The sequence below is a fragment of the Ictidomys tridecemlineatus genome, chromosome 11, assembly GCF_052094955.1.
Source record: "Ictidomys tridecemlineatus isolate mIctTri1 chromosome 11, mIctTri1.hap1, whole genome shotgun sequence".
NCBI classification, from domain to species: domain Eukaryota; kingdom Metazoa; phylum Chordata; class Mammalia; order Rodentia; family Sciuridae; genus Ictidomys; species Ictidomys tridecemlineatus.
In genome coordinates, this window is record NC_135487.1 from 71,469,337 (window position 1) to 71,921,751 (window position 452,415).

The window sequence follows — 452,415 nt, forward strand, 5'->3', positions numbered from 1 at the left end:
TAAACTTATTTTAACTCATTTTTTCACTCAGAAGAAATCCTGAGCTGATTTTTTGTGCCAACTATGTATGTTTTTCACGGAAACTGCCAACCAGTTCTTGTGGTAGAAAGCTTAGGAACAAATCCGGCTCACCTGTCTCCCTCTTCAGTGCAACATATAATCTGTGAAGGTTACAACCCTTGCTCCTTTTTACTTTTTTCTTTTTTCTATTTTTCAGTTTGTCACATTTTACATGCTCTTGATATATACAATAAATGCTTTCTAGAGGAAAGTATACTGTAAATAACAAACAATTAATTTTTTTTTTTTTTTTTACTATTTCTACTTTCTACTAATCAATTGTCAGGTGGAACTTAATGAGCCAGCCATTATTTGACTACACATGTCCCTGCCTCCCTCGAGTTTTTAGTTTAAGAGATATTTCACTGACATGTCTACATTGTCCTAAACACAAACAAATGATATCATATTTTTAAAGTTGACAGCTGCTGACTATGTTTATTCCAATTATGCGTCTCACAGAGCCAGTGTGGGACAGACTTCAGCTAACATTCCATTGATCACCTCACCAACGTAAGCTTTGGACTGGTGGAACTCACTAACATTTGGGTCTACTGGAATCAGTGTCAGTTCAGAGTCAATGTCTAGTAGTTCCACAAAAGTGTGATTAATTACTTTGTTTCAATGCACAAACATATTGTTGTTAAAAAAAAAAAAAAACTACAGCCATGGGTCACTTTGGGAAGGCTGGGAAAGAGACTAATAGTATAAAGTTTAGGCAGTGTAGTGGAGTGATTCATTCAACAGGTCTGAGTCTATAAACTGGCTCAAATCTGGGAATTGATTTGAGGAGCTAAAATTTCCTGTTTTGGTGATTCAAGTTTGACTCCTATTCTCTTGACCTAGAACTTTCCCACTTCTCCAAACCAGATAGTAATTTAGCAGACCACCATGTATTTCACTTAGGGACATCATGATCAACTGACCAACACCATAGGTCTCTGTGTATCAGACTCTTCTGACTATGGCTTTGAGTTTGTGTCCATTATGTTAACCACACCTATCTTACCTTTGGTAATCAGGTGGCACCAAATAGCCTCTGACACCCTGAGATCCAGTTATGCCCATTGCACTTATCTCCAATTCAGATAGTAGTTCCCCATATAATTTCTAGCCTGCATCTTTCACCTGAGTGGGAATGCAGGTGTTATATAATAGATCCACTCTAACAGGCCAGAGTTGGAAGCATGGGTATGTGTAAGGATATCCTAGATAGCATGGGACAGAGGATGATATTAATTTTTTTAATGAAGCAGAAATTAGATATAGAGTTTTAATAATAAATGCTTACCTGTCCACAGCCCTTATCCTATCAAACCTCAATCTTTAAACACAAGAACTACCTAGAACAAGAATCTACAATTTCTCTTGGTGAATCCTCTATATATCTGCATTATGACAATATGCAGCTATTTTTCATGGAAATTTTTAGAAACACTTGGCTTTGCATTTTTAAAAGCAAACCAAAAGGGTTTTATGTTTTGTTTTTACTTTTATTTTTTCCTGTTTCTTAACCTATGGATACCTATTAAGTTCATAAATGTGCATATTAATGATTTACTATCGTTCAAGGACTGATACACAAAGTTTGAATTTTGACTACCAAACATAGTTCTTTAATTGCAACTATTATCAACCATTATATTTAAACTGTATTTTAATTATCTATTTATGTTTCTGTCTACCCACTAGGCTGAAGGCTTCTAAAGACAGAAATCCTATCTTTGTCAATTTTCCACATTCAAGTGGTCAACATCTTCCCTGGAATAAATCTCTATTGGTGGAGAGCTTTCTAGCCTAAGATTCTCATCTGAAGATTTTTCTCCTTTTCTTGTAGCTACATGGAATGCAATTCAGTGGAATAGAATTCATAGGAAAATCTGGCCATGACACAATCTAGCAAACAAGCTAGCAGCTCTCCTTTCTGAAACTACAACCATCGTTAACATTAGGAAAATAGTACTCTGTAGTCACTGAATCCTAGAAAAATCTCCATTTCCATTCAGTAAAGAGCCCAGCTACTTGAAGCAGAAGTACTAGAAATACTACAGATGCCTCTGAGACTAAACCATTATACCCATCCCCATCTTCTAACTTTTTTCTAAACTTCAGTACATAGAATTAGTTACATGCTCCAGTTTGTGACACACTAAAGGCTCCCATTTTTTTTTTAATTTTCACATACTGCCATAGATTACATAGATATGTCTTTAGACATACAAATTTCCTTGGAAAATAGAGTATTGATTAGAGCATATAAATTTTTTAAATATTTTTATATTTATTTTAAATTACTAATTTTCTAATAATCACATTCTGATTCTTACATGTTTCCTAAATGCTCTCGTTTTGAGATGTAGTAATTTATTTCCATGGATATAAATACAATGTATTACTTTTGATTTTGGTATTTTATCATATGAATATACCATAATTTACTTATCCACAATCGTTAATACCTTATACTCTTTGCTACCACAAAAATTCTTCAGTGAATATATATTTCCTTCTTCTGGGTTTTATGTGCATGCATTTTACTGAGTACTGCCAGATTTTCCTCCAGAGTGGCTGTACTAGTGATTCCCATCATCTCCTCTCATTATTGCCAACACTTGATATTATGAACTTTTTGATCTTAGCCAATTTGATGGATAATAATGATATTTCATGGTTATACTCTAAGTTGAACATGCTTTTTCACATACTTAGTTGTTGTTTTTTTTTTTTTTGAAATTTCCCCTTCTTTGAATTACTGATTACATCCTTTATTTTTTTTCCTTTTGGATCTAGTATTTGTGAATGTCATTTCTAAAAGTTTCTTGTATATTCTAGATCTCTCTTGCTGCTTTTATGTATTGCAAAACCTCTTCCCAATCTATAATATGCCTTCCATAATTTATGTATGGTATTCTCAATTGACAAGAAATTCTTGCTTTTGATGTCATATCCCTCAGATTTCCCTTTTATTTTGTCTTTTGGTAAATCCTTTTTGAGATATTTTCCACTCCAAGAATAGAAAGATATTCATCAGTATTTTCTTCTACTGGCTTTATAGTTTTATCTTTTACTTGTAGAGCTTTGATCCATTTGGTCTGCATTCTTTCTTTTGTGCAGTGGAGACCAAACTTTAGTTTTCCACATCAAGATAATCTATTTTTTTTCTCCAATGATTTGTGATATTATTTCAGTTATAACCAAAACATTAACTATGTATGTGAATATATAGACACATGAATGCATAAGCAAAACTGGAACAAAGAAATCAATCATGCTTTTTTCCCCATTTCACTGGTTCGTTTTTTGAATATGGTTCTGTGGTTTTGTATATGCTTTACAATCTGTAAGAATAAACTACCACCTATATTAGTCATAATTCTCCAGGAAAATTAAACCAAGCGTATAAATAGGATATAAGTAAATGAGAAAGAGAGAGTTATAGAAACAGAGAGAAACTGGGACAGAAAGAGATATTACAGTTTATTATAGTTGCTGTCTCATACAGTGATGGAGGTTTACAAGTTCCATGAGTACCATGCACACAATAGAAACCTAGAAATACTGGTAGTGTGATTCAGTCCTGATCCAAAGGCCTGAGAACCAGGAGACCTGATAGCATAACTTAATCTGAGGCCAAAGGCCTGAGGATTAAGGAGCCCTTAGTGAGAGCCTAGTGTCTAAAAACCCCAAACCCAGAATCTGATGTCTATGGGCAGGAAAAGATAGGTAGCCCAGGTCAAATAAAACACTTTTTTGTTCTGTGTGAGCCTCCAATAGATTAGATACTGCCTACACATTGGTAAGGTTGGCTCTTCCTCACTCAGGCTACCAACTTAAAAACTAATCTCTTCTGAAAACACACACACACACACACACACACACACACACACCTCAGAAATGATGTACCATATATCTCTGCATCCCTTATCCCCCTCGAGTTGACACAAAAAAGTATTCATCATACACCCCATACATACCTGCTACTCTGTTTCCAAAATTGTTTAATGTATTTGTCAGCTTTTCATCATTGTGGCAAAATACCTAATAAAATGAACTTAGAGGAGAAAAGATTTACTTTGGCTCAAAGTGTCAGAGATTCCCGCCCACAGTCCACTGGCTCCATTGTTTCTAAGCCTGAGGTGAGGATATACAAAATACAGTCCCCAGGGTATGCTCCCCATGAGGACCCACTCCTTTCAGCTAGGTTCTACCTCCTGCAGTGTCTACCACCTCCCAATAACATTCAGCTATGAGTCCCCTCATGGATTAATTCACTGATGAGATCAGAACTCTCATGATTCAATCACTTCTCCAAATCCCAAAATGTTCTAGTCTTGCTTCTGTTCCCAAAAGTAACATAATACTTGACATATGTTTTTCTGTGGATAGACTTTAGCCATCTAATAAATTTTCTTCTATTCTTATTTTTCTGAGAAATTTATTCAATAATTACTGAGAATTTACAGTGTAATTATCACTACTATAGGGCCTGCAGACATAATGAATAAAATCCCTTCACTCAAATTATACAGCCAAAGAAACAAATAATCATCAAGATAGCTAATAGTAACATTTCTAGACTGAGATGCTGAACTAGCATAAATTTCTGGTCCCTCCCTCAAGTCCAATCCGTCTAAAATAATATTAAGATATTTAGAAATCTTTGAGAAAAACCACTGGAACCTTGCTGGAAATAGGAATATTGACCTCATGTGTGTAGAGCAATGATACTGGCCTGAGACCCGAGGCTGCTGGATAGGACTACAGACTGAGGGATAAAAGAGAGAAGACACCTCCAGTTCTGTCCCTACTTCCCTTCCCATTCTGGTCTCAGAGATTAAATCAGAGCAAGAAAAAAAGTCCTGTGCTCATGAGTCTCTAAGAGAAACACGTGGGAGAACTAACCTCAGACATGTGGCTTCTCACTCTGATTCCTCCAAACCCCAAAGCCGGTGAATTGTAATCTATGCGTGTCTCTTCCTGCAGCTGCTTTTCCCTCAGATGCAATGTGTGAAGAATGATCTAAGGACTTGTTTAGTCTGTTGGGTGCTGTACTTTTCTGGTGTCTTGTCTCTTTACTTTAGGTGCCTCACTTACACACACACACACTCTCTCTCTCTCTCTCTCTCACACACACACACACACACACACAAGATCTTTGGAGCTGACCTTGAAAAGGGTCTGACCTTCTCCTATTTGCATTATCTAACAACATAGCTGGTACTTACAGGGGAAAGTGAACTAGCAGTCACAGATAACAAGGCAGCTAAGGACACCTATTTCAATGTATTGCACTGCAGATATCATTAGAAGAAGAAATATTAGAACAGAGAGACAAAGACTTTGAAATTGAAAAACGTGTTAAAATAAATAGAGGAAGATACTAGTAAAACAGAGCAAAATCATTTAAAAGGAGGTAAGAAAGGAAAGGTTGAATAGTGTATCCAAGGATGATTTCACTATGAAGGCAACATTTCAATAAAGACCACAAGAAATGAAGGAGAAGAGCAAAACCATGCAGGCTGGTAATAGTCAAGTACTAAGCTGGGGTCCAAGAGAAGAGAGGAAGAATGGTAGGACATGGTGCTCCATAGGGAAGAGATCAGACCATGGGGGTCTTGGAGGCTATGAAGCCATTTTTAGAACTTGCTGTTATTCTCAAGAAGTGCGTAAAGCCATTGGAGGGTTCTGAATCTACTGGCATGATCTAACCAGTTTTAACAGGTTTTCTCTGACAAGAACTCAACACAGGAGAGCAAAGCTAATCACAGGAAAGCCACCCAACAGACTACACCAGGTGAAATGATGTCAACTAGAGCTGCAATGGTGGCAGTATAGATGCTAAGAATGGAGGAAAGAGTGGTCATTTACTAAGTGCGTGGAGACTGAGAGGAGCAGGTTTCAGACAGAATATGCATGGATGGATTAACATTGAGAATACTTATAAGACAGCCAAATGTAGATGTTAATTAAGCAGATGAATATAGAAATTCTGTAGTTCAGAGGAAACATCTGAACTAAAAATAAATGCTATGGAAGTGATATGATATTAAAGAAATAAAAAATTCTTTAATGTTATGCATTAAATGGATAGGTTTTCTAAGTTTGAATAATCATTTCATTTCAGAGAAATAAAAAAAAGTGGCTGGTTATGAAATACTAGTGTAACACAATGTCATATCGAGTTGACATATTGACATTTTAAATGGTATGTTTGTATCTATGTTCATGAGCCATGTTGCCTCATAAATCTTTTTTTCTGACCTCTCTAGCAAGTGTAAGTAACAAGGTTTTACTTTCTTCATAGAAGGAGTTTGGCAGCTTTTCCTCTTTTGCTATATTCTAACTTTTTAACATAGCATCTATGCTATCTAGGTCAAGAAAAGAACTTTAGGTTTTATTCTAAATGTAATGGGTTGGCATCAGAGGATTTTGACCCAGAAGATGATGATATCCTGTGAATATTTTAAGGAGATAAATTGAGCTGTGAAGAACCAATTATAGGGGCCACTGCAGTAATACAGAGAGGAGATGTTGGTGGCTCAGAACAGAAAGATAATAGTAAAAATGGAAGAAAACAGACAGACTTACAATGTATTAGGGAGAATCTAATTGGTGGCAGTGTGTGTACAGATAAATTTTTATTCCAATTCTGGGAATTAAATATGGGATTGTTCTACCTCTTAGCTTTAACACCAGCTCTCTTTTTATTTTTTATTTTGAGATAGAGTCTCAGATGGTTGAGACAGGCCTCAAACTTGTGATCCTCCTGCCTCAGCTTCCCAAATGGCTGGGATTACAGGTGAGTGCCACCATAACCAGAGGTACACACGAATTTTGAAAAGAGAAAGTGGCAACCATTGCAACCTCTTAAAAGCCAAGATAATCATATGAAAGTAGAGCAAATTCTGAACTACAGAATTTCTCTATTCATCTGCCTAATTAACATCTACATTTGGATAACCTATAAGCATTCTCAATATTAGATGCATGTAATCTTTACCTATCCCTACTCTAACCATAAATTATATGTAAAATTATATTAAAATTGGTTTAACATAAGATGGATTAATTGAAAATCTTCTTGCTTGCAAAGAGATACTTTTTTCCTTGTTTATTCTTTTTAGATATACATGATAGTAGAATGTATTTTGACATATTATAAGTACATGAAGTATAACTTATTCAAATTAGGTATGAAATTACTTGAGGTGATGGAATTCATCCTTGTGGTTGAATATGATGTAAAGAAGGCAAAGAGATACTTTTAAGTGCATTTTGAATTATTGCCAGTGTACGTAACAATTTTTAAAAACCTAAACTGGAATTCTTTTTTCTTAATTAAAAAAATAAAACTAGGTATTTTTGTCGAGCAAGAAGATCCAGCTCCCATTCCCAAGCAGGGATTCCCTGCCTTGGGAAGTGTGGCAAAGTGTGTAACAATGCCCACACCAGAAGTGACAGCCACATATCTCAGCCCACTGTGTTCCCTTGTGGACACAGAGTCACCCTGAAGTACTCAACACACTGATTGGAACAAAGCTTTACTCAGACCAGAAAAGGTTCAGCAAGATCAGCATCTACCCTGTGCACTGCTCTCCCTTGGCTAGGCAGCCTCTCCTCTAAGCAATGCGTGCATGCAGCCCCAATGTGCTGCTGGGAAGACCCCATTTTCCTCCCCTGGGGACAGGGCAGGGTTGGGGACACATACTAGAAGGGCTGTGCCAGTTGTTTAGGATGGGCATGCTTCAACGCTACAAGGAGGTTAACCTTGTACCCAGAAAAGGGAAATATTTCTCCTAATAAGGGAGAAGAATCTAGAACCAAGCAGTCACACAGTCACGTCCATTTGGACTCTGTCTAGGGGAAAGTGCCAGGCCCAAGGCACTCAGGGAGGGGTAACAGGTGACACAGTGGTTGAGTCCTCAAGGATTGTTAAATGCAGTCCCTATTTATTCTAACTGTCCCCTTCTCAAGTACTTTTTACACAATTATCAGAGGGGCTACTGATAGAAATCACAAAACATTGTTTTGAAAAGTTATCCAAGAGTGTTGTAAGATGAATTTAGACTTTCTAATCTGTCCTTCCACACATGTCATGTTGACTAAGAAATATTATTTATTTGGGGAATATTAAAAAATAATTGTTACACTGATTTGTAATACATGTAAAATAAATATAGAAAGTCAAAGGTAGGATATGCTCATAAAAATCCTCATTGAAAACCAATGTACCTGGGGAAAAAAAAATGTCTTTCAACCTTTTGAAACCAGCAGGTGGGTTATGGAATTCCACCATCTCAAGTAATTTCAGTCTCTGTTAGGAAATGAAATTGCTTAAATCTTTACCACTCTAGTTCTTACCTGTAAGACATATTTAAATCAGAGCAGACTTAAAATCTGCCAAAAAAAAAAATCTTTTGTCAAACTTAAAAACTTATTGTCACTCCTTCCCAGGGGACTGTACAGTTTTATGAGTCTCTGTGTATCTGTTATATCTTACATCATGTGCTCTATTTAAGACAATCAACCAAACTTGTATCAAAATGCAAATACACAAACAATCCAATATGCTGGCATGAGAGCTTCCACAGAAATAGACTGAAAAGGTCAAAAGGAATTTACTGCAGGCTTCTTTTAAGCACTCAACTTGTTGAGTAAAACAGCAGTCTATATATATATATATATGTGAAAAAGAAAAAAAGAAAGAAATCTGATTTCCACATTGCTAACGGAAATATACTATGGTTTCTGAAAACATAGTGAGAAAACCAGTATCCAGACATTTTAAAGGCAAAGTACATGGCTTTCAAAATATAAAAGCCTCCCTGGAAGAATTTGTAACCCAATTTGAGCTTTAATCTAGTGTTTACTGGCACAATTTTGAGAGGAAATCATGCCACTTCAATGATATTTTATCTTTCAATTATATTCTTGCCATATTTGAGGCTGTGTACGTTTCTCTTGTGTTAGTGAGCAAGGTTGTTTAGGAAAGAGAATCTGACATAATGGGAATACAATGAACTCCAAAGTTGGAAAATTTGAGTCTGAACCTTTATATTGAGCACAAATTATATACTAAAACTCAGACAGGACTCTGAGCCTTACTCTTCTCCTCTCAAGGGGACAGCCATAATGGCTACTTCCCAAGATCTTCAATGAGATATCTGAGAAATAAATGTGCAAATTCTAGAGCACTCTACAAATATTAATGACTCTTGTTGCATATCTTTGTAACCCCCAGGGTGAAGCACTGTACTTTGAACATCAATAGCACTCAACACCTGCCTGTTGAATGAAACACATCAATTGAAAAAGTGACTGAATCTTACATGATAACAATTGAGAGGCTTATTCTTCATGAGACACATTTCAGAAGCAGAAGAAATTCAAATTATTAAACCAGCCTAGGTTTTCACAACTTGCTTAATGATCTCCAGCTGTATCTCAGGTCCCAAGAATTCATTACTCCCCCCATTTTTACACAAACTCTTTTCCTAACTTCAGTTATCTACTTCTCAAGATTATTATTTTCCTAAAACACAAAGCATCCACTTGTACACAATGGTGCATACCTATAATCCCAACAACATGGTAGGCTGAGGCAGGAGGATCACAAGTTTAAGTCCAGCCTTGGCAATTTAGGGAGATCCTGTCTCAGAGTAAAAATTGAAAAGATGCTCTCAGTGGGAGAGCATCCTGGATTTAATTCATACCCAAATACCAAAAAATAAAACAACAAATAAACAAACAAACATTGGCCAGCTGGATAAACTAAGCTTTGCAAATGGGGAAGAGAAACAGAGAAATAAAATACCCCCAAAATACCTCCCTTCCTTTCTGACATTTTCTCATATTTTTCTTTTTGTATTCACAAATTAAATTTTTCACAAACCTTGGGTTTCACAATGATCCATATTAAAAATTAGTAAAACATTAAAAAGTACAGATATCCAGTTACTATATTTGATTATTAACACGATAGCCTTGCACGTATCTGTAATCGTTATGAAAAGCCAAGGTCGCACCTGTTCAAGTTTCGAGTTCCTCCCGTAGTGTACTAACCACCAGTTGAGAACCACTAACAAATCGGCTTGATTTCTAATAAACACTCAGAGTAAAGAGAGTTCTTCAGATGTTATCTTCTACATGCAGATCTTCAAAGGTCTTGTGTCTGAGGAATTTTCAAAACTCTCACAAATACAATGAAACTCTATTACATTTTATTCTTCTCTTCTTGAATCCAAAGTGCTTCATGTCAATGTGGTAAACTATAATAATTAAGCATAGGGCATATGGAGTGAATGAGAGAAAATGTGAACATCTATTCCTTATTTATTATTGATCTTGTACAAGTTGCTTAGCTTCTCTAGGTGAGAAAGGGGACAATAACAGCATCTATCTCTAGCCCCACTTCAAGTCCTCTGGGGCCTTTGGGCAAATTAAAAAAAAGCTACTGCTTCCTCAAAGTACTTCATCGTCTTCCAGAAAAATGTCACCACAGATACACAAGCACAAATTTACAGTGGCCACCAATGTGAAGATACTCCTACCGTGTATGCCTCAATCTTCAAAGCCTCATGTGGTGACCTCTTCGTCCTCAGAAGTAAATGAGATTTACCTTGTCATTTAAAACAATTTCACTAAATGTCTTTTAACATTATTACTAGACACAATAATGCTCAGTCTAAATACCCTTGGTATAAAGTCTTTAACATTGATAATGTCATTCCTAGACAACAATATATGTAACAGAGTTCTATTATAACATTGCTTTGTACTTTGTAAATGAAAGATCCGACAGTAGAAGCATTAAGAGTTTCCTAAATACTTTTCAATATTTTGGAGTCTGGTGGAATTTCTAGTCAGTCCAAAATTTTTACTTTGGCTAATAATATACACTGACTAATGCCACTCCGGTTTTCCCTTCCGCCGCCTATGTCTTCTCGTATTTTTCACATTAACGGAAAACAGACATATGGCTACAGTAAAGTATATTTGTGGTTCAAATCTGGATCTAGATTTCCAGGAAAAGCAATCACAAAAGAAATATTGTGGGGAGACAAAATATATTTAAATTACATTAGGTTCCCCTACTGAATTGAAATTAAAATTTCCTTGGAAAGTTAAAACCTGCTTGTTTGTTCCTTTTGGTTTGGTTTTGTTGATTTGATTTTGCTTGTGGGGCAGGGGAGGGTTGTTATGGATTTGGGACGGGGTACAAGAACCTTTCCATTTTAAAAAGATTGGGTTTATAAATCAATATTAATTTGCATATCGATATGCTAGAGAAACCTTAGTTTAGTCTTTGTGCTACCCTATACCAGCAGAGAAGCTACCTTTGCTCCCATTCAATGCAGGGCAAAAGAACATATTCAGAGATGGAAAAAGAAATAGTTTATAATTAAGCAGAACTGAATGCTCTGACAGACAATATGCAAGGAATAAAAATGAAAAACATTCCAGTCCTCCTTTGGCTTTCTTGGTCTAACACATCTCTCCCTGATGAGCGGGTCTGACCACAGCTGGGCTTTACATTTCTGTAATTAGCACAGCAGAAGCCCAAGCGAGGGCACAGCTTTTCTTCTTCTATTGTTTGCACGTTGGGGGGCAGGATTCTAAATGTCAGGATTCTAAATGCTTCTTCCTATTACAGAGTGGCCCATGAGCTCCTTGAAACCAGTTTGAAAATCTTTCAGAAATCATTGAATCAGACCCCATAGGCCACATTAGATAGGTATTCTAACAACAGGGACCACCGAAGGGTTTGTCAATCTTCTTACTTGGAAAAATAAGGATGAAAATAAATGAGTTTTTAGATGATCTTGTGAAAAGATCTGATGTAAATGTGTCTACCCTGGACCCTCCCCCTCGATTTCACTTTTTTGTGTCATTTCATTGAAGGAGACATGCTTTCTTATAAATCAGCAGAGAAATTGGGGCAGGAGGGGGGTGAAAATCATAACTTTTGGAAGTTTCATAATGCCTTGATGCTAATTTTTATTTCTATGTACTGACAGCTAGATCTCCCAAGTCAGTAAATAAGCTAAGAAGGAGTTTGGATTCTCATTTTCCTGACAGTTATATAATATGTAAGTCCAGTAAAACACTAGGCACTGATTTTATATCACTAGAAAATTACTGGCTATATTCTGACACCTAGAAGTTTTATATAGTCCTAATTACTGTAGTGTAGGGTGGCATGGAATTAAATCAACTATTGCATATTTTTCCTCCTGTGAGGTTTCAACACCTGGATATAAAACTGAGGCTTAACTTAAAGAAACCCAATGTTGCTTAGGTTATTTCAAAGTTCATGCAACTTGAACACCATACATTTCCATCAACCTATTTTTTGAAGTTGGAGCAAACCCTAAAATCCACGATGAACTGGAAAGAGTTGTCATTGTTCTGTGCCAGAGAGCCTTGTCCAAGACCCTGTGGGCCATTAGCAAGTGATAGTTTAAAATTCAACTGAACAAACTTGTGCACACTGTCACAAAACCAAACAAAAAGATCACAGATTCATAACTCGAAGGGTAAGAATGTGGGAGGGTGGAAATATCAGAATGATGAGGGAAATAATTTTCCACTCCTAGTGGATAAAGCACCCATCCCAAATTGAGCACCTTTCACACTGGATAAAAATCCCCAAAACTTACTGCTTTCTACCTGTAAATGGAGAATTTGTTGCCAGCACCACCAGTACAGTCTTGATGAAAAGAAATAATTATATCAAATAGGAACCATTCCACTGATGAATAATGATTTAATCCTCACATATCAGTTGTCTCATGAAGCAGCCAAGTGCTCACCTGTATGGTAATTTTTAGATTTTAGAAAATGAAATGGGGTATACAGGTTAAGGAGATAAAAAAAAAATATAGGAAGCCTATCACCTTATAGTCACTGCACCTGCTCCATCCTTGGCTATAATCTGTAGTGAAAACGTTAGCTCAGCATTCTATCAATTCCCACAATTTCTCTTCAAATCAACACTATTTGGCAGACAGTAAAAAGAAAATTGTGGGTAGTTGCACTGTACAATTTATGTGTTTGGATTCATTGCATTTTTCATCCCTATTATGTGTGTGTGTTTATCTACACACGTGTGTGTATGTGTATGTACATGGTGTGTGTGTTCACTCAAGTATATGTGCCTGTAAAAGCATAAATACTCAATTATACAGCTCAAGCAATCCATTAGCTTTCTGTAATTGTGGAAATGTCTACTTATGCACTGTCCAACATGGAAGCCACCAGCTACTGAATAGTTTTAATGTGGTTAATGTGACTGAAAATTGCATTTTAAATGAAATTAAATGTAAATAGTCACATGTGACTAATGGCTACTATATTGGACAGAGCAGATGTTGATGATCTGTGTTCTTATTGGATATGATATTGGCACCTGTTGGCACAAATACATGTTCTGATTGTTCACATATCAATCTTAAAACACATAGAAGAGTAGTCTTGGCATGTGGTAATTGTCAGTCTATTTGGGCAGCTAGAACAGAGTACCATACTCAGAATAGATTGTTCTGGAGGATAGGAAGTTCAAGATTAAGGTGCCAGCAGATTCAGTGTCTAATAAGGGACCTTTTCCAGTTTCATGGATGGTGACTTCTTGCTGTGTCCCCAAATGGTGGAAGAGTAAAAAAGACGCAAACTTTCCCTGAGCCTATTTCATTAGGGCATTAATTCTATTAGCAAAAGCTCTGCCCTCATGATATAATCACTTCCCCAAAAGCCCCACGTTTTCTTACTATCATCATGGGAGTAAGAATTTCAGCTTGAATTTTGAGAGGACATAAGCATTCAGACCACAGCATTCTGCTCCTAGCCCCATAAAATTCAAGTCCTTCTCGCTTATTCCATCCCCATAGCCTCCAAAATCTAACTTATTCCAGCATCAACTCAAAACCTTAAAATCCAGAGTCTCATCTAAATATTGTCTAAGTCAGATATGGGTGAGACTCAAGGTACTATTCACTCTGAGGCAAATTGTTCTCTAGTTCTAAACGTGTGAAACAAGACAAGTTAGATGCATCCAAAATACAATGACCAGTCAGACATAGGACAGATTCCCATTCCAAAAGGGAAAACTAGAAAAGAAGAAAGGGATAACATTTCCCCCCCCCAAAAAAAGTCCAAAACCTAAAGCCCAAAAGTGATCTTTGACTCAAGGCTCTGCTCTCCAGGCCCACTGAGACAGAGGTTCTGTCTGCAGTTTTGCTAGGCAGAGGTGGCCCTATGACTTTCACCATCCTACCCTCACAACTTTAGATAGCCCCACACCTACAGCGGCTCTCCTGGGTTGGAGTCACCTGCTGCAGCATTCCTGGGCTAGAATCACATACCAGCGGCTCTACTAGATGAGGTCAAAGGGGTGGTCTCATCCCCACAGCTTCCTTAAGTGTTGCCCTAAAGAGGACTCTGTGGGGTCTCCCTACCTGTTGGGCAGGTCTCTGCCTAAGTCTTATGCTTGGGGTTTCATGCTTAAAAATATAGAGGGTGTGGGCTGGGCCCTATTGCTTGTGTATTCTGGGAGTCAGAAGATACAGTGCTACATTGATTGTGTGCCAAGTTTATCACCTACTCCTCTGGAAAGAGGCAGCCAGCATGGGTACACTGAAACTACACCTCAACTTACTGAAGCCAAAATCTGGGATGGCTGAGGAACACAGCCCTATATTTTGGAAATCAAAGCCTAAGACAGCCTGGGGGAAAAAACTAGCATCAAATTTTCCCAAGGTGCATTTGGGCTTTCCTTGAAATTTTTTTTTTGCCCCCAAAGCCCTTGCACTCTGCATTTTGTCTCCTCTCAAATTCATGTCAAAATTTAAGTGCCATTGTAATAGTATTAAGAGATGGGACTTTTAAGAGGTGATTGGGCCATGAATGATTAATGCTGTTATCACTGGATTAGGCTCCTTATAAAAAGATGAGCCCCTCCACCCCCCGCCACTCTCTTTCCTTCTCTCCTTCCACCTTTCACCATGCAATGACATAGAAAGGTCTTCACCAGACACTAAAACCTTGATCTTGGATTCATAGCCTTGAGAAATCTGAGGATACAAATCTCTACTTTTTACAGATTAACCAATCTGTGGTATTTTGTGATACTTTGTTACGGCAGCACTAAATGGTTTAAAATAGGACCTGTGATGGGAAGGTCAACACCAAAATCCTCAAATTGCCTTCTAGGACATTCCTCATTGTCTTGATGGATACAACCTGGCCAATACATGCCAATATCCTTATCACTTGGCCATACCCTTAAAATTCTTTCCCAAACATACTTCCTCACATTTGTATAATATGGATGATCTCAGAATTTCCAAGTCTAAATTCTCCTTCCCTTTTGATTAAAAATTATTTTTAAGTTGTTTCTCCCTTCTCATTTTACTGTAAGTGTTCAATGGAAGCCATTCCACATCTTTGACACTTTGCTTCAAAAATTCTCCTACCAAATATTCTATTTCACAAGTTCCACCTTCCACAAAATACTGAGGTACAAATGCAAGTTCCACCATGTTTTTTTGTGGCTTAATAATATGGATTGCCTTGCCTCCAGTTTCCAATGACCTGCCCTCACTCCTGTCTGAGATTTCATGGGAAGGACTGTTACCACCCTTGTTTCCACCGATAGTCTGTTTGAGACCACTGAGGTATTCTTTTTGAAGATCAAGATTCTCCCTATCGCTTCCTACTTCTTCTGAGCATTCACAGGAAATGCCATTTAAGTTCTGTTTATGATAATGTAGGCACTTTTTTTAGCATTCACCTGAAAACTCTTCCAGTTTCACCCATCACCTAGTTCCAAAGCCACTTTTTCATTTTAGGTATTTATTACATCAGTGTCCCACCCTCAGTACCAGTTCTCCATCTCTTAATCCATCCAAGCTGCTATAACAAAATATCATAGACCAGGCAACTTATTTCCTTTTTATTATTGCTGATAGTTCTAGAGCCTAGAAAGTCCAAAATCAGGGCACAAACAAATATGATATCTGGTGAGGGTCCACTTTATCATAGATGATGCCTTCTTTAAGGGTCCTCACATAGTGAATGAGGCAAGGCAGTTCTCTGGGGTCTCCTTGTAAGAACACAAATCCCATTCATAAGGGCTCTGCCCTCATGATACAATCAGCTTCCAAATGCCCCACCACCCAATACCATCACTTTGGGTCTTAATATTCCAACACATGAATGAATTTTGAGCAGTAGAACACTAATGTTCAGAACATAGTAATACACACTCTATGTAACTACTATTCATACATATGTTATGACCATAGGTATGTATATATGTGTGTAAATGTAGATATAGTTGTAGATATAGATACATCTGAATGAATGGGTCTTAACCAGCTCATTTGTCAAAAACAAGTTATGCTGCCATTTAGCAACCCAGCATTCCAATGACTCAAAGGTTGTCCTAGGGATTAACGTTCATGTAACTGGAAGGAAAGAACACAGAGGAGGTTGTGTCTGAGTTTTACAGGTCGGGCCTGGAAACAGGACTCTTCATTTCTATTGACTAGAAGTTACTCATATGAGCAGGTTTCATCATCGAAGAGGCTTAGAAATGTAGCAGTGCACTCAGGAAAGAGGAAAAGATGTTCGTAACCAGCCAACACTACACGCCAGTACAAGCAATCTGACTTTTCTTTCTATACTCCTGTAGCTATGAATTTTCTGTAAAAACAGAATGTATGCCCCCAAATCACAGCAAAACAAATTTTATGTTTTAAAAGACTATCAAATATGTCTGCACAAGAAAATCATGACAATTGCTAAGATACATTATTAATTAATTTTCAGGCCCCTGAAAAGGGTTATTTGAGGAACATAAGCTTTATTTATAGAAGACATAGGAAATTAGATTAGAAAGGGACATTAGCTGTCACCTGCTCACTTGTCAGATTAAGGTAGTGTTTGTTACCATTGGTTTTCACTAGTATCCCTCTAAAGAAAAAACAATTTTAAACACTTTATTCCTAATCACCATCTATGATATTTTAACAACATAACCATGCTATTTATCTTTTTTTACATTGTAGATTTATGTCTATATTTTAAGAGTACAATAATTTTTCCCCCTCTCATCTCACCCTCAAGAACCAATCTTCAACCCCTGGGGGACAATATCACAGTGAGATAAGGAATCTGAGTCCAGAGAAGTTAGTTGCTCTTCCAAGGTCACAAAACTAATAAATTAATCAACAAGAAATGATACTTAAGCATCCTGAGCATCAACACAATGTTATTTCGCTGCACCCTATTCAAATCAGCATAGTCATTGTCCACAATATAGAAAGGATGAGAAGAGGATCCACAGTGTTTTATAATGTACAATAAAGATGCTGATGAAGTGTTTTGTTTGTTTGCTTTTTGGCCTGTTTATTGTTTTTTTTTTTCTCCCCTTAGGTTTCTTTTTTCTGTGTGGCAAATAACACAAGAAGAACTAGACTTAGATGTTTAATATCATAATTTGTAAAAATGCTGTGGGAGAGGAAATGAAAATAAGTTAAAGGAAAGCTCACAACCAGTCTTATGAACTGATGACTTATTCAAGTCATGTTTCCCTTTGTACATGTCACTCAGTGACAAAGAAGGACGAAAGTCAGGAATGGCGGTCTGGTTATGCCTTCCCAAATACCAACCCAAGACTAACTATTTAAAAAAGAAAAAAAAGACACCTGGGCCTCCATGTTGCTTTGATGAAAGGCATCAGGATGGTTGAATTTTCTGAAGAAATAGCATTGTCATAGTTTCCAACCAGCATTAGGTAATGGAAAAAATGACAGACACATCTTATAAGTACCTATTTGAAATAAGTTCTGGATTCAGAGCAATGAGGGACAGACGTGTGCTATACTTGAAATCACTTTCGAAGTAATTTTTAGAGCTACTTTAAAACATTATATACAGGAAAGTCGATAATGCTGCCATAGACATTAGAATAATTTGACAAGAACAAAGTCGATGGTCCTGATGTTGTATTGAGCTGATAATAATGACATTTTTATCAGATTTTATTATAAAATGTTATAACTGTATTTGAGGTTGAGAAGAAATTGCCAAGTTACTGAGTTTAAAGTCTTTTTGAGTACCTCCAGAAATAAGTATAATCCAACTTTTCCTTTTTGTAACTGCTTAATTGATTCTGGTAAGAGTTATATTCTTTCCTTTTAGCAGGACAGGTAAAATTGTCACTTAGAACATCATGCCATTAAATTTGCTTTTTAAAAGGATCATCTTTTAGAGTCTGTAATACTAGCATTCTAGATCATTTTCTACTACCTTTTCAATGAAAAAGAAAATCTGGGTAAAATTGCACTATCTGACCTTTGCATTAATATTCTTGCCTCTTGCCTGTCAAGCTAATAAAGAGTTTGGGGAATCGTAAGGACTCATCTGGAAACGATAGAATTTCTGCCTTTGTCTTTCTTTCCTGGACACTAATGGCTTTTTGTCAGTCCTCTTCACTCAGTGTATGACACATGAAGCCATTCCATTTTAGTTGTCCATTAACTTCAAGCATTATGACAAGAACAAAGCAACCCCCTAAAGAAACTGAACTCAAACACTCATATTAAATTTCTCCAATTCTTCAGCTTATAAGGTGCTGTTTTCAATTGTCAATAATGTTCATAAGAGTAAGCGATATCCATTACTAATTAAAACAAGCTGTTTAAACAAACACAAAAGGTCACCAAGTCTGTAGATCAACATATTCGTGCTATTGTTTGGTTTCCTGGTGCATTACCATCTGATGATTTATTTCTATCTAGTCACCTATTTTTCTAAGTAACAAATATAGAGAATAAACACACAGAAAGCAACCTTCCACAATAGGTGCCAAGAGGCCCAGGGCTCCAATGTGGCAGTGGATATTGTTTCCTGAAGATCAGTAATGTGCATTGTATCACTGCAAATGAAAGCAAAGAAATTTTCATTTATTTTTCCTCAGTTTGTAGGGATCAAAGGCATAAACTACAGGGAAAATGCAGTTTTTATTAGGAAAAGTGACACCTGTAGTTTGCTGCAAGATTTTAAACAACCTTTTATCTATATGGATGTGCTATTAAGGCACAAATAAAATGCAATACCTCATCTGCCATGCTGAACAATGGCTTATTTTAAAAGTTTTCCTTATTTTTATGCCACTATGTCCCCTATAAAATATTTTGAAACTATTTGCTCAATCTTTGCTTGAGCTCTGACATTTGAAACTGACTTTTCTTTTAAAATTGTATTCCCTGACAGTGTATTAATTACATAGAGGATATAATCTCTGAATTAATATCAAACCAATTGAGAAAGCCAGCATGAAAGTCAGATAGACATTTTAAGCTACTTAATATTAAGTTGTGTGATTCAATTATTATAATCAATCAACAAAAGAATTATCAACAGAAGTGGAAGATACAAATAATTTAAATTAACAAAGCCCAGATATAATTCCCAAACCACACTTTAGCCAACATGTTCAGTATTCTCCCCCAAAGATTTTATCCAAAATGCTCATGTTTAACAGATTTTTAACTTGTCTTATTTAATTTGTTTTCTAACCCAAACTATAGCAATCATATGAATTTTAAAGAAAGGAAGAGTAGGAAATAAACTTTCTGGCTCATCACTCTATGTCTGTCTGAATGGTAAAACTTTCTCATACATCATCTCATTTAATTCTCATGCCAGTTCTGTGAGACTGGTAAGATTATCCACAATTTGCAAATAACATTACAAAAGCTCAAAGAGTTTACATAATGTTTCCAAAGTCATCCAACCAGGGATGAGTAAAGTCCAAGCCAAGACTCCATTTATGTAATCAATTCCAGCAGCCCTAGGACTTGACTCTAAATTCAATGTGATAGTTTTATTTTATCCAACCATAAGATGTACTGAGCTTGAAAGTTTTAAATGGTGTTTAGTTGCAGTACATAATGGAGTTGCCTTATTCCATTTTGACCCTGTGATTATACATATTATGACTTTGCTTCTAACTTTACAACACTGTATTACTTTGGTGCATAGAAGCACTTCATTAGTTACCATACAATAAAAACAATACAGCTGTATAGTAACATTGACTTTGCCATTCAATGCAAAATTATTTTTCAGATGTTTGTATCTTGAGAGCTACAACATTTAGACTTTTGAAAATTGTGATTCTTTGTCATAGTCTTAGATTCTGCAAATTTGTAACTATCACTTAAACTCCATTCAACAGTGTTCTCATTTCACTGCTTACAAAATTAAAAAGTAGGCACACTTTTTGATACTTGACAGCACTGTAGGAAAACAAATGACCACAAAGGCAGAATCCAAGGGACAGTGCACTGGAGGTTAACTCTGGTATTTGTTCTGATCATCTAAGTAGTTTCTAGTTAAAAAGCTACTGTATCAAAAAAGCCAAAGTGAACATGTTGTCGAATTCCAGACTCACTTATACACCACAATTTATTTTAGCAAATTAAGTTTAAAACATCTTGAATGATCAAAAGTGTGAGAAATTGTATTAAATGTTTCTTTGCAGTTGGAAAAACTTAAGCTCCACAGATATTCAAAATAACATAGAAATAGAATGTGTGATTGAAGTATGCATAAATAAAAATATTGAGTCCTTTAATAACCTTAGTTTCTAAAGTATGAAACATTTCCAATTTTTAAAAAATTTGCCAAAACATTATAAAAAGAAATTAAGTTTATCCAGCTTACTATCTCCACATGTACTCTTCATTGTCTTACATTTTTCTTCTTCCTTCCCAAATAACTGGGTATTAACATCTTAATCAAAACCTTATTAGAAAAAAAATCAAAGGAAGTGAAATTCAAATCCACTGATTCCTGCTATATTTTTGCTACTCTGGTAAAAGGTTTGGTGGAAGAAAAAAGAGTTTTAACTGCAGAGTAAAGTGCACCATTTGATGACTCATAAGATTGAGTTTCTTAAGGTAATTGAGAGCTGCCTATAGAAGACTTTGCCCATGATACCATTAGGAAGAAATAACTCCAGTGTGACATAAACCATGTTTGTGAATAATATAGTTGTTCATTAAACCCTAACAAAATAAAACGACTTCATTACATAACCATCTCTGAATGTCATTCTTCTTAAGAACTTCTTAAAGAACATGGTTTTTAAAAGAAGGCATGGATTAAAAATGCCACTTTTCCTGCTTTTGTATGACCTTAGACCTTACAATAATCTTTTCAAATTTCCAGAACTCAGTGTCTTCACATATCAAGTTGAGATAAAAATACATTAATGTATTACAAGAATGAAATGAAATAACACACTTAAAGTCCCTCAAATAACATCCAGCAACTGAAAGGTATTCCATAAATAAAGAATTCTGATAATACAATGCTTCTATAAAATGAATGCATTTGTGAACATGATCCAAAGACCCCACTCATGTCAATTTTCACTTCCCATAAAAAATAATTTAAATCAAAAACCCACCAGATGCATAGTAGACAGACCCAAAGAAAAGAATAGGATTCAACTAAACTAAAGTGAAAACTGATTTCTACTGCAAACTCATTTACATATATTTGTAGATTCATGGGAAAAGCAAGGAAAGAAAAGGAATAAGAATATTTGATTGACTGTTTTAATGAAAAATCAGCTGACCATTTTATTTTGCAGAAAATCTTCAATACCAGTGATTACAGAGTTGGTGGTCAGTTATTAATTTAACAGTACATGATAGATATATGGCACTGTGATAGACCTCCACATAATAAAAAGCCACATATTATTAGTGCATATTATGAGAAAAGTGATAAAATTGAAAGATTCTTGTGAGAGTGAATAGAAAGATACAGGATTGATCAAACATTAAATATAGGTAATTTTAGTGGGGTTAAGGTAATGGAGAGCATAAAAAATTCCAAACAATGGAGATTTTATTTTATTGCAAGGGAGAATGCAGTGAGAAAAAGAAAACAGAAATATTTTATGCCTAATGATTTCAAGAGAGAAAAAATTTATAATTGTGTTCTGCTAGGCCATTTTATTTTTGCAATATGTAATATGGGACTTTAATAAGAATTTGCATTTGAGAGCAACAAAAAAGTCCAGCCAATTACTATATACTAGGCATCAGCAGGTGCAATTACTAAGGAATTTTATGGGGCAAATATTGTAAATATGATGCTATATTATATATGCTTTAAAAAGGCTCTCAATGGCCCTTGTAATAAAAATTTTCTCTCCCTTCCTTTTGCCATAGTATCCAGGGACCCAATGTCTTAGTCAGCTTTTTCACTGCTATGACTAAAAGATGTGACCAGAACAATTTTAGGGGAGGGAAAGTTTATTAGAGAGCTCACGATTTCAGAGGTCTTAGTGCATAAAAGGCCATCTCCATTTTGGGGAGCTCATGGTGAGGCAGAACATCATGGTGAAAAAGTGTGGCAGAGGGAAGCAGTTCACATGATGATCAGGAAGCAGAGAAACTCCACTTGCCAGATACAAAACGTATACCCCACAGCCACGCCCCCAATGAACCACTTCCTCCAGCCAAACTCCACTCCATCTAGTCACCACTCAATCAATTCCATCAGAGATTGATTCACTATAACCCACTCATTTCTCCTTCAAACCTTCTTGCATTGTCTCACAAGTGAGCTTTTGGGGGACACCTCACATTCAAACTACAACACCCAAATACCTTTTATTCTTTTGAACTGTTTCTGTCCCTCTCCGTTCAAGCAAGCAGTGGTTGTATTAACACAACACTCTTTAAAACCTTGGAGATATTCTATAAGTCTTCTTAAGGTTCACACTGTTTGACAAAAGTCACACCAATTTTGTCAAAATAAGTCTTCTCTACCTGAAATTCCCTGTAGTGGTGCTGCAGAAAAATATGCTGAAGATTGTTAAAAGCTCTGTTGTTTAACAAAGAGGTTTTGTAAAACAAAATTCCCTTAAAATCCTCACTGGGGCTTTTATCCATTAAAGGTACCACCTTAAATATTTCTGAAGTTTTTTATAAATGATGTTATAGTCAGCCACATACTTGACCATGGTTTTCTTGACAGTGTTTGAATATATTTTTCCAGAAGGCTTTTTCTTATTTTTAACATAGTTTGCCATTTGGAAAGTCTGGGAATGAGAAACCATTCTATTTTTTGAACTTACTATTTTATTTCCTTACTATTTAACTGAACTTCTTTGAACTCATCTTTGCATTTTATTATAAGTGTGAGAAATGGCCAGGTGACATTTCAACACTGCCTGGAGATTTCCTTAGCTAGATCATCCAGTTTCCTGAGTGCATTTTCCATTTTCAATATTACTGCAAGTGACAGGTTGCTGAACTCTCCACCACTGTCTAACAAAATCCCCCTTTTTTCAGGTTACAATAACGTGGTTTCTCGACTTCTTCAAACCTCACCAGTAGCCTCTTCAAGGAGTTTTGGTACCAGTCTCTTCAAAGCCTCTCCAGTTTCCCCTCACTTCTAGTCAGTTCCCAGCAACTGTCACATTTTCAAGGTTTTTGTTCCAGAGACACCTCACTTCTGATACCAAAGTCCTGTACCAATTATTAGAATTGTGCAGAAAATTTCCCCCAAACAGAGGAACTTATTATCACTATCACTTATTATTTTGGTGATTTCTATAGATCACGAATTCAGGAAGGTCTCAGCTAGGAAATAAACATTTGAAGTCCAATCATAAGGCAGATGTTTGCTGAGGGTTCAGTGAGTCAGAAGCCATTTAGGGGGTAGAACCAATAAGAGCCAGAAGCCAAAGGAGTCGTTCTAGGTAGTAGTGCTGAACATTAATCCAGCATCTGGCAGCCTGTGCCTGTCTGGGCTTCTGGATGCTTTGGAGCTGTGATTCCTTCATGCCTCTCCTTCTCCCCAGCTTGGAACAGGAGTTTATAGTGCCTATTCTTGCCTAACACACCATCATTGAGTTGGTTGATTGTGGAGTCAGAAAACATATTGCTTTATTTCCTAGGTTTCCAAAAAAGAAGACCTACATTCTAAAAACATTAGTTATGGGGCTTTTATTCACCTCTGGACCTGACTGACATGACAAGATTCTGGACCTAGATCTTGAGCTAAGATTGTAATAAATAAGCTTTTGGGAGCCCTGGGAGGGTCTATTTTGCATTTCAGAGAATTGTAAATTGTTTGGGACCAGAAAGAAGATTCTGATTCCAACTTCCAAGATCTTTGCCTTCCATGTATACATCCTTGTATATTACCCTCCCACGTTGAATTAGGGCTGGCCAGTGGGACCAATAGAGTTTGAAAGAAAAGAATTGGAAAAGTTAGGTCATACAAAGCATTTCTGCTTCTACCACTTGCCTACGGGATCTCTCACTCTGGAGGAAGCCAGTCATCATCTCACAAGGACATAAAAGCCACTCTGTAAGGAAGACCACATGCAGGGCCAATGGTCAGCACTGGTGAGTGAGCCATCCTTGAAAGTGGAATCTCTGGCTCCAATCAAGTCTCTACCCTAGCCAACATCTGACAGCAATTGCTTAAGAGATCCCAAGTGAGAATTATCCATCCCAAATTTCTAGCATGTAGAACATTTGAGCAATAGTAAATGATTGTTTTTGTTTTGAACAATTAAGTTTGGGGACAATAATGTTACACATTCATACTAACTTGCACATAAATAGAAGATTAATTAAATACTGAAAATAAATAATTACTCAAAATTTAAAAAATAAAATAAAACTAACATGGATTGCATTTGTAGTAGAGAAGGTACACCGAGGGAAAAACATGTCAAGAGGAAAGATACTGTGATATGGGAGAGGAAAGTTTATGTGCAATGCATTTTGTTTCAGTAACAAAATATATTATGTAACATTTATAAGACTATATATAAGAGATTACTCAAAATGCAGTAAGATACATACTAGACATTAGCAGATACAGTTAACCCAGAATTTTGTAGTGCAAATATTGTAAATATTTCAGTGCCAAACATACTAACGAAATGAACAGAATTGTTTAAAAAAATGGATATGTCTAAAAATATATACTTCACAAATAGAGACCTCAAACATAAGCAAAATTAATCTTGTTTATTATTTTAATGAGAAATTAAGATACTGTCAGAATTTCTTTTAAAGGAACTGGTATTTACTATAAAACATAGCACCCAAAGTTTGTTTACTCTTATTCTGCCTGCAACAGGCAATATGTATTAACCTATCCAACTTTACATATAAACTAATTGTAATTATTACAATCCATATAATTTAGCAGATTTTTTTTTCAAATTACACCCAAGCAACACCTTTCCATATGGCCAATTAGTAGAGTCATAAAATGCAGCAAATATATGATGCTGTATTGAACATCTGTGTTGGTTATCCTATGGGAATTTTTAATAAAGGACCAAGCAGCATATTGATGTTAATTCTACGTTACCGGGACTTTAAATAAAAAACTAAAATAAATAGCATCCATTAAACTGATCATACTGTTGTAACTCAAATTGTGTTTATTATGCTAATGGAACATGAAATTAAGAAAAAGACCTTTATGCCAGTGGAATTAATTAATGAGCTTTATGAAGGCATTGGGATGTAATTTATTTCTAGATAAGTAAGTCTAATTTGCAGTTCCATGGGTCTCTGCAATGCTGATTGTAATAGTTATTCCTGCAGATGTGCTGCTCACAGCATGTCTTTCCATTAGAACTGAACACCTCATTATATAAACTGTACCTAATTAAACATAATACAGTGGTGACTTGTTAAACTGGCCTTTTTAAGTCAGCAGCTGCCTAAGCTAATAATACTGTACACAAGATTTATATCATCTTCCCTAGAATACTGATATTAAAATATACTGCCCAAGGGATTGATAACTAATTTACCAGTATGTAACAGGTACATTTCTGATTCTATGATAAGAGATTAAAGACCAGCAGCCCATAAAAATAAAATGAATTCAAGTCCATTTGGAACTCAAAAGTATTGAGAAACTTTATTGCAACTACATACTTTGAAAAAAAATCAGCAAAATCGTCATGAAAAGAAAGCAAACAGATAAATAAGTAAATGTGAACTATCGAGAGGTCTTTTAGATATTTTTCCAGGTGCATACACAATTTTTTCAGACTTGACATGCTTCCGTTCCATTTGCCACCTTACTGTCACTTCTGGGTATGAAATATGGAATTTGCCACTGTAGATAAGGAAAGTACCTATAATATCAGATCTTTCTCTGCTTAAATCAGTTTCAAACTAGCATCCTTAACAGACATTATAATACTTTGTTTTATAAATTGTTAGCAAGTAAATTGAAACTATAGTTATGAAGCCTGAGCTTTGTCAAAGTGCAGCTTATAAAGAAATACCCGCGCAAAGTCCTGTTCTTCTACTCCACCTTCACCTGGGTATACTCATTTATCCCACAACACTCAACTCAAGCCTCATATACTCTGAAAATCTGTCCCCAACTCACCCAGTCTATCTCAGTCTAAACATAACTCTTGTTATGTTTCCAAATCACTTAGTACTTCTTGACTATTGCAGGTATGATACCATAATGTAGCCATCCAGAATATGTGCCCACCTCCTCACTCCTACCCACCAATAGATTACAAGACAAGTTCTACCTGTAACTCATTTCTGCACCCCAACTCTTAGCTGGAACATCATGGTGCTTAATCAATATTGGCTGGTTGCATGATTCAAACAATTCTCGGCATTATGACTTTACTGTTGATTCTTTCTTACGTGTGACTATGATAACTTCCTAGAGCTGTAGTAAGTCACTTGGTAAATATTAATCCATTTAATCCATTGATGAACACAATTAGAAACAAAGTCTACTTAACTTGTGAACCAAATATTAATGTAACGCAACAATTATAGATTTCATACTTAGTTTGATAATTTCAGGTTGTCTTGTTCTGGTCTACAATAGCCATCTCCATTTAAAATACATATTATTGGGGTCTAAAAAACATCTCATTTTGGCCATCTCAAATATCACCTAGTTTAAATTCTGCAACAGTCACTTTGAAACATTTAAACAGTCATAGTAAATTTGGATAGTTATAAATTGATATTTAATCGCAGTAGATAGTAAAACCAACATAATCTCTACTGTTAGATTCTCCCATAGAATTTGTTAACCTTACTGTCCTATTTTTAGGTTATCAAAGGGCATCAAACAAAGGAGAAAGAAAGAAAAATGCACACACACATAGGCTAGCCAAGGGCCTATGTTCCATTTGGACTAAAACATATATATGTTTTAGTCCAAAAAAAAAAAAAATATATATATATATATATATATATATATATATTTATTTATATAATCAGAATCCATTTTGGAGAACATTGAGGCAGATTGGGGGAGACATACTTAGTTAGAAATAAATAGTTAGAAGCTGAATATGATAATATTCACAAAAGTGGGTAAGGTCTGAGATGGGCCAAAGTTATTACAATAAAAGTGAAAAAAACATGTCTTGGATATAATCTAAGATAAACTAGGATAACCTAGCTGCTGTAACAAACAAGCCCCAAACTTCAGTAGCAGTTATATTAAAAATTATTCTCACAGAAACCTTTACTTTCAAACCACTTACAATGATTGGACCAGAAATGTTTGTTTCAATAAGAAACAAAGATGTTCACTATACTAAAAATAAAGGCAATAACTCTGAGAAAGACATTAAGTGAGCAAGCAAGAGAGAAAGGTTTGAAGTTCCATCTTTTTAATATAACTCTTATAATGCATGAAGAATAGCAAGAGCCAGTTTACAAAGGTAGACTGTGAAATTCAATAAACGTGAAAATTTCATTGAGCACACCTGACATTATGAGAACATAAACTTCATATTGCCAGACCCTGAAGAATGCGGCTTAATTTTAAATGCTCTTGCTACCAGTTATTTTCTTTACTTTCTTCTATCACTATTCATCTGCCTTGAAGAAACAACAAGTTATAATGAGAGGAGTCAGAGACCTGAGGGGATCCTATCTTAATAGTTCTGTAATTTTTAGCAAGTTTTTGAATATTTCTAAACCCGGTTTCTGCATCTGAAAATGAGAAAATGTCTACCTTTCAACTGTTGTGTAAATGAAGCTCCTGTCCCCTGATGAAGATCTTAGATTTAGGGGGTTATGACTAGGTCAACTTTGAAATATAAACTGGGTATGGTACTGTTCTTTTGATAAGAAGTTAGATCTCAAATTCTTAAAGGATCAGAATTGCTCTCCTGCTTTCCAAAATAGCTGAGAACCCAAGTTGTGGTCTTAATCTAGATTTAAGAACACAGCTCCTCAAATATCAAGGTGATCCTACTCATAAGTTGGGTATTAAACTAATGGTCAAATTATTCACTAAATCTGTTGCCATCTATGATTCATTCAGTAGACCATCAGGCCCCATACTGTGAATGAAAATACACAACAATGTAGTAATTATAATGCAGATTTTCCCTAAACTAATCCAAAGGACTGATAGCAATGAGGTTACTTAAAGAACTGCCATCTAAATTTCACTCTCTCCCTTGCTGAAACTCAGCCTCCAATCAGTTTCCTCCAGATATTTATGTGGGGATTGTCTCACATGTTCTCAAAAATCCCATGTCTTGTACTTACAGCGTGCCTTCGCCATCTCCCTCTTCCCCAACCAAACACTGCTTCTGGATTTCTCCTGCTCGGGAACTCTCTTGAGAATAATCTTCACCTGAGTTATTTTCACAGTCCTCCTTGAAAATAGAAATTCCCTGCTCATAATGCTATCCTAGTGTACCCAAAACTACAAGTACAAAAGCATTAAAGTGGGGCTGAGTTTTCTTCAACTCTCACTAGTTGAAGACTTGCTAGACTTTCATAGAAATGCAAAGAATTTGCCCCCTCTCCATTGTTCCATCATCTGATCCCCCAACTCACATTTTTTTTTCCTGCCTTCACAACTTAGAATCTCTCCTGCAGAAAACTGACATACTCCTTTCCACAGGGTGGGGGTGTTGAGGGGGTATTGTGGGGGTGGGGGGGTTATTAAACCCTTCTAAGTTCCCCCATTCCCATTCAGCTTCCAACAGAAGTACGATATATATATATCGTACTTCTTCGTACTTCTTATATATATATATATCCCTTTCCTTCCTACAGATCAACTTATACAAATAAAGGCTGGGAGCCACAGACTCTACCTATATATCAGAGATGTCTAGACAAGTATGAAGTCAATGATGCTGTAAGGGACTTAGACAAAATAAAATAACTAGAAATTCACATACCAGGAAAAATCCCATCATGTTCCAACTGAAGAAACCTTGTCTTAGCCATAATTCCCAGGCATTCAATTTCAAGTAACTCCAGATTCAACATACACGAGAAGGCAATTAACCGGGTAACATGGTAATCACATACATATAGACAATAAGGATCCTTCAAAGATTTGTAATATAAATATCATCATGGTTAGCCAAAGGAAACAAAAACGAATAAGATGTACATGTATAATTATCCACTCAGATCCAAACCTTCTAAGCCCCTTGGCATTAGAAGCCAAGCTGTATTTCCCAGGACCACCATTAATAGATCTGAGATTTTAAAAATCCATGTACTTACCTATATCCAGAAAAGTCTAAAATAACACCTTTGGAGAAGAGCCTAAACACTTGTTTATTTTAAAGTTAGCTTTCAGAGTGTCTAAGAATACTTTCTAGGTGTTCTCAGGAAATAAGAGCAGAAAATGAAATGTTTTAAAAGTATCAAAAACACAAGACAGAGAATTCTGAAAATATGATGGTATAGGAAGTATGAGAAATCTGCTTCCCCACCGACACAACTGGACAGCAAAATCTGTCTGATGTAATTATTTGGTAACCCTGGGGCATATTGAACACTTGCAACTTCTAGGAGCAGGCTAAGATGGTAAACTATGGGTAATTTCTGTCCATTTTATCTCTTAACATAGTTGAGTCTACCTGTGGCAGCCCCATGCCACCATCTGCTTCATGATAAACAGCTGTGTACATATTCAGAAGCATTTTTAAATGCAGATTGAGGAAATCAGGATAGAAAAAAGCACCCTCTCCTCCAGATATTGGGGATTTGTGATCTGATTGCTGATTTTTGTTTCTGATCACATGTATATAGACAAAAAAGCTGGTGGGCATTGCTTGATACTGTTAAAACTCTGGTTCTTAGAAAAGATAAAAAAAAATGACAAACTTTAGCTACATACACTAAGGGGAAAAAAATTGAAGACTCAACTTACTAAAATCAGAAAAAAAATAGAGACATCACTACTAATTCTATAGAAAATAAAAGGATTATAAGAAAATGCTATAAAAATTGTACACCAACAAATTGGAAAATCTATCTACATGAAAAGGACTAATTCCTAGAAACATAAATTGCCAAGATTAAATCACAAAGAAACAGAAAATCTGTACAAGCCTATAACTAGTAAAAAGATTGAAATAATAATAAAAAATCTCTACCATTAATAAAATGCCCTTGATAAGATGGCTTCACTAGTTCGTTCCCCCAAACATTAAAAGAATTACCCAACACTTCTCCAATCTTCTCAATAATTTCTCAATAACTAGAAAAAGGAACAGTTTCGAATTACCATAATTACCCTAATACCAAAGCCAGGAAAAGATACAAGAAAACTACAGACCAATGTCTCTTATGAAAATTGATACAATGCTAGAAAACCAAAGTCAGAAGCATATTAAAAGGATTGTACACCTTGACTAAGTGAGATTTATTTCTGGAATGCAAGAATGGTTCAACATATAAAAATTGATCAATACAGTATGTCACATTAACAGAATGAAGAGAAAAAATATTATCATCACAATTGATGAAGAAAAGGAATTTGACAAAAATTTAACAAGTTTTCATGATAAAAACACTCCACAACTATGAATAGAAATTATCTCAACATAATAAAAGTGACATATAAAAAAACTCACAATGAATATCCATTCGATAGTAAAAGACTGGAAACTTTTCTACTAATATCAGAAGGAAGCCAAGGATGCCCCCTTTGACCACTTCTGCTCAATACAGTACTGAAAGCTGTAGCCAGAGAAATGAGGCAATTCAAGAAAATAAAGACATCCAAATTGAAAAGGAAGAAATAATACTATCTCTGCTCACATATGACATGATCTTATAGGTAGATGCCACAAAGAACCTCTGAGAACTATTAAATGTGTCAAGCAAAGCAGTATGATACAGAAAAAACACACAAAATCAGCACATTCCTATTCATTAACAATGAATAATCTTAAAAGGAAATTAAGAAAATAATTCCTTCTATAATTGCATGAAAAAGAATGAAATACTTTGGGATTAACCAAGATCGTGAAAGACTTGTACAAGGAAAACTACGAAACATTGCTGAAGAAATTAAAGAAGATAAATGTAGTAATACCTCTTTCTTGTGCATGAATTGAGAGACTTAATATTGTTAAGACTTAATATTGTTAATATTGTTAAGCCTAGGGTTGTGGCTCAGAGATGGAGCGCCCGCAGAGCATGTGTGAGTTCCTGGGTTCGATCTTCAGCACCACATAAAAATAAACAAATAAAATAAAGGTATTGTGTCCAACTACAACTAATACATAAATAAATATTTAAAAAGTTGTTAAGATATCAACAATATCACACTGTTCCACAGATTAAATTTGATCTCTCTCAAAATACCAATAATTTTTTAAGAAATTGAAAAAAGCTGTTCTAAAATGTATTTGATATCTCCAAGTACCCTGATTAGCAAAAAAATCTTGAAAAAGAGGAACAAAGCTGGCGGAGTCTCACTTTCCAATAGCAAACTTTACTACAAAACTATGGTAAGCCAAACTTACTACAAAACTACAGAAACCAAAACAATATAATACCTCCAGAAGAAGGGAGAAACACAGTAAAGAGACTAGAAACAAACCCTCACACATACTGTCAAGTGATTTTTGATAAAGATGCCAAAACTATTCCATAAGTAAAAACAAATGGTTCTAGAAAAAATTGATGTCCACATGAAATTAGACTTTAATTCAAAGCCAAAAAATAACACAAATGGACCAAAAACATAAGTGTAAGTCCTAAAACTTTTAGAAGTAAATGTAAGGAAGTTTCATGGCACTGGATTTGGCAATGATTTCTTGGATATGATATCAGAGGCACAGACAATAACAAAAAAGTTGATTTTATGAAAATTTAAAAATTTTGTACATCAGAAGATATTATCCTCAGTGTAAAAGGGTAAACCAGAGAATAGGTGAAAATATTTGCAAATCATGTAAACATTAAGAGAATAATATTCAGTATTTATAGAAAATCTCTAAAAGTTGAAAAAAAAAAGCAATCTGATTCCAAAATGGGCAAAGGACTGACTAGAAATTTCTCTGAAGAAGATATAAAAAGGTCAATAATCATATGAAAATGCTCAACATCACTAATCATTAGGGAAATGCAACTGAAAGTTATGAGACACTATCTCACACCCAGTAGGATGGTAGCCATTTTAAAAAAGGAAAGAAAGAAAATAACAAGTATTAAAAAGAATGTGGAATAATTGGAACCCTTGTCCAGTATAAATGGGAATGTAAAATCGTACAGACATTGTGGAAAATAGCATGGCAGTCATCAAAAAATTAAAAATAGAATTATTCTATGATCTAGTGATTCCACTGCTGGGTATATGCCCAAAATAATTAAAAGAAAGAGTCTGGAAGAGATATTTGTGAACATCCACATTCACAGCAGCATGATTCACAATAAAGCATGATTGCACTATGGAAGCAACCCAAATATCCATGGGTAAAAGGATAAGCAAAATATAGTATTACTTAGAGGAATATTATATGTTAGATAATTCTTTTTAAAAATAAAGAATCATCTAACATGCTACAAAAATATTGAGGATATTAAGTGAAATAAATCACTGACAAAACGTCATATACTGTATGAGTCCATGTACATGGGGTAGATATTGAGTGGTCAAAATTATAAAGACAAAATGTAGAATGGTAGTTGCTGGGGACTAGGGAGAAGGAAGAATAAGAAGTTGTTTAATGAGCATAGAGTTTTAGTTTTAAAATATAAAAAGAGTTCTGAAGATGCATAGTGATGATGGTGGCACAACATTATGAATGTGCTTAACACCAGGAACCATACTTTAAAAGGTTAAGATAATAAATTGTTAACATTTCTTTATACACTTAATAAAAATGGGAAAACACTAAATTAAAAAACACAACTACATGAAAACAATGATTCTCATTTCAGCACTTAAAAGTGAATTATTGACATCCTGAGTTTATCCATTTCTGATTTCAATTCCACTGGCACCATTTTTGTCTAAGGCAGCCTCATTTCCCTTCTGAAATATTGCAACAGTTTCCAATTTAGTGTCCTACATCCTCCTCTGTAGTCATATTTTCTCTCCACCTAGCTAACATCATGTATTTTTCAAGCCTCATATAGAAATATCAATCACTGAAAAACAAAACACTTCCCAACACCTTTGTTCTAGATATATCATGACTCATATGGTAAGTAAAACAATGACCCCCTCCCCCCACCAAAGATGGGCTACCATATGGAAACCAGGATTATGTTACATTACATGGCAGAGGCAGAATGAAGATTGTAGTTAGAATTTAGTGTTTTAGCCAGATGACCTTAAAATAAATTATTCTGGATTTTCATGTACATCCAATGTAATAACAAGGGTCCTTACACTTGGAAGAGGGAGCATAAATAGGAGATCAGAGTAAATGACTCAATCCACTCACTGCTAACTTTAAAGATGGATAAAAGAAACCATAACTCAAGGAAAGTAAATGGCCTCTTGAAGCTGAATGAGCAAGAAGATTCTCTCCTAGGAACTCCAAACACTTTGATTTTAGCCCAATAAGAGCCACTTTAGATTTTTTTATATCTATAAATTTAAGATAATAAATGTATATTCAATTAAATTTTGAAGCTTGTGTTAATTTGATATATATGTGATCAAAAATTAATACATCTGTTTGTTATAAAGTCTCATAGGCCAAGTTTGAGTGAACTTGTCAAAATTATAATTATATTAATTATTTGGTTAAAATTTGTCTTCATCTTAATAGAGGGTATATTTCCAATCTGTTCTGTTCATAACTGGTTAAGCATATTGCCCGGAACATAGCAGGCTTTTTACAAATATTTTCTGAATTAATAAATTGTATTGTGGCAAAATATTCTGATCCCATAAACAAAAATGGTTCCACTTCAAATAATGCCCTATCCAGTTCAATAGATACAGTTTCTGATGTATGTGAAGCCTTATGTGTTAATATATAATTTTTTTTTAGTTGGCAATGGACTTTTATTGTATTTATATGCAGCACTGAGGATTTATCCCAGTTGCTCACACATGCTAGGCAAGTGCTCTACCACTGAGCCCTAGCCCCAGCCCCATGTGTTATCTAAAATAATTGATAAAATAATCTTTATCAATTATTTTAGAAGGAAAAACACTTTATAAATATTAAACATATGCAAGAGTGAGTGAGAAGTCTTCAAGATAGGCAAGGAATATACAGATTAAAAAAACCAAAACAAAGGAATAGAATCATGAAAACTATTAAAAAAAAAAGCTTTACTAAAAATAATTAAAACTACATATTGGAAGAATATACATGCATCTTAGAAGACTAACTTCAAACAATCTGAAACATTTTAGTAATTATGAAATATTTGAGTTCTATCATTTTATATATTTTTTAGAACCAATATTTTCCATGTAGAAGAAAAAAATACAATTGTAAGAAAAAAATGTATGTAAAAACCTTTTAGTTTAGAATTTGAATTGAAGTTACTGGTAAAAACTCATGCGATATTTAAACTTTAAGTGTGCACACACATTTTCTAGATCTGCTCACTGAAAAGATCTAGAAAACTATGCTCAATCCAGAATCAATGAGTACCGCTAAAGCCCAGACCATGTTTCAACATACAGTTTCCCTTTAAAATAAATCCTGACTTCTAAAAGAAGCAGTAAATTTCAGATTCAGGACAACAAATATAAAAAAAAAATGGCCTGGAATAGCCAATGTTCCATATCCCATATCAAAGATATTTTATAATTTTTAGAAAAATATGCTTAAAGAATAAAAGTAAGATCAGATTCACTTAATTTATAAGATGCTTGAGAGTCTGTTCATCTTTCCCCCCATCACTCTTAGCATAGTTATAGAGCAGAGGAATACTAATTTGTGATTGATTGACAAAGTCACAAATAGCTACAAAGTTCCATTAACACTTGATACTACACCAACGGAAATATAAGAATTGGAAGCTTTTTTTTTTTTATTTCCTTAACCTTATCTGTCCTAGGTTCAGCTGAGACTAAGGGTAAAAGCAACAAATCAATTGCTTAAACTGAATCTCTTATTAATTAAATAAAATAATTACAGAATTGACCCTTTCAACATAATTATTAATAATTTAAATGCTTATTTGCAATTACCTTAGTTTCCTAAGTATCACAAATTTGGTATCCTACTCAAAACTAAATTCCCCAAACACATACATGATTAATATAATCAATCACTAACCACAATCCATAAACAACTTAGATCCAATTGATATGAAGGGAAATAAAAATTGAATATTTCCCTAAAAATATATTCAAATTAATAAAGGCAGAAAGTAAATTTAGTAGTTGCCAGGATCTGGAAGGAGGGAGAAATTAGAGAGTGACTGCTAATAGGTCGGTAATAAAAAAAAAAATGCCCTAAAATTAGATAGTGGTGATGGTTGCACAACCCTGTGAACATATTAAAAGCCATTGGATTGTACATTTTAAAAGGGTGAATTTTATGGTATGTGAATAACATCTCAATAAAGTTGTTACACACGAATTAGAGTGAGCATTCATCCCTTCTTCCTCTCTCTGTCCTCCTCACCCTCTCCTGTCTTGCTCTTATACTCTCTTCTCCTTACTCTCTTGTCTCTTAACCTAAAAGGTAATCAAATTATATCTTTAAAAAGTTTGTTATGTGTGATGTCTCTAAATATCAGAGCATGCATACAGTTGTAAGAGGTTGCATCCTTTTATTTTACTTACTTCAAATTAGAGCTTTGGGAATTTGTCATGCAAATTTATGCAAAATAAGAATATGAGTTTGCTACTATTTCAATTCAGAGACAAGAGAACAGTCTCTGTAAAAAAAAAAAAAATTGAACAAATCTACCTCACTGTTATTCTGATCTTTCTGATATCAGGAAACAGCAACTACTTCTGATTAAAGTGACTTTTCACTATTATATGTATTTCTAATAGACATTAATAGCACATCACACATATTAGAGCCATTAAGTGAAACACACATCAGCAAATTTGTGTGCTGCATGCGTCGAATGGAGCAGACATGATAGCATACTTAATTAAAATACTGGATAAAAGTGCTTCTATCCAAGAAATCTCTAGTATGGATATCATTTAGTTTATGTATATATAAATTATATTTACAACCTTGGTTTCTAAGTGTTTAACTGTAATGCTACAGTGATTTTCAGCAACATGTACCTCTACTACATTTCTCATGCCACTACAGATTAGATATGTCTTCAAAACATAAATGTAGCACCAGAATTTTATCTTATCTTTTCATGACTGCTATCTATAATCCAAACACTTCAATAATGTTTTCTAAATGCAAGCAAAACTACTACAGTTTTTGCATTGGAAATTTTAAAGACAAAACTGGGCTTTAATTGAATTCCATCTCTTTATTCCTCCTAATTATTTGAAAAGCATAGAAAATTTTACTTATAGAGAGTGGTTAAAGCTTAAACATTTTATTTGCATTTGTTTCAAGGCCAGAGATTTATTGAAACAATATCAAAAAAACATTTTTTAAACTTTAGTAAATACAGTGTCTCATTTTATAAAGCAAAATACTCAAAATTTGTGCCAGTTTTCCTGTGGTTTGTAAAATCTGGTGTACAGTATGTTTGGTAAGTGAAGCCAAATCATTGGGACAGAAAATACAGTCCCAAGCTAATATATCACTTTTCCATCTAGCATCTATCAAACATGTAGGGGCCATAGGAAAACAATACTGAGCATGTTTGGCATGTTAAGGTAGAAAATACATTAGAACACTTTCTTAAAGTTAACTATCTTTTTTTAAGGTAAACTAAATTCTCATTTTCAAAAAGAAAGAACATTTCTTGAAAATGACAAGAAAACAAATTTATAAAAGAAGCTTTTCTGTCTGTGATGATTTTTTTTTATCCTGAATAGGAAAAAATAGAATATATTCACACTGTCCCATTCCCTTTGGACTATGTGCTTCAGTTCATAGATTGTGCACATAGATATTTACAAAGCAAAATTTGAAACATCTAGTCAAGCCTTACAGTATGAACTTCAGAACCAAGCAGTTCTTACACCTTGACTTCTTCTCATGCTGGGGTGCTATTTGTAATACATTGTTAACACGGTTACAGACATTCTGATGGGCAGTACTAGGAAGTTATAAAGTTCATTAATCCTTTCTCTCTCTTTTTTAAGACACTTAATATTTGTTTTCTTTTGGTTTCCCATGGTCACCTTTTATTTTTTTTCCCAAGAGTCTACAATTTCCTTGTTAATTCTGTATATTTTTAAGTAAGCTTGAACACTTAATGCACCCAATAACTTGTCACACTGAACAGCCTGTTATAAAGACGGTAAACATGGATGCAACCTATTTCTAATGTTAATTATCAGATAATTAAATTGAAAGCATAATCTAATTATCACATGAGTTATATACTCACATAGCCTAAACTTTGTTAATCCCTCTGCTTAGAGAGACACTGATTTTAAAAAAGGTTGTATGTGATGAGACAAAGAGTACATCAAAATATAAAATATTTACTTTTCTATTACCAGAAATGCCTCTTCATCATTTTTTTTATCAGCAAAGCCTGCTAGAACCACTTCCCGGAAGGGCAGGACCTTGTCTTGTTCAGCCCTTTATCTCCTGCATCTACTTCAGATTACAGCACATATCATGGGTTCATTGCATACACACTAAATAAATTAATTACTAGTGAATTAATTAAAAATGAAATTCATAATGATTGATAGATGTATTGATAACTCCTCATGTAAATAGCTAAAATGTGTTCAGTGGCAGTGTAGAATGACCGAGTTCAGAAAAAGTTTAAATAATAAAATTATGGAAAAATGAAAGAGGAGCTATCATCTGCTGCTGGTACAAATGTTAATTGATACATTATTGGAGGATGGCATAAAACATACATTGTATGTTTTACATTCAAAAATTCTATTTTCATACATTATTGATTTAATAATAACATTTAAAAATTAGTTTTGAAACCAGACATGGGCTTCAAATTAGACTCAGGCACAACTTCGTAACTCCCTCACTCTCTTCTTGCATGTCTCTAATACAATCAACATTGCTAGGCTTAGCCTTGTACATAGTAGATGATCAATAAAGATACCTAATAATAACTACATCCACTAATACTACACATAGGTATCTACAGATAAAAATTTTAAATGTATTTTGGGGGATGGAGATGTACCACAGTAGTAGAGCACTTGCCTAGCATGTGTGAGGCCCTGGGTTTGCTTCACAGCACCGTAATTTTTTTTTTTTAAATGTACTGATTTGGAAATTTTTCCCGTTAAATATCCCCACTGCAAAAAAAAAAAAAAATGTATTCAATTGCCTACTGCATGGGTCAGTTCAAAAAACTATTAATTATATATAGAAGGATCGTGTACAATTACAGTCAAAGCTATTACTAATGTACTTCACCAATGTATTTTTGAGCATATTGCTCAATGCTTAAAATACGTTTTTTTTTTAAATCTATCTAAAACATTTTATAACTGCCCAGCTTTTATGACAATTTAAATTTTTCCATATGGCCAACAGCTGACAGTATTATGCCAGCTTTAATGTTCCTCTCCTTTTTTATATAAATATGCATTTTCAAAAACAGATTTAAATTATTGAGAAGAGAACCATGAATTTTTATAGAGTTCGTGTTGACATAGGGCTTTGTCGTACTTAATCTAGACCTTTATGGTATACCTTTTATGTCACTTTTCTCCATGCAGCACACAAAATTTTAACTCTATGAGAGTATTGAAGAAGGGGGATTAATGTCTTTTTAACATTATTGATTTTGCCATAACAAATGTGTGCTAATTGCCTAACTCAATTTGGGCCCTTTACCACAGAGGGAGATCCAGCTGAGAGAATGAAGATTCACTTTGAATCTAAAATCAGCACCTCTTAGTTTGCTTTAAAAAAAAAAATGGAGATTAGAGTGTTTGTATCACAGGGGTAGTAAAAAGATCAAGTCAATGGCAAGAGCATGTTTACAGTCTCTTGGCCCCAGCTCTGGGTGAAATCAAGGTTCTGCACTCACACAAGCTTAAGGAACTCTTCCCATGTTGACAAATCACATTTGTGTTAGCACACTTAACCTGTGACTCCCAAGACTGAAAGAAGGTTGGTGGAGAGTGGTAGAAGTATCTCAGAATTACCTGGAGCTTCTCACCTTACCCGAAAACCTGATCTGGATTCACTCTTGAGATGATGATATACTGTCAGGGTGAGAAAAACAAATGTGTTTATTAGAAGCATCTAATGGCTTCTGAAATATGGCCATGCCAGTAGTGTTAAAGACATACAATTCTACATTCATGAATGGTTATAATTTTTAATCTCATTATTTTACATCATTAGAGTAGTATTTATCAGTACCCAGAAAGACTAATGCTCTTCAAAAGGTTCGTTAAGAGCCAGGTGCAGTGGTGCACACCTGCAATCCCAGCAACTCAGGAGGCCAAGGCAGAAGGATGGTGAGTTCAAAGCCAGCCTCAGCAATTCAGTGAGGCCCTGTCTCACAATAAAATATAAAAAGGGCTGGGAATGTGGCTCAGTGATTAAGTGCCCCTGGGTTCAATTCCCAGTACCAAAAGGTCGGGAGTGGCTTAGGAAACTGCTGTCTCCAACATAAGCATGTCTACATTTACTATTTGCCCTGCTACTTTGAGAAACCACACTAGTAGTGAGGATGTGGTTACTCAAAGACACACCACTCCATGAAGCTCTATGTAGTCTTCAAAAGTTTCTAGTTAAAATTTATTCTGAAGCTAGATATGCATGTCACCAAAATACTCACCAAAGAAATAAAGAAGATGACTAGGGCTTTAACACAGGAAAAGCTTTTATTAAACAAGACACAAATATACTTAAAGATAAAGCACAATTTAAAAAGTACTCTTACACAGAAGTCTGTTCATTAGAATTGTATTGTCAAAAAAAAGGAAATTAAAGCCCTGCATCTGTGTGTTATTCATTCTTTCTTTTATTCATTTATTCACCAAATATTTATTGCACACTTGCTGTGTTACAGCTTGAGGGGGATTTGGTTTTAGAGACGTATGTTCTGGTTATAATTTTTTCATATAGATTTTCCTGCAGCAATTATATTCATTAGTAGGAATTTACATTTACAAGAGCTGGGTCAAATTTGAAATTATGATCCTTTCTCAATGTTATTCTTTCCACCCGCTTCTTTCTTCTTCACAACATTGAGGCTTCCAGGACAAAATACGACCATTAGTCAGTTTTGATGTAGCAAGACATGTATTTTCCCTAAATGACAGACTGAACATTCAGATGACAGCAATCCCGATGATTTGCACATCGTAGGAACTAATAGTAATAGGATCCTAGTAGTAATAATAGTAGAAACATAGTGGTAATAATAATAGGAACATAGTAGTATCAATTTAATATGCTTTGTAAATTATTTGTTTTGTCTTTTGATTTTGTTTTTAAGTCCTTAAAATACTTTGACTTGTGTACACGTGTTCAGCATAGATTATGTACCAATGCATAGAATTAACTGAGATATAAAAGTAATAATATTAAAGCAATTCAGAAACTAGCCTGTGAAGCAATATTTGCAGTTTATGAAGCCCCTGAAGGATTTTCCATATGTCCTCCTGAAATCTCAGGAGCATTAAAGCAATCCACCCATTGAGGCTGCCCGCTATGTGTGTCTTGGTGTGGATTTCTTTAGGTTTATCCTGTTTGGGAGTTAGCTCAGCTCCTCCAATCTGTTTATCTTTTGTGGATTTGTGGTTTTGGAGATTGCTCTTTTGCCAAACTCAAGAAATTTTCAGCCATTATTTCCTGGAATATCTTCTAAGTCCTACACTTTTCTTCTCCTCCTTCTAAGATCTGGTTGATATGATTATTAGAACTTTGGTTACAGTTCCATAGGCCCCGAGGCTCTGTTCATTATTTTGTAGTCTCTCTGTTGTATAGATTGGGTGATTTCCGTTGTCCTATTTCAAGTTCACTCATTCTTTCTTTTCTTTTCTTTCTTTCTTTCTTTTTTTTTTTTGTACACAAATGGAGCACAACTTTTCATTGATTGTACAGGATGTACAGTCACACCATATATGCAATCATACATGTACCTAGGGTAATGATGTCCACCTCATTACACCATCTTTTCTGTCCCCATGCCCCCTTCCCTCCCCACCCTTTGCACCATCAAATTTCTTCATTCTTCCCAAGCTCCACCTCCCATTATGGATAAGCATCCACTTATCAGAGAGACCCTTCAGCTTTTAAATTTGGTTATTGTACTTTTCAGTTCTAGCATTTACATTTGGTTCTTCTTTGTGTCTCCTTTCGCTTGGCTGAAACTTTCCATCTTTTCGTTTGTTGCAAGCATGTTCATAATTGCTCACTGAAGCATTTTTATGATAGTTACTTTATAATCCTTGTCAGATAATTTCAACCTTCAGTAACTAATATGCCATGTTGGTACTGTCTTCTGTTCATTGTCTTTTATCATTTAAGTTTTTCTTGATTCTGGGTATTATTATTATTTTTTTTTTTATTCTGAGCCTTATGGGTGTTAGCTTACTGGACTTTAAAACTTATTTAAATCTTCTGTTTTATCAAGTCTTCTCTGGCACAGCATCCCAAGGAAGGCAGTGCTGCCTCATTTCTGCTGAGTCCGTAGCAGGCCTCCACTCACAGCACAGTGAGAAGAGAGTGGCTCTGACCTCTGGAAGCAAGTCAAGTCCTAGATTCCCACTCAGGCTCTCTGATACAACTCAAGCTAGGAGAAGGGCAGGTGCCACCTTACCCCCAGGTGAGGAAAAAATTCAGGCTCCCTATTCAGCCTTCATTTACAGGGGTGAAGATTAGGACCATGACTTTTTCCATGACTGATTTTGACTAGAGTAGGGGATTTTTTTTTTTTTTAATTCTGTCTTTGGCTAGAAGGATCATTTCTTGATCTGTTGGCTAAAGAGACCAGATTTCTCTTGGGTTATGGTTGTTTGTTTATTTGTTTGCAATTTTGGTATTCTCAGGTTGCTAGCTTCTGGGACATGTGTGGCACAAATAAAACCCAGCAAACCCACCAATATGTTATTTCTCAGATCCCAAAGTCCCGAACTTACCTACTTTCTTCCCTGCATGCTTCAATGTTTTCTTATGTTTATTTATATGTAACAATTCAGCACTTTTAAAATCATTGAGCAGAAAGAATAGGGAGAAGTTTATGTCCTATCTTTTCCAGAAAAGGAAGTCAAAATATTTGATTTGGATGCTCCCTAGGTACATGTATATTATTTTCCCAAAGATTTTTGTGGCCTGAGATTATCATGATTCATTCATCTGAAGGCCCTGTCCCTGCATATTTCTCTAAGAAATTTTCATTTCCCCATTAAAATTTTCTTCATCTGCCAAGCATATTCAAAGGCATTTTTTGCTGCAAACCTCTGTTTCTTGGAAGATACAACATCCACAGCCACAAAACCCAATTTTAATGGAAGTACAAAGGTAGTGTGTGATCATTCCACATGGGCAAAGCATGAGATGCTACTCGTCATATCTTTCATAGACTTTTTTCCAAATGCACACGACCAGAGTCTGATTATTCTCTTAATTTCAGCCTCACCTGAACAGATGTTCCTAGTTGATTTTCTTCTACTTGTGCACTGATAGTCTCATTTATTCTGATTATCATTTTGTGTTTTTATTGAGCATGATCTTCTATTTGCTCATTTTCATTCCCCATTCCTGTTTGAGCACCTCCATCATCTTTCACACAGTTTGCTTTTGATGTCTGAAAAAGCCAATAATACCCACAAATCTGCTGTGGCTCAGATGCTCACAACAAAAGTCTTTTCCTTTTCAGTCCATCTCCTGAAGATATTTTGCTGGCAGGCAATAAAACAACTTTAGAGAAATAATGTCTCATTTACTTCTCTCTACTTAATTTGCTTTTTTAATTTTTTCTCATCTTGAGAATTTGTATGAGAGAAAAACTTCATTGTTTGGAGCCTGTCTCATGAACTAAATATAACCTTTGACAACATTTCAGTGATACAAGGCTCATTTGGAAATTTTACTAAAAATGGAAAACCTGTTTGGTGCAGCACGCTATGCTAACCATTGTTATTTTCATGTCTGCAATATTTTGAGACAAAGGATTGTAAAATCCAAGTAATCTTGTCCCTGATTGTGCCTTTGGTTAGCAGAGGGGCTTCTCAAAACTTAGTAAGTAGGTAATATCAATTTATACAAGTAAATTAAGACTTAAGATGGTTCGAAGTCCTTCTACCAGTGCTCCTTTTATTTTCTCCAATCACCTAAGAAAGGGTAAAATGACAAACAAACATAGAAACATTAGGCCTACTGCATTGTTTTTTCCTATCCTTTCCATGAATAGAATTGCTATTGAAATTCTCTAGGCTCTCATGATGTCATTAGAGCAATGCCCTCTCGCAAATCCTTCCCATTTGTCTCTTTCACTGCCTGCTCTGTAGTTGAAACAATTCTTTTCAAAATAATTTATAAATTGTTTTCTATGACACCAGTGACATTTATTACAGGCATCAAGTTCAGCAAAAGATCCCCAATTATTTCCATTTAATTCATTTATCGAACGCTAAAGGCTGTAGCAAGAATTTAGAGGTCATGTCACTTAGTATCTCTGAGCGAGGAGAACAGTTCCCAGTCAGATGAGCTAACTTGGAAGGCATTGGTCAACAAGAAATCTGCCAGAGAAGAAAGAACAGTGGCATTAAACAGAGAGAGGTTCAAGACAGAGGCCAAGGAGTAACCACAGTACAGAGAGCTGATTCGATTTGCTGTCATTTTTTTTTTTTTAATTTTTAGAAAGTGGCTATTTTTCATTATTTCTTTAGAATTGCTTTACTGGTTTTTGTTCCAAATTGTTTTATTACACGAGTAAAGTTGATTCTTTGGTTAAATCTGAGTCTTCAACCTTAATTATTATCTAACTGGTATATCATTAAATACACAATGGGATTATATTAGAATGTCAGTAGAAACCAGTCCAGCTTTCCCCCATGTACTACAAACCATAAAGTTTTAATGCATTGCAAAGTATATCTCAAAATCATTTTTTTTCCAATGAAATTACATTTGAAGAATTTCTTACAGCAGAATGGGGCTTGAAGGAACGCTGCATTAGTCTGATCAAACAAGAGGATCCCATTCCCTCCATCTTTGCCATACTGGTGTTTTAAATGTACCAGTGCTCGGCCCTGAAGAAAAAAAATATCCCAAGGTTTGTGTTGACTGACACCTTATATTGCACTATTCTCATGTTTTAACATCAATTTTAATATGAGTGTTAAGGGTATACTAAAAAAAAAAAAGTATTTGGACAGTAATGAAGCTCTTCAATAGTCCTCACCAATGACAAAAGATTTTCAAATGATAACCAGGAAATTTTTCTCTCTTTGTATCTTAAGGAATGTATGAAATAGATACCACTTGGAATGAGAGCAAAGATGACTAATGAGTAAAGACTCTCCTAAAGTCTGTTCATATGGAGGCTGAACCTTGCTGCAGAGATGGCACCGCATGGACATGTAAGCTGTCCTTCAACTACTGCTAAGAACCTCCCACTGACACCTGCTCTCTAGAGCCTTCTATACTTGCAGGACAGGGAGGCAGGAATTACTCGTTCTAGGATGTTTATTGCATTCAGTTTAATTCTTCATATGTTTTTCAAATACTTTCATGTTGATGGCACCTTGAGGTCTTTGAAGTTTATTTTTGTGCATTTTCTCATCTCCTGGAACACATATTCCCTTTTCATTCATTTTATCTGCCTTTATTTCTCCCACCATATCTATCTATATCTTACAAAGAAGAGGGACCTTAGTGCCTTCTCTTGCAGCTCTCCTTCCCTGGAGTCAGTACCAACACATTGCAATCATTGACAGGCCCTGGTGTGCTCATAGGATTCTGTACATCACCACAAAAAACAGTAAGAGCCGACAAGCAACTGCAGATTGAGCATCCAGTGTGTATATATAGAGCCAACATCCACCACTTGGCAAGCTGTGTTCAGGGAGGCTTACTTAGCTCTCATTCCAGGATTATTATAAAAATAAATCTTTTAACATTTGTTTGGGATTAAAAGTGAGGGAATCTAGACTCACATTTTAAAATGCACATCCTGATGAATAATAAATACACTTAGTAAATATACATTAAGGGAGAATTATATTTTCTGCAGCTTGTTGTGTTTCACTGAAGGCATTCTCCACATATCAATGAATTACAGAACCCAAAATCAGACTGAGATTGGAGTATTAAGTGTACAACTGGTACCATTTCATTTCTCCTGGAAATGAAAGAAGCCTGAAACAAGAGGAGACCAAAGCAAGGGAGGTCTGTATGAGAGGAAAGAGGGTGGCCTGCAAGACATTCCAGTCTGGGACATGCTACAAAGAGCACTGGGTGCAGAGAAGCAAGACGAGTCCCATCTTGGCTTGGCCACCAACATTCTGCTCCTCAGTGTCCTCTGCTGCCAAAGGCAATTAAAAGGCCTGTGCAGATAACAAGACCTCGTGGATACAGAATGACCCACAAACAATGCAATTGACAACCATAATAGGGGGGCAGCGGTCCTGCATTTTACGATCAAAGGAACATCGAGAAAATGATTCCATCATAAGCAAGTCTATGAAATTAACTGTCTGCTTCCTTAGCTCCTCCCCTTCTTCAATGTGCATTTCTATTAGTCCTTCCCTGCCAAGCTCCCAGAGGCAGTCAGCAGCTCATGATAGCCACGTTTCCTCCACTCAGTCATCCCCTGTTCAGACTCAGCCTGGACCCAGCCTCCTCCGTTGGACAACACTCTCTCCAACTCATCAATCCACACTGAATTGTCCTGTACTCTCTTTTAACCATACCCCAGTCTTTGTTGAAACAAGTCTGATGAATACATAAGCTCAGAAATCACAGAATCTAGGTTCAAGACGTATGTCCTCTTCTTGACCACTCTAAGACCACCCCTGGGTGTCTCTCCCCTCACCTGTAACCTGAAGATAATGATAGTGCCATTCTCATGGCTCTTATGTAAGGGTAAAGGAGCACCTCTAGCACAGTGCCTGGTCCATAAATAAACATTCAATAAATATTATATATTATTGAAGCTCAGATGTAAGTGATGAATAGCACTTTAATGTCACCCTTCCAAAGCAACTCTGATCATAAAGGAGAATAAAACTGTGTGACTTTTAAGTGACATAACAAGGCACTGAGAGAAATACTTAAGGGCCAGGGGTCCAGTGTCCCCAGGACCGTCTATTCCAATCTTCAGTCCAGGATATCCCAACGCACCAGGCCAGCCTTGCTTACTGTGGCTCCTACAGGGTCTCCACACATCCGCTCCCTCATTTCATAACAGAAAAGGCAGAGGCCTGGACCAGAAGACAGAAGGGGAATATCGGGATGTTGTTTACTCTGGGGCCTTGTCAAATGATCTGCTCTTTATCCAGAACTGGGTAAACAGAAATACTTCTGCAGAAACAAGCAAACACTGTGCTGTGCAGGGATTTCACAAACAACTATTTAATAGTCCATTACCAACTTTGCCAGGCAGGCGATCACTGAACCTCCTTTTTTGTGGAAAGGGCAGTCTTTGCTTTGTTTATGGCTTGGGGGAGACAGGGGCAGGGGGAGTAGAGGGGGTAGGCACCTGGGAGGTGACACTAAAATTACTTGTCCCTCTTTGAAGCTTTCCAGGTAAGCTGTGCCCAGACTCAAGGACACTGTGTTAAGGCTGACTCCTATGTCGCCCCTGAAAAGCCCTGGGAATTTTAATTGAAATTACTTTTCAGCACTGGCACTCTGCCTTATTTGCAATTTGTATTATGAAGGACAACGCTAAATAAGAAGGGTGACTTTTTTCGAAATACAGACTCCAAAACTGTATGTTGACAACCCTCCCCTCTCCGCCTAAAGAAATAAACACAAGATATCTCCTTTTTTTTTTCCCCCCACTAAAGGACAGTAAACATCTTTAGTTATCGATATTCAAAAGCCAACTAAAACAGAACAGCAAGCTGTAGTGGGAGAAGGTCCCCAAAGTGGAAAGCTATTCATAGAAATGGAAACAAGCAGAAGAACAAACAGGAAAAAAATCTCCATGTTTTCATCCTACATTTCAAAGCGGCATGAAAGCCACGGTTCCTCCTGTCACAAGGCACTCCTAAAAATTCATGAAACTCAAAAACAGAAAGTCCACTCTTTCCCAGTATTACTTCCCCTCCTCGTTCCCACTTTAGTTTGTTTAACTCATTTAACAGAATAATAATTTTCAAAACTAAAAACTGATAACCTGTTATAAATACCTTTCTCACGAAGCACCCCTTCCCTGGAGTCCTTGTGTGGTTTTCTAAGCTGGTGTCCAGTGTTGCTGCCCTGTGAATTGAGAACAGTTTTCCCCCAGAAGGAACTACCACACCAGCACAACCAAGGGAAGGGGAATGGACTGCTTAGCTGCTTATGAGGTGCAATGGCATCTTAGGGGGCAGGAAATCATTCTGTTCAATGGAGGCAATCCCCATAAACCCACAACTTCTAAGGTAGGAACATGAAAACCCTCTGCTCAGGGCCCAGGTACGTGCCAGAGGTAATATGCCAAGAGAATAATTATTTGCCTGTGACGAGCTACTATGATTATCTATCCTATTAGATATCGAGCCCCTGAAAATCCAAAGGTAAGCAGCAGTTAAACAGCTATAAACAGTGGTTAATGAGAATTTGGAGGAAGTATGATGAGGTGACAACACTGTGAGACCCACTGCAGAAATGAATCCCTAAGTCTGAAAAAAATGTGGCTCTCTGGACTTGAGACTCTATGCATGGTCCCTCCCTTTCTTGTATGATCCTCTCTTTCCTCTTCCTTCTTTCTCCTGTTTCTCCAGTTTACTTGTCTCCATCCCTACTTTCTCTGCTTCTCCCTCTCCCGAATCTGCTCTCCCATCTCATCTTAACATGGCTCACTACTTTACTCCCCGATGCCTCATCACAATTAGGTGTGGGAGTTTACTCTAAGCATTTACGGGTTCCCTCATGTTATTTACTTTGTCAGCATTAACTGTCTCATATCACTCTTTCTACCTCCCAGAGAAGGCCAGGTTAAGATGCTTTTTACATTCATATGATATCCCTGATCATTTGTAAACCATTAGCCACTGACAGAGGAGGGAGGAGGAAGAATAAAATTCTTAATCATGACTCCCCCCACCAAAAAAATCACCAAATCTGTAAGAACCTCTTTAAATTAGCTTCCTTTTTTTTTTCACTCACCTTGCTACTTGACATTTCCTTTAAACATTGGTCCATCATAAATGTATTGAGTACTGAATGTTTACGAGGATCTTTAAACATGTAAACAAGAGGATTTTAGAAAGATTAAAAGGAAAGGAGGAAGGCTTACTTTTTCCTCCCAAATTTAATCTTTATCTTTTCTTTATGAGAAAACCGGATAGAAACAGACCAAAGAGATATGTCTCTCCCTTCCCTCTCTCTCTCTCTCTCTCTCTCTCTCTCTCTCTCTCTCTCTCTCTCTCTCAAGCCATGAATATTTGAACATCCACTTCCTCCCCTCCCCGTTCCCTACCTCTGTGTTGACTTCATGCTGAATCTTGGGCCTCCTTGAAGACACATAGAAGGGAGAAATTAGGGGATGCAGAGAGTACTGAGAGGCCAAATTCTTTCCTTTCCAAATCTAAGAACTTTAGACGAAAAGCACAGATGGTGGTGCTCTGATGATATGTGACAACATTCTCTGCAAGGCAGATATTTTCCGGCTGGCAGACTGAGCTTCAGAGAGGTGAATTATTGGGCTCAGCAAGTGTACAGCGGATTCTAACCCAGCTACCTTACTGCAGGCCCACACCCTGCCCACTCTACTCCATTGCTCTCTTCCAGGCCTTGACAGACTCCAACTGAGTCCTTAACACTCAGGTTGTTTCCTTCTTACTTAAGAGAGTCTTCACTTTGCCTCTGCCTCTACTTGAACACTTATGACATTCATGGTAATTACTTATTTCTATGTCACCTTGACAGCTCATATATGAACTGACTGAGGGCAGAGTAACCATCCTGGTCATCATTATAGCCCTCAAGACGCTTCATATAGTACCTCACCCAGAGGGATCAATAAGTGTTCGTTCATTGCATCCAGTTAAGTCAACCACCAAAATATGGTATGGAATGTGGGGTTTAGAAAAGCTATCTGACTCTAAAAATAATAAATGAAAAAACAGTTAGATGATCACAGAGATACTAAATCACTCACTGCTCAAGTTGAGAGAGTGAACAAGGAGAAACAATTCTTTTTGAGAAGAACCTATAGGAGATGCAAAGACAACAGTATCCATGTCTTTGTAAAGGGGGGTTGTAAAGTTGATAAATGAAGCAGAAAATGTGCACTGGCCAAGCCTGACAAGACAACCACTAAATTACTCAGGCAAAGTTGGTGAAGAAATGCTTTCACCTCATGGTCCCAGAGTTACATCTGTCAGTTGTACTTCTAACATCACACCTGATTAACCGGCCTTCTAAAGGGTCCATAATTTCAAATCAGATGCCCCTTACTCAGATTTAGAATGTTTCTGAGCCAGTGTTTTAATTCAGTTTAAGGTGACAGGTGTGGAAAAAGTACCCACCCTTTCACCTCTAACTGAAGTTTGTCCAACTCTGAATCAATCTCTCTCTGCATTGAATCAATCCTGGATAACTAATGTAGCTTTTACCATGAAGTGATATCCCTTCTTCTATAGCTTTTGTTTGGATTCCTATTACTTCCTTTAAACTTTTAAAAATATGTTTTCCACTACATAGTGATAAACTCTTATTTTCTCATTGAAATAATGTAATTCTGCCTGAATTTTTAAATTTTAATTCAGAAGAACAGGTCATTAGTCTAATCTGAGATGTTTTGTGTATGCTGCTTTTATATTTAATTTTCTTGCACAACAAATTGAAACTCAGTTTTATAGGTCTATAAATAAGGAAACTGATCTAGTAAGATAGTTGTTTGGAATGTTGAGGAAATGTGGTATTTTGGTGAACTCAACATTGAAATTAATTCTGCTCACCAGGAACCAAAGACTGGTTTGCAAAACCTTGATACAATACTCTAACAAGTTTTAATATGAGATTTTTTTTTATCTGTTTTGATTGCATTGAGTTCTTAGAGAGTCATCAGATTACTAACATTACAAATAATCATCATAAATACTTACTATACAATATTACAAAGGAGAAGTTGTACAATTCTAGCCATTCCTCATGGACAGAAAATGCACAGTTGATTTTAATGGCCCAAGGATCAGAGGTGAAGCAAGAGGGCTCTGTGGGTCCTAGGCCAAGCTGTAAATGAATAGTTCATTTCAGGTACCTCCTTTCCACCTCATCAATATCGCCTCTCTTCTTTCTCCTTCCTACTTCCTGTCCGCAGTCTCTCCCCCAAATTCCTCTCTGCTACTTTAGAGTCCAGCTCATCATTGTTGAAGTAACTGCTCTCCCCATTAGCCAGACTGCAACTTTCTTATCAGTCTTCAAATTTTCAACATCTAGCAAATTGCCTGGTACAGCACAGCTCATTACAGTTGAACAAATGAAAAATTGCAATAAAATAAAGGAGGTTTGGGATTCCACCATTTTAAGATGGAATAAAAATAATACCAGAAATACTGATGTAAACTGTTGTCAGCCCCCACTATAGAATATAGGACTTAATATGCCCAGAGCCTGGAGAAATATAAAGTTTCTTGGCTTTTTGTTTGTTTGTTTGTTTCAAAAATTCCTCATACTAGTCTATTAACTTTTCATTTGTTCTTCTCTCACTAAAGCAGAGCACAAAACAATCCCATTATTTAGGCTTCCCAATTGTCTAAGTTCTAGATAAATAGGCTTACTGCGATTGTGTGTGCTTTTATGCACTTTAATCAATATATTTCCCAGTTTGAACAAGACAATAAATTAATTCCTGTCTTTTTAAAGCTAGTTTCCACTTACTCAAAGATGTCACTACACAACTTAGAGACAGCCTTGATAGTGGGTGGGTGGGAGAATTCTTTGGTTTAGAAATTAGCTAACCTGCAAGTTTAAGCCCTACCTCTTCTTCAGGCTGGATCTTCAGCCTTGGGAAAATTACATAACCTTGATAGGGCCTCAGTTTCCTCATCTATAAAACATAGGAGTTGGATCAGGTGATTTTTTAAGAGCCCTGTCCATTTTAAAATTCTATTATTATATAAATCTTTAATTCTAACATAGAGCAGGTGGACTCTGAAAAAGTACTGGAAATAACAATACTGTACTGTCACACAAGGAAGATAATCTCCATCACATGCAATTCAGTTTAAAATTCACAGCAAAGTCAAATTTGCACGCATTATGTCTGAATGACCAGGAGTAATAAAACAAGTATATGGAAAGAGCGGGAATCAGGGAGATGGGACCCATGCACTCTGTGAAACAGTGCACAGCCTGAATGTATTCCTCTCGATGATGTATTTTAAATTTGTGACTATGAATATACCACAGTGAACAGCTTGAAGTTCTTTGGAACAAACATCGTCTCTTCTAAGGTCACTCCTGAAGGAACTGCAATAATAACGCTTGGCATATGTAGATAGAGTGCTTTGTGGACTGGAGCACGAAGAATTATGCTCTGCATGTTCCAGAAAAGATGATCCATGATTCAGGTGTAAAAAAATGTCAGGTACATTTTTGACAGTGGCAGCAAACCCAAACAGTGTAACCAAACAATCAATATGGACGCCCTCATTAAAATCCCCAAGTAGCTGTGAGTTTGATTTTCAGCAGGGTCTGGACAGAAATAATGGATTTGGTGGCCTGAAGGAACATTAGAGGTTTTAATAAAAGGAACTTAAAATTACCAGTATTGGCTCTGGTTCCAAGGAAGCCCTGGCTCTGTGTCCGTGACCACACAGGATGAACCTAATTCCTTGCTTCTCAGATTCTTGCTATTCAGTTCAAAATGCCATTTTACACACAGCCTGATAATTTCTCCTCAAAAATAAACTCATAAAAATCGCTTTAAAATTCCTGATCAATGTTTTCAGTTCACATAGATATTAAACCAAATTTCCTAAAGCCTGAAAAGCTAATTATGCATTCAATTAGAGTTTCTTAATAAAGATTAAAACTCTGAAGTCTATTACAAACCCATATTTAATTCAACTGCCATTTTATCCACACCATGGAAGTGTAAGTGGTAACAATGAATATAAATTATAATACATGCCATAGAAAGAATGCTATTTGTCCAAGTACGTTACTATAAAGAATTAAATTTTGCTATCAGTTCCATGATCTAGTTAAAATTGGTATTCTTTATTTGGTCTTTCAATGTAGTCCAATTTCCTACTTTGAAAAACAAATTCTAGGGAATAAAGAAAAGAGATTAATTTATCATTAAGACTCTGCTTAATTGAAGTCAATTCCGAACAAACTTGAATTCAATTTCTGCTCATTAAATTGAATGTGCTCTGCGTTCCTCTCTGCATTGCTTTGAGCAAGCAGCTGAGAACAAGGGACTAACATCAAAATTATTAAATTGAGGAGATTTTATTTGGTCTTCACATGCCAGAGCCGCTTTGATGAGGAGCTGTTTTGGCACTGAAAGGAAAGAAGAGCAGCTGGAGGAAAAATCAAATGAAACTAAGCCTTGGAAAATTGAAGAAAACGCAAGCTTAATAATATTTAATAATTAAATTTCCACAAACAATAGCGGCAAATGAAGTAATCTGCAAAGTCTGTGAACTCATTTGCATAATTGATGCCGGTCCCCTGTAAATGAATAATGAAGATAATAAAAGATGTTGCTAAAAATGGGCACAATAACAGCAAATTTCATCAAGCCGCGCTCTCTGATTAATCTGCTCTTGCAAATCAGCAGCGAGAGGGGAGCGCGTGATTAACCGCGCCGAGGACGGCAGCAGGCGGCGGCGCTGCCCTTTCTCTGCGTGTCTCTGGGCGCGTCCTGCCCGCTCCCCGCGCCGCCCGCGCTCCTCTCGCCACAGCTGCCGCTGGGGCTGCCGCGGGCGCCGCTCAGCCGTAGCGCGCCTCCGCCCGGCCCGCCGCGCCCGCAGCCATGTGTTCCTCCTTAACCACTTCGCCGCCACCTCCCGCCGACCCCTAGCGGGGCGGCGGCCTCCCGGTCCCCCGCTGCCCGGGATCCCCGACCCGGGCTTCCCGCCTGCGCCTCGGTGGCGGGAGGCCCGGGATGCGCCACCAGCCCCGGGTCGCTTCCTTGCTGCTGGAAGAACCGGGAAACAATTAGCTAGGAGGCCCGGGAGGGCGGTGGGCAATTCAGATGCCAGGCGGCTGCGTGCCCCGGCACTCCGATGGGCAGTTTCGCGAATCCGGGCGGTTGGGAATTTCTTTTTAGGAAGGTGCGAGGAACCAGGCAGGCCCACGAGGGTAGCCACACTCAGGAGAAAGGGGGAATGGCGCTGTGACAACGTAGGCCCTCCTCCTCCTCCTTTCTCCCCATCACGCACAAAAAGAATGGGGCCTTGAAAGGGATGAGTTTATTATGCGCTTTTAAATGACTATTCAGGAAAGAACAGGAGGCAAAATAAAAATGCTTCCCACCCCACCAATTCCCTTCCCTTGAAGCAAAGAAAGAAAGGGAAAGCAACTCACAAAGGTAAGACGGGGATTTCAGATTTTGTGTGTGTGCTTTTTTTTGCTTTTTTTTTTTTTAACCAAAATAACATTTTCCAGGTTGCGAGTGTATTTTTCTCAGGGCTAACCCGAGGGCCTAATAAAATCTGGGAAAGCTGTTATGCCCAAATCCATTTTGTGCAGGAGTTTGTGAAAGCAACTTTGCTGAGTGCAAACCTTAGGTAATGAAACCCCAAATACTTCGAAAAATCACCTAGTCTTCCTAGGAAGGAGCGCTGCACTTTTCCAGTTCTGTAGGATAAAGTTGTCTCAGGAAAATAAAACTGTTGATAAACCATGGTTCCAGACTGTTACTTATTTTACAACCTTCGGTTTGCAATCGATCATAGCCTGGGCCTAACAGGACTGAGTGGGGCTTTTCATTTGTTTATAGTGTGTGCAGTGTTTTATGCCTCAAATGCGCCATGTCAGCTATGCAAAGTAATGCGTTACTTTTGTTCACATCATGCATCCACCTCCACAATGGTTTTTGTTTAAAATAAAGGTCATTATTATTTTACAGTATTGCAAAATGGAAACTTCAATCCTAGACATCTGAGAAACTTCTCTTTAAAAATCCAATTCCGAGCTGGGAAAAGCAGAGAGGAGCTCATGTTTACTTCGTTTGCAAAGTGCAATTGAATCTATTTAACGAGATCAGCTTTAATCCAATCTAATAAACCATCAGCTTGCTCCTGTGTCAAAAAGGCCACTATGCCTGCCTGAGTTCCAAATTCTTTCTCATTGCCATGTCATCAGATATATCTGTCATTCCCTTGTTTTTGCTAAGTGAGTGGCTCAAAAGTTCCGGTTAGTTTTCTGAGGTAACAATCACAATGTAAGTTTTCCTGACTCCACTAAGTATAAAGAAATCCTAGAATCAGAATTTTGAGCCAAAAGGAAATTCCTCACTTTACATGGGAATAAACAGCCTGAGAGAAGTTAAGTGACCAGTCTCACATGGGGTTCCCAACACACTCCAGATCTCACTACCCTAGTGGACAAATGGTCTCTCCCCACCTCCAGGCTCCCGTGGGGTTCAAAGGGAGGAAACTGGAAAAGGACTCAACAGCAGCATTTTAGGAAAAGTAATAGGATGTGGAAGGTGAGAAATGGTAAATCCAGGTGATTAAACCAATTTCAAAGATTCAGGCATCAGATGGTCCTAGAAAAAACAGGGGAAGGCAGAAGCTGTATAGAAAAATAATCTGGCAAAATAAGGACTGTGGAGGGAAAGTAAGTGCTGATTAAGACATCTCAAACATGAGGTCAAAATCACCATCAAGAGAAGGAAGATTTAGAAGTTTGGGGTTTGGAAAGTTCATGTCCACATTTTGTAGACAGACAAAACTAAAGTAAGTGTACATAAGAACTTGTGAGAGAATGAGTCTCAGGAAGAAAGGGTGATGAACTGCCTCATGAGAATGAGCTAGTGGAGGTACTGAGACCCAAGGAATGGCCTCAGTCAAGGTGAAATATAGGTGGTTGTAGAGTTTCATCCCAGGAGGACTTGATGAGAATGCGGTCATCTGACCCACATCACACATCACAGACTTGCTTCGTCTGCTCAGCAGGAGGATCTGGAAACCAGTATCTGGACCTTGAAAAAGCTGCCTGCCCAAGGCCACCCCGAAGCTCCATGCCAGGTGGAGCAAATTCAGGCTTTCTGATCCTAAGTCAATTGTGTGTCCATAGAGCATGTCACTTTCCTGGTTAGGATTTGGAATTGTTGTTAGGAAAGGCTCTAGAGACACACTTTTTTTTTTTTTTTTTTTTTTTTTTTTTTTGTGGGGTGGGTACCAGGGGTTGAACTCAGGGACACTCAACCACTGAGCCACATTCCCAGCCCTATTTTGCATTTTATTTAGAGACAGGGTCTCACCAACTTGCTTACCACCTTGCTGTTGCTGAGGCTGGCTTTGAACCTGTGATCCTTCTGCCTCTGCCTCCTGAGCCACTGGGATTAGGGGCGTGCGCCACTGAACCTGGCTAAAGAGACACACTTTGAGTTGTTAATTGTTTCCCATTTTCAGTCCCCCTAAATAAAATAAGAATATACTCTACAGTGTTCCTCTACTTATACTTTCCACGTAAGAAATGAATTTACTTCGTTGTTGCTTGAGAACACCCACTTTTCAGGAATGTTTAGGCTCTTGAATGGAATAAATAAATTTTACATCAGTTGTTCAGTCTTGAAAGCCATAGAACACTCATACTTTATTGTAATTATTCCTGACTACCACTGAAGTGATGGAAAGGTAGGTAAGGTTTTAAAATCAACTTCTTGGGATTTGTCTCTCCTCCCCATTTTTGCTTTTAAACAAGACTGGTCAGTTTGAGCAAGGGCTTACTCCTCTGAGCAGGTAAATCAGCACCAGTGTTTCTGAATGTTGTCTAGAATGATGTGTGGTTCTTCCTAACCTGCAAGAGCCACTCTTATGCAACCAGGAATTTAGCCAAATTCCAAACATAGAAAATATGATGCTCTGGTTGCCTAGATACTCTGGTTAACTGATAGTGACCACATACATCATAAGCCAGTGTCTGATTCTTAAAAACTTCAAAGGTTGTTAAAGGAGTCTTAGATGCCAATCTCCTTACACAAAGCAGCAGGCAAAAATTGTTGATAATCTGGCAAAGGAAAATATTCAGACCCTATGATGTTTACTGTCTGTTTATAGACTGATTTTGCACACAATCGAGAGTCATTTCCTCACAAATAATTTCTCTCTAATGAATAATGATGTCTTTGTTGTGAACCCATGGTCCAAATAGCAAGTTTCCCCGAGTCATAATTACCTACAACTATTATATGTTTTCCCATTCAATTAAGCATTTCTTACAGAAACAATTTTTTATTAAAATACTCAAGAAATGATTAAGAAATGATTAAGAAATTAGCATATAAACTAAAGAAGGCAATATTTAAGTAGGATACCCATAAGCCATTTTAAACCATAATTTATGGATAGATATATATGTTAAACAATTAGGGATCTTCCCCCACTGGTTGTTAATTCTTTTTCATGATAGTTTTGCTGCCTTACTCTGCCCAAACTAAAGCTCAAATTATTTATCTTTTTTTGGTTTGTTCAGATTTCCTAGGACTTTTTTTTTACAACTCCTTAAAAACAAATGTCAAAACCCCTACATCTTAAAAAAAAAAAAAAAAAATCCCTACATCTGCCCTGTTTCTATTTAACTATGGTCCTCTCTAGCTGGAAAGCCATGCGGAAACAGAATTAAAAGAAAAGCCTGAAAGTCCAAATTCCTTATTCCCACTCTTTTCCTTTTGAGATATTCAATTTATCCACAAGGACCAAACACCTACCATGTGACAGGCATTAAGGAAACAGGTGGATAAATACTGTCCCTGTCCTCCAGAATCTTATAGGTACCTGGGGGCACCTATGCATACACATATGTTTATGTAATATAGCAAATGCTGTAAGCACTTTACTGAACTTCAAAAATCTGGATGCTTTCATAAAAAGAAAAAAAGAGGAGAATTTTTATGGTAGCTTAATTCATGACTTCCCTGTTAACTTCATAATTTTTTTCCACCAGAGATCCCATGCTATAATTCCCCACCTCCAACAGGTATTGGCAGACTCACTCATTAGTAGTTATTATTGGCAACCACAATTTAAACCTAGATTGTTCCAGAGAGTGTACCTTGTCATAAAGCTTCATTTTTAAAACCATCCCAGGTATACCTTGGTTAGCATTGATTGTCCATTACGATCTTGATTTATTAGGTTACGATATATATATTTTAGAAATATTTGAAATATGTACATATGTATATCTAAACATATACATGTTTCACTCTGGATATTAAATTACAAGTGTTATGGTGGCCTATGATGCCATTAGGAAAGTAGTAGAAAAAAACCATTGAGCTGGGTGCAGTGGCACACGCCTGTACTCCCAGTGGCTCGGAAGGCTAAGGCAGGAGTGTCACAGGTTTGAAGCCAGCCTCAGCAACTTAGTGAGGCTGTAAGCAACATAGAGAGACCATGTCTCAAAATAAAAAATAAGAAGGGCTGGGATTGTGGTTCAATGGTTAAGCGCCCTGGTTCAATTGCTCATCAACTTGGAATTTATGGAAGTGAAGTCCATGGACTTTGTGAATGGTATTATAGACATCACTATTGCCTGAGAGGACTGACCAACAAAAATGACTAGGTGCAAAAAGTATGGCTGAAGCACTTCATATCTTCAGAGGTCGAGAAGAGAATATAAAAGTTGCTGCTAAAGTACAGTGCTAGGAACCTGTGTCTTCAGAGACAATATCTAATAAACCTTGTATCAGACTCTGTGGCTTTTACCTGTATGTAACAGAGCCCCTACTAAAATGCCTTAACCAAATAGAGGTTTGTTTTTGTTTTTCTCTTAGGGAGAGGAAGGCCAGAGCTAGTTCACAGCCCTACAATTTCATCAGAGACTCAAGTTCTCCTTTTTCCTATCATCCTTAACATGTGTTTTTACCTTATGATTACAACATGACTGTTCTACCTCCATGTATTTTTGTCTGTATTCTAAGCAGAAAGAAGGAAACGCAAAAGATGTGTATGATTTGCATTTGTCCCTTCTTATAGGAAAATAACAGCTATCCTCCTGGCCTTACTCAGTAGAGTTCTGCACACAAACCACTGGGTAAAAGCAGGTCACATTGTCTTAAATGTAAAAGAATCTGGGAGATAAGGGATTTTAACTGGGCACATACCTGTCCCGAATAAATCCAGGTTCACTTGGTAAGGAAAAAAGGGAAAATGGGTATTGGTAAAGAACCAGTGATGATTCAATGAGTGGATCCAGTTCTCAAGCGGACCCCAATATACAAGCTAATGCTGACAATCACCTTGTATTTAAATCCAATGAAGCACTGTTGTGACGTTTGCCTCTATATCCCAATACATTTCCTGTGGAAAAAGAGATAACATTCTATTTTTTATTGGTGCAACTAATGATATATAATAGTGGGATTTGTTGTTACATATTTGTACATGCACATAATATAAAATACAATTTGGTCAATTTCATTCCCCAGAAAGATAACATCCTTGGAAATTTATCAAATGGCCTACCATTTTTAAAAGCTTGTCAAGAGAGCCAACAGATCAATAACTATAACTATAATGATATATATATTACATATATATATATACACACATACAGATATATATACACATATATATACCAATATATATAATATATATCATTATATATATATTATATATTCACATATATATTTTATAAATATGTGAATATTTTCCTCTGCCAGATTATCAACAATTTCTGCCCAGTGCTTTGTGTAAGAGGATTAGCATCTAACTCTCCTTTAACAATGTTGGAAATTGGTTTATGATGGACACTGGTTTACGATGTATGTGGACACAATCAGTTAACCAGAATACCACACACACACACACACACACACACACACACACACACACAGATATTTCTTGGTTGATTTAAAAGAAATGAATGAATAGCACTAAATAATACTTTAGTAGCTTGAATACATAAGACAGGTATGAAAGTAGCAAAGCAATCTCAGAATTGTGCTATGACCAGCAAGAATAAAACAAGGGTGAGGTGAACAATATATTTTTATCACCATGTATCTGTCTCATTAAAAAGCATTTATTAAACACCACACATACATATCACAGTTGTCAAAACAAGACGAAAAGATGTTTGACTTCCATCAACTCTTGATTATTGTTAATTCTCTTACCTATGTCTTAAGCCATTTTTCCACTCAGCTGTACCTCAACTAAACCAGGGGAACAGAAGATAAACCTCAAACCAGTCAACCTAATTATGTTATTAGCTATAGTTAAAGATTTGCTGAGGGAGAAGATTGAAACTATTTATAAAAAGAGTTTGTGTTTGTGGATTTCAATTATCCATGCTATTTCTAGTCCTTATTTCCATGGATAATCAAAAGTTGGATGAATCTCAAACTATCATTTTGGAGCACGATCAGGTTACTGTCTGTCAGAAATCATAATTAGTGTCAAAAAGCATTTATTCAGTCCTACTTTTGTACTAAGTACCGGACTAGCTGTTAGCAGTAGGGGCATTTGGAAAAAGCAATGTTACAGCAGCCTCTTACCAAATGTACATTTTCTTAGAAAAGGCAAGTAATGAGTACATAAGTGTATAACCTTCAACATGAGAGGAGGAAAGAGTACAAGTATTTTTTTTCTTCAATAATTAGATTCAGATTCTTAGGAGTCTAGCTGAAGGCATCAGCAGACGTGTATCATCTCACCAGTTATCCCAAAAGGGAAGTTTGAATGTTCAATTTACACAAATGTGTTGACTTAGGTTTTGCAAATGAAGGACTTATTTTAAACATCTCCTGCTATGCTCCACATTAATGCCCTGCTCCCAGACTTCTTTTGATTGTAGTGCAAAGACTCAGCTCTGGCAATTACTATGTGACCTTAGGCAAGTCACTCACTTAACCTTTCCGAGTTCTACCTTCCTTCATCTTTAAAATGGGGGTGACAAAAATCTACTCCACTGGGTTGTTATGGGGAAGGAAAAGCATTTGATCTAGAATCACTTTGTAAAATGTAATGTGTTATGCTAAAATAAGGCATTCTTATTCATTAATCCAAAATTAGTATTAAGAAATCTTTATCTAATGTTATCATCACTGAGCCTTTGAATGATCTGGAGCTTTGAAGAATTTTGTTGAAGTTTCACACAGTCTCAAAGACTAGTCAATGTTGGTCAGCTAATTAGAAAACCTCTGGTTTGAAATGAAAGCCAAGGTAGTCAATAATACACTTCTACTTCAGAAATCCCGCTTAGGGTAATCCTACTTTGGAAGTGCTCACAAATTATTTTCCAAGATTGCTGAAATAAATGATCCTCAGCCTTCAGAAAGAAGAAATAGACAAAAAGACAATCATCATTCCTTCATTTTGTGTAGAGTATTGTCAATGTATCAAAGAAGACTTCACTTTTTATGTGCAGTTGCCATCTTAAGGAAGGCACTAAAATTAAGAAGACAAAGCTGAAGTGGATATGTTAATCTCCACAAATTTCCACCACCAGAAATGTTAATTGTGTTCTCCCTTACTATCAAATTTCAGCTTTGCCCAATTCAAGAGATCACCAACAGTGAAAAATCCCATGTAATTTTTGCCTAGTATTTTGTATTAAATCATTCATTGCCTTCAACTCTTTAGTTGATTATCACTATAAATCTTCACTCAGATACCCACTTTTTATATCAAGTATATATAAATGTCACATAATTTGACGGAAGAGTTTTTTAAATTATTTCTTTGTACAAGGCTCAGTTCTTTGGCTGATTTGTAATGATAGGCTCATCTAAATAACATCAGCCTTGCGCTAAACTATTCTTTTCATGCATGCTTCCAAATATTTGTGGGTAATTTCTAAAATGGATTTTGAGCAGAGGGTCTTAGAGGAAAAAAAAGTATCACTAGTATCTCTCCTTGGCTAATTTAGCCAAGTACATTCCACAACTCTCCCAATCAGTATATTAAGCAGATGTGGTCTTTGTCCACCTAGTAAGTTGTGTTAGACCTTTCAACACTCACAGTCTTTTTACCACTCAGCTGCCAAGTTCCCTAGGGTAATCATAGACAGCTTGTCAATTTAATTGCAAAGAAACAGGCTTTCTTGTGACCATTCCAATTTTAGCTGCTACTTTAAATTGTACATGATAGTTCTTCCATGCTGTCTGCCCTTTAAAGAGTGTGGACCTCTGCAAGCCTTTTACTGGTGATGGGAAGAAGAGGCAAGGCTGAAATTTGGCTTGCTGATAGGGCCTATAACATGTCTTTATTAAGTTGCTGCTTTAGGAAACGAAGCTTTTTCTTGAGCCCTGCATGTTGTCATTATACAGCCAGTGCTAAATGATTTTTTTCTTTTAAATGTTCCACTTTCATGCACATTTTCCTCCTTTCTGGGTGATAGAGGATTCATAGGCCATCTGGATTCTGAAACATCTGGACACCAAATTTCTGCAGAGGAGAATTGGGGGGAAGAGACAATCAGTGGCATGGGGTGTCTCCAGAGAGATTTAAATCAATGATGATATTTCGGTTGTATCACTTTTGGAAAGTTGACACAAAAAGTGGAAAGAAAAAACAATACATCACACAAACCTAGTGTCCCAGGGATGCTGAGATTATATATAAGAAGGCAGGAGTTTTATATATGAATGTAGGTTAGTAACTGGAATAAATCTCTAGATTATTTATAAGTTCTGGAATCTCCCCTTATTTTCTTGATTGTTAGGACTTTTGAATTTAATTTACTTAGATATGCTTTCAATAGTGCTAGGCATATATGGTACATCACTTGAACGTATTTCACCTTAAATTGTGCATAATTCAATAAACTTTTACACTGATTACATGTAAAGTCTTAAAACTATCAGACTAAAAAAAGTTGATACATTCAGCTTGATGGAAAGACTAGACATGGATACTGCTGAGTAAACCAAGAAGGATTGCTTTTTTAAGTTATAAGAAGAAAATCACTACAAAGAGATAGTGCTTTCCAGGACAATTGGAGTTGTAAGAATCTGAACCCACAATCAAGATCCAAGATGACAACAACCAGAGAAGCTTTCCACTGCCCTCGAAGAAGCTTGGCTCCCTGTGTGTGTGCTTACCCAAGGAGTTCCACAGAGGCTGCTCTAGACACGTGCGGGGGACCACCTCTTCTAGGCCATCAATCTTCAGGTCGGACCATATATAATATGACTACACTGTTCAGCACAGTCCAGTCAGGCGTGAGCACAGTGCTTATTTATCACCCTCAGGCTTTGCCTGCTAATCCATGGTCTTCCCTGAACTCAAAGTTGCAGAACCAGAACAAGGGTCAATTGCCCACACTGCTCAGCAAGCACAGGCCCTTTGACTACTCTTCAAGCTTCTCTTTTAAGTCTAAAAGGCACTGGATTTTGCTGTCAGACAACTGTGAGCTGTTTGAATCCTGTGATTTATTTCTCATGTTATTGTAAAATTTTATTTTTTTCTTTCAAGATATTCTCTGGTAAATATTCAATCTCTTAATTCATATTTATTCTTTCCAGAAAAAAATTAAAATTGTTACAGAATACTCTTTAAGGGATAACGTTTGAAGCAACTAATCTTCTGTAAGGTTTTCCTGAAGTGTGTGAGTCTCTCCCACATATATTATAAAAATTTCAAAATAAGTTGATTTCTAGGAAACCAAAATAGTTCAGGAGAAAAAAAAATCCAACAGTAAAATTTTATGTAGCAACTATTTTTTAAATTAAGCATACCTACATTTAAATATAATAACTCTCAAAATAGGGACTATAGACAGCCTGTGGTTTCTGCCAATTCATTGTGCCCTTAATTTCCTCTAACTGCATCTTCAGTGAGCCCACAATGAAGTACAATATTAGATGTTCACTTGTATGATATCAACCTTGTATGAAGAGAATGAATAAAAAATGAAGTTCTTAGCTGTGATCTATTTCAGATTAGCCATTTTCATTTATAAAACTGTTTATTTTACTTTGTCAGCTTGAAGGTCAATCTAACTTTAAATTGCATATTGCAGAATTTCAACAAAGATCTGAGACCCATCTCTGCTTCCTTTAAGACTAAAGGTGAAAAGCTGATTCTTAACCGGAATATTAGGCAGACTTTTATGAAATAGACCAGATCGTATTGATATAAGAATTGAAAAGACACTTCACTTGAAGCCAAAACCCCAGGGCCTGAAGAGAGCTGCAGATGGCATTAGGATTAGCAAGCTTTAATTGTGGACATTAATCCAGAGAGAGTTATAAGAGCAAGTTCAAGGGGACACTTGTCATTCACTAAGAATAAACAATAATCATAATAGCTACCACTTCTTACATACTTACTGTATATCAGGCACCATTCTAAGCATTTTAAAATAGATTACCTCACTGTGTCTCTACAGTAGCTCTTTGAGGTAGATACTATTGTTATCAGATGAAAAAGCTGAGGGACAAGGAAGTTAAGAATCTTGGCCAAGATCACACAGCAAATGCATGATGGAGCAAGCATTCAAACCCAGCCAGAAAGAACCCAAAGTCGATATTCTAAATGACTAATCTCTGTGTATATGCCACATAAAGGACCCTGTGAAGGTCACAACTCAATATGCTGAGGTATTGACACGCATTAAAAAAGGAAACAGCCCCTCCTACATAGTGTTTTTGCATCATTACTCCTGACTGAAGTACATAGTTTCCATCTGCCCCACTTGGTCTTGTACTTAAACTTCACATATGCAGCAACCAGGCCTGTTTTATTCACAACTGTAATATGGATACCTGCCACATTACCTGTCACATGCCATAGTCCTTTGATTCATATTTCTTGATTACTCAATGAGTATATTTATTGAAATGTGATTTTTTTTTTTTTGGTGAGACAGTGTTTCTTACAGTCATTTTAAATAAAGCCACAGATTCTAGTAAAAAGAAAAAAAGATTTGGACACAAATCATTTAGATTCTAGTCCTAACACTGCAACATCCTAGTTCTGTGGTCTTGGTCACGCCACGAAAACTCAGGAGTCTTTATTTTATCATCTGATCAGTAAAAACAATAAAGATACATTTCCTAAGGAAAATTTGGGTGCACAAAAGTTATCGTTATTATAATATGGGTTCCTCTATTTGGTGATGACATAATTAAAGAGATAAATATAATGAGGAAGTCAAATCTTTTTTGTGGATTCTGGAGATAGGAACACAGTACAAGAAGTCCCAAATGCTAAATGCCCATTTCACTGATCAGCCTTATACTTTGGGGGTTTGGCCTGAATAGACCGGCTTGCCTTTCTTGTTAAATATCTCTTCTGGGTATTTTACTAAAAGAAATGACAACCTGAATATTCCTGACTCATATCTACTTTCTTGACTGATTCATATCATCAAGCTTTCTGATTCTCAGGATTGTTTTGGACTTACAGCCAAAGGCATCTCATAGCTTAACTGAAGTAGACCCTAACATTCCCACCATGCTTCCTGAGGATCTGGCCTCCTCTTATGTTGGCCTGTTTGGAAAGTAGTGTTTTGTCTCCAGCGAGCAAAATAGGATTGCTTTTTGGTTATATGTTTTCCTCTTTTGAAAGATACCAACTCTGAAACTACTGAGAGACAAAAATCATAGATGCACTATCCCATATGGAGTGAGCCCAGATTTATTTTTTCTTGGATGGGAATTTCAGTAATGCCCACAAAATATATAGTCATCCTAAATCAGTCAGTTACCAAAGGAAGTATGTCTGATTTTGGCAGCTGAATTTAAAAATGGATTTTCACATAGTACTAATCCCTTTATAAGTAGAGGTGCTTGTTAAAATAATTTTACCATTTTAACCCTCCCTGACATCATTCCATAGGTCTATTCCTCTCCAGATGAAACCCACAACTTCAAAAATATTCTTTAAAACCAAATTCCTCTATAACAAAATTAATGAACACTTCTTTGTTATTAAGTACAATAACAGCTGACATATTTTTATGATCATCAGCATTGCTAAATTCTTAAAAACAAATTTTAAAATTAAAAACCCATCTTAAAAAGTGAAATATCAAGGAGTTCTTCACATGGGGTTCATTCACAGAAAGTCATCAAATTTAGATGATAATAACAAAAATCATACTTTTATTTTAATAAACTCTGATTAATAGATTGCATTTACTTCAACTCTAAATGTCAGAATCTAATCACAATAAGTACTGATATTACCTATGACTCTGTCACCAACAAAAATAACATAAATTTTCAAATTATAGTTGCCATAGTTATTTCAAAATATCATTTTTATCCATCACTGCATCAAATTCATGGTGGTTATTAGACCCACCACCAAAGCGTTTTATATAAAGTGTTAATAATGAAAGAACTCGAAAATCTCTACATCACAATGCTTTACTATTTTGCCAACTGCTTTTCCATATAATTGGTTTCCTTTACAATCCTAAATAATGCTTTATGCATTCAAAAGCTTTAAGAGGGAGTCTGTAGTCTTTATCAAATAGCCAGAAGGTTCTTTGACACCACAAACATTATGAACCCTAAGATCTAGACTGTCTCCCTAGTATGTTAGGTAATGCAGCAATGTTCAGAGGTGAAATGATTGGATCATGAGGGCTCTCACCTCATCAGTGGATTAATCCATTTGATGGATTAAAAATTTTAATGAATTTACTGGGAGAGGATGAAAACCATAGGCAGGTGAGACATGGCTGAAGGAAGTAAGTTACAGGAGGTAGGGCCTTGGGGACTCTATCTATCCCTGGGCCTTTAGCTATTCCCCTCTTCTTCATAGCTACCATGAGCTGAGCAGTTTTTCTCTGCCACACCTTTCCACCATGGTGTCCCCACCTTGGATCCAACCAACCATGGAGTAAAGTTCTGAAAACTTAAGCCAAAACAAATCCTTCCTTCTCTAAGTTGTTCTTGTCAGGTATTTTGGTCACAGTGATGAAAAAACTAACAACATAAACCCCTATTTAAGAAAAAAATATGGAATAACTTAGCATTTACTGTGGGGATAAGTGCACGGGAAGTACTGCATACATGGCATACGTTAAGGGCATCTGAGTGGCAAACCACTCCCCCATGCTAGGGGTGTGAACGGCAAACCGGCAAACCGCTTACCCTGTAGGCACAGCCCTGGGCGTGAGGCCACCGTGTTGCAGTCCCTGTGCTGGCTCCATGGCCCACTCCTCGATTGATTGTTGCAAAGACAGTTGGCCAGAAATTGCATTGGTCACTGCCTGTTATCTGCTTAACTACTGCCTGAGTCTATATACATGGTAACTGTGCATGGTCTCCCGAGGTCTTGATTAGCGACTCTGCAGCCACATCCTCCTCTACCCTGTTCCATGGAGTCCTGGCTGGACAAGGGAGAGTCCACACAATTTACTATAGACTGAACTGCCTCCTCCACATCGCCCTCCTCAAATTCATACACTGAAGCCCAAATCTCAAGGTGCTTGTATCTGGAGATAGGACCTTTAAGGAAGTAATTAGGATAGAGGAAGGGATGAAGTTAGAGCTGATTCAAGAGGATTTGGAGACTTGTAAGAAGAGATACAGAAAAGCTTGTTCCCTCTGTCTGCTCAGTGAGGACACAAGAAGAAAGCAGCCATCTACCAAACAGTAAGAAAGCCCTCACCAGAATCTGACCATACTGACACCCTGATCTCAAACTTTGAGCCTCCAAAACTGTAAGAAAATAAATTTCCTTTGTTTAAACACCCAGTCTGTGGTATTTTGCTATGATAGCCCAAGCCAACTGATAACAGAGCAAGACTAGCTTTTTCCTTATTGAAGACTCTCTTCTTCTTCCCTTTAGTTGGAAACCTGAGTGTTTTGGGGAACCCACTGCATTCTTTCTTCAGTACTCAAGACCCAGGGCCATTTTTTAAGCCCCAAATTCTGTGAGTTGTTTTTTAAATAAACATTGTAAAAAGAAACTAAACTATTAGACAATAATACAGAACGTTAAGATGCTGTGGTCATTTGTCCCAGACATAGGTGGCAATTGCTGTGACTGCTATGGGATTCGACTTCCATCAGCAACATTGTTTTGCTTCACAAGTCCTCTGTAATCTGCTCCTTTCTGAAACCCTCAACAGCTCTTGGTACACACAATGACTTTGCAGGCCCCTGCCCCACAGGGAGTGCCACAATTTACCCAATTAGGCAGCTGGGTGTCCTGACTGCAGGTGGCTAATGGTGAAAGGGATTTTTGTAAGGGGCCCATATTCCTACATCAGCACTTATAACCTACTTCAGGAAATACACCATACCAGTTCTGGTTAACCTTAAAACAATCACATTAAAATAAAGAGGACTGTCAGTAGAGCAATTTTATAAATAGCTAAAATTAAACAGAGCAAGACTGGCAGTGCTAATGCATAAGCAAAGAACTGACTTCCTGCATTTCATCGAGAATTCCTGATAGCAAACTGCAGTATGTTTATTGTACATTAATTCAACACAGCATTCAAAATGAATTTATGCCCTGGCTGAAGGGTACGATATTGAAACTAAATATTATTTATTATCTTAATATTAGTAACCATAGTAAAAAAAAAATCATGTTAACAATTCACATTGTTTAAAAAGCTAAGGATTCCATAGCTCTACATACCAACCAACTGCTCTTGCCTTAATTTATGCAAGTGTAGCCTATAGCTAAAAGCTTTGTATATTTGTTTCCCCATGGTATTACTGCTCAAAAATAGGACACTCTTTCAAGGGCACCTTATAAACACAGAACTATAATTTATTTGGCAAATTAAAGCTCATATAAAATGTGCACACTGAGGTACAGATTAACATATTTAATTTCAATATTACCTGCAAACCTATTTTTTCCCATACACTATTCTAATTAGTCATATAAAATCGAGCCTGTGTATTATAAGCAATTATTTTAGAGGAAATAGAAACTGGATCTGAATTAAATATACTGTAAAAAGATAACACTTTTATGGAAATTAATATATCCATTTGTATCTAGAAAAATGTGTTCTAGTTAAATGGCATGAGAATGTTGAACATTCAAAACCTGATTGCAGTAAAAGTTGAGATTTTTTAATGATTTAATAACACAAAATAATTTGCAATCTTGTTAATATAGCAATATTTTTGTTTTGAAGATATTTCCAAGTTTCCAAATCCCTAGTAACCATTAGGTTCACTTTATGCAGTAAAATTTTTCCTATTATGAATATTCACTCCCCCTACAGTTGAACATGCAAATTGTTTATGAACATTTTATTTAGCAAATGATTCTTTTTCTATTAAGCCTGTACTAGAAATTATAATGGCATAGATACCAAGCTTACTTTGCATTAAAATAGTTGCAAATAGATGTTGACAAAAGATTATGCCTGTAAGTAAATCGAAATTATATCTTTAGTGGCAGGATTGTTAGGCTTTTTAAAAGTTGTGATAAACTGAGATAACACCTTCACAATTTAAGGATATTTCTGAAAAGGTCAGGATTAAATTGGAGCCATTTGACCTACCACAAGGCACATGGCGAGGGATGATCTAAAACTTTGGACTATAAGATTTTTATTCTAACAGCTCATTGGTACATCCCCCAGAGAAAACTTTCCTGACCCCTAATCTTCTATGGCTCCCCAGCCCTATCTCAATGCATTACCTCTGTGTGTTAATTTTATAGGGAAGATCAAATTCATTTGTTTCCTCATTAAGTATTTGTTTTCCCCTCTACAGTAAACTTCCTAAGGGCAGGGATCACTTAAGCATTTAGTGTAGCTCTTGGCACAGCCAAGGAGTTCAATTACCATGTTTTTAAAATAAATGCATGAGTGTCTTAGTCTCTGCAAGCTGCTATAACAAAATATCATAAAGTAGGGAGCCTATGAACAACAGAAATTTATTTCTCACAACCTCTAGGAGGCTTAGTCCAAGATCAAGGCACCAGCATTTTAGTGTCTGGAGAGGAGGGCCTCCTTCCTGGCTGATGGCGAGTACATTCTCAGCATGTGGGGAAAGCTCAAACAAGAGCCCTTGGCTGATTTCTAAAGGGCACAAATCATCTTCAAGAAGGCTCTGCCTTCATGACCTAATGACTTTCCGCAACGTTTCATTTCCTAATACCACTACTTTGTGTGTTAGGATATCGACATATGAGTTTGGGGAAAATGCAAATATTCTAACCATACAGGTGTGCTAATATGATTTTTCTTCAAAATGTTACTGTAAAATCATTTATTATTTGGTTGTCAAGAAATCTCAGTAAATCAAAGGATTTCTAAAATGGCTTTTATGATTCATGATTAGCTATCCATTACATTCACAAGATCATGGGGTCAGAAGAATCATGTCCTTTTCATTCATGTACCTTCTTAAGAAGATGAGAATAAGCCTATAGATTAAATGTGCACTATGTTAGAAGAGCACACAGAATTCCCTGAACAACACGCTGCTACTTTTCTGGCTACCCCTCATAGCCTCTGCAAAGTACTACCAACCTTGAAATATCAACCCTCCTTCCCCTTTCCTATGCTCTCTCCAGGCCTCCTGGAACGATTTCCTGGTTTGGGGCTATTATGGTCTGATGGTCTGAATTGTGCTCCCGTAAAATACACATGTTGAAGTCCTGACCCCCAGTAACCTTAGAATGTGACTATATTTGGAGATAGGGTCTTTTAAAAGGAAATTAATTAATATGAGGCCATTAGGGTAGACCCAATCCAACATGAGTGGTTATAAGAAGAGACAAAGACACAGCCACACATGGAAGGACCTCATGAAGACACAGGGAGAAGGCAGGCTTTTTTCAAGCCAAAGAGAGAGACCTCAGAGGAAACTAATCTTTCCGATCCTGATCTAAGACTTCAAGTCTTTAGGATTATGAGAAAATAAATTTCTGTTTAAGCCACTCAATCTGTGGTCCTTTATTATAGTCATCCTGGCAGACCAACACAGAGTCAATTACAACTAATAAAACCAACCTGCAAAACACACTAAGACTGACCATAGCTGCTTGCTTTAGACATTGTCACCCTTTGCTCTGTCCAGACTCAAATGTCTTTCAGAAACAGCAAACCCACAAAATCCATTGTAACACATTATAACTTCAAAAATTCTTCCTCCTATCTCTCCTAAATCCTTCATGGAAGCCTTTTTCTCTTATTGGACTCACTGTAGAAAGAAAACAGCTTGTCACTACTCATTAACTCTGACCTGTTCTAACATTACAACACAGGACAAACAGGACCAGCCACCTGGTCTTTACCATTTCACTCATTATTCTACATGCCTGCTTGTATTCCTTTATCCAATTTAAAAAAGGCTTTCACAACTCTCGATATGAGGGGTACAGCACAGCACCAGGCATGCCGTATCTGCTCTACATTACTGCTTTCCAGCTTTTTGTGATTCTTTTTTTTTAATTTTTAAAAATAAAATGTTTGAAATATTAAATATTATTCCCAATTCTGTCTTATTTTGATTTAAATTGTCATACCCCATCAGCCTATTTTATAACTAAGTCATTCACCCTTATTCCTACAGTGTCTTTAATACATATTTTAGGCAGAAACTTCCACTACATCATCCTCAAAATACTTCATTATTAAGTTATTTCCAGCTAAAGGATTTTAATTTATTGTTTTACAGTCTTTCTTCTTAGCATCTGAATGGCTTAAAAATTAAAATCCTCACAAGGGCCTTGGTTAACCCCAACCCTCACCTTCCTCTCCAAGCTCATTTCAGGTGTCCCTCCACCAGGCACACAGGACTCTTGTAGCACAGATCCACCTGCTCATGAAGAACACTAGGTCCTTCCTGTCCTCAGTCATATCCATACTCCACCTTTCTTCCAAACTCCAGATTGACAGGCTGAACTTCCTGCTCAACAGTTGACCTAAATAAATCTGTACTAAATCAAACATAATACCTCCACTTTGGAAACTCTATCCCACCTCTGTCCCCAGACCTGCTCTCCCTGCAGTCTTCACATTTGTTTACGGCAACTCCATTACCCAGGTGCTCAGCAAAAAAAAAAAAAAAAAAAAAAAAATCTTCAGAGTCCTTTTACATATGCTTCTCTTTTATTTAATCCATCTTCTCAGAAGATCCTGTTGGTTCTGCATTCAAAATGTGCTCAATTTTTTTTTCCTTTAATTTCTCACTATTTCCCCTGCCCCCTTCTTTGGTTTGAGACACCATCAACCCTCTGAGTTCCTGATTGGGCTGCCTGCCCCACCCACCCCTGGCCTTTATAATATATCCAGCACAACAGCTCAGTGATACCTTTAAAACCTAAGTAAGATGTATCATTCTTCTGCTCAAAGTCCTGCAGTGGCTCCCCATTCCCTTTGAGGAGGAGCCAAAGACCTCACCATGGCCTACATTACCTGACTTCACTCTGCTCCAACTCCACAAATTGCTTTTCCTGCCAGCCACTTTCTGCTGTGTGATCTTTGCACTGGCTGTTTCCTTGTCTTAGAAGGCTCTCCACCCAGACAGCCTCGTGGTTAACCCTTCACCTCTTGCAAAGCTTTGCTCAGAAGTAACCTTTTCAGTGAAGCAACATTGAATATCCTTAGAATTTCAGCCAGCAACCTCCCCCCTGCTCGCTCTATTCTGCTTTACTGTTCCATGTCTTTTTCTACAATAATTAATACTTTCTAACCTCCAATATAATCTACTTCTTTTATACCTATTATTTACTGTCTATATTACAGTGTCAGCTTTATGAGGTCATTGATATATCTGAAGAGGCTGAAATATAGTGAACTCCCAACTACTGGTGGGATGAATGTAGAGGGGCCTCCTGTACAAACCGCAGTCTGCAAGTGTTTACAAGGTTGTTTCAAGGATAAATGAAATAGTGTGTGTGGCAGGGCTTTACAGGAGAGAATCCCCTGTGACAAATACCTACGTCTTCACTCTTTTCATGAAAGTCACCACTGTTGTCAGTAGTGTATTTTTTCTATGTACATATACTCATAAAAATATAGAATTGTTTTGTGTAAGTATTTTAAAATAGTGAATGGCATAATATTAAAAACAAAAACCCTTTGTGACAAGTAAAGCTCTATATGTGAGTGGGATTATTATAACTTGGGAGTTGTGATTAAGGGACTCTGAAAAGAAATGATAAATGACACATTTTGCAGTGTCTATGCACCTTAACTCCAGAACGACCCTTGAGTCTCTCTCTTCTGAGAATGGGGTACCCTACGAAAATACAAATGAATGCAATTTCCTTAAGGTTGAGACGAAGATTGGGAAGATAAATTCACTTTTCTGAGAAATAGTCTATTTGGTTTGCCATTCTCCATGTGTTCTGAGGGATTCTGGTAGGATTTATATTCAATTTCTGAAAAAATGCTGAGTGTACTAAACTTAAAACATCACAAAACAGGATATTTTCTCAATCTTCTAGATGTTTAATTCTTATGTCTATTTCTAATTCCTGACTTCAGAGTTGATGGAAATCACAATTTATGACTACCAATTTCTAAAACATTTGACTATTTTAGACTACCTCACTGAATATTTCATCCTTATTATCTATATATATATTAACTGAATAGCTCTAATTTCAACATTTTCTTGCATGAAAAGCATTAGTTGATTCCATTAAGATGTTTTTTCCTACTGAATGCTGCTTATTTACCTCAAAAGTAGATTATGACATTTTCTCTTTTAAAGACCCTACTTTATTACTTCTTTTTGAATCATTGCCAACTTTTATATAATTTTTGCTGTCTTTATCAATATTCTTAAATTAATTATGATTTTTAACAAGTTAAAATGGGTCTATAATAGGTCCATTGTAGTTTAACCCAATAAATCTAGCAAGTAAAATTGAAGAATTGAGTCAATGAAACCATGTTAGGGTATCATTGCCAATTTAGCTATCAAAAGTAATCCATTATGATGTAGTTTATTATAAAGTACATTTAGTACATTAATTATTAATCCACATTGCAAGCTTTTACCAAAAGCCTGGCCTTGATTGCTTTGTTTTCCTATGTTTAAGCAGTTAGATTCCTCAGTTTTGTAATCTAAGATTAGTATTCGGCGCCTTGATCAAATTCCCAAAGTTCTGTAATGTCTCTTTTTATTGCCAGTAAATCCAGATGGAAGTAGCTTTTAGTGTGGTTATTAAGTGTGAGTTTATTAATGTTATCTATTAAGCCCACACTACACATTGCCCATATAAGAACTTTCAGAATCATACTTGATAAATGTACCATGCAAGTCCAAAAGATTTAAGAACAAAATGAGGACTTTAGTGTATAAATTAAAACATTTTGTTGGCACACAAAAATCACCTTGGACATAGAGTATGACTCATTAATTATACATTAGAGCAGAGTCTCTCATCAATAAAGTTGATTTTAAACAAGAGGCCCTAGTTCCCAAAATGAACTTTTAACTAAAATTCAAAGAGGAGTAAAGAAAGGAAGCCAGTCAGAAAAATATTAGTTCCTTGCATGGGATTGGGAGTGAGAGATGGGTGGGACCCCTGTGCCAGGGGAAAATATACCCAGAACTACAGGAATCATCTGCCTTTACTACATATTTCTGCATGAGAAGTTGCTCAGTCTGTTTTCCATTGTGACAATAGAAGACCCAACACTGCATAATTTATAAAGCAAAGGGATTTGGGCTCACAGTTCTAGAGGCTGGAAAGTCCAAAGAGAGGCAGCCACATCTGGTGCGGGCCTCATGCTGCCTCTTAATATGGGAGAAATCAGGAGGGAAGAGAGATCACACATGAGAGAAAAGTGAGCCTAACTCCTAAAATAAACCATTCCCAAGAGAAAGGCACGAATTCTCTTTCATGAGGATTCTGCCACCATGAGCTAAATACCTAAGCTCCACCTCCCAACACTGCTGTGTTGAGGAATTAAGGTTCCTACACATGAACTTTTGAGATACAAATTAAAACCATAGCCAGAAGACAAAAATTAATACTGCCAACTCTTTAATAGTTTCCCAGAAAATAAGTTTCCAAAAGGCAGGAATGTACTTTCCAACTATTAATCCTTTTAATAAGACCTGGAAAAAGTCACCCTGTTCACATTTCTAAAACTTAACTCATATGCTAAGAAACAAAATGAAATAATGGATGGAGTGTTTAAATATCTGAGTGTCCCCAAACCTCTAACATTATTTCACTGAATAATTTTATTTTAAAAATCAAGTTTGAGCCAGGCGTGGTGGCACACACTTATAATTCCAGCAACTTGGTAGGCTGAGGCAGGAGGATTAAAAGTTCAAGGCCAGCCTCAGAAACTTATCAAGACTCTGTCTCAAAATTAGAAGATAAAAAAAGAAATGCTAGGGATGTGATTCGGTGGTTAAGCACCCCTGGATTCAATCCCTGCTACCAAAAAATAAAATCAAGTCTGTTTACAAAATGATAGTGTCTATTATCATTGCAGAAGTCCTAAAATGAAGGCCTAAGATGAGCACCCATTGTGAAAACCTACCTGGAGCTCTATTTCATGGACAGTAGGACTGTAGAGCAGCCTCACCACCCTCCTCTTCGATGGAGGACAAGGACTTCACATTCTGTAGACAGTGTGGGTGGAGGATCACAGAGGTCCAGGGGTCAAGCTAAGTTCTACCCTTAGGGAAAGGGGCTGGAGGAGGTTTTACTACAGCATATAGAACGCCAAGACTGTTATCTCCCTGCACCTACCTCCTCACGGGGGTCCAGAGCCAATATCACAGATTTAAGATATCATTATACTCAATCAGCAAAGAACAAGCTCTGCAATATTAAAGGCCCTGTAAGAAACAGAACAAGCAAAATAGGCTTTGTGGCCTAGTACCAGGGCTTGATACAGGCAAGCAGAAGTGATGCATCCATTTGGACAAGGTTGGGGAGCTGCATGCTGCATGGGTGAGCAGCTATAGCAACATCTAAAATGATGGTAGTGTTGCAGTCCTGCCTACAAGCATAGGAGGTCTCTTTGGGACAGGAAGAGATAATGTCATCACATTGCAGTAAGGAGAAAGATTTTTTTTTCCATTATGTCTACCTCCACCCAAGGATTTCCTACAATAATATGAAAGAATCTGGGGCAGGAGTGCAGAGATTAAACTGAAATTTGTTCTTTTGACTCTTTGTGGGGTCCTATTACAAACTCTTAAGAGTGTGCCATTGGACACTTATACTGCATCTTCTTTCTGTCCCTCTGGAACATGTAGCATCCTTTAGTTGCCCGTAAAGTAACTGAGAATCCAATTGAAATGTGAAGTCCAAACAAAATTTCCATACCTAAATCAACATGATGCTGCTCCCAAAGATTTCATGTTCAGGGAATTTAAAAAAAAAAAAAAGATTGATGACCAGAGTAAAGTATTTCCCAAATGGCTCCTGCCCCCCACAGTTGGTTATACCTGATAGGTAAAAGCAAGTCAAATAGATTTACCTTTTGTTGGTGTATTTTACCCATTTGTTTGCACAGGTCCTTTACATCTTGTGTTACAAAATCCAAATGTAGCTTCTTACCTATCTTGGAAGGCTTTGCCAAGTGTGGTGCCACACAAGTCATTTGCTTATTGTTATAATGAAGAGTAAAGACGACCAGTTTTTAAGTCTATCTTTATCCTTTGCTTCTCAATTTTCCAGTCTTTGACCCTTATTAACCATTCTTATTGGAAAGAGAAAGAATTTATTCCTTGCTATGCTTTGGATAAATGCCTCCTGAAGGTGTACGAATTAAAGACTTGGTCCCCAAGTTGACCCTATTGGGAGATGATGTAGCTTTCAGGAGGTTGGGTTTTGTGGAAGGCCCTTAGGTCACTTGGGAGATAACTTAAAGAGAATTATGTGACACTGACCACTTTTCTTTCTCTCTTTGTTCCTGGTCAGGAGAGGAGTGGTTTTGCTCCATCATTCATTCCTGCCATGATACTCTATCTTTCCATAGGCCCAAAACAAGAGCCGGTTGATCATGGACTGGATTCTCCAAAACTGTGAGTCAAAAGAAGCTTTCCTTCTTATAAGTTAATTATCTGAGATACTTTGTTACATGACAGAAAACTGACACACACACTACTCAACTTGCACTTTTTCAGCAAAATTTACCCCAAAGTTTTGGTCAAATAGCCCTGGACAGCTTTAGGTGACCTCTCTGGGCATCATGAGAGTAAAATGGGGACTTCTCTTTTTATTTTAAAGGGACTCAAGATGTGACAGTTGAACCAACGCCTCACCATAAAATGCAAGGGAAGTGACAGAAAGAGTGACAGACAAATTAAAGAGTAAGTTCTGTTTAGCAATTTTGGGTGACAGCACTTAAAATTTTTAGCTCTAGGATTGTTTAGGAATGACAGTATGCAGCTGAGAAAGGCAGCTTATCCGTTATAAAAAGAAATTTGTGCGTGAACTTAGAAAAAGCCGTCTTCAAAAATGGAAAAAATTCTTTACATATGTTATTTAAATAATAACCCATTAACCTTTTATACAGGTCTTCAAATTGTCTATTGCCACATTTCAACATTAGCCCAACATTTGAATCAAATCTTTCAGACAGATTTTGTTTTACTGCTCCTATAGAAATGTCAGGAGAAATTGGAGTTAGCCTTCATTTGTTGTTGATATTGTTGTCATTTTTCTAACCAATGAACTTTGTTCTCATGAGCATCAACTTCTGACCATGAAGATTAAGTCTCTTTTTAGTAAGGTGCTCACTGCATGTAATAACAAATAACACTACAACCTGGCTCATCTCATATTGAAAGCAATCACTTACTGAGCACTTACTACGTACAAGAAACTGTACTAAGTACTTTGTGCTCATTATTTGTTTCTGAAATATACAACGAACACTCAAGAAATGTGTTTTTGGTGGAAGAGAAGAAGGAAGAAGGAAGGGAAGGAGAGAGGGAATAAAGTTTCATCATCACTTACAGCTTTTACCGAGCACTTACTCTTTGTAGTCATTTAAGAACTTGAAAAACAAGTAATTGAGCAGGTAGAAATATTCCTTTTTCATTGGGATTTATTGAAGTAAGTCCCAAACCAGGCTATATACATGCCCAAATTACCTCTTGATTTTTGCACTTACAGTCTTCAATCATGAATCATTCTACTGCCAACAACTTAGACTAATAGCTCAGAAGTAAAGAAGTTTAAAAATCAGAGTTTTTCTCACTTCGGAGAAACTCTAAGGTGAATCCAGTTTACTATAACCTTCTTGCTTTCCCTTTTCTTTTAGCACTCCAAAGATTTGAAGTCAAGAAACAACCCTCAAGGTGTAAACAACAAGTGATTACTCATAGGTGGTATAATCAAAAGATGAGTGCTAAAGTCCAGGCCAGGACTGAGTTGTCATCCAGAGAGAGATCAGCCCAAGCCTGTCCAAACATTCATTATAAACATGGTTCAGAATGTTTTCTATGGATTTGGTCCAGATTTTTGCCATATCCATATCTCAAAAAGTTGATCCATTCCAGTGCTATAAACTTTCAAATAATAAAAATGATTTGATCATAAGGGGAAAAGGGGGAAAGAAAACATTCACAGACTCAGAGGAAGGTCTGAGCAAATAAGGACAAGTGGTTCACAGGAGAATTTATACATCACAAACTGAATTTCAACAAGTTATTTAGGATAATTTCTAGTGAATGATGAAGTTGGAATTTTACCATGTATAGGGTCAAAGTGTCATGGATATTGGTCCCGTCACTATTTCAGTGTTATTGCTGGTCCTTCATTCGAGATCATGAAATGATTACCTTGTAAACTATAAAATGAAATGCACGCCCTCAAATTTCTGTTGTTTTTGAAGTGTTGAGTAGAGGATGTTACTGGTACTGTTAATGTTAACTATGTTTGATCATATTGTTATTATGCTGATTAACAACTTGCAGCTAGTCCTCCACCTCCATGTTTTTCTCACTTGCAAAACAATAAAAACACACAGCCATTTCAATGCTTTTCTGTGTTTTCTGCTCTGTTCCCAGCCTAATTGGGTTCCCAACTTGTTCCCACTCAGCTCTTGACCCACAGCCTGAAATTCCATTTGCTGCTCCGTTTTTATCTCTTGGGGCTTGATATTAGGGGGAAAAAATATAATTTTCTTCACAGATGCAGAAAAATAATATTCAATATTTAACTAAAAAAACTTTTCAAAATTATCTTAAAAATAGACTTTCTTAACCTGAGAAATACTACCACAGGTCTATAGCAATCATCATATTTAATGACAAAATTATACATTAATTTCAATTTAAGTGAAAAAAAAAACAATGCATCCCCTATGCTAGTACTACTGTTTTAATTCAGTATTATACTGGAAGTCTTAGAATAAAAAGGTAAGAAAAAGAAGTAAAATTTATAAAAATTAGAAAATACAAAATTGCATATTTCATCCAATGTGATTATCTACCTAATGTTTTTAAGAGAATCTACAGACAAACAGTTGAAACAAATGAGAAGTTCAGCAAAGTTGCTAGATTAAAGTAATTTAACTAGACAGTATATTGAATTCTTACTGTGAGTCAGGCACAGGTCAGGGTATTTTCCATATATTACCTAATAGTTTTCAGTAATCTAATGCAATAGCCCCTTGAGAGTATTACAGTAATCATTCACAAAGAAAACTGATATACAGAAAGTTTAGTTAACTAATCATTATAGATTGAATTTTATTCCTCCCAAAAGATGTGCTGAAACTCTAACCATCAGTACCTGTAGATATGAGCTTATTGAAAACTAGATCTTTGCAGGCTAAGAGCTATTTTTTAATAAAAATAAGGTGTATATTCAGGGTTCCTCAGAGAGAGAATCAATAAGAGAGAGAGAGAGAAGAAGAAGAAGAAGGAGGAGGAGGAGGAGGAGGAGGAGGAAGAGGAGGAGGAGGAGGAGGAGGGATTTTTTAAAGGACTTAGTTCATGCCATTTTGGAGGCTGAGCATTCCCATGATAGGCCAACTTCAAGTTGGAGACCCTGGGATACTGGTAGAGGGCTCCATCCCAGTTTAAAACCTCACAATGAGGAGAGCCTAAGGTCCAAGCTGTGAGAACCTGGAGGGCTGTTGGTATAAGTCTCAGAAGCTAAAAGCCAGAGAACCTGGAGTTCTAATGTCCAAGGGCAAGAGAAGATGGATATTCCAGCTCCAGGAGAGAGAGAGAGAGAGAGAGAGAGAGAGAGAGAGAGAGAGAGAGAGAGAGAATTTGACTTTTCTTTGCCATTTTGTTCTATCTAAGCTCCCAGCCAAATGGATGGTACTTTTACACACTGAGGGCAGGTCTAGGTCTAGGTCTCAGTCCACCAACTCACATGCTAGTATGCTATGGAAAAACCCTCACAGATACAGCTACGGTGCTTTACCAGTTCTCTAGGTATTACTTAATCCCAATAATTTGACACCTAAAATTAACTATCATAGGGGCATTTTAGGGTATTCTCACACATGATATGACTGTGCCCTTATAAGAAGAGAGAAATCTGAACAAAGAGTGTACCATGTGACAAGGCAAGCCAAAGAGTTCCAAATTGCTATCATCACCAGAAGCAAGAAAGAGGAAAAGAAAGATCCCCTTCAGCTTCAGAAGGAGTAGGGCCCTACATGCACACCAGTAAAAACAAGTTGGAAAATACAGTATAAAAACAGATACTATTCACAATTGTATAACTACAGTCACCTTGAAATGGGTCTAATAATGAATATTCAGGATTCAGTCAATTCTCATTCGTGGCAATTATGTTCAGTGAAGTTGCCACAAACACCAAAACAGCAAATACTAAAACTATTGCTCTTAGCGGAAACACATTGTTAGGTTCCTGTGAGCCTCTCACTACAATATTTTCATCAATCAATCAACACATAATCTCATCTTATGTGTGTTACTGTTTAAAGACCAACTTACTTCATATTTATTATTAACTCCTTACCACTGAACTCACAGTCGTTAGTACTGTAATTCATGCCTAAAGAAGTTTTATCTAACACATGTAATTTTTCCATAAGGCACATCACAGCTTTCTTGTACTTAGGAACCTTAGGCATGACCTCAACACTTTCTTCAGGAGCCATTTTAAAAAAGAAAAATCATTAACAAAAAGGCATAAAAATATTTTTTTAAATGACACTAAATGAACCACAAAAAGAACATTTATGTTTGCAGTGTGAGAGCTAAAATGAGAAAGCAGAGCACCACTTTATTCCAACTCAGCTGAGAATGCTCACGCCTATTGGACACTCAAATTTTCATCACTGTGTTCATGTCCAAGCTCAGTGAGTATTGACAGGCAAGTTGCAAATAAATTTTAGGAAGTAGGCAAATTCACAAGTACAGTAGCTCTGAATAATGAGGACCAACTGTATTTATGGAGAAAAGCACACAATCTTATAAAAGGACAAAAAAACTCGACCCTAATAAATGGAGATTCATATGGCTATGAATAGAAGGATCCAATTATAAAGTCACCAGTGAAGTTGGAAAAAGTAAAAGAGTTATAACTCTGGTCTGGGATTTGGGTTTGGGTGTGTAAAGTACTGGCTTGTCACAGAAAAGGAATTTGGGATGGGGGGCGGGCAGTCCACACAGGTGAAGAGGTTATCATTAAAATGATGGCTTTCAAACAAACAAAAGACTCTACTTCTACCATGAATTAACTCCATCAAAACCCCAAAGAGTGCTTTTGTGGAATTTGACAAGTTGATCCTAAAATTCACAGGAAAAAGTAAAGAACCAAGAACCTCTAAAACAATTTTGAAAAATTAGGTATTGAGACTTATTCTGACAGAAATTAAAACTGAGAGTAGAGCTAATCAAATTAATCAAGACAAGCATGATTTGAACATAAGGCTACACAAATAGAATGGGGAAACAGAAGATAGAGACTAGAAATCAGAATACACATGTATAGAAATTTTGCATGTATATAAGGGGGTTTTACAAGTCAGAGGAAAAGGATTAATCATTCAGAAAGCATGATCAAGATCAGTAAGTTATTCATGTAGAAAAAGATAGATTCCCATCTCACACCATATCAAAAATAAATTGGGGAAGAAATGAAAGACCCAAATGTAAAAAGTAAATGTTTAACATTTAGAAAAAATAGAGAAGATGTAGATTCTATGTAAGATCTACTTGGAAGAAGAGAAAAACCTACAAACCATAATGGAAATGTTAATAAATTTGATATTAAATGTTTAAAACTTCTGTTCAGTAAAAGACATCATACAGAGTTAAAATGCAAGATGCACAGGCTAGGAAAAACGTTAACAAAAAGTGAACAGGCAAAATGTGTATAAATCCTACAAAGGAATAAGAAAAAGATAAAAATTGATAATAGAAAGAGACAATAAAAAATGCCAACAATACAATATTAAAGATCAGTAATCAGAAGAATGCAAAAACATTAAATCTCACTTAACACTCATTCAATTGGCAAAAGTTAGAAAGTCTGATAACCTCATATTTGGGTCAGGGTGTGAAAAAAAATAAGAACTTTGAATACTGATGATGTAAACCAAATTGACAAAACTATATTGATGAGCAATTTGGTAATGTCTATTCAAGTCAAAGCAGTGTCTATCCTTAACTCCAGAATTCATCTTCTAGGTACAGGCCTGGGGGAAACTTCTTCACATGTGCACAAAAAGACATGCACTGCAGGATGATTTGTAACAGCAAAAATCCGGGAAATCCCTAAGTACCTATGAATAGTAGATTTGATTGACTATGATTTTAGTCATATAACAAAATACCCTATGAGGGCCAAAATAGGTAAATTCAAGTAACAATAAGGTACAGAAAGATACGTAAGAATTCCACTTATACAAAGTTTAAAACAAAGCCAATTATTGATCATTTATTGATATTTACATGTTTCCTAGTGTAAAAAAAATGTATGGCAATGATGAGCAACAAATTTAAGATGGTAGCTTTCCTAGAGCAGGGGATGGTACTGAAGACAGCCAGTCAATTGTGTATACAAGTTATTATATTTTTAATTCATAACAAATATGTTAAAGGTGAAGAGTTGAAATAAGAGAGACTGGCTTGTTGTAACTCTGTCTGAATAATTACAAAGTCTATCTAAAGAAAAAAGTGTGTTAAAGTGTGTTGAAGTCAGAAGGAATGTCAGTTTAAGTCCTAAATTCAGCACTTGCTGTTAAAATTTAGAGCGTGCCATCAAGTTCTATAAATAAGATAATAGAATGTAGGAATTATACTTAATCCTCTAATTACTCTCAGCTTTAATCAAGCCTTTATTAACATAATGTGTCTAGCTTGGGGGTCTTAAAACCTGAGAGGGGATTTAGGGAAGAGTAATCAAAACAATGAAAAATAAGTAGATGATATAAGAAAAGGCAATGGGAATTGAGATGACTTAGATTAGTAAAGAAAGTGACAAATAAAATATATTGAGAAGGACACCAAGTTGGCTCTTTTTATACTGATGTCTATGACTCAGTTAAGACCTTACTAAAACTACCTGTTTAGATTGTCTATTGATGAGCAACAAATCACTCCAAAATACAACAGACTAAAGCAATGATAAGCACGCATTTTGCTGAGAAATATGTAATTTGGTCAGGACTTCCAGAGGGACAGCTCTTTGCTGCTCCTCATGGCAGCAGCTGCAGCAGCTCACCTGAGATGAGAAGGCCCGCTAGCACAGTGGTTCATTCACATACCAGCACGCTGATGCTGATTAATGGCTAGAGCTATGCCAGGACTGTGGCCCATGATCCTCTCCTTGTGAGTGTCTCCATGGGCTTCTTGAATTTCTTCACTACCTGATGCCTGGATTCCAAGAGTGAGCATCCCATAAAGAAAGTGCATGACATTTTTAATACCCCATCCTTAGAAGACACAGTCTCACATTCACCTATTGGCTCTATGCTTTTGATTGAGGCCATCATAAAGACCTATCCAGTTTCAGCAGAGAAGTGTCATACATGCAACCTCTTGATAGTGGAGTGGTACAGTTGTAGAAGAACCTTGGGTGAGAAGATATTATTGCATTCATCTTTCAAAAAAAAAACAATTTGCCATATTAACAGCCTTGCTAAAATCTCTTTCCAGGTGAATCTGCTCTTTTCACTGTTCCCAGAACTGAGACCATAAAACCAGGCTCTTTTCAACATTAAGGAAGACTATCCTTTCACCCCACAAAACCAGACATGTTTGTGGGGCTGGAAGTTTTCGTAGAGTCAAAAAGTTATATAGTAATTCATTGAAGGATCATGAAACATTTGCTTCTGTGACCAAAATTAAGAAAAGCTCACCAAAATGTTGATGTTTTGAGATGCTCTTCTGCTTGAGTTGATCCAAAATAACATGACAGCCCATTCATATTTTGTGGAACCCAGTATCAAGACCATGTGCAGAAACATCAGCACTTCGGGTACATTGGGAGGAATTCACACAGCACTTTTTCTGCCACCTGTTAGAAATTAACAGAATGTAAGCCATATATCAAAATCAGATTTTAAAATACTCATGCCCAAAGAAAGACAAGATAGGACTTGGAAAGTTTTTCTTTGAGGTTCTTCCTTAAGTTATTTGACTTGAGATATTTCAACACAATTGTCAAGAGACAGTGTTTATCAATTCAAGATCTTTTAGTTAGCTTCATTATTTCCATTTTCATCCTATCTACCAATTGAATACATTGCTTTCCTCATATTTTACTAAACCTGGAAAATCAACTAACATTTTACACCATAACATGTCCAATCTATCTTTTCTTTCTTGCTGAAATTGTAATACATGCTACCTGAAGGGATACCACTAAGAGCTGACAAGTGAGACAAGTTTGCCCTAGGGACCAATTTGACTATGATGGTTCTTAGATTCTACCTCTATTAGGTTGAAGCATATTAAATTGCTGATAGTGGGACAGTTTTGACCAACAAAAAAAAGGGGATTTGAAATGATTCAATATACATACATTGATTGACCAGGCAAGATGGTTCATACTATAGCGTGAGTATACCTGTAGTCCTGGCTGCTTGAGAGGTTGAGACAGGAGATACAAGTTCAGGGCCAGCCTAAATAACACAGCATGACCCTGTCTCTTTAAAAAAAAAAAAAGAAGAAGAAGAAGAAGAAGAAGAAGTGTGTGTGTGTGTGTGTGTGTGTGTGTGTGTGTGTGTGTGTGTGTCTATTTGTCAGATGGAGAAATTTTCTTGCAAAACTGAAGAAGTCAGGGATTTGATTCAAGGTCAATCTAAGATGAACTATAACTGAAGAACAAAACTGTTTTTCCTTGTACATAAGGTTTTGATGTTAAAGCCTAAAAATTCACCAGTAAATTCTATGTGTGTGGAATCACCCATAGGAAAAACGTAAACAAGAAACCCTTGCTATCTGGACTATGTTTAGCTGCTGTGTAAATTAGCTAATAAAACCTAAATATGACAGCCTTGAAGAACAGGTTTGATGTTATTGGTTAAAGTCCTTTTGGTTTTTTTTTTAATAAGCCAAATTTAACTGGAATCATTAGAGATTTTTATTTCCTAAACTGTCAAATAGAGAAACAAATCCTGATTTTCCAAAAGTAACAAAAAGAATCCTTAAGCAATACTTAATAAGTATTTAATACTATAATTATGATCCATAAAATAGGTATCTGTGAAATGTAGTACCACAATGATTGCAATTATGATTAGTATAATATAATAAGGCTGTGGCAGGGTTTAGAAGGTAATTGCCAATTTCAATTTCTACAAAAAAAATACCATATGCTAAGAAAATTAAGATGAAAGAGATGTATAATTTTAAAACACATTCACTTTCTTGATAATCTTTGGGAATAAACATAGGATTAGGATAAAGGTTTTGTGAGTGTTAGGGGGAAGTACAAAGTTTACCAGAATGGTTAAATGTTTCCAATTAAGTTTTAGAATTTCTCATGTTTTAAAAAGACATGAAAAGCCTCAATTCTACTTGAAGTGCTCCAACTTGAGTGAATTAGCAGTGAAAGGATAAAAGTTACATTGAGTTTAATACATACAATATACTATTCTGAACGTCTCTTTCAAGTGTAGTCAGTAGCTACAGCATAGCCCTCTGGATATGGGAGGGAGACAAATCATTTTGTACACACAGCTCTCCAATTCCAGCCTGACATTCTTTTTTTCAATCACAAAAAAGTGTGGCCAGAGAGAGAAATAGGAGGGCAAATTCATACCTCTTACTTTTTCACATGTGCAGATAAAAAAAAAAGCCATGATCAGTGTCTCATTACATTTGAATCTGTACCATTCATACTTCTTTGAATTCCTCAAAACCTATTTATAGTTTGGCATATATTATCTTTAAGTAACACATTGAGTAGCATTTCTGAAAGTGTTCTCCATGCATTATTATGACATGAAATAATTTCATGTCCATGCTGGGTGTAACAAGGTTACTTGTTTATTTAAGTTCTCATCAGAACTTTTTACATACAAATATTTTATGCAGCCCCTATGTTATATGTAGTGTGGATCATTTCCCAAAAGTTATTTCAGTGATTGAAAACATTTTGTAAAAAATACCTCAATAAACCTTGTGAAACCTGTCATCTCTCATTGATACCAATGTGAACTATGAGTTTTCTAATGACTGATTTCCTGTCATCGAGTTCTTATTTACCTCTCTCAGATTCTAATAGTTTCTACATATGTATTTGGTAGTATATTCAATAAATACTTATCAAATATCTGCTATGCTCTGAGCACTGTTATGGGTCTTAGAGACACAGGAGTGAACAATTTTTAAAATGTGCTTTTCCTTATGGAACTTATATTCTAGTTAGGGGGGATGGCAATTAACACATAAAGGAAGCACCAATGATCCAAATCAAATATTGAAGAAAATAAAATTTTTAAAAACGAACAAAAGATTCTCAGAAAGAATGGTCGCAGCATTTTACTGGGATTGTCAACATGATTTCTCTGAGAAGGGAAACTTCAGACTGAAGAAATATGTAATCATTATTACCCTTCATTATTTCTCTTGTCCTTTGTGCTACTTTTAATCAAAAAAATAAAGGGTATCTAGTAAAAAATGAAAATACACTAAGAATTTTACATTAAAAAACAGTCATTGCTGCTCTAATTCTCCAAACCGACCTCCAAATTCAGAAACAGCCTCTTTTTGTTTTTCTGACAATTACCATTATATGAGAGCCACAGATGAAGGCTGGTAGAGTAGCAAGAGTCAAAGTCCAGGGTTCCTCAGCAATTTCAAAGCCACCATATCAACCTTGAAGTTCCTTTTTTCATCTGAGAAAATCTATTGTCTTCCTTAAGCCCCCATTATTTGGAGCTATTCCTTGCTGCCAACCCCTAACTGATACAGGATCCACTATCATCACCTCAGTTGACTCACAGAAAAGATTCCAACCATACAGATACAATGCATTTTTAATTTTTTAAAAATTTTATTTTAACTAATAAATAAAAACATAAAATTGTGCATATTTATGGGGCTCCATAAATGTGTTTATTCATTTTATAATATTTAAATCAGGTTAAAATATTTATCTCCCAGAAAAATTCTCACTTCTATATGGTGAAAACTTTCAAAAATCCTTTCTTCTCACTTTTCAAAACGTACAGTACATTATTGTTATCTATGATCACCCGACTGTGTAATGTAACACACCAGAACTTCTTGTTCCCATCTATTCAGTTCCTATTGATCAATATTTCCCCCATTTCTCTCCTATTCTACTCTCCCAAACCTCTGGTAACTACCATTCTACTTTCAACCTCTATGAGAGCCACTGTTTTAGATTTCACATGAGTGAGATCATTCAGAACTTGTCTTTCTAAGCCTGGATTACTTCATTTAACATAATGATCTCCAGTACATCCATGTTGCCACAAATGACAGGATTGCATTCTTTTTATGGCTGAATAGTATTCCATGGTATGTATGTACCACATTTTCCTTATCATTCATCAGTTGGTGGAAATTTAAGTTGATTCCATATCTTGGTCAGTATGAACAGTGCTGCAATAAACATGATAATAGTACAGATGTCTCTTTGACACACTGATTTCAATTTCTTTGGAAATATACCCACAAGTGAGATTCTTGTTTCATGCAGTAGTTCTATTTTTAATCCCTTCCAGAACCTCCATACCATTTTGCATGATGACTATACTACATTCCCACCATCAGTATACAAAGGTACTTTTTTTCTCTACCACCTCACCAGAAATTCTTAGCTTTCATCTTTTTGATAATAGTCACTCTTAATAGGGTAAAGTGATAGATATTGTGGTTTTGATTTGCATTTCCCTGATGATTAATGATGTTGAGCATTTTTTCATGTACCTCCACCATGCGGCCTGCGCAATGGTTTCATTAATGAGGTTCTAGGCATAAAGTTAGTTAGAAGTGATGGAAATAAAACACACACACCTTATTTCTATTGCTAGGTCAGAGACAGCTCACCTCTCTGGTTCCTACCTCTAACCGCCCAGCAGGGCAGCAAGGATTACTCAGGGCTAGCAGGAGAGAGAGAGAGTGAACACGCCTGGGAGTAGCCTTTTATTGGGGAACAAGAGATTCAGGGGAGAATTCCATCCAATGAAGGGGGGCTGCACTCCAAGGTCAGGGTCAGTGATTGGGTCCCCGGGGTCAGTGGTCAGGCACACCCCCACACGGATGGGCTCTGTCATCAGGAAAGGGCCGGGAAAGCTCCGACACAGCCAGAGCGCCTCAGACCCTTAACGGAGCCATCCAATCATGTGTCAGAAATGGCTTCCCACATGTACCTTCTAGCTACTTTATGTCTTCTTTTGAGAAACATCTATTTTGTTCTATTGCCCATTTAAAAAATTGGGTTATTTGTTTTTGCTATTGCTTGCTGTCTTGCTGTTGAGTCTTTGGTGTTCTTTATATATTCTGGATATAAATTCCTGGTCAAATGTGTAGATTTTCTCCCATCTGTAAGTTGTCTCCTTACTCTGATGATTGTTTCCTCTGCTGTGCAGGAACTTTTTAACTTGATATAACCCCATTTTTCTACTTTTGCTTTTGATTCCTTGTCTTTGGGACCTTTACCAGTAACTCATTACCCATTCTAAACTCCTGAAGTATTTCCCTATGTCTTCTTTCAGAATCCTCATAGGTTACATTTAAATTTTTAATTTACTTTAATTGTTTTTTTGTAACTGGTGAGAGATGGAGTCTGAGTTCATTCTTCCACATATGAATATCAAATTTTCCTTGCCATTTATTGAAAAGAGTATCTTTTCTTCAATGTGTATTCTTAAACACCTTTATTGAAAATCAGTGGGCTGTAGATGATGGGTCATAGCCTACTTCTAGGCTCCCTGTTCTATTCTCTTGGTCTACACATCTATTTTTATTCCAATACCATGCTATTTTGGTTGCTAGAGCTTTGTATTATGCTTGGAAAATAGGTAGTGTGATGCCTTCTACTTTGCTCTTTGGGTTTGTGTTGGGGGAATGGAGTGTTTCCATACAAATTTTACAACTGGCTTTTTTACTTCTGTAAAAATGACATTGGTATTTTGATAGGGACTGCACTGAATCTATAAATTGCTTGGGTAATATGGACATTTTAATATTTATTCTTCTAATCCATGAACATGGGATATTTTTCCATTTTTTTATGTGTGTGTGTCCTCTTTGATTTCTTTCACCTCACCAGTGTATTATGATTTCATTGCAGAGACTTTTCACCTCTTTAGTTATATTTATTCCTGAATATTTTTGTAGTTATTATAAATGGGATTAATTTATTGATTTCTACATTAGATAATTTGTCACTGAATTTAGCAATACTAGTGATTTTTGTATGTTTGTTGATTTTGTATACTGAAACTTGAGTGAATTAGTTTATTAGTTCTTGCTATGGTTTGGATCTTAAACATCACACAACATCTATGTGTTAAAGTCTTGATGCTATTGGATGGTGCTGGGAGGTGGAGCCTAGTGATTAGATTGTTAGAGTTGGCCTTAAGGGAATATTAGGACTCTGGAATCTTATGTTTGTTTTCTCTCTCTCTCTCTCTCTCTCTCTCTCTCTCTCTCTCTCTCTCTCTCTCTCTCTCTCTCTCTCTCCTGATCACCAGGAGGTGAGTAACTGCTCTACTATGTGCTCCCTGCCATGATGGTCTCCCTTTCAACAGGCCCAAAGAGATAAGGTCAAGTGACCATGGACAGAAACCTCTGAAACCATAAACAAAATAAAGCTCTGCTCACTTCAAATCACTTCAAATTGATTTCCTCTGGCATTGTGTCACAGTGAAGGACAGCTGACCAATATGGTTCTAATCGTTTTATGGCAGATTTGGGGGGGTTCTCTATAAATAAATAAGACCATGTCATCTGCAAAGAGTGGAAATTTGACTTCTTTATTCCAAAATTGGATGACTGTTTCTCTCTCTTGTCTTATTCCTCTGGCTAGGACTTATAGAACTGTTGAATAAAAGTGATGGAAGTGGGTATCTTTGTCTTGATTTAGATCTCATAGAGAAACTTTCAAGTTTTCACCATTCAGTATAATGTTAGCAGTTGGCTTATTATAAATGACCTTCATTATGTTGAGGAGCATTCTGTCTATTCCTAAGTTGTGCTGCATTTTTATCATGAAGATATTTAGTCATATGCCTTTTCTTCATCTACTGAGATTGCCATATGGTTTTTGTCCTTCATTCCATTGTTGTGGTGTGTCATGTTGATTGATTTACATTTGTTGAAACAGTCTTTCATCCCTGGTATGAATCCCAGTTGGTCATAGTGAATAATCCACATGTAGTTTTGGATTCAGAATGCTAGTATTTTTTTTTTTTTGAGGATTTTTGCATGTAATGTACAGTGGCCTATAGTTTTCTTCTTTTCTTGAATCCTTATCTGGTTTTGCTATCAGAGTAATGACAGCCTTGTGAAATGCATTTAGAAGAATCCTTCTTCTTGTATTTTTTTAATAACTTAATGAAAATTGGAATCAATTATTTAAATGTCTAGTAGAATTCAACAGTGGAGCCATCTGGTCCTGGAGCACATAGTAGAGCAGTTACTCACCTCCTGGGGGAAAGAGAGAGAGAGAGAGAGAGAGAGAGAGAGAGAGAGAGAGAGAGAGAGAGGGAGAGAGAGAGAGAGAGAGAACAGAAGATTCCAGAGTCCTAATATTCCCTTAAGGCCAACTCTTAACAATCAATCACTAGACTCCACCTCCCAGCACCATCTAATAGCACCAAGCCTTTAACACATAGCTGTTGTGTGATGTTTAAGATCCAAACCATAGCAAGAATTAATAAATGAATTCACTCAACTGAATTTTCTTTGATGGGGGTTCTTTTTGATGGGAGACATATTGTTATAGAATTAATTTCATTACTTGTTATTGTTCTGTTCAGGTTTTTTATTTCTTCATGATTCAATCTTGGTAAGGTGTTTTTGTGTTTAGGAATTTCTCCCGTTTCTTGTTTATTATCAAACCCACTAGAATATAGCTGTTCATAATAATCTGTAAAGATTTTTTTTGTATTTTTGTTTTGTCAGTTGTAATATTTCCCTTTTTGCCTCTTATTTTATTTAATAGAATATTTTCTCTTTTATTGTGGGGTGGCCAGCATCTTGCCAGGGAACTCTTATCTGCTCAGAGAGATAAACCTCATAAGAATTTGTTGTTGTTGTTGTTGTTGTTGTTGGATACATTTTATTTATTTATATGTGGTACTAAGGATCAAACCAAGGGCCTCACATGTGCTAGGAGAGTGCTCTATTGCCTTTTAAAGTAAAAAATAACTAGTGAAGAACAAAAGACAGAGTCAGAATTAATTTGAAAGGATGGAGCACCTGATAGATTTAGCTCACACAGGAGCTGGAGCTGGACAATTAGAAAATGGCTCCTGTGGTTTACTTAAGGGGGTACATCAAAGGAAGGGATAAAGTTTCAGGGGTGGAGTCTTGCTTTATGGTGTTTTGAAGTTAGCAGGTTGATTGACATCTTGGCAGGTCACACCAATCTCTGAGAGGCTGTGTGGCTGGGTGGTGGTAGCAGGTCATTCCCATCTCCAGTGCCATGTGGGACCAGGCAGAGCAGAATAGAAATTCACATGTATTTGGGTCATCTCACCCCATGGGACTGCCACAGGAAGTTCCCAAACACCAGATGTTTCTATTCACTAGGCTTTGATGCCAATTTAGTCCACACACAGCCCATGGATGGTCTTGACACTCTGTATCTTAGTCTAGCCAAGGTATGTCTGAAGAACCAGATCTTTTTTATTTTGTATTATTTTTCAGTCTCCATTTCATTTCTTCCTGTCCTGATCTTGATTACTTCTCCTCTTCTACTAACTTTGGGTTTAATTTGTCTTGTTCTTGTTTTTCTAATTCCTTTAGATGCAGCAATAGGTTATTTAAAATATTTCTACCTTTCTGATGTGCTATAAACTCTCCTCAGTATTGCTTTCTTCTATATCCTCTAGGTTATAGTATGTTGTATTTCCATTTTCATTTGTTTCAAGAAATTTTTAACATTTTATTCTTGATTTCTTCCTTGATCTATTAGTTGTTCAAAAGCAAGTTGTTTGATTTCCATGTATGTGTAATGTTTCCAACATTTTTCTTATTATGGCTTTCTAGCTTTATTACATTATGGTCAGAAAAGATACTCGGTGTACTTTTAATTTTTTTAAATTTGTTGAGACTATTTTGTGGTCTATCATATAATATATCCCAGAGAATAGTTCATGTGCTGATGATTAAAAAAAATTAAGTATATTTAGCAGCTGTTATATAGAATGTTTTGTAGAAGTCCATCAGGTCCATTTAACCTAAGATGCAATATAAATCTGATGTTGTTTTTGTTGATTTCCTGTCTGGGTGATATGTCCATTGATGGAAGTGGGGTATATTATGGTTTAGATAGGAGGTGTCCTCCCTTTTGTGAGGATACAAGAAAATTTAGAGGTCAGTGTTTGTGATATAAGAGTCTTGACCTGAGCTGGGGATGTGCCTCAGTGGTAGAGTGCTTGCCTAGAAAGCATGAGGTCTTGGGTTCAATCGTCAGCACCAATAAATAAATAAGAGTCTTGGCCTAGTTAGTGCATTAATCCACTTGAGTGGATTAACTGACTGATAACCATATGCAGGTATGTTATGGCTGGAGGACGTCGTTCACTGAGCAAGTCCCATTGGGGTATATACTTTGTCCCTAATGAGCCAAGCTTAGTCTCTCTATGCTTCTTAGTTATGTTCTGAGCTGCTTTTCTCCTCCACCCTCTTCCACCACGATGTTCTGCCTCACCTCAGGCCTGGAGCAATAGAATTGGACATCTATAGACTTAGGCCTCTAAAACCATGTGTAGCAAATAAAACTTTTCCTCCTCTATATTGCTCTTGTTAGGTCTTTTGGCCACAGCAACAAAAAAGCAGAGTGAAACAAAGTGTTAAAGACCCAAACTATTAGTGTGGTGAAGTCTATTTCTCCCTTTAGATCTATAATATTGGCTGTGTGAATTTGTGTCCTCAGATCGAAAATTTTTCCCCTATAGATTGGATCCCTCTATCATTACATAAGGTATTAGTCAGTTTTTTGTCATTGTGACAAATCCCTGAGGAAAAACAACTCAGAGAAGGAAAGATTTATTTTGGCCCAAGTTTCAAATGTTTCAATCCTGGAGATTAGTGCTCTATCTGACATGTGTGTGTGTGGCAAAAATTTGACCCCAAAATCTTCACCTCATTGATTGTTTATTTGCGGAGAAGAAGCTTTTTCGTTTGAGTCCATCCCATTTATTAATTCTTGATTTTATTTCTTGCACTTGAGGAGTCTTGTCAAGGAACTTGGGGCCTAATCCGACATGATGAAGATTTGGGTTTACATTTTCCTCCTTTAGGCACAGAGTCTCTGGTCTAATTCCTAGGTCCTGGATCCACTCTGAGTTGAGTTATATGCATGGTGAGAGATAGGGGTTTAGTTTCATCTTACTGCATATGGATTTCAGCTGGCTCCATTACAGAAACATCATGGCAGAGAAACATGGAAGAGGAATACTGCTCAGTTCCTGGCAGCTAGGGAATAGAGAGGAAAAGAAGGGGCCAGGATGAGAAATACCCTTCCAGGACATACCCCCAGTGGTCTACTTTCTCCAACTATGCCTCCCACTACTTCCCAATAGTTCATACAGTTGTCAATGTATTAGTCCACAGATGAGATCAGAGCCCTCCTATTCAAACACTTCCAAAATGTCCCATCTCTGAACATTGCTGCACTGGGGACCAATTCTTCAAACATGTGAGTTTTGGGGAACATTCCATATACAAACTATAACTCTTAATGACCTTCCTTGTCTTTTTTATTGCTTTTGATTTAAAGTCTATTTTATGTGATATAAGTATGGCTACTCCTTCTTTCTTTTGGATTCCATTTGCATGGAATACTTTATTTCATCCCTTCACTTCTATTCTATGTGTGTTCTTAGAGATGAAGTGAGTTTCTTGTAAGCAACATATAGTTGGGTCTAGTTTTTTAAAAACATTCAGTCATTCTAGATCTTGTAATTGGAGAATTTAATCCATATATATTCAAGGTAAGTATTGACAGGTATGGCCTAGCTTACACTCATTATGTAAGTAATTTGTTTCCTCATTGTGTTCTAGTTCCTTTCTTTCTCCCTCTCTTACAGTTTTCTTGTGTGGTTAAGTGAACTACTCTAGTACTGTGTTTTAATTGCTTGCTTATAATTTTGGGTTTGTTTATTACAGACGTTTGCTTTGTGGTTACCATTAGGCTTACAAAATAATCCTTTGGCTATATGATTTATTTTGAAATGACAGCAACTTAATATGCTCGAATAGAAACAAAAGATGGCAGCGAATAGAGTGCATCATCCCCGTGTACTGTGTCACTGAGCAGGTGAATAATGAGTTAGAACGACCAAAAGCTATCTTGTTAGGAATTTCCAGCAAAATTGGGGTGCACCGAAACCTAGAGGAAGGATTTCCATCACCGAGGACCAGTCACTGGGTCTCAAACGTGAGAGAACTATGCGACCTGAGATCCAGGCTGACTGATTCGCGGCCAGCCCCGTGGCTAGAGACAGTGGGGCGCGAGAAGCGGCCAGCAACACAGAGAGACACAGCGCTGAGGATTCTGTGGAATCCTGCAGGCTGTGTCTTCACGGAGCTCCGGGCTGAGTTCGGGGTTTGAGACAGGGGAAGGAAGTGGTCCAGTTCTATCCCCCACACCAGACAGTCCACCAAGGAAGCCAGCAGCCACCATCTTGGAGAGCTGACGTCACCATCGCCAGTTTCCGACAGATTGCAACAATAAAACAGGTGTGTGTTATTCAGCCCATCTCCCACACAGCGGGGAATTCGTATAAAATCTCTCCCTGGCTTTCTGGGGGAGGGATTATCAGAATAGAGACAATAGAGACGTGGGGAAAGGTAAAGGCACCTGACCTCCAACTCCCCCTCCCATCAGCTGTGAAAACGAAACCTGTCTTGCCAGCTCTGGGGGAGGGGCAAATGGAAGAAATCAAAACAATAAGGTGCCAGTTCCCAATAGCCACCCTCCACACTCAGCAAACTGCAGGCCCAGAGTACAGTTTGAACTGCCAAGAGGCATCACACTGGGGAAGGCCTGGCTAGCAGGAGAGGCCAGGGGACAAGAGGCCAGGAATAAACCTAAGCTAACAGGTTTTTGAGAGACACCAGGGGGGAGGAGGGAGCGGCCTCACACAGACTGTATCCTACAGCCAGAGGGCAAAATCTTGGCCCGGAAGGCACAGCACCACCTACTGGAAGCGAAGAAAATAGAAGCCTAACAGTGCCCTTTTTCTCTCTCTCTCTCTCTCTTTTCTCATTTTTTTTAATTCTTTAATTTTTTAATTTAAATTTTTTTTGTTAATTATTTTTTTCGTCAATTGTAATTTTTTTCAATTGTAATTTTTATTTTACTGCATTTTACTATTGTTATTTTTATCATTTCTTTTCTTTTCTATTCTTTTCTCTTTCTTTCTTCTCTCCCCCTCTCTTTCTTGGTTTGCGTCCTTACCTTTTCCCCATCTTTCCTCTTAAGCATGAACACCCAGATTACATATAACTTACTAAATGCAAATAGATGAATACTATGAATAGGTCTATAGTCCGCCTAAGCCCTTAACTACCCCCAAGTACTCCTGTCTATTCTCTTGTTAATATCCACCTGCATTTGAGTAACCCCCCAAAGAAGCTAACATCTACTAACCTCCATACCATCAAATCACTCGACCTTAACATAAAATCCTAAGTCCAAACCTCAGTTCTCTATATGCCATCAAAATCTGAAGGCCTTTAATGAAACTAATGAATTTACCTTAAATCACAATTAAATCCAACATCTCTAAACATTGTCTCCTAACACAAAGGAGAGATAGTGGAACCATAAAAACCAAAACAAATTTAAAGGAGAAAACAGAAACACAGCAGTCAAACAGAGTTGGGAAGTAACTTGAGCACCATGAAAAAACAAGGGAAAAAAGGATTACAAACAATGCAGGACAACTTAAATACACAGGAGAACCTAGAGGCATCGGAAAAATGGACAGAGAAAGAACTCAAGGCATACCTAACTCAGATGGAACAGAATCTTAGAGAAGACTTTAGACAGCAAGTTCAAACAATGAAAGTATAATTTGAAAACGAATTAAATAAGCAAATTCAAATGGCAAAGAACGAGCTCTACCAGGAAATAGAGACTTAAAAAAAATCAAACAGTAATCCTAGAAATGCAGTAAACCATAAAACAAATTAAAAACTCAAACGAGAATATTACAAATAGACTAGATAGTAGAAGCCAGAACATCAGACAATGAAGACAAAGTTTATCAACTTGAAAAGAATATAGTCAACACAGAAAGGATGCTTAAAATACACAAGCAATCTATCCAAGAGATATGGGATGTCATAAAAAAACCAAACCTGAGAGTTACTGGGATAGAAGAAGGTATGGAGGTTCAAACCAAAGGAATGAACAATCTATTGAATGAAATAATCCTAGAAAACTTCCCAGATATGAAAGATGGAATGGATTACCAAATCCTGGAAACCTATAGGACCCCAAATATTCAAAACCGTAATAGACCAACTCCAAGACACATAATTATGAAGATATCCAACATACAGAACAAGGAGAGAATATTAAAAGCTACAAGAGAAAGGAGGCAGATTACATTCAGGGGTAAACCAATTAGGTTAATGGCTGATTTTTCATCACTGACTTTGAAAGCCAGAAGATCCTGGAACAACGTATTTCAAATGCTAAAATATAATGGATTCCAACCAAGAATACTGTATCCAGCAAAATTAAGCTTCAGATTTGACAATGAAATTAAAATATTTCATGATAAACAAAAGTTAAAAGAATTCACAGCCAGAAAACCAGCATTGCAAGGCATCTTGAGCAAAATACTACAAGAAGAGGAATTGAAAAACAGCACCCAAAACTAACAGTGGGAGGTAACTCAGTAAAGGGAAGAAAAAAAAATAAACAACCAAAAAGGAAAAACTAGCCATATTAAAATAAATAAATAAACAAGCATGACGGGTAGTACTAACCATATATCAATAGTAACCTTAAACGTTAATGGCTTAAATTCACCAATCAAGAGACATAGGCTAATAACCTGGATTAAAAAAACAAATCCAATAATATGCTGCCTTCAGGAGACTCATATGATAGGAAAAGACATACACAGACTGAAGGTGAAAGGTTGGGAAAAATCATACCACTCACATGGTCCTCGGAAGCAAGCAGGAGTGGCCATACTTGTATCGAATAAAATCAACTTCAAATCTAAGTTAATCAAAAGGGATAAAGAAGGACGCTATATACTGTTAAAAGGAACCATCCACCAACAAGACATAACAATTATCAATATGTATGCACCAAACAATGGTGCTGCAATGTTCATAAAACAAACTCTCCTCAAGTTCAAGAGTCAAATAGACCACAACACAATAATTATGGGTGACTTCAACACACCGCTCTCTCCATTGGACAGATCCTCCAGACAAAAGCTGAATAAAGAAACTATAGAACTCAATAACACAATCAATAACCTAGACTTAACCGACATATATAGAATATATCAACCATCATCAAGTGGATACACATTCTTCTCAGCAGCACATGGATCCTTCTCAAAGATAGACCACATATTATGCCATAGGGCAACTATTAGTAAATATAAAGGTGTGGAAATAATACCGTGCATCTTATCTGATCATAATGGAATGAAACTGGAAATCAATGATAAAAGAAGGAAGGAAAAATCCTGCATCACCTGGAAAATGAACAATACGTTACTGAATGATCAATGGGTTACAGAAGACATAAAGGAGGAAATCAAAAATTCTTGGAGATAAATGAAAATACAGACACAATATATCAGAATCTATGGGACACAATGAAAGCAGTTTTAAGAGGGAAATTCATTTCCTGGAGTTCATTCCTCAAGAAAAGAAAAAACCAACAAATAAATGAACTCACACTTCATCTCAAAACCCTAGAAAAGGAAGAACAAAACAACAGCAAATGTAGTAGAAAGCAAGAAATAATTAAAATCAGAGCGGAAACCGATGAAATTGAAACAAAAAAAAAACCTATTGAAAAAAATTGATAAAACAAAAAGTTGGTTCCTTGAAAAACTAAATAAGATCGACAGACCCTTAGCCATGCTAATGAAGAGAAGAAGAGAGAGAGCTCAAATTACTAACTTATGGGATGAAAAAGGCAATATCACAACTGACACTACAGAAATACAGAAGATAATTAGAAATGATTTTGAAACCCTATATTCCAATAAAATAGAAGATAACAAAGATATCGATAAATTTCTTAAGTCATATGATTTGCCCAGATCGAGTCAGGAAGATACACACAATTTAAACAGACCAATAACAAAGGAGGAAATATAAGAAGCCATCAAAAGAGTGCCAACCAAGAAAAGCCCTGGACCGGATGGATATACAGCAGAGTTTTACAAAACCTTCAAAGAAGAATTAATACCAATACTATTCAAGTTATTTCAAGAAATAGAAAAAGAAGGAGCTCTTCCAAATTCATTCTATGAGGCCAACATCACCCTGATCCCGAAACCAGACAAAGACACTTCAAAGAAAGAAAACTACAGAACAATATCTCTAATGAACTTAGATGCAAAAATCCTCAATAAAATCCTGGCGAATCAAATACAAAAGCATATAAAAAAATTGTGCACCATGATCAAATAGGATTCATCCTCGGGATGCAAGGCTGGTTCAATATATGGAAATCAATAAATGTTATTCACCACATCAATAGACTTAACCATAAGAACCACATGATCATCTCGATAGATGCAGAAAAAGCATTCGACAAAGTTCAGCATCCCTTTGTGTTCAAAACACTAGAAAAACTAGGGATAATAGGAACTTAACTCAACATTGTAAAAGCTATATTTGCTAAGCCTCAGGCCAGCATCATTCTGAATGGAGAAAAACTGAAGGCATTCCCTCTAAAATCTGGAACAAGACAGGGATGCCCTCTATCACCACTTCTATTCAATATAGTTCTCGAAATACTAGCCAGAACAATTAGACAGACAAAAGAAATTAAAGGCACAAAAATAGGAAAAGAACTTAAATTATCACTATTTGCAGATGATATGATAATAGATCTAACAGACTCAAAAGGGTCTACAAATAAACTACTAGAGCTAATAAGTGAATTTAGCAAAGTGGCAGGATATAAAATCAACACGCATAAATCAAAGGCATTTCTGTATATCAACGACAAATCTTCTGAAATGGAAATGAGGACAACCATGCCATTCACAATATCCTCAAAAAAAATAAAATACTTGGGAATCAACCTAACAAAAGAGGTGAAAGATTTATACAATGAAAATTACAGAACCCTAAAGAGAGAAATAGAAGAAGACCTTAGAAGATGGAAAAATATACCCTGTTCATGGATAGGCAGAACTACATCATCAAATTGGCGATATTACCCAAAGTTCTCTATAGGTTTAATGCAATGCCAATCAAAATCCCAATGGCATTTCTTGTAGAAATAGATAAAACAATCATGAAATTCATATGGAAAAACAAAAGACCCAGAAGAGCAAAAGCAATTCTAAGCAGGAAGTGTGAATCGGGAGGTATAGCGATACCAGATTTCAAACTACACTACAGAGCAATAGTAACAAAAACAGCATGGTACTGGTACCAAAACAGGCGGGTGAACCAATGGTACAGAATAGAGGACACACAGACCAATCCACAAAATTACAACTTTCTTATATTTGATAAAGGGGCTAAAAGCATGCAATGGAGGAAGGATAGCATCTTCAACAAATGGTGCTGGGAAAACTGGAAATCCATATGCAACAAAATGAAACTGAATCCCTTTCTCTCACCAGGCACAAAAGTTAGCTGAAAATGGATCAAAGAGCTTGATATCAAATCAGAGACTCTGCGCCTGATAGAAGAAAAAGTTGGCCTCGATCTACATATTGTGGGATCGGGCTCCAAATTCCTTAATAGGACACCCATAGCACAAGAGTTAATAACTAAAATCAACAAATGGGACTTACTCAAACTAAAAAGTTTTTTTCTCAGCAAGAGAAACAATAAGAGAGGTAAATAGGGAGCCTACATCCTGGGAACAAATTTTTACTCCTCACACTTCAGATAGAGCCCTAATATCCAGAGTATACAAAGAACTCAAAAAATTAAACAATAAGATAACAAATAACCCAATCAACAAATGGATCAAAGACCTGAACAGACACTTCTCAGAGGACGACATACAATCAATCAACAAGTACATGAAAAAATGCTCACCATCTCTAGCAGTCAGAGAAATGCAAATCAAAACTACCCTAAGATACCATCTCACTCCAGTAAGATTAGCAGCCATTATGAAGTTAAACAACAACAAGTGCTGGCGAGGATATGGGGAAAAGGGTACTCTTGTACATTGCTGGTGGGACTACAAATTGGTGCGGCCAATTTGGAAAGCAGTATGGAGATTCCTGGGAAATCTGGGAATGGATCCACCATTTGACCCAGCTATTGCCCTTCTTGGACTATTCCCTGAAGACCTTAAAAGATCGTACTACAGGGATACTGCTACATCGATGTTCATAGCAGCACAATTCACAATAGCTAGATTGTGGAACCAACCCAGACGCCCTTCAATAGATGAGTGGATAAAAAAAAATGTGGCATTTATATACAATGGAGTATTATGCAGCACTAAAAAATGACAAAATCATGGAATTTGCAGGGAAATGGATGGCATTAGAGCAGATTATGCTAAGTGAAGCTAGCCAATCCCTAAAAAACAAATGCCAAATGTCTTCTTTGATATAATGAGAGCAACTAAGAACAGAGCAGGGAGGAAGAGCAGGAGGAAAAGATCAACTTTAAACAGAGGCTTGAGGTGGGAGGGAAAGGGAGAGAGAAGGGAAATTGCATGGAAATGGAAGGAGACCCTCATTAATATACAAAATTACATATAATAGAATTTGAGGGAGAAGGGGAAAAAACAAGAGAAAGAATTAAATTACAACAGATGGGGTAGAGAGAGAAGATGGGAGGGGAGGGGAGGGGGGATAGTAGAGGATAGGAAAGGCAGCAGAATACAACAGTTACTAATATGGCATTATGTAAAAATGTGGATGTGTAATTGATGTGATTCTGCAAACCGTATTTGGGATAAAAATGGGAGTTCATAACCCACTTGAATCGAATGTATGAAATATGATATGTCAAGAGTTTTATAATGTTTTGAATAACCAATAAAAAAAGAATAGAAACAAACAAAAGAAAAATGCTTTATTTTTTTGATCTCTCATGCTACGTTTTAGTTTGCTTCATATATGATTGTGATTTTCCTCTATAAATGATCCCTGACTTTCAGTGATTCAATTTAATATTTTTTTTTACTTTAGATAGTTTGAAAGCAATACACATTCAGTAGAAACCTTATAACAAATCTTGAATTTTGATATTTTCCTAATCTGGTGATATGCTGTGTAATATTTTTTTGTAATGCTAGGCAACAGCAGTGAACCACAGTTCCAAGTCACCCATATAAAGCACCAGAGGAAATAACTGATGTTCTACAATGCACTGTATTGCTGAGCCATGGTGTTCGGTAGATTAAGTGCATTGAATGCATTTTTGACTTGTGATATTTTCAAGTTGGATTTATGAGTCAATATTCTCATCATAAGTTGAGGGGTATCTTTATAATTATTTGGGTTTTTTTCTTCTTTTCTATTTCTCTTTTCTGTATTTTTATCAAAGAAGAAACATGCCTGCTTCTCCCTGTCCTTCATGGCATCAGCTTTTGACCCAAATGGTCTAATCTTTGAAAGTTGTTCCTTTTTTCCACAGAGTCATGCTTCAAGAGGACTTCAGAAGTTTCTAGCACAACTGCAATGCTGCAGTGTGTCTTTTCCTTGGACTCTTGGTTTAGCTCCATGGTTTCTTTAATGCTCCATTTTTCTCTTTCATGTACTTTGCTCTAATTTTTTTTTACAGGATACAATGTAATTTTCTAAGGAAAATGCCTGAAAGTAAATGTTCCAAGTTTTTATGTATTTGAAAAAGTTTCTCTTTCATACTTTGATTAGCTACAACTTTTTTTTTTTCTCAGAATGTTGCCATCTTTTCACTACTGTCTTCAAGATCCCTTAAATTTGACATGGCTGACTATCAGCCTGGTTCTTGTTTTCTTTTTTGTAACCTGTACTTTTTCTGAAAACTTCTTAAGACATATGTTTATTCTCAGTATCTGAAGGGTTCATGGTGTTATGTTTACATGTAGATTTTTTTGCATTCATTCAACACTTGATGAGATTTTTCAATAACAAAAACTTGAATCCTTCTATTGAGCTCTAAAATTTTTTTCCTACAGGTTAAATATGAATGGATTCACTGTATATCTGCCAACTCTGAATTAAAGTTCCTCTAGAGATTTTCCTGGTAGATCATTTCTTTCCATTGTTTCAATCCATTGAGTGTCCTGGGCTAACATTTTCTCCACTTACAAAAGGAAAAACAGTCAACCAACAGGCTATATTATCCTTTCATCTCCCCAAAATTTGTTGAAATACCTCATGCACGGATCTTTTTCTTAGTTTTTTCCTTTATATCCTGTTTTTTTCCTGAACCTTTCGAATCCAGTCTGCCATCTTGCCAGAACACTTGAAGTTTCTCTTGGGTGATAGTTGAAGTAAAACTATTGTGTTAATTTCTCAGCAGTGCTATTTTTAAATATAAGGATATATTATACAACTTAACACCAAAACACAAGTATCCCAATGTTTTATCATTGTGAAGACAGACTAGAAGGGCAAAATACATGCAGGGTTTTCTTTTCTTAGGAAAAAAAAAAAAGCAATAAAGTGCTATTCTTCTTCTGTTGTTATTTTTCATTTTCATGTTGAATGTAGCTCTTGAACTTATATAGCTTTAAAAGCATTCTTTTTCATTTAAGTGATATCTTAAAAGCTTCTCTGTACAAAAACTTAAATGATTTTCAGTAGAGATTTTCCCAGTGTCCTTGGATCAATTTCTGATTCTTTTAAGACATGTTACCCACTGCGATATTAACGTGTTATTATAAGAATTGTAACAGCAGGAAACTGCTTTTTTTCTTCCTCAGGAGAGGTAGAAAGGATGTGTGCCTACACTTTGTATGAGAATTTCCTTGACATCCAACTTATACTCTTGGCAGTACAAGTGCTATAGTTACGTCTCTTCACATAAGTGGGCTTCTAATGAACTTAAGAATATGTAAGCAAAACATAAATTTATATCTCTATAACTCTCGTATCTAGTTGTTTATAGTTGTTTCAGATGACTGAAATATATTTATTTAATAAATATTTGTGCTGAGCACTACTTTTTACCTAGAGATACACAGTAAATAAGACATCATGTCCTCAAGCTACTATTAGGTCGAATAAAGGGATACAAATAAGAAAAAATAAAAAGCAAATTTCAAAAAAATTGTCATCAGTTCCATTGTGGAATACGCATCAGAGGCCATAAAAACATACAGAAGGGAAAGTGAACACCATGGGGGCGTGTTAAGGAATTTAGGTGAGAGAATGGCTTCCCAAGGAGGTGACATCTAAACGGAGATTCAAAAGATCAGCCAGGGGAAAGGCACAGAGGTAAACGGAATAAGAAGGAGCATTCCAAGTATCCAAAACACATGTGTGAAGTCTAGAGGAAGAGCCAGTCACCAACCACAAGGAAACATCAAGAGATGAAAACCAAAACAAAGGAAGTAAGGAGTAGATTGAAAGGTTTCCAATATAACTTATCAAGGAGTGGGACTGTCTCCCAAAACATAAAGAAATACATTTTGGGAAAATTCTGCTCAGCACAGGAGTGATGCCTGCAGTCTCTTTAAGCAAATTCTAACTTTTATTAAAATATAGAATAGGTAATAATATGACTAACTTTCATTATGGTTTAACTGCCTGCAAGATACTATGCTTAGCAGGAAGGAAGTAAAATTCAACCTCAGGAATCAGTGTGAAAATTCTATATATTGTGAGGAGAAGGGCACATATACAAGCAAGGGAGATGGGACAGCAGGGATGGGGGAGGGTAAGAGATAAAACTGAAAAGTTATGCTACGACCTAATGCCATAGTAAATATTTGGACTTTAAATAATAAACATGCTATCTAAGTTTTTTGAGCAAGGAAGAGACATGACTATATGTGTGTTTTACCCAACTGTGCATTTCACCTCTTTATTTTATTGTATGCATCATTTGTCTTGAAGCAACTTCAGATTTACTTTGTTAGTAAGAGACCCAGGTTATCTATTTTAGTCCCAATAACTTGTTTTGAGTATTGATGTTAGAGACTGCTGCTCAGCCTTGTCTCCAGATTTAATGCAACTGAACATTTATTGAACTTGCCTTCAAGGAGTCACAGTCTAACACCACAATCAAAAGTAGCTCTCTTAAACCTCAAATCATATTTTTTGTTGTTGTTGTTGTTTTCATTCAATGAAGGTGAAGTTGAACAGGCACCAATCTTATGGCAATCCATGATTTTTTCCTACATTTCTCCATCATTTGTCTTCTGGAAACCAAAAAACAGATTTTCTTTCTGAGCTCATTCAGTAATCAAGTTCACTTAAAGACAGTAGTTTAAACAGCTGAAAATAAGCTAAATGTTCATTAACTGATGAACAGATATGCAAAATATGGTTTGCACATGCAATAGAATATTATTTAGCTATAAAAAGGAATGAAGCGCTACAACGTGGATGAAACTTGAAAAAAAAATTACGCTTAGCAAAAGAAGCCTGACACAAAATGTCACATAAATTCCATGCTTCGATTTTCATGAAAAATCTGTGAACACAGAAAGTAAGTTAGAGGTTGCCAGAGGGTAGGGGAAGGAGGGATGGAGTAACTACTAATATGCATGAGATTTCTTTTTGCCGTGATTAAACTATTCTGGAATTACATAGTAGTGTTGGTTGTATAGCTTGTCAATATAATAAAATCCACTAAATTATGCACTTTAAAATGATCCGTTTCATGGTAAGTGAATTACACTTCAATAAAGCTGTAAAAAAAAATGGTAGAAAAAAAGATAGTGGCTTAGGTCAATCCATAATCCTCCCACATATACTACCAAGCCATCATTTGTCTTCTGGAAACCAAAAAACAGATTTCCATTGCCCTTTTCACCTCCTTCTCAGGAACAAGGTCAAAGTCCATGTTGAGTGGATATGTAGTATATTTCTGGGAAGTGGGGGGAGACTCGTTAAGGAAAAGGGATACAATGTTACATATAAACAGATTTCTAACTTTCCTTCCTGAAAGGACTTGGAGAGGATTCTTATAAATAAAGGGCCAAGTTTTATTAGCTTCAATGTAAACTCCCCTCCCATGAGTATCAAATATATATATTAAAAAAAATATGCAATGCACTTTCAGGAGTTACCAATAAAGTTTACACCTACTTTGGCCATTTGGAAATATATCAGAAACATGGAAGCCCTTTAAGGCCCCTGTTTTCTGCTATAATCATCCATATTTACCAAAACCTTCACTTGTCACAGGGAGCAGTTCTCATCTGAACATTCAGTTAACAAGAAAATTCTTGTAGATGGCTTTTCCTGTCTCTATTCCTGTCTTCTCAATGTTTTACTGATCCTAGTTTCCAATCCCCAACACTTTAAACTAGCAATGAATCCTTGCTTCATATCTGCCCTTATAACAAGCTGCACCCAGAAAGCTCAGGCCATTTTCAAATTTCTGGCATCTATATTGCTAAAATAATAAAGCAGACTAAATGTGCTCGATTAAGTAGAAAAAAACAAAAACAGGAAAAAAAATAATGAAGCTCTTTGGCACAGTGTCCTTAAAAGTATGTTCCTGAAGGCAATGTTGGTTGCTGCATTTAGCTGCTTAGGTTCATGGAAAACAGTTGAGTTGTACGATGTGCAAATAAAAGGCTGTAGACCTCTGAGTGCAAGCAAGTAGCACCTCATTATACAAATAGAAGCAACTCAACTATGCATGCCCTCAAACTGAGCTCAGTGTTCTGCTGCATTTCAAAAATATCCATCTGTTCCAAGAGAAGAAACAGGAAGTTTTGTTAATTATCTCTCACAACCCACTAGTTAGTTTCCAGAATAATCACTAAAGCCATCTTTCCTGAATAAATTTAACAAGTAAGTTACAAGATGCAGCACAGTAGATAAACCTTACATTACTCCTTTTAAATGAACCAAATCTATCAGTTGGCCAATTGTAACCCTCACTGCTTCTAAACCCCATCCTGTGTCCTCAGCACCGAACAGATTATTTTTCCAAACACTATGTTCTTATATGACAATATTGATTAATGAAGCCATATAACACTAGATATATACAAAACACTACATATCACACAACCACTTAAGATATTTTCCGATTTGTTGTAGGCACAATTCTGCTTTCAGATTCCATTTAAACCATACCACGAATTTTTACCCCAATTAGAAAAATAAATTCATGGAAAATATTTTTTGTTGTTGTTTATTAGCTAATTTAAATAAGTATCTCTAAAACTTCCTCCCCAGTCCAATTATGTTGCCTTTACTAAAATTCCATGCCAGAATGTTATAATGGTATTAAGGATACACATGCCCAGTTGGACTCTTGCCATTATTCTATAAATCATTGCCAATTATGCCAATAAAGCATCCAGGGCAGTGATTGATTTCTTAGTTATGCAGTCAGCTGTTCTTCGACATTTTGTTTTCCTTCAAATGTCTCCATCATGGCCTACTTTCCTGACACCATGATGGTTTACATTTCCCCAAAAGAGACATTTGTACACATCTGCTGGTGAGAAAAAAAGAGTTTAGAAATTCAGTGAAACCTCATTAATTCCATTTCACTGTTGGGAAAAATGACCCAAATTCATGAAAATTCTAAATTGTGAAAGATTTTTAAAGAAATACAAAGTAGTTTTTTCCCCCTAATTTTGTATATTCTAACAAAGACTAACAAAAATTTAGTTTTCAAAGAGCTCAGCCTAGGAAATAAATATATAAATGTATTAAAATATAACAAATATTTATCATAACATTTGGTTGTTGATACGATCTGAATACGGTTTATCCCCTCTGACATGATGTTGGAGTTTAATGCTGGTCACAGGGTATTAGGAGGGCAAAAACTTAATTTGGCTCTGATGTTTAGAGATGAGGCCTTTGAGAGGTGATTGAAATTAGATTCTTTGGGATGAAGCCCCAGGATTGAATACTGCTGGCATTATAAGAAGGAGATCAGAAGATGCACACTCAGCAGCCTCCCTGTCTCTCACCATGTGATCCCCTGTGCCACCTTAGGATTCTGCAGCAAGAAGACCATCCCCAGATATGGCCTCTCCACCTAGACCCCCCAACCAAGAGCCAAAATCAACCTCTCTCTTTAAAATTCACTCAGTCTGTGGGATTGTGTTCTCAGCAACAGAAAATAGACTAATGCAACTGTTAACTCAGATCACTTCTTTACTAGCAAAAAAGGAGCATATTATTTGGAATCTTTGAATCAATAATTCATTAAAATGAATCATTTTCCAAAACTCAAAATATTTGGGGGGGGGATCAAATAACTCAAATGTGGTTTTGATCCAAGTCTGGATATTTGATATTTTTTCAGATATTCATCCCTAGACCCAGAAAACAAAGTGATAGAGTTGAAAGTCCCATTGACCTTGAAGCCAAACAGATCTGAGTTCAAATCCTAGCTTGATCCCTCACTAATCCTATAGAATTTATCTGTTATTTCAGGCAACAAGTATGCCTGCCCTGTGGATACATGGAAGTCCCTACCTCCTGAAGGTTAACTCTTACACGTAAGGTAAAGAAGGGAATCCAATAAAGAAATAAGGTAATCTCAGATAATGGTAAATCTGTAAAGAATAACTAGAGTGAGACTTTAGAATGGGCTAGCATGTGAAGATGGTGAGGGAAGAAAAGAGTAGATGATGTCCCCATTAAAGATCCAGATGGAGCAAAGGAGGGCCAGTTATGTAAAAAGTATAAAGTAGAAGTGAGACTGGTTTTTTCCCCCCTGCTATGGCATGTGGATCTCAAAGCACCCAGTAAGTGAAAATAATGAATGGTGGCAAGTTTTTATTTTATCTCTGGACAAGTAGTATTTTTAAGCAAAGGAGATGGTTTCATGCCTTCAACATGCCTGGCTGTTGTATCTAGCATACTCCATAGAGTATGTTAAATACTCTGGGATGGAGCAGAGTATTCAGGGCAAAGGGACCACACAGTATCCCAAGTTGAAACAAACTTGTCTTTAAAAGAAAAGAAATAAGGCCACTGCAGTTGCTCTCTCTGAGTGACAATTATCTTTTTGTATGTGAGATGGGAAGAGCAATAATGCCAATGTTGCAGAGTTACTATTAGAGATTTATCTGTAAAGTACTTCAATAGTACCTACAATATCTTGAACACTCAAAAAAGTAACTGTTATTATTATCATTATAATTAATGTCTGAGATACTAAAATCCTGTCACTCGCTAATCCAATATCTACAAAACCAAAAGAAGTTCTTTACTCAGGATTATGAATAAGTTCCAAAGAACTGTGTTTATCTAAAGTGCCAGAGCTGAGTTTTGCTTTATCACCTCTTAGAAGCAGACATTGATATTTACTTTTACACACCCATGAATATATGTTTTGGTCAAAACACGTTCAAAACATTTTAATAAAAACTAGCACTGAAAGATGTTTCACAAAACTTGTAGATGCATGATAAAAATTGGTATGAATAAAGTAGAAATGTGTCTCCCTGGATCATTTATAAATATTCATGTTCTCTGCATTATAAGGCCAAAGATATTTAAATATATAGACTGTGTCAGAATTGTTGTACCACTGTAACTTGAATTAAGCGTTCATAATATACTTTCCAAATGAGCAGTCTAAGCCTGTTAATTGTCCTAAGCATAATCAAATTCAAAAGCATCCCTCTTAACATTTAACTTTAAACCACCCCTGGGTGATAATCGACTCAATCATACTACTTCATAATCATTGCCCTAATATTTACTAAGGCCTAAGATACTTAATTCTTCCAAACAATAAAAAATATCTGCACACCAAGAAAGCTACTTCCAAATACAATTTAAATAGGTTAAACCTTGGGGCTGTAGAAGAAAAAAACAAATATTTTCTAATTCATAAGAAATATTGCTAATTAAAAGAAGCCATCTCCTTACTTAAAAATACTACTTTTCCAGAGATAAAATGAAAACTTGCCACCATTCATTATTTTCACTTACTGGGTGCTTTGAGATCCACAAGCCATAGCGAAGGGAAAAACCAGTCTCACTTCCACTTAAATATCTTTGTTCTAAAATCAGCTATGAAAAAAACAAACTTGAACCAAATAAAGCAGTAATGGATTATAACCCAAAATGTAAAATATGCACCCAGGAGTCAATACTGAGATGAATAAATGTTTGAAAAAAAATCAATAAATAGGACAGAGGAACCTCCCCTTCAGAAGAATTCTAAATTATTTATAGAGATACTCTGCCTGCAAGGAGATGAAACAAAACTCCCCACTCAAATATATGCTCTAGATAGTGAACTCCTTCTAGAGAGCTCAGTAAAGAAAGTAGAGAAAAGCCATAACTAGACAGTGGAGAAATCTGACAAACACAACCTCAGCCAGGTGATCTAGGTTGACATCATAGCAGCCAGGCATGTTGATGGCGCTCACCCTGGAGATGATGCTCTGAGATGATGTGTCAACAATGGTATTTTACTTCTGGGGTCTTCTTTTCCCAAATCCCTAACCCCAGCCTAATCATGAGAAAAAAAAAATGAGACAAATTGCAACTGAGGGATGTTCTACAAAATACCTGGCCAGCACTCTTCAAAACTGTCGAAACCATCAAAAACAAAGACTAAGAAACTGTCACAGCTCAGAGGAGCCTAAGGAGACATAATGACTAAATTTAACCTGATGTCTTAGAAGGAATCCTGGAACACAAAAAGGGCACTGGGTAAAAACAAAGAAAATTTCAATTCAGTGTGAACTTTGGTTTAAAAAAGAAAACAATGGGCTGGGGATGTGGCTCAACTGGTAGCTCCCCTGGAGTGCGTGGGGCCAGGGGTTTGATCCTCAGCACCACATACCAACAAAGATGTTGTGTCCGCCGAGAACCAAAAAATAAATATTAAAAATAAAATTCTCTCCTCTCTCTCTCTCTCTTAAAAAAAAGTTCTCTCTCTCTCTAAAAAATAAAAAATAAAATGTAGATTTATGTGAAAACCTTTAAAAAAAAAAAAAGAAAACAATGGACATTCTCAAGTTTCTTGAATCCTTTGAAATGAACCAGGATTAAAATATACTGTTTTCATTAATTGATTTTATTTTTTCTAGGTTATTGGTTTACTCAGCATAAAAATACTATCAATAACCAAGAGACAGCATTTGAAGTCAGCCCCAAAGTTATCAACTTAATCCTCCTAAGGTGTTTTAAAATGTTACTGACTTAAATAATAGTAACATTTATATCTGTGATCTATTTAGAGTAGCAGAGAAAGCTGCTCAGGAATGTCAATTACCCTCTAGGAATTGCTTTCCTTCTTTGGAATTCTTGTTAACGTGAACCCTTATGAGGAAATAACAGTGTGACTTCTCTTCAGCACTTTCTATGCAGCAAGAATGATAAGCATTTTTTACTATATTATCTCATTTAAACCTCACAGCAGCATCATTATAATCATCTCCATTTTATGGATGAGGAAATTAAGGCACGAGGAACTCGCCCAGTACCCAGACTAGTAAATGACAGAGCCAATTTCTGAACCCAGGCACTCTGGCTCCAGAGCACAGGCACTGGTTTTCTGCACACAGTCCCCTCCTCTCTCCTGAGCCCTCTGTCTGAGCTGCTGGATGTCTGCCTAAATTGCCCCCTATCTTGAGTGCCCCCTTTGTCAGCTTCCACCACTGACCTTGGGAAACTTGACAGGATTTCTCAATGAGGCAGATGGGTTTCTTGTCCCTAGCTGTTTAGTTCTCCAGGAGGAGGATTCAGAGCTTGAGACAGAGTCTAGATTCTGTTCACTCATGCAGGCTGTTTGCTAAGGAGTGTCTGGGGTCTGGCACTTGGGGAAGAGACGGGGCTGGGCAGGAGAAGAAGCTGTGAGACAGACCCAAACAACCACCTCAGACAACTCCACAGGGGGCTCTTGTAATTATCTCCAGGTGGGTCAAGGTGGCCAGGTTTTCCTAAGTAGGATGATGAGTTTCTTGGTTACCCTACCTGAGACCAGCCGAGAACAAAGTGTGTTTTTATGGTTGTCCCTTCATACCCATGCCTATTCAAAGGCATGTGTCCTGGGTTCCCCTTGGGTAGTTTTGCCCTAGGGGGGCCCATTTGGAAAGGTAATAATGGGACTGATTTTCATGTGACAGGGATCTCCCCTTGTACCCAGGTGTTAAGCATGGAGTTTAAAATTCTACCATTAGAAATTCTTTTTTTTCCGCTATTTTGAAGACTTTTTTTGTCATCAAAACACTTTTACTAAATTGCAAAGACCCCTCCAAAGAGGCAATTTAAACCTTTTTCAGCTAATCTTAGTAGACCTTAACTGATCGTAGCTGAGAGCAAAGAAGAGAACACTTTGAAAGAGAAATGGGGCACTAAAAGAAGGAAGAGGATGCCAAAAATAAATACTACCTTCCTTCACAGCTTCCCTGATCAACTGTGGCCCGAGTTCTCAAGAAGAGGCAATTCTCTTCCCTTTTCCTACTCATCATTTCAGTGCCCTCAGGCTTCTATAAAACATGGAATGTCATATGATTCATAATTGCATTGAAGAACATCAGATGGAGTCTAATTATTTCTCTGAAACTGATTTCTTCCCAGTTGGACAATATTTATTCCCACTTGGGTCTTCTTATTAATTCCTTCTACATAACGCCAGAAGAAATATGCCTAAAGAGATCTCTGAGAAAAAGTTTAGTTCTCACTAATTGTGGAGTCCCACAAATATAACTGAAGATTTAATATATTCCCTTATATTTACAGATGTCAATGTAAGTTGAAGATATAAAAATTACTGGAGACCAATTTACAACAGCTGGAGCAAATTAGGATCATTGCAAAAAAAAAGAATTTTTTTTAATTTTTTTAAAAGAAGGAAGTAATGAAACAACCAGCTCTAGGCAAGCCATATGTGCCAGCCCAGATCTTTATTAATGGAAGAACAGCTACGCAGTAAAAAGAATTTAGTTCCTATGGCAAATCTCAACAGCAATGTGTGTAGATTATAATCCTTTAATCTCAAAGTGAATTACCAAAACATTACATAGTGATTCAGAGGCAGTTTCTATAGTGACCTTATTCCCATATGCTTAAAAGACTTCCTCTTTATTCACCACAATGCCTAAAAGTCATGATAGTTTTTAAAATTTGGGAACAGGGTACATTTTATTTTATCATTACTGGAAAATTTATTTAGCTGTAAAGAATATTCAAAGTGTATTCTTTACACACACACATATATGTGTAAAGACTGTGTATACATCAGATAAATACATAACATATATAGGACATATATATAACATATATAGTTTATAAATATATATGTGTATGTGTATGTGTTTGTGTGTGTGTGTATATATATATATATATATACACATACAGAAATTTATAGCAGTTATCAAAAAAGTTACCAAATCTTGAAATATTGGTAATAGGTCAACTACCAATTATTAACCTTCTTCTTCTAATGTTGATAATAATCTATATAAAGTCACAATTTTCATATATATGACAAGACATTAGGTAGAGAATGACATTTGAGCAAACATGAAGATCCAAACAAATTTTCTTGTTCAAATGTCACCCAAGATAATCCTTCAAATGAGCAAGCCTGTACCAGCTCTATCTGTGCACAACAGAAGCAAAAAAGATAATACAGGACGTTGTAAAAGTCAATATGACTTCAGCAAGTTTTAGGGAGTTGCATTGTGATGCAGAAGCCTTGCTCAACCCTCAGCACTAGTCCACCCATTTTAGGGATTTTTCATGCCCAAATAATTAGATTTGGGAAGCTGGCTCAATGCAAAAGAAAAAAAAAATGGAAATACCATTATGGAAGAGAATTAAATCAAGACCTAATACATTATAACCTTATCAACAAAATTTCCTTTGAGTCTCAACCCATGCATGTGCCCCATTTCTTCTAGTGAAACTTTTTAGCTCTAGCTAGCTGTTCTAAATGTGAACACAAATCAAATTGCCAAGTGTCTCTTAAAATTACCCAGCCACTGACTCTATTTGCATTTCAAACATTTTATTATCAACTACAATTCACCATCATCATGTTAAAATAGTATCAGAAAGGATGAAGATTAGACAATTATCCCCATTATTTGTAAGCTATCATTATGAGTAAAAATTAATCATAATTCTTATAATACCCTAATGTTATTAGTATTAGTATTTTTATCTACCAAAAAAATACTTGTTGATATTCATTATCATTACCTGTGATTTATGATGAAACAATCTGAGTTTGACCCTAAGATTTGCTTTCTACAGAAGAATCAGCTGCTCTTTGATTTCTCCAAATGCTGGTGATAAAGGTTGCTCTTAAACATTTGAAGATACTGGCAAAAAAAAAAAAAACCCACCAATCACTAATCATCCATATACATGTCTCTCTGGAACACTCCATTACCAAGGCAATAAAAAATGATGGTGCTTTTGAGTACAGCATCAGTATTTATATACTGTAGATAGTTTTACTGTTGAACATGTTATTATGTTTATGCCTGGCAGTTATACAGCAATGTTCCCTGTTTAGTGATGACATACTATAGGAGAGTACTCTTATGGTAAACTGGCTAGAAATAATTCACACACTATCATCATCCTGAGATGGACAGCCCGACACTAAAAATCCTATTAGCTACAACATTAAATGATGCTTTGTACATTTCTTCTTCCAGGATTAAGATACTCGGAGGTCAACCAATTCAAAGATAAGTTTGCCTCACAACCATGCGACTCCTTTCTCCTGATTTAATATATTGAATCTCCATATATAGGTTGAATTATTCTGCATGATTAAAGTTCAACATATAACATAGGTAAATTATGCTTGCCAAATAATTTTGAACTATGAGGGACACTGACCACATACATGCTTATCTATCATGTAATCCCCTTAGTGGGTCCCTTGCAAAGTTCTCTCACTTTCTTCATTTTTCTTAATGTACAGTTCTTTTCAACACATGGTACGCACCTATCAGAAGTTTCACTACTCTGTTTTATTAAAAGCATGGAGGGTGTGATTTCCAATCCTTTAGAATTTCTGGATTTACTAATTAAATTGCTTCAATCATGTCAAAGGCACTTTTTATCACTTAGAATATTAAAATCAGCCCTTTTTGGAGAACAAAGTCAGTCAGAAAAACTCTAAAAGCATGAAAAAGTGTTTCCTGTGTTCAGATGACTTAAAAGGAGCTCAAAGGAAATTCACCAAATTTAAATAAAAATTCATTATCCTAAAGAAAATAAGCCTGCAAATTAAAGCCAAAGCTGCCGGCACCCTGGAAAGAAGTCAATGGTAAAAGGCAGCCCTGCCTACCACACTTCTACTATTCTTATTCTCTTTATTCATACCCCTAAATCTATTTATATGTACAGCAAATTCATTATCTGATGTGGTCAGCAGGTGAGGTGTCTTGATTGATGTGTTGGTCCAGGAAGACAGGAATTAAACTTTTTAAAGCACTTATCTGTGGCAACCATGAACTCCTGTATTTCACATCATTTAGTCCTCACAATATCCTACAAGGTCGATATCACTATGCCCATTTTTCAGATGCAAAGACTGAGTGGAGTGACATTACATAACTTTTCTGAAGTTATTGAGCTTGAAAATGAAGAACTATGATTTAAATCAAGTTGAGTCCACAGTCCCTACTTTTTCATACATTATGCTGGAAAATATATATATATATATATATATATATATATATATATATATATATATATATATATATATATATCATACTATGTAAAAACTACCAATTTCCAAAAATTGGAATATGATAAAAATGAATTTGGATCATGAGGAATATAGTTAATTCACTTTGAACATTTAGAAGACTTTTTGTCATGTTTCAGGGTCATCATTACACACATTAACTTTCCTTTCATTATCAACACATAAATCAGAAGCATCTATCAACCAAGACTTATGATTAATGACATGACAAAGAATATATCTGTACAGGTACATTCTTTCTATAGGGACATGACAAATTATAGACTTGGAAATCAATGTAACCATTTCAAGATTGTACATTACAACGTGATTTCTCATTAAGCGTGATTGTATAGGGCCATTTGCATATTACCCTCAGGTGAAGCTCTTAGAACTTATTCAATACACAGAGATGACTGACCCATCATTACATTTACCCTTAAATCTTTAGAAACACTGGGTCCAAGTCTAACATCCAAATCCCCAAAGAGCTACTACTTTTAATTCTTAATTAGGGAATGACCTGAAGTAACCCCTAACATTATCCAAAAAGATTGTTTCATTTGTCATTTTGCCAAATTCCCAAACTAAAGGTAATCCTAAATTAAGTCACTTTCATCATGTTACCACCAATGGGTCCAAATACAACTCAGCTTCTCTAGGCAGAATTTAGATTTAGTAATTTTAAATGATCAAGAGTTTTCCTGACCCAAAACATAGATTTCCTAGCAATGACCTTCCCCTCCCACATTGTGAATTGAGGAGAGTGCCCCCTTAGCAATTCATAGCCTTCAGGCTGCCTCATCTACTAGACTGACCATGATTTCTTCCACCCTAAACTTGAATCTTAGTGGATACCCCCATCCCATGTCAACTACAAAGTTTTAATGATTTCTCTGTTTTGGTAGCTTTGTATTTCTGCATTGCTTATGGAGTGTTAGAATAGGCAAGCTGATAAGACAGAAAAAAAATAATGTGTGATCTATGCATATTCACGGTTTAAATGAATCTAGATTCATTGACATTTTCTCTCCAAATTCTGCTTTAAATGATAGATACATGTCATAGATAGAAAAATTTTCTTCAAATGACTTAGCCAAGAATATGAAAATAAACCTTTTCTGATTTATAGGCACATTCTGAAAGATCTTGTATTTAAAATATTGCCAAAACTAGGAAATATGCAGCTGTTCATATAGGAGAAAGAGGTAGTTTAGAGGGAAAATCTTATGGTCAGATTTATTAGTGGTCTAGGAGTTTTGCATATAACATGAAGCTTAAGGGATATTTCAAACTTTCAAGGACTAATAATACTTGAAGTAAAACTTGAGTAACAAGTTAGAAAAACAAGGCAGGTATATTAGTTTGCTATGATGGCTGTAACAAAGGATCATGGTCTAAGTGGCTAAAACAACAAAATTTATTTACTCACAGTTCTGGAAGCTAGCATTCCTAAATCAAGGTATCAGCAGAGTTGGATTCTTCTGAGGATTCTCTCCTCAGCTTGTAAGTCACCATCTTCGCCCTGTCTTCACATAATCTGCCCTCTGTACATACTTGTGTCCAAATTTCCTCTTCTTAAAAAGACACCAGCCATACTGGATTTTTTTTAGTCAGCTTTACATTGTTGTGTCTAACATACTGACAATAACAACATAGAGCAGGAAAAGTATTTTGGCTCACAGTCTCAGATGTCTTAGTCCATGGTCAGCTGACTCTACCAATCTAGTCCAAGGTGAGGCAGAAGATTATGGCAGAAAGGCATGCATAGGAAAGCTTCTCAGCTTATGGAAGCCAGGAAGGAGAGAAAGGGGGGAGAGAGAGAGAGAGAGAAAGAAAAAAGAGAGAGAGGAACAAGATATAATAACTAAGGGCATGACCCCAGTTATTACTTCCTCCAGCCACATCCCACCTGCCTACAGTTACCACCCAATTAGTCCATTCAAATTATTATTCAAATGGAATAATACAGTGATTGGAATACAGCTCTCATAATTTAATCATTTTATCTCTGAACATTTCTACATTGCCTCATCTGAGCTTTGGGGGGAAATACCTCATATCTAAACCATACACTTATGCAAGGAACACCCTAATGACCTTGTTTTAACTCAGTTCTCTCTTTAAGACTCTATCTTCAAATACAGTCACATCTGACATGTCAATTTTGTGGAGACAGAAACCAACCCATAAAAGAAAGATGGGGTTTGTATAGTCCCATTCTAAGCCTGTGTCTGCCCTCTGACAATTTCTGTTATGAATCTTACAGCATGAACAAACCATTTGTAGAAGGGGAGACTAACACCTAAGGTACAGATGCCAACAATACCGTCATGGTTACATGAGCAAAGACAATATTAAAAGCAACCTGCTTAGATGGGGCAATAATTTCATCATGAAAACTTTCAGTAATAATTATAAGACTTCATATCAATTTTAGAAAGAGAAAAAAATTTTTTTGGAGAAAGGAGAGCAAATATGAATGAGCTTTTCCAATTTTGATTCTTATGTTCAAATATATATTACAGGTTCTTTCATTTATTCATTTTATTCTTAGTCTGTGCCATGCCGTAATCAAAGTCCACGTAGCATCCAGTGCTTTGTTTTCTGGTAAATGATAATTATTCAAGACAGTCAACTCTTTGGCAAGGCAGTTTTAAGAGGTATGACTTTGGTTTTAATTGTTTAGTTAGTTCTCCTAGTTTCTATCAAGATGAGGCAACATAAATTTTAGCAAGTTTTCAAATGTAACATAAATAGGAAATAATTGCGCATACACCCTTTGTAGTAAAAAATACCATTTCTGAAGCCAAGATTTCCCAAGTGCTTCTGTGTGTTTGGAATAGGAATTACTAATGGGTGTCCTTTTCTCAGTGACAATATTTGGGCTAGCAACAGTCACTATTGTGATCCAGAGTTCTCACTGGTGCCTTGAAATTTACACTCAGATTGTGCCACTTAATGACTCTGAGGATTCATATCTGACTTTTCCCTTAGCTCTGGGTTTGAATAGCATTTGTAATGAGAATAACAAGAAGATGTCTATAAATCAGGCACCCTCCTGAAGAAGTTTATCCTTCCCCTAAAGAGAAGTGGTAAACAGACATGACTAAGTGAGGTCCTTCCAGGCTACCAACTGGCTGTTAGCAATTCTGTGTCACAAGTTTTCAGGTAGTTAAATCCAATTTTCAAAATGTCATCATCAAGCACCAAAGCTTGGTAGGGAAATTGCAAAATCCACAAAGGGAAAAATCACTGTAAAACAGGTTGTCTCTGTTCAATCTTAACGGACTCCTATTACTCAAACAGATCACGTGACTTGGAAAGTCTTTGCGTGAAATTGCAGAGTGGTTTGGATATAGCACAGATGCTGTGGAAAGAAAAGATGGACATTTTTTCAAATTGAAAACATGTAATGGTTGCCTGATACAGAGATAAAAACTTGGCCAGTGAAGGATCCTAAATTGACTTGTAAAACTCTAGAAAACAAACAACTTTTCATTATGCCTCTCATTTCTCATTTCCAAGCCCTGGCAGTGAGAGGTCTTTCTTTGGAGAACTGGTCCAACGAAGAAAGCTTTTACTGCTGCATTTCATGAAAACCATTGTTTGTGTCTCTGAGTTCAAGGAAAAGTCAAAATTAGCAAAGGAGCAGAAGAGTTAATACGCAAGAAGTTTCCAAAGATCCTCTAAAGATTACCATCAGTCAGATGAGAGCATCGCCTGTTTTCCATGGAATCTTTTTTTTTTTAAGTGAAGCAAGTCTGGTATTGCCAGCAAATGTCAATGCCATGCAGAGAGTAGATAAATTTAGAGTGAATGATTTCCCAGTTAAATAGGGACCAACAGTGAGTTTATAATAAAACAATTTGCACACAGTTTGGAATATGACAATGGTAATTGTTCTTGTGTTGAAAACAAATCTTTCCTGATGTTGCTTGTGGCAGAGCAGGGGCATGTCCTAATATAGCCCTTCCTACACTATACAGTGCAGGAAGGCATTTCTGTATTTGTGACACTTGCCCAGCTTACCCAAGAACACAGCACATTTGGAGGCATGATTACACACAAGAGTTTTCAAACCCTTATTTTCAGCTGGAAATACAGTGTTCAATACCAGACATTTGAACACAGAGAAAGAATGGAATTTCCTTTCATGTTCAGCTGATGGTTGATGTTTCTGTTATCTGGAACTTCTGAAGCTGTTTTAATCATGGCAGAGGACAGACTCCCAACCTGGCTACACAGTGGAGCCACCTGGGGAGCTTTAATAAACTGATATCTGGGACCCACCCCCAGAGATTCTGATTTAAGTGATCTGGGGTGTGGCTAGGCATTGAGATTTTTAAAAGCTCCCCAGGTGATTCTAAAGAGCAGAAAAGGATCAGAAAGGAAAAAAAAAACTATTTTAAAAAGGAAAGAAAACTATCAGATGACATTTTGTCATTTATAGCTATAAAAGTTAAATCTGCCTAAATAGTTTGTATCTCATTTTTACTAGCTTCATGACAATCACCCAAATCAAATCATCATAGAAAATGTGGAACAACAGAATATTTGAACAAGAAGGGACAAGAAGGGATCATTTAGTCTAAGGATTCTCAACCAGAAGTCATTGGGCTCCTGGGAGTCCAGTAGGTTGTGTGTGAACCATTTTTGTTCTTGTTTTTGGTACTAGGGATTGAACCCCAGGGTTTTTTACCACTAAGATACATCTTCAGTCCTTTTTATTTTTTATTTTGAGATACAGTCTCACTAAGTTCCTGAGGCTAGCCATGAACTTGAGATCCTCCTGTCTCAGGCTCCTGAGTCATTGAGATTATAGGCATGTGATACTGTGCCCAGATCGTGCAAACCTTTCAGATTGTGGACGGGTGCATTCTGCTGAGAGTAGTATCTATACATTCCACCAGTTTATAACAAGAGGCTCAGGCATCCAAAAGGTTAAGAACGACTTAGATGGACAAAGACTCTCAATTTTCAGGTAAAGGACTAAAGACTTTAGTCAGGTGCAGTGCACACTTGTAATCCCAGCTGCTCGGGAAGCTGAGGCAGGAGGAGAGAGAATGCAAAGCCAGGTTCAGCAATTAGCAAGGCTTTTCTCAAAAAAAAAAAAATTAAAATGGGATGCAGCTCAGTGGTTAAATGTCTCAGGGTTCAGTTCCTGACACCAAAAAAGGATAATAAAAAACTAAAGAACAACGTGAACGTAGAAAATAATGTTTCCCTTACCACTCCCTCCAGGACATCTCAAAACCAAGCCCATGATGGCCCATATGCTTTTGCACCAAACTAATTAAAATCTTGAACAACAACAACACTACAAAACAGAACCCCAAACAGACTGATGTTTTAACTAAATCAAGATTCTAACCAGGTAGCTGATATTTCCAAAACTGCAGAAGGGGTGGTATTTATTTTAACCACAACTTCCCTAGATTTCAGAGAAGTGTTCACAGAACCACCCCCCTCAGCAACAGCCCCCTCTAATACTTGTCAGATTAAATATAAAGTCAGGAAATGAACAAGTGCTAGCCAAACCCAAGCCAAGATTATCTAGTGTTCCCAGTGTAGTGCTGGAACTTCAATTTGATTTCTCTGAAGTTTGTATCATGTTTAATTTATATTGCCCCATAACCTTAGTAAAGTGTGGGTCCCATGTATATTCATGGATGATGACCTCATTGGGAGTCTACAGCCATTCATGAAAAAAAGATTCCCTCAGAGATGTCAGTGATATGTCTATATATCACTCACAGAACACATTACAACTTTGGGTGGTAGAAACTAGCGGGAGAAAGTTTCTTCCATAACAAAGCCGCAGCTAGGCAGAGTCAGCCCATTTAAGTCACCAATAGAGAAAGCAGAATTTTAAAATACATTTTTTTTTCCTTTAGTGATTAGCAAGACTGCAGAGAATTACTCTAATGTCAGATTTTTTTCCACTCTTCTAATCCTAGCATATGCTAGCAAATTTTTTTAGGCTAAGGTAAACACAAAGGACAATGTTTTAGGTGAGGTATACATGTTTAATGCACAATATTCAAAGTTATTTTTTTCATTACATAGATAGGTATTCAGATATAATCCAACAGCATAAACAGGTTTAATTTGGTGAATTTGAGAAGTGAGAATCAAACCTGCATCCAGGTGATTCCCATAAAAATTATGATAAAGTCATGACTATAAAAAAGTGAGCATGGGTTTTGGGAGTCAAACTTACTTTTGGTCGATAAGGAAAAAAAATATCAAGGTCTACATTTTACGCTACTTATTAGCTGAGTGACCCAGGCAAAGTACTTAAACTCAGCTTCAATTTCACTTTGTTGAAGCAGAATTAATTGTACCTCCCCACAGGGCTGATGTGTTGATATAAAATACCTAATATAGTGACTTGAATATGACAGATACTCAGTGTAATTCATCTTCTCCCACTATTTTCTAAAACTTGTGGGTTTTTTGTTTTTGTTTGTTTGTTTGTGGTGAATGCTGGGGACCAAACCCAGAATTAGGCATGTGCTAGGCAACGTTTTTATGAGCTACTCCCCCAGCCCAAGAGTTTGAGTTTTTTCCTTATAGACCAAAAATAACTTTTCAGAACTTTTCCCATTCCTCTTCCTCACCTCAGCACCACTAAGCAAAAATGAGCATTTTTTTTATTCCTAAGTCATGGCAGGCTCACTTAAATGGTCTTTGATTTCTTGATTACTTTCAAGGTAGACTTTACATTTATTCACTGAAGCTTTTAAAATCCAGAGCAGAAAACATTTCATTAATGAATAAAAGATGTTTAATACTTCTTTTCCATGTGCTTTGAATTCTTACTCCAATTGTAATACTAGGTCAAAAATTAATATCACAGATTGAAAAGAGGAAAGAGAAAAGAGCCAAACTCTCCCCCCCAAAAAAAAGGAAAGAAAGAAAGAGAAAAACGAAGGAAAAAATTATAAGAAAAATGGAATATTTTGGCACCGAGACATAGTTATGGGTTGGAGTTTCCTTACAAAATAGTGTCTAGTTTATTTACTTCGTCATTAACCATTTTTAGACACCAAATGAATTTGAGCCAGAATTATTTTAAGCTGAGTGTGGGGTGGAATGATAGATATTTTACAAGATATCATTTTAGTTTTAGGGAATTTATTTTATCATGGAATGTGAAACTGTTCAGTAAAAATGTATGAATTTTATTTAATGAATGATACAAGTACTAAAAGCTATAATCATTCATGAAAAGGGGAGAAAGTTAGACAACTGGAAAATTACAGAGTTGGACTTAGTCATAAATGACTGGAAAAGTCCATCTTGAGGATATGAACTTTGGAGCCACTGGAGAAAGCAAATGTTGAACAGAAACCTACCATACTAGAAGATGTCAGTCCGTGAAACGAAGTTTAGGAAAGGTTCTAAGCAGATGGCTAAAATATGAAGGTTGAGACTTGCTCAAAGAACGTTAAAGAAACAGATATCTAAGAGATGGTGTTTTGGAATCCTAAGGCATAAGATAGTGAAAGGACTTGAATGCCATTGACTATGTCATGTACCCCTTGGACATTCTCTCCAAACTTAAATTCAGTGACAAAAGGAAGAAATGTTGAATCTAGAAAAAAATCTTTAGAACTTCCCTAAGAATCTAAAGATAGTCTAAACAAAAGAAAATCTAAGTCATGACAATATTTTGGTTTCCTTTTTTTTTTACACATAAGCATAATCCTAATAATTTGAAAATGCTTCAGAATCTCAAGTAAGCCTGAACAAGAAAAAAACCTCCTTTTCAGTTTGATGATTGCAAGCTTGAAGTATAATTACTGCTCAACATTCACCTGCTAAAATCTCCTAGATATATTTCTGTCATCTTTTAATTTGTCCATCATTTTAAAAGTGGTAAATTTAGAATTGTTTGCCAAACAAACAACAACAAAAATAACAAAGATTTACATTGCTCCACTTAGCAAAATCTACATTATCCATCATTCTTTCCCAGTAATTCTCATTCCTGAATTTCTTTTATTAGCAAGTCTTGAGGCCAGAACCATGACTCAATCAGGTCTCAGAATAATATCTGTGCCTAAAACACTGTGATGGGTTCATTTAAACTTTAATAATAAGACTTAATGTGAATGATTCTTGTGTTTGCAGAGAAAGGGAACCAAACATCATTTTTCTCTCATTTGCAAACTTAGGTTTACCTGACCCTACTCAGCTTCCCTTGGAAATCTGTGTAAACATCCTGAAGCCAAGGGGTGTTAACTAATCTTAGCTAGTAAGATTAGAGTTGTGTCCATGTTGTGGGAATGCTGGACGGCTGTGGCTATAATTGTTCATAAAGAGGGGAATAGACCCAATATTATATGAAAGTCTATTTCTTCCTTGTAGGTGGGAAAAAATGAGGGGAACCAGTACAAAAATAAATAAATAAAAGTGAAACAGAGTGAATACCCAGAAGCACAGTTAAATATGAAGAGAAAAGAAGCCAAACAAGAGTAACTAAAAGATGAAAGCCACATGCTAAAAGAAATAAAAAGAATGGTTGAGGAAGAAGTAATGATGCTTCCAGCAGTGTTAAGCACTATTACTTTTTTTCTCCTACTTAAACCACCATTGGTGCCTTTGCAAAAGTTGCTATCTCTTTCCAAAGTTGAGTGCAATTTATCTTAAAGGCATCTTACTGGTTAATACATCTTTGCAATAAACACTTGGCAAAGTGTAAAGAACTGAAGAAATAAATTGAAGTGGCTTTTAGTAGTGGCTGGGGGTACCAGATTGACAGCTTTGAAAATGGATGGCTTCTTTTTCTCCCAAGAATAGATACAGCCTGATAAACAGAGGTGTAAGATTCCTTCAACTGCTTCTTCAATATGCCTTCACCCTGACAAAGTAATGGCTGCGAGGAAGAGAGAACAAGTCACCTTTTCCAGCCAGTTCTCGAGGAAGAGAGAACAAGTCACCTTTTCCAGCCAGTTCTCGGCAGACCCTGCTCAAGAACAGCCATTTAGCACCAAGGTGATAGGAGTATTTTCCTTACTACCAGCAAAAGTGAGGCAACTCACTTATTTCACTTGGAACGGTGAACAATCAAATCAGATAGTAATAACTTTTGACTACCCTCAGCTCCACTGGTTTCAAAGCGCCGAACTTAAAGTGAAAGCTAACTCGAGTTTCCCATTACAATTTCCCACAGCCATCTACTCTTCTAACAGTCCCTGGCACTAAATCAGGTAATGCAGTATAGTGTAGCTATTTTATCTGGTTCTCTCAAAGTTATTTGAAATGAGTACTCTGCCATCCATGAAATCAAATGAATCTCAGGGACATTTCTATTTATGCGGTGTGAGGGGGATCTTTCAAAAGAGAAAGGAAAAACATAAAAAAGGATGGAACATTTCCAAGAGAACAAGTAACGTGCATTTTCCCTTCTTCAAGAAAAGCAGCAAGTATGTATGAAAAATTGAGGGGTGTAAGTTAAAGCAGAGTCTCCACATCATTTATTTATGTGTTGAACTTAAGAGCCACTAAAGTCATCTTCATCATGTAACCCTAAAATGAGCAAAGACCAATACAACACAGCTATCAGATCACAGTCAGTAGATGTAAGAAAACATATGCTTTGTTTATCTTATACCTTCCCAAACAATCATGTACAGCTTTCTTTTGTTCCAGGAAATCGTTCAAGCATATAATAAAGAGTTCCAGCATGTTGAAACCTCTTGTATCTGGTTATTTTCAGAGAGCTGTAAACCTGCTGCCACCAAGTCAATATTTTTTTTCTATGTTGCCAGCAAGGAAAGAAAGAAAGGAAAATCTATCATTCCAATTCTCATTAGGAAAAGTTTCTCCATCTTCAGTTCCTTCCATTCAAACCCTCATTAAGAGTTTGCATTTAGTTTTTAAACAATTTTAAACACCCATGATGTTTTCAAGGTAGAAATCCCTCATGTGGCAGTCCACAGTCCTCCTTTATTGTCCCCTTAGCTCTTAAAATGTATCTTCTTAGCTTTCCTCTTTCCTTGCATCCCAGAGAAAATACAAACTTATGGGCCTTATGGGCCTTCAACCGGTTTTTCTCACGATTCAAACTTGTGTCTTCTGTGCTCAACAATTAGTTCATTTTTCCCATTCATTGACTTAGCATTTCCTTGAGTCTTCACTTGTCCTACACACATTGAGTCAAATGCAAAAAGAAAGGCCGGGCATGATGGCTCACACCTGTAATCCCAGTAACTTAGAAGGCTGAGGCAAGAGGATCGCAAATTCAAGGCCAGCCTCAACAACTTAGTGAGTCTCTAAATAACTTAATGAGATCCTGTCTCAAAATTAAAAAATAAATAAATAAATAAATCCAAAAGTATCTGAAAAATAAATCCAAAAGAAAATATTGTATAATAGAAAAGGCCCTAGTACAGAAATCCTGGACTCTAGGGTTATTGCTATCATCCAACAATTATGTGACATTGAGCAAGCCATTTATTTCCCCTGTATAGACCTCTGAAACTAGGTGTTTGCCTGTGTCACATCTGTGATCCCTGATAGCCCTGAAGTTCTATAATTTCATTGCCATCGCAGGAATTCACTGCAAACAAGCAAATCCATAAACCACGCTAATAACTTTGAAATACTCATTCTAGAATATCTACATTTTCAATGGTTGAATACAGAGGTTCTCCAAAAGAGAAGTAAGAAAATTCTAACTTTGGTATCTTTGGCAATTATTGGGCCAATGGAGGAGTATTTGAAAAGACAGGTGTCAAATTCCATTTAGAAGATTAGTCTTATTTATTTATTTGTTTTACTAATCTCTTCATGGGTCTCCGATTCACCTTCCGTTCTCTCTTTACCCACTCTCTTATATTTCCAATGAAATTTCTTTCAATTAAAGTAAACAAGTGACCTTCACAGAGTTGAAACCAGTAGTCCATTACTATTCTTCATCTTATTTGACCTATCTTTAGCATTTGATGTTTTTGATTACCATCTTCTCAAACACAATTCCTTCCCTTGGCATCTATGATACACTCATTTTTCTACCTACCTCTCTAGTAATTTCTCAGTTTTCTTTGCTGTTTCCTCCTCTTTTTCACGGTGCCTTAATATTGGAGTTTCTGGTCCAGCACTGAGTTTTTGGTTCTCTTCTCTGTCTGCATCTGCTTCCTTAGTAATCTTACCCAACCTGAAGCTTTAAATTCCATAGGTGTAACAAAAACTCCTAAAATTTTATATCCAGCCAAGATTTCTTTTCTGAACTCCAAAACTGTAAAAGCAGATGGCTGATAGGCCTTGAAAAAAGAATTCCTGATATTCTTGCCCAAATCTAATCCAACTAGTTCGGTTGGTTGAAGCTCCATCTTTTCAGATACTGTGGCATTTATTGCTCTGACCTTTTATTGCTCTCATACTCTACTTCTAATCAGCTTCTAATCAGTTAGAATATTGATTCTAGATTAAAAATATATCAGAATTTAATCACTTTTTACTGCTACTGCCGTTCTTCTGTTATGAGTCTTCCTTCCCTCTCCCTCTCCTACAAAGCTGCAGTAGTTTCCGAATAGGTCTCTCTGTTTCTATCCCTCCATTACCAAGTCACAGTGATCTTTTTAAAACACTAACTCAAATCCTCCAATGGATCACCAAAACTTTCACAATAGTCTGGCTCTCCTAACTCCTCAAAGGCATCCTTCCCTTAAATACAAAGGCAGAATCTTGGTGCTACCTTTTTTTCTTCCTGCAGATATTTGCTTGGTTGATTTCTTCATTTTCTTCAAGACTTTTTTATTTCCTTTCTTACCTTTTCAATGAGTCCTACCCTGACCATCCTATCTAATACTGCAACTTCCCCATTCCTGATTTTCCTTACCCTGATTTACCTTTTATTTTTACACGACAGTTATCACCTTACAATGTTCTATATAATTTACTTATTATGCTTGTTGCTTATTTTCTGTCTCCACATACTGGAATATAAGGCAGAGGACAGCAGGGATCTATTTCTGCTTGTCCACTGATGTATTCCAAGTACTTGAAACTAGCCTACACAACTTTTAAGTACTTAATATTTGTTCAATGAGTCAATGAGAGGATCCATGGGGAGAGAAGAATGGTCCTGTAGCCATCAGAACAAGCAACATCATGAGAAGCTATGTATGACATAACAAGCTTAATAGAGCCTCATTTTAATCATCCAATCAACACCCAGTCCTGCTATTTCTTCTTGATCATTTTGATGCTGCTGCCAGATAGATGGTCTTTGGAGTTCACTTTTCTCTGTTATGGAAATCCTTGACCTCACCTATCAGAATCCACAAAACAAATCATACTCTTGGATTGGGAGCTGTGGACCCATCCTGGGTAATTTAGAAGAAAGCCTATAAAATCATCTCCTCATATTTCTGCTGCAAGAAGTGCAGAGGAGTTCATCAATATCTAACAGTTAGTGAGCTTTATGTGTCAGGTAGTATTCTAAAGTTTCATAAATATAAACCCATTTCTTCCTTGCAACAACTCCTTCCTCACAACTCCTGCCTCACAACTCTCCCCCCATTATTAGATGAGTTTCTTGTGAACAACACTCAGAAAGTGCAAATGGGTAAGAAGGAAGATACAAAACCAAGGAAGCAGACCATGGCCCTTAAAATTTTTAAAGAAAAAAATGTTACCTCTGTCACAGACAAGTGACCTATCTCCATGAAGCCATGTTTTGAGAATACATTTATATTGACATATTAAAGGTCAAATATTTAAGGGTGATTAGAATTCTTCAAGGTGACTCAGGGAAATAGCCCAGTTAGAAGTGGATATAGAACTTTTGCTGTCTATCCATAAATTGATACTAGTCTGGCAAATGAACTTATACATCTTTGTAAGTAGTTTTACCCATAGTATAATCAATTATTTTACATATTTCCTGTTACTAGTCTTTCACAAAATTGATTAGCATGACAAAAAGTTTTACTAGCTTGACCATGCTCATCTCCATATCAATTCAAATATCTTTTTAATGCCCTATTTTCCCATCTCCATAAACCAAAGAAAGAATGTCATTTCAATTCACATCCTTGAAGTCACCCTGATCCAGTTCTAATCATGTTAACCTTCCGAAAGTCACAGACTTTCACTTTTCTTAGATCTTCTTCATCAATTCTTTCAGCATACATTTACCCAAAACTGACCAAACTGCAGGCACAGTGCTAAGCACAAAGAAGGACAGTCCATAGTCCCTTAACCAGAGAATCTAGTATATAGTTTGCTAGAGTTTGGATTTGAAATGTCCCCCCCCCCAGAGCCCTATATGTTAAAGGCTTGATTCCCTGTGGCACTATTAGGAGGTGAGAGACCCTTCAGAGATGGGTCTTACTGAAAGGAAGACTTACTGAAAGGAAGTTAGGTTAATAGGAGCATACCCCTGCAGGGATATGGGAACTCTGGTGCCTTCCATTCTGTATTTCCAGATCATCATGAGGTGAATGGCCTTCTCTGCCACATGAGACTATCATGATTTACCATGTTACCAGAAGCCCAAAGCGATGGGGCCAAGTGACCACAGACTGAAAGCCTATAAAATCATGAGCCAAAATAAAATTTTCCTCTTTTAATTGATTACCTCGGGTGTTTTGTCATATGAAAAGCTAACATACCAATACTCTGGAATGGTTTCACAAATGAACCTTCATCTCCATAAGAGAAGAACTAGATAAGTAATAAATAAGATATCACACATCAATTTAAATGAGTAAATTAGACTTAAATGGATCAATATGACTCATTTTTTAAAATGTGTTGATTGAAAAAAAGAAGGTTTTTAAAATATATATACATTAATTATATTATTTATGTCCTTTTATAAAATGGCCTTATGTGTTTTGCTTACAAATATGACAATATAGCAAAAAAATAATAATAAAAGCAGACTTGAAGGTTAAGCACCAAATTCAGATTAGTGGTTGCCTTTGGGGAAGCAGGAGGCGAGTGGCATTAGAAAATGAATAAAATAGACTTCAACTTGATCTGTAAAGTGCTATTTCTTTATTTAAATAAAGGAATTGGTTGGTGCAACAGTACATGCCTGTAGTCGCAGTGGTTCAAGAGGCGGAAACAGGAGGATCACAAGTGTTCAAAGCCAGTCTCAGCAATTTAGCAAGGACCTAAGCAACTGAGGGAGATACTGTCTCTGAATAAAATATTAAAAGGGCTAGGAATGTGGCTTAGTGGTTCAATCCCCACAAATAGATGGATAGATGGATAGATAGATAGATAGAAGAATTAAAGCCAATATTTTTAAAGGATAATTTTTTACAATTTAAGATAGGAAGATACATGGTACTCTTCAGTACTTTAACTTTTCATTTTCCAAATAGCTTTCAAATTTATAAATGAAAAGAGAGAGAGAGGGGGAGACAGAGAAGTTTCACATTCAAAATACTCTTCATACACCACCCCACCACCACCACCAAAATACTACTCACAATAGAAGCAAAGTGCTAAAGGTCATGGATATTATGCCAGACACACAAGCAGGTACTAAGTGAGCAGTGTGGTCAGAGGGGCTGTGGACTTACTTACACTAAGGAGAGACCCAGTGCTCCTTCACATCTTCTTAAGAATGCTGGACTTCAGCCAGGCTTGAAAAATGATTGAAAGTTGTAAAGACTGTGAGAAGCAAAGAAGGTATTCCAAGAAAAAAGAGGAGGAAAGAATATGCAGCATTCAGCAAAGACCAAGCCTCAGGAGTCAATAATGTAGGGCATGAATTTTAATTTTGCTATTTACTAGCTGGGTGTCCATGAGTAACTTAATGTCCCTGAAACTTTTCTCTTCAAATTGAATTTGGGATAGTAATATATCCCTGTCTGCATTAGTGTGCAGGTTAAAGAAAATGTATGCCAAGATGTCTGACATAGGAAATAGTAATTGCTCAAAAATAAAGATAATGATTAAAAATTAAGCTGGGACTAAGACGAAAGTCTCCTAATTTCTTGAGTTGGAGATACTTTCACAATGCCACAGTACTGATTTTGTAACTAACATTATCCTAATTTCACGTGGCCAAGAATTTTCACAATAATAAAGCAAGAGACCTCACTGGAGTTGTGGGCAGTTCACTAGATCTGAATTTTAAAACATGTCCCTTTTTGACATGCTCAGCCTTGCCACACTCTGCTTGCACTCCATGCTGTTGGTTGTTCTCTGAGGCCTGACGTATCTGATTATTCTGTATGTCCTCTATATGACCTTAAAAAATCAAAGCTGGAACTTGTGGTAAATTGACTTCCCCATTATTGAGTCGGTTGCTGGCTGAAATATGGAATATCAAATATGTTTCACCTAGGAAGTTAAAATAGACGTGTTTGGTATTTAATGCCTTGAAGTACTGGGCCTTCATTTGTTTACAGAAAATCTGAGTGTGCACAACTTTGGTCACGTTAGCTGTTTTTGAAAAACCATTTGCAGATTTCATCAATAGACTCTAACATACTTTTTATATTATTCAGGTTTTTATGAAAATAAGTTTAAATAGCTTAAAAAAAACTTCTGAAACTTCCAGTGAATGGTACTTGTTATCCTACAAGCCCTGACAACTTCTTTATTGTATCCAAATATCAGTGAGGGAAGGTTATATCCACAGGATTCCCAAGCACTATAATTCTCTCCAAAACAGGCTGATGGTTCCTTACCCCTCCACTGAGCCAACTGTATGTAGCATGATCTAAATCCAAATTTGGGCTGCTGAATTATTTTTCTCAAAGAAGTTTTAGCAACCATTTTCACTAATCCCAAGAAACTGTCATGGAAATGAATTATTATAAAAATCTGTGTTTCTCTTTCAACACATATTTCCAAATTTCATTGCTCTGCATAGAAGGAAAGAAGCCCGTTGCCTTTCAACACCACTTACTTTAAACAATTGAGAAACATGAGGTTGTTTAGGTCACAGGAGCAATCAACTTGTACCATCCAGAAATCTCCTTTTGTTTGACAGGCTCAGCTAAGAACACCACAGAAGTTCATTGATAATGTTATGGTTGGGTTGTGAAGTATACCCTGAAAGCTAAATTTTGGAAACATGATTCCTAATGTAGCGATGTTCAGAGATGAAATGATCAGATGAGAGCTGTAAACCAACCACTAGATTAATCCATTTGATGGATTAATAACTTGGATGGATTATTGGGTGGTAACTATAAGCAGGAGGGACATAGCTGGAGGAAGTAGGTAACTGGGGGGTGTGCCCTTTGGGATTACATTTTCTTTAGGGATCAAGTTGAAGTCTACTTTATTCACTTTCTAATGCCACTCACCTCCTGCTTCCCAAAGGCTCCTCTCTCTCCCCCAACTTCCCCTATATCCCACCCACCCTACCCCGACCTTTGCTTCTTGGCTGCCACTAGTTGAGACCTTTCATCCACCAAGCCTTTCTGCCACGATGTTCTACCTTACCTTTGCCCAAAGCAATGTAGTTTGCCCACAGTGAACTGAACTTCTGAAGCCATGAGCCCCAAATAAACTCTTCCTCCTCTAAGTTGTTCTTATCAAGTATTTTGATCCCACTGATGCAAAGCTGACTAACACAGATAACATGCTGATTTTGTGCTCCAGAAACTTACTGCCACTACCACTGATCCTTCAAAACAATATCAGGAGTCTCAAGAATTCTCACCATCTCCCATCCTTCTCCTATACCTTTTCTTTCTAAGTGACAACAACAGCATCAAAAACAGTTCTGTGATGTCCATCTGGGTTGATAAATGATATTAATTACTTTAAACAAAGAAACCAACTTTGTCACACGGCTTTGGGTTTGCACTGATCTTGTCACAGAAGGAATTTGAAATGAACTAAGAAACATCTCAACCCTTCAGGGAAAATGTGCTCACAATCACTGTCAAGTTGACAGAGATTCTAGCAGTTGGCATTTGGGCCTACAGTCTAGGTAAGGGAGCCAGAGAGAGGATGAGCCAAGAATCACAAACTCTCTGACATTTCAAAGCCTCCTGGAGAACCAGGAGGTGGGAAATTGCCCTTGTTTATTTCTTTAAAGAATGTTATTACCCATCCCTAGGATTATTGGTCTAGTAACTTCTGTGGTTCCGAAACCTCCCAACAATTACAGGTAAGGAATAAATACAGATAGGAAAAAAGTCACAATTTTCTATTCGTTTTTTTAATTTTGAAAAATTCTAAAATTAAAGAAATCTTTCTTCTTTTTTTTTTTTTTTTTTTTTTTGAGAGTCATCTCCAAAGACAGCAAAGCAAACAGCAGAGAAGTCCTTGGGATTCAGATTAGCCAGCAGAGCTCTTCCTTTTGTTTTTTTGATTAACTTTTTCATGCACAGGAAAACACTAAACAGAATGAAAGGCAAGCGGCAGTAATTAGACTAGATTGCCCAAGGCAAGAGAGAAAGAGGCAAATCCTGTAACTCCACTCCTAAGTAACATCCTCCACACAACAGAGTGACTTCATACATTTTTAAATCAGGCTTCTAAAGTTTTACGTGTATACATTGGAATGAGTAAGTGTTTCTGTTGGGAAAATATATTATTTTGCATGGAAGTTTTCATTTTCTCTTAAACACACCTTTTCCCTCATATTTTAAAACACAGAATACATTGAGGCAGGGAGGATAGGAAAAATATGATGAGATGGAAATTAAGTGATAAAGTTGCTTGTGTCAACATAGCTTCCCAAAACATTATCCATTAGTACATAGATTAAAGTATAATATGGAGCAACTCATATCCTCTGCATTACAAGTAAAAATTATAGAGGTTATATGTCTATTATATGAGATACAATTTAACCCATAAGGAAAGACATATAATTTAAAACAAAATATGCTTTAATGGTGCAGAGTTTTGCTTGTTGTCTTTATGATCAAGATATAAAAATGTGCACTAAATGGTAAAATAGTTGAATAAAAGTATCCAAAGCCAGTACTGATGAGCAGATCAATGCCATCCTGAAGTAGTTAACACAGCTCTCTGCCTTTGGACTGCTGGCATTTCTCATCAATAAATGACATTAAAAAATAAACTTAGCACATTGGTAGCAAGTATACAAACAGAAAGGAATAGCTAGTATGGTAAATAACTATGTGAAGATTTCAGAAGATCTCAACAGGTAGAAGTATAGGAAAAAAATTAACTAAACATAAGGTAATAAGTATAAAGGTATAGTTCTACATTGGAATCAAACCTTAACCCTAACCCCAACCCTAACGCTAATCCTAAACCTCACATTCAAACCATAACACAAAATTGGAAAATAGTGGGTAACAGGGAATCAATGTGTTATGGTTTGATTGTGAGGTTCTGAGGTGTCCCCCAAAAGGTTTAGAGGAGAAATGATTGGGCTATGAGAGCCTTAACCCAATCAGCAAATTGATCACCTGATGGGATTCATGGAATGGTGATTAAAGGCAGGTAGGGTATGGCTGGAGGAGATGAGGCATTGGGAGAGTGGCTTTGGGATATATATCTGTATTTGGCCAAAATACAGAGACCTTGCTTGCTCCTCTCTGTTCATCATTTGAGCTGCTTCCCTCTGCCACACACTCCATCATGATGTTTAGTCTCACCTCGAGCCCCAAGAAATGGAGCCTGCTGTCTGTGGATTGAGACCTCTGAAACCGTGAGCCCCCTAAAAACTTTTCCTCCTCTAAAGTTGTTTTGGGTGGGTTTCTTAGTCACAGCAGTGAAAAAGATGACTAAAACAGAAATGGTACCAAGAAGTGGGGTCATTGCTGTGACTAACCTGACCATGTGTTTCATAAGTGTCTGGAGCATTTTGGATTTGGTGGGAGGCATTTTGAGATGTGTAACAGTACAAGCTGGAAATGCTTTTTTAGGTTGTTATAAGGAGAGCTTAATAGCCGATTCTGGTGGTAGTTCAGAAGACCAGAATACCAATAGAACCGTGGACAGTGAAGACAGGACCCAAGAGGGTTTATAGGAAAAGAAGGCCAATATTGGTAATTGGACTAGAGGCCATTTGTGTTATGTTCTGGCTGCATTATGCCCATGTCCTGAGACTTTCTGTGGGCTGATTTAAAAAGCAATGGACTTCTTAATTTGGCCAAAGAAATTTCTAGACAGCATAGCATTCAGGAAGTGGCATAGGTATTGCTGGTAGCTTTTAGCCAGGTTGTTGTGATATTCTGGAGCAGAAAGCAGAACAGAAAGATTTGAAAAACTTGGACTTTAAAAGTGAGAGTAAAACTGAGGCTAAGGAAGTTGCACTTAAAGACATTACTGCCACTAAAGAAATGTTAATGACCTTGCCCCAGAGACCTTAAGAAAGATGGCTTGAGGGCATCTCAGGAGCTGGCAAGACCACATCCATCTCAGTCTCAAGGAAGTAAACAGGAGAATTCTCTTGAGAAGAGACCAGTGTGGAATCCTTCTTGCACTAGAAGGCCTAGGAAGTTTTCTCAATGTGCTCAGACACTCAGAGGCTAGTGCAGCCAGGGTCCCTGGAGTCTTTACTACTGCTCATGATGGCAACAGACCCTGGTGTCAACCACAGGGTACTGGTTCTGCAGGAATGCAGAATGCTGGAGTTAGGGGGTCATGGAGAGTTTCACCAAGATTTCAAAAGAAGGCCTAGGTAGCCAGGCAAAGTGCTGCTGGGTTGGAGTCCCTGGGGACACTTTCTGAGACGGCAAGGTGTGGAGATTTGAGGAGAAAGCCAAAGCTGGAGTGGAGACCCCCAAGTTTAAGATATGCAGTACCATGGAATGTCCCCTGGCGAAGACAGCAGGAATTGAGCTGAGACATGCCAATAGCAAAGCCACTTAGGCTGGAGCCAACAAGGCCACAGGGGTGGAGCCACACCAGCCCTTTGGAGAGAATATCATGATGCCATGTGCCCCAGATGTCAAATGTGGAGCTACAGGACTTGTTTGTTGGACTTCAGTCTTGCTTTGGTCCTATCCCTACTTTCTATGGCCCTGTTTTTCTGAATGGAAATGTTTAGTCTGTACCATTATATATTGGATCCTTGTAAATTACTTCTGATTTTTTATAGGAACTCAAAATGAAAGTTTGCCTTGAATCTCAGAAGAGACTTTGGACTTAAACTTTGAGCATCTTGGAACTGTTGAGATTATGAAGACTCTTGGGAGTGGAATAAATGTATTTTGCAATGTTGGATGATTGAGAGCTTTGGGGGTGGTCAGAGGCAGAATGCTATCGTTTGGATGTGAGGTGTCCCCCCAAAGCTCACGTGTTAGACAATTTAATAAAGTCTAGAGGAGAAATGATTGGATTATGAGAGCCTTAACCCAATCGGTGAATTAAGCACCTGATGGGATTAATTGAGAGCTAATTGAAAGGCAGATAGGGTGTGGCTGGAGGAGGCAGGGCATTGGGAGAGTGGCTTTGGGGTATATATGTGTATTTGGTGAATAGAGATCTCGCTTACTCCGCTCTGATCATCAAGTGAGCTGCTTCCCTCTGCCACCCACTCCGCCATGATGTTCAGTCTCACCTGGAGCCCCAAAGAAATGGAGTCTGCTGTCTGTGGATTGAAATCCTGAGCCCATAATAAACTTTTTCTCCTCTAAAGTTGTTCTGGGTGGGTCTTTTAATTACAGCAGTAAAAAAAAAAAAAAAGTGTCTAAAATGTAGCACCTATCTTAGAAAAAGGGCCCAAATACAAAGTAGAGAATACTGTGACTAGCATCAATTTACATCCACTGTCTCCCTCTGTTTTCACACCTCAAAACTGGGCATAAAACTATCTACCTCTCAGGATTGTTGGGCAGTTTAAATGAATTACTTTATAAGACAGAACCTTACAGAAGTCCCTGTGCAGAGAGGTCTTGTTAGTTCGACTCAGTGTCAGCATAGGTCAAACATTATGATGCTCCCTTTGTACTCAGTAACAGTCAAATCAATTAAACAAATCTATGACCAGGTCTAGGGGCCTCATTTTAGAGGGACTAAGAAAGGTAAGAAAGCATTTAGTGAGCATCTCTTACTTGTTTAATTTCAAGTTCAGGTGAAGCCACTGCGTCTGCTCCCAAAGAACTCTCAGCCCAGAAATAAATGATAAGATACTTCATCTGGAAGAAGATGGCACTGTGTAGGCAGTCCAGTAAACAGCCAATGAGAAACAACTGCCTGGATCATCCTTATGTCACCCACTGCACCTACCTCAGCTTTTGCTCATAGTATCTACTCAGTACAAATTTTTAATGAGTAAGTTGTGTAAGTTTTGCCTTATATGCAGAAAGAACAAGAAACCTCTCTTTATATGTTGAAATTTTAACAAGAGAAGATAGATCTGTATCTGTAGCTCCAGAAAGCAGAAATGAGGCAAAAGGCTGAGGGGAGGGAGAGGTAGATGTGACTTCTCCGAGGAAAATATTTTAAAAATTACAGTCAGTGAACTAGCAAATGCACTGTCACTGTGAGTGTTCAGTGAGAGGCTACGAAGGACTATCAGATGCTGTGAAGGGAATTCCTACAAAGACCTCTTGGAAACTGGAAGCTATGGGAAAAATTCTTTCCATCTTTGAGACACTAATATGAAGATTATAGATTGATAGTCCTGATACCCGATGCAAATATTATAAAATCTTTGATACTAGATGCTGGGAAATTAAACTTGGAAATAGAATTTGGTTTAAACAGTTTTAAAAAATGAGGATGAGGATGAGGAAGGAGCTTAACATCACCTCAGGTTATAGTGAGGGCTCCAAATAATGTGCATTTGATATTAGTATGTAGAGATGTGGAGCTCAGTCTTCACAAAACATGGCAAAAATTTATCCTGAATTCCCTGGCTCTACCGTAGGGGACTGAATTGAAGGAGCTATTTCATAGTAGATAAGTGAATTAATTCCCCCTGGAGAATTCCCCTGGTGTGCTTATAATAGAGTATCACTGTTTCATAAGGAATTGCCCCCAAAATTCCCAGATTCACCTGCAGCTCTCCCAAAGCAGTGACTCCCCTTTGCAGACCTTGAATAAAATAAATCAAGTCATGTGACCCCATGCTAGAGTAAGAACTGTCCCCATGTCCTCATTATAGGCTGCCCTCAATCTCCAGTACCCAGATACTTCATGCTAAATCAATCCAAAGGAAATACTGACAGTACTGTTGGTATTTAGCCACAATAGATACCCAGAAGATGATACAGAATCTCCGATATTTAATAAACATCGTTCTATTTCAACAAAGGTATGTATTGCTGTAAAATTAATTGAGCCCCTTATATTTTATCCAGGTCTGGGAATTCTAAAGCTTGGCCTCCTTTGTGTATCTCTGTGGATATTCAAAGATCCCAAATCATGGTGCTTTTTTTTGTGAGACATTTCTCTTCATAAGTAGGACAAAGTCTGAGATCTTAAAGATTTAGATAGTAAATCTAAACTTCCCTTCAGGAAATTCATGTACTTGTATTCCTCTAAGTTATATTTCTTTGCCTTAAAAAAAAAAATTTCCTCTTAAAATTTTTGGGAGTGGGGAAGAGGAAGCTGGATCTTTTTCCTTTCCCGTGTCTTAACTGAGGTCCAGGCCTGTTTACATCTGACAGCCTTTAGGATGCTTTGCCTGCTACCTCGCTCGTTTCTGTTTGCTTCCATGTCAGTAAACGATATGCTTATTTATGGTTCCTAATGGCTATGTCCATTGTTGCTCTGCCTCCAGGCCTATTGTCTAGAATTGAAATAAAAAGAACAATCCCAGGTTTTCTATCCAGAGTTGCATAAATAGAAGCAAACCAAAGACCTTCACACAGAAGGGAAGTAAAACTGTGTAAAGTCCATTTCCAAAATTAACAAATAGAGAAAGCCTGAAAACCACATCCCCCGGGCTCCATTAAGCCTTCAAGAAAAACCAGGATCTAACTTTTCACTCGGAAGTTTCCATCCGAGGCCACCTCGGCAGCACAACATTTCAATTCTATTATTTAAGGAATGGTTTGAAATATTCCCCAATTCAGCTTAACACCTCCCAGAGCACATTTCCACAGCGTGTAAGTGCACTGCCGAAAGGCCAGCGCCACTGCAGACAGGTAGGGGTAGCCAGGCCAACAGAAGAGGCTACATTTTTTTTGTTTGTTTGTTTGTTTTTGGCAACTTCCTCCAGGCTAGGAGAGTTGGGACTGCAAGAAGCTAAAATGAGAAGTGCTTCTCAGTGCCACAGTCAACGAAGCAGAAGAGCACAGCCCAGCACAAAGGGCAACGGCCCTGATGTGCCATCCCAATGTCCCACCTCCTCTGCAAGGTCACCCACCATAATGCCTGCTAAGGTCCATGTTTGCAGTTTGAACCATGACCCCTCTGGATGAACGCCAGAACCCAGACCAGCAAACCACTAACAACAGCTTCAATCCACCTCCCTGGCCTATGTTTAATTGCCTGAGTAAACGTGATGAAAAATAAATGAGGCTGTATTTAAGCCATCAAAGGCCTCACAAAGGCCTTACCTTTCCCGAGGATTTTTTGGCTAGTCGGCTTTACTTCCCTGCCACCTCCATTTGCCAGTAGTTGTTGTATTAAAGTCAGGCTCAAAACTGCTTAGGCTATAATCCACAATCCATTTTTCATTTAACTTCTAAACGTTAAGATAAATAGAAACCTCATCAGTAAACATTGTGACAGTTATCTTTTTAACTGTCATTTATATAAACTTCAGCACATCCCTTTCTAAATCACACTCAGATGTATCAGTTGTTCAAATATAAACATATTTAGCAGAATTCTGTCATTTCCTCATATGTAGATTCATTTGTGAATGACTCACTTCATACATCTTCATAAACCTGAGAAACTATCTTTTGAGTTATTCACAGATGCAGGCGACGATGCCGGCAGAGTCAAAGCTGACAATATATGCAGGGCCAGCACTGGGAGAGAAAGTAGCCAAAAGTCACAGCTCTGGGATCATTTTAATCTGTTGTTGGGTACAAGAAATGTCACAGAGGTTCACCTGAAATGAAATTATCCCTTTCTCTTTGCTTGTTTTGTACCACCTAATCCTCTAACTCTTTATTAAACATTATCTTTCCCATCTGCTCTAGCGAATGTTCAACACCTTGTGGACCAACTCCAGGCTGATTGGTTTTTATGGGCAACATGATCTCAGTTTTATGCACATACTTAGGATTATCTCAAGGACAAAGAGGATGAACGATCCATTAGCTATAATAAGCAACTACACATCTCAAGGTAGCTACAAGCATATATTTGATTTCAAAAGAAAAGACTGAATTAAAACATATCTGTCCAGAAATGTCTAACCTCTAGCACACAGAAATAGCATTTTCTCGTCTCCATGCTCTGCTGAATGGTACTACTCAAAAATCGCATCGCAGTCCCACTCAATCAGACTTTGCAGCTCTTAAATCTTATTTCAAGATCTGACACTACAGCAAGGAAAAGATCTTTCTGAGACTCTGCTTCTTGATTATCTGTGGACAAGGCTTGAATATGTGCACACAAACACACACACACACACACACACATACATCTTTCAAAGGACAATTAGGTCTTATTGCTTTATATAAAAAATTATTTCCTTAACTTCTTTAGAATTACTTGTGACTGTTGCTTAAACTTGTGACTCATCAATTATGAAAATTTAGCCAAGTACACAAAGTTATCTGAGAAAACCAATTTGCTAGCTGGTATTAATTTACAGACACTAGAACAGTGTTACTATTATTTATTACAATATTTAATTCAATGTAGAATGATCCACTAGGACTCATCTGCCCAACTCCTAACTTAAGTATGAACATCATCATATAGGTCTTTCCTTACTTGGTCTTCCGAAGAATTGCTGTGCATAGTCTTCTCTCTCTGCCCCAAGGTTTTATTGATGAGCTCAGTTTGTTTTCTTGGTTGACCTTTCAAATAAAGGTGCTTGCCTTTTCTGTTACTATAAAGCTTTATGATCCTGTAATAATAACAATTATGATGGCCTCCAATCACATTGTCTATATTAATGACAAGACATCTGGCCACATGTCTTCACAGCTTACTGATCTCATTGATGAGAGCTGTCAGGCTTCCTCCTTGCAACTTGTGTCTCAAAGTAATTAAAAACTAGCTTTTTTAGCAGTTTGAACTTTGTTTTGCAGTGAAATGGAAATATCACATGCTGCAGAAAGAGAGAATGTACCAGTCACCTGCTTGGCTTTATGCAATGAAAGGTGTGAAAAAAACAAGCACAAGAGTTAATCAAGTACCCAGAGTGAAGACTTTCAAGCTCTTGCATATGCTTCCTTATTCATTACTTTGCTTAAAGAAAGAATGTTAAAATGCAAAGCAGAGTGTCATCTCCTAATTGCAGTTCAGGCCCTTACTTAACAGGTCAAAGTCAAGGTTAAACAAAGTAAAGAACCAGACAGCAGTGCTGAAACACACCCAAGCCATCCAGAATGTACCATCCCAGAGTGGAGGCCCCTGGGGACAGAGAGCAGGTGCAAGACTGAGAAGAAGAATTCATTTACACTGGGTTCTTTTTTGTTCTATTTGAATATTTTGCCTGATTCCCATGTAACTTTAACAACAATAGCAAACTTAGAGATGAGCAAGCACCAATCATCCTCTCCGAGCACTGTGACAACCATATTGATCATGAAGGTCAGCACCAGTGAAATACTGCAGTGGCCAAGGTTGTGTTTCAAAGTCCCAATCCCTCACTTCTTTTATTCTGCTCTGTCTCAACAGCCCTCTTCTCTCTGTCCTCTCAACCTGAGCCGGTGACATCCAGTTTTCACTCTGGGAAAGCAAGTTATTAAGCAAACTTCTGATTTTTGAAATATAAATGGATGGTAACAGTTTTGTTTTCATTCACATACAACAAAAAACATCAGACTGAAACAATCATTTCAAATCAAATTTTGCTGGATTACACTTATTGCAGAAGGTGTCCATGTATGTTCTGTCATGGAAAAGAGAAGTTTCCAGGTAGGGAAGGAAAGTCCAGCTGAGATTGTGGACAGAAGGGTGATTGTGGACAGTTGTGTAGGTTCCTAGGCTAGAGAACAGCCCACAGGTTGCCCAGAGGCCTGTGCCAGTCCAGTCTTGGGCAGAGTGCTGGGAGGCTGGCTCCTTGCACCCATTCCCTCCTGAGGCTGCCACCATGTGAATAAAACACAGACACTGGATGCCTTCAAAGGTGTTCTGCAGCAATTTCATCAAGTGGGACTCTGGGCTGCTGAAAATAGGTTCACAAGTTTCTCTGAATGCTTTCCACAAGGTCCCTTTAAGCTTAGAGTGATTTTACTCCTTTCTGCCTGCTCAGTGCCCCATTTTGGGTACTACTTTGAACCCAAATTTTCTCCTTCTATTCACACATACATGCATTAGAACATGTAAGACAAAAGATTGCTTACTTGAGAATTAAATGTTTCACCTGTAGGTGGATAGTAAAGCCAAACTCATTAATCTTCGGTTTTCTGCAGTATAATTACATGGCACCAACCAGTGGAATTGCTGGTTAAAGGTACATGTTACGACTCTGTGGCTGCTCTGCATGTCTGTGTCATTCTGTAAAGAAGTTGGCATGGGAGTGCCGACTCCCATTGCTGAATAATTCTAGTCAGCAGTTACTTTGAGGCATCTGCTTCTGTAGCCTCCTCCCGAGTAACCTTTACATTAAAGATTAAGCATCACATTGTTGCACAATGTGAATATACTTAACATTACTGAACTTTGTGTGTGTGTGTGTGTGTGTGTGTGTGTGTGTGTGTGTGTGTGTGGTGTGTGAGAGAGAGAGAGAGAGAGAGAGAGAGAGAGAGAGAGAGAGTGTTTGCTTGTTTCTGGTCCTTTTTTATTTTTCATTCATGCATTGTAAGTATAAAAAGAAGTGGAATTCATTGTTACATAGTCATGTGTACAACATAATTTAGTCTGAACTTTATCTTAAAAAAGGTTAACAAAATGGTTAAAACTGTAAATTTCATTTTATGTATTTTTACCACAATAAAAAAAATTAAGCATCACTGATTTTTTTTTCCAAGATAGAAATGCCTTTGTTGCTTTTGCTGGTTTTAAAGCAATAAATACTTTTCTCTACAAAATACCAGCACTAGCAAAGCAAACAGTACATGGTTGCAAATGAAAGACTTCTTTATAATCCTTCCCTACTGGAATATTTATCTTTATAGAAAACTGTTACACAAACAACAAAAGTATATTATGTATCTTGTATCAAATTCCAAAAGAGGAGAAAGAATTTCAAAAGTTCCTAACAAAAAGAAATGATAAGTGTTTGAGGGCACCAATATGCTAGCTACCCTGATCTGATCATTACACATTATAAGCATATATTAAAATGTCACACTGTAGCCCATAAATATACACAATTATTGTATGCCAATTAAAAGTAAAAATAGATTTTTTAAAAATCCTTTATGTTGCAAGTGACAAAAGTTAATTCTAACTAGCATCAGCATAAAAGATTTCACATAGCTAATAATTCCATGTATATACCTAAAGAATTTCAGACAGATTGATCCAGATAAAAATGATATCATCCAGGACTCAGTTTCTCTCTCTCTCTCTCTCTCTCTCTCTCTCTCTCTCTCTCTCTCTCTCTCTCTCTCTCTCTCTCATTCCTACTATTCTCTGGCTTGGTACTCAGACTCCACAGAGTGCCCTCCAGCAGCAATAAGCTCATATCTCAGGGTCAATTCCAGAAATAAAAAGCAATGGATCTCTTCCTGCTAATTCTCACACAAGTCTTGTGATTTCTGTGAATGTAGATCCCTAAACCAATCAACAAGTCCAGGAAAATAAAATATTCTAATTGATCAGGCTTCAGTCACATTATGCCAACGGAGCCAGGTGTCAACTGTTCCCTAAAGAATGGACTGAGGGGGATTTATCACCCTAATAACAAAAAAAAGTAAACAAATGTTAATAAACAAAAGCAAAAAATGCCCCCAATACATTTGCTTCTTTCACCTCTGGCATCAGGACAAGCTACATAATCACATAATCTGTGGCGTTTAGTACATAATGAAAATATGGGCTCCTTGCTCAAAAAGCAATTTTTTAAAAAGTGATATTAATGGTATTAAAATATAAATCTTTCCATTTCTCTGTAGTTTCTCTAATTCATTGTAGATTTTGATTTTGTTACATAATATCATTCTAAGTAAGGAAATTTTTAATTTGAATTATTAGCATGAATTTTACCATTCATTTTTATATGGTTCAATATCAATCCAGCTACAAATATGAAGATTTTTAACTCAAGCCTGGAATCAGAAAAATTATACAATTCATATTTTGTGGCTCATAAATGCATATGTTTCAGTCTTAGCAGAATAGCAAAAGCTAACTAAGCTCTTAATTTTCCCACTTTCTACAGTCATCTTCCATAACATTTTTCACCTTTACCTAACAAGTGACTATCCTGACTTACTTGTCTTGCTCTTCCCTTTACTTCTGATTTATCATTTTCAATATAAGTGAGTGGCTGTTTTAGTCAGCATTTTTTTTCCATGCTGTGATTAAAAGATCTGACCAGAACAATTTAAGGGAAGAAAAAAGTTTATTTGAGGGCTCATGATTTCAGAGGTCTTAGTTAATAGAAGACCTGCTCCATTCCTGGGGATCCAAGGTGAGGGAGAACATCATGGCAGAAGAGTGTGGCAGAGAGAAAGAGCTTACATGATCATGATCAGGAAGCAAAGAGAGACTCCACGCAACTGATACAAAATATATACCCCAAAGCCACGCCTCCCAAAGCTCCACCGGCTCCAAGCACATCCTCCTGCCTTCTGTTACCACTCAGTTAATCATATCCGGTGATCAATTCACTAATTGGGTTAAGGATTTCACAGCCCAATCATTTCTTCTCTGAGCCTTCTTGCATTGTCTCACACGTGAGCTTTTGGGGAACAACTCACATCCAAACCATAACAGTGGCAAATACATAAAAGTAAAATAAGTATGAAGAAATAGGATAGAATATCTTGGCCATTCCTTTTGTTTAGCAAGCCCTAGCATTTTTTCTGCATTCAAATCAAATTCTGGTGTGAAGGAACAACTCCATGGGGCTTTCAGGGACCCCATCTGCTCAGTCATAGATGAAACTTCCTTACCTCCTGCTCTCTTTGAGTCTCCCTGAACCACACATTGTGGGTCCTTGAATATTCTCTGTTAAAGGGACATAGAGGAGCTGGGCACTGTAATACCTGTAATCCTACTGACTCAGGAGTCTGAAACAAAAGGATCAAAAGTTCGAGGCCAACTTCAGCAACTTAAGAGAGGCCCTAAGCAACTTAGTAAGACCCTGTCCCAAAATAAAAAATAAAAAGGGCTGGGGATGTTGCTCAGTGGTAAAACATCTCTGGGTTCAATCTCCAGTCTCCCCCCAAAGAGGACATTGAGGGAGGATACTATATACAATTAGGGTGGATCTCTGCTCATGCAAATGCTCCATTGTCCTACCGGACTACACTTTAAAAATGCAACTTCAAATATAAAATACTTAAAGAGTTTTAAGAATTTGATTGATAGCTAAACATTAAATCAAACACAAAGCCCTTCTGAGCTCAAGGCTCTTTGTGACTACACAGATTGCACACCCATGAAGCTGGCCCTGAGTCTCAATAAACAGAATGAAACTATTTAAATAACCAAAAGTAACTGAAAAGTTCTGCAAAAAGACTGAGATATGGATAAGGATGCCCACAGTCCAGAAAGAAAGGGATGTTCCACAAAAAGCAGTAATGACAGTTAGGACCGATAAATTCAGATCATTTCAAACATCTACCCTATAATTTATGACTGTACAATCAAATTTATTTCATAGGTAAAAATCCATTCATTTTAATGGTTACTTAGTATCTTGTTGTATGATTGCACCATAATTTATTTTAAGAGCTCCATCTTAATATTTTGATTCTTTGCAATTTTTCAATAAGACTTTTATGAATACTATTGCACACTTATCTGATTATTTCCTTAAGATGAATTTCTAAAAGTATAATTGCTGAGTTAAATGATGTGTATGTTTCAAATTTTCATATATATTGCCAGAATGTCTTTCAAAGTAGTATACCAGTTTATACTAATAATAACATGTGAGAAAGTCTGTTTCCCATATCCAACATTGGCCATTTCCAGTTTTGTCCATCTTTGCCAATCTGAATGACAAAAAAAAAAAAAATGATGTCATTGTACATTTCTTGAACTGTGGTTGAAGACAAGCATCCTTCTTATGGTTAGTGTTAAACATTGTTTTTAATATGTCTGATCATTTAAACTCTAATTAAAGACCCTGTTCTACACTCTATGATACATGAAGAAAAAGAAAGAAATTGAAGCAATATGTTATTATTTTCTACCCAAATGAGTGCTAATGTTAACATTAACCATTTATTAAGCACTTTCTCTATTTCAAGCATCTTATATACATTCTCTCTTTATATCTTCAAAATATCATTGAATCCTAAAACTCATGAGGACCAATGTGATCCCCATTTTACAGAAGAAAAACTGAGGTTTAGAAAGGTTAAATAACAAGAAGTGATAGAACCAGGATTCATTTGGAACATGAGTCTATCTGAAACCAAAATTCATGTCCTTAAAGTTCCTGAAATATGTTCCTGAACTCAATCTGTTTTAATTTTCATATTAATATGGCAAACTGTCCTGTATCTGGTTGAATTAAAGCATAAAATAATCCTTAGCCACAGAATGAGATTGTCGCATACCTAGCAACCCCTGAGGATGTTAACCAAAAGGAAGAACGTTACCTAAACTCTGTCTGGCCAGGAGCTGAAAGGCAACTAGGAAAGCTGAGTGTGCATCACTCATCTTGAAGCCTCATAAAAGAAGGGAAATTGTATTTGCAAGTCCAATTTCTGAATGCTTGAGGAAGCCTCGCAGCAACACTGCAAGGAGGAGTTAAAATGAGGGCCCTGTGAGGGGACATGGATAATATAGTGTGGGGGGCTCTCCACTGCAGGGTATGTAAATACTTTATACACTAATTCAATTACATTTTCAGATTATGCAGGAAGACTGATTTAAGCAACAGCCTTGCTGTTGTCCCATCACCCATGCATGCATGCAGGAAGACAGAGTTAAGAGAGCGAGGTCGACCTTAACTCTAGATTTCATGACTTTTATGGGCTTAAGTTGGAACTTTAATGTTTTATTAATGTCGAGTTTTTGGAGTTGGTATTCAAAATGTTTCAAGTAGAGATATGATGGGTCTCAAATACCTGGAATCTGTTCACATTGGCAGGTAGTAAAAAAAAAAAATCCACCATTTTAGACAAATTTCCAGCCACTTAAGGAATTCAGTGGGATTACTTTTTGCATAAATGATTATGTAAAGGATTATTAACCCTGCAAAAAGTAAAAATATTTAGCTTGAAATTATAAATAAACTGATGGATAATGTACATAATTATGAACTTTTGAAAGTCCCTGCTCCGATGTATAACTAAATACATTCTTAAATTAATCATCTTTAGAGAAGGGCAAATAGTAACTATAAATAAGGAGATGTGCTCAAAGCACAAAGGAAATGAGCTAACCCTTAGAAATGCCTCAAAAAGTCAAGAAATCCTAGAGTATCTTTCCTATTATTCATAGTATGCATTGATTTATGAAGGAAGTTCCTTCCAAAACCTTAAGGCTCTGCTTGTATGTATTATTTTATAGGGAGAAGTTCAAAGATAAGGTTGCAATGTCCAATAATAAAAACTTTCTATAACAGTGGTTCTCTTCTGTTTCAAAAAGCTTGGCCTTTGGAAAATCATGCAATTTACATAATAGCTTTTGAAAGGAAAGAAGGAATTGCACTGAGGGTTAATTTCAGCTTTATAGCATCTGAAAAAAATAAATGTGTTTGATGATCTGTATTTTTCTTGAAATTTTTATTTAATGACAGATTTCCCTTTTGAAATGCCAAGTATCTATGCACAATAAAAATTGTAATCAGATTATTACCATAAATGACTGTTGACACTTTTTCTCAGTGTTACTTCTGTTTTTACCACCATTTATATGACTTGCCTTACCTCTTCCCTACTTTATTTGCAATGCTCATAGATTTTATTGGGGAGAATTTTATTTTTCTGGAAACTGAAGATTTTGAGTTACATATTTCCATATTCATAAATGTCTTTACTATAAAGACTTAAGTGGAAAGAAATTTAAACAGGGTACAAAACACTGCTTATAAAACAGTCACTCAGGAATAATCATCTCAACTAAAGCAGCCGTCTTTGCAAAGACAAAAGGGGCCAAATTCTGTCCTTGGATGTGCACACACAGCTCCTATTAGCTTCGGAAAACAGCTGTGTGAGTGTAGCGAAGGACAGTGTTTAGCCCAATTTGGTCTAATTTATCCAGACCACTGCAGCCATGAAAGATAAAGACAGATTAGAAGACATTTTGCATGTCAGTACAGTAGCATGCTTTATGTTTTACCAGTCCCCAGGGCTTCCTTCATCAGGCCAAATGTCAGTGATCACATCTGAGAAGTCTGAAAAGTATACAGACTGAATTTACTTGCAACGCTACTTGCCACAGTTGGCAATCCTGACTCAGAGGAGGCCATTCTTTCTGTGTTGGGGGCCAAACTCTAGCAAATTGAATTTACCAAAAGAAACAGCCTTAGTCATATGCAAATGAAATTAAATGCTAAGACAAGAATAAAAGAAGCTGATTTTAAACCGTTTTTTTAAACCAATCAAGAGATATTGAATTAATATGTTTTAGATAGTTTCAATGTTCTCGTTTACAAGATATATTCCAAGGATAGGGTTTTTTATAGTGTGCTAAATTAAATTTCCCTCAGAAATGCTTATACCTAGATACATAGTAGTCTGCAATGGTTATTTATTCCAGAATGAGGCTGTAAGTCACTGGACAGGCTTTGTCTAAGCCAGTGCTTAGAAGATTAGTGAAAGAAGTGTTGATTCTCTTGCCAAATTGCTGCCTCTGCACACTATACATACCTTGAACATCACATGACCCATCCTGATTATATAATATTATACAGTTATAGAATTAATTATACAAGTGTATACAATTTATAATAAAAGTACCACTAGCCTCCCCCCACCGTGTTCCTCCCCCACTGACAGTTAATACAGAGGAAAGAAAAAACTGACTTGGCAAACTGCTTTGTAAATCCATGTCAAACAACACATTGCCAAGTGTACTCTGTTTATTGCAGCTAATGGATACCCAGAGATGTTTGCTTTCATGGTGGACACTTATTTGACACTTCTTACTCTCTGGTACCTTTAGAAGGCTTCTTGTCTGCTTATTGTGTCTGGGGTCTGCGCCAGGGCTTTTTACATGAGTAAAATTCCTATCGACATCAACAAAATACTTGGTGTGAGTATAAGATGTGCTAGAAAGGCCATCTCAGAACTTTTAGGGACAATTCAAAAGCACATTAAGAGAGAAAGAGAGATTTATGAGAAATTGGTTGAATTTCACAAAATGTGAGCTAATATTTCATGCAAATATTTTATCACTCGTTAGAGGAAGAAAACTTCCAAATTCCCTGAACCTGTCATACCAATGGTAATATGTGTTTGTGTGTATTTGTGTATGTGTGTATGCATGTTAATGTTCACACGTGTGTGCATTACACAGTTATACTATATGCTTCAATCTGTCAGGCTTCATCCATAGCAATACTTCTGCAAATAGCTTAGTAAGCTAAAAAAAAAAAAGAAAAAAAATTGAACATTTTAGCCAAAATACGATAAACAAATATGGTTTTAAATTGTCCATGCTATGCTTTGCTCTTGTAGAAATACAGTAAGTTCAACATGCCTATAAAAATTGCAGATGAGCTATGGGTTAATAATGATAAGAATAGGAGTGGATGAGGAAGATAGTGTAATAAGAATATCAAGCTATATTCTTCCTTTGTCCCCTAAGAAAGGTAACATCCAAGAGCTTATATGATCCTTTCATTTCTTTCTTTACTCTTAAACTTGCAAAAGTTAGCTGGAAAAGCATGCTCCCGGTTTTAAGGCTGTAGTTGGTACCTGATCATGGATAAGGTAATAGTTTGTGGGGCACAACTTGTGAAATAGGAACCGAGATCAATGCAAATGATATACTGGGAGTTTTATACATCAAAGACATAGGGAGTCAGGCACAGCTTCAGAGAACAAAGGGCTAATCATCCTAAATCAAAATAAGAAAGGCTGAGAGTCCAAGAAATTGGGTTGTCTAAGAAGAGACACTTGCCTACTCTGAGATATTAGCCATTTACATTATCCCAAATTGGGGGTTGATCACTGCTCTCTTCAGTTCTTTGTGGGGCTTGAGTAGCCCCAGAACCATCAGCAGAAGAGCAGTACAAGAATTCTGCTCTGGTTACAAGAACAGGTGTGCTGGCATTACCAAGCCATTGAACAGCACCACTCCAGTGAATTGAACAACCTCATAACCCTGAAGCATAACTCCTACATGTCAACATGCAGAAGTCAATCTAGATCTCAGCAGGCAAATTATATGGCAAGGAATATGGAGCTCTAGAATTTTCTTTCTTAACTCTGTTGTTTAGATAAGTATTTACATATTTTTGCCAATTTCTCAATCTGTGTATTAAAGTTTTTTTAATTTATATATGACGGTGGAATGTATTACAATTCTTATTACACATGTGCATTAAAGTTAATAATTCTAAAAATGTACTAAAGTGTCTTGAGTATTTGGGGTACAGTTTGAAAATTACCTAGAAACACCATAAAAATCAATCATTATAGCAATAAAAAATTCTATAGATTGAACACAGATCATGTGCTCCATAATCTGCTAAATATTTGACATAATATTTTATATGCATAACACTTCCAAGAAATAGGCTTTTTATCCAAATAATGTAGTTTTTTTTTTTTAAGCTATGGGTTTAGAGAGGGTAAGAAATTTGCCCAAGTTTGTATAGCAAGTGATTCAAGATAGAAGGTGGCATGGCAGAGATGTTCTTCCTGAATGAAAATTGGTCTTCAAGTCTGTGTATATGGGCTCTGGGTTAATATGAAACAGAGTCAAACCCTTACCAAGAAGCTAAGGTTTTCTTGCCTCATGGATACACCCTTATTCCTAGCTATCAGAAAGACTCCTGGTTCCAGAAATATGACTTCATCTTTTGTCTGTTTTTCATTACTCTTATGTTGCAAGGGCTTTCTTCTCCCTGTAACATTGGGTGTTATGAACGTGTTATGAAGAAAAAGAAGAAGAAGAAATGGAGAAATACTCATAATATGTTTGTGTCCACAAACAAAGCTGAATAAAATTGGTAATAAATTGTCTCTCAAATATTGTTTCCATTTGCTAGTGTTGCACCTAATGACTGACAATTTCCTCATCTTTATTCTCAAACAAGCTCAACAGTGCTGGTGTTCTGTGCATCGTACGAAAGAAAGACAAGTCAGGAATTTTCTTTATTTGATTGTCAAACTGATTTTACAAGATTGGCAATTTGTATTCTCACCTTGATATTCCTTGGGAACTCATCAGGGGTCTCAGTTACAACAATCAGGATGGTAATACAAAAGCAAAAAAAAAAAAAACTATTAACTGTTTACTGTGTCATCAGATGTCCCCCCAAATTCTGGAGAGTAAACTGGAATTTTCTTGTTGAATTTTTTAAGTCATCCTTGAGACTTCTTCCTTAGGCATGTGTATGTTTGTTCTCTTGTCTGTCCTTATGTCAAACCTTTTGAGAAAAGAAAACTCATATGCTTAATCAGAATGTTTTTCCAACTCTATCTCTGTGGGCCTGCATCCCTAATGAGTCACATTGGTGAAGCCCATTTCTCCTTTGGAAGCCCTCCTTGATCCCTCCAGAATGCAAGGCTGCTTCTCAGGAAGGGAGAGACATCAGTACGGGAAGCTCTCTGAGCATATAAAAGGGGGCTTTTGGTTCATGTGAGAAGAGCTCACCACCATCTAGTCTCTTCTCTATTCACCCATTTTACTCCTTTGTTTGCTAAATACAAAGCAACCAGAAGGTGCTCCAAGACAGGAACCTGGCATGTCTTATCCACCATCCTATTCCTGGCACACGGAATAGAGGGCCTGAAAAGCTGGTAGTTGCTTGCCAAGCATTTATGGAATAAACAAAAAGCTACACTTAAACATTAGGACTGAGAATTTTGATTATCCAGAATGGTGGGTCATGGTTTTCCATTCCTCAGAATGACAAAATCATACATGTATGATTTGGTATGATTAAAACAGGTTTGTCCTGCCTATTCACTCTTTAGCCAGGGCTAAAAAGTCTTTCTATATAAATGTTTCTGGTCACAAAATCATATATTTATTGCATCATCAGGTTGTGACCAATCAAGTGTCTTGGCTACTGAAGATAGATCCTTAACCTATTCAACATAATAGTTTCAGATAGAAGAGTGGAAAGCTAAGAAAAAAAAATCTAAAATTGTGGTAAGTAACAATGACATACCTAGGATTAAAATCAATGGAACATTTAACCAGAAAAAAAAACTTCCCAACACTAACAATTAATTTACAATATGACATTATAGAGACTTCTAATTTATTATATAATTTTCCAATTTAAAATAAGGATGTAATAGATAGAATTTCTAAAGTCTTTCTTCCTAATTTCCAGAATGTGAATATGATGAAATATCATGCCCATGAATATATTACATGACAAAAAAGGTTTTGCAAAAAGTTGAACTTAAAATAGGCAAATGATCCTCTATTATCCCGAAGGGGCCAATGTAATCAATGAGTCTTCAAAAGCTGAGAGCAAGGTCAGAAGGGGAAATCAGTGATTCAAAACATGAAAGGGACTTGCCTTGCCATTGCTGGTTTGAAGATGGAGAAGGTCATGGGAAATGGAACTCAAGTGGCCTTCAGCACCTAATAGCAGCCTCCAGCTGACAGCCAAGAAGGAAAGAAACAGGACTTTAGTCTTACAATTTCAAGGAACTGAAATTGGTCAGCAACCAAATAAGCCTGAAAGTGGATTCGAAGAACTTCCACCTAAGAGCCTCTCTCAGCTGACACCTTGATTTGGGCTTTGCAATACCTTAAGCATGGGACCCAGTTGAGTCTTCCTGGAACTTTGATCTACAGAAACAAATTTATGTTGTTTTAAGCCTCTAAGTTTGTGATAATTTTTACAGCAGGAATAGAAATAAAGAGATGACAGAGTATCAGTTTATCACATTATTATACTTAAATATTTATAAAAGGTTTCAATATAAGAATCAAGTTGGATTTGCAATTTTCAAAACCATATTTAAACCATGAAGCATTCTCTGTAGCTGTCTAATAAATAGGAGGGTGGGAGGGTTGGCAGGGACAATCTGGCGAAGATGTATGCTAAAAATTAATGTCTAACATAACCCAGGGAAGTTGAGTCAGTTAGCCAACTGGCATTTGTTACTTAACCCGATATCCACAAAACATCAAACTGAGCAATGGAGATAGAGATGAATCAGATAGGGTTCCAGTACTAGACCCTATCATGTAATGAAAAAAATAAAATAACATATGACAAGTTCTATAATTTTTATTGGTAATATTGCCACAGTGGAATAGCAAGGAACTGAAAATAACTGAAGATGATAGTACGATCAATTACACGTCTTTTCCATTATTTTTTTTAAATATCACTAAAATCTTTCACTTCTTTTTACCTTATTCTAACCATATTACCATTCCATAGATTAGGCCAGGACCATCTTGCCTAGATTTTGGCCACAGGGTGGTCACCACTCTCCCCATCAGCACTCTTATTATCACCCAATTGGTTACCTACTCAGCAACTGGAGCAATATTTCTTGAGTATCACTCTGCTGTGTCACTCCTCTCCATGATACCTTTCAATATCTTCTCATTATATAATTTGCAAACTCTTTAAAAAGATTCATGTGACCTTCTATGACTCAACCTTCACTTGCCTGCCCAGGCCTGTTTCTTACCATATGATCACTAAACTCACAGCTCCAATCACAGTGAACTTCTCAAAGTTACCTAACCATCCAAAGGAAGAGTCCTTTGGACCTTGGTATGGCTTGCTTCTTCTTCCAAGGACTCTCACCCTTGACCCCGCCCCACCAAGGTCATTTCAGGTTATTCCTCAAGTCTCAGTTTAGAAATATGAAACATCCTCCTTGTCCCTACAAGCACAAGGGTGAGTAATTTTCCATGACTTGTTTTATATCCTGAGGTGTATTTGCCTATTCATTTACCTTCTGCACTACAGTATAATATCCTTAGGGACAGATGCCATGCATTACTCCCCTTTGTGTCAAGAATCAGACCAGTAGGTTATCAGTGAAGATAAGGATACCAATTGGTGTTCTGGAAGCCAATAGCAAGGAAACATGAGAAAGTCAGAAGTGGTCAATAACGTTAAGATGATATTGAGGGGCTGGGGTTGTGGCTCAGTGGTAGAGTGCTTGCCCAGCACGTGTGAGGCACTGGGTTCAATCCTCAGTGCCACAAAAAATAAATAAATAAAGGTATTGTGTTCATCTACAACTAAAAAATATATATTTTTTACAAAAAAGATGATGTTGAAAATTAGAAGTGGGCTATTGGATCTAACAATTAAGAAGTCAGTGGTAATCTTAGCATGACCAGCTTCAACCAGAAGAGAAATGAATGGACCTAAGGAAACCAGAAACAGTGTTTTTGCAGACACAGAGAATGTGTGTGTGCTACAAAGCAGTTTTCAAAGTGCTTCATAGTTCAGGAAAACTATGAGCCCCCATTCCCTGACTGGAAGGGTCAAACTTTGACCCAATAAATCATGCTGGGACCTACATTAAATGAGGAGTACATCAGGGCCCGGGACATGGCTCAATGGCAGAATACTTGCCTAGCATGCACAAGGCCCTAGGTTCTATCCCCAGCACCTTAAAAATAAAGGAGTTTATGAATATTACAAGAAAAAAAACCACAAGATCAAAAATTGAGTACTGAGAAACAACTCTCTGAAACCAGGCTAAAGAACCAGGAAATAGAGAACAGAGGTGAAAAGTCAGGAGAGGAGAGTAAAGGACAAACATTTGCAGGTGATTACCTAGCATAGGTTTGAGCTTTACTGACTCCCAAAGCACAATGAATGAGAGGGAGAGCAAGATTCAAGGTGAGAGAGAAGTTTGGCTGCACATAAAGAGACAAGGAGGCAAAGACAGTGAAGACCACACTTGATGCCTTTCGGCTGAAGAGAGGGAACCAGAGAAGAGGGAAAGAAAGAAATCTACATCTAGAGGGGAGGCCAAAGGGACAGAATCCAATGAGCCCAAGAGGATATTATTGAAATGAAGGGAAGAAAAAAAAACTCTTCCTTCAAGACTGAAGGAGATTAAAAAGATGTACGCTTCTGTAGATGAGCAGAGAAAGTGCAAAGGAGACCTCTCAGAGTTACCATATTCTCTATCAATTAAGAAGCAGGGCTAAAGGCTGAGAGTGAGGGATGAGAAGAAAAACACGAGTTTAAAGGTTTCAAACAGCTGCCTCAAGAGGAATTATAGAGGTTGGTGACTAGGGACAACTGAGACGATTGCCAAGCTGCACTGAGAGCCCGGCCAAAGTTAGATAATTAAAGAATAATGATTATTTTCCTAGAATTAATTTCCATATACATACAGAAAATGTTGTCCTGCTTGTGTAGGTTCCTGCTTTCACAGAAGGAAAAAAAAAACTGAATTTGAAACAAAGAAAGCCCCTTTGAATTTTTAAAAATCATTTATCTATTAAAATGGTTTTGAAGTATCTGTGGTTGATTTCCAAATACTGGAAAAGTCAAACATTTTTGCAAATCACAAGCATGTATTTTATGCTTATGTGTGTATTTCTACCTTTTCACATTTGGTTAAAAAAAAAAATTACAGGTAGGGAGAAACATCAGCCAACGGGGTTTTGTGGATCACACAGCTCCATGCAATTAAGGCGCCATTGTTAATTTTCAAATTGTCATAATCCATTTGAGAATTTAAGACAATTCAAAAAACAATTATGACTGAATGAAAAGTGAATTGGGCAATCAACTGAGATGAAATGCAGCCCAGAGAAACAAAACGTTGAGGAAAAAAAAAAAGCAAGAATATGGAAAGAATGAAAGGCATATGGAAGTGACTGATTGTGTGGGGATGGTCTTTCAAGGCCAAGGTTACTTGACAAGAAAGTGGTAGGGGTTTGTTCTACATTGAATGAGATTTAACTGTTTTGCTAAGTGCAGCAGATTTGACTTTTTAATTTTTAAGTTGCATAATAAAAATGTTGAAGCCAACCCAGATGCACGTTGATATGGCTGTATGTTGTTTACCTAAGACTGCCATATAGCCACAAATAAACAAAACCAGTCCCCACAGACATTATGGAGCAGCTCGCTGAAAAACAGAATCTCAATTGCTTGTTCTGATTCTGTGAAAAAAGATTAATTTGAGATGCATCTAAGTAAATTGTTTTATGCAAAGAAAGCAAGTCCAACTAATCACATTCTATATCTTTTATTTTTAATATGAAATAAGTGTAGGTAGCAGGATCATCTTATTCATTAAACAGCCTCAAAACACTGTGTCATACTCTTTGAAAGGCTGCACAAAGGAGTTCCTTGCATGAATTAAAAAAAAAAAATCTTGCTCTCTGAAATCTGACATTCCACACAAGCAAATAGATCCTAGCAGAAGAGTCAAATATTATTACACTATGGCTCCTGTCATTTTAGATTCTTCTTGCTAAACTTTTATGCCCCTCCAAGCCATTTCCTCCTCTTCCAATCTTCATGCTATACTTTTTTTAAGGCATCAGCCAAGATTCATCTCCAGTCTGGTGCTTTCCTTGATAAATGACATCCCATCATGATCTTTCTTGTGGTTTGAATTCCCTGTGAACTTATTCATTCATTCATTCATTTATTCCTGCATTATTGTGCACCTGCCATATGAGACCTCCCGTAACACTGAGTTCAGTGTTCTCCGTGCAATCAAACTGTGTTTATTCTACAACTCCATAGGGCCCCCATGTATGCAAGACACTATAAAGCTGATATAAAGAAGTCTATGTAATTACCTGTTTCTTTTAAAAAATTTTAAAGCAACTGACTATCAAAAACAAAACTATAGTATAGAAGCATAGTCACACAAAATAAAATCTAAAAATTGGGTAATAAAAGAGGAGAAAACTCTTCATTGAGTTTCTAGCAGCTCAAAGGGAGAAATTAAATGGATCACGAAACTTTCCTCTCTAATAAAAGAAATTCTATTACTAAAAAAAAGATTTTTAATTAAGGGAAGACGACAAAAAAGGCATTTTTGGTACTGCTAATGCCATAATCTCAGAATCACTTTTTACAGAATCATTCTTTACATAGCATTTCAGTAAGCAACTATTAATACATTAGAACTGTCACTCAAAATAAATTATTCTCATTTTCCCTTGTTTAAATGATGTCCTTTCCCTCAGGAGGCTTGTCATTTAAAACTGGTCATAAAGGATAGCTGTAAAAATTACAGAATATTTTAGAGCTAAATTGTGCAGTGCTAACTGATTCTTTCTATGGGTCTTGGTACCCTTAATGGCACTGAGTGTTGTCCTTGCCCTTGATGGGCATATAAAATCCTTTGCCTGATTAACTTGCAATGCAATGTGAATTCAGAGAAGACCCTGGTAATGAGAAATATACCTTGCAGAGGAGGAACTGAAACTGAACCTAAAAGATGATTGTTAAATGAGCACACTAAGATTTTGAATTAGTTAACCTTTGGAAGATGTTTTTTTCAAAATACTAATAACAGAAACTTGGACCTGTAATCTAAGTTAGTGACTTCTCCATCGAAAATATATTTTCCCAATAATCCTTTGTTGGTTTTATACTGAATCCTGCATTCTTCTGCTTTCAGACTTGTTAAAAATCCATAGCTACCAACACAATTTATTGGCCTTTATTAACCAGCAACTCAAAAAGTTAAGGGCACTTTGTTGATGGCCTCAACTTTATCATCCTGAGAGCCAAATAGGTTTCATGTCATGTAAGAGGTTAGTTTAAGAGTTCAAGGAACAAAAAGGCCATTTTAATTGCATCAATAATCCACTTGACAGCACCTATTAGATTTGTCTGCTAAATCATCCTTTCAGCTTTCATTAAAAGAAGAAACAGTCTCATTTCCCTCCTGTTGCTGGTAGTTAGAAGTTGCAATATGCAAAAGCCTATATGCAGCAGACCCCCCCAAATCAGTAAGTACTCAAAATTGTGTGCAAAATATGAATAAAATATTGATTTCATTAAAAATGTTAAGGACTACTTAATTCAAAAACATTTTATATGTTTGCATATTTATTTCTGAATTTGCATATTTGTTTGCATATAACTTGTAAAGATGAATGTTAATTATACTTTAAAATCATTTATAAATTGTAACTAAGAATGTTGTATGAATTTTTAAAACTGCCAAATTCTCAAGTACCACTAATTATAAAGTGTCATGTAAAGTACACTGGAGCAGACCTCATATTGAAAAAATATTGAGATCTTGACAAAATAGAAAAGCAGAATTATTAAGTGTGCCTGCTGATTAAATGATACCTCAGGCAAGTGAAAGTTAAGTGTCACTCAGTGCTTTTCTAAAGCATCTATTTACCTTCACTGAATAATGATGAGAAGCCCGTGCTCCTACCAGACAGATCCTTTACCTGATGCTTCTACATTATCCCCCATTTAAATGTGAGCTTCAAGAATTATTCTGTATTTTAGTTGAACATATTCCAGAAGTGACAAAGAGAAGTAAATAGGAATCACAATAAGTAAGGCTACTTCAGCAGCACCCTGTGTCAAGTGAGGTAAGCTGAGAAGATTTAACTGTGCACTAATTGGATTTGTAAAATGATTCGTATTATTTAAAAAGCATTTACACAAGGTCAGATCTGAACTGGTTTCAAAAAAGAACTGTTGGGAAGAATGAAATGTCCAAGTAATTACACTGGACATGTAGATCTAACACTGTATCTATTAAATTGGGCATGAAATTGGACTTCTTCAAAGTACAGTAGGTCTTACACTATGAGTTGCTAGACAATTTTCTATATTTTTGATAAAATGTTTAATTATCCTAAGCACAGACATGCCATAGTAAGGAACTACTGCTCATATATCGTTTTTCCTAAATTAGCAACTACTGTAGACCAATTTCTTTTAAAAAGATTTTAAAGAGTGCAGTATGTTAAGAATTGGCTGCCTGAGTTTCAGCTCATTCCATCATCTACCGTCCTGCCAATAGGAGGAGAAATTGTGACCAATATCTCCCTCACTCCACCACCACACCCTTTGTCTCTTAGCTTAGGGTTGATTTGTAAATGTCTTACTACAGGAAATAATTAATGCTAAATTATTCCATGTTGTTATATTATCAGTGTCCTATCTGAATCCATACTAATATAATTAGAGATAAAGTCGACACTGAAATAACAAGTAGCTCTTAAAGTTCCAAGCATGCTAAGTAGCATTTACTGAGCTAGCAGAACAGAACTTAGATCTTGAAAATAATTTGATATTAAAAGACAAAAGTAAACAAATTACATTGTAAGTTTGTGCCCCCCTCTTGGGTATTAATCAGTTCTAGTAAGCCATGTATTGTACTCTTCAAATCTGCATTAATCAGAATTTAGGTTTTGAAAGGCAAAAGGAAAAAAATTGTCTCCCTCTGGTGGGGAATATAACAAGTTTTTCTTTTTCTTTCTTTCTTTTTTTTTTTTTTTTTAATTTTTCTCCTGCAGTCAATTTCAGAAAAGCAGTTACATGTTGCTCAAAACGAGTACTCTTGAATGACCAGATTTCTGATCTTTTGAACAGATTTTGTTATTTTATTTTTTATTTTTTTTAGTTGTAGATGGACACAATACCTTTATTTTGTTTATTTATTTTTTTAGGTGGTGCTGAGGATTGAACCCAGTGCCTCACGTGTGCCAAGCAAGCGCCCTGCCACTGAGCCACAACCCCAGCCCCAGATTTTGTTATCTTTTGAACATGGCTAGCAGAAAATTCATATTCAAAACTTATCTTTACTTTTGTCACTTTTTTTCAGAAAAAAAATAAAAGGTTAAAGAAGGAAACTATATGCCTGCCTAAGAAGAAGGAACACTTTGTGCTTACGTGAAACACTCAGTTTCTAAATGGATTACATTACAAACGTTATCCTCAGAACCCTTGGTTCTGAACTCAGCCTTCTGAATAAGAAGTTTCAGAGGGCAAAGATTCTGGGAGTCACCCCTCCCTCCACCCAGGTCATTTGTCAAGGGTACTTGGCCTCTCTCCTTTCTCTGCGATCCTGAAACTTTCCCTCAGCCTCCCTATTATGGTTTGCATCTGTATTATCTCCTCAAACGCTCATGTGTCAGGAAATGCAGCAATGTTCAAATGTGAAAAGATTACATAATGAGGGCTGTCACCTCATCAGCACACAAATAATTTGATGGATTAATAATCTGAATGGAGTTACTGGGAGGTGGTGAAGACAATAGGCATGGCTGGAGGAAGTAGGTCACTGGGGTGTGACCTTGGGGACTATATCTATTCCTGGCTCTTTCTTGTTTCTCTCTCTCTCTCTCTCTCTCTCTCTCTCTCTCTCTCTCTCTCTCTCTCTCCCTCCCTCCCTCCCGACCCTCCCCTCCCTCCCTCCATTTCTCTCTCTCTCCCTCCCTTCCTCCCCACCCCACTTCAACCCCAATTTTGTATCCACCATGAACTGACAGCTTTCCTCACTCAGGTGCACCCTTCCACCATGATGTTTCTGCAATGGAGTCAGCCAACCATGAACTGAGACAAAACCATAAGCCAAAATAAATCTTTCCTCCTCTAAACTGTTCTTGTCGGGGTTTTTGGTCACAAAAAAAAAAAAAGCTAACACACTCCCTTATATCACCTGTTGCCTTATTCCATGATTTTTGTGTGCATGTCAACTTCCTCAGTAAGACTATGAGTTCCTCAGGGTAGAGATTTATGCCTTTATGCATCCCCATGTCACCAGTATGTAGCTTAATATTTAGCACAAAGAACTTGCCTCTGTAAAAGACATTGTGCAAAGATTTGAAACATATAACCATGGACAAGACATACCTGGTCCCTGCATTCATGAAACTATAATGGGAAATAGTGGATAGATCTGGAGTACACTTTACCATGGGAACAGTGTATTCAATAGTAGCTACTAACCACAAAAGCCTATGCAATCCATGTTGTAGTTAAAATGAGTTAAAATTTCCCTTTAAGCAGATTTATTTCTTAAAGTTCCGTAGGGTTATCCTCATTGTGAAAGAATTTTCTCAAACTAGAACTTCATGCATAGTAGGTAAACTCTGTAGATAGGCAACCATATTTCCAGCCTCAAAATTTTTCTTTTAAGATTTTTTAAAAATATATTTCATTGCCTTTATTTAAGATATACAACATCAAGTTATGGAATACATATAGATAATAAATCGGTTACTGTGATAAGACAAATTAACATCCATAATCTCACATAGTTACACACTTTTTGGCTTTTGTGATAAAAACATGAATCATTTAGCACAAATCCCCCAAACAGTGAGATGTGTATTGCCTACAGTCCGCACGTTGTATCTTATATCTCTAGACTTGTTTACCTTTATAGCTACCATGTTGTACTCTCTGGCCTACATGTCCCAATTCCTTCCTACCCTATCTCCTGCCCACTGAAAACCACTGTTTTGTTCTCTATACCTGTTTGAATTTTTTTAGACTCCACATATGAGTTCATACAATATTTTTCTGTGTATGTTTTTATTTCACTTAGCATAATATCCTCCAGGCTCATCCATGTTGTGGCAAATGGCAAGATCTTCTTTTTAGCATTTAAAAATATTTCTTTGTCTATATACGCCACAGTTTCTTTATCCATGGACACTTGGGTTATTTTTATATCTTGGCTATTGTGAATATACTGCAATGAACACAGGCATGCAGACATTCACCCAGACACTAACTTCATTTTCTCTGTGTATATATCCAGAAGAGGGATTGCTGAGTCATATGGTAATTCTGGTTTTAATTTCTGTGAAAACCTCCAAACTGTTTTCCACAATGGCTGTACCAATCAACTTTTCCTCCAACAATGTATAAGAGTTCCCATTTTTATACACGGTCACCAACATTTGTTATCTTTTTATTTTTTATTTTTTTGGTAAATAAAGTTGTGAGGTGGTATTTTTAGTAGTTTTGATTTGCATTCCCTTAATGATTAATGATGCTGAGCTCCTATTCATATAACTGTTGGCCATTTTTATGTCTTCTTTAAGGAAATGTCTATTCTGGTCTTCTGCCCAATTTTTAATGGGGTTATTTGTGTATCTACTATTGACTTATTTGAGCTCTTTATAAATTTTAAATTTCAAACACTTATCAGATATATTAGAAATGGTTTTTCAATCTGCTACTGTTTTATTTTATTGATGGTTTCCTTTGCTATGTATAAGCTTTTTGATTCCATTTATTTGTTTTTGTTTTTGTAGCCTAAGATTTCAGGATGGTATCCAAAGTCACTACCAAGCCCAAAGTCCAGCAACTTTTTTCCTGTTTTATTCTAGGAATATTTTACAGTGTTTAGTCTTAAATTTGGGTCTTTTATTCATTCTTAGTTGATTTTTGTGTAAGATGTAAGGTAAAGATCCAATTTTAGTCTTTTGCAAGGAGAAATCCAGTTTTCCCAGAACCATTTATTAAAGAAATGGTCCTTTCCTTATTGTGATTACTTAGTGCTCTTGCCAAAAACTAATTGACCATGTATGCTTGCAATTATTTTTGAGGTCTCTATTCTGTATTCTCAACTCCTTTGTTCTATGTGTCTTTTTATGCCAGGACTATATACAACTTTGATTACTATAGCACTCTTGTAATGTTTACTTATAATGGTGCTTCCAACTTAGTTCTTTTGGTTATTGTTGTTGTTTTGTTTTGTTTGTCTACATGGGGTTTTTTATGTTTCCATTTGAATTTTAAGTATTTTTTTCTGTGAAGAATGTCATTGGGATTTTAATAGGGATTGCACTGAATCTGTATATTAATTTGGTAGTGAGGACTTTTTTTTTAAAGAGAGAGCGAGAGAGATAGAGAGATAGAGAATCTTTAATTTTTTTTTTTCTAGTTTTCGGCAGACACAACATCTTTATTTGTATGTGGTGCTGAGGATAGAATCTGGGCCACACGGATGCCAGGCAAGCGCACTACCACTTGAGCCACATCCCCAGCCCAATGAGGACATTTTAATAATATTAACTTGTCTTGTCCATGAACATGGGTTATCTCTCCATTTATTTGTGTCTTCTTTAACTTTTCTCATCAATATTTTATAGTATTTAATGGACAGATCTTAGAAATAATTTTGAACTATAAGTTTATTTGTCTGAATTCACTCATCTAACAAATATGTATTGAGTACCTGCTATGTGGGCTGAGTTATGGGACATCTGTTTGAGAAAGGTCAATAATTAATAAGTAAACAAAAATTTTTAAGTTGAGTATGGCTTGTCATTTGTGTTATAAAATAAAGAAAATTAGGTGATAGATGATGGGTTATATCAATCAGTGTTTTATCAGGAAAAAAATATAGTGAAGTAATTGAAGAGAATGCAATGAAGAGACTGTTTAAAAGGTAAATAAGGTAAACCAATAAGGGTAAATGAAGCACGTTGGAACTAGTAAAGTGAGGAGCTTTTATTATCCCTAGGACTGAATGGGCAGAGAAAGAAGCAGTAACAGAACCCAAAGAGAAAGTTATAGGTGAAGGAAAGAGTCTCCCAACAGGAACTGTGGCTTTTAAAGCAAACACAGTCCTCAGTGTCTTACAGTCCAGGGCTGCAGATAATAAGCACACTGATCTCACTCTCCTCCTACCTGCTAATACTCTGCCAAGTCTCCCACTGCACAAACTCATCCAGATGCCAGAGGGCAGTGAGCCTTTTGATGCTAACCCTAAAGGTCAGCTTTATGGAACGAGTGGAAAGATGCTCTAGAGGGATTGATGGAGAATATTTTTACAGGGAGTCATTAGGTCATCCAATAGTGGAAAAGATGACAGGAGCTAAAACCTGGATAAATTCAAAATATAGAACAAGTGAAGGTTTTGAGGCAGTAAAAATCTGGTGGTCTAACTCTAGATATTTGGTTTGTTACACGAATCACTTCACATTTTAGACTACATCAGTAAAATGGACAAGTTGTACTATGATGATCTCCAAGCTCCCTTTCATCTCAAGCCACTTGGGATTCTCTTTGAATTTCATGATTCCACTTATTATCTCTCCCATGATGTTCCAAGAGGATGAGTGCAAATTGAGTGTTTATAAATTAGGGCCTACCCAGATTTTCTGAGACTTGACAGTCTCAGAAGTGAGAAAGAAGTGAAATTTAAAAAATAAAAACTGTCAATATCGATATTATCTGTGGATTTTTCAAGAAAATCTCTGGTCTGTATGTGAAAAAAAGATTAAGATAACTGGTTCATGTCACAACCAAAGCTGGTAACTCTTCACAGAAATCATTTAATTAAAATTATCCCAAGTATCTATTTTACTTTCTTTGAAGATTTTAACAGGGGTGGGGGAGTTATTATTATTTTCGATTAAAACTCTTTACAAAACACATTTTAAAGTTAGGGAAAGAAAATTCAAATGCCATGAGTCACCTTACAACTGATTTACATCAGACTTCATTGTGACAATCACAAGTGCTAGTACAATTATTATTATTATTCTCTCAACAGGTGGGAAAAAGAACCACTATGTAGGCTCATCTACATGATTGTACTACTGAAAAATACATTTTCATGACATTTATGTACAAACTAAATGAAATCTGATAGACTTTCCCTTATCACTTTTTTCTTATTTTGATGAAGACTGAGCTGTTCTTGGAATTCTACATAATAAGAATGCAACAGTAAAGGGGTAGATGTTTGCCAACCCAAACTGCATTCAATCATTTTCTTCTTTGTTCTTTCCATACTGTTCCATACTGACTTACTAAAGTGCTGGCCCCAATGTCTCTGTATTAAATGATAACAAAGAGCCAAAGCCTGTTTTGATGGAGCCAGTGAGTCTACTGGAAGCCACCACCAGATGTCACTAACTCCGCCCTTTGACATCCACAACCTCTGAGTATCGGGATACCTTTTTAACATTAAAAATTTTCATATTCGCTCAGATTTGTCCAAAAATGAGAACTTATTGTGTCTGTTAACTGAAAAAGTACATAATGACACAAGCAACTGAATTTAATAATCTTTTTAATATATTTGTGTTTATTCATTATAGCAATGTGTATATATATGAAAGGAAGTAGTGTATCCATTTGGAAGACACACTGCTCTTTCCACTGGTAATTTATCACATTTTCATGGAATTGTGAACCCCTAGCCATGGAGCCTCACCTCACCCCAAGGAATCAACAGACTTTGGGTACTGAAGCCTGTAAGGATCTAACCAGTCTGTGATCACCACCGTCCCAATGCACTCGCTGTGTTGTGCCATAAGAATGATACCATGTTCATACACTGTTAATCAAGATGTTGGTCTCAAACAATGATACATTCTTATCACAAAAACCGTACAGAAAGTTTATATAAAAACAGTTTTCAGATGTTTTTTTGACAGCCTCTTCTAACCCCACCACCTTTTCACTCAAATAAGACTGCATGGGGGCAGGAGGGAAGGCTGGACTCCAAGGAAACAGCATCCTTGTACCACAAAGTTGATGTTTCCTCTTTTTGCTTTCTGATGAAGCATGTATTTATGATTCTTTATCTTACCCAACCTCATCTCTGCTCCCAAAGAAGACTTCCACCATTTTTCTGATAAATAGACTGTCAGGTCTACCTCAGAAGTATGACAGATGTGCCCAGAAATATCCAAATCCCAAAGAAAATTACAGCTGAACTTGCAGCTAGGATACTGCACCATGCCAGCAGGTAACAAGTAACACGTATCAAATGAAGGTATGACCAATTATTCAGAGAGAAACAAGAGAATGTGATACTAAGAAGCACCCAGAAAGTAAACTTCACATGGATCTAAAAAGGAAGTCTACTTTTAAAGAGAAAACACCTAGGCTGAAAAGATGGGACTAGAAAGAGCCTGGAAAATAACAACTAGTTTAAGGACTAGGAGTTTTTATTAGACAATAACTGTTGCTTGGAAGAGAGAAGGAAGAAGGCCAGTTGGAGAAAATAATAACAAAGAGCAAATGAATAAAGAAAAAGGATAAATACCACAATGAAGACAAACCCCAAGCAGAAGTGATCTTTTCCTCCTTCAAACCCTTTGGTACTTTTCATTCTCCTCATATGATATTTATCACAGATCACCTTGTTATCAGCCCTTCATGTCCTCGTCTTTTCTCCTTTACTAGTTTGTAATTAAATTCACACAGGGGGCAGCAGTGTGAATAGAAATAGCAGAGGATTTATAACCAGACCACCACATTTAAATTCCAACTTGGACATTGCGTGTATGTGAGCTCAGACAAGCTCTCTCAACCTCTCTTACCCCTTGCTCTTTATAAAATATAGATGCCAACGCCTACTCTCAGAGTTGTTTTTAAAATTAAATGAACCAAGTATGGCACAGGAAGGCAACATACAGTAGGCACATGACAAAGGCATTTCTTCGCCAACTCCACCTCCATGGTAGATTCTGAATGCTCATGTTTGTGTCTTTCACATAGTTGGTGCTTACTACCCTGCAGAGTGCAGAGTAGTCACATCACAGCATTGCCTTCCAAATTTCCAGGATAACACTGCATTGAGTAATTTGGATTGGTTTGTAATCTATTTAATTTACTCCCCAAATCATTTATAAATCAACTTCAATGGTTGGCACTGCCAGGACCTAGGACTAAAAAAATATGTTGAGCCTGGCCCCTGATCTCAAGGAGTTCAAGTTTAGTGAGTTATTCCTTTGGCAATTCTCTCCTGTGAAAGGACTTTTAAGGAAATTATCCAATGGTATGGTGAATGGGGCCATTAAACCTGAGTGATACAAGAACATATTTTTACAGCCAAGTAACTCCTTTGTGAAAATGCTTTGTAATGCTATGAGGGCTTTAGACTAAAACGAATATCACAGTTAAACTCAGGAACCTTACCAGAAGAAAATAGCTGAGAAGAAAAGGTTTTATGCTGTGCTTACAAAACTATATTTGATCTTATTAGTGGATTGGTCCTTTAAGTACGACATAGATCAACATATTTTAAAACTCTTCAAAGATATGACAGAATTCCTGTTTATCTTGTATAACCTTAAGAGTTAGGAAATGACAGGCCCTGGTTGCCATCCAAGCTGAGATTATTTAAAGTAGCAACATGTAAGCTAGAAGCTTAGAGGAAAAAGGCCCAGTGACAGACAGCTCAGGCAATGGCCACAAGTCATCTCCCAAGGACAGAATGTTCCTCTATCACAGAAAGAGTAGTACAAAGTGAGGCAGTAACTATGGACAAACACAATAAACCAAAGAAGCAGAATGGCAGGAAGAGATAAGAAAACTCAAGCATGCCTTAGACAATCAAGACTAAGAAACTGTCTGATTAGAATTGAATTGGAGTGACTCAAAACAAAATTTTAAGTAGCAAAAAACTAGGGAGAATCCCTCTCCTCAATCACACTGTCATTGTTGCTAAATCCCACTCTCTCCTATATTTCACTCCCCAGGGTCTTAACCTTATCCCTTTCTGTACCTGTAAGTAATCCTCACCTTGACCAGGCATTGTGCAAGGTTCTTGACACACATATCTACTTTGTATTAAAATTACCCTAACTGGGCACAGTGGTGCATGCCTGTAATCCCAGTGGCTCAGGAGGCTGAGGCAGGAGGATCAGGAGTTCAAAGCCAGCCTCAGCAAAAAGCAAGACTTTCTAAGCAACTCAATGAGAACCTGTCTCTAAATAAAATACAACAAAAGGCTGGAGATGAAACTCAGTGGTCAAGTGCCACTGAGTTCAATCCCTAATACCAAAAATAAAATAAAATAAAATTCACCTAATAAATAAGTGCCATCACACCTTGGTGGTTTAACTTTGGAAGCATAACAATTTGGTTCAAATCTCCACTTCAGAAATTAAATGTTACCCCGCTCAAGTCAAATCCAAACTCACTGTTGGAAGTCAGCCACAGCCCTGTGAGCCTCCTAAGAATAGGCCTCAATTTGGAGATCTTCCTATTCTCTGCTGTGCTTTTATTAGCCTTATTTTACAGAAGAGGAAATCAAGGCTTAGAAAAAGTAAAGACGTGCCCAGATTCACTCACAACAAAATACAAGAGCTAGACTATGAACCTGGATCTGTCTGATGGCAAAGTTCTTAGGTTGTTCAAGTTTTGTGTTATCCCTCTAATAGGTACTTAAAGTTTATAAATTTCTAAATGTTAAGTTTAGACTCAAGAAAATAAATTTCTAATGGTGAGATTTCAGTTGAGGTCCAGTGATAGCTAAAGGCCAGGGAAGTAAGATGAGCTTTAGAAAATCATCTGGTTGAACTCAAATTATATCCTCTAGGTGGCTAATGTGGCCAAGTCAGAGGGCTAGCTGTAAGAAAAAAAAATGTTTTAAAACTTGCAACCAAATCTCAAAGTGAAAGAGAATGATAAAAGCAGACCAAAATTATCTCCACCTTAAACTCAGGAAATGAAAAGAGGATGGGAATAAGCATAGGCCTGCTCTTCAGAATGGGAATAAGAACTGTATGTACTGGTACTAAGCTTTCCTCCTCCCTAAGACATATCCTGTGACTTTACTATTCATGAGCATAAATGTTGTCTAGGTTATTTCCAGTTTTTTTAAAAAGCAATTGACCATATCTTTTTCACCATTTTAATGTTGAGCTATTATAATCTCACATTCCAGTGGCCTTCTAACTGCATGGCTATAGTCTCCTTACACTTACTCTGAAATTGTTTTTCCATTGTTATCTTACATTATAGTTGCATCGTAATGTCATGTTTAAAGGTTCCCCATACACTTGTAATGAAATCGTTTTGCAGTTCAGAATGGCATCATATTGGCACTTTAAGCAGGGTATCCATCACCCTGTATTGATAGTTTTCACAACAAAACACCCTATTTTAGTGACTGTGAAAGTAAATAGCTGTTGCCAGTGATCTGTTCTTCCATTTCAAACTTAAATGGTCTCATCTGTTTTATTTTACCTTGCAATTTTCACACCCACTGTGGTATAAGCCAAATTTATACTGGTTGCTTTCAAATGAGGACTGTCATTCCATTGGCTCATAAATGTTTATATGACAAGTCACTTATCTGCTTGGGTTTGGCTTCTGTAAGATAGATAATTCCTTATGGTCTGATAATCAATATATTTTAGCCACTCCATTTTAAGGCTAACATAGACAAGTATTCTACTAATTGAAACTAGAGGCAAATTAGTTGGTAAATGTTTTCAGAGGAAATGAAATGAATATCTAAAAGTGATGTGTGCACATAATAAAAGTTTATATAGCACCAAAGATAGAATTCCATCTCCAAATGATCATGCATGAAAAAATGTGCATGCAGTTTTAGGGCAAATTTTAGTGAAGGGCAAGAAATTTGAGAATACCTGTTGTATCATTGTAGGTATTACCAAGAATCAGGCATTTTTATCTAATTTTTTAAATAACACTATCATCAGACCTTGGTGGTTGAACTTAGAAAGGATAGCAACTTGGTTCAAATCTCCACTTCAGAAATTAAATGTTACCCAACTCAAGTCGAATCCAGACTCACTCACTATTGGAAGTCAGCCAAGACTGTCTGAGTCTCCTGACAATAGGCCTTGCTTTGGAGATCTTTCTATTCTTTGCTGTTAAAAGAGACATTACTGCCTTCGATACAACTCCTCTACAACTGTTTTGACAGTTCTTCACAGGTCAAGCTAGAAGTTGGAGGAGCAAAAAGAGAATAAAAGTGACAAATTCTTTACAAGGAAAGATTTCTGAAAGCATTTTGAACTCAAGGAAATTTGACATTCAATTGTAGATGGGAGCAAAGCTTCAGATAATCCTTTATTTTATATAAAACTACTTTTCTGTCTTTCAAAGTTAATATAGATAGGGAGGATGGTGCAACCACTAAATCAGTTGGGTCCAAGAGTTAAATACCATAAATCCCCTTGTTTTAGGTGTTTGTACTTGATCTAGTGTTTGAATATATTTTCTCTCAGGAAGTAAGTGGCCACAGCTGTAGCAATGGCTTCTATTCTTGGGAGCCCAAAATACCTCCAAGGACAGATGGAGTCCATTAAAAATCATCCCCAAATTTGAATTCACTTTATTTAAAAACCAAATACTTATGATCTATAGAGCATACGGTATACATTGAAAAACCAAACTAAAACTGAGAGAAGGTTAAGAACTACTCCACAGTGCCCTGCAAAAATATTACCATCTTGACCAAGGCCCACCTACTCTCCTTTCAAAATTGCATTTGGAATAAATCCAAAGAGGAAAATACATATTTGAATAACCATACATGGAAAAAATGGGTGTGGCTTAAGGTAAAAGCACCTGAGTGCTACCTGGAAAAATAATTACATAATCTTTCAGAAAGACATCTACACATTCCTGGTCTCTGAATTTCTCTGCCTTGTAGCCCTGATAAGCTTTGGGTCTACTGGGAATCACCTTTGTCTTCCAAAGTATCTGGTCATTCCAAGCCTTTCCCAGTTTCCAAAGAGGCTCAGCTCTGCCCCCTTTCACTTGTAGAAGTTGATATTGGCTTCCTCTTCGCTGGGAAAATTAGATCCAGTTGATCTCATCCTCTATCTTTTCACCTCACTGTATCCACCACAACCTACAAGTGTGTTCATGGCCTAATCATCAACACTTTTTCCTCTCTCCTCAGAGAATCGTGATTTTCCCTTTAAGAATCATCTCCTCTGGGACCTCATTTAATCAGTTGAACACTCCTCCTCCCCTTTCATGATTGATAGATAGATAGACAGACAGCCAGGATAGATAAAGAGATCTCAAGTCAACTGTCTCTTTACTGTCTCCCCTTCAGCCTGTAAACCCTTCAAGCTGTTCCTATCATTGGGGGGAAAAAAATCACCACTGACTCAATATCTGCCCCAAGCTATGGCCCTGCCTCCCTCTTCCCCTCACCAAATCTCTGGCTGAACTTTTCAGAAAAACAGCATCCATTTGCTTCCATATACTGCTCCATTACAATGCCCTCTACCCATTTTTTTTTTACACCTAAAGTATTCTTGTTTCAGCAGCCATCTTTCTATAGTTCTGTTATACTGAATTCTGTTGATAATTTACTTCCTCCTTAATAAAAATTCTATCGTCCATTGACTTCATTTCAAACATCCTCCAGATTTTAATTTACTCTGAGTATTTTTTCTCTCCTTTAACATAGGACCCTTTTTTCTTCCTACCCTTTCAGTGATGTTTCTTGACTTTCTAAATACTAGTCCTCCTCCACCCTTATATAACCTCTTCCATCTTTGTGACTCCATCTACCACATGAAGTGGCTGTATGTATGCTTCACCTCCTGCCTTGACTTCGCCCCTGAATTTTAGATTCATGCACGCTAAAAGACTCTTCCTATTGTCTTGAGGGAGACATTGACTTGGATTCAAGGGGAAATACTAAGGTTCCTTTCTGTAGGTTGTCTTTGATCTCCAGATCCAACCATATGGATATTTGTTGGGTTTTTTTTTCAGATTAATATTCTCAAAGTATCTCAGTTAAAGGTATGTTATTTTAACATAACTAGGGAAGTAGGAGACAGGAAATCATATAAAGGCAACATAAAACCAACTACCATATGAAGTGGATGTATACTTCATCTCCAGCCTTGACTTCTTCGCCCCTGAATTTTAGATTTTATGCACACTAAAAGACTCTTCTTAATGTCTTGAGGGAGACATTGACCTGGATTCAAGGGGAAATACTAAGAGAGAACTGAAATGTCATTTAGATGACAACAGTGATTCTAGTAAGGCAGTCGCAATAGGGAGAAGTCTACTGTCCACTGCCACTCACAGTGTTTCCCCTCCAGAAGTGTCTTTTATGCCTGGCTCAGTTGCTCTACCTTTATAGGGGTCCTGCTGTTCACAGTGGTTCTGCCTCAATGGTTTCACCACAACTGATTTGTTTACTTTTATCTTATTATGACTCTTCTCTACTCATCTTCCTAGCTCTTGGATGTTTATTATTTTCTCTTTATATTTTAACTCTTTCTTCTTTCCTGTATGACCAGAATTTAAACTTCTCCAGAAAAGAGGACCAGATTGGTCAGCCAGACAAACTCTGCGTGGATACTTTGAGTAGTGTTGTCCCCATTAGCCATTTTGAAGACCCACTTTAGATGAAATGTCCTTTTCCTGAGTATGACAATCACATAGAGAAATTGAAAATATTTCTGAAGAAGTTGCCACCAAGAGGACTGTGGATGTAAGTGTACTCTGAAACCTCTCGAATGGGGATAATCTAACTGGAAAAACTTTCCACAACTTGTAAGTTCACTTTTCAAATTCTTACAGTTACACCTTCATAATAACCATCACCTTTTTATGATGTGATCCTGTGCCAAATACTTTTTCATTCTTATAAGAACACTGGAAGACAGTCATTGTATTAGTCAAATTTCCTTTGTCGTAACAAAATGTCCAAGATAAACAATTTAAAAGGAGGAAAGATTAATTTTGGTTCATGGTTTCAGAGGTTTTAGTTCATCGTCACTTGAATGTTTTTTCTGGGCCCAGGGTGAGGCAGAACATTGTGGTGGGGAGCAGGTGGTGAAGCAATATTACTCACCCAACTCCTGTGGCCAGGAAGCAGAGAGGGGGAAAAGGCTGGGGACCAGATATATGCTTCAAGGGAATTCCTCCAGTGGCATGCTTCCTCTAGCCAGGCCCCACCTCTGACAGTTTCCACCACCTTCCACTAGTCCATTCAATTGTGAACCCATGAATTGATCTATTGATGAGATCAAAGCCCACATGATCCAAATACGTCCCCAAAACCCCACCTCTGAACACTGCTACATTGAGGACAAAGCCTTCAACACAGGAGCCTTTGGAAGACATTCTAGATGCAAACTATAATAGTCAATAGTCACATCTCACTGAGAATCAGCAAGGATAATTGGTGTGTTCAAGGTTGTACAAGTGCCTAACAAATGGTAAAACAATTCTGATACAAAACAGCCTGGCTCCACAGCTAATGCTATTCCCTCTGTACCTTTCCATATCTTGACTATATTTCTCCATCCAAATGTCTCTTATTACGGACCACTTTGTAACAGCTATCACTGTAGAGCTTTTCTTACTCTTCAGCCATATCCTTTTTGCTCAATACAAGAATCAAGTTGCATCTTTTGACATAAGATGACCCAGTGTCACTGTATATAATATATGTGAGACATTCTTTTTCTGAATTTCTGTCTGAATCACGCTTAGTAAAAAACTGATCAAAGTTTAAAATTGACAGAATGAAATCCTCATTAGTCCAACTCCTCTCTCATTGAGAAAACGCCTTCAGTATAGAAAAAGCCCAGCAGCATTTCTTTCCTTTAGAATGTAGCTGTATATTAAATATACAAATATGCTGACATCTAAGTAATTTTTAAAAGAGAAAAATGAACGTAGAGTTCTAACTTTGGTTGACTCAGGAAAGAGGATGGAAGAATCCATATTTTTAATAAATGTATATAAAATAGAAATATTCATTTGAATGGAGTAGCAAAATCATGTGCTACAGTGGGAATATAAAACAGGCCCTTCTTTTTTTTTTTTTTCTGTGTGGAGCTTGCAAAACTGAAAAGCTGAAGAACATGAACAACTGCACATACTCCAGCTTACCCTACTTGAAATACCACTCAGAGGTGCTGAGTGAGAGAAGTCCTTTGTGGAATCAGGATGCTATACAACTAAACACAATTTCCAACATTTCATTCTTACCTTTCTTTTCAAATTGCCTTCACTACCACAATTTCCCTCTTCTATTAGAGGTTAGGGCAAAAACACTTCTTCTTTTAAAACACCAATGATATTACAAAAAGAAAAGTCAAAGTTTGCAGATTTCTCTTAGAAGAATTCTCAAGGAAAACCCATCTTTATTTAACTTGTCCCAAAGCTGGCATCCCTCAAATTGCCACCAGCAAATAATAGCTTACAAATTTTTACATTAAATAAATGTAAAGCATTAGAACTGAGGCAAAGAACTATTATTCTGACATACTCTAATTTGAAAAGGGTAAATCAATTTAAACCATTTTGTTTAAAATCAGCTCTTTAGACTGTATACTCATAGTGGTTGCCAAGTTTCAACCCGAAGTGAATGTTAAGGTCTATGTTATTAACCCTTGAAAAATGAGTTCTATCACGGAAACAATGACAGACCTGGGGACTACCTGGTGCAGCTGCTGAAGCTGACAGTCAGTCAAGTAAGAGTAATGCATGGTTTCTTCATATGCAAATCACATAATATGTGCTTACCTTTAAAGGGCAATGTCAGATTATTGTAAAAGTGTTTAGATATAAATACCTTTTTTAAGAAACCAAATTCATTTATACTGAACTCTCTATGGTTGACATACCATGATAAATCACCTCATTACACAAAAAGCCACAAATATGGCTATTGAGGATGAGTGTGATTGTAAATGAAACTGCTGGAATTCTACTGTGCCTGGCAATGACCCTCAATAAAAAGAAACCTGTAGAGCATAGTAATAATTCTCCTTAGGATCAGTACCTCACACTTACAATGTTATCCAAATAAGTTTTCTGGTGCTTGGATTTTGTTTCTTAAAATAAAACTATTGGAATAAATTTTTTCACATCAATGTCTATAAATTGAACATATATGAGACTTCTTGTAAGCATATTGTAAGAGATCAAGAAATGAAAATTGAGAGATTTATATCATGGGAGGTACCACAAAATAGCTCTCTAGAGTGCTGAGGATATTTTAAATCATAATCTAATGGTCATTGTGAGGACTGTGTGTGTGTGTGTGTGTGTGTGTGTATGCGTGTGCACGCTCGTGTGTGCGCGCTTAAGATTTGTGTAATTTTTTTCTAAGTAAATCATTTTGCAATTTTGTAAAAAGTTAAAAAGCAAAGCAAAACAAAACCAATCTGAAATCCCTAAGTCATTTTATAAATGACAGCCTAGGACAAGAGTTGCCAATGCAAACTTTTAAGTGTCACTTCTCAGATTGGAAATCCATGTCCTATTCTCCAGCCCTTGCCTCCCAAATCCTTTTATATTCTGCATGTGCAAAAATGTCAAGGCAGAATTCTTCCTGGTGTAAATTTACTATTCAAATCCCAAAACATTCATGCTAAAATGAGATTTCCAAAAAAGATTGTTGTGTCTTTACAAAGAAGAAGTAAGATGAGAAGTTGTCCAGACAGCTATCAGGGGGGAAAAAAAAGACAGAAAGAAAGGAAAAGAGAAAAGGTTCTAAAGTATATAGAGAACCAGAGATCAAAGATCCCTGGTTTTCTATCCTCAGGAGTCCCCCACAGGCATCTTGATCCTCAGTTCATCCTTCCCACAATTATACATAATCTTATAACCTGTGTCTCTCACTTCCACCTCACCCTGTCTCACCTGCTCAGTCACCAGGTATAGGACAAAAGAAGGTAAGGAGTCCCCAGCTGTGCTGTCTGTCAGAGACAATGGGTGCTGTTACAATAGCTCAGATTCATGTTTAAAAATCAAATTGACCATTTGATTTTCAATTTATTTTCAAGTTAGAAACTTTTCTAGCTCTTGGTAAAGAAAACCCAAAGCATATTCAATATCTGTGTTTATGCAGTGCACAGACACCTGAGTATATGGCAAATGTAGTTTCCATAGCACATGCCGTTCCTTATTTAATTCATCTAGCCTGACAGAGTTGGTAAAAATGAATGCAACAATAGTAATATTTCATTTAAGTCCACTGGCATTTCTCACGATGTACATTAAAAAGATGTAATATGTATTATAAATGTGAGAGTAGGTGGATACACAGACATGCATTTCACTCCAAAGTGCATTAACAGAATGATAAATTCCATGTATTAAATCTACAAGAACGAAAATACTCTGAGTTAAGACATCTATACTGAATTAGGAGCCAAATGAAATGTCACAATCAAATAAAACACTCTTTATGAGAATCCTAGTATTTTTTAGACCTAGAAAGGACCTTTGAAATCATCCAGTAAAACTTGTTCATTAACAGGTATCTAGCCTGTTTTAAAATTATTAAATGATTTGTCCAAGGTCATATAACTAACGTGGAATATCCTGGAGAACCTTCCTTCTCCAGATGCAATGCTCCTCCTACAACATCATTAGCAGTAATTCCTATGGAGCAATAATGCACAAAGCCCCACCATAGTACCACCATTGTGTGTGAATCAGTGTGTCCATTGTATCAGTGTGTCTATGGATGTTCTTTGTGATACATGCTTGCAATTTATCCATATATTCTACTAACTTGGTCAACCTCTTCCTTTCTTGAAGATTGGAACAAACTGGATATTTCAGACCTTACAGCACATAATGCAAATCCAGTTAACCCTAGGGACACTTAAATGGATGATGATGGAGTCAAATATTAGCCATTTATATTCACATGGGTATTCACACAGGACCTACTTATCCAAAGAAACATGATCAAATTTTTATTCATTAACATAGTACCTCAGTTCTAACTAGACTAACGTGACCTAAAAGCTGGGATTAAAGAGAATATTACAACTCAGAATGTCTCAACACAGAGTCAGAACCAAAGCAGACAAATGCCAGAACAAAGGGGAGTTTGAAAAAGTGACTATTCAAGTTTCCAGATGCAGAGCCCATCAGGTCCACAAAAAGGGCTCCAAACTAAATCACAGATTTAAATCTCTTTAAAATACAGTCTAATCTCTGAAAAGAATATGAACATTGCAACCGGAATACTTTACCAAATATCTGACATGAGATTGCCAAAGACCCAAGTTAAATTAAACATTGCTCCCGCCCAACTTACCTTTGAGAAATAAGTTTGTATAACACAAACCTCAGTTGACCCTTCTGTGCAGCAGCATAAAAGTCAGAGCCTGTGTCTGTGTCTTAGCTGAAATGTGGCTTGAAGCCACGTCCAAAGCAGCAAGTTCCAGCTTAGGCAATACAGTCTGAAAACAACTTCTCCCAAAATCACAGAGAAACAATGCAATAGAGGGAGGTTGCTAACTAATACAAGTGACGAGGAGGTGGACTGTCAATGTTTGAATTGACAAAATTATCAAGAAAGCAAGAAGACCAAAAAAAAAAAAAAAAAGAAAGAAAAAGAAAAAGAAAGAAAGAAAAGAAAGAAAAAAAAAAAGGCTGACCCAGGACAGACTGCCTTTTGTTCTTTTGCAGAAATGTGTGGTTGAAAACCATTAATAGCATTGCCTTGGACACTAGTAAAATTCCTGTAGACTGTTTTATAAAGGTAATGAACTTGTATGTGCCTCACTGAACAGGCCTGCTATTAAATCTTCACTGAGAAATGGGATGAGAATGCTGAGTGTTTTGTGAGCAACGTGAGCTTTGCCCATACATAGTCAGGAGTTTTAACCACTAGCCACCAAATTATGATTTTGCTAAGTGAAATAAAATAGAATACAACCTGGTATACCCTCCATACCATCAATTTTTAACCTATCTTATTTTTTAAGATTTCCCTTGTTAGGAGTAGATTTGGGGGAAAAAAGTAAAGAAGAAATCTCAAATGACAAATGTCCAGCCTTGACAACCCAATCACAAACAAATTAAATGTCCATCTCTGTCACAGCTGGAAACCTCCACCTGGCCTGAGGGAAATCCTCCATGTTGTTGAGAGCAAATGTACGGGAGGCTAATCAAAATCTAATGAATCCCTCAGGAAAACAGATTCCTTAGTCCACATCAATAAGAATCATACTCAGTTTAGGGGGGGTGGGTGGGTATCTACCAGTTGTTTTCTGAGAGAGCAATTGTTTTGTAAATAACAGAACTGGACACCCCCAGGAAGACATTTCAGCTAAGTCTATTATCCAAATCTATGTCTTCACTCACCAAAATGTCAAGGTGATGCATCTGTCGATCTACCTCGGAATACATTTTATTACTGACATGTTAGGGAGTGAAAAGACCAGATGAAGGAAAGTTAGGCAAGGCAAAGGAAAGAGAGGTAATTTTTGAATTCCAAACAAAGCTGCCCATAACCATTTTGTCCGATCAGCTCTGCCAGTTTCTTTTGAATTTTCCAAAAGGATGAAAAAGAGAAAAACAAAAGAGAGCTCCGATAAGGCTGAGTTTGGAACATTAATTTAACCAGAAGTACACAAGGGACATGAGAAGGGCAAAGAAACAAGAAAAATGCACCAAGAGAATTATCATCAGCAGGAATCACATTTGTCCTGAATCCTGATTCTTTTCAGGGCTGCTTATAGTTTTTATTTTCAAAAAAGAAGAAAAGCCTTCATAACTATCTCAGACATTGCTCGTGGGCCTCCTAGGTTCCAGGCACTTGAAACACATTACATCTCATGATTGAGGGATTCCTTATCATCCCCATTTTATAGATGAGGAAAAAGCTTCCTAGATGTCAGACCTCACCTAAGGCCAACCACAGAGCTAACAGAGGACAAACCAAAATTCCAGCCCAAAGCCTCAACTGTTTTTATCTCACCACAAGCAAATCCTCTTCCTTTCTCTCCCTTTCTGGTCTCTCCACAGTTGCCTCCCATGGGAAATTCCTATTGTTTGCAGTTTCAAATTTAAGGCAAATTAAAAGCTGCCTCATACTAAAAACATCCCTACTACAAACCATGTAATCAGCAAGACAGGTAAAATCACTTGGCTCTGTTACTCTGCAGATTATATAATTAGTAAAACAAAGTGGGGCAAAGACGCGTGTATGCAAACAGGAGATTAGGCCTCTGCTTCTCTGATGTATATTCAGCCTTCGCACAGGGACTGATTGTTCTCATCTTTCTTGGAAGATGGATGAGTGCTGGCTTCCAACCTCAGATTAAGGTTTACTGTCCCTGGCAGGGCTCAGATGGAATGAGGTGGCATCCATATGGTTTCAGTTGCCTCCACACACACAGGAACAAATACCTACCAAACACTCTAATTAAAGTATATACATTAGCACTGAAAATTGTAAGGAATTTCAGAGGATCCGAGATATATAGATATAGATATAGATATAGATATAGATATAGATATAGATATAGATATAGATATATAGATATATATATCTGACAACACATTCATTCATGTTACTATCTAAAAGTTACTATCTAAAAGTTTCATTTGCTCCCTTGAGAATTTACAACTGAAATGTCATTTTATTATGGTCCATTCTGATAGCATGATTTGAAGCAGGTGGAGACATCTCTGAAAAAAGCAAAAACACTAGAAATCTAACTTTGGATTAAAATGATGAATGTCTCATTTGTTTTTGTTTTTGGTTTGGGTTTTTTTGGGGGGGGGAGCGGGAGTGTAATCTTTTTGAGAACTGTATTAAGTATTTTTGGTAAGAGCCATTTTAGTGTCCACACACTAGGCCCCTAAGTAAAATGTAATGTCACTGAGTGTGTCAACATAGCCTGAGAGCAAGAGTCCAGCTATTGGAATCAGAAATGCCATAGCTTTGGATTTTAGCTTCTCTTCCTTTTAGTTTTTGACTTATAGTATATTATTTAAATTCCCTGAGTCTCCATTTCCTCATGTGTAAAGCAAGATCAATGCGTGTTTCACAGGGTCATTAAGGGATTCGAACAGCTAAGATATATAAATCAATGGAATGCGTTGGCACATAGCAGGGTCAAGACTGTTCTGCTCTCTGTTCATTCTTTCTAGATGCCAGTAAGAGATTCACTGTCTGTATTTCAACAAGTGCTTTTTGTGCTTCTCCTAGGTAACTAGACACAAGACTAAAGTCCTAAGAACAAAAATGAATATGTTATTATCTTATTCTTAAAAGATTTAGAGGTTGGTGGAGGAGTTATTTATATACTTACACACAGAATTGTTTATCTTAGGCACAATGTGATAAGTAAAGCTAATAGCTAATGTTATTGAGCATTTTCACGGTGCCAAATACTGTTTTATACCACTCAGCTTGATAACTATGACCCTACTACTATGGAAAGTACAACTAAAGTGCTGTGAAAGCTCAGATAAAGAAGTTACAAACAAAGAAAATCATGAAGGCACTTCTATTTAAATATTTGTAATATTTAAATCAGGTTTTAAAGGATGATAGGCCTTTAGCAGCCTCAAACTGTTAATGGTTCAAGAAGCAGATTCCAGGTGGAAGGCATAGGAGAAAATGTAAAGATCATGCTAGTCCAGTATGTTCAGAAAACACCAATATCCCAGGACCCAGAGGTGACACCGGAAAGATAAGCTGGAGATAAATGGCTGAGACCACAGAGGCCATGCTGAGGATGGTAAATCATTCCCCATGGGAGGACCTGTGAATTCCCAGGCAGTTCTAAGTTTTTGAGTAGATGGGGCAGATTAGAGAGGGGACTAATGTGATATAGAGGGTCCAATTCTGGGCCTAGAAGTTAAGATCAAAACCTTCATATGTTCGTATGTACATATGTTCACTGCTGTCTCTGCCAGCAACCAAGTAAATACAGATCTTTCCAGAACTATGGGTTCATAGAGCAGGAAATACAAGATTCGACCTAAACCTGTGGCTGCCACCATCTTCCAGAAAGTCAGACTCCTGACAGCTGAAACTATGGGTTGAAGGGTAAACCTCTTTAAAATTCAATGGACTACGAAAAAGTTGTTGGATAGAATTTAGAAACCAAAGAACAAGTATAAGCCAAATCTAGCGGTGGGAAAATGCATACTGGAATCTTTCATGAATCTGGGCCTTTCATAGCTATATCTCACACTAGGGAAATGCCAATCACCAGTAAAGCAGCACCTCCTACATGGAGGCTTGATAGCCTTTCATTTTGTGTTTGCTCTGGGTGCAAGGGCAACGGGTACTGTTTGCATGTCTAATGCTTCTCAGCATCTCAAGAAAAGGATGTTTCTTCTCCTGCTTGTTTCTTGAGCTCCTACTCAGAATGGGGGACACAGAGGATGCAGCATTACTCAGTAAATTTTTAATTATTTTATCAATTAATTCAAAGCAGAAGACAATAATAGGCTAACCCAGACTTCAGCAGGTTCTAGTCATATGAATCTATGTGAGAACCATTTCTTTAGCATTTTAGATATGGGGATGAGGTAAATATGGAGCTTAGGTGCTTTCTAGGCCATCTCTGCATGTCTAAAGATGGGTCCCTGGGGGAGGCTGTGTCCCCATCCCAAGCCCTATCGTATTTGTGTGAGACAGCACAAGACACAACAGAATCTTTTCTCCCATATAGATATTTGTTCCACTCTTGATTGCCTTCTAAGCATGGATTACTGGCATTTGTACGAATAGGTCTACCCTAAATGGATAAATGCCTGATGTGGCAATATATATGATTTATATATCTTTTGGGACAGACAGGCCTATACAGCAGACTAGAAATTATAAAAACTTCATCTTCCTCTGTGAGTCTCCTATCAGTCTCCATTTGGATCCCTCTTGTCTGGTCTTTCCCTATTTTCCCCTTTTATTTAGGCCTGTCCCCCTCTGCACAGGGCCCCAGCTCTTTCCTGTTAGACTCGGGGATGGGCTTTCAGTCAAATGGTTCCATCTAGTTTTCTCTTTAGTGAAGCGGTGAATGTATGGCTCTTGCACTCTCACGGTAACAGATGATAAAGAAAAACAACTATTCCTGATCCAATTCAAAATTAAATATTAAATATGTAAAAGGCAAATATATTTTTCATTTGATTGCATATTAGAGCAGAACTCTGTTGCTATGCTTACACAGTCTTTCTGCTTTCTTCATGTTTTCCAAAGAATGTCTTCTGTCCCCAATGGTAGCTATGAGCCAGGAATCCAGAGAGAATGGTTATAGCTCTGGCCCAAAAAAAGAGGTATAGGAAAAAATTGTGTCTTAGTACAAAATTAGGAAGACATAGATCTTCTTGATGTGGGGATTTTTCATATTTAAAAATTGCACATACGTTTAACCAAAAGTGCTCAATGATGACACTAACCTCAGCCAGCTGGGACTTAATAATGCTGACATGCTGTAGTTGAAAACATGAGTTCCAATACTGCCTTAATGTTCATGAAAGGAAACAAATTATTCTTAATATAATCTGGAGGCCAAAAAGAAAAAAGGCTGGCATACAGAGGACTTTGGACAAATTATGTTCCATGAAACATTACTGGCATGGTTTTTAATGTTGCACTTACTAGTTCCTTTGTAGATCTTTTTTTTTTAATTTAGTTCCACTTTAAAAATAATGAAACAAGAGAAAATGGAGTTAAATAACTGAAAAGATCTGGATCAGGCATAAAGCAGTATTTCATGGTCAAATTTGAAGGGCCTGCTTTAAAGATTAAGATGAGGACAAGGGGTAATCATGGAGAAAGAAAATTTCTGGTTTCTAAACTCTCACATCTTATTGTGTGACATAAACTGAGGACTGATCATGAAAAAATACAGAAGGAAAGGAGTTCCTTAAACTTGTAGACCTCTGTGCAATCCATTCCCACAACTTCCAGTGTCTTTCCTATGTGACAAACTGCTGTTCATCCCCTGAAACCCAGATCCAATGTGACCTTCCTTAGGAAGCCTTCCTTGCCCCCATCCCAATTGACGTCAATCCTGCCCTTCTCTGATCACTGTCTACTGCGTACATAGTTCTGTTACTGTGCTTATTATATAAAATGGTATTTATTTGTTCACATGTCAGCTTCCCTGCGAGAAATATTAATTTCTGAAAAGGAAACTAATGTCTTATTGATCTTTGAGGAAATTGAGTGTCTGAAACATAGCAGGCACCTTCTTCACTTTGTGGAACTGAGGAAATAAGGACTAAGCTTGCAAAATTGCTAAGGAGACCTTCTTGGAACACATTTTGCACATCCTGAAAAGTCAGATAAGGTTCAGTCTGCAGAACCCTCGCCCTTCTTGCATAATTTCTTTTACTCTCTTGATTTCAGCTGTTTTTCTTATGATTACCAAATCTACATCTCCAGCCCTGAACTTTTGTTCAAAGAGTTCTAGATTCACATCATAAACTGCCTGCTTAAACATTTCCATATGAATAGCCCTTGAATAACTCAAATTTGTTAGATACCCAAGGCTCTGCTGCCACAAATTTGCCCTTCTTGCTGTGTTCTCTCTTTTAGTTCCTTGCTTCATCATCATCCTCGTATGAATCAGCTTTGCGCCCCATTCTTCATCACCCACTTTATTTTTTCAGTTGCCAAGTTCTTTTGGTCTGCCTGCCCACTGTCTTTTGCTTAGCTCTTCTCTTTTCAACTTCCTCTGAATTAGTTCAAGCTCTCCATATATTTCTCCTGACCAGTGCAATAAACTAAGAGACTTCCTGCTTCCAGCCTTTTTAACCTAGCTCCCATTATGCTGCAAATTACTTTCCTAAAACAAAGACATATTTATGTCAGTTTCCTGTTCAAAAACATCACTGATGACTCCCCACTGATGCAATTCCTCTTTCTGGCATGCCAAGCCCTTCACAGTCTTTCCTTTTCCTACACATCCATCATTTTCTTCTACTACTCCTTGTGGTGCATGCTCCAAACACAAACCTTCTAGCCGTATCTATCAACTCCCAAACACCCCTTGTACTGCCCTGTCCCCAAGGTCTCTTCCCAGTTGTTCCATCTAGAAGGTCCAACCCTCTCATTTCTCTCTCTTTTTCCATCTATCAGTGCCTTATTCATCCTTGAAGACCAATGGTTCCTAACCTGTTTCACAGGTCTCCAAAAGGTTCAGACACAAAAAATTAAGGGAGTTGTGAATTTGGGTGACACAAAAATTGCATCTTCACTTTTACCTTGGGACTGAAATGTAGCACTTCCTTCTGTCATGAACAAAGGCAACAGACTACAGAAATATTAGAAGTGTTTGTCACATAAGTCACAGACATATCTGTACCACATTATATTCCCTACCTCCTTCAATTATCACGTATGCTCTTTACTACTTCAAAATTACAATAGTTATTAGACCTGAAACTGAAAATTTATTCATTTAATGCCTTAATAAAGAAATGTACTTATTACTATGTCACATTTTTTCTTGATGTTTTAATAACTGTTTCAACACAACTGGTTCCCATTATAATCCTTTATTTTTATTTTATACACTTAATACATTATTCTAAGAATAGGCAAATAGTTACAATAAAGGTTAAGGATGCGTGCCTAGGTTTATCGTAAACTCCACCCTGGGAAGTTTTCCCAGACCATACCACTCCACCCCACACAGGACAAATTAATATCTCCCTCAACCTTGAGGTTTCAACTAGTTGAAACCCCTCCTGAGGCACTCATCACCCTGCCTTTCTTGTAGTTATTTATTAGTCATTTACTAGGTTTTGAGGTCCTGAGGATAGGAACATTTATTTCCTGTTTTTGAGTCTCCCGCGGTACTGTGTTCACGGTAGTCATAAACCTGAGTTGTGCTGGTCACATTCCTTTTGAGGGACATTTTAGGTTGATGGAATTCAAATTGAGCAAATAGATACGTTGCTGGTATATTTCCGTCTCTGAACGGAGCTTGTCAATTTGTAACCTGAACTGAACTGTTCTGTCCTCACAATATTTGTGTCTTGAGTTAAAGGTGGGGGACACATGGGCAAGGACAGAAAAGGTGAGTTTAGAAATCTTCCTTTGGTGATCTAGACATGTACTGATGATTCATGGATGGATGTAGATAGGTGGATAGTAAATTATAAAGTTCTGTTTATAGCTGTATCACACAAAGAACAGTTTAAATGAGCTAGATTCAAATATTCACAAGATAACAAGAAAACATTTGGAATACTGACCATTCAACAGCCATAGGCACTTCAGAGTCACAAGAATATTTGGGGAAGGATGATTTTTTATTGTTACTTGCCATTACATAGTATAGGTCTTTGTGCAAAGATATAAACTAATTCCTCCCAATGAAGGTATTTCATATTCCTTGATACCCAAATCCATAACTTTAATGGTGTGGCTTAAGGGAATAATGTAGCATAACATGGGCATAAACACTCATCTCTGAACTATTAACCAACATTGATAAAAATCAATGCCAGTTCATACCCTTTTTATAATGGGCCTTGAGATATGACAATTGAGGGAAACAGAAGTAGCAAATAACAAAGAAGGTATAAAAATCCTTCAAAAGAGTTCAATGCAATATAAAGATAAATATCACAAATTCATGTTCATCCAAGTAATTAGGAAGTCAGTCATTCTTTCATTTTTTTTACTACTAAAGACCCTAAAAATAACAATGACCCCATACTATCTGATAGGAATATCAGTTTGCATGGTAGTTTCTCATAATTCATAGTTTTCAGTGATTTGTAAAAGCTCCTGGCTCTCTCCTTCTCCAGCATTGGTCATTTTGGTGTTCCCAGATCACTCTTCTTTTTAATGACAAGCAAGGAAACTGCTAATATTAGTAATAAAAATAATGAACACCCATACATGTATAATGCTCTGTGGTTTTCAATGTTTTAACTGCTAATATATCAGCTTAATTCTGATAAGAACTCTGTAAGGAAAATAGGAATTCTACCAAATACATAGATAAAGGAACCAAAACTCACAGACAGTAAGTAATGGGCCAAGTTCCCACAGTTTGACTAAAGTATTCGAAACATGCGTTCAGGCCTACTAAGACCAAATTCAGTTCTCTCTGTTCTATTATACCCAGGAAAGAGTTAAAGATCAAATATCTACATTTGGGTGATTTCTGAGTCTAATTTCAGCTCCTTATCAATCATTGGGGTTAAGGAAGTGATTTACCAAGGGTATGCAGTGGACACTTGATCATTCATTCATTTATTATACAGCAGATCATTCTTTAGTACCTCATCTTCGCCAAGAAGATAAAATTGAGTAATAGGTCTAATTGTCAATAAGCACTTAGGATATTAACATTATAAGAAAATGACTTAAGTTGGTATATTTTTTAAGTGTTTGGAATAGTTTTCAAAACATGTTCAGCAGGACAACGATGTTTTTAGTCATTAGCTTCTTCCGGTACCCGTCTTGACTGCAGGACGTAGAGGGTGAAGAAGTAGAGGGTAGAAGAGAATACCATGTGGAAAATAAAAGATACTGATGGTGAATGCTGAGATGTACCAACCAGGTGCCACTTCACTGTAATGTCATGCTCCCTCCCAAAGAGCAGCCTACATCCAATGATTGCCCTATGTATGAATGCAAAGCTAGCCACAGCATGGAACCAACTGTGACAGACCATCCCAGTCCCTCACTGCAGAATGATTGAACAACTCTGTTTTCCCTGTCAGTCAGAGATGTTAATCCCAAATGTTTTGTACAAAACAGAAGATTCTTTAATGCAATTGTGGAGTTGAATCGCCTTATTTTGATAGTCTTCTCACTGGTGGTAGATAGAGCATGGATAGCCCCTGGCATGTAATTAGTGACATAACTATTAAAATATCCACCACTAGAGAACTGATGATAACCCAGTGGAAGGATATGACTGGCGAGGGTAATATTTCATGCACTTGAGTAATACAGGAGAAATGGTAAATGTAAGGACAGTGGAGGTTGTTGGGGGTGGGGGGCGTGGTCAATGCTTTTGAAAAAAGATAATGAAAGGCTCAGGGTGAGTAATCAGCAATTAAAGGTTAACTACCAGAGACAGAGCATCTTTGCAGCATATAAAGAGATTATTTCCTACAGCTAGAAAATAGGAAAAGCTGAGGACCAGGACCAAGATTTTATTACATAAGTAGCAGAGCTCAGAAAAGGTCGAATCCTCACTGCTGTAGGTCTGCTCTACCAAGGCCAGGACTTTAATTGGGAAGTAATAGAACCCTGAAATACAGAATGACATATCTTCAAAAAATTGTGAATCACCAGGTTGTATTGCACTCTCTGAACTTGCAGGAAGGACCCACTTCTCCATGTGAAAATCTAGCACACCCTCTTCCTGTGCTTGAAGAAGGTACTAATTCCCCTGCCTTGCAAGACAACATAGAAACCTACACCCCATGTCTCCCTTGTTACACAACATTATCTAGTACCAAGTCACAATAAAACATAACCGAAGTTGTCCTGAACCTACTGAAAAGTAAATGTTGATACCTGGAAGGAACTACAGGATCTGGCCAATGTGAACTAGCAGGCAACAAAAAAACTATATGTGGTCTAGATTCTGAGAGTCCCTGATCAAGGGAGATGGAACATGAAGTTGGATAAAAAAAGAACTTTTGGATTTGGGAGCTTTCCGTTGGGATTACGCATCCTAGCAAGTACTCTGAAAAAAACATGTTTATGTACTTCAAGGATGATTTTTTAAAATTTTTTTGAATACTAAAAATGCCACAATTGTCATGGCAGACAGGAGAAGAAGGATTAAAAGGCTTAGAAAAAATGGGTGTGCTAGAGCATATATTCTAAGTAAGCATGAAAAAACGCCAGCTGAATCTGACCTCCTGGAATACCAACAGGAACTGATTTACCAAAACAATAAGAAACACAGTGGCTCTTGGTACAGCAGTGACTGTCCTCTGTAGGTGGGGCTGACAGTAAGAAATCCTAGAATAAAACTCAACCCTTTTTTTGGCAGACAGAACGATTAGGATCCTATAATGATAGAGACCAAATAGCAGAACATAGTCATCTGAAGTCAAGTGGATACAACAGTGAGATTGGCACGGCAGGCAGAAAGTCTGATCCACAGAAAACTATGGCAATGATTAACAGAACTTAGCATCCCTAGGGGAAAGACAGATGGGTAAGCAAGAAGAGTATGTCCGATCTATGTAACCAAGAGAAATTAGAGGGCTGAGGTTGTAGCTCAATGATTGAGTTACTTGCCTAGCATGTTTGAAGCCCTGGGCTTGATACCCCAGCACCACCATCACCCCTCAAAAAAAGAGATATATAATCAGAGGGATGAGGGCATATAAAAAGTTACAATTCCTTGCCCAGTTTCTGGACCTGAGTCAATTTTCTGACCCAAACTAACCGACTAAAGGAGGTGCTAGGCCCCCAGGAGGAAGGTGCCCACAACACCACAGCAAGCATGCATGTAATTGTTAGTTTAAAATGAATGTCCCCTCAAAGGCATGTATCATAATATGGCATACAGAGACCAGATCATGTTGCCAGGTTGCAGATTCCACATTGCTCCCCTCTCCATTTCAATGATATATAACTGCACCAAAATATTAAGACGACTAATTACATTGGAACCATTATAAAAAGCTTAACAATCTGATGTGAAGATAAACTCTATAAATATTAAAAGGCTTATAATATTAGTAAAAATATTGGGGTCCAGTGGTCTTAGATCATTCTAGGATATTCTCTTAAAATAAAGAAATTATTGCATCTCCCACCTCTTACAACAACAACAACAACAAAATAGTCAAATGTCTTGCAAGTTCTTTAACTTTTGGAGGAAGCATGGTCCACATTTGGGAATATTGCTCTGACCCATATTCTAGAAAACATGAAAGGCTGCCATCTCTGAGGGCAGCCAAGATCCAGATCTGCAGCAGGTCCAGACGCAAGCCATTCTGCCCTATGTTGGGCCATAGGACACAACAGACCCCGTGAGTTCACTGGCATTATTGGGGGAAAAAGATATCATATGGCTTTTTGGGTCACCCCCAATATGAGAATCATAATGAAGCAAATGTATACCATCAGCAGTGGAAAATTAAGATACCTTCAAAACACATAGCTCTTGGCATGCTCCAAGGCCTTGGTAAAAATGGAGTCCCTGGCCACAGGGCAGCAAGTAACTGCTGTCAGGACTGCCCATCATGGCCTGGGTTCTGTCCGGCTTCATCAAGATCAGCTTCAGCAGTGGGGGCTGTGGTTTATCCCGCTAACCTTTTCCTTGAACATTTTCATCCAGATGAGAAGCCCACGAAAACACTGAAGGAACTGATCCTCCACCTTTTACAGGGCAAGCTGATCTGAACAGCACAAGCAGTGGACTTTGTTAGCTATTTTAGTGGGCTTGCCAGATCATCCTTTCAATTCAGGCCAGAACATTCATTCCTCAGCCTTCGATAGTGATGGACAGTTCACAGTTAATTGTTCCTCCAGATATTGCCCTCAGCTAAAGAAAGTCACTTCCCCAATATCCTGGTCGCTTCCCAAGGCCACTTGCAGGCAACCAATGCTCAATACAGGGGTAGAAAGGCTAACAGTCCTTAGCCAGAGGCCATTTTAGTTCTAGAGCTCCTGAGGGCAGGTGGGGGTCTCTGTTGTGGAAAAAAAAAAAACTCAACCCAAATATTCATTCTGCCCCATTCTGTATTCTTCACTCCCTACAGGTGTTGATCCAAGAACCACTCCCCAGTAAACTTTCTATATCTAATCTCAGAATTTTCTTTCCAGGAAATCGGACCTGTAACAGCTGTACTTAGAGTGAGCAATGATATATTTTCTTTAACAGCAAAGGCTTTTATAACACAAGAGTTAAGAAGAGTTTCGAAAAACAAAACTCACACAGCTACCCTAATGCTCAACCCACAATTTAAGAATTTAAACTTTTCAACTGTCCAAGTGAAAAACTCAAAGCAAAACATTAAAAGTCACTAGACCATATAAATACCTATACTCTATATCTTTGCCACTCTTTATTTAAGCAGCTGTTTCAATACTTTGTAAATATATTTTCCCATTCTATGAAATCAACATTACTGTTACATTTTCACATCATTCTTCTTTCATGGAATGATAAAAATTCATTGCCTACTATTCCATTCAGGCTTTATGCCTTTTTACTGAGAAATATTTACAAATTCTTAAAACTCCACTTTGCCAATATTACAAATCTACTGCTTTATATGCTTAGTATAGTAGAAAAACTACTGAACCAGTAATATAGACTCCTTAGTTCTATTTTTTTCATGACTTTGTATAGTTCATTCTATCTATTCATTTAATAAATACCACTCAGTGCTGGGTATGTTTCAGAATTTGTACTTGACTCTGAGTATAAAGTGAATAAGGTAGGCAGCCCCAATCCTCATGAAGCTTAGAGTCTAATGGTGACAGTAGACATTAAATAAGTAATGACACAAATGATTATTTTAATTATAACTATGATACATGTTCTGAAAAAAGCCAAGGTGTTTTGAGAGTATATAACAGCATGCAATCCCTTTGTCTAAGATACCTGGATTCTTGGAGGAACCATATTTAAGTGGAGACCCAAAGAACTGGGTGAATCTCAAGGTGGAAGAGAGAGAAAGAGACTTATAAATCTGACATAACGTTCCTATGTTCATGTGTGAATACACCACCAGTGAAACTCCACATCATGTACAGACAAAAGAACAACATCCTAATTATAATAAATTATGCTCCATATATGTATACATGTCAAAATATATTCTGCTGTCATGAATATCTAAAATGAACAAATAATAATAAATAAATTTTAAAAAAAATAGAGACTTATAAGCAGTAGGACTTCTATACTTGAAAATTCTAACAAAGGAAGAAGCTTACTGGTTTCATGGAACTAAAAGGCTACACAGCAAGAAGAGAGAGGTAACACAGGAGATGAGGCAGAAAGCCAGATCACACAGGGCTCTGTGCGCTGGAGTGATAGTTTTCAACTTTATCCTAGTTGCAATCAGAAACCCTTTCAGGACTTTCAGCAGGGAAAGGACACGATCAGGTTTCCCCATGGGCAAAATGGCCACAATACCACTTGCCTGCTTACTGTAACAAGGACTAAGAAGATCCAATGAGATTATGAATGTGAATGTTCTTTATAATATATGAAGTGTACTGCAACAAAAGACATTATTATAGCCAACTATATCAGGAAGTGAATTAGATGGTTCATTTCACCACTCAGGTAAAACTCAGCAGCATAATTCATCTTCTGGCCAAAAAAATAAATAAAATGAGTTCCTTAAAAGACATTCTTAAAATATATTCTCTGAATCCCAATTGCAATTGCAAACTCTCTCATTTTAAAGCCAGCTACTGTCCCGAGTTAGTGAGAACACTGAAAAATTTTTTATTTAAATGTTTAAGCCACACCCTTGCATTCCACACTTTAGAGTATCATGTGTCATTACACTGTATCATAATTTTGTGACAAAAGGAAAAACCATATTTACAAAAAAAGTAGTTAACTTGCACAAATAATCATTTTTATGAGGATTGCATTATTTTATCATAATTAAGAGAAAGGGGGTCTCTAAAATTCTTTTGGCACTTACAAAAATAATACAAACACTAAGAAAAAAAATTTAACTGGGAAACCTGTGGCTGATGAACCAATAAAACCACATAGTTGGGCAGAAGGGAAGTGAGGGGAGGGGAGAGGGTGTAGGTATGGGAATGATGGTAGAATGAGATGGACATTATTACCCTATGTACATGTGTGATTACACTACCAGTGTGACTCTGCATTGTGTACAACCAGAGGAATGAGAAATTGTGTTCCATCTGTGTACAATGTGTCAAAATGCATTCTGCTGTCATGTATAACAAATTAGAACAGATTTTTAAAAAGAACGATAGCAAAAAAAGAATCTTCACTTTTTACTGAGCATCTACCATGCACCAGACTTTGTGTTAAATATTTTACCTGGATTGCCTCATTGATGCCTCACATGCATCCTGTTGAATTCAAGTTGGCTAAACTCAGCAACCATAGAGTCACACTTATTTGGTTGCTAATATTTATTGTAAGAAACACCTATCTCTAGCACCCACCCCCATACACACATAGTTTAGTCTAAAAACATGTTGCTAATCATGCAAAGTTTATCTATGGAAAATTTCATTTCCAAGTTCCATTGGCTCAATTATTCAGAACAGGAATAAATAGGTATAAGTCACTTACAGACACACTTACTCCTCTTTAGTTTACTTGTGTGCAACTGGCATCCAGAAGAAAGTTTTGGAAGTAAAAATGGTCAAATGCTTCTCCTAAAGGGAAAAAAAGTTAATGTTTATTAAGTACTTTTCATGTGATACGTGCTTCATATACTTTATCTCATTTAGTTCTTAAACACTTAAGAAATTCGTATTAGTACCCTAATTTTACAAGTGATAAAACTGAAGCCCAGGTTCAAGGTCACACAGCCATCGCTTCAAACTATGTCTTTCTGATTCCAAAGCCCACACTGTAACTAACCTGACCTGCCTAGGTCAAAAAGAAAGCTTGGAGCAACAGAAAAGTATAGTTATGCTTTCCATACACTAATGCCAATGCAATGTATGGCACAGACGAGAGGACAGGTATAACAGAGCTTTGAGCTGCATGAGGGAGAGGGGGAATAAATGCCTTCCTTAGTGTTTCTGTCTTAGCCCTTCGAAGGTTGTTTCAAAATATAGAACACTTGGGGTGAAGGGGACTCATAACACCGGAGAAAACATGTCATGTCCTTTTGTCTTTAGTCCCTTGTGCAAATGGTCTCAGTCACTACTTTCTTTTGAAACACAGGAAATATCCCCATCTTGTGGGATTTTTAGGATATCACTGCTATAGACCCCTTTCACCATCTTACAATTTTGCAACCACAGTCTTCATTGCCTAATGGAAAAGTCCATTGTCTGTGTCCCAGTTGCTTGAATGCTAAAGAACAAAGGACTTACATTTTACAGATCTGGAAGATTCCATCACATTTGCTTTTCTGAAAAAGAGAATACTATCCAATTCCCCCCCCCCATATATGCCGTATCACTTGAGGACAAGAAGCAGGTCTTATTTATCTCTGTATCCCCAGTACTAAGACAGTAATTGACATGTAGTAGATGCCATATTTAATTAATTTGCTAATAAATTTTATGTATTTGTATTGAGCCATACTTTCAAATAAAAGCTAGTTGAGCATGGCAGGGCAATATTGTATACTCCAAAATTTAAAGAATCTTTAAAGCACATTTTGTCCAACTAACTCTAATTTTTTTTAATTTACATTTTTTTAATTTCATGTAACAATTTGTGGGTAATCTAGTTTCCTTGTGGATATAGGAAATATCCAATGAAATTAATTTCATTTAAAATGAATCTAAGCTTCTAACATTCAGGAACTTGTATAATTCCAGTATCAGGTTATAAAGTGTAGACCTGGCTTCCCTGAATGATATGTCAGCTCTTCACTATCTGTCCATCATCAGATGACAGGTGCATGTCTTCTCAAAGTGCTACCTCACCTTTATTTCAATTCTTTCTCATTTTTGTTCAAGTACAGAAAGAGGTGCTATATTTCATTCATTCGTTGTCCTGTCATCATATTCTCAACAAGTCATTTGGAGAGCCAGACTGCACTTGGTACTGCTGTATGTATTTCAACAATGTGATTCTCCTTTCTAATGACTGTACAATATTTAAAAATTATCATAGAAGAGATTATCGTGATATAATGATAAAAGGGGGAGCTGTTTCTGGGGAAAAGAGACTCCAAAAGTGAATTAAAAGTTTCTTGAGAACAAAATAGAAAGCAATTATGACAATGAGGATTTGTACAAGCAGTACAATTTCAAAGTAAAAATGCAATGTTGAATATTAACCCCAAATATTAATGTCCTTCTAATTATTAACAAATGATCTTGAAAGCAAGCAATGTCAAGTTATTGCTTCGAAGCTGTTAATGATAAGCTATGGGACATCTTAAAATTGAAATGATGTTTTAGATCACAATTCCGGGAATGTGTACTAGCATTGAGATAATGGTTAGAAAAATGCAGGAATAAAGGGTACCATGATCTGTGCCCTACCTGAAAAACTAGTAAACAATACTTATCTTAATCATTCTGATAGATGTATATTTAGTAACATATACAATATGTAGTACACAAGGTATATAATATATCTCTGCTAATAATAAACACACAACTTAAAAATTGACTTCGAGGTCTTGTTCTAAAACTTTAGTATAAAATACTTTTGAAAGACTGGAGAACTTACTGCCACACAGGAATACTTATTGAAACATGCATTTTTAACACCAGGGCAGAGCAGACAACTTCGATTAGGAAAGCTAGAGGATATTTCATTTGATTCCTCTAAAAGATGAAAAGGCAAGAAAGAAAAAGGATGAAACAATTTCAGATACTTTCAATGCATTTATCAAATCAGAATGAACTGCTTTTGACTGTGGATATAATAAGTCAGAAGAAATTCACTAACCAAAAGGCAAGAACTTCTTTTCTACTGTGACTAATTCAACTTAATGAAATTATTTTAAAAAAACTACACATATGAGCTATAAGAAGAAAAGAGAAGATGATAGAAAGGCAAGCAACAGCTAGTATATTTCATAAGAAGACAATAGCCACAATTTTGAACCGATTAATGTTAGAATTTCTGCCTGACCTTGAATTTGACAAAACTCAATATAAAGGCCAAGCTTATAAAAAGACTTCAATTATAAGAGGTTATCTAAAGAGCGCTTAAGCTGGTTTTCAAGATGAAATACTAACTGAAGTTTGTATTTATTTTGTAAACAACCATGTTAACCTTGCTATTTACACTGCCAATGACATCTTCCCAGGACTGTAGAATCCCTGTGCTATAAATCTTCACTAGATAAGCAGCTCATTCCTTGTCTCTCAAAGTGTAGTAGGAAGTTGTGCCAGGAAAATAATACAGAAATGAATCAAATGCAATACTGTATATTACAAAACAAAATGCATTATAGCACATGCCATATTCTTCATAATCATCCTTTATCCATTAGAAACAAAACTGGTATCACAGTAACCAACACTTACCTCCAAGAATGGTTTTAAGGACTAATAAAAGATAATAGTAGTATTAATACCTCTTGCCTGGGTTAATTGTTTTGTAGTTTATAAACTTCTTTGGCCAGCACTCTATCAGTTATTCTTGCCCCATGAGACAGGTAGCACTTCTGAGATCTACAGAGGTGACCTGATTTGCCCAAGGTTATGAGACTAATAAGAGGCAAACTTAGTACTCAAACAGTGTAGCTTTTTTTCTGGACAAATGAAATATTTCTCTGAAGTTATTGCTCATTTTCAGGGATATGAGATTGTAATAAAGAATATTGCAATATCAACATGTGTAATATTTTAATTGATCTAATATAAATAAACAGAAAGTCACAATTCTTTCATTATTTAATATTTCTTCGAATGAACTTCTACAGATATAAGGTTTTAATCAAGAAATACTACATAAAATTACTTATATATTAGAAGTTTTTCCAGCAAACACAATCAAGAGGTCAGCAAAAGTATGACACTATTAAAATATAATAAATACCTTAAAAGTTTCACTTTGTTTTAAAACATGTACATCTACATTTTTTTCAGTGATCTTTTTAAAAAATGAAATACTTTTGTTTGAGAATGGGCCCAGTAATTGTTATCCTAAATATCTGCCTTATAACAATCCCATCTGTAATTTACATTCATGTTCCAGCTTGAATTTATTAAATTTGAAGTTAGAATTTAACTAACCAAGGAGAAACTGCCTAATCTCAAAGAATTACCCTTGGAAAATATGTTAACAAAAAAGAGAAAGACAGAAACTTTACAGTGCAGAAATCCAGTAGATTTTCACCAGGCGATAAGATCACCAGTAGCAGCATATATCAACACTATGAAGCCTTTGGAATGATGCGTTGCAATTGGCAGAATATCTATCACTGTGTTGGTATTTTTTGCCCAACATGCATAACCTCATACCAATCTGACAAGACACTTGATAAACCCACATTAAAGGACATCCTATAAAAGTTAATAGAATAAAAGTGTCAAGGTCATGAAAGACAAAAAAAGAAAAAAAATAGAATAAAAGTGTCAAGGTCATGAAAGACAAAAAAAAAAAAAAAAAGCTAAGAATGGAAAAGATGAAAGAAATAACAGCCAAAAAAATGCATTATGGGATTTTGAGTTGGATACTGGAACAGAAAAAGGAAGTAAGCAGACAAACTGATGAAATTTAAATAATGCCTATAGTTTAGATAATAAGTATTGTACCAATGTTAATTTCCTGATTTTGTTAATTGTATTGTGATTATATAAGACTAACACATTAATGGAACCTGGTGAAGGACATATAAGAACTCTATGTGCTATTTTTATAAATTTTGTTAGTCTTAAAAATTAGTCCAAAATTTAAAAATTAAGAACAAAACACCTGCAAAGCAACCTGATTGTAAACCAGTGTGAAAAATAAAAAAGAAGCAAAGAGTAGGAATAAGCATGTTGTAAAAAGAAAAAAAGAAATGAATGGCCAGTAGCAAGTATACAGAAAGATATTTCAACTCAGAAGTAAATTAAAGAAGTGCAAACTAAAACAATGAGACATTTTTGTCTTCAAATTGGCACACTTGTTTGCTGTATACTAGTCTGTGAGACAGCATATGAGGAGAAAGGCTCAGAAAACCATTGCAAAAGGGAATGTAAATTGGCATAAGCCTCTTTGAAAGAAATTTTAAAAGCTCAAATTCTTATGCTTAGGACCAGCATTTCCACTTTAAGAATTTAATTTGAAGAAATAAATGAGTCAAGAATAGAAAAGATGGGCTGGGGATGTGGCTCAAGCGGTAGCGCGCTCGCCTGGCATGCGTGCGGCCCGGGTTCGATCCTCAGCGCCACATACAAACAAAGATGTTGTGTCCGCCGAGAACTAAAAAATAAATATTAAAATTCTCTCTCTCTCTCTCTCTCTAAAAAAAAAAAAAAAAAAAGGAAAGGTTTATATTATTGAATAGAAAAGATGTTTATTAGTGTTATTATAGTCATGAACACTCTCAAACAATTTAAATGTTCGTCAATAGGGAAAGATTATGATGTGACCATCAAATGAAACATTATGCAATAATTTTAAAATACTATATAAATATATATTCATTGTTATACATATATACACATGATTATTGTGTGAAATAGTATTACAAAAGAACATTTATGGAAAATGTCAATTTAGCAAAATTTATAGTATTAAACAATTTACCATATTAAACATTTATAGTATTAAACACATAATTATGTCATTGAAGATGTGGGAAATATATATATTTCTGGTTTATTTTCATTTTATTTTTTACTCTTTATACCTTCTATATGGGCTCAAATTAACATGTATTAACTTTGCAATAAAATTTTTAAACTTCATGCCCCGTCCAAACTACGTTTGCTTTTCAGGGATCTCCAAATGTGTGAAGGCCACAAGCTCCATTCTAGGAAGGGATTGGGCTGTGACTGTAGTTTCAGGAACTGCCACTAGGTGGTACACTGCTTCTCCGGCAGTTGTTCAAGACATTTTAAGCTAGCTACACCGTGCAAAAGGGCTGTGACCCCAGAGAAAATAACAATCCCAGATTTTTTTAATGTGAAAAATGTTTTTGCCTTCCCACAAATCACTAATAATTTAATGCCCAATTTCTCCATTGTCTTACAGTAGTCACTCAAGAAATATTTGCTGGGCAAACAAGACATAATTAAAAATACAAATGGCAGAAGCATGAAAAATTGAACAGCTTCACATCATTTTGTCATATTTCTAAACAGAGTTAAACTGGTTTCATGGGGGATGTAATATGATATTTTGCATTGTAAATCAAAAAACAAAAAGAAGAAGGTCAGCATTTCCCAAATGTATTTGAATACCCTACCTAAAAAAGACATCTTTGAAGGAATGACATTCCAAGAAATGTGATTTGAAAAATCCTGTCCTCAACACCTGTCCATTTTATTTAATATGATCACCCTAGACTCACCTCCAACTGAAGTTCCAACCTTCTTCACTCCTTATTATGGACTTCATCCTTACTATCTTCATATTCACCAATGCTATCAAGTCTCAAGTTAGCACTTGCTATTATGTTGCCAGCCAGGTGTTGAAGTCTGTCAACAAACTGTACTTAGAGCACTTCTCCCTGAGTGTTGTCTTACTGCAGATGTGAAGTAGATACCTTTCCATGTACATCTGATTCTACTCGGAATTAAACCCAATTTAAAGGCAGAAACATGCCTACTCTCCAGCCACTAGTTCATGTGAGATAATGGAATCTCATTTCCCTAGAATGTCTATTAAATAGAGCTGAGTGAGTTAATTTGCCACTCATCACAGCAAACTTTGAAAATGTTCTCATTATCTAAAGAAAAGAAAGTCAACCAGAAAGACAAGCATTCTTTTTGATACATAGACATAGTCATTGCTACTCAGAAATGATCTAAAAAAGCAATTACCATTGTCTAGATACCTGTTTGTCTTTTCTCCTAGAGTGTGAGCCCCTTGGGAAAAGGGAATAAATGTAGGCTTTTAATAAGAATTTAAATCATAAACAAAGTAATAAATGAATAAATGAGTGAATAGAGCAATATGTGAGTTACTGTATACTAGAGGAGCATCTTAGTTGTTTAAAACCTTACATTAATATATTCTAGTATAAAAATTACTTCTTCACTCACTCAAAAAAAGTTTGTTAAGTAGATATTATATTTCAGATGCTGTGCTAAGGATACAAAATTAAATAAGAAATAACCCTGTCTTTAAGAAGTAGAGCATAGCAGATAAAAATAATTTACATTTATCCAATGCTTCTTCAAATACTTTCATACTTGATATGTATAATAATGCAAAGCAATTGATATCCTCCCCATCTACTTTTTAAATTCTTAAAGAGAAAAGGCTATTCTGAACTTTCTTTTTACACTTTCCCTATTTCAATCTGTGTTTAACCATGTGTTTTACTAATTGGTTTATTATGTAGATTCTCATATGTTTTGTACTTTGCTCAAATGGAAACACTCTTTCTACTCAACATTGTAATATTGCCTTGTACATGTAAGTCTGAACCTTCATGGATTTGATATTTGAATGAATGGTGTGAGATAAGGATCCAATTTCACATTTATACATTCAGGTAACCATTGGTACCCTATTGAAAAACTGATCTCTTTTGAAACAATTTGCAGTGTAATCTCAATCATAAATAATATTTCCATTTTATATTTTCTTTTTCCTTCTTTGGCCATTTATATAGCCTTGCATATAATTTCAAACCATCTAAATAAGTAGGGCTTTCTAATAAATTCTGAATTTCTGATAAGGAAGTCCTACTGTGTATTACTTCTCAGGAATATCTTGTTTATTCTTAACTATTTGCTCTTGCATATAAATGTAAAAATCAGTTTGTTATATCTCCTTTTACATGTCATCGAACTGAACCTTAAAATTGTTCATAGTTAAATCTGATGAAGCCAAAGTTTGAATTCATGCCTTCTAACTCCAAATCCAGGGATCCTTCTATGTAGCACTCAGCAGGAAATAAGTACTCTTTAATATGCCCATCAAAAGATAAACTCATACAGCTTCTTCAGAATGTATTAAGGAACGAACTCATGAGAAGACTCACCAAAACATTATTTTCTTTAAGGAGTTCTATGGGCCTATGCTGAGATAGTTTAATGCATAATTATGTCAAGACTGTGAGATGGTTACTCACCTCCATTCATTCTCCCATTGTTTCTCACTAACAAAACCTTTATTTTGGGAGGAGAGAGAGATGGGGGAAATTGCCCAACTAATAAAACTAAACTTTTTAGCCTTCCATATGTCAAGGAAATGTAAGCTCATGTTTAGAGGCAGGAAAACAGACAATTCCTTAATGAGGGAGGAAGCAGGCTCAACTGGCATACCCTGTGTACCCCCTGTCCTTTGTCCTTTCTCCTTCATGCATCCTAAAGTGCTGATATAATGGCAAGTATTGCAGTAGCCACTTGCATTTGACCACAAGGGAAAGGCCAAGAGGAACTGCAAAGCTCTTAGAGACATCATATCCTTGAACTTCTATACTACCCACGGCTTCCTCTAGAAATGTTGCTTCATGCAAGAAAAATAAACCCTTGTCTGACTCAAGCCATTGTTATTTGGGTTTTCTATTATATGCAGCCAAATTTAATTTGTATTTGATAAAACAGTAATAAAATGAGACAATTGCTCTGAAATTATATCTGCTTACAGTTATCTCTTCACATAGAATCGATTACAGAACTTTAGGGCTTCAACTCAAGCATTAAGTCAAAGTTCTTTCCCAGAGTACAAAGTAGGCTCCACTTGAAGGTACTCTTCATATTTATGCTCAAGTGGGTTAGCCCCCTGTTGCAGTTAGAATATATGCCCCTTGTAAACCTCCACTGTTACCCTCCTTCAATTTCCCCCTGCTGGTTTGATGCATATGATTTTACTTTTATAAGCACATATCAACATTTTTGAATACCTTTTAAATAATTCATCAACTCTTAAAGATAGGCAGAATGGTAGAAATGATTAGTCCAACTTCCCTCACAATACACACCAACACAGTTGTATGCCATTCTATAGACACTAACTTTCTGGTGAAGCATTATGCTATAGGTTGTAAAGGATTCAGAGATTAAGATATAGCCCTTGTTCTGAAATTGCTTATAGTCAAGTAACTGAGACTGGGATTCAAACACTTGGAACAGGAGATTGAGTGCCAAGGTCAATGGAAACTTGTTCATTTCTACCAGCTGCCAGGAGCCCAGAAAACATTTTGTTCATCTCAGATGCTGGAGAGCATCTATATTCTCAACTTTAGATGTAAGAACTGTTGTTCTTTTTTATCTCGTTCATCTTAGTTTGCTTAACCCATTAAACCTGCCGCAGTCTGGTGCTGATAATGCCAAGGTCGAGGGTTCATTCCACACAGGCCACCACATGCCACAGTCTGGCTGGGCACACCACAAAGCCTTGTAGGTGCAAACAGCAACTCTTTATTCCCAAACTCTCACCAGCACTCTACACACACTTCTCTGGAACACACTCCCTCTACTGTGCTCTGCACGCCAATTCTCCCGGAACCCCGCGAGAACTCAACAGGAACTCCAAAGTAACGGTCCAGAGGCAGCAAGATCCACCCTAATCCCAGCAGGATCCACCCTGATCCTGGAGCTGCCCTATCCCCCACCCCCCCAGGATCCACCCTAGTCCTGGAGCCGCCCTAATCCCGAGCAGGGTCACCTTTCAACCATTCCCTCTAGCAAAATGCCAGGCGTCATTCCAACTAAACTGTGGCTCTCAACATCACCTGTAAGTCCCCAATTCCTTTTGAGAAAAAAAAAGTATAGCCTAATTTATGTGATACAGTATAAAGATCATTCATTTTGGAATTACAAATATTGATTCCAAAACTCATTAGCTATGTGATATTTGCAAGTCAGTTGACCTCTTTGAACAACTCATTTCCCCCCTGAGGCTATAGCTGCTTGCCATGAAGAATTTCTGTGAAGATCAAATGATAAAAACATACATGAATTCAACAGAAACAATTCACCACATGCCTATTGTGAACAAGGACTAGTCTAGCCACAGCGAACAAAAGAAAGCACTCTCTGCCCTCATGCCCTAAGTAAAAGAAGACATATGAAATTCTATCAATAGCACTAGGAATAAACATGAAATTGGGGTATATAATTTTCATTATAATTGAAAACAAGGAATTAGAGTGCAAGGGTACCTTTTTTCATAAGATTGCTGGGAAGGACTACCATTCAAGTTGAGTCCTAAATGAACTGAGAGATGACCATGCAGATATCTGGAGAAAAACTTGTAAAGGCACAAAAAAGGCCAAGGTCTAGAGGCTAGGCCATGTTTGGCACATCAAGCACCCAGTAGATATATAGGACATAGTGGTTCCTTTGCAGTGTCGGTATTTCCAGCTGCATCTCCTCTTCATCTCCTTTATTTCCAACTCAATGGACTATGCTTCAAACTCTGTCTTCTAGATGCCATACCATAAGCTAGCTCATTCTCTCTCTCTCTCTCTCTCTCTCTCTCTCTCTCTGTGTGTGTGTGTGTGTGTGTGTGTGTCTCTCTCTCTCCTCTCTCTCTCTCTCCTCTTTCTTTTTACTTAAACACGGGTTCTCTCCACAAAGGCTTAAAGTGGCCTCTTTTTTTTTTAAGTTAACACATATTGAGAGCTACATAACATCAAGCACTGCACTGATCACATCACACTTAATACTCACAAAACTCCTAAGATATAGTTTGTTAGAATTCTCCAAATATGAAACCAGCTTCAAAAGTTAATGTGGTCAAGTTCACATTGCTAAGGAGAGGCTGATTGGGAACTGAATCCAAGTCCCCTCCTATTTATGTACCTCAAGTTAATCATTATTTTATGGTACTTCCTTGTCAACTGAAGATGTACCCTGAAAATCTATTGATGAAAGTCTCCTTCAGGGAAAATCAATCTTCCTAAAGGAATGACTCCCAATCTCAACCTTCCAGAATTTCTAGGGTGCTCACATTGAGTCATTTGCTCAACATTTATTGAGCACCAATTATGTGCAAGAATTCTTTCTACAAAGTTCTATGGATGAAGCAAACAACTAAGCAGGACCCTGCCCCAGTTGAAAGACTATAAATCTCATTCACTTGTATATTTCAACAGCAAAGAGTTCCATATAAATAGAATAGGAAATTAATTAGAAATAAGTTAGTACTACGGGAGTATCTCAATTGCAAACAGAAGTTGAAACTCCTCCCTAAAAGAGCCTTCTTCTGTCATAATCAGGTCCTATTTACTATTCCCCAGACAATTCTCTCAATACTATATTTTCAAGTATAAGAATTAAAGGACCAAACATGTTCTTCATTATTTGAGAGTTTCCATATATATGCACTTTTACTACTTGGAGTTTGAGAGGCTGCAAACTAAATTTCATAAACCATAAAAACTTACAATGCTATTAACTTACAGTGAACTTACTCCTTCATTTCCTGCCTCCTTCACCCATATTGGAATTAGCTTTTCTTTTCCACTTTCTTTTATGCACACTAGGCTCTGTGTGCCTGTGTGGGTGAGTGACTAGCAAGCACCAACACTATACTACTGTTCTTTTTCTCTGTAAAAGCTGAAGTTCCAAAAGTAAATAACAAAAAGAGAAAACTTTAAAAATAAAGAAAAAAAAAAGGTAAAGTCCTGTCTCAGAACTACAGACTGCAGGTGGGCAAACACAAGGAACACTCAAAATATCATATTCTGTTAGGCAGCAATGAAATTTATAGAATTTTAATAATTCCTAATGACTCCAAAGGAGAAAATTCTAGCTAACACAAGCTGCACTATTGAATAGAATTTTCTTTTCTGTGAAGAAAAAAAAATGTTCTATGTCTGCAGTGTCCAATACAGTGGACATTAGCAATGGCAAAAGAACATTTGAGATGTGGCTAGCATAACTAAGGAAAAAATTTTAAATTTCATTTAATTTAAATGTTAAAGCTCACCTTTGGCTAGTAGCTATCATATTGATCAACATAGACACATAAGAGAAAGATTTTCTATTATTTTTAATATTATGAGTGGCTTTAAGATGACTGAAATTTCTAAAATGGCTTTCTTTTATCAAACTATAATTTTGTAGTTCCATCTTAGGGCTTCTACTGTGAATAAAAAATGGCAAAAATTGATTTTAATTTATTGTAAAATTATATTTTCTTATTAAGTAGCAGTTGCAGGTTTTGTAGCTTAGTTCATTAATACAATGGCACTAAATGCCCTAAAGTGTTTATATTTATTAGTGCAAGATTTGGAGGCATGTTGATCTTAGCATTCAAGATGAGGCTGTGCTTAAAAGGCAGAAAAAAGCATTTCAGTGTATCAACAGATGAATGAGTAAACAAATCCTTTGATATGTACAATAGAATATTACTCATCCTTAAAAAGAAAGGAAACTCTGACACATACTGCAGCATGAATGAACCTTGAAGACATTATCCTTAGTGAAATAAGCCACAAAGGACAGATGTCATATGATTCTATTTATGGGAGATCCTAGAGTGGCCAAACCATAGAAACATAAAATAGAATGGTGGTCACCAGGGGCCATCATATACTTTACTACCATGAAAAAAATTAATAATTATTTTAAAGGCATTTTCGATGATGAGAGTAAATAAGACACTATGGTATTGTCAACTTCAATCATCAAAACTCCTGAAATAAAAATAGCTCAAATTCAATCGGGGCTGGGGTTGTGGCTCAGTGGTAGAGCAATTGCCTACCATGTGTGAGGCAATGGGTTCAATTCTCAGCAACACATATAAAATAAAAAGAAAGGTCAATCAACAAGTAAAAAATAATAATTTTTTTTAAAAAAGCTCAAATTCAACAAATGGTAAGGCTCCAAGATTTCTAAAAAGTCAGACATTCTACTTAACTTGAGAATGGATGATTGAGTTATTTGCTTATTTATTTATTTATTTATTTATTTATTTATTTATTTATTTATGGTCCTGGAAAAATCTTCCTCGGTAGGATTGGCTGACACAAATACTGAACTGTCCAAGCACATGCACCACTGAAAGTAACCAGGCATCAGAGAGATGTCAGTCTAACCCAAGAACTTCCTATGAAAGAGAGGGGAAATTGTGCAATCCACAAATTGATAATGTGGAGGAGGAGGGAGCTGTCACCTAGCAGCCTGCTGGATTATAAGTGATAGCCTGTCAGTGGTATTCACAATTATAATTCCTAAGACCCAGCACATGCCTTTATGTAGTAAACATTCAATGGATGTGTTGATTGCATAAATCAGTGAAAATAATGAATGACTGAAATGAATGAGTGAATTAATAAGCAGCAAAGGAATCAACCCAAGACTAAACTGAATATCTATTATATTTGGACTGGTCAGGAAATTTTATGGGATGTTATACCTGAATTCTATCTACCTGTACAACTGAGAAATGATTCTACTAAGAGAACGCTTGATTCAGAAACTATGTTTCAGACATCAGAGAATGGGAGAATGGTTCTGAGTCCATCAAGGTGTGTTTTACTCAGAATTGTCTTCCACCCCAACACCAGGCCTGCTATGAAGTCCTAAAAAGACAAGAAGACATGTGGGAAAATTAACAAAAATGTCTCTAACATGTCAGAAGATTTTAAACATAGCTAAAGGCTGGTAACTTTAGTTGGTACCAGTAGCTTTAGCATTGGTGATGGACAAAAGGCTGCCACAACCGCTTTGGATAGAAAGCTTTGAAAATGATTATAAATTTCACTTGACACAGACTTCCATGCCCTGAAAGAGAGATCCATGAAAATGTCATTGGTAAGACATTCTTAAATATAGTTTCATGAATTTCAGTTTCCCATAGTTGAAGTTTAAAAAGTATGTTCACAAATATGAAATGCATCCTAAACAGTTTTAAAAGTATTTGGGGAAAATTTTGTGGAATCCTAGAAATGGATGAATGGAAAAAACTGAATAAACATAGTCTATTGTCTGTTGTCATCATTGTTCCCTAAATTAGTGTTCATAGTGAATGACATACCACACTTGAACCCTGCGGCAGAGACTGTTAGTGGTCCCTTTCCTATTTTTTTTGGGGGGGGGGGTACTGGGGATTGAACTCAGGGTCACTCAAACACTGAGCCACATCCCTAGCCCTATTTTGTATTTTATTTGGAGACAGGGTTTCACTGAGTTGCTAAGTACCTCACAGTGGCTGAAGCTGGCTTTGAACTCCTGATCCTCCTGACTCAACCTCCCGAGCTGCTGGGAGTGGTCCCTTTCTTGATGGGATATAATCATCATGAAAAAAGGGAGGTTCATTTCTGATTCTTTCTTGCAATTATGAATGGCCATGTGGTTCCATTTCAGCCAAAGAATATAGCAGAAGTAAAATGCCTCCCCACCCCATCCAGGGATTGTTGAAAGTCATTTTTGTTTGTCATAATTGAGGGGGGATAATGTTAGTGGCATCTACAGGGTAGAGACCAGGAATACTGCTAAACATTCCACAATGCATAAGACATTCCCGCCACAGCAAAAAAAGTACCTGACCTAAAATGTGAGTAATGACCATGTTGAGAAACTCTGACTTAAAGGGAAAAGACATCCCTCCCCTTCTTTTCCCCTTCTGTCAGTTGGAACTGTGGTATAGCAGTAACCCAGGATGGACCATAGAGATTCAAGGTAGAGCAAGATGGAAGCCCAATCCCTTACATAGTGCAGAGCCACCATGCCATCTCAGACTTCAAATATGAGTGAAATAAACTTCCATTTCTTATTTATTCTGAGTCTTTACTTCCTATACCAGAAATTGTGTCCTAATCGATGCATAAGTTAAGCTTGACAGAGAGTACTTTCAGGTGGACTGCAGAAAAAGAAAGAAGAAAAAATTATGGGGGCAGAACTCTTCTTCTCTTTGCTAATTAGCATCCCCTGTCCCATCTAGTAGCAGACGTTCCTTTAAGGAAACCCCCAAACCCATACTCTTCCATGTCATTTGGATGAGTATGACCCCAGTCTCCACCTCACAGTAGACCCTGATTAACTCAAGAAAAACCTCACATTCACAACTCCCTGGCCACAGTGACTGACTCAGAGTTAGAGACAGAAATAGATTGGGCGGGGGGCAGGGGAGGGAGGAGGGGTTCCCACTATTACTATGCTGGATTTTTCAGACAAAGATGTGAGACTTAGAAATGTTGCAACCATCTTTTCTCATGAGGTAGCAGCCCAGTGATGAAGCTGGAACACAAAGGAAGAAAAGTTGAAAAATGATGAGAAACCTATCACTTGATTCCCCAGATCAAACTGCATCTATGATAAGCCCTTTCAAATACATGAGCCAATAAATATTTTGCCTATACAAATTTGTGTTAGATATTCTGTCACTTGCAACTGAAAGATTCCTACCAAATACAGAGGAGGATTTTATGGTAGAAAAAAAAATCTAACCAGAGAAGGATCACTTTTAGGAACTTTTCACTTCACTCAAGGATTAAGTCATCATCTGCAAAGTTTCCTGTAGCCAGAAAACGATAGCAACAGAAATTTTTCCATCGCTGGGTGTAAATGAACTAGAGAAGCGGATGAGGAGGAATTTGAATCCTTACTGTTTCTTAGTCAAGTATACGCCCCTCAGACATCAGAGATAGCATTACTGTTTTCACGCATGATATGCCAACTTCTCTTCACCACTTGACTGGAATGGGATCTATTTTCCATTGTGATGCTATTCTCTGCAATTAGTTGTTAGAGAATGCTGGAGATACCAAGCAATTACTTTGATCATGTTCAATTGCTCGGTTTTCTTAGGAATCCATCATAAACTGTCAACCCCAGATAAACAGAAGTTTGCATTTGCCTTTTTCTTATCTGGAGTTCCAGGTTTCCATCCTTTCTGACCATTGCCTAGGAACCTAGCTTGTGCTCAAGTAGCTGTCAGTTGCAATGTAACTATCGGAGATAACACATGTTTTCCAGACTCAAAGCAGTACTACCCTAATAGAATGTTGCAGGAAGTAGCTGTGGCAGGTATTGGCCCCGTAGTTTTAGCCCAGAAGATTTCTTGATCACTCAAATTAGAAAATGAATATGCTTTTCTCAATGACAAACTGTCTTATTGTCCTGTATTTTATAGGAAGTATTCAGACTCTGGTTGTTACAGATCTTCATGTATGATAGGGGTCAGGTGGTTCCTGATTCTAATGTGTGAAGACCTTTGTGGCCCCAGATCTAGCTTATATTTGATTTAGTAGTTATAAGTTGATAGCTGTGAAACCTGGGGGAAAGTACCCAACCTCTCTGTACTCTACTCTCCTCTTAAATGAGAAGAAATAGGAATAGTGATATTGCATAGTCTGATTACTGCAGGGTTTTGAAACCAGGGTTTTGAAATCAATGTCGTGCCTTAAAAAACAAAAACGTTGAAGTCCTAGCAATCTACTATCTAAATGATTGTGTGAGACCAGGAGACAAAGAACTGGTACAATTCATAATGCATAAACCTGACACATTTCACTTGTCAGATATCCTATGAAACTAACTATTACATTGTCTATGAACAATTTCAGTAAATATTTCTTACCTGACAAAGCAGCTACCTTGAACTTTTTTTTTTTTAATTACATTGATTCTTGACTCAGGACCTCTGTGTACAATGTTCCCTCTATCTGAAACATTCTCTCACCTCTTCTTACCCTAGCATTATCCATGTATTCCATAAGACCTAAAATATTTCCCATATTCTCCCATGACATTGACAATGGAAAAACAAGACTCCACTCTCAGTCTAGACATCACTTTTTTTTGGAAAATCTTCCCTAACACCACTTCATCCAATCCCACTACATCTAATTTCCCTGTTCTTCTTTTTAGTCAGTCTGGATTTAAATTATCTGTTCACTATTTATACAGTGAACGTTCCATTAGAACAGGAATTCGGATGTTAAGTGCTCAATAGAAACCTGTAGAAAGAAGGGAGGGAGTGACAGCTAGCTGGCTGGCTGGAGAAGAGGAAGAAGGGTTAGGTTTGTACAGCAGATGTCCACCCCCCTCCCCATCATTCCTTACAAATCTGGAAGATTGAAAGGCCCACGTATGATTCCAAAGCATCTTTAGTTGTTCAAAGTATTTTATATGTGTTTATATTACCTACATTACCTTTCTGAATGAGAAAGAACACAAGACAAGATTTCTCTTTTAAAACATGAATATAAATATTTTTAAGAGATAAGAAAGTGCAGAGTTTAAAGTACCAAAGAAAACAGCAGAGGGGCTGGGGATGTGGCTCAAGCGGTAGCGCGCTCGCCTGGCATGCGTGCGGCCCGGGATCAATCCCCAGCACCACATACAAAGATGTTGTGTCCGCCAAAAACTAAAAAGTAAATAAATATTAAAAAAATTGTCTCTCTCAAAAAAAAAAAAGAAATAAAGAAAGAAAATCTGGTTATTAAAAAAAAGAAAACAGCAGGAATGGAAATCTGAGTTTCTGGACTCCATCCTGTGCTCTATTTGTCCATCCACACTGTTCTCAAGGTGATGCTGGCAATGTTTTCAGCCTCAAAGGCTTCTTGGTTGACTCCAATCACATGATCAACACATTTGTCTTGAGCATAGGAATCATAGCCATCTTGTTGTCTGATATTTTATATTAAGATTCAACCCACATGGTAGAAGTTCAAGGGCCCAAGAAATGTCACTGGGAAACTCAAGCATTCTGACTCTCCACACGCAGAAAGTTAGTCTATGGCCATCTTCAAATCTTCCATATTTTCTCTAATAAAAATGAAGTCACACTCGATGATGTTATCAAAATAAATTAGGTTAGTTGAATATGACAAACTTTCAAACTTAATATGCTTGTGTGGACTGCATCAATGATCACGTGTTTTGTATTTTCTTTTCTAAAGGAGCGTAAATTGCAATTTTGACTAATTGTACTAATTCTTGAACTTAGAATTGAACCACTCTCAGTCTGGTTCTTAGACTCCTTTCATGTCCTGTATAAACCTTCACTGGAGGTCTTGAAAAATCACTTTTAAAAGCCGAAATTAGTTTTCTTCCTAATCCCCTAGAGAGCAATGCAGTGAATTCCATCATGCAATGATGATTAAAACTGCCGAAATGAGTCATGATATAATTGGGGACTTTTTTGGTCTAAGGCAGGCCCATGAACTACATCTAACACTGGTTCTCTTTTAAGTGTTCCAGACAAATCTGGCAGCTTATGTGCAGACCTCTAGGAGAGAACAAGGAACTCCATGGGAACTGCAGGGAAGCCAGCATGGCTGAGACTCACCTAACACAGTGAAGAAGCTTTTATGCTCTTAAGCAGCTAGTACAATAATCCCTCTAAGAGTGTTGCACTCTATTTTTAAAGAAATGTTTTAATAAGCTACTTGGGATGAGAGGTGAGACCTCAAGGGATATACTCAAGCTAAAAAAAAAATGATGGTCATTAAACAAGAATGGAGTCTGGAAATAGAAGAACACTTTGTTTTGTTGAGCCCTTTGATGGAGTTGGCTAAAGCCAAATTGCTCAATATAATAAAGAGATGAAAGTGAAGAACCTGGAACAGAGGAGGGGCGGATCCAGGAAGACTGTACACCTTGGGGGGAAAGATAAAGACAAAAGCAAAAATCCCAGGAGTGCTACAGCAGAGAAGGAACTTTGGAAGAAAAAATGTCAGATGGTTGCTACTATTCTGCTGATGACAGACTATTCCCTTCTCCCCTGTGAATTGTGTTTCATGAAGACTTTTATTTTTTTTTTAAAGATGCTCTATATCCATAAAAGTGTAAAATAAAAACAAAGGCTGCTTTTGTAGAGGGGATGGCTGCCATCTGGGCTGACACTGAGTACAAAGAAAGTGAGAAGGGGTAAGGCTGGAGGAATGAGCAAGATAGTTTTACGAGAGGCCATGTGAGCAATCCTAAAAATTGTTTACCTTCTCCTAGGGCAAACAGGAAACAGTGAAAAAAAGATTTAAGGAGATGAATGACATCATCAGGTTTATAATTTAGAAAGATGGTTCTGGCAGCAATTAAGAGAATGGGTTGGAGAAAGCAATGCTAGAGGCACAAAGAAAGTCACAGAGCTTTGCAGCAATTCAGGCAAGACATGTTAATGCCTAAACTGGTCAACAGCAGTGGAGATGGAGAGAAGTGGACAACCTGGACTCACTAAAAAGTTAGAATTAATGGGTCTTCATGACTGATTGGATGGGAAGGAAAGGGTGACCAGTCCTCCTACTGTTCCCAAGGCTAATAGTGTTCCCAGGATGTAGGAGTTCCGGTTTTTAAATGCAAGCAGTTAAATTTGCATGGGACTGAGGTGGGACCTAGCGTGGGACTTAGTATGGAGGTGGGACCTTCCATACTAAAGCCAAGAAAGCCCTTTGAACACTGTCATAAGTCTAATTGCCTTCATGGACTGAAGTTGTGGGTGAGAACAGCACTCCATCCCTGGCTCAGGAATGGAGGCATCTAAGACAGTGATGGCAGAAATACCAAATTCAAGTGGGAAGAGGATGCTGAGATTCAGTTTTAGACATGTGGAACATCAGGGTCCTATAGGACATCAAGAGGAAATATCCAGTAGACAGATCCTTTTAAGAATTTAGTTCTCAAGAGAGGGAGCTACATCTCAAATATAGTTTCAGAAGTTAGCAGCCCTTGAAGGTATGTACGTGAATGACTAAAACATCCCAAGGATAGTGTATACAGAGAGAAGAGGGGAAGGCAAAGGGAAATAAAGGGAAGAGAGAGGGAGGGAAAGGGAAAAGAGGGTAGCAGAGGGGAAGGGAAGGTACTGAGGACAGAACCCTGAGAAACATCAATATTTACAAGCTATATAAAGGTGTCTGGGATATAGCAGCTTTAAGAGCAAGATAAAAACCAAGAGGGCATTGTGTAGGAGTCAGGGCAAGACAACGTTTGAAGAAGAAGAGGAGGTCAGTGTCAAGTGCTGCAGACACATCGAGTAAGATAAAGCTGAAAGTTATCCTTTGGATTCAACAACAAGAAAGTTCACTATTGATCTTGGTAAAGGCAGTTTTAGAAAAATAATCGAGAGAAGCCAAGCTGAAGAATGAATGCAGATAAGAAAACAGAGATGAAGAAAAAAAATTCTCTTTCAAAATGTTTCAAAGAAGTAAGATATAAAAGAAATAGATGGAGATGTGGGGTTGAGAAAAAAATGTTATGATTGGTATATTGCCCAGGTCCTCTAGGAAACAGCCTGAAGTGAGGATTAAAACACCATTCTTCATTGGTGAGATGCGAACCCAGAGAGGTGAGGGTGAGGAAAGGGGGATGTTAGGTAAGGAGAGCTGCAGAGTTTCACTGAAGCCCTGACTGCCCCTTCACATTAAGCCAAACACACATAAAAGAGGTTGTAGGCCCTTTGAAGGGCTGAAAGAAGAGATTTTCCCTCAGTGTAGTCTGCACAGGGAAGTGGGCTAAGAACCTAACCTATGCTTACCTACCCTAGAATCTCACTGGACAAGGTTCATCTCATGGAGATCTTATGCTTCTACACTTCCAGGATATTCTAACTGGCCCCTTAGCAGTAATCAGGAAGTCAAATTCCTTGCCCATGTGTGTTTTTTATCCAAATCTGACAGCAGAAGGGCATCCTGGTACAATTTTGTGTTCAATGTCTTGAAAAAGACTTGACAAATTGAATGTCATTGGAATGGAATCCATAGAAAAGAAGATTCAGGTACATGAAAAGAAGGGGATGTAATTGATGGAGAGGTTTGAAAATTAAAATAAGTAGAGGTGGAGATGCAAGTAATTTCAAAGGCAAAGTGAAAGGAAATTGAAGTTCCCACTCATAAACTCTCAAAATCCCCTCAGCTCTTGAACACATTTACTTAGTGTTTACCTCCCTGATGATATAAAAGTTGGGCACCATGAGAAAATCTACACTGTAGCCCACTAACTTGACCTAGGCTTCCTCTGGCTTTGGAAATCATATGTAACTCAAAGATCTGTGCCACTGGGTACAGGGAAAGGGATATAAGGTGAAATAAGCTATTATAATCAAATTCTGTGGGAAAATAACAATCCAGATAATGTCATCAAGGAATAAGAAATGATACACCCTAATTCTCTGGGAATTCCTCTTTTGGGGAAAAAATGGAAAAGCAGTAATATTCTACAGCATAGGCTTTTGGAGTTTCAGTAAGATTTGAGTGTTATTCTTACTTTGTCTAATATTGGTTGTATTTCCCAAAATTATATAAGTTTGGGGGGTTTTAGTTTCCTTGTCTGCAAAATGGAGATAATACTAAGTGTTCCTCATACTTGGAGTTAATAATAACATATGATATGAAAAGACTAATCATAATACCTCTAATATGCTGTTATTATTTATGGAGCATAAAACTATGCAATTAGGGACCTATTGATGAACAAGTCACAGAGACCTACACTGAATAATCTCATCACACGCACTTGCAAACAGATGATTGATGTGGCAGCTCCCACACCCACTGCTTCTGCCCCATTCTTGCCACCCATGGCCTGGCTCCAAACACATAGAAACTCTAGGAACAATTTAATAACAGCAAACTAGACATTTAGAGCTAAATTTTAAACAAGAGAGAGGCATTTTCCGAGTATTGGAAACAGAGACAAAAATTCAAAATCTGAGTAATGAAAAGAAACTGAAGCCAAAATTTCACAAGGTTATTAGAGAAGGATAGAGGCCTGGGGGCTGGATCTCTAATACCTTTCTGGAGGACAGGGAACTCCAGTTCTCAGAAACCCAGGCTCAGAGGCCAGTACCTAAGTCGCTTGCAAAAGCCAGAGTCAGGGGACCTAATATAGGCTCATCTTTTTCCACTGAAGCAGTTCACTGTCTGAGGCAGGAGATAGAAACTTCTAAAAGGATGATTAAACCCTACATCTTAGCTGCACAGAGAATGTGATCTAAGGGCAAATTACCTATATGGTGAAGCAGATGGAGCTAAAAAATTGGGATTAAAAATCTGGTTCATAATAGATGGCATTCTTAAATCTTCTATAAAAGCAAAACTGATTCATACCAATATTCCTAGGTCTCAAGACTCCCATGAAGAACAACCCACAGGAAGAATCATTATGGGGGTGGCAGGGTTAACTTTTAAATAAGCATAATTAAAGTATACAAAGAAAAGAAGACTATGTCCTTTTATAAAATAAGAAAAGGATCGACTTTTAAAAAACAAAATAATTTTTTAGAAATAATGAAATAAAAATTCTAGAAATAAAAATGCAGTCACTAAAATACATAATGGGTGGGTTGAATTTAAAGCAAACACAGCTGAAGAAAGAACCAACAAATTAAAAGATAGAGCTTAGAAAATCACTCAAAATGTAGCTTAGAGAGAAACAGAGATAGAATACACCAAAGCAGAATTTAAAAAAAAAATCATGAGGAGCTATGGGTGTAACTCAGTAGTGGAGCACTTGCCTGACATACTTGCATATGGCACTGGGTTCAATTCCCATGAAAGGTGGGGGCGGGAGGATTTTGGATAGAGTGAGAAATTCCAATACAATATACAGAGAAATCTTAGGACAGTATGAATGAGAAAGAAGTAATATTTGAAAACATAACAGTAGGAAATATTCTAGAATTGAATAAAGATCATGTATGAAACACTTTTTATATATTCCTTTGTGGGTGGTTCATTCATACTTATATAGTGGTTGAACTACTTGCTGTAGCAATTGACTTCCTGGAGATGCACCCTGATTATCTCTCACTCACAGCCAGGCTGCACTCCTCTTGACTGGTGCCCTAGGGCTTCTATGTTGCTATTAAGGTCCAAATGCTACACTAGCCCACTAGGCACCCACATACACATTCCCCACAGTGACTGGGAGGTACTTCATGTAGTGAATCCTTGATATTGTCATGATAGCCCACACCACGCCATCCCCAACATTTCAGTGCCAGGCACCAAAGGACATGTTATGATATACCTCTTACTCTACATCTTCTGTCACATTGCCAGGTGAGCTATTACAGTAAGCAGGGGAATAATGCTGGAAGCCATTCCCATAGCTTACTGTACACAGAAGTGGATGCAAACTACCTAAATACAACAAACTAAATGATTCACCAATTCAACTTCTCTGAGCCAGTTCCCCTAAAATACCCCCCCCATATCACCCAACTCGAGGGTAAATATGAAGAAAGGGAAATGTATTAGTCAGGGTTCTCCAAAGAAATATAACCAATGGGGTGTGTGTGTGTGTGTGTGTGTGTGTGTGTGTGTGTGTGTTTTTAAAGAGAGGGAGAAGAAAAGAGATTATACGGCATTGGTGCATACAATCATGGAAGATGTGACATTTGAAGATCTGCTGTTTGCAAGCTGAAGATCCAGGAAAGTCAATATTATAGTTTAAGTACAACATCAAAGGCCTGAGAATCAGGAGCACCAATGGTATAAGTACCAGTCTAAGGGCAAAAGACTGATGCCTCAGCTCAAGCATCGGGACAAGAAAGAGATCTGCCTTCCTCTACCTTCTGAAGGTCCCGAATGGAATGGAGGATGCCCACCCACATTAGGGGGGAATATTCTTTACTCACTCCACCAATTCAATTCCAAGCAAAATTTTCACAGTCACACCCAGAAATAATGTTCAACCAGGTGTCTAGGTATCTTATGGCCTAGCCATTATGACACATAAAATTAACCATCACAAGTCTGCTCCTTGTCAACTTGGAACTTAAAACAGCTCCACCTAAAAATAATAGGAAGGTCATAATTCCACTTAAAATGATACAACTATCATGATGGGGGTGGCAGGGTTAACTTTTAAATAAGCATAATTAAAGTATAAAAAGAAAAGAAGAATATATCCTTTTATAAAGTAATAAAAGGATTGTACTTAAAAAAAAAACTTATTCTTCACCTTACCAAGGATATATCAATATGTACCAAAACAGTGAGCCTCTAGAAATTTCATTGATGTAGAAGGCCCCTAAATTTCAGATTTATTTCTCACACTCTGATATCCAAATTTATTACCAATAAATCTAGGGTAGTTACTACTTCTTACTCATGAGGTTGAATAAGCATAACATCATCAGTGTAATGGGATCTGCATACCAGGTACCAGGAGAAGCATTAATTTGCTCAAACAATGAAACCACATTCAGTACAATAGTTGCATTTGGAGTCCCATCTGGTTAAGGGTTATAGGAATCTACTGTGACTTTCCAAGGTTCATTTGTCTTGTCTTCTTCACGGACCAAGTAGGTGAATTGAGCAGAGATATAGGAATCACCATCCCTGCAGTGCTTCAAACCCCTGAAGCACATTAATCTCTGATTTTTTTTCCAGGAATGTAGTATGTTTTTAGTTTACTATTTTCCTAGAGAGAGGTTATTCTAGGAGTTTCCATTTGATCTTTCCACAATAACCCTCATTCCACAAGTCAGAAAACCAATGTGGGATTCTGCCAACTGCTGAATATATTTATTATAAATTCTGCTTTCTGGAACTGGAAATATAACCACAGGAGTTTGGGGATCTACTAGGCTCATTGTTAGAAGGGCCTGAGCTAAAATCCATCTATCTCTTGATTTTCAGATGCCCCTACTTTGGTTGACAGATCATCAGTAATGTTTGGGGTCTCCTGGAGTTTGGGTCTATTTAGAGCCAGTGTCTAGTAGTTTCTGCAAGGTCTGATTATGTCCTTTTCTTTAATGCACAATTTCTCTGATAAAAGGTAGTAAGTCCCTATGAAGAAGGCTGGTAAAAGATTAACAGTATAAATATTTGACAGTGTACTGGGTCTTTCCTCAAGGAAACTCAGCTTCCCCTTTATTTAATTGTGGATTTATAAATTTGGAAATTGAATGAAGGGAAATGACTATTTTTAGGACAAAGTTAAACTTTTGTCCACTTGATTTAGAATTTTGCTGTTATACAGATCAAGTAAGAATTTGTAGGCTTTATATCTATTTCACTCTCAGGAATAGCATGTCCAACTAGCCAATACCATAGATCTGCATAAGACTATTCTGATTACTGCTTTGACTCTTCTGATCATTACAAATACCATGTACACCTTGCCTTTGGTGATTGAATACTGCCACTTGGTCTCAGCAACTCAAATATCCAATTACTCTCATTGCACTTATGTTTCCCAATTTAGTTCCCATAAAGCTCTTAAAGATGTTGGAACATGTGAAGGAAGGGGAGGGGGGATAGTAGGGGATAGGAAAGGTAGCAGAATACAACAATTACTAATAGGGCATTATGTAAAATTGTGGATGTGTAACCGACGTGATTCTGCAATCTGCATTTGGGGTAAAATTGGGAGTTCATAACCCACTACAATCTAATGTATGAAATATAATATATCAAGAGCTTTGTAATGTTGTGAACAACCAATAAAAAAAAAAGAAATCTTTGCCTGACCCAAGGATACAAAGGATTTTCCCTCATGTTGAATGAAAGATTGACAGTTTAGGTTTTACATTTGTTTTTTAATCTTCTCTATTTGAGTTCACTTTCTTATATGAAATGAAAGCTCATTGTTTTACATATAAATATCGAATCATTTCAGGACCGATATTTTTATGAAAAAAATTTCTTCCTCCACTGAATTGTCATTGCTTCTTTGTCAAAAATCAGTCATTCAGATCTGTGTGAGTCTATTTCTGGATTCTGTTTTGTTCCATTGATCTATTCGGCTAATCAATAAAATCACAATATCTCAATGACTGAAAGTTTATAAAAAAAAAAAAAAGATGTTGGAGCTTACCCCACAAATTTATTTCTCATAGTCACTGTCTTCTGTACACTTTCCATTATAAGTAGATATTAAATAAGAATCCATTTAAATATTGCAATATTCCTAACCCTCTGAATTCCTTCCTCTTCATTAAACCAAGGCAAGTCTAACATTTCCAATGCATCAATGTAAAACACCTTTGGGTCCATGTTTTAGCCAACCAATTTAACACTGTTAGTGCCCTTTCTAACTCTCCAAGTTACAACACTGTGAAGAATCTACTGAGTGAGCCTACATGGATGATGGCCTGATCCCACTTTATGTCTCTTCAAGCATTACCCCACACCCTTAGTATCCATTTCCACATGTTCCCTGAATTTTGCCTGCATAAATTAGAAAACTCAAACCATTCTTTGTAGTGTAACATGCCTCATCAGGGATGAGGTGTAGCACACCTCAGTTTTAGGGGTTTACTGTGGTCATATACATCTAGTTATAAACTTCAAAGCAAAGAGGTATAGTAGAAGTGGGTGCCTAGATTAGCCAAAGCAGTCCTCAGCAATAAAAGTGAAGCAGGAAGCATCACAATACCAGACCTTAAATTATACTATAGAGCTATAGTAACAAAATGGCATGGTATTGACAGCAAAACAGACATGCAAACCAATGGTACAGAATAGAAGATACAGAGACAAACCCACATAAATATAATTGTCTCCTATTAGAAAAAGATGTCATAAACATACATTGGAGAAAAGATAGCCTCTTCAACAAATGGTGTTGGGAAAACTGGAAATACATATGTAATAAAATGAAATTAGACCCCTGTCTCTCATGCTGCACAAAACTCAACTCAAAGTGGATTAAAGACCTAAGTAATAGATCTGAGACCCTATGCCTACTAGAAGAAAAAGTAGGCTCAAATTCCCATCACGTCAGTGTAGGACCGACTTCCTCAACAAGACTCCTAAAGCACAAGAAGCAAAATCAAGAATCAATAAGTGGGATTGTATCAAACTAAAAAGCTTCTTCACAGCAAAGGAAACAATCAATAACATGAAGAGGAAACTACAGAAAGGGAGAAAATCATTGTCACCTGCAACTCAGATATACTATTAACATCCAAGATGTATAAAGAACCCAAAAAACTTAACACTGAAAAAAAATAACCCAATTAATACATGAACAAAGGAACTGAACAGACACTTCACAGAAGAAGAAATATGATTGGTCAACAAATACATGAAAAAATGTTCAACATCTCTGGCAATTAGAGAAATTCAAATCAAAATCTACACTGAAATTTCATCCCACTCCAGTCAGAATGGCAATTATCAAGAAAACAGGGAACAATAAATGTTGGCAAGGATGTAGAGGAAAAGGTACACTCATACATTGCTGATGGGACTGCAAATTGGTGCCACCACTATGGAAAGCAGTATAGAGATTCCTCAGAAAACTTGGAACAACCATTGGACCCAGTTATCCCACTCCTTGGCATATACCAAAGGACTTAAAATCAGCATACTATAGTGACACAGCCACATCAATGTTCATAGCACTCAATTCACAATAGCAAAACTATGGAACCAATCTAGGTGCCCTTCAACAGATGAATAGATAAAGAAAATGTAGTACATATACATAATGTAATATTACTCAACCATAAAGAAGATGAAATTATGGCATTTGCCGGTAAATGGATGGAACTGAAGACTATCATGCTAAGTGAAATCAGCCAAACCCAAAAAAACAAAGGCTAAATGTTCTCTCTGATATGCAGATGCTAACTCACAATAGACAGGGATTGAGGCATGGAGTGAAGGTTCGTCGAATTGGACAGGGGAGAACAGGGAGAGGGGATGAGAATGGAAAAGACAGTAGAATAAATTGGACATAACTTTCCTATGTTCATATATGAATGCAGACCAGGTTAACTCTGCAACACATACAACTACAAGAATGGGAAGTTATACTTCATGTATGTATAAAATGTCAAAATGCATTCTACTGTCATGTATAACTAAAAATAACAAATAAAAAAAGAAGTGGGTGCTGAGGAGACTTAGTATTGTATTACAGTGACAACTGCCTCAGGGATACCATCACAATTTTTAATGTAATGCTGGGTTAATTCTCTCAGAGAGATGAAAAGGCCATTTGCACTAGTGTTGGGAAGGTTTCTTTCATTGGCAAAGAATACTCATCAGAACCCAGAGTCTCAATATCCCCCACATTTTCAAGGTCTTACCACATATCCTCATCCAAACCTTCAGGATATTATTCTTCCTAATCAATGTCATGACTGTAATATACATGTTATAAAACTCAAGAGCTCAATTTGTGTTAAAATTCAGCCAGTTACAAGATGAGATTCTGAGGTTAATTTTCAGCTGTCTCAGCCCTGCAGCTACAGAAGATGAAAACTCCTTTAGGGCACACACAGAAGCTTTCCGGTCATGTGTTTAGTGCTTAAGCCAATAACACAAATTCCTGAGCTCATCCTTTTCATTCCCCATTTTTCCTAGTGACATTAGAAGCAAACAGCCATCTTATTATATTCATTAGCTTGACAAAAGTATTGCAAAGTATCATATACACAACCACTCAGATCCTTGTTTCTTATAAATGTTTGATTAGAAGAATCCAATGGTGATATTTTGCATATCTCTATTGCCAGATCATGCCCTGGACTATCAGTGATATTTTTACTACTTGAAATAGAATCATCAGCCCCTCGAAAACTAATCACATTAAACAGTCAATTACAGAAAACCCAGAGTTAATTCAGAACCCTCATCCTTAAAACTGTTTCCCTAGAACCTCTCTTGCCACCAAAATATGTATTGTCAAAATTCTCCAGAGAAATGTATAAACACACACACACACACACACACACACACACACAGAAAGAGAGAGAGAGAGAGAGAAGAGAAAGGAGAATTGTAAAGAATTGGTTCACACATACAGAGGCTAAGTCCCAAGATCAGCAATTGACAAAGGGAACCTAAAGGAGTTAGAAGTTGGGCTGGGGATGTGGCTCAAGCGGTAGCGCGCTCGCCTGGCATGCATGCGGCCCAGGTTCAATCCTCAGCACCACATACAAAGATGGTGTGTCTGCCAAGAAGTAAAAAATAAATATTAAAAAATTCTCTCTATATATATATAAAAACAGATATTATGTCCACCTAAAAAATAAATATTTTTTTAAAAAGAAGTTGATGGTGTAATTCCAGTCCAAGATCTGACAGACTTGAGACCCATGAAGAGCCAATGTTTTGGTTCTAATCTGAATTTAAAAAAAAAAAAAAAAAAAGACTGATGTATCAGTTCCAGGGGTCAGGCAAGAGTTCTTTCTTACTTTAGGGAGGAACAACATTTTCTATTCAGGACATCGACTGACTGGATAAGGGCTACCCACATTAGAGAGTACAATCTGCTCTACTCAGTCTATCAATTCAAAACCAGTCTTATCTAAAAACTCTCTCATACACACACCCAGAATAAATTTTGGCCAAATATCTGGGAACCCAATGCTCTAATTAGATTAACCCATAAATTTAACCATCATAGGAAGTTGAAGTTCAATGACCTAGTGATCTTAACAAACCACTGTTAAATTATTCAATTTGGTCAAATTTCACATAAACATAAGACCATACAAGCAAAATGAAAGGCCCATGGCAATGAGTACCCTGAGGTTTAGCTTCATTAGTTTCAAAGTACTGCTGCCTGACCAGAACAATGAATTCACGTACCTATACTCCCAATACACGGTGGCAAAAGAAAGCACTACCAACACCATCAAACAGCACTTCTGTTTCTAAAGGGTGGATCTATCTAGTATTCCAATACATGGGATAGTACATTCCAGGAATCATTGTTTCCACTACAGAACCTAAGGCTGCCGTATCCACATTGGTCATATGAATGGATATTTTACCATTATAACAGTTCCTCTTTTTGTATAATATATCAAAAATAATTGTTACAAATTCCTCATCCCACCAGAAACAAAGAGCATGTCTTGAGGTTTTTGGACAATACTACAGTCCTGATCATCATCAGAAAAGAAGATTCCCTCATTTTCACTTGGATTGTAATAGACTGAACCAGTCTGATACATCATAGGATGCATTATAGTACTTCTAGTTCTATAATTAAAACTGGTTTATTCTTACATCAAAAGTCATTCACAATTTTATGTATTTTTTAATTTCAAAAAAATAAAGCTTATACTATTTTCACAAGATTAACCATCAGGGTACTAGAAGCCTTGATACTCAGGATGCAAAGTTGTGTGTAAATCAGTACTAAGTACAGCACCGAACTGGGAAATCCTTCTTTTACAGTGGTTTCCAGGGTTCTAACTTTGTAAGTCACCTCAAGGAGAAAGTAGGGGAGGGATATCTTCATTCTCTGTTTACTTTTAAGAAATAGAGGGGATATTTCTTTTCCTTTTAAATCCCACTGGATGGCCAGGTACAATGGTGCACACCTGTAATCCCAGAGGCTCAGAAGGCTGACGCAGGAGAATTGCAAGTTCAAAGCCAGCCTCAGCAACTTAGTGAGATCCTGTGTCAAAATTTTTAAAAATGGCTGAGGACTTGGCTCAGTGGTTAAGTGCCCCTGAGTTCAGACCCTGGTACCCCTGCACCACCAAAAAAAAAAAAAAAAAAAAGAAAAAAAAACCCTCGCTGTATGAAGATGTCTTCTGAGTTGGTACTCCAAGAAGCTCTCGTTTAAAAGGCCAAAACCTCTGGATTTCACCGCAGCCCAGTCCTCATTTTGTTTTTCCAGCTCTGAGGTAAATTTTTATTTATTTCTTGGTTGACAGGACTTCCATACCCGTGCTCCTCTTGGCATCTTATGTTGTCCAAGCAGCAGCAGCTCAGTCCAAAAAGTGCCATGGCCAAAGGGATTGGGGAGTCATTTCACATTCCAGGATGGAGGAAGGGGGACTTGGGGATACTTTGCCAGCGAGAGGCCATGACTCACCTCAACCCCAAATCCTGCCTCTTCCCAGCTCCTACACCCAACGGGGTAATGACCACACAGGGCAGGACACAGGTCCCCACAGCCCTCATATTTGTAATGGCCCAAAGGGTTATAAGACAAAAATCTCCTGAATAGATGCCAAGCCAAGGCATACAATGCTGTCTCTTTAACTCTGCACAAAAGGAAGAATGCCTTTTCCAACAATGCTCTCATCTCAAAAGAAGGTACTGCTTCCACCACTGGAAATGTTTGGCTCAATTCTTCTCTTTGTACACTGGGAGCCATAGAAGACAAAGAAAATATTGAATATGTATGAGGCACCGAATGGGTGGGAGTGTAATGCATTAAAGGTAGGGTGTTCACATCAATTATGCATTTCATAAAGAACTAGAAGAGAGGAGTTCAAAGGTTCCCAACACAAAAAAATAAACTTTTAAGGAGATGGAAGTGCTAATTACTCTGATTTGATCATTACACTATATGTGAGTGTATCTTGAATTATCATAATGTATGCATAATTATAATGTCAAAAATACATATATCTTGACAAAAACAGTAGTATATTTAATTCATATGGAACCATCAAAAATGAACTTTTATTTTTGATGAAAAAGACTAATTCAATTGCACTCTTTTTTTCTCTCTCTCTTTTCTCTAAACTCTTTTATCTGGCTTGCTGAAATTATCAGTTTTCTCCATTTCCCTTCTAAAATATCAAAGTTATGTTCAAGATACTGAGTAGAGTATACTTTACCACTCTTGGTCAGTTGTCTCTGCTCTACTCAACCTACACACTTCTTCCCCCGTGGCTAGCTTGTATGCTTTGGAAGAATCGGTTTGTGGTATGTTTTCATTATTCTAATTATTTTAAATTAAAATTTTTGAAAACTGATTTAGTATGTGTGAGAAAAGAAACAGTTATAGTTTCATGAAATTTAAGGTAAATGCTTTGATAAGGTCTAAATAAAGGCAGTTACTAAAAATGTGCTGTCAAAATAAGGGTAGGTGAAAGAAGCATGAAAGTTTGGGGAGGGCGTTAAAATCTCAAGGTATGCTACACAGAGAATGCTTTGCAAGTATCTTTACTTTTTGTTCAGCTTTCAAGAGCTCAAAACTAGAAATCGTAGGCAATACAATATGGTTATGGTTAAATCAAAAAAAGGGACAAGTTACAACATTAGTAAGTAGATCCACACTTTAAAACTAAACACAACAAGGTTATAACCCAACTTCAAAATATTGGAGTGGGTATATACATTTTCAGTTTTTAATATAAAATGTTAATGACTCATTTGAAAGATTCCTCAATTTGACTATTGAACTAATTATAATTCTCATGAATTCTTCCACTATACTTTTTAAAAAGTAATTTTAAAAAATTATTAATTTGTATAACTTTTTAAAAATCTGTGTTATGAAGTTCTTTAGACAAGATTTTTTTCCCTTTATTTGTTCTTTTGCATCATACATGAGAGTAGAATGTATTTTGACATATTATACTACATGGAGTATGACTTCCCATTATTGCGGTTGTACATGATGGGGAGTTACACTGGTCATGTATTCACATAGGACCATAGGACAATTATTTTCCAAATACAATATTTATTAGATTCCCAATGCCTGCCCAATAATTCTAAACTGTTTCCTAGCTGACTCTCCAAATTTCTACCTAATTAAAAGTTCTATTTTTTTTTTAAATTTTATAGTCATATATCTTGTCTTTAACCCAACTAGACATTGTTTTCTGAATATGGCTTTAATAATGCTCCACACATTATTCATGCTACTTTCTTTAACAGGATGGAAGAAGAGAAAGAAGGAAGGTAGGGAAGAAGGGACCTTTGGAGAACAGGATGAGGAGGCTCAAGGGACAAGTTTAAGCAATAATGACTTAATCACATCACAAATGCTCCCAGGGCATCTGTTCTCCTACTTGTTTCTATCCTCCCCACTTATTACACAATCCTCCACACATTATTCACAATGATGTCCTAAAGCATTATTAAATGTGGTAAGTACAAGGAATCCATCAACATAAGAAAAAATATAAATGAAATCAATCATGTGGAAGAAAGCAGAATTCAAAAGATATAAGTAAAATGTATCTAACCTGTAAAAGTACTAATGTAAATTTTGAGTGATATAAATAACCATTTATGTAATTCACTTATTCTACACATTTTCTTGGTTGAGATGAGATTAGTTGTAAAATAAGTTATGAGAAGTTAAAGGACTTGAAAATTGGAAGAAAAAAAAATCAGAACACTCTATTAGTTGGCACCCAGTTGAGCTCCAAATCAGGAATCTCTAAAACATCCAATGGACTGTGATTTTTAAACAACTCTTAAAATAATATATCTTGAACTTTTAGTCTCTTCACTTCTTTTCACTTCTCACCCAAGAGGTAATCAGTAATTTATTTTTCATATTTTATTACCTTTCTGTCCCTAATTTTATGCTTTCATCAATTTGATGGATAAAACCTAAAATAAGTTTTCAAAGAGGTTGAAAATTATGTCCATGCAAAAAAAAACCTGCACAGATATGTATAACAGCTTTACTCATAATTGCTAAGACTTAGAAGCAACCAAGATGTCTTTTAGTAAGTGAATGAACAAACTGTAGTGCAGACAATGGAATATTATTCAGTGCTTAAAAAAAAAAGAGCTGTCAAGCCATGAAAAGACATGGATGGAACTTAAATGCATATTACTACATGAAAGACAGAGGTTGGGGGTAGTGAGGGATTAACAGATGAAGCACAGATAATCTGAGGGCACTGAGGCTCTACTATATGATATTATGATAATGAATACATCATTATGTTTGTACAAACCCACAGAATATACAACACACCAAGAGTGAGCCTTACTGTAAACTCGCAACTTTGAATGAAAAGATGTCAAGCTAGATTCATCATTTGTAGCCATGTGCCACTCTGGTGGGGAATGATGATACAGAAAAGGCTGTGCATGTGAGATTAGGGGATATATGGGAAGTCTCTATACCTTCCTCTCAATTTTGCTGTGAACCTAAAACTGCTCTAAAAAAATAAAGTCTTTAAAAATGACAGTGTTATGAAAAATTTCTAAGCTAGAAAAGACCTTGAGTGATTATCTTCCATCTCCCTATTTTAGACAGCATCACAATAATGTCATCCCAGGCAGATGAAGAGCTATGTTATTTTTTAAACCTTCAGAGGAAAAGATTCTATGACCTCCCCACATTAACAACTCTCACTGTCAGGAAATTCTTCCACCTATAATCTAAGTCTCACATGCTGCTGTTCAAATCAGTTTCCACTGCAGAGCTGAGTCAATATTGAGAACAGCTGTTCTTCATTCTCTATGTAGAAATTCTTCATTTGCTGCCACTGGAATAGAATGAGATTGAATTTTCCATATAGTTTTGATTTACTCTTTAACTTATTTCCTTGTCCAAGCCGATTAACCCCAGTTCTTCAACCTACCCAGAGAGTTCATTCATATTCTTCCCTATGTTCCAACGTTACTTTGTAAGTATCTCCACTAGAGCACTATCACAATTTAATGTAATTACGTATTTGGGTGACTATTTTCCAAAAACACTTCCTCCTGTCTTATTTATGTGTCTGTTTCTACATATGGCATGTAATAGGCTCCAATAAATGACTTTCGAATGAAAGAATAAATGGAAAAGCATCCAGATAAACCATTGTCTTCTTACCATTCAGGCATGGTTGTGACTATCCTCTGTCAGTTAAGTTTCTTTTGGTAATAAGTAAGAGCAATCAACTCTACTCATTGGAGAGAAACAGAGAATGTTTTGAGAGAATACTGAAATATCTTACAGAATCTAAGGAAGTACTAAACTAAGGCTCAGAAAGTATAGAAACCAGGGTATTTCCTCTTCACAAAGTGGTGTCTTCCTTTCCAGAGTATTGCAACATATCTCAGCTACCAGTAACTTCCAACAACACTGTGTCTCTACTTGCAACATTTCCATTTCATAAGAAAAACAGATTGGCCCAACTGAGGTCAGGTGACAGTCCTGAACCAATTAGGCATCATCCTGAGGACAGCGGTGGTTAACAAGGAGATGGCTGTCAGGACAGATGTCAGGAAAGGATGCACTGTGCATGTTGGCAGCTCCTTAGAGAATAACCATGCATTGTGGAACCACCAAAGAGAGGCCTACTACAAACTGATCCCTTGGGCACTTTGTCATTGTTCAGTTCCTATGAGGATGTCACAGAGCTGAATAAACAAGACAATTCAATTTTGCTTGACTGTTTCTCTTTAGGCTCTCTGGTAGCAAGATTTAAGAAGATAAAAACCTGTCTTACTGAGATGAAGTGTAAATTTCCTTTGAACTATGGATCAGTGCTTGAGCTAATGACAAATATTATCACAAGATTTACGGCACACAGAAAAGTCTTTCTTACAGAAACTCAGTGCACTTTATGTGTCATTGAATTGGTAGCAGACACATCCCCAAGATACTGACTACAAAGAATCTAAAGAGAGTGGCATGGCCAAGGCCCCGAAGAGCCAACCCATTGATTGGGGATGCCTGCACCATCCTATCCTGAATTTCCTCACAAGGACACATGTCAGAAAGTCATTGGAAAAGGAGGAAAGGAGTAATTGTTCAGCTACATAATAATAATATTTGGCAAAAATTTAGCAACTTTTTATTTAAGTCAAAATTTTGTCATGTCTCTTTTTTATTGATTTATTTTAATTCAGTACATTATAGTTGTACATAAAAGTGGAATTCATTGTGATATATTCAGATATGCACAGGACATTAATTTCATGTTGTTGTTCCTCCCCTTTCCCATCCTTCCTACTCTCCCCCTCATTCTTCTTCTTCTACTATTCTCCTATTTTTCAAAAATCTACCCTTTTAATTTCTTATTTCTCTCTTATTTCATTTTGTAATTAGGTTAAAATTACAAAACTAAATCACTATGACAGCTTTAGAATGGCTACAAATTTTTTGCAACTCTTTTCACTAAGAGGAGGAATTGCTTTCCCCAACCCTTGAATCTGGATTGACATTAACACTTTGGTTTGACTGAATGAGGAGGAAATGTCTGTGAATTCCAAACCTAGGCCTCCATAGACCTTATGAACAGGCCTAAAAAGAAGATAAGAAACCATTTGGAGATCCCTATATTGGGAGATGTTTCATAGAAGGAGGTAAACTATACGTCACTCAAATTGCCTTTTATTGAGTTTGGCACAAGACTATGATCTTCCATCAGAAAAATATTTAGCATATCTATATACGTAGCCATATACAGATATATGGTCTATACAGATCTATGATATAAATATACAGATATATGTCACCAAATTTATAGGAAAAGTAAGTTTCCCAACACTTTGGAGTAATTCTCATAACAAGAATTTGGCTAATCCAAGATTATTCTTCTCCAGGTTAAAAAATTCAAGTAGTCTATAAAATATTCCTCCAAACGTAAGGCCATTTTTAAAATTCTTGCTACTCTTTTTTTGCATCATTTACTGAGAGAATTTCACTTATGTTTTATGTTTCCAGTTCTGTTCTCTTGAGTGAGTTAACTGAAAGTTAACTGAGTAGTTGAAATCTATAGACCATCTCCCTGGATGTAGAGATTTGGCTTTGCTCCACTTCATCTTCCCTGACTTCCTGATTTGGAGATCTGTCACAGGCCCCTGCTGTGAGATCTTCTTTATTCTGTTTTCCTTTTATCTTCACCCAGAGACTTTCAAGAATTCTTCTTTGTTCCTCCCATTTCCATAGTTACTTTGGTATTTGAATATCTTCCTCTGTGTCATCCTGCTAGTGAGAGGTTTATGGATGCTTAGTTTGCATGTAGAATGAGAGCTGGGATACTTAATAATTAGCACAGACTCCATCCTAGAAATTCCCACAGCTGGCCATATCATATACCCTTCTGTACTCATTATTTTTACTGTTTTGGGTAATATTCTGCTTTTCAGTCTAAATGAGTCACAGTTTCTTGTCATAAAAAAAATCATATTTATTTTGTATGGTTCCATCCCTTATTTATTTTTAATCTGATACCTTCATTGTTCCTCTGTCAGTTTACAGTTTCTGATTTTCTTTTCTCCCATGATAATTATTTGATTTTCTGTACTTCATTTACTTTACTTTCCTTTCTCTTAGTCTAGCCCTCTGAAAAGAATATGGTGATTACCCTGATAAACAGTAGGCAAAAAACTAAACTCTTTGTGACTCAAGTTAGACCACATTATTTAAAGAGATTTCTTCAATCCTTAGTATTTTTCCATGCAATAGCACACCATAGAACCAGCTGCCTCTATTCACCACCTGCCGCTCTAAAACAAATAATGATGCCCTGGAATGAAGGGGTCGGGGAGTTTCATGGGAAAATTGGGATGCTATTGATTAAAAACATAAAAAAAAAAAATTCTTCCAATTCTTTTTAAATGGAGTTTACATTGGTTTAAAAAAAAAAAAAGTAAAGCCAAACATTTGATCCCATTCATCAAAAAGCATTTATTGAGAACTTTGGTAATACTGTTTACATCTACGTGCCTCAGCTTCCAACGTGTTTACATAAATCACATATGGGAAACAGGTAGGTAGATTATAAACAAGTTATATATAAAACACTTTCACCTAATAAACTATATAAATGAAAGAAAAATGTTTCTATCTTGCACATAAGCAAATGGTGTCTCAGAGAAGTTAAAAGACATGCCTAATCAATTTCCTGACCACTGTAACCTTTGCATCATGCTGCCTTTGTGTGAGTCTCTATACAGGCAGAGAGATATATGAATACATTCTGATTTGAAAGAGTTTATAAATGAGTTATGAAGAAATGCCAGACACATAAAAGACAAATAACATGATGTTGTTGATGATGATGATGATGATAGTTAACACTTACATTGTGCTTGCCCTGTGCCAAGCATTGTTTTATATGCAATGACTCATTTAATTCTCTCAGCAATCTTGTGAGATAGTCATTATTTTTACCCTCACTGCAGAGATGAGATCATTAAGGCACAGAGAGATTTAGTTACTTGCCTGAAGTCACCAGGATCGTGAATGGTAGGATTTGAAATTATTTAAAGTTAGGACTTGAACCAGCTGCCAAGCTCCAGGCTCTATGTTTGACTAGTATATTCTACTACCTTACTACACAGCAGTATCTGGAATACTTCATATTCATGATTTAATGAGTATGTATACTAGAATACCAAGGAAATTTATATTGGAAGAACAAAAGAAAATAGTTGTGTCACAAAAACAAAACTAGATTAGAACAGAAATCTGAGATAAGCTTTATTTAACAAGAGGACATTTAAAAATATGAGAAGTAAAAAGGAAAAAAAAAAAGGTCTTTTTGCTTGGTATTTTCAAGATTCCCAATGAACCAGTCCAACAAAAGTGAGGACTTTTGTAGTAACATAATGAGAATTAGGACTGGTATGTTAGAGTGAATAAATTGTGACTTGTCTCCAATGAAATCTAAGTCTGAATTTAGGTAAGAGGTTGCAAATAGTGCCCAAGAGCTACATATGACCCATGGGCCTATGTTGTGTGACCTATACAGAATTCTTTTTAAAATTTGGGACAACATTTATATTCAGGTTTGGAGTTCAAAGGTTACACATAAAACTCAAGATTTCTAGCTCTCTTTAAAAAATAAGAATACATTTCAACACTGAGTATGCTTTCAGACTGACAATATTGAGGGGGATCAGTTCCTGGACTCTTTCACTACCAAATTGGGCTATAGTTAAATGAGATACAGCTCATACACATCTCACAACAAATACTTGGTGTCCTTCACTCCTTAATGTTCTCTGTGTGGCTTCCATAATATTTGAGCTAGCAATTTTTCAAACATGTTGTTCTCTAGGGAGATTCAGTAAAGGTACTTGCCTTCAGGAGTCAGACCCGGAAATGTAGCCCTCTGTAGAGATAAAGGAGCTGTCCAATTCCAATAGGGGAATCTTTCAAGAGAAAGAAACCTTGGTATTAGAAGTGCTAACTTGAATGTGCATGAAAATATGGCATAATGAATCCCAGTATTATGCATAATTATAATATAACTCAGGTAGAGTGCTTGCCTAGCATGTGGAAGGCCCTGGCTTCAATCCCCAGTACTAGAAAAAAAAAATCTGTACATAAAATAAAGGGAAAGGTTAAAAAGGCAAAAAGGAGAAGAGGGAATACCTACGGGGACCAGTAATTTATATTTTCTAAATTCAATTTCCTAATTCATAAGTTAAATGAAAAGGGATCCAGCAATCCCACTACTGGATATATTTCATTCAAAGGAATGAAATCTGTGTGTTAAAGAGATAACTAGAATGCTATGTTAGTTGCAGCATTATTCACAATAGCTAAGATAAGATATAGAATCAAATCAAGTATCAATCAATGGATGAATGAATAAAGATAATGTAGTGGATATACACAAGGGACAATTGAGCCTTTAAAAATAAGAAAATCTGGAGGATCCAAGATGGCAGGCCAGAGGGAGGCAACATTCTGTGTTACTCCATGACCAGGGACTCAAATAGTGAGAATACTACTTCTCTGTAAGCGATATTCCTGCTTCTGCACAGGAATCACAGCCACCAGGCATGTCCAGGGCTCTAGGTCTCTGCATCAGAGTAGGTCTCCCAATTACTCACCCACGCAGGACTACTGGCTACCCAAGCAGGCAACATCCACACCTGCACAGAACTTTCAGCCACCCACCCCGAGCAGAAATCACCAAGGCCACTCCCATGCAGGACACCCGGCTGCTTCTCACAGATAGGAACTCTGGCTGCCACTTTCATGTGGACCCCATCTATCAACATGGGGCTCCCCTGGTGGCCACCATCTTGGGACTCTGCAGCAGCAGAGATACTATGCGCAGTAGCCTGCCTGCACCCAGGAACTTCACACAGGCTCTGAAGTCAGCTGACAGCCACACACTACATGCCACAGAGCTCATCTCTGAACTCATCATCAAATACCATGGCTCAGCTCCCCCCACATGACCTGACAGCCCACTGCTGAAAGCAGGTGCCTCCATCTTGGGTCACCTTCATCACCATCTTCAGTGGGGGCAACTCCCAGGTTGGAACTCCAGCTGTTTAGGTACCCAGTTTCTAACTCGCCCCTCTCCCCAGCAGCTCCAACTCCAGGACAGTGACACCCTGGTTACCTTCACCATCCTGATGGTGGGCATACCAACTAACAACAGACGACCTCCCCTATTGGATGAGAAGGGAAGCATGAAAGATACTGATTTCCAACCAAAACAATCCTGTTTCTTTAAGATTTTTTTTTCTCCCCCTCTCTATTTTCCTGCCCTCACATCCCCAACATACGTGAAACCAAGTACTTTGCATGAATTAGGATTTTGAGAACTGGGACATCTGAATAGTATAGTACAGCTGTGTTGTATATATTTTTTCTTTTATCCCACCAATTTCTACTATTTTAACATTTTTAATTTTTCTTTATATGTGTGTTTGTTTTATGCACTCTACTGTCTTCCCACTCACTTATCTACCCAAAATTACTTCCTCTCCCTTCTCTCATTATTAATTTTCTTCTTTAGAATAACAACTCTTTATCTTCATCTCCTACCTCCTCAGCATATCATCCTACTCCTCACCCCCAGTTCTTTGTCCAACATCAGAAACTGTAAGCACTTTTACAAACCTACTGAGTATATCATAGATAATAATTGAATTCACCATTTCTATACATTGTGACCAAACTATAAGCATCTTAATAGCAAACATTTGTTTTTAGGGTGTATACTGTTTATGTTGGAATCTGATAACATTGTCCTTCACCTCAAAGGAGGGGTATTGAATCCCAACACTGGCACTATAAGCCTCTAGGGTAAAAAAAAAAAAGGTAATGCCTTGGATCCACAGTGCTATAAGGGAAGAACATAAACAATATGGAAAGACAAGGGAAGAAAGTGACCCAAACATATCAAGATACCAACATTATTAGAATTCATGGCCAGCGCAGCAGAAGATATTACAGAGAAGGAGTTCAGATGTACATGATTAAAATTCTCTGTGAATTAAAGGATGATATAAGAGAGAAATACAGGCTACAAAAATCATTTTGACAAAAGCTACAAAAACAAATACAGGAAGCAACAGAATACTTCAATAGGGAGGTAGAGGTTCTAAAAAAAAAAACTAAACAAACAGAAATCCTTGAAATGAAAGAAACAATAAACTCCAAATTAAAAGTTCAATTGAAAGCATCACCAACAGATTAAACCACTTGGAAGACAAAACCTCAGACAATGAAGACAAAATATAAAATTTTGAAAAGAATATAGACAGCAAAGTGAAAATGGTAAGAAACCATGAGCAGAACGTTCAAGAAATATGGAATAGCATAAAAAGACCAAATTTAAGAGATATTGGGATAGAGGAAGAAATAGAGTTCCAAACCAAAGGAAAGAACAATCTATTCAATGAAATAATAACAGAAAACTTCCCAAACATGAAGAATGAATTGGAAAACAAAATTTAAGAAGCTTACAGAACACCAATGTACAAAATCACAATAGATCCAAGGCACATTATAATGAAAATGCCTAACATACAGAATAAAGAGAAAATATTAAAAGCCATGAAAGAAAGGAGTCAGATTACATATAGAAGGAAACCAACTAGAATGTGTGCAGATTTTTCAATCCAGACCTTGAAAGCTAGAAGATCCTGAAACAACATATATCAAAATCTGAAAGAAAATGGATGCCAACAAAAAATCTTATATCCACCAAATTAAGCTTTAGATTTTATGTTGAAATAAAAACCTTCCGTGATAAACAAAAGTTAAAAGAATTTGCAACCCAAAGCCAGCACTTCACAACATCCTCGGCAAAATATTCCATGAAGAGGAATTGAAAATCAGCAAAGGATGATACTACACTAAAGGAAAAACTAATTGAAAAAGAAACCAAGTCAAGTTAAATACCAAAAAATAAGCAAAAATGGCTGGGAATACAAATCATGTCTCAATAATAACCCCCAATGGCCTAAACTCACCAATCAAAAGACATAGACTGGCAGATTGGATTTAAAAAAAAAAAGACCCAACAATATGCTGCCTCCAAGAGATTCATCTCAAAGAAAAAGACAACCACAGACTGAAGGTGAAAGGTTGGAAAAAATCATACCACTCATATGGACTGCAGAAGCAAGCAAGGGTTTTCATCCTCATATCAAATAAAGTAGACTTCAAGCCAAAGTTAATCAAAAGCTTTAAAGAAGAACATTTCATACTGCTTAAGGAAACCATTAATCAACAAGACATAACAATAATAAATTTATATGCCCCCCCCCAAAATGGAGCATCTACATTCATCAAACAAACTCTTCTCAAGTTCAAGAGTCAAATAGACCACAACACAATAATTCCAGGTAACTTTAACACACTTCTTTCACCAATGGATAGCTCTTCCAAAAAAAGCTGAACAAAGAAACTATAGAACTCAATAACACAAATCGATAACTTAGACTTAACTGACATATATAGAATATTTCATCCTTCAATGAATGCATACATGTTTTTCTCAGCAGGACATGGATCCTTCTGTAAAACAGACCATATATTATGCCACAAAGCAACTCTTTGCAAATGTAAAAAAGTAGAGATACTACCCTTCATTCTATCCTAATGGAATGAGATTAGAAATCAATGATAAAATAAAAAATAAAAGCTACTCCAACACCTGGACACTAATAATATGCCACTGAATAAACAATGGGCTGCAAAACACATCAAGGATGAGATTTAAAAATTCTTAGAAGAGAATGAGAATACAGATACAACATATCGAAATCTCTGGGACATTATGAAGGCAGTACAAACATTGCATGGAGTTCATTTCTTAAAGGAAGAAAAAGTCAACAAATAAATGACTTAACATTACGTCTAAAAGTCCAATAAAAAGAAGAACAAATCAACCCCCAAAGCAGTAAAATACAGTAAATAATTAAAATCAGAGTTAAAATCAATGAAATTGAAACAAAAGAAACAATTGAAAAAATTGACAGAACAAAAAGTTGGTTCTTTAAAAAAGTAAAATTGACAAACACTTAGCCATGCTAATGAAAATAAGGAGAGAGAAAACTCAAATTATGAACATACATCCTTAAAAAGGAAATATCACAACAGACACTATAGAAATACAGAAGATAATTCAAAATTATTTTGAAAATTGTACTCCAATAAACTAAAAAATATCAAAGGCATTGACAAATTTCTAGAGTCATATGCTTTTCCCAAACTTAATCAGGATGATATACACAATTTAAACAGATCAATTTCAAGTGATTAAATAGAAGACACCATCAGAAGCCTACCAACCAAGAAAATCCCAAGACCAGATGAATACACAGCCGAGTTCTACAGGACCTTTAACGAAGAACTATTATCAATTCTCCTCAATTTATTTCAGTAAACAGAAAAAAAGGGAGCACTTTCAAACTCACTGTATGAGGCAAATATCACCCTGATTCCAAAACCAGGCAAAGACATCAAAGAAAGAAAACTTCAGACCAATATCTCTAATGAACATAAATGCAAAAATTTCTCAATAAAATTCTGGCAAATTGAATACAAAAATATATCAAAACAATTCCAGGGATGCGAGGTTGGCCCAACATACAGAAATCAATAAATGTAATTCATCACATCAATAGACTTAAAGATAAGAACCATATAATTTGGGGCTGGGGATGTGGCTCAAGTAGTAGTGCACTCGCCTAGCATGCATGAGGCCCAGGTTCGATCCTCAGCACCACATACAAACAAAGATGTTGTGTCCGCCAAAAACTGAAAAATAAATATTAAAAATAAAAAAAGAACCATATAATCATTTCAATAGATGCAGAAAAAGCATTCAACAAAATTTTGCACACCTTCATGTTCAAAACACTATAAAAACTAGGGATAACAGGAACATATCTCAACATTATAAAAGCTACCTATGCTAAGCCCCAGGCCAACATCATTCTAAATGAAGAAAAATTGAAGGCATTCCCTCTAAAAACTGGAACAAGACAGAGATGCCCTCTTTCACCACTTCTATTTAAGATAGTCCTTGAAACACTTGCCAAAACAATTAAACAGACAAAAGAAATTAAAGGCATACAGATAAAAAAAAGAACTCAAATTACCACTACTTGCCAATGATATGATTCTATACCTAGAAGACCCAAAAAAATTCTACCAGAAAAGTTCTAGAACTAGTAAATTAATTCAGCAAAGTAGCAGGATACACAATCAACACCCATAAATCAAAAGCATTTCTGTATACCAGTTACAAATCCTCTAAAAAGAAAACTACCCATTTACAATAGCCTCAAAAAAAATTAGAATACTTGAAAATCAACCTAACAAAAGAGGTGAAAGAACTCTACGATGAAAACTACAGAATGGTAAAGAAAAAATAAAGAAGATCTTACAAGATGGAAAGATTTCCCTTGCTCTTGGATAGGCAAAATTAATATTTTCAAAATGACCATACCACCAAAAGTATTATACAGATTTAATGCAATTCTGATCAAAATCCCTGGCATTCCTCATAGAAATAGAAAAAGCAGTCATGAAATTCATCTAGAAAAATAAGAGGCCCAGAATAGCTAAAGCAATCCTTAGCAAGAAGAGTGAAGCAGGTGGCATCACTATACCAGACCTTAAACTATACTACAGAGCAACAGTATGATATGGTATGGCATGGTATTGGCACCAAAACAAACTGGTAGACCAATGGTACAGAAAAGAGGACACAGAGACTAACCCACATAATTAAAGTTATCTTATATTAGACAAAGGCGCCAAAAAATATACTTTGGAGAAAAGATAGCCTCTTCAACAAATGGCTCTGGGAAAACTGGAAATCAATATGCAACAAAATAAAATTAAACCCCTATCTCTCACCATGCACAAAACTCAACTCAAAGTGCCAAGACCTAGGAATTAAACAAGAGACCCTGCGTCTAATAGAAGAAAAAGTAGGCCCCAAATCTCTATCATGTCAGATTAGGCCCCAGCTTCCTTAATAAGACTCCTATAGTACAAGAATTAAAATCAAGAATCAATAAATGGGATGGATTCAACCTGAAAAGCTTCTTCTCAAAAAAAGAAACAATCAGTGAGGTGAATAGAGAGCCTACATCTTGGAGGCAAATTTTTACCACTGGCACATCAGATGAAGCACTAATCTCTAGAGTATATATAAAGAACTCAAAAAGGTAAACACCAAAAAAAAAAACAAATAAATAAAATAACTCAATCAATAAATGGGCCAAGGGACTGAACAGACGCTTCTCAGAAGGTGAAATACAATCAATCAACAAATCTAGGAAAAAATGTTCAACATCTCTAGCAATTAGAGAAGTGCAAATCAAAACTACTCTAAGATTTCATCTCACTCCAGTCAGAATGGCAGCTATTAAGAATACAAAAAACAATAAACTGTAGGCGAGAATGTGGGGAGAACTCATACATTGCTGGTGGGACTGCAAAATGGTGCAGCCAATATAGAAAGCAGTATGGAGATTCCTTGGAAAACTGGGAATGGAGCCACCTTTTGACCCAGCTATCCCACTCCTTGGTCTATATCCAAAGGACATTAAAACAGCATACTATAGGGACACAGCCACATGAATGTTTATTGCAGCACAATTCACAACAGCTAAACTGTGGAACCAACCTAGATGCCCTTCAGTAGACGAATGGATAAAGAAAATGTGGTATATAAACATAATAGAATATTACTCTGCAATAAAAGAGAATAAAATCATGGCATTTGCAGGTAAATTGATGGAATTGGATAATATAATGCTAAGTGAACTTAGCCAATCCCAAAAAACCAAATGCCAAATGTTTTCTTTGATATAAAGAGGCTTATTCAGGGCTGGAGATGTGGCTCAAGCGGTAGTGTGCTTGCCTGGCATGCGTGCAGCCTGGGTTCGATCCTCAGCACCACATAAAAAGATGTTGTGTCTGCAAAAAACTAAAAATAAATAAAGAAATATTTTTTAAAAAAGAGGCTTATTCATAGTGAGGTTGGGAGGGGCAGCATGGTAAGATTAGAAGAACTCTAGATAGGGCAAAGGGGAGGGAGTGGTAGGGAGGGGATAAGGGTGTAGAAAATATTGTGGAATGAGGTGGATATCATTACCCTAAGTACATGTATGAAGACATGAACGGTGTGAATATACTTTGTATACAACCAGAAATATGAACAATTGTCCTCTATATGTGTAATAGGAATTCTAATGCATTCTGCTGTCATATATAAGAAATTTAGAATAAAAAATTAAAATAGAAAAATGACTTAAACAAAAAAATAAGATAATCCTAAAATTTCTGACAATAGAATGTTCTGACAACATAATATTCTAATATTATATTAAGTGAAATAAGCCAGGCACATAGGGACAAATATCACAAAATTTCACCCATATGTGGAACCTAAAAAAGTTTAGCTCCTAAAAATAGAGAGTAGAATGGGGGTTACCAAGAACTGAGGGTTGGGGAATGGGAGGCTTGGGAAATGGTTAGTCTAAGGACACAGAATTTCAGCTAGATAGAAGGAATAATTTCACAATATTTCTTGTACAACATGGTGACAGTAATTAATAGCAATGAATTATTTCATGAAAATTACTAAGAAATTTTAAGTGTTCTTATCACAAAAAGTGATAAATGCATTAAGTACTGTACATGTCAATCAACTTGATCTAGCTATTTCACAATATATATATATATATATATATATATATATATATATATATATTTCAAAGCAACATATTATACATGATAAACATATGTGATGTTTATCTGTCAATTTAAAAAGAAACTAATAGAATTTGCCCCTCAAAACTTATGGATGGGGCTGGGGATGTGGCTCAAGCGGTAGCGCGCTCGCCTGGTATGCGTGCGACCCGGGTTCGATCCTCAGCACCACATACCAACAAAGATGTTGTGTCCACCGAGAACTGAAAAATAAATATTAAAAATTCTCTCTCTCTCTCTCTCTCTCTCTCTCTCTCTCTCTCTCTCTCTCTCTCTCTCTCCTCTCTCACTCTCTCTTAAAAAAAAACCTTTAAAAAAAAAAAAACTTATGGATGCCATTAAATGAAATCATGCTACATAAAACTCTTAGTACACTGCCTGACACTGAACAACTGCTAAATAAATGAAAATAATTATTATAATTGTAAGTATTTTTTTTCTGAGGCAATAGCAACCTTCAGGTGCAAATGCATCTGGTTTTTCTGTATATTTTCTTCGTGCACGTCTATTGAGTATCTATGTGCTTCTATCTCTATGTAAGGCATAAGAACATAAATAAACATAGTTCATGTCCCTGAGGAATTCTTTGGTAAGAAGTGAAAGGGTAAGAGGAAACTGTATTAACAAGAGAAAAGTCTCTGAAGTGGGTGATACCATCAAAGAAGAAAAATTGAAGTAAGACTGAGAAGAAGCAAATAAAATTCAAGACCAGAATCTATAAGAGGGTATATAGAAAAATGTCATCAAAAAGATCAAAGAATAAAAGCCTCTTCCTTAAATTGTGTTGAATTTGGATATATTTCATGCATTCACATATAATAATTCTAAAACAACTAACCTTTACATAATACTCACTACATACCAGACACTCTTCTGAGTGCTTTACACATATTAATTCATTAAATTTTAAGAATGATTTTTGAAATGAGTTCTTTTTTTATCAATAATAAAAAAGGGCTCACAGAGGTCAATATCTACCCATTATTATTCAACTATTAACTTGTGGCGCTAAGATTTAGTTACTTTGGCTCTACAGTTCATGCTTTTAGGCACTCTCAGACACCTTTAAGGAAATTTGCAATTTGATACTGGAAAAATTAAAGGTATTTTCATGGCAGAAACCTCTCCAAGGACTATTAAAAAAATGTAGCCTTACATGATCAACCCAGTGTACTACTCTGGAATACAGATGCAAGAAGATTCATGGGCTCTGTGCTTCTGGTCAATCTTTGTTATCAGAAAAGACTCAAGCCAAAACATGGTTATAAGTTCTAGGAGGAAATAAACAGATTTGGGACATGCTCAGGAACAGGCACATCATGTCTTCTTTCTGCTTGAATGCTAAACTTCCTGGAAAAAAAAGGCAAATTTGGAGATCATATAAGAAATGTTGTAGATTGGAATTTGGGTTATAGTTACACTTAAGATATTGCAATAGCTGGGCACAGTGGTGCGTGCCTGTAATCCCAGCAACTAGGGAGGCTGAGGCAGGAGGATTGGAAGTTTGAGGCCAGCCTTAGAAACCTAGTGAGGCCCTCAGCAATTTAACAAAAGCTTGTCTCAAAATAAAAACTAAAAATAAGGTCTGGGAATATAGCTCAGTGGTAGAGAATTCCTGGGCTCAATTCTTGGTAACAACAACAACAAAAAAAATTTAATAAAGAGTCCCTCCAGAGTCAGAACACTTCCCTGAATCAGGGAAACAAGAGAGATTCCCAAAGACTTTCCCTACTGATACCTGACTGTTGAGAGCCACAGCCAAAAGGGCCCCAGCAAACTTCCAGCTGCCAGCAAACTTCCAGCTGCCAGCTGATGATTGGCTCACAGCTGCCCCAGCAACATCTAGCTGATTGGCTCCTCCACGGAGCTGCTCATTGGGGGACTTCTTTGGCTCCGCCCACACAACCCAGCCAATCGGCCTCAAGAGTAGGAGGATTGTGGGAGGTGGAGAGGTTGGTGTGGGTGAGAGGCTTGTGGGAAGCCGGTGGTGGCAGTTGGGCTCTGAGGGTTTTTTCCTGAGGAGCTGTTTTGTTTGGCGTTTGTAGTTCTAAAAATAAAGTTAGTTTCTTTTGACAAGTGGCTCCTGAATTGTGCCCAGCCAGAGTCCCTCCAGAATCAGAACACTTCTCTGAATCAGGGAAACAAGAGAGATTCCCAAAGACTTTCCCAACTGATACCTGACTACTTGACATAATTCAATTATACACCAAATTAACACCAAAAAAAATACAAATACATGAAGTCAGTAATAGCACTAGGAAAAATAGTTTGAGTATTTCTTCTGTGTCAATCCAAGTGTTTTCTGTACAGCATCTAATTTTACCTCACAGTTCCATGAAACAGATATTTATTTTCATTTCAGAGATGAAAAAACAAACAAGATACAAAGGATACAGAGCTAAAAGGTATTTTTCTAGAATTTGAGCTCAAGTAGCCTGACCTAGAGCCCATAGTTAACCACACTAATTTGTTACATTTAGGTAAACATATAATCTTGATTTCTAAATATTTTCTGACAAGGTTGATATTTTGCATACATCTCAGAACATTTTTCAGGCCTTAATAAGTTCTGAGTAAAAGAAATAAAAGAATCTATGCTTTAAACTGCAGAAGTTCTCATCTTTTTTTGTAGCATTTATCTCCTATAGTAATTCAGACTAAGTCTAAACTTCCCTATGCACTCAGGAATTTATAGATATACATTAGGTATAGATAAGATATCAATGTTGATACTTAAACTGAGTGAGAAACAATTATTTTAAATTTGAGTTGGTTACAGACAAGTTCTTAAGTATATTTATATGAAGTACTGATGTTTTCTTTTTACATTGGAGTAATTTTCTATTAATTTAATTGGTACAATAAGATAGTAAGTCTATTAAGTATTTTTTCTATTTACAAGAACAAAATTTGAATCAAATCTTCAGTGTGAAAAACTCTCATCTCTTTACTAAAATCATATAACGGTTCACCACTAGATGGAGCAACTAAATTTTAAATTTTTTCACTTAAGGCAAACTTGAAGCTATTTTTTAATTTAGTCCTGACTTTAGGTCACTTTTTGCTTAACTGCTCCATTTTCTTTTTCTTTATCAGATGTTTGGAAGCATATTGTACTCTTTAGTAGAGAAAACTTAATAAAAACATCACTATTTGTGCATTTGATGCTTGTGAACTTAACGTTTTGAGAGACAAAAGTAACCTAAAAAAGATTTTAAAAAAATTAAATTCAAGTAAAATAGGAAATTCAACTTGAATAGATTTTTATATGTTCAACAACTCCAGTAGCTGCTCTCTTATCTGCAGTCTGTTATCTAACAATGTTACTTATCCAGTTGAACCAAGCAAAAAAGACCTCTGACCTACCAGAACAAGGGTCACACAGTTCATATATATATGGCTTTGTGTATAATGGTTATGTGTATGCATCAAACAATACGAGCCCTGGCTGGAAAAGTCAGGACAATGTTTGATAGTGTATCACAAGAAACCCAGTCATTTAAGGTCAATGATACTGTGCAATTTGCAGGAAGTTCTAGGCTGTGTGCATTATTTCTTTCACACTGAGAACCAAAGCCATCATGCATTCATCTAATGAATATTTTTGAGAGAATGTTATGTGCTGGGTATCATAATCGCTACTCATTTTCATCTCAGAGCAAGAAAATAGTTTCAGAATTAGTCCAAGGCCAATCACTCCCTGAAAGTTTCAGCATGATATGGGTCTGCTGTGTACAAACAAGGAGGAAGGAGAGCTGGAATTACAAAAACAGAACTACAGAAACTTTTGAAAACCACAATGATGAAAGAAGAGGACTTAAACTGACAGAGGACAGAGAGATTTCCTTTATCTACTACTGACTGGGGTGTCCGAGTTCCTAGACAAAGAATATTAGAGATCAGCATTGAACCAGATAGAACCTGATTGACTGGCTGATTGATTGATTGATTGATAGATACTGGGGACTGAACCCAGGGGTACTCTACCACTGAGCTACATTACATACCCTTTTTAGTTTTTAATTTAAAACAGAGTCTTGCAAAGTTGCTGAGGCTGGCCTCAAACTTGTGATCCTTTTGCCTCAGCCTCCTAAGTCGCTGGGATACAGCGTTTGCCACGTGCACATCTTAGAACATTATTTAAAATGTATTCTGAGCAAGATTATGTTTAATATAGCTACTTGTAAGTTATATGCCTATATTTCAGGCTAAGCTATTTTCATCTTTTTTGTCATCATTATAAAAGTTGAATTAAAAAATACTTTTTATAACATTAAAATTATGCCTAGACTAATAATGGGAGTCAAGACTGTTATGAAGAGGAAGCAGGTCGGGTAAGCATTCTCTTCTGAACAGAATGATGCCTCATTAAAGCTTTTTCTTGCTTGAATGAGACAACTGCACTAATGCTCAAACACTTTCCTAACAGGCTTTTTGGTTGGGCATTCAAAGATTATTTAATTTTGCCTTATTTAGAGTTCAAATAAGCTTGATTGTCTGATTTTCAAGTTCTTTAGCATATCTGAAAAAAACAAATGAAAAAGAGAATGACAATAACAAATACTTATTGAACAACTAGTATTTTTGAGGCATTGTTTTAAACATTTTTATTTCACTGCATCCTCATTAAGACCTCAAGAGGTAGGTACTATTATTAGCTGCCAATTCCAATGTGAGGAAACTAAAGAGCAAAAAGCTTAAGTAACTTGCTCAAGGTTACACAGCTCTTGTGTGGAAGATTTGAGATTTCCTTCCAAACAACCTGGCTCCAGAGTCACTGTCAAGACCACTCTCTGTACTATAAAAAAGTGGTTCCTAGACGTTTGCAAGAAATGATCATTGCTCATTCAACAGCAAGGGAAGAGATGAAGTGTGAGGACCAGCTGGATAAATCTAAAGTGCATAGCAACCTGAGGTCACCAGCACACTGCTCTTCAGTATGTTTTCCAGATTTTTTAGGACACTTCAGATTTTAAATATGTATTTCTAATAACATCCCCCACCTCTTAACACAAAAATTTCCTAATGTTTTTCTTAATTTTCAACTTGGAAAATATAGTTAGCTACTCTACCCAAAGTCTACTTGGCACTGAGGGAAGTCTGGCAATGGTATAACTTGACTCAGACTGTGAGAGTTTGTGGGTGAATGCACCTGTGCCCTGGTAGGAACCATCACGGATTCCAAGTTTCCTGAAAGTCACTTGTGCATCTGGTATTAAGGACCATGACAGAATAGCCAGGCTTCTGCCAATGGGAGGCTGGAGTCTGAAGAGCACACACAGATGGCCTCTGCTAAGGGGAAGGCTTAGAGAAGAGACACCATAAATCTCATTAAGATGGCAGAACACGTGCTCCACTCTGCCAGGGGAACTAGCATCACTGGGCATGTGAGTGTGCATAGCATACTTAGGAGCCGGTTTTGTGGCTTAGTCCTGATCACATGCTTTAGAAGTGAGGTAAAAGCTGTGAAAATACAACCCCCTGCCTTCAAGATAAGTGGAAGCAAGAGAATACTGGTATACTACTGTCTGGCTCCACTGGGATAAACACCCTGAGCTAACTTTTCAGGGTGAGTCTCCCTTTCTTCCAAATCAGAAAAAAGAACTAGAAAGCCTTGTGGGAGCTCTATGAACTCGCTGCAAGAAAACAAATCAGTTCAATCAGCATATGGTGTTCAAGAGAGCAGGTTGGGTACAACAGTGCATCCAGGTTTTACCACAGTGGAAGCTAATAAAATTTGGGATATCCTTTTAAGAAAAAGAACACAAAATTATGAATATAAACAGTTAGATTCAAAAACAAATATTCAGGTAGGAGGACAAATGCAATCACAAGAAATTATAATTTTTTAAAAAACTGATAAATACCACAAACATCCCCAAATTCAGAATAATAACATGATATTTACTATTTATGACATATTTTTCCTGTGTTTTAGGACTGTTACCAAATTTGAAAATATAATGTTTTTATCATATATCAGCCACAAGATTTCAAGACAATTCAGGTTCTGTTGGCAGGGACTACACTAACACACTTTGAATTCACAACACTCATTAACCATGTAGCTGGGTTCTTGGAAGCAGCCCAGACAGACAGGTGGTGGGCCCTGAAACTTAACCTTCAACAGCTTCATGATGAATGCACTTTGGGTGAGCAGGCAATTTCAAATACAGATCTGAGAACCAATACAAAGCTCAGTAGAAGATATTTCTGTATGGGGCAATGGCAGTTAGCTGTCTCCAGCGGTACTCCCACAGGTAGCAAGTAGGAGAGTGGAATCACTTCCAGTCTCACAACTAAGCCACAGAACATCAAAAGCAACTCAGAAACTTCAGCAGGGAGTATAAATATCAGCATCTGCAAAGTAAAGGAGGAATCGCATGAATTAGGACTGACAGCACTGAGAGCAGCCTGACCGACCACAGAGTGCTACCCAAAAGGGAAACAAACACTCAAGTGTAGAAGACAGGAAGAGTATATCATAATATGTGGTTTTCAAAAATTGCTTCATTCAGAGAAAACGCAGAAATACAACATTGTCATTAGTGGGGTGTGAGTCTCCCCTCTGATCACAGTACATTGGCTTTGGGATCAAGAAGACTTAGAATCCATCTCATCACCTAGCCTCAAAAGTTATTGATTCATCCTATACCACATCTATACCCTAAAACCTTACCCCCTTGTAATTTTAAAACAAATTCCTGGCATCATAACTATTCATTCCTAAGTATTCCACAAAGCGTTTTCTGGAAGAAAAGACTCTTTAAAAAAAAATACACACATATCACTATCATGCTTTTGAAATTTATACTAATTCTATAATATTAAGAAATATCCAGTAATATACTTCTTTGTTTGATACCAAAACTAAAGCAAAAAAATTTAATGACTGTGAAAAAGATATATCTATGTCGTAGTTTAGATATGTCTAAATCATAATATGTGACCTTAGCAAATTTCAGAAATCCTTCTGGACCTTAATTTACTCCTCAAAAAATGACCCACTTAATTTTCACTCTCTCATCATCATTCACAAAGAGTAAATTATTTAACTTCTCCGAGCTTTAATATCTCAAGGCAGAGGCTGGGATTGTGGCTTGGCGGTAGAGTGCTTGCCTAGCATGTATGAGGCACTGGATTCGATCCTTACCCCACACAAAAATAAATAAATAAAATAAAGTCATTTAAAATAAAAATTTTGTTCATCTTTAACTAAGAAAATATTTTTAAAAATCTCAATGCAAAAGAATAACAACCAATAAAAATAATGAGAATAATATTTATGATACTAAAGGTTATCACGAATACTAAAAGAGAGAAAACATGTGAAATACCTGGCACACAATCTGTAAGGTCCTTGCTTAGCATCTAGATGGCCACCTGAAGTGACAGCCGCCATTTTAAGAAAAATTTTCCTTTCCCACCTAAGGGCGTTTCTGAGAAAGGCTCACCACTCCCTCATACCAATCCAACCCTTAACCACCAGCATTAGGACCCACCCAGATCTAATCCCTGAGCCTGCCCAATAAAAGTCCCAAAACCCAAGCCTGTATTTGCCTCTCTAAGTCTATGGGGAGATGGCCTTTATTTGTCAGCTCTGACAAACAAACTCTAGTGTGTGTCTTTGCCTGGTCTCTGTCCTTGATTTCTCGCTCATCTGTTACTTGCTCTCTTTTCATGGATGCTGAAACCCAGGATCTGGTTCCCTGGTGTGCCCACTTCACTCTTTGAGGGTCACTGAGTGTCACTGGGCCCTGTTCGAATTCCACTGTAGGACCAGGCCCTCCATTCTGCCTAATGCCCTCTCTGCATCCACCACTGGACATTCCAGGTAAACTCCTATCTCTGGCCAACCTTCAGGTTCAGGAAGTGACAGCTGATTGTCTGATACTCCCAGTGTTATTATGTGATGGGGGTGGGGGCAACCCCAGCCACAGCTTTCAGAGCTACAGCTGATCCTTACTGTTGACCAGGTATATAGATGGTCCTGGGTTTTGAGAAGAACCACTGAGGGTGATTGGGAGTTGTTCCCGGTGAGACTACCTCTCAGCCTTGAGTTAATCTTTACAGACTTCTGCCCCTATGAAGTCCTGGTCGGGCGCCCAAGTGCCTTTACGGACCCTGCCCCCAACACTTACCCAGCAGCGGAGATGACCCCCTGAGCATAACCATCCTCTCAACTGGGTGATGCTAAAGAATGGGGGATGCCCCACCTCTAAACTCACCTCCTACATCTCACCATGGGCAGCTCTTCAACTGTTTCCTCCCATAGTCCTCTAGGCTGCCTCTTGGTTAACTTAAGGTTTCTCTCTCTCTCTCTCTCTCTCTCTCTCTGACCTAAAACCCCAAGAACTTATCCGTTTGTGCAATCAGATCTGGCCTCAATATCCTTTGGACTCTGAATGGCCACTTAACAGCACTCTAGATCCCAATATTATCAGGGATTTTTTTAACTATCATGAGTGTTCAGGAAAGTGGAAAGAGATCCTATGTTCAGACATTCCCCTCTCTACATTCTAAGCCCTTTCTCTGCAACTTTTGCTCTCCCACACAAGTCCTCTTAGCTCTCACCTCCCCTATGCCTGCTTCCAAAGGGACAGAAGATCCTACCCAGGACTTCTCCTCCTTTGACCCAGCAGATGAGCCCTTACCATGCCACAATTCTCTTTCTGATGAAGCCACCTCAGCAACTGTCCCCCATACCCTTCCACCCTCGTCTCCTCCTGTTACATGCTTATGGGCTGCCACTGCCCAACTCACATCTCTGTGTCCTCTACACGAGATGGCCTCGGTAGATGGTGTGATCCAGGTTCATGTGCCTTTCTCTTTGTCAGATCTCTCACAGATAGAAAAGTGGCTTGGGTCCTATACTTCAAGCCCCACCACATACAACAAAGAGTTTCAATATCTGACCCAATCATATGATTTGACCTTCCATGATGTCCATATGATCTTGTCTAACAATCTCCTGCCTGAGGAGCGCAGGCAAGTTTGGGAGCAAGCTAGAAATTATGCTGATGAGGTACATCAGACCTCCCCTGCCCATCTGATTGACCCTGAAGCAGTCCCTGATTGGAACCCCAATTGGGATTATAATTCACCTCGAGGAACTAGTAGAAACCAATTCATTACTTGCCTCATGGCAGGACTTAGAAAGGCACCCCATAAGCCTATCAATTATGAAAAGCTACAATAAATCATCCAAGATAAGAATAAAAACGCTTCAGCATTTTTAGATCACTGACCAAGGCTTTGTTACAATATAATCTGGACCCTGAGACTCCAGAAGGGAGACAATTACTAATGACCTACTTTTTCCCCCAGAGTTTCTCCAATATTAAGATCCAACTAAGGCACTTCCAGAGGGGACCCCTAACTCTCCAAACTGAGGTTCTGGAGGTGGCCTTTAAGGTGTGTAATGTATAACCTTTCTCCAAGGAGAAATGAGAACGCCTGGAAGCAGAAATATCAAGTGCTCGCTCAAGCCATCTGTCCAGCCTTAGCAACTGTCCCTGGTTCCACTGGCCCGTGGAAGGTCCCTTGGGACTGCCCCGACCCTGTTTTAAATATGGTCAGATGGGTCACTGGGCTTGTACATGTCCCAAGCCTCGCAAGCCTCTGGGTCCTAGTCCTAAATGCCATCAGGAGGGACACTTGGCTGATGAATGTCCCCAAGCCCATAGTGGCCCTGACCATCCAGCCCTTCTGGTTTCTCTTTCCAACTCTTAGGACTGGCTGCAGAGGATTGATGAGGCCCAGGTCCCCAACACCTGACCACTACCATCACTCCATGGGAACCCAGGGTAAATCTGCATGTTTCAGGCAGGCCTGTCTCCTTCCTCCTAGACACCAGGGCTACATATTCAGTCCTCCAGGAGTTCTGGGGGCCTACTGCCAATCCTTACAGACACCTAGCCTTGTTTGAGCTTTTGGCTCTCTAATTTTTACCCATTCGTTTTTGGTCATTCCACAGTGCCCTGTTTTCCTTATGGGAAGGGACATCCTCACAAAGTTGGGGACTACACTTACCTTCTTCCCTCATATTTGCTTCCATCCAGACTTGCTTGCCACTCCCCTGATCCTCACCCTTACCTTAGGACCATACCCTATTCCGTCTGCCAGTGCCTTCCCATTACCCCCTTCTGAGGTGGACCCTACCATCTGGGATGTTTCAAGTCCTTCTATTCCTCACATCATGAGCCCATTCACATCAGTCTCAAAAACCTCCTCCACTTTCTGGCCCAATCACAATACTTGCCCTCCCTCCTTGCTGCTGCTGTCCCTCTCCTTTTGTAGAGCAGCCTTGTCAGGCTCCTGACAATAAACCCACTTCTTATCCCAGGTGTGTGTGTGATTAGTCCTGCGCCACTTTTCTTTCACTGATGCCAGTGACTCCATCACATTCTCCCAACAGCTTTGCTCTCCCCTCGGGGGATTTGAGCTGCTTAGGAATCCTGGCCTGAGGGCCCAGGACAATGACCACACACCTTCTTCCATTCACCTGGTGCTCTTTTTCTTCATCCACACTTGGGCGTCATCCGGGTTTCCCTGGTGGAAGATTCCAGTCTCACATTCCACACATGCTCACCTTTAAACCCTGCTACTCTCTTCCCCACTCCTCAGGACTCTTCCACCTCTTCTCCTCTTACCCATTCATGCACTGAAACTCTGGAGGAGTTTCTTCCACATCCTTCCCACATACAGGAAGGCCCCTTGCTCCAGGCAACAGACACATGTTTCACAGATGGCTCCTTCTTCCTTCAGGAGGGTGTTTCTTCAGGCAGGATACGCTATAGTCTCTAACTTTGGTTGTGGAAGTGGCTCCCTTTCCCAATAATACATCCAGTCAGCAGGCTAACTTGTTGCCCTCCTCAGAGCCTTTGGCAGAGGGAGCCTCCCTCAATGTCTACACTGACTCTAAATATGCTTTCCACATACTTCTCTCCCACTCTGCTATTTGGAAGGAGTGTGGATTCCTTACCACCAAGAAAACTTTAATTACCAATGTCGCCTTCGTCTCTGATCTCCTTCAGGTCTCAAAGCTTCCCACTGCCATTGGAACTGAAGTACGGCAGCTAAGTAACCCCTTCTCCAGTGGGCACTTCATTTCCTGACCTCTGTCCTTGTCATAGGCCTTTTGCTAATGCTTGGCCCCTGCATCATTAGATTTACTCAAGACCAGATTCAAAGGATCTCTATCTCACCAAACTGTAAACCAGCTTCTGTTACAGAACTTCCAACCTCCGACCCAAATTAAGCCATCCAGAGTCAGAATTGCCCAGCATCTCCTGACCATCACCTTTGCCTCAATGACACCCCACACCCCTAACAAGGGTCCAGATGCCACCCCTTTCAGACAGAAAGAAGCTACAGAAGATTGATCTATGCCCCTGTCCCTTAAGGGGCCCAATAACAAACAAAAAAGGTGGGGAATGTAAGGTCCTTGCTTAGCATCTGGACAGCCATCTTAAGTGACAGCTGCCATCACAAGAAAAATTTCCTTTTCCCGCCCAAGGGCATTTCTGAAAAAGGCCCACCACTCTCTCATACCAACTCAACCCTTAACCACAGCATTAGGACCTAAGGAGCTCTAATCTCTAAGACTACCCCATACATGTCCTGAACCCTAAGCCTGTTTTGCCTCTTTCTGTATGGAGAAATGAGCCTTTATTTGTCAGCTCTGACAAACTCTCTTGTGTATCTCTGCCTGGACTTTGTCTTTCATTTCTCGCCAGCATGTCTCTAGGTTCCTCACTTTCCTTTCACAATCATCTCTCAAAAAAGCATTAGCTCTCCTCCTCTTTTGAATTCAAACTCAATTTGCAATAATCTGGCTATATTTAATAGTGTATAATTTATGCTCTGATTTTCTCCATCATGTATTTTCAATAAGATGGTGATGAGTAGCTCAAGTTGAATGTAATCCAAGGCTCAGAGAGATTTAGTGACTTGCCCAAAGTGCACAGCTGTTACATGGCAGAACCAGGATTTGCATAGAAAGCCTGTTACTCCCTCTTGTTAGTCTGAACCTGTAACATCAAATGAAAGTTAAGTTGTGCTTTCAATATCCTGTTCAAAAACAGGGAGATATATAAGAGCCTCAAGGAAAATTTTCATATAAAGTTGTTATTTTGTTAAGTTTTTTGAATAGAAAAAACAAAAGTATCTCAAATAAAAATTTCTTGGGTGTCTGGGATATCAGTTTTGCTTACTGTCTCTTTGGGTTTTTTCCTTCTTAATTAATTTTTAAAATTCATTTTATTTTATTTTTGTTAAATTTATTTTTATTCTAATTTGTTATATATGACAGCAGAATGCATTACAATTCCTATTACACATATAAAGCACAATTTTTCATATCTCTAGTTGTATACAAAATATATTCACACCATTCATGTTTTCATTCCACAATTTTTTCTACCCCCTTACCCCCTCCCTTGTTATCCCTCCCTTTTGCCATATCTAAAGTTCTTCTAATCTTACCATGCTCCTCCTCCCAATCTCACTATGAATCAGCCTCTTTTATATCATAGAAAACATTTGGCATTTGTTTTTTTGTGGTTGGCTAAGTTAACTTAGCATTATATTCTCCAACTCTATCACTTTACCTGCAAATGCTATGATTTTATTCTCTTTTATTGCAGAGTAATATTCCATTGTGTATATATACCACATTTTCTTTATCTACTCATCTACTGAAGGGCATCTAGGTTGGTTCCACAGTTTAGCTGTTGTGAATTGTGCTGCAATAAACATTGATGTGGTTGTGTCACTGTAGTACGCTGTTTTTAAGTCCTTTGCGTATAGACCAAGGAGTGGGATAGCTGGGTCAAAGGTGACTCCATTCCCAGTTTTCCAAGGAATCTCCATACTCCTTACCATATTGGCTGCACCATTTTGCAGTCCCACCAGCAGTGTACCTTTTCCCCCACATCCTTGCCAACACTTATTGTTGTTTGTATTCTTAATAGCTGTCATTCTGACTGGAGTGAGATGAAATCTTAGTTTTGATTTGCATTTCTCTAATTGCTAGAGGTGTTGAACATTTTTTTCATGTATTTGTTGATTGATTGAATTTTACTTTCTGAGAAGGGTCTGTTCAGTCCCTTGGCCCATTTATTGATTGGGTTATTTGGTTTTTGTGTGTGTGTTTAGCTTTTTGAGTTCTTTATATACCCTAGAGATTAGTGCCCTATCTGTTGTGCCAGTGGTAAAAATTTGCTCCCAAGATGCAGGCTCTCTATTCACCTCACTGATTGTTTCTTTTGCTGAGAAGAAGTTTTTCAGGTTGAATCCATCCCATTTATTGATTCTTGATTTTAATTCTTGTACTATAAGAGTCTTATTAAGGAAGCTGGGCCTAATCCGACATAATGGAGATTTTGTCCTACTTTTTCTTCTATTAGATGCAGGGTCTCTGGTTTAATTCCTAGGTCCTTGATCCACTTTGAGTTGAGTTTTGTGCATGGTAAGAGATAGGGGTTTAATTTCCATTTGTTGAAGAGGCTATCTTTTTGCCAATGTATATTTTTGACAGCTTTGTCTAATATAAAATAACTGTAATTATGTGGGTTAGTCTCTGTGTCCTCTATTCAGTACCATTGGTCTACCAGTCTATTTTAGTGCCAATACCATGCCAGTTTTGTTACTATTGCTCTGTAGTGTATATAGTTTAAGTTCTGATATAGTGATGCCACTTGCTTCACTCTTCTTGCTAAGGATTGCTTTAGCTATTCTGGATCTCTTATTTTTCCAGATGAATTTCATGACTGCCTTTTCTATTTCTATGAGGAATGCCACTGGGATTTTGATTGGTATTGCATTAAATCTATATAGGGCTACAGTAGTATGGTCATTTTGATAATATTAATTCTGCCTATCCAAGAGCAAGGGAGATCTTTGCATCTTCTAAGGTCTTCTTTGACTTCTTTCTTTAGCATTCTGTAGTTTTCGTTGTAGAGGTCTTTCATCTCTTTCATTGGTTGATTCCCAAGTTTTTTTTTTTTTGAGGCTATTGTAAGTGGGATAGTTTTCTTCATTTTCCTTCACTGTCTCTTTTAACTAAAAAAGGGGAAAAAAGAGAGGAAAACAAGGCAGCAGCCACATGAAGTTAATAGTTTGTTTGTTTGTTTGTTTCTTTTTTTTTTTTTTTTTGGTACTGGGGTTTGAACCCAGGGACATCTAACTACTGAGCAACATTCCCAGCCCTTTTTTATTTTTATTTTTTATTTAGAGACATGGTCTCACTAAGTTGCTGAGGCTGCTTTGAACTCACAGTCCTCCTGCCTCAGCCTCCCAAGCCACTGGGATAACGGGCATGTGCAACCACACCCGGTGAAATTAAATTTCTAAAATGAACTATATCAAAGCTCAAGTATCCAATTTGCTACAGAAAATTTGATTTTTTTTAACTCAAATGTTTATTTGTCTTAAATAATCACATATTTTAAATGAGAGTTCACAATGATTTTTAATTGAATAAAAATGCCTATATTTCTCATTAAATGAAACTACACCGTATTACCCACAAGAAACACTTCAGCCTGACTAATTTCTAATTGTAATCAGTCTATTATTCTGGGGCTGCAGGTGGTGTGATTAGGAAAGGAGATACTTATTCTATGGATTATAGCTAAGCCTAAGAAGTTATGCCTTGTTCCATTAAAAAAAAGTTATACCTTTTTTATTGTTATATTCAAGATTATTCAAGATATAACTCCTTGAACTTCCCTATATCAGTACAGAAAAGTTAAACCAGATTATAAAGGATTTTGTGAACCACCAAGTTAATTGGACTTTCTCTGGGAGGCAATGAGGAGTCATCTTAGAAGTGACAAAATCTGATTCACATTTTAGAAATTTCTTTCCAGTGTGATATAGTTTGGATCTGGAATGTACCCTGAAGACCCATGTGTTAATACAGGCTTGCTCCTCAGTTTGGTGATAATTGGAAGATGGTGTACACCTTTAAGAGACAGGGCTTAGTAGAAGGTTCTATGTCATTAAGTGGGTGTAATGTCCAAGAGGACTAAGGGACGCTGGTCTCTTCCTCTTTTTGCTCTGGCCACCATTAGGTGAACAGTTTCCTCTGTTACACCTTCCTGCCAGAGGCCGAAAAGAAATGAAGCCAATCAACTATAGACTGAAACCAACAAAACTATGGGTCAAGATAAACCTTTCTTTTTTAAAAGTTTATTATCTCAGGTATTTTGTTATAGTAATGCCAAGTAATCCACACTGACAGTGTGAGAAATGGGCTGCAGAAGACTGAGACTAGAAACAAGGATGCCTTTTAGGAAGCTATTTTAAAAGTCTGGGAGAACTTGGAAGTTCTAAGAGAGAACCCTAAGTGAATGGCAATGAAAATTATGAGAAAATGAATCTAAATGTAAATATGAGTATTCAAAAACTAGGTTTAACAAAATTAAGTGACTAATTAGATGAGAGGTAAAACATGACATGAAGACAAGTTTTCCAGTTTTATCAAACTAGAGGCTTATAATACCATTTACTGAAGTAGATAATATAAAAGTTATTTTGGAGAAACAATAATGAGCTTAAAGGTATATCGATTTGAGGTAGAACTACTGTGTTGTCAGGACAAAGATTTGAAGAGCATGTACATACATATGTACATCATAACCTAACTAATGGGAGCTGAGGCATCTCACCACTGAATCATATATCACAGCCCATTGGTAACCATGACAAGTTAGTGGCCTTCACTGAAATGTGTACTCAATATTCTCACCTTTGAGTTTTGAGAAGTAGAATAAGTGACAGAATCCTTGAGAATGGCAATACTTAAGACACCAGTGCTTAAACTTGTGTGTATGAGAGCACCCAGTGAGCTTGTTAGAATGAATATGCTCATAACCACCCCCAGATTTTGATTCAGTGGTCTTGGGCGGGGTTTAGGAAAATGCGTGTTTAAAAAGCAACGTCAAGTGTCTTATACACAATGAAGATTTTAAGGTTTTTTTGGAAGATCTAGTAAAAAGGAAGAAGCAAAAAGTATTGAGAATTTGCATATGTTAATTCTGACATGTGTTTGTGTTGGAATGGAATATATGTTTGCTTTTAAAGTTAACAATTATAGTCAAAACTTAAGAGATTATTTTTTCCAGGAAAGTTTATAATAAATAAGCTTTTCTGCTTTGAGTCATCACAGCATATTTCCCTAAGCTTAAGAAGAAAACAAAAAGTCAACAATTAAAAACAAAACAAGCAGTGAAAAGCAATTGGTTTATAAAATTTAAAAATGACCAATTTAAAATTTTAGAGTCATGCTTACTTGAGAAGGATCTGAACTGAAAAATCAAAAAACCTGCATTATGTGACATCAGTACTAAGACTGAGCTGGTCCTTTGACATTTCTGGCTCTGTGTTTTCCCATTTATTCCAAGAGATCATAGGGATTGAAACAATCTCTAGATTCTGAATAAGACCAATGTGTGGTCTTTTAATTTATATTTTAAGTTGAGCCAAATTAAAAATGACTTTTAGCCATTTTGGCCCGGAAAAAAAAAAAAAAACAGTTTCATATGGAAATGAAGGATGGAGCTGACTCATTAGGCATAATACGTCTATGGGCTGTGTGTTCTTTCATCTCCCAGTGGACTTGCTTTGTTTTATTTTATTTTTTTCAAACTACATGTAGTCTTTCTCCATGGTCATGAGTAGGCTCACCTATGCATCCATCAGGCCCTGACCTCGAAGGTCAACCTCCCTGTCTACCTCACACAGAAAGGTCCTAGAGAAGGACAAAGATTGTCATTTCTTGGGTCATAACCTCACCCTACACAAACACTGTGATCAGAGTACTATCATTGGTGAGAAATGTCTCACTTTCCTACTCTAGTGACCAGAGAGGTAGAACAATATGCATGAATGGCAGCATTGTAAAACAGTGGTGGTGCAGAAAGGCAAACCCACAAACATCCCCTACATGTCTGCATTTCTCTGGGTGTAGGGTTTTTAAAATATACTTAATTATTGAAAAGAGACATTGTAACAAGACTAAACTATGCCAGGAGGAAGAGATTTGGATTTAAAATTTTTATGACTTGGGAAGTAATTTTCCTCTCTTGAATTTATTTTCTCATCTGAAAAAGGTATTATAAATACCTCAAAGAGTTATTACGGAATTACATGAAATCATGTGCATGAAACTATTCTGGAAATTGTAAAGCACTGTAAAAGATAAGGGATCCTTCATTCAATATGCATCTACTGAGTACCTACTGTGGGTTGTGAGCTTTATTAGATGCTGAGAATATAAAGATGAATGCAATGTGATATTTTTGCCCTCTATACCATCATGAACAATCTGAGAAACATCCAGTGTATAAATAAGTACAATACCTCTTCACTTTTTAATCTTTAAAATAAACAAAGTACTTGTGAATTGAGTCAGAGGGTATACTAGTTTAACAAATGCAGGGACAGAGTATATATTACAGAGATATTACTCAAAATTTGAGTATAAAATGGATCCCTTTTAAGAAAAAATTTCACTTGTTGTTTCTCTAGTTTCACAACATTATATTTAATTCTGTTCACCTCTTCAACAAATTATTTTTTCCTAAGGTTAACATTGATTGTCTCTGTCTGACTTTTCTCAAAACTGATCTTGCAGCTAATTCTCTACTCAATGTTTCTCATTCCTCTCTACACAATTAAACCTGAATACAATAATTCTTATCATAACTCTCTCTCCCACACTATCTTACCATTATTTCCCACACAAGTCACTTTTGTATCTCATTCATGTTACTTTTCATTTTTATCTTTTCTTGGTATAATTCTCTTATGTAGTCCTACCTGCACTCATGCTTTGGGAAGTGGATGATAAAATGGAGACTTGTCTATGTAATTTTTTAGACATTATGAATAATAATTTATAATAATGATTATTATAAATCATTATATTATATATAATATATATTATATATAATAATGATTATTATAAATCATTTAACCATTTTCGTCATCACATAATCATTTGCATCAATCTGATTTCTCTAATAACAGTTTGTTTATATTTCTATCATCCTAAACTTCATTTTCAAATACAAATTTTTATAAATTTTAACAAGATCAAACAGCAAATTATAAGGAACTTTTCAGGAACTTCCTATCCCCCCAAAGAAATATTTGCATGCCTATACAGCTGAGTTTACATGCCAACTATATGCTTATTTATCCTGAACTAATCTTAGTATAATAATTTCTTACCTCCACCAGGGCCAAATAAAATTTTCAAACCTGAAGCTGGCTTAGTGGTCATAATGCCCACTACTTATTGCTGGTACTTTACATCTATCATTTAAAGTTTCGGGCTGGGCATGTGGCTCAAGCGGTAGCGCGCTTGCCTGGCATGCGTGCGGTCCGGGTTTGATCCTCAGCACCACATACCAACAAAGATGTTGTGTCTGCTGAGAACTAAAAAAAAAAATATTAAAAATTCTCTCTCTCTCTCTCCCCTCTCTCACTCTCTCTTTAAAAAAAAAAAAAAAAAAAAAGTTTCGTCATAGGTTCCTAACCCATTCTACTTGAAATTCTTTGCCCAGATTTGCTTCTTTCTTTCTTTAGGTCTAGTAATATGATAGGTGCTGTTCTTGGATGGGTAGGTATGACATTAGTAAGACACAGTATTTTCCCTCAAGGCTCTCACAAAGTATCGAGAACTGAAAAGATGATTACAATACAGGAAAATTAATGGATTGTGAGAAGTATAGCTTTTATCTGCCTCTTTCAAATTCCTTCAGGAAATTCTTCCTCCACATTATTGACCTGAAAGAGCCAATCATATAGGTTCAGGAGTGGATATATAACTATCCCAGAGTCCTCCAAAAGTCTATGTATTATCAGTTCACTCCTCAGCCTGTGGTGTTATTGGAAAATGGTGGAACTTTAAGTGGTAGGGCCTAGTTAGAGGTCTTCAGATTTTTAGGAGTATGCCTTTGAACAAGATGGTGGGAGTTCATTACCTTTCTCTTTTTCTCTGGCCATAAGGTGAGTCGTTTATGTGCTGCCAAACGCAGTTGATTGATCATGTACTGAAACTTCTAAAACCATAAGCCAAAGTAAACCTTTTACTTTTATATCTTGATTGTCTCAGGTATTTGTTATAGCAATGGAAAGTTGATTACTATAGGAGTATCCCTGCATTGCTTTTGGATCAAAAGCTCCAAGTACGAAGCCTATGCATGAAGGTAATTTCACTATTTTGATTAAGTGATGCAGAAGAAGCTTCTGAGGCACTTTTCAGATCACAAGGCGAGAGCTCATCAGGAGAGATGGAAGCTACCACTCCAGCAGAAGTGGAAGCAAGCAAGACTTGAAGGATGAAAAAATTCTTGCTGATCCCTGGGTCTGGCATGCCGGAAACTATCACTTCCCTGGACTCATCAGTTTAATGTGGTAGGCAGTATGGTGGCTCCATGATCATCAAGGGTCAGGTTCCTTCTTTCTGCTCCACCATCTTTAGCAAGTAATTTCCAACTGCCGCAGTCTGGCTGGGTACAAAATAATCAAGCCGCCACAAAGCCTTGTAGGTTCAAACAGCAACTCTTTATTCCCCAACTCTCACCGGCACTCTACACACTTCCCAGGAACACACTCCCTCCACAGGGCTCCATGCACCAATTCTCCCAGAACCCTGGGAGAACTCAACGGGAACTCCTTAAAACAGAAAAATATGGTAAAACTTTGAAGGGGATAGGAAGTAGAGACCACTTGTCATCACCAAGCATGCAAGTGATTTCACTATTCATGGTAAGTGCTAAATGGGATTAATCTGTGGGTAAAAAGATCCCTGTGTGCTTAGTCAGTAGTTTTAGAAAAGGATGTCTGCCCTTATGATGAAGAGGAAGACAGTGAGGTTGGATTTAGAGGATGAAGAATTATGGATGGGGAGAGAGAATGATTTGATTTCTGAGACCACGGCTCACTTTTCTAGTAATTTAGAAGAAGGAAGTATAAACAAAGGAGTTCTAAGACTAAGACTCTCTTCTGAATCAGAAATTGTATTAACAGAGAACTGGGCTGTGCTACAAGATTTGCAGTAAATAGGAAATCTGAAGGAATCTACATACTTAGGGGTAGCTGCTAGCCCCAAATGTTCAAACAAAGAAATTTCCCAAGGGAAAAAAATACTGGAGAGAACCCAAAGAAGAATCTGATATTTGTTTTGTTGACTGTAAGCAGATCCCAGAACAGACATTGGTACAACAAATTTTGTAGGAATAGTTCATCCAAATATCTTATGTGATTACAGAGAACACTTAGTATGAAATATTATATGCTTGTGAGATATATTGGGCCTTAACTATGTACGTGGTACTAGAAAAAAAAAGAGAGAGATGGCTTTAAGAGATATTAATAAAGTAATGAAGAGACAAGACCTGGAAATTGACAATTGGTAAGGTGGGAAGGGGAGAGATAGTCATAAAAAATATTGAGCCTGAATAACTAGAAGAACTAAGATACTTTTCATACAAATAAACATAAAGGGGAGGTTGGTTTACGGGAACAGATAAAGAGTCTCAGGTAAAGATTAAATTTGAGTTGGAAATATTCAGAATACTCAGTAGGCAGTATAAGATGTGAGGCTGAAGAACGATAGAAATGATTTGAGTGTTTTCCCTAGATTTTGGAATCAGTGGAAGCAGGATAAGATCACTTAGGATAAGATCACTGTGGAAGGTGCTGAGGGCCAAAATCTGGCATCTGAGAGTGACTTTTCTCTTATTTTCTACACATTAATGTTAAATATGTAGACTGAGGATATATAATTATTGTCTTGAACTTCAGATCATTTATTGCCTATAGTTTGAGACACACAAACATCCAGGGTTACTTAGTTTAAATTTGAATTTCAGAATTAGATTAGTTCTATTAAGAAATTTAAATGTACCGAGTACAATATCTGAATACCACAAATTTGCTTCTAGCTTTGTCATAGTGCTATAAACCAAATCTTGTATCAGATACATTAAAATTTAAGATTGCCAATCAATAATGAAAGAATAGGTGGTCTTTACCTTACATTTTTCCTTAAATCAATTCAGTCTGTTTTTAAAGAATTTCAAGATCATTTCTGAATTTTCTTTGTTTTATACCTTAAGTTCAACAGATGAAAAATATTCCTTTTCACATATAGTGTTAAAGAGTTTAATACAGTCTGTAATCCAAAATGCCTATGCAAATGTTTAATTGTATAAAGAACATTATGCAAATGTTTAACTGAATAAGGAAGTAAAATGTCATTACTAATAATGACTTGTGGATGTAATTATAAATGAGTAATTAGGAAAAATACCACAGTAATAAAGAGTATATTTCAAAAGTAGTACGCTGGGGATATGAAAATCAGCCTTTTATATGTCCCTTACATACCAGTACAATATACATACAGTGTTCCTGCCTATAAAAATGATTTGAATGAAAAGATATGGATAAAAGGGTCATAATGGCCACTTAATTCCTTTGAATAATTTTAATATATGAAACACTACATTCTTTCTATTACACAGATTTGAGTAGACGGGGTCAAATAAAATATCACTTTATTGTATTCTGCCTCATACCCATCAATCAGTGGACTTCACAGTTCACAGCTGTGTGTCAGCATAAAGGAGAACAGGCCTTCAAGCCAGATTTTTTTCCCATATTTTTATTGGCACATTGTAATTGTACATAATGGTGGGACTTGTTGTTACATATTCATACATGCACACAATATAACAATATGATTTGGCCAATGTTATTTGCCAGATTTTCCCTTTTCCTCTCTCCCTCCCTCCCACCCCCTGCTCCCATTACTGATCTCTCTTTGATTTTCAGGAGACCCCCTCCCCTCTTCCTTTTTCCTCTCTAGCTTCCACATGAGAGAAAACATATGACCCTTGACCTTTTGTGTTTGTCAAACCAGATAATTTTGAATCCTTGTTCTGCCTCTTACAGCTTTAAAACCTTGGGCAGTTCACTTAACTTTTCTGAGCCTGAGTTTGGTATACAAAACATAAGTGTTGGTAGTACTTACATTATAGGGTTATTGGGAGGAAAAGACACAAAGTATTTAGAATAGTACTTAGAATAAATGTTTACTCTAATAATATTATTGACATAAGTAAAGTATATGATCCATGCAAACACACACACACACAGTTTTTTGTTTTTTTTGTTTTTTTTTGTTTTTTTGTTTTTTTTTTTTATCTGTGATGGTATATCCAATAAGTAGACAGGCCAAGGTGAATAGGGAGATGGAGAATCTTTGCTGCCAGATGGTTGAGCTTAGAATTTATATCTGGAATAGACTCCACTAGAAAAAGGTAAAATTAGATGTTTTATTTAACTTCTAAGTTAAACTTTTTTTTTTCCTCTTCCCTGACTCATTTGACTGTTTTACTATCTGTGGCTCAATTAATCAGAAGCCAGTATAGCAAGACAGAGAAATTCAAATAGTTCAACAGTTAAGTAAAAACAGTAATGAAAAAATAGTAGGGGCAATTTGAACTAAAGCTTAAGCTTAAATATTAAACTTTGCTGTCTGAAACAGAATTAATGAATTTTCTTTTTTGTACTTTGGCTGATCCAAAAGTTAATTCAAATGAAAAAGCAAATAGGACTCTAACACAATCCCCTGACATTTAAGAAAACTGAATTTGGATTACCTGTAAACAGATTAACAATTGATGGACAGAAAGATTTAATAAGTCATCAAATTAATTTAATTCTAATAATACATATATCTGAAAGTTATTTCTTTTGGTTTCAAAAGCAGATAGCTATGACAAAAGTCAGATTACTAAATGACAAAATCAGAGTGCTATTCTATTTTTCAAGCTGAGAGTGGAGAACTAAAAATTAATTAATGAAAAATATACAAGATTTTGACAAATGGAAACATTTTAAGACCATAATTGATAAGGACTATCGGGGTGGGAGGGATTTTAAGGTTAGAACTGTTCTCTTAGGATAGGTAATTACAACCTATGTATCTTAATCCATTTTCTGTTGCTATAACTAAATACCTGAGACTGGATTATTTATACAGAATAGAAATTTGTTTAGCTCATTGTTCTAGAAGCTAAGAAGTCCAAAAGCAAGGTGGCACTGGTGAGGGTTTCTTTCTGCATTATGACATGGTGGAGGGCATCACCTGGTGAGACAGAACAAGTGTCGACTCACACTTCCTTTTCTTGTAAAGGAACTAGTTCCATCATGGGGTTGTCATCCAGATAACCTATATTTAATCCTACTCACCTCCCAAGGGCTCCACCTTTAAATACTATAATATTAATTTGGGGCTTAAGTTTCCAACACAGGAATTTGGAAAACGTATTTATACCATAGTTCTGCATGAGAACAATGGATTAAAAAAATGTATGCAGAGATAGGAGAAAAGATCCAAACCCTGAAACATCTGTAGAATACCACCCTTACTCTACATCTCTTTAATCCATTTCAAGTAATTTCTAACCATGTGAGGTAGAGGAGGAGGAGAATAGGGGAGGGCTGGAGGAAAAATGATGGGAGACTGAATCACATATTTTGACACATAACTACCATTTGTCTACAAGCTATCTGCATCAAAAAAAAAAAAAACTACAGCAATATCACAGCAAGCATAGAGGGAATGAATATGTAGAAAATCCTATAACACTTCAAATCTTTCCTAGGAAAGTCTTGCCTTTCATCCATTAATACTGCTTTAGGCAAAGGATGTCCTGTATAAACTGTACTCCAATAACAAATCAAACCCTTAATACTTTGAGAAAGCTTTGTTTTTCATAAAAGTCTTTATAGCTTCTGGCCTCATTTACCTTTCAAAGAAAAACAAATGAGTTTACAGGATCATTCTAGTTAAGGAATATAAATTCTTTCAGCATTAAGTGATAGGAGAAGGCCCAAATTGAGATCAACTTTTGACATGGTACCTAGGGCATATGAAACAGGTGCTGAAAAATGATTCATTCAGAGCTGTCATAACTAAAATTGTTAGTCTACATCATAAATCAGTGGGATGAAAAAGATGCATTTGAAGGTTAATGGTTTTAGAAAGACAGTTCAAAAATGAAAAATAGAGGTAATGTAAAATGATCAACAGGCCGTAAGAAATTATTTGTTTTATTATTCTATTACTGTACTCACATAATGTCAAACCAAGAGACTGAAAAAACATGAAATTCCAGTTAATCAACTGGTTTTTAAAACAAATAAAACTGAATTTTAATGTTGTACAGTTAATACTTATATGATACCTACACAGTGAGTTTTGACATTATAGTAACAGCATAAATAATATCTTTAAAAATAACTGATTTAAAGAAATAAGAATGAGCACTTACTTTCCCTTATTCTGATATCTATGTCATTTTATTTTTATTTATATACTTATGAATATACTATAAATAGTGAATTTCAACTTTGATCATGGTTTAATTGATATCAAAGATTATATACCATAACTGATTAATGCAACATATTTTATTAACTGATTCAGCACAATTATTTTTGAAATATAGACCAAGTCAGGATGGCATGCATTTTTTAGGCAAACAATTACTTCAAATACAGATTTCGTTGACATGAGAAAACAGTAAGAAAAGGGTGTTGATAATATAGAAAAGCTTATTTTTGAAGAATTTATAGTAAGATAAAATAACCCAGAACAAAACTAAAGCATGACAAATTCTTTTGGGTAAAACCCCTTAAAAAACATTTATATCTACAATAAATGGAATAATATTATTATATCTACAACACTACAGATTTAGTAAAAACTCAATTTATAAGATTGATCATTTTCATTCTGTTTTAAAATAGATACTTCTTGGCTTTCCATTCTTGGCATGTAGAAAATAGGAAGCATCTTTCTCTGTAGCAAGTGAGCTCATGAGAAAACTCTTGAATATCTTCTCGGCAGCCCCAATTTCAAGTCAATAGATTAAGTGTCCACATTGTTTGTAACTAAGTCACAGCTGTCTAAATTGCCTCAGAAATGTTTAGCAGATTGCTTTATAGTAGGATAACACAGTTTGAACCATAGTTTCTTGAACACATCTTGCTGAGAGCTTATCTCATTCAAATGATGAAGGCAGCTGAAGCTTGGTATTTGAATCATCTATATTTTGCTCTAATAAAGGAGAACTTTAGGAAGCTCTAGTTGTGATAGACAATACAGTAGAGCAATTGGAATGTGGATCTTATATTTTATACCATTCAAACTTTTTGCATATGTGTGTGTTGTGATAAGATATTTTAAAAATAAAATTTCATCTGGTGAGAGGCTTAAACTGTTAAAGCAATACACAGATCATGTGAATTACCAGCATATAAAAATAAATATGCAAATGAGTGTAATACTCTTTTCCAAAATAGCACCTTTAATAGGAAACCCTTCATAAGAATCTTTATAAAGTGACATTTTAAAACTGTTTTTATATTTTACAAGTACTTATAACTAGCACTTCTTATTTTTAATTAGAAAATGCGTGTCTTTTCAGTCACACCTGAATAAATGGTATGTTCCAACATGAAAAATGGGCACATTATAGATGCTTCTCTTTTGAATTTAAAAATTATCAATAAGTTTTTATCAAGTGCTTTCTACTCATAAATTGTGGGGGGGCAGTACTAGGGATTGAACCCAGGGGTGCTTTACTACTGAGATACTGAGCTAAATTTCCAGTCCTTTCTATTTTTTGAGACAGGGTTGCCTTTAGTTGATGGTGTTTTTGCTAGAATGCTGAGGCTGGTCTTGAACTTGTAATCTTCCTGCCTTGTAGTCCCAAGTTACTGAGTTGTAATAAGCTTTTTCTATTACTGGGTGCTGTGAAGTTTACAGAGGTCTAATATATTATTTTTCTCTCTCAAGAAGCTTGAAATCTACATGGTACACTCAAGAGTACATATAACTGGGTTCTACCACTTGTAGTTTGCTGATATAACCCCAGTAAATTATATAAATATTATAAAATGAGTGGATGAATTGTAAAAGCTATGTTGCTTTCAGTTGTCCAGTTTAGAGAATTTAAATATTCCAGAAAAATTCTATCAATGGCAAGTTTGAGATGAGGGCCTATTTAAATATCCAACTCAGAGTGTATGCTTTGGTTATTAATTGCCATGTTTATTACTGCACCCCACCAAAAGAACAAAAAAAAATCATGATTATTATGCTCACAAATACTAGCTTTGGGAAACTGGACAAGGCAGAGAGGGATTGTCTGTCTTTTTACCAGATACCTGGGGCCTCAAATAGGATGAGTCCAATAGCTGAAGGTGACTTTAACTGATAAGAGTTGGATAATTGAGAATGGTAATAGATTTTCACTGTCCTGTTTATTGACTGAGTAGGGATGATTTGAAGACTTGGCTTAGCTTGGACTAGTGAGCACAGCAGTTACATATGGCTTTTTCATGAGGCTTTGGCATCTCAGAGTAGTAGCTTGGTTCTAACAAGGTTTAAGCCAGAATAAATACCAAAATCTTAATGTGTGGTGTGGTGTGTTATGGATTACTACTCAACCACATTCACAGTACCCTTGGCTGTAGTACCTCTCTCTGTCAGAGGATTATATAGCCCTGTCTCTTATTCTCTGGTGTGACAGAGGTTTGGCTGATAAAAAGTGAAAGACATATGGGCACAAACTTTAAAAACTTGTGCATGATTTATCACTTTTATTTTCTTTCTGCCATGACAATGGCAATATTCCACAGAGAGTGCTCTGTTAGCCCAAGTCCAGACTGAAAATGACAAGTAACAGGGTCATGGTGAACATGTGACATTAGAGATTAATAAATCTTCTTGTAGATAGCTGAGAATCTTTTGGAATACTTTGTTACAAAGCACAACCTAGCCTATCCTGGCTGATAAACACGGTCTCTGAGCTCTTGCTTATTATTCCATCTCTTTGCTACAGCCTCATTGGCCCTTTGGTGGTTAAAAAATTGTTCCCGCCCACATTAGAACATTAATCTGTTATTCTCTTATTCTCTCTCTTGCTGTCCTTGGAAAGTAATTTTTTTTCCTTTGCCACTGAACACTTATCCACCAGTGAAATCCCAGCCTTATATGAAGTACTCAGGAAGGACTTCCTGACCTGTGTTCAAGGTACTCTGTGTTTACACTGTTGTGTCATTATATCTGTTTCACTAAATGACAAGTTCCATGAAGACAGTGACTACTTATGCTTTGGTAACCATCATATTCCCAGTGACATAATCTTTTCTCTTTCTAAAGAGCAGCATTTTTTTGTATCTTTGTGCATGTGGCAGAAAATAGCCATCATAACCTTAAGACAATTCCCCACTTAGGGGCAACCAATTAATTATCATTCCAATGTTCTGTTTCCAAATTCTTATAGAGAGATTCTGATTTTCTAAACTTGTGTGTAGTCTAGCAGTGGTCCAATCACAATTTCTGGAAGATCTAGATTAAGCAGAGTTAACATGGCCACAGAAATGTCTACTCTGGAGACAGGGGGAACTCTCAGGGAAGGGGATGAGGACTGAACTGACATCCCCAAAAGTATCTGCTATAGTCAGCACAGCAGATAGGAGCTTTATGTGTTGATTTTAACAAACTTCTTCTCAAAATTATCCTCATAGAGTATACAATAGTTTCTAATTTTTTTTTTAAGGAAGAAAAGGTGATAATCAGGTAGTTGTTTCTGTCTTCCTGAGTTTTGTCTTTTCTCTAGGATCCTTTCATTTTGATTGTCAATTCCACTTCACCCTGTTCTCTTAGAATTGTGGATGGGTTACTCTTTTTTCTTTTAAAACTAATATTGGAACCACGAAACAAAAACGAAAGAAAACCAACCCCTCTCTCCATTTTCCATAATATTGTAGGTACAAGGCAGAATTTTTAAACACTTTCTTAACAATTTAGGAAGAACAAAAAGGAAATACAAAATGGAGGGCAATAAAAAAGTGTGACTCACAAATTAAAGGTTCCTGACCCTTTCCCTGGATTTACTGTTTATATGAAGACCTGAATGTCAGTTTCAACAACACAGAGAATGAACACAGCAAAGTCAAGTTACATTTTTCCTGTAACATTTATTCTATCATAAAAAGAAAAATAGAAGATAACATTTTCTAATTAGAAACTTTTATGTTTAGTCATTTCTACCTCTGAAAAAATTTTAAAAGTACCCTTATAACTAGTTTTACAAAGCAAGTATTTTCAAGGTCTTAAACACAAACTTAAAAAATCTTTCCTTCTTTTTTGTTAATATAAATTAGACTATAGTGAGATGAACTGAATTTAGGATTCCCTAAAAATATTTGTAAATAGGGACTGATTACAACTCATCTGAATAAACACGATACACATTGCCATTAAAATTTTTTCAAGTGTGCTTCTGACTGATAAGTATGATCCATGTCCTACTACTTTTTTCCTGAACAGAGACTGTGAGCTGGGTAATATCTTTTGGTTTAAATTAATTTGATATTTTAACTATTACATTTTCCACATGATCAAGCAGTTTTTATATTGTGTTACATACCTCTTGTACTTCTTACCCCAGCACAACTAATCTCAGAAAAAAAATTCCTGTAACTTTCAAAACAAATATACAATTTGTTGCTTACATTTGCATGTGGTCTGTAAAATTTAAATTATTACCAATATTTATTTCAGCAATAGAAATATGTGAAATATGAAGTCTTTTAATGGTAAAAATTTAAGAGGGTATAATGCTTTAAATCTGGTTTAAATGAGGATTCTGTTGTGTAGGTTAAAATGAGCACAGGTAGCAATTAGAAGACTTAGGTTCTAGTCTCTATCTCTTCCACTAAGTAATAATGCTGTAATGTTCCTAATTACCTCAACTATAGCTATTTTTTTCTACTTAAACTAGAAACTTTAAATTTCTTCTAAAATTTCATGTTGCTGAGTAAACATTTTCTCTCATATCTAAATTTGTTTTTATAAAAATGCCCACTGATTGTAAGTCCTTACACAGGTAATTCTTAATTCCATCATTGTTAATCATATTAATATGTGCATATCAGCAATCTCAAATCCATTCCAGAATAAGAGAAGACAAAAATAAGTAAAATTATCAGCATGGAGTCAATGCCCCTGAATTATACACTTAAAATTATTAAAATGGTGAATTTTACATTATGTATATTTAAGTATAATAAAACGTTACACACACACACACACACACACACACACACACACACACACACAGAGGGCTTTCCTAACAACTTGACTTACAATTTAAAATTGCATTATACTTGTTTTAGACATAAGTCTGTTTCCCCAAAGGATTCCCCAATAACTTGTTATAATAGACTTTCTTAATCCTAGTTATAATTCCAGGGACCAACTCTGTATGGCTCTTAGTTACCAGGGACGGTAATTATATATCATGGCTTTTCCAAGTGTTGTTAGTGTATTTTAATTATTATTTTGAACACAGGCAATTCATTAAACATATAAATATTTGTAAGGCTTTTGAAATACACACCAAAAAAGAAAAATCCTTCATCATTATATCATGAGTTGGAGTTTAGAAAATGTGGTCACAGAACTCTAGAACTTCAATAAATGTTGATTCACGAATGAGACTTGATTAGACAAAACCTAAGACCTAGCATCAGCCCAAAGACCTTGCCCGGAGTGTAAAATAAGTACACAATATTACAATTTTTAGGATGTATGTCAAATAATACCCTTCTTAAATAGCTACTTATTCAAATAATCCCTCCCACTTTCTCTAGGTATCTTTTAACAAAATTGTACTTCAGCCTGGAATCATCAAAAATAAGGTATCTGTCTAGACGATCCACAAAAGCTACCTGTTGGAGATTTTTGTTGATTATTCCTGAATAGCACAGTGTCATTTCTTAAAAACCTGAACTTAAACCACTTAGCCGTATGTTACTAAGTACACGGGTCAGTCTTGATGTTTACCACACCAAGGAGAGTTGGCTTCTTTCCATTCCCGAGGCTGATCCCGCCCCGTCTCCTTCAATTAAATTCAGCTAAAACAATTCAACAAGCCACCTAATTAAATTCTGAGCTCAGTAGAAATTTCCAGCCCAAACCACAGTAGTTTAGCACTCAAGGAAAGGGAAACTTATAAATTTCACGTTGAAAGTTGTCAGGGACCCAGCCGTTGACATTTCTTGAAAAGTTACAGATCCTATGCTAGTTAGCCAGCTGTGCACCTTGCTGGTCGGGAAGGCGCGCTGTGGATCCCGGCGAGCGAAGGGCAAGATTATGAGCTTCGGTGGACAAGGATAGGAAGGAAAGGGGAATAATCTATAAGGACTGAGTCCCGAAGCTCTTAGGGGTAAGGATCGAAAAAGGCCTATTCAGATCGGGCCACTGGACAAAACCACACAGAGAACGGGCTCCCTGAATCTAGCGTTCGCCCTGTGGCCGTTAAACGCAGCAGGAAAGTGGGCGTGTTTTCTTCCTCCTCTTCCCGCCTCCCTTGAGACCGGAGCCCAGTCCTTTCCCCTGGTTTTCACCCGGGCAGCTCCAATGGCTGACAGGCCGCAGACCTGAGTCGGAAGCGCCCCGCCCCCCGCGCCGCTCGCGTCCTCGGGGTCCCGTCCGCCCAATCTTCCCCGCTCGGCAAGAGGCGGTGGCTCCGGCTGTCACGTGTGCTGGCAGCCGCCAAGTGAGGCCGCTTTTGCGACACGGTGACAGCCAAATGGTGCGACAGGAGGAGCTGCAGCCGCGGCCGCTGCGCCCCGCACCGAGAGGTTTGAGACGGCTCCTGGCGTCGCCCAAAGGGAGCGATTGAGCGAACAGAGTCCGGCGCGGCGGCGGGCGGCGAGGGGGAGCCGCTACGAGTACCCTCGCTCCCCGCCGCTCTCGATGAACCCGGCGGAATAAGCCGCCTCTCCAGCAGGAGCTGCGCCTCCATGAATCCTTAGTTTTTTTTTTTTTTCCTCTTTCTCTCCCGGCTCCTCACCTCCCACCCCGGCTCTCGTCCCGCCTTCTCCCTTCACCAGCGGCGGCCGCTTTCAGGTGCGGAGTCCAGAGCGGAGCGCAATGGCGTCCAACCCCGAGAGGGGGGAGATTCTGCTCACGGAACTGCAGGTAAGGGCCGCGGCCCGGGCGGGAGGCGCTGGCCGAGGACGCCGGGAGAAAGTCTGGCGCGGGGTCAGGGGCCAAGGAAAACCGTGTGGCCGCCGCGCCCCTGGCCCGCTAAGTGCGGAAACTCTGGGATGTCACTGGTGAACCGCTTCCCTCGGGAGTCAGACCCTACGCCCGGCCAAGACCCGGCCTGCCGCCGCTTTGATTGGATTTGACCTACCAGAGGGACCCCATCTCTGCGGGCCAGCCAGGCTGCCTTGGAGTGTGCTCTTGCCGGGTCCCGGGAGCGGCCAGCTCACCGCCCCCTCCTTGGTGTCAGAGTAGCCCGCGAGCGCCCCCGTCGCCCCCTCCAGTGGCCCGCCCGGGCCCCGCCCCGTCTTTCCCCCCAACACCGCTCGGTAAACTCCTTTGAATGACTCCTAAGCTGTTTGCTCGTCCCTTCCCTTCCCCTCAGACTCTGCACAAAGAGCGCCCCCATAACTTCCAGCCCCAAAACATTTTTTTTAAGGGAGTCTCATCAATTACTTGCTTCGCTTCACCAGATCTATTCAAGTGACTTTCTATCCTCAAATTTGCAGGCTACCTTTTTCTTTTTTACCAATTAGTAGATAGATTCTCCCTTTCTTGGCGACCCCAGCTCATATCCGGAAGTTCAGATGTTGATGCTTTTCAGACTTTCATTTTCCCTCCCGTTTAAACGCCAGAGAAAGAGCTGCAAAAGTTGTTTACAAATGAGAAAGCAGTCGACCAAGGGAAAGCATTGGGTACCACATGTCAACAAAAGATGAGAACAAAGTAGAGCCCTTGATTATTTAAATCCATGTCGAGCAGCAATATTATTATTTCCTATTTCCAGCTAAATATTTGATATAGGCACGATGTTTTGTTTTTAGATCCAGGTTGTAGGAGGAGATATGTTATCCTGTCGGGTTTATTTTTCTTTACTTTGGAGTATTCCCGAGATGTTTACATCTGGATTAAAATTTTATTCCTTTTTTTTTTTTTAAACTTACTTTGGTTTGTTTTAATGAACTCATGTTTTGGTTACTCAGATATTAAAGTTGGGAATTAAGAGAAAAAGGAAAATAGCGTGCTTGCATTTCTTTTTGAGGATTGGACTGTTGATTAAAAAAAAAAGTTGAATCTAGAAACAAGGGTTGATTCTTGGTGTCAAAATTACATATTGAAACTTTGAATTTCTTGTTGGAATGCATTTTTCAACAGATCTCTATATAAGTTTGGTTTATTGTGTAGTCAGACATAAGGTGGAAGGCATTGCTGTAAATCTTGATTTTTCACAAAAGAGATTTCAGCAAGAGACACTAATACACTGTTGCAAATTTGGAATTCTTTGGAAATGCAAAGTTCAATTTCCTGTCATTGAAAATATTGCTATGTTGTGTTTAATTATAATTATCATTTTATAAGCAGATCTTAGAGTGTGTCACATTTGCTAAATGATTGGAATTTATTATTTTTAATTTACATGTACTTTTAAAATGAGGATGATTTGAGACACATCTCAGAAAAATTTTATCTAGTCTGGAAACATGAAAATCATACTTTGACTTCTATGGCTCATTTTTCTTTTGAATTGAGTGGGGCTAAAATTATGAAGTATTTGGCATCCTTGTTTGTATTTTACTTTTGGCACCAGAAGTGAAAACATTTTTGTTTATTAAAATATTAACAGTGTCTTTTTAGTTATATAAGGCCAATTTGGGCAATAATAAGGAAGCAAATTAAAGAAATAAAAAATTTTACCTGACAATTTAAAAAATAAGACCAAAGAAGGGGAATATTTAATATAAAGCTAGACTTTAAAATAAACTAAAACTTAACTGCCTCTAGAAAAAGAGTAGTTCTTGCTGTGAAAGATGATCTGTGCATATAATCCCAGCCACTTAGGAGGCTGAGGCAGGAGGGTCTCAGATTTGAGGCCAACCATTTCAGTCAATTTAGTAAGACCTTGTCTCCAAAAATAAATAAATAAATAAATAAATAAAAGAATACTTATTGTTGCTCTAGTAACCTTAAGGTCATTATATATATCCAGGACGTTTTTCTTGTTTTATTGGACTCCCAGTTCTAATAAAAGTTATTGCATTTAAAGTTTATCATGTTTATTTGAGAATATTATATCAGCACTTAAGATAAATGGTCATATAATTTGCTTCGCTAAGTATATCCTTTTCAAACATTTTATTATTTTGTGGGGCCATGAATCTGTCTTATAGTGATCATTAATCAAACTTCTAAGAATAATTTTTTAAAGCTCATAAATTATTTAAATTTATTTAGATTGAAAAAGTTCAATATGAATTTCTTAATGCTTCTCTGCTGAACAGATTTTATTTCCATAGTAAGTAATGCAGCCAGTTTAAAAATGTGTTTAATTTTTAAAAACTATTACTTTGCTGTATCTTGTCTTAGGAATACATGTTTCACTCTGAACATTGGATGTTACAACTTAACTTTAATGATGCTGATATTTATTTAGAAACATTGTTTTTTCATCATTTTTTTCAACTCATACTGCAGAATTTGAAATATGTTACTACTTGAGGACCTGAAATTGTTTTGCTTGTTAATAACCTCTGTAGAAGGATAGAACTAAGAAAATCTGAAATTATAGTAGTTTGTCTTGTTAATCACTGTAATGTTTCTTTTTTTTTTAAGAGAGAGAGAGAGAGAGAATTTTTTAATATTTATTTTTCAGTTTTTAGTGAACACAACATCTTTATTTTATTTTTATGTGGTGCTGAGGATCGAACCCAACCCCCGCGCATGCCAGGCAAGCGAATTACCACTTGAGCCACATCCCCAGCCCCACTGTAATGTTTCTATGCAAAATGTTCCTAACTTTCTAGTAATTTGGAGAACTTATTAAATAAGTAAACATTAATAAAATACAAACTTTGATGGCCAGAGATTTCAGAGTATAAGGAAGAATATTTGCTATAGTAAAAATAAAGTGTTTAAATTATAAGCTTAATTGGCAATTTCTAATTTTTATATTTTTTAACTAATTTATTCTGTCCTGTTATTTTATTTATTTAAGTATAGAAGGAAACTTCGATATTTTTGTGAGGCTAAGGAAACTAAATTTTATTTCCAGGAAACTGAATTAACAACACTACAGTGAATCTCAAATGAAATGTTGGCTTTAACGGTAATTTTGTAGAATGCCAAACCAAATAGTGAGCAGCATACTAATAAGGTAACCTTGTTGATTATTGGTGATTTACCTTCTTCTTCAAAATACCTAGTGAAGTGTTTGGTTGGGAATCTTAAATTCCATTCCCAGCAGACTTTATTTAGATAAAGGGAATTTGCTTAAGTGAAAATTTGTGGTAGTTTGCCCTAAATTATAGGTATTAATTTTAACAAAGTTATTTAGTATCTACCAAAGCAATATTAGAGGATGTAAAAACAAGAAAATGACTTTTTGGTTCTAGAAGACACTACAACTAACTTTTGTTCTAGAAGAGAATTATATGAAAATACAAATAACTTTTATCATTTGCTACATATTTAACACTGTATTTAGTATCCTGTGTACTTTGACAATAACCTAGCAAGGTAAAAATTTTTTTTTCCATTTTTATGGATCTGGAAATTAAGTTCAAGAATGTTAAGTAAATTGCCCATGGTTGTAATAGAAGTCTGAATTTGAACTCAGATCTGTATGTTTTCCACTACACCATTGTTTAAGCTGCCATAATGCTGTGGACCCATAAATATTTTGCAGTCCATTGACCTTTTTACAGGCTTTCTTCATTTAATAATTACTGTTTCTGAAGAAAGATGTCAAATGTTTGCCAAAATCTCCCAAAAGATTTACCCTTTCTCTGTAGACTGTCCACAGGATCAATTTTGTAACGTTTTATGCTTTTGTACAATCTAGCTGTGTTTGGCACTTAGTTGGTGCTCAGTATGTTAATGGGAAGGCTATATTTGTCTCTGTATTTTCACTATTTTAAGAGAAGTTTGTTGGAATTGTGAAATTACAGTTAGCCCTCGGTGTCCGTGATTTTCATATCCATTGATTCAGTCAAATGCATATCACAAGTATTTGAAAACATTATATCTGTACCAAACATGAGACTTTTTTCTTGCTACTATTCCCTAAACAATGCAGCATAACAGTTATTTACATAGCATTTAAATTGTGTCAGAGACGTTGGTAGACTATATGCAGAGTTGTCTCTTGATCTAAAGGGGATTACTTCCAGGATCCCCATGGATTCCAGAATCCTCTGAATCCTTCATATAAAACAGTGTAGTATTTGCATATAACCTATGCACATCTTCCTGTGTACTTTAAATCATTTCTAGACTACTTATAATACCAAATACAATGTAAATGGTATATAAATAGTTGTTCTATGATGTTTAAGGAATAATGACAAGAAAAAGTTTGTTCATATTCAGTACAGGTACAATTTATTTTTTCAAATATTTTCTGATACTCAGTTGACTCCTCAGATACAGAATACTTTGATATAGAGGGCTGACAGTACTGCACTGTCCCAAGGAACTTGAGCATCCACAGATCTTAGTATTCTGGGGGGGATCCTAAACTAGCCCCTGCTCCTAATACAATTATATTTAGTTTTTTAAAATTTACATTTCTAATCCACTTTTTTAAAAAAAATACTCCTTCAAAAAGAACAAAAGGAATTTCTGCAAAAATTAATTACACCTATATACACCATACTTGTATTTTTCCCGTTTGATGGGAAATTAGGAGATGACATCTAATTTTGCAGTGATACTGGAAAGTGGAAGGTTAGAGTAATTTGGGGAATGTAGTATAAAAAGGTATATAGATTTTACAGTTTATTTGAATTATAAGTGTAATGCATTCTTATTGTTTGAAATTTGGAAAAATGCAGAAAAGCACAAAAGAAAATAAAAGTTGTTAATAATTCTAATATTTAGAGGTAACTGACAAACCTTTCCAACTTGAAAATGCATTTCCTTTTTTCCTTCTTTATCCCATTTTCCTTCTTTATCCCATTTTCCTTATTAGAATTTTAAAGAAAATTGAAGTTCAAAGAGTTATATTAGTTGGCTTTCTGTTAGTATAACCCATTCCTGATACTATCAACTTATGAAGAGAAAAGTTTTATTTGGGCTCAGTTTTGGAGGTTCTACTCAATCATCAGGTTGACATTGCTTTTAGGCCTTTTTGGTGAGTGGGTAGCACATCATGGTAGAAGTGCATATTAAAGCTCAACTTATGGCTGGGAAGAGAAAGGGTTGGGGTCCCACTTTCCTGTTTTAGGACAAGCACCAATTACCTGAAGACTTCTTATTAGATCCCACCACTTAAAAGTTACCACCGCCCCCCAGTAGCACTAAGCTGGGAACTAAGCCTTAAACAGCTTGCCCTGTGGGGAACATTATAGACTCAAACTGTAGCAAGTTGTGAGATAGAAACAGCTATAGGTTAAACTTTTTTTTTTTCCTTGCCACTGGTTTTAAAGAAGTAGATCAGTAGCTTTGTCTTTGTGCTTTGAGATATAGTTAAGAATCTGAACATTTGGTTTAGGTTTAGTAACCTACGATGATGATACTTAGTAACAACTCTGAACAAGTAAAACAATGCAGTGTAGTTTTCATTATTGATTTATAGAAAACTATAATATTTATGATTTTTAGTGTATGCTTAGAATTAGACATTATTAAACTGGCAGATTTTTTTGGCTATCTCAATAATAGTCTCTGTACAGAAACTAGTGATATTAAATGATAATTCTAAAATGGGTCATGCTTTCTTACCATTTCAGTAAGTATTGAGGTTAGTTCTAATCTCCTGCAATTCCTATCATTCTCATGTGATCAGTGTTGAAAAAAAGAGAGGTAGGATATTTTGTAGACATTTTGTATTTTTGTTCCAGGTCTTAGCATCTGATTCTTTGGGCTCTGTATTTTACTTAGATTCAAATTTGACAACAGTAAATTTTTCGAGTATAATAAAATATGACACTGTGCTTCATGTATGTCAGAATTCAAACTTGATAGCAAAGTTAGAAAATTAAAAACTAGTTTAAAGCTTTAAAAAGATATTTAAAAATTTGAATGGGAAAAACATACTAATGAAAAAGTAATTTTTAGTATCTTAGGAAAATAAATCAAGAACATTTATCTTGACACATGTCTAGCTTCTCTTAATTTATCTGATGATTTCTTATTTGAAATTAGCTTTTTCATCACATTTGGATATTCCAGCATCAGATTAAATTTTGTACATATGCATAAATATTGTCTGGAAAAAAAGAAGAACAGGAAAGCCTGAGAAGATTGTACTTGGTAATAATAAATACTATAGATTTGAAAGTAAATGGTGAGCATGATGGTGTATAGCTGTAATCCCAGTGACTCTGGAGACTGAAAAAAGAGGATCACAAGTTTGAGGCCAGCCTTAGCAACTCAATGAGGCCCTCTGCAATTTAGCAAGAACCTGTCTTCAAATAAGAAATAAAAAGGGCTGGGGATGTGGCTCAGAAGTAGAGCACCCCTGGGTTTAATTCCCAGTACTGGTGGTGGGGGGAGTCAATGTTGATGTATTATATTATAAAGATGAGCTGATACCTAAGAATTATATAATAGATACTATTATTATTTGTACCAGGGATTGAAACCAGGGGCACTTTACTATTGAGCCATATCTGCAGCCCTTTTTTAAATTTTGAGACCAGGTCTCACCAAATTGCTTAGGGCCTTGCTAAGTTAAGATGTCTAGTCTTGAATTTGTGATCCTCTTGCCTCGTTATTTTGAGTAATGTTATATGTCATCGTTATTTTCTAGGCTAGTTTTCTAGCCTCCCAAGTTACTGAGAAATATCTGTTTAAAAATTAACGATGATGACTTGGTCTTATTTGTTAAAAGCCTTATTGTCCTCATATATGTACTTAGACAATTTGGAATTTATTTTTGGTAATAGAAGATACTACCATCTAATGCATATGTTGATTATCACATTTTATACATTAATTTACTGCTTTTCCCTTTTTTATAGTAGCTAACTTAGGAATTCTTCAAGAAAGTGGTTTTTCTGCTTATTTCAGACATTTCATTGAATAAATGGTGTGAAATTTTTAGATTTTTAAAAATTAAACCTCAGGAATACTGCATTGAATCATTATCTGTCAACCATAATATAAGTACTGATGTACCATAACTTTCCCTTCCCTTAAAAAGCTAGGGACTTAACTTACATACAGTTTTACTCCATTCCATGCCCTTACTTCCACCTTCTTGTAACCCAGGTAATCATCATCTTGATTCTTGTTGTCATTCTTTTTCCTTGATTACAGTTTTATTGGGTGTATAATTCTAAGTTGTATCTTTTAATTGTTTTTATATAATTATGTTAAATATAATTTTTTTTTTGTACCAGGGATTGAACCCAGAAGCTGTAAACCATTAAGCAATATTCCCACTCCTTTTTATTTTTTATTTTGAGGCAGGGTCTTACTAAGTTGCTGAGGCCAACTTTGAACTTATGATCCTCCTGCTTCAGCCTCCCAAACCACTAATATTACAGGTGTGTGCACTACCATGCCTGGGAAATATAATCTTTTTTAACTGGATTTTCCACTTAGTTTAGCTAAGATTTATCCATATTATGAGATGTTGCTGTAGTCATTAGTTTTAATTATTGCGTAATATTTCACTGAATGAATATCTCCCCATTATTAGATATTTGGATATTTATCCACTATCCCTGGTGGGACATGGTTATTTTCTAGTTTTTGTGATAGTGAACAAAGATACTATGGACATTCTGTGCATGTTCCCGTGTGTGTGTGTGTGTGTGTGTGTGTGTGTGTGTGTGTGTGTATTAAGTTTCTATTGGTAGGAACAGAGATACAGTTGCTGCCTCACAGAGTAGGTGAATATTCACTTTAAGAGATGATATAGAATTTCCAAATAGTTGTATCAATTTATATTCATAATAGAAATATATGAGATAAATGACCCTTTAGTTATCCATCCTCTTTAACACTTGATATTTTTGCAAAACAAAGGTTGTATTATGTCATGATCTTGATGCATATTTTCCTGATTATAACTGATAAAGAATATTTCTTTTAGTTTCCTGGCTTTTTATGTTTTCTCTTCAGTGAAAATTCTGTTGTATTTTTCTCTCTTTTGTATTGATATATAAGAGGTTTTTTTTCCTTCTTTTTCTTTTTTCCTTTTTGGTACCTGGGATTGAACCCAGGGGCACCTAACCTCTTAGCCATTGAGACAGGGTCTCACTAAGTAGCTTAGGGCCTTGCTAAGTTCCTCAGGCTGACTTTAAACTTAGAATCATCCTGCCTCATCCTCCAGAGCTGCTGGGATTACAGGTGTGCACCACCACACCTGGCAGGAATTTTAAATATTTATGCCGATATTCTAAACTGTCTTTTAGTTTCTAAATTGTCTTTTTAACTTTATTTTAGAGGGTAAGATGAGAGGGATAGTTTTGAATGTTTTACCATTTTGTGAAATACAATCATTAACATCATTGAGCTCAACAACCTTGTATTTCAATTGTATAGATTTGGTATAAAAATGATAAAGTTATACAGTTTATATCCCATGGATTTGTAAACTAACCAAATGAACTCCTGTACACAGTTGTAAAAATATTGTATTGTGTTGGGCATCATGGTTCATACCTGTAATCCCAGCAGTTTGGGAGGCTGAGGTAGGAGGATAACAAGTTTAAGCATATTTAAGCAACTTAATAAGAACCTGTTTCAAAAAAAGAAAGAAAGAAATACACACACACACACACACACGTACATATTATATTGCTTCACACAAACTAGGCACTTATATGTTAATTGACTCAGTGAATTTAGAAGCAAATAATGAAAATTATATATGAAAATAAGTCATCAACTGCTCATTTTCCCATTCCATATCTCTTTGTTACAAGCTACTTAAAATTATTATTTGCAATTAATATTTTAATTTTTTTGTTTGAAGGGCAGTATATTCCAAGTATAGATTATGTGAGTCAGTTACTCAAGTATTTGCATAGCTTGCATTTGACATGTTGGAGTTGACCAAATTTGATGTTAGATGTAAAAGAGAAAACATTATTCTCTTGCACAATTTACTAGAATTTACAAGCCTAAAGTCTTAAATGTAGTTTTTGTGATTGTTGTTTGATGAAGAAAAGTTTTTAATTTTAATAGAGTTTTTTCATCTTATAATTGCTTTTTATGCCTCAAACCCAGATCCTGGGTTTAAAAAGGATAGTTGCTTGTTTTCTATTAAGAGTCTCAAAGTTTTGTTTTACACGTAAATCATCGCATCTGGAGTTACTGCCTTTTAATAGACGTTGTTTTTATAAGAGTGGTTTTATGTTTATAACAAAACTTGAAAGGAAGGTACAGATTTCATATAGCCTTCCTGCTTAAACTTGTGCTAGTAGAGTGGTACATTTATTATACTTGGTTAACCCACATTAATACATCATTATCATCCAGAGTCCATAATTTACTTTAGGGCTTATTTTTGATATCATACATTCATTGGGCTTGTATAAATGTATAATGACCTGTATCCACAAGGTCATTATACATATAGTATCATACAGAGTAGTGGCACAGTACCAAGAATCCTGTGCTTGCTGGGCCAGTGGCACATGCCTATAATCCCAGCTACTCAGGATGCTGAGGCAGGAGAAGGCGAGTTCAAAGCCAGATTGGACAACTCTTAGAGCCTTGGTCTCAAAATAAACAAGGTTGGGGAGGAGCTAGAATATAGCATGGTGACAGTGCTTTCCTAACATGTTTGAAGTTCAATTCCGTACCACCACCCTCCCCCACCCTGTGCAAAAAAAAATCTGTGTCCTACTAGTCATCCCCCCCTCTCCTAACTCAAGGCAACCACTGATCTTTTTACTGTTTCCATAGTTTTTCCTTTTCTAGAATGTCATATAGTTGGAATCATGCAGAATGTGATCTTTTCAGACTGGCTTCTCATATGGTAACATGTATTTAAGTTTCGTCTATGTTTTTTCATGGCATGATCCATCTTTTCTTTTTAGCATGGAATAATATTCTCTTATTTGAATGTACTACAGTTTGACCATTCACCTACTGAAGGACATCTTAGTTGCTTTCAAGTTTTGGCAATTATGAATAAAGCTGCTCTAAATATCCATGTGCAGGTTTTTATGTGGATACAATATTCAGATCCTTTGGGTAAATACCAAGAAACCTGGGGCTGGGGTTGTGGCTCAGCGGTAGAGTGCTCGCCTAGCACGTGCCAGGCTCTAGGTTCAATCCTCAGCACCACATAAAAATAAATAAATAGAATAAATAAATAAAGGTATTGTGTCCAACTACAACTAAAATATATATTTATATATATATATATATACACACACACATACATACATACATAAATATCAAGAAACCTGACTGTAACTATTGGATTGTGTGATGAAAAAATTTTGGGTTTTGTAAGAAATTACTGAATTGTCTTCCAAAAGTGATTGTTCTGTTTTGTCCCACCAACAGTAAATGAGAGTTTTTCTTCTCATTCTGTCCAGTATTTGGTGTTGTTACTGTACTGAATTTTGGCCATTCGAATAGGTATACTGTGATATCTCATTTTAATGAAGTTTTTTTTTTTTTGGTAGTTGTAAATGGACAGAATGCCTTTGTTTATTTTTATGTGTTATTGAGGATCGAAGCCAGTGCCTCACACATGCTAGACAAGTGCTCTGAAGTTAATTTTTTAATATGGAGGAAAGGTCTAGGTCATTTCGCCCCCCCCCACCACATTTTTTTTTAGTTTTAAATCATTATTAAGTGTTAAAATAATAATTATTTTGAAATCTCTATCAAACTTCTTTATAATATAAACTTAAGACAGACTTCTTTTTCAGCTTTTAGGACATAGTTTCTCTGAATGGCCATATTTGATTCATTTTTACAAGTTTGAATTAAGTCATATCATAAGGTTATATAAGAACAATACCTGAAGTTATCATTACTAGCTCATTAGTAGTTCGCTTTTTTCGTATAATATTAGTTTGTTTTATTCCCTGAAATCTTAGGTCAATAAAGATGATTCTTGACTTACCTCTTGTTGATTCCCGTCATGTTATCCAGTTATATCTCAAACTGTCTTTTCTCCTAAGTTTTCCAATCTATTTGTGCTCCTTTGTAATCAGGTAGTCACTTACCCAGTCACTGCCTCTTAAAGATATGTGGTGTTCAACAGTGTGAACTTTCCTTCTCTTTACTTTAAAATTCCTTGGAATTTTAGTTATTTCCCCCCACCACCACTACATTTTAAGGGAAAATTGTTTCACGTTGCTAGGGTGTACTTTCCTAGCCTTCTACGTCCTCCATAAAATCATGTTTTGTTTTTTTGCAGGCTAAGACTTTCATTTTTTCTTGTCTTTTTGCCTAAAAAATAAGTTTATCTGTTGGGTTTTTAAAGACTGCCCCCTCTACCCCCCCACTATTGGGGATTAAACTCAGGGGTTATTAACTATTGAGACAGAGTCTTGCTAAGTCACTTAGGCTGCCCTTGAATTTGTGATTCTCCTGCCTTACTCCCTTGAGTCACTGAGATTACAGGCATGCACTACTGCACCTGGCTAAAGAAATTTCTTAATGACTTTATTTTATAAAATTTTTTTTGGAGGGAGAGGGTACCAGGGATTGAACTTGGAGGCATTCTACTGAGCCCCTTTTTTGTATTATTTGGAGAGGGTCTCACTGAGTTGCTTAGCATCTCACTGTTGCTGAGTCTGGATTTGAACTTTCCATCCTCCTGCCTCATCCTTCCAAGCTGCTGGGATTACAGGTGTGTGCCATACCCAGCTTATTTTCTATCGTTTTTTTTAACTTATTCAAATATAACTTCTGTCTCAATTCTTTTAAAACTATTCTCTTAAAAGACATCATTAGCCTCCAGCTCCTTCTAGTCCTTAGAGGTATTTGATACTGCCTAAGCTTTCACAAACTTTGTTTAAATTAAGTTTTGAGGACCCTGCCAAACACTGGTTACTTTTTTTCCCACCATCATAGGTGCCTCTATTTGCTATTTATTTCCTTTTAACTCCTTCCCTGTTTAAATATTCCACTTCTTTTTAGCCTATTTTCCCTGCATCATTCAGATTAACTACCAGAATGATTAACCACCAAAGCCTTGTTTTGTCAGATTTACAGGGAATAGAGACCCATTTAAATTAGCTTAAGCAAAAAATGAATTTATTGGAAAGTTACAGGGACATCTCACTTAATCCAAAGGTAATATCATATAGCCAAGTCCCATGAGTACTGAACAAGAAACTGGATGTTCTCTTTCTATGGCTACTTATTCTCTTATCTCTTTAATGCTGTAGTGCTAGTGCTGATGTCTGTGGTACATGGCTAACTGACTGACTGTGTGTCTGGATTCTAAATGCTTGGATGAGAAAATCTAATTGATCTTTGTCGCTGGAGCATGCACCTCTGATCTGTTCAACTTTGGCATTCGGCAAATGGGGTTCTCTAATACCAATGTTAGGGATAGAAATTATTCTCTACGAAGGGAGTGTTAGTTAGGAGAGACTTCTACTTAAACTCTTTCAGTAATTTTCCATCTGTTGTAGAATAAAATAAATTAGACCTTCCATCATCTGGCTCTACTAGTCCTTTCAGTTTTTTCCTTACTGTGTATTTTATATTTGGGCATATTAAACTACTTGCAGTATTTTGAACCATACTATTTTTTTTCATACCTAAGTAGCATTGCATATGATATTTCAATTTTGAGAATACTACTGTTGTTATCTTCCTGAACAGCATTTATAAAACTGAGCAGTTCTTCAACTTCTGCTAAGATATGTTAATATATAAATTTGTAGATTTTTAATGAATAAGTAAATGTAATGAATCTGGTCATGCAACATTTTGGGCCACTTGCAAATCATTCTATTTCCCATTTTGTAATTCCTGTCATTGAATATATAGGTTAGGGTGGTAATTGTTAAATAAATTATATATGGTTTCTACTACTTCCAAGACAGGTACTAGTTTTGACTCATCTTTGTGTCCCTAGCTCCTTATGGCTTATGCTTCATAAATGCTTGAATAATCAGATTCTTTTTGTTATGACCATTAAGTCAAATGTGCTTTCTCTAAGTGTCTAAAATCTATCTTTCCCTTGGTTGACCATACTAGAAAACTGTTCACTTTCACTTACTACTATCTCAGCCTCTTCAGCTGATATCTTTTAATTATGTATTTTGAATTAATTTATTACCACTATCCAAGTGCAGGTCCTCATTATCATTCGGGTAGTTATAAAACCTTGATATTCTACCTCTACCTCTGTAGTATTATTCTGCTTTTATTTAGACTGTGTACAACTGCTATATTAAGAAGTTGTCAGGGCTGGGGCTGAGCAGAGCTCACTTACCTGGCATGTGTGAGGCACTGGGTTCAATGCTTAGTACCACATATAAATAAATAAAATAAAGGTCTATCAACAATTAAAAAATATTAAAAAGAAGTTGTCACTAGCATTCAATGACTCCTACTTATTGTGGGATAATAGTCTTAATTCCTTAGAAGGCAGTCTGGGCTGTCATTGAGCCCTAAAGTACTTATCATTCTTATCTGACTCATGTAAACAGCCTATTTTTCAGTCACAGGATGAGTAGTAATTTTTTCCACACCTATGTTCGTGGTATATTCTATTAAAACTAGAATACTTTTTTGGAGCCAATTTAAATTTCTACTTTTTAAAAAACATTTTCCCCTAGTCATGTCTAATCTCTTCTCTTTTTTAAAAAATATTTTTTTAGTTGTCAATGGACCTTTATTTTTTATTTATTTATATGCGGTGCTGAGGATCAAACCCAGTGCCTCATACATTCTAGGCAAGCTCTCTGCCACTGAGCCACAACCTCAGCCCCTAATCTCTTATTAAAACAGAATATTTTCTATGATAACATCATTTATTGCATTGCGCCATTGCTGTATTCTGCCCTATTTCCCCTAGTGATTTGAATGCTACAAATCTTGAGGAAAAGGACTTGAATGAAAAGAATAACTTGTACATATGGACTGTAATTAATGTTTGTTGAATAAATAACAGTCTAATGTCCCCAGATCCCCAAATTGTACATTTATTACTCAATTTTTTTCCTATTTTGTTTTTGGTATTTATGAAAGCAGAACTGCATTGTATGACTTTTATTAGGTAGAACCATCTGGCAGGAACAAAAGTTTGTTGAGTTATGTAGTAATTTAATTTTCCATTTCAAACTGAGACTCTTTTGCTGATGGAAGGACCTGTTTTCTGGCATAATTGAAGCAAATAATAAAAATACCATTTTTATTTAAAAAATGGTAACTAATACATGTTATTATTTTACTTAGTACTAAAACAGCTATATTTAAGTTAAGTAAACGCTTCATTTTACAGTCAAGAGAGCTAAAATTTAGAGAAGTTAAGCTTTCTTTTATTATTATTTATTATTATTGTTAAATAACTTTACTGTTGTCATAATTGGCCTGAATGAAGATGCAAATCCAAGGACTTTATCCCTACACATTGTACCTCTTTTTTTTCAGGGGCGGGGGCGTGTACCAGTGATTTCACTCCATTCCCCTTTTTTTGTATTTTATTTAGAGACAAGGTCTCACCAAGTTGCCTAGCACCTTGCTTTTGCTGAAGATGGCTTTGAACTAACAATCCTGCTGCCTTACCCTCCTAAACAGCTGGGATTACAGCATGTACCACCACACCCAGCTCTCTTTGTTCTTCAGACATTTTGCTGTGCTCCTTCATTCCCTATTTCTTTTCCTCATTCTAGTAACCACAGTTCTGTCTTCCCAAGTCTTCACCTGATCTTCATTTAGTGCATCATTTCTAATTTTATATTTTTTCTTTTCCCCAAACAGTGCTTCTACTTGCTTTTTCACCTCGACTTTTCTTGATGAATGGCTAGTTATCTGAAGGGAAAATTAATGCTGTCCCACAATTTTTACCCTGTTGGAATCCCAGATCTCCCTTAAGAATTGTATGGTTTAGGGGCAGAAGGTACCTAGGTTCACATGGCACCTTGTGCTTCCTGTGTTTCTATTTCTACACATGTTTATGGGAACATACTCTGTTTCAACAAAGATACCCTCTTTCCACTTTGTCCTTCCCCTCATAGTACACCCTGTTTTGACTCCTGTGGCTGGCTTCTCACTTATTAACTTCATCCTATTGCCTTAACCTTTCTTTGCTTATTTGCCCTAGAGACTCTGAGTTATTCTTTTTCTAAGGAAAAAAAATAAATCAGTTTCCATAAATTCTTCCTCTCAAACTGTATAGCCAAATTCATTAAGTGTTTAGCCAACAAAATATTTTATATGTTGATATCAAGTAGCCAACATACATGCCCACTTTATATAAATATATAGAACGCATACTCACATAACATTTTCCTTAGTGTGAAAGCTCTGGTCCAATAGCCAATGCATTAGGGATTCTTAAGTATTAAGCATCTTTCACCAATCTTAAGATTTTATCATTTATGTTTCTTTTTATTCAGTTCCTTCACTGATTATAAAATGTATACTCTTTTGAGGAATGTTGAGGATAATTGATAGTAAAGTAATATTTTAACTGGCAAAATAAAAACAATCGGTAATCTTATGTATTTAGCAAATTTCTTTTAGGAAATGTACTTATCAGTAATTCTAAGGTCTAGTCAAAATCATTCGTATAGTAAATAATTCAAGTTTTGAAATCAAGAAGACCTAGGTTTTATTTTTTTTTTAATATTTATTTCTTTTAGTTGTACATAATACCTTTATTTTTATTTATTTATTTTGATGTGGTGCTGAGGATCGAACCCAGGGCCTCGCATGCGCCAGGCAAGCGCTCTACCGCTGAGCCACAACCCCAGCCCAGACCTAGGTTTTAATACCATATTTGACACATATTAACTCTTTAATTTTGGGAGAATTACTTAGCTCTCTGAAATATGTTTCATTTCCTTTTCTTTTTTTTTTGGTACTGGCAATTGACACTTACCTCTGAGCTACATCCCCAATACTTTTATTTTTTATTTTGAGACAGTCTTATTGATTTGCAGGGGCTCACTAAATTGCTGCAGCTGACTCAAACTTGGAATGCTCCTGCCTCACCCTCCCAGGTTGCTGGGATTACGGGAGTGTGCCGTTATACACAGTTGAGGGATATATATCTATATCTATCTATCTATCTATCTATATACACACACATATGTACACACACACATATTTAAATAAAAGTGGAGATGGTTTTTGGCCCAGAGGATTGTTATAATTATTAAAAAAAGTCATGTACATAAATTATCTGATATATTTTAGACAGTAAATCTTTCCATTGTCAGGCTTAAATTTTAAGATTACTTCATTTTTCTTTCAATATTTAAGTTGTATGTTTCACATGCTGGCCTAAAATGGGCATAAAAGACCTCAAGAATTGATCCTATTTCACAGAGTTTTTTTCCTTCTTCTTTTGCTTCATAGAGGGGACATTGATGGGAGGCATCTTAACATGTGGTATTTCCATGACAAGTCTTAATACTCTGCTGAGTTTATAAGCATAATTAAGCAAATCTTGGTTGATATATGATAAACTTCTGTTATTGAGCTTTTATTTAAGAATCTGTAGGCTGACTCATATGGGGTAGGGAGGGGGGGAGCATGGGAGGAATAGATTAATTCTACATAGGGCAGAGGGGTGGGAGAGAAAGGGAGGGGGCAGGGGATTAGCAAGGATGGTGGAATGTAATAGACATCATTATCCAAAGTACATGTATGAAGACACAAATTAGTTTCAACATACTTTATATACAATCAGAGAGATGAAAAATTGTACTGTATATGTGTAATAAGAATTGTAATGCATTCCACTGTCATTTATTTGTTTAAAAAATCAATTAAAAAGGGGAAAAAAAGAATCTGTGATACAAGCTTGGTGTAGTAACACATACCTGTAATCTCACTGACATGGGAGGCTAAGGCAGGAGGATCACAAGTTCAAGGTCAGCCTCAGCAATTTAGTGAGGCTATAAGCAACTTAATGAGATCCTGTCTCAAAATTTAAAAAAAACATCTGGGGTTGTGGCTCAGTGGCTAAGCACCCCTGGATTCTATCCCTAGCACAAAAAAGCAACTATGATATGTAATTTATGCACTATATATTATAAATATGAAACTATACAGCAGTCCATTAACTTCAAGGAGCAGTTTAAATGAATTCATACCTTTATTTTGTCCTTTCCCAGAAGCTTTTGGACATTTTATAAATTTGAACAAAGATTATATACCTGCAATGTCCAAAATGGTTCTGCTTGTTTCAATACTGGATTTGTGGTAATATACTTCTGAATATTAGTAAATAATATCCACTTTGTAGTTGAGTATGCTTTAGCTTTGATATGCAAATTATAATAAGTGCCCAATTGTCTGTTGCTTATTGCTTAACAAAATTAAATTTCCAGCTTATTTCTATAAAAACTTTTGTACTCCAGCATCAAGAGAATGTTCATTTTACTATAAATTTTTGTTCTACTCTAAGCTTTCAGTGTTATAACCTCATAGAAAGTCTACACAAAATTCTATACCTACTTTTTTGTTTGTCATTTTGAGAATTAAGTGTCTTATCATCAATGGAGAACTTTATGTTTTAATTTGCATCTTTTTTCTTTTTAGATATACATGATAGTAGAGTGTATTTTGACATATTATACATAAATAGAGTATAACTTAGTCTTAGGAACCCATTCTTTTGGTTGTACATGACGTGTAGTTTCAAAGGTCATGTGTTCATTGTGAACATAGGAACATTGTATCCTATTAATTCTTCTGTCTTTCCTATTCCCATCTCCCCTTTATCTAATCCAATGAACTTCTATTTTTCCCTCTCCATACCCTTGTTGAGTATTAGCATTCATATATTAAAGAGAACATTCCATGGCTGGGGCTGGGGTTGGGGTTCAGCGGTAGAGCACTTGCCTTTCACGTGTGTGGCCCTGGGTTCTATCCTCGGCACAACATAAAAAAAAAATAAATAAAATGAAGGTATTTTTAAAACATTTATTAAAAAAGAGAGAACATTCCATCTTTGGTTTTGGGGATTGACTTATTTCACTTAGCATGATAGTCTCCAGTTCCATCAGTTTACTGGCAATTGCCATAATTTCATTCTTCTTTATAGCTGAGTAATGTCCCATTATGGATATATGCCACATTTTCTTTATTCATCTGTTGAAGGGCACCTAGGTTGGTTCCATAGTCTAGCTATTGTGAATTGAGCTGCTGTAAACATTGATGTGGCTGTGTCACTGTAGTATGCTGAGTTAAAGTCCTTTAGGTTTATACAAAGGAGTGGGATAAATAACTGGGTCAAATGGTGGTTCCATGCCAAGTTTTCAGAGGAATCTCCATACTGCTTTCCATAGTGGTTACACCAATTTGCATTCTTACCAGCAATGTAAGTACACCTTTCCCTCTATAGCCTCACCAAGATTTGTTGTTACTTGTATTCTTGATAATTGCCATTTTGACTAGAGTCAGATGAAATCTCAATGTAGTTTTTAATTTGCATTTCTCTAAATGCTAGAGATGTTGAAAAAATATATATATATATTTGTTGACTGACCATATTTCTTCTGTGAAGTACCTGGCGTTCAGTTCCTTTGCCCACTTATTGATTGATTGGGTTATTTGGTTTTTATTTTTTTGGTGTTAAGTTTTTTGAGTTCTTTGTATATCCTGGAGGTACAGGCGGTGTGTTGGCAAAGATTTTCTCCCATTCTATAGGCTCTTTCTTCATGTTCTTGATTGTTTCCTTTGCTGTGAAGAAGCTTTTTAGTTAGATAGAATCCCATTTATTTATTCTTGATTTTATTTCTTGCGCTTTAGGAGTCTCAGTTGAGGAATTTGGTTCTTAAGTTGACATGATGGAGAGTTGGGCCTACATTTTCTTCTAGTAGGCGCAGGATCCTTGATCCACTTTGAGTTAAGTTTTGTGCAGGGTGAGATATAGGGGTTTAATTTCATTTTATTGCATATGTATTTCCAGTTTTCCCAGTACCATTTATTGAAGATGCTATCTTTTCTCCAATGTATGTTTATGGCATCTTTGTCTACTATGAGTTAATTGTGTTACATAAATACAATTTGTCTCTCTGTCTTCTATTCTACTGTTCTTCATATCTGTTTTGGTTCCGATACCATGCCGGGTTTTGTTTGTTTGTTTTTTGTTTTTTGTTGTTGATACAATACCATTATTTTGTTTATATAGTTTTTTTTATGTGGTGCTGGAGATTGAACCCAGTGCCTCACGCATGCTAGGCATGAACTCTACCACGGAGCCACAACCCTAGCCCTACCATGCCGTTTTTGTTACTGTAATTCTGTAGTATAATTTAAGGTCTGGTATTGAGATGCCTCCCTTTTCCCACCTAAGGATTGCTTTGTTATTCTGGGTCTCTTATTTTTTCAAATGAATTTTATGATTACTTTTTCTATATCAATTAATTTTTTTAGTGTTCTGTAATTTCATTGTAGAGGTCTTTCACTTCTTTCATTAGATTGATACCCAAGTTTTGTTTTGTTTTCCCCCGGGCTATTGTGAATGGGATAGTTTCTTAATTTCTTTTAGATGATTCATTGGTGTATAGGAATGTAGTTGATTTGTGGGGTTTAATTTTATATTCTACTACTTTGCTGAATTCATTTATGAGTTCTGGAAATTTTCTGGTGGGTCTTCCAAATATAGGATCATGTGGACAAATAGGAATAATTTGAGCTCTTCTTTTTCTGTTTGTATCCCTTTAATTTTGTTTGCCTGATTGCTGTGGCTAGGGTCTCAAGGTCTATGTTGAATAGAAGTGGTAGAAGAGAGCATCCCTGTCTTGTTCCAGTTTTTAGAGGGAATGTTTTTAAATTTTCCCCATTTAGAATGGGTTTAGCTTATATAGCTTTTGCATTGTTGAGTATATTCCTTCTATCCCTAGTTTTTCTAGTGTTTTGAGCATGAATGGATGCTGAATTTTGTTAAATGCTTTTTCTGCATTTATTGAGATAATCATGTGATTCTTGTCTTTATGTCTATTTATGTGATGAATTACATTTATTGATTTCCATATGTTGCACCAACTGTAAATCCCTGGAATAACCCCCACTTGATCATGGTGTACTATCTTTTTAATAAGTTTTTGTATGTAATTTGCTAATATTTTATTAAGAATTTTTGTATCTATGTTCATCAGGGATATTGATGTTAAATTTTCTTTCCTTAATGTATCTCTGCCTGGTTTTGGTATCAGGATGATACTAGTTCATGAGAATGAGTTTGGAACAGTTCCCTCCTTTTTTGTTTTGTGGAATAATTTGAGGAATATTGGTGTAACTTCTTCTTTGAAGGTCTAGTAAACTAGGCTGAGAATCCATCTGGTCCTGGGCTTTTCTTTGTTGGTAGGTTTTTGATGGAGTCTTCAATTTCATTTCTTGAAATTGGTCTGTTTAAATTTTCTATGTGCTCCTGATTTAATTTGGGTAGGTCGTACGTCTCTAGAAATCTGTCAGTGTCTTCATGATTTTCTATTTTATTGGAGTATAGATTTTCAAAATAGTTTTATATTAGTTTGTATTTCAGTAGTGACCATGGTGATGTTTCTTTTTTTCATCATGGATTTTAGTAATTTGAGTTTTCTCTCTCTTTCTCTTCATTAGCTTGGCTAAGCGTTTATCAATTTTATTTATTTATTTTCAAAGAAGCAACTTTTGTTTCATTGATTTTTTTTTAATAGTTTTTGTTTTAATTTCATTGATTTAGGCTCTGATTTTAATTACTGCCTGTCTTCTACTGCTTTTGGTGTTGATTTGTTCTTTTTCATCTCTGATTTCTTCCGCTATGCATTGATCATTCAATAGTGTATTACTTAATCTTCTGGTGTAAAGAGTAGCTTCTATTTTTTTATAATTGATTTCTACCTTAATTATGATCTGAAAGAATGCAAAGTATTTTAGCTCTATTTCTTTTGTATTTTCTAAGAGTTGCTTTGTGGCCTAAGATATGGTCTATTTTAGAGAATGATCCATGTGTTGCTCAGAATAAAGTGTATTCAGTCATCGATGGATGAAATCTTCCATATATGTCTGTTAAGTCTAAATTATTAATTGTATTTTTTTAGTTCTGTAGCTTCTTTATTTTGTTTTTGGTTGGAGGATCTATCTAGTGATGAGAGAGGCATATTAAATCCACCCAGTATTGTTATGTTATGTTGTATTTGATTCTTGAAATAGAAAAGAGTTTGTTTAATGTATGTAGATACTCCATTGTTTGGGGCTAAATATTTACAGTTGTTGTGTCTTGATGATGTATAATTCCCTTAAGCAGTAGAAATGGCCTTCTTTGTCCCTTCTAATTAATTTTATCTGATATGAGGATAGAAACCCCTGCTAGACCTGTGAATAATGTTTTTTCCCATCCTTTTACATTTAGTCGGTGGGTGTCTTTGCCTATGAGGTCAGCCTCCTGGAGATGAGAACTTTAACAGATCTAAGGCAAAAGTTTATTCTATTACATTTCTAAGAAGGTGGATCTTTCCTCATTTTGAGATTGGCAAGATTGTAGATAAATATTGTATTACAGTGGTGATTGTAGAAAGCAACTGGTATAATAAAAGAACCTCATATAAAATAAAAATAAGTATGCTGAGAAATTATAAATAGTACTACTACTAAGTCTATTTGTGAATGATATATTTGTGGAGTGTTTTTACGTTATAAAGCACTTTCACATGTAATTACTGCAGTTAATTCTTTAAAGGGTTAGGAGAGGTTATTACACCTATTCTATTAGTATTATCAGCTTTTAGGGCTTTTTAACATTAGCATACATATAAACTGGCTTAAGATACATTAAAAGTTATTGTGAAAAAAAATTGGCTTTTCAGAGAACTAAAAATAACTATAAAGGGGAAAATATAATTTGTTACCTAATTGTGCATAAGTCATGGTAGTAACAAAGTTCTCTAAAATAATGTAACATTAAAATTGTTTATTTCTATTCACTGTTTATGTAAAACTTAAAAGTCATTTAAAGAAGCTATTATAAATTAAGTGGAGTGTTATATATTTATAAATTAAGTTTATATATAAATTAGAAGAAGCCAACCATGTTACCCACTTACTTGCAAAGTAAGTGCTGTTGTGCACCTAGAAAACATTCATTTTTTAATATCTTTTGAAAAGATAATATACTCCTAAAATATACTTTTGATGTCAACTTCGTTCTTTACTTATTTCAAAATTGTAGCTCTTTGTGGGGGTTTCCTAGTCTGTTTTATATTGTTATAACAAAATATGCAGTTTGGTTTCTTGGTAAAGGAAAGAGGTTTATTTATTCGGCTAATGATTCTGGTGGCTGAAGGGTCCACACAGCTTGGTGCCATCATCCCAGTGAGTACTGCCCCCTACTCCCAGGCTACTTCACAACATAGTGGGAGAAGCCAAAAGGAAGCTGGCAGCAAGCAGAAATGTTAAGTGCATTGGGTGGTCTCACTTTATAACCCTTGCTCTGCAAGAGCTAATCTGGTTATGGGAGACCTGATCCACTCTGAGAGGGTGGCGCCCTCAGGATTTACCTTCCAGTAGGCCTCACCACTAAAAATTACAGTAGGTTAGCATCACCACATTGGCATCAAGATTGTTGCATGTAAATCTCTTTGGGAGACAAACTCAAAACAAATTCAAACCATAGCAGGGGGTAAAGGTCTTTTAGTGGTAAACTGCCTTAAATAAAAAAAAAAAAAAGCTGGTCCTGTAATCCCAGTGGCTCAAGAGGCTAATAGAGGATGGTGACTTCAAAGCCAGCCACAGCAAAAAGCAAGGCGCTAAGCAACTAAGACCTGTCTCTAAATAAAATACAAAATAGGGCAGGGGATGTGGCTCAGTAGTCGAGTGCCCTTGAGTTCAATCCCTGGTACCCACCCCCAAAAAAGAGTTTTTAAAGCCTCAGAATAAATTAATTTTATCAGCCTTGTTCACTTGAGCATCTAGCAACTTTTCTAAAGTATTTTATTTTTTTTTGTGTGTATGATATGTTGACACCATGAGTGATTATAGCATTTAGGTACTAAATACATTCAGCTATGTGAGGCAAAGGATGATCTCTTTATATTTGCTATCTACATTGATTTTATCCTTTTTTGTGCATGTGTTATTTCTTATTAATGGTGGTATTTTCATGCCTTATCCTCACTTTTTCCTTGCTATGTTCTTTAAAACCTGAGAGTGGTACATTTATTATGCCTTTGCCCTAATAAAGTTTTTTTAGGAAGTTTAACTATATGATTACATTGTTTGTTTTGTTTTTCTTGTTGCTTGACTTGTGACTTATCTTTTCTTCTTCAACATACCAATTTAAAAAGGTTGATTTTTAATGTTAGAGGCAGGGAAGTATTTAGCTATGCTACAGTGATATTTTGTGTAAAAACTGTTTTATTAAAATTTAATATATTATGAAAGTATATTGAAGTTCCTGTTAAAATGTTTCCTTATAAGAGAGCATTCCCATATCTAAAAATAGTAGTACTTAGCCACCCTACCTTGCAACACCTACTCCCCTCACTTCTTGGTTTATTATTTATTAAATGAAATGCTGAAGTTATTTTATGTGACTTAATAAACAGTAAATATTGTTGCTTAACTTCACTCATATTTTGAGAAACCAAATTCTTTTGAATTTATAGTGAGATACTTTTTATAGTGGCAGTTCTTGGTTTTTGTTTGTTTTTTTATGTGGTGTTGAGGATCGAACCCAGTGCCTCGCACATGCTAGGCAAGCATTGTACTGCTGAGCTATGACCTTATGCTCATATGGTAATTATTTTCTGTATTATAAAGTCTGAAGCACGTAATCATATTACGATTTAAAGCACTGTTTTATTAATAGTTATTTTAATTATTGGACACCCATTATGTGCCAGGTGTGTGTTGGTTTTATTTTACAACCACCTAAGAGATATTTGTTAATTTCTGTTATTTACATGTTTTTTTAAAAAGTGAAGCATAGGGCCAGGTACAGTGGTGCACGCCTATAACCCAGTAACTCCGGAGGCTGAGGCAGGAGGATAGCAAATTCAAAGCCATCAGGGCCCTAAGCAACTTAGCAAGACTGTATCTCCAAATAAGATTTTTCAAAAGGTGAGGGGATGGGACATGGTATGTTGGTCAGTGGTTAAGAGCCCTTGGGTTTAAATCCCTGGTACAAAAAAATACCGTGAGGCACAGAGAGAGAAAGTTACTTGCATTGCTAGTTAGTCCAACTGTAATTTGAACAACATCTGCTTAAATCCAAGCAAATTTTGTTTTCTTTGTGGGTTTTTTTTTTCTTTCCATGTTTTAAATTATTGATATGTTTTATAATAAACATTTTTTTTCTTCTATCATTGACTGTGATCTGATTACAAAATGATTTACTGTAGTATTCTGTGAACAACATAATGTGTAAAAAAGCAAAAGTCTACATAAGTTCATGTACCATTAAGATGAACATATGTCAACTTAGCTTGTGGGTGGCCACCCATGAGCTATGTTGAGCATTCTCTCTTAGCCTTGAGCTAAGGGAGTGTTGGTCTGGCATTGCGTGCTGTAGGCTGCATGATGCAGGGGACCTCCACCTTCCATCGGCAAAGAAGTTTTGCTTTCTTGTGGCTCTGGACTTGGGTGTTACCCATTGGGTCTTGACCAGTCCACCCCCTGCCTTATTTGGTGAAGAACATTCTATCCAAAATTCTTTGTTAATTTCTGTGTAAATAAAGGGATTCTGAGTGCGTGCTCTCTGGACTTACAGCATAATAATAGGACCTTTAAGGTCGCAGAACCATCTTCCCCCCCACTTTGTGAAAAAATGACTTCTGTCATTCTGTGTGTTCTTTTTGCTGCTAGCCCACACTGTGCAGAGGGATCCTGATTCCACCACCGTCTGGGGACGTGGGAAGTATTAGCTTATTCTCGTTTTACAGATGAGTCTGCAGAAGTTAAGTGATTTGTTCACTGTGTCACATGTCCTCACTATAACAGAACACCTGGTACGAGTAATTTTTTTTTAAATATTTATTTATTTATTTTTAGTTTTCAGCGGACACAACATCGTTGTTTCTATGTGGTGCTGAGGATCGAACCAGGGCCGCACGCATGCCAGGCGAGCGCGCTACCGCTTGAGCCACATCCCCAGCCCACGAGTAATTTATAACGAAAATTGTGTTTGGCTCAGTCCAAGATTAGAAAACCCATTGCTGAGAACCTCCAGTGAACATGCTGAGTAGCACTGTGGGAAGCACAAGGCCAAGTAAATGGCTCACCTAATGGCCAGGAAGTAAAAGAGAAAGAGGAAGGGGCTAGAGTCCCTTGTGGTTGTGCCCCCAGTTGTATAAGGATCTCACACTAGATCCCATCTCCAAAGGGTTCCACCACCTCTCAATAGCATCACCTTGACATAGGGACTTTGGGAAACACTTTTGCAAAACATGGCATCCACCATCTCTAAATAGGGCAACTGGACTAGGACTGGGGTATCTTAACTCTAGCAGATTATAATGTTTTATGAACAACCTTGATGTTAATAAGAGAAAATATAATTGCATTTACAGGAAGGCATTAAAAGAAGTACAAAGGCTTTCCCCATCAGTACCTTTACTGAGATATGAGTAGGCAGTAAACAGCACATATTTAAAATAAACAGATTGGGCTATAATCCCAATGACGCAGGAGAATTACAAGTTTGAGGCCAATCTCAAAATTTCTTGGCACCCTGTCTTAAAATAAAAAATAAAAAGAAGAAAATCAATAAAATTTCCAGTCTATATTTTGATACACTTTTATGGTTGTGAATTCATCACTACTATAGACATAATGAAAATATATACCCCAAGAGAATTTTTTTTCATCCCTTGGTAATCCTATTACCCAGTCTTCCAATTTCTAGGCAACCTCTTGCTGCTTTCTGTTACTATAGATTCATTTGCATTTTCTAGAGCTTTCATGTGACAAGCATCATGTAGTTTATATTTTGGGAAGTGTATATATGGCTTCTTTGACTTAAATAGTAGCTTTGAGATTCTATCATGCTTTCCTGCATCAGTAATTCACTCTTTTGTTATATACCCATACATTGTAGGGGTATGTTACAATTTGTTTCTCTGTTAACATTTGGGTTATTTCTAGATTTTGGCTAGTACAGATAAAGCTGCTATGAACATTTATGTACTAGTTTTTTAGCAGAATTTGGCTTTCATCATTGGGTAAATGCCTAGGAGAAAAAATGGTCAGATTATATGGCAGGAAGATATATAACTGTTTTTTCTACAGTAGTTGTACCATTATATTTTTCCACAGCAATGTTTAAAAGTTTCATTTGCTCTGTGTTTTTAGTAATGCTTGTTGTGGTGGATATTTTTAATTTTAGCGTTTTTGGTAAAGAGGTTTTAGCTTGCATAGTGTATCATTATCTTTCTGTTAAAATCTTTTGTCCATTTTAATAAATTGGGTTGTTTTCTTATTGAAGAAACAGACTTAAGATTTTAATATATTTTGGATTCAGTATTTTTATCAGATATGCAAATTGAAAATGTTTCCTTCCATTCTGTAGCTTGTCTTTATTTCAACAGAAGAGCAGTTCTTAATTCTGATAAAGCCCAGTTTATCAGTTGTTGGTTTTTTTCCCCCCTTTATGGACTGTGATTTTAGTGTTCGTAACAAAGATATTTTCTTTTCTTCTAGAAATTTTATTGCTTTAATTTTTTGTGTTATGATCCATTGTAAGTAATTTGTATGGTGCTAAGTATAGGTCAAAGCTCGTATTTTTCTTTTTCATTTTTTATTAGAGAGAGGGGGGGGGGCTGGGGATGTGGCTCAAGAGGTAGCGTGCTCGCCTGGCATGCGTGCAGCCCGGGTTCGATTCTCAGCACTACATACAAACAAAGATGTTGTGTCCGCCGAAAACTAAAAAGTAAATATTACAAAATTTTGAAAAAAAGAAAATTTTTTTCGATCCTGAGCCGCACGCATGCCAGGGGAGCGCGCTACCACTTGAAAGCTCGTATTTTTCTATGTAGGACTATATTTGTTTTAGCATCATTTATTTTAAAATGCAGTCTTTTCTCACTGAATTGTCTTTGCATCTTTGTCAAAAACCTATTGTCCATATATGTGTAAGACTGTTTCTGCTCTCATCTGTTCCACTGCAGTATTTATCTTCTTGTCAGTCCTGCTGTTTTGATTGTTCAGCTTTCTGATAAGTCTTAGAATGTGGGAATGTTAGCCTTCCAACTTTTTTTCTCTTTTTTGAATTGGTTTTGACTATCTAGGCCCTTTGCATTTCCTTATGAATTTAGAACCAGTTTGTCAATTTCTAGAAAAGAACTGTAGGGATTTTTGAGTGGAGTCTCAGTGAGTCAACTTGTGGAAAACTGACTTCTTAATACTGAGTTGTCTGTCTCATGATAGTTGGGGTATGTCTTTCCCTTTATTTAGATTTTCTCTAATTTTTTTCATAACATTTTTAGTATTTAATGTACTAGTCTTTTACATCTTTTATTAAATGCCTTTAAGACTACATGTTTTTGATGCTATTTTTAAATGTTTTTAAATTACAACTTATGATTGTTATTCTACTATATAGAACTAATTGATTTTTTACATATAAATCTTGAGTCGTGTAACCTTACAGAACTAATTCATTCATTTTGATAGTTTTTTGTAGATTCCATAGTACTTTTTGTAGTAATAATTACATAAAGAGCTTCATTTTTCTCTTTTCCAGTCTCTAGTACAAAATTGAACAGAAGTGGTGAGGATAGCCATCTTTTTCTTTTTCGTAATGTTATGGGGGAAAGTATTTAGACTTTCACTATTAACATAAGATTAGCTGTTTGATTTTGTACTTGCCCTTTTGTGGCTTTGGGGAAGTTTCCTCCTTTTCCTGACGAATGATTTCATAAGGAATAAATGTTGGAATTTTTTTCTTTCTTTTTCAGAATCTATGAAAAAATCATATGGTTCCCCCCCTTTAAGCATTACTGCACAAATTTTAATATTTTTATTTTCATTCAACCCAGAATATCTGCTAATTTTGTAGTTCTGAGTGTTGGATCTAGGGTCTTGTGCATGGTAGGTAAATGTTCTACTTCTGAGCTATACCCCAGCCCTCTTAATTTAATTTTAATTTTGCTCAAAGAACATCTCATTTCTTTCTCATCTCTGGAATAACTATCTTGTCTATTGTTCAATGCCTTAAGAACCATTGTGTAACACATATCTTGTCTTTTTTTTTTTAAGCTAGGTGGATAAATCTTCCCATTTTTTATTTTACTCTCTTAATCAGAAGTGGAAGTCTCTAACCTTTTTTTTTTCTTTTTTAATTAGGAATTATTTCAAATATACCCAGGAAGACTGAGTATAATTTGTGTTGGTTCCCTGAGTAAAGTTTGGCTTTCCCAAAAATCACATTGTGTTTTTTAAAAATAAATGTTTTACAGATATAAGCCCTACTTTTTCTACTCTCTCTATCCTATTACCTTTCCTCATTCTCTAGAGGAAAATATGTTACATGGATAATCTCATGTTGATATAGTCTTTTTGCAAGTTTTTTTTTTTTAATTGAACATTCTTTTCCATATGTATCCAAGGTGATACATGTTTAGGCAACATTTTTGGAAGCAGTATAATACTCATTGCATTCATATATTATAAGTAAGTTCATTTTTGTATAGATGATTATGATTTTTCTTCTATTATAATAGTATAACCAACATTCTTTTGCATCTTATAAACATTTTATAGTTTATATTCATGTAGAAATAGAATTGTATGCTTTAAGCAAATGAATACCTTCAAGTTAATCATATATTCATTGCCCTCTATATTATAGTTCCCTTTTCTCACATATTATAAATTTTTTCAATCATTTTGGTCTGAAAATTTATTACATTACTTTAATTGCATCTTCAATGGAGGATTGGTATTTTTTCGATTCACTTATTGTTCATTCTTCAATCTTTTTCCTAACCAAAACACTGTGGTAAAGCTATTCTATTGTTATCTCACATTTCTTTATCCCAGAACACCCTAGATAATGGCAAAAATAATCCACGTATAATTAGGTGTTTGGGGTCTATAATTGTTGTTTTTCTTTTGAAGCATTTTTATTTTATGTATCTGAAGGAAACAGCTTATTGAACAGTATTCAGTGATATAGAATAATAAGACTAATTGGTTACATTTAGCAGCATGACTAAAACCAATACTTATCACCAACCTGGGGGACGGACTCTCAAATTATTCATTATTACAGTTTTCCTTAATACATAAAGCCTTATGATAGTCTGTGAATCTGCAGTGATGGCATACCTGTTATCCTCTATTATGGTTTTTGTGGTTGAACCTGTTAAACCTGTAATTCTTGTTATATGAATGGAAATAAAGGAACTAGTTAAATGTTAAATGATTCTCTACAGGAATTTGTTGTCTAACCCCACCTATAATGGAATATGTCATTTTATAAATTTTATTCCACTTAGTAATAAAGTATAAGATAACTCAAAGCCATGCATGGCTATTTGTTTTCCTTTAAGATACCACTTATGTCAATGGAAAAGTTCTTTATTTGTAATATGTGACTTGAGATATTGTGATGTAATATCATATCATACTTCAAAATAACCAATTCTAAATTGTTAAATATAGTTTTGCTTTATTACATTTGATTATAATACCTCATTTATTTGGAATGAATTAGTAATAAATTAGTCCTAATCCCAAATAAAATGTTGATTTTTTTAACCTGATTTTTAGAAATTACATTTACACATTGTATGTCATATTTTGCTGTTGATTTACAAAATGTATATAGAAAGTTTTACTTTTTCTTTAAGCATGTAGTACTCATTATTCCTATAGTAAATGGGCTTAGTGGTTGGTGTTTCATTTTATTTATCTATTTTTTGCCCCTTCATTTCTCAGCTTTTTGTCCTCAGCAGTATGTCAATCTTAGTAGCCATTTCTCTATTCAGCAGATAGTTACTAAGCATCTTCTATATTCAAGCTATTGTTCTGGAGCCTGACCATTTAATAATCATCAAAATATTTAATGGCAATCAAATATACTTTCTCATGGAGATTAAAATATGGTGAGGGAAGATAGTCATTAAGTAATTCAGCAAAAATATTGGAATCTCAAGGTGTTCATGGATCACACTTTGAGAACTACTGATTTAGAATAATGAGGGGAAAGAAGTAAGCATATAGTTCAAATCACCATTAAGGCAAAAGCTGTTTACAGGATTAAAAATGGTCATAATGTATACTTTGAGTTAAAATTAGAATCAATATTAGGAACATATATATTGTCCTAAAAATGTTACTTATAATAAAAAATGATACAGATTAGGAAAATTAAATGGATATAACTAAATGTAAACACATATTAACCAAAGGAACATCTTCAAAGTTGTGATTTATTAAAATTGTGCATTCTTATTTGAACTTTGTTTTTTTAATTAACGTGGTTCTCAGACTGAAGAATGACAAGTCTTAGATACATAATCTCTTTTTTCACACATGCATGTCATGAAGGGATCTTGCAGAGGGAATGAATGAACATTAGGATACTCAAGTTTTGGCATCTGGCTGGATGTGATCAGTAAGGGAAATGAAATATAAAAAATGATTTAATGGGATTGAGACTGGGTGACTGAGGGTTTTGGCATCATTAGCAGAAATAGGGAGATCTGTGAAGGTAAGTAAGTTGTTTGTTTTGAAGCATGCTGAGTTTAAAATTGATAGAACATCTTAAGTGGTGAGGTAAATAATAGACAGTTAGACATGTGAACCTAGTTCTGGGAATCAAGATAGAGATGCACTATTAAATTAGTTGACTAATAATAATAAATACCAAATTAGAACAAAACGCAGGAATGATTAGTTTGAAGATGAGATTAATTGAATGAGGCTTCCTAGTAATAGGTTATGATTAAGACCATAAAATTTGTCTAACAATCATGGAATGTTAAATGAAATCTTTTTCTGGGCCTCTTCCCCTATTTTATACTTAATAACATTATAAAAAATCTTTCTTTTTAAATGTTATTTTCTCAAATTCTGTGTCATTTATACTTTTAAGTTTTTTTAATTAAAATTCTTTTTATTTTTATTTTTTGTGGTCTGGGGATTGAACCCAGGGCCTTGTGCATTCTAGGGATGCACTCTACCAACTGAGCTAAATCCCCAGTCCTTAATTTAAATTCTTAATAATCATTGGAGGGGTTGGAGGGGAAGGGAGGGGGCATGGGGTAATTAATGATGGTGGAATGTTATGATCATTATTATAAATACAAATAAAGTACAAATATGAAGACACAAATTGGTTTGAATATACTCTGTATACAACCAGAGATATAAAAAATTGTTCTCCATGTATGTAATAAGAACTGTAATACATTCTGCTGTCATATAAATAAAAAAAGAAAGGAAAAAAGTAATCATTGGAAATTAGTATAGCTTGACATCACTTTTAGATAAAACATAATTGAAACACAATTAGAGAATACTAAGGATCTTACAATAAACTGAAAGAACTGTGAGTAGAATTTAGGTTTTCTTTATAATTTCTCTTAAATATCTCATTTTTGCTTAATTGGTCTGAATCTTTTTGGATATGATTTCTATAAGAGGAATGTGCTTTTAATTATGATTATTACATGCTATTAAAATTTTTGTCTAGAAAACAAAGCAAATCATAACCTGAATTATGAAGAATGTAAAACTCATGTGATTCCTTCAAATGGATAATAATAATCAGGGTATGTTATAAATCATTAAAAACATTAATTCCATACAATGTAAAGATTTTAAAATTAAGTTCAGAATCCATTTGAAATACTAACTAGTAAAGATTTCATTTGACTGTAACTATTACCATTTTAATTGTTTTCTTTTTATATATTAAAATAAGCAAACACTGTACAATTTCATAAAAGTGAAAGAGATGTTACTAAATATATATATACATAGCTAGGAGACTGCATTTTTCTTGGTCATCAGCAGATATGACCCATGTGAAAGACAGTGGGAAGGTTGCACTTGTTTTCCTTCACCACATTTGTATCACAGCCAGTAAACATTTTCTTGCTCCCTAAATATTTACTTGTTTCAACCAAACACTTGAATCTTTAATTGATTGTTTGTAAATAACTATTAATTACTTTTGTTATACTTGATACATTAGTTTTACTTCCTAAGGGATAATTGGTTTGTATTCTCCATATAGTTTCTTTATTTCTTTAACTTCCCAGTCTGATACCTTGCTTTGTGATTAGCAACTTGCTTTCTGCTTCAGCCTTTTCAATAAAATAAAACATCTAATGAAAATCCCCAAACTGATTCCCTCTCTCCTTCTGTGCCTTCCTGTCAGCCTATCCCTTCATCCGTCCATCTATTTGTAACCTTGGTTTGGTTGCTTTTTATTTTATACTTTACAACAACAAAGGCATCTCTGCTGCTGCTTTGTAATCTTTTCTCTTATCTCTTTATTTAAGCCAAACACTTCTAGTCATTATAGTAGTAGATATTCTACTGTGTTTTCTAATTTGACTATGTCTAGTTATTTTAAAAACAATTTTTACTCTAGTACATTGGAGGGTTTTGGATATATTAGATTTGCTCTAAATTAAGCATGACACATTAAAAAATACTTTTAGTCCTATCTTTTCCTCATTTTGATATCCAATTATCCTTTGTCTTTTTTTTTTTTTTTGGCTGTATTTAGTAATAATGTAATGTTAGCTCTCTTGATGATTGAAGAAGTAGTAAGTGCCAGATACTGTGACAAAGTTTTCGTGTATGTATTACTAATTTAGTCATTTTAATCTTCCTTCAGGTAAGCAGCATTATTTACATTTTCTTAAAAATTAAGAATCTGAGATCTTTGAAAGTTATGTCATGTACCCCAAATTTTGTTCTTAACTATTTTGATATACTTGTAGGCCTCAGTATTGTATTAGAATCCCTTAGCTTTCTGTTTCATAGAATCTCCATCTCTGCCTAAGTAACTGCCCCACCTGTCTCTTTGTTTTGATCAGTCTCTTATTGTTACCTTCACTACCAGAATTTCCACAGATTTCAAAACTCCCCCCAGGAGGAGATCTATCTTCATTTTCTTTACTTTGAATATTGCTTTTACTGATATAATTTAATCACTTGTGCTTTATTATTATTATTATTGTTAGTGTATGGTTTATCTTTTTCCAACCTTCTTCTTTCATACTACTTATGTCATGATATTCAAAGAGAAGTTTTTGTAAATAGCATATAATTAGGACATACAGTAGTCCTCCCTTATCCAAGGAGGGTATGTTCTAAACCTACAGCAAATGTCTGAAACTACAGATAGTACCAAACCCTGTAACTATTGTGTATTTTCTTGTGCATACGTACTTATGATAAACTTTCACCTTTTCATTTAAAGGAAGCACTTTATAATTCTCTTTGGCATATCTTGTGTTTTGTGGCTATTTTAATAAATAAAATAAGGGTTAATGAACACATGCCCTGTGTTACTTGACAGTTGATTTGATAACAAAGATGGCTAATAAGTGACTAAAGAATAGGTATCATACAAGTGTAGATATAAGGGACAAAGGGATGACTCATAGGCCAAATGGTATGTATGTGGATGACACAAAATTTTGTTGCACTGAATGGTGCACAGTTAAAAATTTGTGAATTGTTTATTTTGGTGGTCTTCCATTTCATATTTTCAGACCTCATTTGAATATGATTAACTAAAATCATAGATAGTGAAACTACAGATAACGGGGGACTACTCTGTCTTTTAAAACATCTGTTATGCCAGTATGTTTTTAATTTTTGTTGTTTAGACCATTTGTACTTACAGTTGGTAGGTAAGGCCTTAAGTCTGCTATTTTACTGTTTGTAAAATGTTTGTTCTCTTTATTGTTTTCTCACTTGTTTACTTTTTCTTGCCTGTTGGCTACTTGGCATTTTGTAGAATTATAATCATTTGGCTGATCATAGTGTTTTTTATTATATTGCTAGTTTTTCATTTGTTTTGTGGTTTCTTTGGGTAGTAAAATATGCAGAGATACATTGTTGGAGGCTATTGGCATTGACACTTTACTAATGTTGGATGAACTATAGAAATCTTATTTCTATTGTACTTTGCCTTTTTCTCATTTGAAAATTATAGTGATCTTGTTTCCTTTATATTGAGCACAACATCAGATGAGGATTTTATTTTCAACTGCCAAAAAATTCATGAAGAGAAAGAAAGTCTGTTACATTTAGCCATATTTTAATTTACTTTATCTTCTTTCTGATGTTACAGACCTCCATGCAGTTAAAATTTTCTTTTGATTTGAGCAACTTCCTTTTACCATTCTTTAATGATAGGATTGCTAGTGACAGACGCCCTTAGTTTTTCTTTGTCTGAGAATACTTTCATTTCCTCTTAATTCCTGATGGGTATCTTCACTGGGTATAGAATTCAGGATTAACAGTACTTCTTTCAGCACTTAAAACCTTAGACCATTTTCTTCTAGTTTCTATTATTTCTATTGAGAAATATATTTATCTCTAGTTGCTTTTAAAAGTGTTTTCTTTCTGTCCAGTTTTCAAAAGTTCATTTTGATATATGTTTGCTTTCTTTGGATGTCTCTGGAATTATTATTTTTTTTTCTTTTTGGAATTTTCTCAGCTTCTTTAACTTGTAGATTTAAGCCTTTTGCCAGATTTTGCATATTTACAGTTATTATCTTTTCAATATTTTTTTTTCCTTCTTCTTGGCCAATGCTCTGCTTCTCTTTGGGACCCCAATTACACAAATGTCAGATCTTTGTTGTTATCCTACAGATTTCTGTATTTTTCCTTTCTGTTGGGCAGAATAATTAAGTTCGATTTGACTGTCTTCAGATTTATTATTCTTGTTATTGTTTGATCTGTCACCTTCATTCATTATTGAGCCCGTCTAGAAAGCTTTTGATTTTAGTTTTTGTATTTTTTGGTAATTTCCTAGGTCTTTGGCATCTTTTTTTTTTTTCTCTCAAAGTTCTCTGTCATTTTATGAGTGTTATCCACCTATTTTAAGATTGTTCGTAATTGTTGGCTGAATTGAAGTCATGACCAATTAATTTCACCTCTGAGTCATCTCAGTATTGGCATCATTTGATTTTCTTTTGTTATTCAAACTGTAATTTTTTTTTTTTCCTTTTCTGGGTCCTGGGTGAGTGACTTAAAAATTGTATCCTGGACATTTTGTTGTTATGATACCCTCTATCTTATTTAAGTCTCCTATTTTAGCCTGTAGTCATCCTGTTTAGGTTTAACACATAGGTCCTAGCATACTTTTGTTGGCTGAATTCTAATAATTTACTTTCCAGGGTGCCTGCATTGATATTCTGCTTTGCTTTGCTTTACTTGTGCCTTACTGGAAGCCCACTCTGAAAACCTGGATTTCATTAGTGTGGTATATTTTTCAACTTTTTCACTTATTAATTCATGTGCAACTTGGTTTTGCCTAAACCTGGTTCTACCCAAGACATTTCATGCAGGCTTAAAGAATCATTTTTTTTTCTAGGTTTCTCATGTTCTATAATCTCCCTTTCCTACCCAGAGGTGTAAGAGGCAGCCTGTCCACTCTGAGTAAGAATAGAATTGTAAACTCTGCACTTGGTCTTTATTGGAAACATACCAGTGAGGTGGGAGTTGCTTTTTTAGAATATCTGCCATTGCCAAGAGGGAAGTAAAAGTCCGGAATCCCTACTCATTTTCTTTTGATGTTATGCAAGTGGGGAACCAGAGTAATTACAGTTACTTAATCATCTTCTCCCCCAGAATCATCTTACACTCCTGGAAGTATGGTAGATCTTCATGGCCACTATGTTGATGAGGGAAAGAAATGTTATTTCCCTATTCTGCCTACTCTTGCTAGGTGGGAGCATAGAGTTACAACTTGGTCTGTACTGATCTCTGATCTCTTCTGTAAGGTGAATAAAGCCATGCTGTACTTCTTGAAGGAGCAGGAGAGCAGATTCTCCATTTGATTTTTGCAGATACCGCTTCACTAATGGGAGAAGGAAACTGTATTCTGCCAAATGGAGATCAGGTCTTCAGGCTCCCCATTACATCTATATGGACAGGGAAGAAGAATACGGATTGTCTTGGGATATCTGCTGTTGCTATGCTAACCTGTTACAAGTCCCCACTGAATAACCCCTGACACAGCAAGGAGGGAAATATGCTTGGCTAGAGTAGAATTGGTACTGTCAGAAAACTTAATATCTGTCCTTAATAAATAGCTTGCCCTGTTTCGCTATTCTTTGAACAAAGAAAACAGCTTTTTCTTGGGACCTCCCCAGTTTTCCACATCTACCTTTTGACTTTGGAGGGAGAAGAGAAAACCTGAAAAATTTACTACTTTGTCTTCCTCAAGATCTAAAGTTCCTAATTGGTCTGCTTTCTTCTTCTACCTTTCTTAGCATCAAGTAGGGACACTTTTCATTCCTTTTGGATAACTCTTAATCTTTCTCAGATCTCAGAATACATATTAATTCCACCAAGAGTCTTGGATAGGTTGTCATCAATACTTTAACCTAAATTATGAGTGGGCTTTTCATTTTTTCCTTCTCACTAGAATGTCACTTCTACCACACACTATCAGAGTAATTCAGAGTCTACTCAGCATCAGCATGGAAGGATATGAATGGAGGGAGGCAGGATTCATTCAAGACCTATCAACTTCAAAATGGATTTTCGGTATCCCTCAAATCTACTCTTAACACAGGAGGCCAGGCTGTATCATTTCTTTGCCTTAACCCTGCCCTGAGTTTCCATTTCATTCATAGTAAAAGCTAAATTCTTTATATTAACCTACAAAGCCCTATAGTTTTGCTTTAAATAAACATTTATTTTTCATCTAAAACAAGATGATTAAGGATAAACATGTAGCTCATCGGAAATTAAGATTTTTTTCTCTCCTTCTCTCCTTTCATAGTATGGTTTTGTCCGGAAACCCTTATTGTTGGTGCATTTTTAAGCCTTGGGTCTGCATTCCAGGCAAAAAGAAAGGGAGGAATGAAAGCTTTCCCCCAAATCCTGGACTTAGTTATCTTTGACAAGATTATTATATGACTTTAGGCAAGAGAGAATTTGATCTTTATACTTCATTGGATCTAACACAAAATGAGTTTTCTTAGTAAGGATATTGGAAGGATGGGTATTATGTAAGCATTGTCTGCTTCAGTGCTATGTGTGGGAATAACCATTATGAGACTTAGAAATAATATAATCAAGATAGTTGTAATAATTTCATTATACTTTAGCCTGGTTGAAGTATCAGAATTTATATATGGCCAGTCTGATTCCAAATGCTTCATTCTTTCCATTATGTTACATTCAAACTGAGCTTTTGTTTAAAACAAACAAAAAACACAGTATGGCATACATTTGTATAAAGGCTTTGCTACTTCTTCAAAAGTTTGGTTTTCCTGGCTGTATTCTTTAATAAATTGAATACCTGAAAGAAAGAATGGTCATGTCATTTGTATTTTTATATTTTTGTTGCCTAGCACTCACTGAATGTTTTGAATAGATAGTTTTTTTAAAGCTTAAAGATAGGAAAGATAACTCCCAAGTTGTAGATGAGCAAATGGGTGGTAGGGCAGTGGGATAACATGCTTGTGTTGTGTAGTTTCTGACAACGATTGGTATTTGAACTGTTTCTTTCTACTTCATAGTGCTCTGCCCTCTCCCCTTGAAGTACAGAAGATTAGATTAGGGTGAAATCAGAGAGGAAAAGAAAATGGGTCTGCCAATGTCCCTGACCTAAAGAGGGAATATCCACTAAAATATCCACTAATTTAATGCAAGTCAGTTAGGTCAAAGTATAGTTCAAAGATAGGCAAATGGGTATTCCAAAGGGTCCCATCTGAGAAGGTGGTGTTGAGTAAAAGAACACTAAACTAAGAGTAGAAGACTAGTATTCTGAACCCCAGCAAGGTCACTGACTTTTCTTTGTCATGTCAGGCTGGTTGCTTAGCTGCTGTAAAATAAAGTCAAGGGAGTTAGGCTGAATGATTTTTGAAATTCCTTCTAGCTAAAACAGTATATGAATCATAATGCTTAGTGAGTTTTCATGGAACTTTAATATTTCTTAGCATCTATGAGGTCAGACTATTTTATATTTCTGAAATGTAGAAAAAGCAACAGCTTTTTCACATCTTCTCTGGGAATTTTGCCAGTAAGGAGTAAACATCCTTTCCTGTCTCCCTAAATGAAGTACTTAGTCACAACTGACAGTCTTTTTCTTCATTGTCTTTCACTTGGTTTTGTCTTTATTTCAGGGATTTTCCTAACATAACTGTGAATTTATGTTTCAGCCTAAAATCAGAAGTTCATTTCATAAACTAAAAATAGTTGTATGTAACACATACATATTAATACATTTGTGTATTTGAAATTACTTGGTCGGCACATGATGTGGTCTAATTAGAGTGGAATGTATAGTTCTATCCCTTGCAATGGAATTGTGTTGAATAAAAATAGTCTAATTAAATAGCAAATATACTACATATCATTGTAAGCATTTATATTTGCCAAAATTGAAATAAAGTGAATGTTCCTTTGAAGTCCTTTTAAATATCTTTTCTCCCCTATTAGGCTAAAAAAATAGAGAGAACTTTTATTACTAAAGAGTAGAAAATATGAAACACTTTGAAAAGCAAAATAAATTTCTCTTAATTTTTCACAGAGATAATTAATGTTAATATTTTAATCTCTTCCAGTTTTTTCTTATTTTAAACATAATTTGAAATAAGACTGTGTACTTAGCACAAGCTGTGGATTAACTGCTGTTTGCAAGACTTATAATGGAGTCTTGTCTGTGCCCAACACAGTGCATATATTATTACTTTAAAGTTATTAAATTGGCTATTCTATATAACAGGAACTTCTAATTATTTTCTTAGATTTCTGTAATTAGAATTACACAGTCAAAAGGAATAACTGTTTTTAAGTTTCTTATTACAAACTTTGAATTAACTTTTTATGAAGGTTATTTCTTTGTCATGTAGCTGGCTTATTGCCAACATTATGATTTTAAAAATCTTATCAATAGTCAAAAATGATACAGTATATTTTTTTTCTGTCACAGCAGTATTTTCCATTAATCCAGTTAACTCATATGACTAGTGAACAGGGGAATGATATAAAGTAGGAGCTGTGTTAGTTTATTGGTAATTTTTCCCAGAACAATAATATTTTGAAAGTTTTTTTGGTTGGCAGTGGTTTGGTTTATTTGTTTGTTTATTTTAGTATAAATATTTTTAAATATTTATTTTTTAGTTGTAGTTGAACACAATAATTTTATTTTATTTATTTACTTTTATGTGATACTGAGGATCAAACCCAGGCCCTCGTACGTGCTGGGAGAACGCTCTAACACTGAGTCACAACCCCAGCCCTGGTATAGTGATATTTAAGACCTTAAGATAAAGGATGAAAATCTTAACAGAAGCTTGACAGCTTGAGGCCTCTTTTGTCAGTAAGAAAAAATTATCAGTTGGATGACATGGCACACTTCTATAATCCCAGCTACTCGGAAAGCTGAAGCAGGAGGATTGAAAATTTGAGGCAAACCTCAGCAATTTAGGAAGACCCTTGTCTCAGCATAAAAAAAACAAATGAAAGGACTGGGAATATAGCTCAATGGTAAGGTGACCCTGCTTCAGTCCCTAGTACAAAAAATTTTTTTTTAAAATTTGGAATTCATAATTTGTAGATAAAATGCCATTCTGTCTTTTCTTATTTTTATACTATTTTCATTTGTAACTTGGTGTGATCATCTTTCATCAAAGAATTTGAAACATTCTTCAGTACTGGGAAGTTTTTAACTCATGTTTCATAGTGCTCCTTTACAGCTTTTCTTTTTTTTAATGTGTGTGTGTGTTGTAGATGGGTATAATCCCTTTATTTTGTTTATTTATTATTTTTATGTGGTGTTGAGGATCAAACCCAGTGCCTCACACATGCCAGGCAAGTGCTCCACCTCTGAGCCACAACCCTATCCCCCTTTCCTAGCTTCTTTATTCTCTAATTCTGGAGTTCTTATTAGATGAAACTTGGGTATTTTTTTTTCTCTGCTGCTTAATCTCTCATAATTTTTATTTTTTTGTTTGTGATTAATTGTAGTTAATTCCTCAGAGTTATTTGGAAGATACTAATTATCTTTGTCTAATCTGCTATTTAACCTATTCACTGAGTTTTTAGTTTATTTTAAATTTATTGAAAAATCATGTAATTTTTATTCTTATTTTTACTTATTGAGTTTCCTATTCTTTAGTCACTTGAAATCTATTTACTCAAAAATCATTTTAATATTTCTACCATAGATACTAACGATATTGATTTCACAATTTCTTATGTTTGGATTCAACTCTCTGTTCACTTTAGGGATGATATAAAATTTAAGGTTATTAAAAATAGGAAGGTTGGACTGACCATGAAAGACTTATTGACATATTTTTCAAACAATTATTTGATTAAGATGGATTTATATTGATAATATTTTTAAAAAAACAACTTTAAAGACTGCAAAAAGCAGAATCTTAGGTTAATTTGACTAGAATGGATTGACTAAGCTTGTGATTTCAGTGAACAAATTAAAAGAATTATGATACTTCTTTTATGTATACCTGATTGGTGGAGAATCCTATAGAGTTAATAGGAGTTTTATGTTTAGAATTCATTCTTAGGATTCTCATCTCATGCTTTCTGAAGATGATAATGAATTGTATAATGGAGTTTGCAGTTAGAGGTTGGATCCAACTTTGCTTTATTTTAAAAAGATGAAAAATGATGTCTACTTTTTGGGGAAGCATGAAGTTTTTATTTTTATACTGTTGAAAGTGGTTGTGAACTAGTACATGAAAATATTAAGCTGACAGTCAGTATAATGGAATGGTATAAATAGTTGCTTCTACCCATAACAGAATCTACTGAGACAAAGGTCTCACGAGCTAATTTTATTTACCTAGTTCAAGAATATTATTTCATTGCCTAGTAATGTTCCTGGCATTATGATATAATTATTTTAGTTATTTTTTAGGGTGGAAACATAATTTAATAGATGAAATATCGTATTTCAGTTGTTCCAAGTGCAAGAAAGTTCTGTTTTCCAATAACTTTCAGTTTATTGCAATTAAAATTTTTAGAAAAGCAGTAATGGTTAAGTATTATGACCTTTCTTATCTGCCATAAGAGAGCATTTGTTTATCTTAAATTATCAATTTTATGAGTCTCTTGCACCTTTCCAAAAGATATTTGAGCCATGTCACAACAAAAGAGTAAAACTATGGTTGATTTAAAAAAAAAAAATCAGATCTATGGAAAAGAAGAGGAAGCAAACATGCTAACCATTATTACGTAGCTCATTCATACCTTATTTTAACTAAACTAATTGCTATGATTGTATATGAATTTTGTGTTGAAGCTTACTGAAATACAAGTTCCCTTTATCAGAAAAAGAAAGGCACAAGTGAAAGATTCCTCTGAGTTCTAAAAGAAAATTAGTGAATAACAAATCATTTAAAATGGACACATCGCTGGGCATGTTGGCACATGCCTGTAATCCCAGAGACTCGGAAGACTGATGGAAGAGAATTCCAGGTTTGAAGATAGCCTCAGTTATTTAGCCAGGCATTTGGAAATTTAACTAGACTCTGTCTCAAAATAAAAAAGGCTAGGGTTGTAACTCAGTGCTTAAGCGTTCCTAGGTTCAATTTCCAGTGCCCCCTCCCCAAATAAGATAAAAATTAAAAATAGATAACAAATTAGCTGAGCATGGTTATACACATCTCTAATCCTGGTGATTTGAGAGGCTCAGGCAGGAGGATCACAAATTTGAGGTCAGCCTCAGCATCTTAGTGAGAACCTGTCTTAAAAAATAAAAAGAGCTGGGGATGTAACTCAGTCATAGGAGAGACCTTGGATTCATTCTCCAGTACCACAAAAATAAAAAAGGACAATTTATTGGTACCAGGGGTTGAACTCAAGGGCATTTTATCACTGAGCTACACCCCCAGGCCTTTTTATTTTGTTTATTTTGAGATAGGCTCTTGCAGAGTTGCTTAACAGACTTGCTAAATTGCTGAGGCTGGCCTCAAACTTCTTGATCCTTTTTGCATTAGCCTCTGTAGCTGCTAGGACTACAGGTGTACAACACCACATCCAGGCCCCAAGTCTTTTATTTCTAATATACCACACATAAGCCCTGCTCTCAAATTGCTCATGGTCTTTGGAGTGGTTAAACAAAAAAAAAAAAAAAAAGGATAATTATTTCAACTAGATTCACAGTATCAGAGTACACAGGAAGGTCATTCCGCTAAATTCTAAGGGAGGGCATTGGGCAGGAAATTATTTCCCAGGAAGAGTAGTGGTAAACTTTGAAACAAAATAAAAGTTAACTGGGCCAAGAAGGAACTTGGAGGACATAGTTGAAGGCAGAAAGACAAGTGGTGCATCCTACATGTACAGCATGTATAGTGACTGAGCCAATAGAGATGATCTGTTGCAATAAATTTTTATAGTTTGATGTGATTGGAATTTAGAGAGCAAAATGGAAAGATATTAGTTGAAATAAGCAAGAGCCTTAAAAATTCATATCAATTATAGAAGCCATTTTCATATGAACATTTAATTTTAATAGCCTTTAAAGCTTAGTATCCTGATTCCCAAATAGAACAAAACTCTAGGTTTTTTCAGCAAACACTCTGGGTCCTAAAATATATTTTGAATTTTGGAGGGAAACAGTGACACTCCTCATTGTTAGACGCCACATGAACTAACTGAAATCAGTTAACTGTTAATATTAACTTTGCAAAGTGGAACAGAAAATGATAATAGGAATGTCTAACCTGATTTCAAGTTTTGAGAAATTGTGAAGTACTTGATAGGCAGACACATCTCATTAGTAAATAACTATGGTTATTAAAAAATAAAAATTTTTCTTTTCTTTGAACTTCCGTGTATTTATTTCAAACAGTGACTAAATTTTCAAAACGTAAATATTTATTAAGTTATTTGTACCTTAGTGCTCACTATATGGAACTATTGGGTATTTTTGGCAAAATTGAACATTTGAGATGCTAAAGATACCATAAACCAAGACATTTTGGGAACCTCTGGCTTAGTATATTTTATTAAAGAATAAATTTGTTTAGGCAATTTGTGTGCTGTTTTCTGATAAATTTATAAAAATCAAAATAAAAATATCTAGAAGAAAGTGATTAAACTTCTTTCATCTAAGCATTGTTTATTACAGTGTACTTTTCATAAAGCTGGATAGCTAGAATTTTGGATTTTATTCTTTAAATATAGTCATATGGGGGAATATTTTGATAACTAGCCAAAGTAAATTCATCAACTAGGGAAACTAAATGAAAGATGGGACTTACATTCCATTATAATATTGAAAAACCTAGACAATATTTTGGCCCAGATAGAAATCATCCTGTATCCACATAGATAAAAATTAGAAATTTATAGCTTACCAGGTGTAGATTATGTATTCCAGGAATTTTTAGCCTAGGTCTGTGGAATCTGGAAATCATACAGACAAATATGAAGTTTTCTTTGATCTACTATTTTCTTGGTCATTTCAAAGGGTTGTTGATCCTGAAAAGGTTAGATTAATAGAAATTAACTTCTTTAGTTTTTATAAAATATGCCTATAGGCAGAGGGTAAATTGGTATGAAAACCAAGTCTAATACTCATAACATCTTTTAGTTTACCTTTTGTATTTTGTATGATGTATTTTGGTTGATAGTTTAAAGGGTAAAAGATTAGATTTAAAAAGCACTTGCAGCAAAAATTTAAATAGAACTTATTTATATGGGTGTGATGGATGAATTTGCAAAGAAATTAAAGAAAAATTTTTAGTTAATTAAGTTGTGTTTCTAGAGGTGCATGAGAAGCTATATAGTGAATTATGTCTTCCTACTTTTTATGTCCTTCACAAACTCAACTCTTCCTAGTAGTAACTGTTACCTTGTTTTTTGTCATTCAGAATTACAGAAGTTTAAAACAAATGCAGTTATTTATATACCTAAAACAGTAAAAGATATATAAATAACTCGAACATAACTTAGACTGTTTTAAATACAGATTTAAGGCCAGGTTTGGGGATGCACACCTGTAATCCCAGCAATGTGGAGGTTGAGGCAGGGGGATTGTAAGATCAAAGCTAGCTTCAGCAATTAAGCAAGACCCTGTCTCAAAATAAAAATAAAAAGGACTGAGGATGAAACTCATTGGTAAATATTACTTGAGGTCAATCTCCAGTACCATCAATCAATTGATACCCAACTTGAAGTGATTTGATTTTCATATTAAGATGAATTTACTGGTCTTTAGTTCTCTTAGAATATAATTTAGAGGTATTTTCTAGTAATGTTTTTGTAGTGAGTTAACTAAATTATCAGTTTTGGTAGTTAGCCATGAAACATATAAATGGAATCCTGAATAGCCTTCCCAAGTTATAATGTGTTTTAATTCATTAGCTATAAAGTGGTCATAAATGTTTTTGCCAATATAAATTTATTTCAAAGTGTTTTCTTAAACAAGATAAAATTACAAACAAAGGATTTAGTAATACATTTATTAGGTGACTAGTATAGTGGGCTAGGAATCATATTTGGAGTTTCACATAATATTTTGGATTGTCACAGTATCTACAAGAGGTAGCTAATGTTATTATTTAGATTTTTAGAGATGATTAAACAAGTATTTAAAAGATAAATAACTTGCCCATGATTTGTAGTGTGGAAGTTGTGATCTAAATTAAGTTTACAGGATATCAAAATCCCCTATTTTTACATAACCTTTTTTATATAACTGTTAGATATCTTTATGTATAAATATGTTGAATTCACTTTATTTTAATATTAAATGTTTTTGTCAAGTAATGTTACTTAGTGGTAAGAGTTTTTGAACTTATGATTTAATATGGTTATTAGGTAAATTAGTAGTTTTTTGCATATTAAAGAGAGAACTAAATATAATTAAATATAATGTAATTAAGAATTTCTTTATGTTGAAAACAATGTAATCTTTACTACTGAATTTTTACTAAGTAGCCAACTTTCCTAAACTCCCATATTTCTGTTTATTTTATTCTGTAGGGAGAGCCTCGAAGTCTTCCATTTTCTGAGAATGTGAGTGCTGTTCAAAAATCAGACTTTTCAGATATAGTGGTGCAACAGAAATTGGATGACATCAAGGATCGAATCAAAAGAGAAATAAGGAAAGAACTGAAAATCAAAGAAGGAGCTGAAAATCTGAGGAAAGTAACAACAGATAAAAAAAGTTTGGCTTATGTAGACAACATTTTGAAAAAATCAAACAAAAAATTAGAAGAACTACATCACAAGCTGCAAGAATTAAATGCACATATTGTTGTATCAGATCCAGAAGATGGTACAGGTATAGTATTTTATTTAATGTTTATATGGTGTATAAATAAGAAATGTATTATTTTTTAAAACTAAGTTTTGTGCCATGTAGTTTTTAGCTTACCTGAAAGGCCAATCTACTTTCTGTTGGTGGTTAAGGTCTTGTTTATATTCAATTCAGAAGGACAGTGAAGTGATGGACACGATAATTGAAACATTTACTTAGAGATTAGTAACTGTGATGTATACTCTCTTATCTTGTGTCAGTGGAACATAATTTAAGAGTTATTTTCCAGTATTTTGTTTTGTATTGAGTCAACCACATGCTTTTACCTGATTCATCGTTGTGATCAGCAGCACAGGTTTGCCAGATGACTTTTTAAAGTTAAGAATACATTCTGTGAACAAAGGATATTTTTATTCTTTGCAGATATAATTAATCAAACCTATGACCCTTGTTCTTTGTACTTTAAGCAACTAGATTAACCACTGAACTATCAGGTATATTGTTCAGTAAACAGGAAAAAAATTTAAAACCCAATCATTAATCATCTTCTTTTTTTTTTCCCCCTGTTAGTGTGGGAAATATCACCCAGGATTTCAGCCTAAAAGTTATTTTTTTGTTTTGTTTTGTTGTTTTACTATTATAGCCATTTGGGGGAGAGGAAGGGGGAGTTTACCAGGAATTGAATTCAGGGGCAATCAACCACTGAGCCACATCCTCAGCCCTACATTTTGTATTTTATTTAAAGACAGGGTGTCATTGAGTTGCTTAGTACCTCACTTTTACTGAAGCTGGCTTTGAACAAGGCTTACGTGTGTGTCACCGGGCCTGGCCTGTTAGAGCCATTTTTAATATATGAAGACTCTTTGATATATGATTTGTTTTGTTTAATCTCCCTTGGAATGGCCCTTTAGCTTTGTTCTGATGAAATGTGTAATTTTATGAAAGTCCTTGGAATATATTAAAAGTAAAGTTCTCTTAATTCCTAAATGCCTTTACAATATAGACTTTTATAATACTACACGTTACAAATTTTTAAATAAATACCATTTACTACTTTTATGCAGTGTAAATAATATAGAGTTTAAAACATGGAAAATAATCACCACAGTTTGTTCATATAAAATTACAAGAACAATACATGAAATGCTTATTACTTCAAGAATCTTAGTTATCTAAACCTGTACAAAAAGTTTTAGTAGCCAGGTGCACAGTGGCTCGTCTACAATCCCAAAGGCTCTGGAGGCCAAAGCAGGAGGATTGAGAGTTCAAAGCCAAGCTCAGCAAAAGTGAGGCACTAAGCAACTCAGTGAGACCTTGTCTCTAAATAAAAATCCAAAAAAGCACTAGGGATGTTTCTCAGTGGCCGAGTGATCCTGAGTTCAATCCCTGCTGCTCCCCACTCCCCAGAAAAAATTTAATAGATTTTGTGAAATGTTTTAAATTACATTTGCATATATAATTTAAACATGCTTCACTCAATCTCTAAGAGAATTTTTTAAAAACAATAGAATCAACAGATATTCATGTTGTAAATTTTTCAGTAGTGCAGGAAGTAAAAATAGAAAAACTGCCTCTCTGTACCTGAGACACTTTCCCTAAAGATAACATTACTAATTTTTCATTGTATAGCTTTGCAAAAATAGCAGAAGTTTTTCTATATCTGTACTAGTATCTATACATTAGTATGTATATTCTTTCTATAACTTTTTATACAAAAAAATCATAAAAGACATAATTGGCCTAACAGTTTTATCCTTGCAAAGATGATGTTTTGAATTTTAAAACTTTAATTTATATTACCCTCATTTTCTTACATAGAGTAAAATACCTAGTACTATAGAAATTTTAGAAGGACCTAATAAGAAATAGTAGATATAAGTAAAATTAATCAACAATCTCAATACTTTCAGAAAACACTTCTTACACTCAGTATACTTGATAAAACTTGTTTTCATGCATCACTTTTAACATGTGAGACTTAGGGATTTTACTTGGAGGTTTTGTATGTAGATTTCATCTATGCAAGAGTGATTGAATCTTTAAAATGAAAGAAATCATAGGAAACCAACTTTCTTATTCTAGAATTGAAATAATTCTAAAGATCTGAATTAATTTGCTCAGACTCAAGGTTGTTAAAAAGAACTCTTCTCATTTTGTATTCTCTTACCCACAGTTTCAATAATTACATTATAAATGGAAATGTATTATGAAAATGCCATTTTTAGTAGTAATATTATATAAACTCAGAAATAGCCTGTTGTGTTTGGCATTTTGCCAAGCTCTACATTTTTTGCTTATTACATCTTTAGGAGAAGTCTAAAATAAGAAACAGTGCTGGAGCTTTAAACTGTTTATTTAGAGAAAACAGTTTCTTCCTCACAGAGTACCTTGTGATTCATTGAAATATGAAAGAGTTTAGCAATATCAAAAGTAATCTATTTGGTTTCCCTGATTCCTTTTAAAATATTGATTTAATTGAAATATAAATTTCTATGATAAATAATATATTTTGAGAGTATAAGCATACATTCAATTTAATGATTTTAACAGATGTATATAATATGATCAGCATATGATATCCAGAATATTTCCATCACTTAGGGATTCCCTTGTTACACCTTTCCAGTCTCCAATACCCAATACCTATCCCAACCCTTGGAAACCACTGCCTACTTTCTATAATTTTAAATTAATTTTGTCTTTCTTATAGTTTCATATTCTCTCTCTCTGTTTCTCTCTCTCTGTATATATAGATATATAAAGACCTCCTATTCTTAATGTATATAGATATATAGATATAAGAGATATATAGATATATATATAGGTATAGACCTCCTTTAATTCCTCCTCTCAAATTTCTGGGCTCCCTTAAAAGACAACCTGACCCAGTGACTCAGGAGGCTGAGGCAGGAGGATTGCAAGTTCAAAGCCAGCCTCAGCAACAGCAGCAAGGTGCTAAGCAACTCATTGAGACCCTGTCTCTAAGTAAAATAGAAAAAGGAGCTGGAGAGGGGTGTGTGTGTGTGAGAGAGAGAGAGAGAAAGAGAGAGAGAGAGAGTGTGTGTGTGTGTGTGTGTGTGTGTGTATCACTTACTAAACTTTAAGCTCCTTGAGGGCAGAGACATGTTTTCATTCATCTGTTTTCTAGGCTTATTACAGAACTTGGAACATGGTAGGTTTATAGTTGTGAATATTATATATCATTAAAAGAAGGATCAAAATCATATGTTGGTTCTTATAATTAGTATCAAGGCATAATTTATCATGACAACTTAGGAACAAAGCTGAAAATGAAAGTTATAGGATAAAGCTAGAAATTTTTTTTACTGATCATTTTTAATACATTTCAGATAATTGGAGGACAAATGAAGATTTCTAGTATGACTGCTTAATACTTGAGTTTATTTGGAATAAACTTGACAAGTTTATTTTTAGAAAGTTCTCTTTGCATTCGAGAGGCTCTGCATGTTTTATCTCCAGCACTGAAAAAAAAAAATTTCTGACATATTCACACAGTATTCACCTGATGAGTTTTTCCTTCTCGTTACTAATTTGACAATATTAAAAACACAACAACAGGGGCTGGGGATGTGGCTCAAGCGGTAGCACGCTTGCCTAGCGTGCATGCGGCCCAGGTTCGATCCTCAGCACCACATACAAACGAAGATGTTGTGTCTGCCGAGAACTAAGAAAAATAAATAAATATTAAAATTCTCTCTCTCTCTCTCTGTCCCCCTCTCTCAAAAAAAAATTTAAAAAAATAAAAAATAAATTAAAACAACAACAATTCAAAGGGTTAAAAGTAGTTAATTTTACATTAATTTTAAGTCAATCTGCTATAACATTTTAGATGTATTACATTGTGTATCAAGATAAAATAAGTGATTAGATTTAACAAGAAAATTCGAGGGATTTTTTGCTTTAAGTTCTTTAAAATTGAATGAACTTATAGCTGCAGTGTTTGGGTAATTTCAATTGTATTGGGGTTACATAAGTAGAATTAGTAACTGTAGGATAAAATGATGAAATTTAAATCTGTATTGTATAAGTAATGACTTAGAAGTGAGGAAGCTTGTTCTTAATTCACCTCCAAAATAATTTAATCTTAATTTTAAAAATAGAATGTTTATCTGATGGAATTTTTAAGTATAAAACTCAGAAATAATAGTTCATTTTAATGTCAGAGCATGATCATTTGAGACTGTTACTTATGAAAAAAATGTGTTTATTCTTAAGTATAATAGAAAATGAATTAGTTGATATTATCTTCAGGCCCAGGATACTCTGAGCTTCCTGTTCATCTTCTATATTCTTTAAAAATAGTATTATGGGAAAAATGCATATGATTCTCTCAGTAGATGCAGAAAATGCATTTGATGAAAGTTCAACTTCCTTTTGTGATATAAACTCAATAGATTTAATATAAAAGGAATGTTCCTCAATACAATAAAGGCCATGTGTGACAAGCTGTTTCAGTCAGCCTTTTTATTGCTGTGACCAAAAGACCTGACAAGAACAATTTTAGAGGAAGAAAAGTTTATTTGGTGCTCCCAGTTTTAGAGGTCATAGTCTATACATGGTGGACTCCATTCCTCAAGTCTCACGGTGAGGTAGAACATCATGGCAGAAGGGAGTGACAGAGGAAAGAAGCTCAGGACATTGATGATCAGGAAGCAGAGTCTGCTCTGCTCACCAAGGACAAAATGTGTACTCAAAACAGCCATACCCCACCTAATTACACTTATCACCCAGTTAATCTATTCAAGTAGATAAGTACCTTTGTTAGGTTAAGGTTCTCATGATCCAAACATTTCATTTTATTTTTCTAACTTTCTTGCATTGTCTCACACATGAGCTTTAGAGGGACACCTCATATCTAAATCATAACACAAGCCCACAATTCATATCATACTTAATGGTGAACAGTTGAAAGCTTTTCCTCTAAAGGTAGGAACAAGAAGACCAGGAAGCCATATTCAATATGGTACTAGAATTTCCAAAGCAGTTAAGCAAGAAAAATAAATAAAAGTTATCCAAATGGGAAAGGGAGAAATGAAACTTTCTTTGTTTGCTGACAACATTGTCTTATACACTGAAATTTCTAAAGATTGCACCACAAAAGCTGTTAGATAAAAAGAATTCAAGCCAGGCATGGTGGTGCACACCTGTTACCCCAGTGGCTTGAAGCTGAGACAGGAAATCGGGAGTTCAAAGCCAGCCTCAACAATGGTGAGGTGCTAAGCAACTCAGTGAGACACTGTTTCTAATAAAAATACAAAATAAATTGGGTTGGGGATGTGGCTCAGTGGTAGAGTGCCCCTGAGTTCAATCCCCCCAAAAAGAAAAACCAAAAAAAAGGAAAAAAAAAAAAGAATTCAGTAAAGTTGCAGGTTACTAAATCAATGTACAAAAACCAATAACATCTCTAGATACTAGCAATGAATTATCCAAAAAAGGAATTTAAGAAAGTCCCATTTATAATAGCATCCAAAAAATTGAAATACTTAGGAGTTAATTTATGAAAAAGGCAGAAGGTCTGCAGGGCCTGAAAACTATGAAATATCAATGAAATACATTGACGATGGCACAGTATATGGAAATATGTCCTGTGTTCATGAATTCAGAATAAGTAATATTATTAAAATGTCGTACTACTCAAAGCAACCTATAGAGTTAGTGTTCTATCAAAACCCTAATGTCACTCTTCACAAAAATGGAAAAAAAAAATCCTAAAATTTGTATGGAACCATAAAAGACCCTAAATAGCCAAAGCCATCTTGAGCAAAAAGCTGGAAGCGTCACTCCTAGATTTTAAAATATATTATAAAGCTATAGTAATCAAAACAGCATGGTATTAGCATAAAGTAATCATATCAACCAGTAGAATAAGAAACCAATACATTTGTGGTCAATTTTTGACAAAGGTGCCAGGGACAAACAATAAGGAAGGCCAGCCTCTTTAATAAATAGCATTGGGAAAACAATATCCACAGGGGAAAAAATGAAAATACACTCTTATCTCACCCCTTATGGAAGAATCAATTCACAATGGGATTAAAGGCTTTAACACATGATTCACAACTGTAAAGCTATTTAAAATAGGAGAAATGTTCCCTGACATTGGTTTCAGCAGTGTTTTCTTAGGTAAGACCTAACAAGCACAGGCAGTGAAAGCAAAATTAGACAAATGAGATTGCAGCTATATAAGAAACTTCTAAACAAAAAAGAAAACAGGTGAATAGACAACTCAGAGATTGGGAGAAAGTATTCTCAAGTCATGTATTGAGTAGAGGACTAATTTTCATATATAGGGAGCTCAGATTACACAATAACCAAAAATAAGCAACCCTATTAAAAAATGGCCAAGAGGTATAAGAAAAACAATGTTCAACATTTTTCATTAGAAAGGTGCCAATTAAAACCACCTTACACTATTAAATTGGTAATTATTATCAAAAGCTGAAAGATAAATGTTGGCCAGGATGCAGAGAAAAGGAAACCCTTATATATTGTTGATGATAATGTAAATTAATACATCTGGTTTCAAAAATACCCCGGATATTCCTCACACAACAGAAATTAGAAGAAAAAGAAACAGAAATTGTAGCTTAGTATTAAAGGGTTTGCCTAGCATGCATGAAATCCTGGTTTCAATCCCTAGCACCCTCACTCCCCCTCCACCTACCCCCATCCCTAATAAAACACTTAAAAATAGAATTGCCATATGATCCAACAGTTCACAATAGCCAACATCAGAAAGCAGCTGAAGTACCCATCAGTGAATGTGGATTTTATAAGTATGGTGTGTGTATATGTATATGTATGTGTATATACATACACAGTAAGATGCTACTCAGCCTTTAAAAAGTAAGAAATTCTGTCACAGCATGGATGAACCTAGTGGGCATTATGCTAAGTGAAGTAAACCAGACAGTAAGACGAATACTGTATTATCTCTCTTATATAATGAATCTATTTAAAAATAAAAAGTCAAACTCAAATACAGAATAGAATGGTAATTATCAGAAGCTGGTAGCTGTGGGAAGTTGGTCAAAGAATATGAAGTCTCAGGAGAAATAAGTTCTGGTGATTTATTGCACAGCAGGTGACTATAGTAAGTAATAATGCTTATTTCTAAGTAGCTAAAATTCTAGACAGGATTTGAAGTGTTTTCACTATAAAAAAAGTGTTAAACATTTGAGATTCTTGAGTATGCTAATTAGCCTGATTTGGGCATTCCACAATTTGTAAATGTAACAAAATAACATATAGTGTACCATAAATATATACAAGTTATTATTCACTTTAAAATAAAAATAGTTTTAATTTAAGAAAAAAGAATAGTCTTAATAAAAATAAAAAGCAATGGAAACTAAAAAGAACCAATAAAATAATTTAAAAAGCAATGATTTACATTTTGGAAAAAAAAATAGTCTTATGGGCTATTATTGTTACCCTACATGGAAATCATTAAGATGTGCTTATCTGAGGCCCAATGTTCCTTACAAGAAAGATTACTGGTCTGTAAAATGAGGAGGTAATCTAAGCTTTATTTGGCATCTGAAACTCCAAAAGGAAATACTTGAGAAAGAACCAGTTCCCTGAATCTTGATCTCTTAATTGAATCATCCCCTAAAGAAGAGAATAAGAAAATATCCTATATTTTACTATAGCTAAGTTAATGTAGTATATAGCTCCTATTTCTTTTTTTTTTTTATTTCTTGTACCTCCTTGCTTTCCATCTTTTCAAAGCCCACCAAACTTAGTTTTTATTTATTGATTTTTTTTTCTGATACTGGAGATTGAGCCCCAGGGTGCTTAACCACAGAGCCACTGCCCCAGACCTTTTTAAAATATTTTATTTAGAGACAGGGTCTCAGAATTTTTTTAAAAAGGTCCTAAGTTGCTTAGGACCTTGCTAAGTTGCTGAGGCTAGCCTCAAACTTGTGATCCTCCTATCTCAGCCTCTTAAGAGTTGCTGGGATTACAGGTATTATGCTCTGGCAATAATTACTTTCTTTAATATCTGGAATAGCCAGAAGAGAAATGTTGATTTAGTATAGAACTAATAATTTAGGGAATCTTAGTGAGTTCTAAATTCCAAGAACATAGCTATATTGAAGGAGCTTTCTGAATGACTAATATTTAATATGCAGTTCATAAAGTCATTCTTGGATGGATAGAGGTAAGAACTTAATTTTCTTTTTTATTATCACCCTATCCTCCTGAATATGGCATAGAAATTGTAGTTGTATTTTATGTGTAGTAAATGTGGAATCTATGACCTAGCTTGTGATGTAATTTCTACATATTATTCCTCATTTCTGATCAGAATTCTCACTTTGAGGTAAACATTTTGAATTAAATTGTGAACTCTTGTGAAGGAAAGAGTGGCTATATGATCATTAGCAAACTACTCCTCCGCCCATCATTTGTTTTCTCACCTTTAAATTTACAAGGTTAAATGATTCATCAATCCCAAATATTGGTAATTATTTGAGTTGTACTTTTTTTTAAAAAAAGTAATAAAATTGTTTACTTTAATACTTGGTATGCCATTCCATGAATTTAAAGATACTACCACAATCAGAAAAGGAATAATTCCTTTGCTCCAAAAGTCTCCCTCATGCTATCCCTGTGTACAACTCCCCCATTTCCCTGGCCAACACTGACCTGGTTTTTGTTGCTGTAGTTATTTTTTTAAAAGAATGTTATATAAATGGAATCTTAAAGTGTATAACAGCATATTGCCTTTGTGATTTATCTAAGGTGTTGGGTGTATCAGTAGTGGGATTGTTTTTTGTTTTGTGTGTTTTTTTTTTTTTTTAATTCTGAGTCCATTATCTAGAAGTATCATGATTTGTTTATCTATTTACCAAAAACTGGTTGTTTTCCAGTTTGGGGCAGTCATTAATGAAACTGCTATAAATATCCATGAATGTATAAGTAAGTTTATTCTTGTATGAATAAAAGTTTTCAGTTCACTTTGGTAAATATTTACTTAGGAGTAAGACTACTATATTGTATGGAGGAATGCATTGTATATTATAAGAAAGTGCCAAAATATTTTTCAGAGTGACTGTGTTACTTTTCTTTTCCACCAGTACTGCATGAGAGTTCCATATCCTCCCCAGAATTTGATATTGCTGATATGTTTTTAACCAGTCTCAGAGTTGTGTAGTGGTTGATAATACACATTATTTTCATCAGAGGGAGCAAAGAAGAAAAAACTTTTAAGGAAAATTTATAAGAAGATTGTGTATGCCTTAAGTAGAGTTACTCACAGAATGAAGACGTCACCTCTATTAGGAGATGTAATGTGCAGTTTTCAAACAAAAAAAAATTACAGATATAGGCAATCCTGAAATGTTTAATACTTGACAGAAAATGTCACGGCTCAAAATCTTTTCCACATCCTTTGTTTGTCATGTATTGAGAAAGCTAAACTAAAGACTGTACTAATTGTAAAATACTTAAGCAAAATTACCTCCATTGGTGACATCTAACAAAGGTCATCCTGAGTACACGGAATAAGTGACTAAGATACATTAACAATAAGCATTCATTACAATTTGAGCAGGTTCCAGATGGCTATAAAAGGTAGACATATCTGTTTAAACAAGAAAGTTCGATTTTGGGGAAGTATAAACAGTTAATATAACTGCAACCCATGACAAGATTTTACAGTAGGTTAAAATATCAATTTTTTAAGTACTAAGTATAAACCAAAGTACTGACCAATGAATAGTAAACCTTGAGACTTATTAGGAGTTTGTTAAGGAAATAGGAAACCAGTGCTTTAGTATAATGTTACTGGCTAAATATAGATGTGGCTAGGTTAATTTCAAACGTTTTTCCTCTAAATTATTTTTTAAATGTAGTAAATAGCCTCATTTCATAAGCAGATGTTCTGAATGTACACTTAACAATTTATGAATATTGAGCATAGACTATCAGCTGGCTATAAAATTAACAACAAAGGTTATATGATCTGAGCTGTCATCCTGCTAGACATAGTTGTGTGGATATATACCACTTGGAATTCCTCCAGATCTTGATTTTCTCATTTGTAAAACAAAGAGGATAGATAGACTGTATGCACCTTCTCTAGGGTGTTTTGTGAACAAGGTGTTTTAATAGCTTGAGAAAAATGTCAAGCATAAGGCATGCAAGTTCATCTGAGTCTGAATATGAAGCCCATTTGGATGTAAGTAAAACATAGGAAGTTTTCCTGGGATTGAGAAATAAAGATTCAATCTGTTTAAAGCTGGAGTTAGTAGTAAGAACCCTCTAAAGACCTTGATTGCTCTCATGTTCTACAATTCTTAATACATTTTGGAAGTCAACTAGTCTGCTATAGTTTTAGCAAAAATACTAAAAGTACCAGAAACAGCATATTTGAGCTGGATGTGGTGGTATACACTTGTTATCCCAGACACTCGGGAGACTGAAGCAGGAGGATCATAAGTTTGAGCCCAGCCTCAGCAACTTAATGGTACACTGTGTCAAAATGAAAAATAAAAAGGGATGGGGTTATAGCACAGTGAGAATGTCCCCCTGGGTCCAATCCCCAGTACCAATAAATAGATATTGTCTTCAATGTTCATCACTCCAAGTACAATGGTGTAGTTTCCTTTCATTTGATTATCTTTACATTTGTTGGGTTTCATCTGTCAAGATTTGTGTATTTCATTAATTATAGGAAATATGTAGTCTCTTTTTTTCATGTACAATTTTTAAAATTTGTTCTTTTTAGACATACATGGCAGAGTGTATTTTGACATTCTATACATACATGGAATATAACTTATTCTAATTAGGATTCCATCTTGTGGTTTTAAATGATGTGGAGTTATACTGGTCGTGTATTCACGTAAGAACATAGGAAAGTTGTATCTGGTTCCTTCTACTGACAGTCTGTCTTTTTAATATTGTACCTCCTACATTTCTTCTGCTTTTTCCTTTTGGAACTCCAATTAGATGCATTTATTCAAGTGTCTTTCAGAATTTTATTGTTAAAATTTAATAAAATGGCTGGGCATGATGTTGCATACCTGTAAATTCCTGCCATCTGGGAGGCTGAGGGAGGAGGATTGCAAGTTCATGGTCAGTCTCATCAACTTAGCAAGACCCTGTCTCAAAATTAAAAAGGACTGGGGATACAACTAAGGAGTAAAGTATCCCCGTTTCAATCTCCTGTACCACTAAAAAGAAAAAAAAATAGTGAAATGCAGATTTTGCTGTTTGTTTTAAAATATAGTCAATTTTTGGTTTTTATTTTGTGACCATCTTAATGGTTACCTACAAATTTAGAATTGATACATATTTCTGGTGAATTAACTTTTTTATTATAATGAAACAACTCTTTTTATCTGTGATCTTTCTACCTCAAAGTATCTTTGTCTGTTAATATATTTTAGTTGTTGACTGACCTTTATTTTATTTATTTGTATGTGGTGCTGAGAATCAAACCCAGTGCCTCATACATGCTAGGCAAGCACTTTACTATTGAGCCACAACCCAGCCCTAGGTTTAAAATTATTGATCGCATGGAATATCTTTTTTATATTTTTCAACTTTCATCTTTTCTACATTCTATATGTTTGGTATGGTTCTTATAAGTAGCATATATTTGGATGTGGATTCATTCATTTGTTTTTACCACTCTAATTTTTGTCTTTTACTTGGATCATTTATTATATTTATATAATTACTGTTACATGTAGGTCTGTAATTACTAGCTTACTCTTTGCTTTTAATGTTTCTTCTTCCTTTTCTTGCCATTTTTGGAATTTTTTAAAGAAATGAATCACTTCAGAAATTGTCATGTACCGTATGCCTACTTATAAAAAAACTGTAGTGGTATTTACTACTTTCATCTGCTTCCTAGATAATTCATTCAGAGCCCTTAGAATGGTCCATTTACTTATATTCTGTCGTTTATGTTGTTATTGTCATAATCTCTTTTTTAAAAATCCTTTAATGACTTTTTTATTAATTTATGTAGTGCTCGTTTAAAGTTACTCACATATAAGCCACTATCTGTTTTCTTCATTCCTTGTTTCTCTTTTGCTCTATCATTGCTACCACATTTTTTCTTCTTAAAGTATAGATCATTCAAGATTTCTTTTTAGGAGTTTGTTTGTGACAAGTTATATCCATCTTTTTCTGATAATATTGTTATTTTGTCCATACTCTTTTGACATATATTTTTACTGGGAATATAATTCAACAAAAAGTTACATCATTTTCAAAAACTGTTATTCCTTCTTCCAGCTTTCATGATGTGTCCACGTTGGGTTTTGATTTGTTTTGTTTTCTCCCTGTATATATCTAATTGGAGTTGATTGGGTATTCTGAATCTTTCATTATTTCTTTTAAAAATGATTGTTATTACTTCCTTGTATAATGTCTTAGAATCACTGTTTTTTCCTTCTGAAACATAAGGTTAAAAGAAACTATCTGTTTTTCTGCATCTGATCTGCTATAGAAATAATCTATTACAGTAGGTAAGAACAAATTCTAGTTCTCAAGATACCTAGAATTTCTTAGGGAAAGCGAACTTGAAAATAGATCATTATAAGGGGCAGAGGATATAGCTCAGTTGGTATAGCATGCTTGCCTCTCATGCACAAAACTCTGGGTTCAATCGCCAGCACCAAAAAAAAAAAAAAATTAAAAAGAAATTTTTAAAAATTAAAAAAAATAAGAATTCAAAAAGAAAGAAATTAGATTATTATAATACTATATAACATTTTAATGGAGGGAAAAAAGTATATTTTGAAGATATATTAGAATGTGTATCTGTTTAGACTGAAGAATGGTTAAGAAAGATGTCTTAGAGAAAGTAATGCCTAATGTAAGCTAACAGTAGTATGGAGGAAAGCAAGTACACCGTATTTCACAGAAATGGACCTTTTTTTTCTACAATATTTGACAGAAATAATAATGAAAGGTTATCGTAGAACTACATAGCATAAGGTCTTTAGTCCTTAGATATGAAGTTGGGACTTTATTTGTAGTCCAAGCAATAAAAATGTTTCAGTGAGGGAATTTAAGGATGTCCTGTTCACTAGCCACTTTAAAGCACAGCAATATATATTGGTTAAATGTGTATAATGACATTATTTCATAGGCTTATCTCTAGTGCTTTATCTAGAGGTGCATAAAAGCTCCCTGCTATATAAACATTAAACCAAGTTTATTGAATTTGTATGATGTATTTGAATTGTATAATGTTTAGAAGATTAGAAGCATGCCCAATTTCTTGTAACATCCACTCCCCCCCCCCCAAAAAAAAAATCCCTGTTTTTCTGTTTTGTTTGTTTTTGGTAATTTTAGCAATAGATAAGCAAATGGAGATTTGTTATAATGGGTTTCATTTTTTAAGAAGCAAATATTTAAAAGTAAATTGAACTTTTTTATGACTTAAAGACAGTCCTTAGAATGGAAAAATAATTTTCATTTTTTTAAAGAATTCAAAAAAGTTTTTGAGCTGAGAGAACATTAATGAAGAGTTCTGATTATCCCAGTTTTGAAATATGGCTCATTATGAAGAAAAGTGTTTAATGAATATACTATAACCATATGTTTTATAAACTTACAATAACCTACACATGAGAGAAGAAAAGTAGCAAGAAGGAAAGCAGGTTAAAAGGAAAATGGGTAAAATTTATGAAAAAAGGTGAAGTATTTTTCTTAATTTCTAAGTTTAAAAAAAGCAACCTTATGAAACAAAGCATACCAAAAGCTTAATTTCTGCCTTGTCAAATATTTTTCTGATGGCAAATTAGCAAAGTTTCAGGTGTTTTAACATTAATAAAATGAGATTCTGTAACAAACCCTTGTAAGTTTCCTTGAAGATTAACTGAATAGAAATATCAGCTACTTAAAGACTGGTAATTTTATTGAGGACTTAGTGTGTTTTACATAATGATCTAAACTCATAAAGGCTTTATAATTTAGAATAACCCCATTTGTGGCTGAGAATACTTAATCACAGATATGTTAAGTAAGTATATAATTAAGACCATACCCGTAAGTAGCTGCCCCAGGTTTTTAACCCAGGCATTCTGATCTCAAGAGTCCAGGCTCTTAACTGTAGTGTTATTTCTTATGTTCCTGTAATCCTTATTAAAACTGTGAGAACATACTTTTCCATAAGAACAGTGTTACTTTTACAACTTCAGTGGATATTTTAGTGTTATAGTACAACTTACTGTACGATACAAGAATTTATTACATAGTATCTCTAACAAATTGTAATTTAACTTTTGTGTAAATGTTTCCAGAGGTAAGTAACTTTATTACATATCAAGGCAAACCATTTCATTTTTAAATAACCCAAAATGTAAGGATTTTTTTTTTAATCTTGTGATACAACTTTGGACCACATTACCTTTTACCCATTTGTTTTGATTCTCTGCCCTGTGGGAAAATAGTAAGTAGACAGTTTTCATTTCATTTTAAGACAGATGTTTAAATGTTTAAACAGGAATCATCTCCCAAACAACACATTTCCATACATTTTTCAACTGAGGGTATTTTTTTAATGCATTTTACTCCTTTTTAACTGTGTTTTCTCTTAAACTCTTGTATCGTTTATATAAAAAAAGAAAAAGAAAACCTAACTGTACCCTGATTTGTACTGTTCTTTTTTATAATAGATTCAGTGAGATATACTCACTCTTCCTACAGTGACTACTACCAGTTAATGTTTGTTGAATATTTACTGTACACCACACCCTGTTCTAAACTCTTTACATGTAACTTATTTAATCCTTACAATAATCTTGTAGAGTACATGCTATTTCACTGTATAATAGATGGGGAAAGGGAGGTACAGAGCTGGTAAATAACTTACCCTGTGTTGCATGTTTGTACAGAATCTCAGTGTCAAAACATTCAAACCTAGGCACTCCTATCAACTGTACTACAAACATTAAGTAGTTGTTTTTTGAACTGATATGAAACCCTATCTATATATCAGTTTTCTACAAAAATGTGTCACTATAAAATGAACTTTTGTAGTAGCTCATTTGTAATTCATTGAATTCATTTAAAATATAAACCTTTCATGAGTTTAATCCTAGCTAATAACTCTTTTTTCCTGAAATGTAAAATGTGAATAATATATACCTCAAAAGGTTACTTGATGATTAATAACACACATATACATGTTTATTTGTATATATATAATTAAACTGTTACACGTATAAGTGTGCATACACTCACAAAATAGTAAAGTTGCTTACAAAGCCTCTAAATGTAGAAAAATAGCACACAGCACAGCAATTAACAGGACAGATTTCAGAAAAGAACTAAGTTCAGATCCAGGTTTTTGCCACTTACTAGCTATACAGCTTTGGGCAAGTTTCTTAACTTCTCAATACCCTACTTACTGTAACATTAATACTCATCATAGGACCATTTGTGAGATTGCTTATATTTTTAAAGCACTTAGATCATTACTTGCACCTAGTAAGTTGTATATAAATATTAAAACACTTGTTTTACTGTTGTTTATCAGTGTCACACTTAGTATCTGTATTTTTATAATTAACAAATTATGTTTTCTTGTTTTTAACTAGTTGATTTTAAAAAAAATGTTTTTAGTTGTCTATGGAACTTTATTTATTTATATGTGGTGCTAAGAATCAAAACCAGTGCCTCATATATGCTGTACCACAGAGCCCCAACCCTGAACTAGTGAATTTTTTAAAGAATATGAAATATGTTCATTAAAATAAGTTAATCACTTATTACATTGCATGGAGAGAAGAGAACCCTGAAAGCCTAAGTTAAGTAACTTGTAGTTTAGATAATTTTCTAGTTCCTTATTGCCTGAAACAGGCCTGGTACTCAGATCTTCTGGCTTTTCTAGGAGAAAAGGAGAGCTGGTGTGGATAAAAATCAAAACAACGAACTTTAGTATGAAGAGTTGTAGTTACATGGTAGAATTGTTAGAAGTTAATTACTCCAAAATAATTAGATGATTCTTTTTGTTTGAAGTTTTTGTTTTTTAAGTACAAAGAACACAGTATACTTTATAAGACAGTGTACATGAATGTAAGAAATTGTGAAGGTTTGCATGCTGTGATTAAGTTGTTAGTAATTAATGCTGTCACTTTATTTCCAGAACTCTGTTTACAAAGAACTATTTTAGTGGAATTGGGATAATGTTTTAATATGCTTTGTTCTCTAATCATTCTGGTATTGTTAAATTAAGGCATTTAATTGCAGGGTAAACTATTCACAATGCTTTATTTTATTTAAAAATAATAATGTTGGAAAAACTCTTGTACAGTCACCTACTTCAGTTGCAGACTCAAAGTAATCACTTCTTCAGGAAGCGGAATCTACCCTAGTAAGTGGTCCTGCAACTCAGATATTTCTTTTGCTTGAATTAATTATTATGTGTTTGTAATGGAATGGGATTCCATTCCATTTAGATGACTTCAAGTTCATCTCAAACCCTGTTCTTCCAGTTTTAAGCAGCAGTTGATCCTAATAAGTAACTTTTTTTTCCTTTGGTGCTCTGAATTGAACCCAGAGCCTTGTGCATGTGAGGCAAGCACTCTACCAGTTGAGCTATATCCCCAATCCTCATAACTTTTAACATAATATTTTTTTACAGATTGCCCAAGGACTCCAGATACTCCAAATAGTGACCCTCGTTGTTCTACTAGCAGCAATAGATTGATGGCCTTACAAAAACAATTGGATATAGAACTTAAAGTAAAACAAGGTGCAGAGAATATGATACAAATGTATTCAAATGGGTCTTCAAAAGTAAGTATAGCAAATAAGTTTATAGTTGATTTTCATTTTTTCGAGATTCCATATTTTTTTTTTAATTTGCCTACTTGCTAAAGTTTATTTGTAACCCCAGCATCAGTAATGGTAATGGATTGGGAGTCATTTGATGGACATGCATAAAGAGATGAAAATGTGAGTCATCTGTCATAAATGGTTTCTTTTGAGATCACCAGGGTGATGCTCTGCCTTCTTAAGCTCTCATACTATAAATAAGTATACTTTTTGAAGTTTATTTAATGCCACATATTTTGTATTTTTGTATCATGCTTTTAGCTGGTAATTTCAGTGTTTCAACAGTATTTTATGGTATTTGAGAGCACTTTAGCCTCAGAATTATAAATTATAGACAAATTTAAAAGCAATTTTTTTTCAAAGCCACATTTGTTAATTCCTTCCAAAACTCAATTAATAAATAATTTGGCTATATGAGTAAAGGGTATACAGGCACTCTGTATTTGAATCTTTTTTTTATAAATCTAAAATTAATTTAAAACAAAATATTTTTAAAATTCAGGCTATAATGTGTTTTTGATCACCACATTACAGGTTTTTAGAAAAGAGCTAATGAAAGGAGCATTGGTAATTGCCTGGTTTATACCTGTATACACTTGGTAAATTCAGTGTTTAACCTCCAATGTGGATGTATAACCTCCAATGGAAAAAATTAGTATTGTGAGGAGCCACTTTTAATAATGAGAACATATCCTTGTTCTTAGGTTTAACGTGGCAAAAAAAAAAAAAAGAAAATGTTGGGAACCACTGAACCAGATTACCGTGAAAGTTCTTTTCAGCATAAGGTTCCATCATTTTAATAATTTCTGAAACTTCACACAAAGATGTATCTGTTATAAAACTCTAAATTTAATATTTTCAACTCATTTATTTTAAAAACTTCACAAATCAGTGTTTTTTCATATCTTAATCGGGATTTGTAAATAATATCAGAATAAAATTCTTGTGTTTTTGTTTCAATTTAGAAAGAATTTGAAATCAGAGGGGAAAAGATTTATTCTTAGAGTCTCTCATTGTACTTCCACCCCTAAATGAAATTTGGGGAGACTAACAGAGAAATGTATATGTGTTATAAATTTTAAAAATTAAATTAAAAATTAAAGTTTAATTATGAAAATTATATACTATGCCTTATTTCAAAAGAATTTTTATTGTTTTTAGAGAAGTGTATATTTATTCGATATTATTTTGATACTTGATCACTAATGTTGAAAATTTATTATTGGTTGATAAAGTTGTTATTTTCTGTACTGTTGTTTTTAATATTGACCTGAGTTTGGAGAATTTTTCATTTTTAGCAAGTGTTATTTTGTTTTTGTTCAAAACTATGTTCCTGGAACTGTGAGTGTACCAAATGTTGCTAAGCATTTTAAAAGTAAGTTAAGCGAGTTACTGCCCTCTATCTTTCTCTAGTAAGGTTTTTAAATTTTTATTGGTGGATTACTTTAAGGGTTTTAAGAACCCTTTAAAGTTATGGGAAATATGAATGTATATGTTGATAATTGATGGACAAGGTTTTTAAAAATGGTCTCTAATCTCCACAAGATTAAGAACTGTTCCTCCAAATTGAGCAGGTATGGACATACTAAAAGAATTTCATAGAAAAGTTACAGTGACCACAGGTCCAAAATATGAGCACTCTGTTAAAGCAAATACAGATTTTCCAATAGCATTTTATTTTTAATTAGGGAATTAATTTGAGAAGGACTCAAATGAAGGTTCAAAGCCTATTGGAAGCTTCTATAGTCTCTGAGGTAGACCTAACAGTTTTTTTCTGTCTAAGCTTATCTTTACTGTTTTCATTTCTCATCTTTAAACTTCTCAAAGGATCAAAGTATATCTTTATGAAATTAGGAAAGATTTCAGTTTGAAATTATATGGACTGTTTATTCATTAGGGATTTAATTAACAGTTTAACAGTTATTATACTAGGGTATAAATGTAATAAAGATGGTGCCTTGTACACAGTAGGTAACCAAGCAATAATATCCTGCTTTTAGGAGACCACTGGCTTAGAAAAAGAGATACTACATGTAAATAATTACAATATGTAATAATAGTTTGCTCGAGTTACTTTTGAAACACCCTGGGGAAGGATCACTTAACTACCAGAAAAATCATTTAAGTCTTAGCATAAGATTCAAAAGTTGATTTGGCATTTGAGAAGAAATTACTCTTTAGGGATGATATGCCCAATATGTATAGGGTAAGAAATTATGGAATACCTTGGATTCTTCTAGGAAATGGAAGCGATTTGATATAGGTATAATACAGGTTCTTAGCATGTTTTTTACCTAGCATATCTAGTAATAGAATATACTTTTAATATTAGTAGTTGTCAATTCCATGACCCACTTTGCTTGGGAAAAGTACTGTAGTTGATTCCAACAGAACTGTTTCTCACTTCCCCACTAGAAGAGCGTTAATGACTGAGACAAAGTATGAGATGTAAAATAACTGAAAGACAAACCAGATTGTTACAATACTTTGTATAAAATTAATTAGTTGGAATTGCATCTTATATATGGAGCTGCTAAAAACTTATAACAGGGAAAATACACCATCAGATTTAAAGTTTAGAAATTTCACATTATCCTTCTCAGATTTGAAGAATTAAACAGAGAAGGGTAAATCTATAGGCAGCAAGTTAAAGTAGGTTTATAGTAGTCCGGGTTAAAGAGCTTTATTTTTCCTAAACAGCAGTGAAAACAAAGGAGACAAAGTCAAGCTATTCATATCTGGATACAAGGTGAAAGGCACAGTCAAAGATGATTCTTAGATTATTATGTGCACAGACTGGATGATGGTGTTCTTCACAATGACAGCAAATTCACAGAGTTGCGTGGTAAATTTAGGGACAAGGATGGTCAAATTCAGATTGGCGATAAAGTTTTCTTCAGAACTTCTGTTATTGAATTCTGTAGGATAAAATTTTCACCCCTGTACATGGTATAGCCGGAATTGTCCTTTTAAAATTTAAGTAGGACATTTTTACCTTCCTATTCAAAATCCCCAGTGGCTTTTTATCATAGTTAGAACAAACCTAAAGTCTTTACTCTAACTGTAATCACAGGTGATTTATTTCTGACTATGTTTCTCATCTTCTAAAAACACTTTTCACTCTCATTATGCGGTAGTTATACTGGCTTTTTTGTATCTTTTGAACATAGCAAGCACACTCTGAACATCAGGGCCTTTGAATTGCTGTGTTGTTCTCATTATTTCTTCCCCTGTTTTGTAGCTTTCTCTCCCTGCATTAAAGCCTCTACTCAGGTGCTGCAACATCTGCAAGCTCTTCACTACAATCCTAATTAAAATAGAACCCTGTCTCCTTATCTCCTTTCAGTTTTACCACTTTCTGAAATTACGGTTTACATGATCACTTTCTTTATCATATTTTAAACATTAGAATGTAGATTTCTTGTTATCCAGCTTGGTATAATCACTCTGTCTCCAGTGCTTAGAACAATACCTGGCACATTGAGATATTTTACCAAAATACTCAATAAGTACTTGTTAAGTTCATGGATTCTGCTATAGTATGCATTCATTACTTCTTACTTCCATTGGCCTAATATTTATAAACTATTCGTTTTTTTAATCTTTACATACTATAATTGCTTTCATTTAACCCCTTATGACTAAGATATTTCTATTATTAGTACAGAGATATGATGAAGGGCCACTGTTTTGCCCTTACCCCTTAGAAATAAAGAGTCATATATCTTGGCATTTTGTCATTGGGCAGTTGTGCCACTAAGCAACACCATTGATTTTATGAAGGGGGATGGTATCTCTGAGGGTTCAATAAGGCATACTGAAAAGATATCTGCTATTCATATGTTCAGATAAAAAAACAAACTCCTTATTAAAATGTGTGCTTCTTTCCAGCATTTTGTAACTTCTCATAAGCTTTCTCATACTTTTTCCTAATTTGGATATACTGACTATCCATCTCTATCTACCCTAACCACCAACCCTCCAGTCAATTTTTAAGTTTTATTAAGATCCAATTAATATACAAAAATTTGGAAATATGTATAAACTCTTGAGACCATCACCATAATTAACATGCTTCCATATTTTTCCCTGTATTCTTTTGTGGATGTTTTGTTGTTGTTGTTGTTTCTCTTTTTTGGTCTTGGAAGTTTTGTATTTGGGTTTTTTTTGGTTTGCTTTTGTGTTAACACTACTTGACATGAGAAGTCCTCCAGTCTTCACATATTTGAAGTTAACTTGATGTTAACAATCTAGAAAAACTTTCTGAATTCTATCCGCAAAAAATGATCCCACCTTTCTTTGACATTTTCTTTGTCTACTTTTAACTTTCTGATACATGTAATTATTATATCTCCTTAATTAAACTAGGTGCTTTATAAAGAAACATTCTGACTATTCTTCAGATTTTCACTGGTCTGACAACATTTAGCATATGGAAAGTAAGCAATAAATATATTATAGAAAAAATAAAACAATAGTTGGTTTATTTATTTGAAAGTTTTATGTGTGTGAGATGTGGTTTGTTATCCAACTGTGACTTTAGAACAAAATTTAATATCCCATGGTGACTTGCAAAGTAGTAGGGTTTTTTTATATAAAATAATGTATAACTTGAAAACATTACAGAATTTATAATAATTTTTATTTATAGTTATAAAATATTATCCATTCCAAATATAATCACGAGACATTGTAGAGTGCTAATAATTAAGTTGTTTAAACTAGTCTATTAAATTGAACCATTTTAGTTCAAAATCAGTCAAATGTTGGCATTTTCATGTGATTCAACCTAATAAATAAAAATTTTCCCAAAGTCTTCATCAACATAAAAGTCAATTATTCTCATACATTTGGGCCCACCTTCTCTTGCCTTCTACAAATTAGGTGCTAAATTAAGAAAACCCATTTGATTCCTTTTATGCTAGAAAGCATAAAATTGATATGTAGTAACTGTACATTGCCTGATTTGGGGGAGCCACTCTGAATGACCCATGCCTTCCAGTTCTGAAGCAAGAGGCTCTGACCAGTCACTACATTTGTGGTGACTGGGCATTGTCCCAGCTGGGATAGCAAAGGCATGTCTTCAGGTGTAGGCGTTACCTTTGAGGGTTGAGCTACACTAAGGTGTCCTTTGTAACCCTGCCCCTTCTGGCCTTTTTTGGATAGAACTTTCTAAGAACAAGAATTCCCCCAATAAAAGCTCACTTCCAAATGTGCTCGCTGCTCTCTTGCCAGCCTCTCAGTGACTTTCCCTTGCTCTGCCTTTTGGGGAGCCTGAGGCTGAGAGCAGAGAAGCTGTCTGAAGCTTATTTTTAAAAATTTTTTTTTTTGTGTGTGTGTGTGTACACATTTAGTTTTATTGTAACAAAGCAACTTGTACACTTTTAACGTTTAAAACTGAGCATCATCTTTCCTTTCCAGTGAAAACAAAAAAGAAAAATTTAAAAATAAACAAAATTACAATAGAGAATGTCAATTCCAAATAAAATCCTACAGGTTCTGCTGATTCTCCCATTGAGTGGCAGGGCTGTCTGAAGCTTATTTAAAGGTAAAGTGTGTCTGCATTTAATTTGGTGTTACTGCAAATTCAAGCAAGCGATCTTAAGTTCAGCTGGCCATGCAGGTCAGGGGTGGCAGTAGATGATATCCAAAATCAGTTTTAAAAGCCTCCATTATACATTGACGTCTGTGCATATCCCCTAGAAGTCTGGGTGGAGAAAATTTACTTTCTTATAAATTAATACAAGTGCTATTACTTGCATGTTGACTTGAAATAATTAAGAAAAATAGTATTTCTAAAGAAATAAATAACAATTGTCATTTCACAAAATGATAAAATAATAAAAAGAGCAGCATACTTGAAAAGCATGTTACTGTATAGTTTTCTTAGTATTTATACTTACTATTAAAACTTAATTGAGGGGCTGGGGATGTGGCTCAAGCGATAGCGCGCTTGCCTGGCATGCGTGTGGCCCAGGTTCGATCCTCAGCACCACATACAAACAAAGATGTTGTGTCCACCGAAAACTGAAAAATAAATATTAAAAATAAATAAATAAAATTTAATTGAAATAAGATACTTAACCATTCTTTTTATTGCTCTAAAAGAGAATGTTTTAATGCCAATTAAATACTTAGTAATATAATTTTACTATTATAATGCTTATAAAAGCTATGTTATAGGGTAATGTCCCCTTTTATACAGTTTCTTCAAGAAACCCAAAGCTTTCATAAGATGGCCAATTTTACATATTAAAATTTGAGCTGATGTCTTTCTGATGGCACAATATTAATTGTGAGTTTTGAGATGCTAAGTTTTTCTCTTACTCTGGTCTGATCTCAAAGAGTTATTTTAAATCTTCCATTTGTCTGATATTCCTACTAGTAGTAGGTAGAGAAACTACCATAGGAAAATGTACTTTCCTTTTAAATTTGGAAGGTGAATAGTTACATTCATGAAAGCATATATAATGTGTCACAGACAAATGCCAAATTCAAGCTAGTATTCGTCTTAATAAACCACAATTATCAAATGTGTATGTGGTATTTGTGTGTATATGCCTACTTTATGGGCCAAACTGATATCTAAGGTAAGCTATTGGAGCTCAACTCCTTGGTGTGAAATCTAATACTTTATTAGAGAGTAAAATCTGGCTAGAACTAGCTCCTTAAACCAATGACCTGGGGAACAGGAAAGAAGTGGAAGAAAAATTTATAAATTGCTAATTGTTTTTCCTCCATGATATATATTACTCTATGTTTGATATTTGACAGAATATTTTTAGCTCACTTTTCTTCTCTTATATAAAAGCAAAATCACTATCTTACCATTTGTATCTTCTTTCTTTCCTTTACACAGTGTCATAACAGTGTATGTATGTGTTTGGTTTATTCAAATGAAACTGCCCAGCTGATGTTTATCTCTTTCTCCCCCTTAACTTTGATAGGTTCTGGTGTTAGGAGAAGTTGATTATTTGCTGTTTTATTTCCAAATTAATACATATTTCCTAAGTAATAAAGGTAGAGATACTTAAATAATCTGTAAAGATCGCCTTTCTTTGTGCATAAGTATTTCCTAACCTGATACTTTACTTTTATCTATTATTTATTTTTTTCTGTAGATACCCATATTGACAACTAATATAATTCTCCAAGCAAAGGATGTTAACTTATGATATTTTAAAGTTCCAAATTAGCTTTCTATGGTTGTTGTAATAAATTCTCACAAATTTAGTGGCCTAAAGCAACACATTTATTATGTTACAATTTGGTAATTATTCTGTCTTAAGTAGATATCACTGAGCTAAAATCAAGGCATTACTGGGTGCACTGGTGCTGGCCCATAATCCCAGTGGCTCGGAGACTGAGGCATGAGGATTTGAGTTCAAAGCTAGCCTTGGCAACAGTGAGGCACTAACCAACTCCGTGAGATCCTGTCTCTAATTAAAATACAAAAAAGGGATGGGGATGTGGCTCAGTGGTTAAGTGCTCCTGAGTTCAATCCCCAATACCAAAAAAATAAATAAAATAAAGGTGTTAGCAAGGCTACATTTCCTCCTGAAGGTTTCAGAAGAGAATCTGGTTCCTTGCTTTTTCTAACGCCTGGAGACTGTCTGCTTTCTTTGGTCCATGTGTTTATAAAAAACAGAAGAGTATGGGGCTGGGGATGTGGCTCAAGCGGTAGCACGCTCACCTGGCATGTGTGTGACCCGGGTTTGATCCTCAGCACCACATACAAACAAAGATGTTGTGTCTGCCGAAAACTAAAAAATAAACATTAGAAAATTCTCTCTCTCTCTCTCTCTCTCTCTCTCTCAAACATTAAAAACAGAAGAGTAGCAAGTATTATTTACTTATTTTCTTTCATATATTTTTTTAAATTATGGAGTTGTTTTTCTGTTATATCTCTTAAGTTCGATGGCTTTTTAAAAAATTTTTTGTAAATGTATCTACAAGTACTGGTATGAGTTGATCTATTTAAAAGATAGAAGAATGTTTCATTTGTCCCTTTATCTGCTTACCTTTTCAAACTTACTTTTAATAGGATCGGAAACTCCATGGTACAGCTCAGCAACTGCTCCAGGACAGCAAGACAAAAATAGAAGTCATACGAATGCAGATTCTTCAGGCAGTCCAGACCAATGAATTGGCTTTTGATAATGGTGATGGAATAGAAATATAATGTCATTATCCTTTTATGGGCCTAGAGTGCTAAGTAAATCTTACAGTGAAGAGACAGTGGTTCAAAGTTAAGGGGGAGAAAGCATTGTAGAGTTTTTTTGTTTTGGTTTGGTTTTTGTTTTGTGTCATTTCGTACAGATTTTGCTCTCTTCACATGGGACAGATGGTTTCAGATACTTGAACCTCATATTTCATGAATATATTGACCTAGAAAGTATTTCTTCGTTTTAATAAAGTATCAGCACTTTATATTTTTTTAATTTGTTTCTGCCTATGTAAGAGTATGGCTTTGTTTTGTTCTTTTTGTTATGTATGGTTTTTGTTTTTGTTTTTTATTCCAGAGGGAAACTTTATGGTTAGTTGCTACAAGTAGGACTAGAAACTGTAGTTTTCCCTTGGTACCTTTTGGGGATTGAGGCCAGGATCTCTAACGGATACCAAAACCTACCGATGTTCTGGTCCTTTATGTAAAATTGCATAATATTTGCATAAAATGAATGCATATCCCACAGGCTTTAAATTATCTCTAAATTACTTATAGTATCTAATACAATGTAGATGCTATATAAATAACTTTTACAGTGTAACAGCTGGATATTGATTATACATACACACACACTTTTTTTTTTTAACTTATTCAACACATGAGCACTTTTTAAAAAAAGCATTTTTGAACCTGGGATGATTTGAATCTCTTGATGTAGAGCCTATAAGTATGAAGTAACAACTGTGTTTGGTATCATGATGTTATCATAATATAATAAATTCAGTTCTAAAATCTTTTTTCTGTCAAATTTGTGATTTAGATTCATAATGACTAAATGGAATGCTCTGAATTTAAACCTTGAGTTTATTATTACTTCAGTGTTTTGTTTTTTGATAGTAGGGATTGAACCTAGGGGCATTTAATCATAGAGCTGCATTCCTAGCACTTTATATTTTTTATTTTGAGACAGGGTCTCACTAAATTACTTAGGGCCTCTCTAAGTTGCTGAGGCTGGCCTCAAACTTGTAATCCTCCTACCTCAGCCTCTCAAGTTGCTGGGATTACAAGCATGCGCCACCATGCCTGGCATTGTTTCAGTGTTTATTGATTTAAGGACTAACTTTTTCTAATATTTGAGGAATTTGTTTCTTTTTCATGTTTTTTAATCACACAAGTTAGAAAGTCAAATAAATGTTCAATTAATGAAACTTTGTGTTTTCCCCCCCTCTAGCAAAACCAGTGATAAGTCCTCTTGAACTTCGGATGGAAGAATTAAGGCATCATTTTAGGATAGAGTTTGCAGTAGCAGAAGGTGCAAAGAATGTAATGAAATTACTCGGCTCAGGAAAAGTAACAGACAGAAAAGCACTTTCAGAAGTAATTTTAAATAAATATTTTAGTATATTTTAGTATATTATTCAAAGAATGTGATTATTTAAGCAATAATAATTATCTTTTTCACTTGCAAGGCTCAAGCAAGATTTAATGAATCAAGTCAGAAGTTGGATCTTTTAAAGTATTCATTAGAGCAAAGATTAAATGAACTTCCTAAGAATCATCCCAAAAGCAGTATTATTATTGAGGAACTTTCACTTGTTGCATCACCAACACTAAGTCCACGGCAAAGCATGATATCTACACAAAACCAATATAGTACATTATCTAAACCAGCAGCATTAACAGGTATGTAGCACACATCTCTCCTGTTTTTTAAGTTGTTGTGTGTGTATATGTGTGTGGCCCTGGGGAAATTGTTGTGTGCAGATTTTTTTTAAATTATGGGAAGATTTGCATAACATAAAATTTATATGTTTTAATCATCTTACATTATACAATTCAAAGGGAGTTAATATGTTCTAAATGTTGTGTAACTATCACCACTATATAGTTCTAGAACATTTTTATCATTTTGTAAGGAAACCTATACCCATTAAGCAGGCACTCCCTTTTCCCTTTCTTCCTAACCTTCTGGCAAACACTTACTGGCTTTTTGTCTCTATGCATTTATTTGTTCTAGATACTTCATATAAGCAGAATCATATAATTTGTAGCCTTTGCATCTGTCGTATTTCATTTAGCATATACTCCTTTCAAAGTTCGCTTAGTACTTTATTCCCTTTATGGCTGAATAATATTCAACTTCATGGATATATATCACATTTGCTTAACCACTTGTCAGGATATTTGGGTTCTTTCTACTCTTGACTCTTGTAACTAATGCCACTATGAAAATTTGTGTGCAGGTTTTGGTTTAAGCACTTGTTTTCAATTTTTATTTTGACAGGGGGTGGTATGTATATACTTAGGAATGTAATTACTAGGTCATATAGTAACTCTATTTCTAAGAGGTAGTTTTTGTGTGTGTGTGTGTGTGTTTTTTTTTCCCCCTGTGATACAGGTGATTGAACCACTGAGCTTCAGTCCCAACCCATTTTTATTTTGGAAACAGGGTCTTGCTATGTTGCCAAGGCTGGGCTCAAGCTTGCAGTCCTCCTACTTCAACCTCCCAAGTATCTGAGGTTATAATCATGCACCACCTTGATTAGCATATATAAAAGTATTGTATGGAGTGTTCCTGTTTCTGTCCATTCTCCCAATACTTTTCTTTTACTTCTTTTTGATTATAGCTATAATATTATGTCCTCCATTGTTGAAAGTAAAGTTGTGGTCTCCACCTGTTTTTGTGGAACTGTCTATATTTCTTCCTTCAATTATACAGATTTTTGTTTTATATATTTTGGGGCTCTGTTAGGTGCATTATATATTTCTTATTATTTTTTGATGGATAACTTTTATCAACAATTTTTACTTAGTCTCCTTTAACAATTTTTACTTAGTCTGTTTTGTCTGATTTTAGTAGAGTTGTCTCTGCTGACTTTGGTTTCTGTTTGCACTGAATATCTTTTGCTGTCCTTACATTTTCAATCTATATGTGTATTTGCATCAAATTATGAGTTTCTTTTTAGATAACATATAATTGGATAATTTTTAAAATCTATTCTTCCAGTCTCCATGGAATAGTTTTATCATTTACATTTAAGGTAATTACTAATAAAATGCCATAAATTCTGATGCTAACTATTAAGAGTTAGGTAAAATTTTATTGGTTTATGGCATGTTCCCCACAACATTGCTTTCATTTAACCTGCAAGCTTAGAGTTCCTGGGTAACTTGCACTTCTAACCAATTGACTACCAATTTTGGGATAATTCACCAAAACAACCTACAGAACTCTGGAAAACATTATGGTAGTTTTATTATTAAGGATACGGATTAAATCAGTCAAAGGACAAGACTCATAGGGCAAGATCTAGAAAGGTCTTAAATATGAAGTTTTTGTATTCTTGGGATATGTAACCTTCCCAACATATTGGCGTCTGTCACCAATGAGGAAATTCACTTGAGCTTTGCATATCCTGAGTTTTTATTGGGACTTTGTTATTATGTAGGTGTGACAGAGTGAATCATTGCCATGTGATTGAATTCAATCTCTAACTTCTTGCCCTGCCCTGGAGGTCAGGCTGATACATAGCTCAAAGTTTCAATCCCTTAGTAATATTGTTAGTGTTTTCTAGCAAAGTTGTCCCCCATCCTGAAACTGTCTAGGGGCCTACCTTGAGTTAACCTTTGAGCGTAAAGTCAGGTGTGATTCAAGGGTTCCACCATGAAGAGCACATACATTGCTATTTCTAGGGTCATTTCATGATTTAGAGGCTTCTTCCCACAAACAAGGGATAAAACTCAGCCAAATTGATTTTTATACAACAAAAGAGCTTGCTTCTGACAGTTTGGTATTTGTTTCCTGAATTCTTATGTTACTACTTTCTTTTGTGTTGGATTGAATTTTTTATTCTATTTTTTTTGTTGTTGTTTCCTTTTATACTTAATGAACTTGGTTTCATAGAGTAGTTTTAGATTCACAGAAAAATCGAACAGAAAATATAGACATTCTTTATAAATCCCATTTGTATATATGCATAGCCTCCCTCACATCATCATCTTATACCAGATTGACAGTTTTTTATAATTAGTGAATCTATATTGACACATCATTATCATCCAAAGGCCACTGCTTCCATTAGTATTCACTCTTGGTGTTCTACATTCTATGGATTATGACAAATATATAATATCATGTAACTACCATTATAGTGTCACACAGAATAGTTTCACTGCTCTAAAAATTCTGTGTCTGCCTGTTTATACTTCCCTTGGCCCAACTTCCAGCCCTGGCAACCACTAATCTTTTTACTATTTAGGCTTTTTTTCCTGAATGTCACATAGTCAGACTCATATAATATGTAGTTTTTTAAAGTTTCCTTTCATGACTTGACAGCTCATTTCTTTTTAGCACTGAATCATATTTTATCAACTGGATGTACAAGTTTATCCATTCACTTACTGAAGGACATCTTAGTAGCTTCCAAGTTTTGGCAATTATGAGTAAAGCTACTACAAATATCTATGTATGGGTTTGTTTTTTTCTTAGTAGTTACCCTGGTAACTCAGTAGCCTACAGAAACTCGTTCTTTTATAGGTGCACCTTCCCCCTCTTTGCATTGCTGTTGTCACAAATTATGTCTGTACCTATATGTTCATTTACATAGGTTATAATTTTTTGCTTTGTCATTTAAATCATAAGAGTTACAAACCAACATAGTAGTACTTGATTTTATATTTTCCTATGTAGTTAGTTTATCTGTGTTCTTTATCTTTTTCTTTGTTTTCAAGCTACTGTCTAATGTTTTTTTCATTTCAATCTGAATAATTTCACTTACATTTTTCTGAGCAGTTCTCTTATTGATGAGCTACTTTAGTTTTTGTTTTATCTGGGAATCTTTAATTTTTCCTTTATTTTTGAGTGATGGATTTGCTACAAATAGGATTCCTGGTTGACAGTTTTTTTCCTTTCACCATTTTAAAAGTGTTATCCTATTCCCTTCTGATGGTTATGGTTTCTAATTAGAAATTTGTTATTAGTCTTATTGAAGATTTCTTGTGGGTGATGAATTACTTTTTATAAAATTATCTCCTTTGATTTTTTTTTTTTAACCATTTAATGTGTCTTAAGGTGAATCTCTTAGTGTATCCTATTTAGAGTCTTTGAGTTTCTTGATGTACAGGTTCATATCTTTCATCAAATTTGAGGAGTTTTCAACCATTATTTCTTCAAATGTTATTCTTTTCAATTTCTTTTCCTTTGGAACTCCATTATTTATGTATTTGTGTGCTATCGGGCATCTCACATTTCATTTAGGCTCTGCATTTTTTCTTTATTCTTTTTTCTTTCTGCTCCTAACTAAGACTTGATGATTTCAGCTGAACTATCACCAAATATACTATATTTTCTTCTGCTTGCTCAAATCTGCTGTTGAATAACTCTAGTAACTTTCTTCATTTTATCATATTTTTTCAGTTCCAGAATTTCTCTTTGGCTGTGTGTGTTCGTGTGTATGTGTGTGTGTGTGTGTATGTACTCACAGTAACATGTGGAAACTGCAAAGCCTTATTCCCCAAAGCATTTCATTTTACTTCCTTGGCTTTTTGGCTTATATATTGTTTGCCCCAACTGTGCCCTGATTATTTACTTTTAAATGTTTTTGACATATGCTCTCCAATTAGCTGATTCTCTGCCCTTAAAAATTTGGGGTACAATAAAGATAAGCCCTTGGTGTTAGTCCTTTAGGGATCCCACAGATATATCAAAGCAGTCAACTACAGTTTGAGAATGAGTGTTCTCTATTTGCTCTGGCACCAAGACCCTATACCAGGAATGGAGGCTGCCATCAAGCTTTAAGTTGTGTGTATTATTTTTCAAATTGTTAACATGTCAGTGGTATCTTAAGTCAGACGGAATTGTTATTTAATACATAGCTCTTAGATATAATGTATATCCATGGGGCAGTGAAAAATAAATGATTGGAAACATTACAGCACTGTTCCTGAAAATGTTTGGGAATCTTTAGTTTAACCTTACATATTATAGTACCTGTTTATCTTTCTAACTGTTTTGAATCTTATACAACTCCTACCATTATTTAAATTAGTTTGTGTACCGTCGTCTGTCACAATTAGTTAATGCACAATCTTTCTCTGTTTAAATGTCTTTGCCTTATTCATCTTCTTACTGTACATATTTTTTTAATCAAAACTGCAATATAGACCTATAAAAACAAAAACCTTGTCATCTGCTTACATATAATCCTGGCCACTAACACAGAGCGTTTAATACATGCAAAGAGTATTTGTTAAATAATAGTTGATAATTAGGCAGGAATTATACTTCTTATCTTACTTTCATCATCTTTTAGCTTAGTGCTGAACACATTATTGATACTCAAGAACTTTTGAATGATTCTTTGATTAAAATATGATTTTAAATATTTGAAAATCAATGGTATTTCTAGAAAAGTATTAGAACCACTTTTAAAGTCTCGGCTGATATGACTGGAAAATTTTTCCCTTTTTATTGTAGTCTGTTCTTCAGTTATATAACTTCTTTTCAGTTTGTTTTTCTATCATTTATATCCTTACTAAACTCTATTTAAAAATCATATAAATCACCATTCTAAAAAATATCTTACAATTTTTAAGGCAGTTTGATTTTAAAAATGTCTAATTTCCTTAAGCATCTACTGGATCATTAACTGAATGTGGAATAACCAAGAAGAGAAATGATACTTATAAAGGATTAGAATAATGAAAGATAAACATGGATAAATCCAAAGCATTTTTTAATCTGACTTTTTTTTTTACTGCTTTCTATTTGTGGTTTATCTCATTTAACTCTAGTTTCTTTTAGTGGTTATATGATTATAACATTGAAATTTACAAATTTGTTGTTACTTTGATATAAGGTTATAAATAAGGGTTTTTGCTCTATATTGTGAGATTTTACTAGTTTTTACAAGAGGAGATATCTTCAGAATCAAAAAGAATGTTAATTCACTTGTACTAACATGTAATACTGAATTATGAATTGGTAAAATAGCTATTAGTTTTTCCAGTCAGTTGAAAGAAATAAGAATAAATTTACTTATTCTATTGTAATTCATAGCCTCTACTTAGGAATATAAGCATTTCTTGGATTTGCTTGTTTTAAAAATTTCACATTATAGGTTATGAAGGTAAAGAATGTAGTTTTAATCTATTTCTAATAAGGTTATATGAAGTTGCAATTATGTCATCTCATAAAATAAAGAAACTTCTAGATGTTTAATAAAGATCTTAATGCCCTCCAGATTTGTTTTGTTCTAAATGAAAGCAGGTGGTGAGCATTGTCATGCCCTGATACATTGAAATTACTAAAATATTTAATAAGCTTCCAGGGTTTAAAGTAGTAGCCAGATGTTTTCAGTTTCCCCAGAATGGCTTTCACAACTAAACATTTACTATGGAAATTAGCAAAGTTTGCCAGTATATGAAAAGGCAAATAAAAAACAAATACAATAAGTTATTTTTTTGAACTAGAATAAAAATGATAACCACTATACTTAATCTGTCTTATCACTTTATAGTAAAATAAGATTTCCACAGCACAACAACACATGAAAAAAACTGAAATTCTACTCTTTCCCCAACTTTTAATAGGTTTATTGAGGCATAATTTACATTCCATAGAATTTACCCATTTTTAAATGTACAATTTATGATTTTTAATAAATTATATGATTGTGCCACTATCATCAATATCATTGTGAGAGCGATTTTATTAACTTTTAATTGACATATAATAAACTACACATTTAAAGTACCTAGTCTTGCTTTCATTATTTCCAACAAGAAATCTGCTACCATCTTTTTTATTATTATTTTTATTTCTTTGTATGTGAATTTTTTTTTTCTTTTGCTACTTTTACTGTTTTCTATTTATCACTGCTTTTGAGAAATTGGCTTATGGTGTGGTTTACTTGTATTTCTTTGCTTTGGTATTCCTTGAACTTTTTGGGTTATAGTTTTCATCAAATTTGAAGAATTTTTACATATTCATTATATATATATATATATATATATATATATATATATATATATATATATATATATATATATACCCCTACATACATATACATATATGTATATATATCTCTTTCCTCTTCTCCCTGCTGTTCATCAGGAACTTCAGTTACACATATGAGGCTACATGTTGTTAAATTCATCATTAACATATGTTCTGTTCTTTTTTTTTTTTCCCCTCAAGTCTTCTTTCTTCCATTTTTGGTCTTTTTTTTTTTTTTTTGCTATGTCTTCAAATTCACTAATCTTTTAAATATTTAATCTATCACCAGTTCATTCAGTGTACTTTTAAAGACATCTCAGACAGTGTCCGTGAATTATCTCTAGAAATTTGGTTTGGATCTGTTTTATTTCATTCATGTATCTGTTCAACTTCTGAACAGATGGAATATAGCTATAATAATTATTTTAATGTCCTTGTCTGCAAATTCTAACATTTATGGCAGGCTACTAACTTTGTGGTAATTGGAACACTGAGAAAAAAAAACAAATACACCTGATAATCTTTGATTAACGGAAAACATTTTGAATTTTTTCTTGTTGAGAGCTAGATACTTTTTAATTTCTGTGAATATTTTTAAGCTTTGTTCTAGGACAGAGTTTCTTATTTTATCTTTTCAGTATTGCTTTTTGACATTTGTTATGTATAATAAGAGCACCATTTAGGGGTAATTGTTCTTTCTGCTGTAGGGTAAGACTCTCCAGTGTTCCAGGAATTAAGATTTTCAGTCCTAGTTGGTAAGAACAGGCTTCTTCCCTGTGTACACTGAGTATTGCTGTTTCTGATTTTTCAGATGGTTCCCTTGTCTCAAGCATTTTATTCATAAGCAGGTGCTGATTGGTACTTTGAATAAGGTATGGGAGAGACCTTGTGTGTCACTGAATTCTACCACTCTACCACTCTCCAAACCTTAAAGCAGCATTTTTAATTCTTATATAGTGTAGCCCAAAGGATGACAAAGCTTCGTCTCCAGATGGCCTTTTGAACACTTTTAGTATTTATTTGCCTAAGAAAATAGCAATTATTTTATGCTTAATTACAACTCTTATTCTTTTGACTAACCTCTCAGAATGGAAAGATAATATGGTAATTTTACATATCAAACAGAACAGTGGCTGTTTATGTAAAAAGCCTGTGAAGTTCTTTTCTATGTTAGCTGAATACTAGTAACCATAACTATTATTCCCATTGTCAGACTTATTTATAATTTCTGCATGCTATTTCAATAGATGTATTATTTAACTTCATGTTCCCCTTTCAAAGTTCTCTATCCACATAATTCAAGAATTTTTTTTATATAATTAATAGAAATGAGTATTCAAATATATAAGAGTTTCATGTAACTTATTTTATGCCCTACAGTCAGCTTTGGGGGGTATTGTTCTTTCCTTTAAAAGTTCTTACAGTTTTCTAAAAATTTTCAGTGGTTTCTCTGAGTAAAGCAGGAAAGTTGATAGTTAACCTTACAGGTCCTCTAGGAGAAGAGTTTTTGCTATTTTAGAAGATCCTTTTAATTTTATTTTTCTCTCTTTTTGAATATATAGCAGAAACATAGTTCTATATATTAAGAATTGGTATTCTTATTTGTTTTTATTTATGCTACTAGGTACTTTGGAAGTTCGTCTTATGGGCTGCCAAGACATCCTAGAGAATGTCCCTGGAAGATCAAAAGCAACATCTGTTGCTCTACCTGGTTGGAGTCCGAGTGAAGCCAGATCATCTTTCATGAGCAGAACGAGTAAAAGTAAAAGTGGAAGTAGTCGAAATCTCCTAAAAACCGATGACTTGTCCAGTTCAGTAACCACACTTTTTTAAAGAATATAACAAATGAAAGGGTCTAGACAAAGGAATTATCAATGGGGACAGAAAAGAATGGAAGGTGTCCAAGTGGGAAAAAAAACTTGAAATTATAATTTGTGTAGTTAAATTTAAAATATTAAAACCTGTAATGATAGGAAGCAAAAGGGCAGCAGAATTTATTTTACTGAAAATGTATGAATGAATGACAAACAATGGTAATTCTTTTGAAAGAATGAAATATTGAAAAATCACTCTTTATGCCCACCTGAAAAATATACAGAGACAATGAGACTTGTTCTTCTTGTAGGATCATACCTTGATTCTTTTAATGGTTTGGTGATACTTCAAAACTAATATTGAAATTTGCATAACTAACTATTGGACCAAACCTATGTACTGGGATAGCAACCTGCAAGTCAACTTTAATAGGAATCAGAGGGTAAGGATTGAGGAGAATAAAATGAAAAAATATTTAGGAAGCACTTTGGAGACATTGTGAAGTATAGTTGTAAACTATACATAAGTGTATATCTAGGATGAAAAAGCATATGACAATTAAACCTAGTATAAAGTACAAAAGTGAACTTGTCTGTAGTTGATTGTGCTTAGAGAGAGGGTTTGTGAAAATAAAGAGTTGTTTGAGGCTGCCAAACTCTAAATATAAACAAGAGTAAACAAAGAAAAAACTGGATTTTTGATCATCCATTGTGGCAAACAATGACTTCGAATCCTTTAATTCACATTCTTTTACATACAAACTAGATAGCAGTTACCATTTGTGTTTTATCAAACACAGCATAATCTGGAAGGGTCTAGTGGGAGTGTTATATAGCAATTTAGGATTAAAAAACTAAAGAATTAAATATGAAAAAACATTTTCAAAGAATCTTAAGATTTTTCATTGCTATAGTGTTAGCATATTTTAAAGGTTTAAAGTATTTAAACAAGCTTATAAATTTTAATTACAGATGATGTCTGTGCTGTTTTGAAGCTAGATAATACTGTGGTTGGTCAAACTAGCTGGAAACCCATTTCCAATCAGTCATGGGACCAGAAGTTTACACTGGAACTAGACAGGGTAAGATGAGGAAATTTTTACTTGAATTTTCATTATACTAAAATTTTTGTTTTGAATGTTTTAAGTGTTTTATTATTTTGGAAGACTTTAACAGACTTTATTCTTAACAAGAATAAAAGAAAGGTATATTTTTTTGACATTTCTCATGTAATAAGTTACATAGAAGTCTACTTTTATGTACAGGTAAATATCAGATTCCTATTGTAGCTTCCATTTGTGCATTCACTTGAAAATGTGTGCTTTATATTAAACGAGAAAAATCAACAAACCAGCTAAATCTAGTATTGTGTTTGTTGTTTTAATAACACACCATCTAATCACTGAAGTGATTCTTCTGACCCACCAGGTTCTGGTTATCTTATCAAAGCTGAGTTTGAAAGGAGCTCTTGGTGAACACTGTGGTGCACACCTGTAATCCCATCGACTCAGGAGGCTGAGGCAGTAGGATTGCAAGTTCAAAGCCAGCCTCAGCAATTTAGCACGGCCCTAAGTGAGACCCTGTCTCAAAAAAATAAAAAAGGCTGAAGATGTGGCTCAGTGGTTAAGCACCCCTGGGTTCAATCCCCCATTTCGGAAAGAAAAAAAGAAAGGAGCTCTTACACTCAAGTTATACTCAAGTCTCTTCACTTTCCATGTATCTCAGTGTCTTTCATGAAGATATAAATTCTAGCTAGAATCCATTCTGTGGCTATAGAACCCAATTGAAATTAACTTGTCACATTATATTCAATAGATATACAATGATGACTTGATCTTAGATTCAAATTCATTTTTTGAGTATGGGATGAAAATGTTAAAAATCAATCATAACTATCTGAAAATTAAAGAGTTTAAGCTTTTTGTTATATCATATTCAGAAAGCAGATTTATAAGGCTTAATGGTGATGTAATCTATGAAAATATTTTGGCTGTTATAGCTCCAGCTTTTATTAAGATATTTTTCCAATAAAGTCTTCAAAGCAAGCATACTAGCTCAGACCTTTATTATTGCTTTTCTTGGTTCAAAATTATGTCAACCACTTAAATGTTACATGTACTTAACAAAATGCTTAGCCTGTTCTGTAGTCCGGTTTTCGAATCTTTTATGTTATCTATTTCAGTGAGATGTGTGAGGATCGAATCTATGTTAAAACTAGGCACTGTGATGCATCCCAGCAATTTGGGAGGCTGAGGCAGGAGGATTGCAAGCTTGAGGCCAGCTTCAGCAACTTAGCAAGATCCTAATCAACTTAGTGAGACCCTGTCCTAAAATAAGAAGGGCAGGGGATGTAGCTCAGTGGTAAAGAACCCCTGTGTTAGTTTCATCCCTGGTACCAAAAAAAGAAAAGAAAATGAAAATTACTAATTGGGAGATTTCACATGTAGTAAGGTTATTGAGAGAGTTGTATATTTAAAAAAGAGAACTTAAAATAAATTGGGTCTTGCAGTCATTGAAGTAACTGAGAAACCAGCATAGTTACATATTAATAAATTTTAGAACTACTAGACTTTCAGTGTCCTGCTTCTAAAGGTATGTTCTTTTCCCTATGATAATTTGAATGAGATATAAAGATAAAGGTGGCACAGAGAGAAAAGTACAAAAAATGGTGAATGCCTGGAAAGAGAAAATAGTTTAGAAATTATCTAAACTATTAGTTTAGAACACTAGAAAGTCTGTGATAACTATTGGTTGTTCATAACTTGAGATCTACAACTAAAATTATTTTTCTACTCTATGATATCAGACATTTTTTCCCACTTGGAGTTATGCTCCCTTTGAAACTTTGAAGACACTGAATGGCTTAGTAAAGCCATATTCTCAAACCAGCTAGTCCTTATAGCTCCCAATATTCCTATTCCTTGCCCCTAATTTTATTATAAACTTCTTGGCAGAGACCACATTTCCTATTACAATAGTTCTTTATGTTTACATAGTACATTTTACATTTACATGTGCTTTTTACTCTTTTATTATTTCTTATAATGATAGAATATTTATTTATGGAAAATGTTTATAGAAATATAAGTCTTGGACTACTCCTGTTGTACTAGCTATAGCTATATAGGATACTGCGGTTTTGGGAGGATCACTTGCATCCAGGAGTATAAGACCAGCCTGGGCAATTTAATAGAAAGACCCTATGGATAGATAGAGGTTGTAGATGAAGTTTAAAGGTAAGTGCACTTGCCTAGCATGCATGAGGCCCTGTGATCTAATAAACAAAGAAAGAAAGAAATCACTAGTTCTTCTTAAAATTGTAAGATAATTGTAGAAATGACCTAGATCTAGAATTCTTCTAGAAAAATTAAAATTATATTCCAGGGAGTTCCAGTGTTCTGTACAATTGTCTCAGGAGGTAACATGGAGTCCTTTTTTTTTTTTGTTTTGGAATTCTATGTAAGATGTCATTTGGATTTTGCCACTTTTCCTTATGTAATTTAGCTCCTATATTGTACAAATTAAGGAAATTATGGTTTAAAGGTTAAATAACTAGCCTAGGGTATAATCCAGAATTCTTAATAGTTACGGACTAATGGTTCTGTATTATATCAAGTTTCTCTTTTACTTTCTTATAAAACTGGTCTTTTTATATTATAAACATAATAGCTGAGTACAATGGTATATACCTATAATCCCAGCTATTCAGTAGGCTGAGCCCAGCCTGAACAACTTAGGGAGACCATGTCTCAAAAAGTAAAAAGGGCTGCAGGTACGTTTCAGTAATAGAGAACCTCCTGGTATTCAGTTCCTAGTACTGCTCAAAAAAGGGGGGGCTGGGCGGGCTGTGCAATTTCTCTTTTTTCTTGAATTTCCTCCCCCTTCCTGTGATAACAAGTTTGATCAAGCTATCATGGGAGATTGAGATCATCTTAGATGCTGGGTTTTTAAGTGACTCCTTGGGGATTATCAACTATATATAGAATCAGTTAGTTTTTGTTTGTTTGTTTTTTGTTTTGGGGTTTTTTTGGGTTTTTTTTTTTTTTTTTTTGGCTCTGGGGATTAAATCAGGGACACTTTAACATGAAGCTACATCTCGATTTATTTATTTAAGACAAGGTCTCTCTAAATTACTGAATCTAGCCTCAAATTTATGATCCTCTTGCTTTGGCCTCCTAGGTGGCTGGGATTACAGGTGCGCACCTCTGTGTCTGGACCTTTTTGTTGTTGTTCTTTGTTTTTATCATTTCTTGACCACCAGGCATTCTGCTAAATTCATTAAGGATGACTTTGTTTTTTCCTTTGCTCTAACACTTGCCATTGTTAGGAGGGACTTAAAACACACAACCCATTCAACACACCCTTATTTCAAATTTCTTGTAACTCAGCTCCATTGTACTTTTATTCCTGGGTTATTTTAGCAATAAATTTTTCTATACAACTTAAATCTGTTGTTTTCATTCAAAATTATTTTAATTAAACATATTTATGTAATGTAGTATGATAATTTGATACATGTATGTAATATAGAATGATTAGGGTAATTAGCATTTCCAGCTCTTTAAACATTTATCATTTCATTGTGCTGGGAATTGTTCAAACTCCTCCTGTCTAGTTTTCTATAAAATATATAATAAATTGTTGAAATCTTAAATTCAGTATTCCAAACTTTTGCTGCCAAATCTCTTGTTCTTCTAAATGAGATAACTGCATAAAACACCTAAAATAATACCTGTACATAATAGTTGAGTAGTAAATGATAGCTCTTATTACTCCCGGCTTTGTTTTATTACCATAAAGCTAACTATTTAAACACATATTTTCATTTCCTTAATATTCTAGATATTTTTTATGTTATTAGTTCCTTCCAAACTTCATTTCCTTTTCCGTGTACCCTAAAAACAGTTATTCGAACTGTTTCCTTGCTGATGCCCCCACAACATCCTTCGACCTTGTCTTTATACCATACCGGCTGTGTAAACCCAAAATAACAAATTATTCCTGCCATGTAGCTTTTCTGCTTTCATATGCTAAGTGCTGCTGAAGTTAGTAATACTTACAGTGTGTATTTTAGTTTCCACCCTCAGTAAGGCTTACTCTAAAAGTTAATTGTACATTTCAAATCCAACTCTTACCAGTAATTTTTGTTTCCCCCATCTCATACTCCTTTACTTCTGTTTTAGATTAAGCCCATTAGACTTCATATTCCTCCTACCTTTCACTACATTTTCTGCATCATCATCTTGGTTTCAGAGAAAGAAGTCTGTCTAATTCCCATTCTTTATAATATCTTGAAAGCTTCTTCCATCAATTATACCTGCTGTGACCTATATCTTAACCTCTTTTCCTATTATCTTTGATTATTATTACATGTTTGCATTCCTTCCATTATTTTATTTTATTGTTTCCTTGTAGCTCTATTGATCGGCTTCTCACAAACAAGATTCTTGAAAAAGTTAATCATGTTCACATACTACATTGGAGCTTCTGTTGCTATAATAGGTTCTAAATAAGACACATTATATATAGTTTCTCGTTTAATCCTTTCAGTAATCTTATGAGATATATTTTATAATTATTTTTAGCTGTTCTAGGGATTACTGACGTCCCAAGACTTCTAATTTTTCTCAGGCCACACAGCTAGAAAGTGAGAGAGCTGAGAATCATCACAAGTATCTTGACACTAAAGCCTACTCTGTCTAAAATAAAAGTCTGTGTTCTTCATTATAGCTTACTAACTTGTCTGTTTCTCATCCTTCTGCCTGGGTATATTTTTTTAATTGTGTATTACAGTAAGAAAAATAATAAAAACTTAGTGCTGGGCTTCTGTTAACTTTTAGTTCTCACACAAACCTAGACAACAGATAGCATATTATTGTGTATATTTTACAGGTAAGCAAACTAAGGACCAGAAAGGTAAAAGTAACTTGTCTAAAGTTCTAAAACGATCAATGATATGGAGCTGAGATTTGAACTATTTGTTCTACAAAAATTTATTTCATCTGTAGGCATAAGATAATATGATCCTAGGGCTCTACTGTACTTCCTGAGATGATTGACCTCTACCCCTTCATGTTTTACCCTTTAGTGCTAGCCTATAGTTTCCAAGTTAAAGATCAAATTAGTTTGTTGTCATACAAAGCCCTTCATGATCTTGCTCTACCTGTCTTTTTATCCTTATTTCCCATATTCTAGGCTTAACTACATGAAACTATATCCTCTCTAAAATATACTGTCTACTTCTTTAACCTTTGTACATTCTTTTTCCTCTGATCATTGTGTCCTCTCTGCCTTCAGTCTTGTGACTCATCTCTTAAAGCCCAATTTGAGTCTCATCTTTTTCAATCTCTTTTGTACTCTTCCCTTACAAAAATCATTTTATTACTCATATTTATTTACATTTCCACCTTTCCAATAAAACTATGAACCACTTGAAAACAGGAATATATGTTGCTTATCTTTGTACCTTATCACAGAAGATACTTAATTTAGATAATCACTAAGTATTAATGGAATGAACGGAAATAATTTATGAAGATTAATTTTTAAACTTAGCCTTTTTCTTTAACCTGTATTTTTTTATATCAGCATACCTGAGGAATATGACATTCTGATTGATACAGTGATTCCTAAGTAGATTCCCAAATAAACACACATAGCAAAATCTGAGGGACAAAGACATGTTTCATGTTTACATGAAAATGCCTTCTTCCTTACCCAGTCTCACCCTCTTCCTCATAACTGAATCTGGTTTAAATTTTCATGCCTCACCTGTTGCTAGAAAATAATTGTTCTTAAATACAGTATAAGCATTTTAAAATGCTTTTTATGTCTCTCTGACCTTTAATACTGAAGACCTCCATTTAACAATGTGAGAAATAGAAAAGAATTATAAGTAATACTACTGTAAAGAAACTTAAGCTCAGATTAGGTTTTAAAAAATTAATTTGAGGCAAAATTAAAACCTATTAAATATGTTTTAGAAGCTTAGGGATGAATTCTATCCAACATGAACTTTCATCCCGAATTTAAAAGTTCTGAGGGTAGACTCATTCCACTGTCTGATTCATTAAACTTCTATTCTTCACCTCCTCCCCTGACATTGTATATTAGCATCCACATATCAGAGAGAACAAAAGAAATACCCAATACTCCATTTATTAAGAAGTAGTTAATAAGTAGTGTTTATACACTAGATGATTAACCCCAATAGATTTTGGAAAAATCTTATTTCATTCTTATATAACTGAAATTAACAAATGGGATGTCTACCTGTTGTACACTATTATTTCTTAAAGCCTTGAATCAAATGGTTCTTCATTTCCTCTTCCGAAGATTTTTCATATGAAGTTGCTTTTTATTATTGTGAAAACCTAGCTTAGCATAGATATGATGTCATCAAAAGGCATGTATGTAGTATTCTAATGGTGAAACTATGAATTACCTTAAGGTAGTGGTTCCCATGGTGTCCGATAGATGTCAGTGTATCCATTGAAAAATGAAAGTATTCACTGGCTGATACCCAGAGCTTTTCAACAACCATTTAGAAACATCAGCCTTCTTTGTGCTAAATGTATACTGCTTGCATTATTTGGGGAGTTTTTGTTTGTTCTTTGTTTTGTTTGGCTGCTGTTATTTTTTTTTTAACTGCCACACATTTTTAAATTTTTTGCTTTCCTTCCTTCACTATGGGTAAAGCTGATTCAATGTCCCTTACCTTTTTCTGTTTATATTCAGGCCTTAGAGAGATAAGCCACACAGATTTCTTATTTCTCTCATACACTTTTCTCATTGATCGTAGATTCAAATACAGCTAAATGAAACACAGGCATTCATGGTCTGCCAGTACTGCCAATTAGTTAACCTAACTCAAATCGTACTACTCAGCTTTTTTTTTTTTTTTTTTTTTTGTGGCTGGGGAATAGTAGATTTCTTCCATCTAGAATTTCATTATTCCTGTAGTTTTCAGTTATATATGAGCATGCCCTTGCCTTATAGACCAGATCTCCTTTATCTAGGAAATTTCTACCAAAGCAGCAGTCAAACTTGCATGTTAAATTCTAAACAGTAGTAGCTGCTTCAATTCTATATCCCAGGCTAATTTACCCAAACTGCACTTGATATCAGGGGTTAAAAAGGATTGAGGATTCATGATATAGATTATGCAGTACTGAAATAAAAATCTCTAGATCACAGCCATCCCCCCTCTTATGTTCTTAAGAGTAATTTTGACAGGGAACAATGCAAAGCAATAAAAAGTAAAGAGGTTTATACCTAATTTCTCATTATAGAGCTCTAGGAAATCTAGCTTAAAGTCTATCCCATCCTAAATCTGTAACATATTTTCATTTGAAGCATGGAATAACAAGCCTGAGGAAAGAGATGAATCAATATGTTAAGTTTACCAGAATGACTAGAATAAATAACAAATGAGGTGAGAGAATCCACTTTCATTCAGGGTAAAGTATAATTTCAGAAATGTAGCAGTGTGAAAGTATGAGAATCTAAAAAATACTGATGCCATCCCCAGCTTCTGTGCCACTTGCATCTGCCTGTCCATAACAAGTTTTCTTCCCTAAGGAAGAAGATAGGAGAAAGTAATCCTCTCTCTTCTCCTAGTCTAAAAATAAGTAATCTAAATTACCAGTTCCCAATATAGTTGTTCTACCATCATATTTCACAAAACAACTGTTACCAAAATAATTAAACTTTTAACTTGAATGCAGTATAATAGCATTAGTATCACATCTATTCTCTATACTATTTGTTAATCCTAAAGTAATAATTATTCTTCTCATTCTTTCCCTTTCATGATAAGCATCCTCTTCCATATTAATTATGAGTCAGAGGGAAGAATTGAGATAGGAAGCCCTGGGATCACATGCCATTGATATGTTGTTCTGAGTCTTTTCCTGATCGGCTATGAGTCTTTCTGAAGCATTGTGTTATGACAGATTTTTATCATGTTGCATTTTTATAAGTGTTTATGTATTCATTTTTATCAACTAGTTTTATAACTTAAGGAAAGAATTTTTATTATGTATACCAGAAACTTATGCATAGCTTCATAAATTGAAATTTGTCATATAAAAGAAGTAATTTATTACTTTGTAGACCCTAAAGAGAAAATTATTTTTCTCTCTTTCTGGATGGTCTGCATAATCCTGAGAAAATAATGGAAGAGTCTAGTACTTCGTTATAATTAAAATGTATAGAGATTATAAGATATGTAGAGGTTAGTTTATGACTTGACTCCAACTTATAAACTACATTCTGTGTTTGTATTTAGTAATAGGTTGTAAAAACCTTAAATATGTTTCCTCCCGAAGCATTGTTTTTGATGATTATCATGTATTCTTTCCTAAGGATATGTTACATTTAACTGGTTCCTATGTTTTCAGTATTAAAGTTCTTACTACTTTGGTGTTCTTTTTTAAAATGTTACAATACATAAACATTTTAAGGCAGAAAGCATAAGCTGAATATCCCCTTTCTTCCCTACCTTCTCTAGCCTTGCTACCAGCTGGATTTTTTTTTTAAGATTAAATGATCTAATATTAATACTCTTAAAGTGCTTGCCACAGTGTGTGGCATATTGTAAGTGCAGAATAAATGCTATTTTCAGATCATTCCCTTGCTCAACCGTGGGAAAGAAATAAGGTTTGACATGGATTCTGTGAGGCAAATACTGGGGTCTTTTCACAGTAGCATAGCAATTGATACATATGAAGAAGGGAAATAAGAAAGATTGAAACTTTAAATGGGAAGACTTCTGTGGGCATTCATCTGTACTAGTGGTTCCCATATGCATTCTTTAAGTGTACTTTGGAAATACCTTACCCAGAGAATGTCTTCTTGAGTTTGTGCTTTTAAATTAAAATGTATTAATTTATTAAAAGAATATACAATTAAGAAACATTATAGAATTTTATTTGAAATAGTGTTATCTTTGTGTTACCTTTGTTTATTGTATTTGTATCTCATATTTTTTGTGATATTTTAATCAAGTGTGTGCCCAATGATGTCTTTTCTGTTTATTTATTTATTTTTTTAATTATCCTAGTCACGTGAACTGGAAATTTCAGTTTATTGGCGTGATTGGCGGTCTCTGTGTGCTGTAAAATTTCTGAGGTTAGAAGATTTTTTAGACAACCAACGGCATGGCATGTGTCTATATTTGGAACCACAGGGTACTTTATTTGCAGAGGTAATAAATGTATTTTATTAACTGTGTATAACTACAATTGAAATTATGTATAGGTAACATGATGTAGAATTGGAAAGAGTGTTAGGCTGAAAGACTAAGATGACTTGAAATCTTGATTCAGCTCTGCCACTGAATAGGTATGTGACCTTGAGAAAAATCATTTATCCTCTCTGTTTTCTCATCTAGAAAATGAGAGGATTGGACAAAATTATAGCTAAGATTCCCTTAAGCTTAAAATGCTATGAGTTTAGTGGATTTCATGAACCATAAATTCAGTGCTATTTTCATGTCACCTTGAATTTTCATCACTGCAGGTTACCTTTTTTAATCCAGTAATTGAAAGAAGACCAAAACTCCAAAGACAAAAGAAAATTTTTTCAAAACAGCAAGGTAATTACTAAGAATCAAATATAAAATGTTCTCGTGTTTTATTAAATCTTAAAAGTAATATCCATATGTAGTTTCTTTTTAGTTGTGCATTTATTTCTAGAATTTTATTACAGAACATTTTAGTTTACTATCACCCAGCTTCAACAGTAACTACATATGTATAACAATTTCTTACCTATTTATTTTTTAAACTATCTTATGCTATTTTGCACTAATATTTCATAGCAAATAGTTAAAAATAATCTTTTATAACAAATTTTCTTCTTCATTAATTATAAACTGATGAATGTAATTTTTTTAATTATGGCTTTTGGTAATATATAAAGAATTTACTCGTTCTGTTTTCTTTATTCACAATATCTACAGGCAAAACATTTCTCCGAGCTCCTCAAATGAATATTAATATTGCCACATGGGGAAGGCTAGTAAGAAGAGCTATTCCTACAGTAAATCATTCTGGCACCTTCAGCCCTCAAACTCCTGTGCATGCAACAGTGCCAGTGGTTGATGTGCGTATTCCTGAGCTAACACCTCCAGCTAGGTATGTGTCTAAGATTTTTAAGCATATCTTACACAAAATAGTTATTGGGACATTTGAACATATTGATTACAGTGGTTATTGAGAACCTCAGTTTTTTCCAAGTAGTATTTTTATTTTTTTTTCTTTTATCATAGGTATTTATTTATTTTTATTAGCACATGTGTAACAGTGGGGTTCATTTTGACATAATTATGCATGCACTGGATACAATTTGCTTCATCTCAGGCCCTAGTACCCTCTTTGTTTTAGTCAGATTTTCAACATTGTGACCAAAGGAAAAATTTATTTGCCTACTGTCTCAGAGGTATCAGTGCATAGATAGCCAACTTCATTGTTCTGGGCCCATAGTGAAGCAGAACATTATGGTGGAAGAGCATTGCAGAGCAAAGCAGTAGCACTGATATTTATTTTTCATTTCTTCTGTGTGAAATATTCAGTGTTTGATTGTGGTTTAGTAGTTATAAATTTTTGGTTTCTACTTGCCATAGACCAGTTTTTTATTTCAGTTTCAATTCTGAAGGATAGTTTTGCTGCATATAGCAATCTTGACTGGAACTCAGAATCTTCAGGACTTAATATATATTACTATAATCCCTCCTTGTTTAGGGTCTTGACTGAAAACTCAGCAAAATTCTAATTGGTTTACCTCTAAATGTGACTGTTTTTCTCTTGTTGCTTTGAGAATTCTGTTCTTATTTTGTATATTAAGAATCTTATTTATAATGTATCTTGATAAGGACCTTTTTTGATTTTATTTAGCAGGAGCTCTAAATACTTCTTGAATTTGCATTTCCATCTCATGATTGAAATTTGGAAATTTTTCTGGTAGTTTTTGGGGGCGTGGTACCAGGGATCAGCTACTGAGCCACATTCCCAATCCTATTTTGTATTTATTTAGATACAGGGTCTCACTGAGTTGCTTAGCACCTTGATTTTGCTAAGGCTGGTTTTCAATTTGTAATCCTCTTGCCTAAGCCTCCCAAGCCACTGGGATTACAGGCATGCATCACTATGCCCCACTTCTAATTATAATTTCATTGAAAATGTTGTACATTCCTTTAGTTTGTATTTCATTTTCTTTATGTATACCAGTTGTTCTTAGGTTAGGTCTCTTAATATTATCCCTGATTTCTTGACTAATCTGATCATGGTCTCTTACCATTTTTTCTTTGTTGTCAACTTTATTTTCAAGATTTTATACTTGGTCTTTGAGGCCTGAGATTTTGTCTTCACAGTGCTCTAATCTATTGGTGATGCTTTCAAGTGAATTTTTAATTTGATTATTGAGTCTTTCATTTCCAGTACTTCTGTTTGGTTCTTTTTCAGAATCTCTCTTTATTGAAATGTTCTTTTGCTTCCTATATATTCTCTCTCAGTTAATTCTTATATCTTCTTTTAGTTTATCAATTATTTTAATCATCAATTTCCTAAATTCTTTTTCTGGCATTTCCTCCAAGGTGATGTCCATGGGGTCACTTGTGTTGTGGCCTATTTGGGGTGGCTTGTTCCCTTGATTTTTTTCATATTATTAGTATTTTTGTTCATCTTCTACTTTTATATAAAGTAGTTTTTAGTGAGCTGCTTTCTCTTGACCCAGTTCTAACTTGCTACTATGTGCAGTCTCTAATACCACATTGAGAGGAGATACTAATCCCTAGTAATTACAGGCACTTCAGAACAAAAGCCTTATGCTAAGAAATCTTAAAAAAAAAAAAAAAAAAAAAGCTTATTAATAAGGTTCTTCAGCAGCTCACTAATCTGTTGTTCTTGGTCGCAATTTTCAAGTTGGGTGTTTTCTTTCTGGGGTTTCAGTTATCGTGCAGTTTATTTTCAGCTCTGACCCAAAGTGGTTGAACTTGTTAGTGGCATCTGTATTCACCAAAGGGTGAACTTTCTTGGATGCCTGTGGGGTTGCGGGGGACGGGGTTGTGATCAGAACTATCCATCCAAGACGGTAGTGAAACTTTCATGTAGTGGACATAGGAGAATAGAATGTGTCATCCTATCTTCCAGGTCTTTCTAAGCTTGGAAGAGATGTCTTCGGGCTCACCAGATTTGTTGTGAATTGAATACCCCAATGTCAGTCAGGCTACTGATCCCAGCATTCAGATCACCTGTTTCAAGTAAAAGAGTTTTTCGCTCTTTTCAGCATTGTAGGCTCCATTTGCTGGTGCTGAATTACTGTTTTGATTTACTGTTGGAGAGCTATGATAGAGTGGCTTCCTCTGAACCTCCTTATTCCATTCCCCAAAGGCATAGATTCATTATGATACCTTATTCCTGTCATTCAAATTGTAAAAAGCAAAACAAATGAGAAATGCCTCCTTCCTCTACTCCACCATCTTGCCATCTCAAATGATAGTTTTAAACAAGTGCTCTGATTACTTTTAAAATGTTCAATTGCTTTTAGTTAATAAATTAGTAAATACTTTTGATTGCTATTTTGGTCAATTGCTTTATCTTTTGTAAGTGATTCTACAGTAACCAAATTGGACTTTGATCTTGAGCCGGAACCTCCTCCAGCCCCACCAAGAGCTTCTTCCCTTGGAGAAATAGATGAATCTTCTGAATTAAGAGTTTTGGATACACCTGAACAGGCAAGACATTTAAGACTTTGTATAATTCTTTCTTGCCACGTGAATGCATAGTAAAAGTATCGTAGTGAATAAGTGCAATTTCAATTTAAAGTTTATCTGTGAACTATTTATAGTTCTTATGAATGGACTGTTTTCAATTAAATCAGATTAAGTTGACAAAAAATTACAAAATTATTAGTGTTGGCATGCCATTGTCATTAGCTATTAAGCTAAAAAAGATAGAATAGGATTCTTTAGCTAAAAGGAGCATAGAAGCATGGTTGATATTTGTTGTCATATTGCCTGAAATGCTGTTTATCTTCTAACTTGGTTAATAATATGCTATATACGTATTATTATAAAATTAATGCTAGGGATGTGGCTCAATGGTAGAGCACTTACCTGGCTTGCATGAGGCCTTAGGTTTTTTCCCCAACACCCCCAGCCCCACCCACCACACTCCCTCTCCCCTACCCTTTACTCTCCCTCCTCTCCACCCCCCACCAAAAAATAAAGAATAACCAGCTAAGTTTTTCATCTCTAGTACTTGTATTGACTGTTGGAATATTTTTGTTCAACTTTATGATTACCTAATAAATCAGGGTTTTTTTTTTTTATTGTTGCTTTTTATTTTTATATGGGGGATTAAACCCAGGGTGCTCAAACACTAGGCCAGCCCTTTTTTATTTTTTTATTTTGAGGCACGTTCTCACTAAGTTTCTGAGGCTGGCTTTGAATTTGTAATCCTCTTGCCTTAGCCTCCCAAGCTGCTGGATAAATAAGTTGTGTTTTGTTTTATTATTTTCATGGTTTAACAAGTATTTAATATCTTATAGGACTCAGAAACAATTTTTGATATTGAGAATGACAGGAATAGTATTCTTCCCAAATCCCAGTCTGACTATGAGCCTGATATTCAAGACTCAAGCCTAGGATATAGTGGCCGAGAACTTGAGGATAGAAGGTAAAGAACATATACAGTGTATATATAGTGTTTTGCTACTACATATTGATATCATATTTTATTGCCTTGTATTTAATTGAAATTACTATTTTCAGATCTGAGCAAAGGTTTCAGTTTAATCTACAAGATTTCAGATGTTGTGCTGTCTTGGGAAGAGGACATTTTGGGAAGGTAAGCATTTGAAGGTTCGTGGATACCTATAAAATTAAGAACTAAAATGGGAAATAATTATTTTAATCTCATTTCAGGTGCTTTTGGCAGAATATAAACACACAAATGAGATGTTTGCTATAAAAGCCTTAAAGAAGGGAGACATTGTAGCTCGAGACGAAGTAGACAGGTTAGTTTTTAAAAAACGAAATTGTTTTCCTGAAAGTTGTATTTTAAGAGAATGGATGAAATAGGAAAACTTTCTAATTTTGTCATAATATGTGAAGAAATTAGTGTATTTATGTTTGGCATAAGGTACATTTCTAGGCAGTTCCTTTTTTTCCCTTCTTATGACAACTGATAAGTGGATACCAAGGAAAGATAGTGAAACGTTTAAACTAATTATGTTAAGGGTTTTGTAAATGGAGATGTTAAAGTATTTATATGAAATTTTTTAAAAAGAGTTTAATAAATGTAAACTATTGTGGATATGTTTTTTTTATATTTTATAGTTGTAAATGGACACAGATCTTTATTTTATTTATTTATTTATTTTATGTGGTACTGAGGATCCAACCCAGTGCCTCACATGTGCTAGACAATCACTCTACCACTGAATTCCAATCCTAGCCCAGATATATCTTTTTATATACATTTCTTAAAATGAAAGGACTTTGAGGATAAAAATTATAATTAGGTTAAAGAATATACTTTAAATGATTCTCTTAATTGAATATGGAATATTATTGTGTAAAGATGACATTTATCACAGAGTCTTTCATTTGACATTTAGTAGCATTTTTTCTGTCACTAGTAGAGAGCATCTAATGATTTTAATGGAAAAAAGTCCTATTTAATGAAAAGAACCCTGAACTATGAGTTAACAAGATGTCTTTTCTAGTCCTAATTGTTTTTCTCAGTAATGATTTGACTCCAGAGGATTTCACTGAACATTTTTGAGCCTCAGCCAGCCCCCATATATTTAAAAAATATGTATTTTTTATAACATTTGCCTTACTGAATTAAATTGCTACTTTTAATGTTTTTCCCATCATATAAGTAGTTCTTAGAATTAGGACAGATCTTAAACACTTGCAATGTTTTCTTTATGAAAAAAATAATCTTTTCTTTTTAAGTTTACCTGTTTATTTTTTTACTCTCATTCTCCTCAGTTACATCCAAATAAATGCTTTCTTGATACTTACAAGTACTCATGATTTTGCTGACTATAAAATATTGAGTACCATATTACATCTTTAGATCTGTGTTTTTATGTTGTATAAGCAGATGATTAAAACAAATCTTTGATATGCTGTTTATACTTGAAAAATAACAGAAGAGTCAAATGTTTTTCTTTCCTAGAATAGAATAATGATTGCTGTCGTGTTCCTCGTGACTAAAACACTCAGGGTCACTCCAGAGGAACTGGGCTGCACAAAGTAAACACACAAGAGACAGAGATACCTTTTTCTTATGAAACAAATAAATTTTTTTTTCTTGTAATGGGGATTGAACCTCAGGATGCTATACTACCAAGCCACAACTCCAGCCCTTTTTATTTTTTATTTTTAGACAAGGTCATGCTAAAAAACTTGGAATCCTCCTTCCTCAGCCTCCTGAGTTACTGGTTTATCAATATATCCCACTATGATTGGAAAAACACAATAAATTTTTTGTTAGACATGGGTCCCATCTCCAAGATACTTCATTAGGTATTTGCAAATATTCAAATATTCCAAAATGGAAACACCACTCCCAAGTATTTCAGATAATGGGTACTCAACCTATACTACTTAATCCTGGTGGTTTATGTAGATTTTTGCTATATTGTTACTACTTTGAACCAAGTCTTTGTAGGAAAACATAATACTAAAACCTTAGCCTTATTATAAATAATGATGTGGTTTTCCACTAACTAAAATATGTATTCAAGTTTGTAGCATATCTGATAATGTGTTGAATTCCAAAGGAAGTACACCAGAATGGATAGAATTAAACTAGTCACTTCAGAAAACAAGTACAGATAAATTTTGTAAATTAAAGAGGCTCGATATGTTTGAGTTCAAAATAAGCAATAGAGACAACAGCAACTCATAAGATAGAGGACATCATGGTATACTGATGGATTTAGATAAGGTTTTATTTTTAAATTTTTTTAACATATTTTAGGTAGGATTTTATAAAGGAAATTGAATTTGTGTTCTATGAGAGATGAAAGATATTAAGTTTAAAGCTTTGAATAAGGTTGGATTATTGTATAGACTTTAAGGAGAATACACAATTTAGTAGTGTTGGGACAGGATAAAGATTTTTGTGTAAATAGCTTTTAGGTTTGGTTTTGGTTTTAGTTTTGGTACTGGGGATTGAACCCAGGAATGTTTAACCACTGAGCTATACTCCCAGCCCTTTTTATTTTTTATTTTGAGACAGGGTCTCACTGAGTTTCTGAGGCTAGCCTCAGTCTTATGATTCTCCTTCCTCAGGCTTCTGAGTCCATGGGATTACTGGTATGCACCACCAAGCCCAGCTACAATAGCTTTTTTTGAGTGTGATGTAAATGCCTAAAATTAAAAGTATTGTGACAACTGGAGTCTTTACAGTGTCTAATTCTATTTGATTGTCCTATGGCATCTATCTAGTCCTTGTCACTATTGTCAGTCATTGTCAGAGGATTCCTTTAAATACTTTAAAGTCACTCTCAGCAATAATCCAATCAATGATTCTCAATCTTCTATACCTCTTACATGTTCAGCACAGGTGTAACATAATGATCATCCAATTGAGAATTAGTGAATTAGTTGAGTCACCCATGAAATCACTCATAATTAATTATGATTTACTCATAAATATAAAAACATAGACAATGAAGAGCCTGTGCTTGCTGGGCTCAGTGGTGCACACCTGTAATCCCAGAGGCTAGGCAGGCTGAGGCAGGAGAATCACAAGTTCAACACCAGCCTCAGCAACTACAAGGCCCTAAGCAACTCAGTGAGACCCTATCTCTAAATAGAATACAAAATAGGACTGGGGATGTGTGGCTCAGTGGTTGAGTACCCCTGAGTTCAATCCCTGGTACCAAAAAAAAAAAACCCACAAAAAGAGCCTGTGCTTCTCATGTAATAAAACTCTTACTAATTTCATTGGATTTTTTTTTCATTTACTCAAAATTTAGGTTGACTTAATAAGGCTGATGGTTTAGAATTGATCTTCTAGATCTTGCCCATCACAGTTTTAGGACATTTTTCGGTAAATTTAAGTAATGACAAAAATCAAAGCTTATAACTTTAATTTTTTTTTTTTTTTTTAGTGAATTTAGCCTTACATGGTAGTAACATTTAGAAACTTTCCCAAATTAAAAAAAAAAAAAAATGTTATGTAGACATAGGCCTTAAACTTAAAAATAATAACACTGTAGCTTTCTGAATATGTATAAATATAACAGAATTCATGGAGTCAAAGGTTAAGAGTTCATCTAGAGTGTGATAGTATTAAATGGAGTTTAAACATTTTATCATAATAGCTGCATTTAGTGTCAGTATCTAAAACAATTATCAGATGTTTTCTTCATGTTCCAGTAGAATCCATATTACCATAGCATTAAGAATACTAGACCTCCCAAATGAGATATAATTCATTTTTGTTGTTGTTGTTCATTTGTTAAAAAATTAATCCTTTCTTAAAAGACTCAAAAAGGAGGAGAGTAGTACTATATATTTCCTTCTAAAATCAGGAATTTAGTTTGGCTTTTTTTTTTTTAATTTAAAAATAAAAGCATTAAAACAAAGCTTACAAAAAACATACATGAATATCAGTTTTTGGTTCCAGTTTCACAAATAGAAACAGAAAAAGTACCTTTTTTATTATATTAGAAACATACTTTCATAATCTAATTGCTAATAAAGTATATATCTTGATCTTTATTTTGATCAGGTACCAAAAATAAACTTAAATTTTACTTTAATAACTTTAGACCTAGTTTTCTCCTAGTTTGAGTTATAAATCAAATTGATTTACCAAATATTTCAGAAGAAGGAAGAATTTTTTGTTATTGAGGCAAAATTATTATTTTATATCAATAGTTTTGACCATTGTTCTTTTTTTAGAATGTATTTAGTTATATATGGGTACAATACCTTTATTTATTTTAAAGTGGTGCTGAGCATCAAACCAATTGCCCCACATGTGCTAGGCAAGTGCTCTACCTAGCACTTGAGGTACAACTCCAGCCCACCATTGTTCTTTTTAATAACTTGTCTTTGGCCGGGCACATTGGCACATGCCTGTAATACCAGCTGAGGTAGTAAGTTAGAGGCCAGCTTCAGAAACTTAACAGGACCCTGTCTCAGCTTGGCATGGTGATCATGCCTATAATCCCAGTGACTTAGGAGGCTAAGGAGCCTCAGCCTCAGCAACTGCTAAGCAGTTCAGTGAGATCCTGTCTCTAAATAAAATACAAAACAGGACTGGGGATGTGGCTCAGTGATTGAGTGCCCAAGTTCAGTTCCTGGTACCAACCACTACCACCACCACTATTACCACTCCCCCCCCAAAAAGAAAAAAGACCCTATCTCTATATAAAAAAGCTTCAATATAGTTCAGTGGTAGAGTGCCCTGAAGTTCAATCCCCAGTACCATTTTAAAAAAAGAGAGAAAAAAAGACTTAATTCTCACAGTGTAAGTGTTTGATTGCTATAGATTTTTCTGTAGTATAATGGAAAAATTACATTGTTCTCATGAAACTTCCTTGAAGCGTGTTGTAGAGTTCTCCATGTAGCTTATTTACTTTCCATTTGGTCTTCTAGCTTAAATTTTTATGCAGCATATGTATATCTTTCAACTCTATTTTATGTGATAAAAATTTGAATAACATGTCTTATGAATTATAAATACTGCTTTTGAAATCGCCTTGGTTACAAACCTAAAATTTTAAAAAATATGTTTCAGTTTACTAAATTCTCTGACCTATTCCTGATGAATTCTCATAATTAGCCCCTAATTGAGCCTTTTTAAAAAATAGAATCAGTGGGCTGGGGATGTGGCTCAAGCGGTAGCGCAATCGCCTGGTATGCGCAGAGCGCTGGGTTTGATCCTCAGCACCACATAAAATAAAAATGAAGATGTTGTGTCCACTGAAATCTGAAAAATAAATATTTTTTAAAAATCCTCTCTCCTTCTCTCTCTCTCTCTCTCTTCTCTCTTAAAAAAAAATAGAATCAGTAGCCATATGGATATTATTCTGATACCATCAGTGTAAACACTACAGTCATATCATGTTAACCATATTTTAGTTTTCACAAAAGTTATGTGTATATCTAGAAGAATAGCTTTCATAGCATATATAACAATATACATTTTATGATGTTAAAGTTAAGATGTTAAAAATTTGCTTATTTTAAGGCTTAGTACTTTTTTAAAATGTTATTTCTAACTAGAATATTTCTAAGACTATTTATTTTCAAATGTTTTCTCTTACAGCCTGATGTGTGAAAAAAGAATTTTTGAAACTGTGAATAGTGTAAGGCATCCCTTTTTGGTGAATCTTTTTGCATGTTTCCAAACCAAAGAGCATGTTTGCTTTGTAATGGAATATGCTGCCGGTGGGGACCTAATGATGCACATTCATACTGATGTCTTTTCTGAACCAAGAGCTGTGTGAGTATGCTTTAGACATTTGTCTGAGTTTTTCCATGACTGGTTTCTTGCTGGAAAGAAAGCTCTCTGAATAGATTCTTATAAGAAATATTCGAATTCCTTATCTTTTTGCCAGATAATTTTTGCATTTGTTTATTGTATTGTCCATGTTGAAAATGTCATATTTCCTAAATCACACTTGATAATTTAGACATGCAGTTTAGGTTCATTTTAGTAAATGAATTTGTTTTCTTTTTTGCTATTAGATTTTTCTCCCTAGGGAAAAAATCTGGACCATGATTTTAAAGACAAATTATACTTAAAGTACATTAAGTTTTTAAAAATACTGTATATTCATATAAAATATTTGTATTTGCATTTTTACAGGATAATTTAAAAGTATCTATATTAAGTACTTGCTTGCTTGTGCTTAATAATATCTCTGAAGGATCATAAAGAGGAACCAAAATAGGTTGAGTATCACTTATTTGAAATGCTTGGACCAGGAGTTAGAGTTGGAAGTTTTTCAGATTTTGAGATATTTTCATAGTTAAATTATCTAGTTAAGTATACCTAATCCAGCACTCTGAAATTCTTTAAAATCCAAAACTTGGAGTATCATGTGGTATTCAAAGTGTTTCAGATTTAAGATTATCAGGTTAGTGATACCCAACTTGTATATATATTGCCCCCAAGGAAAGGGATGGAAAGCAAACTTTATTATAAACTTTTTGTAGTAGTTTTTTTTGAATTTAATATTATTATTATCATCAATGCCTTTGCTTATTCAAAGACATTAGTAATAATAATAAACCCTTGATTGTATGCATATAGAGAGTATATACATATTTATTTTTCCTATTATTCAAATTTTATACTTCTAAAATGGTAGATCTGAGATTTGAACCAAAGAAAGTACTTTTAACAGCAACTACTCTGCATGCTGATATTCACCAAGTTTATATCTCTAGCCCTGATTTCTTCTTTTAACATTCCAACTCTAATAGTATTCTTTTCTATTTGTAAGGCTAATAAGCATCTTATTTAGCATTTCAAATTGAATACTAGATTTTTTCTATTTTCTCTTCTGCCTTACCTGCTATTCCCCAGGCCTACTGCTCTTCAACATTAAAACCATTAGAAAGTTCAATCAATTCTATCTCTGAAATACACCCAAATAATAAAACTTGATTTCTATAGTACCTTTATTGGTTTTACTCTTGAATTTTTATCTTGCATCTGTGTTCTGATAAAATAGCAACAGACATTTGTATTACACTTTAACTCCATATTTGAATCTCATCACAACCATTAGATGTATGTAGAACAGAGAGTAAGTAGCCTTCAAGCTTCAGATGAGAAAATAGGGATTAGTTCTGATAGGTATTGAAGCAGTCCAAAAAGAGCTAAGGTCAGGAAGTATTAGAAATATTAGAAAACTAATATTCCCTGGATATTTTAAATTTTAAAGCAGAGCATTTAGACCACACCTAGCTTTGTGCCAACTGCCATTGGTATTTGTTCTATTTTTCCTTAATTTATTTATGACATCGGAATTTATTTTTGTTTTTAAAATAAATAAAAATACAATTCTGCCTTAGAAAATTTTTATTTTTGTGGAGAATACAGACCAAATACAAATGAAACTGTTAGGCTGAGTGAAATATAAGAATAAACTGCTACATTGTAATACTCCCAAATCAAGTAAGGTTTCTCTGATCACTAAGGTCCCAGCTCAAATGTTTTTTCTTTGAAGGCCCTTTACTGACTACACAGCTTAAAATATCACCGTATCACTAACCTTGAAGTAGGTCACTCTATCCTATTTTCTATTTTATTGTCATATTACTTTAGTTCTACTTGAAATCATCTAATTCTTTTTTAACATGTTTACTGTTTGACTTCCCTCACTAGAAGGAAGGAACAGGAACCATGTCTGTCTTATTTACTAGTGAAACAACTGAAAGAGTTCTGGGACATACTAGGCAACCTGGATTTTTAATGACAGAAGCTGTGGAATCAGAATAGTTTGATTCCTAGCTTTGCTGTTTCTTAGCACTATGATTTTAGACAAATTAGTTTCTTTGTCTGAGTTTCATTTTCTATTTCTTTAAATTTTTTATTGTAAAGCTTGACTTGAAGATTAAAATAACAAAATACTTACTATAGTAAGCATTCAGTAAAATATGTTAGAATACCCATTTATTTCTTAAGTTGATAATAATTAGAGCGGTCTGCTTACAAAGAAATAGAGAACTCAAAAGGGTTATAATTATCACAATATTGTTTTGCCACCAAAACTGTGCTAAAAAAGTATCATAAGATGTTTTAAAATCACGTTTATTTTAACAAAATTTAGATAAATCCTTTAAACTGATAAGTTATTATATAAGGTCTAATGTATAATCAAATATATATCTCTTTTTCTTTTTTTAATATAGTTTTTAGTTATTGATGGACCTTTATTTTATTCATTTATTTTTATATGAGGTGCTGAATTGAACCCTGTGAGGCAAATGCTCTACCACAACCACAACCCCAGCTCAAATGAAATATATATTTCTAAATGTATTTTAAAAATCCCTCCAAATTATGGACCCATTTTCAAAGAAATAATATACAACATACTTATATTATCTACATGTGACTAAGTATATTCCTAAGAAGAACATTCACCAAAATGACAAGAGTAATTATTTCTTTGTATGGCAGTAGAGTTGGGATGAGATGGATAGATAGATGAATTAAATATTGTACTGGGGGGGCAGTGTGTATTTTATGAAGAAAATATTCATAATTGTTACCTGTGTATTAAGAACTAGTTTTCCTGGCTGGGATTGTAGCTCAGTGTTAGAGCACTTGCCTAATGTGTGAGACACTGGGTTCAATCCACAGCACCACATATAAATAAATAAAATATAAAGATCTGTCAACAACTAAAAAAAAAATATTTTAAAAAAAATTTCAAAGAACTAGTTTTCCTAAGTGTTTCTTCTATATATTTGTATTTTTAAATTTGTGAATTAATTATTCTCTCCATTCCCACTAAAGTTGACATATCCAAAGCCAAACTCATTTTCCCCACAAAAGTTGGGCTACTACTGTATTTCTTTATCTATTCATTCCACCAAGATGGAACCTTGAGAGTCATCTTTAACTCTTCCTACTCCTTCATCCTATAGTTAATGAGATACTATGTCCTGTCATATTTGGTTTTTTTTTTGTTGTTGTTGTTGTTGTTGTTGTTGTTGTTGTTTTTCAGTTTCACTCGAATCCATCTTAAGCTCTTTCTTGTCATTACATTGGATGTTCTTATTTTTTATTTGCATGTTTATAAAAGCCATCTATGAGAAAAATTTCCCTAACCATAGATAGAATCATTCTACCCTAACTCAAATGGTTTGATTCCCTATTACTAAGAAAACAAACTTTAGTAATCATAATATGACACTCAAGATCTTTCACCAAGGCTGTTTTTTCACACCCCTATTCCTTTTTCCCACTTGGGGAAATGCCATATATTTCCCCCACAAAACTGGTCCTTGTCCTCCTGTCCTCATCACACATTGTAGTTCCTCCTATAGAACCAGATCACATGTCCCATCTGAGGTCCTCAGTGACTACCAGGCAAGGTTAAGGACTCTGTTATGAAGACTGTACTTTTCTTAGTTTTAAATTTTACTCCTAATATCTAGAACATATTGTTATACATAATAAGAACTAGATAAATGTTTGTGGAATTAACTACAGAGTTGTGCTTGAAAGCATAAGAATATAAACTGGAATTCAAAAGCATTGAAGTTTATTAAACTTTCTATTTAATTATTTGAACAGATTTTATGCTGCATGTGTAGTTCTTGGGTTGCAATATTTACATGAACACAAAATTGTTTATAGGTAAGTAATGTTTTTATTCTAATAGCTTACTTTGGTATGAATTAGCATTTAAGATGATCGATAAAGGTAGTTTACATTAATTGACTTCTAAATTTTTTCTTCATGCAATAAGTGAGTTCTAAAATAGTGAATCCCAACCTGTTTTATTTCCTCATTTTTTTATTGGTGCATTGTAGTTGTACATAATGATAGGATTTATCATTACATATCTCATGCACACAATATAATCTGGCCAGTATCACTCTCCAGTATTTCCCCTCTCCTGCCCTGCCATTTGCCATTTGGTCCATTTTCTCTACTGGTCTCCCTTTGATTTTTAGAAACATTAGGTGATTTTTCTCATCCTTGTTTTCCTTTTTCCTTTCTAGCTTCTGATTATGAGAGAAAACAAAGGACCCTTAACCTTCTGTGTTAGACTTATTTCACTTAACATGCGAGTCTCTAGTTAAATCCATTTTCCTACAAATGCCATAGTTTCTTTTTTTCTTTATGGCTTAATAAGACTCCACAGTATATACATACCACATTTTCTTTATCCATTCACCCATTGTTAGACGTCTACACTGTTTCCATTGTTTGGCTGTTGTGAATTGTGCTGCTGTAAACATGGGTATGCATGTATCACTGTAGTAATATTCCTTTAATTATTCAGGGTAAATACTGAGAAGTAATATAGCTGAGTAATATGGTGATTCCATGCCTTTTCTTTTGAGGAGCATCTATATTAATGAAACCCCAACTTTGAAAGATATTGTCCACACAATAATTACACAATGAACTTCTTGGTTCCTGCTCCTCTGCCCATTTCCTAATTAAAATAGTTAAATTATGAGTTGGCTTATGATAGCACAGTTTAAAATATTCATCCTAGTGAACATTTTGCATTTTACTGATCCACTGTAGAAAACCTCTGTAGGCTAGTACTACTCAAAATGTATTCACAGTGAGATAACTAGTTGTGCCAGGGTGCAAGCCACAGCACTGCTTTTTTCATTAAAAGAAGTCTTGGGGGCTGGAGTGGAGTTAAGTGGTAGAATGCTGCCTAGCAAGTGCAAGGCCCTGGGTTTGATATTTAGCACAACAAAAAAAGTTTTGCTGTCATCTGAACTAAACAGTGTGTTGGTAACATATCCAGTTTATGTCTGGCACAATCTCTTATCAGATTTTAGATCAGTAATTAATATTGATGGTAGCCCATCTGTGGGCCATACACCAGACATATTATTGGACTGAAAAACCCTGCTCAAAATTCAAGGGATTAAGTTACTCATTCTAGGAGAAAATATAAGTAAGCCTGAAGAAAAAAAGAATAAAAATTATTTAAATAGAAAAGAAAGACACTGCTTACACCCAAGTAAATTAAGGGAAGGCCAGTCAGAAACAAGATGATAAACTGGTTTATTCAAATTCTAACAGTGTTTTCAGGGGTAAGGACTTCCTCATGATCTATTTTATACTTAAAGGATAAAATATTTTCAACTAGCTTAGTTTGTATAATAAATTAGCTTTCTCTATATTTTGAATTATCCTCTTAGAAGGTTGAACTTTTCCCCAAACCTGCCCACCTTATTTATACTGTTGCCTTAATTCTTTCTTATGATGGATAAAGGTGTATTTCAAATTTGGACTAAGTCAAATTATCACAAATAAAAAGTTAATAAAGCCTGAGTTAGAAAGCACTTGAGCCCTTTTCATACTTTATATACTTTTTTTTTTTAAAGAGAGTGAGACAGGGGGAGAGAGAGAGAGAGAATTTTTTAATATTTATTTATTTATTTATTTTTAGTTCTCAGCGGGCACAACATCTTTGTTTGTATGTGGTGCTGAGGATCGAACCCGGGCCGCACGCATGCCAGGCGAGCACACTACCACTTGAGCCACATCCCCAGCCCCATACTTTATATACTTAAAAAGATAAAATATTCCTTACTTTGTTCTATTTCTACATAAAAGGAAAAAAAAACTATTATATAAAGCAGTAAAGCTTGACAAAAAGAAAAAAATACACATTTGTGATTATAGCATTTAACCCTATAATTATAACTTGAAAACCTGATCTTAGAAAAAAATGGGACTCCTATTGAAATAATTGTTTTACTATGATATCTAATGATTTTCCTTATTTTTTTCATTTTTTAATTTTCATCCTGAACAGAGATTTGAAATTGGATAACTTATTGTTAGATACAGAAGGCTTTGTGAAAATTGCTGATTTTGGTCTTTGCAAAGAAGGTAATTGGGTTTTAAAATTTCTTTTCTAATAGATTATCTCTCTTTTGTACTTTAGTAATTTTCCAAGTTTCTTTGAAAGACAAAATATATTTTTAATTTTAAAATTTTTTATTATTTATTTTAATTTAAAAAATCTTATTGTGAATTGCTCATGTAACCTCATGACTTTAAGCAAATATTAAGCATTAAGCTGTTCATTCTGTTGGAACTCTGCAGAGTGAAATACGTAGTCCTAATTACCTCTGCACCTTTTGAGAACTATTAACATTTTAAATAGAAAAAATACTTCGAGCTGGGTGTGGTAGAGCACTCCTCTAACTCCAGCAGCTTGGGAGGCTGAGGCAAGAAGATTATGAGTTCAGAGCCAGCCTCAGCAACAGTGAGGCCCTAAGCAACTCATTGAGACCTTATCTCTAAATAAAATACAAAATAGGACTGGGGACTGAACTCAGTGCCTGAGTTCAGTCCCCAGTACTCACCTACTCGCTCCCCCTGCCCCCCCAAAAAAGAAAAAAAAAATACTTGGAGATATATAGCTATCCTGAGACAGGAGATCACAAGATCAAAGCCAGCCTCGGCACCTTAGCAAGACCTTCTCTCAAAATAAAAAATTGAAAGAACTGGGAATGTGGCTCGGTGGTTAAGCATCCCTGGGACCAATAAACAAACAAACAAGTAACATGGATATAGTCCTTTCTATTTAGGAGTGCTGTTAGAGTATGGGGCATGCTACCCAACATGTTATAAATAGGTATTCTTGACAGTTAATATATTGCATAGTAGCTGACATTGTCCGTCTTCCCCTGTACACTAGCAGCTTCTTGTTTCTTATTCAACTTTATTTTCATAGCATGTAACATAGTACTTGGCACATCTTATATTCAGTGAATGTTCAATTAATTAATTCAATTAATGAATACACTTGTTGCCCATCATATACTAACAGACCTCCTAACTATGGATTCAGTAAGTTTTTTCTCTAATTGTATCTGTGTAACTGATACTATTGGCTTAAATACTTTTGTATTTAAAAATCTGGTTGGTTGCTTGCTTGTCTTGTTTTTGTGTTGTTTGGTACTGGGAATTGAACCCAGGGGTACTTAACCACTAAGCCACATTCCTAGCCTGTTTTTATACTTTATTTAGAGACAGGGTCTTGCTGAGTTACTTAGGATCTTGATAAGTTGCCGAGACTGGCTTTGAACTTGTGGTCCTCCTGCCTCAGAACTCCCAAGCCACTGGGATTACAGGCATGTACCACTGCGCCCCACTCAAGATCTCTCTTAACCCACTTTCCTTCACTAATGTTTTATCATGAAATCCCATGTACATTTTCCTTTAGACCAATCTTTAACCATTTTTGAAATAAAAGTCTTTTGAGTGTCTGAGTTTGATCACCATATACAGCAAATTTAATTTTGCCCTACAAGTATACCTTCTAATTTTTATGTTAGGTTTTTTTTTTTCTTCCCTTGCTAACAAATAATATAAAATTTATCTTTTTCAGGAATGGGATATGGAGATAGAACAAGCACATTTTGTGGCACCCCTGAATTTCTTGCCCCAGAAGTATTAACAGAGACATCCTATACCAGGGCTGTAGATTGGTGGGGCCTTGGTGTACTTATATATGAAATGCTCGTTGGGGAGGTAAGCAATAGGCCTGAGAGGAGAGGAAAAATGATTGAGAGAACAAATCATGTCACATATAAAACCAGCTAACATAGCTCCTATATAAGTGGAACTTAAGTTTTATGAGTATTTATAAGATGCTAATAATCAGCTATATTTCTATACTACTTCACTAGTATATTTTCTGTTTTTATGTGATCTGTGGAATGTATTGTCAGTATTTCCAACTATTTGAAAATAGTTTCTTATATTTAGGTATTACGCTATGGTTATGGCTATGATCTTAAGGCAAACATGTACAACTGATCATTTCATAGGGAATAAAATAGCAGGAAGACTAGTAGAAAGAATATACTTTCTATATACGGAGGAAAGTCAGCTATACATTTGTCAAAAATAAGTGTTACCTTCAAAAATTGTGGAGAGCTTAGTGTAGTGGTGTACACCTGTAATTCCAGTGACTTTGGAGGATTGCAAATTCAAGGTCAGCCCTCAGCAACTTAAGTCCTGTCTCAAAATTAAAAACAAAATAGAAAGGACTGGGAATGTACATCAATGTTTGTAAAGCACCCCTAGATTCAATCCCAGCACTCCAAATGTGGAACACAGATGAAAAGATTAACATTTTATCCCCTGTTTTCTGTTGATTAATTTAAAATAAATTTCTGAGGATACCTGAGTTGTACATTTATCATTTAAGAAATTAAGTTACATGAAGTAAATAAAGGTAATAATTGTCTATTGTGTTATAAAATTATTAGGAATAATAAAATGGAGGTAAAATTTTAAAAAGAGTAAGATATTTTTTGTTTGTTAGCTCTTTACTGGGGATTTAACCCAGGAGTTCTTCACCACTGAGCACCATCCCTAGAACTTGTTTATGTTTATTCTGAGACAGAGTCTCACCTAAGTTGTTTAAAACTTTGCTAAATTGTGAAGGCTGAACTTGAAATTGTTGTCCTCTTGTCTCAGCCTCATGAGTTGCTAGGATTATAGGCCTGCACTACCTTACCGAGTAGGAAAGAGTAAATATTTTGACAAGTAATTGAAAACTACCATAGAGGGATTTGATCTGGAAATGCAAGAAAATTTATTTTATGGAGTTGATTCTAAGTTCTCAACAACCTTCCTCATACAATCAAGGCATGATGGGTTTGCAACTGAGTAATGAATGAACAAATTATTGAATGTTGGAAATTTTTATAGTTTTGTTCTGAGCTCATCACTTACTGGCATTTATACTGAACAAACAAGTAAACGAGTTTGTCCAACTATCTAAGCTCCATTTGATATGAGAAATTGGAGTGAATTTTCTGCAAGAGGAAGAAATGGACAATTAAAATAACAATTATCACATCCTAGGAATTATGCTATGTGTTTTATAAATTAGTCCATTTAATGTTACAGCATCCTGTAGTAAGCTCCAAAGTGGTCTATGCCCTTTTCCACATGTATAATTGGAAACACAAAGACGTTAAAAAAAAAAGTCACACAGCTCTTGTGTGGAGGAGCTGGAATTTTTAACTCACTTTGGCTTTAGAACCTGTTTATAAACCATTTTGCTTTGCTACTTCAGGACAGGGTATTGAATCCATCCAGCCTTCTTGTTAATTAGGACTAAAGATCCAAATCTGAACTTTTCACCTCTTTTTAGAAAAGTTACTATATGGTATGTAGGATGAAAAGATACCCTATTTACCACAGTCTCCATTTTCTAATAATGTTGTAAGAGTCCTATAACAGTTGCATCTATAAGCTGTGGCAAACTTGAACTTCATTTTCTCCCATTTCTTTTTTAAAAAGTAACATTTTTGTGGATTTCTTTTTAAAATATAGTATACAAATTAGTATGAGACTTAATTTAACAAAAATTACATGCTTGCTTAAAATTTACTCTATTAGTGATATGAAAATGTGAGATTATTGCAGAATACTGTAGAATTAATAGCCTCTTCATTCTGCTGCTTCTAATTCTAAAGCCACTGCAAGGTTTAGCAGAGAACAAGAAAGTCTCCTATTTCATAGATTTTAATAAAGCTTCTAATTAATTGGTATCTTAATTATCTAGAAGGCATGGATCTTGATATTCTTTCACAGCTGGTTATTACAATTTCATTTCATTTTAGTATCTCCCAGAGGATGGATGGGAAAAGAACTAAGCTTAAAGCTCATTGGCCTGCTTTATGATTTTATAGCATTAGTGAAACTTTTTTTTTTTTACTATTTATTTTTTAGTTTTAGGTGGGTACAATATCTTTATTTTTTATGTGGTGCTAAGGATCAAACCCAGTGCCACACGTGCTAGGCGAGCACTCTACCACTTGAGCCACAACCCCAGCCCCAATTTGAAACTTTTTGTAAATGATAAAAGTGTGGTTTGACTAAAGTTAATGTCTATTTTCTGTTACTATAAATAACTGAAAGTTTATTGGATATATCATGCATTTTAAAATTTGTATTTGTGTACCTCTGCTAGTTTTGAGGACTGGAAAAATTCCTTGAATAACCAAATATACCAGGTCCTCTTTTCCCTATATCAAATAAGAGTAGGTATGCCAGAGAGGTTTAAAGAAACATTGGACACTAACACAAGATGCTCTAAATGTTAATATCTGAACAGACTATTGAATCTTTTTATATGTACTTAAACTTGTTAGCCTATTATTAATCCTATTAGCTTATCTCTAGGCAGAAACAAGATACTTTAACATTTTAAAAGTATGCAGATGTTTCTTTGCTTTTGATATACTTGTAGAGTGACAATTTCAAGTATAAAATTGTTGAAGCAGAAGACAAAAATCACCCTCTGTATTGCCTCTTAAAATTCTGATTGGGAAGCCCAGTGAAATAGTTTTCCCCTGACTTGCTATTTCAATCACTAAAATAAATTAGATTTATCCCACATAGTAGGTATTTGATTTATGTGTGTTGAATGAATGAATAAGCTAAGGTTTTGGTAACTGAAAGGTGTGAAATTTTCTTAGTTATGAGCAATAAGATTGACAGCTCAGCCTTTGAGTGTTGAGTTTTGAATTTATTTTCACAAATTCCTCAGTTTAAAAATTTCTCCCTTTTTACTAATATTGCTTTCTGCTTAGCTTTTTTATTCTTAGCTTCTGACCTTATAGGACACAAACAACCAAATTAAACCTAATGAAACAAGTTAGCCAATATTTCCCTGATAACCAGTGAGAAAATAAAGTTAGATACCCTGACTCATTTCAGTGATTTTAAGGTATTAAATTAAATGATATTTAGACATTCCTTATTTTGAAAAATTACTAGTAATGAAACCATTTGAAATTGTGAGACAGAAATCCATCTTTCAGTTTTCAGGATATGTGAGAATTTCTCCCTTTGTTCATCAAATTGTCATACTATATATAAAAAGTAACTACATTTTTATGACTCATGGTCATTATGATCATAGTGAGCAGTAATTTTAATATTGTGTATATTAAAATGTTATATTGTGTTTGTAACATTAAATATCCCTGGAAATTTGTGTTTTTTAAATTCCTTTCAGGCTAATTTTGTTGGCAGTTGCTTCTTACTGCAGTCATTATACCTACTGATTAATACTTGTATTGTGTTTCACCATCATTTATTTAAGTACATCCATATTTGATGTGCTTCCACGACTATATTTTCCTCCATTATAACATTGTTAACCATGTTTACGGTACTCATTTTCTTCTTCCTTTCCAAAAATTGAACTTCTTAAGGATTGTCTCTTACCTAAATATTCCTCATTGTTCAGTGATACTCTTAAAAGATGACTAGCCAGATAGATGAATAAATGAATGAAGTGATGTGGAATGGAGTAAAATGGAATGGAATAAAATTAATGAAAAAATAGTGTTTTATGCTATAAGCAAATTTTTACAGAGTCCTGTGTTGGCAAACATGGTGGTGTGTGCCTGTAAGTATTCAGGAATCTAAGACAGGAGGATCACAAGTTCAAGGCCTATTAGGTATCTTAGGCCCTGGCTCAAAGAAAGGTGGGGGCTGGGAATGTAGTTCAGTAGTAGAGTGTCCCTGAGTTAAAATCTTCAGTATTGTAAGGAAAAAAGAGTATATGATATATAATCTAGGTAAGAGATTATATAACATACTCATTGTGAATTCTCATAATCCTTTTGTATTTATTTATTTTTTGGTACTTTTTTGGTTTTGTTTTCTTTTTCACTATCTAAATCTTGATTATGTTTTAAATAGATAAGATTTTACTATGTTGAAACTCATTTTAACTTAGTTAAAAATATTTCTTATAGTCTCCCTTTCCTGGTGATGATGAAGAGGAGGTTTTTGACAGTATTGTAAATGATGAAGTAAGGTATCCAAGGTTCTTATCTACAGAAGCTATTTCCATAATGAGAAGGGTAAGAATTAAATTAAGAGTATGAGTATTTTTAACTGCTTAAATTTTTTTATGTTGAAGGAAATTTCCCAGTTGATTTTTAGAAGTTGTGTTATTTAGTTTGTAGATGTTGCATGGTTTAGACAGATACAAATAAAAATTATCTAAATCTCTGAAAGTTATGAGAATCCTATCAATAAATGTATTTTAACTTTTTTATTTTATGTTGTGTTAGCTGTTAAGAAGAAATCCTGAGCGTCGCCTTGGAGCTGGGGAGAAAGATGCAGAGGATGTAAAGAAGCACCCTTTTTTCCGGGTAAGTATGAAAGTTCAAAAATGTTTATGAAACTAGAGTAATTAGGAATAGGAAACTAAATTGGTCATTTTATATTTTGTGATCCAGCTAATTGATTGGATTGCTCTGATGGACAAAAAAGTAAAGCCACCATTTGTACCTACTATCAGAGGACGAGAAGATGTTAGTAATTTCGATGATGAATTTACCTCAGAAGCACCTATTCTGACTCCACCTCGAGAACCAAGGATACTTTCAGAAGAGGAGCAAGAAATGTTCAGAGATTTTGACTACATTGCTGATTGGTGTTAAGTTACTAGACACTGTGAAACCAAGCAGACTGACTCACAAGAAGACCTCTTAAAAATAGCAACCCTTCATTTGCTCTCTGTGCCACCAGTAGCTTCTGAGTTTTTTTAAAAAAACACATGAAGATTTGTTTAAAAGTGCTATTTTAATACCTTCTTGAAAAGTGGCCTCTCACTGTTTTTCAACAAATCTGAGCACTGGAACCAGTTTCATGAAGTTTAGGCTGAATGAACATTGGCCATGAAAATCCATCACAGATGAATACTTTTGGATCAATAATCTATTTTTAAAAAAAAGAAAGAAAGAAAAAGAACCACTCTTTTATAGTCCCTATCTTTGCCCTGTGTCTGCCTTAAGTAGAAAGAAGATTGATCACTTAACTGTTTTATAAGAAGGAAAGAGTAGGGCTTGGAATGCTATTACCATTCACATAAAGCATGATTCTGTTTGACTAAGGCAACTGCTCTTATTTTTTTAAAAAAAGAAATTACTATAATAACAAAAACTGTAATGGTAGTTTGTATACCCTTGGTGGCTTGATTTTTGAAAACAGAATGAATTGATGGCTTCTTTTGTAAATTTCCTATATTTATCATGAGAAAAAATTTTATTGCCTTATCTTTACCAACCATGTAACAGAACCTCATAGCTTTCCAACAGAGCTACTTGCCAAACAGTTTTTTATTAAACAATGCTAAAGAAATAGGAACATCGGCATTTACTTAAAATATTAAGAATGGAGACTTTTAATCACCCTGAACCAAGATACTGTATTACCTTCATGCATTCCCAAGTAGACATCCATTATGTTTATGTTCAGTCATATCTTCTTCCAGAATCAGTGAACTGATTACCCCTTTTTTGAAACGCATTCTACATTTATCAACGTAGCTAACTTCGTTTTTGTGTCTGCTGTAGAAGGGAACTATATCTTTGTTAAACCATAGGGATTATCATTGTATACATGCTGTGAACATGTATATGTGCAAGTTGTAATGTATTCTGTGTTGTAGGCTTATTATTTAATTTCACCACTTCATCACTTTTGTACAGTGGCCAAGCAGACACCTCAGACTCCAGCATTTACATTAAGTGCATTTGTACAATTTAGGCCACTGAATCCAGATTTTTATATTGGCAGTTACTGAGGGCAAAAGCAATATATTGTAACAGAATGTATAAATATTTTTGATAAAACAGTCTATATTTTATAAAAAAGTTATTATAACACTAAAGCTGTACCTCAAAAGTCTCAAAAATAATTTGATCAAATGCTTTTTACAACTCTTCAGAGGATCCGTTTGTGGCTTTTTATATCTTATGGTATATCTTTTTGCAAATCATGACTTTGAACTTACGTGAAGTTTGGGGTTTTTTTATTTTGTTTTTAATTTTTTTTTTCTTCCTAGCTCATTACTTCATTGTTTTTCCTTAGTTCAATAGCAACATCTTTGATCCAGTACTTAGCATGTTAGGGTCATTATACCTCAGGAATAGCAAGTTTTTAACTAACCATACTGAATTAGCCATTTAATCATAATGAGCTCATCTCTTAAGAATTGTTCAAATTTAAATCTTGTGAGAAACATGAAAGTGTACTGAACTATGAAGAGTTGAGCTTAAAACAAGTATTTCAGCCTTAGTAGGCATGTTTTTATTATACTCTGAAAACAATTAAAATTGTCCAGGGATAATTCTTATTACCTTCCAAATTATTATGCAAAATCTTTTGGGAAAAATCTTGTAAAAAAAAGGAAAACCATGTTGTTTAAAGTTATTTTAAAATGCCAGTTAACTAGAAAGTAAACATAATTGTCTGGCTCTAATTTAAACAGTATTAATACAACATTACAATAAAACACTAAATACTTTTGAGGTACAGTCTGCTCACCTTTGCTGGTTCTCAACTATGCATAGAAAGCAATGTCTAAAATGGGCTTATAGCATTAAAAACTGACAGCATTTTATAACTACACAGTGTACAGAAGAATTTTTTTAATTGAAGTCAATCACTAAAAAAAATTAGAGGGCAGGGTATATTCACACAATTAAGCTGAAGAAAGCACTAATTTTTTCTGTAGTTTTAAATATATATATATATATTTTAGATTTAAAATTTTTAAGAGTGTAAATATATTTTGCTATTACTGTATGTGTATGTGACTGCTCAAGCACTTTGTAAGGAAACTAAAATATTTTTGAATGGTACACTATGCATTCTGATGAATTGTGCCTTTATGTCATTCTAAGAAAAAAGTGTTTTGCAGTCATAAATTACCACAAATGCACAAATTAAAGTTTAAATAGAATGAAATTTGTAACTTTGGTTTTAAGTATTATTTTCTTTTAGAAATATCCTAGTGATTAAAATATGCATGTTTTAATATATTTAAGCTCTCAAAAACTAATTTAAGTTGGCCTTCTTAAAGGTACTTTTGTTCTGGGGAAGGCTGAAACCATGCAAATTCATAGCAAATTGTCTACTTCACCTGGGATAATGGGGAAATTTTGAATTGTATTCTTGTGAAATCATTCCCATCTACCATTCAGTGGGTATTTATGGAAAGCCCACTGGCTGTCCACTGATGATAGGAAGATGGAAGGAAATAAGGCAACAAAGTATTCAAAATAAAGAGCAGCAGGTATTAATATTATAAAACAAGCAGAGGCATTCTATGTACTTTTCTCTTGTTTGGGTTTAATTTAATTTGGCACCTGACTTTTCAGAAGATAGGCATATGAATAAACAGAAAACTAATCTGAGTAAAACAGAACACTAGCCTTTTTAAGGTCACCTTATTAAAAAATTACAAATGGAATACTTTAGAAATATTAAAGGATCCATGTTCTTCCTGTAATAAAAAGTGAGGACATAATTGGGAAGTTGCTATTGTATGTTAAGTTGGTAAAAGTAGCCTTATAAATTAAAATGTTACAATTTTTGCAGGTACTGTTCATCTTTCCAGAGCAATTAAGAGAATCCTAAAGGAGCAAATGCCAATCCATGGATTATAATATTAATTTTAGAATTCATACTTCTCTTCCAGTCATCTTTATACATATAGTATTTCTTGAAGATACTAGCTTTATATATTAGTATGATGGATAGAGACTTTAAAATAATTGTGAGAAATAAGTAAATACTATATAAAATTAGAGGTATTTAGATAATCTCTAAACCTGTTAAAATTCTTGCTTAATTTTATATTTCTAGTATCATTACTAAGTAGAATTTCTACTTAGTCCTTCTCCAATACTTCTACTTTAATAAGATTTATAATTTGAGGCATTGCAGGTCTCATTGAAGGTAAGCATGGTCTCTGTCAACCCTTTGCCGCATAACAAGCAAACATCCTTAAGCAGGAGTCTAGACACACTAGAGCTCAGCACCCAAAATTTAGGGTGAGAGTGCCCAAGCAAACAATTTAGGAACACTGAGAGGTTGGGGCTAGGAGCTGCTGAAGTCAAAACAGGAGACCAAAGCATCAGGAAATTGGAGACGACAGTAGACAGAATGGCATGGAGCTAGTTTTAGAAATATAGGCACTTGGGAGAAGTAGGATTACCAAGGATGGATTTCTATAGCAACAAATCTTGCAGTAGCAACAGAACTTTTATTCTGTGCTAAAATAAAATATGATAATAAAATGTTTGTATACTTAAAATTATTACCAGTATCAACATGTAGAAAGAAATTTAGAAATGTGTGAAATCGCAAACTGGAAAATGTTACTGTTCAATTTAAACCCAAGTTAAACAGTAATTAAGAGAGCTGAAGAGATAACTAGAGAATTGGAAGATATATCTAAAAACTCAATCTCAAAAAGATAAAGAGATGGGAATATAAAATGGAGATTAAGAAATCTGAAAGGTGGAATAGAAATCCAGGAGAAAAGAATGTTTAGACAATATGTTGGCAAATTTCTCAAATTATGAAAAATTTCCAAATACGGTATTTTCCAAACAGAATAATTACAAACAGATTTATGCATAGAATCATTGTAGTTAAATTAGACTCCCAAAGACAGCATTTTGAAATTACTCAGAGAAAAAAAAAGCTAATTGCTTTTATAAAGGGAAAATTAATAGCTAACTTCTCAACAGTGACAATGCAAGCAGCAGAAGATTATCTTAAACATATTAGAAAGTAAATATCAATCTAGAATTATGTAGAAATTAAGATTGCTCCTTAAGAATGAGAGCAAATAATATTTATTAAGGAGGATCTACTGTTGTGAATGTTACTGTAGTGAATTTATAAAGAATGTGCTTCAGGAAGAAGGTAAATAAATAATCCCAGAAGGACAATAGATTTTTTTAAAAGTTTATAAAATGATAAATACCTAAGAAAATCTAAGGAAATAAAGGGATTGTTGGGTTTTGTTTAAAGTCTACATGTTCTAGACAGCAGTTTAAAAAAAATAGGATTAGATCTAAAGCAGTCTGTAGATTTTATTGTTGGTATGTCAAGGTGACAATATTAGGCTTATTTACGCATATTAACTGTAAACTAAAAACAAATAATTTCAAATAAATCACAATAAATGTAAATAGAGCAAACTCATTAATTTAAAAGTGGCATTTATCAGATTAAATTTTTGAAATTGATACAAAAAACACTGGAGCTAAAGCTATATATAGTAACACCACCTAACATCAAGCAAAATAGGTTTTAGACCCACCACAAGAAAATAAATATCACCAGAGTGGTGGATTTCTACATAGTGAATAAATATTAGATTCACCAAAAATGTAATTCTAAGTGTGTGGGTACCTAATTAAATAAGTCTCTAAATATATGAAGCAAGGATTTTTGGAGATATTGAAGAAATTAACAAATGTTTACCATAGTAGAAGATTTCAATTCAGTTTCATTTTTGATAGGTTTAAATTTTTTAGTTTGTTTTTACAGTGCTAGAGGTTGAACCCAGGGCCTCGCACATATCAGCCAAATACTTACTTGTCCACTGAACTACATGTCCAGCCCCTCATTAGCCCTTTTGAAATCAATAAATATATAGAATATTTGAACAAAACAGTAAGCTTGATCCAGTAGATATATATGAATTCTATATCCATTAATTAAAAGAATTCCACATTTTTTACAAGCACACATAGAACACTTATAAAAATTAAGCCATAAGACAAATTACAAAATATAATTAAATTACATTGTCTAAGTGGTTAGAAAAAAAGATTGTGTGCGTGCGCGCTCGTGCACGTATGTGTATGTATGTATAAATACATATATATGTATAGTTTTTATATTTGAAATGTTTGAAAAAATGAGGAGCTGGGTGGAAGCTCAATGTTAGAGCACTTGCCTGGCATGTGTGAGGCACTAGGTTCAATTCTAAGCAATGCTTAAAGATAATAAAGTCCATTGACAACTAAAAAAAAAAAAATTAAATAGTGATGAATCAAAGGAAGAAATCATAGTAGCAATTAAATATTAAGAACTGAATAACTGAAAACACTACATTCCAGAACTTCAGGGATGCAACCAAAATAATATTTCCAGGAAACTTTGTAAACCAAAATGCTTATTAGACAAAGGAAGGTTAAAATTCTCATCAAATTGTTCAGCTAAAATTAGAACAACATAAAAAAACTTAATGCCCCAAATAAAAATAATGAAAAAGATAAGCTTTTTAAGAATGCAAACAAAGAACAATGAGACGTATTCCATGCTTGTATAATTGTATCAAAATGGATTCTCCTATCATGTATTATTGAAAAGAAAAAAAAAGAACAATGAGAAAAGGCATAAACACTGTTGAAAATACAGATACAACAAAAATTTTTTAAAGTAAAAACAACTATCATGTAAATAAATTTGAAAAAACAGTGGAGATATTCCTTGAGGGAATATAACATAGAATACTAATCCAGAAGAAATTTAAGACTAAGTAAGCTCGTGATTGCTAAATGAATGAAGTTTAGGACTGAAGGTAGAACACTTGTCTAACAGGTACAAAGTCCTGGTTTTGATCACCACCCCCGCCCCCGACCCCAAAAGAAGTTTAATGTTCTTTAAAGGAAACACTGGGTCATAATGTTATACAAGTAAATTCTTCCAAATTTTCAAGGAAGAGTTTAACCTCATAGCAAGTTTCTGAAATAATAAGCAAAAATATTTCTCAACTTGTACTGGGAAATAAGCATAATCTAGGCATAAAATAAATAAGGACAGTACATTACATGTAAATATACTAGATAAAATACTACCAGATCAGATTCATTATGAAAAAGATACTTTTTGACTAGCAAAGTGGGTTTATTCCAGGAATGCAAGATTGGCTTCGTATTAGGAGTTCTCATGTAATTCAACATGTTAATAAGTTGGAAAAAACGTAATAGATTAAGATAAAACTGATCTCATTCCTGATTTTTTAAAAACAAGTTTTCTTAACCTGATAAGTTGTGTCCATATTAAAACAAAAACAAAGCACAAACAAAATAAAACCATGACATCCTGTAAGAGAAAACATTGAAAGCCTTCCCTTTGAAACTGGGAATAGGACTAAGATGCCTGTACTTTTTTTTTTTTTTTTTTTTTTGTATTTTATTTAGAGACTAAGTTGCTGAGGCTGGCTTTGAATTTGCAATCTTCCTGCCTCAGTCTCCTGAGCCAGTGTGATTATAGGTATGCATCACTGCACCCCACTCATTCCTGTTTGTTTTCAGTATTGTATTATGCTATCCTAAATGGCATAGGATTCAAAAGAGGAAAGCAAATGGCTCTAATAATTTATCCAAAATGCTGCTAAATTGGTGCTTGTCTGTGGTACCATCATCAAACAACTAGAATACAAATTACTATAAAAACAACTTTTGACATAATCATGTAAATATAGAATATAATTTGTTCCACTATAGTCCCCAGTACTTGTCCTTTACCTCCCACTTCCCTCCCTTTTTCCCTTTACTGGTCGTCTTTTATTTAGTTAGTTTATTTTAACTAGTGCTGTGTAGATATACATAAAGTGAGATTCACTGTTACATATAAACATACAATAGTTTTGTATTTGTTCATATTACCATCATCATCCATAAAACATTTTTTTAAACACAACTTTTATAATAGCAACAAAACTAACTTACCTATAGATAAATCTAACAAAAGATATTCAAGACCTGTAAGAAAAAAATCTTTACTAGGAGTCATTAAAGAAAGTGTAGAAATAACCCATTTTATAATATGATGTCAGTTTTCCTCAAATTGCCATTTGGATTCTATGCAGCTCCAATCAGAATCCCAATAAATTTTTGTGGAACTTTACAAATTCATCTTAAGATTGAAAGAAGAGCAAAGAATTGAGACTTGTCAATGAATAATAGGAAATTTCTCAAGAAGGAAAGAGAGAAGGGCATTTTACCTGCTTGATACCAAGACTTATAAATGTGTAGCAATTACTATTACTGGTGCCCATTACGTGTTGGACAATAGAGAATCAAGGAACAGACCCATATTTATCTGGAACATTCATATGTATAAAAAGTGACAGAGAAGAAAGTGTGCATATCTAGCTTTTTTTTTTAGAGTGATAGAGAATTTTTAATATATTTTTTTTAGTTATCGGCGGACACAACATCGTTGTTTGTGGTGCTGAGGATCGAACGCGGGCCACATGCATGCCAGGCGAGCGTGCTACCGCTTGAGCCACATCCCCAGCCCCATAGCTAGCTTTTAAAAAGGGAGAAGATTGTTTTGTCAATATGGAAATGGAAAATTAAATTGAATTTGTTACACCATACATGAAAACTGATTAAGTGTCCAAAGCAAAACTTAAAACATTCAGTATTCGTATATAGAAGAAAGTATTAAAATTCAGGGAAGATGATTAATAAGATAAACTAAGTTCTGTTTATCAAATGACTTTTTAACCATAAAGTTAAAAGTCACATACTGGAAGAAAAGAATTCCCATTATGTGTATAGAGAAGAATGCCTAACATATATTTTTTAAAAATGAGGAAAAGAAAAATAGAAAAGATCACAGACACAGATGTGCCACTTGAAGACTAAACCTGCCCAAAACTACAGTAGTCAGAAAATTTAATTTGAGTCCACATGGAGAAGCAATTTTGCACCCATTGAATTGGCAAAAAATCATTTAAAATTCTAGCCATATCAAGTGGTAGAGATGGAACAGAACAGTAGATTTCCTTAAAATTGCTATGAGGAGTATAAAAAAATAACCAGTGTGGAAAAGCACTAGGTATCATTTTGTTAACCTTGACCTTATACATATTTCAGTACCCGGTAATTCACCACTTAGGTATTGTATCCCCAAGAAGCTGTTATAATGTCCCCCAAGCATGATGAACCAAGATGTTCATAGTACTGTTTGTAATAGCAAGAATTAAGAAAAACCCAAACTCTAATGAATGGAAGAGAATCGTTCAATAAAATAAGGCATATTTACACCAGAAAGTATTAATGAGCAATAAAAAATAACTGCAGCTATAGGAAACAACACAGAGGAACAAAATTGTAAAAGAACCTAAATAAAATTACAATACAGCATGATATTTTTTAAAAGTTTAAAACTAAGCCTAAAACAATGTTCCCTACCACTTTGGTAAGCAAGGGAATATTAAAAATCAAGACAGTGCCTATTTGCTGGGAAGGCAGAAAATTATATGACATTGCTAGTATTTTAAGCTTTCATTTGCCAATTTCACTAGTCTTCAATATTATTAATAACAAATAATATTCTCCCAAACCTCGAATCTTCTCTCTTTCCAGCTTAAATTCCCGTACTCATTATTTTAATCATATATCCTCAGCTCTCTGCTCCTTGTATTTCATTGTACAACCCCCTTAAAACCTCAACCTCTGCTAAATTCATCTCTCCATTCAAATAACCACACTAATTGATTTCACTGCAGTGAGGTAAGTTCTTAATTTCTCTAGTGGTTCTCAAACTTCATGTATGAGAATCACAGAACTTGTTAAAACACATGGACTTCACTCCAGGTTCTGAGTTAGTAGTTGGGGCCAAAGAATTTGTGATAAGTTTCCGGGGGATACTGATGTTCCTGATCTGTCCAGAAAACAGTCTCAATAAATTAACATTTTAAAAGTCATTTTGATATATCTAAAATCCAAAATTTCACATTTGTAATATGCTTATATGGAAATTGTGTACGTAGATGACTTTGTTGCTAAAACGATAAAAATGATAATTTGGATTTCAGCATACTTTTAATTTATTTAAAGGGACTATAAAGCTGAGTGTGCTGGTGTGCTTGTAATACCAGCTACTGAAATAGGGAGTAGGGATCCCAAGAAAGGCCAGCTTGAACAACTTAGTGAGATCTTGTCTCAGAATAATATAAAAAGGGCTGGGAGTATAGCTCGGTGGTAGTACGCTTACCTAGCATGTGCAAGACCCTTAGTACTGGGGAAAATAGTTACTGAAAGAAGGAAAGCTACTCACTGAATGGTAAGTCCATTTTCTTTCCAGGAAATAGACAAGTCTGTCCTTATTAGCTATCTAAACTATGATATAGATATAAATAGTCACATTTATTCTTGCTGAAGTCAGCATGAGAGCTAAAAATCATAATAATCAAATTAATGTACTAATGTTTCTATGTAAACTATAAACACTTTTCATTTTTGAAGCAATCAGTGTCAAGAGACCAGGAAAAAAAAATAAAGTAACACTTCCTTAATTCAGCATCATTTGGAGTAGTTCACCATGTTTGATTTTGCATATAAACTAAAGTTCAGTTTAATCTTATGCAATAAAACATTTAAAATTAAGTAACAAAAATTACATATAATTTCCTTGAAAATACCTTAATTCTCTCCTATAAAAATACAGTTGACTTGATTTTCTTGTCAGGAAGTTTAAAATTTGAAAAGCTCCTTTTCTTACAATGTGTTACCAATGGTAATGTTAAATACTAGACTCAGTACAGTGACATGCACATCAAAAAACAATGCAAAAATCAAGACCAACCAAGGGAGAGAAGACACAGCTTTCTTTTGTGCTCTTTATAAGAGAGGAGAGCACAATAAGAGGTGAGATTGGTTATACCATTAAATTATTTCTCCTGTGCATCTGCATGCCAACCATTTGTGTAAATTAGGTGCCTGCTAAATATTGTTAAATAATATAATTATGTGATGTAGTCTGTAAAATATCCCTCTTCCCTTCAGATATCAACACTGACTCCCCAGACATGAACCATAAGCAAAGAATCAGACGTCCTGAACATCACGATCTCTCCCTTATCTTCAGGCTTTCTAGTTCAAGTCTTCCTACTTTTTCTGACTTCTTAGACCTTGCTGGTTTTCCCCTTTGTATTCTTATGTATATTTTCTCACTTTGCTCTCATTCTGTGTTAATTTCTCTGAACCCACTTGTGACAGTATTTCCAAATTTCCCCCATTTTAGAAGTACAGTAGTAATATTTTGTGATATGAATTGTTTCACATCACCTCTTTCATCCCTCTTGAGTACTCATGTGAAGTTGGTAGAGTGAAAGTAGCCCTGCTCACACAGCTGCTAAGTGGCAAAGCCAAAACTGTGACACCTTGCCCCTTGCTTTCTCTGCTACACCAGAGAAAATAAATGGACTACAACTCTAGCTGTTTATCCTTTTCACAGGGATTCTCCTGCCTGACCACTCCCTTGAGTTACTTGTGTCTAATTAGGATGGATCAAATATAAGGTCACTTAGTACTGTGGACATGGGCATGTTGTAAGGTTCCCAGAGATTAAGTTTGATCCTCAGCTTTGCAGGTTCATATATCTTTATCAGCTCATTGAATAATTACACTGAATTTGAATATAAGTTCTGCTATGTGTAACAGAGATCGAATACATAACAGTTTGAATAAAGGAGAGATGGATGTGGCTGCTCTTACCACAAGATTATTTGGGAACCAGACTCCTTTTAGCTTGCTGCTTTGCCATTCCTGTATTCCCTGATCTGCATAGTCCCAGATTGTTCAAGATTGTGCATTCTCATTACAACAAGGAAACACAGGACATACCCTTTTCCCACACTGGAATGATTCAAAAGTTGCTCCCTTGCACCCTTATCCCACTAGCCTAAAATTAGCTGCAAGAATAAGGACACAGAATCTTTGGTGCATATGTATGTGTGAGTTTTATTAGTATCAAAGGTAGGGAGGTCTGATGTGTGACATCTATGCATTCTGCCACATGGCACATTCTGTTGGTTTCTAGATGGTTTGCCCCAGGGCTCTTTTCCAATCCTTTTGCTATCAACGTCCTTGCTGTAGCCTGCAGACTCAAAACACCATTCTTGTGTCACTGTTTTTCCTACAGTCACAACCCTTCCAGAAAATTGAGGCACATGTATTTAACTACTTATTAAATTGATATTTCCACGTGTGCACATGGATGGCCCAGTGACAGGTGAAGGTAACGTGGTCCCTGCAGTGTTAACTCCCTCTTTCCGCTGCCCTTCCCATTACCACTGTAGTGGAAGTGGTCACCATCGCTTACCTCTGCTTAAAATCCTCCTCTCTGCTCTTCCAGCTTTCACTCTGTTCATCCATAGTCTATTCGCCATTCAACACTCAGAGCAATCTTTAAAACATGTGAACCCTTCATTGATTTCTCACCTCTTTCACTGTAAAATATCAAGTTTTTGTCTCGGCTCATGAAGCACGATGTAGTCCAGCCTACTTCTCAGTCTCATCTTTCAGTGCTGTCCCTCCCACTGTCATCCTGCCAAAATGATCTCACTAGTCTGTAAACACATCAAGATTTTTCCTGACTTTGGAGTCTCAAACAAAAACAAAATGGACAATAATATGGAATATTACTAAATGGTTAAGAAGTCTCAGACATTTCTACATGGTTTAAGCAACCAGCTGTCATGAAATGATAGTGAGAGCATTTCTACTGGTGTGCTGAGAGTTAAAATGAACCTGTGACATTTTATGGTGGGAAAGAGGGAATCTTTCTAGAAAAGCAAGAAAGTGCCAGGGTTTGGGGAGTTTAGGACATGGAAGAGATTTCAGAGTGTTTGCACTTGCATGGGAAGGAGCCAGTGAAGAGGGCCATAGGCCTACCTGCAGTTCCACACAATCCATGCAGTATGGGGCCTTCAGGTTTGGTTCATGATGCTCATTTTCCCTTCTCTCAGAAATAGGGTAAGCCTGATGGCCTTCGCTGCTAATCATCTGTCCAGATTCTAACCAGTAAAAATCTGACTTGGTCTCCTCCAACATAGAGTAAACCAAGTACTCATTTGTACCCCACCATAACCTATATCAGACTCTTTTTATTATATTGTGTTAAGTTTTTTTTCTTTGTTCTCCGCTTTTATTCATCTCAGATGTCCAGTGCACAGCACTTTGACACATAAGTATTCAATAAATAGCAGTAGCTTTCATCAGGTAATAGAAATCATTTAGTTTTAAACTTGGTATTCTGCATTGTCTTATTGGATCTTAACAGTCACCCAAATAAAATACTCTGAATATTCTCATTCAATTTAAAAAAAATAAAAGACATAATTTATACACAGTCAACTTTGTGGGAAAGACATGACTCTACCTAAGTTGATAATCATCACACTATTAAATTACTGTGTTCAATGAAAGATTAGATGGTCATCCATAATTTCAAAAGGAAAAGTATAACTGCATTAGTATATCCTTTGTTAAACACAACACAGAGTACTTGCTCCATAAACAGTTTGAAAACAAATGGAACCCTAACAAAACTGAAACTTAGGTATAAACTTCCAGACTGCACACTACTAGAGCCCCTTTCTATTTTACCCTTTTAGAAAATGCTAAAAGGATCACTGTCCATCATCTGTTTGTTTATTGGTATATTCCTTGCTCTAGGAGCTTCATGATTTAAAAAAATGACTCCTCATGGAAAACGAAATTAGTTTTTTTATTTTCAAAACTATGTACCTGCAGTGACCACACAAACCCATTTGTTCCCTCCTGCTCAAGGCATAATATCATTACAGCTTTATTAAATAACTACCAAAAGAGTGTGCAAACTTGTAGTATGTGATGGTTCCAAGACCACTAGTCTAGGTGCACAGGTCCTTCAGGCATGTTGAATCCATCCTATGTCTGAAATAACCTGAAGCTGACTCTGGGAATATTAAGACCTCAAATTTCTTCCAGGCATTGATGCATAATTTTATATGACCATATAAACCCTAGGGCTCAGGTCAGAACTTTAGATATGCAATCACTTGTTCAGGTTGTCTAATTGGCAGCAGTATAGGATAATGGGTCAAATCATATGTCCTGTACAGGTTATTCCCTGCACCTCAATGTGTCTCATCTGTAAAATGGAAATAATGATGGTTTCTGCATAATAGGCTTCTCTGGAACTTCAATTTCTGTAACACTCATGACCTGCCTTATCCCTCTTAAGAGTTGCAGAAGACAGAATTTTCTCTCAAAAGAACTTAGTTCTGGGTATTTATTAACTAGCATAATCACGGGAGAAGAAACAGGCGCAGATGGAATTTCTCAGACTGACACCAAAGCCCATTGCAGGATTGGGTAGAGAAGAAGCTGCTCAGACCACACAATGTGGCAGTTGCCTGGAGAATCCAGAGGCTGCTGTGTGGCCTTCCACTTAACTCCCATTTTAATTCTAGTGTCCTATGAGTGCATCTGATTGGTAAGTACTTAAATTACATCCAAAAATGTAGCTGCAAGAGTCTTAAGATTTTTTTCTTTCCAGCCTTTACTGTTCAGGAAAGAATTCTAGATGGAGGTTGGACTAGAATTTGAACGAGTCCATCCAAACTATTTGCCACTAAGTGTTCCTGATGTTTATGATCTAGTTCATCTCCTTCATCTCATGCATGTAGAATTATAATCAAGATTTAGTGACTTTTTGGAGGCACATTACATGCTAGTTCTCCATTTTCTTATAAACCCTTTTGGGGGCTGTAAGTTTTTCATTCTGTTTCTCTTTGGAATGTTATCTGCAATATTTTCTCAATGTTTTAACATATATTTACAAGTTGTAATAATTACACTATATTCTGTAGATTGACTTCAGAATCTGTAAATCATTCTGAAAGTTGCCTTTGTTCCTTCTTGTTTTGCCTAATTTTTTGTTGTTGTTGTTGTTTGTTTTTTCCAGAATTCTGAACTTTAAAGAACTCTATGTACAGTTAAATTTTATATAAAAAGTAGAAGGATGTGGAGCACACTTGTTAATTTCAGCCACTCAGAAAATGGATTCAAGAGAATCACAAGGTCAAGGCTAGCCTCCACAAATTAGCAAGACCCTGTCTCAAAATATTAAAATTCAAAAAGGGTGTGTGTGTATGTGTGTGTAGATTTAGTTCAGTGGTAGAGCACCCCGGGTTCAATCTCCAGTAACACAAACACACACACATACACTCACACACACACACACACACACAGAGAACAGTAGAAAGATTGATTTTCATTCAACAAATACTTATCGATTTTTAATTATTGGTCACTAGGCATTATGCTGAGTGCAAATAAGCCAAGAAAGTCAAATCACCACCCCCATGGATTCTGCAATCCACCAGAGGTACATGGCAGCCCTTTGACAATGGCATTCCAATGTCATGAAGTACTTATACCTTGGCTGGGAGTCAATGAAGACTTCCTGGAGATTATATGTATTAATATTGTCACTTAGATTAAGAGTTAGCCAGGTACAGAGGAGGGCAGGGAGGTCCTAAGAGAATAAGGAATATTTGGGTTTGCCCACAGATGACAGAAAATGGCAATTTTGAGGAAATGAAGCTTCACTGTAGCTAGATAAATGTATAAACTGCAATCAGTGGGGTAGTTGGGTTGACTTAGGAAAAAAAGGGATGTTGGCCCAGGCCCATAAGCACTGCTTAGTAAGGTAATGAATAATAGAAACAGTTCTAGGGGGGCTGGGGATGTGGCTCAAGCGGTAGCGCGCTCGCCTGGCATGCGTGCGGCCCGGGTTCAATCCTCAGCACCACATACCAACAAGGATGTTGTATCCGCCGAGAACTAAAAAAAGAATAAATATTAAAAATTCTCTCTCTCCTCTCTCACTCTCTCTTAAAAAAAAAACAGTTCTAGGTTTTGTGGAGCCCAAGGTATACAGAAATTTAGGGGCCCTCTCTTAAAATTCCATGATTTTGCATTGATGGCTACAAAATTCAGAGCCGTAAAAAGGACCTGTGCAAGTGCACTGTTTCAACACATTTTTTTTCCTTCTCATAACCACTGAAGCATCTTCAGTTGGGAGGTGAGATCACTCTGCCATGTGGAAAATGGATGGGTGTGGGGGTGCAATGCCAAAAACAGAAGCACCCACTGGGAGCTGCCTTAGCAATAGGTGATAGAGGCCTAAGCTAGGGTATGGCCATTAAGAGACCAACCGGAAAGGGATTAATAAGCATTCTTTATGTGGCAGAAACCAAAAATTGGGACTACTATGTGTGGACCAGGAGGAGCCCATAATCTGACCATGCTGCAAGAACATTTGCCCACAATGTGATTCCACTTATCTTTCAAAGGCCTGTTCCATTTCTTCCTGTAAGTCTATTTTTCCACTTTTTGCCCTGTTCTTTTCATACAAGCAGACTAGTGTTTCCTCCTCCATGGCCCTGTATATACCTGGATCTTACACTTGTGTCATTGCATCACTGCAGGCCAAGGGCAAGTCTTATTCATCTTCTGTATCTTTTTTTCCCCCCCTGTACTGGGGTTTGAATCCAGGAGTGTTTTACCACTGAGCTACATCCCTGGCCCTTTTTTTGAGGTAGGGTATCCCTAAATTGCTGAGGTTGGCCTTGAACTTGTGATACTCCTGCCTCAGCCTCCTGAGTCAATGGGATCACAGGTGTGCACCACTAAATCTGGCTCACCTCTGTATTTTGTATTTTACAGTCTATAAAATGGAGAATGAATTAATGTTCTGCTTTCCTCTATACAAAAATATTTTAGAATAACAAAATATTAGAATTTGTGACTAAGAGCCAGCCTAAGATTAGATTTGCTATGAATTGCCTCTGGACTTCAGCATAACACAGGAGTCCCTCTGACAACCTCCATGATATTCATCCCTTAGACTTAGTCCTCCCTAATCTAAAGACAACTTCCACATTTGTGTTGTCTCTTGAAAGTTACACGCATCTTGAAAAATAGCACCTAAGGACAAAACTAGTCTTCCTTCTAACTAACTAGTGAAGTGACCTCGGACCTTGGAAATTAAGGGGTTATACTTGATGAATCATTTTTAACCTTTTTTTTTTAAAAAAAAAACTAGGAGTTGAACTGAGGGGTATTTAACCACCCAGCTACATCCTCAGCCTGTTTTTATTTTTTATTTTGAGACTGGGTCTTGCTTAGTTGCTTAGGGTCGAAGTTGCTAAGGCTGGCCTTGAACTTGTGATCCCTGGGTCTCAGTCATTGCAGTTATAGGCATGTGCCACCACGCCCAGCTCATTTGTAATCTTTTCAAAAAAAATCTTCAGGATTAGTCCAACACAAGACAGAATAGCAGGTAATGGGACCCGTTTGTCCTCTCTCTGGAGCTGCTCCTGCAGTCCTCCAGACAAGCCCAGGCCTACAGTTTGATATCTGTGTAGTAGATGACCTTTTAAAAAGGTCTTAGTTATTGAATAATCACCATTCCAGTGTGCAGGTTTGATATCTGCAGAAAATTATAATGAAGTCACAGCTAAAATATTGGTGTTAGGGCCCAAACCCAATCTCCTATTGTGCACTAAAAAGTGGAAACTCCCCACCTTAGCAAATTAAAACAGAAGTTGATTACATACCTGATAATATTTTCTGGGTAAAATATTAGGAGGAAGTTGAAAGTTCAAGGTCCATTGTTGAGTTTTCTGTTTTCTCAAAGCTATCAAGTGGGAAGGAACCACAGATGTAGTTAGGTCATCCAGGGAAATCACAGAGAAATTAGGTCAACCAAGCCTGCTTGAAAAGCTCAGGAAAGTGTTCAACATAAGTGTCGTATCTGGAAGCTCATATCTGTAACCTTCCATCCTAGATATGCCTTTTTGATCAGTATAGAACAAACAAGCCTTTCTGTTTTTTTTTTTTAATAATGCTTATGTGATTGTTTTTTTTTAAGAGAGAGAGAGAGACAGAGAGAGAGAATTTTTAATATTTATTTTTTTAGTTCTCAGCGGACACAACATCTTTGTATGTGGTGCTGAGGATCGAACCCGGGCCGCACGCATGCCAGGCGGGCGAGCGCGCTACCGCTTGAGCCACATTCCCAGCCCACAAACAAGCCTTTCTAAGGTCTCTAAAAGCCCCATTTTCTGGTTTTTTTTTTTTTTTTTGGTGTGTGTGTGTGTGTGTGGTCCTGGGAATTAATTCAGGCTGTGGATTGTGCTGGGCAAGCACTCTACCACTGAGCTACATTCCCAGTTCTTTAAAAAACGCTATTTTATATTTGAGACAGTTCTTACCATGTTGCCCAGGCTGGCATCAAATTTGTGATCCTCTGAATAGCTAGGATTACAAGTATGCACCATTGTGCCCAGCTTTTGGGGTGTGTGGTTTTGTCACAATGTAAGGCAAAATATATTTTGGAAAATTTAAAATTCATATCACTCCTATTTTTCTTGAGTGTTTTGCACACGAGCAATCATCCTCCTTTCTCAAACATCTTAAACAATAAAATATCATATCCAATAATGGATTTGCCAGTAAGAACTTTGTAATTTCCTGATGGAATCATATATTTTAACAAGGTCATTCTTGGCAGGTGCCTGGATAGCCTCAAAATGGAGGCTGGTTGCTAGGGGAACCAACCAGGTGATAAAAGGGTTGGAACTTTCAGTATCCCACCCCCATACCCTCCAGGAGGTGCTAGGGATTGAGTGGATACTAATTACCAATTATGTCATCAATCATGCCTACTTGAGGAAGCTACCATAAAAACCCAAAAAGGCACACAGGCCTTCTAGGTAGCCAAAACACATAAAGGTTCTTGGAGGGCAGAGCACCCAAGGAATGAATGGAATCCGTGCTGTCTCCATATGCCTCACCCTATATGTATCTCACATCTAGCTGTTCATCTGTACTGCATACTGTCCTTTATAATAAATTGGTAAATGTGTTTCCCTGGGACCTGTGAGCTGCTCTTAGCAACTATTAATGAAACCCAAGGACAGTAGTGGGGTAGGACAATTTTTTTTAATATTTATTTTTTGCCATTATATATGAGCTCTCATTATTTTTTGCATTACAATTCTTAATACACCTTTATATCACAATTTATCATATCTCTGATTGTATATAAGGTATGCTGACACCAAATTCACATCTTCATACATGTATTTTGTATAATGACAATTTATAGCTGATGGCTGGTGGGCAGCAGAAGTTGTACTGAGCCTTTAACATGAGATCTAATGCTATCTCCAGGTAGTATTAGAACTGAGGTGGTGTGTACTGGTGAACTGCGTGGAATTATGGGGAAACACTCCTATGCATAAATTGTCAGAAGGGTTGAATGATGTGTAAATAGGGAAAGAATTTTTTTTCCCAGTCAGGTGCAGTGACACACACCTAAATTTCCAGTGACTTGGGGAGGCTGAGGCAGGAGGATCCCAAGTATGAGACCAGCCTCAGCAATTTAGTGAGGGCTTTAAATAACCAATGAGACTCTGTCTCAAAATTTTAAAAAGTGAAACAAAAAGGGCTCCGGATGCAGTTCAGTAGTAAAGCACCCACCCCTGGGTTCAATCCCTAGTACAAAAAGAAAACAGTTTTTCCTCTCTTGGTCATCCTTTCCCTCCTCCTTCACCAACAGCCTCCTGAAATAGCAGTTTAAAACTCGGCTCCCTGGTCCACTAGCCGATGGACCACAGAAATATCAGAGGGTTATGAGTGGAAGTTTATGAAAGATGCCAGGGCCTAGAACAAATGCTCTTACTGTGATGCCTTGCAGTCTTGGGATCCTGAGGAAGGGAGTATGCATGTAAATATCTAGGAGGGGGAGAATGAGGAGGTGTTTAGGGGGTCAGGGAATCTTTCAGTAGCTCAACTGGCAGATGAGATTAAAAATTCAGCAGCAGAAAAAGTCAGGGCCACTGACAATTGGAAATATTGGCATAGGGCACAGAGGCCTCTTGGCTGGATTAGGACCAGATGGGTAATAGGCTGACCCCCTCAGCTATTCATCTTGATAATTAAAATAAATCTTGCACCTGTGATACAAAATTAGCTCAGGAACCAAAGACAACCCTGGGTAAAGTACATTTGCTGCTTTGAACACAAAAGCTTACTATCAAGAGGCATCAAGTTTACGAAGTATTTTGTTTAGAGGAAGGGCTCAAGAACAATTTCTAGCCATTAACTCCTTGTCACCAGGATAGTTTAAAAAATAATTAAAAAGTCACTCAGGCTGGGAATGGAGCTTAGTGATAAGAGCAGTTGCCTAGCCTGCATAAGGCCATGTTCAGTCCTCAATACTGCATAACAAAAACAACCCCTCAGACCAAAAACTCAAAAAAATTTTTCCCTTAAAGCCAGGTGCAGTGGCACACACCTGTAATCCCAGCAGCTCCAGAGGCCAAGCCAGGAGGATCCCAAGTTGAAAGCCAACCATAAGCAGTGAGGCCCTCTCTCAAGGCTGGGGATGTAGCTCAGTTGTTAAGTGCCCCTGTGTTCATTCTTCTGTGCCAAAAAAAAAAAAGATAATCTTTTGCATTTAATTTTCATTTTTTGGTACCAGGAACTGGTACCAAATTCCACCCCTGGAATCCAGGGGTGCCTAACCACTGAGTCACATCCCCAGCCTTTATTATGTATAATTATATAGGGTCTTGCTGAGTTGCTTGGGGCCTGATTTGCTGAGGCTGGATTTGAACTCACAATCCTCTTGCCACAGCCTCTCTGGGATTACATTCACTGGGATTACAGGTCTGCACCACCACACCTAGCTCCTTCAATTATTCCCTAATAATTGAACTCTACTTGAAAGGTACAACTGAAGTCAATACTGAGGCAACTTCCTATGAAATAAGCCTAACAGTATGGGTTAGTGGAGAGCACTGGATGATCAAGAGACCTCAATTAGTCCCATCTCTGCTGCCAAGTGAACTTGGGCAAATCTTTTGGTTTTTCTAGGCTTCTCTGATGTTAAAAAAAAAAAAAAATGGGGAGACTGTGCTAGAGTGTCGAAACTTAGATTCCATGAAACTTATCAAATTCTTAAATTCAGAGTAACAGCAGAGACTGTCAATAAAGTAGCTTTCAGACTCTTTGTGGCCTGGCAAGCACTTTACCACTGAAAGACATCCCTAACATAATATTTCCTTATTTCAATACCTGGAATTAAGCTGATTCAGCCATAGGCACAGTTTAGGAGAATTTAGAAAAAATAGCATTTTTAAGTCTTTTTCTTTCAAGAACCACCTACAAGAATAACTTATGTTTATTCTCAAAAACAAAACAAAACATACCCTGTATCCCAATTAATCTTAAAAATCAGTTCTCTTGATCCTGATTTTATAAATGTACAGAAAACAAGACAGACCAACAAGGCTCATACATTTTATCTTACATAGAAGCTAAAGAAAAAGGAAAAGAAAGGTGGGAATCTCATGAAAATCAAAGGGAGATCAGTAGAGGAAAGGGACAAGGGGGAGGAAGGGGAAGTGCTGGGGAGCCAAAATTATATTGTTATATTTTGTGCATGTACTAATATATAACAAATCCCACCATTATGTACAACTAACTATAATGCACCAATAAAAGATGTGTGTGTGTGTGGGGGGGCAGACCAAGATGCTGACATAAATTAAATGGCAGGGTTAGCTTTTTATTTTCCTTTATTTATCTGCATTTTTCTAATCACCCAATACATTTTTAACCAGGAAAAAAAAATACTAAAAGGTCATATTACCACACCTGAATCAACTGTTTAAAAAAATAAACACAGTAAAACAGCTGAAAAAGAAAAACAAATTAGTTATTTCTGGGTAACTTATGCATATTTTACTTTCCAAATCTTCTATCATGTGTATGTACTGACCTTTGATAATTGTAAAAATAACTGTCTTGAGATCTAGCTGGGTTGCAGCTTGCAGCCTTCACTGAACTGGGAGTTTTGTGGTTTGTCACTAGAGCCTATTGCTCTCGAGGGCAATGCTGAAGGCATGTGGGGATGAGAGGTGCTGGGGATCAATATATTGAAAAGGGAGACACGGTTCAGACTCCTTCTTCTTAGGTCTCACTTTGGGTGGGATAAGTTCTATTGGCCTGGAATGTGCATTTCCTCACTAGACCTCTAATCCTGTATATAGATGACTCCTGGTATTTATTTCCCTAAGGTTTTCCACTGCTTTTAAGCAGTACTGTGTGAGGATCCTGCATTTTGTCTGAGAGAGAAATATCATTTGTCTTCATGGTCCCAATAACCCTCTTCTTCCTATGGTCACGAGGATAGCAGTGAAAAGTCTGATCTTCAAAAGGAAAAAGTCCCTTTACAGACTAGGGTCTGAACCCAACCACTAGGCCACATCTAGTGCTAATGTCCATTCAGATATGTGAGAATCACAGCACTGTTAGAGCAATAATTTACATAGGTGATGCCTATCATAGACACAAGTTCACTGTATAAACTATCCTAGTGGGTAAACAGCAACACTTTCTTGGCCTTCCTTTACAGTGCCTGGAAATTGAGAGACCCTAAATCAATGTGTTCTAAGGAAAAATAAGCAAAATACCCACCACATCAAAAAAATCACATAACAGTGCTCATTTAAAAATTCCTGCACACTCCCAGGGACCAGTGATCCTCATTTTAAAGACCCATTACTTCATAGGTGTCCCAATAAGCATAACTAAGAATAAAAAAGAATTGTAGATATGCAGATTTTTACAAAATGAAATAGTCACATCCCAAATTAAAATCTGTTTGATCTGCTGTTGCTATTCTTAATAGCATCATCCTTCTGCTTGATAAGTTCATTAAGAAAAAGAGTTTACATCTTTTTCACTGGTGCCTTTCAGGGTCCAGCTCTTCTTTTTTTTTTTTTAACATATATTAATAAATCTCTCACACTACAAACTAAATATGTTATAAATGTTAACAATCATTCTTGAAAGTTTTTTTTTATTTCCATGACTATTAAAATTAAAACCCTCAATATATGAGAAAAATAATGAAAAATAACAACCTCTATCAATTGCAGTGATACACATTATTTAAAATTATATATTATAAATTACATATAACAGGTAAATGTAACAAAAAATTTAGTTTTGAAAAATGTTTTATTCAAGAATTACATAATTTCAGTATCTTCCAAAATACAGTTTCCTAGATCACTACAAAAGAAAGCAAATTCAGTAAGAAATTCAAATCATTAAATATGTTGCACTAGTATATACATACAGAATGCCAAGCAATAATATGTAGCCCTGGAATGCGTACCATGTTCCTCATTAAAGGCTCAACCCAGCACGTTGTATAGGCTATGTACAATAGGCAAAGTTCTGTGTACATAAAAGTTTGATATTAGCTGCCTCAATTTATAGCTGTGGTAGTTTGTCCACTGGGGTGTCAAATTTGAAATCTGGAGGAAACAGATCTGGGGCCCGAGGGTAGATCAGCCTGTAGGACTGTCTGATTGTAACATCAGCTACACCAGCAATATCTCCAATCTCTAAAAGACAAAAATCAAAACATTAAGTATACCTTTCCTCCCACCTCCTTTCTACTACCAAAGTGATAAAGACAAAATTAAAAAATACTGATTTTTTAAAAATGATAATGGGAATCCAAACTGAAAGACAAGAAATAGGAGTTAAAGACAGTAATAACAATAATGGCAGTAGCACCTATTACCTTAAAATTTGTCTACAGTATTATAATGTTTAATATATGTAAAATAACTCAGGGCATAGTACTATGAGTGATAAACATTATACTGACCATATTTTAAAATGACTACTCTTTTTCTTTATAAATCTTGTTGAGGATCACAGAGTAATCCATGAATATGTTCTTTTTAAATTAATTTTTATTTATGACAGTGGAATGCATTACAATTCTTATTACACATATAGAGCACAATTTTTCATATCTCTGGTTGTATACAAAGTATAGTCACACCAATTCGTGTCTTCATCCATATACTTTGAAACATGTTCTTATAAAGAAATTCACTACCCAGGTCAGGTCTGGTGGCACACATCTATAATCCCACCTACTTGAGAAGCTGAGGCAGGAGGATCACAGGTTTGAGCTCAGCCTGGGCAACTTAATGAGACCCTGTCTCAAAATTTTTCAAAATTTAAATAAAGGGCTTGGGATGCAGCACAGTGATAGAACACCCCTGGGTTCAATTCCCAGTACTGCAAAAAGGAAAAAATAAATTCATCGTCTCTTTCTACATTTGAAAGTTTATCTGCAACATCTAAAACCAAAATGAAATAATATTTTTCTACAACCTCTTTTTTCCTAGAGATCAAGCATCTATAACAGCATATATAGATTTTTTTTTACTATTAGAAGTATATATTGTGCATATATATTGAACTCAAGACACTTGAGAATTTCTAGTCTGTTAAGAATACAAAGAAGTAGATTAAATCTTTCTTAATAAATATAAAAGGTAAAAAATGGATCTAAACTAGCCTTTAAAAAATGAGTAGAGGACAAAGGGAATGGATAATGGCATACCTGAGTAATTAATTAATGCTGGCTTTCCCCCTCTAATCACTCTTCTGTTACCATCTGTTACTTACATCAAAGTATAGCCTAAGCTGAAGTGAAAGGCTTCTGAATCAAGTACTACAAAGTCACTTAAGCCAGTAATTCATGAACCCACTTTAAAATTTAGAATTGACTCTCCTTTTTCTTCATAAAATTTTTTGAGGATCATAGAAGTAATCCATTTTTGCAATTTTTATACTTGCAAAAATGATTAATACTTCTGGTTGAAAGTTTCCCTAGAGGGCTGGGGTTGTAGCTCAGTGCTTGCCTAGCACACATGACGGGTACTGGGTTTGATCCTCAGCACCACATAAAAAATAAATACACAAAATAAAGGCACCGTGTCCATCTACAACTAAAAAAAACCAGACTGTGCCTTAAAAAGAAAAATCCACACTAAATTTAAAAATGACTTTATAGAAGGTTGAACTACTTATGTCTATGTATTTCAGAAATTTCATTAAGAAACTATGAATAGTGGCTGGGGATGTGGCTCAAGCGGTAGCGCGCTTGCCTGGCATGCACAGGGCATTGGGTTCAATCCTTAGTACCACATAAAAATAAAACAAAGATGTTGTGTCCGTCAAAAACTAAAAAATAAATATTTAAAAAAATTCTCTCTCTTTTAAAAAAAAGAAATTATGAATATGATTCAAAAGGAGAAAAAAGCAGGCTTCACAGAACATTAAAGGTTGATGGTCAACAATATTGATAAGTGTGTTAATCAGCAGGGTCATGTTCCAACCTATTTCCCACTGCCCCTCCCAAGATTTAAAAAGGTTAAGTTTATGGAGGGAAAAATGACTCAAAATGATCAGGAATATTTAAGGAAAAAAATTACAGAGAACTCACAAAAAAGTGAACAATGTAAAAAAAATTAAATAAATTTTAAAAAAGAATGAACAATGTACAAATTAAAATTATATAATTCAATGGGAAAAAAGTTTGTACATAGCTGTGCCTCCAAACATTTTTATTTGTGAGTCACTTAAAAGCAAAATACTAGATATTTTTATGTTTTGTTGCTGAGGAACTACCTCTGAAGTGTGGGTTCTGGATACTTAAATGCTTCACACATAAAATGGAAAAAGACATACTTTAGCCTTCATAATTCATTATCAACATTTCTCATGAAAACCCCTACCTTTTTGGGTCCTCTTCTCAGCTGATGCCTGTGAAGCCATGTAAATAGCTGCTGCAGCCACAGAGATCGGGCTCCTCCCAGGAACCAAGTCCAATTCCACAGCCTTACGGGCTATATGTGTAGCTGCCATTTGAACTTGCTTAGGAAGACAAAGGTTGGAACAGAACCTGGACATGAAGTCCCCAGTTGTAATCAAATCCACACTTGTTTCTAAAGCTTTCAAAATAAGTTTAAAACATCGGCCAATTTCTTTCTTAGAAATTCGTGATACAGCACATATTTCTAAAAGAAAAAAAAATCCATATAAGCCATATAGTTCATTTAAAAACCTATCATTTCTGATTAAATAACACATTGCAGTTGCAAAAAAAAAATCTTAACCATGCCTAAAGTTGAAACCCTAATCCTTTCAGTGATATTTCCCATTGAGCTAATTTAAAATTTCTTGGTTAATGTAAATGTTCACCACACTTTAAATTTAGGTCTTAATCTTTGAAAATATTAACTTCTTGACAGTTTCAATTTATGCAAATAGACATCTTTAATCAAAAATTTCTTGGGTATTTATATGTTAATCTGTTATAGGGAGGGTATCAAGGAGATGAAAGAAAATACTCTAGCTAAAGAATGTTTCTCAAGCTACAAAGTCATGTACGCATGTAATTCCTGCCATTACAGGCTATAATTAAATGAGATAAATATTCAACACCCTTATCCTAAATATTCATCCACCAAGCACTTTCAGAATAAACTTAACAAACTTCTTTTTTTTAGTTGCAGTAACAACACAAAAGATGGTGATAAAGGCCATCACTTCTTTTCTTTGTCCTAAAACATGTTAATAAATATTAACTGGATGAATGAAGAGTAAGTTCAGCCTTCAGCTACAAAACTTTTGTCAGTGTATGCATCATGACAACACTATGAATAGGTTGTCATATATTTGTGGGTAACTGCAAACTGTATGAAAAATACCAATTATCTCAAAGCCTCTAAATTTAAGTGTTAATCTGCAAATACTATATACCTCAAAAGAAAAAAATCTCACTGATGCTTTCCAAGGCTCGACTCCTACACCTATAGAGAAAGATCTATGCTAGAAATGACAGCTGTTTTTATGCATCAAGTGTACTGACTTCCTACAAAGAGCCTACTATAGCTTTGATGCCAGGCCATAAACCCATAAAATATAGTCCATCAAAATATCTTACTAGCAAAGAACACAGTGGCCTAACATAGACTTAAAACAAATCTACATGGGAAAACAGTTTGAAAAGAACATGGTCAGTAAGATCTCTTTATGTTTTTGTTGTCAAGGAACAAAATAAAGTGGCGCTGGCAAATAATGTGCAGGTGGATTACTATACCTAATGATGAAGACAGGACTTGGCTTCTAAGTATCAAAGCAGCTTGACTTTGGTCTGTTACTTTATGCAACTAAAAACTCACCTTTAAATGTCCTAGGAACCCCTTCTTGTCTACAGGCAATATAGAGACAAGCAGAAGCTATAGCATCATTAGCTCTTCCCTTAAGGCTCTTCTGTTCATACACTTGCTTGAATAAATTATTTGTTCGATCCTTCAAAACAGAGAAACTAAGTTTAATTAACTCTAGGCCATTTAATTAGTTACAATATCAAAATTGCATATGTTCACTAAATTATGCAAAAATCAATGCCAGAATGGCTTAAAGGAGGTAGACAAAAACTTACAACTATATTTCGAGGGAGGTTGATTCTGTCTGCCATGGTAGTAATTTCCTTGAATGCATTCATCATTGCCCGATCCGAACTACTCATTGTTCTCCGATTCTGGTACTTAGAATTGCCAAACTCATCAAAACTTGCAGCTCCTGTACCCTATAAAACATTTTTATAACTTGCAAGAAACTCTCAGAAAACTTGAATGAACAATTTCTATGAAAATACAAGTTATACAATCTGACTCCAAAAGCCCAAGAAATTTGCACCGTGCATCCTACCTTTCCCTCAAATAGAAAAAGTACCAGGTTAAGATGTTTTAAAGAGGTGTTTTATCACTTAAGGAATATATAATTCTGAACAATTATTTGAGGCCACAGAAAATAGAAAACAAAGCAGTCCAATTTCATTTATAAATATGATAAAATAACAAATATCAGAAAACAGAATACATTTTTAATATTATCATGACCAAGTGGAGACTTTCACAAATGCAAAATATGTATTATTGGAGAATCTAATAAAACATCATAATATTAGATCTAAGAAGAAAACTCATATGATCTCCAAAGGTACCAAAAAAGATGAAAAAAAGTCAGAATTCATTTTTTTGGATGGTGGGGGGATACCAGGGATTGAACTCAGGGGCACTCAACCACTGAGCCACATCCCCAGACCCATTCTGTACTTTATTTAGACACAGGGTCTCACTGAGTTGGTTAATAGCTCGCCATTGCTGAATCTGACTTTGAACTCGCAGCCTCCTGTCTCAGCCTCCCAAGCTGCTGGGATTACAGGTATGTGCCACCACACCCAGCCAGAATTCATTTTTGATACCTTCATAGAATACTACACATGGATATTTCTTCACAATAGAAAAATCTCTAAGGGCCAAAGCCAGCACTACGAATAATGAAAAAACATTAGTAGGATTACCAATAAAGTAGATGCAAGACAAAGGTGCCTCCTTCAACAACCACTTTGTAACACTATACTAGAAAAAACAGCCAATATTGTTAAGTAAGAGATACAAATTTGGAATGGAAATTATTAAACTATTTACAAGTAATATCTTTGTATACCTAGAATACTCAAAAAAAAAATCACTAAAAAACTGCTATTGTTATCAGTAATAAAAGAATTCATTAGGGCTGGGGCTCAGTGGTAGAGCGCTTGCCTGGCACGCAAGAGGCACTGGATTTGATCCTCAGCACCATATAAAAATAAAATAAATGAAACAAAGGTATTGCGTCCATCTATAACTAAAAAATAAATATATAAAAAAATAATTCATTAAAGTCACAGGTCAAGATTAATGAACAGAAATCAACACCTTCCAACACACATTTAACCAGTTAGAAGACAATGAAGGAAAATATTCCAATTACAATGGTAATGTAAAAAATAAATTCTGGAAATTCACTTATATGTAAGATGTTCATGAAGAAAATATTAAAACATCCCTAATGGACACATAAGAATTAAGGAAATTGAAAGCATACCATATTTTTGGATAGAAAGATGTATCAATAAGTCAATTTTCCCTATATCATTTTGTAAATAAATATAACCAAAATCCCAATAAAAATAATCAAGATTTTGTTTTGCTTTGTTTTTGAAAAACAGAACAAAGTGATCCTAACCTTTAAATAGAAAAAATTAGTGAAGAAAACACTGAAAAAGAAAAGCAATGAGGATTAGTGCCACCGGATATAAAAGTATGGTACGGCATTTGATTAACTAGACCAAAACAGGAACAGATAAAGTCCAGAAATATTCCCAAATACATATAAAAAATTTAGTTTACAATAAATGTAGCATCTTAAAATTTTTCTTTTTAGCCATGTAAGAATAAAACGTTCAGGGCTAGGGTTGTGGCTCAGTGGCAGAGTGCTTGCCTAGCATGCATGTGGCACTGGGTTCGATTCTCAGCAGCACATATAAATAAAATATTGTGGCCACCTAAAAACAAAAAAATAAATATTAAAATAAGAATAAAACTTTCAAAGAATATAGAAGAAACTAATAATAGTGGCTACTTCTGGCAGAAAAGAGGTATTGCAGTGGGAACTCAAGAGTTTAGGGGTCAAGGGTGAGGAAAATTTAATATATGTTCCTGTCATACATTTTTTGAATCATGTATTTGCTATTGAAAAAATTAAATAACAAAAAGTCACAGTGTCAATTAGTTACAATCTTACATTTTAAAATACCTATAAATATGCTTTTTTTCCAAGCCCATAAGGCTTAAAGCAAATGCAGACATAATCTACTTAAAAATATTTCTGGTTTTAATACCTTAAACTTTTAACCTTTTATATACCATGTTGTCCAAATTTGATATGCAGTTTTATCAATTACAGCATGCAAAAAATATCTAATAACCTGGGTTTTTTTTCATAATACTTTCTTAAATACAGAATATGTATTCTTGGGAGGCTGAAGCAACAAGCCAAGTTGGAGGTCAGCCCAGGCAACTTAGTGAGACCCTGTCTCAATATAAATAGAAAGAGATAGGGATGTAGCTCAGTGTAGAGTTCTACCAAATTCAACCCTAAGGACTGCACAAAAGAAAATAAAAAACAGTACACAATAGTAATATCTTAAAATGTAAACACCCCCTTGATTAATCTTGCAAAATATTTCACCACTATTTCCAATTCAGATTACAAAGTAAAGAGAATCAGGCTATCAGGGAAATTATGCTATTGCCTTATATAATAATCACCACCACCATTTACTGAGCACATTCTATATACTACATTTCCATGAAACCCTTAACTATTAAGTATTTAGTGTACAGGGAGAAGACAATTTTTCTTGAGGGGACAGGGTGCAAGTATGGTATTGGGGATGGAATTTTATGGTGCTCTACTACTGAGCTAAGTAATCCCCAGTCCTTTGAAAATCTCAGCAATTCAGGAGGCTGAGAGCAGGATCGCATATTCAAGACCAGCCTCAGCAACTTAGCAAGACCCTAAGCGACTTAGAAAGACTTGGTCTCAAATTTTAAAAAATCAGATAAAAAGGATTGGGGATGTAGCTTGGTGGTAAAGTGTTCCTGGGTTCAATCCTCAGTACAAAATTAATAAATACATACATACATATTATAATTTTGATTTGATGTTCTCCCTTCCAAGATGGAAAGAACACACTAATCAGCCATCATCCACAGTGGTATTACTGGCAAATTTTATTATCAGGCCAATATTCCCCAATGAGACCAGTGTCTGATATTTTTGCAAAGATTCCAAACTCCCGGGTCTTCGGTCACTCTGCACTAGGTATTTCCTGCTGATTGCGAGTATTACCTTGCCAATCATGGTAGACAAATCTCCATCACTCAAAAGAGGATTCTGAGAATCTCCAACTCGAGATGGATCTTTTGTTGCTTTGTCATTACTGAAAGTTCTCCACTCGGATCCCACATCAATAACCCGGTCACCTAAGAATACAAGCACATATCTAAATTATCCTGTCAAGGTAGGATTTATTTACCAACACTGTCTAATGTTATACCAATGCTTTTTATTCCCAGGAAATTTCAACATGGACATCTAGGTACTGGCTTAAAGGTCATGTCTCAAACATCAGTCCTGAAGCACTCTAACTACTGTCTTTTCAGTAACAGTCCTCTTTAAACATAATCTATAATTATTCATATTATAACTCTTAGAAGAAAGAATTAGTCAAAATAATAAAGTCATTCATGTGTGATGTAAAGATAAAATACTATAATAATAATTTAAAACAAAATTAAATTTTGTACAAAATTGTGACATGGAAAAATAACAGTACAAACTATTCAGAATGAACTACTTGGGAGGCTGAGGAAAAGAAGTTCAAGTTCAAAGCCAGCCTGGGCAACTTAGTGAGACCCTGTCTCAAATTAAAAAGAGATGGGAACATAGCCAAGTTTTCATGGGGAATGCTTTGCAGAAAATAAGCCTAAGTAACTAATTGATGAAAAATATTTCTGACCAAATAATCTATACAGAATAAACATTAAGCCTACAAGCAGTGAGAAGAAAGCCACATAAGCAAACTTCTTTTTGAGCAAAGAAGCAGCAGCAAAGTATGCCATATCAAAACACCAGATATGAGTAAATCTGATTACTGCTTTAGGGTAAAAAGCTTAATGATTGGTAATATCTTCAGAGTAGAAAAGAGGTAACACTTACACATGCATCCTTTCTAAATGTTCTCATTTAATCTTCATGGCCTTAAAAAGTAGGCACTACTTTCATTGCCACTTTTAAAAGGAGATTAATTGGCCTAAGATCACATAGCTTGAACTGCAATGTATATCAGATTCCAGAATTTGTTCTGTAGTGCATTTGTAAAAGATGAACTCTTTCAATGAATTGTGAAAAAGATGAAAGGATGAACCACACCATTTTCATCTTTGTGTATATATAACATGCAGAAAGAATGGAATGGCAGAAATCATCTTCTGTAGCAATTAAAAGAAGTTATGGTACTGACAGTTAATGTAATAATTAGAGTATGGTCTCTGCCATTTGTTGCTTAGCCATGGACTAACTTCATTTCTATGTCTTTATTTATTTGGCTTTAAACTTCTCCAATAATGTTATATTTTGAAGACTAAAGATAAAATAAGCAAATACTCCTGTATAGTCCACATAAGGAGCTTAAAAAGTAATTCTACTTTAAGTATTCAATATTAGCTATTTATAGTTAAGAAAATAAAAAGCTGGGAGACATTCTCCCTTTTTGGTGTGGATGATGATAGAAGCTTCAGTTTTAAAACTTTAATCTGCATATTAGACTTTAAAAGTATCCAAGTGCTTTGCTGCAGAAATTTATGAGTAGGACAGTGAAGGAGAATGGAATGAACAGGAGAAACTCAACTATATATCATTCTAAGTCTTTTAAAAAACACATTAAGGGGCTGGGCTTGTGGCTCAATGGTAGAGTGTGCTTGCCTAGCACTGGTGAGGCCCTGGGTTCAACATTAAAAATAAATAAATAAATAAAGATTAAATTCTTTAAAATAACACATTAATTAAAATGCCACAAAACAGTACAGTGATATAATCTAATCTTAGTGATATTTAAAAGAATAGGTAATCACACAACAGAATGATTATTCCTGAAGGCTTTGGACAGGTTCAATTTTCTTTGAACTGCCAAATCATCTGTAAGTAGATTATCACCTGGACTAATATGTGTCCATGTCACAAAGAGTTAGTTTAGGCAGGGTGCTCGTCTACCATTCTCACATGCAATGAGAACCATCTGGGATGGCAGACACAGGGACATCAGTTATAAAGCAATCTCAGAGCCAGCAAGGTGCAATGGGGCATGCCTGTAATCCCAGCGGATTGGGAGGCTGAGGCAAGGGGATCATGAATTCAAAGCCAGCCTCAGCAACAGCAAGGAGGCACTAAGCAACTCAGTGAGACCCTGTCTCTAAATAAAATACAAAAATAGGGTTGGGAATGTGGCTCAGTTTCTGAGTGCCCCTGAGTTCAATCCCTGTCACCAAAAAAAAAAGAAAAGAAAAAGCAATTTCAGCATATCAGATCAAGCATGTGGCCCAAAAGAGGAAATGTTAAATAGATAGAATTGTCACAGTTTCTTCTGCTTTCTCCTCATGGTAACAAATGTCACTAACTTACAAGAAATTCTGATTATAAAAATTTGATTTAAAAAACTTACCTGAAAGTATCATAAATGTATCATACACTGAAACCTTACTACAACATTAACCAACAAGTCCATGTCTCAAAGAGATTTAATTTTCTTGACAAGCTCTTTTCATTAAATTTTATATAATAATATACCAGAACATTATTTTAAAGACAAAATGTTCTTCCATTAATATCATACACCAATTAAAGTGATGCCATGGTATTTCCATGCCCTTATATTTTCAAAGGGCTAAAAGTGAATCCCACTTACCATTTAACAAAATAAAAACAAACATCCATGAGACAAAAATTACTGTGACCTTTAAATCTAGTTACTAGACTTAAAAAGTTTTTTGAAAAGTCAAATGTCATCATTTGATTAATGATGACAATCAAATCATTAACTTACAATTTTATTTATTATTTATTTATTTTTGCAGTATTGGAGATTGAACTCAGGGGAGCTCTAACACTGAGCCATACTCTGAGCTCTTTTAAATTTTGTTTGAGACAGAAACTGGCTAAGTAAGTTGCCCAGGCTGTCCTCAAACTTGTAATCATCCTGTCATTAGCCTCCTGAATCACAGGGATTACAAAGCGCATGCCACCATGCCTGGCAATTTACAACTTTCAAGTAATCCCATCGGATTGGGAGGCTGAGGCAGGAGGATCATCAGTTCAAAGCCAGCCTCAGCAACAGCAAGATGCTAAGCTACTCAGTGAAATTCTGTCTCTAAATAAAATACAAAAATAGGGCTGGAGATGTGGCTCAGTGGCTGAGTGCCCCTGAGTTCTTAATGTATTAAGAGAATATGGCAAATGAAAATGCAGGTAAGTATGCCCAAATCTTTTAAGTCTCTCTACAAATGCAAAGATAAAGCAATAGTAAGCCAAGATACTTCAGAGTATTTTCCTTCTGGTCCCAAAGTACTTTATCATGAGTTTCTTTTCTGCTTGCTTCACACTGTCTTACAAAAAAAAAAAAAAAAAAGATAAAATGGCTGTGCCTGGTGGTGCACACCTGTAATCCCAGTGGCTCGGGAGGCTGAGGCAGGAGGATAGCAAGTTCAAAACCAACCTCAACAATAGAGAGGCGCTAAGCAACTCAGTGAGACCTTGAGTTGGGGACATGGCTCAATGGTTGAGGCCCCTAAATTCAATCCCTGGTGTACCCTCCCCGCCAAAAAAAGGACAAAATGGATATAAAATAATAATAATAATAGCCTCATAGTATAAATAGAAAACCCAGCACTGGGCAGTAATGTAATTTTTTCACATACATGGGACTGATCTAAATGATTCATTCAAGAATCGCTATTTGTAGGAAGGACAGCTCAAACTATCCACTGGTTTCCAGTGTTGGGCTTTAAGGTGGAGGCAGGGAGGAGGTAGTTTACTCCATTTTCTTATTGTGACTTTGATGGAATCGACAGATTGTGTCTCAGATATTTTTTTTTGTTTGTTGTTGAAACTCACTTTATTAAAAAAAAAACTGTCATGAACAATAAATTACAATCATTTCCCCCCTTTTATAAATTCTTCATAAAATATATTTGACAATTTTAAAAGAAAATTTCAAAAGTTGCTTTCATTTCAGTCTCAGATATTTTTAAGCCCCTGTGAGGATCTTTCACAAAATTTTCAGAAAGATCCCACTTTGCTCTTTCATGGGACAAATGTAAACATCAAGGAATAAAAACTATCAAGACTATAACCTAAAAAATAAATAATAAATTCAGCCTTTTGAAGGGATTATCAACATTCTCTTAAAAAAAAAAAACTCACTGTGTTAAGAACCATCCTCCCCACTTTTTAAAATCTTTTTAAACTTAAGTATGCAAGTACTCTGCCACTGAGCCACAACCCCAGCCCCACTTCCCTTTTTGAACAGCTCAAAACAGCATTTGTAAGGAATTCTCAAAATAAGTTACATAACATACCATGAAACTACAACTAGCCTAGCAGATTAAATGAAAGAGTAATGAGAAATAGGGCAGAACCATTCAGAAAAAAATATAAAGACTTAAAAGAAGTTCCATTTAAAGAAATCTCAATGAGATAGTATTTTAAAAAGTTGCCCTGGAAGAGGGCTGGGAATATAGATCAGTTTGTAGAGTGCTTGCCTTGCATGCACAAGGCCCTGGGTTCAAACATCAGCACCCCACCACCACCTACATGCACACACACAAAGTTGTCCTGGAAGAAAATTGCAATATAAAATCTTTTCTAGAGGTAAGTAATACAAGGCAGCCATAATGCCTCAGTATAATTAGGCTTTGACAGGAAGAAGCCTGTCAATCATTAAATATATATATACATACCAAAAAACCCTCACATATCCTTAAATGTACTAGAAACAGAACTATAAAAACTTCTAGTTCCCTTCTAAACTACATTGATTTTTGTATAATCAACACCAGATAGAAAGTCTGTATAAGACTTTAAATAACCAAAGTAATAGCATTACTTTTATGTATATAAAATATTAAACAATCATTACTCTTTCCCTCCACCTACAGTATAATCTCTAACACTTTTAATCAAGTTCCTCCATCCAAATAAGTAAGCATATCCAATATGTATATTCATGCATTACACCCATGTATAACTCAATCCATATATTAGGGTGTCTAAAGAGTAGTAATAAGACATTCTACCACATTAAAGAGAATATGAATTTCACCTCTTTCAAAAAAAATTAAAAAGCACTCTTATCAGTTTAAAGTTAGTCAGCCTGGGCACCTATCTTATGATTTGGCAATTCCATTTTTAAGCATTTACCTACAAAAATCTCATATAAGAATGTTCATAGCTGCTTTACACACATTTGCTAAAAATTATAAACAACTTCAATATTCATAAACAAGAAAATGTATACAACAGAGTATCTCTAAATAAACTATTAATATATGCAATAATGAGCTGGGGTTGTACCTTAGTGGCAGAACACTTGCCTACCATGTGTGAGGCACTGGGTTTGATCCACAGCACCACATAAATTTTTTTTTTTTTTTTAAGAGAGAGTGAGAGAGGAGAGCGAGAGAGAGAATTTTTAATATTTATTTTTTAGTTCTCGGCGGACACAACATCTTTGTTGGTATGTGGTGCTGAGGATCGAACCCGGGCCGCACGCATGCCAGGCGAGCGTGCTACCACTTGAGCCACATCCCCAGCCCCCATAAAAATTTTTTTAAAAAAATACTGTGTCCACACACAACTACAAAAAAATATGCAATAACAAATGCATTTCAAAACATTATTTTGCCCCCAAATTTCATACTGTTTGATTCCATTCAAATGAAGACCAAACTGGGGTGGATTGGAAAAGAGGTTTAAAGGAACTCCTGACATGAGGGAATTGGACTACATGTTTTATAGTTAGGGTGTTGGTTTCACTATTTATGCACTGCCAAAATTAAACTTTGTATTTGGGATCTGAGCATTTGTAGTATATATGATTGTACCTCAACTTAACTTCCACCAAAATACTCTTTATTCTTGGACAAGGAATACTCTTCTTTTGGATTTCAAAGTACACATATATGTATCTCAGAACATTAGAACTGGATTTTTTTTCTTATTAAAAATCTCATTTTTTGCTGGGCGTGGTGGCTCATGCTTGTAACCCAAGCAACTTGGGACACTGAGACAAGAGTTCCACAAGTTTGAGGTCAGCCTCAGCAACTTAGCATGACAATCAGCAATTTAGCGAGATTCTGTCTCAAAATTAAAAAAGGGATATATACAGCTCAATGGTAAAGTCAGTAGTGGTTAAAGTGCCCTGGGTTAGATCCGTAGTACTGGGGGGGGGGGGGGGAGTGGTTAGAAAAAACTCATTTGCTAACTAGTAATTGCTAGACTTTATATGATTATATTCAGGTACTATTAATTTTTGAAATTTGATTTGGATATTCTAGATAGAGAACCCCATCAGTGGCAAACAACTTCCTCCATTTCCAATATCTATTCTATAAAGTGTTGGTTAGAACTTTCAAAATTATGTTCCTAATTTTTAACAGAAATATTCCAACATAATGCATTTAAGTCATGAGTAAACTGAAATAGTCCTTCTATTAAACCATGATTCTATTCTATTTCTCTTACATTAGGAAAAACTATTACCTTACAGACCACAGTGTTTCCTAGATACCATCTTATTATAAAAGCTAACCATAGTTGTTTTAGATTATTCTTCTTGTAATACTTCTGTGTAGGATAAATTACACTTGAACAACAAATTACTACAAAAGCCTAATAGCTTAGAATGAAGATTTCTTATTCATACTACATGTCTACAGATGAACAGCTGGGGGCTTTCTATGCCATCATTAGTCAAGGTGTTGAAATCTCTACCACCTGAGGTATCACCAGTCACCATAGTAGGAAGAAGGAAATGAGGCAAATTTTGCACTGACTTGTTTCTGACCCAAAATAACATTAACATTTCCATTCAAACCCCACTGGCCAAAGCTAGTCAAGCAGCCATGCTTAACTTCAAAGGGGAAAGGGAAGTACAATCATACCACAATACCTCAAAGGAAAATAACCCAGAATGCCAGTGAATAGTCATCAATACTGTTCCATATGACAATTAGCAAGCATAACTCAGCACTGAATTTTCAGGGATATATGTATTAATTCATGAAAAAAGAATGTTCCAAGACCACCTTCTTGTACCAAGTGTGACAAGCTGAAATTTCAGTTAACTTCACTGTATTTGGGCATTTGTCACAACAAAAATCTGTCAATATGACTTCAAGTCCTCTGAAAGTAACCATTTTAGTGGTTGGTTGGTTTATGGTATTAGGGACTAAATCCAGGGGGTGCTTTAGCACTTAGCTACATCCCTAGCCCTTTAAAAAAAATTATTTATGTATTTTTTTAGGTAGAGTCTCACTAAATTGCTGAGGTTGGCCTTCAGCTCATGATCCTCCTGCCTCAGCCTCCTGAGTTTCTAGAATTCCTGTGCCTGGCAGTTAGTTATATTTTTGTTCATAAAATTTTATTTTATTTTTTAATTTTTTTCCCCAGTACTGGGGACTGTATCCCAGGGTGCTCTATCACTGAATTATATCCCCAACCCTTCTTATTGTTTGAGACAAGGTCTCCCAAATTGCCCAGGCTGCCTTGAACCTGCAATCCTCCCATCGCAGTCGCCAAGTAATTGGGATTATAGGTATGTGCCGCTATGTCCAGCTTAATAAAATTTTACAAATGTTAAAAGGATATATTCCCCAGTGATGTTCAGGATTCCTGACTTGCAACCCTGATGTTTTCTGCTAGCAATATAAAGTTTCCATCTATTGTACCTTTAGTATTTTATCTCAGTCAATGGGATCTTCAAGTACAATGAAGAAACCCTCATCCCCAAATCCAAAATGCTCCAAATTCCAAGATATTCAGATGAGGGACACTCTACTGGTAAATACACAAATATTCAAAAATCTGAAAAATTCCCAAATCTGAGACACTTTTGATCCCAAGCAGTTTAGATAAGGGATCATAATGGATATTTTATCTTCTTCTATCCTGTGGATGTGCCTCTATTTTTTTCTTTGGTTTACTAATTCAATTTTCTAGAATAAATCTGCTAAGTGTGTTGGTCTCCTTGTGTTGTTTTTATTTCTTTCTGACCACATTTTTTTTTTTTTTGCATGCATATGCTAGGAATTGAACCCAGGGTGCTTTACACTGAGCTTACATTCCCAGCCTCCCCGCTACCCCATCACTGCTTTTTTTGAGATAGGGTCCCATCAAGGTGTTTAGGACCTCATTAACTTGCTGAAGCTGGCCTCGATCTTGCAGTTCACCTGCCTCTGCCTCCTGAGTAGCTGAAATTACAGGCAGGTACCACTACATTTAATAGAAACATTAGGGAAGTTTTAGCTAGCTCACTGCTAAAATAAATTAAATATTTTCTAAAACTTTCTTGTGGTAATTAAACTATGTTAGGGGCATAATTTTCAGCTAAATTCATGAGATCACCATAGTTTGTATTCATAAGCCTCAGCTTGGTTTTTATGCTTATGCTTATTTAATCCTGTAATAAGTAACTGTTAATTGGAGTTCAATGGTGTAATGTTATAAAATCTTCCAATCCACATCTACCAGTACTCTCAGTCAAGAAAAACTCCCAGTACAATTCCACAAGTGTATTAGAAAGGTTACAGGTAAACCAGGCACAATATAGTGCATGCTTGTAATCCCAGAGACTCAAGGGGATGAAATAAATAGATGCCAAGTTCAAGACCTGCCTGAACAACTTAGTGAGGCTATTTCAAAATAAAATAAAAAGGGCTGGGGCTAAAATCATGGTTATAATGCTCCTGAGCTCAGTTCCCAGTACCAAATAAAAAGGGTGGGGGTGCTACAGGTAGGACCACTATAATCAAAGGAAATACAAGGGTAACTTGAGACAGAAAAACACTTAATAGTCTAAACTAGTGTCACCCAGGATCCTCCTTTTTGACAAACCAGCATCATCACCTCTTGGATTTTGTAGCATTTGATGGCTGTTGGTAGCTCCCTCCATCAAGCTTGCCTCTTAGCTACTGGGAAACAGAAAAAAAGAACCCTTCTCTTCACGGGGCAGGATCTAGAGCCCCACACTTCTATTCTACATATAACCCACTGGCTAAAATACAATCACAAGAGATCATACCCACCTACAAAGTAAGCTGGAATATAGTATAGCTGGGCAGCCACATAAAAACTCAGGGACTCTATTACTAAAGAAAGAATGGGGAATGTATTTTGGGAAAACACAACAGTCTCTTCTCCATAGAATAAAAGGGTCAGGGGAGAAGGAAGATGAGAAAAGAATGTCCAGTTAAATCAAAGAATTCTGCCTTATATTTGGACAGAAACCATACATGAAGAAAACTTAAACAGACTGCTGTATTTATCATGCAAGTTACAAACTATAAGTCCAACCTAAAGCATGTTGTAGTATAATATTAAAACTATAATGGCTAAGGTAGCAATATTAGTAGTGCAGGGAAAAACTACAACACACTCAAATCAGCAATTAGAGAGGATCTGATTTTCTAGCCAACATTGCTTCTTGCCTCTGGTAATAAAGGAATTTTTAAAAAGGAAATATGAAGAAAATTGTCCAGAGTTTCAATTGTTACCTTCTTGGAAACTAATCTTATTTAAACATTTTGGGCCAGACACAGTGGTACACACCAGTAATCCCAGTAATTTGGGAGGCTGAGGCAGGAGGATGGCAAGTTCAAGGCTAGCTTCAGCAACGAAGCAAGATCATACCTCAAAAATAAATAAATAAATAAATAGGGCTGGGGATACAGCTCACTGCTATAATGCTCCTTGCTTCAATCCCCAATACCTGCCCCCCCACACACACACAGAATACCATCTCCACTAGAGAATTCTGAAGTAGAAGTCTTAAGGCAATATTTCCAAATTACTTTTTCACATCTCACTTTTCCTCCAATAGAGGCAGTCTGCAGCAACATACAAGTTGAGGAACAGAGTCTAGTTGCAGATCTATCCTAGCCTCAGCCACAATAAATTTAGTCATTTACATTACATACTCATACTTTTCAGGTACCTATCCTATGGCACCAGTTTTTCTCTGTATCTGAAATAACTTTGTCTATATAAAATTGTTACTCATTCTTAAACATGGCACTTCACTATAAATCCAATAGAAATTTCCTCAGGAAGTCACCACTTTGGGTGGGGCAAAGGGGTAATGGGGATTGAACTCAGGGTCCCTCAATCAGTTAGTCACATCCCCAGCCCTAGTTTTGTATTTTATTTAGACAGGGTCTCAGTGAATTGCTAAGTAAATGCCTTGCTGCTGTTGAAACTGGCTTTGAACTCAAGATCCTCCTGCCTCAGCCTCTGGAGCCGCTGGGATTACATGCCACCATGCCTGGCTACTACTTCTTTCATTTGTATTCTCATCATACATGGGAGATCTGAAACACATTTTACCACAAAGCCTTGCTTATAAAGTCTCATATTTCTATCCCTCTCAATGACCAGCATAATGCTTAATAGAGACCTATAACAAAGACAAAAGGCCCAAGTCTTACAGACTTGTATTTAGGTGGTTCTGTCACTTATTGAGATATGAAATTTTTTTCTTCTGTTCTAGATGTGTCTGAGCCTCAGTTCCCCCTTCCGTAAAATGGAATAATTATCTCCAAGAGCAATGTGTTAATCAAGTAAAATTAGTAATTTCCTGATGCGTAAGAGAAAATTATATCCAAATTAAAAATCCTAAAATAGGCAAGAAAGCTGTATCTGAAGGATTACAAGGGATGGAAAGCAAGAATCCTAAAGAAAATACAAATAGGCCTTCCTTTAAAAATGTAACTTGGCTATATTACACTAAGTCTATATTTTTCCCTATGGAAATGCTGTTAATGATAATTTAATGATGGTAACCCAATAATCTTTAAAATATAACTGGTGCATTAAATATGCCAGACCACAGCAACGCTCAAGAATATGATATAACTGATGTTACGAAGAAAAGCATCTCAAATTCAGAATTACTTTTTTAAAAATAAGATTATGAAAACAAGAACACTGATACTCCCAAAATACATACAGTGGAATCTCATACTAAAATCATACATGTTTTATACATATTTCATTTGACTCAACAATTCTGAGGCATGCGGTATCTATTTTTTGAGGAGAGGAAAAGGAGACATTTTAGAGATGAAGAAATTTGGACTTGACTATTTACACAGCTTATTAAATATTAGTCAAGCTTAGCCGTTGTCTTCTAGTTATATTAGGATTCATGAAGACAGAATTACAAGATACATATTGTAGAGGAGTACATTCTGTAGGTCACAAAGAAAATATAAAGATGGGATGAAAGTCAAGTAGTACAGAAGGCCTCAAAAAGTGTGGTAAATTATCAAGTTAATAAAACAGATTTGTGTTCCTCAATATGTCACCAATGTATGATCTGCATTAGATTGAAGTCTAGAGTCTTATTAAATGTATTCCCAGCTGACTCTTAAAGCATGTTCATGTTTCAAATTCACTTGTGTAAACAATATATATAAATTTAGGGAGGAGAGGTCAAAATTGACTATTTCTCTTTTCCAAATCTAACTAAAACTATTTTCCATATATTGCTTTTAGGAACAATGGAAGAACTTAAATTTTAATGATATTCAAAAAATGGCTTTAACTAGAAATGACAACTCTAGTTTTAAGCAAAACTCATGGTGAAGTCTTTATTTATAAAAATTAAGACCAAGTATTTTTCTTCCTTCTGCTGGTGCTAGGGGTTGAACCCAGTGTCCTGTGCATTCTAGCCACATATTTTACCACTAAACTATATCCCTAGCCCCAATTTCATATTTTAACAGCTACTACAGAACCTTACTTAAATACTTTGCTGATTATTCTCAATGTTTTAAGTACTGTACAAGGTCAGATTTATAAACAATCTGATATTAATGATTATACTGCCACCTACTGTTTTAAAGTGACATAATACTACTATTAGAATCCCGTGGAAGAAAAAAAAAAAAAAATCACAAAAACAAAAAATCAAAACCAAAACAGTGCAATTACAACCAATAGTTTTGTGGTAGGAACAACAAAGCTTTGCTTTAAAAACTAGCTCTGCTTAAAGCTACTACCAGCATCTTAAGTATCACCAGTAAAATAAGAGTTAATGCCAAATGATAATGTTATATTTAAAACAAAATTCCTATAATTCAAATGAAAAATCAATTAGATAACTACTGAACATTAAATAGTTATGGAAATAGCATTTAAAAAATCTTCAAAAATCAGAAACAAGGATTGGTGTTGTGGCTCAGTGGTAGAGTGCTCGTCTAGCATGTAGGAGACACTGGGTTTGATCCTCAGCACCACATAAATGTAAAATAAAGATATTGTATCCACCTAAAACTAAAAAATAAATATTTTTTAAAAATCAGAAACAAGAGCTGAGATCATCGCTCAGTAGCAGAGTGCTTGTTTGAGGCACTGGGGTCAATCCTCAGCACCACATAAAAATAAATAAATGAATGAATGAATGCATAGAAGGATTACATCATCCAAACTAAGAAAATATTTTTAAAAAATTAGAAACAAGCTACAGATAAAATCAAATACTATACAGCTATATACTAGGAGAAATCATCAAATAAACAAAGCATGAATTAGAAAATGAGTGAAGTACAGGGTTGTCCAAACACAATTCTGAGTTTCCATTTCTGAAATTGGTAATTAAACTGCAGACTATTCAAAATAGTTAGTCAACAAATATAGTATAATCTTACAAGTTTTAGACAATCTAAACTTTTTTATGGCAAAAATAATCACACCATGTATACTAACACAAGAAGATGATTGTTGTCTGGATTGAAATTCCTGTGACTATCAGTATCTCAAATATGAAAAAAGGCCCAGATATTATACCATTAATAGGTTGCAAAAGTTTTGCCCAGTTTGATTTATTTTCTGTTTCCTTAGCATAACAGGTATAAGACTGAATTGAATTGGTAACAAGGAATATATGCCTTTAAACTGTGAAATGATAAAAGTTCAATTGCTTGTATGATAGTATCTAAATTTATTATTGACTGACAATAATATGTGTGTATACACATTGAATGTCATTTCCAATTAAACTGTATTCAACTTAATTTGCTTGATAATATTCTCAGTAAAACGGAACTTTGTAAACTCTTCTCCACCTATCCTTGTTTGGTCATAGAAAAAATTCTTTTTTAAAAAAAAATCTTTATTTATTTATTTTTATGTGGTATTGAGGATCGAATCCAGTGCCTCATACTGCAAGGCCACAGCCCCAGTCCAGAAGAAATTCTTGACTTGAAAGACATTTCACATATTTTATCACAAAGAGCCTATTGCATATTTTAACAGTTACATTTTATCTCAGAAGAACCAGTATCATGAGGATATACAGCTATAAATTACAAGAAAGAATAAGAATTATAAGTTACAAAAAGAATATCTTATATAGTTACATTTTTAAAATTTCTGACCTAAAATTTTTACCTAATAGCTTAGGCTGAAACAAAATATAGTTCTGGTACTGGAGTTTCAAGGCAAAGCTAAAATAAACATCATTTCCTTTAGCTTGGTATAACAGAAAAATGCAAGTAAAAATGAGGAATATGAGTACAAGAAAGCATTTAAACTTATGAATTATATCTTCTTTCTCTAATTGATTAACCTTATCCAACTATCATGCTGACTGAAGTTGAAGTGAGGCTGATGAAAGGCTGGAACTATAATGAAGCATTTTTGCCCTATTTCTTTTTAAACAGTTACAGAAGTAAGAGTTAAGAAGCAAAATTATCTTCAATTTCAATTCTTTCTCACTCTTACAAATTAATAATTCTGTATTAATACTTTGGAAGAATTAAAATGCACAAATTTAACTCGAGGGTTAATAAACATTTTCTACAAAGGGCCATACAGTAGATATAGTTCTGGGTCAAAAGGCAAAATTGAGGATATTATGCAGGCATTTATATAAAAGAAGAATCACTAATTCATTATTTATGAAATTTAAAATAATTGAGTGACATTTATTTTAATACATATCTTCCAATGAAAATTATTTTTGTTCAACATACCATTACTTACTTGGAGTTCAAAGTTAGTGTTTCCTGTCATCAAAGTCACTCACAAATGTTCACCTCTCAAGCACTGATCAATAGTGATGACAAGCATATAATTTTAATTGAGCATATTTATTGCTTAGAAGGCATTTATAGATTTCATTACATTCTTCTGGTATTCTCCTTTTCATGTTGTTATACTGTCCATTAGTTGCTTTTTCTTTTCTTTTTTTGTGGTACTAGGAATTGAACTTAAACCCTCACACATTATTAAGAGTGTTCTACCATCTCTAGTCTTTTTTAAAATTTGAGACAAGATCTCCTGAATTGCCCAGGTTGGTCTGCAACTTGAGATCCTCCTGTTTCAGTCTCCATTGTGATTATCTTTTCAATTTAAGGTCAGAGAAGTTTCTTAACTACATAGGTAATTGTATTTTGAAACATAAATATCCCCTTTATATTTTCATCCAGGTCTGACAAACACTGCTGAAAATATAGCTTGAGCTCAAAAAACATATTAGCTGCTTATCTGTGTGGTAAGAAACATCTTCTTGTGTTAACTTCTGACAGCACTTGGAAATATATAAAAGCAATTTGACATTATTTTGATTCCAATGATGATAGCTATTGTCAAACTGACTTTATAAGTACACGTTTCATATATAAGCACTGTTTTTCCTTGCTATTCTAAGTAGAATTCAATAATATTAATCTATAAATTAACATGTAAGTTTACAGCAAAAGCTAATTTCCAAAGTCACTGAATATTCAATAGTAGTAATTGAATGCAGCATGATTCAGAAAGATTTCAACCTTGGACGTGAACTCAAACAAATAGCGCAACTTTGTCACTACTAAGCTATTAAATTGTGTATGTGGTATGGCAAGTTAGGACATTTCTAACAAAAAATAAATATGCAGAATTATTAAGTCCATGAGAATGAATGAAGTTAACTGTCAACACTACTGGTTTAACAAAAAACAGATTAAAATCTTTTCTACAAAGTACCTGCTAATGAATAATATAATTAATAATCACAGACCTTAAGCATGTTACATTTTCATAATCTTTAAAATTTTTGTCCAAATATGTCTTCTGATCCACATATACATTTACCACTATCAGGTATAACACACCTTAGGAGATTCCATTGGGTAGTATTGAATTAGTATTTTCACAACTTCTTTGAAATTATTTTCTCCTATTTTTGTTCCATGCAGACAACTCATGGAAGTGAATTCTTGTCATTTCAATCTCAGTATTGACATGAATAAACTACTGAACAGTATTAGTAACACCTGTATAGTTACCATGAGCAAAGAAAATATACTTGAAATAATTTTCCTTGATTTTTTTTGCCTTGATTTTTAACTAACTATTGGAGATGCTCTTAATGTCCTCAATTCTTTCTTTCTTTATTATTTATTTATTTCTAATACCAGGGATTGAACCCAGTGGCACTTAAGGACTAACCATATCCCAGTTTTTTGTATTTAGAGACAAGATTTCACTAAAGTTGTTTATCAATGTCCTCAACTCTTTAAGCAACTGTTCTTGCTGCAAAGCTAACAATCTTAAATAAATTTATTTTCTCTGGACACATTTCTTCAGCTGTTGCAATCCAATACAAATTAATTAACTTATCATTAATAAATGGTTTTTATTACTTAGCCTTTCAAGTAAAGCAAACCTTTCAAGACTTACTTGAGTTGCAGCCTCACCTTTATTCTTTTATTTTTGTGAAGAAATTCCACTGTAATCAAATATTCTATTTTACATTTTTTTCATGACTATTGTTTTCCTGAATTAAGAATATTGTGATTAAATGTTTTACATGGTAATATTTATGTTCATTGAAGTCTTTTAGCACAGGCACAGTATCATTATGTAATAAACACAAAGCATTGTTATCTTAACTCAATAACAAAATAATTCACATGCCACTGTGACTTAAAAGCATGACATTCATAGTTCACTTTTCTTGTTTTGACATGATGGGTATGCAATGTAATACAAGTAAATAAATGTTGCATTATGGCAATATGCATGGCACTCAAAACACTGTTGAGTTATAACTGCATTGTTGTGATTTGTTGTGTGCCGAGTAGCTGAAACAAGTAACGAGAGCAACACATATGATTTCTGCTCCAACTAATAAACTGCTATTATAATGTGAAAGCAAGTGAGTGTAGCTGTGTTCCAATAATCTTTATTTATGGATACTGAAATTTGAATTTGATATTATTTTTCTTGTGTTCCAAAAGAATATTATTTTTTTCTCAACCATTTACAAATGTAAAGTCATGCTGTGTGGAGGAGCACACTCCTGTAATCCCAGCAGCTTGAGAGGCTGAGGCAGGAGGATGGATGTTTAAATCCAGTCTCAGCAACAGCAAAGCGCTAAGCAACTCAGTGAGACCCTGTCTCTAAATAAAATGTGAAAAAGGTCTGGGAATATGGCTCAGTAATTGAGTGCCCCTGAATTCGATCCCTGATAACCAGCACCCCTCCCCCACAAAAGTCAAGTCATTCCTTAGCATGCAGGCCATATAAAAAACAGGTGCTGACTCATGTTTGCCATTCCGAAATTGAAATAATTTTATTAATGCAGGACAGAAATCTGGCTCCTATGTACATTAGGGAGCCAGACAGCAAGACTACCTAAACCTCAGTTTCTTCATTTGTAAATTGAGGATATTGGTGTTCACTTCACACAAATTGAAGATATTGGTATTTTTAAAAAAAAACTGAATGAAGACCTACATAATTTAGAACAGTAACTAGTCTAATGTCAATATATTAGTCATTAATATCGTTGACTGAGAATACAATTGCATATGGATTCCAATTCCTATTAGCAACTCTGTATGTTTTAAAATTCTCACTACAAGCAAGTAGCTTTTTTTGATGAATAGTATAGACATTCTTAAAGACAATTCCACAGTACATCTCTACCAAAGTTTCTGTTATACTTCTCAGAATCCTACTAACATTTTAATTCTCAAGTAATCTGAACTGCTGAGGACTATAAATGTAGCTTAATGGTACAGGAGTTGCCCAGTATGGGTAAGGCCCAGGTTTCCATCCCAAATAACACAAAAAACAAAATCAATAAATTGATCAGTATTACATCATAAGCCTACCATAAAAATAACTACTCTAAATTTCTTCAGCATATCTAGATCAGCTAAATATTAGGAATAAAAGTAAAATTTTTAGAAATATTTGAACAATATTAGTTTAAAGTATGATTCCAAATAAAAGTTATAACAAATCTTTTTTGTTAACTAAAAGATACTGAATAAGACTCAGTACAGATACACTTTTATTACTCTGAAATAAATCATGTTTATTTACTTTCTAAAGTATATAAAACCCACAAGTGTTGGACTAATTTATTTGTTTTTGACATGCATTAAGTGTCATGCCCTCATTTAACCCCCACCAAAAATTTAAGATTAAAGACTTCATTTCTTTTTGATCACCTCCCACTCACATTGAAAAACACATTGGTTTATACAATAAAATATGATACTTCTGAATTACTTTACTCTTATTTCTCTTAAATTTTTTTTCAGAAAATATGAATTACTTATGGGGGAAAAGTTAAAAAAAGAAAAGAAAATTTGGGAAGAAAAAAAAGCAAAGTATCCTAATCCTAAGTAATTTCTATTAAAACCATAATAGCTACTCACCTACAACCAGACCGCATTCAGGACAGATCATATCACCAGCTCTGTAGTCCTCCACTAAAATTGCATCTGGATGGTTTGGACATGTGACTCTTGGAAGAGCATCCAAACTAAATGGAAAAATATTACATTTTTATATCCTCACAAGCAACATGTAACAAAATAGTCTTCTGAGAGAAAAAAAGACTTTGAACACTTTTCCAGTACTATAATTTCAGCACATTTAAGCTAAATATTCAAAGTATACATTCCATTTAGGTTACTTTAATCAATGAAGATAGTACTATCTGATTTAGATTATATGATACAAAGTTCAAATTTATCTAGTAATTAGCATGTAAATTCCATTAGAATTACCTTTATTGTAGTAGTTCCTGACTTGCAGACATAGAAGGCTTTCAAAGCTTGAAAACAAGTGTTTCTTAATGAGCCAGCTACTAAGATTTTTAAAAATCTTGATCAATAGTATAACAACAACTAGCTACCATTAATAGCCTGCAGTGTTTATATATAACCATCTGGTTTGTACCCTTGCCACTTATTTCTTCAATTAGAAAATACATTTCAGACTTCTATTTTTCTTTTTGTCACCTTAGTAACGGATTTAGAAGCATACACAGAACCCAATAGGAATATAAATGAAAGATGGTAGGTACAGTTCTGCTGAACTTAAGACTTGATGATTTAATCTAATACAGAATTGAATTTTTAACATTCAAGAAATGGTTTCAAAGCTAAGTTAACAGACTTGTGATACTAATAATTTGCTCAATCATTTTATCTTGAGCAAGAAAGCAATTTTGGGAAGAAAACCCTATATTATCTGACAAATCAGCTTTAAAAGCAACAAAGAAAGAAGTTCATTGGATTAGATGAAGGGAAGAGAGAGGGATGGGAATAAGACAGTAAAATGAATCAGACATAACTTTCCTATGTTCATACATGAATACATGACCAGAAAAACTCCACATCATGTACAACCACAAGAATGGGATTCTAGTTAAAATAAGTTATACTCCATATATGCATAATACATCAAATACACTCTACTGTCATGTATATCTAAAAAGAACAAATACATTTTAAAAATAATAAAATAACAAAAGCAACAAAGACACTTAACATAAATTTAATAATTATTTCTGGGAAGTAAAACCTCACAATCACAAATATTTGCTATTACTGAAGCCCCTTTAATAAATTCACTTCAAATAATACAATAAATTGGTATGTTATGGCTACCATAATCATACATCTAAAAGACAAAAATCATGGGCTGGAGTTGTGGCTCAGTGGTAAAGTGCTTGCCTTGCGCGAACAAGGCCCTGGGTTCAATCCTCAGCACCACATAAAAATAAATAAATAAATAATAAAAAAATAAAAGACAAAAATCAATTGTTTTTATAGTATGTAAATAGGTATTCGTAGTGTTGGATAAAGTTCCTCATGACAGCAAATACAATTCAAAATGTTAACTACCATCGTAGAAGGTGAACTGGAAAACTGATCATCATCTATAACCTCACATTTATATAATTGAGCTAGCCAGAACATATTTTGGATCTTCTGAGAAAATAAGGTAGAAATTACTTTATATTCGTACTTATTCCATAAATTTCTATTAGAAAACTATGTTAATAGTAGGCAGGTATAAATCATGTCAAATTGTTAAAACAAATAAAATGATACCAAAATAAAAGTAATTACAAACGATAAAATGGGAAGCTATATGGAACAGAGTCTGCAAGGGACTGGTATAGTACTTTTGCACTATTAAAATACACAGAAAACCTAAAAGTGCGCATCTTTAAGACAAGTGAAGAATAAGGTAGGAATTTTATACAAAATTGAAAAAGTATGAACTATTTAAAAGCAACAAAGAATAGAAGTTCATTGGATTAGATGAAGGGTAGAGAGAAGGAAGAATGGGAATAAGAAAGTAAAATGTCGGCTGGGGATGTGGCTCAAGCAGTAGCACGCTCGCCTGGCATGCGTGGGGCACTGGGTTCCATCCTCAGCACCACATAAAAATAAAATAAAGATGTTGTGTCCACTGAGAACTGAAAAATAAATATTAAAAAATTCTCTCTTCTCTCTCTTTCAAAAAAAAAAAGAAGTAAAATGTATGAACTAGTTACACACAATAACATGGATTAATCTCAAAATACTGATCAAGAAACTAGACAGAATACATATAATATTTAAGCTTTAAAATGGGCAAACAGATCTACAGTATTAGAAGTCAGGATGTGGTTTTCTTTTGGAAGGAGTAATGACTAAGGACACAAAAACACTTCAGTCGTGTCACAGCTAGTGGTATATGATTTCTTAACCTGGTTGATATATGCTCACTTTATAACTGAACTATACTTACAACATGCGTGCTAACTTCATAAAAAAAGGAAAGAGCAAGGTTGCAAACAGGGTTTACATTGGCCACTTTAGGAAGGGAAGAGAGGTTAAAACTATAAACATGTTTGTTAAAATATGACCAAGAGGAAAACACCAAGAAACTGGTAATGATGGCTGCTATAGGGAGAATTAAATGGCTGGGAGGTAGAGAAGGAGGAAGACTCCTTTTTACTATAAAGTCTTCTGCACTTTTGCTTTCCATAGGTTACCTATCCAAAATAAAATTAAATCATCCTAAAGCAGTCAACTTGTAATTAAATTACCCACAAATGTAAAAGGAGAATCAAGAATGAGGCAGTAGAGCCAGGTACACCTATAGTCCCAGCAGTTGGGGGAGGCTGAGGCAGGAGGATCAAGAGTTTAAAACCAGCCTCAGCAAAAAACCAAGGCACTAAGCAACTCAGTAAGACCCTGTCTCTAAATAAAATCGAAAAAAGGACTGGAGATGTGGCTCAGTGGTGGAGTGCCCCTGAGTTCAATCCCTGTTCCCACTCCAAAAAAAAAAAAAAAAAAATGAGGCAATAGAGGAATAAAGAGAAACAACAGGGAAGGATGGTAAAAATACCACCAATGACATTAAATAATTTAGACTATCAAGGTATCAGATAATCCCAAACCTCTTTTTATGCCTAACATGTATTGGGTGCTCACTGTGTATCTAGTGCTATACATTTATTTATTTTATTATTATCAATTTTCAAAAGAGCCCTGCAAAATAGGCACTATTTCCATTTTAAAGATTATGGTCAGAAAAGATTTGCCTGAAGTCACAGAATAAGTGGTAGAGACCTAGTTTTGAACTCAAATGTGTTCTCTGTAAAAATGCCAGGCAGTTTCATAGCTAAATGACTCTATATTTTCCTCAGGGAAACAAAAAATGCTAAAGTTAGAAATCTAACATTTACATTTCTTTGTAGAAAGGTACAACTTTCCACTTTCTCAAGCAGAAAAACTTGAGAGATGAGTAACGGCAATGGCACATAAATTTAAAAGCTGAACATATAGAAAAAAAATTTCAAAAATTATTTTAAATGAAAATAAAGACAAAAGAGTGCATTCTTTGGGCAAAGAATCTAATCAACGAATTTACCATGTATACTATTTACCGTACCAATTTTACAAATAAAATTTCACGCTCTATTGTATACAAAAACTGTGCCTAAATATGACCACATTCACCTACCAGATCTACTAAGAGAATTTAAGTACTATTTGGATAATTTAGGGAAGCTAAAGTTTCCCATTTATCTACAAGGAAGCTTTACCTGAAGAACCACACCCAGATAGAATCAGCATTCAATCACAGAATTAGAATCAGTAAACAAGGGTGTCATTGGCTTTAAGTTATTTCCAAATAGGACATTAACTAAAGCTGCTCCCCAAACAAACAAACAAAAATATAAAATAGTAAGTCTTGGCAATGAATAGAAAGAGCTAGGATTTCTTCAGCTTACTATTTTGTGAACAATGCTTTTCAAAGGTGAAACTGATAAATTTCACAGATAAGAGGCTCTCCCCAACCAAAAACAAACAAATAAATAAATAAATAAATATTGTGCAAAGCCTTCCTTCTAGAAGCTGAAGACCCTGGCTACTTTTAGTACAATATGAGTTAAATAGAGACCAATTTTGTGTAATAGAAACTGGTTATTTTAAAAACTACATTTATCACTAACTTGTGGGGGAGGGTATCAACATTGGCATGACTCAGTTTACACATATGCAAAAATACTAATATCTAGCTCATGGTGATACTGAGAAATATAATTAGGGTCTGCAAGCATTTTTCAGGTCACAAGGTTAAAGCCTGTGTCGAAGGACATTGCATGTATTTCCTGTAGATACGCGTACATTACATTTTAAAAATATATTACTTTCCCTCAATACGTAAAGAATTTTCTGTAGGCAAGATTTTCAAGAGTACGCAGACATTTGTAGAAACATCCTTTAGCAGGAAACTAATCAATTCTTCGGAAATGCCTTAGCTTCCACTTTCGGAGGACCACTGGGATGGTAATCAGTTTCTATCTGGTTGACCAATGCTAACATCCCCAACTTTCTTAGCTGTCAGACCGATAGGGGCCTGGAAATATCCGCTTCCCGCTCTTTGGAAAGGAGGAATTTAGGACCCTAGGGTTGGATGGGCCACAGATCGAAAAGCAAACGTAGAAAAACACGGACACGATAAAAAAGCGGAAATATTCGCAAAAGACGCGAGGCCAGGGGCTGCAGACACAGGAACACACAGAAGACAGAACCTGTGTGAGAAGACAATCCAGGACCCTGGGGCGGTAACACGGAGAACTCGGTAGCCCCTGCGACACCCTTGACAGTCCAGCCGTCTGGAAGTGTCTTTGTCCGGGCCGGCCGGCCGGCCAGTACCGCAGCCACTCCCCATACCTCCGGGACGCTGAGGCCGATGCGGCCGCCCGGAAAGTGGCCTAGAAATCCCCGGCACTCACCGCCCGCCCCTCAGCTAGCCGGACTCGGCCAGACTTACTAACCGGCTGGTAGACGCCATCTTCGCGGCCACTACAGTTCCAGCAACAACAGCTGCGCTGGAAACAGGAAGAGACTGTGGCGGCTAGACGCTCCAAGACCGGCTTTTATAGGAGAATCGCCCACGCAGTCGTAACAGGGCGCGGCTACGGGTTGGGAGAAGGGCCAAATATCATGAGATCCGGTCTGCCACGTGCTTTGCGTTTTCTTATTTTCTTGCTGCGTTTCAGTAATTCGCTATGTTGTTGGGCGAGTCACGAAACTACCCAGGAGAAGTCTCAAGGGAACTCTGCAAACAGGTTGCATCATAGCTACTCTTAATCTGACCGAGTTAAAGCACAAAGAAAATCCTGGCCTTGTGGAGGGGGGCAAAGCCAGCCTCCCTAAGGACTAATCATTCCGTTTCCACCCTCGAGTCTATTACTCTCGTATGAGTGCATTTCTTTCTTGCCCCCTGGGAATGATTCTTTTTTACTAAGAGATATGGAATACAAAGAGAGAAATTAGCTTATGTCATCCAGAACAGATGTCAATTTAAGCTGTGTCTTGGGCAAGCATGCTGTCTTCGTAGGCGCGTCCTTTAGCTCATGGGTGTAAGGTTAAGAGTGTCTTGCATACTCTTTTAGAACTGGCAGGAGATGAAACAAAACCTTGTAACTGCACTCTGTGCTGTGAGGCAGAGATATGGGCCCTGCTCTGATCGTTTTTCTCCCCCTCCCCCATGGCCTTTGCAAATAGCTGATAGCTAAGTACAGAAAACTTGAGGGAACATCTGAATACAGCACAAAATCTCCAGATTTATGGGCCAAACTAACGTCAAAGTGGTAGTAATAATAAGGCTTTGCTGGAAATGAACCACCCAAAATGTAGAAATTGGAGGAAAGGGTGCTTTGTGGTTTCCCAGGGGAATGAGGATTCAGATAGAGCGACCTCTTCATCTTCATTTAGGGATGGGACTTGAATGCGCTGAGCACACACTGTTTTCTTTAGCACAAGTAAGAGATACTAGCTAATTTCCTTAGAAAGAACAAGGAGTGTGCGAGGCAGGAATTAGAAACTGAAATCTAATTGGGATGAGGAACATGTTTTCTTTCTTTCTTTTTCCAATCTTATGTTCCCTAATTCTATAATAGAAAATTTGACTGTACTACTGTGTTCTTTTTTTCCATAATTAGTAAAAGTTTTAATAATGTCAACCCATTTCATCTGTGCCAGTGGTAATCAGGAAAGGGCTTGGGGATGATCCACCTCAATCCAGTAGAAAGTTTTCATGGTAAAGTATCTTGGCTAGTGGAAAAACAGGAGAAGGGCAACTAGGCATCTATCAAGGATCCAAAATAAGGATCCAAACATAAGGATACCTGGTGAATTCACAGTAGGTACTCAACGGTATTGGTTGAAGGAAGAAATCATCCAAGCAATTTAACACACTGATTGATTAAATTATTCCTGCCCCACCTGAGTATTTTTTATCTGTCATACCTTGTAAGGATTTCTTTCATATTAAAATAGCTGCTTACGTAAGTCATTTCTTCATTTTCTTTTGTTAGTCTGGCATACTATAAAGCATTTTCATCATCATTATCCTATTTAATCTTTATTTCTGATCCTGAGATTAAAACACTCGCACATGCAAAACTGAGGTTCTATCACTTAGAAATCATGATTTAGGATAGCAGTTATCAAAACTCCTAGTTTGTAATCAATGATATTTTATTTAAACCAAGTATGTAAATTAATTAAAATAATTTAATTATGTTAATTCTTTAACTGAACACAACTTTTTTAAATTAAAATTTATTTTGTTTCTGTGAAACCACAACTTGATATGCTAATTGTAGTTCTTCTAAAGTATAAAATATTTTACATGCCTAATAAATGATTTAAAATTTTTTGTAGTCTACTAGATTTAACTTTTTAAAAAATAACTTTATTCAAATACAGTTATGTTGAGAGCCACCCCCAGTCGGGATGGCGCTTGGCATTGCCAGAAGGAGTGATTGAGAGGTGATGCCAGCCATTAAGATGATGATAGTTAAGCTGTGCATAATTGCTGTGACTGGATGATGCTGGATTGAGACAGGCTGTGTATTCAGCTGTATATGGACCCCTGCTGTCTGGCAATAGGGCGGCTCCTGCTGCCTCAGGCGCCTGCTACTTTTGAGTTCTTGTGGAGTTCCCTTGAGTTCTCCTGGAGCCCGGTTGAGGGCGGAGAGAGTTCCGGGGAGAGCGCATTCCTGTTTGAATGTACAAGTGGCAGATCAGTTATTTGTGCCCAGCCAGACTGAGGCACAGTTATATACCATACAATTCCTCTGCTTAAGAATAAATGGTTTTTAGTAATTTTATGCAGTTCTGCAACCATCCCCACAATTTTGGCTCACTTCTGTCACCCTAGTAAGATCCTTCATGCTGGTTTATAGTAAATGCCTACTGAAATCCCTGCCCCAGAAACCACTAGTTTACTTTCTATCTCTATAGATTTGCTGTTTCTGGACTTTTCGTGTAAATGGAATCACAACATATGTCATCTTTTGCGTTTGAATTCTTTTACCTGGTATAATATTTTGAAAGTTCATTATATTTACCTCATGGCCTCACTTTTAGAAACAACGATATGTAAATGTCTGTTACAGAAGTGTCCAGATAGTGATGGTGAAGAGGATGGCAATTTCCTAAATTAAGCAAGGTTTGACAAATATTTATTTGGAAAATTTAAAACATATTCTGTTGGATGTGGAAGAACAGAGGATTCGGTGAAATGTATGACGACATGTGACTGGACTCTACTGGAGATGGGATGAGGTACCTAGAACATTGCATATGCTTCATGTGGTTGGTTGTTACAGGGCCATATATATTTGTTCTAGAAAAGTGAAAATTTTTTTTCAACATTTTTTATCATGTATGAAAATGCTCAAACATAAAAATTAAAGAGAATAATAGGATGAATCACTATTAATACTTATCATCCTGATTAAAAAGCAAAATTTTACCACATTTGTCTTATGCATCCTATTTTTTCTCCCTTTGCTGGAGTGTTTTTAAGATACATCCCATATATCATCATGACCCATATATATATATGTAAATTTCTAAAAAATAGAGATTTTTTAAACTTTTTTTTTTTTACATAGCACTATACTTGATAAATTACAAATGATACCTTACCACAATGAATTTTCATACTAGTGATAGTCCTGGGCTTGCATCTTGATGGTTTAGTTTCACTGTGCAGCAAAATAAGGTTCTGCTAAAATAGAGGCTGTGTACACACTTGAGTAGAAAGTCCTTTCACACTTGCAATACAGAGATGCCCCTTATCTCTACTTACTCCTCTCTGGTATTGAGTGCCTATATTGTAGGGCCTAGAAGTCAAAGGGACTGGGAGGGCAGCAGAGCATCATAGAAACTGGAGATCAATGTAGATTGCTAATAATTTGGAAATTGGCTTTATTATATCTAGATGTAATTTTTTCTTTTTATTTTTTTCTGAGTGGAATAAACTATAACACATAGGTTTTGCAGTGCAGGTTTCCAGAGTATTATTAATTAAAAACAAAGAGTATACTCCTTGATATTTGTCCTAAAAAATTAAAGTCATTATACAATAGAGGTACATACATACTCATGTTTATAGCAGTATGGTTCATAAGAGTCAAATTATGGAACCAACTTAGATGTCCTAGATAATGGATGAATGGATTTAAAATATTGTAAATACACACACACACACACACACAAATGGAGTTTTATTTTGTCATAAAGAAGAATGAAATTGGGTTAGGACTGTGGCTCAGTGGTGGAGTGTTTGCCTACCATGCATGAGGCACTGGGTTTGATCCCCGGTACCACATAAAAATAAACAAATAAAATAAAGGTATTGTGTCCATCAACAACGACAAAATTATTTTTTTAAAAATGAAAAAGAATGAAATTATGTCATTTGCAGGAAAATGGATGGAATGGATAGAACTTGAGAGCATTATGCAAAGTATGTAATAAGCCAAACTCAGAAAGCCAAGAACTGTATGTTTTCTCTCATATGTGGAAAAGAGAAAGGAAAAAAGGAAAAGAAAAGGGAGTTGTGTCTCATGAAAATCAAAAGGAGATCAGTAGAGCAGAATAAAGGGACCAGGGGAAGAAGCAAAGGAGGGAAAGGGGAAATAGTGAAAAAAAATATTGATCAAGTTATATTATTATATCATGTGCACATACAAATATGTAACAACAAATTCCATTATTATGTATAATTATGATGTGCCAATAAAAAAACATGGAATAAAATAGGAGAGTGTGTTAAGAATAACATACTCCTTGCACTCTTAACAGTGTATTGGAAGTTTGGTGACATGGAACCAGAGCATGTGAAGAGCAGATTCCTTCCCTGGAAGACCTGTAAGATTTAGTTGAATTCTTTGAAGTAGGCCTGAGGTCTCTATGCATCAGGTGCTTTAACAGGTATCTCATGTTCATTACCTTATCTACTTCTTGATTATCTTGTCAGGCAAGTATTATTATTTTCCTTCTAAATGGTTAGAGAGGTTGACTAGGTAAATTTCCCAGAGTCACACAATAAGTCAGTGTTGCAGGTAGAATTCAAAGCCAGAGATGACTAACTAAAAAAATGTCCCACTTCTATGAATGCATACTATGTAACCTACTGTATGACCTTCTTCCTAGGCCCAAATCACTGTGCCCTGGGAAATACAGTATATTGTAGAAGTATTCACTTTTGAACTTTTAGTCCAAAAACACTTTTAGTGTTTTCTTTTGAATTTTAAATTTATGTTGATTTTTTATCCCTTAATAAAGGTAATAGAGCTTTATTTCAATTCAATTAGAAGTAGTAACAAAAAATAATAATGGGCCAGGCATGATGGTGCACTCCTGTAATCCCAGAAGCTTGGGAGTCTGAGGCAGAAGGATTGTGAGTTCAAAGACAGTCTCAGTAATTTAGTGATGCCCTAATCAACTTAGCGAGACCCTGTCTCAAAATAAAATATAAAAAAGGGCTAGGGATGTGGCTTAGTGAAGTGCTTCTGAGTTCAATCCCTGGTACCAATAAAAATGGTTTTAATAATAGTAGCCATCATTCATATAATGCTTATTATGTTCCAGGAACTATTTTAAGGTTTTGCCTATATTACCTCATTTAATCTTTCCAGCAAATCTATAAGTTGGGTACTATATTACTGTCTTTGTTTAAGAGAGAAATTGAGGTATAAAATGGTTAAATAGCTAGCCTGAAGTCACATAGCTAGTATGGCAGAGCTAGGATTAGGACCCTGGTAAACTGGCTCCAGAATCCTTGCAGATACCTCCTAATAGCAACTCCATGTACAAGAATTTAGACTTAAGAGTATCTAAGATCAGGGAATGAATTTGTGGCTCATGGAAGCAGTGGACCTACAGCAATCATGAGGGCTTGATTTAATGGGGCAGCTGTAATCTAAAATATTCTTGACAGTTGTCCCACACAAGAACACTTGAGTCTGTCAGACCATGTGCTACCTAAGCTGAAATGTGCCTGGCTTATATCCCATTTCTAAATGTACCTGCACGTATGATCTTGAGTTTAACTGTTCCACTTATTTGTTACTAATTTATTAAAAACTTTGATTTTATTTGTAGCAGGTCCTTCATCAGAGAATAAATCCCAATTTTATTGAGAAAATCTGGCAACTTCCCCAAGTATGAGGAAGTCACATATAGACTTGAAACATTAATCATCTATAAATAGAAAATATTGTCAGTTGTGTCCTTACAAAATCAAGGAGGAAGATTTACTTCAATATTCATTGAGCAGTGTATTCTCTTGAATTTTAAATTTATGTTGATGAAAACATCACAAAATAAACAACCTTGAAAGGTTCACATTAACAATTTGTGACTTTATATTAGTATTTTTTCTAAAAAAAATATCACTTAGCATTAAATTTATGACTTACAAAGTTTTGCTATGTGGGATAGGGTTGTGGCTCACTGGTGGAGCACTTGCCTAGCATGTGTGAGGCACTGGGTTCAATTCTCAGTATCACATATAAACAAATAAATAAAATAAAGGTTCATCAACAACTAAAAAAAAAAGATTAAAAAAAGTTTTGTTACACTGTATACTTTGTATACAACCAGAGATATGAAAACTTATGCTCTATATGTGTAATATGAATTGTAAGGCTTTCTGTTGTTAAATATAAAAAAGAAAATAATAAAAATAGACAAAGATTTTTAAAAAGTTTTGCTACACTATTTAATGTTTTTATTATATATCTTGAAGTCAATATTTTCCCCTAAGTAACCTTTTCATTTTATAATAAAATCATGGAATTTGAATGATTCTCAAGTACATTGATTTCAGTCTAGATAAAATTTGTGGTTCTTGATCAAGTTCTTTGAGGAAAAATTGAAGGAAAATGAGGTGGTAGAACATGTTCTTATTCATGTGACCTTTTACTTACTACTTCTTTGAAGACTGAATTTTCACATTAGATTTTTATTATTTCTATAAAAATAACATATTAATTGCCATATTATGTAAATGAACATCTAGTTTCAAATAATCTCATTTTTAATCTTAAATTAAAACTCTGAAAATATTAGTTATAAAGTATGACTATGGGATAAGAATATAAAACTACCTCTATCATCACTGTCATGCATCACTCACAGTATTATTAATTGCCTCTTTGGAAGCAATCTAGTGATACTCCAAAAATGGTTTATCTGTTAAAGACTTCCAAGCCGGCACAGGCGCACAAGCCAGTCATCTCACTTCTGAGAACTGGAATAAGGAAATAAACTGAAATACGGGATATTATGTTCATGAAGATATCCATTGCAATGTTATTTACAATAATATAAAACTGGAAGCAAGATAAATACTAAAAATAGTAGACTTGAAACATTTTGTCATATTCTGAAATGGAAAGCAACATTTATGTTTAAAGCAGGGGAATAATAATACAAAGGGCTCTGACATTTTGGTATAATTTAGTTGTTAAGACCTATCCATGTCTTATGGTCCTTTTCTAAGCAATGCTTTACCAAGGCTGATTCTGTTACTTCAGATGCTTGAGAGCAAACTACAGTGAGGTCACTGAAGGCAGTAGCATCCTAATTTTTTCTTTGTATCTTTGTGACTAATGCTTTCACACACAGTAAACACCCAACAAATATAGGTTTCAGTGATTTCTATGTTTATGTAGTAAAAAATGTATTTTTATATCATTATTATTTGGACTATTCTTCATAATAATTAAGCTAAATTAATGAGGTTTTAACCAAGTTTTCCCCATTATAACTAGCTTTGCCTCATTTTGTTTTTTTCCCTTGATGCTTTCTATTATATCTGCTTATTCTCATTATTTTCTGACCTTTTCTGTCTAGGATTTTGTCTGTTCATATTAATAAGATGAAAGGATCCTGCCCCACACTTTCTTGAAAGAGCATTTGCCACCCACTGTTTTTCCATTGATCTTAGCTAAAACAGTAGTCTCTGTGCAGTGTCTTGTATTCAGACATCACACCCACACTCTCATGACTAGCCTTATTATTATCTTAGCATTAATAATATATTCACTACTGTTGCTGGATGTGTGGCACACACCTGCAATCCCAGCTACTCAGGAGGATGAGGCAGAAGGATTGACAGTTCAAGACCAGCCTAGGCAACTTAGTGAGGAACTCAATCTTAAAACAAAAGATTAAAAAAAAAGATTTAGGGTGTAGTGCAATGGTAGAGCACTACTCGGTTCAATCACCAGTATTAAAAAAAAAAAAAAGAAAGAAAAGAAAAAAATTAATCATGTACTTGCTACTATTTCAAATCCTTTATTGAGTATTTTGCATGACAATAAGATAAGCAGTTCCTAAATGTAGCTTCATAGAGATGGTATTTGGTTCACTGTCAGTTACTTGGGAGACTTCTAGTGGGTTGAGTTTTTACGGTTATAAAAACCAAAGTTAACTTCAATATCACTCTTGGGTTAAAACCCCAATACATGCAATGAGCTAGCCATCTTTCACCAATTTAAATTACTATTCTACATCATTTGCTTTTATGTGATATAAAAATTGCATAAAAGTCCATGTCAATTTTTGCATTAATCTGTTCTCAGTATTTTCACCATGCAAGTTAATTTTGAGGCATTTTCATGAAAAGCTCACTCTGAACGTGTCTATGAATTTCTTTTAAAAATTTTTTTTTAGTTGTAGATGGATACAATATGTTGTAAGGGTCCGGCGAACGAAGGAGGAAGAGACCACCAAGAGACCGACTTATGTAACAGCAAAAGGGGGTTTATTGCAGATCCAGCACGCTGGGGCTCCAGGCTCACTCAAGAAGGGAGAGAGGCCAAAAGCCCCGAGCAGGGGTTGAGCAGTGCTTAAGTACACTTTTTTGGGGAGGGCGGGGGCTTTGCATACATCAGAACAAATCATCATGAGGCACGGGAAAATCAAACAACAACTCTCAAATATGATTAGTACATTCATTGGCGGGAACAGGTCGGGCGGGGGTGATAGGTCAGTTCTACAGCGGGGTGGACATTCAAACTGATTGGTTTAGGCCCTGAGGTGCCTACGTGCTGAGCTGCACTGGGTCCAAGTTGTTAAGCAACTAAGTGGTCAGGGGGGATTATCTAATGGGCAGTGCCGGGAATTGTCCTAACAGCTACAGGAATTTCAGGCTTTGAGTGTAGCTTAGAAACTTAACAATTCCTGGTCCTTCACATTTTAACTCAGGCTTTGCAGCTTAGAAACTTCACAATACCCGGTCCTTTACATTTTAACTTCAATTTCTTTTACTCTTTCAATGTGTAATATGAATTGTAATGCTTTATTTTATTTATTTATTTTTATGTGGTGCTGAGGATCGAACCAGTGCCTCACACATGCAAGGCAAGCACTCTACCTTGAGCCAAAACCCCAACCTCTAAACATGTCTATGAATTTCCATACTCCTTTTGGTTATGTTAAAATCTGGCTACAGTCTTACATTATTGACCATTTTGCAAATGAGGTGCTTTCTTTTTTGTCTGTGGAAGTCAGTGCTTTAAAAAAATCACTATTTCCCACAAACCCAAAGTTAACAGTTTGATTTTGCAGTATTGAGATCTGGAGAATTTCATACTAATCTAAATGGTTTCCAATCTGTATGTCTAAAATCACTTGACATGTTTGCTTTTTTCAAATTTTCATATAGTTGTTCCAGAATAATATATAAACTGAACTTCATATTAATGAGAATTTAGTTTTTGCTTGCTTTCAAACAACTAAACTGCACTATGATCATACCTCTGGGTACATGTTGAGAGCCACAGCCCAGTCAGAATGACGCCTGGCATTTGCCAGAGGGAATGGTTGAAAGGTGATGCCAGCAAACCATTGAGATGATGATTTGAGTTAAGCTATATATAATTGCTGTGATGCTGGATTGATTGTATTGCATATTTGACCTTTACTGTCGGGCAATAGGGCGGCTCTTGCTGCCTCTGGCACGCTACTTTGGAGTTCCCTGGAGTTCTCGTGGGGATTGGGGGAGATTGGACGGAGCCAGGTGGAGGGAGTGTGTTCTCGTGTGTGATGTGTGCAGTGCTGGTGAGAGTTGGGGAATAAAGAGTTGCTGTTTGAATCTACAAGGCTTTGTGGCAGCTCAGTTATTTGTGCCCAGCCAGACTGTGGCAGGTACTTTTATTTGTAACCCCAAACTTTTGGATTTACTTATTTAGTTATTCATTTACTTTTTCGGTACTGGGGATTGGAGTCAGGGCTACTCTACTACTGAGCTATTATCACCAGCCCTTTTTGATGTTGTTTTGAAACAGGGTCTTGCTAAGTTGTCCAGGTTGGTCTCAAACTGGTATCCTATTTTCTCACCCTCCTGGGATTACTGATGTGTGCTAGTGTGCCAGACTGGATTCATTAATATGGAAATATAGGTTGAGCACCACTAACTAAAAATCTGAAAGCCAAAATGCTCCAAAACCCACAACATTTTGAATACCAACATGATGCGACAAAATAGAAAACTCCACACCATAAGAATTTGTTTCATGAACAAAATTATTAATTTTTAAAATTATTTAAAAATGGTATATAAAATTACATTTAGGGGACTGGGGTTGTGGCTCAGTAGTAGAGCACTCACTTATTATGGGCAAGGCCCTAGATTCTATCCACAGCACTACAGAGAAATAAATAAATAAATTGAAGGTATTGTGTTCAACTACAACTAAAAAATAAATATTTAAAAAATTACATTTAGGCTATGTGTATTGTTAGACCAGGACGCAAGAAAAGACCACTGACTCCAATTAAAATCAAATTAAAGCAAGCTTATTATTTCGACCGGCTGGGCTGCCTTTCCCTCCCAAAACGGCGGGGAACAAGACAGCAGCCCCACCTTTCCTATAGCCCAGCTTTATAGCCCAGAAAGTTACACAAAGGGGGGTTACAGATAACAGAACTCTGACAAGCATCACACTAATGGTAGTTTACATTTTTTTGCTGGCCCCAACATCAGAATTTATATGAGGACTATTAGAGCCTCAGAGAGGGTCGTTGTCTGGCCAGGGAAGGCCAATATTTATGAGGTGTCACTAAAGTTTCAGAGAGGGCTGCTATCTGGTCAGAGAGCCAGGCATGGGTGAGTTCAAGGCACGGGCAGGCATTCCAAGCAGGTTCAGAATTTGCAGTAATTTATAGTAAAGCCGAAATTAGCTTTTCATGGCTTTGTGGCAAGATGGCTCCCAATTTTAATAAAAGATCAGGTTGGGTCTATCAGTATAAGGTGTATATAAAACAGAAACTAATTTCATGTTTAAACTTGAGTCCCATCCTCAACCTATCTTATTATGTACATGCAAATATTCCAACCCCACCAATAAAAAACACTCCAAACTCAAGTTCAAAACACTTCTGGTCACCATGCACAAAACGCAACTCAAAATGGATCAAGAACCTAGGAATTAGACCAGACACCCTCACCTAATAGAAGAAAAAGTAGGCCCAAGTCTTCATCGTGTCAGTTTAGGTCCCAACTTCCTTAACAAAACTCCTAAAATGCAAGAAATAAAATCAAGAATCAAATGAGATGGATTCAAACTGAAAAGCTCCTTCTTGGCAAAGGAAACAATCATTGAGGTGAAGAGAGAGCCTACGGTATGGGAGCAAATTTATACCACATGCACATCAGATAGAGCACTAATCTCCAGGATATATAAAGATCTCAAAAAACTTAAAACTAAAAAAACAAACAACTCAATCAATAAATGGGCTAAGGAACTGAACAGACACTTGTGAGAAGAAGATACACAAGCAATCAACAAATATATGAAAAATTGTTCAACATCTTTAGTAATTAGAGAAATGCAAATGAAAACTACTCTAAAATTTATCTCATCCCAGTAAGAATGATAGTTATCAAGAATACAAGCAATAATAAGTGTTGGAGAGAATGTGGGGAAAATGGCACACTCATACATTGCTGGTGGGATTGCAAATTGGTGCAACAACCTTGGAAAACAGTGTGGAGATGCCTCAGAAAACTTAGAATGGAACCACCATTTGACCCAGCTATTCTACTTCTTGACCTTTCTATACCAAAAGGACTTAAAATAATCATACTATAGTGAAATAGCCACACCAATGTTTATGTTAGCTGAATTCACAATAGCTAAACTGTGGAACCAATCTAGATGTCCATCAATAGATGAACAGATAAAGAAACTGTGGTATATATATACTATGAAATATTACTCAGCATTAAAAGAGAATAAAATTGTGGCATTTGCAGGCAAATGAATGAAGTTGGAGAATATTATACTAAGTGAAGTAAACCAATTCCTAAAACTTAAAGGCAGAATGTTTTCTCTGATTAGTGGGTGCTGATCTATGATGGGGAGATAGAAAGGAGAGGAACTTTAGATTGGGCAAAGGGAATGGTGAGGAGAATGGAGGAACTTTGGATTGGACAAAGGGGAGGGTGGGAAAGGGATATGGGAATAGGAAAGATGGTGGAATGAGATTACATCATTACCTTAGGTATATGTATGATTGCACAAATGGTGCGTCTCTACACCGTGTACAACCAAAGAATTGAAATGTTGTACTTCATTTGTGTATGATGAATTGAAATGCATTCTGCTGTCATGTACAACTAAGTAGAACAAATAAAAATAAAAATAAAAATAAGAATAAATGAAAATAAAAAATAAACACTTCAGGTCCTACGCATTTTGGATAAAGGATCTTCACCTGTATACTTTTTATTAAGACAAAGGTTATGTGACTTTTTAAGAGAAGTCATTGAGCATTGTAGACAATTACTCCCATTTCCTAAAAACTGAAAATCCTGAGCACAAGAAAGACCAGATTAATATTTTTGTATGATGTTATAACTAATTTGCATAATTCAAATTCATATAAATTGGACAGCCACATTGTACCCATGCACTTTATTCATGTTTTATTTATACAATCAGATTTCATTCAATAGTTTCTTCCATTTTTTTCAATTAAAAGAGTTGAGCTTGATTCTTTGACTAGATACACAATTTGCACATTCAATAATGGAAGAATTGATTGTTTCCAATTTTTGATATTATAAACGATGTGATCATGAACATCCTTGTTCATATTTATGGGTGAACATAAATATTTATGTTGAAAGGGTAAATACCTGCCAATGAATCAGGCCATGAAAGAGCATTTTCATATTATATTTTTTTCATTATTGTGAAATTGCCCTCCAGAAACATACCAATTTACTCTTCAGCCAATTCCATTTCTAGAGGAGGCCTATTTCCCCATGTTAGGACTACAGGGGCTGGGACATCACCTCAGTATCCTTCCCTCCTTTTTCTTGTTAGTTCCAGGGATTGAACCCAGAAGCACTCAACCACTGAGCCTCATCCCCAGCCCTTTTAATTTTTTTGAGACAGGATCTCACTAAGTTGCTTAGGGCCTCGCTAAATTGCTGAGGTTGTCTTTGAACTTGTGATCCTCCTGCCTCAACCTCCTGAACCTCTGGAATTACAGGTATGCACCACGGTGCCTGGTCCCTCAATCTCATTTTAAACATAAAACCAGTCTCTGATTAGAAATATCTGCTTACCAAGATATTTTATTTAATTTATTAGAAAATAAGACAAAGGTTATGTGACCTCTTAAGAGAATTAATTTAGTATAACCTAATCCTAACCCTAACCTAATCTCTCAAGAGGGAGATGAATATAGCATTCCTGATTTTCATTTATTATTTACTTTTACTATTTTATGTAATTTATTTATGTATACTTGTAATAAAGCAAAAACATTGTTAAAATGCATTTAAGTGCCTCCTCTGTTATTTAACTGCCTTTTCTCTATTCTTTCTCCGTAGCAGTTTAGATACATAGCAACTACTGTATGTTTGACCTTTTTGTTTATTGTTTTGTTTTCCCTCACTGGAATGGAAATTTTAGAGGGGAAGAAGTTTTTTTTTTGTTTGTTTGTTTGTTTGCTACTGTATTCTTAGCAACCACAATAGTGACTGGTATATAGCAACCCTTCCAATAATTATTTGCCAATTAAATTAATTGTAAAACAAAATAAAGATATATCACTACATGATCAAAAATGAGCAAAATTTCTTTCTCACCAACCTGTTCAGCCACACAGACCACAAACTTTCCCAGAATTAACCACAGTTCTCAATGAGTGTTCATCCTTTTAGATCTATTTCAGTGGATTTACATATAGTTACAGAAAAATTATATATATAATATACAAGAGAAATATCGAATGTTGCTATGCATTTAATTTTATTTAATTAAGGTCATTTGCATAAGATGTTATTCTATAAGTTTTTTTTTCTTAATATATCTTTGAGATAATATTTTGATCACACTCAATGTTCCTCCATGTCCTTTTTAAATTCTGCTTTGCCGGATAAAGGCACATTTTAGGTAGCCAAGTGTTTAGAGTTATGTATCCTGGGATTGGGCTTCTAGGGGTCCAAGTTTTATATTATTGAGTAGCTGAAACCTTAAGTAAAGGAGGCAGGCTAAAGCAACTTTGAGACAGAATGCTAACTACATCTGTGATTTTAGGAACAATATTTTAGCATTTTAGGAAGTCATTAATAAGTGAGAGAGGTGGGCCAAAGAAAGACTCGAAGTTAAAAACAATACAACAAAAACAATGGTGTCATGGTGGCCAAATTCAATAGGCTGAAATCTATTCACCTAAGAAACATGGAGTGCTTACTTTTTGCCAGATTCTGCTTGAGGTGCTGGGGACACAGCAGTGAAGAGAATAGTAAAAATTCCTGTCCTCATGAAGCTGATCTTAGGAGGAGAAGATAGTAAAATTAAGTGAGAAAAACAATGTAAGTTAGATCATTATAAATGCCCAGGAGAAAAAATAAGGCAGGAAAAGAGATTGGAGAGCTAGGAATTACAACTTTATTTATTTAAAGACCAGGTTTCACTATGTTGTCCAGATTGGTCTTAAACACCAGGGCTAAAGTGATCCTCCTTGGCCTCAGCTTCCTGATTAGCTGAAACTGTAAGTATGTGGCACCAGGCCCAGCTAGGAGTTAAATGGGAGGTCAGATAAATTCTCCCGAGGGGATAATTGAGTAAAAAAATCTGAAGTAGTCAAGGGGAGTCTGTATTCCAAGCAGAGGGAACCACAAGAGAAACAACTTGCAGCTTGACTGAGGTTCAGGGTCAGCAGGGAGGCTGCCAAGGTCTGAGCATGTAGAGGGCAGGGAAAAGTAGCATGAGATAAGGCTAGTGAAGAACAGAAGTCAGGTGATGTAGGGATTCAAAAGTTATAGTTCAGCTTCTACAGGGAGCAAGGCAGAGAGCCAGAAGGGTTTTGAACAGTGTCATAAACTTTCAAAATGATCACTTCCAAGCATGGAGCATGGAGACCAGTGTTTTACCAGAAGGCATTCCAGAGGGAAAAGTTCAGAAAACGGAACAGTTTTCATGAATTTTTGTGTTCTTCCATGCATGTTTTTGTTAGTATATGTTTCAGGATTAATTATAAAAATAATGTTATAAGACGTCATCAGGGGAGAGAATGAAGTTATGATATTTAGAACATATACCTCTGAGGTTTCAAATTAGTATATATATATTTTTTACAGATAATTAATGAGAGTTAATGAAGCAAATAATTCACCTTTTTCTGATAAGATAACCATTTACCGATTCAAGACAACATGATTATCTTATCTTCTTAATGATAATTTTTGCCACAAATGAAAAGCTTTAAAAATTTTTTAGAAGTGCTGTATCTAAATATAAAGGAAAATAGCACCTGTATATTATGATAAAAGTTAATATTGATTAGAAAATCCAATTATTACTACAATTTATTCTGATATATCCCAAGATAGCTGTTTGTCAGCAGGTAAACTTCCTATTTAATTGGCATGATTGAGTAATTAGATGTATTCTCAGAGCAGCAATAAAATGAAAATCTTGTGTCTCAGGAACATGGTTGAGGTTTTTCTTTTGTTTTGTTTTACCCTTGGGTTTATCCAACTGAGACCAAGGACATTCCTTGTTTTATTTGGGAATAATTTTTAATTTAAAATATTTTGTAATTGTGTGGTTATATAATTGTTTTCATCATAAGAAAGATGGGAAAAATTCTGAATTTAACAAAATTTGTGATGAGTTATTTTTTGCTCTTACTAAAACCCTCAAAGTCACATCATCTTTTTCCTGGGGTCCTGCAGAAGCCTTCTTATGGGGGTCTCTCTCTCTCTCTCTCTCTCTCTCTCTCTCTCTCCCTCCCTCCCTCCCTCCCTCCCTCACGTCAATTGATCTTGTAGAAGACAAATCTGATCTTTCTACCGTATAATCTATATCAGATAGTACTGTATTCATCTGTAAATAACAGAAAATGCTATTTCAGTGGCTTAAACAAGTAGGGGTTGCTCATTTCATGCATTACAAAGCCTAGGGGTAGGTACAGTGGCTTCAATATCTTCCAGGCCCCAGTCTCTTTTCATCTTCCTCCTAGGCTGTCCTTCGTGCATAGACTTTCACCCTTGTGCTAGTTGTTCACAGATGTTGCATCTCTAGGGCTACTTCTAAGTTGCAAGCAGGAAGAAGGTAGAGGATGGGGATGACACAAAAGTCTCAGGAAGACATTACTGTTACCTTTTTCTGTGAAAAGAAGGCACTTAAGACCAGTTGCAAAGGAAGCTGAAAAATTGGGTACTTTGACTTTTTAGACTGAATAGAAATAGTAAAATGAGAAGGTGAATATTATTGGGTTTTATTATCCAAATTATAGTTTTTATTATACTTTTTTTCCATAAAAAACGATCTTTAAGAGTTCAGCATTGCTTACTATGTCATACCACATCTCTTATTATTGTGTAGTCTGATATTGTAGAGTAACTTCTTTGGGGCCTTTGGGAATTGGTAGGCAATTTGTCTTTACTTTTGCTAACCTGTCTGTATTAATGAGGGTTCTCCAGAGAAACAGATCCAGGTGGTTATAGAAGCTGGTAAGCCTGTAACCTGTGGGGTGAGCAGAGGTGAAGAATCAGGAGGGGCCTATGTGGCAGGTCAAATCTGAAGGCTATGGATCTTCAGCTCCTCTCTTGATCAAGGGAAATCAGCCTCTTGTTCTACTGTGGGCTTCAACTCACACTCATCTACATTATGAAGGGCAACTGTTTTGCTCAAACTCCACTGGTGTACAGGTCTGGGGGTAGCTTAGTGGTGGAGTGTATGTTTAGGTCTTGAACTCAATCCCTAACACCAAAAAGAGAAAAAATTCACACACACACACACACACACACACACACACACACACACACACACACACATGAATCTCCATAAGTTAAATGGCAATCCCATCTAAAAATTCTCCTAGAAGCATCCGGAATAATGTTTAATCATAAATCTGAGCATCATGGTATAGTCAAACTGACATATAAAATTAACCATCACTACATCTAAAGTAACTATACTTGAACCTCAGGAAATGACATATGCTAAAAGGTATGGGGGAAAAAGCTCAGTTGAGAAACTGAAATGAGTTCTGTGATTAGATCTTCAAGTAGGATGACTGGGAGAGCTGAGCCTGGAGGGGTGAGCAGAAACCCTGTCAGGCAGGGTATTGTTGGCCCTGCTGAGGAGATTAGCCTTTATGTGAACAGCAATAGGAAGTAAAGAAAAAGTGTTAAGTCACGTAAGATATTTGCTCATTCACTTCCTCTTGTGTTCATTCTGTCCCTCATTTCAACCAATGTAATTGGTGTGGAAGTGAACTGGAATTGGCCTAAATCACTTGGCATGTCTAATCTCTTTGTTGACAGTGTTTAGTTCAGGGACAAGTCAGTAACATACAATTTGTCATTTGCTGAAGTTTCTGAGAAAGGGTCTTTTTTTGTATTTGGTAGCATGACCACATGATGCATAGAAACTTCTTTGGCCATGTTGAATCTTAGAGAGGGAAACCTGAAGATAATATTGACACACATAAAATACATCTGTGGAATGGAGCTTGGGGACAGAGTATAATCTGAGTCTTGGATCAAGCTGTAACTGAAACTAGACTATTCCTAAAATGGTAAGATAGAAAATTTATTTTCATTTGATTTAAACCCATCTAAGTTAGGTTTTTTTGTAATTTACAACATCAATATTTTTAACTAATATGCATATATATTCATATGTATATATACATTAAATATGTATGAAGATCACATTTGCATTTTAAAAAGTTCATTTGGTTTAAAAGGAATTAACGGATCACATGGTGAGAAGCAGGAGCAACCATTATGAAGTAGAATAATAAACTGGTTAGGACATGACATTGACCTGTAATAAAATGGTGGCAGTTGGGGCAGAGAGAATCGATGGATTTAAGAGATATTTAGGATAACACACAGAAGACTTGCTTGAATGTAGGGAGAAACATCTGAAGAAAGTTAAGAGTGATTTCCTCATTTTCCAGCTTGAACTACTGGCTTGGTGGCATCCCTCACTGAGATATGGAAACCAGACTGAATTTGGTTTGCCTGTTGAGGGTTCACAAAGAGAAAACAAATGAAGTGTGGAATACAAGGATTTGAAATTTAATACCAGGGACTGGGTTGGAGATAGACTTGGAAATCACTAGTGTAAAGAGAATAAATGAAGTTGTTTAATGAGAAAGAACAAAGTTTAGTTTGCAATACCAATATTTAAGGAACAGAAGGTTGAGAAGAGCAGCCAGAGAGTTGAAAGGCAGTTCTGGGTGTGTAGTGTTATAGGAAAAAGAAAAGATAGGGTTTAAGAAGGCCAGCCTAGTCCCTGATAGAGAATATGGAGGTA

At 35.5% G+C, this 452,415-nt stretch overlaps 2 protein-coding genes and 2 long non-coding RNA genes across 8 annotated transcripts; 2 read left to right on the plus strand and 2 right to left on the minus strand.

Annotated features, from left to right (window-relative positions):
* Window positions 1-76,488: 76,488 nt before the first annotated feature.
* Window positions 76,489-78,578, plus strand: LOC120890822 (uncharacterized). Its single transcript, XR_005735278.2, has 3 exons — window positions 76,489-76,640; window positions 76,846-76,928; window positions 77,885-78,578. It is a non-coding gene; the product is annotated as an uncharacterized LOC120890822 (long non-coding RNA).
* A 4,615-nt stretch (window positions 78,579-83,193) lies between these two features.
* LOC120890823 (uncharacterized) lies at window positions 83,194-268,513 on the minus strand. The gene is made up of 3 exons (XR_005735279.2): window positions 268,375-268,513; window positions 191,118-191,203; window positions 83,194-84,072 (listed from the first exon to the last, which is right to left on the minus strand). It is a non-coding gene; the product is annotated as an uncharacterized LOC120890823 (long non-coding RNA).
* Window positions 268,023-384,000, plus strand: Pkn2 (protein kinase N2). 4 transcript variants are annotated; one of them, XM_005339118.5, is made up of 22 exons: window positions 268,023-268,157; window positions 313,419-313,719; window positions 330,332-330,486; window positions 338,570-338,687; window positions 339,924-340,069; window positions 340,162-340,375; window positions 348,313-348,498; window positions 349,475-349,584; window positions 358,566-358,709; window positions 359,024-359,099; window positions 359,466-359,640; window positions 362,111-362,237; window positions 363,053-363,180; window positions 363,276-363,351; window positions 363,429-363,520; window positions 368,806-368,982; window positions 372,796-372,858; window positions 375,014-375,090; window positions 376,598-376,740; window positions 380,997-381,104; window positions 381,318-381,398; window positions 381,486-384,000. In XM_005339118.5, the coding sequence occupies exons 1-22, from the start codon at window positions 268,110-268,112 to the stop codon at window positions 381,687-381,689; spliced, it is 2,949 nt and encodes a 982-aa protein (XP_005339175.2). In that variant the 5' UTR covers window positions 268,023-268,109; the 3' UTR covers window positions 381,690-384,000. The 4 variants fall into 4 exon arrangements, 3 of the variants coding, with proteins under 3 accessions (XP_005339175.2, XP_021591494.2, XP_021591495.2); XM_021735819.3 differs by lacking the exon at window positions 372,796-372,858; XM_021735820.3 differs by lacking the exon at window positions 358,566-358,709.
* Window positions 384,001-403,921: 19,921 nt separating this feature from the next.
* Gtf2b (general transcription factor IIB) lies at window positions 403,922-434,247 on the minus strand. 2 transcript variants are annotated; one of them, XM_005339117.5, is made up of 7 exons: window positions 434,089-434,247; window positions 429,176-429,282; window positions 411,540-411,673; window positions 408,241-408,387; window positions 407,978-408,107; window positions 406,529-406,810; window positions 403,922-404,332 (listed from the first exon to the last, which is right to left on the minus strand). In XM_005339117.5, exons 1-7 carry the CDS (start codon window positions 434,103-434,105, stop codon window positions 404,199-404,201), a joined length of 951 nt encoding a protein of 316 aa, XP_005339174.1. In that variant the 5' UTR covers window positions 434,106-434,247; the 3' UTR covers window positions 403,922-404,198. The 2 variants fall into 2 exon arrangements, with proteins under 2 accessions (XP_005339174.1, XP_077882783.1); XM_078026657.1 differs by lacking the exon at window positions 434,089-434,247 and adding an exon at window positions 433,843-433,997.
* Window positions 434,248-452,415: the final 18,168 nt, after the last annotated feature.

What these genes read in the sequence shown, in the direction of transcription:
- Gtf2b (XM_078026657.1), bottom strand. Translation starts at nt 433,982, where the DNA reads ATGGGGAGTGGCTGCGGTACTGGCCGGCCGGCCGGCCCGGACAAAGAC. An exon ending in TGAATGCGGTCTGGTTGTAG is followed by an intron (nt 411,674 to 429,175) that starts GTGAGTAGCTAT and finishes TTGTATTCTTAG; the next exon opens with GTGACCGGGTTATTGATGTG. An exon ending in TGAGAAGAGGACCCAAAAAG is followed by an intron (nt 404,333 to 406,528) that starts GTAGGGGTTTTC and finishes TTTGTCTTTTAG; the next exon opens with AGATTGGAGATATTGCTGGT.
- Pkn2 (XM_005339118.5), top strand. Translation starts at nt 268,110, where the DNA reads ATGGCGTCCAACCCCGAGAGGGGGGAGATTCTGCTCACGGAACTGCAG. An exon ending in TAAACCAGCAGCATTAACAG is followed by an intron (nt 340,376 to 348,312) that starts GTATGTAGCACA and finishes TTATGCTACTAG; the next exon opens with GTACTTTGGAAGTTCGTCTT. An exon ending in CGAGAACTTGAGGATAGAAG is followed by an intron (nt 363,181 to 363,275) that starts GTAAAGAACATA and finishes TACTATTTTCAG; the next exon opens with ATCTGAGCAAAGGTTTCAGT.